The 576716-nt window shown below is 43.5% G+C and overlaps 2 protein-coding genes and 1 long non-coding RNA gene across 3 annotated transcripts; 2 read left to right on the forward strand and 1 right to left on the reverse strand.

Moving 5' to 3' along the window:
- The first annotated feature begins 56041 nt into the window (after nt 1–56041).
- OTOGL (otogelin like) lies at nt 56042–412786 on the forward strand. Its single transcript, XM_073556969.1, has 57 exons — nt 56042–56150; nt 56719–56761; nt 57781–57829; nt 61679–61742; nt 62966–63064; nt 66559–66713; nt 67551–67672; nt 70268–70473; nt 96628–96755; nt 103684–103790; nt 104204–104310; nt 107606–107731; nt 108944–109052; nt 109665–109711; nt 115276–115421; nt 126515–126638; nt 139446–139623; nt 143966–144090; nt 147435–147644; nt 149678–149843; nt 151339–151413; nt 152565–152617; nt 153818–153980; nt 154065–154172; nt 154721–154859; nt 212403–212537; nt 212634–212780; nt 220725–220844; nt 222739–222855; nt 225759–225915; nt 228035–228061; nt 228944–229111; nt 243324–243602; nt 255064–255181; nt 278521–278600; nt 281828–284013; nt 287127–287304; nt 290596–290738; nt 310295–310318; nt 311234–311326; nt 311937–312126; nt 313432–313646; nt 322599–322740; nt 332449–332634; nt 335537–335749; nt 337048–337149; nt 344278–344385; nt 348563–348664; nt 348742–348846; nt 351344–351384; nt 355556–355619; nt 358303–358481; nt 374713–374817; nt 388490–388609; nt 391890–391935; nt 410106–410185; nt 412007–412786. Exons 1-57 carry the CDS (start codon nt 56042–56044, stop codon nt 412205–412207), a joined length of 9129 nt encoding a protein of 3042 aa, XP_073413070.1. The 3' UTR covers nt 412208–412786.
- Nucleotides 229723–230802, forward strand: LOC141060656 (uncharacterized). Its single transcript, XR_012222742.1, has 3 exons — nt 229723–230316; nt 230393–230476; nt 230605–230802. It is a non-coding gene; the product is annotated as an uncharacterized lncRNA (long non-coding RNA).
- A 62712-nt stretch (nt 412787–475498) lies between the features above and the next one.
- LOC141060657 (uncharacterized) lies at nt 475499–476618 on the reverse strand. Its single transcript, XM_073556970.1, has one exon. The coding sequence runs from the start codon at nt 476529–476531 to the stop codon at nt 475902–475904; it is 630 nt and encodes a 209-aa protein (XP_073413071.1). The 5' UTR covers nt 476532–476618; the 3' UTR covers nt 475499–475901.
- Nucleotides 476619–576716: the final 100098 nt, after the last annotated feature.

Raw genomic sequence — 576716 nt, forward strand, 5'->3', positions numbered from 1 at the left:
ACCAGCTTTTCCAATCTCTGCTCTGAATCCACTCCTGTGTCTCCATTCAATGTCAGCAAGCAGTTAATCCTGAATGCTATCTCTGTGTTTTCAACTCTGCAAGGTTATATCTGGTAACCAGCTTTTCCAATCTCTGCTCTGAATCCACTCCTGTGTCTCCATTCAATGTCAGCAAGCAGTTAATCCTGAATGCTATCTCTGTGTTTTCAACTCTGCAAGCTTATATCTGGTAACCAGCTTTTCCAATCTCTGCTCTGAATCCACTCCTGTGTCTCCATTCAATGTCAGCAAGCAGTTAATCCTGAATGCTATCTCTGTGTTTTCAACTCTGCAAGCTTATATCTGGTATATAGTTTTTTTCAACTTACTCTGCTTGTCCCCTTATGTTGTGAGGTCAAGAAACTTTTCAAAGTGCTTTATGATCCATGTAGTGCTGAACATGTGTTTATTTGACCACAACATTTTATTGGGTCCTGGTGTCTCAATTTAGTGTGATTGATTAACGAGAAGAGAGAGCCAACAAAAAAAAAACAAAAAAAAACTTAGCCTTAACCTCCTATATATTCAGACCTAGCTAGGGGGAGCATTTATGCAGGGGGCATTTATGCACATGTAATCGAAGTACATGTATCAAAGTACTATTGGCAGTTATAACATGGAAGTTAGACAGGGCAGGAGACAGGTAAGACATTTATATACATCTACTCCCTGTACATTTGGAGTACAACAAATATATACCATATGCATTTGTGTAATTTATATCCTGGCCGCTGCATTCACACACATCCACTGCCCTGGCATTAACTCTCTACACTCCATCCATATTGGCCCCTCGCTTCTTTCCTCTCCTATGTATAGCACTCACGCTCTTTTCACATTGTTAAATTGCACAGATCCAGTCAGTCCCACCATTCAACATCAGAGACGCTCTCACAAATCACTTAACCATCTGCTCACTCTTTCTATCCTCCTTCTCCTAGTTGCAGGAGACATTGCTCCCAACCTTGGTCCCCCATGTTATAGAAAGTCAAACCCCCCAACTGCTACACTTAGAAACCCCTCTAATCTGATTAATATTCCCTGCCTGCCATCTGTCTCTCTTAGTTGTGCACTTTGGAATTCTCGCTCAGTGTGTAACAAACTCTCCTTCATCCATGACTTCTTCCTTTCTAATTCTCTTAACCTCCTGGCACTTACTGAAACCTGGATCCAGCAGTCAGACACTACCGCTGCTGCTGCACTTTCATACCCCAAGATCAGACAATAGAGCTGGTGGAGGCGTTGGTCTGCTCCTATCATCAAAATGTACCTTTCAGGTTATCCCTCAAGTACCCTCACTAGTCTTCCCTTCTTTTGAGGTCCATGCCGTCAGACTCTACACCCCCCTCTCCATGCGAGTGGCAGTGGTGTATCGTCCTCCCGGCCTCTCCCATCATTTCCTGGATCATTTTGCCACTTGGCTTCCACATTTTCTCTCCTGTGACATCCCTACCCTCATCATGGGAGATTTCAACATCCCCATTGCTCTTCCCCTCTCACCATCTGCCACTCACCTTTTATCTCTAACCTCCTCATTTGGTCTTTCGCAGCTTACTAATTCTCCAACGCATGAAGACGGAAACTCCCTCGACTTGGTCTTCTCTCGGCTTTGTGCAGTGGATGATTTTGCAAACTCCCCTCTCCCGCTCTCTGACCACAATCTTCTTTCATTCTCTATCAAGAACTGCCAGGCTGCTCAGGTCTCCCCCACTGTCCAGACTTATAGAAACATACAGGCCATTAACACCCAGAAACTTATGAAGAACTTGCAGTCTTCATTGGCCCCTATCTCCTCCCTCTCATGTCCTGATTCTGCATTGAAGCATTACAATGAAACACTTCAAAGTGCCCTGGATGAATTTGCACCCCCTATAAATAGAACACCACAACGCAGACGGCGACAACCCTGGCACACGGTGCAAACACGTTTCCTGCAGCGGTGCTCCAGGTGCGCCGAACGTCTGTGGAGAAAATCCAATCTACACGAAGATTTCATCCATTTTAAGTTTATGCTTAGAACATACAACACTGCCCTTCACCTCTCCAAACAAACCTATTTCAACACCCTCATCTCCTCACTGTCAAATAACCCGAAACGTCTCTTTGACACTTTTCATTCTCTACTCAATCCAAGAGTACAGGCCCCAACCACAGAGCTCAGAGCTGACAATCTGGCCAATTACTTCAAAGAAAAAATTGACCAGATTCGACAGGAAATTATCTCCCAATCACCTCATACCATGCACTGTCCTCCCTCCCCCACTGCATCTAGCTCACTCTCTGATTTTGAACCAGTCACAGAAGAAGAAGTAAGCAGGCTCCTTGCATCTTCTCGCCCAACTACTTGCACCAGTGACCCATTTCCGTCACATCTCCTCCAGTCCCTTTCCCCTGCTGTCACCCCTCACCTAACTAAAATATTTAACCTCTCTCTCTCTTCTGGTATTTTTCCCTCCTCATTTAAGCATGCCATCATACATCCACTACTTAAAAAAACCATCCCTCGACCAAAACTGTGCCGCTAACTATAGACCTGTCTCTAATCTTCCCTTCATCTCTAAACTCCTGGAACGCCTGGTCCACTCCCGTCTTATCCGCTATCTCTCAGAAAACTCTGTTTTCGACCCTCTCCAATCCGGTTTCCGCTCTTTACACTCCACTGAAACTGCCCTCACTAAAGTCTCTAATGATCTACTAACAGCTAAATCAAATGGTCATTACTCCATGCTAATTCTCTTGGATCTCTCTGCAGCATTCGACACTGTGGATCATCAGCTCCTCCTCACTATGCTCCGTTCCATTGGCCTCAAGGACACCGTTCTCTCCTGGTTCTCCTCCTATCTCTCTGACCGCTCCGCCGGTTCCTCCTCCTCTCACCTTCCCCTTACTGTTGGGGTCCCCCAAGGATCGGTTTTAGGGCCCCTCCTCTTCTCCTTGTACACTGCCCCTATTGGTCAAACAATCAGTAGATTTGGGTTCCAGTACCATCTCTATGCTGATGACACCCAATTATACGCTTCTTCTCCTGACATCACACCAGCCTTTCTAGAAAACACCGGCGATTGTCTAAACGCTGTGTCTAATATCATGTCCTCACTATATCTGAAACTGAACCTGTCAAAAACTGAACTCCTGGTGTTTCCTCCCTCTACTAATGTACCTATACCCGACATTGCTATTTCTGTGGGTGGCTCCACTATTACTCCCCAGCAACAGGCCCGCTGTCTTGGGGTCATACTTGATTCCGAGCTTTCCTTTGCCCCCCACATTCGATCACTGGCTCGCTCTTGTCATCTGCATCTCAAAAACATTTCTAGAATTCGACCTTTTCTTACTTTTGACTCTGCAAAAACTCTTACTGTTTCTCTTATTCATTCTCGTCTCGACTATTGTAACTCTCTTCTAATCGGTCTCCCTCTTACCAAACTCTCCCCTCTCCAATCTGTCTTGAATGCTGCAGCCAGGATCATATTCCTCACCAATAGTTACACCGATGCCTCTACCTTGTGCCAGTCATTACACTGGCTACCCATCCACTCCAGAATTCAGTATAAACTTATTACCCTCACCCACAAAGCCCTCAATGGCTCAGCACCACCCTACATCTCCTCCCTTGTTTCAGTATACCACCCTACCCGCGCCCTCCGTTCTGCTGATGACCTGAGGTTAGTATCCTCAATAGTCAGAACCTCCCACTCCCGTCTCCAAGACTTTACACGTGCCGCACCAATTCTTTGGAATGCACTTCCCAGGTCAATACGATTAGTCCCCAATCCCCACAATTTTAAGCGTGCCCTGAAAACACATTTATTCAGACTGGCCTATCGCCTCAACACATTAACCTAATCTATCCCTGTGTGGCACAGCCAAAAGTTTTACCATAACCAGATTTCCCGCATCATGTTCCCACATGCTTTATGCATCCATTAGCCCTCTGCATCTGTACTGTTACACACTTAACATTATGGCTGGTCCATACAATCAGGGCAACTGTTACCACCCACCTTTCGTGTCTACCTCTTTCCTCATAGACTGTAAGCTTGCGAGCAGGGCCCTCATTCCTCTTGGTATTTGTTATAATCTACTGTATGTGATTATTGTTATGCTGTAATGTCTATTGTCTGTACAAATCCCCTCTGAAATGTAAAGTGCTGCGGAATATGTCGGCGCTATAGAAATAAAATTTAGTATTATTATTATTAATCCTTTCTATCTAGACCATACTCAATATTTGGCCTAATGTGGTCCACAGAGCGACTGCCACAGAATTTAATAAACATGGTCCCTTACACGGTTCATTCATTAATGTTATGGAGGAAAGTGCGGTTTAAATATAAGTTGCAATCTAATCCCTCGCTGATTAATATATTTCACAATCCTGTGTTCCAGCCAGGTCTTGAACCGCAACTTTTCACGTGGTGGACTTTAAAGGGGATTCATCTACTCAAACACCTCTGCTCTCCATTTAATGTGTTACTTGATAGACAAGAATTTATTAAAAAATATGCACCCCCCAGTTAGAGACATGATGCGTATAAATCAGATATTTCATTTTGCTAAGCAAATTCTCCCAGGCAGGACCCCTCTCCTGATAACAGGTTTTTAAAATAACTGTCTAAGGCTGGTTTCACACTAGCATTTTATCACATAGCGCATCGTGCGCTATTGGTCACATGCGCAATTGTCACCTATCTTTAAAATGGCGGGCGCAGTGTCTAGTGATTGCACGCGTGCCTCAGCGTTTTCGTGCACTGCGCATTTTCCAGGTGTGCGACCAGACGTGCCGGATGCTACATGTTGCATTTTTTGTTCCGCCCAACATCGTTAAAAAATCGCATGCGCGTGTGCGCACGCAATGTGCAAAAAAATTGCATTAGAGTCTATGGGGTTGCTGATGTGCGGTGTGAAGTGTGCACGTCAGCGCTTTGTGAGCGCGCGCGATTTCAGAGTAAAGAATGTCTAGACACCTGTTTAATCCACCCCCTAAACAAGCAACACTGTTTTGGAGGAGTGTACATAAAACAAGGGGTCTATAGTGCCAGACCACACTCTACAGACAGTCTGCAAGAGATAAGAAGCCCTGCAAGAGAGAATACACCCACCCAGCAAGAGACAAGACTCAAGTTTGGATTAAAGCTTCAGCAGCTAAAATGTGAGTATTATAAAATCTATATCATAGAATCATAGAATCGTAGAGTTGGAAGGGACCTCCTGGGCCATCTGGTCCAACCCCCTGCTCAAAGCAGGATTCGCTAAATCATCCCAGTTAGATGTCTGTCCAGCCTCTGTTTGAAGACTTCCATTGAAGGAGAACTCACCACTTCTCGTGGCAGCCTGTTCCACTCATTGATCACTCTAACTGTCAAAAAGTTTTTTCTAATATCTAATCTGTGTCTCCTCCCATTCAGCTTCATCCCATTGCTTCTAGTCTTTCCTTGTGCAAATGAGAATAAAGTTGATCCTTCTACAATGTGACAGCCCTTTAGATATTTGTAGACAGCTATTAAGTCTCCTCTCAGTCTTCTCTTTTGCAAACTAAACATTCCCAAATCCTGCAACCTTTCCTCATAAGACAGGGTTTGCAGACCGGTCACCATTCTGGTCGCTCTTTTCTGAACTTGCTCCAGTTTGTTGATGCCTTTTTTAAAATGTGGTGCCCAAAATTGGACACAATATTCCAGATGAGGTCTGACCAAAGAGGAGTAGAGGGAAATAATTACTTCACGTGATCTAGACTGTATGCTTCTGTTAATACATCCTAGAATTGCATTTGCCTTTTTTGCTGCTGCATCACACTGTTGACTCATATTCAGTCTGTGATCTATTAGTATACCCAAGTCTTTTTCACATGTGCTGTCACTTAGCCCTATTCCTCCCATTCTATATATGCTTTTTTCATTTTTATTGCCCAGATGTAGTACTTTGCATTTCTCCCTGTTAAAAACCATTCTGTTAGTTGCTGCCCACTTCTCCAGTTTATTTAAATCTTTTTGAATCCTCTCTCTCTCTTCTCTAGTATTAGCTATCCCTCCTAGCTTTGTGTCATCAGCAAATTTAATCAGTTTACCCTCAATTCCTTCATCTAAATCGTTGATAAAGATGTTGAACAATACAGGGCCCAGGACAGAGCCCTGTGGTACCCCACTTGAGACATTCTTCCAACTGGATGTGCAGCCATTTACGACCACTCTTTGGGTCCGATCACTAAGCCAGTTATGAATCCACCTAACAGTTGCCTTGTCCATTCCATACTTAGTCATTTTTTCAATAAGGATTGTATGAGAGACTTTGTCAAATGCTTTGCTGAAGTCAAGATATACTATATCTACAGCATTTCCTTGATCCACCCAATCAGTAATACCATCATAGAAGGAAATTAAATTAGTCTGACATGACTTATTAGTTACAAACCCATGCTGACTCTGTTTAATCACTTCATTCTTATCCAGGTATTGACATACATGTTGTTTAATAATTTGTTCAAAGATCTTTCCTGGTATAGAAGTCAGACTCACCGGCCTATAGTTGCCTGGGTCCACCTTCTTCCCCTTTTTGAAGATAGGAACAACATTTGCTCTTCTCCAGTCTTCTGGCACTTCTCCTGTTCTCCAAGAATTTTCAAAGATTATGGAGAGGGGTTCAAAAATTTCTTCTGCTATCTCCTTCAGTACTCTGGGGTGTAATTCATCTGGACCTGGAGACTTGAATACATTTAGGTTAGCTAAGTGTTTCCTCACTATCTTTCTGTTTATAGATATCCTGGATTCTTCTATTCCCTTAATAGGACAGTGAATAACAGTTGATGTTACATTTCCTTTCTGAGAGAAAACAGATGCAAAATAGGAATTTAAAAGTTCAGCCTTCTCAACATCCTGTCTTACCATTTCATCATTTTCATCCTGTAAAAATCCTGTAGCATCTTTGACTTTTCTTTTACTTTTGACATATCCCCAAAATCCTTTATTATTGCTTTTGACATCTCTTGCAAGCCTCAATTCATTTTCAGCTTTAGATAATCTGATTTGTGCCTTGCAGGTTCTGCAGACAGCATTATATTCTTCTTTAGATATGCCTCCTTCTTTCCATTTTATAAACATTTTTTGCTTCCTTTTTAGCATGTGCTTAAGTTCTGTGTTCATCCATCCTGGTTTCCTTAAATGCTTCCTATTCTTCCCTCTTTTCGGAATTGTTAACAACTGTGCTTTGAGAATTTCATTTTTCAAGATTTCCCATCCTTCCTGGACATTTTTGTCTTTAAGGATATCCAGCCATTGGATCCCTCCAATTCTCTTTCTGAATCCCTTAAAATCTGCCTTTCTGAAATCTAACCTTGACGTCTGAGTCTTCACAGGTCTTCCGCCTCTAGTTATCCAAAATTCTAAAATAGCATGGTCGCTACCTCCTAGGGTCCCAGCCACTTTTACCTCCTCAACCATTTCCTCCCTGTTTATAAGGATTAGATCCAAGGTAGCAGTTCCCCTTGTTTTCTCCTTTACCTTTTGGAAGATAAAGTTGTCAGCAAGAGAGGATAAGAATTTCCTTGACCTGTTAGTTTTGCCTGAGAGAGATTCCCAACAAATGTCTGGATAGTTGAAATCTCCCATGACAACTATGTCATATTTTTTGGAGAACTTGGCCATTTGATGCATAAAGAGTTCATCCATATCTTCAGCTTGCACAGGCGGCCTGTAGTAAATGCCTACAATGGTGTCCTTTCCATTGTTCTGTCCTTGTATTCTTACCCAAACAGTTTCCACAGAACTCCCAGTCTCTGAAGCTTCAATCTCTGTGCAGATATACGCATTTCTAACATACAATGCGACACCCCCTCCTCGTTTATCAAGTCTGTTTCTTGCAAATAAGTTGTATCCTTCTAGTCTTGTATTCCAATCATGTGTATTGTCCCACCAAGTTTCAGTGATTCCAATGACATCATATTTCTTTTCCTGTGTTAGTAGTTCCAATTCTCCTTGTTTGTTGCCCATGCTTTGTGCATTAGTATAGAAACATTTTAGTTTGTGATTGGTTTCTCCTTCTCCAATATTTTTTTTAATTAGATTCTTTCGTCTTTGTTCTTCCTTTCCACTTCTAATAGCAGAGTTCTCAGTAGCATTTGTCAGGTGTATGGCTTTTTCTGGTCTTTTGCTTCCCTTCCCATGTTGTTCTAGTTTAAAGCTCTCCTTACAAGTGTAGCAAGGCGACTTCCAAATACCTGCTTTCCAGTCTTCGTAAGGTGCACCCCATCTCTAGCAAGTAGTCCATCGTATAAGTAGTTCACTCCGTGATCCAGAAATCCAAATCGTTGCTGACGGCACCATCGACGTAGCCAGTTGTTCACCTGCAGAATCTTATTCCACCTCCTTGTTCCATGGCCATCCACTGGGAGGATGGAAGAGAAGACCACCTGCGCTCCCAGTTCTTTCACTTTCTTGCCTAAGTCTTCAAAGTCTCTGCAGATGGTTTCCAGGTCGTTTCTTGCGGTGTCATTTGTCCCCACATGTAGTAGCAGGAATGGGTAGTCATCTGTAGGTCTGAAGAGTCCTGATATCCTGTCAGACACATCTTTAATTTTTGCACCTGGAAGACAGCACATTTCTCTTGAAGTTATATCCGGTCTGCAGATAGCGGCCTCTGTTCCTCTCAACAGGGAATCCCCCATGACCACCACTCTCCGTTTCTTCTTCACAACATTTTTCTTTCTCCATCCAGGAGGACTCTGAAGGCGTACAAGGTTGCTGTTTGTTGGCAAAGTCTTATCCTGATGTATTTCTTCATCATTTTCCTGCGTGAGAGCCTGGTACTGGTTTCTGAGCAGTATGGGTGCTGACTGCCTCCTGATCCTCCTGCTTCTCTGGGTCACATGTATATGTGTGCCTGTCCTTTAAAATCTATTATGTACTAATGTTTTTTTACTCCAGCATGTCTTCTGGATCCGAATATTCGCCATCCCAAGAAGAAGTGGCCCAAGCTGACCGGGAGATGAGGATTTTGCAGACATTGTGCAAGTATAGCTGCCTCTACAAATGGGTAATAATTTGTGTTCTTTTACAGACCTCAGCATCGGAACCGGCAAGGGAGGCGGAACAGCGGGAGCAGCCTAGCCAAGTCACGGCGAGGAGACGCAATGTAAGTATCAAGTCTTTGAAGGTCCCTTTTTTTTACAAAATTTTTTTTTCTATTCCTTTTTCTCTGTCCTGTTTTTCATCTTCTATATCTTTCTTCTTTTCTGTTTCCTTTTTTTTCTATGTGATTCTCATCAATTTCAAAAATTATAATTTTTTTTTTTCTAGGTTCCACAACGGGATGAAGACATCTATCTCGACAACGAGCTCCTGATACGCCTTGTTCAGGAACGTGTCCCATTTTGGGACAGCCGTGACCAGCAGTACAAAGACATTGTGGTGACCCGGCAGCTCTGGAATGAGGTGGCCGCAGCCTTGATGGAGGGCTGGGACAGCACCTCTGCAACTTCAAAAAAGGCGTTTAGTAAGTATTTCCCTGCTGTTTGATGCCGCATTGACTCTTGTTCCTGAGGATACTGTTATGTTTCCTGATAGATATTGTTTCCTGATAGATACTGTTATGTTTCCTGATAGATATATTCTATCAGGGAACATAACAGTCTCCTCAGGAACAACAGTGACTGCATTGTATATTGTAATGCTGTATTGATCATGCTTTAACTCTTGATGCTGTTGATACTGGTGTGTTTCTTGCAAGATATATTCTTGCAGTAAAAACACCAGTGTAATCAGGATCAACAGTGAATGCATTGTGTATTGTAATGCTGTATTGATCATGCTTTCACTCTTGCTGCTGACCTCAGGATCAACAGTGAATGCATTGTGTATTGTAATGCTGTATTGATCATGCTTTCACTCTTGATGCTGTTGATACTGGTGTGTTTCTTGCAAGATATATTCTTGCAGTAAAAACACCAGTGTCATCAGGATCAACAGTGAATGCATTGTGTATTGTAATGCTGTATTGCTCATGCTTTAACTCTTGATGCTGTTGATACTGGTGTGTCTCTTGCAAGATATATTCTTGCAGTAAAAACACCAGTGTCATCAGGATCAACAGTGAATGCATTGTGTATTGTAATGCTGTATTGATCATGCTTTCACTCTTGATGCTGTTGATACTGGTGTGTTTCTTGCAAGATATATTCTTTCAGTAAACACACCAGTGTCATCAGGATCAACAGTGAATGCATTGTGTATTGTAATGCTGTATTGATCATGCTTTAACTCTTGATGCTGTTGATACCGTTGTGTTTCTTGCAAGATATATTCTTGCAGTAAACACACCAGTGTCATCAGGATCAACAGTGAATGCATTGTGTATTGTAAAGCTGTATTGATCATGCTTTCACTCTTGATGCTGTTGATACTGATGTGTTTCTTGCAAGATATATTCTTGCGGTAAAAACACCAGTGTCATCAGGATCAACAGTGAATGCATTGTGTATTGTAATGCTGTATTGATCATGCTTTCACTCTTGGTGCTGTTGATACTGGGGTGTTTCTTGCAAGATATATTCTTGCATTAAACACACCAGTGTCATCAGGATCAACAGTGAATGCATTGTGTATTGTAATGCTGTATTGATCATGCTTTCACTCTTGATACTGGTGTGTTTTTTGCAAGATATATTCTTGCAGTAAACACACCAGTGTCATCAGGATCAACAGTGAATGCATTGTGTATTGTAATGCTGTATTGATCATGCTTTCACTCTTGATGCTGTTCATACTGGTGTGTTTCTTGCAAGATATATTCTTGCATTAAACACACTGGTGTCATCAGGATCAACAGTGAATGCATTGTGTATTGTAAAGCTGTATTGATCATGCTTTCACTCTTGATACTGGTGTGTTTTTTGCAAGATATATTCTTGCAGTAAACACACCAGTGTCATCAGGATCAACAGTGAATGCATTGTGTATTGTAATGCTGTATTGATCATGCTTTCACTCTTGATGCTGTTCATACTGGTGTGTTTCTTGCAAGATATATTCTTGCATTAAACACACTGGTGTCATCAGGATCAACAGTGAATGCATTGTGTATTGTAAAGCTGTATTGATCATGCTTTCACTCTTGATGCTGTTGATACTGATGTGTTTCTTGCAAGATATATTCTTGCGGTAAAAACACCAGTGTCATCAGGATCAACAGTGAATGCATTGTGTATTGTAATGCTGTATTGATCATGCTTTCACTCTTGGTGCTGTTGATACTGGGGTGTTTCTTGCAAGATATATTCTTGCATTAAACACACCAGTGTCATCAGGATCAACAGTGAATGCATTGTGTATTGTAATGCTGTATTGATCATGCTTTCACTCTTGATACTGGTGTGTTTTTTGCAAGATATATTCTTGCAGTAAACACACCAGTGTCATCAGGATCAACAGTGAATACATTGTGTATTGTAATGCTGTATTGATCATGCTTTAACTCTTGATGCTGGTGATACTGGTGTGTTTCTTGCAAGATATATTCTTTCAGTAAACACACCAGTGTCATCAGGATCAACAGTGAATGCATTGTGTATTGTAATGCTGTATTGATCATGCTTTAACTCTTGATGCTGGTGATACTGGTGTGTTTCTTGCAAGATATATTCTTGCAGTAAACACACCAGTGACCTCAGGATCAACAGTGACTGCATTGTGTATTGAATTCTTTTGTGATGCCGCATTGAATGTTTGCCACGTTCACTCAGGTGTGTGAGATGATACAGATGTTGCCATCAGTCATTGTATAACGTTTTTTCTTTGTTTTTTCCACAGTGAACAAAGTCCGCATACGTTGGAGCTCAATGAAAGACCGCTTCAACACTGATGTTCGTGCTGAGGGACAGGTTCGCAGTGGTTCAGCTTCAAGGACCAGAACAAAGTACTGCTATCATCGCGAGTTGGCTTTCCTGAGACCGGTCCTTGTCACTAGAGCGTAAGTATTTTTTTAGTTTTTATTATATATTTTTTTTAATTACCTGTGCTTTTCTATTCCACAGCTGATGCTTCTAGTAAATGCATTATAGTAATGTTTTACTTTTCTTTCCACAGCACCTGGCGCAGCACCCTGCAACCTGTTCCTGGAGCAGTCCTTCATCGATCGACCTCGGACCCGTCCCAGCCATCCGACAGCCAGGAAGCAACTTGCAGGTCAGCAACACGGACAGCTGGTGATTAGGAAGCTGGTCCATCAGGTGTTCCCCTGTCCCAGGTCTCTGCCACTGGTTATGCGGGCACTACCCGCCAGCGAGTTCATGCACTTGAGCGAAGTCTTTCATGCAAGCCTCAAGTCGCTGTCCGACAGAGTGGAAAGCGGTTTTTCACTCATGGAACACAGTTTTACCCACATGGAATACCGCTTCTACTCTGTCGACCAGCGCCTTGACCAGCTTGAGGCCGACCTCAACAGACCAGCGCACCATTTCTTTAGTAAAATTGAACAGGGCATGGTGGAACACCTTAGTCCTGAGCAACAGCTGAATGTGTTACCGGCCTGCAACACTGCTTTCTTACAGGCTATGCAGCAGAATCAGTACTTGCAGCACTCAGTGGTGTCACTCCCACCTGTGCCACCATTGACTCGCTTCACCACAGTACCGACTTCAGCTGCATACCACTGCACGGCCACCTGCATTCCTAGCCAAGCCGCACAACAATACACCACACCAATGCAGAGTGCTGCTGGACACTCCACCCCCGCCACCAGCATGCAAAGCGCTGCTCCTGTCTGGAGCACCACTACCGTCACCGTTCCACCATCTTGGCTCACTGCCACCGCACAACCAGCTTGGGCCACCACCACCTATTCTCCTGGTCAGAGCACCAACACAACATCTCCGTCTAGGAGCACCGCCACCACTCAGCATCAGCATGGGGGCACCGCCACCACTCCTCATCATTCTAGGAGCACCGCCACTACTCCTCATCATAGGAGCACCGACACCACTTCGCCTCATAGGAGCACCACCACCACCACTCCTCATCATCAGAGCACCGCCACCACTTCGCTTCCTAGGAGCACCGCCACCACTCCTCATCATCGGAGTACCGCCACCACTTCACCTCCTAGGAGCACCGCCAGCACTCCTCATTATAGGAACTCCGCCACCACTTCGCCTACTAGGAGCATCGCCACAACTTCTCCTACTAGGAGCACCGCCACCACTTCTCCTCGTAGGAGCACCGCCACCACTTCTCCAACAAGAAGCACCGAGAACACTTCTAGGAGCACCGACACCACCTATTTTCCTTCAAGGAGCACCGCCACCACCGAGCAGCAGAGGGGTGACCCACATTCCCTCTTTTTCTCATCACGGACACGGTCCACCATCTCCAGGCGTTCAAGCAATGTAAGGCGGTCACACGTGGTAGTCGGTCCAGGCAGGTGACTCCTGCCCCAAAGAAGAACAAGAAACAAAAGACTTTGCTTGTCAGTCCCCCCTCTCCTTCTAATGTTTCTCAACCTGCCTCCATATCCATCCCTGAGCACCCTTCCCCCACTACTTTAGTCGCCCCTTCACCTAGAACCCCTTCCTCAACTTCCAGTCATTCCTCGTCTCTCCACACCCCCAAAGTATCCCACTCTTCCCCCAAACGTCATTCAAAATAATTTTTTTTTAAATAAATGTGCTATTCGCCTACACACACTGCGCCGTACACACACTGTGTCGTACACTTAGCATTTTTGCCACCACATAGTTCCATTACTGACACATGTTTCTTGTGTCAGTCTTGGAGATATGTGTAGTCAAAAACACAAATCTATATGACTTGTATTTTCCCCACCAGTCTCTTGAGTCAGTTAATATTACACAGACTGAATAGAGGATGTTGTTGAGTGCAAGGCGTATCTATTGTTGCCTTGCCAGGTATCATAAAAAGTTAATTGACTATGGTGTGTTTTTACCAACATCATTTAACTTTTTGTGATACAAGGCAAAGTGATTCTAGTTATACATCCTCTATTCAGTGTGTGGACATTGGCATGTCGATTGACGATTGGTACCAAAGTTGTGAGACATTATCTAAAGGCAGTTACCAAACTTCACTCGTGGAAACTTCTTTGAAGGTTCTACATAGATCCTACTATGTACCAGAAAGAATTCCTGGTGTTTCGGTTGGGTGTTTTAGGGGATGCGGAGTGTCGGGCGACATGAAAAATATTTGGTGGTCTTGTACAGTGGTCACAGAACTGTGGAGAAAGGTGAAATGTCTGATAGAACAAATGTTTGGTGAACCGATCGATCTAGAGCCCTCTGTTCTTCTATTGGGAACTAGACCCCCGCGGTTCTCAAAAAGCTTTCACAGATTGGTGAACTATTTGTGTATGGCAACAAAGATTCATATTGCGGCAAGATGGAAAACTCCTTCGTTATCGATATACGATTTTACGATTATACGATTCGTATTTAGTAAATGAAATAATTAGTGTTATTATGTTATATGAGCGAATAGAATCAACTAGATCTGATACGTGGGCCTTATTCCTCAAGTTAGTAATCCTTGGATAGGACTGGACCCGAATGCACAATTGGACCTGGCCCTATGACTTTCCCCTTAACTATTCCTGATTCTAAGCTAAAGCCAGACCTGAATATATATAGGACTTTGGGTTTGTAATCACATATTAGAGACAGACACCCTAAACCAGTTAATCATAATGCTATGGTGTATTCTTTTCATTCTTTTTTTGTATGGCTAAATTCCTTGTGTTCTATCCTATCCCTTCCCTTGTCTTGTCTTCCCTTTTGTTTAATTTGTTAAATTGGAAATAGCAATTTATTGTGAAAATAACAATATATGCTCCCTTGCACGGGAGAATGATTCTTGCTTTTGTGTTTTAATGCTGTGTTTCAAAATAAAACTCATTGAAACTAAAAAAAAGTAATCACTTACCTCTCCAGGCAATCCTTCACGGTGTCGTGTTCATCATCTCCTTGTCCGGGCACAGGCTAGATGAAGAAGATGTCATTGCGCCTCTGACCCTGTGGATGCCAGAACAGATCATAATGAGGGCAATCTGGATACGAGCCCTGGATGATAAATCAGATTACTCTTATTATAATCCTTTGCTACATGGGTCCCCATTCAACTCTGGGACCCTGTGAAGCTGAACCGGCTGCAATGGCGTTATTTCCACCACTTCATGTGCCTTTTCCTGCTCTGTATCTGTAATACATGTGTAATGGGTTGAGTAGTGGAACCAATGTGCCGATGCCCAAGGAAGACCTGGATGGTCGTTACTAGGAGTCTCACCCAATCTGACCACGGCTACCCAGCAGCTAACCACACTGAGATCCAAGGAGAGACAAGGGAGGTGGTCCAGGTGCTACTACAGGACTGACCTTAGTACATGGCAGCTGATGCCTAGGAACGTGTAGCTGGGGTGGCCTGAGGGAATGTCCATTAGATGCAGAGTAAGATGACAGGAACAGCAGATGCAGACAGGACCGGCTGCTGTTGAAATGATCACTGGTGGGTGCAGCAGGACAGGCTACACTTGAGATGAGCACTGGCAGGTGCAACTGGACTGGCTGCCGTTGAGATGAATACTGGCAGGTGCAGCGGGTCCGGCTGCCATTGAGATGAGCACTGGCAGGTGCAACTGGACAGGCTGCTGTAGAGATGAGCACTGGCGGGTGTAGCAGGACCGGCTGCCATCGAGATGAGCTCTGGCAGGTGCAACAGAACTGGCTGTCGTTGAAGTGAGCAATGGCAGGTGCAACAGGACTGGCTGCCGTTGAGGTGAGCACTGGCAACTGCAACAGGACCAGCTGCAGTTGAGGTGAGCACTGTCAGGTGCAGCAGGCTGAGATACAAGTACTGGGACATGAAAACTCACAAGAGTGTTAGGAAAAAAACTCACAACATTGCACAGGCACCTCCATGTTGGAGGAGGTGCTTTAAATAGTAAGTGTCTTCCAGTCATTGGCTGGGGACACTTTAGAGGAAAGTGTACGGCCCCTTTAAGAAAGAGAAAGTGTGTGCACACGCACCCTAAGCACAGTGCCTGGGGACCTGTGTGTGGTGCACGCACCCTGGGCACCAGCAGACCTGGAAGGAGCAGGACGGGACTGTGGTGGTGAGTATGCTGGTGTCTCTGCAGTAAGAGAGCTACTGCAAGCAGAGACACGGGCACTACAACATGCATTGTTTATTCTTTTACCTTTGCTATTTTTATTGTACAGTTATAAACCTGTTCTATGTGTACCAAGGCGAACACTGACAGCTTGAGGCCCTTGTGCAAGAAATGTTTCTGGGTCACCCTCCTATTACGGTGATAAACCTACATACAGTATATATACATGCACATCCATATTAGCAAAGCCAGGCAGGACTGGGTTAAATCCTAGCATTGCAGGTCGCATAACTGTATATATACTGTATTTTGCAGACTATGAGATGCACCGTACCATAAAGCATACCCCACATTTTGCTCAAATGGGGGTCCATCTTATAGTCCAAATTTAAGTTACCAGGGGGGGGGGGCGGTGGAGTGGAGTCACAGGAGACAGGGCAAGGTTGCTGCTGTGGAAAGTCGTCGGCGGCAGGAGTGTGGCTATGCTGCGAACCCTGGTCTGGGAGGAGGGGGTATCCCAGCAGTGCAAGGATTTGGGCCCTGAGCTTCAGGAAAATGTCAGTGGTGAGGCAGGAGCGGAGTTTCCACTCTGTACATTGATTTCCCAGCGGTGGGCTTTAGGAAAATGACCGCGGTGGCGCACGCAAAGATTTAGATCTCGACTTGTCATTGCATCTTATAGTCTAAAAAATACTGTATATCTATACGTTATTCCAGTGTCTGCATGGATTTCCACCGGGTTCTCTGATTTCTTCCCACATTCCAAAGACATACTGATAGGGAATTTAGATTGTGAGCCTCAATGGGGACAGTGATGATAATATCTGCAGGGTACGTACCCACGGCCAGTAAACACTGAGGGTTGGACGCTCCGTACATCTGTAAAGAGAAGGACCGGTCTGTGGGTGCCTGTGCAGAGCCGGCTCTGGAACTGTTGAAGCTGCCTTCTGTTAGGGCTGGCGGAACGCACCAAATTATAAAGTAGTAGTAGGTGCGTTCGCAGACCGAGGTCCACCGTGCAGAGGTGGTACACTGCTGCTAGACAATGGTGGAAGAATAGAGCGGTGTGTAAACAGCCACACGTGGGTTACGTCACCCAGTGTGAGCAGGAGCGGACTCTGTTAATTCACAGAGCCGCACAACCACTGAACGTGGATGCCGGAGCCTGTTAAGCTCACAGAGCCCGGCCAAAGAGCGCACAGCAAACTGCCACAGAACTCTACCCCAAGGACACGGGGTTAGAGTCCCTCTAGGCCCACTGAGCGCGCATTGTCGCTACCATGAACGCCGCTATAGACGCTGGCTATGGAGTGTGGAGCACTTGCACTGAGGCGTGCCAAGTCACTGATGAGACTAAAGACTGACTCAAACTCTGGCCTACCTACGCCTAAGCCTGGGCGCTAGCAGGCTAGGCTGCACAAAACATGCCAAGGGTAGGGGTTTTATAATGAGTCAGTCACCAGAGAAATTCATACGTGCATACATCACTCACTCCATATAGTCTGAAAATACAGTCTATCATAGCGCATGGCCGAGCGGCCATGCAAACCTTTTATAGCCGCGAGCGTCCGGGACCTTCCTGGCTTCTCGGATGGGCCAATCCGAACAGGAGCAGGACCTGAGCACGTGACCTTCGATCTCCAATGGGAGATCACTCCACAGGCATGCTCAGTGGCCTGACATGGGGACTTAGTCCCTGGAGAATCTCGCTGCTGAGCAGCATGTACTGCCATAGCTGTACCAGAGGTGGCAGCAGCAAGCAAACCCACGGAGCTGGTCTGGGCAGACAGCCGGGACTAACGAGTTTGCTGAGCATCCTCCTCTGCGGCCGGAGAGGAATGGGAGACCGCTGGAAGCAAGGCTCGGGATTCCCGCTGTGCAGAGACAGGAACCCGACGCCTAACACCTTCCCCGATGCCAGGGGCAAGAGATGAGGAGCTGGGTCAACTTAATGATCCGGGGAGGCAGGGTTACATAAAAACAAAAAAGCGCGAGTAGCAGCAGGCAGTTTGGCGCCAACACGTAGCAGCGAGCAGTAAGGTGAGCAGCGTGTTCCATCCCTCGAGTATCGGTGCCATGACAGGCTGCATTGGTTGGGCCTTGCCATCTGCCGAAGGACTGCTGCGCTGAGATGTGCTGTGCGCTCAGTGACTGCCGGAGATAGAGGTGCTGTGCGCTCCATGACTGAGTACTGTGCACGTGCAGAGGAGGGAAAGCCTTCGTTCCCGTTGGACCCCAAAGGTGCTCCGGCCGCACGTGTTTATGGACTAGTGGCTCAGTGGAAGGTACCGAAGACAGACAGCTGCCGCCAGAAGATGAACCACCGTGTAAAGGACCCCATCTGAGGATATCGCTCCACAAACTCTGCCGGAGCTATAACCCCTGCGAGATCATCTCCTACAGAGAATCATACAGGATACGATAAGTTCTTTCTCTGGACTACCCCTTGTTTTACAGTTATTATTCCTACCATTCACCCTTTAGCCATTTACTTCCCTGTGAGGAGTGAAAACCCTGTGATATTAAATTGTTACCTTTTGTTAGCCCTTGCTCTGCCTCCTGCCTGTCACTGCAACCCGCAACCTGCTTACACTTGGCATAGTTGGCAGGATGCAGGCCACAAGCACAGAGGTGGCAGACCAAGCGGCCATGGGTGACACAATCAACCCCCCTGGATGAAGCTGTGGCGAAACGCGCGTCGGGGATAACACCATACAAGGTTGTATGTTTCCTCTATGTATTTTGCACTCCCATGCATCTTGCTTACCAGTATGGGGATTATAGGGTGACTGTTTTTAAGGTACTGTCACACTTAGCGATGTATCAGCGATCCCGACCAGCGATATGACCCGGTCAGGATCGCTGGTACATCGCTAAGTGGTCGCTAGTGAGCTGCCACACAGGCAGATCTCACCAGCGACATCGCTGGGGACGGGGGTCGCTACTTACCTGTCACACGAGGCGATCCTGCGTCCTCCCGCCCGGCTCCACGCTCGTCGCTCGTTTCTCCACAGGAAGCGCCGCAGGAAGCTGACGACGAGAAACAGTCCTGGACGTTCTCGCGTGATCAGCGATAACCAGCGGAGGAGCGGGTCGTAGGTAAGTATCAGACACAGCGATATTGCTAGCAATATCGCTATAACGTCACAAGTTATAGCGATATTGCTAGCGATATCGCTTAGTGTGACAGTACCTTTACAACATGCCCAACCTCTTATTTGTGGGCAGTCATTGTTTATGCTAGTCAGATTGAGATACCTTATTGATCACTATTGTTTGTAATTGCCGCTTTCTACATCTGGGAACGCCTGTGTGATTGATGCTCACATGAATTTGCACATTATGCACCATGCCAACTTTGTGGCCTAACTGTTTCCAACCAGCATATAGTAGATGTTAAAATAGCTATACTGTATATGGTCTGGGCAATGACGTCATTTCTTCGGACAGTCACATATTGAGTGCTATGCACACTGTACATATTATTATCATTACTTTTATCATGAGTATTGTACATTAAGGACACATTATGTACCCTGCAGGGAATGCTGATTGAGCAGTTACTATTTAGACATTTGTATTTCTGTTCTCCCTGCTGTGTACATTTTTCCATATAGGATACATAGTTGCATATTTCCTTGTTTCGGTGTATGGATTGGCATCTCCTTTTAATATACATTTTATTGGTTGTACACTATTGGTTTAATAAAGTTGTAATTTTATGGCTGAACTTCTTTGTCTAGTTTGATGTATTTGAGTTGGAAGTGCCATCATTTAGTAGGCCTTCTTTTGGGATATATTACACTTGGCATAGTTGGCAGGATGCAGTCCACAAGCACAGAGGTGGCAGACCAAGCGGCCATGGGTGTCCCAAGGGCCAGCTTACCGCTGGGGACCATGCTCAGCAATCTCCCAAAGTTTACAGGGAGCAATTCACTGTTCTGGAACTGGTCAGAGTGGGTTAACAGCATACTAAGGATGCACCCCATGACCCATGTTATGCAGGCGGAGATTGCTGTGATGGCCCTAGACTGGGAAGCCAGATGTTCTGTTATGTTCTGGCCCCCACATGAGCAGGATACGTTCACCAAAGTGTTACAGATCTTGGAAGAGATGCACAGGGACCCTACGGATATCAGTGGATTGCGAATGCGCTTGTTTAGCTGCGTCCAAAGGGAGGGGGAGTCTGTAATTCAATGTATGAATGTGCTGCAAGAGATCTACGCTGCGATCGCTAAGTGTAATGATGTAGGTGTAGGGTCCCCTGATGTAATTTTGAGAGACCAAGTAGTGGCAGGCCTAAGGGATGCGCTACTTAAACAGGCCCTGCGGGAGCGCTTGCAAGTTAATCCACGTATGTCTTTTCTAGAAACTGGGCGGAAAGCGAGTGCGCGCGAGCAAGAGCGGAGGATGGCAGCCTTGGCAGGGAAGGTTTGGAGCTTGGAGGTACCCATTCTGCCCACAGCTGAACCTGGCTGGGTTGAAGAAATTCGCAAAGAAATCCAGGACATGTGAGAAGAATGTGCCGGCTTCAGAAGAAAACCCCTGGAGGTGCCGAACGCTTCCGGAGGCAGAACTAACCCCAAGCCCGGTCTGGAAAGGGGACAATCTCGAGCAGAGAGACCTCCGATTTGTTTTACCTGCAGGGACAGTGGACATTATGCCCGAGGATGTGCAAAACGAGGTAGGCTACTGAGCGTTCGGCACTTAAATTAGTGGGCTCCGTGGCTGCGAGACGCTACCCGGAGCCTGAGCAGCCAAGAAAGAGAGACGGAAGTCCTGCAAGTTTAGTTTCCCTGTGCCCCCTCGTATGGGCTGAAATAGATGGCTGGGCCCTCCGTTATCTAGTTGATGCTGGTTCTCAAGTGACCCCCATTTCAGAAACTTATTTCAGATGTCACTTTTCTGGGGTGATGGGGCCTGAATGGGGCCCAGTGATCAAGTGACAGCAGCCAACCTATTACCCATCCCGGTCACAGGGGTGGTCTGGAAGCAAATTACAGTGTGAGTCAAAGATTTGGGCCAAAAATGAGTAGTGTTGCTGGCTGGAGACACTGGCAATGGCCCCACAGTGACGTTAGGGATGAATATGCTGAAGGAACTCGGGACCAGCCACCAGACGCTTTTCTTAACCGATGGAGCCCTCACACTCTCCAAGGGAAGGTGTTCCAACAACTGATATGGGTAGCCCTGGCTCAAGAAACGTCGAGAGAAGGAAAAGTTCTGGGGAAGGTGATCGTTCCGGCTGCTGCCAAACTTGTTTTACTGCCTGGCCAGACTGTGCTCACGCTGCCCGTGCGAGCTTGTACACCCCTCGAAAGAGCAGAGGTTCAGATAGAGCCAGCCCTAATGGACCAACTGCCTTCAGGGCTTTTCATCACGGCTACGTTAGCCACTGTCCATGACGGCAACATAGTGGTGCAGTGTGTCAACCTAGGGGAAGACGATCTCACGCTCTCGCCCAAGAGTCAAGTAGCACAAACACTGGGTATGCAAGTGGAACTGATGCCATCAGAGGCCATGTGGTTAGTGGTGAAACAAGGAGACCCCTGGACTGTAGCCATTATCACGCCCTCAGAGTCTTCGGCCAGCACTATGAGAGAAAGATGCCAGATCCTGGAGCAGATGCAGGCTGAACTGACAGGACTTTGGTCACAACAGATGCAACAGATAGAAGCTATGCTGGGGAATTATCAGAATGTCTTTGCTCGCCACGTTGATGATTTTGGGTGCACAAGATTCCCACAGGAAATGCCGCATCAATTCGAGAGCGCCATTGTCAGATCCCGCCACAAATGTACCAGGAAGTAAAAGAAATGTTGGCACACATGCTGCAGAGTGGGGTCATACGAGAGAGCCAGAGCCCGTGGGCAGCCCCTATCGTTCTGGTTCAGAAAAAAGATGTAACCTTGTGCTTTTGTGTTGACTACCGGCGATTAAATGCCTGCACAGTCCGGGACTCTTACCTTCTACTGAGAATTGGGGAGTCAATGCCCTTGGAAAAGCTAAGTACTTCTCGTCATTAGATCTGGCCAGTGGACACTGGCAAGTGCCCATGGCTGAACAAGACTGTGAAGTACAGTATTCAGATGTACGGGACATCTTGTTCTCTGGGATCCATTTTTGTGCTTGCGACGCCATTTTGCTGTTTACAAGTTAAATTTTGTAACTTAACTAGATGAAAGTTCACGGCTGTTATAAAACCAGACTGTTCCAGCTTGTACAAGATATGAGATATGAGATGAGACCCTAAAAGAATGTGCTATTGTTCTATATTCTACATCACGCAGCTAGGGACATATTCTGATTTTCTTGCAATACTATTGGCTTAAATGTATTACGATTCTATTGGTAGCTGTATACTTTGCATAATTAAGCAGAATGCTATGTAATGTGAGATTCAATAAAGGGGCTCAGTGATCTGCCTCGATCCTCCCGTACAGAGACCCCCGTCTCCATGTGGTCATTCCCAGTTGCTAGCAACGCCCTGTAAATTAATTTGGAAATCACTGGCTCAACCGTGAAGGGTTAATTTAGCCCTAACTCAACAGTCTTGGCGCCCAGCGTGCGGCCCCCGAACAGGGACGCCTCTGCCCCCGGAGGACAACAAGACAAAGGACCCTCGGAGCGGACACAGGTGCTGGAAAATTGGGACTGATCATCCCCCACGACAACCACGGTAAGTTGGCAGTTATACTGTTCAGACTGACCGTTGGTGTGGTTTTCCTGTGCTTGTTGCTGCAAAGAGGATCTGAGGTTTGTCCCCTGGTGGGGTGATTCATGGGTGGAATCATATAGAGGTGCAGTCCCGTTGGGGGCCCAGTGCTCGAACCATACCTCATAAGGGATGGACACCCCGGATTGACCAGTGATTGTGACTCTCTTTATAGTCAAAATATCCTGAATTCCTGATCATTGTTAGTAATCAGGCGTGGACATTGATCGAAGATGAGTAGGATACGTAACTCAGGTATATATAGATATATATATATAACCAGAGGTGTCCGGAGGGATAGTCTGAGACGCCCTCCTCCTTTCACTGAGTACTGCGAATTTTGGGCAATCCCAGAGGGGGATTATTGACCTGGTGGAACAAACTGAGACGGCCGCTCCAGTATTGTACACAACTAAAGGATATTTAGCTCTAAATGAGAGAATCCGTGGAAGGAAAAGAAGAATTTTGTGGCTTGGCACATGAATTGTGTGACGAAGGTGTTAGGAAGAACAGAGGAAGTGAATTTTGATTGTTTCTGTTACTGCTATGTTGAAGAAGGAAAAATTGTCTATTATTATGGCAAGGACGGGATGTATTGTGGTTCAAGCAAGTGACTGTGGTGTGAGGAAGTGATTAAAAGAAGGAACTGAGATTAATGACACTAATGTGTTAGGCAGACGAATAGTTAAAAGTGATGATTTGAAAGAAGAGGTCTCCCTGCTAGATGACAATAGTACAAGAAGACCGAGAGTCGCAGCCCCCACCTTTTCTTTGTTAAACGCTCACGGTATCTATTATCAGCCACCGCTGCCAGCCTCAATCCCCGCTAAAAAAAAAAAAAAAAGTTTTCAGAAGAATTTAACCCGTCTGTTCAGCGTACAGGAAAAAAAAAAAAAGCAAGCTAGCAGCCAGCAGCTGCTCCAGCCCCCACCATTGTGGCCAGCGAGGCTGCGAGTTCACAGTCCCTTATCAGTATCAGTGTGCCCTTCAGCCCACACAGCAACCTCTGGCCCCCCCTCAGATTTCAGCTACTGGGAACCCTGCTCCTCAGCCCCTCCCTGCTAATGCTGGTGCTGTGCCAGACTCGAACACTTTCAGAGATTGTCATTCCCCTGCTATTTTAATCGGAGTAGATGGCAGACCCAATTAATATACTTTTATAAACCCTATTTCTGTGGGACCTTTTCCCAAGGTTACTGTTCAGTTCGTAATCTCTCCCATGTGTCCAGTAAATTTACTAGGGGCAGATTTCTTATCACAGTTCCGCTCCGGAATACAATTCCAAGATGATGGTCAGATGGTTCTTACATTATATAATCCCTATGTAGATGAAGACAGTGAGGAAATCTGTATTTTGCATGCCCTTCCTACAGTTATGATGGCCCTGATAGGCTCAGATCCACCCCCAATATTGCCAGAGGATCAATGACTCACCCCATACCTCTCAGAGATACCATCTAAACTCTGGTCAAAAGGGCCAAATGATATGGGGAGAATGCCTGTAGAACCAGTAAAAGTGTTTCTCAAACCTGGTGCCTAGTCCTCATACTCTTTTGTCCTAAATACCCCAGGATGCTGCTTGGTTTACAGTTATTGATCTTACCAATGCCTTCTTTAGCATTCCGTTACACCCAGACTGCCAGTTTCTATTTGCATTCACTTATCAGGGACGACAGTTAACATGGACGGTTATGTCACAAGGGGCCCAAAACAGTCCCAACCAGTTTGCAAAAAAATATGAGCAAGTGTCTTTAGCCATTTCTGCCATTGTTAGCCTTCTTAAGTATCTGGCAGCACTGAACTGTCGGGTTTCGGCCTCGAGACTTCAGTTCTGCCTTGGTCAAGTGATATTCTTGGGTCACTGTCTCCTTCAGGGTGTTAGACACCTCGCAGAAGAAAGAAAAATAGCTGTCAGCTCCCTTCCTTTCCCAAAAGATGAAACTGAACTCCAGCGTTTTCTTGGACTATGTACCTACTGTCGTCAGTGGATACCGGATACATCCCGCATAATGCAACCTCTTTACAACGCCTTGAAAGACGACATAATGAACTATAAGGAAAGATGGCAGTGATGAGGATTACCTCCAACATGATTGTTCCCAACTTCTGACTGAAGAAACAGCTACTCCACCAAATGTCAGTGAGAATTCACTCCCAAATCCTGATCTGGTGTTATACACGGATGGTTCAAGATATGCTGATGAGTTTGGTAGATTCCACACCGGATACGCTGTTACCACAGAGGACACCGTAGTGCATGCAGCTGCGCTCCCGCCATCACAGTCAGCACAAGAAGCAGAACTCCAGGCTCTGTCTACTGCATGTACTTTGGCCAAGAACAGACGGGCTAGTATATACACGGACTCACGGTATGCATATGGTATTGCTCACGATTTTGGGGCTCTATGGGCCAATCGAGGGTTTATTACTACTGACGGAACCCCAGTGAAAAATGCTGAAGCTGTTAAAACCCTCATGGACTCGATCAAATTACCTACTCAGGTGGCTATTATCAAAGTTAAGGCGCACAGTCCTAGGAACAGTCCACAGACTGTTGGCAACGCATTTGCGGATATGCAAGCAAAAGCCGCAGCTTTTACCAGTTGAACCAACCATGCCAACTATGGTGACCACACGCTCTCAGCGTAAACAGTTACAAGAAGCATTGACCCTACAAGAACCTGATGATCTACAACAGACTGAAGTTTTCTGTCAGACCCCACGAGACCGCTTAATGACGATGCAGAGAATGTCTCCAAAGGAAGAGGTGAAGCAATGGAAGACTGATGGGGCACAAATGGATAATGGTCTCTGGAAAAAGGACCAACTTGTGTGTCTCCCTAAGCGGATGTACCCTGCTATTGCCATATGGGCACATGGGCCTACATATAGAGGAAAGGATCAGGCCCTCGCACTGGTGCAAAAATTCTACTGGGCTCCAGTCAACTTCAACGTGTGCCCCCGAAGCATCTTGCTAAGCCCGACTATCCTTTCCAAAGGTTCCAGGTGGACCAACCATATCACGTTGCCTAAGTCTGGAAGGTATGAATACTGTTTGGTTGTTGTTGACATGTTCTCCAGTTGGCCGGAAGCATTCCCTGTTACCAACACGACTGCAAAAACTACAGCGAAGAAACTGGTGATGGAAGTTATATGCAGATATGGGGTTCCAGAAGTTGTTGAAAGTGATCAAGGTCCGGCCATTTCTTCTCATGTGTACCAAGAAGTTTTGACAATGCTTGGATCCACTGTAGCCCTCCATACTCCGTACCACCCACAATCCAGTGGGGAAGTTGAGAGGCTGAACGGCACAGAGGGGACAATTGACCAAAATGATGCAGGAGACTACAGCTCCATGGCCAGAGCTCCTACCCATTGTACTATACCATATCCGTACTAACCCTATTACAAAATATGGCCTGTCCACATATGAGATATTGTTTGGTACTAGGCCCCCAGTTGCAAATTTCCAGCCTCAGCAGTTATCAGAAGAAACTGACCGTGCTGTTCACTGTGTTATTCAGCTTAGTAAAAATCTTACTAACACCCGTATTCTAGTTTCCTTTTCTTTTTCAGATTCAGCAGAAACCGACAGCTGTCATAACCTGAAGCCTGGTGATTTGGTAGTCGTGAAGAGGCATGTCAGGAAGCACGGACTAGAACCCTTGTATGACGGTCCCTATCAAGTCCTCCTCATCACCCCTACATCAGTGAAGCTAGAAGGAAGACCGACTTGGATTCACGCATCGCATTGCAAGCTGGTTAAATGAGCCAATAGCAAATAAGGGGGCATAATGTTTTGGTCTTTCGCATTTTCCATATTACCATTGGTAACCGCATGGGACAGCCTAAATTCCCCAACGTCCTTGAATAATAAGTTTATACAACATCATGAAAAATTGCTGAGAGATTTGTTGGACAATTCCCAGTCTCTGGCAGACTGTTGGATCTGCACGTATTCACCAGTGTCAGCCACAAGCATCCCCTTTTTGGCTATCCCTGTTCCACCCGAGGAGTTATTTGCTTGGACTGACTGTTCTGACACACTCGCTAATAATGCCACAGATAATGCTAAGTTATGGAATTTAACTGTTGGTATACCTATTGTGGGATGGGTACCCCTGGTGGCAAGGTAACCTTTCAGGAAGTAATACACAACTTCAATATTTGGCCTACAAAGGAGGGGCTTGGGTCCCTAAGAATAAGACTAGTCTAACCAATCTGGGGCAAGTTCCAACGTATGGTTTACGAGTCAGTTTCAATGTAGCTTCACACTCTACTGACGCCTTCAAACCAATGTTGCTGGAAAGGTGGTTACATAACACGTCATGGGAATTTTCTAATTTGTTTCCCCAGGGTTCTAACGAAACCTGTGCCAGTATTCCTGGCAATATATCTTGTAATGAGTCCTCTGAATATGTGCCAGGAACCCCCACTTGTGGAAATCCCGATGTAGGTGATTGTAGTCCTTTAGGGCAATCTCCAGCTTGGTGTATGCTTCAGAATGCATCTGCATTCATAGACTTAGTTCATAGATTGGTACTGCAACATTCAGCCCTATGGGATTTACCTGATGACATATTCTGGGTATGTGGAGACAATACTTGTAAATGGTTGCCAGTAGGGGTAAGAGGTACTTGTACTCTGGGTCGCTTGACCCCGGCCACCTTTGTTATTCCGAACAAACAGTTGGATACACAGGCTATACCCAAACATACATTATACAAAAGAGCTGTGGACAATTCACCCCGCCCTTCAGGGAGACCACATATAGTGCAGATGAGTGTGGCCAATAAAATTGTCAGTTCTATTTTCATTTACCCAATGATTACACAAATGTGGGATAAATTGGTTAGGGCCACAGACTATCTAGATGATCAAATTTGGGATATATTGGATATACTTAACACTACTGTTGCTGTCCAAAATCAACTTATTATAGTTACTAATCAACATACTATAGTGCTGGACTACTTAACAGCAGCACAAGGTGGTATGTGTCAGGTCATTGGACCCGCTTGCTGTCATTATATAGATCCTAACAGTACTATGAAGTTAAAGTTAGAAGATATTCAAAGACTCAGAGATCAATACAATAAAGACAACGATCGTACTAAGGACAGTTGGTGGTCAGACACCTTCTCCTTTCTCAATCCAGCCAATTGGTTTAAGGGAATTGGGGGCTGGATAGCTGGGATCTTACAGAGCTTGTTACACATTGCTGCCTGTATCCTTGTTGTATATGTGATACTAAAACTTGTTCTTTGGTGTATTTCTGTATGTATTAGGAAAGTCTGCACAAAGAAAGCTAATGATGATACCAAAGGTGTCGTTGCCCCTGCTCTTTTCTGCACCGATCTTAAAAGGCTACTTGATGAAGATGTTGAAGCCAAGCACATGGCTACCTACAAAAGATCTCCACCACCGTCACCAAAAATTGTTATTCGTGAACTGCAGTATACAGGGGGGACGGGTGCGCCGCGACAGCCATGACTGGTAACACGGCATCAGTCATGTAAAGACCAGTACCCCTCAAGCTGTTAGCTTGTGATAGCACCTCTGATGCTGCATATGTGTTATCAAAATTTATCAAGGGGGGAATTGTGAAGTACAGTATTCAGATGTACGGGACATCTTGTTCTCCGGGATCCATTTTTGTGCTTGCGACGCCATTTTGCTGTTTACAAGTTAAATTTTGTAACTTAACTAGATGAAAGTTCATGGCTGTTATGAAACCAGACTGTTCCAGCTTGTACAAGATATGAGATATGAGATGAGACCCTAAAAGAATGTGCTATTGTTCTATATTCTACGTCACGCAGCTAGGGACATATTCTGATTTTCTTGCAATACTATTGGCTTAAATGTATTACGATTCTATTGGTAGCTGTATACTTTGCATAATTAAGCAGAATGCTATGTAATGTGAGATTCAATAAAGGGGCTCAGTGATCTGCCTTGATCCTCCCGTACAGAGACCCCTGTCTCCGTGTGGTCATTCCCAGTTGCTAGCAACGCCCTGTAAATTAATTTGGAAATCACTGGCTCAACCGTGAAGGGTTAATTTAGCCCTACCTCAACAAGACTACTATCTACGGTTTGTGAAGGACTTCACTCGTATTGCTAATCCACTGCTAGAGTTATTGAAAGGGGTGCCGTCTGGTGTGAAGAATCGGACATCCAATGGGGAGATAGCCAGGAAGAAGCCTTTCGAGCCCTGAAGATGGCCCTGATTGAAGCACCCATACTGGCCTATGCAGACGAATCTCAACCTTTCATCCTTCACACCGATGGAAGTCTCCAGGGATTGGGGCTGTACTGTCACAGATACAGGATGGAAAAGAACGAGTGATTGCTTACGCAAGACAATCCCTCCATGACTCGGAACAAAACCCAGACAACTATAGTTCTTTCAAATTGGAGCTACTGGCACTAGTGTGGGCAATGACCGAGAAGTTTGCCAAATACCTGTCGGAATCCGAAGTCTTGGTGCGCACCGACAACAATCCCCTTGCCCACCTAGAAAATGCAAAACTGGGTGCCCTGGAACAAAGATGGGTGGCCCCTATGGCAAAATATTGATACAATATCGCATACAGGAAAGGAGCTGAGAATACACATGCCGACGCCCTGTCCAGAATGACCCACGAGTGCCCTGGTTGTGACCGAGATAAAGAGTTGGAGGCAGAAGAGATCCCTGGGTTCTGGAACCTTGCCAGAACATTGGCGACGACACTGGAACAGAACGGAGAGGCGTCGAGGAAGCATCTGTTGGGACGGTTTTGAGATGACTGGGTGCGGCTTCAGCAAGAAGACAGAGAACTCGCTCAGTTGAGACAATGGGTGGCCCTATAACAACTCCCTAGCCAGAGCGAGCGGGCCACCCTGTCCCCTGGAATGCTGTAGATTCTCCGACAATGTAAGAGGTTTCAACTGGAAGACGGATTGTTGTATAGGAAGGTGCAGTTGGTACGGGAAGTGATACTCCCCAAAAAAGTGATCTGTGAGTGGCCACGGATGTTCATGAAAGAGGGGCTCACTTTGGTCCAGAGAAGACGTTCCAGTGGTTGCAGAAGCTGGTCTATCATCCCAGACTGAAGACTGCAGTGGAAGAGGCATGTCAAAGATGCCGAAGCTGTGAACTGGCTAAATCCCCTGAACAGAAAGCCCCTACACAGACCATTGTGGCCTCCGCTCCCCTGGAATTCATAATGATCGACTACTTGACCGTGGGTCCCGCTCATCTCGGATATGAACATTGTCTCGTGATGTCCGATCATTTCACTAAGTTTGCTGTAGTGACTCTGATGCGGGATCAGACTGCTGAGTCAGCTGCACAGGCCATCTGTCGAGATTTCATCTGGGTGTATGGATGCCCGAAAAGAATACATTCTGACCAAGGTGCTTGCTTTCATTTTGAGTGATGAAGGAGCTCCACCATCTGTATCGGATTGAAAAGTCCAGAACGACACCTTACCACCCGCAAGGAAATGGGGCCTGTGAACGTTTCAACCAGACACTGATTCATATGTTAAGAACGTTGGAGGAAGACAGGAAAGTCTGCTGGCCCAAGCGTGTAGCTGAGCTGGTCTGGGTACACAACAACCGAGTGCACAGTACAACTGGATATATGACTTCACCCTGCTGTTTGGTCGAAAGGGACGAGAGATTACAGAGCTGGAGTTGGACCCAGAGGAGGACTACCCACTGATGGGGGTGCCTACCTGGGTCCGTAAACATAGTCATCGCTTACAGACCTTACGTCGACTGGTACAGATCAAGTTTCGGGAACTTGAACACCATGAGATGACTCCGCTGTGAGGGACAGCTCTCAGGGTTGGAGACCGAGCATTGGTTCGAGACAAGCGACCTCGAGGCAAGTTGGAGCATCAATGGGAACAAACCCTGTATCAGGTGAAACGCTGGATTGGAGCAAATGATCTTTTCTATGAAGACCAGCCTGAGGGGGAAGAAGGAGCCCTTACCCGAGTAGTCCACCGATGCATGTTACATCCTTGCCTCTCACGAGATCCCGAAAGAGAATAAAGAGCGCCAAGTGTTCCCGAAGTGTCCACTCAGTGACCTTTGATTGTGATGAAGAAGAAGAACCAGCCTCACACTTTGATCCGGAAGGCCAGCTCCCCACTGGCCCAGGGGAATTGCGAAAACCTGAAACTCCTGAGATGGCTGCTCCATTGAACCCGTACGCGTCCCCTTACACAATTGCCCAACCTGACTCAACTACCCAATCTGACGTATGCCAAAATGAATGAACAACAGCTTGAATACCCCCTAATCGTTATGAGCAAGATCTATTTATTTGCCAGCGAATCGTCCAAGAGATGGAGGAGTGTCAGCGTCTACTGCATGAACTCTCGCTTGTGGAATGGTGAGCTAAAGGAGAGGAGGAGTCTAAGGAGAAGGACCTAAAGCCTGGCTTGGAACTGTTGAGGCTGCCTCCTTTGTTGCCAATGGGGAAGAAATGAAGAGCTGGACCAACCTTATGACCCGGGGAGGCGGGGTTACATAAAAAGAAAAGTGCAGGCAGTTTGGCACCAACCCATAGCAGCAAGCAGTCAGGTGAGCAGCACGCACTGTCCCCGAGTACTGGCGCCACGACAGGCCGCATTGGTTGGGCCCCGCTGTCTGCAGAGGGACCACTACGCTGAGAGACGCCGTGCGTTTAGTGACTGCCGGAGATAGAGGTGCTGTGCTTTCCGTGACTGTGAGTACTGTGCATGTACAGAGGAGGGAAAACAGAGTACCAGACGGACTCCTGCGGCCTTCCCTGCCACTTGCTTCACAACCGTTCCCGTTGGACTCCAAAAGTGCTGTGGCCCTGTTTGCTCCAGCTGCACATGTTTAAGGACTCTGGGCTCAGCAGAAGGCACCGGAGACTGACCGCTGCCGCCAGAAGACGGACCACTGTGTACAGGACCCCATCTGAGGACATTGCCCCAAGGACTCCGCTGGAGCTATAACCCCTCTGGGATCATCTCCTATAGAGAATCATACAGGACACGATAAGTTCTTTCTTTGGCTACCCCTTGTTTTACAGTTATTATTCCTACCATTCACCCTTTAACCATTTAGCACCCTGTGAGGGGTGAAAATCCTGTGCTATTAAATTACCTTTTTTTAACTCTTACTCTGCCTCCTGCCTGTCACTGCATCCCGCAACCTACTTACACATCTGCAACGTCCAACCTGCAGCGTCCAGATGTTACAGCATAGTGGATGGGATTTCAAGAAATCCCATGCCCAGTATGAGTTCAGAGATGCCCGCGGATCACCTGCGGAGAAGAACATGTGGCATGTCTTTTCAGAGCCCAGCATGTCTATTTATCTTGTGGAGGTCCGAGTCTCCGCAAGATAAATCTCACCCGTACAATGTATTGGATGCGGTAATTCTGCACGGTTCTATGAACACATGTGAAATCACCTGTGTTCAAAAAACGGCAGCACTTTGGACACAGCGGACATGTGCTGTGTCCAAAGTGCTGCCAATTACTGACCGTCTGCACCCGGCCAGAAGCACTGAGTAAAATAAATAAATAATTTAAATAAATGTATATACATACTGTTCAAATTTACACTCCTCAACATTGAAATTGCAACACCAAGAAGGAATAGTCGTGTAAATCACAGGATCAATATAAATGTTAGTGATGAAGTAAGAACAGTCAAATCATCACAATTCGGTTTCGAGTAAAGAGAGCTTCACTCACTCACCTTTGCATTCTATTAGTAAGGTTATCAATGGTTGTCTCAGGATTGTTCTGCCACACTTAATGAACTTGGGCATGCAAATCATCAAGATCTTTGCAGTTGCCAACCAATAATGTCCCAGGTGTGCATGATTGGAGACCCTGCAGGCTATAAGAATACATTTTATCAAGGAGACTGCTTAAATTAACACAAGCAACATGCGGCCTAGCATTGTGTTGAAAACCAGCTCCTAGGACATTTTTGAGAAATGGTCGTGCCAATGGTTATATGACCTAATCAATGTAATGCTGAAATGTTAGTGTACCTATAATGAAGACTAGTGTATATTTTTCCAACTCGCACAATAATCCCGTAAGTAGTGTGATGTTCCTTCATGAAGTCTACGTCAAACCATGTAAGTGCAGGTATCTCATACTCATAATCAATGCTGAATAAATCAAGATGTTTCTTCAATATTTTTGGCCTTTGCATATTACAATATTCTATCGATCCTGTGATTTCCTCAATTCCATGACTTTTCCTTCCTGGTGTTGCAATTTCAATGTTGAGGAGTGTATACATGTGCAATATGTACCAGGGGCGGACACTGACAGCTTGGGGCCCCTGTGCAAGAAATGTGTCTGGGCCACTCTCCTTCTATGATAGCAAAGATTATATATATATATATATATATATATATATATTAGCTATGAAACCGATCTACGCGCCCGGGTGGCGAGCATTTTTATTGGTATATGGTCTCCCATCCTGGTATGTGCTGCCCCCCTCCTATCCTGGTATGCATGGTACCCCTCATCCCCCAATGCTGGTATGCATGCTACCCCTCACCCCCCAATCCTGGTATGCATGCTACCCCTCACCCCCCAATCCTGGTATGAATGGTCCTCTCACCCCCCCAAACCTGGTTTGCATGGTCCCCTCACCCCCCCATCCTGGTATGCATGGTCCTCTCACCCACATTCCTGGTATGTATAGTCCACTCACCCCCCATTTTTTTTAGTATGCATGGTCCTCTCATCCCCCAATCCTGGTATGCATGGTCCCCTCGCCCCCTGATCCTGGTATGCATGCTACCCCTCACCCCTCAATCCTGGTATGCATGCTACCCCTCACCCCCCAATCCTGGTATGAATGGTCCTCTCACCCCCCAATCCTGGTTTGCATGGTCCCCTCACCCCCCATCCTGGTATGCATGGTCCTTTCACCCCCCCATCCTGGTATGCATGGTCCTCTCACCCCCCCTATCCTGGTATGCATGGTCCTCTCACCTCCCTATCCTGGTATGTATGGTCCTCTCATCCCCCAATCCTGGTATGCATGGTCCCCTCACCCCCCAATCCTGGTATGTATGGTCCTCTCATCCCCCCTATCCAAGTATGCATGGTCCTCTCACCTCCCTATCCTGGTATGCATGGTCCCCTCACCCCCCTTTCCTGGTATGCGTGGTCCCCTCAGCCCCCTATCCTGGTATGCATGGTCCCCTCACCCCCCTATCCTGGTATGCCTGGTCCCCTCACCCCCCTTATCCTGATATGTATGGTCCCCCTCACCCCTATTAAACTACACACCTACAAAAAAATAATAAAACATTTATACTCACCCTTCTTTCCTGTGTTCCAGTGCTGTCACGTTCTGCTGGAGACCGGGGGAGGAGTCTGGTGCCGGAGTACGCGCGTGCCCATTGCGCTGTCCGGTGCCATATTGCTGAAGACACACTGCAAATGTGTCTTCAGTAAAATGGTGCCGGATCGTGCTATGTGCATGCGCGATTCCGGCCGCACTCCTGCCCCGGTCTACGGCCGAAGAGAAGCACCGTGGCAACGCTCCTCCCGGTCATGTAAGTATGTAAGTATGGTGCCGGAGATAGCGGTATGCAGTGTGTACGCGTCCCGCCATTTCCAGCGCCATACACTCTCCTCACCGCTGAATGCCTCATTCGGTCTGGAGCCAGACTGTTGCAGGTGCGTCGCGCTTGCACAGTCTATTAAGGCTTCGGACAGAGTGACACTTAGCCCGTTATATTATATATACACAGTATATATATTATGTATATTGCCATCCCTTATTATACAGTGCCCTCTCTTGTTATGTACAGCACCGTCCCTTACATATTGGATTATATAGAGCCCTGTTTATAATTACATACCATCATGTCTTGTTAGCTGTATAATGCAATGATTGCTGATGGAGCATGGGAAAGCTTCTTTTCTAATGGAGGAGTTGATGGACTGGTAGTATGGTCCTCCATCAGCAGTCATTTTATATCTAACAAGAGAGGAGACTATCTAATAAAAGAGGGCACTGTGAATAACAAAAATAACAAGAATACACTATGTAAGAGACAGCCCTGTACATAACAGCCGAGGAAGCTATATAATAAGGGACGGCATCATAAAAAGTGACTACACTATATACTGAGGGATGGTGCTATACCTAGTAAGCGAGTACACTATATACTAAGGGACTGTGTTAGACATAATAAGCAATAATATCTTTCTCCACCTCACCCTGTTCCTAAATCCATTATAAATCCCCCTTCCTCCCATCCCAATCCCCCACACCCCTCATTGTCCTCCTCCCCTCATCCCATTATTGTCCCCCCTCAACCCCAATCATTGCTCCCTCACCACCCCATCATTGCCCATTCCACCAACTCCATCATTTCCTCCTTCCCCACCACCTCCATCATTGTCCTTTCAACTGCCACCATCATTGCTTTCTCCCTCACCATCCCCATCATTGCCATTGCCCTCTCTGTCACCCCCATCATTGCCTTCCCCCCTATTACTTCCCTCTCCTCCACCTACACACACAGCACCATTCATCTCTTTGCACGCTCCCCTGCAGCAACACACACACACATATATATATATATATTACACACAAACACAGCACCTCTCACCTCTCCGCACCTCTCCGCACGCTCTCCTGCAGCATCATCGTCAGTTTCCTGTCTCTGGCATAGTGGTCGTGGCGCTGAATGATGATGTCATCCAGCTGCGCTGCTGACTGTGTGAGAGACAAGAAGCGCGGCAGGGAGCAGGACGGATCGCTGCAGCTCTCCTTTGCTGCCATTTTCTCTTGCAGGCAGCGGAGCTGCAGGGATCGCTCCCTGCCCATGAGGGCAATCTGGCCAGGGGCCCCCTGGAGCCTCGGGGCCAGATAAACAGGCCAGATTGCCCTCATTATTAGCCACCCTGCAGGGACCCCCCGAAGCCTCTGGGCCCTGGTGCAGCTGCACTGGCTGCACATGCGGTATGTCCGCCCCTGACATGTACAATAGAACTCTACGTGTAGTGTGCTGCTCTTCATCTGTACCAGGACTACCTGCTTGTTTAGGTGTAAGGTGGTGGCGTCTGTCTTTTATTGTCATTTTTGTACACTATGAGGCCCATAGTGTACAAAAATAACAAAGAAAGACAGATGCCACCACCTTACACCTAAACTATAGTCTGTGACTATCACAAGGTAAAAAGGAAAAGTGACCTAAAACACAAATGATGAACCAGGCCGGTTCATCATTTGTGTTTTAGGTCACTTTTCCTTTTTACTTTGTGATAGTCATTGACATTTATGAAGCTAAAAGTACATCCTTTTTCTGTCTTTAACCATTTTTGTGCCTTTTTGAGCAAAAATATGCAAATTGTCTCTTTAGAGAGGAAGAGGACTAGAACTCTAGTGCCACCTATTGGAAGTAGCAATCCTAAAAGTCAATGTCGACCCTTTAACGAGCCTTGTTATATGACTTAGGATAAAAGCCAGTAGAGAGAGCACGGCACTCGGGAATAGCTTGGTTATCGGTGCTCAAGTCGGGTGTCCAACCCATCAAATCAAAATGACAAAAATCTTGGCACTCAATGTGTGAAATATTCAGATACTTTTTATTTCGTGCATCCAGACAGAAAGGGGTAAACGTTTTCGGTCCACTATAGGACCTTCCTCAGAACAATCTTGTTTACTGAAATATACATACAAAAGGAGAACAAAAACAAAATGCATCATCACAGAAATACATACTAACAAAAGACATGACAAAATATATGTTCCAACTTCGTCAAACTTCCAAGGAGAAAGAAACGGCTAGTGGAGGTACTATCCAAGGGTGCTTTACTGAGTCAGGCGATGGTAACTCCAAAAGTGCTGTGCTGGTTGTTAAGGAAGAGGGAGCCAATAAGTGAGTATGGTTAAGCATAGAGGACTACACAGACCGAATATTGATGGTAATATAGTGCGACCTTGTGTTTCAAAGGATACAGGTATAGCGGTATATCATACATGTGCATTCTAGTGCTTCCAAGAAGGCTAGGAATATAATTCAAATCAATACCTGAAACAGATAAATCCTTTAAATGCTAGCCAAAGAGGACAAAGTAGAGAGTCTGAAAGCAAAATGGAGGCTCTAAGTGAAAATGCAAAATGCAAAAGACGTGACACAATGTATATGGCAGTAATATCGCAGCATAGTACCAAATAAGTGTGGTCATACAATGGGAGAATAACTAAGATGGGATACCTGGATAACCTGTGAATGTGTTAAGAAGCTGGCGTCTGGGAAGCATATATGGACAGAACCGTCCAAATTTAGAGCAGGCAGCTGTGAAAATAGATGGCCAATAAAGAAGTGACTTACTGGTAGGCGGCAGGAAATGAGTTGAGGGGAAATAAATCTACCTGTGCACCGTATGGCTTCAGAGAAGAGACCTCCAGTGTCACTGGTATAGGGAGTGGAGACAGCGCTGATAGCAGTGGGTATATAACCTCTGGATTATACATAACAAAATAGTCCAAAACTAATAGCCACCTCAATTCAGAATATTATATCTCAATTTCTGCCACAAATTTGTGCAGACATAACAAAGGCAAATAGGCAAAAAATAGATTAATCAATAAAACCAATCATTTATTAATACATTTCATAAAATTCTTTTTTACAAGGAAATTTCTAAAAAAAGGGAGTACAAATGTAATGATAGATGCTCACAGAATTAAGCTTTATGCAACATAATCACAGAATGTTTTTTTCCTTTTCTTTTTTAAATTTTTTTTACATACAAATTATCTCCAAATAGTGTTTATTTCTTAAGCATAAATTCATAAGCTATATTTATATAAACTTCTGTCTAAATATTTTTAGGGAAAAGCCCAATAGTTCTAAAAGCAGAAGAAACACATCTTTGATTAAATAGTGTGAAATACACACTGCTGAAGGTAAATAACAATTGGGTTTAAAGGGGGTTTTACACTAAGCGATATCGCTAGCAATATCGCTAAAACGTCACTGGTTTTGTGACGTTATAGCGATATTGCTAGCGATATCGCTATGTGTGATACTTACCAGCGACCGGCTCCCCCGCTGTCCATCGCTGATCGCGCGAGAATGTCCGGCTCCATTTCTCGTCGGGCGCTTCCTGCTGAGACTTCCTGCTGTGACGATGAGCGACGCGTGGAGGCGGGCGGGAGGACGCCAGGATCGCTGTGTGTGAATGGTAAGTATCGTGCGCTGCGTCGCTGCTGCATCGCTGTGAGATCTTTCTGTATGAAAGCTCACTAGCGATCATTTAGCGATACACCAGCGATCCTGGCCGGGTCGGATCGCTGGTGCATCGCTAAATGTAAAAGGGCCTTAACTCCCTATACTCTGTGTATACCATGATAATCAAAGACAAGGCTAACTAATCCTTAATGGAGTAATCACAGTGCATAAATGCTCAGATAGTAGCGACTTTTGTTCTCAATGTTTCTCTGATTAATTACAAATACTAATAAACAAAAATGCATAAGCTTACTTGATTGTGTAAATATGTATCTAATTGTTGTAACAAAGGAACAACCTAACTGTGTGTGCGGCAAAAATTTTTTTTTCTCCTTAATGTGAATATATCCAATGCCTAGTGCAGAGAACTACAGGTTAATCATGTGTCCTGCTTAATATGCCAGCTATACTGATTCAATTTGAAATAAGCTATTCCTGCATGATGTAACAATGCAATCCTGTTTGCAATTATACAACAACTTACATGTATAAAACTTCTGCGGCTCTCTCATACACGTGTCTGGTTACCCCGACAGCGCCGTTTCGCCATACTGGCTTCCTCAATAGGGGGCGTATACGCGAAACGGCGTTGTCGGGGTAACCAGACACGTGTATGAGAGAGCCGCAGAAGTTTTATACATGTAAGTTGTTGTATAATTGCAAACAGGATTGCATTGTTACATCATGCAGGAATAGCTTATTTCAAATTGAATCAGTATAGCTGGCATATTAAGCAGGACACATGATTAACCTGTAGTTCTCTGCACTAGGCATTGGATATATTCACATTAAGGAGAAAAAAATTTTTTTGCCGCACACACAGTTAGGTTGTTCCTTTGTTACAACAATTAGATACATATTTACACAATCAAGTAAGCTTATGCATTTTTGTTTATTAGTATTTGTAATTAATCAGAGAAACATTGAGAACAAAAGTCGCTACTATCTGAGCATTTATGCACTGTGATTACTCCATTAAGGATTAGTTAGCCTTGTCTTTGATTATCATGGTATACACAGAGTATAGGGAGTTAAGGCCCTTTTACATTTAGCGATGCACCAGCGATCCGACCCGGCCAGGATCGCTGGTGTATCGCTAAATGATCGCTAGTGAGCTTTCATACAGAAAGATCTCACAGCGATGCAGCAGCGACGCAGCGCACGATACCATTCACACACAGCGATCCTGCGTCCTCCCGCCCGCGTCCACGCGTCGCTCATCGTCACAGCAGGAAGTCTCAGCAGGAAGCGCCCGACGAGAAATGGAGCCGGACATTCTCGCGCGATCAGCGATGGACAGCGGGGGAGCCGGTCGTTGGTAAGTATCACACATAGCGATATCGCTAGCAATATCGCTATAACGTCACAAAACCAGTGACGTTTTAGCGATATTGCTAGCGATATCGCTTAGTGTAAAACCCCCTTTAAACCCAATTGTTATTTACCTTCAGCAGTGTGTATTTCACACTATTTAATCAAAGATGTGTTTCTTCTGCTTTTAGAACTATTGGGCTTTTCCCTAAAAATATTTAGACAGAAGTTTATATAAATATAGCTTATGAATTTATGCTTAAGAAATAAACACTATTTGGAGATAATTTGTATGTAAAAAAAATTTAAAAAAGAAAAGGAAAAAAACATTCTGTGATTATGTTGCATAAAGCTTAATTCTGTGAGCATCTATCATTACATTTGTACTCCCTTTTTTTAGAAACTTCCTGGTAAAAAAGAATTTTATGAAATTTATTAATAAATGATTGGTTTTATTGATTCATCTATTTTTTGCCTATTTGCCTTTGTTATGTCTGCACAAATTTGTGGCAGAAATTGAGATATAATATAACCTCTGGAGTAGTATAGCGCTGAAGAAAAAAAAAAATGCTCCTCTTTAAGTCTCCTCATCTCGACATACTTAGCATGTCATTCTCCGCAAGGAGAAATGATACTTCTTGGATATTGGTCAGACGCGTCTCTCACAGGCAAGCCAGATCTCACACTTTGCACTGATGAGAGGCAGTACTCCAAAACACAGTGTCTGCAAATTGAGATTCTGGCTTGGCTTTTATCCTAAGTCATATAGCAAGGCTCGCTAAAGGGTCGACATTGACTTTTAGGATTGCTACTTCCAATCGGTGGCACTAGAGTTTTAGTCCTCTTCCTCTCTGAAGAGAATTTGCATAATTAGCATATTTCCCAGAGGAGCATTGCGGTTTTAAGTCTCCTCATCTCGACATGCTTAGCATGTCATTCTCCACAAGGAGAAATGATACTATTTGAGCAAAAAGTCACACATTTTCCAAATGTCAAAAAATTACTCAAAATTTGTTGGCATGCATAAAGTCACTCCAGGGAGGGGACTGGCTTATGTTTGAGACAAATTTTGTAACTTTTTTGAAAAGTTGCAAATGATGAATGAGACAAAAACATCTGAAAACCCTAAACCATTCCCACAGTGGCAAACAAAAAGAAAAAACAGGCCAACACATACAAAACGGACTTCAACAAGTCTCAACTGGAAAGATGTATTCGGTAAAAAGGTGTAAAGCAAAAAAAACTCGACATAAAACAGGTGCAAATGCAATAATAAACTTTGCTCTATATGTTCCCCATTAGGATGTGCTCCACTATTGCCAATGCCATCCAGTGCACGTCTTGCCGCATGTATGAAATCCTTGAACAGCCGGTCGAGGGTGCATACTGCTGTGCAAGATGTGAGCACGTTGTGCATTTGGAAGCCCAGATACTGGATCTAAATGTGCAGCTGGCAACACTGAGATCCATAGACAATATGGAACGGAGTCTTCTGCTCACTGAGCAGACGCTCAATGGGATAGATGAGGGGGGGGATGCTAGGTTGGAGCTGCAGGACAATGAAGCAGCTAGCTGGGTGACAGTTAGAAGGCGGGGTAGAGGGAAGAGCACCAGGGAGGCTAGTCCTGATCTGGCACACCCCAATAAGTTTGCTAAGTTGGCAGATGAGGGGAGTGTTAGTGCAGGAGTAGCACTGCTGCAGCAAGGCATGTCCTCTGAAAGCCGGAGGAGTGTCTGCTCCAGTAAGGGGGGAAATAGGAGAGCAGGGCAGGTCCGACAGGTTCTGGTAGTGGGAGACTCAATTATTAGGGGTACAGATAGGGCAATCTCACAAAGACAGGGATCGACGAACGGTGTGTTGCCTGCCTGGCGCTCGAGTCCGACACATCGCTGATCGGGTTGACAGATTACTGGGAGGGGCTGGTGAGGATCCAGCGGTCATGGTGCACATTGGCACAAATGACAAAGTTAGAGGTAGGTGGAAGGTTCTTAACCCCTTCACGACCTTTGACGCCACGTAGGCGTCATGAAAAGTCGTGACAACACGACCCATGACGCCTATGTGGCGTCATGAATTGATTGCCCCCCTGCGGGTCGGGTGACCGGGGTCACTGAAAGGTCACCCGACCCGCACACAAAGGACCCATCAGAGTTAACACCTGGGGGCGTGGATTAGCCCCCACGTGCCTACGATCGCTCTGATTGGCTGTTAAAAGTGAAACTGCCAATCAGAGCGATTGTAATATTTCACCAATGAAAATTGGTGAAATATTACAATCCAGCCATGGCCGATGCTGAAATAGCATCGGACATGGCTGGAGACCGAGACCCGACCCCCCACACACCGACTGATGGCACCGATCGGCTGCCGCCACCGTCTGACGGCACCGATCGGCAGCCGCCGTCATAATCTACCCCCCCGCCTTCCGATCATCCCCTCTCACCCTCCGATCACTCCCTCTCACCCTCCTTTGGGCCTCCGACCTCCCGCTATCCGTCCCGGTGTCCCGCCGTCCCGCCGTCCAGCGTCATGGGCGCCGCCATCTTGGAAGATGGCGGGCGCATGCGCAGTGCGCCGAATCGAATCTGCAACGCTGCAGATTCATTCATTTATTTTGATCACTATGATAAACTTTCATAGTGATCAAAATAAAAAAAAAGTAAATCACCGCCCCCCTTATCACCCCCATAGGTAGGGACAAATAATAAAATAAAATGAAATATATTTTTTTATTTTTCCATTAGGGCTAGGGTTAGGGCTAGGGTTAGGGCTAGGGCTAGGGTTAGGGCTAGGGCTAGGGTTACGGCTAGCATTAGGGTTAGGGTTAGGGCTAGGGCTAGGGTTAGGGTTAGAGCTAGGGTTGGAATTAAGGTTAGGGTTGGACTAAGGGTTAGGGTTGGACTTAGGGTTAGGGTTGGACTTAGGGTTAGGGTTGGAATTAGGGTTAGGGTTGGAATTAGGGTTAGGGTTGGAATTAGGGATGGGATTAGGGTTAGGGTTGGGTTGGGGTAGGGATTACGGTTAGGCTTGTGGTTAGGGTTAGAGTTGGGATTTCGTTAGGGGTGTGTTGGGATTAGGGTTGTGGTTAGGGTTATGATTAGGGTTGGGAATAGGGTTAGGGGTGTGTTAGGGTTGGAGATAGAATTGAGGGGTTTCCACTGTTTAGGCACATCATGGGGTCTCCAAACGCGACATGGAGCCACCATTTATTCCAGCCAATTTTGCATTCAAAAAGTCAAACGGTGCTCCCTCCATTTCGAGCCCCGACGTGTGCCCAAACAGTGGTGAACCCCCACTTATGGGGTATCAGCGTACTCAGGAAAAATTGCACAACAACTTTGGGGGTCAAATTTCTTTTGTTACCCTTGGGAAAATAAACAATGGGGGCTAAAATAATTATTTTTGTGGAAAAAAAATGATTTTTTATTTTCACGGTTCTGCGTTATAAACTTCTGTGAAGCACTTGGGGGTTCAAAGTGCACACCTCACATCTAGATAAGTTCCTTAGGGGGTCTAGTTTCCAAAATGGGGTCACTTGTGGTGGGTTTCCACTGTTTAGGTACATCAGGGCTCTGCAAACGTAACATGATGCCCACAGACCATTCCATCAAGTTGGCATTTCAAAATGTCACTACTTCCATTCCGAGCCCCAACGTGTCCCCGAACAGTGGTTCCCCCCACATATGGGGTACCAGCATACTCAGGACAAACTGGACAACAACTTTTGGGGTCCAATTTATCCTGTTACCCTTGTGAAAATAAAAAATAGTGGACTAAAAATCATTTTTTGAGGAAAAATTTTTTTTTTAATTTTCACGGCTCTGCGTTATAAACTTCTGTGAAGCACTTGGGGGTTCAAAGTGCACACCTCACATCTAGATAAGTTCCTTGGGTGATCTAGTTTCCAAAATGGGGTCACTTGTGGGGGGTTTCCACTGTTTAGGTACATCAGGGGCTCTGCAAACGTAACATGATGCCCACAGACCATTCCATCAAGTCGGCATTTCAAAATGTCACTACTTCCATTCCGAGCCAAAAAGTGTCCCCGAACAGTGGTCCCCCCCAACTTATGGGGTACTAGCGTACTCAGGACAAGCTGGACAACAACTTTTGGGGTTCAATTTATCCTGTTACCCTTGTGAAAATAAAAAATAGCAGGCTAAAAAAATATTTTTTGAGGCAAAAATTTTTTTTTATTTTCACGGCTCTGCGTTATAAACTTCTGTGAAGCACCTGGGGGTTCAAAGTGCTCACTATGCATCTAAATAAGTTCCTTAGGGGGTCTAGTTTCCAAAATGGGGTCATTTGTGGGGGAGCTCCAAAGTTTACGCACACAGGGGCTCTGCAAACACGACATGGTGTCCGCTAACGATTGGAGCTAATTTTCCATTCAAAACGTCAAATGACGCTCCTTCCCTTCTGAGCCATGCCGTGCACTCAAACAGTGGTTCCCCCCCACATATGGGGTACCAGCATACTCAGGACAAACTGGACAACAACTTTTGGGGTCGAATTTATCCTGTTACCCTTGGGAAAATAAAAAATAGCGGGTTAAAAAATCATTTTTGAGGGAAAAAATATTTTTTTATTTTCATGGCTCTGCGTTTATAAACTTCTGTGAAGCACTTGGGGGTTCAGAGTGCTCACTACACATCTAGATAAGCTCCTTGGGGGTTCTAGCTTCCAAAATGGGGTCACTTGTGGGGGTTTCTACTGTTTAGGCACACAGGGGCTCTGCAAACGCAACATGATGCCCACAGAACATTCCATCAAAGTCTGCATTCCAAAATGGCTCTCCTTCCCTTCTGAGCTCTCCCGTGCTCCCAAACAGTGGTTCCCCCCCACATATGGGGTATCGGTGTACTCAGGACAAATTGCACAACAACTTTTGTGGTTCAATTTCTCCTGTTAGCCTTGTGAAAATAAAAAATAGCGGGCTAAAAAATCATTTTTGAGCAAATGATTTTTTATTTTGACTGCTCTTCTGTGAAGCACTTGGGGGTTCAAAGTGCTCACCACACATCTAGATAAGTTCCTTCGGGGGTCTAGTTTCCAAAATGGGGTCACTTGTGGGGGAGCTCCAATGTTTAGGCACACAGGGGCTCGCCAAATGCGACATGGTGTCTGCTAACGATTGGAGCTAATTTTCCAATCAAAAAGTCAAATGGCGCTCCTTCCCTTCCGGGCCCTGCCGTGCGCCCAAACAGTGGTTTATGACCACATATGAGATATCGATGTACTCAGGAGAAATTGCCCAACAAATTTTAGGATCCATTTTATCCTGTTGCCCATGTGAAAATGAAAAAACTGAGGCTAAATAAAATTTTTGTGAAAAAAAAGTACTTTTTTTTTTTACGGATCAATTTGTGAAGCACCTGGGGGTTCAAAGTGCTCACTATGCATCTAGATAAGTTCCTTGTAGGGTCTAGTTTCCAAAATGGAGTCACTTGTGGGGGAGCTCCAATGTTTAGGCGCACAGTGGCTCTCCAAACGCGACATGGCAACCGCTAATTATTCAAGCATATTTTCCATTCAAAAAGTCAAATGGCGCTCCTTGCCTTCTGAGCCCTGCCGTGCGCCCAAACAGTGGTTTATGACCACATATGAGGTATCGGTGTACTCAGGAGAAATTGCCCAACAAATACTAGGATACATTTTATCCTGTTACCCATGTGAAAATGAAAAAACTGATGCTAAAAGAAAATTTTGGTTGGAAAAATTAAAATGTCCATTTTTTCATTCCATGTTGCTTTAGCTCCTGTGAAGCACCTGAAAGGTTAATAATCTTCTGGAATGTAGTTTTGAGTAGCTTGAGGGGTGCAGTTTTTAGAATGGTGTCACTTTTGGGTATTTTCTGCCATGTAGACCCATCACAGTGACTTCAAATGTGAGATGGTCCCTAAAAAAATGGTTTTGTAAATTTCGTTGTAAAAATGAGAAATCGCTGGTCAACTTTTAACCCTTATAACTTCCTAACGAAAAAAAATGTTGTTTCCAAAACTGTGCTAATGTAAAGTAGACATGTGGGAAATGTTATTTATTAACTATTTTGTGTCACATAACTCTCTGGTTTAACAGAATAAAAATTCAAAATTTGAAAATTGCAAAATTTTCGCCAAATTTCCATTTTTTTCACAAATAAACGCAAAAATTATCGACCTAAATTTACCACTAACATGAAGCCTAATATGTCACGAAAAAACAATTTCGGAATCGCTAGGATGCGTTGAAGCGTTCCTGAGTTATTACCTCATAAAGGGACATTGGTCAGAATTGCAAAAAATGGCCAGGTCATTAAGGTCAAAATAGGCTGGGTTATGAAAGGGTTAAAGATGATTTCAGGGAATTAGGCTGTAAGCTTAAAGCAAGGACCTCCAAGGTGGTATTTTCGGAAATACTTCCTGTACCACGTGCCACGCCAGAGAGGCAACGGGAGTTTAGGGAGGTTAATAAGTTGCTCAGAAATTGGTGTAGGAAGGAGGGGGTTGGGTTCCTGCAGAACTGGGCCGACTTCTCAGTTGGCTACAGGTTCTACGCTAGGGACGGGCTGCACCTCAATGGGGAGGGTGCAGCTGTGCTGGGGGAGAAAATGGCTAGAAAGTTGGAGGAGTGTTTAAACTAGGGACGGGAGGGAGGGTATTCCTTTTATAGGAGGGGAAGACAGTGCAGATAGAGACCTGGGCACACAATGACATTGGGGGTGGGTGTGGCATGGGGGGTGGGGTTAGAACAGTTAATAATTTAAGAAAGAATAGAGGTACAGAGAGATACATAAAGTGCATGTATACTAATGCCAGAAGCCTCACCAACAAAATGGAGGAATTGGAGTTAATGTTGTTGGAACATAATTATGACATGGTGGGGATATCTGAGACATGGCTGGATGAGAGCCACGACTGGGCGGTTAATTTACAGGGCTATAGTCTGTTCAGAAATGACCAAACAAATAAGCGAGGGGGAGGTGTGTGTTTATATGTAAAATCATCCTTAAAACCCATCCTGCGTGATAATATATATGAATCTAATGAAAATGTAGAGTCCCTGTGGGTAGAGATAAGGGGAGGGGGGAAAAATAATAAATTACTGATAGGGGTTTGTTATAAGTCTCCAAAAATAATGGACGCAACAGAGAATATCCTCATAAAGCAAATAGATGAAGCTGCGACTCAAGCAGAAGTCATTATTATGGGGGACTTCAACTACCCTGAAATACATTGGGGAACCGAAACCTGCAGTTCCAGCAAAGGTAATGGGTTTCTGACAACGATGAGAGACAATTACCTTTCACAACTGGTTCAGGACCCAACAAGAGGGGGGGCACTGCTAGACCTAATATTAACCAACAGGCCAGACCGCATATCAAATGTAAGGGTTGAGGGTCACTTGGGTAATAGTGATCACAAATTAATAAGTTTTCATGTATCCTTTAATAAGATGTGTAGTAGAGGGGTTACAAGGACACTAAACTTCAGGAAGGCAAATTTCCAACGGATGAGAGATGATCTTGGTGCAATTAACTGGGACGATATCCTGAGACATAAAAATACACAAAGAAAATGGGAGACGTTTATTAGCATCCTGAATAGGACCTGTGCACAATATATACCATATGGGAATAAACATGCTAGAAATAGGAGGAAACCACTATGGCTAAATAGAGCTGTAAGGGGTGCAATAAGAGATAAAAATAAAGCATTTAAAGAATTAAAGCAAGTAGGTAGTGATGAGGCATTAACTAAATACAGAAGATTAAATAAATTCTGTAAAAAGCAAATCAAGACAGCAAAGATTGAGACAGAGAGACTCATTGCCAGAGAAAGTAAAAATAATCCCAAAATATTCTTTAACTACATAAATAATAAGAAACTAAAAAATGATAGTGTTGGCCCCCTTAAAAATAGTCTGGGCGAAATGGTGGATGAGGATGAGGAAAAAGCCAATATGCTAAATGACTTTTTTTCATCAGTATTTACACAAGAAAATCCCATGACGGATAACATGATCAGGGATAAAAATTCTCCGTTAAATGTCACCTGCTTAACCCAGCAGGAAGTACGGTGGTGTCTAAAAATCACTAAAATTGACAAATCCCCGGGCCCGGATGGAATATAACCCCGAGTACTGCAGGAATTAAGCACAGTCATAGATAGACCATTATTTTTAATCTTTAAAGATTCCATAATAACAGGGTCTGTACCACAGGACTGGCGTATAGCAAATGTGGTGCCAATATTCAAAAAGGGGACAAAAACTGAACTTGGAAATTATAGGCCAGTAAGTTTAACCTCAACTGTGGGTAAAATCCTGGAGGGTTTTCTAAGAGATACTATACTGGAGTATCTGGAGAAGAATAACCTTATGACCCAATATCAACATGGGTTTACAAGGGAACATTCCTGTCAGACTAATCTGATAAGCTTTTATGAAGGTAAGTTCCGGACTGGACCAAGGGAATGCAGTGGACGTGGTGTACATGGACTTTTCAAAAGCTTTTGATACGGTGCCACACAAAAGGTTGATACATAAAATGAGAACAATGGGGATAGGGGAAAATATGTGTAGGTGGGTTAAGAGCTGGCTCAGGGATAGGAAACAAAGGGTGGTTATTAATGGAGCACACTCAGACTGGGTCACAGTTAGCAGTGGGGTACCACAGGGGTCAGTTTGGGGCCCGCTTCTTCTTAACATATTTATTAATGTCCTTGTAGGGGGCATAGAGAGTAGAATTTCAATATTTGCAGATGACACTAAACTCTGCAGAGTAATCAATACAGAGGAGGACAATTTTATATTACAGGTGGATTTATGTAAACTAGAAGCTTGGGCTGATAAATGGCAAATGAGCTTTAATGGGGATAAATGTAAGGTTATGCACTTGGGTAGAACGAACAAGATGTATAATCATGTGCTTAATTGTAAAACACTGGGCAAAACAGTCACTGAAAAAGACCTGGGTGTATGGGTGACAAACTCACATTTAGTGGCCAGTGTCAGGCAGCTGCTGCAAAGGCAAATAAAATAATGGGATGCATTAAAAGAGGCATAGATGCTCATGAGGAGAACATAATTTTACCTCTATATAAGTCACTAGTGCGACCACACTTAGAATACTGTGTACAGTTCTGGTCTCCGGTGTATAAGAAAGACAAAGCTGAACTGGAGCCGGTGCAGAGAAGAGCGACCAAGGTTATTAGGGAACTAGGGGGTCTGCAATACTAAGACAGGTTATTACACTTGGGGTTATTTAGTTTGGAGAATCGAAGGCTTAGGGGTGATCTTATTACAATGTATAAATATATGCAGGGACAATACCAAGACCTTTCTAATGATCTTTTTACTCTTAGACCTGTGACTGGGACAAGGGGGCATCCTCTACGTCTGGAGGAAAGAAGGTTTAAGCATACTCACAGATGCGGATTCTTTACTGTAAGAGCAGTGAGACTATGGAACTCTGCCATATGATGTTGTAATGAGTGATTCCCTAATAAAATTTAAGAAGGGACTGGATGCCTTTCTTGAAAAGTATAATATTGCAGGGTATATACACTAGTTTCCTTAATATTGCGTTGATCCAGGGAGCTAGTCTGATTGCCGTATGTGGAGTCGGGAAGGAATTTTTTTCCCCAAGTGAAGCTTACTGTTTGCCACATGGGTTTTTTTTGCCTTCCTCTGGATCAACATGTTAGGGCAAGTTAGGATAGGATATGGGTTGAACTAGATGCACTTAAAGTCTCCCTTCAACCTTAATAACTATGTTACTATGTTACTATGTTACTATATTGGACCAAGGAGAAATTCATGTCCAAAAAAGAGATTTTTCTTTTTCCAGAAGTTTTTCTTTTTTTAATACAAAGAAGAACTATACTTAAAATTATTTTTTTATTTTTGAAGGAAGCTTTTTCTGTAATGACCTCACATTACATTTTTTTAAGATGCAATAGTTGTCTTGTAATAAAATAATTGATATTTAAAAAACTTGAATAAGCACTGTCCAAGGGGGAGCTGTCTGAGAACTACTGTAGCTTGTAAGTCTGTAGGACCATGAATTCTTAGAGTTTACTTTGTTATTGTAAACAAGTGAAGAAGGGGAAAAGGAGAATCAGCTCACCATTGATGCAGCCACAATCCCGCGGAGAAGCGGGAGAAAAAGCTTGGGAACCGGCTGACGCAAACGAAGAGGAAAAATCCAGCGTGCAAGCAGGTAAATAAAATAAAAACCAGGGGAAGAGTCTTGAGGAGATCATTTGCATATTCCCAGTGCCTTCTGGGATAAGTGAAGAGTCTCCGCGAGCTCAACGATCACTGGGTTTTGGCCGTTGCAGCTGAAAAGAGGAAATCGGAAAACCAGGGGAAGAGTCTTGAGGAGATCATTTGCATATTCCCAGTGCCTTCTGGGATAAGTGAAGAGTCTCCGCGAGCTCAACGATCACTGGGTTTTGGCCGTTGCAGCTGAAAAGAGGCAATCGGAAAACCAGGGGAAGAGTCTTGAGGAGATCATTTGCATATTCCCAGTGCCTTCTGGGATAAGTGAAGAGTCTCCGCGAGCTCAACGATCACTGGGTTTTGGCCGTTGCAGCTGAAAAGAGGAAATCGGAAAACCAGGGGAAGAGTCTTGAGGAGATCATTTGCATATTCCCAGTGCCTTCTGGGATAAGTGAAGAGTCTCCGCGAGCTCAACGATCACTGGGTTTTGGCCGTTGCAGCTGAAAAGAGGAAATCGGAAAACCAGGGGAAGAGTCTTGAGGAGATCATTTGCATATTCCCAGTGCCTTCTGGGATAAGTGAAGAGTCTCCGCGAGCTCAACGATCACTGGGTTTTGGCCGTTGCAGCTGAAAAGAGGAAATCGGAAAAACTTGGGCTCATCTTTCATCGTTTTTAAGAAATCTCAAGATGGAAGAGGCCAGGAGCCATTTGGTGAGCTGCATTTCTTGCTACATGTTCACAGACTTACCAGTGGAAAAGCCAAACTTCACATGCCACAAATGCAAGCTTGTGTCCCTGTTGGAGGAAAAGTTGCAAAATCTCGAAGAGAGGTTAGCTACGTTGAAGATCATTAAGGAAGGTGAAGAGTTCTTGGACAGAGCAGAATTATCTCTTCATGTTACAGAAAGAGAAGAAATTCGAAGTGCACCTGAAGAAACAGAGGATTGGAGACATGTGACCCAGAGAAGCAGGAGGATCAGGAGGCATTCAGCACCCATACTGCTCAGAAACCAGTACCAGGCTCTCACGCAGGAAAACGATGAAGAAATACATCAGGATAAGACTTTGCCAACAAGCAGCAACCTTGTACGCCTTCAGAGTCCTCCTGGATGGAGAAAGAAAAATGTTGTGAAGAAGAAACGGAGAGTGGTGGTCATGGGGGATTCCCTGTTGAGAGGAACAGAGGCCGCTATCTGCAGACCGGATATAACTTCAAGAGAAATGTGTTGTCTTCCAGGTGCAAAAATTAAAGATGTGTCTGACAGGATATCAGGACTCTTCAGACCTACAGATGACTACCCATTCCTGCTACTACATGTGGGGACAAATGACACTGCAAGAAACGACCTGGAAACCATCTGCAGAGACTTTGAAGACTTAGGCAAGAAAGTGAAAGAACTGGGAGCGCAGGTGGTCTTCTCTTCCATCCTCCCAGTGGATGGCCATGGAACAAGGAGGTGGAATAAGATTCTGCAGGTGAACAACTGGCTACGTCGATGGTGCCGTCAGCAACGATTTGGATTTCTGGATCACGGAGTGAACTACTTATACGATGGACTACTTGCTAGAGATGGGGTGCACCTTACGAAGACTGGAAAGCAGGTATTTGGAAGTCGCCTTGCTACACTTGTAAGGAGAGCTTTAAACTAGAACAACATGGGAAGGGAAGCAAAAGACCAGAAAAAGCCATACACCTGACAAATGCTATTGAGAACTCTGCTATTAGAAGTGGAAAGGAAGAACAAAGACGAAAGAATCTAATTAATAAAAATATTGGAGAAAGAGAAACCAATCACAAACTAAAATGTTTCTATACTAATGCACAAAGCATGGGCAACAAACAAGGAGAATTGGAACTACTAACACAGGAAAAGAAATATGATGTCATTGGAATCACTGAAACTTGGTGGGACAATACACATGATTGGAATACAAGACTAGAAGGATACAACTTATTTGCAAGAAACAGACTTGATAAACGAGGAGGGGGTGTCGCATTGTATGTTAGAAACGCGTATATCTGCACAGAGATTGAAGCTTCAGAGACTGTGAGTTCTGTGGAAACTGTTTGGGTAAGAATACAAGGACAGAACAATGGAAAGGACACCATTGTAGGCATTTACTACAGGCCGCCTGTGCAAGCTGAAGCTATGGATGAACTCTTTATGCATCAAATGGCCAAGTTCTCCAAAAAATATGACATAGTTGTCATGGGAGATTTCAACTATCCAGACATTTGTTGGGAATCTCTCTCAGGCAAAACTAACAGGTCAAGGAAATTCTTATCCTCTCTTGCTGACAACTTTATCTTCCAAAAGGTAAGGGAGAAAACAAGGGGAACTGCTACCTTGGATCTAATCCTTATAAACAGGGAGGAAATAGTTGAGGAGGTAAAAGTGGCTGGGACCCTAGGAGGTAGCGACCATGCTATTTTAGAATTTTGGATAACTAGAGGCGGAAGACCTGTGAAGACTCAGACGTCAAGGTTAGATTTCAGAAAGGCAGATTTTAAGGGATTCAGAAAGAGAATTGGAGGGATCCAATGGCTGGATATCCTTAAAGACAAAAATGTCCAGGAAGGATGGGAAATCTTGAAAAATGAAATTCTCAAAGCACAGTTGTTAACAATTCCGAAAAGAGGGAAGAATAGGAAGCAGTTAAGGAAACCAGGATGGATGAACACAGAACTTAAGCACATGCTAAAAAGGAAGAAAAAAATGTTTATAAAATGGAAAGAGGGAGGCATATCTAAAGAAGAATATAATGCTGTCTGCAGAACCTGCAGGGCACAAATCAGATTAGCTAAAGCTGAAAATGAATTGAGGCTTGCAAGAGATGTCAAAAGCAATAATAAAGGATTTTGGGGATATGTCAAAAGTAAAAGAAAAGTCAAAGATGCTATAAGATTTTTACAGGATGAAAATGATGAAATGGTAAGACAGGATGTTGAGAAGGCTGAACTTTTAAATTCCTATTTTGCATCTGTTTTCTCTCAGAAAGGAAATGTAACATCAACTGTTATTCACTGTCCTATTAAGGGAATAGAAGAATCCAGGATATCTATAAACAGAAAGATAGTGAGGAAACACTTAGCTAGCCTAAATGAATTCAAGTCTCCAGGTCCAGATGAATTACACCCCAGAGTACTGAAGGAGATAGCAGAAGAAATTTTTGAACCCCTCTCTATAATCTTTGAAAATTCTTGGAGAACAGGAGAAGTGCCAGAAGACTGGAGAAGAGCAAATGTTGTTCCTATCTTCAAAAAGGGGAAGAAGGTGGACCCAGGTAACTATAGGCCGGTGAGTCTGACTTCTATACCAGGAAAGATCTTTGAACAAATTATTAAACAACATGTATGTCAATACCTGGATAAGAATGAAGTGATTAAACAGAGTCAGCATGGGTTTGTAACTAATAAGTCATGTCAGACTAACTTAATTTCCTTCTATGACGGTATCACTGATTGGGTGGATCAAGGAAATGCTGTAGATATAGTATATCTTGACTTCAGCAAAGCATTTGACAAAGTCTCTCATACAATCCTTATTGAAAAAATGACTAAGTATGGAATGGACAAGGCAACTGTTAGGTGGATTCATAACTGGCTTAGTGATCGGACCCAAAGAGTGGTCGTAAATGGCTGCACATCCAGTTGGAAGAATGTCTCAAGTGGGGTACCACAGGGCTCTGTCCTGGGCCCTGTATTGTTCAACATCTTTATCAACGATTTAGATGAAGGAATTGAGGGTAAACTGATTAAATTTGCTGATGACACAAAGCTAGGAGGGAAAGCTAATACTAGAGAAGAGAGAGAGAGGATTCAAAAAGATTTAAATAAACTGGAGAAGTGGGCAGCAACTAACAGAATGGTTTTTAACAGGGAGAAATGCAAAGTACTACATCTGGGCAATAAAAATGGAAAAAGCATATATAGTATGGGAGGAATAGGGCTAAGTGACAGCACATGTGAAAAAGACTTGGGTATACTAATAGATCACAGACTGAATATGAGTCAACAGTGTGATGCAGCAGCAAAAAAGGCAAATGCAATTCTAGGATGTATTAACAGAAGCATACAGTCTAGATCACGTGAAGTCATTATTTCCCTCTACTCCTCTTTGGTCAGACCTCATCTGGAATATTGTGTCCAGTTTTGGGCACCACATTTTAAAAAAGACATCAACAAACTGGAGCAAGTTCAGAAAAGAGCGACCAGAATGGTGACCGGTCTGCAAACCCTGTCTTATGAGGAAAGGTTGCAGGATTTGGGAATGTTTAGTTTGCAAAAGAGAAGACTGAGAGGAGACTTAATAGCTGTCTACAAATATCTAAAGGGCTGTCACATTGTAGAAGGATCAACTTTATTCTCATTTGCACAAGGAAAGACTAGAAGCAATGGGATGAAACTGAATGGGAGGAGACACAGATTAGATATTAGAAAAAACTTTTTGACAGTTAGAGTGATCAATGAGTGGAACAGGCTGCCACGAGAAGTGGTGAGTTCTCCTTCAATGGAAGTCTTCAAACAGAGGCTGGACAGACATCTGACTGGGATGATTTAGCGAATCCTGCTTTGAGCAGGGGGTTGGACCAGATGGCCCAGGAGGTCCCTTCCAACTCTACGATTCTATGATTCTATGATTCTATGATTCTATGATTCTAAAATGTCCAATTTTATTAAAGAAATCAATCACATCCATAAAAACATGGTAAGCTACAATCATGTTAAGTGTGGTTCTAGTCACAGTGGATGCAACCAACACGTTTCAGCTCGGAAGAGCCTTATTCACGTTGTTTAGACCTGACAACCATGAATAAGGCTCATCGGAGCTGAAACGCGTCTGTTGTATCCATATTTTTATGGATGTGATTTATTTCTTTAATAAAATTGGACATTTTATTTAACGTACCTGCTGTGAGGTAGCGCTGTTATTCGGGTAGGGGATACTCGCTCAGCAGCCACAAAATCAGATCCGGCACAGATTTTCCATAAAGCAAGCATAGTCCATGCGGTTTATTCAACATCATAAACCCACAGCAGCAACAAAACTTCATATAAACAGCAGAGCGTCCATGACAGAGTTTCACTCTGTAAACCCTGTGTTCACACAGGTTGTACAATGTCCAGCATACAGGCTCTCTTAGCCTCACTTATCTCACCACGTCCGGGTTTCCTCATGGCTGCTTCATCTTACTGCAGACGTTCATTCCCTCCCCTGGGAACTCTCAGACACCTGCAGCCATTCACCACAGCCACTTCACAGGCTGTTAGCCAGGAAGCTCCATCTCAGCGGGACCTTCCACACTTCACCAATCAGGTCCCAGCATTCACCTCCTGTGACCTACCCTGGCCACATTATATGGTTCATAGCCACGCCCACCAGGTCACATGACTCTGACCTCATCACAGGTCCTTCAAGCATTTACACACTCTTTCCAACAGTGCTTTAAACACACCCCCTGGGTGGGTTTGTAGGTAACCAGGCCCACCCATCTCTCTAGTTACCTGGAGACTTCTCCCTTACACATTGAAACAACACCTCAGCAATATCATTGCTGAACAACACATAAGTCTCCATCCCAAAGCCACCCACTTTGGGATACATAACGGCCATTCCGTATTCTGCCATTCATCCTTTCTCCTGGGACATCCACACAGCACCCCCTAGCGGACTCAATGGTTAAAACGCCACACTGCTTACACACTGGATTTTTCCTCTTCGTTTACTTTGTTATTGGAATACTCAGGTTTGTAAAGTAAAACAATCCCAATAATTGAAGATGACCTAACATAGTGTTTCTTATAATAAAAGTCAGACTTAAAATTCGAACTTGTTGCCATATTTGGGGCATAATAACATTTTAATTTGGCCAATGCAAGTTAATATAGATAGTATGTTTATCAATGTATTTAATGGCTAGGTTGATGGATAGGGTAGAGAGCATACAAAGTGTACATAAAATTTATGAATAATTTTTTAACATACAAGAATTGATTGAATTAATATTTAGAATGGGATTTGTACCACTCATTGCAAACAAAGAGTTAACAAGAGATAGAGAAAAAAAAAAATGCAGAGCCATGTTAATATGACACCTTATCTTGTGTCATCGTCCACAATAGTTATAAAAGGATAATTCCACCTTTCGGAGATGACAACGTGCCAGTCTGCGTGAGCATGTGCAACTGATACAGACAAGGCTTTATCATGCATCACTAATGAGGAAATCTCAGCCAAGGACGTTGCTAGCGATTTTTCTAAAGCCCCCAGAGCAACTGAAGATTAGACAGCTATGTTTCTACTCGCAGCCTTGAAATGGTAATAACCTGCATCCAATGAACAATCCAAAAAGCCTCCAAAGAAACTTACTTCTAAGATGCCATAATAGTAAAGGTCAGTTATTTGGATGCAGTTCTGGATACAAAGTTACACTGAGATGAACATTGTGAGAAATCTCCAATTGATGAAACCTGGGAACACTTTCTTCTTGTATGCACTCCTTTTCTCCATTCTAGGTAAGTCCTTGCTTTGACGACATGTCTTCACTTTCTGATTACTGTTAAATGGGTTTCATGGTTCTGCCACAAAATGACAGTATAGGAACTGTAATCCCGCCATGGATGTTCATCCTTCTGCACATCACTTTATTACAAAAATGTTTGTGGATTCAATTTATTTATCAATATACCATTCAAGTAGAATTGTATCTCTCCCCTCTGTAGCAGTCTGTGATTGTTAGTTTGTTCACTGACCTTTAAATTTGTATTTTGTATGTAACCAATTCTCATGTACAGCACCACGGAATCAATGGTGCTATATAAATAATATAATAATAATATATGATAGCCATATTGTTAGAGCTCATATCATGTAGCCATAGCTCAAGTGTACCTTTTTATGTGTTGTCCGACCTCTAAATGTACATCTATCAGTGAAAGTATTGTCATAGTATTTATTCTCATATAATATATATATTTTTAAATAAGATATAGAACTAAAATAAATGAAATGTAAATGACAGAAATTATATAACTGATTTCTATCGGTTTAGATAAAAATCAACTTTTTTGTTTCACTTTATAGGGTTTCTCTACTCGTCTTCTGGTCTAACACAGCGAATATCCAAGTGAGTTGAAATCTATATTTCGGTAGCAAGATAGAATGTTTTGCCACGTTATTATATTCCTAACATACCAAAAATAATAAAAAGCGCAAAAAGCCAGCTTACGGTAGATGAATAATGTCCACGTACTGACTAGTCATAAGCAATGGTAGAAGATTGGGAAAAGTGTTCCAGCTTCTGGGTTAAAAATGACATATTTATGAATTCCTTAAAATGACCATTTCAAGAAAGTAAATGCAGAGAGGGGGACAGAAAGCAAAAGGCGACGCGTTTTGAACTCAGATCGGCGTTCTTTATCAAAATCCGATACATTGCTACTGGTAGTTTATAATGAACCCACTCATTAGAAACATCTATCTAGAAAAATATATTATTTAATATAGTGAATGAATGAAAGAATAATAAACATAAATGCTGTCAGGGGGGAAACCTTATGTGCCTTAATTAAAGGAGTATTCTGGACAGAAGGATTTATCATCTGGTGTTGATTAATATTCAGATATAAAACATCTGCCTTAATAAAAATTGACACTGTACCTTTATGATCACTAATGCCATATTTGCATTTAATCATTTTAAAATGTTTTGCCTGTGCAATGGATGCAAAGATGGTGATATATGATAATACAGAAAAAAGATCAGAGGCGTTAAGGTGATATGTAGGGATGCAGATAATTGATATGTGCCAAGTGATGAGATTTTTATTGAAAAAAAATATATCTTGCACATTATGGTAAAAAAAAAAATCTACTTTAAAATAGAGAGTAACTCAGTATAAATTAAAAAATGCAGGGACTTTCCAAAGGCAAGCAGTTCATTTTCAGGCACACAGATCTTTAAAGCTCTCGTCAATTGTGTAAGATGAGCTCTTGCACATACAAGTTACCTTTTAAATGTTAACCCAAGAAAGGCCTCTTTGATAGGTGATGGAAATCAGAAAAAAAATCCTTTCCCCTAGGAATAGCTTATTCAGGTTGCTCCTGGACCTTTGCAAATACAAGATACTTTTTGTTTTCTTCCAGAAACGGGTTTAATGCAATTCGCCAGAAAAGAGATCTCTTAACAGCAGAGGTAGGTTATACCTTCGAGAGAAAAACTTGCCTCTGAAATGAGTCTTCCACTGACAATGGAGCCTTTGTCATGAGAGAAAATGGTAAAAGCGCGGGTAGGATTAATCCCCCTTGTGATACCTACTTTCCTGTGATTCTGTAGCTTTCACTGTCTCACTTATCAGGCTTGCCTGAACTCATCTCATTCTCACACAGGCTCTGCCTCATCAGATAAAGAGATATTCCTATTTGCTTGGCAATAAACATTCCACATCTTTGAAAGATCCAATGTTTCCGTAAAATGCGAATTCCAGACGACATCATCCATTGACTGTTTAATATTTCATGTTTCTGTCTATGGCTCATTTTGGATGAGGAGTTAATATGGCAGCCAGAATTTTCATATAAATGATATGCAACTGTGGGGAATATGGAATTCCACCAGCTTCCGGGGTTGTTTTTGGACCTCTTCTTCTTATAGCACGAAGGAAAAATATTTTTCAATTTACAAAGTGCAAATCACTTACATTAGATTTATTCTTAAAGGCTGTGTTCCCTCTAACTTCCAAGAGATGCTTTCTCAATTCTGTCTCTATTCACCAAAAATGAGAATGGATGACAGCACAAGAAAGAAGGGAAACTTTCCAAAAGTTTTCCTTAGGGAATGTTTGCTTTAATCCGTGAACTGGGATCCATTTCTCTTTTTTGCGGATAGGGAGGATGGATCTCCTGCACTGAGTCTAGGATCAATGTCAATCTTTTAGCACTTGTTAATTAATGTACCGTAAGTAATGAAACCAAAAACTCTAATATTTAGATTCTTCTGATATTTTATAATTAAGTATGAGGTCCTTTTCAAGTTGACCATAAATGCACCTGTGTTACGATAGTCCCTTAGGGTGTTTTCTCACACATCAATGGTGTGCCGCCCTTCTTTTAATGAGTTTCCCTTGTAAGAAACTCTTAGTTAAAAGAATTCCGTGTTGTGCATTTTTTAGAATCAATAATATCCTGCTCATTCATTAGAAAAACCTGTTGGATACTGAATAAAAATATAGATTTTTGACAAATTATTGACACTCCATTTAATGGTGACTCTGTAAAACTTGCATGGCTTTTTTCATAAAAAAACCAACGTCCATGGGAGTTGCCATTTGATTCTACAAGTTGCCAATTTGTTTTGATTGTAGTGAGAAAGATTCATTCATTAATTCTTCTGATCAGATTGAATACATGGATGAGAGCTAATACTTATCACAGGAGAATACATGATTTCTACAAGAATCGTGATGAGAATATGCCACCACCGCTTCGCTTGTTTCATAGTTGGATGTTCATACGATTAAATCACCTCTTCTTTCCTGACAGATTTTAAGGATGACTAACAGTTATTTTGCAATAATTATCAGATACCTTGGTGTATGATTTAGACTGTGGAAATAGTTGTACTCTGCTAAGATGGAAGGTGCTATCCTCTTACATGCTGCCCTTTCCTCATCCTGTAAAGATATGCGGAGCTAGTAGAGATGGTTCACTGCTCGAGACCCTTCTAATATGTAAAGCTGAGATCCATGTCAGCGCTTCGGAGAATTCAATGATATCAGCATGCCCATTAATCTCCTATTTCAGTTAGCTCCATGCAATACTATGAATAAAGAAAATAGCATTCACTCAGTTCACATTCATGAATCTTCCTGTAATAAAAAAACTGCCCATTACATGGCATGAAATAATGTCCTGTGTTCATCTTAAGCTTAAAGAGGACATTCACCAAATTTTTCATGTTGAACTGGACACACGATGTAATGTGGCTGCAAACAGGAATAAAATGTTTTTATGTTTGTTTAACCACTTAACGACCGCCGATACACATTAAAAGGGTGGCCGTTAAGGGGCCTTATAACCTCATTGCCTTTTTAAAATGGTGACAGGGAATAAGAGTATAGATCCCCCCAGCGTTGGAAATTCTCTGGAGTTTCAGCTACCTGGGATAGCTTAGACTCTGGAGATCAGGATTGCGGTTCATGTGATTGAGAAGGTGGGCCTCTGGTTGTACTTCTTCCTCTGGCTCAGTACCTCCAGCAGTGCGATAAGTCGCAGCCTGTCGCTCAGGTCCGCCTGCAGGTTGGCGATGCGTTTAAGGTGCTCGTTACACCAGCAAGTCAACGTGTTCTGCTGGATCTTCTTCCATGGCTCGTCCTCCGCCAGATCCTACTCTGTGGCCGGCATCTCTGCTGGGTCCGCCACGGGTGCTGCACCAGCTGCTGCAGCCACGGCTCTGCTCTGGAGCTAATATCTCGGCGATGGAGAAGTGAAATTTAAAAAACAAACAAAAAGCAAACAAACAATTTTTTTATTCCACTCTGCAGCCTCTATGGCATTGTGTGTTTAGTACACAATGAAGAATTTGGTGAAAGGTCCTCTTTAAGGATATGACAAGGAACATAATCTTTTTAAAATGCTTCCTTGTCAAAATTATAGGTAGTCAAATAGTCAGGGATCAACTCTCAGATGTTCTGCTAAGTGGGCATGCACCCTCGGCACTGTCAGTGGGTGTCAGGAAACCACTTTGTGTTGGCCAACATACAGGGTTAGAGCAGTAAATGGAACCTTTTCACTCCGTCACTGTAGTAAGACTAGATGTGGAGAACACTGTTTTTAGTGAGGTGTTTAACTAAGGACGGTTCACATTAGCGTTTCAGTCCGCATCCTGCGTACCTATCTTTAACATTGTGTACGCAGGGACATGCGCTGTATGCGGATGCGTCCACATGCATTGCTTTGAAGTGCCCTCCGAACGCAACATTTTTTTGTGTTCGGCAGACACGTCAAAATGACGCACGCGGAAGCATCCGCATACAACGCATGTCCCTGCGTACACAATGTTAAAGATAGGTTCGCAAGACGCATGCGGAAGTAGGCAGAGCTTAAGGAAAGACGTACGCAGCATCACGCTGCGGACTGAAACGCTAATGTGAACCTAGCCATAGAGAGTGTTTAAAGAGTTAAACTGGGGCTCGCTCTTGATATTCGTGCACTCGACCATGCCATTTTTATGTTCATCCATGGCTGACACAGTATGTTACAAGACAACTCCAGTCAACACAATGTTTTAGCTACTTTGACACTTCCTTGAAGGCATCTGTAAACTTTCTTGAATGCATCCTTACAAAGCAGGATTAAATTTCCAGAAGAGAACTATGAAGTTTTAGTTTGCATATTTTTTATTAGAAACTTTTGGCCATTTTTCACTGGTTGGTACTTCACAACCTCAGATGCTACAAAAAGTGGCTTCTATACCATGAAAGGCTGGTTACCCTTAATTAGGTGTATTTGAACACAAATAATGAATTAAATACATAAAAAAATAATAGAAAAAGAATATGTAATCAGTCTGTCGCCTTCTCCTGTGGTCTGTAATTAAAGGGCTTGTCTGGGCATGTAGTGTTGAATAAATTCTCAATATCAGATTGGTGAGGGTCTGATACCCGGCATCCCCACTAATCAGATGTTATTAATCGGTTGGTGATTGATTGGTGGAGGTGTCGGACTCCCACTGATCTGATGCTGATGACCTATCCGAAAGATACAGCGTCAATATTATATGCCTAGATAGCCCATTTAAAGCAAAGTGGGAAAATGTAGAGGGCTTGTTGGTGTGGATAAAGCCAGCTTTCTGACTTCACATGTCTCTAGGTTTTATCAAAGCTGCAGCAAGCAGACCATTTAGAGGAAACAGCACTAGAATCATGGTATCTGCCCCTGCATTATGTTGCATCAAAAACCTGGTGACAGATTTCCTTTTATTTTGTATGACATTTTACAACCAAAAATAACTTGAGTGATTTTTGTAATCATATTTCAATCATAGGATAATGGCAATCCATTCTCTGGAGCACATAGACTCCTTACTGAATCACACATTCCAAAGGCAGGTAAGACATCGTACAGGTTTTATTGAATTTATTATATTTTACCTTTTATGTAAATGCCTGTTAAGAGAAAAAGGCACTTTAAACAGGGATGCCCATAATATATCCCCATCAACGGTTTAACTAGTCAATTCTATAAGTCCCCATTATGTAGATTCCAGAACCAGAAGAAAGGGACTATGTACTGTTACTGGCATTTCACTGAAAGTAAAGGACCGTTTGGAAGGAGAACACTGGCAGCTACTCTCAGGAAAACTAGCACAATGAGCAGCAGATTCTCTAATATGTTCTCCTCCTAAACCTGCTTTTCAGCTGTACATCTAGACGAAAAAGACATGGAGGTTCATGTGCAGTCAAGGTAGCACTAGGGTTTATGCACAGCACAACATACAGTAGAATGTGAATCCCTTTTAAAAAAAACATAGACTATATAGCCATAGGTATTGGGCCAAGATTTTTTTTATTCCATCCCATGGCCACAGTTGTATAATACGAAGCCGATAGACAGGCAGTCTGCTTTACTATCATTGGTGAAAGAATGGCTCATTCTTCACTGAATTCAAGCATGGTCACGCCACCATTGTAACAAGTCAATTCATGACATTTTCTGCCTCTTAAATATTCCACAATCTACTGTAAGTGGTATTATTGAAAGTTGGAAAAGTCTATGAATCAGAGGATGTTAGCCAGAAAGAGGGGACCACGTGCGATTACAGGGTGGGGTTCCTGAGGTTCATAGGGGAAAAAGACTCTAAAGAGTAGCAGAATCTTTTTGGGACTTTACACTATTTTTGGACAATTTTAACCTTTAAACTTTGTAGTAACAGTCTGGGGAAGGCCTTTTTTAGTACCATCATGACTGTGCATCAGTGCGCAGAGCCAGGTCCGCAAAGGCATGGTTTAGGGTGAGATTGATGTGGAACAACATAACTGGTCCCACAGAGTCCTGACTTCAACACCATTGAACACTTTTATGATGAACTAGAATGGAAATTGTGAACCTGGCCTTCCTGTCTAGCATCATTTTATGACCTCCCAAATACTCTTTTGGATAAATGAGCCAAAAAATCCTTTAACATCCTTGTTAAAGAACACAAACTTTTAGTTCTTAGGTTCACTAAAGGATTTCTGTTTCAGTCTATATGATTAACAAATCGTCAGTGAACAGACTTCATGCAAATGTTAAATTTCTGAAAAAGTAATTTAGGAATTTTTACCGTTTCTAGATTCTTGCCCACAAGGTTGTCTTAATGGAGCACTTTGTACAGAAGCTGGTTCATGTGATTGTGAGACCTTTCAGGCACAAGGAAAGAGATGCCAATATGGTAAAGTAGTTATGTCCACTGGAATATTGGGCTGATTGTTGGGCATGCTGGGTTGGTGTGAGTCAGTAGATTACTGTTTTTATGTCGGCCTGATTTTGCAGCACGTACATTCCTAGATTGGCAACAGGCCAAATGAAAATCCTATATTCTTATCATTATTGGGTTAGTATATGCAGTCAAACGGTGACCATCAATAGTAGCAAGTGGTCTATGTCATGATTTGGCTCAAGATAGTAAGTGTGACTAAAATAAGGGGATGAGCGAGAAGATAAAAGGTCCAAACCTTCTCTATAGTAAAAGGCCTAAAAGTATTGCTAGTGGGTTGGCTTAGAAGTAAAACGTTACTCCTAGGTGCTTTTTTAGTACTAGGAAATTATCCTAAAAGTGGTTCAAAAGAATTAAGCATATATTGTAGCATGTGTGACATAGGTGACATGACTCTTTTTTTCGATCGAGTGCTGTCCATGCAAAAGCGGATAGCACACGGACAGCAGTATGACCAAACTCAATATTTCACTGATGAAATCTGCATGTGAAAAAGATGTCTACATGCACTAGTTTCTTCTACATGTTGGCTCAGACTTGCCCATTCAAGTCTATGGGTGTGCAGAAAAAAATGACTCCCATACGGAACAACCATATAGCGTCTGAGTTTTACGGATACATTGCAATTCTTTTACATGGGAAACGGTAAATGGTCTTGTAAAGTATTCATAAGTGCTCCTATAAAAAAAGCGGGTTGCATACTGTCCGGATGACAAGTGACAATACAATTGCTGCAGTTTTCTGAATGAAACTCTGACAATTTTTTACACACCCGACTTAATAACAAAGAATAATTCAGGAGCACCGAAACAAACCTAGCTTAATGTGAATTACGTGTCTTAGGCTAGTTTCACACTAGCGTATGGCCGAGCTGCAGAGGGATGCGGGCTTCCTCCGTGAAGCTCCACCCATGGACGCACCTCCTCCGGTCAGCTCCGCCTACGTCGGCATGCGGCCTGCATACCCTATCTTTAATAAAAAGAGAAGAGCCAGCACTGCCAGTGGTCAGAACGCATAACATGAGGTGCATATGCACATATCTTACTGCATTCAAAATGAGACATTTAGCAAAATATTGATCAATATATTGAGCCACCCCGCCACGCCAAGGCAATCTCATATGGAGGGTCCTACTCTACATTTTTATTTATTCACTGTGCCATTGCGGCCTCCTAAATGTTTTAAAAGCAAGACCATATCAAATGCAATCCATACCTGAAGCATATCTGCATCACTCCCATGCAGCCAGATGGAGCAGGTGCAGATGAAGGCCAACCAGGTCTGAACACAGACATTTCAGGTTTGACCTCCACACACTGCCTGACCAGCAAACACAGATGAAGGGCAATGCAGGCTCAGACATGGATGCAAAAATAAATAAAGCCTGGGGCAGGGCGGGACTGCCGTGAGTGTGCACAGCAGCCTAGATCAATCACAATAAACACAGAAAAGATGGCGAACATGACCCAGCGTGCACGGCAACAGTGGTGGTCAGCCACAAAACCAATTTGCAATAAAAAGAGAAGAGCCAGCACTGCCAGTGGTCAGAACGCATAACATGAGGTGCATATGCACATATCTTACTGCATTCAAAATGAGACATTTAGCAAAATATTGATCAATATATTGAGCCACCTCGCCACGCCAAGGCAATCTCATATGGGGGGTCCTACTCTACATTTTTATTTATTCACTGTGCCATTGCGGCCTCCTAAATGTTTTAAAAGCAAGACCATATCAAATGCAATCCATACCTGAAGCATATCTGCATCACTCCCGTGCAGCCAGATGGAGCAGGTGCAGATGAAGGCCAACCAGGTCTGAACACAGACATTTCAGGTTTGACCTCCACACACTGCCTGACCAGCAAACACAGATGAAGGGCAATGCAGGCTCAGACATGGATGCAAAAATAAATAAAGCCTGGGGCAGGGCGGGGCTGCCGTGAGTGTGCACAGCAGCCTAGATCAATCACAATAAACACAGAAAAGATGGCGAACATGACCCAGCGTGCACGGCAACAGTGGTGGTCAGCCACAAAACCAATTTGCAATAAAAAGAGAAGAGCCAGCACTGCCAGTGGTCAGAACGCATAACATGAGGTGCATATGCACATATCTTACTGCATTCAAAATGAGACATTTAGCAAAATATTGATCAATATATTGAGCCACCCCACCATGCCAAGGCAATCTCATATGGGGGGTCCTACTCTACATTTTTATTTATTCACTTTGCCATTGCGGCCTCCTAAATGTTTTAAAAGCAAGACCATATCAAATGCAATCCATACCTGAAGCATATCTGCATCACTCCCGTGCAGCCAGATGGAGCAGGTGCAGATGAAGGCCAACCAGGTCTGAACACAGACATTTCAGGTTTGACCTCCACACACTGCCTGACCAGCAAACACAGATGAAGGGCAATGCAGGCTCAGACATGGATGCAAAAATAAATAAAGCCTGGGGCAGGGCGGGGCTGCCGTGAGTGTGCACAGCAGCCTAGATCAATCACAATAAACACAGAAAAGATGGCGAACATGACCCAGCATGCACGGCAACAGTGGTGGTCAGCCACAAAACCAATTTGCAATAAAAAGAGAAGAGCCAGCACTGCCAGTGGTCAGAACGCATAACATGAGGTGCATATGCACATATCTTACTGCATTCAAAATGAGACATTTAGCAAAATATTGATCAATATATTGAGCCACCCCGCCACGCCAAGGCAATCTCATATGGGGGGTCCTACTCTACATTTTTATTTATTCACTGTGCCATTGCGGCCTCCTAAATGTTTTAAAAGCAAGACCATATCAAATGCAATCCATACCTGAAGCATATCTGCATCACTCCCGTGCAGCCATGAATAATTCTCTAAGGCTAGTTTCACACTAGCGTATGGCTGAGCTGCGGAGGGATGCGGGCTTCCTCAGTGAAGCTCCGCCCATGGCCGCACCTCCTCCGGTCAGCTCCGCCTACGTCAGCATGCGGTCTGCGTACCCTATCTTTAACATTAGGTATGCAGGCCATGCCGATGTATGCGGATGCCTCCGCATGCGTTGTTTTGATGGTGTGGCGACCGCACGAAAATGCAGCTCGTTGTGTTCAACGCAGTTTGCACCATCAAAACGACGCAAGCAGAGGCATCCGCATACATCGGCATGGCCTGCATACCTAATGTTAAAGATAGGGTACGCAGACCACATGCTGACGTAGGCGGAGCTGACCGGAGGAGGTGCGGCCATGAGGTGCGGCCATGAGGTGCGGCCACTGAGGAAGCCCGCATCCCTCCGCAGCTCAGCCATACGCTAGTGTGAAACTAGCCTTAGAGAATTATTCTTTGTTTTTCAGAAGTCGGTTGAGTTTTTCATACAAATGTCATAGAAATGTTTAATAGATTTTATGCAGATGTACAATATACAAGTGTCTATTATACTGTCTTTTCAGTGCCAAATACTGGGAAAGAGAGAGATGCCATCTGCAGAAGCTGGGGTCAATACAACTTTGAAACATTTGATGGCATCTACTTTTACTTCCCGGGAAACTGTTCATACATATTTGCCAGAGATTGCAGCAACCCAGTGCCTCTGTATACTATATGGGTAAGTATACCTGACTACTAATTTACGGTATATATAAAGACTGTGCCTGCAGAAAAACCCATGTCTCATTGTATCAGAGGATAGACCGCCTTGTCCTTGTATCAACATAATTACTTTTCCCGACACTTGTCCTATTTGTATACGCCGCAGGGTTAATTATCATTTATAATTAATGTAATTATGTATTAATACAAGTGTCACATGAGTGCTGGGATGCAGCACATTGTATCCACCGGTCAAATCTAGGATATGTCTATCCTTTGTGTTGGTCAATGTCAATATGATTAGAATTCATTTTATTTTTGTTTATTGGCCTAAACAACTGATTTTTACAAATATAAATTTGATCTATAATAATTATTTTTAATGATATTTGAGTATTTCTATAGCACCAACATATTCCGCATCACTTTACATTACAGAGGGGACTGACACACAAGTCAACAGCTACCAAAAGGAGTGAGGGCCCTGCTCGCTGCTTACAGGGTTATCCAGTTGTAACTTACTTAAGTCTTCTACTATTTCTTTTGGCCATCACTGATTATTTGCTGAGATTGTAGAACTTAATAATCTTTGGGACGGTAAAAAGGCCAAGAATTCCGGGAATGCCATCCTCCTTTGTTGGAAAACTAAAAAAGGAATAATAAAGACTTGAACTGATGTGTGTATACAGCTGAGGAACCAATACGAACTCATTAGCAGCCTTTCAGATGAACTATAAAATTATAGTTAGAAGCAGAACAATCTATATTATGGCCATGTATTCATGTGTGTGTGCAGGTAATGCATAAAAATTAGATTAACTGAAAATGTTGTTTTCTTATGCTTTATTGTTAGGTCCACAACAGTCCCAAGTGTGAGGGGTCTGTGTATACTTGTCCACGTTCCATCAGTATGTTTTTCTCAAGCCAAGAGGAGATCACTGTTTCTGGTTATGAAGTGAGGAAAGGCGGTATCAGGTAATGCAATGGAACTCTCCTCATTCATTCTCATTCAGCCAAAAAAAATATAGAAATGGCGACCAGTAAAAGTCTGTCCATCCCAAATGATAGAATCAGATTGGTTCATTTGCTAAATTTACAGCATTTATGATTGCCATGATTAATGATTTGAGAAAAAGATATATTTCTCTCCATTCATAAAACAGTTGTCAGCTTACAGAATAATCTTCAAATTTGCTTCAATAGAGTGCAAGCTCTATGTGTGTATGACTGCTACGGGTTATAGAAGTGTAAAAGGGAGTTAAAGGGAATCTGGCTCCAGGCTTTTGCTACCCCATCTGAGAGCAGCATAATTTAGGGACAACGACTCTAATTCCAGAAATGTGTCATTTAATGGTCTGCTTGCTGTGGTTTTGATAAAATCCCTGTTTTCTCTGTTGCCGATCTACCAGTACTTTGAATGCTGAGCTCTGTATAACCCCTCCCACACCACTGATTGGCAGCTTTCCGTATATGTACAGTATACTCAGAAAGCTGCCAGTCATTGATGGAGGGCGGAGTTTTGCAGAGCTCATGAACAAGCTTGACTTGCAGCAGGTTTACTGTGATGATAAACTCCTGCTGATAAAACAGTGATTTTATGCAAACTACACTAAGCAGCACAGCACGTGATACGTCACTGGAATCTGCTACTACATCATGCTGTTCTCAAATTAGGTGGCAAAAATCTGTTGACACATTGCTTTTAAATCTTACCCACTTCCGTTTGGGTGTTTGACTGTAATTTTTATTCCTTGTGTGTGTCTTTGTGTAAGTTTTCCACAGTCTCTTGTCTCTATTGGTCCTTTTCCATATTGTGGCCACCGACTTCTGCACCCTGCAGAGAGAGAAAGCACTATATGGAAAAGATTTACTAAACATGGGCAGTGTCACTGAGTGCCAGGAAACAGAGTTTATATTCTGTCAAGTTTATTACAGCTGTAATATTTTAATTACTTTTCAATTGCAATAATTAAAGAGACAATGTCCCTATTGTAAAGAATTGAAATGAAAGTGTACTTGCCACTGTTTGGCCTGGCGCCACTTTTTTGTAAAGCATCTTGGACACAGTCTGATGCAGAAAAACTAACCCATCCATCTCTTGAAGCAGACCCACTCAGTCACTGAGAGGGAGAGACGCTGCTGCAGCTGCATCCCCCTACTAGCCTCTTTCTCCATGTTTAGCTCTTCGATTTCTAATATTCACTGTTTAATAATAATAGTAATAAAAATAATAATAATAATAATCTACAAGCAGGAAAAGGGGAGCTGTGTTCAAAGGGAAATACAGGAATATGCCTTATGCCCTTGCTAGAGTTTATTACAGTATTCACATGTGCTAATTTAAGCAAAGGGTAAATTAAACTGCTTGATACCCTTTACTAAGGCTCACTATCTACATTTAGCTGGAAAAAGAAATCAGATTAATTTGTCACTAAGTGCACTGCATCCTTTGTCAGCCAAGCCAGCCCTCCTCTTTGGCCTCAGCTCAATGCCAATTCGGCTTGGAACTGAAGACCTGAGTAATCTGAGAGAGGCTGGTCGCTAAAAGACGTGTAGACTAAAGCCCGGTATAAAAGGCTGTAGCTGTTAGGTACTGTATCGTAGCAACCAGTCTAAAGTGCTTCTAAATTAGGAAGGGTTGGCACATGCAAAAGGAAAAATCAAGCTGTTCTTGTCCAAACTCACGTAATTATTGAGATTTCATACAAATCATTTAGGTGGAGAACTCGTCTAACAATGTCTCTAGGTACGAGGATATGAGGCACTCCTATGAGATGAAGGGTCCTCAAGAAGGGTTCCACATTCTATAGATCAAAAATAAAAATATTTGGCAAACCAAAATGAAGAAAATATTTTTCTCATAATTTATCTCAGATTTTATTGTAAGGCAATCCAACAAATAACTTTCTTTTCAGTCTTGGGCTTTCATCAGACTCAGATTTGAGAATATAACAGGAGAAGAAGCCCTATAGAAAGGCGACCTTAGTCACAATGGTTGAGGCGCCAACTGGAACTAAGGTTGCCTTTCTATAGTTCTTCTTCTCCTGTAATCTTCTCTATTGGATTAATGGCGGTTTGTGTATAACAATATCATTAGTCCCACTGAATTTTATTCTCTCTATGTCCCAGGCTAATCCTAATGTTCTTTTTTTACATGTTCATTCATTTGTCAGACTTCTATAAACTATATTCTCATTTATAAATATATGAGTGGTCTACACAAAGGACCAGATAACACTCAATACAGTTGGCGAAAAGGTGATTCTGGCAGGTAATAGGAAAGGGATCTTTACAGTTAGAGCAGTCAGACTGTGGCATGCCCGACCACAAGACGTAGGAATGGCAGACACTATAAAGGGCTGGATGATTTTCTCGCACTAAATGAATATTATCCAGAGTTACCAAGTAGGACTGATAAAAGATATGTAGGGTAAATGATACAAGGGCAGTCATATGAGGCTTTGCACCGCTTTCACAGCTAGGGATGTAACTACAAATAGACTAACAGAAGACTATATGGTAATTCACAGACCTACATTTACCGGTGACCATTATTTACCACCTCTTTAGGTTGCTGCTCCCACAAACAGTAGAAAATGTATTTATTGAGAGACTAGCTGACTACATTTTGGTGAAGACAACCTTTGGTTTTTCCCTTGCCTGGGATGGAGGTTCCGGAATATATATCAAGCTAACAGAAGACCATAAAGGAAAACTCTGTGGCCTATGTGGAAACTTTAATGGCAACTGGTCAGATGATCTAACCATACAGAACAGTAAGTTCCCCAAATGCAATTTTTTTTTCTTCGCCATTTCTCAGTGTGAATAATTGCCGTCACATTGACATTATACTGTATGTGGACTGGTAATATATGTTTCTATGCATTTTTAGTTGGCATTGCATGGTGTGCTCTCGGTACAGAATACGACTGTCATGGAGGCATGTATTGCTTGATAACTGTGTGGGCAGTACATAGCAGTGATAATTGAATGTGGTTGGTATTATACAGGCCAGGCATGGTCATTTTATGTTGGCACTGTATGGCTGTGTTAAGTTTATTTAGTAGAATTATCAGGCATAAGTATAGCTGCATATTAACTTTTTTTTAGCTATTGCTATTTCTAAAACCTTTCAATTTTCTTGTAAAAGCAACTCAACTGTCTACAGATTATGTGCAGTATCACAGCATAGCTCCCTCCATTTCAATTGAACAAAGGTGCAATAGAAGATACATCCAGTGGACAAGTGTGGCACTGTTTTTGTAAAAACACAACCATGTATTTTTTTATGCCAGATCATTACCTTTAGACTTAATTCAGACGTTTGTGTTTAACCCCTTTAAGACCTTGAACATATAGGTACGTCCAAGGTCGCCTCCCCCTTTTTGCTGTGGGCTCTGGCTATGAGCCTACAACTTTTCCAGCACATGTCAGCTGATCAGCTGACATGAGCCGCTAATAGCCAAGGGTGGAATCGTGATCCACCTGCGGTTTTTAACATATTAAATGCTGCTGTCAACCTCTGCGCATCACAAACCCCTCCCATCGGCACCTGTGTCACATGACCACAGGTCGCCGATGGGTTGGCATGACAACCCAGGGTCTGAAGGAGACCTCTGTGGTTGTCAATGCCAAATTGTTATGAGCTCCACCCAGTGGCCGGAAATCACAGCAGAAGAGCATTTCTGCTACACATAGCAGGGCTGAAGCCCTGCTCTGTGTACAGTAGTACAAGTGATCAGAAGATCACAGCTTAAAGTCTCATGGAAACTATTGAAGCAAAAGTAAAACAATAAGTAAAAAATAAAAATACACATATGTGGTATCGCCGCATTCAGAATTGCCCAATATAACAATATATAAAAATAATTAATTTGATTAGAAAACGTCGTAAGGAGAAAAACATCTAAACGTCAAACTTTAGTTTTTTGGTTGCCGCAACATTGCAATAAAATGCAATAGCGGGCGATCAAAATACCAAATTTACGTAAAAATTGTAACAATAAAAACGTCAGTTCAGCACACAAAAAAAGCCCTCACCCAGCCCCAGATCATGAAAAATGGAGACACTGCAGGTTTTGGAAAATGGCGACTTTTTTTTTCTTTTTTACAAAATTTGGATTTTTTTTAACTACTTAAATAAAAAAGAACCTAGACATGTTTGGTGTCTATGAACTCGCAATGACAGGTCAGTTTTAGTATTTAGTGAGCATAGTAAAAAAAAAACAAAAACAAAAAAAAACACAAGCCATCACATGGCTATGTTGACAGAAAAATAAAAAAGTAATGACTCTGGGAAGATAATAATGGGTATGTGTGGAGTCCGTGAAAGAAACGTACTGGAAACGGACGCCCATAATGGACATGTAAATGAGGCCTTAAACATAACATAAAAAATCAAACTATAGTTTGTGTTCAATTTGCCAATCACTATCAGTAATGGAGGCTTGCTTTGACAGCAACAAAATAATAATGTAAACCATCAGCAACTGAGTTAAAAGTATTTTTAGGATACAATGATTTTTACCCATCTATTATTTTGCTTTTATTTGTTTAAATTGTGCATCTTTAAGAACGGCCATGTTCATTGTAAGAGCGTAAATTAGACACTTTATCAAGAATAATGAAATATTCTGCTTCAATTCTGTCTTCAGATACGCATATCAAGTGAGCTGATTCTTGACCTGGTTGTTTAGACATGTTCTATGGCAGCTGGCAGCCAGGTAGATGTCGTAGTGACAGTGCTGGTCACAGTATAAGGCACTGCGATGTTCTCACTTTTTATGTTCTTGCATTGTCTTAGGTCTCATTAATGCCTAGTTTTTGGACGCATGTGTTCTCTCCGTCTTTTTCACAAATAGAACATGTAGCCACTAGAGCTTAAAGTGAGACTGTCAGCAGGATTGTGCTCAGTAACCTATAGACACTATCAGGTCAGCACCGTAAGGGCTCATTTTCACATGCGAGAAACTCGGACGAGTCTCGCACGTCAATACTCAGCACTGCCACCGGCCCTCGGGAGCGGAGCGTTCAGCTGCATGTATTTCTATGCATCTGAACGCTCCAATCCGAGTGCCAGCGACAGTGCTGGGTATTAACGTGCGAGACTCGTCTGAGTTTCTCGCATGTGAAAATGAGTCCTTATACTGATTAAAATGATATCTTGGGTGCTGAAATCCATTGTAGGGATCTGTACTCACGCAGCTGCTCCTGAGGTATGCACAGGAGGCGGTTTTTCATGCACTAGTTTATTTCACTTCATAAACCTCTCTGGGAGGCAAAACAAAACAGACCCTTTTCTGGTATTGCGGGTCCACCCACTCAGGTCATTGCCTTTAGCAACAAGTACTGAAGGTAAACACGAACTGCAGGTAAATAGTCCATATAGTCCTGCGGGTCCAACCACTCAGGTCAGTGTCTTTAACAATACACACTGGAGGTCTCCACACCTCCAGCCACAGACAATGAATGAGAGACTCGGCCTTCATTCTATCTGCCAAACCACGCCCCTAGGGTTGGGATATGTGAGAAGTCATTCTCACCCATCTCTAATGACCGCTCGTAAAACCCGGCCCTTGAATGGCCAAATAACTCTTTTTCAGCACTATAGGTGTTGGAGCATGCTTCCGAGCTCACATCACCGCAGCTAACAGTCACAATGACACATATCTCCCCTCAAGGACTTGTCTGGTGACCCTTTTAGGGTACCGTTACACTTAGCGTTGCACCAGTGATCCCAACAACGATATGGATCGCTGGTGCATCGCTAAGTGGTCGCTAGTGAGCTGCCAAACAGGCAGATCTCACCAGTGACATCGCTGGGGACGGGGGTCGCTACTTACCTGTCACACCAGGCGATCCTGACGTCCTCCTGCCCGCGTCCACGCGTCGCTCGTCGGCACCACAGGAAGCCCCAGCAGGAAGTGACCGACGAGAAACGGCCCAGGACATTCTCGCGCGATCAGCGATGGACAGCGGGGGAGCCGGTCAGAGGTAAGTGTCAGACATAGCGATATCGTTAGCAATATCGCTATAACGTCACAAAACCAGTGACGTTATAGCGATATCGCTATGTGTAACGGGCCCTTTACACAGTCTTGTGGTTGTTGTTTAACCTCTTAAGGGCCAGGGGTATTTCTGTTTTTGAGTCTCCGTTTTTTGCTCTCCTTCCCAGAGTCATCTTTTTTTTATTCTCCCATCAATATGGCCAAGTGAGGGCTTGTTTTTTGTAGGACAAGTTGTACTTTTGAATGACATGATCAGTTTTATCAAATAGTGTACTGGAAGATGGGAACAAATTTCAAAGAGAGGAAACATTTCTAATTTTTTTTCCTTTTACCATGTTCACTAAATGGTAACACTGACCTGCCATTATGATTCTCCAGGTCATTACAAGTTCATAGATAACAAAAATGTTTAGGTTCTTTTTTATTTAAGTGGCGAAAAATTCCAAGGTTTTGTTTAAAAGAAAAAGCGTCATTTTCTCGCAGTGTTTCCATTCTTTAGGATCTGGGGCTGGGTGAGGGCTTATTTTTTTGCGTGCCGAGCTGACAATTTTTATTGACAACATTTGGGTGTAGATACAATGTTTTTATTACCCGTTATTGCATTTTAATGCAATGTTGCGAAAACTAAAAAAGTGATCGGATTAATTATTTTTGCATATTGATAGATCGGGCGATTCTGAACATGGAAATACTAAATATGTGTTTTTTTTTATTTTATTGTTTTATTTTGAATGGGGCGAATTGAGGGTGACGTAAACTTTTATTTTTTACATTTTTTTTATATTTTTAAAAACATTATTTTTTTCCCTTTTTAATTGCTTTAATAGTTGCCATGGCAGACTTGAAGCTGTGACCATAAAATTGCTTGTTCTACACAGAGCAGGGCTGCAGCCCTTCTCTATGTAGCAGAAATGCTCACTTGCCATGAGTGCCGACCGCAGGTTGTCATAACCGGATACAAACCCATTGCATCGGCGACCTGTGGTCATGATGGTGCTGATGTGCTTTGTTGACAATGGCATTTAACCCCTTAGTGACCACCAATACATCTTTTTACAGACCTGCAATATAAGACTTTGGTCACTAAGGGGTTAACATGTTAACAGCCGTAGATGGATTGCGATTCCACTCAGCGTTGTTAGGGCCACATGACAGCTGATCAGATCAGCTATCATGTGCCGAATCCTGCACCGAACTGGGGGAGGCACCCAATGATGGACACTGCACATCATTGGGTGTTAAGGGGTTAATCTTTATTTGCAGTTTTCAGTTAATGAGATTCTAGTGCTTCGGGGTGGGCCTGTGCGGGGGGGTGGTCTTTATGTGGTGCTCTATATGGCTTATGACAAATCACTGATCGCTCACCGACCTGCCCCATATTTTACATACTGCATAGAGTATGGTTTAAAAAAAAAAAGAAAATCACATTCATCAGGCAAACGCTGCCGGCGCCTGCTCTATAGCATGATATGGTGGAAAATATGCCTGTTTTTATTTTATTTAGGGCGGGGTCACATTTGCGAGAAACTCACACGAGTCTCGCGTCTCAATACCCGGCACTGCCGCCAGCACTCGGGACCGGAGTGTGCGGCTGCCTGTATTTCTATGCAGCTAAGCGCGCCGGTGCGAGTGCCGGCGGCTGTGCCGGGTATTGAGACGCCAGACTCGTGTGAGTTCTTCGCAAGTGTGACCCACACCTTAGACATATAGTTTTGTTGGAAAAGAAAGGTTCACTTTAAAGGTATGTGCACATATCGTTTTTTCGTGGGCCGGTTGGCAGCAAGAAAAAAAAAAAACACGAATTAAAAAACAGACAGAAAAAAGACGTCCAATTTTGTTCTTAGATATCTTAACTTATATGTAAGTTATTTAGGAGTGATCACGTGTGGAAGGGGCTTAGGAGCTAGCTCTCTCCACATGCGGCAGATACTGGCTATATTAAATAGCCGTCATCTGTCTCTAATATCCGCGGCCCAAACTTTGCTGTTAACCATTTAAATGCAGCTGTCAATCTCTGACAGTGGAGATTAAATGGAACGCGGGCCAGTGTCCTCATATACAGGCTCCATTGGTGTCCTGTGGCAGAATTATGTGGGCACAAATGAGTCAGTATGACAGCCTGGTCGTGATTAAGGTCCTATTGGCTGTCATCGATGTCCTGCTATGAAACTCAGCTATATGCTGGGCTTCAGAGAAACTGAGATTTTCATATACAGTATATTGCAATACATGATATTGCAGCATATAGTATAAGCGATCTTTTGATCGCAGGTTGAAGTCTCCCAAGGGGACATAAAAATAAAGATCAGATCAAAACATCATATGTACGCTGGATTAGTATCAGTAAAACCATTGGATCATTATTTAAAAAACAAGCCTTTACTCAGCTTAATTGACAGAAAAATAATAATCTTACGAGTCCAAAAATGGTGATACAACAAAATTATAATTTTTTAAATTTCTCACTTTTTTCTTTACTTAAATGAAAAAAAAAAATGACACTAGTTTGGTATCATCGTAATTGTGCTGACTCGAGGGATCACGATTTAGAGTCATTTTTACCACATAATGTACAATGTAAAAAATCTAACCTCAAAAAACATGATAGAATTGTATTGTTTTCTCAATTTCCCGTGCATTGACTGTTAAAACAAATTGTGTCATTCAAAACAAAAACTTGTTTGCTATGTAATATGAGAACACGATGAGGTACGGACTGACACCCTGATTTCAGTGATGTGTCAGTTATAATAATAATAATTTTATTTCTATAGCGCCAACATATTCTGCAGCACTTTACATTTATAGAGGGGACTTGTACAGACAATAGACATTACAGCATACCAATAAACACATAGATCAAAACAGATAACAAGAGTAATGAGGACCCTGCTCACAAGCTTACAATCTATAAGGAAAAAGGGGAGACATATTGTTTGGACCAGCCATAGTGTAAGAATTGGGTGTTCCTGTGATGCTGCATGAGCCGGTTAACAGTCTAAATATGTAACAGTACAGACACAGAGGGCTATTAAATGCATAAAGCATGTGAGAACATGATGCGACGAACCTGGTTATGGTAAAAATTTTGAATGGGCCACACAGGGATAGTTAGGTTAATGCATTGAGGCGATAGGCCAGTCTGAACAAATGCGTTTTTAGGGCACGCTTAACTGTAGGGATTGGCGATTAATCGTATTAACCTGGATAGTACATTCCAAAGAATTGGCACAGCACATGAAAAGTCTTGGAGACAGGAGTGGGAGGTTCTGATTATTGTGGATGTTAACCTCAGGTCATTAGCAGAACGGAGGGCATAGGTAGGGTGGTAGGCTGAGAAGAGGGAGGAGATGTAGAGTGGTGCTGAGCCATGGAGTGCTTTGTGGGTGAGGGTGATAGGTTTGTACTGAATTCTGGAGTGGATGGGTAACCAGTGTAAGGACTGGTACAAGGTAGAGGCATTGGTATAACAATTGGAAGGAACATGATCCTGACTGCAGCATTCCGGACAGAATGGAGAGCGGAGAGTTTGGTAAGAGGGAGACCGATTAGTAGAGAGTTACAATAGTCCAGACGAGAATGAATAAGAGAATCAGTAAGAGTTTTTGCAGAGTCGAAAGTAAGAAAGGGTCGAATTCTAGAAATGCTTTTGAGGTACAGATAACAAGAGCGAGCCAGTGATCGGATATGGGGGGTGAATGAAAGCTCAGAATCAAGTATAACCCCAAGACAGCGGGCCTGTTGCTGGGGAGTAATGGTGGAACCACACACGGAAATGGCAATGTCGGGCAAATGTAGGTTAGTGTAGAGGGAGGAAACACGAGGAGTTCAATTTTTGACAGGTTCATTTTCAGATAGAGGGAGGACATGATGTTAGAGACAGCGGTAAGACAATCACTGGTGTTTTCCAGAAAGGCAGGCGTGATATCACTTATTAGGTTGTGTGCTGTAGTTTCAATACTATTAGTGTTTTATCAGCTGTAGATTATCACTACAGGACAACTGACCTCATGCCTCCTGGTCCAATCACTCCCCAGCACTGATTAGTGGCAATCTAGCTAGCTTTCTGAGCTCTGCTACTTCTACAGCAGAGAAAACTCTGATTGTATCGCAACTACTGTTCCCAGTAAACTAAGTGATATATTGCTGGAATCAGGGTCTCTTTCCCTACATTAGGCTGCTCTCAGATGAGGTAGCAAAAACCTGGTGTCAGATTCCTTTTAATGGGCAGGTAATCTTTAGAATTGCTTTTTTTTCTTTGCACAAGAGACATTTATGTCCCACTGCTGGTAAAAAGGGACAAACTGACCAAAAATGAATGGAAATCAGTAGCACATTAAAATAATCCATTTTCTATCAAAAGCACATAAAAAACAGAAATCTAAATGAGACCTAAGGCAATGATCTCCAGCTTGGGGCTTAGTAGCTATGCTAATCAAAATGGGCCTCGCTAGACCTAGCACAAGAGCTAAAGGTCGGAGGCCAGTGGGGCAAGGATTTCCTAATAAATAATAGGGAATCGGATCTCACTCTCTGGTTAGAAGCTACATTCAGTAGGATTTTGATCCATCTTGTAATCTTGTTCTGCTTTGTTCAGCTCCGATAGTATGCATACTATATTATCTCTCTTCAGCCAGCAGATGTCAGGATCGCTATAGCATGTCACCTAACGTTTCTCTGTAAATCTAGAACTTGGAAAAACTTGCACACTCAAACACTGCTCACCCTTTTATGCTCCTGTTACATACTGTATATGAGTATCAAATATTACACTGGATTGCCTCCGAAGCCCTAAAATCTGCTGTGCACCAGAATGGACGGCTATTATTAAGTAGTGTGGAAATCTGAGGTCTCATTTATTATTGCAACGGATCGGATCGCTGCCAGGGTTGGATTAACCTTTTGGGTGTCAGAATTATTTCTGCAAATCTGAAATGTGTTTATTTCTACAGTGGGGAAAAAAAGTATTTAGTCAGTCAGCAATAGTGCAAGTTCCACCACTTAAAAAGATGAGAAGCGTCTGTAATTTACATCATAGGTAGACCTCAACTATGGGAGACAAACTGAGAAAAAAAAATCCAGAAAATCACATTGTCTGTTTTTTTTTCATTTTATTTGCATATTATGGTGGAAAATAAGTATTTGGTCAGAAACAAGCAATCAAGGTTTCTGGCTCTCACAGACCTGTAACTTCTTCTTTAAGAGTCTCCTCTTTCCTCCACTCATTACCTGTAGTAATGGCACCTGTTTAACCTTGTTATCAGTATAAAAAGACACCTGTGCACACCCTCAAACAGTCTGACTCCAAACTCCACTATGGTGAAGACCAAAGAGCTGTCAAAGGACACCAGAAACAAAATTGTAGCCCTGCACCAGGCTGGGAAGACTGAATCTGCAATAGCCAACCAGCTTGGAGTGAAGAAATCAACTGTGGGAGCAATAATTAGAAAATGGAAGACATACAAGACCACTGATAATCTCCCTCGATCTGGTGCTCCACGCAAAATCCCACCCCGTGGGGTCAGAATGATCACAAGAACGGTGAGCAAAAATCCCAGAACCACGCGGGGGGACCTAGTGAATGAACTGCAGAGAGCTGGGACCAATGTAACAAGGCCTACCATAAGTAACACACTACGCCACCATGGACTCAGATCCTGCAGTGCCAGACGTGTCCCACTGCTTAAGCCTGTACATGTCCGGGCCCGTCTGAAGTTTGCTAGAGAGCATTTGGATGATCCAGAGGAGTTTTGGGAGAATGTCCTATAGTCTGATGAAACCAAACTGGAACTGTTTGGTAGAAACACAACTTGTCGTGTTTGGAGGAAAAAGAATACTGAGTTGCATCCATCAAACACCATACCTACTGTAAAGCATGGTGGTGGAAACATCATGCTTTGGGGCTGTTTCTCTGCAAAGGGGCCAGGACGACTGATCCGGGTACATGAAAGAATGAATGGGGCCATGTATCGTGAGATTTTGAGTGCAAACCTCCTTCCATCAGCAAGGGCATTGAAGATGAAACGTGGCTGGGTCTTTCAACATGACAATGAATCAAAGCACACCGCAAGGGCAACGAAGGAGTGGCTTCATAAGAAGCATTTCAAGGTCCTGGAGTGGCCTAGCCAGTCTCCAGATCTCAACCCTATAGAAAACCTTTGGAGGGAGTTGAAAGTCCGTGTTGCCAAGCGAAAAGCCAAAAACATCACTGCTCTAGAGGAGATCTGCATGGAGGAATGGGCCAACATACCAACAACAGTGTGTGGCAACCTTGTGAAGACTTACAGAAAACGTTTGACCTCTGTCATTGCCAACAAAGGATATATCACAAAGTATTGAGATGAAATTTTGTTTCTGACCAAATACTTATTTTCCACCATAATATGCAAATAAAATGAAAAAAAAACAGACAATGTGATTTTCTGGATTTTTTTTTCTCAGTTTGTCTCCCATAGTTGAGGTCTACCTATGATGTAAATTACAGACGCCTCTCATCTTTTTAAGTGGTGGAACTTGCACTATTGCTGACTGACTAAATACTTTTTTTCCCCACTGTATATCACGCGCATAGATTTCTACCGAGAGGTCAAATTTCCATTAATAGATTACTATGTTGACAAATTGATAACGCCTTGTAAAAGACCGAGTTCCTAAATTTTGGCACTACGAAACTAAAGTTAAACAATTGTTTATCATTCAGTATAAGCCACAGTCATAAAGATGATTTATCCAGTCTAATTCTGAGCTGTGTAGAACATTATAAGGATAGATGCCCCATTTTCTACAGTACCAGTCAGAAGTTTGAACACATCTTTACATGCAATGGTTTTCCTTGTTCTTATTGGAATGTGATTTGGACTGAAGGTAGGTAGACCTCGAAGGAACACATATCCAATCAAGGAGAAAAGAAACATGCGTGAAACAAATCAGAATATGTGTTAAACAGTATCCACCTTTTACTCGGAAGACCACCATACACATCCTCAAGCAGCTTCACCAGGTAGTCACCGAGAATAGCTTTTGAATAGTGATGAAGGAGTTCCTAGAAGTGCTGCTAAACACTTTTTGGCTACTTTGTCTTCTCTCTGGGGTCCAACTTATCTCAATTATAAAGGCCATAGTGGGAACTTATGCAACACAACTCATTCCTCTCCTCCTTGACATAACCCTTGCATAACCGGGGTCTGTGTTTTGGGTCATTATCCTGTTGTAACACAAGTGATGATCTCATGAAGTACAAACCAGAACCAGATGGGATGGCATGTCATTGCACAATGTGGTGATGGTCATGCTGGGTAAGAGTACCTTAAATTTGAAATAAATCTCCATCAGTTTCATCAGTAAAGCACCCCTACACCATTACACCACCCGTTCTATGCTTCATGGCAAGCACCACACATACAGAAACCATCTGCTCACTTTTTCTGCGACTTGCAAAGCCATGGCAGTTGGTACCAAAAATCTCAAATTTTGAATCATCAGACCACAGTACAGCAAGTAAGGACACTAGAGCCCAATGGGATAGGTACTATTGAAAGCTGCCGACAGAAGAACAGGTCCTGTGTGGCAAACCCACACAGAAAGGTGATCAAATACAAACTAGATAATGTTGCACTACACAGCTAGAGGACGGACATTGGGGAAAAAGTCGTGCAATGATAATATATCAATAAGAATTGCATGTATAAAATAATGCTTAGATAATCTTTTAAAAAATCATGGTAATTGAAATTTATACCCAGGTATTTATGATCAATACCTCTCTATAAATAGAAGAAACAACATCACAAATCTAGCATTTGGGCTATAGATCTTACATATAAATAACTCACTATTTTCTTTCTATTAAAAAAGTGTAAGGTTATAATTCTACAAATAGTTACCACCACAGACCTAGCATTCCGACTAACAATCATGCATGTGAAATATAAAAGGAGTAACAAAAAGACCTGCAGTTTCCTGATATAACCTCCTTCGAGTAGTTCATTGGAAGATGGGGGTTATGCTTGTACCTTTTCCTGCTCCTGTGTGTACTAGTGTCCGCTGTAGGGATCGTGTGTCCAGAAGCAATTAGAAATTGCTTGTCACCACAGTACAGATTTACGTGGATCTAATGTCCAGTCCTGATGTTGCATGGCTCAAACAAGTCCCTTCTTGTTTGTTGTCCTCAGTAATGGATTTTTTGCAGCAGTTCTTCCATAAAGGCCTGTTTCTCGCAGTCTTCACCTGAAAATTGATGTTGAGATGCGTTTAATTCTTGATGTCTGTACATCATTTATAAGAATTGTTATTTGAGGTGCTACCAATCTGAGTTTTTTGAGACTGGTAACTATGATGAACTTATCCTCTGCAGCAGAGGTACAGCTTGAAAGTTTGTGAAACCTCTAGAATTTTCCATATTTCTATACAAATTTGACCTAAAACTGCATTAGATTTTAACACAAATTCTTTAAAGTAGATAAAGAAACACAAATAAAAAAATAGTCAAAAATATTAGACTTTGTATTTTTGTAAACTAGAAAAATGGTCTAATATCACATCTGTAAGGGCAATAGCATGTGAACCATTACCCTCAGAACCTAGTGTGATGCTTTTGTGCAGCAATAACTGCCTCTAAATGTTTCCAGTAATTGTTCATCTACTTTGAGGAAATTTAGCCCATTCCTTCCTACAAAACAGCTTCAATTCTGTTATGTTGGTGGGTTTTCTCCTATGAACTGATCGCTTAATTTTCTTATACAACAATTCTCTTGGTCAAGATTTTGACTTAGCCAGTTCAAAACTCTAACATTATTCTTCTTTAAGCTTTCTTTTGCAGAATAACTTGTATGCTTTGGGTTGCTGTCTTGCTGCATGACCTACAGTATGTTCTACTGAGAGTCAGCTCATGAACAAATGTCCTGACATTCTCCTTTATAATTTGCTGGTATAATTCAGAATTCATTGTTCCATCATTGATGCCAAGCCATCCCGGCCCAGATGCAGGAAAATAGTCCCCAGCCATGCCATCACCTTTTTTCACACGAGATATAGGGTTTTTATGCTGTAATGCAGGGTTTTCTTTGTTCACACACAACGCTTCTTTTTCAAACCAAAAAGCTCAATTTTAGTCTCATTCATCGCAAAATATTGTCATCTTTTTGCTTGAGTAGATGATCTTTAGAAAACTACAGATGGCGTTAATATTATTTTCTGAGAACAGTAGCTTTCTCCTTGCAATGGTGCCATTCACACCATTGTTGTTCAGTGTCCTCTTGATTGTTGTTGCATGAACATTAATATTAGCTAATGTGAGAGAGTCCCTTAGTTGCTGAAAGGTTATCTTGGGTACCTCTGTCACTTTGCAAACTATTATTACGTGCATTGCTTTTGGGGTGATATTTGTTAGTGGATCACTGCTGGGGAGAATAATAAAGGTCTTGAATTTCCTTCATTTGTACAAAATCTGTCTGACTGTGGCTAGGTGGATTCCAACCTCTTTAGAGATGATTTTGTAACCCTTTCCAGCCTGATGGTCATTAACAACTCGTCTTCTGAGGTCCTCAAAATTCTCTTTTGTTCATGCCATGACACATTTCCACAGTCATTTGTTGGGAAGATCTGATTTTGATAGATCCCTTTAATTGAATAAAACAAGTAAACCTACCTGGTAATCCTAAATGTTTACATACTTTGACCACTCACAGACATGTGACATTGAGTCATTCAACCCCTTCATGACCAAGCCTATTTTGACCTTAATGACCAGGCCATTTTTTGCAATGCTGGCCAGTGTCCCTTTATGAGGTAATCACTCTGGAATGCTTCAACGCATCCTAGCGATTCTGAGAATGTTTTTTCATGACATATTTGGTTTCATGTTAGTGGTAAATTTAGATCGATAATTTTTGCGTTTATTTGTGAAAAAATCAGAAACTTGGCGAAAATTTTAGAAAATGTTGCAATTTTCAAATTTTGAATTTTATTCTGTTAAACCAAGGAATTATGTGACACAAAATAGTTACTAAATAACATTTCCCACATGTCTACTTTACATCAGCACAATTTTGGAAACAAAATTTCTTTTTATTAGGAAGTTATAAGGGTTAAAAGTTGACCATTGATTTCTCATTTTTACAACAAAATTTACAAAACCATTTTTTTAGGGACCACATCACATTTGAAGTCACTTTGAGGGGTCTATATGGCAGAAAATACCCAAAAGTGACAACATTCTAAAAACTGCACCCCTCAAGCTACTCAAAATACATTCAAGAAGATTATTAACCCTTCAGGTGCTTCACAGGAACTAAAGCAATGTGGAAGGAAAAAATGGACATTTTAATTTTTCCAACAAAAATTTTCTTTCGTCATCATTTTTTTCATTTTCACATGAGCAACAGGTTAAAATGGATCCTAAAATTTGTTGGGCAATTTCTCCTGAGTACACCGATACCTCATATGTGGTCATAAACCACTGTTTGGGTGCATGGCAGGGCTCAGAAGGGAAGGAGCGCCATTTGACTTTTTGAATGGAAAATATGCTGGAATATTTAGCGGTTGCCATGTCGCGTTTGGAGAGTCGCTGTGTGCCTAAACATTGGAGCTCCCCCACAAGTGACCCCATTTTGGAAACCAGACCCCCCAAGGAACTTATCTAGATGTATAGTGATAACTTTGAACCCCCAGGTGCTTCACAAATTGATCCGTAAAAAAAAAAGTACTTTTTTTTCACAAAAACAACAGGATAAAATGGATCGTAATTTTGTGGGGCAATTTCTCCTGAGTATACCAATACCTCATATGTGGTCATAAACCAGTGTTTGGGTGCACGGCAGGGTCTGGACGGGAAGGAGCGCCATTTGACATTTTGAATGGAAAATTAGCTCCAATCGTTGTTGGACACCGTGTCGTGTTTGGAGAGCCCCTGTGTGCCTAAACAGTGAAAACCCCCCACAAGTGACACCACTTTGGAAACTAGACGCCTTAAGGAACTTATCTAGATGTGTAGTGAGCACTTTGAACCTCCAAGTGCTTCACAAAAGTTTATAATGCAGAGCAGTGTTAATAAAACAATCATTTTTTTACTCAAAAATGATTTTTTAGCACGCTATTTTTTATTTTTACATGGCTATCATGAGAAATTGGACCACGATAGTTGTTGTCCAGTTTGTCCTGAGTACGCTGGTACCTCATATGTGGGGAGGAACCACTGTTTGGGTGCACGGCAGGGCTCAGAAGGGAAGGAGCGCCATTTGACTTTTTGAAAGGAAAATTAGCTCCAATCGTTAGCTGACACCATGTCGTGTTTGGAGAGCCCCTGTGTGCCTAAACTTTGGATCTCCCCCACAAGTGACCCCATTTTGGAAAATAGACCCCCTAAGGAACTTAACTAGATGCATAGTGAGCACTGTGAACCCCCCAGGTGCTTCACAGAAGTTTATAAAGCAGAGCCGTGAAAATAAAAATATTTTTTTCCCCAAAAAAAGATTTTTAGCCTGCAATTTTTTTCCATAAGGGTAACGGGATAAATTGGACCCCAAAAGTTGTTGTCAAGTTTTTCCTGAGTATGCTGGTACCCCATATGGGGGGGGGACCACTTTTTGTGCACACGTCGGGGCTTGGAAGGGAAGTAGTGAGGGTTTGAAATGCCGACTTGATGGAATGGTCTGCGGGTGTCATGCTGCCTTTGCAGAGCCCCTGCTGTGACTAAACTGTGGAAACCCCCCACAAATGACCCCATTTTGGAATCTAGACCCCCCAAGGAACTTATCTAGATGTGTGGTGAGCACCTTGAACCCCCAAGAGCTTCACAGAAGTTTATAACTCAGAGCCGTGAAAATAAAAAATATTTTTTTCCTCCAAAAAATGATTTTTAGCCCGCAATTTTTTTCCCATAAGGGTAACAGGATAAATTGGACCCAAAAGTTGTTGTCAAGTTTGTCCTGAGTGCGCTGGTACCCCATATGTGGGGGGGAACCATTGTTTGGGCACACGTCAGGTCTCGGAATGGAAGTAGTGACATTTTGAAATGCAGACTTTGATGGAAAGGTCTGCGGTCGTTGTTACGTTTGCAGAGCCCCTGATGTGCCTAAACAGAAGAAAACCCCCACAAGTGACCCCATTTTGGAAGCTAGACCTTCCAAGGAACTTATCTAGATGTCTGGTGAGCACTTTGAACCCCCAAGTGCTTCACAGAAGTTTATAACGCAGAGACGTGAAAATAAGAAAATCATTTTTTTTACGCAAAAATAATTTTTTAGCCCCCAATTTTTTATTTTCCCAAGGGTAACAGGAGAAATTAGACTCCCAAAGTTGTTGTGCAATTTATCCTGAGTACGCTGATACCCGATATGTTGGGGGAAACCACTGTTTGGGCATACTTCGGGGCTTGGAAGGGAGGGAGCACAATTTGACATTTTGAACGCAAAATTGGCTGGAATCAATGGTGGCACCATGTCGCATTTGGAGACCCCCTGATGTGCCTAAACAGTGGAAACCCCTCAATTCTAACCCCAACACACCCTTAACCACAACCCTAACTCCAACACACCCCTAACCCTAATCCCAACCCTAACTATAACCCTAACCACAAGCCTAACCCTAATCTTAACCCTAATTCCAACCCTAACCCTAATTCTAACCCTAACCCTAATTCCACCCTAACCCTAATTCTAACCCTAACCATAGCCCTAACCCTAGCCCTAATGGAAAAATAAAAATAAAAATATTTTCTTTATTTTATTATATGTGCCTACCTATGGGGGTGATAGAGGGGGGTTTATTTACTTTTATTTCATTTTGATCACTGTGAGAGTTTATCACAGTGATCAAAATGAATGAATCGAATCTGCAGCCGGCAGGTTCGGGCGGGCGCACTGCGCATGCGCCCGCCATTTTCCAAGATGGCGGCGCCCATGATCCGGGACCACAAGACACACCGGGAGAGATAGCAGCACTCGGTAAGCTACTGCAGCATCGGCCATGGCTGGATTGTAACATTTCATCAATTTTCATTGGTGAAATATTACTATCGCTCTGATTAGCTGTTTCACTTTTAACAGCCAATCAGAGCAATCGTAGCCACGTGGGGGCGAAGAAACGCACCCTGTAGTGAAGTACAAAGCCCCCCCTGTACCTGCAGGTCGGGTGACCTTTTAGTGACCCCAGTCACCCGACCCACAGGGGGGCTTTAAACTCTTGACACGGCATATTATGCGTCATTGGTCGGATCGGCACCGACTTTCATGAAACCTACGTTGTGTCACTGGTCAGGAAGGGGTTAAAAATTGACAAAGTCTAATATTTTTGGCTCATTTTTTTATGAAGTTCTTTTTACCTACTTTTGGATCTTGTGTGAAAAAGTGATGCAGTTTTAGGTCAAATGTTTTTAGAAATATGGAAAACTAGATGGTGGCCCGATTCTAACGCATCGGGTATTCTAGAATATGTGTGTAGTTTATTTATGAAGTTTTAATAATATAATGCAATAATGCACCCCCAATCCTGATATGCATGGTCCTCTCACCCCCCAATCCTAATATGCATGGTACCCCTCCCCCCTATTCTGGTATGCATGGTCCCCTCACCCCCCTATCCTGGTATGCATGGTCCCTTCACCCCCCAATCCTGATATGCATGGTCCCCTCACCCCCAATCCTGGTAAGCATGGTCCCCCCACCCTCCAATCCTGGAATGCATGGTCCTCTCACCCTCCAATCCTGGTATGCATGGTCCTCTCACCCCTCTTTCCTGGTAACCATGGACCCCTCACCCCCCTTTCCTGGTATGCATGGTCCCCCTCATCCCCCTTTCCTGGTATGCATGGTCCCATCACCCCCCTTTCCTGGTTTGCATGGTCCCCTCACACCCCAATCCTGATATGCATGGTCCCCTCACCCCCCAATCCTGATATGCATGGTCCCCTCACCCCTCAATCTTGGTAAGCATGGTCCCCTCACCCTCCAATCCTGGAATGCATGGTCCTCTCACCCCCCAATCCTGGTATGCATGGTCCTCTCACTCCCCAATTCTGGTATGCATTGTCCTCTCACCCCCAATCCTCATATGCATGGTACCCCTCACCCCCAATCCTGGTATGCATGTTCCTCTGTTATGATGAGTCACCGAAGGAGGAAAAAACAAAATACCAGCTAAGTCCAGAAAAACCAGAGAGGTTGGCAGCTATAGGATTGCAGACCCCTGAACCTAGCCACAACAACTAGCAGTAGCCGTGGGGGGTTCCTACGGTGCCCTAGACCCCTCGATCACAGCCGGAGAACTATATAGCCTAAAGACAGAAAGGGGAAAAACTAAACTGCCCCAGAGCAGACCCCAAAGCAATAGGCAGCCCCCAACATATAATGACGGTGAAGCATGATGAAAACACTAACACAGATAGAAAGATAGGTTGAGCAAATGATGGGGCCCAAGCTAACTACATAGGACAGGATAGGAAAGCTGCTGTCCGCCATCCGCAAAAACCCTATCAAAATGAGCCAACCGACTGATAGGAAAAACAGGCCCTGAAGTCGCTAGGCTTCAAAAGACTATATCAGCACTTAGGTATATTCTGAAGACAGAGCAAAATATCAACAGATCAGAGACAAAAATGGAATTCAGCTCACCCCCGGCCGGGGATGGCAGAACTCCCAAAAAACAAGGCAAAACAAAACTGAAGAGTACAAAGCAGAGCAGAAAAACTTAGCTTTTAGATGCAGGAATCAGACTGGTCTCCAAGAATCCAGCAGGAAAATCACCAGCCAGGAAGAAGGGCGTCGGCAGCCTTATATCCAGTCCTCAATTCCAGCCACCCAGTCATCATCTAGCTGCCCAGGTGTTTGGTAATCAGTCTCACTACCTTCCTTCACTAGAGGAGGAAGTTCATCAGACCTCAATGGTGAAGGGAAAAATGAACTCACAACAGTACCTCCCCCTTGAGGAGGGGTCACCGAACCCTCATCCATGCCACCAGGGCGATCCAGGTGAGCCCGATGAAAGGCACGCACCAATCTTTCGGCATGAATATCAGAGGCAGAGACCCAGGAATTATCCTCCTGACCATAACCCTTCCACTTAACCAAATACTGGAGTCTCCGTCTAGCCAGACGGGAATCCAGTATCTTCTCTACCTCATATTCCATGTTACCTTCAACCAATATAGGGTCAGGAGGTGCCACCACAGGAACTACTGGTTCAACAAACCTCTTCAACAAGGACTTATGAAACACATTATGAATTTTAAATATGACAGGAAGAGCCAACCGAAAAGAGACCGGATTAATAATCTCCAAAATCTTGTAAGGTCCAATAAATCTAGGCTTAAACTTAGGAGAAGCCACCTTCATAGCGATATTTTTTGATGACAACCAAACCATATCACCCACCTTAAACTGGGGACCAACGGTCCTACGCCGGTTGGAAAACCGCTGGGCCTTTTCCTGGGAGAGAGACAACTTATCCACTACTTGGTCCCAGATCTGGTGCATTCTCTCCACCACAGTGTCAACACCTGGGCACGCAGAAGGCTCCACCTGCCCTGAAGAAAATCGAGGGTGAAAACCAAAGTTACAAAAAAAAGGTGACATCAAAGTGGCAGAACTAGCTCTATTATTTAAAGCAAATTCGGCCAAGGGCAAAAATGAAACCCAATCATCCTGATCGGCAGAAATAAAACATCTCAAATACAACTCCAAAGTCTGGTTTGTTCTCTCCGTCTGCCCATTGGTCTGAGGGTGAAACGCAGAGGAGAAGGACAACTGAATTCCCAGCTTGGAACAGAAAGTCCTCCAAAATCTAGACACAAACTGAACTCCTCTGTCAGATACAATGTTCTCAGGAATCCCGTGCAAGCGAACCACCTGTTGCAAAAACAAGGGCACCAACTCAGAGGAAGATGGCAACTTAGGGAGTGGTACAAGATGGACAATCTTAGAGAATCTATCACAAATCACCCAAATAACAGTCATTCTGAGAGACAGGCATATCAGAGATAAAATCCATTGAAATATGGGTCCATGGCCTCCTGGGCACCGGCAAAGGCATCAACAAGCCACTAGAGCGAGAACAAGGTTTAGACCGGGAGCAAGTCCCACAGGACTGCACAAAATTCCTGACATCACGAGACAAGGCGGGCCACCAAAAAGATCGACTCACCAGATCTCTAGTACCAAAAATACCTGGATGACCAGCCAATGCAGAGCAATGAACTTCAGACATCACTCTCTTCCTCCACTGGTCAGGAACATACAACTTTCCACTGGGACAACGCTCAGGTTTGTCCTCCTGAAACTCTTCCAGAGCACGTCTCAAATCGGGCGAGATGGCAGAAAGAACTACCCCCTCGCCTAAGATGGTAGCAGGCTTAGTCACAACAGGAGAATCAGCAAGGAAACTCCTAGAGAGGGCGTCTGCCTTGACATTCTTAGTGCCCGGAAGAAAAGAGACCACAAAATCAAAACGTGTGAAAAACAAGGCCCACCTAGCCTGTCTAGGATTCAAGCGCTTGGCCGACTCCAGGTAAATCAAATTCTTGTGGTCAGTAAGGACCACGACTTGGTGTTTGGCTCCCTCCAACCAATGTCTCCACTCCTCAAATGCCCATTTCATGGCCAACAGTTCCCGATTCCCCACATCATAGTTACGTTCGGATGGGGAGAACTTTCGGGAAAAGAAAGCACAAGGATTCATTTTAGATGTCACAGGATCTTTTTGGGACAACACCGCTCCTGCCCCAATCTCAGAAGCGTCCACCTCCACCAGAAACGGGAGTGAGACATCAGGTTGCCGCAAAACCGGAGCAGAAGTGAATCTTCGCTTCAGCTCCTGAAAGGAAGAAACATCCTCCGGACACCAATTCAGCACATAAGCACCCTTCCTAGTCAAATCTGTCAATGGCTTGGCAATACCAGAAAAATTAGCTATAAATTTCCGATAAAAATTAGCAAAACCCAAAAACTTCTGGAGGGCCTTCAAAGAAGTGGGCTGAACCCAATCATAAATGGCCTGTACCTTGGCCGGGTCCATTTCAATAGTTGACGGAGACAAAATAAATCCCAAAAATGAAATCCTCTGTACCCCAAAAAGGCATTTCGATCCCTTGACATACAGGGAATTCTCCCTCAAAATCCGGAACACAGTCCGAACATGTTCCACATGAGAGTCCCAATTCTTGGAGAAGATCAAAATATCATCCAGATAGATAATCAAAAATTTATCCACAAAGTCTCGGAATATATCGTTCATGAAGCACTGGAAGACAGAAGGGGCATTAGTGAGCCCAAAAGGCATCACCAGGTACTCAAAATGTAAATCCGGAGTATTAAACGCCGTCTTCCATTCATCCCCATGCTTAATGCGAATAAGATTATACGCCCCCCTGAGGTCAAGCTTGGTAAACCAGCAAGCACCTTTAACTCTGGAGAATAGATCAGAAATCAGGGGTAACGGATACTGATATTTAACAGTAATTTTGTTGAGGGCACGATAGTCAATACAAGGCCTTAATGAACCATCCTTTTTAGCCACGAAAAAAAAAAACAGCACCTAAGGGTGAAGAGGATGGTCTAATATGACCCTTCTCTAATGCCTCCTTAATATAGGATCGCATAGCCTTGTGCTCGGGTACAGATAAATTGAAAAGCCGACCCTTGGGGAATTTACACCCCGGGTTCAGCTCAATAGCACAGTCATAACTCCTACGGTATGAGGAGGCAAAGACGCAGACTCATTCTCACTAAATACATCATAAAAGTCAGCCAAATAGTCAGGAACATCATGTGACTGGGGAGAGGTGGCGAAAACAGGAGCATCACTAAGGGCACACCGACAACCCCAACTCACCACAGACAAAGATTTCCAATCCAGAACTGGATTATGGATTTGCAACCAGGGAAACCCCAGAACAATGGTATCATGCAAATTATGCAACACCAAAAATCTGCAATTTTCTTGATTGTCTGGGGCGACCCGCATTACCACCTGGCTCCAAAACTGAGGTTTATTCTTCGCCAAAGGAGTATCATCAATACCGCTCAAAGGGATAGGCGTCCGCAGAGGTGTCATAGGAAATCCACAACGTTTAGCAAAATCCAAGTCCATCAGGTTCAGAGCTGCTCCTGAATCCACAAAAGCCTTGGCGGAAAATGTGGACAAGGAGCAGATCAGAGTAATTGCCAGAAGAAACTTAGGTTGAACACCACCCACAGAAAACGTGTGTGCACAACGTTTCTCTCGTTTAGGGCAGACAGAAATAATATGCAAGGCATCTCCGCAAAAAAAAACACAGCTTATTACGCTTTCTGAACTCCTGACGTTGCGCCGTAGACAAAACTCTATCACATTGCATAGGTTCAGACATTTGTTCAACAGGTGGTAACATCTCTCGTGTAGTTTTGCGTTCACGTAAACGCCGATCCACCTGAATGGCTAATGACATAGAATCGTCAAGACCAGAGGGAACAGGAAATCCCACCATAGTATCTTTTACAGTTTCTGACAAACCCTTCCGAAAGAGGGCTGCCAAGGCACCATCATTCCAGGTAGTAAGGACCGCCTACTTTCGGAATTTTTGACAGTACAACTCTGCCAAATCCCGACCCTGGCTTAATGCCAACAGGGTCTTTTCAGCCTGATCAATAGCATTAGGTTCATCATACAACAACCCCAAGGCTTGAAAAAATGCGTTCACATTAATCAGAATAGGATCATCAGGTTTCAAAGAAAATGCCCAATCCTGGGAATCGCTGCGCAGCAAAGAGATGACAATTTTTACCTGCTGCGTGGAGTTCCCCGACGAGTTAGGCTTCAAGGCAAAAAATAATTTACAATTATTCTTGAAATTCAAGAATTTAGACCGATCCCCCAAAAATACATCAGGAGAAGGAATCTTTGGTTCAGCAGCATGTGAATGAGCAAGATAGGCAGAAATTCCCCGCACTTCAGCAGTGAGCTGCTCCACACGATCAGACAATTGCTTCATCTCCATTGAGAGAAAAATTCCCCCTACGGCCTCAGAGATAAAGAGGAAAAAATATGCACACAAAAAAAAAAATTCTGACACTTTTTTTTTTACAATTCTCTCCTGCTATTGAGTACCCTAGGATCTGCGGTATGGCTGGTGATTCTGTTATGATGAGTCACCGAAGGAGGAAGAAACAAAATACCAGCTAAGTCCAGAAAAACCAGAGAGGTTGGCAGCTATCGGATTGCAGACCCCTGAACCTATCCACAACAACTAGCAGTAGCCGTGGGGGGTTCCTACGGTGCCCTAGACCCCTCGATCACAGCCGGAGAACTATATAGCCTAAAGACAGAAAGGGGAAAAACTAAACTGCCCCAGAGCAGACCCCAAAGCAATAGGCAGCCCCCAACATATAATGACGGTGAAGCAAGATGAAAACACTAACACAGATAGAAAGATAGGTTGAGCAAATGATGGGGCCCAAGCTGACTACATAGGACAGGATAGGAAAGCTGCTGTCTGCCATCCGCAAAAACCCTATCAAAATGAGCCAACCGACTGATAGGAAAAACAGGCCCTGAAGTCGCTAGGCTTCAAAAGACTATATCAGCACTCAGGTATATTCTGAAGACAGAGCAAAATATCAACAGATCAGAGACAAAAATGGAATTCAGCTCACCCCTGGCCGGGGATGGCAGAACTCCCAAAAAACAAGGCAAAACAAAACTGAAGAGTACAAAGCAGAGCAGAAAAACTTAGCTTTGAGGAATCAGACTGGTCTCCAAGAATCCAGCAGGAAAATCACCAGCCAGGAAGAAGGGCGTCGGCAGCCTTATATCCAGTCCTCAATTCTAGCCACCCAGTCATCATCTAGCTGCCCAGGTGTTTGGTAATCAGTCTCACTACCTTCCTTCACTAGAGGAGGAAGTTCATCAGACCTCAATGGTGAAGGGAAAAATGAACTCACAACATTCCTCCCACCCCCCAATCCTGGTATGCATGGTCCTCTCATCCCGCTTTCCTGGTAAGCATGATCCCCTCACCCCCCCTTTCCTGGTATGCATGGTCACCTCACCCCCCCTTTCTTGGTATGCATGGTCCCCCTCACCCCCCTTTCCTTGTATGCATGGTCCCCTCACCTCCCTTTCCTGGTGTACATGGTCCTCTCCCCCCCAATCCTGGTATTCATGGTCCCGTTACCCCCCTATCCTGGTATGCATGGTCACCCTCACCCCCCTTTCCTGGTATGCATGGTCCTCTCACCCCCAATCCTGGTATGCATGGTCCCGTCACCCCCCTAGCCTGGTATGCATGGTCACCCTCACCCCCCCTTTCCTGGTATGCATGGTCACCTCACCCCCCCTTTCTTGGTATGCATGGTCCCCCTCACCCCCCTTTCCTGGTATGCATGGTCCCCTCACCTCCCTTTCCTGGTGTACATGGTCCTCTCCCCCCCAATCCTGGTATGCATGGTCCCGTCACCCCCCTATCCTGGTATGCATGGTCACCCTCACCCCCCTTTCCTGGTATGCATGGTCCTCTCACCCCCCAATCCTGGTATGCATGGTCCCGTCACCCCCCTATCCTGGTATGCATGGTCACCCTCACCCCCCTTTCCTGGTATGCATGGTCCGCTCACCCCCCAATCCTGGTATGCATGGTCCCCTCATCCCCCATATCCTGATATGCATGGTCACCCTCACCCCCCTTTCCTGATATGGCCCGTGATCTCCTTTCCACGTGCCCGGGCTCGTGCGTGGTCCCAATAATGCTTTGCGCAAAACACCGCTGATGATGTCGCGCTCTCACGAGAGTGACGTCATCTCCGGTCTAAGGCACAAGGCATTACTGGGACCGCGAGGCCGGGCGTGTGGAAAGGAGATCACGGGCCGTCGGAAGGTGAGTATAACATTTTTTTATTTTAATTCTATTTTTTACAGATGCACTGCGCCCGATTGAGCGCTGCGCCCAACTGCGCCTGCCGCTGATTGGTCACAGCCTGGCTGCGACCAATCAGCGGCAGGCGCAGCTTACTGTTACAAACAGCTGCACCTGTCGCTGATTGGTTGTGGCCAATCAGCGCAACGGGATTTCGGTTACAGACAGACAGACACCATAAGACGATTATATATATAGATTCTGAAGGGTTCAAAACTTTCAAGCACCCCTATAATTCTTGCTATTTCCTTTATGGAGTGGTACTAACAATAGTAATCTTAGTGATTAATGATTTTTATGACTGCATTTGAGGATACCATCAAGGTTCTAGCAATTATCCAGACTGACTTTACTTTGATTTCTTAAAGTAATGATGGACTGTCATTTCTCTTTACTTAGTTGAGTGATTTTGCCGTACTCTGGCTTAGATCAGTTGTGGAATAGGGCTCAGCACTGTATGGTACTGTTTAACAACACTGCCTCTGAAAAACATTCCTGATGGTTGCAAACTCCTTCTGAAGGACAATTATTCCACAATTGAGCAAGGCATACCTGTTCTTTGGAAGCCATTCCAAGTGAATTCCTGATGAAGCTGCTTGATAGAATGCCAAGGGGGTGTAAACTTGTAATCAGAGTACAGGAGAGGTACTTTGAGGAATCAAAAGGTTTAACATACAATACATTATATTCTGGTTTGTTTCATACGTGTCTCTTAACTCAGTTTTTTTCCATATGTGTTCCTTTGTGGTTTTCCAGCTTTCAGTTTGAGTCCATAATATCCACATTCCAATAAAAACAAGAAAAAAGATTCCTTGAACAGGAGTGTGCAGACTTTTGTCTGGTACTATAATTTGAACAGAAATGCTTCATAACTAGAGGTTTCTGAACAAATCTGTCACATGTGAATATACCTTAATATTCCAGTTGGCTCACTAAATGGTCATTTGCTATTTATGCAACTGCAGGCTGTCATGATCCAGGTCGGGGTTTGTTCTCTATTATCCTCTCCCCGGTCTGGTCATGCGGGGGATTAACTGCCTTGCTTTGGGACCTGTTTGGCTATTTCAGTCCGCTGCTGTTGGCAGGCAGCGTCAGTTATAGTTCCTGCCCCGGCTTGAGCGGCTGACCAAGTTACACCCTGATTCGCCCTCTGCCCGTTTACTGAGTTCCTGTGTCTACCCTCTCCAGTTACACTACTCGTCTTTTGTCTGCTTCCCGTACCGTTACCCGTTGATATTTGACCTGGCTCGCCCTCTGACCTGTGTTACTAATCTCTGCTCCCAACTGGCTCTGACTTCTCTGGCTTGTATGCGACCACGTGTTTTGCTGTTTCCTCTGGTACTGCGTTCCCTCTCCGTTGCTGACTCGGCTTGTCTGACTGCTCTCCCACCACCTAGCACTCTCCCAGCAGGCATTACACAGGCATGTGTGCTCTCTTTTCCAGTTAAAGGGGTTTCCCACATTAAGTAAAAGAGACCCAAACACTTTTAAATAAGTAATATAATATCAGCCTCACTTGGTCCAGTGCCACCTCTCCACCTTGGCTCTCGTCTCAATGTTTTGGCTGCAGAGGTGACGTCTTGACCCCTGCAGTCAATCACTGAGCGCAGTTGCTCTGCCGATGTAGATGACATGAGCTGGCAAGCTCAGTGTTTGACTGCAGTAGTGATGTGAGCTGTTCATGTGACTCCAGTCCTGCAATCAAAAAACACTGAGACTGGAGCAGCGTCAGAGGGCCAGGCTGGACCCCGGGATAGTGAGTACGCGCCCTATTTATACTTTCATGTTTTTTAAAAGCATTTGATGTCAATTTTACTCAAAGTTCAAAACTGGTTTAAGAAGTTATTTCTAATTTCTTATACTTACTATACGTGAATCCGCTTTGAGACTTTTGATCAGATGAGGTAAATAAAATGGGCTTTTAGAGATGTATTAACGATAAAATTGTTATTCTGAAGATCAAATATTTGGTGCTGATACAAAGTGTTGATGTATGTAATTTATGTACATAATTTATCTAAAACATTTGCATTGCCTATACACAGCAGAAGAAATTACAGAAGACATAGCTTTGTTTGCGAACAGCTGGTATATCCAAATACCAGATGAACCAGTTTGCCTACCCACCGTCTCTGAATACCCAAATCCTTGTTCTCAGGAGTCCGTCCATGAGGTATGTTCATACTGTTACATAATAGATCCATATATTAAAATGATCTTACTAGTGAGCATCCAGTCTGTTCAGCTTCTGTTCTGCTCCCTGTGCTAAAGAAAAGAATGTTGCTCTGATTTGTTGGTGTAGGTGGGTAACATTCAGAATATACCTGACAGATCATTTCTAACCTCGATGTGTTGTAGATTTTTCTGCAGGTTTCACCCTGTACAATGTGAAGGGTGGTATTTGAAAAAAAATTCTGCTACATTTTTAGTACGACAAGAGATTTCCATCCCGGATATACTAATGTCCTATCCCAAATATCAGTTTGGTGGGAGTCTGACACCTGACACTCCACCAATTTGCTGTTTCACTCCAATGGGAGCTGAGCTGCAGTTCCTGGGAATAGCCACTGCACAGTTTCTGGCTCTGTTCCTTGTTTACATTCATGCTGTCGCTGAAAACCGCTGATCGGTGGAGGTGCCAACCTGATATTGATCACCTGGGAGTTTGCATTGTGTGGCTTAAGCCCCCGTTACACACTGCGATATCGCTAGCAATATCGCTGTAAAGTCACCGATTTTGTGACGTTGCAGCGATATTGCTAGCGATATCGCTGCATGTGATACTTACCTCCGACCGGTTCCCCCGCTGGTTATCGCTGATCGCGCGAGAACGTCCTGGACCGTTCCTCGTCGGTCACTTCCTGCGGCGCTTCCTGTGGCGCCGACGAGCGACGAGCGTGGAGCCGGGCGGGAGGACACAGGATCGCCTCGTCTGACAGGTAAGTAGCGATCCCCGTCCCCAGCGATGTCGCTGGTGAGATCTGCCTGTGTGGCAGCTCACTAGCGACCACCTAGCGATGCACCAGCGATCCTGACCGCGTCATATCGCTGGTCGGGATCGCTGGTGCATCGCTAGGTGTAACGGTACCCTTAGAAGTTTGAAACTTAATTTTAAAGTGTACTTCACATTATGCAGAAAAATAAAACAGGATATTACAGGCAATGGTCGGTGATGTCTCCTAGTTTTCCATTTAGGGTATGTTTCCATGGTCAGTAAACGCTGCGGGTTGGATGCTGCGTACAGCCGCAGTGTCCATTCCGCAGTGGCCAGATGTTACAGCGTAGTGGAGGGGATTTCATGAAATCCCATCTTCACTATGCGTGCAGGGACTCTTCTGGCTTCCCAGCGTAACCGGACATGCGGCGCATCTTTCCAGACCGCAGCATGTCTATTTATCTTGCGGAGACGCTCCTTCTCCGTAAGATAAGGTCACCCATACAATGTGATTCCACACGGTTCAATGAACACATGCGGAATCACCGGCGTTCAAAAGCCAGCAGCGCTTTGGACGGAGCGGACATGTGCTGTGTCCAAGGCGCTGCTGGATATTGACCATGGAAACTTACCCTTACAGCACAGGAACCAGTGCTAAGAAATCACATTATATTCTGCAGCACAGGAGAAAAACATCCTGGACACAGCCATTACACAGTACACAGCAGTGGCACATTCATAAGATTATCTCAGCACAGGAACATTTTTTTTTAAACATCCAACCGTGAAACTTATTTTTATTCCAAGATTTATTAATTAAATTGTACTTTCATGGGAAAGTGTAATGTCCACCTTTGAACTGCATATTGCATACTATATACCGATATAAAACTTACCTTGACAGGCACATTAAGCACTGGGAGATGTACATGAGCCGCATTCAGTACCTCCCCTCCCTTGTATTATCGGAATACAACCAAAAGCTTTCCAAAGGAAGGCACATCAATACCATACTGGATATACAGTGGCATGTAAACGTTTGGGCACCCCTGGTCCAAATGACTGTTATTGTGAGCAGTTAAGCAAGTTGAAGATGAAATGATCTCTAAAAGGCCTAAAGTTAAAGATAACACATTTCCTTTGTATTCTAGGCCAAAAACATATATATTGTCAATTTGTACATTTTACAAGTTACAAAAAGGAAAATGGGCCAATGCAAAAGCTTGGGCACCCTGCATGGTTAGTACCTAGTGGTACCCTCTTTTGAAAGTATCACAGCTTGTAAACACTTTTTGTAGCCAGCCAAGAATCTTTCAATTCTTGTTTGATGGATTTTCCTTCATTCTTCCATGGAAAATTCTTCCAGTTCTGTTATTTTCCAAAGTCATCTTGCATGCACTGCTCTTTTGAGATCTAGCCACAGATTTTCAATGATGTTCAGATCAAGAGACTGTGTAAAATCTTCAGCTTGCGCCTATTGAGGTAGTCTATTATGGATTTTGCATTTGTAGAAGCCATCCTTTTTTCAACTTCACCTTTTTTACAGATGGTGTTGTGTTTGCATCAAGAATTTGTTGAAATTTCATTGAATCCATTCTTTCCTTTACCTGTGGAATGTTCCCCATGCCATTTGGCTGTAAGGCCTGTTTCACACTTCCGTTTTTTCAAATCCGTCAAAATCCGTTGGTTTCCGTAAAAAAACGGATCCGCCATTTTTTTGCAGGATCCGTTTTTTTGTCCCATAGACTTCCATTAGTGGTTACCGCGGATCCGTAAAAAAAACGGATCCGGTTTTTTAAAAACGGATCCGTTTGCATCAGTTTCCGTCAAAAAAACGGAAACGGATCCGTTTGGCGGACACAAAAACAGAAGTGTGAAACAGGCCTAACACAACCCCAAAAGCATGATTGATGCACCCCCATGCTTAAAGGGTACCTGTCAGTAGGATTGTGAACAGTAACCTACACACAGTGTCAGGTCGGCACTGTTTTACTGATTAAAATGATACCTTGGTTGATGAAATCCATCTTGTGGTTGTTGATTAATCTTTATTTTATTTTTGCTTAATGATTGGCGAGTGTCACAGTCACGTGTGTGTCTGGACGCAGCGACTACCGCAAGGTGAACCCATGTGACGCACGTGACCCTGGATACATCGCCTCCAGTGGGGCGAATTTAAATAATAAACACGTGCAGCTGGATACACCGCCTCCAACTGGCGAATTTAGACATTACACGTATATACAAGTCTGGAAACCCCGCCTCCAGTAAGGCGAATTTAAACAATAAGGGAAACCTGGGAAACATTAACAATGGTGGGCCCTGCGATAGGGAATAGGGACGTTGAGACCTCCTGAGCTCCCCTGAGCCAGTGTCCCTGCACTCCTAATGTTCCCTATGCCGGCTCCGCATCGGGCGCGCAACAGGAATCTAAAAACCCTAGCTCGCCCTGACGTAAACCCTCACTAGGGAATGGGTCGCTGCGGAAGCTAATCCCACCACTGCACTAAAACACACATGAGGAAAATGACAAAACAGGGAAAACACCACTTAGCTTTGCTCTGTTGCGTACGCTCCTAGCAACAGAGCCCACCACCTGCGTGCATCTTCTCCTCCACCTGGATCCATCACCATAATCGGATCCATCACCATAGTGCAGCCTTGGAGCAGAGTCCACCACCAATTGCAGCAGTCCAGTAACAGAGTCCCAAAGATGAGTTCAGCTCCTGCCCAAAAAGTCAAGCATGCTTGAGTCCAGCTCTCAGCAACCCATTCCTGCTGAGTGCAACTCTCGCCATAGTCGTCACTCCACCAAGCCATGCAAGCACTTCCTGCCAACACCATAAACAGTGACTCCACCACGCCATGCCAGCCCTTCTTGCAGACCACCTAGCTGCCACTCGTCCCCTCTGGCTGGGCTGCGCAGGACTCATGTTCAGCTCCTTCTTTCACCCAGGCTTCCTTGTGAATGACTAACACACAGTATCACCAACAGTGATTGACTCCTCCTGGCTCCCTTTTATAGAGCCTAACACCTGATTTGTAATTGCGTGCACATTAACCCTAAAACTAAGGTGCGATACCACTCTCCACCACCGGGCAATTTAGAATAAAACACCACGTGTAATAATTCTAATGGCCACCGGGGGCAATCACATCACTTTGACACCTAGCCAAAGGAAAAAAAGTTCACTTTGTGCATTTAAACTGTCAGATCCACCTTGGATCATGACAGCGAGATGTTCTTTTCCTGAAATTCTGTGGCCTTTTACGCATACCTGTGATCATTGTGGCCAAAGATTCCTATTTTAACCTCATCGGTCCACAGGGCTTGTTTCCAAAATGCATCAGGCTTATTTAGATGTTCTTTTGCATATTTCTGAATTTTATGGTGAGGACACAGAAGAAGTTTTCTTCTGATGACTCTTGCATGAAAGCAAGGCTAGTTTTAGACAAAGTGGGTCCCTGGACAAAAGTTTAAAGTGGGGCCCCAAATGCTCACATATACTGCACCATCACACAGAAACATTTCTGTTGTATTTACAAGCACTAAGTTTAGGCCGGTAAACGAGAGTGATTGGCAATATTGAAGTCGTTTGACACTTGTACGTGCACACGTTCAGTAATTTGCATCGCTTTGGCCACTGCACATGTCTGCTGCATCTAAAGCGCTGCCAGCTATTGAACATAGGTGAATCCGCATGTGTTCACTGAACCGTGCGGATTCACCGAGTCCAATACGTTGTATGGGTGAAATTTATCTTGCGGAGACTCTGCGGTCTGGAGACACGTGCTGCAGGTACTTCTCCGCAAGTGAGCCACAGGTGTCTGTGCACGCAGAGTGGGCTTGGGATTTCTTGAAATCCTATCCACTTTGTTGTAACATCTGGATGCTGCACAAGTACGCAGCGACCAACCTGCAGCGTTTACTGATCGTGTCCACCTTCCCTTACTCCGGTTGAGGAAGAATGATTGGTGTAGGTAGTCCTTGATACAGTATAATGCAGGTCTCATACAGTACATGTGGTAAAATGCACTTCCTTTGGTCCTTGATAGACCCAGCCCCCCTCAGAGTATAATGCAGCCCCCCCTCAGAGTATATGGCAGCCTACCTCATGGAGCATAATGCAGCCCCTCTCAGAATATAATGCAGCCCCCTCAGAATATAATGCAGCCCCATCAAAGTATAATGCAGTCCTCTCAGAGTATAATGCAGCTCCCTCAGAGTATAATGCAGCCCCCACACACAGTATAATTCAGCCCCCCATAAACAGTATAATGCAGCCCCTCAGAGTATAAAGCAGCCCCATCACATTATAATTCAGCCCCCTCAGAGCATAATGCAGCCCCACACACAGTATAATGCAACCCCACACAGTTTAAAGTCCCCTCACAAACACACACAGCATAGTGCAGCCCCCACACAGACACAGTATAATGCAGACCCTTCAGAGTATAATGCAGTGCCCTCAGAGCATAATGCTGCACCCTCAGAATATAATGCAGCGCCCTCAGAGTATAATGCACCCCCCACAGTATAAATCTGCCCCCCCACAAACACACACAGTATAATGCAGCCCCCACACACACAGTATAATGTAGCACCCTCAGAGTATAATGCAGCCCCCCAGAGTATAATGTAGCCCTATACATAGGATAATGTAGCCCCACACACAGTATTAATCAGCCCCCCACAAACACACACACAGTATAGTGCAGCACCCCCACACACAGTATAATGCAGCCCCCCACGCACAGTCTAATGCAGCCCCCCCACACAGTATAGTGCAGCCCCCACACACAGTATAATGCAGCCCCTCACATACACAGTCTAATGCAGCCCCCAAACAGTATCGTGCAGCAGACACACATACACACACACACACACACTATAATGCATACACACACGCTCACATTATAATGCATACACACACTATAATGCATACAAACACAATACTTACCTCTCCTCCTCGTTCCCCTGCTTCTCTGGCTTCTGCAGAGCATCTCATCAGCTCCACTGCTGGCACACGTTGAGTAAGAGGCAGAGGGGGAGTGATGGGAGAGGGAGCGTTGCATGACGCTCTCGCCTCTGTCACTGCTTTCAACTGTACTGGCATCTACACCCGGCAATGACGGGCTATGCCCGTCACTGGACATTGAGGGGTTAAACACAGCTGGACTCCAATGAAGTATGTGACTTAAATATGAGTGTCTGAGCAAAGGGTCTGAATACTTATGATCATGTGATATTTCTGTTTTTCTTTTTTAATAAATTTGCAAAAATTTCTATATTTCTGGTTTTTAGCAGTCGAGATGAGGTGCAGAGTGTACATTAATGAGAAAAAAAATGACCTTTTTTTCATTTACCAATTTACCAAATGGCTGCAATGAAACAAAGAGTGAAAAATGTAAAGGGGTCTGAATGCTTTCCGAACCCACTGTATACCTATATTTTTGGCCTAAAATATAAAGGAAATGTGCCATCTTTAACTTTAGTCCTTTTAGAGATCATTTCATCTTTAACTTGTTTAACTGTTCACAATAAGGCCGGGATCACACTACCGTGTGTGATGCGAGAAACTCGCACGAGTCTCTCTCATCAACACCCGGCACTGCCGTCGGCACTCAGGACCGGAGCTGTGGCTGCATAGAAATACTTGCAGCCGCAGCTCCGATCCTGAGTGCTGGCGGCAGCGCCGGGTGTTGATGTGAGAGACTTGTGTAAATTTCTCGCATCACACACAGTAGTGTGATCCTGGCCTAACAGTAATTTTGACCAGAGGTGCCCAAACTTTTATATGCCACTGTATTTGCGGATTACTGATGGCAAATTCTCTTGCTCTTTTCTGCTTTCTTGTTCCACCGTATTTAGCTACAATCTGTGTTCAGGGAGAACATGAACTTACATCAGCATGACATGACATTCATATAGTACATGTGTATGAATCAGTATTGTACATACAAACAGAACACATAGATTAAGTATTTGCGGCCAAAAAATAGTCAAATAGACTTCACTTGTAATATATGTGGGTAAACTTTACCTTCGAGAGCTGCTGTTTGCGTGATGAATAGATGTGACGGTACCCAGCATTTCCCATAGCATGTCTTAGCACGAGAGGTTTTGCAGTATACAGTATGTTGACCTTGTACCATTTGAAAACAGGCAATGTTTCTCAAGTGTCAGGTGCTGCTGCACTTCCCTTTTCTGAGCTGCCATGAGACTATTGACCCATATTCTTTCATCGCCAGCTGCATGAACGATCTTTGCAAGTAAGTGTTAATGGGGTGAAGGATCAAACAAGTGAAAATGTTTGTCTACTATTACAAATAAGGATTTACTGATTTTCTAGAACAACTCTATAGAGTGTAACTAGTATTTACTTTCGCTCCGTTCACTTGAATGGGAATGAGCTGCAATACAACACACACCTATAGACAATAGTGGTGAAATCCAGGGCAACCCCTATAATATGCTCTCTGGTCCGAGCCTTATACATTATCATGTTTTATTATATTACTAATAAAATTTCTAAATAATTAAAGCTGGGAACCAAATAGAAGAATATCTGTTAATGTAGTTCTCACAGGCCGTACACCTAATGTAAGAAATGCAGAATTCTCAGAAGCATAATGTAGTGGTACCTGGCACATCAGGCATGGTGATCGTTGTTTTGTGTCCTCAGGCAAGACGATGAAGAAACCTACTGTCGCGCTGTAATGGAGTACGCAAGAGCATGCTCCCATTCCGGTTTTCCCATACGAGACTGGCGCGATGACTTTCCTGCATGCAGTAAGTGCTTTATTATGGTGATAGTAAAAACATCTTAACTTTGGTTTCTTTTCTAATGTGTAGGCAAATAATACAGTAGGTAATACTTTAATACAGAATTATTTGTTGGCGATACTGAAAACATTGAGGCGCAGGCAACTGTTTTTGATACACTTTTAAGTGGTTTTCCAGTTCCGAAAGCCCCTGGAACTTTACTCACTCTCCTCTCCAGCACTTAGTCTCCGCCGCTGCTCCAGATAGCTATTATTATGTGCAGTGCTGCTGTCATGTCAACAGCACTGCAGCTAATAACTGAGCGTAACTGCTCTGATTGGTTTGTGCCGTCAATTTAGGCAGAGCTGCTGCGCTCAGTTATTGGCTGCAGTGCTAACAACAATAGCAAAGATTGGGAACAGCAGCAGAGACTGAGCTCAGGACCCCAGGAGACGTGAGTAAAGGTGTTTTTTTGTAAAATAAGCTTTATCCAGGGAAAGGGGTTTCCAAAACGAATGTTTTTTCTTTAACGATTTCAACACACTTTAAAGAATTTTCTGCAAATATATTGATAACCCCTTGTAGATTGTGAGCCCTCGCGAGCAGGGTCCTCTCTCCTCCTGTACCAGTCGTGACTTGTCGTTTTTAAGATTATTGTATTTGTTTTTTATTATGTATACCCCTCCTCACATGGAAAGTGCCATGGAACAAATGGCTTTATAATAATAAATAATAATAATCAAACTTTAGGATGAATGGTGTTGAGCTGCAATATTTAACATGCCTGTTTAAGAAAGGAAGTCACTTGATTTTAGTGATCAACAGAAAAAATCTGCTAATGATTTGTTTAAAAAGTTCCTATCCTTAAAAAATAAAAGGAAAACTTCTGAACATCTATAATACAACAATTGGTCAATTAATACATAAAAATAATGCGGTTACTGAAAGCAACAGAAAATCTTTATTCTCTAATATTAGACATATGGACCCTGAACTTTTAATCCTTAAAGAAACAAGCAGAGTTCATCTACCAGATATTTCAAACCAGACAGTAGACAGTCCAATGCGAGATTTATTTATAAATAGGAAAGAAAACAAAAGAATAATATCCTAATTATACAAAATCTTTTGTGATACGTTGGAAACCCCACAATTCATTAATAAATATGAAATAAAATTAAATATGACCTTTAGTTCAGAGGACATTACAATAATCCTAAAAGGTGTACATTCCATCTCTCCTATAATAAATTATCAAGAACTCAACTACAAAATAATATCTAGGTGGTAGAAAACCCCCGACATCTTCCACAAGATTGGCAAAGCTTACTCGCCAAATTGTTGGAGATGCAACTCAGAACTTGGTACACCCTCCCATATTTGGTACCATCTTACGTTTTTGGGAAAAAAAATCATCTAACATGTAGAAAAAGCTCTCAACTTCTCACTTGTTCTAACCCCCCAGCTAATTTTATATAACCTCCATTCCCAACACCAACCTATTAACACACACTGTATAATATCTCACCTCCTTAATGCAGCTGAGAGCCTTATTGCAAAACAATGGAGAGATCATCCTTAGCAGAATGGATCAATAAGTCAAATACTATACAGTATACTCATTTTAAAAAAAAACAAAAAACTTCTTGACCTATTCCATGCAGGATAAACTCCTTGAACACTGGAACTTTTGGTATGAATATCAAAGTAAAATCATACTACACAAGTTCGGATCTTATCCCAAAACTCATTTACTCCCTGCTCCAAATAAAAAAACAAATACGGTAAATAAATGTTTATACCATTCACAAGCACCTGTTACCAGACTCACCCTCGCAAATGTCAATATCTGCTTTTTCTCATCAGGACTCCCCATAGTCGTAGTAGTAGATATTCTGAAATTAATCAGGATATGATTAGAACTATTTATATGGAAATGAGTGCCTATCTTTAATGAGTCAGAAAATGACAAAGTGCATAGTTTTCTAGAAACATTCTGCATAAAGGACTTGTAGCCCCATCGGACGATGTCTGCACACACACACAACCCCCGGCAGGCCCGCACAGACCCCCGGCAGGCTCATACAGACCCCCGGCAGGCTCATACAGACCCCCGGCAGGCCCGCACAGACCCCCGGCAGCCCCGCACAGACCCCCGGCAGCCCGCACAGACCACCGGCAAGTCCCGCACAGACCCCCGGCAGCCCGCACAGACCCCCAGCAGGCCTGCACAGACCCCCGGCAGCCCGCACAGACCCCCGGCAGGCACGTACAGACCCCCGGCAGGCCCGCACAGACCCCCGGCAGCTCGCACAGACCACCGGCAAGTCCCGCACAGACCCCCGGCAGGCCCGCACAGACCCCCGGCAGGCCCGCACAGACCCCCGGCAGGCACATACAGACCCCCGGCAGGCACGTACAGACCCCCGGCAGGCCCACACAGACCGCGCATCATGATGAACATCATTTCAGCAGCCAATCACAGCCATGCCATTAGTTAACATGGCTAACACAACTGGCTCATGCCATTATGGGAACTTCCGATTCCGGTATTCGATATTGTAAAAATATCGGTACTCGGTATCGGAACTCCGATACCACGAATATCGGCCGATATCCGATATTTGCAGTATCGGCATGCTCAACACTAGTGTTCACACTTATGCAACCACATTATTTCAGTTTAATTATTTTTATCTTGCCCCTCAAAGTGATTTCAGTTTGTTTCTCAATGGATTTGTACAGTTTATCGATGACATTAAAGGTGGAAAGATTTCTGAAATGATTCTTCTGGCATCTTAACAGAGGTGTGTCGAGTTTTCATATCTACAGTATAGACAGATAACATACAGTATATGTCTGGATGATAGCGAACATAATTATCTTACAATTATCTGCATGAAAAAAGCTTAAAAGTCTCGATTGATCTTTTTTTGTCATAATCCTCAGAATGTCATCCTGAAATTTGTGCAACATCCAAAATTTCTCTCTTTGACCTTTTTTCCGACTATTTAGCAAAATATATTGTACATTTCACAAAATCTTGCTATAATTGCTGCAAAAATTTCTAGCGTACATAAAATTATTTCAGGATGTGCTGTAATACTTTTGCAAAAACTTTAGCGACTTTTTGGAAAGTCACAATTGATGAGTCTGCTGAAAAATATCTAGAAATTCAAAATTCCACCCACAATGAGAAACATAAAAATAACAAGCAAAAGAAGCATAAGGTGCAAATGAAAAACACCAAAAATTAGACAATAAAAACGTAAAAAAGCAATAATGAATAGAGTCTAGTTATATGATATTTGTTTTATTTCAGATGAAAAATGTGAAAACAATTTTGTTCACCGAGATTGTATAAGCTGCTGCCCACCAACCTGTACTTATGAAAAAGAATGTCTTGGAAGCAATTTGCACTGCCTGGATGGATGTTACTGCCCAGATGGTAAGAGAGTACAGCATAGTAAATAATACCCATTAATGTCATATACATTTCCAGTCCTGTATCTTACTTACATGAGTGAGAAGCAATGTACTGCCTATAATAATAATAATAATAATAATCTTTATTATCTGCCTATAATTCATTGTGCTGAACATTAATAAATTAGCATTGAGTAGAAACTCCTACCACCTGGGTTTTGTACACTCCTTGGAGCTCTCCTAGTCCCAAATATTCCACTATTAAAGGGGATGTGACAAAACAAGTAACTTTTCATTTTACCTCCTTTTAGAAATCTGTTCTGTTCTCAAGAATAAAGGATTTTTAATGTTATAGTGTAACTAGCTGAAGAGCCCGGCGTTGCCCGGGCATAGTAACTAATTGCCATCCCGCTCCCTCCGCAGCCCCACTCTCCATTCGTGTCCCGTTCTCTCTCTACAGCCCTGCTCTCTCCCTCCACAGCCTTGCTCTCCACGTGCTGTCCCGCTCTATCCCTCCGCAGCCCCGCTCTCCATCCGAGACCCGCTCTCTTCCACGCAGCTCCGCTCTCCATTCGCGTCCCGCACTTTCCTTCTGCAACTCCCCTCTCCACCCGCCAGTGGATGGGGCTATGTGGAGTGGGCATGGCTTTATACATACACACACATACATAAATACACTCAGCTTTATATATATAGATCTTGCTATTTAGAATACCTGCGCCCTGCCACCTTGATTGGCCAGTTACCTAGGTAAAAAGCGTGTACTGCCTGCAGGCTATATTACGACCACTCATATAGTGACAGTCATTTAGTTGTTATTGCTGGTAGCCATGGATACCTAACATACTGCAATGCCCTGCACATGAAGTAAGTGACATAGCGAATCAGAAAGCCTATACTACATTTCTAATTGGAGGTATTTGCTAATATTATTATTATTACACCTACTACATATTGGGATAGGATCTTGGAGATGGGAATACCTCTTTAACCTAAAAGATAAAGAAGGAGTGAACAAATGATTCTGTGAGCACAAGCACTTCTGGTGGATTTGATCAATGTATAGGGCCTTATTAAGACACATTCAAAATTTGCAGGATAATTATATTAGCAGGTCATTTTTACTGTACCATAAATTTTAAAGTACAAGTATTTAGTAAAAATACCATTTTCTAACATACACTTACTTATATGGAGTTTCAAAAGATATTCTTCACTCTTCTTCTTGAACTAGGACTGATCCTGAACAATGGTTCCTGTGTGTCTGTTACCAGCTGTCCTTGCATTTACCATGGAACAGCCTACCCAGTGGGTTCTAAAATTGAACAAGAATGCAGCATGTGGTAATTATTATTACATGCATTGTTTTTTTTTGCCTAAAGAATTTATCGCCAACATGTTTTGTAATGCTCTATACAGACAAATTGTCCCCGATTCATGAAAGCTTTTATACCAAAAACAAGTGGATTCAAAGCTTGGAAATGGTGTTGTGCCAAAATGTAGCTACTTTTGGCATTTCACGACAGTTTCTCTCAGCTACGGCAAAGTGGCTGGAGCTGGGATATGATGGGGGCGCGATAGGACATGACACCACACCTTGTCTAATTTATGACTGGACAGAGTTTTCTCGCGCAATGCCCGGAGGTGCTCGCTGCTCATCAGGCGCTCCAGATCCATGGAGACGCATGCATCTCTTCATTAATCAGAAAGGTGTGACTCCACAATGCCCCTCATCAAGACCGGTGAGAAAATCGCCAGCCTTGATGAATCGAAGCCATATTGTTATCACTTACATCAGTCTCTTTCTTGAAGGGCTTGCAGTCTTATTTTCTTACATACACACAAGGCCCAGTGACATAGAAGATAGTTAATCTGTTAGTATGCTATTAGATAAATTCTGATAACACAACATTGATACTTACATTACTGATTTTGCACGTCTATTTTTCTGTCAGTATTTGCACTGGTGGTGTTTGGAACTGCACAGAACATGAATGTCCAGGTAAGGTTTTAAGATTATGAATTATTCGGATCAACCAAGATCATGTCCCCTAGAACATATATTTCACTTGACACAAACAAAGTATATGGAAGCAATGTGTAGTCACTTCTTTTGTTAGAAAGATGTGCGACTTTTCAAAGAAAGAGCCTTTTCTGATGGACACCCATGACGCACACCAATGGTTGGAACTTTAATAGTGGCAATAGGGAGATTTACCTGTCTTACCGTATGATCTCTCAAGCAAGAGATTCGAGCCAATTATGTAAATAACACTCGGCTCAAACTCTGTCAGAGTTTGATCAAAGTGTCATCTTAGCATGATCCGATTCTCTCGGAGGAGACTTAATATCTTCTTCTTCTCCATTGTCTGTGTCCTCTGTGTGCAGTCCGATGTTCTACACTCACCCATAGACTTGTATGGGAACGCATGATACTATTTGCGGGGCCACTCAGCATGCTGCAATTTTTTTTCTTGCCGAATCGGCATGTGAAAAAAAACTCAGATATGCACAGCCCCATAGTATAACATTGGTCTGAGTGCTATCCGATAAAACATTGTATAGTGTCTGAGTGCTATCCGATAAAACATCGTATAGCACTTGGCCTTGTTATACACTTGTGTGTGAAAGAATTTCCTTTGTTGCCCTCAACACTAAGAACTAAAATTTTATTTGAATATATCTAATTGGTTGCTATGGGCAACAAAGGACAAATAGTTTAATAACTCTCATTCAATATCAGTGAGGAAGCAGGAGCACATAATCTTCCCTTGTTCAATAAGGGGGCCATGAGTGTCAAAAAGGAACAGCAGCTGACATAATCTTCATTTGCTAAAAATGGGGGACATCATCTTGGCTTGATGCAATTATTCTAAATGCAATCTATTGTAATAATATGACAATTATTTTTATATTTGCAGATTTCCCATTGTGTTTTTCCCATCACAACGTGAAAATATGCTAGTTTTAAACTCACTTAATATAATCACTGTTATCATCTCACTGCCGTACTGTTGGCAAAGCAAATTGATGGACTATACATAAAGAAACACTCCTCCTATCAACATTTTATCTGCTTAATATATTGCAGTCATCATGTTATATAGCACTGTGCACTTACAATTGCTCATTTTGCCTTTCTACCCAGATAATTCTTCTCTTTTCCATTAGGTCTATGACATCACGTGATTAAATACTGTCTATGGCAGGGAGGAGGGGCTGAAAAGCTGGGTCAGAAGATGAAGAGGAGAATGATTTCTGTAGGGACAAGTGACTTCCTGTTTCTACATAGAGCAGAGAAAACAGAAGTATTGTCTGGGTAGAAAAGCAAAATGAGCAATTGTATTTGCACAGTGCTATATAATATGATGCCTGCAATGTATTAAGAGGATAGCAACCTTTGACAGGAGTGATTCTTTAACTATCAGCTCATTCAATAAAATATCATAAAATAGAAAGGTTTTACCCCAAAAATGTCAGTTTGGGTTTCATTTACAGTAGGGACAGAGGAACATGCCTATAGACATATAATTTCTCCATTCTGTCCTATATCCAACATGACTTTCTTGAATTGGGGAAGATGTTGTCGTGGGAGTTCAGGACTATGGCCCAATTTCTGCTGTGTCCTCAGTTGAAGTCAGGACAGTCTATGCAAACGGCAATGCCTCCTGCTCTAGGGGCCAGACTGGGACTGAAATTCAGCTTTGGCATTTGAAAGCACAGTGTTGTCCCTGCCTCTTTCCTTATATAGGAGTTTCTATTACTAATATTACCCCTGCCTGAAGGAAATCAAGATTTGCTACGACATCAATATTATCAATAATATTGCTGTATTAGATTTAATAGTAATAATAATAACAACAACAATAATAATACCTCAATAATAATATTGAAACATAACAGACAAATACAACCAGACCATAATCAAACATTACCAGTATATACAGTAGTGCGACCATAATGATCATTTATGAAAATCACTGTATTAAGACTGATATTACCACCATACAGTTATCATATAATAGTGATATCAATGCTCAGCAGATTATGTATGTGTGTACTGTAAATGTACTCACCAATGGGATGTTTGTTAATTGCAGTCACTCATGTTTCCTTTTCCATTTGGCCTAGAATGCCATGAACACTGCTACCATCCATAACACATCCCTGCAATGTGTAACAGAGACATCTTTGGCTTTTCCAGCACCATCATTACATTCCCCCACCTCTACACAAACCATATAACCAGTGTCCTGACAATAAAAATTCCCCTTCTGTCCCCTGGTATAGTAATAGTACCCTCCTTTTTTGCCCTACAAAATAACAGTGTCCCCTCTGTGCCCTTTCACAGTAATAATGTTCCCTCTTTACTTTCTCATAGTAATAATGTTCCTCTGTGCTGCATTAGTATTATACGCCAACCTCTAGAAAAAATTTTCCCTTATGCCTCCTTATAATAATAAATCCACCATGCCTATTAAGGCTGTGTTCACACATAATTATTCCACTCTTGTCCACAAAAAAACAAAGGCACTTCCATATACAATGTACAAAACAATGGGTACAGCAGATGAACTGTCACCAATTAGAAGAGAACCATACAATATTAGCAAAAAATCTGTTTATTTGTTCATTTAAAACTCCATAAAAAACACTACTATTACACATTTCAATAACATACCCCAAGGGGACCATATCCACCGAGACCAAAACCCACAGGGATAAAAAATGAGTATATGCACATATAATCTAATCCATAATCTTCTTCCGGAAGAAGCGAACGGGCGAAACGCACGTCGGGGCGCAGGGGTCCAACACCACAGGCCGTGATCACCTTGTCATTACTGCCCTTGTAAGTATCATTTTGCACTAATTAACTGTATTTTATGCGATTGACCACGCTTGTATCGCATGGACATTTAATATACATGAGAAATGTTAACATGGGAGATTATGTATAATTATAGGGGACACTTATGGTGATGTATTACTTATGCCATGGGCAGAATATAACAAGATACCGTGTGTCTTTCCTAGTTTATGGTTCAGTAATTTCCCTTTGGATTAGATTATATGTGCATATACTCATTTTTTATCCCTGTGGGTTTTGGTCTTGGTGGATATGATCCCCTTGGGGTATGTTATTGAAATGTGTAACAGTAGTGTTTTTTATGGCGTTTTAAATGAACAAATAAACAGATTTTTTGCTAATATTGTATGGTTCTCTTCTAATTGGTGACAGTTCATCTGCTGTACCCATTGTTTTGTGTTCACACGTAGCGTTCTTTTGCGTTTTGGCGGCAATTTTAAACGCACGATTTTGCAGTGAAATGCAAAAAAAAGCATCCCATGCAATCCTATGGCATTCCGCACATGCTGTGCTAATGCTGCAGATTTTTCTGCGGCTGAATTGCATCGCGGAAAAATACGCAGTATGTTCATTCTTTGTGCGGAATCGCGGGAAAATCCGCACACATAGGAATGCATTGTTCCGCTTACTTGCCGCATGTGGCTGTGCCCACCATGCGAAAAGTAAGCAGAACATTTGTCGATGGTACCCACGGTCTGGAGGAGAGGAGACTGTCCTCCATGCTCTAGGTACCATATCCCTGTTAAAAATAGAATTAAAATAAAAAAATCAGCATATTCTCACTTTCCATTGTCCCTCGCAGCGTCAGCAGGCCTCAGCGATGCTCCCGGCAAGTCCCGCTCCCAGCGATGCCTTGCGACAATGACCTTTGATAACGTCGCGGCCTCGCGAGACCGCGACATCATCAAAGTTCATTGTCGCAAGGCATCCCTGGGAACGGGACTTGCCGGGAGCATCGCTGAGGCCTGGGAAGGCTGCGGGGGCCGCCGGAAGGTGAGAATAACACGATTTTTTTTTACTTTTTTTAATTATTTTTAACATTAGATCTTTTTACTACTGATGCTGCATAGGCGGCCTCAATAGTAAAAGGTTGGTCACACTCGTCAAACACTATGCTTGACGAGTGTGACCAACCTGTCAATCAGTTTTCCAAGCGATGCTACAGATCGCTTGGAAAATGCTAGCATTTTGCAAGATAATTACGCTTGCAAATCACTAGTTTTTCAGCGGGAAATAGGCAGGAATTTAAAATGCGGTTTTCTCGCATATTTTCCGCGGAATGGAAATTCCGGAATTCCCGCGGAAATCTCCGGGGGATTTCCACACGTGTGCACATAGCATTACAGTATTAAAGAAACCTATGGAAATAATTTCCCTCATATCTCCTTATAATAAAAATCCCACTGTCCTTCCCTTATTAATAATCCCCCTTGAGCCCTTATAATAATAATGACCTTGTACCTCCTTAAAATAATAATAAACTCCAAATAATGCTCCCACACAGTATGATGACCTCACGAATCCCACACAAAGTATTATGCTCTACAGTACCACACGCAGTAAGGCTAGGTTCACATTGCGTTAGGGGCATCAGTTTAACGGATCCGTTAAACGGATGCACTAACGCTGATGTCATTTTTTTTACATCTTTTGTGCCCTAGAGCTAACGGTATGCGCTAACGCATGGTAGCATTTAGCTACCATGCGTTAGCCATACAGGTCTATTCACAGTGAACGCGTCCGTTTGCTGTGCGCTAGATCCGACGCACCTGAAAACGCTGCAGACCGCGTTCGAGGGTGCGTCATAAAGTAACGCATTATCACTAATGCATGCCGATATCGGCATGCGTTAGGATGCGTTACTATAATTGCGGCCAATGGGTGCGTTAACGCTTCTGTTACATAGCGTTAGTGCCGCTACGTAGCGGATGCGCTCAACGCATGGCCCCTAACGCAATGTGAACCACCCCTAAGAAGGTCACCACAATCCCTGGTACAGTATGAAGACCACCACAGCCCCACAAACAGTATGATGATCATCACAGCCCCCCTTTCAGTATGAAGCCTCACAGCCACCCCACACAGTATGGTGTCCAACAGCTCTCCATATAGTATGCTATCCCCCACAATCGCCATACAGCATGATATCCCCCCACATTCCCTCATGCAGTATGGTGTCACTCTCATCCCTTCATATAGTATGATATCCCTAAAATCTATCAGCCAGACCCAATAATGCTGAAAAAAACCCTAAAAAATGTATAATCTATCTTGTCTCGCAGTAGGCAGTGCAATCTGTGACATCATTGTGAGATCTGCCTCCAGAAGGCATCCTGGAGCAGCTTGCTGATGGGTATGGCTGGGGATGTGGATAAGGGAATGGCCTAAAGTTTTGTCACAATGCATAATCTGTCCCACTTTTTCTTCTTTTAAAGTTGGAAGATATTCTGTAGGCAGCCATAACTAAAAGACTCTTACTCCCTAACATCCCACCCCAGCAGGTCTATTCTCAGGCAAGACAATAAAATGTCATAATAATGATGTGAAGGGATGTACCTGGGAGCTTTTTAATTACAAATCTAGTACTATAGAAAGTAATTGTAGCAAAAAAAAATAAGAGTATCAAAAATCCTTTTTTACCATTTTTAATATGAAACTTATACTTTGAGGACAAAATACTCTCTTTTCTTTTACAGCCGAGTGCTCTGTGGTTGGCGATTCTCATTTCACAACTTTTGATGGTCGTTATTTCACATTTCTGGGCTTGTGTCAGTATATTCTGGTTAAAGGAACTGGAAAAGATAAATTTACTATTACGTTACAGAAATCTTCTTGTGAGCAGGTAAAAGCGTCGTTTCTAAAATTACAAAACTAATTTGCCTGCTGTGTGTAGAATTACGATGCTATTTCTTGTTTTTAGCTGAGCTGCGTTAAAGGGGTTGGCCATTCTAAATCGATAAGTCTTCAGTTACTCTGTGTGATTGCAGACATATGAATCCCCCCAGCATATGCACTGTGCGATGCGAGGATTCTTTGGTTTCTGACCCGGTATGAGTTATATATACTCCTAGCAAGGACCCATCTAGTGGGCACGGCCTCGCTCCATACACTTGTCTTGAGCAAGGCCGCCCCCCCGTCTAGGGATGCGGCCATCCAGTGGGCGGCTTCTGGCTGGGAGTATGTTTTATGCATACATACCCATCTGTCCTGGCTTAGAAACTGGAGAATCCTTGCAGCGTATAGTGTGTGCTGGGGGGTGGGATTCATAAGTATGCAGTCACATAGAGTGATCAATTTAGACCGGACAACCCCTTTAACTGCACTTGAAGTGTCTAAAAAAGGCACAAAAGTCAGAACATTTCCACAGCAAGTCACTTTGACCTTGCTGTGCGTATGTTCATTCTTTTTGGCATTATTTAGTGCTTTTTCATGTGCGTTCTTGGCTAAAGTGGCCTGAAAAAGCCGTTGTGTGCACTCAGAGAAGCTTTGCTAACGTCTAAGACACATTGATTAAATAGTTCTGGCGTGAAAAGATCAAGAGAAAAAATATTCTATTTTCTGGTGCTGCAAATGCCACTTGTCTTTTGTATTATTGCTTTGCCATTCCATGAATATCTTTTGCATGGGTGCTCAAGAATCGGTTTCTATTACAACACAAACAGGTGTCTTAATAGAACACATCAATCTTCTGACTGGCAAGAAGCACTCCAATTTACCACCAAGCAGATGAATGAAGCTTCTCAGTTGACCAGTTGTACTCAAGACACTGTCTGAGTTGAGCATTGATAGAACATACAAATTTTAGGATGTCATCCAACTGAAGAGCTGCACTAAATCCAGCAAATAGTTTTACACAATTGGTCCTTTGTCTAGGACTAGATTACTTTCAAAGTCCTGGAATCTAAGCCCATACAGCAGGTATTTCGCTTTTTAGATCCAAGTGAGGCACTTATAGTGTGTGGATAGATGAACAGTTAAATAGATAGAATGATATTCCACCTAATCTCCCTGAGAATGCCCTTAAGAGAAATAACGTTTCAGGTTGTACGCATTCTTAATTTGGAAGTCAGTAAGAATTACTAATGAATTTGTAAATTATAGCGTAGAATTATCACATCCAAGCTATGCTTACATGGGATGGTAATCACAACGTAACTTAATTTACTGCCATTTATTGATTTTGAAGATGGCCATTTATTCTTAAATCTGATATCGGTGACTTTTGTAAAATGAACATGCATTCGCAGTACCCCCACCAATCAGTGAATGCCTATTGCTATGTTTCCTGGGAGTACACAATATATGAGCCAGAACACGACACTGTGTAGTGGCCATTCTTGGGTACTGCAGGTCAGCTCCTATTGAAGTAAATGGGAACTAAGATGCAATACTCAAGAACAGCCACTACACAGCGTATGGAACAGTGGTGTACTTCCAGTAGCCAGTGACTGATTGATGACAGACCCTCACCCCCAATCTAATATTTATGATTTATCCTAAAATATAATACCTCAGTCACCTTTAATGATTTTTTAGTGGTGTTGATAGAAAGGTGCAAAGTAGAAGTCACAGCCTGGCCCTAGTATCTGGGGGGACTTTTGATTTTCAGGCTCCATATCTCACCATCCACTACTGCTTCAAATGTGTGGAACAGGTTATATTTTATAGTATTTAGGAAGAAAAAGATTTTTCCACCACCAGGAGCAAATCAGTAACAATGCAGTGAGATAACAAGAATCTGCAAGGACACGGTGATCTGCTGTGAAGACACTGAGCTTGAACTGCTGTGAGCTCATCATTAGCATTTTCCCATGGTCCTGAGGTCACCGCAATTCAGCCTGGCTGGGAACGCAGCCTCAGTGGTGTCACTGAGGCTGCACTCCTAGCAACTCATTCACCAGGGGATCTCAGCCTGGACGGTCGAATCTTGGCACTATCCAGGTTGAAAACTAATTCTCCCTCAGACATGGATTACGGCATGGGACAGAACGACAGACAGGTATGGTCTATTGTTTTTTATTTTTTATTTTACTTTATTACAGGAAATAAAGGTCTTCGGTGGAATTTGGTGAGGTTGTAAGTATTTTTTAATTGAGATTATTAAAGAAGTCTGTGTCATTTTTTCAATTAAAGGACTTTTTTCTGGGTGTCTGTGTTTTCTTACAATGTGACTATGGGATTAGTAATGGCGGCGTCCATTGACGCCTCTCCATTACTAACCTCGGGACTTGATGTCACCTCACAGTACAAAGGTGACATCAACTCCCCTAACTATCACCCACTTGCCACTTATACCGCTGTGTAATGACCATCAGATCTTTAGTGAGGTTGTGTCTGTCTAGAGTCTTGATATATTAAGCCCACCTTAATGGTTAATTTTATATTGAAAACACAATATTATTATTATTTATTATTATAGAGCCATTTATTCCATGGCGCTTGACATGTGAGGAGGGGTATACATAATACATACAAGTACAGTAATCATAAACAATACAAGTCACGACTGGTATAGGATGCGAGAGGACCCTGCCCGCCGGGGCTCTCAATCTACAAGGGATGGGTGAGGATACAGTAGGTGAGGGTAGAGCTGGTCGTGCCGCAGTTTGGTGGATCGGTGGTTACTGCAGGTTGTAGGCTTGTCAGAAGAGGTAGGTATTCAAGTTCTTTTTGAAGGTTTCCATGGTAGACGAGAGTCTGATATGTTGTGGTAGAGAGTTCAAGAGAAGGGGGGCTGCGCGGGAGAAGTCTTGTATGCGATTTTGGGAAGAGGAGATAAGAGGGGAGTACAGAAGGAGATCTTGTGAGGATCGGAGGTTTCGTGCAGGTAAGTACCGGGAGACGAGGTCACAGAGGTATGGAGGACTCAGGTTGTGGATGGCTTTGTATGTCATGGTTAGGGTTTTGAACTGAAGTCTTTGGGTAATGGGGAGCCAATGCAGGGATTGACAGAGGGGAGAGGCCGGGGAATAGCGGGGGGGGGGGCAGATTGATTTGTCGGGCAGCAGAGTTTAGAATAGATTGGAGGGGTGCAAGAGTGTTAGAGGGGAGACCACAGAGCAGGAGGTTGCAGTAGTCAAGGCGGGAGATGATGAGGGCATGGACTAGGGTTTTTGCAGATTCTTGGTTGAGGAATGTACGGATCAGTGAAATATTTTTGAGTTGAAGTCGACAGGAAGTTTAAAGGGCTTGGATATGTGGTTTGAAAGAAAGATCAGTGTCAAGGATAACCCCGAGGCAGCGAGCTTGTGGGACTGGAGAGTGTGGGCAGCCGTTTACTTTAATGGATAGGTCCGTTGCGGGGGTCACGTGAGATGGGGGAAAGATGATTAATTCTGTTTTGTCCATATTAAGTTTTAGAAATCTAGCGGAGAAGAAGGATGAAATAGCAGACAGACATTGAGGGATTCTGTTAAGTAGGGAGGTGATATCTGGTCCAGAGATGGAGATCTGTGTGTCATCAGCATAGAGGTGATACTGAAAGCCATGAGATTCTATGAGCTGTCTGAGGCCGAAGGTGTAAATGGACAAGAGCAGGGGCCCTAGGACTGAACCTTGCTGGACTCCGACGGATAGGGGGCGCGGTGAGGAGGTGGTGTGCGAGTGGGAGACGCTGAATGTCCGGTCTGTTAGGTATGACAATACACAATAAGGATGGGCCACTGCTTATGGGCCACTGCTGTGTGCTTGCTTCCTAGGCCAAAATTTGTGAGCCAACCCCTGATAACTAATAATATGCAAAATAGTTGCAAGACAAATGTATGAAGTAGCCAAGTTAATTGTCTGTAAAATGATGGTGGTCTCATGTTCAAAGTAGTATTGAATGGTGAGATATGGATCCCTAAAAGTTCAAAACATTGTTACTCTTTTGCTCGTCATTGTACTTGTACATCCTTCAATGGGTGCTGATGTGCAGAGAAGTCTCAGGAGTAGTGGAGTCCACTCCATACACAGCAGGTGTCAGCTGTGTTAGCAACTCCCTTTAACTTCTTTGCGCCGCAGCCCTTTTTTTTATGTTTTTGCGTTTCTGTTTTTCGCTCCCCTTCTTCCCAGAGCCATAACGAGTTCTACTTTTGAATGACCCCATTGGTTTTACCATATTGTGTACTTGAAAACGGGAAGAAAATTCCAAGTGCGGTGAACTTGCAAAAAAAGCGCAATTCCACACTGTTTTTTAATTTTTTTTATCATGTTCATCAAATGCTAAAACTGACCTGCCATTATGGTTCTCCATATCGTTATGAGTTCGTAGATACCAAACATGTATAGATTGTTTTTTATTTAAATGGTGAAAAAAATCCAAAGTTTGTTGAAAAAAAAAAAATTGCGACATTTTCCGAGACCTGTAGTGTCTCCATTTTTCATGATCTGGAGCTGGGTGAGGTCTTATTTTTTGTCAGAAATTGACAGCGGCATTTAACTGGTTAACAGCTGCAGGTGGATCGCGATTCCACCCACAGCTGTTAGGGACACATGTCAGATGTTCAAAACAGCTGACATGCTGACATGTGCTGGTAAAAATGTGGGCTTAGTGCTGGAGCCCACATTAAAGGGAGGGATACAGCATGCACAGTACATGTACGGTGCATGTCTTTAAGGGATTAACAGTTGCGACTGGAGCTAGCTCCAATCACTGCTGCTTAACCATAAAGATGCAGCTGTCAATCTCTGACATCAGTATTTAAATTTTGTGATCGCCATTCTTTGATATTTTCTTCTATTGCCCCCACACCCTCAAGATGCAATTGTGGGGAGCTTATGGTTTATCATCATCTTTGTAAATGTAACGCTGAAGGGTGAACGTAATGCTGGTGGATGTAGACCCATTGCGTCATGGGCTGAGCTTACCCTCGAGGGGCGGGACTAAGTGACTACCTGGTTTTTGCTAGAGCCTCTGGTGGTGAAGTTAGGCATGGCTGCAGGTAATCACCAGGTACCACTCCAGGGCAGTCCCCGGGACTGCAGAAGCTGATTGGAAGGTCAGAGGCATGAGAACACTATACAGGAGAGCAAAAACAAAAATGTTGCCAGATGGTTCCAGATTGGGGCAAGCAGCAAAGTTTCAGGATATGTAGCTGGTCTTAGGAGCGGAGAGGTCAGACAGGATGGGTAGGCAAACTGGGTCAGTAACGAAAGAAATAGAAACACACATTCACAAAAAGATCACCAGCAGGACAAACAGGTTAGGAATCAACAAGGAGCAAGCAAGGAGTGGTGCGAGGAGCTGCCAGATATAGTCTGCTGAAATAGGATAGACAGGGGAACCTAATTTCTGCAAGACAACAGCAGTGTTAAGTAACTGCAGAGACCAGCCACACCCCCTAAGGCAAACTAGAAACTACCCTAAGATACAGCAGTGCTGCAAGAGGCAAATCTCAGTAAGTGACTTGATTACCATGGAAACAGCAAAATCCCTCACTGTTGCATTGATCCACTCCCGCCTGGACTACTGCAATGCTCTATTAATTGGCCTCCCCGTTACTCGACTTTCCCCTCTCCATTCCATACTTAATGCAGCAGCCAGGGTCATCCATCTAGCTAATCAGAAAGCGGACGCGTCCGCTCTTCACCATTCATTACACTGGCTGCCTATTCATTATAGGATCCAGTTCAAAGCACTTGTTCTCATCCACAAAGCTCTCCACAGTGCGGCACCCCCTTACATATCCTCCTTCATTTCTATTTATCGGTCTAACCGACCGCTGTGCTCTGCAAATGACTTTTGACTAACTTCTGCACTAATCCGCATCTCCCACTCCCGACTCCAAGATTTCTTCGGCGCTGCGCCAATCCTCTGGAATGCTCTACCCCAAGAAATTAGGACTATCCACAATTTTCACAATATTAGGCGCTCCCTCAAAACGCATTTGTTCAGAGCGGCCTATCACGTTCACTAATCAAAGTCATTTTATGTGTAAGTGTGCGTGTGTTGCCCATTCACTATCTCCATCTATCCCTCACTCCCTCAAGATGGCTGGACCATCATTGTAAATACATCATTGTAAATATAAACCTGTACTCTGCATCTCCCCCACCCCATTGTAGATTGTAAGCTCTCACGAGCAGGGTCGTCTTATTTTACTTTAATTATTGTATTGTTAACGTTGTTACTTATGACTTGTCTTTTGGAGCTGTTAAACTGTAAAGCGCTGCGGAATATGTTGGCACTATATAAAGATTATTATTATTATTATTAAGATTATTATTATTACCATGGAAAGTAGGGCGGTGCTGAGGAATCATAGAATCATAGAATCATAGAGTTGGAAGGGACCTCCTGGGCCATCTGGTCCAACCCCCTGCTCAAAGCAGGATTCGCTAAATCATCCCAGTCAGATGTCTGTCCAGCCTATGTTTGAAGACTTCCATTGAAGGAGAACTCACCACTTCACGTGGCAGCCTGTTCCACTCATTGATCACTCTAACTGTCAAAAAGTTTTTTCTAATATCTAATCTGTGTCTCCTCCCTTTCAGTTTCATCCCATTGCTTCTAGTCTTTCCTTGTGCAAATGATACCGGCCTGAGAAGCCATGGTGGACACCAAGATGGAGGTGCAGGATCTACAGGAACGGAGCAAAGCGTCAGGAGCTTCCTGTCGCTTGTTCCAGAGGAGATGAAATCTTCGGACTCAGGGTTTGACACTTACCTGCAGGACGCTCTGGTACAGTACCGAAACTGCTGCCAGCACGCGTCATCTTGGGGATGGCCGGTATCACCACAGCCACTCAGTGCAGGTCACCCAGGACAGGAGGAGATATACAGGTTACTGCCGTGACATTTCTCCCACAAATTCAGCCTGTGACTGAACTTCTTGGAAGAGCATTAATTTCTCTATATAGCGTAAAACTATGGTCCTGCGGTATCTAGTGCAAGTAATCAAATAATTGCAGGTTCAAGTCCATTTTAAAGGGGTTGTGCCACGAACAAAAGTATATTTTAATAAACAGATCTTGGAATAAAAATAAACTCCACAATTAGACAGCAAAATGTTCCTGCCCTGAGATAATCTTATAAAGGTGTCCCTGCTATGTACTTTGTAATGGTTGTTTGTAGAGATGGGCGGACACCTGGATGTTTGGGTTCAGTGGGTTTGGTCAAACAGTTACAAAAAGTTCGAGTTCAGGTACCAGAACACTACCCGGACCCCATTCACTTGAATGGTGAACCTGAACATCCAGTGTTTGCTGCGCTGTCATATGCATGACAGCACGGCACCACCGGTTCTGATTGGCAGTAAAGTCATCACAGCCGATCAGAAAGCCATAGTTCCCATGCTGTCAAAAGATGGCGTGAGCACGCAGCAGTGATTGGAGGTATAAAGTTTACATCCTGTCACTGGTGTCAGCTGATGGGACTACTGCTCCCATCAGCTGATGCATGCTGCTGCTAATAACAGCAAGAGACGGCAGCAGCTGGTGGAAGCATTCATCAGCCGATGCCCACACTGTAAATAAATAATTAACAAAAAAACGGCATGATTTCCCCTGTATTTTTGATAACCAGTCGGGCAAAACTCACAGCTGGGGGCTGCAACCCTCAACTGCCAGCTTCAGCAAGACTGGTTATCAAGAATAAAGGGGTCCCCACTCTGATTTTTTTTTAAATTATTTAAATAAATATTTTTAAAAAAAATTGGCGTGAGGTCTCCCCATTTTTGACAACCAGCCTTGCTAAAGCAGACAGCTGGGGGCTGGTATTCTCAGCCTGGTAAGGGTCCATGGTTATTACCCCCCATCCTAAATATAGCAGCCCACAACAGCCCAGAAAAGGCACCTCTATTAGATGTGCCAATTCTGACACTTTACCTGGATCTTCCCACTTGCCCTGTAGCGATGGCAAGTGGGCTTCTTTTTTGTGAGGTTGATGTCACCTTTGTATAGTCAGGTGACATCAAGCCAATGGATTAGTAATGGAAAGGCATCTATAAGACACCTATTCATTACTTATCCTATATTTGTATTAAAAATAAACACACAGCCAGAATAAAGTCCTTTATTTGAAATAAAATAAAACACACTTTTCCATTTTTAAAAAATAACAAACACAGTTATACTGACCTAACACCCATTCCAATGCAGTCCTCGTCATCTGTAATAAAACAAAAATAAAAACAATAATATCCCTCACTTTTCCGTCATTCTGTCCCATGCCGTAATCCATGTCTCGAGGATACACAGTTTTCAACCTGGGCGGTGCCAAAATGTGACCGTCCAGGCTGAGAACCATTGATGAATGAGCTGTTGCGAGCGTGGCCTCAGTGACTATCAGTGACGTCATCGAGGTCAGTGCAGGTCACTGAGGCTGCATTTCCAGCTGGCAAATGAACTGCAGTAACCTCGGTGAGATCCCCACTAGTACCGTGAGAAAGTCTCAAGATGCAGCGCTGAGCTCATAGAGTTCACCGTCGTTCACTGTGAGAAATTTCTCACAGTGAACTGCAGTGATCTCTGAGCTCAACACCATGAGAATTTAAATAAATAAATAATTTTAAAAAATGACATGGGTTACCCTGTTTTTTTGATAACCAGCCAGGCAAAACTCACAGCTAGGTGCTGCAACCCTCAGCTGTCAGTGTTAGCAAGGCTGGTTATGAAGAATAGAGGAGTCCCCATGCTGTTTTTTAAATTATTTAAATAAATAATTAAAAAAATGACATGGGGTCTCCCCCACTTTTGACAACCAACCAACTAAAGCAGCTAGCTGGGGCTGATATTCTCGGGCTGGTAAGGGGCCATGGATTTTACTCCCCAGCCTAAAAATAGCACCCCACAGCTGGCCAGAAAAGGCGCATTTAGATTAAACACACAAGTATGAAGTCTTTAAATTGAAAGAATGGCACAGACTCCTTTAATGATTATAAATTAAACCATACTCACATCAATGCCCATTCCATTGAATCCCTTGTCTCCTGTAATAAAACAAAAATAGAAAACAACAATATCCTTCACCTGTCCGTCGTTCTGTCCCACACCGTAATCCATGTCCATGTCTGGGTATAAACTGATGAATGAGCTGCTGCGAGCACAGCATCAGTGACCAGGGGTGACATCATCAAGGTTACTACTGGTCACTGAGGTTGCGTTCCCAGCCAGGATGAACTACAGTGACTTCCCTCCAATGAAATCACCACTTGCACAGTGAGAAAAAGTCTCAAGGGCAAGATGAGACTTTTTCTCACTGAGCTAGCAGTGATCTCACCAAACTCACTGCAGTTCATTGGCCCGGGTGGGAACGCAGCCTCAGAGACCGAAGGTAACCTCGATGAAGTCACCTCACCGCTAGTCACTGATGATGCTCTTGCAGCAGTTCATTCTTCCTGAACTGTCACATCTTGGCACCATCCAGGTTGAAAACTGTTTATTCCCCAAACATGGATTACAGCGTGGGACAGAACGATGGACAGGTGAGGGATATGGTTGTTTTTTTAATTTCTGTTTTATTACAGGAGACAAGGGATTTAATGGAATGAGAGTTAGGTGAGTATGTGTTTGTTATTTTTAAATAAAAAAAGGAAAAGTGTGTTTTGTTTTATTTCAAATAAAAGACTTTATTCTGGCTGTGTCTTTATTTATCATACAACTATAGAATTAGTAAAGGATAGGTGTCTTATCGACGTCTCTCCAATACTAATCCGTGCTCTTGATGTCACTGGACAATACAAAGGTGATATCAGCCCCACAAATATGAACCCCACTTGCCACCGCTACAGGGCAAGTGGGAACAGCAAATTTTGCAAGTCACTGTTTTTGAAAAGCAACTGGGATAACTGCATCCTTGAAAGGATTGTTAAGAAAAGGCCATTCAAAAATTAGGGGGAGATTCACAAGGAGTGGACTGCTGCTGGAATCATTGCTTCAAGAGCCACCACACACAGACGTATCCAGGTCATGGGCTAAAAGTTCCGCATTCCTTGTGTCAAGACACTCATGACACTCATGACCAATAGACAACGCCAGAAGCATCTTACCTGGGGCAAGGAGAGAAAGACCTGGACTGTTGCTCAGTGGTCCAAGGTGTTGTTTTCAGATGAAAGTCAATTTTGCATTTCATTTGGAAATCAAGGTTCCAGAGTCTGGTGGAAGAGTGGAGAGGCACACAATCCAAGCTGCTTGAGGTCTAGTGTGAAATTTCCATGATCAGTGATGGTTTGGGGAGCCATGCCATCTGCTGCTGTAGGTCCACTGTGCTTTATCAAGAACAAAGTCAGCCGTCTACCAGGAAATTTTAGAGCACTTCATGCTTCCCTTTGCCAACAAGCTTTTTGAAGATGGAAATTTCAATATCCAGCAGTACTTGGCACCTGTCCACACTGCAAAACATTACCAGTACCTGGTTTAAAAACAACAGTATCACTGTGCTTGATCGGCCAGAATACTTACCTGACCTTAACCCCATACAGAATCTATGGGGTATTATCAAGAGGAAGATGAGAGACACCAGACCCAAAAATGCAGACGAGCTGAAGGCTGCAGGGCTTCCATAACACCTCAGCAGTGCCATAGGCTGATCACCTCCATGCCACACCGCATTGATGCAGTAATTGATGCAAAATGAGCCCCGACCAAGTATTGAGTGCATTTGCTAAACATACATTTCAGTAGGCCAACATTTTGGATTTTAAAATAATTTTACAAGCTGGTGTTATAAAGTATTCTAATTTACTGATATGATGATACTTTACTGTTTTCATTGGTGTAAGCCATAATCATCAACATTAACAGAAATAAACTATTGAAATAGATCACTCTGTTTGTAATGACTCTATATAATATATGAGTTTCACTTTTTGTATTGAAGAACTGAAATAAATTAACTTTTAGATGATATTCTAATTTTGTGAGAAGAACCTGTATATCTACTAGATACCAATGATCAGGTCATTGATGTAGGTATTATAAACTTACTTTGTAACGATTTGCCATTTTCCTTTTTTAGCATTCTGATCATACATGCATCCAAGCAATTACATTTGTGCTGGACGAGGATATTAATAAACAGGTTACTATCTTGAGGAATGGAGATGTTCACTTTGGTCCTAACCAAGGTCTTATGCTGAATGGTAAGCTTTTTATGAAAATACTATATAAATATCACAAGTATAACTACTGTGTAGTCACTCACTATATTTTAAAGGGTATATGAACTTTAGAATGATTTATTTTGAAATCTAACCTCTCTCTGTCAGAAAAATTAAAATCCCCAACCTTGAATATGAGTGAATGAATATTACAGTAGCAGGCAGAGTACCTGCAATAACACTTGGCAGTAGAGGACGCCATTCTACATTGTTAAAGAAAAGCTAACATTAGCAAATTATGTATTACCAGTATTTGTTTTTGTTTGCTCTTTTTCATCTCATAATCTATATTAAAAATAAAAAATAGAAATTCCTGCAATATTCATTCTGGCCACTGGGGCTTTTTTTAGACTAACTTCCAGTTGTTTAAGGAAATAACAAATGTACATAGCCACAATGGACAGGCCCATATTTTTTTATTTAAATATCTAATGAGCTTGCACAGAGATAATTGTGAAGGGAGGAACAGGGTTAGTTGTGACATTGTCCTTTGTGATTGATGGATCCTGAGGTATAGGCTTTGTATAGAGGTGTTGCTTGTCATTATAACCCTTCCTTTGATGATAAGGAGCTTTACAAAAAACTTTTCCTGAAATAACATAAAGGAAAAGTATAATAAAGCCCCAATGATCAGTAAAAAAATTGTAAAATTGCAAGTTTTGTTTTACATTTTAATAAAGATCGTGATATAAAAAAATGAAAAACATTCACAAAGTTTTATTAAAACTACATGTAACACAAAAACCTGATTTAAACTATAGATCATTTTGTAAAGATAGCTTTATTTTAAAAGGGTATAATACATGTAAGAGACTTTGCAGTAGTGACAGATTGAAAGCCATAATAACCTTTCCATTTTCTGAATATGCAAGCTCGCTCCTAATGATAATGGCAAGTTAGGCCCCATTCCAAGTTTTTCATAGGTCCAATGGTTGCTTGTTATGTCTCTGCTTCCAGACATCGCCCTGATTGTATGCCTGGGAATGAGCACTCAGCATAACCGAGACTTTAAGGGGTTTGTCTAATGAAAGCAAATTATCAACCAACTACAAGATAGGTGATAACGTGCCAATAGTTGGTGTCCCAACAATGGCTCTGTTCATGGTCACCTTGAAGCTTTAAAAAGGGGACCCATGAACAGGTTTTGTAATAGCAGCTTCATCTATCAGGTCCCAGGAGTCGGATTTCTGTCGCTGCACAGCGGGAATCCCGAGCCTTACTTCCAGCAGTCTCCCATTCCTCTCCAGCCACAGAGGAGGTTGCTCTGCAAACTAGTTGGTCCAGGAGCTCTGCCCAGACCAGCCCGCGTGGGTTTGCTTGCTGCTGCCACCTCTGGCACAGCTATGGCAATACATGCTGCTCAGCAGCGAGATTCTCCAGGGACTAAGTCCCCATGTCGGGCCACTGAACATGCCGGTGGAGTGATCTCCCATTGGAGATCGAAGGTCACATGCTCAGGTCCTGCTTGTGCTCGGATTGGCCCATCCGAGAAGCCAGGAAGGTCCCGGATGCTCACGGCTATAAAAAGTTTGCATGGCCGCTCGACTGTATTTTCAGACTATGTGGAGTGAGTGATGTATGCACGTATGAATGTCTCTGGTGAATGACTCATTAAGAAACCTCTACCCTTGGTACGCATGTGTTGTGCAGCCTAGCCTGCTAGCGCCCAGGCTTAGGCGTAGGTAGGTCAGAGGTTGAGTCAGACATCAGTCCTCACCAGGGACTTGGCACGCCTCAGTGCACATGCTCCACACCTCATAGCCAGCGTCTATAGTGGCGCTCACGGCATCGACGCCGCGCTCAGTGGGCCTAGAGGGACTCTAACCCCGTGTCCTTGGGGTAGAGTTCTGTGGCCATACACTGTGCCCTCTTTTGGCCGGGCTCTGTGAGCTAAACAGGCTCCGGCATCTACGTTCAGCGGTTGTGTGCGGCTCTGTGCATTACCAGAGTTCGCTCCTATTCACATTGGGTGACGTAACCCACGTGTGATTGTTTTCACACCGCTTAATTTTTCCGCCATTATCTAGCAGCAGTGTACCACCTCTGCACGGTGGACCCTGGGCTGCGAACGCACCTACTACTATTTTATAATTTGGTGCGTTCCACCAGCCCTAACATTATCCTTGTGCCAGGGTCTGGCTAGTAATGGCAGACGAACAGCAACTGCTGCAGTCCATCCGGCAGCTGCAGGGCAGGTTGGTGGCTCTCGAGCGTCCAGCCTCAGCTGCGGATGTTACTGCGGTCGCTGTTCAGGCAGCCACAGAGGCTGTCTCCCGTGTGACCACTGCCATCCCTACCCCGACTTTGTTCCGCCTCCCACTGCCCGAGAAGTTCTTGGGTGATAGTGTCTTGTAGGGGTTCCGTGAGCTAGTGCTCGATACAGCTGGAGCTGCTGGCAGCACGATTCCCCTCCCAAAGTGGGATTTATTATTTCCTTCTTGTCGGGCAGGGCTTTGGAGTGGGCCACACCACTGTGGAAGCGTGGTGATCATGTGGTGCAGAGTGCCTCTTGGTTCTTGGACACTCTGGAACATGTCTTCCTGGGACCGCGAGTCACCCATGACACCGCGCTCCGGCTGCTGGCATTGTCATGGTTCGTCCATGGTCAGCCACTTTGCCATCCAGTTCCGGACGCTGGCCTCAGAGTTAGAGTGGCCAGATAAGGTCCTCATTCCGGCATTCTGGAGAGGTTTGGCTGGCCATGTGAAGGACACTCTGGCCACCAGGGAGATTCCTGCTACACTGGAGAAGCTTATCACCGTCTCCACCCGTATAGAGCTTTGCTTTGCCGAGCGAAGGGTGGAGTGGTTCCAGTGTAGACAGAGCTTTAGGTTGGCACCCAGTTTTGCTAAACCTCTGGAATCTTCCGATCGGGAATCCGAGCGTCAGGGGGCTTACCGCGAGGGATCCAGGCCCCAGCCCGCTTGAGCCCCTGTGATCTGTCATGTTGCCGGCAGTCCGGTCACTTTGCCAACCAGTGCCCACAGCGGCTGGGAAGACGCTCGCCCCTAGTGGCCGTAGGAGGCGGCTCACTAGAATCCGCGGCGTTTTCCTCCAAGTTGTCCTTTAAGGGGACACTTGGGTTTGTTTCTTCCACTCTGGCTGTGGAGGTTTGCATGGATTCCGGAGCGGAGGGCAACTTTATGTCTTCTGCCTTCGCTCAACGGCACGCGATACCACTGCTAATGATGTCCAAGCCAGTCACCATCAGAGTAGTGAATGGCGCGACTCTGCCCTCACAGATTACCCACCAAACCGCTCCACTGTTACTCTCGGTGTCTCCATCTCATCAGGAGATGATATCCCTCCTCGTCATGCCCAAAGGTATCGACCAGGTCCTTCTGGGGGTCCCCTGGTTGCGGTATCACTCTCCCCATATAGAGTGGTCCTCGGGGAGAATTCTTGGTTGGAGTAAAGGCCCCGTCACACATAGCGATCTCGCTAGCAAGATCGCTGCTGAGTCACAAGTTTTGTCACACAACAGCGATCTCACCAGCGAGATCGCTGTGTGTGACAGTGATCAGCGACCGGCCCCCCCGCCGGTATCGCTGATCGCTCTGAGAAACCTCTGGACTTTTATTTGATCGCTGGTCTCCCGCTGGCCAGCACGCATCGCTGCGTGTGACAGGCGGGAGACCAGCGATCTGCTGGTAACTAACGTACACATCGGGTATCCAAGGGACGCCATTAGATACCCAATGTGTACGTTAGTTACCAGCACGCTGATGCAGGGAGCTGGTAACTAATGAACACAGCAACGCCGCGCGCTTGGCGTCGCTGTGCTGATCGCTGGTGAAGCTGTCTGTGTGACAGCTCACCAACGATCACATAGTGACTCACCAGCGATCCTGACACGTTGATATCGTTGTCGGGATCGCTGGTGAGTCGCTATGTGTGACTCCAGCTTAAGTCATGTGAGGGTAGATGTCTGAGGGAATGCGTCCAGGTTGCCTCCATTGAGGTCCCCGCAGATCTTTCCTCACTTCCCAAACACTATCGACAGTATGCGGACGTGTTCTCCAAAAAGGCGGCGGAGACACTTTCACCGCATCGCCCCTATGACTGTCCTATTGCCCCTATGACTGTCCTATTGACCTCTTGCCTGGTGCTGAGCCTCCCCGGGGTCGAGTCTATCCCCTATCTCTCCCGGAGACAGAGGCCATGTCTCAATACATCAGGGAAAATCTGGCAAGAGGATTCATTAGGAAGTCAGTGTCACCAGCGGGGGCGGGATTCTTCTTCGTCCAGAAGAAGAGTGGGGAACTACGTCCTTGCATCGATTACAGGGGTCTTAACGCCATCACCGTTAAAAATAATTATCCTCTACCCCTGATATCGGAGCTGTTTGATAGGCTACGGGGAGTGAGAGTGTTTACCAAACTTGATCTGCGGGGGACTTACAACCTGATTCGCATCCGTGATGGGGACGAATCTAAGACGGCATTTAACACCAGAGACGGGCACTATGAACATCTGGTGGTGCCCTTCGGGCTCTGTAATGCCCCGGCCGTCTTCCAAGACTTTGTGAACGATATCTTCCGGGATATGCTTACCACCTCTGTAGTAGTCTATCTGGATGATATTCTCATCTACTTTCCAGATATTGACTCCCACCGGAGAGATGTTTACCAAGTTTTCGACCTCCTGCAGGCAAACTCCCTCTATGCCAAGTTGGAGAAGTGTGTGTTTGAGCAGGAGTCCTTGCCTTTCTTGGACTATATCATCTCTGCCCAGGGTTTGGGCATGGATCCTACCAAGCTACAGGCGGTGATGTATTGGCAGGAACCCCATTCTCTCAAAGCGGTGCAGCGCTTTATGGGGTTCATAAATTACTATTGTCAATTCATTCCCCACTTCTCAACTTTGGTAGCGCCCTTGGTAGCCCTCACCAAGAAGGGTGCAAACACCAAGTTGTGGTCAGAACCTGTCTCCAAGGCCTTCTCCTCTATTAAATCCCATTTCGCTAGTGCTCCCATTCTACATCGCCCCGATGTGGATAAACCCTTCATTCTGGAGGTGGATGCCTCTTCCGTCGGTGCTGGAGCGGTCCTGTTCCAGAAGGACTCACAAGGTCGGAAGCAACCATGCTTCTTCTTTTCCAAGACCTTCACACCGGCGGAGAGGAATTATTCCATCGGGGACATGGAGTTGCTAGCAATGAAGTTGGCCTTTTCAGAGTGGAGACACCTCCTGAAGGGGGCTCGCCACCCTTTCCAGGTGTTCACCTGCCACAAGAATTTGGTCTATTTACAAACAGCCCAGCGGCTGAATTCTCGCCAGGCCAGATGGTCCTTGTTCTTCTCCCGATTCCACTTCACCCTGCATTTTCTCTCCAGGGAAAAGAATGTCTGGGCCGATGCTCTCTCCGGCTCCGTGGTGTCATCGGAGGAGAAAGAGCCTCGGCTGATAGTCCCATCTGAGAGCCTGTGGACCGTGGCTCCGGTTGCCCTCAAGTCTGTACCTCCAGGCAAGACTTTCATCCCTGCCCATCTGCAACCGGAGGTCCTCTCTTGGGCTCATTCGTCCAGGCTGGGTGGACATTTTGGGACCAAACGGACCTCTGAGCTTCTGGCGAGGACGTACTGGTGGACCGCATATGGCCCGTGATGTCAGGGACTATATACGGGCATGCGTCTCTTGCGCCCAGAATCGGCCATCTCGGCAGCGGCCCGCTGGGTTACTCTATCCTCTGCCGGTTGCTGACAGGCCCTGGGAGATGGTCGGTATGGACTTTGTGGTGGGTTTGCCCAAGTCCAGTGGCAGCACCGTCATTTGGGTGGTCACCGATCATTTCTCCAAGATGGTGCATCTGGTACCACTCTCTCGGCTACTTTCGGCATGGGGCCTGGCAGCGTTGTTTATTAAACATGTTTTCCGCCTGCACGGCATGCCGGATAAGATTGTCAGTGACCGGGGTCCTCAGTTTGCGTCTCGGTTCTGGAGAGAGCTCTGTTCTCTGCTTAGCATAGAGCTAAATCTCTCCTCGGCCTATCATCCCGGTTGGTTGAGAGAGCCAACCAGACCCTGGTAACATATCTGTGACATTTTGTCTAGGCCAGGCAGGATGATTGGGCACCCTTGCTGCCATGGGCGGAGTTCGCCTTGAACAACGCTGTGGCCGACTCCACCGGTCAGACCCCTTTCCTCTTAAATTACGGCCAGCATCCACGCGTCCCCATGCCCATGCCCGTGTCGTCCACCGACTCTAGGGTGGCAGACTGGGTGGTGGAGGCACGTGACATTTGGGATCACGTGCAGGATGCTATCCGGGCCTCCAAGGAGAGAATGAGGTTCTCCGCTGACACTCGCCGGCGCCTGGCTCTGACCTTCGCCCCTGGCAACTTAGTGTGGCTCCCTGCTCAAAACATCAGGCTGTGGGTGGAATCCGCTAAGTTCGCACTGCGCTATATTAGCCCTTTCAAGGTCCTTGAGCAGATCAACCCTGTGGTCTACCGCCTGGCTCTTCCACCACACTTGGCTATCTCGGACACTTTTCATGTGTCTCTCCTTAAGCCGGTGCACATGTCCCGGTTTTCTGAGCCAAATGCTGGGACATCAGACCTGTCGTCAGACGAGTTGAGGTCAATGCCATCGTGGGATGCAAGATGATGCGAGGCAAAAAATTTTACTTGGTGGATTGGAAGGGTCATGGTCCAGAGGCGCGGACCTGGGAGCCGGTGGAAAACATCGACGCTCCTCTTCTCATTGCGGAATTTGAGTGGAGCGAAGCTCGGAGAGGAGGGGGCCCTAGGAGGGGGGGTAATGTTAGGCGTCGGATTTCTGTCGCTGCACAGCGGGAATCCCGAGCCTTACTTCCAGCGGTCTCCCATTCCTCTCTGGCCACAGAGGAGGTTGCTCTGCAAACTGGTCGGTCCAGGCGCTCTGCCCAGACCAGCTCCGTGGGTTTGCTTGCTGCTGCCACCTCTGGCACAGCTATGGCAATACATGCTGCTCAGCAGCGAGATTCTCCAGGGACTAAGTCCTCGTGTCAGGCCACTGAGCATGCCCGTGGAGTGATCTCCCATTGGAGATCGAAGGTCACGTGCACAGGTCCTGCTCGTGTTTGGATTGGCCCATCCGAGAAGCCAGGAAGGTCCCGGACACTCGCGGCTATAAAAGGTTTGCATGGCCGCTCGGCCATGCGCTAGGATAGACTGTATTTACAAACTATGTGGAGTGAGTGATGTATGCACGTATGAATGTCTCTGGTGAATGACTCATTAAGAAACCCCTACCCTTGGTACGCATGTGTTGTGCAGCCTAGCCTGCTAGCGCCCAGGCTTAGGCGTAGGTAGGTCAGAGGTTGAGTCAGGCAACAGTCCTCGCCAGGGACTCGGCACGCCTCAGTGCACGTACTCCACACCTCATAGCCAGCGTCTATAGCGGCGCTCGCGGCAGCAACGCCGCGCTCAGTGGGCCTAGAGGGACTCTAACCCCGTGTCCTTGGGGTAGAGTTCTGTGGCCGTACACTGTGCGCTCTTTTGGTCGGGCCCTGTGAGCTAAACATGCTCCAGCATTTACGTTCAGCGGTTGTGCGGCTCTGTGCATTAACAGAGTTCGCTCCTATTCACATTGGGTGACGTAACCCAAGTGTGACTGTTTTCACACCGCTTAATTCTTCCGCCATTATCTAGCAGCAGTGTACCACCTCTGCACGGTGGACCCTGGGCTGCGAACGCACCTACTACTATTTTATAATTTGGTGCATTCTGCCAGCCCTAACACCAGGAAACCCTGGCCTTCACCCTTTAAACTTTGTACAGAAATATTAACTTTTATACAGGTGCTCTGGGTTGAGTCCACAGTTTAGCTGCTGGCTGGTGGAGTAGGCTGGCAGGATTGGTCAGACAGGAGTTTTTATAAATGAGCAGCTCTGCCCAGGGCGGGCTCACAGCAGGGAATTATGGCTAAATAAGTTAGGAATTAACCCCCAAACACAAACACTACAATTCCCCGAGAATTAAACAGGACTGCCAAATTGTTGTTCTGCACTGCCTATAACAAAGACGCTGCTCACATGGACAACATAAGCAGTTACAGAGGGGGCAGGTACTAACATAGATGACGTTGAGGAGTAAAGAGGCACCAACGTTTTGATCTGCAAATATTGTTATTGATGGCCGTCCATATACCACTTTTTATAGGATAAATCTGGGTGGTGCACAGCTCAAAATATAGCAAAAATTCAAAAACTAGGAATAGAAATGCAGCACTCATGCATATCCATTCAATTAAAAGTTCTTTATTCCACACACATGGACATCATTCTTCTCGGTGAGAAGGTAAAAACAAGGGTTAAAGCAGGAGAGAGGAGAAAAAACGGACTCTTAACCGATGCTTCTACGGGTCCATACAGGACCACATGAATAGTTACCGGGCTGACAGGTACTAACATGGATGTTATAGCTGTACAAATTGGTAGATATTGGGTATATTTTATCAATGTTAGAAAAAACAGTGGCAGGCTGGACGCCCGACAGCTGCACCATTCATTTTCTTTGGGCCTGCCAGAAAAAGCTGAGCACTGTGGTTGGCAACCCCAAAGCGCGCTGCAGATCTATGCTAACGGAAAAATTTGTTTCCCGTTCTGCCAGTCAATGCTAGTCCCAGCAATTGGAATCCCAACGATCAACAAGATATCAATAACATAAATAGGTTATAACTTGTTTTGGCCAGACAACCCCGTTAAGGACAAAATAAAAAAAATTAAGAAAAATAAAGCAAGTTATATTTCAGGTATTGAAATTCAAAATGGAAAGGACATATGCCATCCATGTAAAATAAGGCACATATTTCCAAAAATAGTCTCATGTTTAACGTTATATGTAATGTAACATAAATACAGTAAAACAAATTGAAACATTCAATGTCACACGTGACTTTGCATTTCTGAATGGCTTACCAATATCAGAATGGTATACAGAGATCCAGAAGTTTTTCTAAACATATTTTATTCAAATAAATAATAAACATGTTACTCACTTAGCAATTCATTCTCAGAATCAACACTAAGGGGCACATTGCAACATTGGTATTGTGGCGCTGGTCACTACACACAGATGAGTCATGAGGCTGGGTAGCCAAGAGGTCTGAAGTCAAAATCTGAGAGAGTGCGCCATAGACATAAGGGTGATGTTAGGCGTCATGTTTCTGCATCTGCTCTGCAGGAATCCAGAGCCTCACATTATGCGGTCTCCTGCTGTCTATCTACCGCAGAGGAGATTACTTTGCAGCAGATCGCTCCAGAGACTAAGTCTCTCTGTTCTCCTACTGGGCATGCTCATGAGATGATCTCCCATTGGAGATCGGGAGTCAGGTGCCCAGGTCCTGCTCCAGATCTCATTGGTCCATCTCGGATATCTGGAAGCTTCCGGAAGGTCCCGGCTATAAAAAGCGTGCATGACCATTCGGCCATGCGCTAGTATAGTCTCTAGTTGCTACTGTGTGAATGATGATGGATGTATGAACCAGCGAATGACTCATTAAGATCCCCTCCCTCTGATATTACGAATGTGTACAGGGACTTAGATTAGAGTCAGCGCCAGAGCGTGGCAAGCCTCAAGCCACTACAGCATCATCCACAGTGCTAGTGTCACGTCACCGTCAGACTCGGGGCCTGCTGTTCCGCCCTCAGCCACTAGGAGGCGACGGACTGTCACGCCGCTCTCGGGCTCGGGGCCTGCTGTCCAGGCCTCGGCTACCAGGAGGCGCCGGACTGACATGTCATCGTCGAATTCAGGGCCTGCTGTTCCGCCCTCAGCCACTGTGAGGCACCGTGGCTCGCGCCCGAGTAATGGCGGCAACAGTGAAAGGGCTTCTGCGCAGGCGTCTAGTGGACACAGACTCCGCTCCTCTGTCAGTCATGAAGGGGTTGGTGCATCGTCATCAGGTCTGGTCCTGGGGGCGGTCCTGATGACATCATCAGCCCGGGAGCCTGTGAGGGATGACCTGATCCCTCAAATACCTTTGGACTGGGCTTGCAAGCCGCCGGATATATTCTTGGTTCCCCTGCGTGTTACTGTGTGAATTGCTGTTGACTGACTCTGACTTTTGCCTGGACTTCTGACTCTGCTTCTGCCTAACGATTCTGTACCTCTGCGACTCTCCTGGTTTATGACTCTGACTTTGGCCTGGATTCTGACTCTGCTTCTGCCTAACGATTCTGTACCTCTGCGACTCTCCTGGTTTATGACTCTGACTTCGGCCTGGATTCTGACTCTGCTTCTGCCTAACGATTCTGTACCTCTGCGACTCTCCTGGTTTATGACTCTGGCTTCGGCCTGGAATCTGACTCTGCTACTGTCTACTGTTTTTGTACCGTTGCTGCCTGACTGGTTTAGTCTCGGATATCATTGCCTCTGTGTCCTGTATTGGAACACCTTTCTGGCGACCGTCCTGCTCTGGTCATTGCTCCTATTCAGACAGTGCCTCCTGGGCTCTGCTATAAATCCAGATCCCTGTATAGGGGTAAAGGGTATCAGTGTTTCTCGGGGTGCTGTCTGGCTGCAGTCCAGACCGCAGGCAGACGTCACAGCTAGCATCCGACATTGCGCCTGCTTCCTTGCTTTGTCGACTAGCGGCAGTGTCTTACGCCGCGCTGCAGTTGCAGCCCTTTTTGGCATCCGCAGTAGCGATGCCGCACGCACGGTTGGTCTAGACGGATGCAGCTCCTCTGTCTTGGGTCCTGCTCCTGTGACCAGATACCTTGTGTGCATTTACCTGAGACCTGTGACACTAACAGGTTCAGCCTTTTGTGTTTACCTCTGCTGACATCTCTGTGAGAAAACAGAGATTGCTTAGCGCACTTGGGTGATGTTCAACCCGCGTGCGCATTTCCGCCATATTGCTCATCTGTCACTACTTAGCAGCAGTGTTTACACCTACTGCACGGTGGACCCCGAGTGGCGAACGCACTTTATTATTTATTTTTATTTAGTGCATTCCACCGTTTCTAACAGGTGAGATGAAGACATAGTCAAGAAGCAGTCCACGTTCAATAAGTAGTGGATCACCACAAAAGGGCTAGGCAAACGGATGGTCAATACGAATCCTAGATCGAGCAGCAAAGATCAGTGTACCAGACAAGGAGAACAGAACAAGCACACGCCTCATGACCAAGCAGTCTCATTAATAATCAAACAGATAAAAAGGATCACATAATGTGTCACAAAAGATTACAAGTATATGCATGGTAATAAGGGGCAGTGGATATAATTTAGTCCATGAATATATCTATTGTTCTAACATACAGTGCCCCAGTATCCGTTTCGGATCTTTCAATCCTTCATCACGCCCCCTGATGAAGGATTGAGATCCGAAACGCGCATCGGGGTGGGTGTCTGGTCTGGTCTGTGTCTCTGTATCTTCCGCCACGCCGAGGTAACACATATGTATTGGTATTAACTCTTTGCTGTATTGATATGTAGTGGGGGACTATTATGGTAGTACAATAGATATATTCATGGACTAATTTACGAGTATGTCCACTGCCCCCTATTACCATGCATATACCTGTAATATTTTGTGTTGGTATCAACTCTTTGTTGTACTGACATATACTGGGACACTGCATGTTGGAACAATAGATATATTTATGGACTAATCTATGTCCACTGCCCCTTATTACCATGGGTCTGTTTGATTATTAATGAGGTATATGTAAGATTTGGGTCACTACCTTTTCCAGCACCCCTTGCTTCTTACATCTATGTGAGATGTGGATCTGTTGCACTTCATTGTCCATTATTTTCCCTGTTTCCTTGCAATATTTGTCCATTTAATAAAATACATTTTGTAATTTTATAGTATTTCTTGGTCGTGTTTTGAGGTTTCCTCATGTTTCTTAGCTTGTTTTGCAATTGTCCAATGTGTCATGGTTATCTAATCAGCTGACTTTCTCAGGATGTGGGTTACCCTAGTTTTCACCAATGTGCTGATTTTGCTCATTAGCAGTTTAATTTACACGCCTCATGAGCAAAACTAATTGACAGCAATCAAAGGCTGGTTAAATAGCCAGGTAATTACTCTGGACAATAGGCACATACCGTAGATTAAGCCCTGGCACACCGTGGTCCTGAATGGACAGTTAAATTGTCACTCCAGGCACTGACAGCTCAGCATGTGCCAGCATTCGATTGGACAGCTGAGATGTCCATCACCATACTGACAGCTCGGCACACCACATTCCCAGATTGGATGGCAGAACTGTCATTCACGACATCCCTAAGGCTGGTTTCATACTAGTGTTTTTGAGCGCTGCGCTTCGTGGGCGTCCATGCGCATGCGCCATGTGCCCCTATGTTTAGCATGGGGGCACATGGTCTAGCGTATGCACGCGTTCGTATGCATTTTCGTGCGCATGCGTTTTTTTGTAGTGTGCGTCTAGGCACGCCGGACGCAACCTGCTGCATTTTTGGTCCATCCGACCTGTCTCAAAAAACGCATGCACACGCTTGCGCACGGAATGCGCAAAAAAAATCACATTACAGTCTATGGGAATGCAGGCGTGCGCATGGACATGTGCACGCCTTCGTTTAAAATCGCATGCGTTTTAAGAGTTAACATGGCTAGAAACTGGTTAAAACGCATGCGCCTAAAAAAAGCAAACGCATACAAAACGCATGATGTGTTTTTTGCATGCGATTCTATTGCGCATGAAGTGCAGCACTAAAAAACGCTAGTGTGAAACTAGCCTAAGATAGAATGAATTGTGACAGTTATAATATAACACACAAACATTACCAGCTGGCTAATTTTCACCTATAATCTATTATTGCTCTTTTTCTACAGGTGATATCGAGGTTAGAAATTTGTCCTCGATGTTTGTGCAGCTGAAGACAAAATTTGGAATAAGAATTCAGTTTGCTAAAGGAGGCGACAGACTTTATATTCAAGCCAGTAGTTCCTGGAAGAGGAGGACATTGGGTCTCTGTGGAACATTTAATGGCAACCTAAGAGATGACTTTCTGTAAGACTATCTGACCTTTACTATCATCTTTAATAAATACAATTCAGAAATATATTCAAAAATTGTTCTGAAAAACCCTTAAAAACAACACAACAACCGAGGAACAAAATCCAAACACATAACCCAAAACCAAACAATTGTAATTATAAAACCTATAGAAATATTCTAGAATAAAAGTAGAATATAAAAGTGTTCCATCGAAATACAAAACAGTTGGCCTTATTTATTACCTAAACTGACTGAGGGTATGTGTACAAGTCACCGAGTCACCGAGTTTTCCCAGGTGAAGCATTCTAAGTGAGGTAAATAGAGGTGGCGGTTTCCGTTAAATAAACCCCACAAATTAGACTTACCTCTTTCAAAAAATATAAAGAGCAGCGGAAATTGCCCAAAAGTTGCAAAATGTTGTGCAAATATGGTATTTACAATAATTTGCTACTTTTTTTATACCTCTTTTGTGATAAAAAGATATTATAAGCTCCCCCCGATATGTTTTTCTTTACAAAGCTGCTGTAATGCTATTTAAGGGGTTGTCCAGTCTTCTAATAAAAATCGGCAGTCACTCTATGGAACTGTAGACTTCTGAATCCTAACGGCGTACGCACCACATGCTGTCAGGATTCTTTGCTAATGCTGCCAAGACCTGGCACCTTCACAGCCGCAAGGATTATTTTTCTGTATCCTTACGAGCGCACTGTGTGCTGTCAGGATTCTTGGGTATTTTTGCCAAGACCTGACAGTCACGTGACCACGAATATACCATTTGTACACTTCCGGCCACATTTTGACTAGACGTTCTCAGACTCGCTCAATTCACTTGTATTGGGAGATGCCAAGCATGTCTAATCAGAATGTGGCCAGAAGTGTACAAATGATATACTTGCGATCACGTCACCGCCAGGTCTTGGCAGCAATACCAAAATGGCCGATATCCTCGGCAGTCAAAAGTAAAAAATACATATATAAATGTACATAGAACATACAGAATAAGAAGCAAATGTTAAAGTTGCTTTTTACAAGCACTCTAATTATACCACATTTTAAAATGGGAATAACCCTTTAATAGCATAGGTTAAGAGTGGATTCCATATGCTACGGGTATTTTTACACAGGTCAAATATGACGCAGATTTTCCATAGGGTGCAAAACATTGTCATTGACAAAATCTATACCAAACGGGGTGGATTTTGCAACAGATTTCATACCAGAAATGCTGCAGTTTTTGCTGTATCTGTAAAGGATGAAATCTGAACCATAAATTGACTCTGATAATTTGACATTGTCTCTAAATGTCAAAACAAAAGGACTTCTCAATTTGCAATGTGGATTTTCTTCACAGCGTGTGGACAAGAATTTAGGAGAATACTCTAATAAAAGTTGATTTTCTTTATTCCATGTGGTGGGACAATCCTTTAACATGCAGGGGGAGCGGGGAAGTGAAGGAGGACAACAGCCGTTTTGCACCTATTCCAGCCCTTCTGGACCCGGATAGGTGCAAAAAGGCTGTTGTCCTAGTTCACTTCCCCGTTCTCCCTTCATGTTAAAGGATTGTCCTGCCACATGGAATAAAGGATATTATCCTTTTTTAAGAAGCAGCGGTGAGTGCTGTTTCTTTTTTCAATATTGATCCCACTTGGCCTTCAACGCATTTTCATGCACCACCTAGCTCATCGTTATGTGGTATGCTTCATATTAACCCCTTCACTCCCGGAGCTTTTTTCGATTTTTCGTTTTTCGCTCCCCTTCTTTCCAGAGCCATAACTTTTTTATTTTTCTGTCAATGTTGCCATGTGAGGGCTTATTTTTTGTGGGACGAGTTGTACTTTTAAACGACATCATTGGTTTTACCATGTTGTGTACTCGAAAACGGGAAAAAAATTCCAAGTGCGGTGAAATTGCAAAAAAAAATGCAATCCCACAGTTGTTTTTTGTTTTGCTTTTTTGCTAGGTTCACTAGATGCATTATGATTTTCCAGGTCATTACGAGTTCATAGACACCAAACATGTATAGGTTCTCTTTTATCTAAGTGGCGAAAAAAAAATCCAAAGTTTGCTTAAATTTTTTTAAAAAAATTGCGCAATATTCTGAGACCCGTAGCGTCTCCATTTTTCATGATCTGGGGTCACGTGAGGGCTTATTTTTTGTGTGCCGGGCTGATGTTTTTAATTATTCCACTTTTGTGCAAATACGTTCTTTTGATCGCCCATTATTGCATTTTAATGCAATGTCGCGGCGACCAAGAAAACGCAATTCTGGCGTTTTGAATTTTTTTCTCGCTACGCCATTTAGCGATCGGGTTAATGCTTTTTTTATTGATAGACTGGGCGATTCTGAACGCAGTGATACCTAATATGTGTATGTGGGATTTTTTTTAAATTGTTTTATTTTGATTGGGGCGAAACGGGGGTGATTTGAACTTTTCTTTATTTTTTTTTAAACATTTCTTTTTTACTTTTGGCATGCTTCAATAGCCTCCATAGGAGGCTTGAAGCAGATTGCCCATATGTAGCAGATTTACTGTTGTGCTTTGAGCACCATCCACCGGGTGGCGCTCAAAGACATCTGCCTGGAACTACCATAGAGGTCTCTATGCGACCTGTGGTTGTCCAGGCAATGCGTCGCCGACCCCCGATCATGTGACGGGGGTCGGCGATGAGCTCATTTCTGGCCCGGCGTCCGGAAGTGCTATTTAAATGCCTGCTGTCAGCTTTGACAGCGGGATTTAACTAGTTAATAGGCGCGGGTGGACGGCGATTCTGCTCGCGCCTATTGCGGGCACATCTCAGCTGTTCATAACAGCTGACATGTCGCGGATTTGAGGTGGGCTCACCGCCGAAGCCCACCTCAAAGCAGAGGATCCTTACCGATGACGTACTATTCCGTCATCGGTAAGGAAGGGGTTAAGGACTGATTCAGACTGCAGTCAACAGTTTGGTGCTGTTTTTTCTGTTTTGTTTTGTTTTTTTTCACTTTTTGCTACTCTAAAAGTTGCACTTTGACTTCAGTGATTATGTGACAAGTTCATACCTATTTTTCTAGATGAAAATCCTGGGCAGCTTATACTGGAGAAATAACTGCAGGAAATTTACATTGAATTTTGTTGCAGATAAACTCAAGAAATAAGAGTAGGGCATTTAGAATAGTACATAAGTTCCAATGTGTTGTAATCTATATGACTCTATTGCCTTGAAGGTGTATTTCCATCTTCAGGGTCCTATCCCAATATGTATTAGCTGTAATAATAATAATATTAGCAAATACCTCCAATTAGAAATGTAGTATAGTTTTTCTGATTCGCTAAGTCGCTTTCCTCATGTGCAGGAATTGCAGGACCTTATGGTTACCACCACTAGCAACTATCTAAGGGTATATCCCCACTATCAGTAATCACTGCGGTTGGGCGCTGCATGCATCTGCAGTGTCCATCCCGCAGCGGCCAGATGCTACAGCATAGTGGATGGGATTTCAAGAAAATTCCATGTCCAGTAAGTGTCCAGAGATGCCTGTGGATCACCCGCGGAGACGTACATGCAGCGCATCTTTCCAGACCACAGCATGTCAATTTATCTTGCGGAGACGGGAGTCTCCACAAAATAAATCTCACTCATACAGTATATTGGACATGGTTATTCCACACAATTCAGTGATCACTTGCGCTCAATAACCGGCAGCGCTTTGGACACAGCAGACATGTGCTGCGTCCAAAGTGCTGTCAATTACTGACCGTGTGCACCTGGCCTTACTGTCACTATATAAGTGGTTATAACCATGGATACCTAATGTCCTGCAATGCCTGCACATGAAGAAAGACATAGCGAATCCGAAGACCTATACTACATTTCTAATTGGAGAAAGTGGCTAATATTATTATTACACCAACTACATATTGGGATAGGATCTTATAGATTGGAATACCACTTACCAGTCACTCTATGACTGCAGACGTCTGAATCCCCCACACAATATGTGCTGCAAGAATTTCCTGGTTTCTGAATGGGGAACGGCGGTGATTTATGCAATATGCATACTCCGGGGCAGAAGCCGTCTAGTGGGCGCGGCCTCGCTCCAGTGAGCACGGCTGTCAATATACTTGTATGGAGCAAGGTCATGCCCACTAGACGCCTTCTGCCCCGGAGTATGCATATTGCATAGATCACCGCCGTTCCCAACTCAGAAACCGTCGAAAACTCACAGAGCACAGTACGTGCCTTGGTGGGATTCATAAGTCTGCAGTTACACAGAGCTTTAGACCAGACAACCCCTTTAATATTAGGGACAAGAAATATGCTGCACATCTAAGAGTTTGTAAGTCCATTCTTAACCCCTTATATTTCCTATCAGTTCTCCAGCAGGTATGATTGAAGGGACCCCACAACTTCACGCCAATGCCTGGAAAATATCATCTGCCTGTTTAACTCCAGTAAACCTCCCTGTAATAGATCCCTGTGACACTAATCTTCAGAATGGTGAGCTGATAAGTATAATCCTGAAGCCCTTTTGTGACAAAGGTTATTTGTAGAGATGTATGCAGACAATAGAAGTTTTCCTGGGAATAGAAAAATGTTTTTCAAATAGTAGCAATATGTGAAATCTAAATTTTAAAAATTTATTTTGATTGACATTTCAGCAGCATGTGCCTTCTTATTTTAAAAAAAGTGTCACAATTTTGTCTTTTTTTTATAACCCGTTGACTTGCTGGCATACTATAAATAATAGAAATGCCAGAGTGACGTGAAGTCGAACATAAAAGAAGCATTATTCTATATTCTTAAAGAATCAGAATGGATACGCTTTCTGTTTATGCTAACATCATGTTGGGTAATACAAATGTAAAGTGCACATTATGTATCCCTGACACCTATACATTTCCTTATATCTGAAATAGAAAAAAAAAGTGTACAAAAAACACTTATTTTTTCTAGCATCATTCAGGTATATTAAAACGTAATCAACAATCCTTTCAGTATACACTGACCCACATTGAAATTGCAATACCAAGAAGGAAAAGTCACGGAATTATAAAGGATCCATGCATATGTTAATGACATGTAGATGATAAACATTGAAACAACATTTTCAAAACATTTATTTTATTCACTATCAAGGATGAGCGCCATGCACAGAAATACACACACTTATATGCTTAGGCTGCTATCCTGTGGTTGCTAATAGTTGTCTGAGAAATGTTCTGCCACCCTGAATACACTTGGACACACAAATCATCAAAATCTGCTGCTGGCAGCTCCCTTTGCAATTTCTGAGCAGTGACGTCCCAGAATTGCGGAATGGGTTGACAAGTCTGTAGTTGCTGCAGACCGTGGTAGTAAGTTTAATGTACGAAGGCTTTTTACAGTACTATGATCACCATGGTGCCTGGAATTATAATGTTGAAATGGAGCCTGGTTCACTTTGGAGAAATTTTGACCAAATCAATGTAACACTGAACTGTTATAGTACCTGGAATGAGGACTTGAAGAGTCTGGATACTGTATATTGTGCCACCCAACATCGTAATCTTGGGAGTAGTTTCACTGTTTTGCACTATAGGATCGGAGAAAGAGCGCAATAGGGTCTTATCTGACAAACAGGATGAAAAAGTAATTGAAATTCTACTCACCTGCTGTAGGAGAGGTATAGCGCATGGATTAGATAGTCAGCTGCTGCATGCCCAAAGGTCAAACAAGTGACCGCCGAGACATCTACTTAACTGGAGTTCTGCTTTTGTTATGGATACAATCATAGCCGGAGATTGATCTGGAGACCTTGCTTCAAATGCCATGTAGAGGCTTTCCTGAGGAAAAGTGGAAGTTGTTCCATTACTCATTTTCAATATGAAAATGCCAGACTATCTGTTTATTGTGCTACTGTGAACATGAACAGCCTTTGTAGTCTAAACATGCTACCAGCATCTCGGAGCATGTCTCCTATTGAACTAATCTGTGACAATCGCAAAGGGAGCTGCCAGCAGCAGAACTTGATGATTTGTCTACCCTTACCCAAGTGCATTCAGTGTAGCAGAACAATTCGCAGACAACCATTAATAACCTCATTGTGTAAGTGCATGTATTTCTGCTCAAGGTGCTCATACTTGATACTGAATATATCAAGATGTTTTGAAAAATTGTTTTCCATTTCTCCATCATTTGCATATGATTGACATGTGTATCGATCCTGTGATTTCCATAACTACATGACTATTTCTTCTTGGTACTGAAATTTCAACGAAGAAAGGGCCTGTCACACTAAGCGATATCGCTAGCAATATCGCTATAACGTCACTGGTTTTTGTGACGTTATAGCGATATCGCTATGTCTGATACTTACCTCCGACCGCTCCCCCGCTGGTTATCGCTGATCACGCGAGAACGTCCAGGACCGTTTCTCGTCGTCAGCTTCCTGCTGGGGCTTCCTGCTGTGGAGACGAGCGACACGTGGAGCCGGGCGGGAGGACGTCAGGATCGCCTCGTCTGACAGGTAAGTAGCGACCCCCGACCCCTGCTATGTCACTGATGAGATCTGCCTGTGTGGCAGCTCACTAGCGACCACTTAGCGATGTACCAGCGATCCTGACCGCGTCATATCGCTGGTCGGGATCGCTGGTGCATCGCTAAGTGTGACAGTACCTGAAGAGTGTAATTAAAAAAATAGCTGAATGATGTGTGCTAATTAAATTGTGTCAAAGAACACCAGGTTGATTATAGGCTTAAAGGACAAAAGAGAGCAAGATAAGACAATAATTATTATAATCAAACAATAGGCTTCTTTGTGCTGTGGTATCTGCTCACCTGATAAGATTGTGAGAAAGCACAACTTTTTTAATAGCTTGGAAACAAAAGGTCCAGCTGCTGCTGCTCTGCTCGGTTGGCAGATCCAACGTTGAAATCAGATGGTGTTGAGAGGTGGTTATGCCGCTCTGCTGGCATCTGAATGAATGGGTATAACTACAAAAGGAAATAGAATAAGCATTGTGGTTTAATCTCTACATGACCATCTGGTTCAAAGACGAAAGGAGTCCATTATTAGGTGGTACTTCTGATGAAGTGCAGCATAAATGCCTCTCCACACCATTTAAAAGACACTGTTTTAGTATACATTTGGCTGTTGACGTTTCTGGATACAGCGGAATATACCTTATCATATTCCCCCAATATATATGAAGAGAAAAATTACTGACAGGTTACAATTAGTGATGAGCGAGTATACTCTTTGCTCGGGTGTCCTCCGAGTATTGTGGCGTGCTCGGAGATTTAGTTTTTGTCAACGCAGATGCATGATTTGCTAGACAGCTTGAATACATTGTGGGGATTTCCTAACAAATAGGCATTCCCCATATGTATTCAGGCTGTCTAGCAGCCGCAAATTATGCAGCTGCGTCGACAAAAACTAAATCTCCGAGCACGCCAAAATATTCGGAGGACACCAGATCATGCTTGGGAAAACCTGAGCAACGAGTATACTCGCTCATCATTAGTTACAATGCATCATTTCAGTTTTTTACTTTTTAGAGATAGTGTAGTCTAATGGACAACATCATGTAATATAATGGTCAACAAACTATCCAACATTACATCAGTTTAGTCTTTTTTTTAATTTGAGTTATGGTGATATAAATTTGCACAGAGGCAAACTTAGTATTCTAGAAAATCTGGGAATTTAGTGCCCTGTGGTTTTTCTGCATTTTATAGAATACTCAGGAAGAAAACTACATGCAATTTAAAATTGTTCCCCTATTCTAGTTTTATATGTGTATAAATGTACACTATATTATATATAGACACAATATATACAGTTTTATTTTCCTGTTTTCCAGTCGGATATGCGACCCACTGTGATGTTATCAATCAGGAACTTTTTGCGCCATGTCATGCCTACGTGAGTCCAGGATTGTATTATCAGTTGTGTCGTTTTGATGCATGTAAATGTGGCAGCAATTGTCTGTGCAATGCCTTGGCTCACTATGCCTACATCTGCAACAAGCATGGCGTTTCCATCAACTTCCGATCACAAGTTTCCTTTTGCGGTGAGTAATTAAATAAGTTTATGATATCCTGAATAATTTTGCCCACTAGATTGTCTACAACTTTTTACATATAAAACATGTTGAGTAATATTCATATCTTAAACTTATTTGGGTCCATATTATCCACATTTTCCCTCAAAATACAACTGAGCTTCGAGATGAAAAATGACTGTTATAGCCAATGTTAGCCATTTCATACGATGATCATCTCAAAAACTCAGTGCAACTGATCATTCTCAATTCAACTCGTGTTATTTTTTTCTCACATTTGTATTCTCTTTTTATGTAGTCAAATGAGTAATAATGTGTTCCACTAGTTAACTTTAAATTTCAACCAATAGTATTTCAGCTTAGTATTCCAAAGCAGTAACATGACAGTAACAAGAAGTCTAACAGGCAGATGCCACACTGGTTGACTTTTAGGCCCCCATACACTTTAAACAACTGTCGTCCGAATAATCATTGACAGGTATCTCCCCCGTCACCTCAATAAAAAGGAATGCTCAACATGGCTGGATGCTCTTGAGTTTTCTGTGAGAGAACTGCTGCCAGACCCATGTGGAGCAGCTTATCTCCTAGTAGGACAAATGGATTGCCCATTGAAATTCAACAGGCCGGATCCTGCTCTCTCCTGACATCAACCTTTGTGAGAGAGTCGGAAGGCCATCATACACTTTAGAGTGTCAAATAATCCTTAGATAATATACTGGCATTTAAAAGTTTTGGCACCCCTGTTCAAAATTACTGTTATTGTGAACAATTAAGCAAGTTGAAGTTGAAATAATCTCTAAAAGGCCTAAAGTTAAAGATGACACATTTCCTTTGTATCTTAGGCCAAAACAATTGTCAGCTTTTACATTTTAAAAACTATAAAAAGGAAAATGTGAGAATGCAAAAGTTTCGGCACCCTGCATGGTTAGTACCTAGTAGCACCCCCTTTTGAAAGTATCACAGCTTGTAAACACTTTTTGTAGCCTGACAAGAACCTTTTGATTCTTGTTTGAGGGATTTTCATCCATTCTTCCTTGGAACATTCTTCCAGTTCTGTGAGATTTCTGGGTTGTCTTGCATGCACTGCTACTTTGAGGTCTAGCCACAGATTTTCAATGCTGTACAGATCAGGGGACTGTGAGGGCCATTGTAAAACCTTCAGCTTGCGCCTTTTGATATAGTCTATTGTGGATTTTGATGTGTATTTAGGATCATTACCCATTTGTAGAAGCCATTCTCTTTTCAACCTCAGCTTTTTTACAGATGGTGTTTTGTTTGCACCAAGAATTTGTTGAAATTTCATTGAATACATTCTTCCCTCTACCCATGAAATGTTCCCCATGTCATTGGCTGCAACACAACCACCCCCATGCTTAATGGTTGGTGAGCTGTTATTTTCCTGAATTTTGTGTCCTTGTTCTCCCCACATACCTTTGATCATTGTGGCTAAAGACTTCTATTTTAACCTCATCGGTCTACAGGACTTGTTTCCAAAATGCATAAGGATTTTTTAAATGTTGTTTTGCATACTTCTGAATTTTATGGTGAGGAAGGAGGAGAGGTTTTTTTCTGATGACTCTTGCATGAAGGTGATATTTGTGCAGGTGTCTCTGAATAGTAGAACAATGAACCACAACTCCAGAGTCTGCTAAAGCTTTCTGAAAGTCTTTTGCAGTCAAGCATGGGTTCTGATTTGCCTTTTTCAGCAATCCTACAAGCAGCTCTCACTGTTCATGCTTTACTGTTCCTGTTAACTGCCATTTCTTAATAACATTTTGAACTGAGGAAAGAGAATCAAGCATAACTAGAAACAAGATACTGAGATATATTAACCAATACCAAATCTCTTTACAATGACATAGATAAATGATTTTACCATAATTTTTCTGCTGCCATCCAATTTGTAATGAACTACCAGCCATTCTGAAAAACCTTTTTACATTTACAATCAACTTTCACTCATTTCTTCTTTTCCAAAAGAGACTTAACTATACAAGGGCTAATGTGACAATTTGAATAATGACTCCTTTTCTTTCCTGTAGGAGTAATATGCCGATATGGGATGTTGTACCACCAGTGCTCTTCTTCCTGTGGACGGACTTGCTCTTCTCTTTCGCTTGGAGAAATCTGCACTGATGAATGTATTGAAGGATGTAACTGTCCTGATGGAAAGTACTATGATGAGGCTGTAAACTTTTGTGTTCCAATGTAAGTATTTGATTATGTATCAACTCGAACTGAAAGTCAGTCTTTGGATGGTACATAAGTAGGCAAAGTCTACAGATTAAGGCCTTATGCAAAAAAATTGTACTTTTTCATCTATGTAATGATTTGTTTTTCCTGTATTTGCATTAATTGTGTGGTGTTTCATCCGTTTGTTATCTGTTCTTTTTATAAACGTGTTCACGTGAATGGGCAAGTTCTTTCCATAAAAAGGAACAGAGTAGGACATAAGCAGCATCCATGGTGTAAAGGTGTGTGTGTATTATCAGATACAGTAAAGGGCAGTCCTACTTTTGGGACACTTATATGCCCTGCTGTAATTATGAACGTTCTCTAAAGTGGGATTTTTTGTTATAAATGGGGTTGAGTGGCTGAGATGATTTACCGTACACTATTTGTATTGCTTAGATAATTTAGTATTAGTATCAGTAAATTGTTCTAGATCAATAGTATTTCCTCAGGAATATAGCTATGAAATATAAAAGTAGCTTTCACATCTCGGCCCTGAAGAGTGATGAATGGGGAGGTCTAAATCAACCTTGGTTTCATTAGAACTTTCTTACATAGTAAATGACAGATGGTAGATAGGCTTGGACTGGCCCCTGGATGAACAGATAAATTCACCGGTGGGCTGGACTGGCCCCTGGATGAACAGATAAATTCACCGGTGGGCTGGACTGGCCACTGGATGAACAGATAAATTTACCTGTGGGCCCATGAGCAGTGCTTGGCACAGTACACTTGTTGCATAATATGCATGCAAATGCAGCATTTAATTTATTTAACAAACTATCCATGTGTTATTTATGGAAGGATAGGATGAAATTACATAAAAGAGCAGCTGGAGTCTACATATTATCCACTCTTCAGGTCCAATAATATTTACATGTAGCTGAAGAGTGAGCCCCCTGAAAAATGTTATTGGTAGGTCCTTGGTAACCTTCTCCCGACACTTTTGGGGACCCATTACAGAATCTATATTGGGGCCCAAAAGATAAGTAAATCTTATGTAGTACAGCAAAGGGAAAGCTCTGAAGATGTTCCGATTTCACAAAATAAATGCAATAAAAAAAAGAATTCAATAGAAGCATTTCTTTACTGTAGAGCAGACCATACTTTGAAGCAGAAAGCCTGCAAAAATGACCTCCATAACAACAAAACAGAATTTCACATAGGTTAATCACCGCTGAACACTTATAATAGAACTTTTTTTTGCATTTGTGAATGCAATCATCTCACAATATATACATAAGCAGATTACAACTATCTCGGATGATGCTCTTACACAACTGGATTCTACATGGTCCTTACAGTATGTATGATGGGTTGATTGCACTCACATAAGATTTGTTAAAAGTGTTGAGTGATCTTTACTGTATATGTGATTTGGGGCACAGGAACCTCAAGTTACGCTCGATACGCTTATGCTTAGCTCTTTATTATAATTTATTGTACTCATATACATTTTTTTTCTGCTTAGATCGAGCTGTCGCTGTTATTTTAAGGGCAGAATCTATCATCCAGGGGAAGTGATCTTGAGACAATCTGGCTCTTGGTAAGTTTAATTTTGTACAATTTTGTTGGCAGCAGATTACTCACGATACTCTCCAAGCGTGTGACAACAGAACTTGTTTATTCAGGAACAATCAGGAAAAACTTAATAGATCAGGAATAAATCATTTGTGTGCCTCTATCTGTGCAGCATCTACAGCAGGCTGCTTCTCTCATACACAGACACAGGAAAAACAGGAAATACAGTCACATGCTCTCCCTGTGTGAGCCTCTGGGAGCTGTTTTTTCTTCTAACATTATAAACAGCATACAAATCTAGCAACTAAGCACTCATAGACAGGAATGGAGTTGTTGCACCAAATATATTCCAACAAATTAAATATTACTGAGGAAATGATTTGGGATAGATCTGGTCAATCTGGTCATCTGATGGCTAATGTGATAACCAATAAAATACTTTATTTACCCCAAATGAAGTATTCAGCCAAAAACAAAAAAAATTACTCCACCATGTCAGCCACTAAATTTCTCTCTTCTGTGTCTACTGACAGTCCTAACAGCAGAGACGTGGGGACAGATTACAGCATGTGAGGGAGGGTTTTTGCCTTTCTACAACAGCTCTTCTGTCTGTCAAAATGCATACAGACATAACAGAATATTGGACTTTTAGATCAGGTCAGGCAGGCCATTGCAAAACTGCAGGAGCAATGCATGCTGGAAAGTAAGTCAAAGTAAGTTCCAACATCTATAGTGCTGGTAGAAAGCTAATGAAAAGGAACCGCTGGCTTAAAAAGAAAGAATGTTGAGTTATAGAGTGTGAGAGTTGAGACTGTTCCTAGACTTAGTTGACTGGTATGTGCACCAAATGCAGTTTTAATTTGAGGACAAGAGCTTTTGTTCTGATTGTTGGAAAAAATAAAGATACATTTTAAGACAAAGCTCTTAACAATCACTTTTTTAACTGGATTGTCTCCCAAAATGTGTAGCAAGGTGAGCAGTGCTTGTGCTAATTTGCATGAATGCCTGTGGTCCTGTAATGTTTTATAGGCGTTTCCAGGAGGATTATGGTTGGTGCTTTAACATGTCCTGTAAATTGGGCTCTTGTGAGGTACTGTATGGGGAAACCTTAATCTTTTACGTTTTGCCTGACACTGGGGTATTCCAGAATTAATGATGTTTTTCTTTTATTGCTAGCCAGTGTTTGAATGGAACAGTGAGATGTACTGAAACTTCTACAACCATCACAGGTATGCTTAAATATAAAGAAGAGAGTATGTAATTGGTATTCTATCTTGGTCAATACATTTTTTACATGAAATATATATAACAACAGCAATACAAATAGTAATAAATGTTGCATTTCTACTGCTACGCTAAGTACATTTTATATGCATATAAAGTATTCATACACTTATCAGTTGTATGCTTTCATTGATAATCCAACTATAACACATCTTCCCATGAGCCATGTATTGAGATACATTCTACACTAAATACTTGTAGCCCATATTCACATGTAGCGTAAATGCTGTATTTGTAATGCATTTTCCCATTTATTTAATGCATTTTTGGTGACATTTGAAGCAGTGTTTAAATGTTTTTTGCTTATTCCCTAAAAACACAACTTCATTTTTTTTGTATGCATTTTACATGTATTTATTTTTCAGGCTCCGCATCGTAGCCTATAGAGAAATAACACCAAAAAATACACAGTTCAATAGTGTCTTTAAACACACAGTGTCCTGAAGTTTTAATGAAATCGCATCCACTTTGCTAGGGCAGTTAAACACAGCAGATTTTATAAATAAGAAAAAATTAATTCCATGAAAAAAATGACCATATCTGACAGGAAATTTTCTCCAAACCCCCTAATGTCATGTATTCTCTTCCCTCCTGCACTTCATCTAGCTAACTTTCTGTCTATGAACCAGTCACAATAGAAGTTCCCAGGCTCCTCGCATCTTCTCTCCTTCCTACCTGCATTAGTGACCCTATTCCCTCACATCTCCTTCATTTCCTTTCCCCAGCTGCCACCACTCACCTAACTAAAATATTTAATGTCTCTCTCTTATCTGATATCTTTCCCTCCTCCTTCAAACACGCCAGCATACACCCATTACTTAAAAAACCATCCCTTGAGAACTGCACTACTACTGTAACTACAGACCTGTCCTTAATCTTCCCTTCATCTTTAAACTTCTGGAGCGCTTTACAGTCTGGTTTCCGCTCTACACACTCTGCTGAAAATGCCCTCACCAAATTCTAACAATCTACTAATAGCTAAATCTATGATCACTACTCAATGCTGATTCTCCTGGATCTCTCTGCAGCATTCGACACTATGGATCGCCAGCTATGAGCCCCCTAATATCCAGGGCCCAGTGTGATTGCAACTCCCGCACTTATTATAGTTACACCCCTTTCTATATGATTATTTTATATTGAAGGTCACACATGTCCAGAAGGAAAGATATATTTCGATTGCAGAAACCCTGTGCTGGGCTTACCATCTGCTGGTGTCAGCTGTGAAGTTACATGTGCAAACTTGGCTATGAATTTCACATGTATTCCAACGCCACCATGTACCAGTGGTTGCATTTGTCCGCAAGGGTAAGTAGTACAGCTAATGATAGCTATTAGTAATGTTATTTGTTGTGTATTTATGCTTTTCTATTGTTTTTTCTATTTTGGTAGCATGGCAGAGCATAAAGGTAAATGTTATGTACCAGATAGCTGTCCATGTACATGGAAGGATTGGGAATACTTGTCTGGTGAAGTGGTATCTACTCCATGTTACACATGGTAGGTATAAAATATTGTAACAAAAGCAATCATCTGCACATTATACACTAAGCATTGTTTGCATGGACTATTGTTATAAAAGAGAAGTTATTATAATAAAATGCTACTATAACCCTCCTAAAGTAAGTAGAAAAATGAGAATAAAGTAAGACCTAGACGGAGGATTTTCATCAAGGACTGTATCTTATAGGAAACTAAGAATGAGGTTTTAAAAGACATGGAAACTTTTGGGAACAATTTTTTAATGCATTTATTTTTGACACAAAATCATTTTTGCAATTGAGTTTCATAAAAAATGTTGTAGATCGCCTTGAGAATAGAGTTGCTGTTGCTGGCTGCAGAATGAGTGAACCAAAAATCCATCAGTGAATTCACTCTTACTGACCAGTTTATAACCCTTACCTCACTTCTTCTGAGCCGCTGTCTCCTGATGAGAACTGTTATGGGAGGAGTGCTTGTTTAACAGTAACACCGTTGCAATTAACGCCAGATTAGTAAATGTTGCATTGCATTAATCTGTCTCTTGCTTATTGTCTTGCTCCTGGCAGTGTTTGTAAACGAGGAATCTTTAATTGCACCAGTTACCCCTGCCCCTCCGTGTGTACTGTGTATGGGGATCGACATTATTATACTTTTGATGGTTTGGAATATGATTATGTCAGTGACTGTCAGGCATTCTTAGTAAAGGTAAGACTACTAACTAATAAGTCAATTGTAATTTTCAAGCTGTAATGTGCTGCAGAAAGGGGGAAATCTCCATTGGATATACCGTATATCAAAATCTGCACACATCTTTCACGGCAAAGCTGTCCCTGTTTGTGAACATAGCCTAAGGCTAAAAAATCTCCAATATTTATCCAGACAAATCAGACATTTTCATCCTTATGCCATCCATATGTCCGTCATTTACATTGGTATCGCTTCCGATTTAGAACATCAACATTCCTAAAAAACCGACAAGACTAAACACAGGTTCCTATGTTAGTAACTACAATGTACTTGTAAAATTCAGATGCAATAAGAATGATCCATATGGAATCCGATTTTTTGTTTGCACTCATAGGCTTGAAAATGTGAGACTCATCCGAGATACGGAAGTAACTAGTTCATACTGTGATATATTTTTTCAAGGCTACTCGGCCCATGTGAAAAAACCCAATCTGAAGAGCCCTATTCATTAGCATTGGTTTGTGTGCTGTCCGTGTGCTATCTATTCTTATCACGAACACAAGAACATGTCATATACTTGTCTGATTGAGCCCTAATACTTTTTCCTTTGCCTAAGATACATGAAAGAAGGTGGCTAAAGGGTACCTGTTTTTGCCTAAATTTAGATAATGGCATAGTCTGCTTTGATTAAGGGTTCGGGGTCGGTAGAACCTGTTCTCTTCTGTGAGCTTCTCTCCTTCGGCGTCACTGCCTGATGTTCTCTCCAATGCATTGGATGCGTGTACTTAGGCTGAGAAGTCGTTTGGGGACTTTCCTACTACTGGTGATGGATAGAGGCTCTCTCAGAACAATGGCAAGCCAAATCCAAGGAACTGCCAGCCTATTGTGTATTCTCACCTCAGTGGTATACCACGCAGACGTTACAGAGTAGGGGCAATTGGTTACTGGTATGAGCTTTCCCAAATCAGTTTTCAAACCACTATTACATTACCAATACCACATATAATCTATACATACCATACTATGCAAATGTTTTAGGCAGGTGTGCAAAAATCCCTTAAAGTAAGAATATTTTTTAAAAATAGAAGTGTTAATTGCTTATTTTTTATCAATGAACAAAATAGAAATCTAAAGCAAATCAATATTTGGTGGGACCACGCTAATACTTCAAAGCAGCATCAAAGAATCATTTCTTGTAGGTTCACTTGCACACAGTTTTTGAAGGAACTCATAAGGAACTTGTTCCAAACATCTTGGAGAACTAATCACAGCTCTTCTGTGCATATATTCTAGTGCACAACCTTTTGTCTCATCAGTTCTTAATGGCAGAACACATTTGGAGCTAGGCAGGTGTCTCATTAGGAAGACAATGACCCCAAACACAACCAATGTTACACTATGTAATTATGTAACATTGGTTGTGTTTGAGGTCAATGTCTTGCTGCAGAATAAATTTGTAACCAATGTGACACCATGGTATAAATGACTATCTGCCTGTATTTCTCAGCATTGAGGACACCATTAATATTTGCCAAACTCCCAAGTTGATTTACAGAAATGTAGCCACAAACTTGCAAGGAACCGTTACCTGCAAATAATCAGTCCTTGGACAAACAAACTGCCTTCTTGTAAAGCCACATATTGACTCCTAAATCCAGAGCGCTTGCTGTCATTTTCTGCACCCAAGTTCCTATATTTTCGTGAATAGTTGACTCACCTGGCATTGTTTCCATATAGAAACGTGTGGTTTTTGGATGCCGGATCTCCATGAAGACCACGTCTGGCCAGATTTCTCTGAACAGTAGATGAGTGTACCTGGGCCCTACTTGTTGCTGCCAGTTCTGAGCTGATGGCACTGCTAAAAACCTTCCGATTTCTAAGGGAAGTGAGCATAACGTGTCTTTCACATGCTGTATTAAGTTTTCTTGGCCAACCAGTGCTTCAACAATCCTCAACATTGCTATTTCTTGGTGTCCTCAATGCTGAGAAGTTACAGATATTTATCCTTCATGTAATACTATCAGGTGGGCCTCTGATTGGCTCGAGAATTGATTCTGCTGCAGGATAGTGATTCCAAACATGCAGCCAATGTCATTAAAAACCATCTTCAGAGAAAAGAAGAACGAGGAGTCTTGGAAGTGATGATGAAATGGCCTCCACAGAGCCCTGATCTCAACATCATTGAGTCTGGGCGGGATTACATGAAGAAACAGATGGATTCACACAAGCCTACATCCACACAAGATCAGTGGTTAGTTGTCCAAAATGTTAAGCACAACCATCCAGCTGAATTCCATCAAAAACTGTGTGCAGGTGTACCTAGAAGAATTGATGTTTTTACGCTGTTTTGAAGACAGAGCGGTCACAGCAATTATTGATTTGATTTAGATTTCTCTTTTGTTCATTCACTTGCATTTTGTTAATTGTTAAAATATATATATATATGTCTCAATGACATGTATACAGTATATATGGATATGTATTCTATGTGTCTATATCTATTCTTTCTATTCTTTATTAAATCTGTCAGTGTGATTTTACTGTATCGCGCACTGAATTGCCGACTTTTGTAAAGGACACCGATGCGTATTTCTCGCAAGTCACATGTCTGGTCCGTGTGTAATCTGCATTTTTCTCACCCCCATAGACTTGCATTGGCGTTTTACAGGCGTAATCCGGTGACAATCGCAGCATGCTGCGATTTTCTGAGCCCGAGAAAAAAATCAGCTGATGGGAGCTGCCCCATAGATTAACATTGGGACGCGTGCAATGTGATTTTTATTTGCATAGCACTCGTCCGTATTTCTCGCTAGTGTGACGTCGGCCTTAGGCAACAACTTCTCTCTGCTGTGCCATGGCCTCTTTCCAGCAAGGCCAAGGCATCGCACACTTTCAGACAAGGCCCAGAAAGACTAAAGCACATAATTACTGTGCAAGTCATAAAAGACAGCTAATAGTGCAAATTGTACTAGAATTTTGGCACCTTTAGCTTAATAAATCTCACCATTGTCACACAATTGTGGTATTCACGTAACAATATTTCATCGACATAAGTATATTGTTTTGGTCACACATACCTGGAAATAAGCATAACACAACCTAGGAATAACACACTGCTGACAGTGCACTGGATATTACAGCATAAAAGTCACAAGACTATACCAATCACGGCACATAGCACAGCATAAAAAAGCAATATGATACTCAGGCAACTTCGGTATCTGGGTTGTATTTTCACCTTAAGGCCACATTCACACGTTCAGTATTTGGTCAGTATTTTACATCAGTATTTGTGACCGAAAACCAGGAGTGGATGATAAATACAGAGGTGGTGACGTGTTTCTATTATACAGTTGTGGCCAAAAGTATTGACACCCCAGCAATTTTGTCAGATAATACTCAGTTTCTTCCTGAAAATGATTGCAAACACAAATTCTTTGGTATTATTATCTTCATTTAATTTGTCTTAAATGAAAAAAACACAAAAGAGAATGAAGCAAAAAGCAAAACATTGATCATTTCACACAAAACTCCAAAAATGGGGGATACAAAAGTATTGGCACCCTCAGCCTAATACTTGGTTGCACAACCTTTAGCCAAAATAACTGCGACCAACTGCTTCCGGTAACCATCAATGAGTTTCTTACAATGCTCTGCTGGAATTTTAGACCATTCTTCTTTGGCAAACTGCTCCAGGTCCCTGATATTTGAAGGGTGCCTTCTCCAAACTGCCATTTTTAGATCTCTCCACAAGTGTTCTATGGGATTCAGGTCTGGACTCATTGCTGGCAACCTTAGAAGTCTCCAGTGCTTTCTCTCAAACCATTTTCTAGTGCTTTTTGAAGTGTGTTTTGGGTCATTGTCCTGCTGGAAGACCCATGACCTCTGAGGGAGACCCAGCTTTCTCACACTAGGCCCTACATTATGCTGCAAAATTTGTTGGTAGACTTCAGACTTCATAATGCCATGCACACAGTCAAGCAGTCCAGTGCCAGAGGCAGCAAAGCAACCCCAAAACCCCAAAACATCAGGGAACCACCGCCATGTCAGACTGTAGGGACCGTGTTTTTTTCTTTGAATGCCTCTTTTTTTTCTCCTGTAAACTCTATGTTGATGCCTTTGCCCAAAAAGCTCTACTTTTGTCTCATCTGACCAGAGAACATTCTTCCAAAACATTTTAGGCTTTTTTAGGTAAGATTTGGCAAACTCCAGCCTGGCTTTTTTATGTCTCGGGGTGAGAAGTGGGGTCTTCCTGGGTCTCCTACCATACAGTCCCTTTTCATTCAGACGCCGACGGATAGTACGGGTTGACACTGTTGTACCCTCGGACTGAAGGGCAGCTTGATCTTGTTTGGATGTTAGTCGAGGTTCTTTATCTAACATCCGCACAATCTTGCGTTGAAATCTCTTGTCAATTTTTTATTTCCGTCTACATCTAGGGAGGTTAGCCACAGTGCCATGGGCTTTAAACTTCTTGATGACACTGTGCACGGTAGACACAGGAACATTCAGGTCTTTGGAGATGGACTTGTAGTCTTGAGATTGCTCATGCTTCCTCACAATTTGGTTTCTCAAGTCCTCAGACAGTTCTTTGGTCTTCTTTTTTTTCTCCATGCTCAATGTGGTACACACAAGGACACAGGACAGAGGATGAGTCAACTTTAATCCATGTCAACTGGCTGCAAGTGTGATTTAGCTATTGCCAACACCTGTTAGGTGCCACAGGTAAGTTACAGGTGCTGTTAATTACACAAATTAGAGAAGCATCACATGATTTTTTGAACAGTGCCAATACTTTTGTCCACCCTCTTTTTTACGTTTGGTCTGGAATTATATCCAATTTGGCTTTAGAACAATTCTTTTTGTGTTTTTTCATTTAAGACAAATTAAATGAAGATAATAATACCAAAGAATTTTGTGTTTGCAATAATTTTCAGGAAGAATCTGACAAAATTGCAGGGGTGTCAATACTTTTGGCCACAACTGTACTTTTCCTCTGATTGTTCCACTCCTGGTTTTGGCTTATAAATACGAAGGTAAAATACTGACCAAATACTCAATGTGTGAATGTGGCCTTAAGGTGAAAATACCAGACAGATACCGAAGTTGCTTGAGTATCATATTGCTTTTTTATGCCGTGCTATGTGACGTGATTGGTATAATCTTGTGACTTTCCCACGCTAATCAGTTCATCTCCGGTCAGCCGGGGTGCCTGTGCAGACACGATTTCCTTAATTCTGCAGTGGTTTACAGCGGGGCCGGTAGCATTAGCACCGGTCCCCGTTATAAGCTAGTTAACCCCTTTTGATGGATTGCAGCGGGGGACCTGACTGAACGGCGGAGAAGTATAGATATTGTTGTTTTTTTATTTGATTAATTTTTTACAATAGAGCAAGGGATTCAGTTGGATTAGCAGAATAATAAAGTAGGTCAAAAACTTTGTGTAATTATTTCATTAAAAGAATTTTTAATTAATGTCAGTGTGTATTTTTTAACCCTTTATTACTATAGGATTAATAATGGATAGGTGTCATTTTTGTTTCATTTGTTTTTTTTTCTGTCACGCCCGGAAGGCTGTGTTTTGTTTTCAACTAGTTTATGCTGCACATAATAAATCCACTGGTGCTTTTTCTGAATCTACCTGAAGGCTTCTACCGAGTGTGACAACCCCTCACTATATATATATATAGTGAGGGGTTGTCACACTTGGTAGAAGCCTTCAGGTAGATTCAGAAAAAGCACCATTGGATTTATTATGTATTGTGAGGGGTTGTCACACTCAGTAGAAGCCTTCAGGTAGATTCAGAAAAAGCACCAGTGGATTTATTATGTGCAGCATAAACCAGTTGAAAACAAAACACAGCCTTCCGGGCGTGACAGAAAAAAAACAAACAAAACAAAAATAATAGCATACAGTCCTTCTTGGTGTGGGGTCCTTCTGCACACTGTTAGGGAAAGCCAATCACAGAGCGGGTGATGATGCCAGCAGCAGCTGGCACGGCACTTGTCTGATGGGGTCTTGGAGGTAACGAGGATCCGTCTTCTGGCGAGAGCGGTTGGTCTCCGGTACCTTCCGCTGAGCCCCTAGTCCATATACTGATGTGGCCAGGGGAGTGCGGGCCTCCGCACTATCTGAGCCCAACATGGTCTGGCGGATATACAATGGGGAATCAGAGCGCAGATGGCGGTCCTGCACCCGGTCTCCCTTAGGCGGCACACGCACATTACTCAAAGGCCTGGAGTGTTTGGCACCTTGCTTTGTGGCGACCATTGGGCACACTGCACGTCTCTCCTCACAGTCTTTGCCATCGGCGGAGGCAATGCTCTGGCGCAGGCCTGTGCTGTACGGATGCTCGAGGGCCAGAGCACTCACTGGTCCCTGCTGCGCACTGTCTGTTCCCACCAGGTCTGCCTGTTTCCGCTTGCGCTGAGGTTGTAAACCCTTAACCACACCCCTGCTTCCGCATGCAAGGATTGGTCCGGTCCCTTAAGCTTCCCCCCCGGACAACAGAGGAGACAGCCCCGACAGTTCCGGAACCGGCACAGAACAGGTACCTGCGGCATGGTCCTTCTTCTTACAGTGACATCACTGCAGGTCCTCAAACACCTGCAGGTCCTGCAGGGAAGAACAGTACAGTGAGCAATCTCCCATCTGCACTGTGGGTGCTCACATAAAACCGGCTCATTAAAACTCTGTACACGGCTTCTCAGCACCTAGTGTGCTGGAAGCACAAAAACACTCCGGTTTCATATCACTGATTGCTGCAAGCGCAGTGACACATACCTCCTTTCCCCAATAAAGCCAGGGACACTGTAAAAATATATATTTTTTTCTTACACTCCCCCTCTCCTTCAGCCCGCCATTCCATGGGCAAGAGTTCTAGCAGTAAACTTTGACATTCCCCCATCTCTTGGATGATCCGCTGCCAAATAAATTGGTCTTCTTCGTATCGGTTGGGTGGTATTCCTGCTGTTGTCTGTTTTGTATGGCGTAAATTAGGTTGAGTAGTGGAGACAGGTGGAGTAGTGGAGTCAGGTTGAATAGTGGAGTCAGGTTGAGCAGGCGAGGACGGAGACGCGCACAGGTTTAATGGAGCAGCTAGTTCGGGAGCTTCAAGTCCCTGTTCCTGTTTTGTTTCGATGAGTGGTGGGTCGAAGAATTCTCCCTCATCATAGTCAACAGCTGTGGGGGGAGCATTTCAGGAACATCTGGTGTTCTCTCTGTTTCATTGGGATCTTGTGACAAGCAGGGGCATAGCATGAACTATTTGAGTGGGAGCACCTTGCTCCCCCTCAGGCTGAACCTCATAGACAGGACCTTCCGATCCGATACGGGGTCTTTTCTCACCGACACTCCAACTTGCCTCGAGGATGCTTTTCTCAGACCAACATACGGCCCTCGGCCTTCAGAGCTGTTCCTCACATGAGAGTCACTTTATGATGTTCAAGTTCCCAGAACTTGGTCTGCACAAGCCGATGTAGAGTCTGCAAATGGTGACGATGTTCGTGGACCCAGGTGGACACCCCCGTCCGTGGGTAGTCCTCCTCTGGATCCAATTCCAGCTCCATGATTTCTCGCCCCTTCCGGCCAAACAGTAGGGTGTATTGTGTTTTTCCAGTTGTACTGTGCACTCGATTGTTGTACACCCAGACTAATTCAGCCACAAATTCAGGCCAGCGAACTTTCAGGTCTTTCTCCAGAGTTCTCATCATCTGAATCAGAGTCCGATTGAAGCGCTCGCAGGCCCCATTCCCTTGAGGATTGTAGGGAGTCATCCTGAATGTCTCAATCTGATACAGGTGATGCAGTTCTTCCATAATCAGTCTTTAAAAGCAGGCGCCTTGGTCAGAGTGAATCCTCTTCTGACAACCATACACTCGGATGAAATCCCTGCAAATGGCCTGTGCCTCCAATGGCCTCCAAGACCATCAGGTCTCCACTTCTTTGACTCCGTGTTACTATCCTTAGATTTTTCTGACAATAGTAGTCTATGAAATTTAGATGATATTTGTGCCACCTGAGTGGGGCTGAGTATGAAAGCAGGTTGAGCTGTTGCATGCAGTATCAGTGCTCCCAGCACAGGAGGCATACACCGATCCCTCATCCACCTCGTCTGTGATGTTCAATTGAATTTTGTAAATGTTGTCCCAGTACCTCATGCCTTGCTGATTGTAACATAGTTAGCAAGGCCGAAAAAAGACATTTGTTCATCCAGTTCAGCCTATATTCCTCCAGAATAAATCTCCAGATCTATGTCCTTTAAAAGAACCTAATAACTGTAAGATACAATATTGTTACGCTCCAGGAAGACATCCAGGCCTCTCTTGAACCCCTCGACTGAGTTCGCCATCACCACCTCCTCAGGCAAGGAATTCCAGATTTTCACTGCCCTAACAGTAAAGAATCCTCTTCTATGTTGGTGGAAAAACCTTCTCTCCTCCAGATGCAGAGAATGCCCCTTTGTGACCATCACATTCCTTTGTATAAACAGAACCTCAGAGAGATATTTGTATTGTCCCCTTATATACCGCCACTCAGTCGTCTTTTTTTCTAGACTAAATAATCCTAATTTTTCTAATCTCTCTGGGTATTGCTATTCTCTCTGGGTATTGTAGTTTCCCCATTCCCTTTATTAATTTTGTTGCCCTCATTTGTACACGTACTCGCTCTAGTTCCATTATATCTTCCATGTGCGGTCTAACCAGGGATTTGTACAGAGGCAGTATAATGCTCTCATAATGTGTAGCCTGACGTCTTGCTGCAGTAAAATGCTGCACTTGGTACTGTGGGTGAAATTTGGCCACTTTCCTGGCATGTGCCCCTTATTTGATGTGTTTTGGCAGCATTTGGGGCTGTTGTAAGGTGTTTTGCATGCGTTTGTTTTTGCCTCCCATTGAGCTGAATGGCGTTCTGTTATGTTCGGCGAGTTAATCAGCGAATATTGCTAGTTTAGCAATTGTAATCCGAACTAAACATTGAAATATTCGCTCATCTTTAATTATAACCACCATAAGGCGACGATTTGCCACAGAAAAGGAATCATAAAGGCCTTTTCCTTTCTATGAGGATTGCCATACCAGAGGAGTCTGAGTGATGGTGCATAAGTGCAAAAGGATTGCCACACCAGACACAGCTGGAGACAGATGCCTGTGTGGGAGGGACTGATAACCTACTAAAGAATTAGGCCCCAGGAGTGTGCTAATCGCTCCATGCAAGCTACTGTAGGTATTGCTGTAAAGTGAGGTCAAAATACTGTAAATATGACTAAAGCAAGCAATATGAATGTGTTATGTGCTATATTGGAGGAGGCACAGAGTGTACCAAAGAATTCAGGAGGTGCTGATGAAGAGATTGCCAGCAGTATGTCACAAGTGGCAGCAAATTGCTATATGGCAAAAGTGTACTTCTGAGGAACCAAATTTTTGAAATCTGACCAGTGTCACTTTATGTGGTAATGACTCTGGAACGCTTCAACATATCCCAGTGATTTTGAAATTGTTTTTTCGTGACACATTATACTTTATGACAATCCAAATCCAAAGGAAAAAAGAGGGGGTCTCCAGCACCAAAATTAGTGAAAAAAGATAAAACTCACATTTATTAGGAAGGTTTTAAAATCATATTAATAAGCCACCATGACAGGCAAGGCTACCTTACGCGTTTCAGACAGATATTACATGTCCTTAGTCATAGGTATATCTTATCAAAACTAGGAAGCTTAAATAAATGAATACATGAGGAGACTGCAGAGTGAACACCCAGTTTCAGGTAATAAATTAGCTCCATGATCTGAGGGCACCAATGGGGATAAAGAGGAAGCCCCCCACTTTCTGTTACCTAGCTATATGATGTAGTCACTATTGACAGCAGCATTTAAGGGGTTAAACTGATTTTGATGGTGCAAACACTGACCGTGGCTGATGCAGCAAGTTGTCAGCTATAGTGTACAGCCCACAGCTGCCGGATTGTCACCCTGTATGGGGACGCTATTCTCTTATATCTCAGGTCAGTAAAAAGACGTATTGGCGGTCATTAAGGGGTTAAGTCCTTTCTCCTTACTCTAGTACATTGCCACATGAAAGACTCTGTAGCCCTCAACTTTCTTGCTTCCATGTGAGTGAAGTTGTTGAATTTTGACTTATATTACTATTCTGTTACTGTTGCCATTGTACAGATGTTTAAAGAAACATACCCCCACATAATAATTTATAAAATGGTAACCCCACTTTGCAGTACATAATGTCCTATCAAAAACCGTATTGCAGCATCAGGATCAAATGTCTTGTGCGTTTATTTAACCCAATTTATAGTGATTGCCAGAAAGCCAAATTATCAAGCTTTTACTATGTTTATTTTTAAGTAGAAGACAAATACAATGCTAAGGTTTGCTATGAAGGCAAAGCCACATTTTCCAGTTCAAAATGTTAATGACACCATTTTCAAAAACAAACAATGCACAAAAATGCAAGATTAATCTTGGCTTTTTATTAGTTTGTTTGCCTGCCAACATGCCGCCCTGCTACAAGTAATTGAAATGTCAGAATGTTTCAATCATTGCTGCTTAATAAAAAAATAATGCTCGTATCAAATAGCTCAAACAATGTAATGAAATAATGGAGCTATTTTTCCTGCTGTCTGCAATCAGACTTTCATTTTCTTAAGGTAAAAAGTCATCCATGGAAGTGCAAGTGATTAAAGACAGAAAGAAATAAAGCATTAACAATTCAATAGTGAATTTGCTACTGAAATTGTAACTTGTGATGAGTGAGCAGCGCCTTTCAGAACATTTTCAAATTTAATGATAGACGTTTTATATGTGCTTCCTGAAGACTTAGCTGTATACAGCGTCTGGTAATAGCAGGATTAGTGATAATCCACTAAAAGTGAAAACATGTATTGAATAGAATCTGATATAGTATAGACATTCTTTGTATAAGTAAAAAAGTCTCATGAAAGAGATAGGTTTGCAACCTCTTGTACTGTAGAGAGAGATTTTTAAAGTCCCTAAATAACTGAAATGCTGATTTAATTTTTACTTTATTAAGAATATAATTGTCATTAAGGAGTTAACCTTTCTCAGCTTCAGTCTGGGTTCAGTTTTGCTATTTATCGCCGCTGCTTCCTGCAGGCGATGTCAGTTATAGTTCTGCCTAGGGCTGCTGTAGCTGACTCCGATTGGTCTGATTGGTCCTGCTACGTTTGCTATTTGATCCCGTGTCTCCGTTTTCCCCTATTCCTGTCATGACTCAGTGTTTCCCTTTAGTGGACCCACCATCATCACACTGCATTCATGAGTGATTAATGTTTTCATTCATAAGCACATCAGCCGTTAAGTGCTCTAGTGATAAAGGAGAATTTCCCATGTAAGTCTTTGTCTCTCAGATTGTTTTCTCACTCAGCACTAAAATCTTTGGTTCTTTGGCTTGATTAATAACTCACTATTAGTGATGGGTGAGCACTAAAATGCTCGGGTGCTTGTTGCTCTGGTCGAGCAAATTGGAATGCTCAGGTGCTCGACTCGAGCAATGAGCCCAATGTAAGTCTATTGGAAACCCGAGCATTTTGCCGCGACCCCCCCGGGGGTCTTTTTAGGGCCTGAAAATATCTGAAATCGATGAGAACAGTGCTGAAATGACATAGGAACATCATGGGTATGACCCCTGGATGCATTTCTGATTCCCTGGTCACTGCTGTGAACAATGTTGTCAGAGTCTTACGCCACTTTTCCGTGCACACAATAAAACATACAAAACCGAAACCAAAATTGATTTTCCTGGGAAATATGTTAAGGAACATCCTTTTCAGGGTAATGATTTGTATGTAAGGCCAAATAAATAACCCAAAACAAAAATGTTCCTCTACCACTTGGGCTATGTTCACATGCAGCGTTTTTGATGCGTTTTTCAACTTCAGCATTGCTTTCAACCAAGACAAATGCATTCACTGGAAAATGTCATTTTAACTTTTTGCAACCTTAGCTGGCCATATGGTGTGTGACACATCATCAGCCACATCCTGTTTCAGTTATTAAGGAGGGAATGATAAAGGCGGAGGGCCATCAGGCAGACTTTAATCTTCTTAAAGGGACAGCAGTTTGTCCTCACTTTTCTTAGAGAGCCATCAGCCAGCTATGCTTTGTTGTTCCATTATTAAACAGTGGGTCTCCTATACGGTTATTGCCTATGCATTGAATGCAAGGCCTGCCCCATATTTGGACGCACCCCAATTACCCATTAAACAGACGTCCTGGAGGGCCACATGAAACCAAAGTTCTCATTCTTATTTATTTGGTACTTCGATACTGTTAGCCTATGCATTGAATGCAAAGCCTGCCCCAAAGTTACATTCTCCCCAATAACCCTGTGAACCAACATACTGAATGGCCACATGAAACCAAAGTTGCCATGTTTCTTAATTAGCTACTCCCATAATGTTAGCCTATGCTTTGAATGCAAAGCCTGCCCTGCTCCAAAGTTACACGCACCCCAATAACCCTTTTGTCAGGAACACCGCACTGCTCTTGCTCACTGAGCCAGTGCGTGTGTCCTGAGTACAAAAGATACCTGTGGAGCGGGGCAGCAGCAGTGAAGATGCGTGCTTCAGACTAACAGGACCTGAAGCACGTGACTGCTGGGGGCGTGGCCTAAACTCCACAGAGCTGGGAGCTGAAGGAAAACTCCTAGAAAGGTAACTATGGGACAAGTTACCAAGGGGCATAGGCAGAGACGTAAACCAGATCAAGCCAGGGTCAAAGCATGAGATAACACAACAGAACCAGAGGGTTAGACAGAATAGATAGTCAGGACGAAGCAAGAGATCAGAAAACCAGAACGGGCAATAGACGGTACAATAGGGACAAACTGTAACAGAGTAACAATAGCCAAACCAGGAGGTCAGAACCAGAGAAGACAATAGTGCCAAAACGTGAGACAGAACAGAGTGAGGGGACAGGCCTGATCATACATGGGAAGCAAACAAGCAATGCAGTATACACGCACACCAGGGGGGTCAGACACACAGCCAGAATAACAGTATAGCTGACAGGGAATCCTAGTCTGGAGAGAGTATAAATACCCCTCCCAGATCCAAAGGGAAGCCAGCAAAATTAACCCTGAGGAAACAGGACATTAACCATGTCCTAACCATGACACCTTTGAACCGACGTACTGGATGTCCACATGATACCAAAGTTCCCATTATTCATTTGGTGCTCCCATAATATTTGCCCTTGAAGTGAATGCAAGGCCTGCTCCAAATTTGGACACACCCCAATAACCCTTTGAAGAGACGTCCTGGATGGCCACATGAAACCAAAGTTACCATTATTCATTTGGTACTCCCATAATGTTTGCCCATGAAATGACTTCAAGTGTTGAGGCTCAAGAACCTGCATTGGAGCAATGCAGTGTTGAGGCTGAAGAAACTGCAGTGGAGCATTTCAGTGTTGCGCCTAAAGAACCTGCATTGGAGAATTGCAGTGTTGAGGCTGAAGAACCTGCATTGGTGAATTGCAGTGGTTAGCCTGAAGAATCTGCAGTGGACAATTGCAGTGTTGAGACTGAAGACCCGGCAGTGGAGCATTGTAATGTTGAGCCTGAAGAACCAGCAGTGGAGCATTGTTGTGTTGAGGCTGAAGACCTGGCAGTGGAGCATTGCAGTGATGAGCCTAAAGATCTAGCAGTGGAGAATTGCAGTGTTGAAGCTGACCAAACAACTAAGTTCGCATTATTAGGAAGTGGGTCTCAAATACTGTTTGCCTATGCAGTGAATGCAAGGCCTGCCACAAATTTGGACACACCATAATACCCCTTGGAAGAGACGTGGAGGTGGACCTCCTAAAAATCTGTTCCCCCTCCAAAGGAGTGGGTCTCCTATTCTTGTAATGCCCATACACTGGGGGGTACACATTAACATACTGTGTAAATTTTTTTTTATGGGTATCATAAGCACCCTTTAACACACTAATGTGGCGGTTGCATTACGGACCACGGTCACCATGGTGATCTAGTGGTGGTGGCGGAAGAGACGTGGAGGATGGCCTGCTAAAAATCATTTTCCAATTTAAAGGAGCGGGTCTTCTATGGTTGTAATGCCCATACACTAAGGGTATGTGCACAAGTTGTGGATTTGCCTGTGGAATTTTCTGCGCAGATTCTTCCTCTCTTGGCACAAAACGCAGGTAAAAATCCACCCAGATTTTCATGTGTTTTTTCATGCGGATTTGAATGCGTTTTTGTAAGCTAAATCAGGGGTGGGGAACGTCAGGCCCGTGGTCCTTTTATGGCCCTCGATGACCTTTTATCCGGCCCCTGGGCAGATTCCCAGGGCCCACAGTGCGTGGGCCGACAGCTGTGTTTTGCTGGCCGCCGGCCCATTAATTTCTTCTTGCTTTGTCAGTGCTCACACACAGTATTCACTACTGAGCACTAAGGCGCATGCGATGAAGGATTACGTCCTGACACCATTGTCAGCATCAAGATGTACTTTGTGGGCGGAGTTTAAAATAAATTTGTACAGCCCCCGGAAGGGTGGTATAAATATCCTAATGGCCTTTGGCAGAAAAAAGATTCCCCACCTCTGAGCTAAATAAAGATCTAAAATTTATCAAAAAAAAATTGTGATGTCATTTCTTTGTCCAACCTCTTCTTTTACATACTCCATTGAAGACCATAATATCATCACATACCATGTTCACATATAATGTTTACACACACAAAACAAATATAAGTGAATATCTATAGATAGGCACTCGGGGGGATAAGCGCATGCGATGAAGGATTACGTCCTGACACCATTGCCAGCATCAAGACGTACTTTGTGGGCGGAGTTTAAAATAAATTTGTACAGCCCCCGGAAGGGTGGGATAAATATCCTAATGGCCCTTGGCTGAAAAAAGATTCCACACCCCTGAGCTAAATAAAGATCTAAAATTTATAAAAAAAAAATTGTGATGTCATTTCTTTGTCCAACCTCTTCTTTTACATACTCCATTGAAGACCATAATATCATCACATACCATGTTCACATATAATGTTTACACACACAAAACAAATATAAGTGAATATCTATAGATAGATAGATATATTGATAGATATATCTATAGATAGGCACTCGGACCGGAGCGTTCAGCTGCATAGAAATACATGCAGCCGCACACTTCGGTCCCAGTAGTGAGGTGCGAGACTCATGCGAGTTTCTCGCAAGTGTGAGCCCGGCCTTAAACACAATATCTGTTTAATTTAAAAAAAAATGGAAAAAAAAATGTGAGCTCCCGTGCAATTTTCAAAACCAGAACATGGAAAGCCAGTGACTCTGGGCCGATGTTTATAGCCTGGGAAGGGGGTAATACCCATGGATCTTCCCAGGCTATTAATATCAGCCCGCAGCTGTCTGCATAGCCTTTACTGGCTATTAAAATAGGGGGGACCCAAAAAATGACATGGGGTCCCCCTATAATTAATAGCCAGAAAAGGCTATGCAGCCAGCTGCGGGCTGATGTTAATAGCCTAGGAAGGGACCATGGATATTGCCCCCCCAGCTAAAAACACCAGCTGACAGCCACCCCAGAAATGGCGCATCTGTAAGATGCGCCAATTCCGGCACTTAGCCTCTCTCTTCCCTCTGCCCTCGAGAGGTGGCACTTGGGGTAATAGTTGTGGGGTTGATGTCCCTTTGTATAGTAAGGTGACATCAAGTCCGGCTTAGTAATGGACAGGCATCTGTAAGATACCTATCCATTACTAATCCTATAGTTGTTAAGGGGTTAAATAAAGAAACAGCCAGAAACAAGTATTTTAATAAAATAGAACACTACACAGTTCCCATATTTATTATATGCCTAATTCCTCAAAGCCATCAATCTCCTGCAAAAAAATAAAATAATAAACCAACACAAATACTCCCAGTTCCTATGTAATCCATTTAATAATGAGTGTGCCATGACGATCTCCCATGTAAAGCTGTCACATCAGGAGATGTGACCTCTCTACAGGGCCTCCAGTGACACACTGACAGGAGATAATGACTCCTGCAGTGTTATCACTGAGAATTCACCGGAGTTCATGCTCTCACTTTACGGCACTGCTGTGTGAGAATTTTCCCACACAGCAGTGCCGCAAGTGATAGGATGAACTCCTGTGACCTCTAAGCAGCGGAGTGATACACTTTCCGTCATTGTACTGTATCACCAGAGGCCCCTGGAGAGCGGTCACATCTCCTGATGTGACAGATCTACATGGGAGATTGTCGTGGGACACTCGTTATTAAATGGATTACGTCGGAAAAGGGAGTATACTGTTGGTTTACTTATTTATTTTTTTGCAGGGGATCGATGGGTTTGGGGATTAGCTGTTTGGTGAGTATGTGAATGTTTTTGTTTTTTTTTTACACTTGAACACAGTAGCCGGATGATGGGACTGCTATCTCATCATCAGCTAATGCTGTCCCTGTTCTATGTGACAGCAGACATAGCCGGATGGGATAGTATTCCCATTGGACGATGCCTGCACACAGACACCCGCACACACACAGAGCCGCGCACACACCCGCAGACACCCGGACACACACACAGATCCTCCCAGACCCCCACACACAGACACGCACATATTCACCACACACACATAGTCTCCGCCCACACACGTAGTCTTGCTGCGGATTTGCCTAACTCAGTGGTAGTCAATGGGTGCAGAAATGCTGCAGATCTGCAAAAAGAATTGACTTACTGCCAATCCACGCATATTTTGCCGCAGCATGTGCACACCAAATTCAGGATTCCCATAGATTAACATTACGGATTTTGTGCAATTTTGCGCGTCCAAAACCGCTTCAGATCCGCATCAAAATTCACAGCCTAAGTGTATGGACTGGCAAACATTTCCCCCTGGGGGGATACACATCAACATACTGTGTAAACTTTTTTTTACAGACATCGTAAACACCCTTTAACACAATAACGTGGCTGTTGCATCACGGATCACGGTCACCATATTGATCTAGTGATGGTTTTTGATGAGGATGACGAGAAGGAGGAGGATAACAGCAAGTAGCCAAAATCAGGAAGTATATACCTATGTGTGGGTGTGAAGAGGTGCATGGGAATATCCATCCCAAAAAATGACTCTGGATTTGAGGTGATGTTTCGCTGCTATCATTCGGTGGTGTTGGGAAATCTGCCCCAATCCAGCCCTTGTTCATTTTTATAAGAGTCAGCCTGTCAGCATTTTCAGTTGACAGGCGGAAGCGCTTATCAGTTGTAATTCCACCAGCGGCACTAAAAACACGCTCTGACAAAACGCTAGCGACAGGGCAGGCTAGGACCTCCAAGGCTTAGAGAGCCAGTTCATGCCATGTGTCCAGCTTGGATACCCAATAATTATAAGGCACAGAGGAATCACAAAGGATGTTGGTACAGTCAGCTAGGTACTCCCTCGGCATCTTCCAAAACTTTGCATTCCTTGTGACAGTACCCCACGCCTCAGGGCCAGGGCGATGGGAGAGTCTGACAAAACTCTCCCAGAACATTGCCAGTGTTCCCCTGCCTCTGCTGGATTGGAGATGTGTCTCTCTTGCCTGTACTCCTTGGTTGTCCAATGAATTGTGACCTCTGCCACCAGCGTTTTCAGATGGGAATGTTTTTAATAATTCCACAACAATGGCCTTCTGTTACTGCACCATTTTAGTACACCTGTCTGCCTCTGGAAGAAGAGATTGAAAGTTCTCCTTGTAGCGTGGGTCTGAAAGTGTCACCAACCAGTAATGACTGTCACCCAAAATTTGGAGAATATGAAGGTCACGGGAAAGGCAGCGTAACATAAAGTCAGCCATGCGTGCCAGTCTGCTAACAGGCAAGACTTCCATGTCCTCACCAAGATGACGACTGACCATACTCTCCTCCTCCTCTCTGTCCTCAGGCCATCCACGCTGAACGGACGGTATGACAGTGGTGCTTGTAGTACCGTCTATAGCAAATGAAAGTAGATCCTGTACTTCCTCCTCCGCTTCATCTTCCTCATTGTTAACAATCCACGTTGGGGTGACATGAGGCTAGGCTGTGTGTAATCACCCTGTATGGTTCCTTGATCCATCTCATCGTGCTCCGCCTGCAATGCATCCTCTTTGACTGTGAGCAGAGAGAGTTTCAGAACACAGAGAAGTGAGATGGTAATGCTAATTATGGCGTCATCACCGCTCACCATCTTGGTGGACTTCTCATAGTTTTGGAGGATGGTACATTTGTCTGACATCCATGTTCACTCCTGAGATCTTATGTGTGGAGTCTGAACGAAATACCGAAAATCTTGATGAAGCTGGTAGTCAACAACTGCCCTCTTCTGCTCACAAATCCTTTCCAACATATGCAGTGTAGAGTTCCAACGTGTGGGGGCATCACACGCTTCGGTGAGCCAGAAGCTGCAAACGCTGCTGAAGCATGGCAAGGGCGACAGAAGCTGTATAGTACGCGTGTGAGCTCGCCTCAGAGACACCACCAGGTTCCGGCCATTGTCACACATGAACGTGCCTGACTTTAGGTTTAGAAGTGTCAGCCACAGACCTGCCTGCTCTTTCAGAGCTGTCCACAACTTTTCAGCATTGTGCGGTTTGTCACCTAAGCATATTAGCTTCAGCACAGCCTGTTGCCGCTTGACTGAGGCAGTGCTGTAGTTCTTACAGCTTGTGACTGATGTCATCATTTCGGAGATGGAGGCTGAAGAGGAGGAGGAGGTGCAGGATCTGTAGACTGTGGGGGCAATCCTGATTGACGAAGGACCTCAACGTCGGGAGGACGTATTCCATCCCAAGGTTTGACTGGGTCCTGACTTCCACTATGTTAACCCAGTGTGCCGTCAGCGAGATGTACCATCCCTGCCCACAAGCACTTGTCCATGTTTCCATAGTTAGATGAACTTTCCCAGTAACAGCAGTGTTGAGGGCACGGCTGATGTTGTGGGACACGTGCTTGTGTGATGCGTGGATGGCACACTGAGAGAAATAGTGGGGGCTGGGGACCGAGTACCCTGTGACGGCCGCTTCCATCTCCATGAGCCTAAAAGGCAACATTTCGAGCGCAAACAGATGAGAAATATGTAAATTTAGTAGGGTTGCCTGTGGGGCGTTGGCAGCATATTTCCGCTTGCGTTCCAAGGACTGGAGCATGTTAAACTGAATGCTGCACTGGGACAAGGATGTGGACGTGCTTGATGATAGTGCTAGTTGAGTGTGTGCAACAACAGATGCAAGGTAAGAGGCATCTTCACAGGCACCATGGACAGGGGATTGGCTTCCACAAACAACAGCGGAAGAAGCAGTGGTGTCACCCGCAGACAGTGTTCCTGGACCCTGGGGTTCAGCCCACAAAGTTGGGTGCTTTGCTGCCGTGTGCCTGATCATGCTGGTGGTGGCCAGGCTGGTAGGTTTGCTACCCCTGCTGATGCAGGCATGGCAGGTGGTGCAAATGGCCTGTTTGGGGTTATCAGCAGAGCCTTTAACCCCTTCCTGACATCCGACGTACCATCCCGTCCATGGGACCCTATGCCCATGGACGGGATAGTACGTCTACCGCGATCATCGGCGCCCACGTGGTGAGCGCCGCTGATCGCGGCCGGGTGTCAGCTGATTATCACAGCTGACACCCGGCACAATGTGTCAGGGGCGGTCACGGACCGCCCCCGACACGTTAACCCCTTGCACACCGCGATCAAACATCTCCGTGCTTCCTTGAGCCCCCCACGGCAGCGCAATGTGCAGCGCTGCTGCGGGGGGCTCCTTTCCTGCAGGCCCCCGAATCCAAGATGGCGACGGGGGCCTTCGGGGGCCTGCAGGAAGCTGGCTTCCTCAGTGCCTGCAAAGCGCAGGCATGAGGAAGCCTTCGGCACTGCCTGGGACTATTTAATAAAGTTAAAAAAAAAGAAAAAGAAAGTGTTAAAATAATTACAAAAAAATCGCCAAATAAATTAGAAAAAAAAATAAAAAATATTCCCCCAATAAATCCATTTTTTGGAAATAAAAAAACCCCAAAACAATAAAAGTACACATATTAGGTATCGCCGCGTCCGTAACGACCCGCCCTATAAAACTGTCCCATTAGTTAACACCTTTAGTGAACCCCTTAAAAAATAAAAATATAAATCAAAGCAAAAAATAATGATTTATTATCATACCGCCAAACAAAAAGTGTAATAACGCACGATCAAAAAGACACATATAAATATCCATGGTACCGCTGAAAACGTCATCTTGTCCCGCAAAAAAAGAGCCACCAAACAGCATCATCAGCGAAAAAATAAAAAAGTTATAGCTCGCAAAATAAAGTGATGCAAAAATAATTATTTTTTATATAAAATAGTTTTCATTGCATAAAACCGACAAAACATAAAAAAGACCTAAATGAGGTATCGCTGTAACCGTACTAACCCGAAGAATAAAACCGCTTTATCAATTTTACCGCACGCGGAACGGTGTAAACGCACCCCCCCACAAGAAATTCATGAAACGCTGGTTTTTGTTCATTCTGCGTCCCAAAAATCGGAATAAAAAGCGATCAAAAAATGTCACATGCCCAACAATTGTACCAATAAAAACGTCAACTCATCCCGCAAAAAATAAGACCTCACATGACTCGGTGTGTCAAAATACGGAAAAATTATAGCTCTCAATATGTGGTGATGCAAAAACTATTTTTACAATAAAAAGCGTCTTTTAGCGTGTGACAGCTGCCAAATATAAAAACCGCCATAAATAGTAAATCAAACCCCCCGTTATCACCCCCTTAGTTAGGGAAAAATAATAAAATAAAAAAATGTATTTATTTCCATTTTTCCATTAGGGTTAGGGTTAGGGCTAGGGCTAGGGTTAGGGCTAGGGTTAGGGTTAGGGCTAGAGTTAGGGCTAGAGTTAGGGCTAGGGTTAGGGCTAGGGTTAGGGCTGAGATTAGGGTTAGGGGTGTGTTGGGGTTCGGGTTGGAGTTAGAATTGGGGGTTTCCACTGTTTGGGCACATCAGGGGCTCTCCGAATGCAACATGGCGTCTGATCTCAATTCCAGCCAATTCTGAGTTGAAAAAGTCAAATGGTGCTCCTTCCCTTCCAAGCTCTGCCATGCACCCAAACAGTGTTTTACCCTCACATGTAGGGTATCAGCCTACTCAGGACAAATAGCAAAACAATTTTTGGGGTCCAATTTCTCCTGTTACCCTTAGGAAAATAAAAAATTGGGGGCAAAAATATCATTTTTGTGGAAAAAAATGATTTTTTTTATTTTCACGTCCGAGCGTTATAAACTTCTGTGAAGCACTTGGGGGTTCAAAGTGCTCACCACACATCTAGATAAGTTCCGTGGGGGTCTACTGTCCAAAATGGGGTCACTTGTGGGGAGTTTCAATAGCTTAGGTACATCAGGGGCTCTCCAAACGCACATGACACCCACAGACCATTCCATCAAAGTCTGCATTCCAAAACGTCACTGCTTCCCTTCCGAGCCCCGACGTGTGTCCATACAGTAGTTTTCTCCCACATATGGGGTGTCACCGTACTCAGGACAAATTGGACAACAACTTTTGGGGTCCAATTTCTCCTGTTACCCTTGGGAAAATGAAAAAATTGGGGACTAATTGATCATGACACCCGCAGACCATTCCATCAAAGTCTGCATTCCAAAACGTCACTACTTCCCTTCCGAGCCCTGATGTGTGTCCATACAGTAGTTTTCTCCCACATATGGGGTGTCAGCATACTCAGGACAAATTGGACAACAACTTTTGGGGTTCAATTTCTCCTGGTACCCTTGGGAAAATAAAAAATGGTGACTAAAAGATCATGTTTGTGGAAAAAATACAAATTTTTTATTTTCACGCCCGGGCGTTATAAACTTCTGTGAAGCACTGGGGGGTTCAAAGTGCTCACCACACATCTAGATAAGTTCCTTGGGGGGTCTAGTTTACAAAATGGTGTCATTTGTGGGGGGTTTCCACTGTTTAGGTACATTAGGGGCTCTCCAAAGGCAACATGACACCCGCAGACCATGCCATCAAAGTCTACATTCCAAAACGTCACTACTTCCCTTCCGAGCCCCGACGTGTGCCCATACAGTAGTTTTCTCCCACATATGGGGTATCAGCATACTCAGGACAAATTGGACAACAACTTTTGGGGTCCAATTTCTCCTGGTACCCTTGGGAAAATAAAAAAATGGTGACTAAAAGATCATGTTTGTGGAAAAAATACGAATTTTTTATTTTCACGCCCGGGCGTTATTAACTTCTGTGAAGCACTGGGGGGTTCAAAGTGCTCACCACACATCTAGATAAGTTCCTTGGGGGGTCTAGTTTACAAAATGGTGTCATTTGTGGGGGGTTCCACTGTTTAGGTACATCAGGGGTTTTCCAATCGCGACATGGTGTCCGATCTCAATTCCAGCCAAAAACGTCAAATGGCGCTGCTTCCCTTCCGAGCTCTGCCATGCGCCCAAATAGTGGTTTACCCCCACATGTGGGGTATCAGCGTACTCAGGACAAATTGCACAATAACTTTTAGGGTCCTGTTACCCTTGGAAAAATAAGAATTGAGGGTGAAAAGATAATTTTTGTGGAAAAAATATGATTTTTTAATTGTACGGCTGTATGTTATAAACTTCTGTGAAGTCCTTGGGGGTTCAAAGTTCTCACCACACATCTAGATAAGTTCCTTAGGGGGTCTAGTTTCTAAAATGGTGTCATTTGTGGGGGGTTTCCACTGTTTTGGTACATCAGGGGTTTTCCAATCGCGACATGATGTCCGATCTCAATTCCAGCCAAAAACGTCAAATGGCGCTGCTTCCCTTCCGAGCTCTGCCATGCACCCAAATAGTGGTTTACCCCCACATTTGGGGTATCAGCGTACTCAGGACAAATTGCACAATAACTTTTAGGTCCTGTTACCCTTGGGAAAATAAAAATTGGGGTGAAAAGATCATTTTTGTGGAAAAAATATGATTTTTTAATTGTACCGCTGTACGTTATAAACTTCTGTAAAGCCCTTGTGGGTTCAAAGTTTTCACCACATATCTAGATAAGTTCCTTGGGGGGTCTAGTTTCCAAAATGGGGTCACTTGTAGGGAGTTTCCACTGTTTATGTACATCAGGGACTCTCCAAACGTGACATGGCGTCCAATCTGAATTTCAGCCAATTTTGCATTGAAAAAGTCAAACGGCGCTCCTTCCATTCTGAGCTCTGCCATGCGCTGAAACAGTCGTTCCTCCCCACATATCAGGTATCAGCGTACTCAGGACAAATTGCACAATAACTTTTGCAGTCCAATTTCTCCTGTTACCCTTGGTAAAATAATAAAAATTGAACCTGAATTATTTTTTTTATGAAAAAAAGTTAGATGTTCATTTTTTTTAAATATTCAAAAAAATTCCTGTGATGCACCTAAAGGGTTAATAAACTTCTTGAATGTGGTTTTGAGCACCTTAAGGGGTGCAGTTTTTAGAATGGTGTCACTTTTGGGTATTTTCTATCATATAGACCCCTCAAAGTGGCTTCAAATGTGATGTGGTCCTAAAAATAAAATGGTGTTGTAAAAATGAGAAATCGCCGGTCAACTTTTAACCCTTATAACTTCCTAACAAAAAAAATTTTGGTTCCAAAATTGTGCTGATGTAAAGTAAACATGTGGGAAATGTTAGTTATCAAGTTTTTTGTGTGCCGTATCTCTGTGATTTAAGGGCATAAAAATTCAAAGTTGGAAAATTGCGAAATTTTAAAAATTTTCGCCAAATGTCCGTTTTTCTGACAAATAAACGCAAGTTATTTGAATGAAATTTTACCACTAACATGAAGTACAATATGTCACGAGAAAACAATGTCAGAATCACCGGGATCCATGGAAGCGTTCCAGAGTTATGACCTCATAAAGGTACAGTGGTCAGAATTGTAAAAATTGGCCCGGTCATGAACGTGCAAACCACCCTTGGGGGTGAAGGGGTTAAAAAACAACCAGACTCGGGAAGATCTAACACTTGTACTGGCAATTTCTGTCGTGTTGGTGTTACGGGTAACAGTTGCCCATCTTCTGTCGGCAGCGACCACACTGCTTTGCAAGCACTGTGATGCTCGGGCGAGTACCTAGCATTACCGAGCATGCTCACTCATCACTACTCACTGTCTGTTTGACATAAGGTGCCAGGAAAAGAAATCAAAAAGTGGGATATTCATCAAACTAAAGTGAATGATGCTAGGCAGGAAAACAAGTTGGGCAGCAGAGACTTGTTAGGTGCTCTGTCACACCCAGAGCATTTAAGACCTTGTTTGCATATGAATGAAAACACTAATTTCCAGGGAAAAAAGCAACAGATTAAAAATGTAAAGGTGTCAATGGATTTACAATTCTAAGAACTGCAGGGTAATAATGTAAAGCAGCCAAAAGACACACCTCCTGAGAGTCCTGTGTCATGACCCCTGGTAAAGACCATAAAAACTTGCACCAAATGAAAAGTCCAATATCCCTTGAACTGTAACTAAACAAAAGAAAACAAAACAAACTCAAAACTCAGAGGAACATAGGGGATAAAATAAGAGTAACTGACACAGTGATAGTTTTTCTTTACAGTGAGCCAGACAGGCTATACATGCTGCCCTGTATGATTCCAGTCATGTATGTTTGAATCTGAAAAACTGCCACGTTTCAGAGAAAAGCATACTCTAAAAGCCGCCAAGGAACGTCCAAGGGAGCGGGTGGGGTGCATTAAGTCTAAGCTTATAAATAAAATCTGGCTTAGACATATAGGTCTGATGAACATAGAATGCTGTGAGGGATTGGCCCAATGTTCGCATCTATAGATGGCTCAGGTATAAATCTGGTGGATTAGAGAAACTGTGAAATGATTAAATTATTAACTCTCTACTTTGCAGTAAATAAGAGGATTAAGTATGTAATATAAATATGTCACATCAGGATACAGTCATATGTAAAAGTTTGGGCACCCCTATTAATGTTAACCTTTTTTCTTTATAACAATTTTGGTTTTTGCAACAGCTATTTCAGTTTCATATATCTAATAACTGATGGACTCAGTTATATTTCTGGATTCAAATGAGGTTTATTGTACTAACAGAAAATGTGCAATCTGCATTTAAACAAAATTTGACCGGTGCAAAAGTATGGGCACCCTTATCATTTTCTTGATTTGAACACTCCTAACTACTTTTTACTGACTTCCTGAAGCGCTAAATTGGTTTTGTAACCTCATTGAGCTTTGAACTTCATAGCTAGGTGTATCAAATCATGAGAAAAGGTATTTAAAGTGGCCACTTGCAAGTAGTTCTCCTATTTGATTCTCCTATGAAGAGTGGCATCATGGGCTCCTCAAAACAACTCTCAAATGATCTGAAAACAAAGATTATTCAACATAGCTTTTCAGGGGAAGGATACAAAAAGTTGTCTCAGAGATTTAACCAGTCAGTTTCCACTGTGAGGAACATAGTAAGGAAATGGAAGAACACAGGTACAGTTCTTGTTAAGCCCAGAAGTGGCAGGCCAAGAAAAATATCAGAAAGGCAGAGAAGAAGAATGGTGAGAACAGTCAAGGACAATCCACAGACCACCTCCAAAGACCTGCAGCATCATCTTGCTGCAGATGGTGTCACTGTGCATCGGTCAACAATACAGCGCACTTTGCACAAGGAGAAGCTGTATGGGAGAGTGATGCGAAAGAAGCCGTTTCTGCAAGCACGCCACAAACAGAGTCGCCTGAGGTATGCAAAAGCACATTTGGACAAGCCAGTTACATTTTGGAAGAAGGTCCTGTGAACTGATGAAACAAAGATTGAGTTGTTTGGTCATACAAAAAGGCTTATGCATGCGCTGTATTGTTGACCGATGCACAGTGACACCATCTGCAGCAAGATGATGCTGCAGGTCTTTGGAGGTGGTCTGTGGATTGTCCTTGACTGTTCTCACCATTCTTCTTCTCTGCCTTTCTGATATCTTTCTTGGCCTGCCACTTCTGGGCTTAACAAGAACTGTACCTGTGTTCTTCCATTTCCTTACTATGTTCCTCACAGTGGAAACTGACTGGTTAAATCTCTGAGACAACTTTTTGTATCCTTCCCCTGAAAAGCTATGTTGAATAATCTTTGTTTTCAGATCATTTGAGAGTTGTTTTGAGGAGCCCATGATGCCACTCTTCATAGGAGAATCAAATAGGAGAACTACTTGCAAGTGGCCACTTTAAATACCTTTTCTCATGATTTTATACACCTGGCTATGAAGTTCAAAGCTCAATGAGGTTACAAAACCAATTTAGTGCTTCAGGAAGTCAGTAAAAAGTAGTTAGGAGTGTTCAAATCAAGAAAATGATAGAGGTGCCCATACTTTTGCACCGGTCAAATTTTGTTTAAATGCAGATTGCACATTTTCTGTTAGTACAATAAACCTCATTTGAATCCAGAAATATAACTGAGTCCATCAGTTATTAGATATATGAAACTGAAATAGCTGTTGCAAAAACCAAAATTGTTATAAAGAAAAAAGGTTAACATTAATAGGGGTGCCCAAACTTTTACATATGACTGTAGATGGAAAATAAAGACTAGAGATGGGTGAAAATGAACAGTAAAGTTCAGGGTCCGTACTGAACACCTACTGTTCAGGCACGTGCCCCGAACACTGACTTCACCAGGAAGTCCGTATTACTGTTGTGGTTCAGCCCACTGAACACCAGGTGTTTCTCAAACACTGCCTATGATCAGCGGTAAAATCATTACCGCTGGTCAGAGAGCCGTGGTTCCATGCTGTCAAATGACAGCATGAGCCCACAGCTTATAGACACTTCTCCATTGCTAAGCCATAGGCTTGATGACACTGGACAATGCAGAGATGATATCAAGACTATTTTCAGCTGGAGGCCGGCAGAACTACTTAAAAAAGGATCCAGACTTGCTGGAACGCACAAAGCGTTCCATTTTGACGCATGCTGCCCTGATAGCAGTGGCTTCACGGTAGCACTGCACTTCACTGGAAATATATCCCATGATGAACCCCATTTTGTATGTAGGGACGGAAAACACGTCGGGATGGGGTACTCTGCCCAAAGATAAGTATATTTCTAAGCTATCTCAGATTATGGGTTTGCAGTTTCTGTACCCATTTTTAACTTAATTCTATCATGGATTTGCTGTATAATATCTAGTATCTAGTACATACAGCAGATGACATTAAGAGGCTGATGAGCAGTGACTGGTTTTCTCCACACATACCTGTTGTGAATTCACTTTCTGGCCTACCTCTGGTTACTAGTGAAGGTAGTGGAGCTGGATATATTGACAGAGGGGTCGCGAGTTCTCTTTCTGGGCTCCCTCTGGTGGTTACTGGAGGTAATGCAGCTGATCTAATTAACAGAGGCCTGCCACCTGATAATGAGGAGGATGACTGGAGATCTGGAGTTTCTGACTGGATTTAAGACAGTCGACTCCCTCTATCCCTGCTGGTGATTTTTTTCCTGCCTCCTGAGTTCTTAGTTTCCAGCTCAGTCCCTGCATGCTCAGCTAAGTGTTCTTTTGCTATTGTTCACATTTGATCTGGTTTTGTCTATTTCAGTTTTGTGTGGTCAGCCAGCTCCAGCTGGGGCTGTGCTGAATTTCCATCCTTATGTTACTTCTTGTGCCAGTTTGTTTTTGTCCCTTATTAGATTGGCCTCTTTTTGCTCTGCTTTTAGAATATACCAGAGTGCTGATATAGTGGGTGACGTCTAGTGACTTCAGTATTTTCTATCAGACGTGTTGGGCATTTTTTGCAGGGTTTTTTGCGTGATTGCAGACAGAGTCTTTCCTTTCCTGTCCTGTCTAGTTAGTGTGGGCCCTATCGTTTGCTCAGTCTATTTTTCTACCTGTGTTTGTGTTTTCATCTTGTCTCACCGTCAATATATGTTTGGGGGCTATCTATTCCTTTGGGGTCTGCTCTGGGGCAGTTTAGATTTCCCCTTTCTTGCTTTAGGATTATTTAGCTCTCTGGCTGTGTCGAGGCGTCTAGGATCATCGTAGGTACGCTCCACGGCTACTGCTAGTTGTGTGGATAGGATCAGGGGTCTGCAATCCGCTTAGTTACCAACTTCTCTGGTTTTCTGTGGCTTAGCTTGTTCTTGCTTTCCTCATCGGTGACCCAATCATGACACATACCATTTAGAATTATCACCAAAAAGTTCTATCTTCATCTCATCAGACCAGAGAATCTTATTTCTCATAGTCTGGGAGTCCTTTGTGTGTTTTCTAGCAAACTCTATGCTGGCTTACATAAATCTTACTGAAAAGAGGCTTCCGTCGGGACACTCTACCATAAAGGCCCGACTGCTGGAGGTCTGCAGTGATAGTTGACTTTGTGGAACTTTCTCCCATCTCCCTACTGCATCTGTGGAGCTCATCCACAGTGATCTTGAGGTTCTTCTTTGCTTCTCTCACAAAGGCTCTTCTCCCACAATTGCTCAGTTTGGTTGGACCCCAGGTCTAAGAATGTAACAATTGTGCACACTGGGGCCAGGGTCTATTTTCATGCTGTCTAACTAACTAAATCAATTTAATAACTTAACACCTTAATGACTGTCAATATGTCTTTTTACTGACCTGCATTGTAAGAGAATAGCATCCCCATACAGGTGACAATCCAGCAGCTGTCGGCTGTACACTATAGCTGACAGCTTTGTGCATTAGCCACTATCAGCGTTGGCATCGTCCATATCTGTTTAACCCCTTAGATGCTGCTGACAAAAGTGATTCCATCATATAAATGGTTAGCAGAGTAAGGTGGCTTCCTATTTAACCCCATCGGCACCCAGAGATCATGATTGTGTTGTCCTGATGTTTGCCATCGCAATTCACGGCCAAATAGCTGCCTTAGAGTCTCCCGCTAAAGTGGCCTGTTCAGAAGTTAGCGGCATTTAGGTGGTATAAAAATATAATTTTTCAATTCTGTCATGCCACTTTAAATTAATTCCTAAAATCACCTGAAGGGTTAATAAACTACCTGACAGCAGTTTTCAATAAGTCCAGAGGTGCTTTTTTTAAAATGGTATCACTTTTGGGGGTCTTCCAATATGTAGGGCCCTCAAAGTCACTTTAAATCTGGATAGGTCCCTAAAAACAATTAATTTTGTACATTTCCTTGAAAAAAGGAAAAATTACAGCTGCATTTTTAAACCTCCTAAAATGCAAAGAAAATAAAATAACATTTTACAAATGGTGCTGATTTAAAACAGACATGAGGGAAATGTTATTTATTAATGTTTCTCTGTTGTATGACTCTCTGGATTAGGCCGGGGTCAGAGTTGCGAGAACGTCGGACGAGTCTCGCACGTCACTACCCGACACTGCTGCCGACACTCAGATCGGAGCGTTCAGCTGCATGTATTTCTATGTAGCTGAATGCTCTGATCTGAGTGCCGGCGGCAGTGCAGGTGTTGACGTATGAGACTCGTTCGAGTTTCTCGCAAGTGTGACCCCAGTCTTAAAGGGATAATCATTCAAAGTTTGAAAATTGCACATTTTTTTTACATTTTTGTCAAATTGTTTATATTTTTTTTAGAAAAACACAGAACATATTGACCTAAATTTACCATTATCATAAATTATAATGTGCCACGAAAAAACACTGGGATTTGTTGAAGAATTCCAGAGTTATTACCACAAAAAGTGACACTGGTCAGATTTAAAAATTTTGACCCTGTCATTAAGAAGTTAAGAATACCCATTTAAGCCCATAGGTCTTCATTCCGCAGAATGATATTTGATTAATAGGCAAATAAGTTCCACATCAACATGTAATAATAAATTTTATTTTTATAGCGCCGACATATTCCGCAGCACTTTACATTTCAGAGGGGATTTGTACAGACAATAGACATTACAGCATAACAATAATCACATACAGTAGATTATAACAAATACCAAGAGGAAAGAGGGCCCTGCTCGCAAGCTTACAGTCTATGAGGAAAGAGGTAGACACGAAAGGTGGGTGGTAACAGTTGCCCTGATTGTATGGACCAGCCATAATGTTAAGTGTGTGACAGTACAGACACAGAGGGCTAATGGATGCATAAAGCATGTGGGAACATGATGCGGGAAATCTGGTTATGGTAAAACTTTTGGCTGTGCCACACAGGGATAGATTAGGTTAATGTGTTGAGGCGATAGGCCAGTCTGAATAAATGCGTTTTCAGGACACGCTTAAAATTGTGGGGATTGGGGACTAATCGTATTGACCTGGGAAGTGCATTCCAATGAATTGGCGCGGCACGTGTAAAGTCTTGGAGACGGGAGTGGGAGGTTCTGACTATTGAGGATACTAACCTCAGGTCATCAGCAGAACGGAGGGCGCGGGTAGGGTGGTATACTGAAACAAGGGAGGAGATGTAGGGTGGTGCTGAGCCATGGAGGGCTTTGTGGGTGAGGGTAATAAATTTATACAGAATTCTGGAGTGGATGGGTAGCCAGTGTAATGACTGGCACAAGGTAGAGGCATCGGTGTAACGATTGGTGAGGAATATGATCCAGGCTGCAGCATTCAAGACAGATTGGAGAGGGGAGAGTTTGGTAAGAGGGAGACCGATTAGAAGAGAGTTACAATAGTCGAGACGAGAATGAATAAGAGAAACAGTAAGAGTTTTTGCCGAGTCAAAAGTAAGAAAAGGTCGAATTCTAGAAATGTTTTTGAGGTGCAGATGACAAGAGCGAGCCAGTGATCGAATGTGGGGGGCAAAGGAAAGCTCAGAATCAAGTATGACCCCAAGTCAGCGGGCATGTTGATGGGGAGTAATAGTGGAACCACAGTGGAACATGTCTAATGTGCAGTACTTTTGAGCATCAACATCTACTATATAATTGTCTAATTCTGTCTGTCTGTAACGGAAATCCCGCCTCGCTGATTGGTCGCGGTCGTTAGGCTATATGGGCATGCGCGTACTCCGGTGCCAGTGCCACACTCCTCCCGGCTGCCCCAGCCCCCGGCAGAACGGGACAGCGCTGGACCACAGGAAAGATGGGTGAGTATAAATGTTTTTTTTTTGTGTGTGTGCAGTTTCCTAGGGGTGAGGGGGACCATGCATACCAGGAAAGGGGGGTGACGGGACCATGCATACCAGGAAAGGGGGGTGACGGGACCATGCATACGGGCCACCATAACATATTTCCATGTAATTCCTGCACCTAGTGATTTAATTTAATTCAATGCTATTTTGAGAAAACCTTTGAGAAGTATTTTCTGTTTTAAAGTTCATGAGTAAAGTCAAAAGAAATCCAATCAGCTACAATGGCAATTTGCCTGTAGCTTTCTAAGCTGCTGAGTGTTGTGAAGCTAGTGATGAAAACCAGGCCTGCGTGGGTTTTGTCATATTAAAACTAGACCTATTGTGTGAAAGACAGGTGCTGCAAAACTTGCTTGGGCTTTTGGCCTTTGGGTTCTGACTCTTAAATTAAACAGAGTAACTTACAAAGGCTAATTTGTTCATGTTTCGTGGAGTGTATTTAGCTCTTGATGAAGATTTGTACATACTTTGAACTGAAACTAATTAGTAATTAAGAAACTGATGCTGCTGTGCACTCATGCACACACAAGATTGGAGAAAACTATGAGACTCTTTAAATTTACCAGAGAATAATATTTGAAATAATTGTACAAGTATATAGTCATGGCCGAATGTGTTGGCACCTTTGAATATGTTCTAGAAAATGAAGTATTTCTCTCAGAAAATGATTTCAATTACACGTTTATTTCCTTTGTGTGTATTGGAACAACACAAAAAAAACGGAGAAAGAAAGGCAAATTGGACATAATTTCACACAATGTCCACAAAATGGGCCAGAGAAAATTGTTGGCTCTGTCAATTTAATATTTGGTTGCATGCTATTTGGAATAAATATCTGCAGTAAATCTCTTGCTATAACCATCATCCAGCTTCTTCTTAAACCTCTCAACTAACATTTTGGACCACTCTTCTTTTGAAAACTGCTCCAGGTCTCTCATATTTGAAGGGTGCCTTCTCCCAACAGCAATTTTAAGATCTCTCCACAGGTGTTCAATGGATTTGTTTTCCATCCATTTCTAGGGCTTCTTGAAGTATGTTTGGGGTAATTATCCTGCTGGAAGACCCCATGACCTAGGATACAAACTCAGATTGCTGACATTGGGCCCCAAATCGTTTGGTAATCTTCAGATTTCATGATGTCTTGCACACAGTCAACGCACCCATTGCCAGAGGCAGCAAAACAACTCCAAAGCATGTTTGTTCCTCCACCATATTTGACTCTAGGTACTGTGTTCTTTTCTTTGTAGGCCTCATTTCGGTAAACAGTAGATAATGTGCTTTACCAAAAAGCTCTTGGTCTCATCTGTCCAAAAAACCTCTGTCCAGAAGAATTTTGACTTACTCATGTTCCTTTTTTGAAACTACAGTCTAGCGTTTTTATGTCTCTGTGTCAACAGTTGGGTCCTCCTGGGTCTCCTGCCATAGCATTTTATTTAATTCAATTCAAATGTCGATATTTTGTGCTAACACTGATGCACCCAGAGCCTGCATGACAGCTTGAATTTATTTGGTAGTTGATTGGGGCTGCTTGTTCACCATCCAGAATATCATGTGTTGCATCTTTTCATCAATTTTCCTCAGCCGTCCATGTCCAGGGAGATTAGCTACAGTGCCATGGGTTTTAAATTCTTGATTATGTTGCGTACCATAGCTAAAGGAAGATCTCTGGAGATGGACCTGTAACCTCTAGCTTGTTGATATTGTTCAACAATTCTTGTTCGCCCATCCTCAGACAGTTCTCTTCTTCTCATTCTTTTCTCCATGCTTAGTGTGGCACACACAGGCACACAATGAAAACATTGAGTCAACTTGTCTCATTATTATCTGGTTTCAGGTGTGATATTCATACTGCCCACACCTGTAACTTTTCGCAGGTGAATTTCAATACGCATTACATGCTTGAAACAAAGTTGTTTACCCAAAATTTTGAAAGGGTGACACAACAATTTTGTTCGGCTAATTTTTATTGTTTTGTTTGAAATTGTGTCCAATTTGACTTTTTTTCTTCTGTTTTTTTGTGTTGTTCCAATACACACAAAGGAAGTAAACATGTGTATAACAAAACATGTGTAATTGCAATAATTTTCTGGGAAAAATACTGTACTTTAGTTTCTGGAACAATTTCAAGTTTACCAACACTTTCGGCCATGATTGTATGTATCTTACTGGATATGCTTCTTCTGCAAAATTAGATACCAATTATAACAATCTTAGGTTGTTTTAATAATGATATTGCTAGATAATATTATATAACAGCATTATCAGGCATACAGTCCAATTTTACCGGTTGTTGTCTAAGTGTCTAGGTCTACAGCAAAAAACATTGTCTTTGAATTACATTGATTACATTGCATTAATAAGTGTGTATGCCAGTTGCTTTTCTGGAATAATTCTGAAAAAACAAAAACATACTAAAATAAATGATGCTATTTCCATACTATGCTTGTGCCTGTAAAGGTCTCCTTACATATATGTAAAAGGTTTCCTGCACTCAGGACCAGCAGGATACCACCTAGTACACTATTTACCTATTTACAATTTAGCAACAAGGTACCTTGTAGTTGATATCTTTGTGCCAAGTTTTATAAAATAGAAGAATTGTTCTTTTATCTATTCATGTAATGTGCCAGGATACGGATATCAGTCTCAGCAGGCTTTGGCAGTCACAATTTGGCAGTGAGCAAACACACTAAATCATATATCAATACTACAGAGCTTCCCGCATTAGCGTAGAGTTCTGCTCCACTGAATTGGAAAACATTGTTGATGAGAGCACAAGATAATGCCACAAAACAGCTGTATTACTGTAATATCAAAAGTATATGACAACTTGTTATCGTGCACAGCTGTAATAATTTTCCCAGACAAACATTTAAAATCTGTTCTGGTTTCAGATGGACATAATATCACATGGGTTGTCCACCCATAAATTATTGATGACCTTTTCCTTGGGAAAAGTCCTCAATATTAGAAAGGTGAGGGCAGAGTTAACAGTTCAGCTCAATGAGACAGAAATACCTCTAAGGCGGCCCTCAACCTGAGCAATTCTTGTTTACCTTACCTAACATTAGTGCCATTAAACACCCCAGTGGGCACCTCAGTGGGCTTCTATGAATCTCTAATGAGCAAAAGTCCTACATATGCTGCTAAAATTATGTATAGATACTACATTATGCATAAACTATGGCTCTAGAACCCCAAATGCAGACCTGATGAGCTGCTATAATCACAACCATTAAATTAATATCACCTAAACTAACCTCCGGTGCTGGCGATGCTCTAGCGGTGTTGACATAGGCTATCCCGGGGTTTGCATGGCTTTGTTATGTCATGCAAGCTCTATGGCCAATCAGCGCTGGCTTCACTCTCCTCTACTATGAATGCAATTGACAACCGAAGGAAGTGAGAGCTGCGTCTACTCTCTCACTTCCTCTAGATGTCATGATTTGTCCGAAGGAGGGGAGAATGAAGCCAGAACTAATTGGCCGCAGTGATCACTTGAGATAGCAACAGTGAATGGCACTGGGAGCGTACGTGAGTATAAGTGTTATTATCTTACTGTGGGAAAACATAAGGATTCAGAAGGGGTTGTCCAAGTAGTGGACAGCCCCCTTAAACATATTAATATTAAATAATAATAAATCATGGTACTCACCAAATTGATGACCATGTTGTTCCAAAATAACTCAAAAATAATGTTTTTCAAAGTACCACTAAATCAAGCAAATTCAATATCTTGATGAACTATGTGTTAGGCATCAGGATTCTCCCATGGAGCAGGATAGATTCCAAGCATTGCCTGGTGCTGTGGTCTCCCATTTTGGCCTGGCCGCTGCGAGTGCTGCTCAGCACAGATGTCGGTCCCAGCGTCTTGCTCAGGCTTGTGATATTCATTTGGTTTACTGCTGACTCTCCAACCAAGTCTATGGTAACCAGCGAGATGCAGATGCAGCCTGACGCTTGTGACTCTAAGTCCAGTGTTTACCCGACTGAGCATGTCCGTGATGTGGCGTCTGCTCATTAGTGGTCAGACATTTGCTGCTTTGGTGAGGTGGCAGCTCCGGATTGGTCGGTGAGCGATGTCTCAGTTGACTGGGCGTGAGTGTTTGGGGTGGAGCCTAGCGTCTAAAAAGGCTCCCAGTGACGCACGTGGGTGTGCTAGTATCAGTTTTGTGTGATGAATGGGAGTGGATACTCTACCACTCTGTTGTGCTATACTCTGAGAGTACTTCGTAGGCAGGTAGGGTTAGGACTGAGTAACTCTCCCTTGGCTTTGGGTTCCGTTTCACTTAGCGACGCACCAGCGATCCCAACAACGGTACGACCTGGTAAGGATCGCTGGTGCGTCGCTAAATGGTCTCTAGTAAGCTGCCAAACTGGCAGATCTCTTCAGCAATGCAGCAATGATCCGGTGATCCATATAACGACCTTGGCGGTCGTTGGTACCTTGTCACACAGCAGCTTATCTGATGATTCCCGCCTGCGTCCCTGAGTTCTGCGTCGCCAACGAGGTCGCTTGTCGGGGTCAAACACAGCAATGCTCACTGGCCAGCGGGACACCGACGATGAAAAAATGGCCCAGGACATTCGAGCACGTTCAACGATGTCCAGCAGGGGGGCCGGTCGCCGCTGCGTGTCACATGTATCGGTGACGCTTTAGCAATCTCGCTAGCGATCTCGCTATGTGAGACGGGGGCTTTAGCATCCGTTTCCTTTATGTGTGTGGTTAGCAAAGTTGAGTTACAGAGCAAGTCCAACCCTCAGGCTATACCTCTCTGGGAAAGCGAGATGGTCTTGCACCTAGCGTCACATGAGTTCTGTTTCTTGGCTTAGCATCTGTCTCCTTCTTGTGTGCGGTTATCCCAATTGAGTCACAGAGCAAGTCCAACCCATGTGCTACTTCCCTGTGATGTTTAACAGGGTTTATTGCCTTGCATACTTTTAGCAGTACCACTCTGTGCAGTAACTGAGCTGGGTACTCTGAGTTCTGTTCACACTGTGTGACGTGTAACACAGTGCACTTAAGGTGATCGCTCACTGTTTAGTTCCGCCATTGTACACTAGCAGCAGTTTTACATCTCTGCACGGTGGACCCCGGGTTGCAATTGCACTTTATTATTTATTTTTATTTAGTGCAATCCGCCAACCCTAACAGTATACTAGTGCCAGGATCTGGCTAGTAATGGCAGACAAGCAGCGTCTCCAGCGGTGCCTCCAGCAGCTGGAGGGCAGGTTGTCCACGCTTGAGTGGGTGAATTCACCTGTGGATCTATCCACAGTAGCGGTACAATTAGCCAGCGAGACCGCCATTAGGGTTTATGCTGCGACTCCTGTTCCACCTTTACCACATTTCTCACTACCCTATAAGTTTTCGGGGGATAGCAAGGCTTGCAGGGGATTTGTGAACCAGCGCTCGATTCAGCTGGAGATACTGGCCTCACGTTTCCCATCTGAATGGGCCAAGGTGGGATTTGTAGTGTCTCTGTTGTTGGACAGAAGGTTGGCGTGGGCTATGCCGCTATTGGAGCGTAACGAACAGGTGTCCAGAGTGCCTCTCGCTTTCTGGGCGCCCTGCATTTTCTCACAGAGAGCCTCCATTAGGCGAGACATGAATTGGGTCCCTTGATCGGTAAGCATCTCCCTGGGAAATCCTACCCTTGAAAAGATGGTCACCAGTGCAGAGCTACTGCCTCTGGGTACCGGGTAGCGTAGTCATGGTGAGGATGTATTGCTTTCCAGAGCTGCTGGAGACGGCTAGCGGGCCCACAATGTCCATCGCGATTCTCTGGAAAGGCTCCTCTATCACTGGCAAAGGGATCAGGGGAGCCTTAAGAGCAGGCCCCGCCTTCCCCACTCTTTGACAGAAGGCACAGGAGTGGCAGTTTTGGGTCACTTCTGTCCCCATCTTGGGCCAATAGAAGTGTTGAGACAGTCGTGCCATAGTTTTGCTGATCCCCAAGTGTCGAGCAAGTGGAATCTCATGGGCAATCCGTAACAACTCAGCCCTAAATTGATAGGGGACTACCAGCTGTCTTTCTCTCAACCACTCCTTTTGGGATTCTCCAGGTACCGTCTCCCGGTACAACCTTCCTCGTTCCCAGAACACCCTCTCCTTATCAGTAGCGGAGGTGGGCATCTCGGTGAGGTGTCTCTGTTTCTCCAGGCTCGCATCTGAGTGCAGAGCGGCCTGGAACTCCAGGCTGGAGGCAGCGAGAAGTGACGTCAAGGTCCCTTCCTCACTGGGACCCTCTGGAACCTGCTCTGGGTTCACCTCTGGTTCAGTCTCTCCTGTAGCGGAGGAGGTTCCAGAAGGCAGGGCGCTTCCTGCGTTTCGGACACTCTGACTGCAGCCGGCGCTGCTATGGGCGTTACTTCCCCATCCACCCCCAACATTTCAGGAGCAGTGCTACTTATGGGCCAGGTATCTTCCTCAGTGGTACTGGTCAGTGGCATGGCATCACCTTCCTCACGGCTCCCATGCACCTCCCAATTTCCTGTAGCACCGACGCTTGCCCCTGCTATGGGTCCCTCAGCCATCTCACTCCGCAGAGCGACGGGGCTGAGCAGTCCTGTACCTGTGGGCACATCAACCTTTGCAGAAAAATGGTTATCAGGTTCAGTTGGCACATTTACATCATCATCAGCATCATTCCTAGGGAAAGAATGGGTATTAGTTGCATCATTACTCATCAAAGCATTGGCAGGTAACACATTCAGTTTCCCATCATTATCATCATCAGGGTTAACGTTACCCTTACTATCAGATTGGGGAGGGGTGTCAGGGACATAGTATGCAACCATCCTCCCCAAATCAGTCCCCAATAAAACATCAGTGGGCAGGTTTTCGGACACCCCCACTTCCCTCACCCCGCTCCCAGCACCCCAATCAAGAAAAACCTGGGCCATTGGCAAGGGACAGCGGGTGCCCCCAATCCCTGTGACAGTTAGGGTTTTCCCCTCAATAAACTCTTCAGGGGCCGCCAGTCCAGGATGGATGAGGGTTCGTTCAGCCCCGGTGTCCTTGAGGCCTGTAGCAAGATGGGCCCCCACAGGATGTGCTGCATGTTGTCATCAATCCTCCCAACCACACCACCCACCAAAAGAACAGAGGTGTTGGGTCCGGACACCTTGGCTGGGGGGTTCTTCTGCCTCTCTGGACAGGTGGCAGTGATATGTCCAGTCCGTTTGCAGAGGAAACCCTGGCGAGGGTGTGATGTAGGCCTGGCGTTGGCAAATTGACAAGACCTCCGGGGGGATGGCTGGCAGGGGTGCTGGGGTTGGTTGCAGGCTTACCCCCTCTCCAGCTGGCGGTGACTGGCTTCCGAGTCTCCGGTTGGCCTCATAGTTGTCTGCTATCAGCGCTGCTTTGTCTGCATTCGTTGATTCTCGGTCCAGGATGAACTGTCGGACCTCAGCTGGGCACAGATGTAAGAACTGGTCTTTGATCATGAGGTCTTTCATCAGCTCAAAGGTGTCCACTGACAGTCCGTGGATTCACTGGTCAAAGTGGGTCCTGAGTCCTTGCACCACATCACTATAACTGTTGTGTGGGCCACGTTGGAAGTTCCGGAACTTCTTTCGGTATACCTCAGGGGTCTGCCGGGATTTGGCAATCAGTGTCTGCTTGATGGTGTCATAGTTGTCATCTTCTTCTGGCGGGAGAGAAGCAAACGCCTCCAGAGCTTTGCCTTTTAGCCCTGGGGTCAAGAACCTTGCCCATTGTTCCCTAGGCAGCCGGTACTGTTTGCAGGCTTTCTCCAAGGCCTGCAGAAAAGTGTCCAAGTCCCCATCCTTTTCCATCATGGGAAAATGCTCTAGCCAGGGTTTAGGACTCCGGGCTGTGGAAGGCATAACCCCTTGCTGGAGCAGCTCCAGTTCATGGGTTCTCTGAGCTTGGCGTTCAGCTCTCTCAGGCTGGGCCTCTCGCTCGGCTCTCTGGGACTCCCGCTGCTCTTCTCGAGCTTGCATGATCAGTTGCAGACATCCAACATGGTCTTTGGCAGGGAGTTGTTGTAGGGCCATTTGCAGATAGAGGTCCACGACTTCCTAGCTGTCGGTCAGACCGTCCTGCACCAGCTGGATCTCTGCAGTGGCATCATCGGCACTGGTGCTGCCTTCTGCACCCTGGCTCTCCTCCCATTGCACCAGAGCTGCGACCAATTGGGCTTTGGTCTTGTCGGCGGCATCAATCTGGTTTGCCATGCACAGGGCCCTAAGGGCATCCTTGTTAAGCTGCTTACAATGACATTCTTCCCGCATAGCCATGGTTGCCTAATAAAAGATAGGATAGAAAAACAAAGAGAAGGGAGGGGGTAATTGCAAGTACACACAATTGTCTCAGGACTAATAAACACTGAGTTGCGTTCTCCAAAACTTTTGCTGCAGAGTCCTCGAAAGAACCGTGCAAGTCTTTAGTGAGAGGAATGATTGCTCAAACCAGACCACTAATGCTCTATGAACCCACTGCTCTGCCACCAAATGTCACGGATCGGGGTTTGTATGACCAATGGCCACACATGGCTATCACATGTGCATTAGTTGTCCCACCACTGCCAACAATGTGACGAAAACAGCAAGCTAATCTCAGTATATATAGACAAGGGACTGAAATATAATCATAAACATTTATCCCCTAAAATGATACTTTATTTAGTTAAAAAGACCAAACAATTGGTCATACACCAAAATACCAAAGTGACAAAAAAACAAAAATAACAGTGTCCAAGCAAAAAAAAACCCTTAGGGGAACCACTAGGAATCCCTAGTAGATATCCTGAGCTTTCACCTGCCTGGCCACGGAGGTTGGCACCCTAGGGGGAAACGTTGTGGCGCCCCCCGCTCAACGGTGGCTATCCCTAGGTGCCCTGATGTGCCCTGCAGCCACTGAGGATACCCTCTACCCGATTTTAAAGGGACCCCTAATCCTAGACAGATATGATACTGCTCTAAAGAGGACCCTAGTTCCCTCATAAAGTTAAAATCAAAAGAACACATATAATGTACAAATTGTACCCGATGGCATCATGGGTATATTAAATCCCCTTAAAAAGGCAATATATGATATTTTAGATGTCTTGAGGGATTCACAGATCGTGAAGTAACAGTAAGCTGGCAATGCTATGACCTTATAGTCATCAGATAAACTTTATACAAGCAGCAATTTTAGATATAATGCACTGTTTCCATAATATCAGCACTCCCCTAGTGCTTCAACGGTTATAGTACATGCCTCCAATAATTAGCAATCTATGTCAGCCTTACTCACATCTACAAACACAGCACCGAATAGCAAAAATTGATACTCATCTGTGTTATTCATCTCTGTCACCCGCCATCTATAATGGGTTAATTGCGCCTCAACGCGTTTCGCCAGTCATGGCTCATCAGGAGGCTAGATAGTCCGATGCCATGTGTCCAAGATAAGGTGCAATACTATAATGATACCTCCACTGGTTCCCTTTTTAAAACCGCCCCCATCAGCGTGTATATCAACGCCCACCTATGGCGTCCTCCCCACAGTCTATCTGCGCATGTCTGAGCGTCACTATGATATGACCAATCAGGTGCCTGTAAAGTGAGCGTCACGCTGCCCTGATCCATTTAGTCCCCACTTCATGCGCACATCGCACAAGCAGATGCTTCATCACACATGCTCACCTCCTCCCAACCACAAATATCGGGAACTTCCAGGAAGCTCATGTATCGCGTCATCAGATGCTTCATTGCGCAGACTCCGGGAGCTGAGTCCACAACTGCCATATTGGTATTCCCGGACTGCCAGGAGTCAAGCCGATCACCCATTTGGGTCTAACTGCGCATACTCAAGGCCCCATTAGGATTGGCTACCTTTCACCTCCTGTTCTGTATAATCCATATCACCGCTTAAATAAGCAAGCCACATTGGGTTACATTGCGCAATCGCATTCAGCCATCCCGGTTCAGATAATCATATAAAACAGACTGTGGAACATCCTATTATTTCTTAATAAGGACAAAACCGTATTTTATTCTCCTTAATCTCCTATAGCATATTAGGACCCCCCCAAAAAAGAGTAGGTACCCACAACTCCAGATGGCAAACAATAAAGAGAACCTGATATGTGCAATATTCCATATCAATATATGAGAATCCTCAAATGTAGAGGACATCTAAAAACAAAAACCTAGCACGGCCAGTTCACTCAAAGGGTCACACTCCTCAACCCTGGCTTATAAGAAACAGGCAAATGAAACTTGTTCATTCAGCCCCTTTGGCTCGAGGGACTCCATCCTGAATATCCACTCACACTCTCTTCTAAGGATCATTTTATCTATATTTCCCCCTCTCGGATTTAAATTCACAACCTCTATTATGTTGAATGTAATTTGACCAGGGTCACCTTTATGAAAGGACCACATATGTTTCGTGAGTGGGGTCTCCCTTTGGTTTCTGATATCGCCCAAATGTTCCCCCACTCTCCTCCTAAACTCCCTCTTGGTCTTCCCTATGTAGTCTCTAGGGCAGGAGCACGTGGACATGTACACAACCCCTGTGGTTTTACAGTTCGAGAAGTCCCGTTGGAAAAAGGGCTTCCCCGTACTTGAGCTGCAGAAAGATTTACCAGGTTTCATATATTTACAAAATCTGCAGTCTCCACATTTAAAGAAACCACAGGGTTTCCTCTCCAACCATGTGCCACTGACCCCTGGTCTTCTCCTGTATTGGCTGTGTACTAGCATGTCTTTAATAGATTTGCCCTTCCTAAAGGTTATATTAGGGCGTTCACCTAACACATCCTTGAGGTCTTGATCTAATCTGAGAACATCCCAGTGTCTTGATAGGACTTTCCTGATCTCCTGATGTCTATTATCAAATGTCCCAATGATCCTTATTTGATCCGTCGAATCCTACACCATACGTTTTTGAAGCAATTGCTGTCTATTTGCTTTACTCGCAAAATCATACGCGGTGTCGAGGACGTGCCTTGGATATCCCTTCTCCTGGAAGCGGCAGAACATATCCCCGGCTTGTCTCTGAAAAATATAATTCCTGGAACAATTCCTTCTCAACCGCAGGAATTGTCCCTTAGGAATGCCTCGCTTGAGAGGAACCAGATGGTGGCTCTGCCAATGTAGCAGACTGTTCGTACTTGTCGGTTTGCGATATATACTTGTAGAGAACCCTCCCATTCTATCTTTTTTGATCTTAATATCCAGGAATGGTATTTCAGATCTGTGGATCTCAGAGGTAAACCTGAGACCCACATCATTTTGATTAAGTTCTCTTACAAACTTTGCAAATTGGACCTCCAACCCTGTCCATATCACAAGCACATCGTCTATGAATCTGTACCACATAGACACCAGGCTATGCCACCATTTCTCCTCACCCCCAAACACGATAGTCTCCTCCCACCAGTCCAGTAACAGATTTGCATATGACGGGGCACAGGGACACCCCATCGCAGTGCCCCTGAGCTGGTGGTAGAATGTTCCATCGAACGAAAATGCATTATGGGAGAGAGTAAATCGTAAAAGTGATGTCAAGAAGGCATTATGCCCTCTGCATGCCACTCATCTCTGACTCAAAAAATGTTCAACACCCCTGATCCCTGCTTCATGAGGTATGTTGCTGTACAAAGCTTCTATGTGAATAGAAGCTAGCCATACATTCTCCTCAAAATATAGACCCTCCAATTTTAACAAGAGGTCTGATGTATCCCTCAAGTATGAAGGGAGAGATACCACAAAAGGGCGCAGAATCTGATCAATATACAGGCCACAATTTTGTGACAAAGAGTCCACACCTGATGCGATAGGCCTCCCTGGTCCAAGCCTTTATGTATCTTTGGTAATGCATAAAATGTAGCTGTCAGTGGAAATTTGGGGAGGAGAAATTCAAATTCTGTTTTGGAGACCAAGCCATTACCTAATGCCACATCCAGGAGTAATCGGAGCTCCTCCTTGTATATATTTATGGGGTTTCCTGTCAATACCTCATAGGTGGAATCATCCTGTAATATTGCATTACACATAGTACGATACTCAGTATGGTTTAGAATCACCAAATTTCCCCCTTTATCAGAGGGTTTTACCACCAGTTGGTCATTCTTTTTAAGGGCCTCTAGAGCTGACCGCTCACTCACCATCAGATTATCTTCATTTTCCCGCTCTGGTTTTGTCAATTTTTTCAGATCCCTCTCTACAAGTAGGGCAAAAATATAAATATTTCCCATATCTCCTTGAGGTGGCATTTTGTCGCTCTTATTCCTCAAAGAGGTGAAGGGGCCTTTTCCAGCATCAGGGACCCTATCATTTTCCCTTAAGAGACCAACAAGCACTTCATACCCCTCTATATCTTCCTCACTGAGGCCTTGTTGTCGACATGCCTCTCGACTATTGTGTCTAAAAAATTTTCTCCACTTTAGTTTTCTGCAAAAGAGGTTCAGATCTTTCACCCACTCAAAACAATTAAATTTATTGGTTGGCACAAAATTCAACCCTCTCGATAGGACATTCTTTTCATCACTAGTAAGGGTGTGCGAGGATAAGTTCAAAATCTGTCCCTTCAATAGTTGAATCGGGTTCTGAGCTGATAACCCATCCTCGCACCTTGTTCCAAAAAAGAGGAAGAGGAGGAAGAAGAAGCAGAGGGCTAGGTTGACCCAGGTACCATATTGGATGTCAAAAAGGAGGACTGTGTTCTCATGCCTCCCCTGTATGGCCCTCTTCCCCTCTTCCCAGACCTGCTCCTCCCCCCTTGCCATCTTTGTTTGGGTAAGCTTTCCCTATATTGATGACCACCAGCCAGTGATGTCTCTGTCCTTTCTGTATCAGAAGTGTCTATGTCCGAGGAAGAAGCCTCTGATGGTTTCTCTTTTTGATAACTAAAGACCTGATTTTCGCTAAAGTCTTTCAAGTCTCTATGAAATTGGAGCTGTTTCCGCTCTTTCAGCAGTGCCTGATACTTTTCAACCGAGGTTTGCAATAACCCCTCCCTCCTGTTGAAATCGGGATCCCCCTTAAACTTCAGGACTCGTTCAATCAACTTATTCAGATCATTAGTAGATCTCTCGAGTACCTTCTTTTCTTCAGTCAATAAAATCTGCATGAATCTTAGAGATGATTCTATGGACTCCTTGATCCATGCATTCATCAGATCAGGTGAGGCAATCCCGGGGGAGGGATTAATGTTTATCCTCAGACCCCTTGGAATGATTCGACTTTCAAGTAATTCTCTAGGGTTCTTATCTCCCACCAGGATTTCAAAAAATTCTTATACCCCCATACACCTCATTGAACAGATTTTTAAGGGCCAGGGGACCAGAACTATCCTCTGTCGTGCCCCCTATCCTAAATGCCTGATTTGCATCTTCCAACCACAGATCTGAGTTAATTGGGCCCACAAGAAAACCGGCCATACCAGATTCGAATTCAATCTCAGTATATATACACAGGGGTCTGAAATATAATCATAAACATTTATCCCCTAAAATGATACTTTATTTAGTTAAAAAGACCAAACAATTGGTCATACACCAAAATACCAAAGTGACAAAAAACCAAAAATAACAGTGTCCAAGCAAAAAAAAACCCTTAGGGGAACCACTAGGAATCCCTAGTAGATATCCTGATCTTTCACCTGCCTGGCCACAGAGGTTGGCACCCTAGGGGGAAACGTTATGGCACCCCCGCTCAACGGTGGCTATCCCTAGGTGCCCTGATGTGCCCTGCAGTCACTGAGGATACCCTCTACCCGATATTAAAGGGACCCCTAATCCTAGACAGATATGATACTGCTCTAAAGAGGACCCTAGTTCCCTCATAAAGGTAAAATCAAAAGAACACATATAATGTACAAATTGTACTAGATGGCATCATGGGTATATTAAATCCCTTTAAAAAGGCAATATATGATATTTTAGATGTCTTGGGGGATTCACAGATCATGAAGTAACAGTAAGCTGGCAATGCTATGACCTTATAGTCATCAGATAAACTTTATACAAACGGCAATTTTAGATATAATGCACTGTTTCCATAATATCAGCACTCCCCTAGTGCCTCAACGGTTATAGTACATGCCTCCAATAATTAGCAATCTATGCCAGCCTTACTCACATCTACAAACACAGCACCGAATAGCAAAAATTGATACTCATCTGTGTTATTCATCTCTGTCACCCGCCATCTATAATGGGTTAATTGCGCCTCAACGCGTTTCGCCAGTCATGGCTCATCAGGAGGCTAGATAGTCCGATGCCATGTGTCCAAGATAAGGTGCAATACTATAATGATACCTGCACTGGTTCCCTTTTTAAAACCGCCGCCATCAGCGTGTATATCAACGCCCACCTATGGCGTCCTCCCCACAGTCTATCTGTGCATGTCTGAGCATCACTATGATATGACCAATCAGGTGCCTGTAAAGTGAGTGTCACGTTGCCCTGATCCATTTAGTCCCCACTTCATGCACACATCACACAAGCAGATGCTTCATCACGCATGCTCACCTCCTCCCAACCACAAATATCGGGAACTTCCAGGAAGCTCATGTATCGCGTCATCAGATGCTTCATTGCGCTGAGTCCACAACTTCAACTTCCATATTGGTATTCCCGGACTGCCAGGTGTCAAGCCGATCACCCATTTGGGTCTAACTGCGCATATTCGAGGCTCCATTAGGATTGGCTACCTTTCACCTCCTGTTCTGTATAATCCATATCACCGCTTAAATAAGCAAGCCACAAAGGGCTACATTGCGCAATCGCATTCAGCCATCCCGATTCAGATAATCATATAAAACAGACTGTGGAACATCCTATTATTTCTTAATAAGGTCAAAACCGTATTTTATTCTCCTTAATCTCCTATAGCATATTAGGACCCCCCCAAAAAAGAGTAGGTACCCACAACTCCAGACGGCAAACAATAAAGAGAACCTGATATGTACAATATTCCATATCAATATATGGGAATACTCAAATGTAGAGGACATCTAAAAACAAAAACCTAGCACGGCCAGTTCACTCAAAGGGTCACACTCCTCAGCCCTGGCTTATAAGAAACAGGCAAATGAAACTTGTTCATTCAGCCCCTTTGGCTCGAGGGACTCCATCCTGAATATCCACTCACACTCTCTTCTCAGGATCATTTTATCTATATTTTCCCCTCTTGGATTTAAATTCACAACCTCTATTATGTTGAATGTAATTTGACCAGGGTCACCTTTATGAAAAGACCACATATGTTTCGCGAGTGGGGTCTCCCTTTGGTTTCTGATATCGCCCAAATGTTCCCCCACTCTCCTCCTAAACTCCCTCTTGGTCTTCCCTATGTAGTCTCTAGGGCAGGAACCCTAGGGTCTATATTTTGAGGAGAATGTATGGCTAGCTTCTATTGACATAGAAGCTTTGTACAGCAACATACCTCATGAAGTAGGGATCAGGGGTGTCCCTGTGCCCCGTCGTATGCAAATCTGTTCCTGGGCTGGTGGGAGGAGACTATCGTGTTTGGGGGTGAAGAGAAATGGTGGCATAGCCTGGTGTCTATGTGGTACAGATTCATAGATGATGTGCTTGTGATATGGATAGGGTTGGAGGTCCAATTTGCAGAGTTTGTAAGAGAACTTAATCAAAATGATGTGGGTCTCAGGTTTACCTCTGAGATCCACAGATCTGAAATACCGTTCCTGGATATTAAGATCAAAAAAGATAGAATGGGAGGGTTCTCTACAAGTATATATCGCAAACCGACAAGTACGAACAGTCTGCTACATTGGCAGAGCCACCATCTGGTTCCTCTCAAGCGAGGCATTCCTAAGGGACAATTCCTGCGGTTGAGAAGGAATTGTTCCAGGAATTATATTTTTCAGAGACAAGCCGGGGATATGTTCTGCCGCTTCCAGGAGAAGGGATATCCAAGGCACGTCCTCGACACCGCGTATGATTTTGCGAGTAAAGCAAATAGACAGCAATTGCTTCAAAAACGTATGGTGGAGGATTCGACGGATCAAATAAGGATCATTGGGACATTTGATAATAGACATCAGGAGATCAGGAAAGTCCTATCAAGACACTGGGATGTTCTCAGATTAGATCAAGACCTCAAGGATGTGTTAGGTGAACGCCCTAATATAACCTTTAGGAAGGGCAAATCTATAAAAGACATGCTAGTACACAGCCAATACAGGAGAAGACCAGGGGTCAGTGGCACATGGTTGGAGAGGAAACCCTGTGGTTTCTTTAAATGTGGAGACTGCAGATTTTGTAAATATATGAAACCTGGTAAATCTTTCTGCAGCTCAAGTACGGGGAAGCCCTTTTTCCAACGGGACTTCTCGAACTGTAAAACCACAGGGGTTGTGTACATGTCCACGTGCTCCTGCCCTAGAGACTACATAGGGAAGACCAAGAGGGAGTTTAGGAGGAGAGTGGGGGAACATTTGGGCGATATCAGAAACCAAAGGGAGACCCCACTCGCGAAACATATGTGGTCTTTTCATAAAGGTGACCATGGTCAAATTACATTCAACATAATAGAGGTTGTGAATTTAAATCCGAGAGGGGGAAATATAGATAAAATGATCCTTAGAAGAGAGTGTGAGTGGATATTCAGGATGGAGTCCCTCGAGCCAAAGGGGCTGAATGAACAAGTTTCATTTGCCTGTTTCTTATAAGCCAGGGCTGAGGAGTGTGACCCTTTGAGTGAACTGGCCGTGCTAGGTTTTTGTTTTTAGATGTCCTCTACATTTGAGGATTCTCATATATTGATATGGAATATTGTACATATCAGGTTCTCTTTATTGTTTGCCATCTGGAGTTGTGGGTACCTACTGTTTTTTTGGGGGGTCCTAATATGCTATAGGAGATTAAGAAGAGTAAAATACGGTTTTGACCTTATTAAGAAATAATAGGATGTTCCACAGTTTGTTTAATATGATTATCTGAACCGGGATGGCTGAATGCGATTGCGCAATGTAGCCCTTTGTGGCTTGCTTATTTAAGCGGTGATATGGATTATACAGAACAGGAGGTGAAAGGTAGCCAATCCTAATGGGGCCTCGAGTATGCGTAGTTAGACCCAAATGGGTGATCGGCTTGACTCCTGGCAGTCCGGGAATACCAATATGGCAGTTGTGGACTCAGCTCCCGGAGTCTGCGCAATGAAGCATCTGATGACGCGATACATGAGCTTCCCGGAAGTTCCCGATATTTGTGGTTGGGAGGAGGTGAGCACGCGTGATGAAGCATCTGCTTGTGCGATGTGCGCATGAAGTGGGGGCTAAATGGATCAGGGCAACGTGACGCTCACTTTACAGGCGCCTGATTGGTCATATCATAGTGACGCTCAGACATGCGCAGATAGAGTGTGGGGAGGACGTTATAGGTGGGCGTTGATATACACGCTGATGGCGGCGGTTTTAAATTGGGAACCAGTGGAGGTATCATTATAGTATTGCACCTTATCTTGGACACATGGCATCGGACTATCTAGCCTCCTGATGAGCCATGACTGGCGAAACGCATTGAGGCGCAATTAACCCATTATAGATGGCGGGTGACAGAGATGAATAACACAGATGAGCATCAATTTTTGCTATTCGGTGCTGTGTTTGTATATGTGAGTAAGGCTGGCATAGATTGCTATTTATTGGAGGCATGTACTATAACCGTTGAGGCACTAGGGGAGTGCTGATATTATGGAAACAGTGCATTATATCTAAAATTGCCGTTTGTATAAAGTTTATCTGATGACTATAAGGTCATAGCATTGCCAGCTTACTGTTATTTCATGATCTGTGAATCCCCCAAGACATCTAAAATATCATATATTGCCTTTTTAAGGGGATTTAATATACCCATGATGCCATCTGGTACAATTTATACATTATATGTGTTCTTTTGATTTTAACTTTATGAGGGAACTAGCGTCCTCTTTAGAGCAGTATCATATCTGTCTAGGATTAGGGGTCCCTTTAATATCGGGTAGAGGGTATCCTCAGTGGCTGCAGGGCACATCAGGGCACCTAGGGATAGCCACCGTTGAGCGGGGGCGCCACAACGTTTCCCCCTAGGGTGCCAACCTCCGCGGCCAGGCAGGTGAAAGCTCAGGATATCTACTAGGGATTCCTAGTGGTACCCCTAAGGGTTTTTTTTGCATGGACACTGTGTTATTTTTGTTTTTTTGTCACTTTGGTATTTTGGTGTATGACCAATTGTTTGGTCTTTTTAACTAAATAATGTATAATTTTAGGGGATAAATGTTTATGATTACATTTCAGACCATTGTAGGAGGCTATTTTTGCCCATACCTTTCTCTACATGGGTTTTGTATATTGCTAATGTGAACATGTGCTGATCATTGTAGGAGACTATTTTAGCCTATACCTCTCTCTCATTATTTCAGGGGCTTAGACCATGTGGGTTATTTGTATGCTTCATGTGTATTTTTGAAGCAGTGCAATATATGTTCCTAAGGGGGTGATTTAAACCGTTTGCCTCTAATATATTCTTTTTTATTGCATCCGGACAAGACACTTCATAAGTTATATATCTCTATCTGTGGTGACTTATGGTATTAGCGTTAACCCTCTTTTCAGGTAATGAATTTATTGTCCACCTTTACTACACAGAGAGTGTTTTTTACCTTCTGCATGGTTAAATATTTATATTTGAGGGGGTGTATTTTTTCACACTCTGGTATGCTGTTTACATGGACCTAGGGTCATTTTCCCATTGTAGAGTGTTTAGCGGTAGGTGGTATGCTCTATTATGAGCTTTGTGCAATGTGTATATGTGTCATATGTTTGACCATTTTTAATGTTATTAACAACTTTTTGTCTGTTTTTCTGTGTTGAATAAAATTTGAATTGTTTATGCTATCTCCTGCCTAGGGTGATCCCCTGCTTTGTGGCCTATTTTTTTTTTCTTTGTTAATCACTTACTCTGCTATAGGTCAAGGTTGGATCCCCTTAATAGTTCGGTAGTGCCACCGTTTCTTGTTTCTACTTTTAGCAGTACCACTCTATGCAGTAGCCGAGCTGGGTACTCTGAGTTCTGTTCACACTGTGTGACGTTTAACACAGTGTGCTTAAGGTGATCGCTCGCTGTTTAGTTCCGCCATTGTACACCAGCAGCAGTTATACATCTCTGCACGATGGACCCCGGGTTGCGATTGCGCTTTATTATTTACTTTTATTTAGTGCAATCTGCCAACACTAAGGCTATGTGCCCACGTTAGCGCTTTTAAACGCTCAGGAAACTGATCCCCTTCCCAGAAAACGCACGTTTTATTTCCGTGCGTTTCTTGCGCGTTTTTTACACAAAAGATGCGCGTTTTTGATGTGTTTTTTCCGCGCTTTTTCTGGGAACATTGGAAAAGGCTAAAAACGCTCAGCAATGCGGAAATTAATGAGCATGCTGCGTTTTTAGCCGCTAGGCATTTTCTAAGCGTTTAAAAACGCATGCATTAGCACAAAAAGCCAAAAACGCATGCAATTTAATGTGAAACTTCTTTTAAGCGTTTTTGCAGCGTCTGAGCCGGCACAAACGCTGCGGAAACGCTTAAAAAAACGCAACGTGGGCACACAGCCTAACACCATGTACAAGGAAAAGTCATTTTTTACATTATCTTTTTTTTGTCTTTTACTTTAGGAAATCTTTGTCTTTGGAAATTTCAGTGTCCCTCTTGATGCAAAACAATGCCAGACATTCTCAGTCTTTGAATAATTTTTCTCTCTATCTGCTCCTTTTGCCCTTCATAAGCCGTGATATTACTGTGTTGGCCTGACTGATGCAATGTTTAGCTACCAACTTTGCGCTGTTTCTAAATGAGGATTAGACCGCTCATGTTGTTCTATTTTGTTGAAGTTTTTTTCTGAAAATAGAGATGCCGCCTTTCCACAGATCTGTCCAGACTCTAATCATTTCACCTTTCCAAGTATACCAAAAACCCAACAGCAGAAACAATAGAGGTGGCTGGTTGTAGGGGAGTACATTAACCATGGTCGTTCAACTGTGCATGATTTTCCCACTTTGCAACTGTAGGTCTGGAAGGACTGAATCATCATAAAGAAAATTGGCATAGGGGTCATTAAATCCTTTCTGACATTGGACATGTTCTAGAAGAACTCTAAACTCCAATTATATCAGTAGTGAAAGTCTGATTTTGGAAAAGAAGTAGATCAGTGGGGTAAGGCTTTTCAATGCTATTAGGACCCAGGTTTTGGCCAAGGCTGTCAGTGTGGCCTCTCAGGAGAGCATGAGCTTCGGATAGAATCGCTTGTTTCAAATATCTCATTACCACCGCTTTCTTTCTTACTCTCACCTTCTTTTTTTCTAATGTTGAAAGAAAACCAGTAATGTAAGTACATAAAGACATGGGTGTAATGGGTTTGCAACATAGATTAATTTGATGCATGTGGTGAAGAAATTGCTGCCATTTATACATCATTTGAAATTTCCTGCAAATTAGGTTTCTGTGCACATGTGCTGCACTTCTGGCGGAAAGTAGAGGCCTTTCCCAGCCTTTAGCATTTCAACAAAATGGCAGCTGCAGTTCTGGAATATGACGGAACCGGAGGATAATGGCTTCCTGTCGCGTAACATTTGATTCTTTCCAAAGCTTTGACAGCTAATGTATTTCTTTTTTTTTAAACATTTTTTGGGGACTTTCTTGCCTATTTGTAACAAAACCTTTGATGGTTCTGTGATCATATACTGCAATATCTTAGCGATTTCAAGACTGTTAATAATTTTTTTACTTTTCCAGGTTGGTTAAATCTCTTTTTTGGCACATTTTATCTGAGGAAAACAAGCTGCCTAATAATTCTACACACCTTAATATAGGCTGCTGATAGCCTTAGGTCACACACTCCCTCATTACACCTATGCAGTCAAAAAGTATTCAAATTTATACAGCTGTCAAGATGGAAAATGTGTATCAAAATGATAATATGGTCAAAATACTCACTTATCTAATAATTGTGCACAAAGTGTACACAAACCATACTGAAGTATCACATTTCTTCCACTCAGTGTGGGGAGTGACAGCTCAGCTATCCAATCTGGGGCAGGGGCGGGTTGAGCTGTCAGTGATAGTCCAGTCTTCCAATCAGGGCCAGAGCATGCTGGGTTTCCTACAGTTGTCTCCTGTTCTGCGTGATTCCCTAGCTATTTAGCTGGCTGTCATCCTCTGATTACTGCCTGTTGTAGCTTTAGCTCAATGGTGCATGTTTACCTTGTTCTTCAGTGTTCTCACTCTGATCTATTGCTGCCTAACCTTGGACCTTGCCACTGACCACGCATTTTGCCTAGCCCCTTTGTCTTTATCTGCTACCTTCCTGGAATTCTGACCTTACTATGTTTTTGCATTACTCCTTTTATTTATGATGAGCCCCCTTGGTATGTGACCCCGGACCTCTTGACTATTAAGCCTCATGGCATGTTTGTGAGTAGTGACTAGCATCACACCAAGAGTCTCTACATTCTTCTTTACTCATAGTTTATGCTTCACTGTATAGGCAAAACCTAACAATTTCACACATATTGTCCATGAATTCTTATTGATGTATTTATCGTTAGTTAACCATCCATCATCTATTTATACCATGTATTTCAGAAGCAGTTTGACGTTAAGATCGCCACTGAAAATCACTTTTATCATTAGGAAACAGATACTTGAACATTTTCAAAGAGTTTATCTTGGGAAAATCAGAGGCATTTTTAATTAGAACAGGATTGCTGAAATGTAATCCAAGGAAATGCCAAATCCGTTAGATAAACAAGGTCCGCCGAACAAAGAATACAATGGTGAACTTGTCTGATATAATTTTAGCCATTTTTTTCTAAAGAATAAGCACAAAAAATGGTGGACATTTCATGGAGCTGAAAATTAATAGTTCATCATTATAGGCTATAGAATTTCTCCTGATTAGAAATGTCATTGTTTGTTTCTAGTTATTACATATCTACTTGTCATTTTCAGTTCTTTCAAGTTTTTGTTTTTAGCTTTCTTCAGATCTTCATATTTTTGCAAGATAAAGTGAAGGTTTTAGTAGATTAGAATGATGATCTCTAGATTAATATTCAGGTATGAGTTCTGGTGTTAATATGGTTGCATTTTTTGTATTAAATAGGCTTTGGTTCATAATAAAAAAAACAGAATAATTATAACATTTTAAGTAGAAAAAAATTATAAAAGCAGATTGATTAATAAGGTAACCCAGATGAAGCAGTAATTGCAAAACGTGTATGAGTTTAGATTGCCTAATTCCATATTTATCCTTTTTATAATAATGTTTGTTATGACTTGCTGTCTGTTATGTGTCCATTTTATACTGTATTAGGGATACTCGTTTGAGTACTAGCACTGTTATGTGATGTGTACTATACAAGCACCAAGCCATTTATTACAATTTACACTTGTTTACATATAAATTTCCCTGTGCATGTGGCTTATATTCCCTCTTTTTATTTATTATTTTTTAAATTGTTTTGTTGCAACACTTTTTGTGCATTTAATGTATTGTTTATCTAATCTGATTAATAAAATCATGCGTTTATTGCAATAAGTGTTTGTACTTCTCCAAATCTATAATGACACTAATTTTTTGTGTCATTGTTAATCTGTGCTTATAATGACTTATGATATATTGAGATTTTGTCTGATTAGGGTTACAATTTACTAGGGATGTGACTTACTGACCACTGGGTCTAAGGTTGTGTGTTCTTTCCGGATGTTCTCTCTAGATTTGAATATGTAATACTCCAGTCTGTCAGACCGGAGTAGCAGATAGCAGAGCTACGCCGGTCTGTCTGCCCCACTCTGCCTCCACCTCCCGCCCTGCCTGCAGTGCACGCTGGTATCTAGGGTAAACATCGGGTTTCAAAGGGCCCCGCAGCCCTTAGAAACCCGATGTTTACATTGGTAACCAGTGTGCTCGCTGGTCCTGATCGCTGGAGGGGCTCTCTATGTGACAGCTCATCAGCGATCAGCTAGCAATGTCCCAGCGATCCCATCCACGTCGGATCGTTGGTGGGATCGCTGGAACATCGTTAAGTGTAACGGTACCCTATGTCTTTGGGGTGTTAGAGGAAACCCATACAAACAGAGGAAGAAATAAACTCCTTTCATATGTTGTCTTGGGTGAGATTTGAACCCAGACCCCAGTATTGCAAGGCTTCAGTGCTAGTCACTGAGCCACTGTTATTCCCTATATACAGACAAAAACAACATCTGATATTTTATTTAATAAAATGCCTAGTTTATTATTATGCAAAACCTACAAAAGACAAAATGAGAAAAACCCTGCTGTAATTAAATAAGCAAAAAGCAAAAGTGCATTTAAATAATTCAGAGCTCTTAGTAATACTGTATTTGATCAAATATAGCATAAAAAGCCGTCCCACCACTGACAAGGTGACTGTGATCGGGGCGGTCCTACACTATCTAATATTAAAAACCTTATCATGTGTCAAAATTGACATCATTGTGTGAATAAGGGCAAACAAAAGGATCGGGAGCCAACCAGTGGACACCAGTCAGGGAAAGCCTTTAAATACAATTTCCAGCTCAGGAGAGGGAGGCCACACCTCGGCTTGCACAAAATGCAAAAATACAAAGAAAAAAACACAAAAATTGAGCTGGGTTTGAGTTGGTATACATGCAGCATATAAATGCATGTTCACATTGGCCATAAAGCATACAACACATGATAAGGTTTTTAATATTAGACAGTGTAGGACCGCCCCGATCACAGAGTCACCTAGTCGATGGTGGGACGGCTTTTATGCTATATTTGATCAAATACAGTATTACTAAGAACTCTGAATTACTTAAATGCCCTTTTGCGTTTTGCTGATGGGAGGCGACAAGCAAGCAAATGAAGACTGGAGGCTCACTTTTTTTCCAGGCACCGCACGCCCCGGAGCCTGGAAGAACAGATTAGCATAAAGGATTAAAATAGGATTTCTGCAGAACAGGACTGCAGGTATGAGGCATACATGTGTGACTATTTTAAGTATACTAGTTCCTGTATGACCATATTAATAGCTTAGGTACATTTAAGGAGGTGACTGATTTCCTTTAAAGCCTGAAATTTTTTAGCTAGGCTCAACAAAAGATTGACATTTTTACTGGATCCTGGAATTATCTTTTTGCTTTTTGCATCACTTTTTCTCTAAAGAATATACCGTATATACTCGAGTATAAGCCAACCTGAGTATAAGCCGAGGCACCTATTTTTGCCACGGAAAACTGGGTAAACTTATTGACTCGACTATAAGCCGGATATAAATTGTCCCCTCATCCCTGTCCTGGTATGCATGGCTGCCTCATCCCTATCCTGGTATGCATGGCTCCCCCATCGCTGTCCTGGTATGCATTGCTCCCTGGTTCCTGACATTGCATGCATAGCTCCCCTGTCCCTATCATTGTATGCATGGCTCCCTGGTCCTTGTCCTGCTATGCATGGCTCCCCGGTCCTTGTCCTCCTATGCATGGCTCCACCATCCCATCCTGGTATGCATGGCTCCTTATCCCCCATCCTACTCACCCACGTGACGCGCTCATATTCAATACCTTAATGAGCGGGGCCACGTGATTGCACCGGAAGAGCTGCTAGAAGCCGGAATCATGGAGATGCTGTGAAGACACCGGGACTACCGAGACACTGCGAGGGTACGCTGTTGGGTGAGTAGGATGTTTTCTGGAAGCCGGCGGCTGTCAGTGTGTGCTGCTATAAGAGAAATTAATATTCATTTCTCTTTAGCAGCGGGCACAGTTACAGCCGCCGGCTCCTGTCTCCTGTGACCCGCTGCTCCCCCTCCCCTGCCGGCTTTCTGGATAATTGACTCATGTATAAGCCGAGGAGGGCATTTTCAGCACAAAAAAAATGTGCTGAAAAACTCGGCTTAAACACGAGTATATACAGTAGATATTTTTCTATATACTAATCATTCTATTTGGTACAAAAGAAATTGAAAAATAATCATGAACCACAGAAGGAGATGATGAAACTTTTATGTACAAAATTCTATATTTTTCCAGGCCAGTATTGTATTATTTGTATAACAATGTAGTCAAACATGCAGACCAAAATCAAGAGATAATGCAGGAAAAAGAAAATGCAGGTTTTCAGAAATGACAGGTGATTAGAAGGTTAGATTGATAGTATTACTGCCTACTGTTACAAATTCTTTCTTTCCTTGGCGTCAAAGACCTTGCCCTGTCCTGGATTGCCTCATACCTTTCTGACCGCACATTCAGCGTTTCCCATTCCCACACTACCTCCTCATCCCACCCTCTATCTGTTGGAGTCTCCCAAGGCTCTGTCCTGGGGCCCCTACTTTTTTCCATCTATACCCTTGGCCTAGGACAACTCATAAAGTCCCATGGCTTCCAGTACCACCTGTATGCAGACGACACTCAGATCTACCTCACTGGCCCAGATGTCACCTCTCTGCTGTCCAGAATCCCGGAGTGTCTATCAGCCATATCCTCCTTTTTCACCTCTCACTTCCTAAAACTCAATGTAGACAAAACCAAACTCATTATCTTTCCTCCATCTCACGCATCTTCCCTACCTGATCTATCTATTGGTAAACGGCATCACGCTCTCTCCCGCACCTGAAATCTGATGTCTTGCAGTAACTCTCGACTTTGCCCTGTCCTTCAAACCACACGTCCAAACTCTTGCCACCTCCTGTTGCCTCCAACTCAAAAATATTTCCAGAATCCGTCCCTTCCTCAGCCCTCAATCTGCTAAAACTTTTGTACATTCCCCCATTATCTCCCGCCTTGACTACTGCAACACTCTCCTTTGTGGCCTCCCTGCTAACTCTCTTGCACCACTCCAGTCTGTCCTCAACTCTGCTGCCCGTCTAATCCACCTCTCTCCTTGCTACTCCCCTGTCTCTCCCCTCTGCAAATCCCTCCACTGGCTCCCAGATCACCAACGCATCCAGTTCAAACTACTAACACTGACCTACAAAGCCATCCACAACCTATCCCCTCCCTATATCTCTGAACTAATCTCCCAATATCTTTCCTCATGTAATCTTCGATCCTCCCAAGACCTCCTACTCTCCTCCACACTTATTCGTTCCTCACACAACCGCCTCCAAGATTTCTCCCGAATATCCCCTATGCTCTGGAATTCCATGCCTCAACACGTCCGATTATCCACCACCCTCGGATTCTTCAAACGGAACCTGAAAACCCATCTTTTCAGGAAAGCTTACAGCCTGCAATAACCATTCTGCCGCCTCACCACCGCCCGAGCCGCTGCCTCAAAACCACCAGAGCTGCTGCACCCCCGACCTTCTGTCTCTTCCCCACTATCCCATAGAATGTAAGTCCGCAAGGACAGGGTCCTCTACCCTCTGTACCAGTCTGTCATTGTAAATTTGTTTACTGTTAACGATATCTATAACTTTGTATTTAACCCCCTTCTCATGTACAGCACCATGGAATTAATGGCGCTATATAAATAAATAATACTAATAATATTATATAACATTTTTCTTTTTATTACAGAGCACTGACAATTCCAATGTGTCTATCATTACTCAGAATAAAAAATGCTTTGACAATGACATCATTTGCTCTAAAAATCTCATCATTTCTATGAGCGGGAGAGATATTTATTTTTCAGATACAACAGAGAAACAGGTCAGTATGATTTCTTCATGTCTTTCCATGCATTCTTTCCTGATGTGATTACCAGACATCTCACAAATGTTTGTACATTTCATGTTGTTTGTGTAGAAGCAGTTTCGACTACAATATGGCCCTTATAGATATCAACATTGGAAGGCTGGTTTCTATACAGTGGTTCACTTTCCAGAACTTGATATTACTATTCTTTGGGACAAGAAAACAACAATACATGTCAAAGTTGGACCTCGATGGAAAGTAAGTGATAAAAAACAGCATATATTTTCATTTTATTTAGCATGTTTTTTTTAGAATGATATATCTTTAGGTCTTCTACACATGACATTACTATATATTAGCATAAGGAATCCATTTTTTTGCAACCTAACCCTGCCTTATTCTTCTCCACAACTTTGTCGCTGACCTGTCTGGTGTGTTCCTTGGTTTCATGATGTTGTTTGATACCTACAGTTGTAGTTATCCTGATAATAAATTACACACAAGCTAACTCAATTTACTAATTGACTTCTGGAGGCAACTGGTCACTCAGGATTTTATTTTGGCATATCGGATTACAGGGGACTGAATACAAATTCACATCACAATTTTCAGATTTATATTTTTGAAATATGTAGAACACCATGTAGTATTTCCTTTACATTTAATAAATACTTGCTTCTTTGTGTTGTATATCACGTAAAATCCAAATGAAAAACATTTATGTTTGCAGGTGTAACATGAAAAAACGTGGAAAAGTTCACAGGGTAGGAATACTTTTTCAAGACGCTGTGTCTTGATAAATTATGGTATATTGTGTAATACACAATGAACTACTACAGTCATTTGAGGACCATTTAAATTCCTTTTTCTCTTTTACTTGACATTGCATTGCTCATATTTTTATCTAAAAGAAAATTACTTAAATTAAAATTAGTGAATTGGTCTTGGAGTAAATTATTAGAGCAAACTTTAGGTGTCACGGTGGCAAATAACCTAAAGCAAATGCCACGGTTTCATAACTGACTGTGGCCTAGGAATGGTATGAGTGACAGCTCCGCTGCCCTATGGAAATTTGAGTGTGCTGAACTGTTGATTTTGTGAGTGACATTATTTTGATTGATAGCCCTGCTGTTCTATCTGCTGTAACCTGTGGGCATTTCTAGAGGTGCCTTCAATTCTTAATCATTTGCAAGATATTTAGCTGGTTGTTACAAGTCTGTGTCAGTGTCAGCATTAGTAAGGTTGGATAACAAGAATAGAGGGGTCCCCACACTGTTTTTTTAAATTATTTAAATAAAACCCATATGGGGTCCCCCCATTTTGACAACCAGCCTTGCTAAAGCAGACAGCTGGGGACTGGAATTCTCAGGCTGGTAAGGAGCCATTTGTATTGACTTCCTCCTTCCCACTTGCCCTGTAGTGGTGGCAAGTAGGGTTCTTATTTGCATTGTTCAGTGACATCAAGCTCACGGCTTAAGGTCCCGTCACATTTAGCGATGCACCAGAGATCCCGACAACGATACGACCCAGTCAGGATCGCTAAATGGTCGCTAGTGAGCTGCCAAACAGGCAGATCTCACCAGCGACGTAGCAGCGGTCGGCGGTCGTTACTTACCTGTCAGACGCGGCGATGAAGATGTCCTCCGGCCCGCGTCCATGCATCGCTCGTCGGCGCCAGCAGGAAGCTCAGCAGGAAGCGGCCGACAAGAAACGGCCCAGGACATTCTCGCGCGATGAGCGATAGCCAGCGGGGGAGCCAATCGGAGGTAAGTATCACACATTGCGATATCGCTAGCAATATCGCTGCTGCGTCACAAAATCGGTGACGCTTTAGCGATATTGCTAGCGATATCGCTATGTGTGAAGCCCCTTTAGTAATGGAGAGGTGTCTATAAGACACCTCTCCATTGCTAATCCTATAGTTATAACATAAATAAACACACAGCCAGAATAAAGTCCTTTAATTGGAGGAATTACACAGACTCTTTTAATGATTCTAAATGAAAACATACTCATGTCATCACCCATTCCATTGAAGCTATCGTCTCCTCTAATAAAAAAAAAAAAAAATATATATATATATATATATATATATATATATACTAGCTGAAGAGCCCGGCGCTGCCCAGGCATAGTAACTAACTGTGGTTAGTTATAGCAAATTATAATTATCCTCCATCCCATAGTCCCATGCCCATATACCCATCATACATATCCTCCATCCCATAGTCAAGTGCCCATATACCCATCACACATCATCCATCTCATAGTCCCATGCCCATATACCCATCACACATCCTCCATCCCATAGTCCCATGCCCATATACCCATCATACATATCCTCCATCCCATAGTCCCGTGCCCATATACCCATCATACATATCCGCCATTACATAGACCCGTGCCCATATACCCGTCATACATATCCTCCATCCCATAGTCCAGTGCCCATATACCCATCACACATCCTCCATCCCATAGTCAACCATTATGACATAATGAGTGGCGGGGCTTGCAACCTATGATGACATCAGCGTCGCCATGGCAACTATTATGACATCATAATGAGGGGCGGGGCTTGACACACACACACACTTTTCCCCCCTTATGTAGATAGGGGCAAAATTGTTTTGTGAATTGGAAGGCACGGGGTTAAAATTTCACCTCACAACATAGCCTAGGACACTCTCGGGGTCCAGACGTGTGACTGTGCCAAGTTTTGTGGCTGTAGCTGCGACGGTGCGGATGCCAATCCCGGACATACACACACACACATACATACATACATACATACGCACATTTGAGCTTTCTATATTATATATATATATATATATATATATATATATATTATATAAAGCTCAATGTGTGTGCATGTATGTGTGTATGTCCGGGATTGGCATTTGCACCGTCGCAGCTACAGCCACAAAATTTTGCACAGTCACACGTCTGGACCTCGAGAGCGTCACAGGCTATGTTGTAACGTGAAATTTTAACCCCGCGCGTTCCAATTCACCAAACAATTTTGCCTATTATTCTTATGATCTCTATGGTGTTATCATCCTTCTGTAAAGCTGGAAATAACACAATTTATTACCGTGCCAACACAGACCACCCTCTGACACAGACTGCAGGGGGAGCCCAGTATCACAAAGGAGAGGATTAGACACATGGCTCAGCAGTCAGTATCACACAGGATAGGATTAGATACACAGCTCAGCAGTCAGTATCACACAGGATAGGAATAGATACACGGCTCAGCAGTCAGTATCACACAGGATAGGATTAGATACACAGCTCAGCACACAGTATCACACAGAATAGTATTAGGTACACGGCTCAGCAGACAGTATCACACAGAATAGGATTAGATACACGGCTCAGCAGTCAGTATCACACAGGATAGGATTAGATACACGGCTCTGCAGTCAGTATCACATAGGATAGGATTAGATACACGGCTCTACAGTCAGTATCACATAGGATAGGATTAGATACACGACTGAGCAGTCAGTAACACACATGATAGGATTAGGTACACGGCTCAGCAGTCAGAATCACACAGGATAGGGTTAGATACACAGCTCAGCAGACGGTATCACACAGGATAGGAATAGATACACTGCTCAGCAGTGAGTATCACACAGGATAGGATTAGATACACGGCCCAGCAGTCAGTATCACACAGGATAGGATTAGATACACGGCTCAGCAGTCAGTATCACACAGGATAGGATTAGATACATGGCTCAGCAGACAGTATCACACAGAATAGTATTAAATACACGGCTCAGCAGACAGTATCACACAGGATAGAAATAGATACACGGCTCAGCAGACAGTATCACACAGAATAGGATTAGATACACGGCTCAGCAGACAGTATCACACAGCATAGGATTAGATACACGGCTCATTAGTCAGTATCACACAGGATAGGATTAGATACATGGCTGAGCAGTCAGTAACACACATGATAGGATTAGGTACACTGCTCAGCAGTCAGTATCACACAGGATAGTGTTAGATACACGGGTCAGCAGACGGTATCACACAGGATAGGATTAGATACACGGCTGAGCAGTCAGTATCACACACGATAGGATTAACTGCACAGCTCAGCAGTCAGTACCACACAGGATAGGATTAGATACACTGCTCAGCAGTCAGTATCACACAGGATAGGATTAGATACACGGCTGAGCAGTCAGTAACACACAATAGTATTAGATACAAAGCTCAGCAGAAAGTATCACACAGGATATGGTTAGATACACAGATACACATGTTGTTTATTAAAAGGCTCTTGAATGAGTTGAAAAGAAAATACTATCAATACTTGGGTAATCATTTCGTTAATTTGTGTTGCAAATCTGTAGTGTTGAATATATGATGTGAAATGGTTTTATGTGCAATATAATCATTATAATTTGTTATAACTAACCACAGTTGGTTACTATGCCCAGGCAACGCCGGGCTCTTCAGCTAGTATATATATATCTAATATATAAAGCTGAATGTGTGTGTGTGTGTGTGTGTAAGTTTGTATGCATGTGTGTATGTCCGGGATTGGCATCTGCACCCTTGCAGCTACAGCCACAAAATTTTGCACAGTCACACATCTGGACCCCGAGAGCGTCATAGGCTATGTTGTGAGGTGAAATTTTAACCGTTCCATTTCACCTTTTTTCACCATTTCATTTTAAGCGTTCCAATTCACCAAACAATTTTGCCCCTATCTACATAATGGGGAAAAAGTGAAAGGAAAAGTGTTGGAGGCAAATTGACAGCTGCCAGATGTGAACAAGGGGGACTTAAAGAATAAGAGCAATGGCGCCAAACAGTATAAACCATACGGTTGCTAAGGTGGGGCCCTGACATGGGATACTCACCACACACGGGGATATGAACACACACAAAATGTGCCACACACTACCACGTGCTTCAACACAAAAACCACCCTCAGCACACATTTCACCACACATACACCAACCTCGCCACATAAAAGTTGAAACACAAAAGTCGCCACTCAAAACTCGCCACGCTGTCCCAGAGCTGTTTAAAAGATGAAAAATGAGCTGTGATTGGTTGCTATCAGCAACAGTTTTCTTTGTAGACAGTTGTGGTAACTGAGGCCTATTATTCTTATCATTTCTATGGTGTTATCGTCCTTCTGTAAAGCTGGAAATAACACAATTTATTACTGTGCCAACACAGACCATCCTCTGACACAGACTGCAGGGGGAGCCCAGTATCACACAGGATAGGATTAGATACACGGCTCAGCAGTCAGTATCACACAGGATAGGATTAGATACACAGCTCAGCAGTCAGTATCACACAGGAGAGGATTAGACACATGGCTCAGCAGTCAGTCTCACACAGGATAGGATTAGATACACAGCTCAGAAGTCAGTATCACACAGGATAGGATTAGATACACGGCTCAGCAGTCAGTATCACACAGGATAGGAATAGATACACGGCTCAGCAGACAGTATCACACAGAATAGTAATAGACACATGGCTCAGCAGACAGTATCACACAGAATAGGATTAGATACATGGCTCAGCAGTAAGTATCACACAGGATAGGATTAGATACACGGCTGAGCAGTCAGTAACACACATGATAGGATTAGGTACATGGCTCAGCAGTCAGTATCACAGGATAGGGTTAGATACACGGCTCAGCAAACGGTATCACACAGGATAGGGTTAGCTACACTGCTCAGCAGTCAGTATCACACAGGATAGGATTAGATACACGGCTGAGCAGTCAGTGACACACGATAGGATTAGATACACAGCTCAGCAGAAAGTATCACACAGGAGAGGATTAGGTACACAGCTCAGCAGACATTATCACAAAGGATAGGGTTAGATACACAGCTCAGAAACAGGATGTGCCAAAGGAGAGGACATTTTCATTCCAAGTATTCCACTCATTCCATCTGATTTGTTTTTTGATTTTAAACGCCTCCAGTTTCCAGTTCAACTGCTATTTGCAATGTCCATTGACAATGCTCAGGGACAGTCCTTGAAAGTAGTAGGGATCGATTTAAGTAGTAGGGATCGATTTGCAACCTCCATGCTTTTGTCATGGTCAACTTTACGTGATCTGTTCAAGAGTTGGAACTGCCAAAAATCTGTTCATCTTTGCACCAAAAGGAAAAACCAAACATGTTGTTTATCAAAAGGCTCTTGAATGAGTTGAAAATAAAATGCTATCAATACTTGGGTAATCGTTTAGTTAATTTGTGTTGCAAATCTGTAGTGTTGAATATATGATGTGAAATGTTTTTATGTGCAATATAATCATTATAATTTGTTATAACTAACCACAGTAGGTTACTATGCCCAGGCAACACCGGGCTCTTCAGCTAGTGTATATATATATATATATATATATATATATACACACTTGTCTTGTAGTTCTGTCCCACACTCTAATCCATGTCTGGGGATTAATAGTTTTCATCCTGTATAGTGCCAAGATGCGGCTGTCCAGGCTGAGAACTATCAGTGAATTAGCTGCTGCGCGCGCAGCATCAGTGAGCAGCGGTGACATCATTGAGGTTACTGCTGGTCAGTGGGGCTGTGCTCCCAGCCAGGCTGAGCTGCTTAAACCTCGGTGAGATCCCTGCTAGCACAGTGAAAAAAGCCAGCCAGTGACATGACAGTGTGGCAAACTCTGGATGTTTGGGGCCCCCATTCAAGTGAATGGGGTCTGGGTTCAGGTCCACATACTGTTCTGGTACCCGAACCTGATTTTATTTTAAGTGTTCGGCCGGACACCTGAACATCCATGGGTCCACTCATCTCTAGTCAAGAGGTAAAAGGTCAGATACTAGTAGGTCTTGTAGTACAAAGAGGTAAGTCAAAGTTGTGATTAATAAACAGACATGGAGTCAAATGCCAGGAGGGTACATCAAAATCAGGGAGTGCAACAAACTGATAGAAGCCAAGTCTGGGGTCATATACTTGAAGTCAGAGAGCGACAAAAGCAGAAGGGAAAATCCACAAGAATAGTCACAATAAATCCTAGGTCCGCAAACAAGGTAAGAGGAAAGAGACACAGGATTAAGCAAACACACATAACTTAAGAAAAACTACAGTTGACACTGATTATGAACAGCTAGCCAGCCAAATACCTTGCAAATGATTAATAATGGAAGACACCTGAGGAAATGCCCACAGAATAAACCAGATAGAAAAGCAGGGCTGTGAATTGCTGACAGCCTTGCAGCCCCAGGATCAGATTAGATGACTTTGACTGTTAGGGTCCCGTTTCACTTAGCGACGCACCAGCGATCCCAACAACGATACGACCTCGTAAGGATCGCTGGTGTGTCGCTAAATGATCGCTAGTAAGCTGTCAAACAGGCAGATATCTTCAGCAACGCAGCAACGATCAACACAGCGATGCATGCTGGCCAGCTGGACGCCGACGATGAAAAAATGGCCCAGGACATTCCTGCACGATCAGCGATATCCAGCAGGGGGGCCGGTCGCTGCTGCGTGTCACATGGAGCGAGATCACAGGCGAGATCGCTGTTGCGTCTCAAAATCGGCGACACATTAGCGATCTCGCTATGTGAGATGGGGCCTTTACTCACAAAACCAACAGTCCTGTCCACCCCAGATTCCATAGGGTGGCTGAGCTGTCACTCACAGTTAATTATGAAACCGTGGCAGCAAAAATAATAAGTAATAGTTTTTCCTCCTACCATAGACTAATAATTCAGCAAAATTTTAAAGAAGTTGTTTAGTCATATAGGCCTTCAGATTATAAGCAGAATTCTAGGGTAAATTGCTTTAAAAAGATGAAAAATATTGGCACAAATCTGGGTTGTGCAAAAATTTTGTGACTTCTGGCATTTTCATACCAGTTTCTCTTACCTAAATTGGGGGAGAACGGGGGCATGGCAAGGACATGACACCACAAATTCTGGCAAAATTGCTTTTATGAATTGTGGCTATAGTGCATTAGTGTAGCTAAGATAAGAACTATCATCCAGGAGTATAGACCAGAATAGAAGTTTGAGCTCCTCAAAGAGCGTAGCCTTGTCTGAAGACATTATACTTGTCATCATGACAGACGGCATGTTGAAAAGAATGTGGAATTTAAACACAATGTATATTCATGACTTCATTTTATTTGTTGGAATTCAAAGAATTTAACTAAATTTTATATTTTTTAAGGGCAAATTATCAGGTCTTTGTGGAAATTTTGACAAGTTTACATCAAATGATCTAACTACATCAAATAACATGGAAGTTAGAAACGCTCAGGTGTTTGGAGACAGCTGGACAATTGGCCAGGTATGGCAATAGCCATGTTAGGCTAAATTCATGCATTCATCTTTTACGGTTCCAGTTTAGACCTTGATTTCCAGGCCCAGCCACACATCTCCTGTCCTGAACTCAACAAGCTATAGTCTGGAAATTTCAGTTTGTACTTGGTCATCTGAACTCAGCCTTGATATAGCATACAGTAGAGTGGTGTAGTTTAACGCTAAATGTTTTTTGTAACATCCTTTATGCTCCAACATCATGTCTTCTTAAAAATCTCACCATAATTGTGTGTTTTAGCATTCATTAATATACAGTATGTAAACCCCAACCTGATCTCTAGATGATGTCCTGGATATAGTGCAAATAGAAATATATACAATGGTGATATTTCTAAATATCTAGCCTTCATGATCATTGAAACTGGATTTTTCTTTAGATTGTAAGTAGTGATGAGCGAAATAAGGTGTTTTCCAGCATGCTCCTGTGTTCATAAAGTATCTTTGGCGTGCTCGATACTATGTTCGATTCGTCCTGGCTGGTCGACAGCCACAACACATGAAGGGATTGCCTGTTTGTTATATACTCTATTAACTCACTCATCACTAAGTGTAAACTTAAAGTTATATAATCTATCATGTACTAAACCAATATGTAGAAAAGGAAGGAAAAACCTCTAGTCCATTTTTGGCAATAATATAGAACTTAGGCCACTTTCATGTTGGAGTTTTTTATTTAGTATGTTGCATCAATATTTGTGAAGTGAAAAACCATTTGTGGGTTCAGGACATGGAAGACATGCAAATCTTTCTGTGATCCTTTTTTTTCTGTTTATGTGTTATTCCTGGCTTAGGTTACAAATACTGCTGAACACTTTTGATGTAAATGAAAAACCAATCATTAGATTAATGCTGCCCGAACCGGGGAAACACGAATCAGAGCCTGGCAGCATGATTGCCGACAGTTATATTTTACTCTGAAACTCTTTTTCAGGTAACACATGGATTGAGAAGCCTGCTGAGAACTACAGGAGAGACCTGAGTAATCAGATTATATCTAAACCCAACCAGTTTATTAAGAGGTTTACTTATGTATCCAGCCAGCTTTTCAAACTATGGATATTCTGAAACTTGCTAGCAATCATGCAGACAGGATCTCATTTATGCTGCCCTTTGTACTGGCAGCATCATTCTAATGACGGGTTCATTTTTAACACTGCTATTTATGATTGGCCTACTTTCAAAATTATCTGCTTTCATTTTCTAATAGGGTTCTGATGTATGTTGAACTCCACCGCTTGTTTTATTAGTTCAGTTGCCTTTCTACCACTTTTGCAATGTCTAATAGATGCAGGTTCCATCTCTGACACCCTCACCTCTCTGTTGCTGATGTAATGCAGATGCGGTCGGGCGTGACTCCCTCAATTCACTTCTTTGGGAGTTTCAAAATAGCCAAGTACTTTTGCTCTCCATACACACTGCCACGACATGTGTCTCTATTCTCAATATAAGTAAGATGGTCAGAGATAGGAACAGCAGATGTCCGACAATAGGGCTTATCTGTGTTAGCTTAGGTTAATAATAATAATAATTAGAGCCAGTGCAAATCAATTTGCAAGAAGCAGTCCATCTACCACATCAGTGCTGATTGGGAGCTCTAAGAACTGCCTATTTCCTGACTGCAGTTGCAGCTCCAATATTGATAAGCCAGCCTAGCGTGATGTCATACGTATGTCGCAAAGATGTCGCGCCAAGGCCAACTAATCAAATGAAGAGTTGCAGATGTTGTCAGCTAAGATGCAATTCTCAGGGCTCTCATCCACAGGCCAAAGATTACTGGCATGATCTATGAGCCAGGTCATCGGAACTGATTTCCACCAAATCAATCAATGTTTTTATTGCTTAATTAATGTTTTTTTATTTAGTGTAAAAGTTCTAATGAAACAATGCGACCATGTGAAGTTCATCAAAGCAAATTTCCTTATGCAAAAAAAGAGTGCTCCATTCTCTACAGTGATGTATTTGCTCCATGTCGCAACGTGGTGAGTTTTTAGAAATTCACTTTACAGCATTAAGTTGATTTTACCAATTGTACCAAATTCTTTTTGAAGTACTGTTTTAGATGCTGTAACATGTTTATCACAGTTAACAGAATGTATTACACATACACTTTCTCCTTGTCAAACATGCTCTTAATGTTCTTTAGAAAGATTGAGTTATTTCAGAAACATACCTGGTAGCTTGTCAACGCAACATCATCAGCTCCACTCACCTCCCAGTGTGTAATTAAATGCCCCAGAGAAATCTTTTCAGAGGCTCCTTGAGAAGAAGGTTAGAGTGAGAAATAATGTCTGGAACATAAAAGGAGGTACTAGAAAAGAGACTAAATGTGCCCTTCATAGCAAGCAATTAAGGCACAGCAGTTTCTAGAAGAAAAAAAGGAGGCCCAGCCTTCTTTTGCTGCATCAGCTTGTGAACATACAGTTGTGGCCAAAAATATTGACACCCCTGCAATTCTGTCAGATAATACTCAGTTTCTTCCTGAAAATGATTGCAAACACAAATTCTTTGGTATTATTATCTTCATTTAATTTGTCTTAAATGAAAAAACACAAAAGAGAATGAAGCAAAAAGCAAAACATTGATCATTTCACACAAAACTCCAAAAATGGGCCAGACAAAAGAATTGGCACCCTCAGCCTAATACTTGGTTGCACAACCTTTAGCCAAAATAACTGCGACCAACCGCTTCCGGTAACCATCATTGAGTTTCTTACAAAGCTCTGCTGGAATTTTAGACCATTCTTCTTTGGCAAACTGCTCCAGGTCCCTGATATTTGAAGGGTGCCTTCTCAAAACTGCCATTTTTAGATCTCTCCACAGGTGTTCTATGGGATTCAGGTCTGGACTCATTGCTGGCCACCTTAGAAGTCTCCAGTGCTTTCTCTCAAACCATTTTCTAGTGCTTTTTGAAGTGTTTTGGGTCATTGTCCTGCTGGAAGACCCATGACCTCTGAGGGAGACCCAGCTTTCTCACACTGGGGCCTACATTATGCTGCAAAATTTGTTGGTAGTCTAAAGACTTCATAATGCCATGCACACGGTCAAGCAGTCCAGTGCCAGAGGCAGCAAAGCAACCCCAAAACATCAGGGAACCTCCGCCATGTTTGACTGTAGGGACCGTGTTCTTTTCTTTGAATGCCTCTCTATGTTGATGCCTTTGCCCAAAAAGCTCTACTTTTGTCTCATCTGACCAGAGAACATTCTTCCAAAACGTTTTAGGCTTTTTCAGGTAAGTTTTGGCAAACTCCAGCCTGGCTTTTTTATGTCTCAGGGTAAGAAGTGGGGTCTTCCTGGGTCTCCTACCATACAGTCCCTTTTCATTCAGATGCCGACGGATAGTACGGGTTGACACTGTTGTACCCTTGGACTGCAGGGCAGCTTGAACTTGCTTGGATGTTAGTCGAGGTTCTTTATCCAACATCCGCACAATCTTGCGTTGAAATCTCTTGTCAATTTTTCTTTTCCGTCCACATCTAGGGAGGTTAGCCACAGTGCCATGGGCTTTAAACTTCTTGATGACACTGCGCACGGTAGACACAGGAACATCTAGATCTTTGGAGATGGACTTGTAGCCTTGAGATTGCTCATGCTTCCTCACAATTAGGTTTCTCAAGTCCTCAGACAGTTCTTTGGTCTTCTTTCTTTTCTCCATGCTCAATGTGGTACTCACAAGGACACAGGACAGAGGTTGAGTCAACTTTAATCCATGTCAACTGGCTGCAAGTGTGATTTAGTTATTGCCAACACCTGTTAGGTGCCACAGATAAGTTACAGGTGCTGTTAATTACACAAATTAGAGAAGCAATCACATGATTTTTCGAACAGTGCCAATACTTTTGTCCACCCTCTTTTTTATGTTTGGTGTGGAATTATATCCAATTTGGCTTTATGACAATTCTTTTTGTGTTTTTTAATTTAAGACAAATTAAATGAAGATAATATTACCAAAGAATTTGTGTTTGCAATCATTTTCAGGAAGAAACTGAGTAGTATCTGACAGAATTGCAGGGGTGTCAATACTTTTGGCCACAAATGTACTATGGTATTTTATGCAATGTTGCTGCAGAGGAAGGACATTCTCTCTTCACTGTGACATATGCAGCTTCGTACACTGGGTCAATATAGAAGCTGCTGAGCTTAGCGGGAACACAAGTAACTAAAGTAACGTCCTAAGGGCCCCACCACCACCAGCATGCAGATCCTATGCATGGGCCCCAGTGGTTATTGCTAGGGTCTACAAAAATTTCAATCCTTGTCCTCCAAAAAATACAAATATTAATATCAAAGACAATATACCTGTCAAAAATAACATATGCAATAAGTGTGGGATCACTAGGATAGATACAGCACAATGAATACTGCAGAGTGTAAAATTACAGACATCTTAAGCTCATTGCTTTTGCAGAATCCTCTCCACTTCTCTGAAACTTTAAACAAACTCTAAATAGCTGTAACCATTTATTGTACCTACACAGTAGTAGTACCTTCTTTTATGCCCCTCAAAGTATTACTGCTCCAATTATGTACAACGCAGTAATAGTGGCCCCTTTCTGTGACCCTACCTAGTAATGCCCCTCTGTGTCTCAACATAGTAATAATGCCCCCTCTGTGCCTCCACACAGTAATCATGGCTAGTCTTTGCCTTCATATAGGAATAATTAACCCTATTATTTTGATCAGCTATTTTCAAACTTAACAAATCTATGTCAGAAATTGCACCACTGGAAGGAAAACACTACATGGCAATAATTTCATAATTCATTGTTACTAAACCAATGTAGCAGTGACAAATGATATGTAGTTATATATTAGAGGATTGCTGAATTGTCAATTCCTTCGTCTTACACAATTATGATTTAGACTTTCTGTATTTTTTTTAAAGATCGACGTAACATCGTTTGTTAAGAACTGCCATACAGACACATGCAATTGTAACCTCGGTGGAGACTGTGAATGTCTGTGCACCAGTATAGCTGCATATGCTCATAAATGTTGTCAACAAGGCGTGGCTGTCCACTGGAGATCACCAAATATGTGCCGTAAGTAACCAAAAAAGGGCAATACAAAGACAGGTACTAAGAAATCTTGTTGCTGAAAGTACACTTCTTCATTAAATTTACAGAGGATCGTCATTGTGGACTGAGTAATATTCTCCACTCTTTATATATATTGAATGGCATCCATGACTTAATTGTATCTTCCATTTTTAGCGATTTGTTAAGCTGTTTTCAACCAAACATATAGATGTGATCGATTTGTAGGCTGAACCTATAAGGTATTGATGTAACTATATGGGAGCTAAGTATGCAGTTAGAACTAGACCCTGGCGTCACTGCCATAGGAAACCCTGGGCAGGCACCTAGGCTGTCGAAATCTTAAATTATTTCCTAATACTTTTTTAAGTTCATTAACAACAATTTTAATAAAGCAATAACATTTTATTAAACAGAACAAAAATTAAGTTATTTAAATTTCATTATAACCCAGGAAAGGCAATTAACTAACTTTGACCTTAGATGTAAGACTATATTGTCATGATCCAGTCCAGAGTTTGTTTTCTGCTGTCTTCTCTTTGGACTGGTCATGCGGGGGTTAATCCCCTCTGCCTCGTTCTGGATCTGGCTGGGCTCAGTCCTCTGCAGCCTGCGGGCAAGCGTCAGCTATACTGCAAGCTTACAAGCTAGTGCCTCTGACCTGTATTCCTTTAGTGTTCCTTCTGCCCCTGATTACCTGGACTTGTGTATGACTCGGCTGGATCTCTGGACTCTGCTTCTGGTTTTTCTGTTTCTGATACCACGCTTCCCGACTGGCTTTTGACCCTCTGGCTTGTACCCTGACTATGTCTTACGTCTTATGTTTCTGATACTACATTCCCGGTAGTTCCTAACTTCTTGCTCGTCCCTGACTACACACTTGCTGTCTCCCTTGGTACTTCTACTCCTAAAAGTTGCTGACTTCGGCTAGTCTGACCACTTTTTCATTACCTGTGACACCTGTGCTGTTGCTCTGTGTTACTGTGTGTGCAACCACTCTTCCCTCACCAGCACCCCCTGGTGGAGGATGCAGTGTACTGCACCTCAGCAGCACATTACATATATATTGCTTGTCTGTGTTCCAGAAGCTTCTAAATATGAATTTCTCTTATGATCTGGAGTCGGCGAGAACTCACGGCCACTTACCTCTACTCGACTCTCACTCCCCGTTCTCGCCAATCATACAGTTGCCACGCCTGATTGAATACATGCCCCTTCTCTACTACTCGTGAATTGTTGAATATACCCAACAATAGCCAAAATATTATTTCAATACTGCTTGCTGTCATGTTCACAGTGGACTTCCTTTGCTCCATCTGTCCAGCCAGACTAGCATGCTGATTGGAAACTTCTTTCAATAGCAAATCAAAATATTGGCTTTTATTAATTTGGCACTGCTAAGTGCCTTAGTGGTTCTAAGGGCCCTTCAGCCAAGTCAGAATATAGCAGTATTAAATGGCGTCTGATAGCCTAGAAATAGGTTTTGCATTAGGCAATTTGTGTGTGGGTAACAGGTCACATTCACATATTGAGTTCTTTTCTAGATGATGCTAGATGAATAATGTCCATATGCATTACTTTTACTTTACTATATGCCTTTATCTCACATATAGTTAATATATTACATGTAAATCAGAGACCTTAAGAAACAATTGGGCGTTGGGTGTCAATATACAAAAATGATACTTTGATCTTTGGATGGTCACCTGTCACTACAGAAGTTCACTTTACTACTAATTAGCTGGTAATACGTTGTTATATAATTGTTTTAATACCAATTAGCTCCAGGAAGAAAAAAAAGATTGTCTAATGTGATGTTTTTATACAAAGTGGAATCATAAAATGAAGTATATTGTACATTGAATATAAAACGTTTATTGTTATCTCTCGTAATGCCATTATAAGGAAATAATCTACTGTATCTGAGACATAAAATTCAGCCAAAGCCATTGTTACATTATTTGGTGAGTTATAAAGTTCTAAGAAAAATCATAAAAATATTTCTACTAACAAACCCTAATGGAAATGGTTAATAAACGCCAAGAAGATGCTGTGAAAGAAATTCCTTTTTTGTTGTCTATGTGGTTGTTGTATATTACATACATTCCTTTCTTATGTTTTTCAGCATATGATTGTGAATATTATAATCAAGGTAAGCTATTACTTAAATCCAATAAGAATAGATGTTTTTCACATGTTATATTTAGTCTTGCAGCTTGCACATATTCTTTAATCATGATTTCCTTTAAACAGTTATTTCTCCACCCTTCCAAGAAGTGTACAGTTTTAAGTATACAAAACTTTTTAAAGAGAACCTATGAGGTCTCCCATGCCCTCTAACCCTATGTATGACTAATCTCCCTCCCTAATTATCCCTGTATAACATAAGCATTTATAATGTCCCCATTACCTATGCTAATGAGGACTTTGACTAGTCGATGAGGCGTTCGTGTCCCCAGACTAGTCTGCCCTCTTTCCATGTTCTCACACTCCTGTCGGCGTGATAACATAATTTGCAGGAGGCAGCATCATCACTGGCTCATGCAAATCTAGTGCATGCGTGCCGTTCATTTTGGCATTGTCAATGCGTCTTTGAAGCCGGGTGTACTCTTTCTGGCTTCAGAGATGCACAGCACATGACCAGATGCCATCATCTAAACTTTGGGTCATGCACAGTGCATCTCTGAAGATGGGAAGCATACACCTGGCTTCAGAGATGCAGTTATGCTCCCGAAATGAACGGCGCGCATGCACTAGATTTGCATGAGCTGTTGATTATACCGGCTCCTGAAAATTATGTTATCACGCCCACAGGGGCTTGATAACATGGAAAGAGGGCTGACTAGTCTGGAGCAACTAATGTCCCATCGACTAGTTGAAGGCCTCTTTAGAAAAGGAAATGGGGACAATATAAATGCTTTAAAAAGGGTTGAAGGGCATGGGGGACCTGACAGGTTCCCTTCAAGCACACTGTCATAAAGCAGAATGTTTTCCTCTTTTATAGTTTTGTATTCTTTATTTTATTCTCCTACAGGACTAGGTGAAGGTCCCTTTATCCTCTCCAGCTGCGGCAACAGTGAAATTGTATTAGGTGTGAATGTTACCAGCAAATACGTATTCCCATTGCCAAGAATGAGTGCACATAGAAATGTTTTGTTTAACTTCATGATAACACCTGGACTTTTCCGAGATAAAGACCTATGTGAGTACGCCAAATCTAAATATTTAAATAATATTGTCAAAAAAAAATGCAGGCAATTCTGTTAAAAATAAGTTCATTCAACAAATGTGGTGTTAACTGATCACAGGAGCAGTGATTAACACTGCAGCACGTGATTTATTGTAGCGGTTTCATGAATATCTATCAACGTACAGGTATATAAACATGGCTTCAATGGGGAATTATCTAGTATAGAAAATGCATTATATATTGCAGAATGCAGAACACTTTGTTTGGAAACAAACTTATATAAATACCAATGTATCATATATCTTTCACAAACGTGTTCAACTTGAATAAAATTCTTGAAGTTCTTTAAAATAAGTATTCTTCTAATTTAATGGGATGACTAATAAAGACAACCTTGTCCATATATCTGCCTTACCTTGCTCCATCCCTCTATGAGCCAGAGCAAGGAGCTGCTTACTAAGAAAGTCTCCGTATCTGTATTCAATGTATATTCAATTCTGATTCAGAAGAATTACAAGTCAAGTTCAGTTTGTTTCAGGGATCTGGTGATCTGGCAAACTATTGAGATGGGACAAATTTGGGCATGAAAATAGTAACTATTTAATTTTGGTAAGGCTGGTTTCACATTTGCGTTTTTTAGCGCTGGAAAAAAACGCATACGTGCGCATGCGATTTTTCCCCTATATTTAACATGGGTGCGCATACATGCGCGCTTGTAAGCGCATGTATGCGATTTTCATGCGCTGCGTTTTTTTGGGGTGTGCGTTGGTATTTTCCAGACGCTGCATGTTGCATTTTTTGGCCCTGGAAAAAAGCGCATGCGCACGTATGCGCACGTTTTGCGCTAAAAATGGCCATTATAGCCTATGGATGCGCATACGTGCGCACTGGCATGCGCAGGTATGCGATTTTTTAGCGCTGCGTTTTTTGGGTGGTGTCCACTTTTTATCCTAGTTAGAATCTTCTAAAGTCAAAAAAAAAAGTCTATATAAAGGAGGTGCCTGCCAAAACTCTGCCACTACTACACTGAGAGATTGAAGAGCAGACAGTCAACCAAGAACCCATTATATCAGCGAAGAATGTGAGTATATTACATTATATGCCTGTCCTTTTAAATTATGTATGTACTAATGATTTTTATTATTTTTACATGCAGTATGTCTTCAGAATCAGAGTATTCCCCATCGCGGCAGGAATTGGCGCAAGCAGACCGTGAGGTGATTATTTTCGTGCATCTGGTAAGTATATCTGCTGCTTCTCCAAATCTCTTACGTTTTTTTCAACTTTCTTAAGACATCGTCATCATCATCTGCGGACGGCACTAGTGAGGGCGAAGAGCAGGAGCAGCGAAGCCAAGTCCCGGTGGTGATACGGAATGTAAGTATCAAATGATTTGTAATGTTCTTTATTTTTTATCTTCTATTTTTACTCATTTTTTTGTTTCTTTTTTTGTAACTTTTTATTCAATTTAAATTTGATTATTCTAATGAATGTGTTTTGTCTAGGTTCCACAACGGGATGAAGACGTCTACCTGGATAATGAGCAGCTCATCAGCCTGGTCCAGGAGCGTTCGCCGTTGTGGGACAGCCGTGACCGGCTGTACAAGGACAATGTGGTGACCCGGCGGCTATGGAATGAGGTGGCCGCAGCGTTGATGGATGGCTGGGACAGCGCCACAGCATCCTCCAAAAAGGCGTTTAGTGAGTATTTCCCTGCTCTGTATTGTGCCGCAGTGACTGTTGTCCTTGACGGCACTGTTGGGTTTCGTGCTAGGCGTATTCTAGCAGGAAACCCAACAGTGTCATCGGGGTCTACAGTGACTGCTTTGAGTATTGTATTGCTACATTGTGCCGCAGTGACTGTTGTCCTTGACGGCACTGTTGGGTTTCGTGCTAGGCGTATTCTAGCAGGAAACCCAACAGTGTCATCGGTGTCTACAGTGACTGCTTTGAGTATTGTATTGCTACATTGTGCCGCAGTGACTGTTGTCCTTGACGGCACTGTTGGGTTTCGTGCTAGGCGTATTCTAGCAGGAAACCCAACAGTGTCATCGGTGTCTACAGTGACTGCTTTGAGTATTGTATTGCTAGATTGTGCCGCAGTGACTGTTGTCCTTGACGGCACTGTTGGGTTTCGTGCTAGGCGTATTCTAGCAGGAAACCCAACAGTTTCATCGGGGTCTACAGTGACTGCTTTGAGTATTGTATTGCTACATTGTGCCGCAGTGACTGTTGTCCTTGACGGCACTGTTGGGTTTCGTGCTAGGCGTATTCTAGCAGGAAACCCAACAGTGTCATCGGTGTCTACAGTGACTGCTTTGAGTATTGTATTGCTACATTGTGCCGCAGTGACTGTTGTCCTTGACGGCACTGTTGGGTTTCGTGCTTGGCGTATTCTAGCAGGAAACCCAACAGTGTCATCGGGGTCTACAGTGACTGCTTTGAGTATTGTATTGCTACATTGTGCCGCAGTGACTGTTGTCCTTGACGGCACTGTTTTTTTTTATCAACAGTGGACAAAGTCCGAACACGTTGGCGTTCGATCAAGGACCGCTTCAACAGTGATGTTCGTGCTGAAGGCCAGGTTCGCAGTGGATCTGCGTCAAGGACCAGAACCAGATACCGTCACTATCACGCGTTGCAGTTCCTAAGACCGGTCCTTGCCACAAGATCGTAAGTATTATACATTTTGGGTTTTTATTTTTATTAATCTGTGTTTTTCTAATCCACAGCTGATGCTTCTTGTAAAGGCATGGTAGTAATGATTTTCCTTTCTTCCACAGCACCTGGAGCAGCACCCTGCAACCTGGCCCTGGAGCGGTCCTTCCTCGGACGTCCTCTGACCCGTCCCAGCCATCCGACAGCCAGGAAGCACCTTGCAGGTCAGCCACACACACAGCTGGTGACCAGGAAGCTGGGCCATCAGGTGTTCCCCTGTCCCAGGTCTCTGCCACTGGTTATGCGGGCACTACCCGCCAGCGGCAGAGGGCCTTGGACAGGAATGTCTTGCCCGAGTTTATGCATTTGAGCGAGACATTTAATTCCAGCCTCAAGTCACTGTCCGACAGAGTTGAAAGCGGTTTTGCACTAATGGAACGTGGTTTTAACCACTTTGAACACCGCTTCAATTCTGTAGAACAGCGCCTTGACCGTCTGGAGGCCGACCTCAACAGACCAGCACACCATTTTTTTAGTAAGATTGAAAAGGGCATGGCGGAACACCTTAGTCCTGATCAACAGCTGAATGTGCTGCAGGCCTGCAACAATGCTTTCTTGCAGGCTATGCAGCATAATCGGTACGGTCAGCAGTCAGTGGTGTCCTTTCCACCTGTGCCACCATTGACTCGCTTCACCTCACTACCGACTTGTGCTGCATACCACTGCACGGACACCTCTATTCAAAGCCAGGACACCCACCGTTACACCACCACAAGTCTGAGTGCAGCTGGTCACTTCACCGACACCACCATGGCAAGCGCTGCTCCTGTCTGGAGCACCACCGCCAATCCCATGCATGCGTGGAGCTCAGCCACCACTAGGCAAACATGGAACAGCCCTGCCGCTACAACAACATGTAGTAGCCCTGCCACCACCACTCTGCAAACCTGGGCCATCACTGCCGCCACCAGTCCTCCTGCAAGGACGAGCACTGACAACGAAGAGCAGCATCAGCCACCTCAGCAGCAGCAGCCAACTCAGCAGCAGCAGCCACCTCAGCAGCAGCCGCCACCTCAGCAGCAGCAGCCACCTCAGCAGCAGCCGCCACCTCAGCAGCAGCAGCAACCACCTCAGCAGCAGCAGCCACCTCAGCAGCAGCCGCCACCTCAGCAGCAGCCGCCACCTCAGCAGCAGCCGCCACCTCTGCAGCAGCAGCCGCCACCTCAGCAGCAGCAGCCATACCAGCAGACGGGGGACCTACATTCCATATTTGCCCCTACTTCAAGGCGAAATCAATCAAGGCGGGCATTGGGCCAAAGTCGGTCCAGGCACACAAGCCTACGGCGACATGCCATTACAACTAATGTAACTGAACAGATTTCCTCTCCTACAAGTGTTCCAAGTTTAATTCCCTTAACTGGACTACCTTCCCCCACAAGTTTTGTTGCCCCTTCCCCTCAAACACCGTCTTCAACTGCAAGTGTTGCATATTCCCTGCACACCCCCAAATTGAAACCATCTGCCCCCAAACGCCGTAAAAAATAATTTTTATTTTTTTTTTTGTGATAAAAAATAAATTTACATTTGTGGTTCACCATTAATAAGTTTCATTAATGTTGTTTGCGCCGCTCACACACACTGATGGGTAAATACATGTTAAAAACCAACCCAAGGGCTAGTATAGTCATATGTGAAATAACATGGACTAGTATAGTCATTCCAAGGCCTAGTGTAATAACTCTAGTTTTACCAAATAGAATCTGGTTTCATGAAAAACAAACTGTTGAAACTTGTCTAAAAAATAAGTTTCTTTCTAGTTTCACCAGTTTGTTTTTTGTGAAACAAGATGCTAGTTGTTAAAAATCGAGTTATTACAGTAGGCCTTGGTATGACTATACTAGGCCGTGGTATTTCACATATTACTATACTACTAGCCCCAAGGCCTACTATACTCATATTTGAAATACCACGGCCTAGTATAGTCATTCCAAGGCCTAGTGTAATAACTCTAGTTTTACCAAATAGAATCTGGTTTCATGAAAAACAAACTGTTGAAACTTGTCTAAAAAATAAGTTTCTTTCTAGTTTCACCAGTTTGTTTTTTGTGAAACAAGATGCTAGTTGTTAAAAATGCTAGTTGTTAAAAATCGAGTTATTACAGTAGGCCTTGGTATGACTATACTAGGCCGTGGTATTTCACATATTACTATACTACTAGCCCCAAGGCCTACTATACTCATATTTGAAATACCACGGCCTAGTATAGTCATTCCAAGGCCTAGTGTAATAACTCTAGTTTTACCAAATAGAATCTGGTTTCATGAAAAACAAACTGTTGAAACTTGTCTAAAAAATAAGTTTCTTTCTAGTTTCACCAGTTTGTTTTTTGTGAAACAAGATGCTAGTTGTTAAAAATGCTAGTTGTTAAAAATCGAGTTATTACAGTAGGCCTTGGTATGACTATACTAGGCCGTGGTATTTCACATATTGCTATACTACTAGCCCCAAGGCCTAGTATACTCATATTTGAAATACCACGGCCTAGTATAGTCATTCCAAGGCCTAGTGTAATAACTCTAGTTTTACCAAATAGAATAGTTTCACCACTTTGTTTTTTGTGAAACAAGATGCTAGTTGTTAAAAATCGAGTTATTACAGTAGGCCTTGGTATGACTATACTAGGCCGTGGTATTTCACATATTACTATACTACTAGCCCTAAGGCCTACTATACTCATATTTGAAATACCACGGCCTAGTATAGTCATTCCAAGGCCTAGTGTAATAACTTGTAATGGAGCAGATTACATGAGCAGATTACATTCATCCACTCAATGCTGACTTGTATTCCCCATGGACTTTCATTGGGGTTGGGTTTTGAGGGTTGTGTTTTGAGAAAATCACATACTTTGTTTTAAACTAGTTGCACAATTTTCTCTTGAAAAAAAATGGTTTCCTGATTCATGGCCTGCAGCTTTGCTCATTCCAATATATTTCACGCAGACTAGCAATGCTGCATTTTAACTCGTATGTGTATTTACCTGCCCAGGTGTGTGAACATAACAAAATTCAGTTATACATGGGAAGTTTTTTAATTAATTGGAGTTTAAAAAATATAGTGCACTCAGTAATGGTATCAAATAAGGATTTTTATTACCATAAACAACAACATTACACCATTTCATCTTGCCAGTGCACCCGTCCTACATCAGAAATAAAGTAGGCCGCAAATTTGTCCCTCATTTGGCCAACTTCAACGGATGACCTGAGAGTGTGCTGAGTGAATTCAGGCAATGGGTTAGGAGCATCATCGTCCAGTTCAAAGGTCGGGTGCTCTTTAGCCATCACAAAGTTATGTAGAACCACACAGGCCTTCACCACCTCATCGACTGTTTCAAGTTTAAGATTAATGGCCGTGCCCAGAATTCGCCATCTGGAAACAAGAATCCCAAAAGCACACTCGACAGTTCTTCTGGCCCTGGTCAGCCTGTAATTAAAAATTTTTTTGGTGTGGTCCAAGTCCCGGCTGGAGTAGGGTTTCAGTAAGTTTCCGCACATTTGAAAAGCCTCATCGCCAACCATTACAAAGGGCAGTGGCGGAGCTTCGGTGTGAGGAAGAGGCCGTGGCATAGGGAAATTAAATTGGTTGCCATACAACCTCCGGCCCATGTCTGAGTTTTTAAAAGCCTGCGAGTCATTACCACGGCCAAATGCTCCAATGTCCACTGCTACAAACATACATCCGGCATCCGCAATTGCAATGAGTACTATTGAAAAGTACTTTTTGTAATTATAGTACTCAGATCCCGTTCTTTGGGGTTTGATGATCCGTATGTGTTTCCCATCAACAGCTCCCAAACAGTTGGGAAAATTGCATACTGTCCAGAATTTGTCAGCAATTTCCATCCACTTTTCAGCGGTGGGCAGGGGCATAAATTCTGGGCAAAGAACATTCCAGAGAGCCCGGCAGGTGTCAGCAACAATTCCAGACAAGGTAGAGATTCCAATACGGTACTGGAAGTGTAGTGAGGATAGGGTTTCTCCAGTCGCCAGGAATCTGTGAACAGACAAAGAAGTAAAATTAATATTTATGTATATTATTTTTAAAAACTATAAAAAAATTTTTTAGTACATTCACGAAAACTAATTACCCAAGGTTTTGAATACTAAATTTACAAAAAAAAACATCAGACCACACCCCTTTGTTTTTAAAACATACCGTAATGTCACCAGTAGCCGTTCCTCAGGAGGAATCGCACGACGGAGCTGTGTGTCCTGTCTCCGGATGGATTGTTGGACACGAGCAAGCAAATCCATGAAACTTTCGTGGGACATCCGGATATAATCAGTAAATTTCTCCGGGTTTGCACGTAGCTCGCTGTAGAGGGTGTGGTATGCCCCACGGCTCTCCCAGAGTTCAACAATCGGATGTATCCACATACGCCGCCGTCTTCGCTGCCTCTCTCTCTTCCTTTGTTCATGGCAAGCAACTGCATACGCCTGAGCCATCGCGATGTCCAAATCCAAGTTGAAGTGAAAACTCTTCCAGCGCAGATCCATGGTCACGAGAAGAATCAAGCAAATGTGAAGAATACTGTAGACAGGGTCTATATATATTAACATACCACACCCACAATGAAGTCCCATTGGTCTTGTGTGTTGTTGAATGGTTGTTTTTTCTTTTTTGTGGGGTTTTTCCAAAATCTGTAAAAAAACGCAAACGCACAAAAAACGCATACAAACGCGCAAAAACGCTGCGTTTTTTTCCTGCATGCGCATTAAAATGCTGGAAAAAAACGCAGCGTTTGTATGCATTTGTATGCGTTTTTTTAATGCGTTTTTTTGCGGGAAAAACGCGCTGCAAAAAAAAGCAAGTGTGAAACTAGCCTTACACATCATAATCATCTAGATCACTAAGGTTTTATAAACATATAAGACATATCGCCGCTAAAGATGAGAGGATCTTTTGAAATTCGAATTTGCCAAATATTCCCTAAAGATTTCATTTGCGGCAAAAGAAAAAAAAATTGATTACATTTCAATAGTGGGTGGAAATGAGGGCGAATGGGTGGGTCGGGAGGGTAGGAGGAAGCGAGAGAGATTGATAGAGACATTTTGTTTCAATATGATGCGTGTACTCCGCTTACCTGGTGAATCTGGGAATGGAGTCCAACTAGGTAAATACTGCCAGTCCTGCGCCCAACTGTATCTCAGAGGACCTGTGTTGTACTGACCTCACTGCACAAGGTATGAAAATCCAACTTATAGACTGGGATGAGATGTCATAGGTAGTGGGCATTATGGTGAAGCATTCTCGGCTGACATTACCCTATTCTATGGTGCTTCACCCTTGTGCAATATGGTGCCAGAGAACTTTATGTTCAATTTCATGTGGAGATTTGAATTTCAAGAAACTCAACTCAAACTCATTCCTCCGCTCATCTCTACTCACTGTTATACATTGTCAGATTAAACATTTTTGAAGTGTCCTGTCCTCAAAAAATAAGGACTCTTGTTTTCTTTACCTGAGAAAAAGCTCTTAGACAGTTCTTGTACAATTTTCTGTTCGTTGACTGCCTATTCAAACATCTGTCTAACAGCATTTTCTCCAGATGAAAAAAAAGAGAAATCCTGCCTCTATGGGGGCACTTTTGCGGAGCTTATTCTGACAATGTAGAAGAGTGTGGTTTTAATGTTTTCATATTTACTAACTTGGGAAATAATTTTGGATTCTCATTCCTAACCCCCCAACCCCAGCTATCACCATTCTTTTATACGTTTTATTTCCATACATGTAATAAGCGCAATACCCAAGCCCATTATCCCATAAAGGAGCAGGCTACACTCTAAATGCACAAATGTATCACAAAGGTCATGTCACTGTGAGGTGACGAAAAAACCAAGAGTGTCACTCATTTCATAAAATAGAGATTTATTTTATTAAACATTGATAGACATATAAACATAAAAACCGTTGCCTCAAACCAACACATACATATGCAGGAAAAGCAGCTAATAAGGGATACAATTCTAGTTATATAATATATCAAAATTTTGAGTAGGTTACTAGAGTATCCAAAATAATATGCCCGTAAATATGCTTAATATCTTTTGTTACTAACAATGATTTGGCAGAGGACTAGATGGCTATGAAAAAAATTCAATAGAATAATAAATAAACCTAGTGAAAGGCGAATTTAAAGTGTAAGGAGTAACCTGATTCAGGACAGAGAACTATTGATAAAGTGTGGAGTGCAGAGTTACAAATGTATACAAATGTAAATTGGTTACTGCCTTCATTCAGACAGAGTCCTGCAGACAATTCACACAATCAAGATTTGGAAATATCCATCAACTGTGGATCAAATAACATGCAGCCATCGCTGCTACTGCGCCACCATAACCTCTCATGTATATAGAGTATAATCACCTTAAGCATATGAATGAACAAGCGGCCAAATACATATTACCTGAGCTGTGAGCACAATTGAGCTGGACATAAGATAACACGCTGCTTCCCTGCACCCCAACACGCGTTTCGCCCGTGCTTCTTCCTGGGGGTGTGTCTAGTTCTCCCACGTCACCCTTCTTATATTAACAGTGGTCCAATGGAGATGAAAAGGGGGAAGGGCTCTGTTCTTAGTATGTAGGTTCAGATGTCATATCCAATAAAATCATTGGAGAGGAGGTGTTATGTTAATTAAGACCACCCACTTGTGGTCACAATATTTGGAGGGAGTGTTTACCCGACATACTCCCTCCCATCCATCCAATTGTTCTACTGAACTGCTGTTAGCCTCAGGGTACATTGTAACAAACACACAGCACTGACCATCTGACCTGCACAAGGATGAGGAGAGCGCGGACAGCCTCCCCTGCAGGAAAGAGACACGCCGCACTTCTTATGCACCAAATGCCTGAAAGACAGCCAGCCATGCATGTGAAACTAAGCAAGCTGACTTGCTATGCTAAAGGGGCAATTTAGATATTTTAGCCCATATTGATTAGCTAATCTAAGTTATTTACAATATAAGTGTAGTAATCCGACATAACACATATGCATATTTATAATGAAAGTTATATATAGATTTTAACAATACACCTATAGAAAATATATATATATATTCTTTTCAACTAAAGATTCATGACCAACATTACATAAAATCTAAAATCCTTAAAAGGAATACAGTGTCGTAATAATAATAATAATACATTTTATTTCTATAGTGCCGACATATTCTGCAGCACTTTACATTTCAGAGTGTGTCATGTTATATTCATTGACCTAAAGTTACCCTCTATTTCATTTCCTCACTCTAAATATGAATAAAGTGCAAGTGAATTATGCTTATGATTTTATATAGTGACCATTATACTATCATTAACCTGATCAACCAGTACATAGATTTATAATATTAATATATATCACACTACCCTTTAATATTTTAAAGTGCCCAGTGACGTAAAAAAGTGCAAGGAGTGACAATAGGTGTGTGATATTCTTTTGTTAAAAAGATTTTTTTATATATAAAAACCTGTCTATTTATATGCTAGTAGTGCATATTAATGCAAAAGTGAAATAACGCAAACCTATCTTTTTCTCAAAATATGCTGAATTAAAATTTATTAATTATGGTGACAGTGTAAAATAAAACCATATTGACAGTAAGTATAATATCTCTTATGTGACTAAAAGTGAAACCTGATGAAACACCTTTTTTATATTCAGACATTAGGACACATGGATCAAAGGTACTATATATTAGTGCCACCATCAATAGATATATCCATAAAATAATTGACTTCGACCTAAAAACCCTACCCTTTATAATCCCACTCCCATGGATAAAATTCATGAACCCGACGAAATAGAAAATGGAATGGATAGTCTTTTTCTCTTGTGTCTCGACAATACAAACAAATGATGTCACACATAGTTCCCAATTCCGATGAGTTTTATGGTGACTAACTCTAAGTCTTTGTTTTCCATAATTCCTTATACAATTTTTCTTTTATCCATCTCGGGAATTTGGATTAAAAATTCACATCCATTGGAAATGTAAATCGGACTACTGATAATGGGTGATCCATCTAGATGAGACAAATAACAATTACTCAAATGCTAAAAAACATGACATATAACAAACCCAGGTCTCACCGTGATAAAACTAGATAAAATATAAAAGCTAATACCTCAATAAGAAAGAGATGGGAAACTACAGACAATATAAACGACTTACAAAAATGCCCCAAAGCCAAGGTTCTCATTCAGGCCCTGAGGAGTTAGGGTGCCCAGTCTGAAGATCCATCGACTTTCTATCTGAGCCAACTGTTTTCCCAGATCCCCACCCCTCAGTCCTAAAGACACCATGTCTATGCCTTTGATCTGTAAACTGCGAGAATCACAGTTATGACATCTTTTATAGTGTCTTGGAATGGTTTTGAGATTAGCTATGTCCTCCTTAGTTTTAGCCTTTTCTATATCTAGGATGTGTTCTCGAACACGAATCCTCAATTCTCGGGTCGTTAATCCTACATATATTTTCCCACAGGCACAGGTGGCATGATAAATAACTCCTTTAGATGTGCAGGTAATACATTTTCTAATCATATAGGTTCTTGAGCCATCAAAGTTTTTAAAATCTTTTGCTTTTATACAATATGCACATGCCTTACAGCGCCGGCACGGGAAAAAGCCAGGTATCTTGGAGTCCATAGCTGGTTGTTGGCGTTTTGGGTCATAGTGACTGTGCACCAATATATCCCTTAGGTTTCTAGATCTTCTTGCTACAATAGAGGGAGTTGCTGACAGTAAACTCTTGAGCACAGGGTCCGTATGTAATATTGACCAATGTTTGGTTACAATGTTACGGAATTCTTGCCACTTGTTATGATATGTGGTTATGAGATGTACTTGGTCATCTCTGTTAGTTTGCCCTTTTTGTTTATTTTTATGTAAAAGCTCATTTCTCGTTGTGTTCTTGGCCCGATTATATCCCCTATAGATAGTCCTTTTGCCATATCCTCTTTCTTGGAATCTTTCCATTAGATCTTTAAAACAAATCCAAAGTGGAAAAAAGAGCCTGGCTGAATAAACCGCGCTGACCAGAAAAAAAAAGCACCTTCGGCAGTCCATATAATAAAAAACTTCTTTAATAAGCCTACGCGTTTCATGGCAAAACCAGCCACTTCATCAGGGCATAAAAAACAATCACAAATTCAGGATATAAATACAATCACAAACGGTTTTGCTGGAAGTGATGAAATATCCTGAATTTGTGATTGTTTTTTATGCCCTGATGAAGTGGCTGGTTTTGCCATGAAACGCGTAGGCTTATTAAAGAAGTTTTTTATTATATGGACTGCCGAAGGTGCGTTTTTTTCTGGTCAGCGCGGTTTATTCAGCCCGGCTCTTTTTTCCACTTTGGATTTGTTTCATTTACTACCAGCGGGATACCAGCGACGACCGGACCTTTATGAGTGATTCCCAGTTTGTTGTGACTCACACAACTTCAGCAGGTGAGTCTAACTGATTGGGCTTGCTTGCTATTGTGGTTCTTCAAGACAATACACCCTATGTGCGCTTTCCATTTTTGTTTTTTCTAGCATTAGATCTTTAAACTGTCCCTCAAAATCATTTTCTTGGGAGCAGATTCGCTTTACTCTGAGGAACTGGCTAATAGGGATTCCTCTTATTGTTGACTGCAGGTGGGCCGACTGAGCATGCAACACTGAGTTTGCAGCCGTGGCTTTACGGAACACATCAGTAGATATGCTTCCATCAGGCCAGATACCAATCTGCAAGTCCTGGAAATCCACCATGGTGCCATACTTGAAAGAGAGTTTTATATTCAGATTGTTTTGATTCAAATTAGCCATTAATCTTTCTAGATCCTCAATGTTCTCCTCCCATATAAACAGAATATCAATCAATAACAAGCAGTAACCTACTCAAAATTTTGATATATTATATAACTGAGCATGCAAAACTGAGTTTGCAGCCGTGGCTTTACGGAACACATCAGTAGATATGCTTCCATCAGGCCGGATCCCAATCTGCAAGTCCTGGAAATCCACCATGGTGCCATACTTGAAAGAGAGTTTTATATTCAGATTGTTTTGATTCAAATTAGCCATTAATCTTTCTAGATCCTCAATGTTCCCCTCCCATATAAACAGAAAATCAATAACAAGCAGTAACCTACTCAAAATTTTGATATATAACTAGAATTGTATCCCCTATTAGCTGCTTTTCCTGCCTATGTATGTGTTGGTTTGAGGCAACGTTTTTTTATGTTTGTATGTCTATCAATGTTTAATAAAATAAATGTCTATTTTATGAAATGAGTGACACTCTTGGTTTTTGCATCACCTCACAGTGACATGACCTTTGTGATATATTTCCATACATATAGAATGTTGTTAAGTCTTTACTTAAATGTTGTACCTACCAGAAACTAAAGAAATAAAAAAGAAATTCTGGAAAGATAGCCTTTAAAGGGTAATTACTTTTTTTTAGATGTCGTATGTATTTTGGACAGAAAGTTATCAGCTCTTTTTTAGAAAGATTATACTCTTATCATTTTCTAGCATTAAACACCGCAAATTAGTAATGGGTATGTTGTGTTACTAGCGATCTAACAAGAAATACACACAGTGTCAGACTGAAGAACATTGGGCCCACCAGAGAATTTGATTCTGAGGGCCCACCTTTCTCCCCCACTGAAGAGCCCCATAGCAACTGCAAGGTTTGCACTATGAACTCTCCTGAAGGAGAAGCCAGGGCCCACCGGTTCTCTGGTGGGCCAGTCCAACCCTGAACACACATATTTGGATGTAAAGCTTCCGTCACACTCAGCAACCCTACAGCGATCCCAACAACGATACGACCTGGTAGGGATTGTTGCTGTGTCGCTATGTGGTTGCTGGTGAGATGCCAAACAGTCAGATCTTCCCAACGACGCAGCAACGATACGGCGACCCATAGCGACCTTTGTAACGATGTCGACGGTCGTTGGGACCATCACATAGCAGCTACTCTGACAATTCAGACCTCGAATCAATGCATATCGACGCCTATGTGTCTCCCTTCTGAGTCGCTAACGAGGTAGTTGGTAAGGTGTCAAACATACCGATGCATGCTACCCAGCGGGACCTCAATAATCATAAAAATGTCCAGGTCATTCCAACACGACCAGCGATCTCACAGCAGGGGCTTGGTTGCTGCTACCTGTCAAACGTAGTGAGATCGCTGCTGGGGTCGCTATTGTGTCACAAAACTTGTGACTCAGCAGCAATCTCGCTTAGTGTGACAGGGGCTTAAGTTTAGAGGAAGGTTTATTTGCTCCCAATATTAAATATTTTTTTCACAATTTTGAAAGTAGTAGAATTAAAATAACATGATGTTTGAAACTAGGCGAGTTATGGCACATGTGACTTTATTGACAAAAAAGCAATACTATGTAGTATATAGTCTACTAAATCGAACTATTTTTTTCAATTGTAAAACTAAAGAGGATACAAAATAAAATTGTGATTAATTATGCTATTCTTCTCATACAACATAGCGCTATCACTTGTATCTTTGGAGTCAGCGGAACGACCAAATTACTTCCTTTCTGTGCAAGAAAACGACAGTGTACGACTGGAGCAGTGGGAAGCCAGTCCCATGTTTCAGAGAAGAGCTACCTTTTTTCACCACCAGGGTCTTTGGATTCCTGGCTACAGCGCCTTCGAATTACACAGCAAGAAAGGCTTTTTTATTGTTCTAACGGCTACAGAAGTTAAAGTTTCCAAATATGACAATTCTGAGGAATTTAAATTATCCAGTGGTTTCAAGATTGAAGGTAAATTTGTTAAAAATTATGGTAACCTACTGATAAACACAAAAATGTGGTCTTGTTTTTTTAATTATAATGTTTGCATATTATTCTTTGCATGAGGTGTCTGCTTTAGGTTACTATTATATACTCTTCTTTGGGTATATGGATTTGAGAAAAGACATTGCCTCCACTCAGGACCCTTCTTTGTTACCCAAAAGAGAGAAGTACAGCAAGGTTTTGATCTGGAGTCAGTACATTACACAGATGCTTTATAGATGCCAGTGGGGGTTATGCATTATTATTTTTTTCCTGTAATATAACAATTAAGTGCAGGAAGAAGGAATTGTATTATTTGAAACCCCTTGTCTCCATAGCCAGTTTTCCAATTTTAATTTCTTCCTCCCCTTCTTCCAAAAGGACTAGTACACCTGCTGCCATGCAGTCCTCCACATTTATGAACACTATATAACCTGCCCCAACCACTGATTGACAGTTTTCTGCCTATGCACAGTGTACACAGAAAGCTGCCAATCAGTAGTATGGGCGGAGTTATACAGAGCTCAGCATTTAGAGAACTGCTAGATCTGCAGGAGATAAAACAGTGATTGTATCAAAATTGCAGCAAGCAGTCCAGTAAGTGACACATCACTGTAATCGGGATCACTGTCTCTACATCATGCTGCTCTCAGATGGAGTAGCAATAACCTGGTGACAGATTCCCTTTAAAGTGCTGTAGATATATTTCACTATTTAGCACATCCTTTCCTTAATTGTATAGCAAAGGGAAATTAGGTCAAAAGTGTGAACTCAGGTTTTTAAATAAAGGATATATAAATAATATATTGACATACAGGCAATAAGTTATTACATTCATATATTGTAAATATGGGGGTAACTAAATTATCCAGTCATTTTAGGTATGAGCTGCAGAGAGGCCAGGATCTCTCTCTGAGAAGAGTCTGCACAGGCCGTGTGCACCAAACCCCAAGCATCAGTGGTTGCTATGGACAAGAGCTGTTTTGTGTGACCGAGCTGGTGCTAGATCGGCCATGTATGAGTAGCCAGAGTCTGTTCTATTTAGTTAGCACCTGGACTAGGCTATATGCAAATTGCCTCTTCAGAGAGAAAGAGGACTTTTACTCTACAGCACCACCTATTGGTAGTAGCGATCCTACAAGTCACAATCAACCCTTTAACGAGTCTTGTAATATGACTTAGGATAAAAGCCAAATCAGAATCTCAATTTGCAGACACGGTGTTTCAAGCTATTGGCTCTCGTCAGTGCAAAGTATGAGAACTGATTTGGCTAGGTGAGAGGCTCTGGTCTGAGGTCTAAGGGGTAAGGTTTCTCCTTGTGGAGAGTGACATACCAGCTCTGGCTTGTCAAGGTAAGGAGGATTTTTGCCGTGCAATGCTCCTCTGGGAAATTGTATATGCAAATTGCCTCTTCAGAGAGAAAGAGGACTTTTACTCTACAGCGCCACCTATTGGTAGTAGCGATCCTACAAGTCACTAGGCTAGGGATTTATGATTATAAGGGTTTTTTTGGTGCTACTCAACTTGTGAAAAGTAATAAAAACTGAATGCGTTTGGACCAAAACTGAATTTGTCTGTGTAAACCCTACCTTATGCCTAACACCTACCAGAGAGAGTAAACCCTATAATTAATATTCCTCTGTATTCATATAGTTTTCAAAGAACCCATCTATTTCATGGTTTTACAATGTTCAAGGGCTGACCCAAGGATTGATGTACATGTACATAATCTTGCATAAAGTGGTTAAAGAGTACCTATCAGCAGATGTATGTATGTATGCTACTTTTATTTAAAAATGGTGAATAGTAGGCATCTTGAAACTAAGTACTTCCAAAACATGCTTGATAAGAAATGAATAAAACTATTAATGTACAGACATTAAATATTCCAACTCACCAACAGCAGTCGAGCCTGAACTTCAGGGATTGTGGGATCCCAGGATGATTAGGTGTCTCCTACAACCCCAAACAGCAGCAACTAGAGTCTGCAACATTAAAGTTACCGATCAGTAACATTTTTTATTTTCTTAGGCCTGTTTCACACATCAGTTTTTTCTGTCAGTCCAAATCCGCGAAAATTGCGGAAAACGGATCCGCAGGTGGACTGACAGAAAACGTGTGGCAAGGGATCGGCGGATGGACGGAACCGCCACTGGTAAAAATTTAAAGGAACCGCGGCTGGGACAAAAGAAAAAAAAAATACCGGCCATGTAGTGATCTCCGGGAGTGGGCATGTTGAGGTGGCATCGGGATGGCGTGGGCACGGGGTCATGATGCCGGAGCTGTTCATAATTCGCGGGCGGCATCTCGCGGGAGCTGCGATGTCGGCGAGATCTCGCGGGAGCTGCGATGTCGGCGTGATCTCGTGGGAGCTGCGATGTCGGCGAGATCTCGCGGGAGCTGCGATGTCGGTGGGGACGCAGGAGGAGAGAGAGAGATTTTCATCCAGCAGCCAGACAGAATTGGGAGTTAAATATGTTTACAAATACTAAATGCCAGATCCGGGCAGCGAAAAAACGTTGCAGGGTCCGTCCGGACATGTCAGCGGACGCCAAAATCTTGGCGGATCCGCTGACAAATGGATGCAACGGATCACCATCAGTCAAAATCCGCCGATAATGCAAGTCAATGGGGAAAAAAACGGATCCGCCAAGAAAAAATGGCGGATCCGTTTTTTTGGCAACACGGCGGATTTTGACTGATGGTGACAAACGAATGTGTGAAACAGGCCTTAATGTAGTGCCATCATATTCTGCAGCACTTTACAGCCATCATCACTGCCTCCATTGGGGCTCCTAATCTAAATTCCCTATCAGTATGTCTTTGGATTATTTACTAAAAACTATGAGTAGAGTTGAGCGAAACGGGTCCAAAAAATTCAAAAGTCGCCGACTTTTGGCAAAGTCGGGTTTTATGAAACGAAACCCGACCCTAGGATGAGGTCGGCCACGAGGTCGGCGACTTACGCGCCAAAGTCGCGTTTCAAAAGTTTGTTTTGCGCTCTTTTTCAGCCAATCAGGATCCACGGACACTGTGGGCAACGTGATGACATAGGCACGGGTCACAACCATCTTTCAGAAGGGCATGCAAGTGATTGGCTTGCTTTGGTGGGCGTCACAGGGGGTATAAAAGGGCGTGCACGCCGACCGCCATCTTACTTCTGCCGATCTTAGCATAGGGAGAGGTTGCTGCTGATTCTGTAGGGAGAGCGTTAGGCAGGGAAGAAGACAGAAAAACTGCTTCTGCTGCTAGCGATTTGGCCTGCACAACACACCAGTCACTGTGTGTGCAGTGCAAGGGGAGGCTATATAGTGGTGTATCAGTGGTGTTGGTTGTTGGGCTGCCTTCTAAGGCTTCCTGACAGGCTGGCATTGCTGTTTACCCACTGCTCCGCAAACTGCTTTTTTAAAAGCAATCCAATCTCCCTTATCCTCTAGTCACTTTGGTCACAGCTGCGCCATCGAGCCTGTCACATAGCGCTCAGAGATCATTGGGCCTCAAACTGCTTTTTTAAAAGCAAGCCCAATTTTTTTTTTTTGTCCTGCTGAGAAGAAAAAAAAACTGCTTCTGCTGCTGATAGCAATTTGGCCTGCACAACACACCAGTCACTGTGTGTGCAGTGCAAGGGGAGGCTATATTGTGGTGTATCAGTAGTGTTGGTTGTTGGGCTGCCTTTTAAGGCTTCCTGACAGGCTGGCATTGCTGTTTACCTACTGCTCCGCAAACTGCTTTTTTAAAAGCAATCCAATCTCCCTTATCCTCTAGTCACTTTGGTCACAGCTGTGCCATCAAGCCTGTCACATAGCGCTCAGATATTCATTGGGCCTCACACAATCCAAAAGTGTCCAGTGTCCAAAAGTGTGTGCAGAGATTCAAAATCTCCCTTATCCTCTAGTCACTTAGGTCACAGCTGTGCCATCGAGCCTGTCACATAGCGCTCAGATATTCATTGGGCCTCACACAATCCAAAAGTGTCCAGTGTCCAAAAGTGTGTGCAGAGATTCAAAATCTCACTTATCCTCTAGTCACTTAGGTCACAGCTGTGCCATCGAGCCTGTCACATAGCGCTCAGATATCAGTGGGCCTCACACAATCCAAAAGTGTCTAGTGTCCAAAAGTGTGTGCAGAGATTCAAAATCTCACTTATCCTCTAGTCACTTAGGTCACAGCTGTGCCATCGAGCCTGTCACATAGCGCTCAGATATCAGTGGGCCTCACACAATCCAAAAGTGTCCAGTGTCCAAAAGTGTGTGCAGAGATTCAAAATCTCACTTATCCTCTAGTCACTTAGGTCACAGCTGTGCCATCGAGCCTGTCACATAGTGCTCAGATATTCATTGGGCCTCACACAATCCAAAAGTGTCCAGTGTCCAAAAGTGTGTGCAGAGATTCAAAATCTCCCTTATCCTCTAGTCACTTAGGTCACAGCTGTGCCATCGAGCCTGTCACATAGCGCTCAGATATTCATTGGGCCTCACACAATCCAAAAGTGTCCAGTGTCCAAAAGTGTGTGCAGAGATTCAAAATCTCACTTATCCTCTAGTCACTTAGGTCACAGCTGTGCCATCGAGCCTGTCACATAGCGCTCAGATATCAGTGGGCCTCACACAATCCAAAAGTGTCCAGTGTCCAAAAGTGTGTGCAGAGATTCAAAATCTCACTTATCCTCTAGTCACTTAGGTCACAGCTGTGCCATCGAGCCTGTCACATAGCGCTCAGATATCAGTGGGCCTCACACAATCCAAAAGTGTCCAGTGTCCAAAAGTGTGTGCAGAGATTCAAAATCTCACTTATCCTCTAGTCACTTAGGTCACAGCTGTGCCATCGAGCCTGTCACATAGCGCTCAGATATTCATTGGGCCTCACACAATCCAAAAGTGTCCAGTGTCCAAAAGTGTGTGCAGAAATTCAAAATCTCCCCTGTCCTATAGACACCTTGTACCTTGTTTTACATACTATATAGTTTGTTGGATTTTGTCTACATTTCTACCAAAAATGAGGAAGGCTGGTGGAAGAGGCCGTGGAATTGGGCGGGGGTTGGCAGCTGGTAATGATGGTGTTGGTGGTGGATCTGATGGTAGTGGCAAGAGCAAAATAGGACCGAATGCAGGAGGTGTTGAGCCTGCATCATCGTCTGGCTACATAAGGCCTCGAACGCTTAGTTTTCTAGGAGTTGGCAAACCGCTTTTAAAGCCAGAGCATCAGGAAAAAGTTTTGTCTTACATTGCTGACTCAGCCTCCAGCTCTATCGCCTCCTCTTCTTCAGTTGTAAAAAGTAAAAGCACTGAGTCGTCATTGGAGGCTCATGTTCATGAACCACACCTTTCCTTGTGTCCTTCACCCCAACCAAGATTGAAGGATGACGCAGGCCATACTACTGATTACTCCATGGAGCTGTTTTCACATACCATGCCTGGATTATCAAGTGAAATGGTGAATTACCCAGGCCAAGATGAATCTGACATGGAGTGCACTGATGCACAGCCGCTGATGGATGATTCTGCTGGTACATTCACTCAGAGCACTACATTGTCCTCGCAGTGTACAGAGCCAGATTCTGACCCTGATGAGACTCAGGTGCCCCTTCCCGCACACTATACCACCATACACGGTGACACAGAGGAAGGTGCACATGACATAGAAGAGGAGGTGATGGATGACCCAGTTGTTGACCCAGATTGGCATCCATTGGGGGAAGAGGGTGCTGCTTCCAATAGCTCAGATGAGGAGCATCCACAGCAGACATCGACATCGCAACAGCTGTTATCTGGCAGGCCCGGAGCACTCCAAAGACAGGTTCCAAACATCAAAAGAGTTGCTGGACAGCTTGTCCAGAGGGTCAAAAGATCACAGCGTGCTAGGCCGCAAAATGTCTGCCAAAGTAGGAAGAGTGCAGTGTGGCACTTTTTTGAACAAAATCCTCATGATCAGGCCAAGGTTATCTGTAAGAAGTGCGCAAAGACCTTTAGCCGAGGGAAAAATCTGAAAAATTTGAATACCAGTTGCATGCTTAGACATTTAACCAGCATGCACTTGCAAGCGTGGACACAACACCAAACCTCAAGTGCCACATGTGCAACTGATCACAACGAAGGTAGTCAGCAATGCTACATTGTTTCCCCCACTGTAAGCCCACCGGTTAGCACAGCAGCAAATGTTGAGGTGTCGTTGCAAGGCCACAGCAGTCAGGGAATCCCACTGTTATATCAACGAAAGACTGATTCTAGGCCATCAGAAAGAACACCATCTCCATCACCATCATCAACCCTCTCTCAGTCCGCCCTGTCCACCGCTACTTCCACCATATGCAGCTCTCAAGTCCAGCTCACCCTCCCAGACACTATGAGTAGGTCAAGAAAGTACTCAGTCTCTCATCCGCGTACACTGGGTTTGAACGCCCACATTGCCAAACTAATCTCATTTGAGATGATGCCCTTTCGGTTGGTGGAAAGCACAGCTTTCCGCGAACTCATGGGCTATGCAGTACCACGCTATGACCTACCCAGTCGCCACTTCTTCTCTCGCAAAGCCATCCCAGCCCTCCACCATCATGTGAAAGACCGCATTGTCCATGCACTCAAGCAGTCAGTGAGCGGAAAGTTGCACCTTACTACTGATGCATGGTCCAGTCGGCATGGCCAGGGCCGTTACGTGTCCATCACTGCGCACTGGGTTAATGTGGTGGATGCAGGGTCCACAGGGGACAGCGGTGGTGGGACAGTGCTGCCTAGCCCACGGTATAGGAAACAGTTGGCTGTAGGCGTTCCACCCTCCTCCTCCTCCTCCAGAAGCGAAAGCTCGTCCACAGAGCGCAGTCGTACGAGCACTCCATCTGCAGCTGCCCCTGTTGCACACGATGTGTCCCCCTATCGAGCAGCTAGTGGAAAGCGTCAGCAGGCTGTGTTGCAGATGATGTGTTTGGGCGACAGACATACCGCCGAGGTGCTGGCCGAGTACTTGAAGCGACAAACTGAGTCATGGCTGGGCAGTGTACATCTTGAGGCAGGCAAGGTAGTTAGTGATAACGGCCGTAATTTTGTGGCAGCCATAGCCCTTTCAAAACTCAGCCACATACCTTGCTTGGCTCACACCTTGAACCTGGTGGTGCAGTGCTTCCTCAAAAATTATCCGGAGTTAACAGCCCTGCTCCAGAAGGTGCGAAGACTGTGCGCGCACATCCGCCGGTCGCCTGTACACTCCGTTCGTATGCAGAAGCTGCAGCGATTGCTCCACCTTCCCAACCACCGCCTCATTATCGACATTGCAACAAGGTGGAACTCCACCCTGCACATGGTGGAGCGGCTGTGCGAGCAGAGGCAGGCCATAATGCATTTGTGGGAGGATACACGGCCAGGCACTTTGAGAGCAGACATGGAGTTGACAGGTGTGCAGTGGTCGAAGCTGAAAGACCTCTGTAAAGTCCTTCAGTGTTTTGAGGAATGCACACGGCTGGTAAGCGCAGACGACGCCATCCTAAGCATGAGCATCCCACTTATGCGTCTGCTCATGCAAACTTTGACGCACCTTAAGGAGCAGGCGTCTGCAGCCAATGTTGATGAGGAGGAAGAGGAGGAGGGAATCCTTGATGACATTCAGCCATTGTCTGCTCAGGGACCTCTCCTGGACGAGGTGGAGGAAGAAGAGGAGGAGGAGGATGATGATGGGGATGATTACTTAGGGGAGGAGGATGCATCTCGTGGGGCAAGTGAAAATGTTGGTGTGGCAAGGTCTGGTACAGGGTTTGTGCGTGACTGGAGGGATGTGGATTTGCCAGAAAGTGCTCCTCCAACCAGCACTCGCAGTGCATCATTGACACCGGGAACATTGGCCCACATGTCAGATTATGCCTTGCGGATCCTAAAAAGGGACCCCCGCATTGCCAAAATGATGAATGATGACGACTACTGGTTGGCCAGCATCCTGGATCCATGCTATAAAGGCAAATTACAAAACATCATGCCACAGGAGAACCTTGACCTAATATTGGCTAATAAACAAGCAACTCTGGTAAATCGGTTGCTTGAGGCATTCCCCGCACACAGCAGCGGTGATGGTTCTCACACGAGCCGTACGGGCCAGGGGCAGCTTGGCAGAGGTGTTCGTGGTGCACACAGCAGAAGTGGCGTTGGAGACAGGGGTTTCATGACAATGTTGTGGACTGATTTTTCAAATACCGCTCACACAACTGGTAATACTGCATCGATGGAAAGTGACAGGAGACAGCAGTTGTCAACCATGGTTACAAACTACTTTTCCTCCCATATCGATGTTCACCCACACAGGTCATTCCACTTTGACTATTGGGCCGCTAAACTGGACACCTGGCCTGAATTGGCCCAATATGCCTTACAGGAGCTCGCTTGCCCAGCTGCAAGTGTGCTATCGGAAAGAGTCTTCAGTGCAGCTGGATCAATCCTGACAGAAAAAAGGACCCGTCTGTCAACCCAAAATGTAGATGATCTAACCTTCATTAAAATGAACCATGCATGGTTTTCCAAGGATTTTGTCCCACCTTCCCCTGATGACACATAGGGTGACAGAAAAATGGCTTGCTTTGGTCCACCTCTTCCTGGGACTTGACCTATTTCGCCTTTTGCATCAGCTGAATGTCCAACATCAACATATGCCACTTTCTAAAACTCCCTAACTGTGCTGCCTCCCCCCCCATGGCCGGGGTCACCACCTAGCGCACGACACCGTGCGAGTGCCGTTGCCCTGGACAGGTGGGTAGGCCGACTCTTGGGCGCGGGCACTGGCACAGGGTCCCTCATAGTGCAATCAAGTGTCTCTGACGGTGGTGGTGCACACCCGCCGTCAGACACACCGCTGTACTATGAGGGGCCCAGTGCCAGTACCGACGCCCACGAGTGGGCCCCCCTTGCTTGGGCAGGGCCCCAGCATTTGCAATCTTTACCTCTCCCTGCTCCTCCACTGTGTAATCTGGGCCGTCAAATCCATACTGTGCCTGACACCGTCTGAGCCTGCCTCCTGAGACATATATTTTGAATGTGTACGCTATCCATACATGTTATCCGGGGATACGGTACCCTTTCTAACCTTTGTGCAATCACGTGCAATCCATACTGGGCCTAACACAGTCTGAGCCTGCCTCCTGAGACATATATTTTGAATGTGTACGCTATCCATACATGTTATCCGGGGATACGGTACCCTTTCTAACCTTTGTGCAATCACGTGCAATCCATACTGGGCCTAACACCGTCTGAGCCTGCCTCCTGAGACATATATTTTGAATGTGTACGCTATCCATACATGTTATCCGGGGATACGGTACCCTTTCTAACCTTTGTGCAATCACGTGCAATCCATACTGGGCCTAACACCATCTGAGCCTGCCTCCTGAGACATATATTTTGAATGTGTACGCTATCCATACATGTTATCCGGGGATACGGTACCCTTTCTAACCTTTGTGCAATCACGTGTAATCCATACTGGGCGTGAGAACGGCTGGCGAGCTGTTAAGCAAGCTACAGCACCTGTGGTTTGCACACGTAAGTTTTTCATTTTTTCAGGAATGACGGTTAGGCCTAATTCCAGAACTGCAGTTGACCTGCACTTACTGGGAAATCATTGTTTGCGGGTAATAATTGTAATCAGTGATCCCCATCACTAACGTTGTTCAGCGGGTTATCTGCACCTGTAAGCGACAAACGCTGGCCTTTTCAGTGTAGCGCACATGCAGCCACGGACATGTAAGGGCATGACACACCAGTTATTGGCCAATCTCATGTTCCAGAGCCTCACGTGTCCCTCTAGTAAGCCAGACTCGGACCGCGGGGCATGACGGAGTCTCGTTCGTTAACGGAATTAAGCTTGCAATGTGTGCATCTGTTCTGTAGCTGGCATGGTTGAGGTTTCCCAGGTGGAGTCGAATTTAACCATAGGCTCCACTCCTGGTGGTGCCCTTCTGGACATTCCTTTAAGGTTCAGCTTTGCAACCATACTGCCCACGTAAAACAAACAATTTGCCTTCATGAACGCTGTTTGGAGGGTCATGACTCGTGGGAATAACGCCGCCCAATCAGTTAACCTGCTAGAGAGATCCTTCGTTGCTCCCAAGCATGACATCACACTCCCTAGGAGGAAGGTAATGCCACTGTGGCGACCGTACTCCTGGGGGCGACACAAGTGCACTGATGCCCAGCCACTGCTCGATGAATCTGCTGGTACATTGACCCAGACCACTACATTCCCCTCGCACGCTACACGGCCTGAATCTGACCCTGATGAAACTCAGGTTACCCTTCCCATATACAGTTCCATCTTACACGGTGACAAAGAGGAAGCTGCAGATGAAAGTGCAGGTTCGGCCCACCCGCCATCAGACACACCACCGTACTATCAGGGGCCCTGTGCCAGTGCCGTCGCCAACGAGTGGGCCCCCCCTGCTTGCTCAGGATCACAGCACTTGCAAGGTTGAAATACTGTACAGTGAGATGGAAGATGGGGACGACGAGGAGTCCAGACTAGTACAGGGATTCCCTAGCGAGGAGACTTATTTGATTGTTTTCAATGTTGGGACAGCAATTTTTGGGGAGCACGTTACTCTGGAGAATGATAGATGGGGCCCACCATACACTGGAACATTCCAAAGGTGGACATCAGACACTGGAGCAGCATTTACAGGGCCCATTATACACTAGAGCATTAGAAATGGGGCCCATTATGTTTGGAGCATTATTTGGGCCCATAAGACAGTGGAGCTTCATCCATGGGGACCAACATATACTGTAGCATTATGTGGAGCTCATCATATACTGTTTCAAACATTATATGGGACCAATGATTCTGTATGGAGAAATAGATGGGCCTCGTCATGAGATGTAAAAAGTGAAGTATTTTTCATTGTACTATACCGCTATTTCTCTGCCGTATCGGAGCATGATGAGTTTTGGTATGTGTTAAAGGGGCGCTCTTTCGCCCAGGGCACATGTAAACCTGGAGCCAGCCCCCCCCCACAACTTTAGCCAAATAACCCCCATTTTTCAGTGCGTAACTTGTATTATGAAGTTAATTAAGGTTGACAAGCTTAAGTAAGAAGAATTGATGCTTTTGGCATTCAAATGGGCACTGTAGGTGTGTTTCCTGTCCTCCTCTCACTGCCGACTTTTATTCCCCATTGACTTACATTGGGTTTCGTGTTTCTGGACGACCCCGACTTTTCCCTATAATCGGACGATCTTGCTCGACCCGACTTTTGGAAAAGTCGGGTTTCACGAAACGAAACGCGACCCTAAAAAACCAAAAGTCGCTCAACTCTAACTATGAGATCTCATAATTAAATGCATTATTTTTCATTTTGACTCTGGGGAGTTGTAAGAAGGCTCTAAGCATTCTACCATCAGCAAAATTTCTCACACGTTTTCTGCTGAAGGGTTGCGTTCTTAACACCTTAATTTCAGTTTAAAAAAAATCTGTATTTCAGAGATTGCTGCTGCAGTTCCATATAGGAGAATGTGTGAATGGAGATATGAACCATGTGCCAGTCCTTGTGTTAAAACCTGCAGTGACCCTGACGCCACCCTATGTTCTTTCCTTCCACCGTAAGTTAACTTTCATAGTACCCGCTGTAAGAATTACCATTATTGTTAACAATATCAATATAAATTGGCAAGGATGCTGAACATTAACAATATCAATAAATGTTAATATTGACAACACCAATATCAAGTGATATGGAGCAATAATAATATCCCTATGTAGATATAGGTTACGGTTAGCAAACTAAACAAACCAACAAAAGTGTAAAACAGATAAGCAATAACAATTCATAACAGTGTGACAACAAAGAGACATATATTCCTTAAGCTAACGGTCATTTCCTTCATGTCACGGATATCAGAAAGGAACCCTTCATAGACGCATCCTATCTGCAGTCCTTTTCTCTCTGGGATATTCTTTAATGCCTCCTGATTATGCCAATTTGGTGTGGCCCTCTCCTTGAAGTGTCCTTTCCTTGGTATCTTCTAATACCCCCATGGACCCATCACTGAATGCTAACAAACTCCCCTCTTCTCCTCCATGTACTCCTCCTTTTGTCAATCTTTTAGGACTAGCTGTCCACTTCCCCCTCCAACCTTGAGACACTTTATATTTCTTTTTGATCAAATAATTGCTGTGATCTACCTTTTCTTTTTCTACAATATGCTTACAAAGGACCCTAATTCTTCCCAGATAGCATTGTGAGCTACATCCTGATTATTCTTCCTTTGCACCCACAGCCTGGCCAGCTAGTATTACCAACTAATGGTTTTACTATGATAAGAAATTTCCTTTGCTTTCTGGAGCCTTTATAGTTTAATCCCTTACTGCTGAAACCTGTTTTCACCTTCTTGACCAGGCCAAAATTTTCAATTCTGACCAGTGTCACTTTATGTGGTAATAACTCTGGAATGCATATCCCAGTGATTCTGAGATTATTTTTTTTTGTAACATATTGTAATTCATGTTAGTGGTAAATTTAGGTCTCCTGTAATAAACCAAAAATAAGAAAACAACAATATCCCTCACCTGTCAATCATTCTGTCTCACGCCGTAATCGATGTCTGGGGGATAAACAGTTTTCAACCCGGACAGTGCCAAGATGTGTTCAGGCTGAGAAACACCGGTGAATGAGATGCTGCGAGCACAGCATTAGTGCCTAAAGGCGATGCGCTGTGACAAGAGTTCTCGGGCATGCACAGTGCGCGCTGCCCGAGAACCGACATCAGGCTATTGCGCCTGCGTGTTGCGGAAGCCCCAGCCCCGCAGTGTGAATACATCATAACACACTGTGGGGTGGGATCTGGGGCCTCCACAACACGCAGGTGCAATAGTCTGATGTCGGTTCTCAGGCAGTACGCACTGCGCATTCCCGAGAACTCTTGTCACAGAGCAGGCGCCAGCATTCAAAACAGGAGGATAGAGTGACGCACAGGGGCATCATGATGGACGGATGGTGGGCGGCACCGAGACACCTGGAAAGGCATGATGGACGGATGGTAGTCGGCTGACACACCATACCTATGCGACACATTACAGGTATGAGGAGCTAGTTATAAAAGTCTATATTTCAGCATTACTAGGGGTCAGAAAAAGAATAGCCACCTTCACATAATGCAGCCTTAGTGCTGCTGAAGGTGGCTCTTTAACTGAAAAACGCCCTGGGGGGGTGACAGGTTCCCTTTAAATAATTAAAAAATTATAGTGGGAACCCCTCTATTATTGAATACCAGCCTTGTTGAAGCTGACATCTGAGGGTTGCAGCCCCCAGATGTGAGTTTTGCCTGGCTGATTAACAAAAATACAGAGGAACCCATGCTGCTTCTTTGAACAAATTATTTATTTACAATGCAGGCGCCGGCTGATGAATACTCTCATCAGCAACTCCTGCTCTCGCTGTTATTAGCGGCAGCAGGCGTCGGTTGATGGGAGCAGTAGTTCCTTCAGCAGACTCCAGTGACCGGAGGTAACCTTTATACCTCCGATCGCAGCTGTGGGCTCACGCAGTCATTTGACAGCATGGGAACCACTGTCTTACTGGCAGTGATGATTTTATTGCCGATCAGAAGCAGTATTTGCCGTGCTGTCATGCACATGACAGTGTGGCAAACACTGGCTGTTAGGGCCCGCATTCAAGGGTCCGGGTACTATTTTGGTACCCAAACTTTTTGTAACTGATCAGCTGAACGCACCAGACCTGAACATCCAGTAGTCCGCCCATCTCTCAAGGGACCACTTCACATTTTAAGCGACCTTTGGGGGCCTATATGTCAAAAAAAAAATCCCAAACTGACCCTATTTTAATAACTGCACCCTTCAAGGTATGCAAAACTAAATTTACATAGTTTGTTAACCCTTCAGGTGCTTCACTGGAATTAAAGTGGAAACAAATAAAACATTTGTTATTTTCCACAAAAATGTTACTTTAACCAAAAGTGATCCTCATCTTGGAAACTACACCCCTCAAAGAAATCATCTGAGGGTGCAGTGAGCATTTTAAACCCTCATGTGATTCATGGAATTATGTATTATTTGGTTGTGAAAATGAAAAAAATATATTTTTTTTATCAAAAATGTTGCTTTAACCCCAAATTTTTCATTTTCATAATAGTAGCAGGAAAAATTGGACCATTATATTTGTTGTGCAACTTCTTTTAAATAAAGGGATAACCTATATGTAGTCAAAAGCACTGTTTGGGCACATTGCAAAGTTCAAAACGGAAGGAGTGCGTCTTAAAATTGCAGCACTGTTTTGGCTGGAATAGATTGCAAATGACATGTCACATTTGAAGAGCCCCTGACATGGTAAAACATCAGAAACCCCCCACAAGTTAACTAATTTTGGAATCTACACCTCTACAGAAATTCATCTTGGGGTGTAGTGAGCATTTTCAACACTCAGCTGATTCACAGAAGTACATAAATTGTGAAGTAAAAATGAAAAATTACCATTTTTTTCACTAAAATGTTGTATTTTGACCCCAAGTTTCTAATTTTCAAAAGGAGTAATAGGAAAAAATGGACAGTACAATGTGGTTGAAAAATGCTTTTGAGGCACAGTGCAAAGCTCAGAAGGGAAGGAACACCATACTGGAGTTCAGATTTTGCAGGAATGGTTTGGGGTGAAAAAAATGGGCAGCAAGTAATTGGCTGCCCAGTTGTCAGAATTAGGCTGTGTGGCCACGATGCGATTTTTAAGTGTTTTTGCAGCAATTTTCGGCGCGAAAATGATGCGAAAACGTTTAAAAATTGTGTACAGAACACCCCCATGCATTCCTATGGCATTCCGCACATGCTGTGCTAATGCTGCGCTTTTTTCCGCGGCTGAATCGCATCGCGGAAAAAATCGCAGCATGATCATTCTTTTGTGCGGAATCGCAAAGAATTGCCGTGATTCCGCACCCATAGGAATGCATGAGAATCGCTTACTTCCCGCATGTGGCTATGCCCACCATGCGGGAAGTTAAGCGTCTCATGTGCGGTTGGTACCCACGGTGTGGAGGCGAGGAGACTGTCCTCCAGGCCCTGGGTACTATACCCCTGTAAAATTGATAAAAAAATAAAAAAATCGGGGTATATTTACCTTCCGACGTCCCGCGCTGCATTCCCGGGTCACAGCGTTCCCAGTAATGCCTTGCGGCAAGGTCCTGTGATGACGTGGTCTCGCGAGATCGCTATAGTAACGTGAGACCAACGTCATCACAGGTCTCGCAAGGCATCGCTGGGAACGCTGAGGCCCGGGATGGCAGCGGGGGATGTCGGAAGGTAAATATACCCCGATTTTTTAATCATTTTTAACATTCTATCTTTTACTATTGAGGCCGCATAGGCGGCCTCAATAGTAAAAAGCTGCTCACACTTGTCAAACACTATGTTTGACCAACCTGTCAATCACTTTCCAAGCGATGCTTCAAATCGCTTGGAAAGTGCTTGAGAAAATCGCGGCAAAATCGCGGTGAAATCGCGCAGAAAAAACCGCGCAATTTCTGGGAAGGAGTCCGGTTTTCACTGTGCGTTTTAAAACGCTACGTGGGCCCATAGCCTAAATGCAGAAAACCCATGTAATAAAGATGCGGGCAACCCAGGTGCAAAATACTGATGAGACAATCCCTCATAACATACCAAGTCATGAGTTGGGTGATTGCTTAGCAATAGCATTAAAATTGCATACAAAAAAGGCATGAATAGGGAGCTGGTCACCCACAAGTAGTGCAGTGTCTGGCTTACAGACTATTAGTATCACCCATACTATTAAACAATAGTGTGTCACAGAATTTTAAAGAATTGGGCGGTGAAGAAGAAATAAATATACTAAATAAATAAATACTTTTTCACTAAAATTTTGTGTTAGTTCCAAGTTTTAATTTTCAGAGAGGCTAATAGGAAAAAAAAATGGACTGCCCAGTTTGCTATGCAATTTCTACTGAGTGTGACAATACCCTCCAAGTGAATGGGAACTACTTTTGAGGCACAGTGCAAATCTCAGAAGAAAAGCAGCGCCATATTAGAGTGCAGATATTGCTGGAATGGTCTGTGGGAGCCATGTCACATTGGCAGAGCCCCTCAGGTACCAACATAGCAGAAATCCCCCATAAGTGACCCCATTTTACAAACTACACCCCATAAATGAATTTACTGTATCTAGGTGTCTAGTGAACATATTGACACTACAGGTGTTTCACAGAATTTCATACCATTGAACAGTGAACCAAAATAATTACATTACTACCACAAAAATGTTGTTTTAGCCCAAGATTTCACATTTTCACATGGCACCAAAATTTGTTACACAATTTCTGCTGAACGTGGTAATACCCCACAGTACTGTTTGGACACATGGCAGGGCTTGGGAGTTAAGGAGCGCTTTTGACAGATTTTTCAAAAACAGTTTATGGACTCCATATACAGAGCCCCTAAGTGACAGAACAGCAAAATTCAGTCTCAAGTGACCCCATTTTGGATATAATGCCCCTCTAGGAATTTATATATAGGTGTTGAGAGGATTTGGACTCCATTGGTGTTTCTAGAAACAAGCAGCAATTGATGCCGCTGAGCAAAAATTGCAAATTTGCCATTGTAATCCCCAGTACATTGTAGTACCTAACACTTTGTAGTGCCCGTACCTTGTGCTCAGCTTGTGCTACTGGAGGACAAACACCTCGTAAATTAAGTGGGCTTTCCTCGCTACAGTACTGACAAAGATTTGGTTTCTAATAGCAGTTTATGCCTTACTGCAGTCTTTGGGAGGCAAATTAAACAAATCAATATCAGTTCAAGAATATTTTTTTACACAGATCACTGTGCTGTATAAGGCTTTATTACTTGCGTCGGTACGATTACAGTGATACCAGATTTATATCAGTTATTTAGGTTTTACTACTATCACAGACTATGCTTTTTCTTAAAAAACTTTTTTATATAAAAAACACATATGCATGTTTTTCTCAATATCTGACATGAAATCAGAATAAACCTTTCCCATTTTAGGTCAATTAGGATTACCATAATCTAATATATAAAGCTGTGTGTGGGTGTGTGTGTATGTCTGGGATTGGCATCCGCATCGTCGCAACTACAGCCACAAAATTTGGCACAGTTAGACGTCTGGACCCCGAGAGCGTCATAGGCTATGTTGTGAGGTGAAATTTTAACCCCGCGCGTTCCAATTCACCAAACAATTTTGCCCCTATCTACATAATGGGGAAAAAGTGAAAGGAAAAGTGTTGGAGGCAAATTGACAGCTGCCAGATGTGAACAAGAGGCACTGAAAGAATGAGAGCAATGGCGCCAAAGAGTATATACTGTACAGTTGCTAAGGTGGGGCCCTGACATGGGACACTCACCACACACGGGGATATGAACACACACACAAAATGCGCCACACACTACCACGTGCTTCAACACATATACCACCCTCAGCACACATTTCACAACACATACACCAAACTCGCAACATAAAAGTTGAAACACAAAAGTCGCCACTCAAAACTCGCCACGCTGTCCCAGAGCTGTTTAAAAGATGAAAAATGAGCTGTGATTGGTTGTGGTAACTGAGACCTATTATTCTTATCATTTCTATGGTGTTATCGTCCTTCTGTAAAGCTGGAAATAACACAATTTATTATCGTGCCAACACAGACCACCCTCTGACACAGACTGCAGGGGGAGCCCAGTATCACACAGGATAGGATTAGATACACGGCTCAGCAGTCAGTATCACACAGGATAGGATTAGATACACAGCTCAGCAGTCAGTATCACACAGGAGAGGATTAGACACATGGCTCAACAGGCAGTATCACACAGGATAGGATTATATACACAGCTCAGCAGTCAGTATCACACAGGATAGGATTAGATACACAGCTTAGCAGTCAGTATCACACAGGATAGGAATAGATACACGGCTCAGCTGACAGTATCACACAAGATAGGATTAGATACTCAGCTCAGCACACAGTATCACACAGAATAGTATTAGCTACACGGCTCAGCAGACAGTATCACACAGGATAGGATTAGATGCACGGTTTTTATGTGCAATATAATCATTATAATTTGTTATAACTAACCACAGTTGGTTACTATGCCCAGGCAACGCCGGGCTCTTCAGCTAGTTATTAATATTTGCCAAATGCCAGAATAATGAGAGAAAATGTTTTAAGACATTTTATTACTTACTGCAAAGTCAAAAGTTTACATACATTTCATTAGTATTTAGTACCATTGCCTTCAAACTGAATGACTTGGGTCAAACATTTGGGATATCTTTCCACAAGCTTCTTACAATAGTTGGTCAGAATTTGGGCCTATTCCTCCCAGCAAAACTGATGTAACTGATCCAGGTTGGTAGGTCACCTTGCTCGCACCTGCGTTTTCACCTTTACCGATACATTTTCAATAGGATTGAGATCAGGGCTTTGTGATAGCCACTCCAAAACATTGACTTTGCTATCCTTAAGCCACTTTGTTACCATTTTGGCAGTATGCTTTGGGTCATTGTCCATTTGCAAGACCCATTTCAACCAAGCTTTAACTTCCTGGCTGATGTCTTGAGATGTTGCTTCAGTATTGCCACATAATCTTCTTTTATCATGATGCCATCTATTTTGTGAAGTGCATCAGTCCCTCCTACAGCAAAACAATCCCACAACATGATGCTGCCATCCCCGTGTTTCACATTTGGGATGGATTTCTTCGGCTTTCAAGTGTCTCCCTTTTTCCTCCAAACGTAACGATCATCATTATGCCAAAAAAGTTCAATTTTAGTTTCATCAGATCATAGGACATGTCTCCAGAAATTATGGTCTTTGTTCCTGAGTGCATTTACAAACATTAATCTGGCTTTTTTATGTTCATTTTGGAGTAATGGCATCTTCCTGGCAGAGTGGCCTTACAGCCCATGTTGATGCAGTACTCATTTCACTGCGGATATTGACACAATCATACCAGCTTCCGCCATCATCTTCACAACATCTTTTGCTTTGGGTTGATATGCACATATTGGACCAAAGTACATTCATCTCTGGGACACAAAACTCATCTCCTTCCTGAGCGTTATGATGGCTGGACATTCCCATCTTGTTTGTACTTGCGCATAATTGTTTGAACAGATGAATGAGGCACTTTAACCCTTAACGACCGCCAATACGCCTTTTAACAGCGGTAGTTAAGGGTACTTTAACCAGAGTGCTGTGAATTCACGGCGCTGAGGAAAAAGTATATAGCGCCCCCCAGAGTCGGATTTTCTCCGGGGTCTCGGCTGCTGGGAGTAGCTGAGACCCCAGAGAACATGATTCGGGTTGGTTTTTACTGACCCCGGGGTTACGATCGCCATTATTAACTGTATAACGGTGACCGCAAAAAAAATCCGATTTTGCATTTAATTTCTCCTCTGATGTGATCGCACATCAGAGCGGAGAGAAATAGGGTGCCCAAGCCCCCCTTGGTATCTTATGTACCGAATAAGCTGTCCCCCCGGCCCACCCTTCCTCCAGCTGAAAGAAAATGGCAGGCACATGCGCAGTGTGCCCGCCAAGATCTGCCGGCCGGCACCCAGCAACCTATGAGAATTTTCTCATTGGCTGCTGGGTTTTGATTACTGTAAGAGACCCTATCACAGTGATCAAAACCCCCAATATTTGATAAATATGGCAGCACTTGGGCTGTACCTCTCTCTTCTCTCCTTGTAGTTGTTCTGGGAGAGAAGAGAGATAGACTACAGTTGAAGTGCTGCCCTGTCAGAGTTTATAAATCATAATTTCTGTGTCCACAAATTAAAAAAAAAAAATTATTTACTCACCCACGTTCTCCGTAATCCCCGCATCATCATTGTCAGGGTATTATAAAAAATATATATATTTTTTGTTATATATATATTTTTTTTATATTTTTTTTTAATTTCTTTTGTAGTTAGGGTTAGGGTTACACATATTAGGGTTAAGGTTATCATGAAAAAAAAAGATAGATTAGGGTTAGTTTTTTGTTAGGCAGGGAAATAAAAAAAAATGGCCCGCAGAACTTATAGCCTGCTTTGCTCCGGCAGCAAAACAGAATCTGCCTCTGAAGTAGGGCCGTTTTCAGACAGTGATGATGCCTCTTCCTCCACGGGATCCCACAGCCTGATTGTAGTGGAGTTGGTCTTCACTGCTGAAACTTCAGAGGCAGGACCAAGTACCACAGGCCCCCCACCGCTGTGGTATAATGACACCTCATTTTGTCCTCAAATTCCCCATTTTTCTGCAGTCCCTGGAATAAGAGCAGATGTTGCCAATTTTACCCCCATTGATTTTTTCCAAATTTTCATTAGCCCCGAAGTCCTAGAATTAATCATCCACCAAACAAACCTATATGCCTGACAATACATTTCCCAAAAACCCACTGCCTTTCATTCCCGTTCCTGGATCCATACAAATGTCCCCAAAATAAAATAATTTTTAGGCCTTACCTTGAATATGGGTTTAGTTAAAAAAACACACTCCGCTCTTACTGGGCAACAAAAGCTGTCCACAGCACCCCTGTATTTGCAGCCATCATGTCCCAAATCCATTATGAAGCCCTGATGAGATTCTTCCACTTCAATGACAATTCCCAAGCCCCCCGGGAACTGAACCCAACTATGATCGGCTAAATAAAACGAGACCCCTAATTTCCCTCCTACAAAATTCATTTCTAAATTCCTATACCCCAGAGAAAAATGTTGCAGTCGATGGGTCCCTGATGAGCTACAAGGGCCATCTGTCATTCCGCCAATTTATCCTCTCCAAGCGTGCCAAATATGGCATAAAATTATTCAAAATTTGTGAGATCTCATCAGGGTATACTTCTACTGTCCTAATTTATGAAGGTAGGGACCGTCAAATAAATCCCCCAAACTGCCCCCAGACAATTGGCATCCCAGGCAAAATTGTCTGGGAGCTAATGATGCCCTTTCTCCATCAAGGGTACCATGTGTATATGGACAACCATTACACCAGACGTTTGGAAAAGGGGGCATCATTCTCACTGGCAAGTGACCAACTTCTTGCAGTAAATTGAAATGACAGGAAGGACATCTACATGCTGACCACACTGCATGCGGACACCACTGTGACGGTCAGAGAGAGGGGTGCCACCAGGGACAAGGAAAAACCAGTCTGTGTCACAGACTATAATAAATATAAGGGAGGCGTTGACATGTCAGAACAGGTTCTGCAACCATACCTAGTCTATTGGAAGATCCAGGCCTGGTACAAAAAGGTGGCAATCTACCTTATTCAAACTGCCACATACAACAGCTTTGTCCTGTATAAAAAGTCCCAAGGACTGCTTACATTCCTCGAATTTCAGGAAAAAATTGTTGAGGGCCTAATGTTTGAGTCAGTGGCACTGGAGGAAGCCTTCAAGTCTGAGGATTCCCGGAGACTTGCACAGCGCCATTTTCAAAACCCTGACCCTGTCATTCCCACCCAAAGGTATCTTCAAAAAAGATGCCGGTTTTGCAGGAACCACCTACAATAATTAGTTTTTTTATAATTTTTATTTTCTTTTTAGTGGCCCCAGCAGAGTAATTTGGAACAAGTAATAGAGAATAATTTCATTAGTAGATCCCATTTTACCCCATTTCACAATTAATTCCAGGACTTGATAAATTCCATGCCAAACTACTAGTCCAACAAATTCTCATTCACGTACCCACATCTGTACACCCCAGAGTGTGGACCACACAAATGTTCTTGAAAAGTCAGGTCATCTGAAAATTAATTTTGGGACTTGACCAATTACATACCAAACTACTATTCCAACAAATTCTCGCCCACGTACCCACATCTGTACATTCCAGAGTGTGGATCCCACAAATCTTCCTGAAAAGTCAGGTCATTTGAAAATTAATTCTAGGACTTAATTACTCACAAACATTTGTGATCATTTATCTAACTTTGACTGTTTTTATGACTGTCTTGCTACACAAAATTTTGGCTTCCATTTATATTACTTATATTTATGTTGGTGATACGGGCATGATCATTTAATTGGAGGCTTTTTAAAAATGAGGAAATTTCGTATTTATACACTATGGGCTTTACTTTATGGTTCTTGCCGAACCTCTGGTACTAGACAATACTTTCTATACAAAACCTCTTGTTTTGTGCATATAGCGGTTCTGACCTTGGCGGGTGGGAGCTTGCTATGGTGCACAATGTCTATTGGTAGATTCGTCTCTCATATAGAAATTGATGGAGCTAAACGGACATTGTACGACCAGTCTCTGAAAGTGTCTGCCATTCTAGCCCTGCTGGTGTTTTTTCATCTTTGGAACAAACTCAGCTTTGCCACATAGTTGGCTGCATTTTCCTCCACATTTTGCATTTCATTCCAGTACAGTTTATTTTTCCTGCTTCAATGTGCGCAACTGCGGGACAACTTTTTAGTTAGCAAAACAAATAGTTGCAGCCAGCTGCACACAGACTTTATAAGATGCATGCTCCAAGGATCCCAGGGCCCAACAGGATCAGTAACTCACAGGAAATGTAAAATAGGAGCAGCATCCATTCCAGGTGAAGAAAGAACTTTAGCCTTTATTCTGCCATCAATAGATACAACGTTTCAACCATAAAATGGTCTTTGTCAAGTGCTTGACAAAGACCATGTTATGGTCGAAACGTTGTATCTATTGATGGCAGAATAAAGGCTAAAGTTTTTTCTTCACCTGGAATGGATGCTGCTCCTATTTTACATTAACTGTTTAGTTAGCAAGACCAAATTTTATAGTCAGCCAATGTGTTTTTAGGAGCATGCCTCCCTCTGTGAGTAATAATTCCTGAAAGGATTATCTAGTTTGCTCGCTGTCTCTAAAAGCTTTGAATGGGTCCTGGAACTTCAATTTTTACCATAAAGACCAATTGGTGTGCCATCTATTATTAAAGGCAAAGCCGTGTGTCCAGTACTCACATTGGTGCCATATTGGATTTATTTCTGAATACATAAAAACTAGTGCAATAAAATTTGAGGTGTGTTCCTCAGAACGTACAGAAAAGAATCATAAAAGAGACAGTGAAAAAAATGCAATTTGTAAATTTTCAATCTTGTGTTGCATCAACTGCATAAAAAATGGTGGTATCAAACTACTCACTATCTCCCTAGATAAATATATTAGAGGGTACAATTTATAATAAAGACATTTATGGGGGATTTCTGTTGCTCTTGAATCACACAGGCTCTGCAAATATGATAGTCTTTTTCAAATAAAGCCAAATTTATCACATTGTGCCCCTTCCTGTCTGAGCCCTGCCGTTTGTCCAAACAGAACTGTTTGACTACATATGAGATATCACCGTGCTCATAAGAAAGTGGGTACCAAATTGTGTGGTCCACTAATTGGTGTAATCTCTGACAAAAGTGAGAAATTCAGGTCTAAAAAAAGATTTTTGTGAAAAAATGAACTTTTTCAATATGACAACCTAATGTTATCAAATTCGGTGTCGTACCTGTGGGTTCAAATTGCTTAATGTACCCCTGCATAAAATCTTTGAGGGGTGTAGTTTCCAAAATGGGGTCAGTTTCGAGTGGTTTCTGCTGTTTACGCACATCTCCAAACCCGACATGACATCCGCTCTCACAATGTTGAGATTAAAAAGTCAAACTGCATTCCTTCCTTTCCAAGCTCGGCCGTGCACCAAAACAATGGATAACCCCCACATATGGGGTATCAGCAGGCTCGGGACAAACTGCACAACAACTTTTGGGGTCCAATTTCTCTTGCTACCCTTTGGAAAATAAAAAATTGGGGGCAAAAAGATAAGTTTTGTGAAAAAAATATGATTTTTTTACGGCTCTACGTTATAAACTTCTGTGAAGCAATTGGGGGTTCAAAGTGCTCACCACACATCTAAATAAGTTCCTTAGGGGGTCTAGTTACCAATATGGTGTCACTTGTGGAGGGTTTCCACTGTTTAGGCACATCAGGGGCTCTCCAAACGCGACATGGCGTCCGATCTCAATTCCAGCCAATTTTGCGTTGAAAAAGTCAAACGGCACTCCTTCCCTTCCTAGCTCTGCCATGTGCCCAAACAAAGGTTTACCCCACATATGGAGAATCAGCATACTCAGGGCAATTTGAACAACAACTTTTGGGGTCCATTTCCTCTTCCTACCCTTGGGAAAATAAAAAATTGGTTGCGAAAAGATCATTCTTCTGAAAAAAATATGATTTTTTATTTTTACAGCTCTACGTTACAAACTTCTGTGAAGCATTTGGGGGTTTAAAGTGCTCACCATACATTTAGATAATTTCCTTAGGTGGTCTAGTTTACAAAATGGTGTCACTTGTGGGGGGTTTCCACTGTTTAGGCACATCAGGGGCTCTCCAAACGTGACATGATCTCTGATCTCAATTCCAGCCAATTCTCCATTGAAAAAGTCAAACAACACTCTTTCCTTTCCCATGCACCCAAATAGTAGTGATCCCCCACATATGGGGTATTGGCATATTCAGGAGAAATTGCACAACAAATTTTGTGGTTCATTTTCTCTTTTTACACTTCTGAAAAAAAATTGATTCTGAAGTCAAATTTTTGGGAAAAAAAGTTAAATGTTCATTTTTTCCTTTCACATTGCTTCAATTCCTGTGAAGCACATAAAGGATTAATAAACTTCTTGAATGTGGTTTTGATCAGCATGAGGGGTGCAGTTTTTAGAATGGTGTCACTTTTGGATATTTTCAGCCATATAGACCCCTCAAAGTGACTTCAAATGTGAGGTGGTCCCTAAAAAAATGGTTTTGTAAATTTTGTTGTAAAAATGAGAAATCGCTGGTCAACTTTTAACCCTTATAACTTACTAACAAAAAAATTTTGCTTCCAAAATTGTACTGATGTAAAAGTAAACATGTGGTAAATTATATTTATTAACTATTTTGTGTGACATATCTCTGATTTAAGGGGATACAAATTAAAAGTTTGAAAATTGTGAAATTTTCAAAATTTTCACCATATTTCCGTTTTTTTCATAAATAAAAGCAAGCCATATCAAAGAAATTTTACCACTATCATGAAGTAAATATGTCATGAAAAAACAATCTCAGAATCAGCGAGATCCGTTAAAGCATTCCAGAGTTATAACCTCATAAAGTGACAATGATCAGAATTGTAAAAAATGGCCTGGTCATTAAGCTGCTTTATCACTAAGGGGTTAAGGTATCTTGAAGTTGCACCCAAGGATGAGCCAGACTTGTGCAAGTTCACATTTCTCTTCCTGATATCTTGGCTGATTTCTTGAGACTTTCCTATGATTCTACAGAAAGAAGCAGTGTCAATTAGTGTTGAGCGATACCTTCCGACATCGGGAAATATTGGATCGAATTGGATCGGACCGATACCCCAAAAATATCGGATACCGCCGATTCCGATACCGGAAACCAATGCAATTCAATGGGACACAAATATCGGAATGAAAATATACCCTTACTTTCCTTGTAGGTTAATTCTACATGAAGGAAAACAACTAAGAATAATGTAGAATGTATTGGGGGAGGTGGAGGAGACATTAAAGGCATAGAGGTTTAGCCCAATCAAATGGAATAGCAGGAATTAATTATTTTTTTTAAGACGTTCGGAGTTACAAAGATATTGACTATGTTAAGCTTTTTTATATTTTGTCAGATATTGATGCTTCACTACTTCCATGCTCTTCACCTTCTTTTTTACTTCTCCCACACTTTCTCCTTCATCATCCTCTTCAGGGTCATCTTCTTGGCCTTCTTCGGGGTGGTCTTCAGGGTCGTCGTCTCCAGGGTCGTCGTTTTCGGGGTCGTCGTCTTCTTCGGGGTGGTCTTCAGGGTCGTTGTCTTTAGGGTCGTCATCAAGGAGATCCAGAGTGATTACCAAAAACCATTTCAAAAAGCTTGAACTTGGAAATGTAGCAGAAGGTACAAGAAGGCTGAGGAACTGCTGAGAACCAGCTGACGGTACTGGAACCTGGATGGGTAGCCGAAGGTACAAGAGCCAATGGAACTACCGAGGACCAGCTGATGGTACTGGAACCCAGTTCCTAAGCAGGTGGCACCTGTGCCAGAAAGCACTACCAAGGACCAGCAGACGTTGGTGGAACTCGGATACCGAGAAGGAGGCACCTAAGCCAAAGGCTCTGCCTGGAACCAGCTGACGTTACTGGAACCCAGGGGGACATATTCAAGATTGACTTCCAAAGAACCAGCTAATGGTACTGCAACTCAGATAGGCAGCAGAAGGTACTGTACACATGAAAAAAAAAAGTTGCAAGGCCGCGAGCCGGCCGGAGTTAACGAAACCCACAGTCCTACAGGGGGAGCTTGTCCTATTGGCACTATGGAACCAGCCTTCATTGCCAGATCCCCCAGCCCACATAGGAAGCACCTAAACTGCAGGCACCATAGAGTCAGCTAACCCGACCGCAACACGACAGGACAACGTATTGGAGGCAAAGTGACGTTGACACTACCCGGAAACAGCTGGCGTGCTGGAACCAGGCTGGGCAGGAGGGAGTACCCGTGCCAAAGACACTTCTGAGCAGCAAATGGCGGTGTTGGAGCCCAGGGATTACAGTAGAAAAAGAGTGTAGCCAGAGGCCTAATTGGAGCAAGTTTAATATCTGTAGCAGTGTGAATGTGGACAGAGCAGGAGAAATTGCCGGACACACAGCAGGGGATCAGCTGACATTACTGAACCCCAATAACACTGGAGCATGTGTTGACTGTGCAGACGGCACTTATGAGCAGCAACTGGCAGTGTTGGAGCCCAGGGATTACAGTTCAGGTGGTAGAAACATGAACACAACAGGAGACCAGGATATTGTTGCCAACCAATTATTTAATCTGGAAGAGGACTGGCAAATTCCTGCGAGATCCAGGCCTTGTTCTTTTTCAGAAAAGTAAGCCGGTCAACGTTATCGGAGGATAGTCGCATGCGACGGTCTGTTAGTACACCACCTGGGGCACTAAAGACGCGTTCCGATAACACACTAGCAGCAGGGCAAGCCAGCACCTCCAATGCATGCTGGCTAAGCTCTAGCCATGTATCCAGCTTAGAGACCCAAAACTTGAAGGGGGAAGAGCCGTGTGGGAGAACACAGAGGGCAAGACATGTAGTCTGTCACCATCTGACGGAAACGTTGCCTCCTGCTGACTGGAGCCATCTGTGATGGTGTAGACATTTGTGGCAGGGACACAAAACTTTGCCACATTTGGGCCATACTGGTCTTGCCTTGTGCTGAGGCGCTGCTTCTGCTCCCTCTTTGTGCAGAGCTTCCTCCACTGCCTCGACGCACTGAGCTGCTTGGTAAAGCACTAGCAGCACTGCTCTCGGGTGGAATGGAGAACATGATGGAATGCACCAGTGTGTCTTGGTACTCCTGCATTTTACGCTCCCGATTCAACGGTGTTATGAAGCTTTGTAAGTTGTCCCGGTAGCGAGGATCTAGGAGGATGTACACCCAATAATCAGCCGTGTTGAGAATGTGGGCGATGCGGCGGTCGTATCTCTGGCACTGCAGCATGAAATCAATCATCTGCTGAAGACTGCCAACTGGCCAAGAAACGCTGTCCCCTGCTTGAGGCATCACCCCACCCTCACTCTACATACAGACTACTAGAGCATTGTGTACCTCCCTCCTCTGGAGAGATGTCTTCCTCCTCCATTGACTCCTCCTCATCCTCCTCACAAAGTGTCCCCTGCCTAGGCCTTTGTGAGGAACCACGTTGCGCAGACTGTCCAGAAGCAGATGGTATTTGTGACTCTCATCCTCCACCTCTTCCACAACCTTGTCCCCTAGTGCTTGCAGTGTTTTTTCAAGCAGGCAGATAAGGGGGATAGTCATGCTGACTAGTGCATCATCTGCACTCGCCATCCACGTGGAATCATCGAAGGCACGCAAAACGTGGCAGATGTCCTTCATAGAGGCCCACTCAGTGGTGGTGAAGTGTGAACGGCAAGCAGTGCGACTTGTTTGCGCCTGATGCAGCTTGTACTCCATTATTGTTGCCTGCTGCTCACACAACCTCTCCAACATATGTAACGTTGAATTCCACCTGGGGGTCGGTCACATATGATGCGATGTTCCGTAAGGCGGAATCAGCGCTGCAGAGCTGCAATGCGCGATCTTGCCACGCTGGAACGCCGCAAGTGAGCGCACTCTATGCGGACCTTTTGCAGCCGTGCATCAAGATCCGGAAAGTCCCTCAAAAAACTCTGCACGACCAAGTTGAGCACATGTGCCAGACATGGGATGTGAGTTAGGTTGCCTAGGCCCAGAGCTGCCACCAGATTTCGGCCATTGTCACACACTATCATGCCTGGCTGGAGATTCGCTGGCACAAACCACACATCGCTCTCCTGCTTGATGGCGTTCCAGAGCTCCTGCGCTGTGTGGCTTCGATTCCCCAAAGAAATAAATTTCAATACGGCCTGTTGACGCTTGGCCACGGCTGTGCTCATATCGGTCGTAACAGGTAAGCGTTCACAGGTCCATGTGGAGGTAGACTGTGACGGCTCCTGCAGCGCTGATTCAGAGGAACTGGAGTATGAGGAGGAGTCAATGTGTACAGACTGGATTCCTGCAATCCTTTGAGTTGGCAGAACATGTACAGCGCCACTCTCAAGATCTGTACCCGGCTCCACAACATTTACCCAATGGGCAGTGAGGGAAAGATATCATCCCTGTCCATGGTTACTGGTCCACGCATCAGTGGTTAGGTGGACCTTGCTACTGACGGCGTTTAGTAGCGCATGTTTAATTTTTCCCTCCACATGCTTTTGCAGGGCAGGGGCAGCTTGCCTGCTGAAATAAAAGCAGCTGGGCACGTTGTATTGTGGGACTGCCAATGCCATGAAGTTACGGAAGGTGTCAGTCTCCACCAGCCTGAATGAGAGCATTTCAAGGGACAGTAGTTTTGCAATGCCAGCATTCAGAGCCTGTGCTCGGGGGTGGTTTGCCGAGTATGGGCGCCTTTTCTCCCATGCCTGTGCTACCGATGGCTGTAGACTGGCCTGGGAGTGTGAGGATGACAGGGAACGTGGTGCTGTGGGTGGAATGACACTGTGTCTCTGTACAACAGTGCCAGAGGTTCTTCCATGGCGATCCTGTGAGGAAGCCGAACCAGCTGTGTGTGAGCTGGAGGAAGAGGCTACAACACGAGCTGAAGAGGTGGTAGGTGGCGCTGTAGGTTGGCCTAGATCTTCAGTGTGTCTTTGTAACGCCACCACGTGCTTGGTCCGCACATGTTTCCACATATTTGTGGTATTGAGGTTGCTGACACTTTTCCCTCTTTTCACTTTCTGATTACACAGCTTGCATTTGACAAAGCAAATGCATCTGCAACTGTGTCAAAAAAGGACCAGGCACTGCAAGTCTTGGGAGCGCCCGTTTTGGGTTTTGGAAGAGGCATGCTCCTTATGGGTGCCGAAGTGGAGACTACAGGCAACAGAGTCTGCCCCCTCCCTCTCCATCCTTTTTTGGCCGTTCGGGGAATCTCTTCCTCAGAGCTGCTCCCACCATCTTCCTGTACCTCACGCCATGATGCGTCAAGGACCTCATCATCTACACTACCCTCTTCAAACGACTGCTTCTCCTGGGTAGTTTCGACAGCACAGTGTGCACCAGAAAGTGGCACCTGAGTCTCATCATCAGATGCGCACTGAGGTGTGCTGACCATAGGCACTGGCCCACCCGCCTCTTCAGATTCAGAGAGACAAAGCTGTTGTGCATCACTGCATACTACCTCTTCTTCAAATTCTTGAATGCTGCTTGGCTGGCCCCCTCTTTCCAAGTCAACAGATTCAGAGAACAGAAGTAGAGATGTCTCCTGTCCAGGGCTCTCTGACTGCCTGGGCAATTTGGCAGGTGGTGAATAGACAGATGGGTGCTCTTCAGTGCTCTGGACCTGAGAGGATCTGGAACTAATTGAAGTCAATGCATTAGCTGCCATCCATCCAACAACGGCTTCAATTTGTTCGTCCCGCAGCAGTGGGGTACGGCGAGCTCCTACAAAGCTGCGCATAAAGGACTGTTCCCTGGGAAAACGGAGGGATGCTGAGTCACTGGTGCCCGCAGCAGGCACAGAATCCCCACGTCCTCTCCCTGCAGAAACTCCACGCCCACGACCATGTGCCTTGCTCCCTGCCTTCTTCATCTTGGTAGACTGATAAAGATAGGCAGAAAAGTACTAAGGGCTTAGTGTGCTTATTCCTGAACAGCTGCTAACAGGTATAAGAAACACTAATTTTATAAAGTGTGGACTAGACTTTAATATGAGCTAATGTGGCCTACACAACTGTAAAGTGGAGTGTTTGGTGAACTTTATTAACTTTTTTTTTTCACAAAAAGTCCCTGGATGTGCCCAAAGATGTAAAACCGAAAGTATCACAAACTTTTTGTAGCTATTACAATGCAGGAAGGTAACCTACAATGCAATAGATGAGGCTCCAAAAAATAGGCTAATACTAATCTGTCTGGGGCTGCAGGGCACAAGCCAGCAGAAAGACTCCTCTATCTACTTCTATATAGTGTTTGCAAATATTCTAGCTGGATACGGATGGAACCACACTAATAGGAGAAATCTGGAAAAATGAGCAGCACTAATGCAAAAAATGACAATGTATGAGGCAATGACGCACGCTGAGTGGACTACAACCGGAGGTGGCTGTCTGCAGAACACACTACAGCATGAGCTGCACTCACACACAGAGACCTCGCAGACAGCCATGAACAGCACTGCAAGGCAAAGGAAAGCTACAGCGGTTGATAAAGTAGCCTGGGTAAAGCACAATATAGCAAATCGCTAGGTCACACTGTCCCTCAGAACAGCAGCGTCCTATCCCTAACTGAATTCACAGCAAAGTGAACCCAAAATGGCGGCGGCGGCTTTTATAGTGCATCGTGACATAATTTCAGCAGCCAATCACAGCCATGCCAGTAGTTACATGCCTAACATGCTCTAACAGGATGTGCCCACACTTCTTAGGGTCCTCATTGGCTGAATAAAATCAAACTGGCTCATTGCATTATGGGAACTTCCGATTCTGGTATTCGATATACTAAAAGTATCGGAACTCAGTATCGGAATTCCGATACCGCGAATATCGGCCAATACCCGATATTGCAGTATCGGAATGCTCAACACTAGTGTCAATGTATTTCAGGTTTGCATTAAACACATCCACAGGTGTGTCTCTAATTAACTCAGATGTTGCAAAAAAAACAGAAATCAGAAGCTTCCAAACACATGATAGGCAGCCCAGAGTTGTTTAACCCTTTAATATCTATGGACGTGCACAGTCCATCATGGCAGGAGGTAACTTTCAGCACCATGACGGACTCTGCACGTCCTGCCTTTGAACTGTCACTGCGTGTAAGCTCGCAGTTTCAGTTCAGTGCCGACAGCTGTCTGTGACAGCTGAGAGGCACAGGAAGGGGGGCGGGGACCCTTGCACTTGGTCCCTGCACCCACAGCACTGTGATTGGTTGGTCAATCCGACAGACCAAACACAGCATTGATCAGCAGGAGAAGCTGAAATTTGAGCTTCTCCTTGCCTGATCAGTGTAGGAGCCAAGCACTGCAGTGGCTGAGTGTCCTGCACTGACAACTAGGAGCGGAGCCCCCACCGCCCCTGGCTGTTAACCCCCTCACTGCTGCGATCGAACGTGATCGCAGCGTTCAGAGGGGGAGGCAGAGGGTAGGGGGCTCCCTCTGCCTCAGGTCGGCGTCCCTGCGATGTAATCGTGGGGCCCGACCTGTGCCATGATGACCCGGAGGTGTCATGACAACCTCCGGGTCATTTACCTACGGAAAGCTGGTGAGACCATGCTCACAGCATGGCGTCAGCAGCTCTCAGCATTGGTATAATGCATTACAATGCTGGAGCATTGTAATGTATTATACCTAAAGTGAAAGCGAAAGTGAAAGTCCCATAAAGGGACAAGGTAAAAAAAACAAACATTTTTTTAAAAAAATATGTAAAAAAAATTAAAAAATAATATAAAAATTCCCTAAAAAATCCCCTAAAATTACACATTTTTATGTAAAAAAATAAAATAAGCAAAAAAATACACATGTTTGGTATCGCCACGTCCGTAAAAATCCCATCCATAAAAGTGTCACCCTAGTTAACCCGTTCAGTGAATGCCGTAAAAAAAACACAAAAAAGTAGCAAATTATACTTTTTCCAAGCACTATCATCATACCGCTTGGAAAAAGTGCAATAACACGCGATCAAAAAGACAAATATAAATAAACATGGTACTGCTGAAAACGGCATCTTGTCCTGCAAAAAACGAGCTACCATACAGCATCATCAGCAAAAAAATAAAAAAGTTATAGCTCGCAGAATAAAGTGATTCAAAAATATTTTTTCTATAAAAGTTTTTATTGTGTAAAAAACACCAAAACATAAAAAAAGATATAGATGAGGTATCGCTGTGATCGTAGTGACCCGAAGAATAAAGCTGCAAAAACTAATTTTACCACATGCGGAAAGGAGGGGGAAAAAAAAAGCATTCCTAAATTGCTGGTTTTTGTTCAATCAAAAAATGAACAGAAAAATAAGAATAGAAAGCGATCAAAAAACGTTATGTGCCCGAAAATGGTACCAATAAAAACATCAGCTCTTCCCGCAAAAATCAAGCCCACACATGACTCTGTCGGCCAAAATATGGAAAAATTATAGCTCATTGAAGATCATTTTTGTGGAAAAAATATGATTTTTTAATTTTGCGGCTCTATGTTATAACCTTCTGTGAAGCCCTTGGGGGTTCAAAGTGCTCAACACACATTTAGATAAGTTCCTTGGGGGGGTCTAGTTTCCAAAATGGGGTCACTTATTGCCACTGTGTAGGTACAACAGGGGCTCTCCAAACGCGACATGGCGTCCGCTCTCGATTCCAGCCAATTTGACATTCAAAATCTCAAATGATGATGATGCTCCAACCCTTCTGAGCACTGCCGTGCGCCTAAAGATTGGTCTTCCTCCACACATGGGGTATCGGTGTACTCAGGAGAAATTGCACAACAAATATTGTGGTTCATTTTCTCCTGATACCCTTGACAAAAGAAAAAAAATTGTGTCCAAATAAAAATTTTTGGGAAAAAAAGTTAAATGTTAATTTTTTCCTTCCACATTGCTTCAATTCTTTTGAAGTACCTAAACGGTTAATAAACTTATTGAATGTGGTTTTGAACACCTTGAGGGGTGCAGTTTTTAGAATGGTGTCACTTTTGGGTATTTTCTGTTATATTGACCCCCCCAAACTCACTTCAAATGTGGTGTGGTCCCTAAAAAAAAAATGGTTTTGTAAATTTTGTTGGAAAAATGAGAAATCGCTGGTGAACTTCTAACCCTTATAACTTCCTAAGAAAAAAAATGTTGGTTCCAAAATTGTGCTGATGTAAAGTAGACATGTGAAAAATGTTATTTATTAACTATTTTTTGTGACATATCTCTCTCATTTAAGGGCATGAAAATTAAAAGTTTGAAAATTGCAAAATTTAAATTTTTTTTGCCATATTTCCATTTTTTTCATAAATAAACGCAAGTCATATCGAATAAATTTTACCACTAACATGAAGTACAATATATCACGAAAAAGCAGTCTGAGAATAAGCGGGATACGTTGAAGCGTTCCAGAGTTATAACCATATAAAGTGACAGTGGTCCGATTTCAAAATTAAGGCCTGGTCTTTAACCTACAAAATGGCTTGGTGATTAAGGGGTTAAAGGCATAGTAATCTTAGTGTATGTAAACTTTTGACTCTGAGAAAAACATGCATTTGTGTCTTTTTATATAGTGTATGTTAACTTCTAGTTTCAACTTTATACATAGTTACATAGGTTGAAAAAAGACCTATGTCATCAAGCTCAACCTTTCTCTACTAATTATACAGTACATTATTTGTGCGGGCTTGTTTTTGCGGGAGGAGATGAAGTCTTTGTTGGCACATAACGTTTTTTGATCACTTTGTATTCTGATTTTTGAGAGGCAGAATGAGCAAAATACAGCAATTCAGGATTTTTTTTTAATACTGTTCACTGTTTGGTAAACGTGGTCAGGTAGCCTCATTCATGCTTTAGGTCCGTACGATTACAGTGATACCACATTTATGTTCTTTTTGAATGTCTTGCTGCTTTTACATAATAAAAATGGAAATTATTGTTTTTCCATCACCATATTCTGAGAGTTATAGCTTTTTTATTTTTTTGATGATGGACCTGAAAGGGGGCTTGTTGACTTTTTTCGCGTTTTATTACTTGTTTTGAAGAAAAAGCATTTTTTTTGCCACATTTTTTATTTATTTATTTAACCATGCTCACTAAAGAGGTTAACTAGTGTGACTTTTATTAGTCTTATAATGCCTTTTATATCCTGCTCTTCTCATGTTCTGACAGGCCACCATAGCTTGCCAATCATTGTTTGCCCTCATGGTGTCATAGCAACTACCTGACCCCTGTGATTGCGGGAGCCCCCTCCCTCTTCCCTCCTTCTTCTAACATTCTAAATGCTGCAATCTCTATTGATTTGGGCATTTAGAAGGTTTAACAGCCAGTAGCGGACCTGAATACCACTTCTAAGGTCCTTTTAGAAATTGACCAAAGATCTACTAATAAGGGATCTATTAGCTAAAGAATACAAAATAGTTTCTACAAATATTTTGATACTTTATATCTGTATCTTACACAGCTCCCAATTACAAATATTTTGATACTTTATATCTGTATCTTACACAGCTCCCAATTAATCTGTTTTTATAACTGTAAATTCAGTAGAAGTCATTGAATATATACGATAAAAACATTAATAATATATTTTATTTGTTTTAACTTATTGTGAATAGTAAAATTTTTTTTGCTTTTTCATATTTTTCTTTTAACAAGGTTTCCTGTATATGTTATCTTTACAGTGTGGAAGGTTGCATTCCATATTGCCCAAGTCATATGATTCTTGATGAAGTTACCCTTAAATGTGTCTATCCAGAAGACTGTGAGTTTCCTAGCATATTACAGTTTTTGCATTATATACCGTATATACTCGTGCATAAGCTGACTCGAGTATAAGCCGACCCCCCTAATTTTGCCACAAAAAACTAAGAAAACTTATTGACACGCGTATAAGCCTAGGGTGGAAAATGCAGCAGCTACTGGTAAATTTCAAAAATTATAATAGATAACAATAAAAATAAAATTAATTGAGACATCCAGTAGGTTAATTGTTTTTGAATATCCATATTGAATCAGGAGCCCCAGATAATGCTCCATACAGTTCATGATGGCCCCTTAAGATGTTCTATACACCCCATACAATGCTGCACAAAGGTTAATAATGGCCCCATAAGATGCTCCATAGAATAATATGCCCCATATGCTGCTCCATAAAGGTTATGGGCCCATAAGATGTTCCATAGATTAAGCCTCATATGCTGCCCCATATGATGCTCTATAGATTATGCCCCCATATGCTGCTCCATAAAGGTTATGGCCCCATAAGATGCTGCATAGATTATGCCCCCATTTGCTGCCCCATAAAATGCCCCATAGATTATGCCCCATATGCTGCCCCATAAGATGCTCCATAGATTATGCCCCCATAAGATGCTCCATAGATTATTATTATTATTATGCATTTATATAGCGCCATTTATTCCATGGCGCTTTACATGTGAAAAGGGGAAATATAGACAAGTATGGTAAACATGTGTAAGACAAGGGACACACAAGTACATAAGGAGAGGGGACCCTGCCCGCGAGGGCTCACAGTCTACAGAGATGGGTGAGGATACAGTAGGAGAGGGTAGAGCAGGTCATGCTGTGGTTCAGTAGACCGAGGATCATTGCAGGCTGTAGGCTTGTCGGAACAGGTGGGTCTTCAGGTTCTTCTTGAAAGTTTCCTTTGATGGTGAGAGTCTGATGTGTTGCGGCAGGGAGTTCCAGAGTATGGGGGAAGCACGGGAGAAGTCTTGTATGTGGTTGTGGGAAGAAGTGATAAGGGGTAGTAGAGAAGGAGATCTTGAGATGATTGAAGGTTGCATGCGGGTAGGTACCTAGAGACCATGTCACAGATGTATGGAGGAGACAGGTTGTGGATGGCTTTGTATGTCATGGTTAGGGTTTTGAATTGGAGCCTCTGGGCGATAGGAAGCCAGTGAAGGGCCTGGCATAGGGGGGAGGCTGGGGAATAGAAGGGATACAGGTGGATTAGTTGGGCAGCAGAGTGTAGGATGGACTGGAGCAGAGCCAGAGTGCTAGAGGGGAGGCCAGAGAGTAGGAGGTTGCAGTTGTCGAGGCGGGAGATGATAAGAGCATGCACTAGTGTTTTTGTGGTTTCATGGTTGAGGAATGAGCGGATCCAGGAAATATTTTTGAGTTTGAGGCGGCAGGAGGAGGCGAGGGCGGCTTGGATATGTGGTTTGAAAGAGAGCGCAGAGTCAAGGATCACCCCAAGGCACAGAGCATACGTGACTGGGGAAAGAGAGCAGCTGTTGACATTGATGGATAGGTCTGGTGGAGGAGTAGAGTGAGATGGGGGAAAAGATGATGAATTCTGTTTTGTCCATGTTCAGTTTGAGAAAGCGAGCAGAGAAGAAGGCTGAGATAGCAGACAGACATTGTGGGATTTCAGTCAGTAAGGAGGCGAGGTCGGGTCCAGATAGGTAGATCTGCATGTCATCGGCATAGAGGTGATACTGTAAACCGTGGGATTCTATGAGCTGTCCCAAGCCGAAGGTATAGATGGAGAATAGTAGGGGTCCTAGGACAGAGCTTTGGGGAACACCGACAGACAGGGGGCGAGATGAGGAGGTGGTGTGTGAGAGGGAGACACTAAATGTTCGGTCTGTTATGCCCCATATGCTGCTCTTTAGATTATACCCCCATATGCTGCCCCATAAGATGCCCCATAGATTATGCCCCCATAAGATGCCCCATAGATTATGCCCCCATATGCTGCCCCATAAAATGCTCCATAGATTATGCCCCATATGCTGTTCCATAGATTATGCCCCCATATGCTGCCCTATAAGATGCTCCATAGATTATGCCCCCATATGCTGCCCCATAAAATGCTCCATAGATTATGCCCCTATAAGATGCTCCATAGATTATGCCCCCATAAGGTGCTCCATAGATTATGCCCCATATGCTGCCCCATAAGATGCCCCATAGATTATGCCCCCATAAAATGCTCCATAGATTATGCCCCATAGATTATGCCCCCATATGCTGCCGCTGCAAATAAAAAGAAAAATGACATCCTCTCCTCTTGTCCCTGGGGACCAGGTGGGGACACCGGCGTACTATGGGGGCCAGGTGCTGGTGTCTCCGCTGGCTCAGGACCCGGCACCTGAGATATTTACCTGTCCCTGGTCCAACGCTGCTCGCCGCTGTCTGCTGCGTCCTCTGTCAGTGATTGTTCAGGCAGCAGAGGGCGCAGCATGCACTAACCACGTAATCGTGCCCTCTGGTGCCTGAACGTCTCTGACAGAGGACGCAGCAGACAGTGGCAAGCAGTGATGGAACGGGGACAGGTGAATACTGCATATACTTACCCCCTCCTGGTGCGGTCTCTGCAGCTCCGCTTCTCCCATGGTCTCCCTTCCTTCCTTCAGTGGTCACATGGTAACGCTCATTAAAGTCATGAATATGCGCATATTCATGACTTTAATGAGCGGTACCACGTGACTGCTGAAGGAAGGACGGGAGACTGTGGGAGAAGCGGGAGGGACTCCAGAGACCGCGCCAGGGGGGTAAGTATGATCTGACACCCCCGCTCCCCCTCCTCCACTGACCCCCTGGTGTATATGACTCGCGTATAAGCCGAGAGGGGGACTTTCAGCCCCAAAAAATGGGCTGAAAATCTCGGCTTATACGCGAGTATATATGCCAACACAAACTTCTGTAAATTGAAGTTCATGGGCCCCACTGCAAAATTTCCAACAGAGGTGCCACTATCACTAGTCTTTAATAGTATTTTTATTCTAATATGGTCCTAGGTGTCATTTCAGTTCCTCCTAGGCTCAACAGCATGGGTGTTACTGCATCTACTATAGTCATGCTCCTGATGACTTAGATTCAGTAGTGCAATGGTTCCTTTTTTACTCATCTATTTTAACACAACAATAAATAATATTAGATACAGTTCCATCATTGGCCATTGCATTGATACATATATATGTAAACTATAATTTTATTGACATTATGTTTTATTTTTTTAAGGTGTCCCAGCAAAATCAACTGTTTTACCTTTTGTGACAAAGCCAACAAAAACCAGCCAAGCCCCAACAATATTGAGTACTACAGTAGAATCTCCAACAATGACACCTTCAACATCCCTAGATGTTTCTGATATTCCGACACCTTCTACAATACAATCATTAATGGAGAGAAAAACCACCCTCCAAGCACACATAAAATCTTCAATTACGAATACTTCAGACAAGTATGAGTCGCCTTTTAAACTACTTACCAGCGACTTTGACCAAACAACACTAAATACTTATTCTGCTAGCGCTTCGCAGCATACAACAAAAAGAACTAGTGCTGAAATGCGGGAAGGATCTTCAACTACTTCTGAAACATTTACACCTTCATTAAAAGACACCACATCACCTGAAACAGTAACATCTTTGGCATCTCTGCACACAATACCTGCAAGAGAAGCTGTTGACACAACTAAGACACCCACAAGAATGTTAGGTCAGTTTTCACAAGGCTTGTTCCAGCTGACAACAAGGTCTGTTACATTGTTGCCATATTCATCCATGACAGAGAGTACTGTTTCATCAGTAGCCACAGATACCTCAAGATCACCAGCACTACAATATTTATCTTCCCAAATGGAAACAAGCATGCCATCTGTGTCACTTACCTCAAATGTGGTCACTACTCCTTTAAGTACATCAATGAAACAAGTCCCTATCACATCTAGTACAACGACTCCTCAAGAGCTCCAACGTAGCCAGTCACCCCAAACAACTTTTAAAATATCCGATGGGAAGCAATTAACCAGCATGTTGTTTCATACTACTGTATTGAATACAACAGTTTCAGTCTTGCCTACATATACAACTGACATGAGTATATCTGTAAGTCAACCAAGTCTACTGACTTCACCATCATTTCGTCTGTCTTCAGCACTTACTCGAATACTTACAACTTCTATTCCTACATCAACATCTATCGCAGATCGACATCAAACAACAAAATCTGTAATACAAACAAAAATGAAAGAAGAATCTTCAACCCAGTCAACAAGTGTTTTTACATCTGAAAAAGTCCTTGCAACTTCCACCTCTGGAAGTACCTTCAAAGTGTCTACAACTCCATCCATAATAGATGAAACAATGGCACAGGTGTCAAGCACACTTTCAGATCTGCAAAACACCACATTCACGACAGACATGGGTGTTACATTAGAGTCAACTAAGCCAACAATTACACCTAGAACAAAAGACTATACAAAAATGTCCATTAAACACACAACTTTATCTACTACTAATGCAACACTAATTCAGACGCCACCTGTAACTCTCAGCACTAAAAAATTCCCCAAAACTACAGAGCCCCCATTCAAGACTTTATCTACTATTAAAGAACCTTTGGGAACAAGCTTTCCAACACAAGACACTCCAACTAGTAGTTTGGAAACTAGATCAACAAAGCATTCAGTTTTAGTCATACAGTCATTTGGTGAAAGTTCATCTATTAGTCCTTTTTTAAAATCAGATGGAGCTGTTAAAGTAACTACAAGTATTTCTTCCGCTTCATTGCCCAGAGAGAGTATGTTTACAACTTTGTTGCCTTCTAAAATCTTTGACACTTCCTCACATATGTATGGAAAAGTAACAGATTCAACAACTAGCTATTTAGAGCGGTATACAACTGCTGTCTCAAGTACTAAACATTTGGCGACACCAACAGAACTTACGACTAAGACTGCCACTACAGAGTCATCAACCATACTATCTACCATCGGTACCATCAACGGGACAACCTTGAGTGCTACTGCTTTTAATGAAACAACGAAAACAGTTGATGTCACTCACAGTTTGTTGAGCACAATAAAAGAAAAGCCATTAACCCTATCTGTACAAGCTATGAAAGAAAGCACCATAGGCATTACCCAACCAGAATATTCCTCTTTAGCAACTAATAAGACATTGACTTACATGTCTGACATTCCTTCAGTGGAGATTTTGGAGCCCATGTCTAATGTCACAGAACCAGCACAGTTGGGAACCACACAATCAAAACATACGCTATCTGATTCATCTGTTTTGCTCTCTACCACTGAATCCTTGAGCTCAGAAACGGCAACGGAGTTTATGACAAATCTTACAGCATCAGCAGATTACTATTCATTCGGAACCATGGTGCACACTAGCAGTTCCTCAGAATGCATGGTGGGTGATATATACTACTACAAATATGAAAAGTCTGTACATTTATGGCATTTCCTGATGTTTGCTGTAAGCATTTAATTAGGATTGGTTGTTTGTACCCTTAAAACTAAAATTAAATTGGTCTACTTATGCCTGTTTCACACATCAGTTTTTCACAATCAGTCAAGATCCGCCGTTTTGCGAAAAAAACGGATCCGCCAATTTTTCTTGCGGATCCATTTTTTTCCCCATTGACTTTCATTATCGGAGGATTTTGACTGATGACTGTCCGTTGCATCCGTATTTCTGCGGATCCGCCAAAATGTTGGCGTCCGCAGAGATCACCGAAAGGACCATGCAACTTTTTTTGCAGTCCGGATCTGCATTTTTGCCTTTTAACCCTGAATCAAGTGTCTCTGCTGGTTGAAAATTCTCTCTTTCTCTCCTTACCCGCAACCTCCATTCCTCGCGCGCGATCTCCAGCCCCACATCTCTCATCGCGCGATCTCCAGCCCCACATCTCTCATCGCGCGATCTCCAGCCCCACATCTCTCATCGCGCGATCTCCAGCCCCATCCCGCGAGATGACCGGTATTAATTTTTTTTTTTCCTGCCGCGGTTCCTTTAAATTTTTACCATCGGCGGATCCGTACATCCGCCGATCCGCTGTCCCCCGTTTCTGTCAGTCCACCCGCGGATCCGTTTTCTGCTATTTTGGCGGATTTAGACTGACAGAAAAAACTGAAGTGTGAAACAGGCCTTAACCTTTTCTAATGTTGGCACATTTCTTGTTTTTTTTTTATTGCCTCTGTCTATGCCCCATTTCATCAAAGAGTTTATGCCAGAATACTTGTGTAAAAAGCTTTGAAAAGTCGCAAAATTGTTGGAAAATGTGAGGCTGCTCAAATTTTATTTAACTTTCACACCATTTTCAATTAACTCAGGCAAACTGGGTGGAGTTAGAGTAGGACAGGGGTGTGACAGGATGTGGTGACCCTCATTTGTCAAATTCACGACGCGTGGTGGCATACCTTTTGCGACAAATCTTATTCCAGTCATTGCGCCTCTTAATGGATGAGATGTTTCGCACATCACCTCAGCCCCTCATTAAAGATCAATGTGAAAAATACCAGTCTTGATGAATCCGTCTCAAGTTTTCATTTATATTCTTTGACAGTCATAGGAGGGCTTGTTTCTTGCAGGACAAACTGTAGTTTTGAATGCCACCATTCAATTTATCATACAACCTACTGAAAAAAAAACAGAACAAACACTCTTTGTGGGAAATAGTGAAAAATAAAATCCCCAATTCTGCCATAATTGTCCAAGTTTCTTTTTTATGGTGCTTACTTTAGGACAATCCACCTTTATTCTGTGTATTAAAACTACTATGGCAGTGTTATATTAATTTAAAAAATAAATAAATCTCGGTTCAGTTTTTTCTAGGCAAACCTGTAATGGTCATTGATACTATTGGGTACATTGAACATGTTGATTGAGACAAAGTGAAAAACAGTTGTTTTATTTTTTTTAAGGCTTCAATATAAACTTTGACCCACAAGCCACATTTGGCTGCAATAAAATACCAGATGTCTACTAGATCTGGCGAGCCGGTCGACAGGTTGTGCATTGTGATGAGAAAGTATACTCATTGCTCGGGTTTTCCCAAGCATGCTCGAGTGATGTCCGAGTATTTTGGTGTGCTTGGAGATTTAGTTTGTGTCCACGCAGCTGCATGATTTGCGACTGCTAGACAGGCTGAATACATGTGGGGATTCCCTAACAAACAGGCATTCCTCACATGTATTCAGGCTGTCTAGGAGCCGCAAATCATGCAGATGAGATGACGAAAACTAAATCTCCAAGCACGCCAAAATACTTGGAGGACACCCGAGCATGCTTGGGAAAACCCGAGCAATGAGTATACTCGCTCATCACTAGTTGTACACCACTAATACTACAAATCCTTAGTTTCCAATCTGGCTCACTCTATGGTTACTATAAAGCTGTTTACAACACGCTCCATAACGCGCTCCTCAGCAATGACGCATTCACCTGAGCTAGAAGTCCCTCTTCTTCTCCCTACATCAGCGCACGCTCCCTTTGTGTTCTCCCACTCATAGAGATAGCACCTACTGCTCTCTATCTCTTTCACAAGCGGGCTCATACCATGTTTTATTTTATTTGCTCTATTTCCTCATGTGTTCTCCATTTTGCTTTTTTTTTACACTATTATCTTTTCCATATGTATTGAGATCTTTTTTTCACTCGATACCATCTTAACTCTGTGGATATTATTGTTTCAGTTTTGTATATTTACTTCAAGATGTTTTCTACTTCCCCATATTTCCTTCTATTCGCGAGTCACCACACCCTGTGTATTCCCCTTTATACTGCTGTCTGCCAGCCCCACAACCCTTACTTTCTCTGCAGTACTGAGGTTCTCCCTATCCTATGCAGATTCCTCCAACCCATTTTTCCTCCTCCATTCACCTCTTTTTTTTTTGTCAATATCAAGGTTGGCCCGTGACTTTGTCCAAGTTTTAATTTTGTCCCACTATGTAGTTGATGAGTTTGAAATCCTTGTTTTAAGGCATTCAATATGTGAGCTAAAAAATAACTTAATTAGTTTCTACTTTTACAGATGTGGTGTTACTCATTATTTTTAATTAATTTATTTTAATTAAAACTTGTTAAAACGGGGATATTAGCATTTACATATATATACATTTATATTTTGAAATTATTTTAAATATTTTTTTAGTCCTACTTAACGGAATTCTGAAGTTATCAAAAACGCAGTGTAGTCTGTTGGCTTGAATTGCAGCTGCACAGAGAAAATGAAGTTGTGCACTGTATAACGGATCTCTCCGAGTATGCTATGCTCGGTATACTAGGAGTGCGGCTGTAATCACGCCCAGATACTTTGAGTGACAGCTCATTCTACAGACACAATGCAGGCAAGTTGTCAATCAAAGTCAACTACATGGGGTTTTAGTGCTATTTACCTGCAGATTAACTACATTGGGCTTTTAACTGTTTCAGGACATATAGTGAAACTTATAAATAATACATGCAATTTATGAATAATGCAGAATATTACTACATGTTTTATATATATTTTTCTTTCACAGCCAAGGTATATTGAGCCACTGGATCCATGCAGTCAGTATGTTTGTATCAACATGGGATGGATGTTATATAATGTATCAAGTAATTGTCAAAAAAATGTGGAGAAACCCGATTGTGGCTTTCGTGGGATGCCTGTCCAAGTGAACAGTGACAGCTGCTGCCCAGAATGGGAATGTCCTTGTAAGCTCTTTGTTAAATAATTTAGCATTTAGTGGTTTCAAGCATATTACTAACAATTTGTGGTACTTTGGTGTGTGCTACTGAACAGAAAGTTGCTATGACATTATAATGGCCGCTTTTCTCGTGTTGTGTTTAGTGATGAGCGAGTATACTCGTTGCTCGGGTGTCTGAGTATTTTGGTGTACTTGGAGATTTAGTTTTCGTCGTCTCATCTGCATGATTTGCGACTGCTAGACAGCTTGAATATCTGTTTGTTAGGGAATTCCCACATGTATTCAGGCTGTCTACAAGTTGCAAATCATGCAGATAAGACGACGAAAACTAAATCTCCGAGCACGCCAAAATATTCGGAGGTCACCCGAGCATGCTCGGGAAAACCCGAGCAACGAGTATACTCGCTTATCGCTAGTTGTCTTACATATTGGAATAAATAGAAATACAAAGGCCCCAATTAATAAAAGTGTTTACTCTAGAAATCTGGCATAAAAAGAAATCCCAATCTTTTTGCGCAATAGCGACTTTTGGAGTTCACACCATTTTCAGTCAGTTCCTCCAAAATGGGCAAAGCTGGTGTGGGGCGAGCTGAGACATGGCAATGTCTTCTCATATACGGTAATTCATGAAAATTTGTGGCATATCTCACATTGCAAATCTTAATTCAGACAGGAGTAACATTTCTGGTGAAGTGTCTGAATCATTAAGAGGTGTATGTAAGACGCCTCTGACTCCACCATGCTCCCATCACATCTAGCGTGAACAATGCCGGTTTTGATAAATCGGTGCCTAAAGCCCCCTGTCAAACACAGTGATCTCGCTAGCAAGTTTTGTGACGCAACAGCGATCTCACCAGCTAGATCGCTGTGTGTGACACCTATCAGCGACCGGCCCCCTGCCGGGTAACGCTGATCGTTGTGAAAAGCCTTGGACATTTTTTTGATCGTTGGTCTCCCACAGGCCAGCACACATCGCTGCGTGTGGCAGGCGGGAAACTAGCGATCAGCATGCTGGAGCTTGTAACCAAGGTAAACAGCGAGTTTCTAAGCGATGCGTGGCGCTTAGAAACCCTCTGTGTACCTTAGCTACCAGCGCGCTGATGCTGGGAGCTGGTAACCAAGGTAAACAGCGGGTTTCTAAGCGCCGCTTAGAAACCCGCTGTTTAGCTTGGTTGCCAGCTCCCTGCACCAGCGCGCTGGTATCTAAAGTACACAGCGACACGCACGCTCGTCGTCGCTGGTGCTGATAGCTGGTGAAGCTGCCTGTTTGGCAGCTCACCACCGATCATGTAGTGACACACCAGCGATCCTGACAAGTTCATATCGTTGTCAGGATCGCTGGTGAGTCGCTATGTGTGACGGGGCCCTAAGTCTGTGTCTTACAGTCTTTGCATGCACTGCAATGCCTGGAGTGACTGTGGGTGTCTGAGCCCAAACTAACTGCCTCATATTCACAGCTGTTAGTTTGGATTTGAGCCTTGAGGTCTTTATACAGGCCTATGAAGAAGGTTTTGTTTTGCTTTTTTTTTTGTTTTTTTTTTTGTTTGAAGCATGTTTGTATAGGTGAATTAAGCTGCATGATTGGGTAACTGAAAGCCAACACTTTATCATCGACAATGTCATTGAAATTTTCCTTCCTGCCCCTGGTTACAATAAGAAGAGCAGCTTTAAGTGCACCTCTTAGCTCATAACTAAATAGTCACAGTTTTTTAACCAACCACACTTAGATCAATATTGCAAGTGAATATAAGAAACTTTGTAACATATTTTATCGGAGAAATATGCTTCTTTCTCCCCTTCTCTATGAGCTACCTGTTCTTTTCTCCCCACCTAATTAGCTCATCATTCACTCTGAAAAATGGCTAAAATCACTTAAAACTAGATAGAGTGCCAGCTCACTGATGAGTCTGATTACAGATGCCTATTTAAGTCTATAGAAGGGGGAAGACAGGAGACAGAAAGGGAAGCTGCAGCTTTCTAGCAAGTGCTTATGTTAACCCAGAGCTTGATTCATAAATACACTGCTGTTGATTTTGAATATGAATTAATGTCTATTTAGTTCTATAGAGGGAGGGTCAGTAGCAAGGTTGAACAAACAGTAAGGATGGCTGCAGGATTCTAGCAAGTGTTTATCTCATCCCAGAGCAGGAGTCATAGCTACAATGCTCAGTACTGCTGCATAATGTCTTCGATACTGCAGTTGCTTTTGAATATGAACTACATAGATGGGGATGCTTCATGATTCTGGGTATTGTGCATAGGAGACAATATAGCAGCTAATCTCCACCCATTACCAAATTAGAGACAGAGCATGCAAAGAGGAAAACAATTCAAGATACAGGTTATATAATAACTAGAAACAGTGATATTTCTCATGTTCAGACACATGATAGGCTATTCTGAACAATCACCTAAAATTATGGATACACTTTAACATTAATTTTAGTTTGCAAAGTGGAGCCTAAACTATTATCAAATATGTAACACTTGACAGTCTAATAAATATCTTTGCTTCTCTACATTTTTTTTACAAAAGATTTTAAATGCACAGTTTCAACTGAGCATGTGGCAAAATCTCTAAATGTTTTATGACGCTTCTCACTTACGAAATTTGAAAAAGACTAGACGGTGGTGGTTGTCATGTAGTCATATAGTTTATGCTACTTTGTGAAGCAAAGGCTAAAAGATTCAACATATTGGATTAAATTTACTCTTCCATATAGCTGGCATAAATGACTTTATGACAGATTTAAAAATGCCTCAAATTTCTTGAAAGGTGTACAGTTTTTTAAACACAAAGTTGAAAATGCCTTAGGGTGTGCGCACACGCTGCGGATTGTCCTGCGGATTTTTCCGTGCGGATTTGTCAAAAACTGGAGTTTTTCTGCTGTTTACCCTGCGGTTTTCCCCTGCGGTTTGACACCTGTCATGGAGCAGGTGCCAAACCGCAGCGGAATCCGCACAAAGAATTGACATGCTGCGGTTTTGAAACCGCAGCAAATCCGCGCGAAAAAATCTGCACTGTCTGCACTGCGGTTTTCATTTTTCATTGATTTTAATGGACCAAAACCACAGCAGAATCCGCAGCTTGTGCACACACCCTTAGTTTAAGTGTCCCTTTGGGTTCCTGATCACGGTTCAAATGATATATTTTGATTTTGCTCATGTGATGCATCAGATGTTCAAATTACGGAATGTTTCGAAAATACAGTATTAAAATAACTAAATATTCCAAACTATTAATTGTTTTTTTTTTTTAAAAAGGGTTTTCAATAAATGACAAAATATCTTCTTTCAGGCCAGTGTTCTGTGTTATCAGAACTGAGTATCATAACATTTGATGGAAATAATATTGCACTATATAACGCTGCGCCGTATATCTTGGTCAGACTTCCAAAAGAAACTATTGTTGCCCATATAGAAAAATGTCCTCCAAGCTTGGTAAGTTGTACAGTCTATTTACTGCTATTTATATGTATGGAATTGAAAAAAAAAAGTGTAATTAATTTTTATGAATGCACATTGTCCCCAGTATTACAGTAAAAATATCCAGAAGTATAATGTTTAGGTAACGCAAATTTTTCATTGATCAAGATTGGAAAAGATTCAGTGGTTAAAAAACCTTTTAAATATCAGTATATCTAATTTTTCTATTTATTTACACTCACCTATGTAGTGCCATCCATTAATTCCACAGCACTTTACAAACATATACTGTATGTGTGTGTGTATATATATATATATATATATATATATACACTCACTGGCCACTTTATTAGGTACACCATGCTAGTAAGGGGTTGGACCCCCTTTTGCCTTCAGAACTGCCTCAATTCTTCGTGGCAGAGATTCAACAAGGTGCTGGAAGCATTCCTCAGAGATTTTGGACCATATTGACATGATGGCATCACACAGTTGGCGCAGATTTGTCGGCTGCACATCCCTGATGCGAATCTCCCGTTCCACCACATCCCAAAGATGCTCTATTGGATTGAGATCTGGTGACTGAGGAGGCCATTTGAGTACAGTAAACTCATTGTCATGTTCAAGAAACCAATCTGAGATGATTCGAGCTTTATGACATGGCGCATTATCCTGCTGAAAGTAGCCATCAGATGTTGGGTACATTGTGGTCATAAAGGGATGGACATGGTCAGCAACAATACTCAGGTAGGCTGTGGCGTTGCAACGATGCTCAATTGGTACCAAGGGGCCCAAAGAGTGCCCAGAAAAAATTCCCCACACCATGACACCACCACCACCAGCCTGAACCGTTGATACAAGGCAGGATGGATCCATGCTTTCATGTTGTTTACGCCAAATTCTGACCCTACCATCCGAATGTCGCAGCAGAAATCGAGACTCATCAGACCAGGCAACGTTTTTGCAATCTTCTACTGTCCAATTTCGATGAGCTTGTGCAAATTGTAGCCTCAGTTTCCTGTTCTTAGCTGAGAGGAGTGGTACCCAGTGTGGTCTTCTGCTGCTGTAGCCCATCTGCCTCAAAGTTCGCCGCACTGTGCGTTCAGAGATGCTCTTCTGCCTACCTTGGTTGTAACGGGTGGCAATTTGAGTCACTGTTGCCTTTCTATCAGCTCGAACCAGTCTGCCCATTCTCCTCTGACCTCTGGCATCAACATGGCATTTCCGGCCACAGAACTGCCGCTCACTGGATTTTTTTTCTTTTTCGGACCATTCTCTGTAAACCCTAGAGATGGTTGTGCGTGAAAATCCCAGTAGATCAGCAGTTTCTGAAATTCTCAGACCAGCCCTTCTGGCACCAACAATCATGCCACGTTCAAAGGCACTCAAATCACCTTTCTTCCCCATACTGATGCTCGGTTTGAACTGCAGGAGATTGTCTTGACCATATCTACATGCCTAAATGCACTGAGTTGCCGCCATGTGATTGGCTGATTAGAAATTAAGTCTTAACACACAGTTGGACAGGTGTACCTAATAAAGTGGCCAGTGAGTGTATATATAGTGGCATAGTGCTACTCACCTACTCACCTGGCAGCAGATTAACATAGTCAGGCACACATTTTTCTTCCAAAACAGTCCATACGGTTTATGTAAGCATCATAAACCGCACCGTAAGCCTGGCTGCCAATCACCGGCTTACATATAGTCCATTACTTCATCACATGTGGCTTTACGAAGCATTCACTAGACATGCCGGACTCTCTCCAGTCACCAGGTGACCACACAGTTCAGTAACAGACCAATGTCAATGCACAACGTTCTTTCCCCATACCTAGGGTTGCTTCTTAGGAGCTCCTGCTCCACAAGCTGACTCCTCGTCAGTCTGTGGAGCTCATGGTCCACAGGCTGACTTCTTGTCAGTCCAAGGTCCTCAACAGGACAGCGAACACACTCTGTCCATGTGACCTGAACTTGGTCACATTACATGGTTGTAAACACCCTCATGGATGGGCGGTACATGTGTGGTTAGTCAATTCCCGCCCAGCTCTCTCATTAACCCTATAAGCCACCTTTATAAGTAATACACAAATATTTGTGGAACTTTAAGTCCCAGCATAGCCATATAATTTTGGCTTACAGCGCAGAGAACCTCTGCGACACATACTGGCCATTTACAATAATGCCAGTCCCTAATTCACCATCATAACTATACCTCCAGGCACATCCTGAAGTGCATACACAGCGCCCCCTAGCTATAACAGAGGTTACTGCATCACTATATATGTGTGTGTTTGTTGTGAGGCAGTGACTCCTGTTACAGCTAGGGGGCGCTGTATGTTCTCTCCAGAATACACACGGATGCGCATTGAGGCTTTGGGAATATATTGCAGTCACAGGCGTAGCTGGAATTGCAATGGCGAAGCAGTGACCGATGTCACAGGTAGGGGTCGTTGTGTAGTCTCCCCAGGATATGCACGGAGGTGTATGAAGTCCATAGGTGTGCATGGCAGTCATGGGTGTAGCTGTGGCTGCAATGCAAGCTGATAATAAAAGTAAGTGTTAGCCTTGGACATGTTAATGTCCAAGACAGAGATAGGGAAAACCTGCTCTGGATGTTGTGTATGAAACAGATTGCAGTATGATAGTAGTTTGTGCAGTCTGTTCCATTCCGGATCCAGGATTTCCATGTGGCTCAAAGTCACAGGTTTCTGTGATAAAAACCCTGCAGGAAAGGGTTAGTGAGATCTGAGCGTGAGTGAGTGAGTGCTTAGTGAGTCTCAGGTGTGTCAGTGCCAGAGAGAGACCTGGCAACTCACGGTGTACACAGACATTCAAGTCGTCCTCGGTGACTGGTCTCGGATGTGGACAGTTCTGTGCCCGGAGGTGAATAAGAGATTGATGTCCTGTGCCCGCAAGAAGACTTGCTTGTGTAACGATTGCAAAACAGGTGGATATGGTGCCCAGCTGCGATCCGGAGGATATCCTGGACTAGCGTGTGCAGTGCCTGCAACATGTAATGCTGTGTGAACAGAGTCTTGGATACGGTGCATAGACACTCACAGGAACTAGTCAGAGGAAGACTGAGATGTTTAGTGTCTGTAAAATGAAGGATGCCGTATAATATATATTCTGCAAATGGTGAAATGGATGCTAGTTATATGCATTGAAGTTATATGCACTTGTGTGGATTGGACATTTAATGCTGTGAGGAAACACATTAAAGAGACTTTTGTCTTTTGTGTTTGAATTTTTTCGGGTCACTGCCTCTTCACTGCGTACAGTGCTACTGCTGCCTTACAGTGTGTGTATGTGTGTATATATACAGTACAGAGCAAAAGTTTGGACACACCTTCTCATTCAAAGAGTTTTCTTTATTTTCATGACTATGAAAATTGTAGATTCACTCTGAAGGCATCAAAACTATGAATTAACACATGTGGAATTATATAATTAACAAAAAAGTGTGAAACAACTGAAAATATGTCTTATATTCTAGGTTGTTCAAAGTAGCCACCTTTTGTTTTGATTACTGCTTTGCACACTCTTGGCATTCTCTTGATGAGCTTCAAGAGGTAGTCACCGGAAATGGTCTTCCAACAGTCTTGAAGGAGTTCCCAGAGATGCTTTGCACTTGTTGGCCCTTTTGCCTTCACTCTGTGGTCCAACTCACCCCAAACCATCTCGATTGAGTTCAGGTCTGGTGACTGTGGAGGCCAGGTCATCTGGCGTAGCATCCCATCACTCTCCTTCTTGGTCAAATAGCCCTTACACAGCCTGGAGGTGTGTTTGGGGTCATTGTCCTGTTGAAAAATAAATGATGCTCCAACTAAACGCAAACCGGATGGAATAGCATGCTGCTGCAAGATGCTGTAATAGCCATGCTGGTTCAGTATGCTTTCAATTTTGAGTAAATCCCCAAGAGTGTCATCCTGCAAAGCACCATCACTCCTCCTCCATGCTTCACGGTGGGAACCAGGCATGTAGAGTCCATCCGTTCACCTTTTCTGTGTTGCACAAAGACATGGTGGTTGGAACCAAAGATCTCAAATTTGGACTCATCAGACCAAAGCACAGATTTCCACTGGTCTAATGTCCATTCCTTTTGTTCTTTAGCCCAAACAAGTCTCTTCTGCTTGTTGCCTGTCATTAGCAGTGGTTTCCTCGCAGCAATTTTACCATGAAGGCATGCTGCACAAAGTCTCCTCTTAACAGTGGTTGTAGAGATGTGTCTGCTGCTAGAACTCTGTGTGGCATTGACCTGGTCTCTAATCTGAGCTGCTGTTAACCTGCGATTTCTGAGGCTGGTGACTCGGATGAACTTATCCTCATCAGCAGAGGTGACTCTTGGTCTTCCTTTCCTGGGGCGGTCCTCATGTGAGCCAGTTTCTTTGTAGCGCTTGATGGTTTTTGCCACTGCACTTGGGGACACTTTCAAAGTTTTCCCAATTTTTCGGACTGACTGACCTTCATTTCTTAAAGTAATGATGGCCACTAGTTTTTCTTTACTTAGCTGCTTTTTTCTTGCCATAATACAAATTCTAACAGTCTATTCAGTAGGACTATCAGCTGTGTATCCACCAGACTTCTGCACAACACAACTGATGGTCCCAACCCCATTTATAAGGCAAGAAATCCCACTTATTAAACCTGACAGGGCACACCTGTGAAGTGAAAACCATTTCCGGTGACTACCTCTTGAAGCTCATCAACAGAATGCCAAGAGTGTGCAAAGCAGTAATCAAAGCAAAAGGTGGCTACTTTGAAGAACCTAGAATATAAGACATATTTTCAGTTGTTTCACACTTTTTTTTACTAATTATATAATTCCACATGTGTTAAATCATAGTATTGATGCCTTCATAGTGAATCTACAATTTTCATAGTCATGAAAATAAAGAAAACTTTTTGAATGAGGTGTGTCCAAACTTTTGGTCTGTACTGTATATATACAGTGTATATAAATATATATATACAGTTGTGGCCAAAAGTATTGACACCCCTGCAATTCTGTCAGATAATACTCAGTTTCTTCCTGAAAATGATTGCAAACACAAATTCTTTGGTATTATTATCTTCATTTAATTTGTCTTAAATGAAAAAACACGAAAAGAATTGTCCTAAAGCCAAATTGGATATAATTCCACACCAAACCTAAAAAAGAGAGTGGACAAAAGTATAGGCACTGTTCGAAAAATCATGTGATGCTTCTCTAATTTGTGTAATTAACAGCACCAGTAAATTACCTGTGGCACCTAACAGGTGTTGGCAATAGCTAAATCACACTTGCAGCCAGTTGACATGGATTAAAGTTGACTCAACCTCTGTCCTGTGTCCTTGTGTGTACCACATTGAGCATGGAGAAAAGAAAGAAGACCAAAGAACTGTCTGAGGACTTGAGAAACCAAATTGTGAAGAAGCATGAGCAATCTCAAGGCTACAAGTCCATCTCCAAAGACCTGAATGTTCCTGTGTCTACCGTGCGCAGTGTCATCAAGAAGTTTAAAGCCCATTGCACTGTGGCTAACATCCCTAGATGTGGATGGAAAAGAAAAATTGACAAGAGATTTCAATGCAAGATTGTGCGGCTGTTGGATAAAGAACCTCGACTAACATCCAAACAAGTTCAAGGTGCCCTGCAGTCCAAGGGTACAACAGTGTCAACCCGTACTATCCGTCGGCGTCTGAATGAAAAGGGACTGTATGGTAGGAGACCCAGGAAGACCCCACTTCTTACCCCGAGACATAAAAAAGCCAGGCTGGAGTTTGCCAAAACTTACCTGAAAAAGCCTAAAATGTTTTGGAAGAATGTTCTCTGGTCAGATGAGACAAAAGTAGAGCTTTTTGGGCAAAGGCATCAACATAGAGTTTACAGGAGAAAAAAAGAGGCATTCCTTACAGTCAAACATGGCGGAGGTTCCCTGATGTTTTGGGGTTACTTTGCTGCCTCTGACACTGGACTGCTTAACCGTGTGCATAGCATTATGAAGTCTGAAGACTACCAACAAATTTTGCAGCATAATGTAGGGCCCAGTGTGAGAAAGCTGGGTCTCCCTCAGAGGTCATGGGTCTTCCAGCAGGACAATGACCCAAAACACACTTCAAAAAGCACTAGAAAATGGTTTGAGAGAAAGCACTGGAGACTTCTAAGGTGGCCAGCATGGAGTCCAGACCTGAATCCCATAGAACACCTGTGGAAAGATCTAAAAATGGCAGTTTGGAGAAGGCACCCTTCAAATATCAGGGACCTGGAGCAGTTTGCAAAAGAAGAATGGTCTAAAATTCCAGCAGAGCATTGTAAGAACCGGAAGCGGTTGGTCGCAGTTATTTTGGCTAAAGGTTGTGAAACCAAGTATTAGGCTGAGGGTGCCAATACTTTTGTCTGGCCCATTTTTGGAGGTTTGTGTGAAATGATCAATGTGTTGCTTTTTGCTTCATTCTCTTTTGTGTTTTTTCATTTAAGACAAATTAAATGAAGATAATAATACCAAAGAATTTTTGCTTGCAATCATTTTCAGGAAGAAACTGAGTATTATCTGACAGAATTGCAGGGGTGTCAATACTTTTGGCCACAACTGTATATATATATATATATATATATATATATATATATATATATATATACATACAGTTGTGGCCAACAAAAGTATACAGTATATAATGCATGTTTTTTCAGGACAACATAAAAACCCGTGAAGAAAATATTCGGAAAGCTAATTTGATTGGACATAGCTAAAACTTAAAACTAAAACTTAAATAGAGAAAATGACCTACACAGAAAAAACATAAAAAATATACACTGTATTTTGTGGATTATTAGACGCACCGGATTATAAGATGCACCCCAAATTTTGAGGAGAAAAATAGGAAAAAAACTTTTTTTTAATAAAATGCTGGGGCCTCTTATCAGGCATGCGTCTTTTTGTTTACTGGGGGGTGGTGTCAGCAGTGAAGCGGGGTCCCAGGGACGCTGCTGGAGGAGGCAAGAGTGGCGCGTTGCTGCAGGCCGCAGGCTGGGATGAGGGGGTGTTCTGATGTGCGCTGCTGCAGGTGAAAACGGCTGCGGTGCTCTGTGGTGCGGTGGGCTCTGACGGCATTTTGTGAAAGCCCGGAAAGTAGTCAAGCACAGGTTTTTTCACACAAATCAGTCCATAGGGTTTATTTAAACATAATAAACCGCACTGTAAGCAAGGTTGCCCATCACCGGCTTACACATAGTCCATTACTTCATCACGTGTGGCTTTACAAAGCATTCACTAGACACGCCGGACTCTCTCCAGCCACCGAGTGACTGCACAGTTCAGTAACAGACCATTGTCAGTGCACATAGGTCTGTCCCCATACCAGGTGTTACCTCTCAGGAGCTCCTGCTCCTCAGGCTGACGCCTTGTCAGTCCAAAGTCCTCAACAGGACAGCGTCTTTCTCCATGTGGGACCTTCCCAGGCTCTGCACACACATGTGGCCTGTCCGGGTGCTATTCAGGACACTTGTCCAACACCCAGGTCACCAGGTACAAGGTCTCACCATGTGGTTCGGGAATCCGATCCTATTCCCAGGATTTTCTAACACAGACCTTCCAGGACCTTGCATCCTGAGCCATTCAGGTACACACACTCTGTTCATGTGACCAGACCTCAGTCACATTATATGGTTGTAACCATCCCCATGGATGGGCGGTACATGTGTGGTTAGTCAATTCCTGCCCAGCTCTCTGACTAACCCTATAAGCCACCCTTATAAATAATACACAACAAATACTTGTGGAACTATAATCCCAGCATAGCCATATCATTTTGGGCTTACAGCGCAGAGAACCTCTGCGACACTTACCGGTCATTTACAATAATGCCAGTCCCTAAATTACCATCATAATTATGCCTCCAAGCGCATCCTGAAGCACATACACAGCGCCCCCTAGCTGTAACAGAGGTTACTGCATAACATACCCTCCCCCCTGTTCAAACTTGTGGGGTTGAACATTTGTCACACACTTTGTGCCTCAACACCGCGTACCAATTGTCACCTTGCCCTACAAGTCGAAAGGACTGTCTCAGTCTATTTTGGGCGACATTCAGCATCATATCTTTGTTAGGTCTCCCCCAGCGGTCAGTATATCGGCCTGGGGCTTTGGCCCTCAAGTCACAGTCCATCTGTGTCACCAGACCCTTTTTAGTCTCCACACTTTGCCAGTACGCCCATCACCCGACTTTTCTCTCCATGACCGGCTTCCCCGGTTGGTGTGGTCATTCGTCCCACTTACATTCGAGTCCACTGTCTGGTCTGAGTCTGACCCATCTAGTACATCACAGGAGCTACTGTCCAAGTCTCTCAGTCTCATACTGAGAGTAGAACTGCCACTTGCAGATTCTCGACGTTCTTGTCTTGCTGAAAGTCTTTGGCTACCTGCCATTTCATTATTTGGAGGGTATCTTCTGGTCCTTATACCTTGGGTTGCAGGCGGCTACCACCTCATGTTCTGCATCTGTTTATAAGTCTGCAGTCGGTCCAGTTTTAACTGCTCTATCTCCCTCAAGTACGTTACCTGCTATTCCAGGAGCATTCGGATGTTCCTAAGGCTTTCCACAGAGCCAACAACAAGGATTATAACCATGCCATCTTCACCAGCTACCTGGACTTCACCATCAGGTGGTATCCTCACTCTCGCCACATCGGATCTATTCACAAGCTCTTGCATCACTTTTCCAAGCCTTTCAATGAATTTCCCTACCAGATGTCTAGGTACCAGAATTACGTCTCCCACTAGCCGATTTTGAGCTTCACTCGCAATCTTCAGACGTTGAGCGGCTTTCATATTACTCAACATGATCATTTGTTTTGTGTAGAGACATTGTAGATGCATATCCTTCTGAACAGCCACCCACTTCACTGTGTCTTCCCTGATCAACAGTACGACCAACTGCTGAGTCTCAGGTGCCCAGTGCACCCTACACGCTTCGACCCCCTTTTTAAAAGCCTCATGCGCAGCCTCACTAGTACAGACTTCTTGCATGTCTTTGGGTACCTCTATCACGCACTTGAAGATCGAGGGCTCACTCTCTTCATGGACGGAAGGCTCTCGCTTTGCCATGGACTTTTCCATCAAGACCTCTACTACGACTGGGTGATTATCCTGTTCTGTTCTCAGCGCACACTCCTCCTTAGTTTTACACTCTTCAGGCCCCCTCGCTAAGATGGACATTTGTAGCTCCTCCTTGTTATCCCTAGGAAACGGCCACTATAATTCTTCGACCATCAACCTCTCTTCCTGCAGAAGACCTCTTACGGCTTCCCTGAGCACTTCCACATCTCCCCTTAAGGCCTCATTTACACTTTGCCACATTGACAGGTGACCTTTGAACTTAGATACTTCCTTTTCCAGCTCATCCACTTGGTGCTCAGCAGCTTGTCTCAAGGCCTTTTCTTGTTCGATATGCTCTTTTATGGTCTTTAATTCAGCCTGTAAACCTGCTACCTTTTGCTTCTCATGAGACCACTCTTTAACAAGGTCCTGTAACCTGTAGACAATATTTCTAATGGAGTCGGACCCCACTCCTGGAGTTTCCCCATTTTCAACAGTCGCACCTTTGGTCACCTCTGCCAAGTCCCATAGTTGGTCAGACCCATACTCCCGTCCGGTCATACGTTCTGGTATGGCTACCACCGTCATCCTGACTTCACCTTGTGGAGCACTGTCATTCCACTGTGTCCGAGCTTCTGTCTGCATAACATTGTACTCAGCCCTAGTAGTTGCTACTTGCAATAACATGTCATGGTCACCCCCGGAGTCTGTGTCACATCCCACAGTATGGTGAACCCTCAAGTTGCTCTCTATCTGGGTGTCAGTTCCGCTCTTTTTATCTACCACATCATTATCAGTCATACTGTGGTAGCCTTCACATGACGACAGGTCAGTAAATTGGGAGACGCACCCTTTCCTCCGGTCATCCCAGAGTCTGACCCGTCAATTTCAGGGGTCGCAGTCTCCCCATTTTTACCACCTATACATATTACCTCTACAGACACTTTACCAGTTTTCCACCAGTCCCACAGGGCTTCCATGTCCCAACCTATCACCATAACATACTGTAAGTCTGGGACCACCCCCACTTCATGATATGTGGACTCCTTAGCTGCGTTAATGTAGAGGTAGGCTGTCAAAGGTCCTTTAACGACCCACCCGGAGCCATTCACTCTCAGCCCCGTCCCTGGTGACACATAATGTTCAGGACGGGTCCTCAGCACAGACACTCCACTCCCCGGGTTTACCAGCCCCAACACCTATTCTCCATTCAACCAGAGGGAGCACTGTAGAGTCAGTTCCCTGACCGGGCCACCCACAGCACAGCATGGATCTGCATGGCAGGAACTTCGACAAACCAATGGCGCATTTGCCGCCACCTTTTTTCTTTTCATCACCCCAATTTGGGTTACTGCTCCCTTTTGGGACTCCACCCTTTTTGGGCAAATACTAACTTTTGGGATACCGCACCCTTTTAGGACTCAATCCCTTTTTTGGCATCCATCGCTGTTTGGGTTACCGCCCCCTTTTTGGGACACCACCCCCTCCCTGGAGTACAACCCGTGAACTCTGCATGGTACTCTCAGGTCCAGGTCATATAGAACTCTCGGGTCTTGTACCGGCCCTTTAAGAGGTTGTCCGCACTGGACCTCTGATGTCCTTTTACGACACCCCACCAGCTCCTGCTGGCTCTGCCACAGCTCCTGCTGTAGCCACAAACCCGCTGACACCTCCGGCTGCCGATCACAAGCGGCTGCTGGTGTCACTGCAGCGCCTGCTGCTGCAGAACCTCTTCTTGCAACAGTAACTGCAGCTCCTGCTACCACAAGGCCCTGCGCGCTTCCGCTGCGCCGTCTTCGTGGACCCGCCGATCCACAGCAACCTTCGTAACCCCACCGAGTTACAGCCAGATGCTTGTCACCTTCGTGACCCCGTTGAGCCACAGCAAACTGACTTGAGAAAGAAAACTTCATGACTCCGCCGAGCCACAGCAAACACCCCCACATGTGCTTTCTGAACCGTTGCTCGCAGTCTCGCATCAAATGTGGCGTAGCACCTACTATGTGTGTTGGAGAACACTCGCTTGGCAGCAGATTAACATAGTCAGGCACAGGTTTTTTCACACAAATCAGTCCATAGGATTTATTTAAACATCGTAAACCGCACCGTAAGCCAGGTTGCACATTACCGGCTTACACATAGTCCATTACTTCATCACATGTGGCTTTACAAAACATTCACTAGACACGCCGGACTCTCTCCAGCCACCGGGTGACCGCACAGTTCAGTAACAGACCATTATCAGTGTACATAGTTCTTTCCCCATACCTGGGGTTACCTCTCAAGAGCTCCTGCTCCGCAGGCTGACTCCTCATCAGTCCAAGGTCCTCAACAGGACAGCATCTTTCTCCATATGGGGCTGTCCCAGGCTCTGCACACAAATGTGGCCTGTCCGGGTGCTATTCAGAACACTTGTCCAACACCCAGGCCACCAGGTCCAAGGTCTCACCACATGCTCCAGGAATCCGATCCTACTCCCAGGATCTTACAACACAGACCTTCCAGGACTTTGTACCCTGAACCATTCAGGTATGCACACTGTTCATGTGAACAGACCTCAGTCACATTATATGGTTGTAACCACTCCCATGGATGGACGGTACATGTGTGGTTAGTCAATTCCTGCCCAGCTCTCTGACTAACCCTATAAGCCATCCTTATAAGTAATACACAACAAATACTTGTGGAACTATAATCCCAGCATAGCCATATTATTTTGGGCTTACAATAACATCAGTCCCTAATTTACCATCATAATTATGCCTCCAAGAGCATCCTGATGCACAGTCTGAATCACAATCTGTCTTGAAAATAAAAATGAGAAATCTTCCAATTTTCAAGCTTTTTAGACTCCAACATACTGTTGTTCCATGAAGGCCACATGTAAGTTGGTGGCAATAGATTCACACCCTATCGTTTGCATTAAAGACATCTAATAAGTGAAAGCAAAAGGTGATTGTACAGGTGAGAGGTGTGACACCACCTGTAGTGAAACCTGTTTTAACAGGTGTGAACAGAGGTGTGAACTGTCAATCTGTCATTTTGATTAAGTCTCTAATAATAAGGAGCCTGCTGAAATTTTTTCCTGAAAGAACAGGAAGCATAAGTCTAAGTGTCTCCAGTGGCCAGTGTGAAAATTGCAAGGTTTATAATTTTGCTTTATAATAGAGATCGTGCTATGAAAAAATTGCCAAAAAAATCATATTACTCAAAAACCAGATTTAAATAATTGGTTATTTTATTATTACTCATTCCCTTTAAAAATACCAAATGGATATGTCAGAGACACCGCACTACACTTGCTCATAGAGCCAGTGCGCGTGTCCTGAATACAGAAGCAGTGCTAAGAGTTACCTGGGGAGCAGGGCAGCAGAGGTGACAAAGCGTGCTACAAGCTAATAGTGTCAGGGTCCAGTCAGCGCTGGAAAGTAAGGAGGCACGGGACCTGCGGACACTGACAATGAACAAGCTTGCACGGGACCTATGGTCATGTGACTGCAAGGGGGCGTGGCTTAGCGTCCTGCTTTCAGATATGACAGTACAACTCAGAGTCAGGCAAAACGGAGGTCACAACAGTACGGGCAAACGGAGTACAGGAGGGACAAACAGATGGGAGGTCAGACAAAGCCAAAGGTCATACACAGGATCACAGTACAGTACCAGGGATGAGACAGAGCGGATAATCAGGGCCAAGCAGAGATCAAAACCAAACAGACATAGGAGGTACCAGGCAGAATCCAAAGCGATATCCAGAGAACAGACCGAGTCATACACAGAGAATCAAGCAACCAGAACACAGCACTAACACACTCAGGGGTCACCACACAATGCCAAGGGCAAGAGCATAACTGACAGGGATGGGAGCGTCCTGAAGCTATAAGAAGCCTCCCCAGAACGAGGGAGAGGCCACAATCATAGCCCCAGGTGTGCAGGTAAGCCTGCATCAGGATCACAACCTTTAACCCCAGAAATGCCAGTCATCAGCACTGGTTCCAAACATTAACCCCACGTGTGCGAGTCAAACCCGCACTGAGATCATGACAGTACCCCCCTCTCAACGGGGGGCCTCTGGACCCCCAGGCTTGCCCGGGTACTTAGCATGGAAAGCCCGTACCAGGCGATCAGCATGCATCAACCGGGCCGGTACCCAGGACCTGTCCTAAGGTCCATACCCCTTCCAATGAACCAGGTACTGTACCGACCGCCGTACCAACCTGGAATCTACGATATGACCAACCTCATACTCCACCTGCCCCTCGACCAAAACAGGAGAAGCAGCAGACTCTGAGTCTCCCCAGACTGCTTCAAAAGGTTTCAGTAGAGATTTGTGGAAGACGTTAGGGATCTTGAAAGAGGGTGGAAGGCACAGCCTATACGCCACTGGATTGATTTTTTCCACAATCTTGTACGGGCCAATGAATTTGGGTCCTAACTTGGCTGACGGAATCTTTAACTTAATGTTTCGCGTGGAGAGCCAAACTTTCTCTCCAACCTGAAACGTGGGACCAGGTGTTCGTTTCCTGTCCGCGAAAAACTTATACCTGCCTTGAGACCTGGATATACGCCGCTGGACTTCTGCCCATGTATCTTTTAACCGCTGAACAGAGTCCTCAGCCCCGGGGCACCCCGAATCCAGACGAGAAAACTCACCAAAATGAGGACTGAACCCATAGTTAATCAAGAAAGGGGACCTACCAGTGGATTGACTCACCCGACTATTGAAGGCAAATTCAGCCAACGGCAGTGCATCGCACCAGTCACTCTGTCTTGCAGAGGTTAGGCACCTGAGGATCTGTTCCAGGGACTGGTTAGTGCGCTCCGTCTGCCCATTGCTCTCAGGATGGTATGCAGACGAAAAGGACAGAGACATACCTAATTTTTTGCAGAAAGCACGCCAAAACTTAGCCACAAACTGCACACCACGATCAGACACCACATTCAGGGGTACCCCATGCAACCGGATCACATGCTGCACAAACAACCTGGACAAAGTCTCAGCTGACGGTAGTGCGGACAGGGGTACGAAATGAGCCTGCTTGGAAAACCTGTCCACCACTACCCATACCACTGTATTACCCTTAGATGGAGGGAGATTCGTAACAAAATCCATGGACAAGTGAGTCCATGGCCTCTCGGGCACTGCCAAGGGTATCAGCTCCCCTGCCGGCCGGCTATGAGAGCTTTTAGAACGAGCGCAGACCCCACAACCAGCAATGAATTTTTTTATGTCCGAACCAAAGGTAGGCCACCAAAAGATCCTAGCCACCGCCAGACGTGTGGCTGAAATACCAGGGTGAGCACTCAGCTTGGATTCATGGAACTCCTGCAAGAGTTTCAGGCGAAGTTGCTCTGGGACAAACAACTTCCCCTCTGGCTTGGCCGCCGAGGCCTGCGACTGGGCCCCCTGAATCTCCCGTTCCAATTCAGATGAGACCTCTGCTATCACAACCCCAGGGTGAAGAATGGAGGACGGTGGCTCAGGGGGCGACACCGGCTGAAAACTGCGTGATAAGGCGTCAGCCTTGACATTCTTAGACCCTGGACGAAATGTAATCGTAAACTGAAAACGGGAAAAAAAAAGTGACCAACGGGCTTGTCTGGGCGTTAGTCTTTTAGCAGATTCAATGTACGACAAATTTTTGTGATCCGTGATCACCGTAACCGGGTGACTGGCCCCCTCCAAAAAGTGCCTCCATTCTTCAAACGCCAATTTGACCGCAAGAAGCTCTCTATTGCCTACGTCGTAATTTCTTTCCGCAGCAGAGAACTTCTTGGAAAAGAAAGCACATGGCCTGAGGTTGGTTAGAGTGGCAGGCCCTTGGGACAACACCGCCCCCACCCCCACCTCAGAGGCGTCCACTTCCACGACGAATGGTTTGGACGGATCTGGCTGCACTAACACAGGAGCAGACATAAAACATTTTTTCAGCGTCGCAAAGGCCTCTTTTGCGAGCGAGGACCAATTTCTCACACCCGCACCTTTGCATGTTAGATCCGTGAGAGGTTTGACCACTTGCGAAAACCCCCGGATAAATTTGCGGTAATAATTGGCGAACCCCAAGAAGCGCTGAAGACCCTTAAGATCTCGGGGTTGCACCCAATCCGCAATGGCCTGCACCTTCTTGGGGTCCATGCGAAAACCCTCACCGGATACAATTAACCCCAAAAAGGACAATTCTTGTACACAGAATACACATTTTTCCAATTTGGCATACAAATGATTTTCTCTCAGCCTTTGGAGCACCGTTCGTACATGTTCCAAATGAGAATACTTGTCGGGGGAATATATCAAAATATCATCTAAGTAGATAACGACAAAACGACCAATGAGATCCGAGAATACCACGTTGATGAAATTCTGAAATATAGCAGGGGCGTTGGTAAGACCAAACGGCATGACTAAATTTTCAAATAGTCCCTCGGTCGTGAGGAACGCGGTTTTCCATTCATCCCCCTCATGGACCCTTATCAAATTATATGCCCCCCGAAGGTCCAGTTTAGAAAACCACTTTGCCCCTGATAGTTGGTTACATAAATCGGGAATCAACGGAAGGGGGTACGTATTCCGTACAGTAATTTGATTAAGCTCCCGGAAGTAGAGACAGGGACGTAACCCGCCATCTTTTTTCTTTACAAAAAAGAAACCTGATGCCACAGGTGAGACTGAAGGACGTATGTGTCCTTTGCGCAGACTTTCAGTAATGTACTCCTTCATAGCCAAGCGCTCAGGACCGGACAAATTAAACAGACGGGCTTTGGGTAATTTAGCCCCCGGGACCAGCTCAATAGCGCAGTCAAAGGGTCTATGTGGCGGTAACGTCTCGGCCTCGCTTTCGGAGAATACATCTTCGAAGTCCTTCAGGCATTCCGGAATACCTTCCAGCTCAACAGATGATACAGACACAGATTTAACAGGTTCAACCAGCAGTGCGGATTTATCATACAACTCAAAATCATTAAACCCCCATTGTACAATCTCCCCCGTTTTCCAGTTAATAACTGGGTTATGGTGTTGTAACCAGGGCATGCCCAACACCAACCCTGCAGGTAGATTGTCCAGCACAAAACAACTTATGTTTTCCACATGAGTAGCGCCCACTCTGAGCGAAAACACATCAGACATAAAGCGAATTCCCTCCTTAGTGAGGGGAGATGAGTCAATGGCCATCACCTTGATCGGAACCTTGAGCCTAACTGTCCCTATCTTGCAGTGTGTGACCAATTGGGAGTCAATAAGATTAATAGATGATCCGCAGTCCACGAAGGCTGTAGAGGAAAAAGAACTACCATCCACAAACAGTTCCACAGGCAGTACTACTTTAGAAAATGAGGAAAATGGTACCTGAGGGTCTGAGCAGCCTCCCCGTTGACTACCCAGACCTAGTCGTTTCCCGCCGACCGGGGTTGAAGACGGGCAATTCGGGCACTCCCTTTTCCAATGTCCCGTTTTACCGCAGTAAAAGCATAACTGCATGTCCTTCCGGCGTTTCCTCTCCGTATCCTTCAGGGAGAGGGCGCCTACATCCATGGGCTCAGGGGCAGTCTCTTTTCCACTGGGGAATAATGGAGTATCCACCTGCATCACCCCTCTGGCCCGCAGCCTGTGGTCCATCCGGACGGCCTGGGTCATGGCGTCCTCGAGAGAGTTAGGTGGGGGATGTAACGCCAAGGCATCCTGCAGCCGCTCGGACAAGCCTCTGCGAAAGGGTCCTCGGAGTGCGGCATCGCTCCAAGAGACCTCTGCCGCCCAGCAGCGGAACTCAGAACAAAACCACTCATCTGAGTGTTTCCCCTGACAGACACTCATCAACATGTCCTCTGCCAATCGCACTCGGCCAGGTTCATCATAAATGTGCCCGAGGGCCTCAAAGAATGCGTTCCGAACATACGTTCAGGAGCAGAGGAAGACAGAGAGAAAGCCCATGCTTGCGGAGCCCCCCGAAATAGGGAAATAATGACCCCCACCCTTTGGAACTCATCCCCGGAGGAGCGGAGCCTTAGAGAAAAAAAAAGCTTGCATCCTTCTCTGAAAGACCTGAACTCCTTTTTATCCCCTGAGAAAAGGTCTGGTAATTTGACCGGAGATTCGGGGGACGCTAATGACACATCCCTACCCCCAGAACCAGAAGCCCCTGCATCGACAGCCCCCTGCACAGTAACCACCAACTGTTGCTGGGTCTGGGCCATCGTGCGTTGTTCCACATTGAGCTTATGGAACATTTGGGTCAGGTGCTTGACCGGATCAGACAAGGCTCGTATGGGATCCATGAGGATAACACACTTTTTTTTTTTTCTTCAGAAAAAAAAACAAAATTGAAACGGTCAGTTATAATGTCAGAGACACCGCACTACACTTGCTCATAGAGCCAGTGCGCGTGTCCTGAGTACAGAAGCAGTGCTAAGAGTTACCTGGGAGCAGGGCAGCAGAGGTGACAATGCGTGCTACAAGCTAATAGTGTCAGGGTCCAGTCAGCGCTGGAAAGTAAGGAGGCACGGGACCTGCGGACACTGACAATGAACAAGCTTGCACGGGACCTATGGTCATGTGACTGCAAGGGGGCGTGGCTTAGCGTCCTGCTTTCAGATATGACAGTACAACTCAGAGTCAGGCAAAACGGAGGTCACAACAGTACGGGCAAACGGAGTACAGGAGGGACAAACAGACGGGAGGTCAGACAAAGCCAAAGGTCATACACCGGATCACAGTACAGTACCAGGGATGAGACAGAGCGGATAATCAGGGCCAAGCAGAGATCAAAACCAAACAGACATAGGAGGTACCAGGCAGAATCCAAAGCGATATCCAGAGAACAGACCGAGTCATACACAGAGAATCAAGTAACCAGAACACAGCACAAACACACTCAGGGGTTACCACACAATGCCAAGGGCAAGAGTATAACTGATAGGGATGGGAGCGTCCTGAAGCTATAAGAAGCCTCCCCAGAACCAGGGAGAGGCCACAATCATAGCCCCAGGTGTGCAGGTAAGCCTGCATCAGGATCACAACCTTTATCCCCAGAAATGCCAGTCATCAGCACTGGTTCCAAACATTAACCCCACGTGTGCGAGTCAAACCCGCACTGAGATCATGACAGGATACATGCATTTAAACAGAATAGATTTAAGATATCAAAATGCATACAGTATCTATATATATATATAAAGCTGAGAGTATGTATGTGTGTCTGTGTATGTATCAAGCCACGCTCACTCCACATAGCCACATTCAATTCACACGCAAATCCCCATCCATATGGCCCACGTTGTTAGCGCACATGACCGGAGACACATTCACCTTGAAAGCCACCCTGCAAAACTCACCGGCTGTGACGTCCCAGCTGCTGGGAGCTACAATCAAAGCCATCACCTTCAGAGTATCAGTGCGCGGCAGGCACAGGCCACATCTACCTCCGTAGTGTCTAGAATGGAGTTGCTTCTGTGAGGCATGATATCAAGGGAAGGGAGGAGCCTCATGGATTACACCGCTATGCTCATAACAGGAAGTTGCTGTGTATGTGTGAGGGAAAAATGAGAGGAGTGAAGGGAAAATGAAAGGAGTGAGGGGAAAATGAGAGGAGTGAGGGGGAAAATGAGAGGCGTGAGGGGAAAATAGTGGAGTGAGGGGAAAATAAAGAGGTGTGAGGTGAAAATGAAGAGGTGTGAGTGGAAAATAGTAGAGTGATGGGAAAATGACAGGTCTGAGGTCAAAATGACAGGTGTCGGGGGAAATGAGAGGAATAAGGGGAAAATGAGAGGTGTGAGGGAGAAAATGAGAGAAGTGAGGGTGAAAATGAGAGATGTGAGGGGGGAATGAGAGGCGTGATGGGAAAATGAGAGAAGTGAGATGTTGCTGCATTATGAAGCTGTGTATAGAGAAGAGTGAGGCGCTGCAGGTGGAGGCTGTGTATAAGGCCACATTCACACATTCAGTATTTGGTCAGTATTTTACCTCTGTATTTATAAGCCAAAGCCACAAGTGGGAGAAAAATACAGAAGTGGTGACGAGTACTGACCCAATAACATGTGAACGAGGTCTAAAGGAGAAAAGTGTGGTGCTGCAGATGAAGTAGGCGATATATACAATACGCTTTATTGAAATTAGTACAATTTCTCTCGGGATCAAGTGTTTCTAATTGTACATAGAAGAGAAGTGTGAGGAGCTGCCAGAGGAGGCGACTATAACGGAGAAAGCTGTGCTGCAGAAAAATGTTGTGGATAAATAAGGAGCATGAGGTGCAAGAGGAGGCTGTGTAAAAAGAAGGAGCATGAGATGCAGAATTAATAAGGTTGTGTTGCAAATCTGTAGTGTTGAATATATGATGTGAAATGCATTATGTGCAATATAATCATTATAATTTGTTATAACTAACCACTGTTGGTTACTATGCCCAGGCAATGCTGGGCTCTTCAGCTAGCATAATATAAATCTACAACAATTATGGCTGGAGGAAAACGGTTCTAACTTGAATATTTGCAATTTTTGTTTTCTAGAGTGTAAATTCTATACGAAAGTTGGTGAGTAATCTTCACTTCAGTAAAAACTATGACTAAATGCTTGAATGAGCATCACTTTTCGCTCTTATTTTGTCTATTTGCCAAAGTTTTGTCAGCTCCTATTTGTACAGATTATCATTACTCACATCAGTTCTTGTTCCAAATGGGGTCACAATCTAATATCCATTTTACACATATACTACGGACAATTTAATACAAGGCCAAGTAGCACCTCGGATATGTTGAGTGTTGTACAAGAATCCAGAAGAAACAAACTCAAAACTTCAGTATTGCAAGATAATATTGCTACTGTCTATTCACATAAGTAGGCTACCAAATTATACAAATTTTTGATAAGCCATACTTTTGATACCACTCCAGTATGGTGACAGAGGGGGTCTTAAGGGAAAGGCCCCCTTTACAACTTTCATAGGTTATAAAAACGTTTCCAGTTGAGGGCCATTTTATAGGTTATAGAACCATTTGTATATATATTTTTTAGATTCTTAATATATTTTTTTAAATACACATTTACAATTAGTTTGCCTTGTAGAGTTTGTCTTCTCCAGATTTTGTATTTTGTCATACACTGAAAGCTGCTCAATTTTGTCCTGTGTGGTTGCTTGATTTCGCCAGACAAACCTGTCACCCCAGCTTTGAGCCCTTCTCTTTCCTCTTCTGATTCCTCATCTAAACTTGGATCCAATGAAATCACCTGCAGCCACTTTTGATTTGAACTTAAAGAAGTATTTTGGAGATGAGATAGAGGGCCTGGAGTTTGAACCAACCAGAATGAATTGAATTAAGTCACATGCTGTGTATTGGAATGCATGCAAGCTCTAAAAGATAAAATGCTAAATGATCAAAGAAAATTGCAAATAGCTATCTGAGTTCATATCATTATCTATATAATAGCTTTTTGTATTGTATTTACAGGTTGCAGCTGGAGGTACTTCAGGATTGTGTTTTAAGAAGTTGAATGTGACAGCAGCAAATTTTCAAGTGCTTATAAATCGTCTGGACAGGAGGGTTAGCATCATTAAAAAAAATAATGATATCTAGGACTTCCTTGAAATGTATAGAAATCTTAAATTGATTGATGAAGCGTTCAAAGACACAAAGACCCGTGCAGTACAGTGCATGGAGGCTGTATGGCTCCTTTCTAGCAGAAATTGCTATCAGAGGCATTCGGAAGTACAGTACAAGGCTTATGGACTTCTTACTTCCTAGGCGCCTATTGTGTCTCCAAGCTTTGTAGACTGTTGGCTAAAGTGGAGGTTAACTATAGCGGTTACATGGGTTGCAGCCACACTGAAGTTTTATTGAGCCTAAAAGGTCTCTTTGACCTGCAAATACAGTTAGAGACCCATAATAGTTGATAGTTGTGGGTCCGGTTGGAAATGTTGAATTGCAGCCAAAAAGGTTAAAGTTACACCACTGGGTTGAAGTCAAATAGAAAACATAAAATCTTATTACTGACAGACATATAAAGGTGGTAAAACCAATATCTACATTATAAGATTTATATGAACTCAGTGCGAATGAGGAAAACAATAGAAAAGAAAAAACACTTCGGGGTACTTGAAATTCACCCTTTTCTTTCAGGATTGATATTTCTATGTTTACACTTCTGTTTCAGGTAGAAGTGAATTCAATACTTCAACCCTTACCTTTTTCAAAGCAAGGTCTATGTATCCAAGACACTGGAGCTATGTATGTAATTAACACACCAGCAGGTATCAGCATTAAATGGACTCACGTCACCGGCATTATAGATATACAGTATGGTCTTCATTCCAACCAGTCCACCAAGACTGAAGGCCTTTGTGGTAAGCACTACTTTGAAGTCATTACTTAAAGACTGCACAAAACTGATAAGCCAACATAAGTAGGAAGCAACAGTACAAGAAATCTATGCAGTATGCAAGAATATTTATGACAGATTCTGTACAATTTTCAGTTACATTTATGCTTGTAGAAAAAGTGATAATAGAAAATAATTAAGTTGCTATTATAAATGTATAATACTATCAAAGTACCATCATAAAGCTTTTACAGGATGTGAAGAAGCTGTATACAGAATGTTTCCTCCTCATTCCTAATTATACAGTTATGATATAGAAAATACGCAATGCAATCTAATATCTGACATGTCACCAGTGTTGGACTGGACTGGTAGGCCCACCAATAACATTGACTCTTGGTGCCCACTGTTCAGCTACATGCAAAAATGACCTGACCTTAGTATGCAAATTTAATTTTGCTTCAATGCAATATTAATTTGACTAGCTTGTTTACTGAATGATTAGATGATACCTTTTTCTAAAAGTAATAAATCAAGTGCAATAGCACCTGTTCATCAGCACTACTTCACAGCGGTCTACCGGAGGATTCTCCTGTTCCCCTGTAGACCAGTCCGAACCTGGACGCTACATTGTACTGTCCTTGATACATTTAGAAATTCATGTCACAGAATTTAGAATTACATTAAAAGCTAAAGATATGATATTTGGATATTAAATTCTGCCCAGACATTTGCCAATTTTGTTTCACAATCTAATTGCACAATAATACCAAATTGTTGCATTACATAGAGCAACAGTAGCTTAGAAATTGGTACCAAGCTAACAAGCCAGAGGTTGTGCATTGTAGCATCAGATCCTGTGCTAACATCTGGGCAACATAGTCAAAAACACGATTTAATCATTGGGGAGCTTTCTCAAGCTAAAGGCGCTAGTGGACAGGTCTGGTCACATGCTCCCCCATTAGCAGTCATTTTGTGGAAAGTAGAACAGCCTCAGCCTGTGAGGAACAAGTGCAGAAGGAGAAACTTTAACTTACGTTTTAGTAAGAGACACAAAATTATGTACCCAAAAAAGCGGTTACATTAATGAAAAAGGAGACAACCCCTTTAATACAGGTACATTCTATGGATGAGAACTTTATTTCAGAAGTGTGATCTGCACAAAGCGTTCTCATTTTTACCATTGTTAGCCTACAATAAATGACAATAATTTTACTTCAGGCATCTCCCTTGATGCTCTGTAACGGTTAAGATGTCTTACACTATACCCAGTGAACAATTTGTGCAGACTAAGAAGTCTTTTCATTGTTATCTCTCATCCCTCTTCTAGGAATATGCAATGGTGATCCCAATGATGATTTAAAGATGCAAAACAGAACAATAATAACAAACAAAGAAGATATAGAAGCATTTATTAAAAGCTGGGAAATAGAGAAATCTATTGATGTTACCACAAGACGTCCAGTAAGAAACTGCACAGAAGATAATTGTACTTACTGCATGGAACTACTCAATAGAAAAGTATTCGCCCCCTGTCATAGGAAGGTATGTGACCTCATTGTTCAGTAACTAGAATGAAAAGCGACGACACATTAATGACCTGATCCCCACCAGTGTGGCCATAGATAACCAGTTCATTGAATAAAATAAAATACATAGGATCTACTCCTATAACATATTAAAGGGGCATCTCTCTCTCTCGCTATATATACACACACTGTATTTAGATCTACATATAGAAAGATAGTCCAGAATCTAGCAATTTGTATGAGTTTAGAAATATTAATATATATAGTTCTCTGTAGTTAGTTTATACTTAATATTAAGGACCATAAATAATGATATTACACCATGGCAACAACAGTCATATAGATAAAGAAGGTGTAAAGTAACCACGCACAATAAAAAGATTCCTTTAAAATGAATAACTTCATTTAAGTATGTTTTAAAAATAAGTATACAGTGGAGAAAAAAAGTATTTAGTCAACTACCAATTGTGTAAGTTCTCCCTCTTAAAAAGATGATAGAGGACTGTAATTGACATCATAGGTAGATCACAACTATGAGAGTCAAAATGAGAAAACAAATCCAGAAAATTACCTTGTCTGATTTGGCAAGATTTATTTTGCAAATTATGGTGGAAAAAAAGGATTTGGTTACTAACAAAAGCTCAACTCAATATTTTCTTATATATCCTTTGTTGGCAATGACAGAGGTCAAACATTTTCTGTAAAGCCCCCATTACACATAGCAATATCGCTAGCAATATCGCTGTAACATCACCGATTTTGTGACGTAGCAGCGATATTGCTAGCGATATCGCTATGTCTGATACTTATCTCCGACCCGCTCCCCCGCTGCTCATCGCTGATCGCGCGAGAATGTCCTGGACCATTTCTCGTCGGGCGCTTCCTGCTGGGCTTCCTGTGGCACCGACGAGCGACGCGTGGACGCGGGCGGGAGGACGTCTGGATCGCTGCGTCTGACAGGTAAGTAGCGACCCCCGACCCCTGCTATGTTGCTGGTGAGATCTGCCTGTGTGGCAGCTCACTAGCGACCACTTAGCGATGCACCAGCGATCCATATCGTTGTCGGGATCGCTGGTGCATCGCTAAGTGTAACGGTACCCTAAGTTTTCACAAGGTTGGCACACACTGTTGGTGGTATTGGTGGTATGTTGGCCCATTCCTCCATGCAGATCTCCTCTAGAGCAGGGATGTTTTGGGTCTGTCATTGAGCAATATGAAGCCACTCCTTCATTACCCTAGCGGTGTGCTTGGAATCATTATCAAGCTGAAAGACCCATGCACGTTTCATCTTCAATGCCCTTGCTGATGGAAGGAGGTTTGCACTCAAAATCTCATGATACATTGCCCCATTCATTCTTTCATGTACACGAATCAGTTGTCCTGGTTCCTTTGCAGAGAAACAGGCCCAAAGCATGATGTTGCCACCCCCTTGCTTCACAGTAGGTATGGTGTTCTTTGGATGCAACTCTGCATTCTGTCTCCTCAAAAAGCAACGAGTTTTGTTTCTACCAAACAGTTCTACTTTGGTTTCATCAGACCATATGACATTCTCCCAATACTCTTCTGGATAATCCAAATGCACTCTAGCAAACTTCAGATGGGCCCGTACATGTACTGGCTTAAGCAGGGGGACACATCTGGCACTGCAGGATCTGAGTCCCTGGCGGCGTAGTATGTTACTGATGGTATCCTTTGTTACGGTGGTCCCAGCTCTATGCAGGTCATTCACTAGGTCCCCCCATGTGGTTCTGGGATTTTTACTCACTGTTCTTGTGTGACATCGGCGGCTATGCCCGCCGATGTCCCTCCAGCAGCAGCGCACGCCGCAGCGTCCCCTTACCTGCGCGCCCCCGTCCAGGCGCGCGCCCGTCCTGCGTTCCCCTTCACAGCGGCTCCTGGCACCCGCTCCCTGTCATGCGCACGCCCCCTCCCACTCTCTCCCTCCAGTGGTGGGCGGCGCTGAGGGGCAGGACAGGGGGACGCACTTCCGGGTGTTAGGATACTTCAGGCGTCCTCGCTGTGAGGAGGACGCCTGATGATCGTGTAGTCTCCTGCACCCTCTGGCCGCTACAGTCCTCTGTAGTTCCTATTGTCCACGCCCTGTCTCACTGCCTCCCTGCCGTGCCCTGCGTTACAGTCCTTGCAGTTCCTATTGTCCATGCCCTGCCTCCCTGCCGCGCCTGTGTTACATGCCCCTGTAGTTCCTCTTGTCCATGCTCTCTCCCTGCCGTGCCCTGTGTTACATGCCTCTGTAGTTCCTCCTGTCCATGCTCTGCCTCCCTGCCGTGCCCTGTGTCTCGTTCCTCTGTCCGTCAGTCCTGGGTCGGTATCTAAGCCATCCTTCTCCCTAGTCCTTATTTGTCCGTGGAGCCGTCCCTCTTGGTTCCGGCTGTTGCGCTTCCGTCCCTTCTGGTCCTGCCCAAACGATCCCTGTATAGGGGTCGGTCTTCACCTGGAGTGCTCGGCCCAGGGGCTCCGGATCCGCGATCCAGAGGGTCCACTCTCCGACGTAGCTTTTATCTAAATCGTCACAGTATCATCAGGCCATGGACCGCTGGTGCCGCGGCTGCCACTCAAAAGGAACTGCTGTTCTTAAGGGAAAATCAGACCCGGATTATGTCCTTCATGAAATCCATGGACACCCGGCTTTCCGCCCTGCAAACCGCTGACCCTGGGCACGCCCCCCTCTTAGCCAGTCTCCAGCAGGAGCTCGCGCAGCAGCGCGACGCTCAATCTCACATTCTGGGGTACATGGCGTCTGTGGATGATCGACTGCTTGCTCTACAGTCCTCTGTGGCCGTCTCTACCCAACCGCGGGACACTGTCCCAGCTCCTCCTCCCCGCCTTGGAAAACCACCCAGGTATAGTGGGGACCCGAAGTTGTGTAGGGGATTTTTAAACCAGTGCAGACTGCACTTTGAGCTCCTGCCCCAACAATATCCCACGGACCGCGCTAAGGTGGCCTTTATAGTGTCCCATCTTGAGGGAGAGGCGCTGGCTTGGGTGAATCCCTTATGGGAGAGGGATGACCCGGTGGTCACCAGTATCCAGAGTTTTTTGGAAACATTTTGCAAGGTATTTGATGAACCCGGGCGCCTTGCTTCCACTACGGAGGCCCTCTTTAACCTTCGCCAGGGATCCCTGACGGTAGGGCAATACGCCATCCTTTTCCGGACCCTGTCCTCGTAGCTGGGGTGGAATAATGAAGCCTTTGTAGGTGCCTTTTGGAGAGGTCTTTCTAGTAAAATCAAGGATGAGCTGGCCGGGCGTGACTCCCCAACCACCCTGGAAGATCTCATCTCTCTAGCTACTCGTATTGGTCTGCGTTTTCAGGAACGCGCTAGAGAGTCAGCCAGGGAGAGGAGGCCCTTTAGGTTATACCAAGCCCCCATTCCGCGCGCTGTTGCTCCCTCTAGTAACTCTGCTCCTGAGCCTATGCAGGTGGATCGCGTCAAGCTGGACGAACAACGGCGCAAGGAGAGGATGACTAATGGACTCTGTTTATATTGTGGAGGGGCCAATCACTTCGTATGCACTTGTCCTGAGAGACCGGGAAACGCATCCACCTAGGCCAGGTAGGAGAGGGCCCCCTAGGTGATCAGACCCCCTCTCTTCCACTTACTATTTCAGCTCTGCTTATTACAGGTCGGGGCGTGGCTCCGTGGAGGCGTATGTGGACTCGGGCGCAGCAGGCAACTTCATCCGCCAGGAAGAGGTGGACAAACTCCAGATTCCCGTGGTCGTCTTAAGAAATCCGCGAGCAATCACCTCCGTCGATGGCAAACCTCTGCCTGGACTCATCACCACGGTTACCACCGAAGTTGAGCTACAAATTGGTGCACTTCACTCCGAGAAGATTGCCTTTTATGTCCTGTCTCAACTATCCCACGCCATTCTCTTAGGGTTACCTTGGCTCAGGCGGCATGAGCCAGTTGTCGACTGGCGCTCCGGGGAGATCTTGCGCTGGGGGCACGCCTGCCATGCACGCTGTTTGCGGACCCTTGTTCGTCCCCATTCTCTGCCTAGGCCAACCGATCTCCCGGGCCTTCCTGTTCCATACCACGCCTACGCTGATGTTTTCTCCAAGAAGGAAGCGGATTCCCTGCCTCCACATCGGTCCTATGACTGCTCTATCGACCTGATTCCCGGAGCTGTCCCTCCCAGAGGAAGAACGTACCCTCTTTCTCCAGCCGAGACCTCTGCCATGACGGAATACATTCAGGAAAACCTGACCAAGGGGTTTATCCTGAAGCCCTCTTCTCCTGCGGGCGCGGGTTTTTTCTTCGTCCGGAAGAAGGACGGATCACTGCGGCCTTGTATAGATTACCGGGGCCTAAACAATATCACCGTTAAAAACCGATATCCCCTTCCGTTGATTCCTGAGCTCTTTGACCGGCTGAGAGGAGCTTGGATCTTCACGAAGTTAGATCTGCAGGGAGCTTACAATTTGATCCGGATCCGCGCAGGGGACGAGTGGAAAACGGCCTTCAATACCCGTGACGGGCATTATGAATACTTAGTCATGCCATTCGGTCTTTGCAATGCACCAGCTGTGTTTCAAAACTTTATCAACGAGGTGTTGCGGGATCTGCTCTATTCCTGTGTGGTGGTGTATTTAGACGACATTCTCGTTTTCTCGCCCGATCTGTCCTCCCATCGCAAGAGCGTACGCTTGGTCTTGCATCGCCTTCGAGAGAATCGACTCTACGCCAAGATTGAGAAATGCCTTTTTGAGTAGACGTCATTGCCCTTCTTGGGATATATCATCACCGATTCCGGTCTGAAGATGGATCCCGAAAAACTCAGTGCGGTACTCAAGTGGCCCCGTCCAGTGGGGATAAAGGCCATCCAGCGGTTCCTTGGGTTCGCAAACTATTACCGTCAATTCGTGCCTCATTTTTCTACGGTTACTAAACCCATCACGGCCTTGACCCGTAAGGGAACGAAACCCAACAGCTGGTCCCCCGAAGCTGAGAACGCCTTCCTGGCTCTGAAACGTTCTTTTGCATCGGCACCCATCTTGCATCGGCCAGTGACCAGCAGGCCCTTCGTCCTAGAGGTGGACACCTCCTCCACTGGAGCGGGGGCGGTCCTGTCCCAGCAGGCTTCATCCGGGCGCCTGGTCCCTTGCGGCTTCTTTTCTAAAACCTTTTCGCCTGCGGAGTACAACTACTCCATTGGAGACCGGGAATTACTTGCCATTAAGATGGCCTTTGCTGAATGGCGATATTTACTCGAGGGGGCTGTACATCCCTTCACCATCCTTACGGACCACAAGAATCTGGCTTACCTGCAGTCTGCCCAAAGACTCAATGCCCGGCAAGCCAGGTGGGCCCTGTATTTCTCCCGCTTTGACTTTCAACTTCACTTTCGACCTGGTAATAGGAACATCAAGGCCGATGCCCTTTCCAGGTCATTACAGTCACCGGAGAGGGATGAAGACCCATCCTATATTATCGAGCCTACTAAGATGATCACCGTGGCTCCTGTGAATTTTTCCACTCCTCCGCCTGGTAAAACTTTCGTCCCTCAAGGCAGACGTTCAGAGGTGCTGCGCTGGGGGCATTCCTCCAAAGTTGCTGGACACGTTGGGACTAAGAAGACTCTCTTGCTGCTTTCCCGGTATTACTGGTGGCCCACGCTTCGCCAGGATGTGATGGACTATGTAGCCTCGTGCACAACCTGTGCCCAGAACAAGGTGGCTAGGGCTTTGCCCTCCGGTCTTCTTCACCCATTACCAGTTCCAGAGGCTCCCTGGCAGCAAATCGCTATGGATTTTGTGACTGATTTACCCCGCTCAGCTGGATGTACCACCATCTTAGTCGTAGCAGATCGTTTTTCCAAGATGGCCCACTTTGTTCCCTTACCGGGACTGCCGTCCGCCCCAAAGTTGGCCGAGATCTTCATCCACCAGATCTTCAGGCTACATGGTCTTCCTCAGCGGATTGTGTCGGATCGGGGGGTCCAGTTCACCTCTCGCTTCTGGAAGGCTCTCTGCCGGCTTATGGGTACATCTCTCGACTTCTCCTCTGCATACCATCCTCAGACCAACGGGCAAGTGGAGCGAATTAATCAGGTGTTAACTACCTTCTTACGTCACTTCTCCAACGCCCATCAGGACAATTGGGTCGCGCTCCTACCTTGGGCTGAATTCTCGCACAATAACCATCCCAGCGAATCTACCGCCAAGTCACCATTCTTTGTGGTAACCGGTCAAAATCCAGGTATTCCGCTACCCTTTTCCACGTCTACGGGAGTGCCCGCAGCAGATTCACTCGCAATGGAATTCTCGCAGATTTGGAGGGAGACCAGGGAAGCGCTCAAGTGTGCCAATAACCGAATCAAGAAACATGCGGACAAAAGACGAAAGGACGTGCCTCCGTACCATCCAGGTGACAAAGTCTGGCTTTCAACTCGACATATCCGTCTGAGAGTTCCCTCTTACAATTTGAGCCCTCGGTACATTGGGCCGTTTGAAGTGATCGGTCGCATTAATGAAGTGGCTTATAAGCTGAGGTTGCCTGCTTCGCTCCGGGTTCCCAACGCTTTCCATGTCTCGCTCTTGAAACCCGTAGTCCTGAATCGGTTCCAACCAGTTTCCATCGCCCCTCCTTCACCTTCCTTGAGGTCAAAGACATCTTGGCTATGAAAAGAGTCAAGGGAAAGACCCTTTTTCTTATCGATTGGAGGGGTTTTGGCCCCGAGGAAAGGTCCTGGGAGCCTCGAGAGAATATCAATGCTCCCCGGATTCTGAAAAAGTTTTTGGCCAATCTCAGTAGGGGAGGACGTAAGGAGGGGGGTACTGTGACATTGGCGGCTATGCCCGCCGATGTCCCTCCAGCAGCAGCGCAGGCCACAGCGTCCCCTTACCTGCGCGCCCCCGTCCAGGCGTGCGCCCGTCCTGCATTCCCCCTCACAGCGGCTCCTGGCACCCGCTCCCTGTCGCGCGCACGCCCCCTCCCGCTCTCTCTCTCCAGTGGTGGGCGGCGCTGAGGGGCAGGACAGGGGGACGCACTTCCGGGTGTTAGGATACTTCAGGCGTCCTCGCTGTGAGGAGGACGCCTGATGATCGTGTAGTCTCCTGCACCCTCTGGCCGCTACAGTTCTCTGTAGTTCCTATTGTCCACGCCCTGTCTCACTGCCTCCCTGCCGTGCCCTGTGTTACAGTCCTTGCAGTTCCTATTGTCCATGCCCTGCCTCCCTGCCGCGCCTGTGTTACATGCCCCTGTAGTTCCTCTTGTCCATGCTCTCTCCCTGCCGTGCCCTGTGTTACATGCCTCTGTAGTTCCTCCTGTCCATGCTCTGCCTCCCTGCCGTGCCCTGTGTCTCATTCCTCTGTCCGTCAGTCCTGGGTCGGTATCTAAGCCATCCTTCTCCCTAGTCCTTATTTGTCCGTGGAGCCATCCCTCTTGGTTCCGGCTGTTGCGCTTCCGTCCCCTGTGGTCCTGCCCAAACGATCCCTGTATAGGGGTCGGTCTTCACCTGGAGTGCTCGGCCCAGGGGCTCCGGATCCGCGATCCAGAGGGTCCACTCTCCGACGTAGCTTTTATCTAAATCATCACATCTTGTGATCATTTTGACCCAACGGGGTGAGATCTTGCGGGGAGCCCCAGATCGAGGAGATTATCAGTGGCCTTGTATGTCTTCCATGTTCATATTATTGCTCCCACAATTGATTTCATCACACCAAGCTGCTTGCCTATTGCAGATTCAGTCTTCCTAGCCTGGTGCAGGGCTACAATTTTATTTCTGATGTCCTTCAACAGCTCTTTGGTCTTCACCATAGTGGAGTTTGGAGTGTGACTATTTAAGGTTGTGGACAGGTGTCATTTATACTGATAACTAGTTCAAACAGATGCCATTACTACAGGTAAAGAGTGGAGGACAGAGGAGCCTCTTGAAAAAGAAGTTATAGGTCAGTGAGAGCCAGAAATCCTTCCTGTTTTTAGGTGAACAAAAATACTTATTTTTCACCATAATTTGCAAAATAAATCTTGCCAAATCAGACAAGGTGAGTTTCTGGATTTGTTTCCTCATTTTGACTCTCATAGATGTGGTCTACCTATGATGTCAATTACAGGCCTCGCTCATCTTTATAAGTGGGATAGCTTGCACAATTGGTGGCTGACTAAATACTTTTTTCCCCCACTGTACATACATCAAGTTATCCAAGCATTGGCACCACATACCAATGAGGAAGCATGAAAAACACTATATACAATATATAGGGTATAGATTATCCTACAAAAATCTGCAAGAGAGTAATTGCATAGTATATAGAACTATATTTATATAAATCAAATATTAATATAGTATACAGTCCATTATAAAGTCAGTGTAGCAACATAGTAATCTCCCTATCCAAGCCTAACCTCAAGGATGATGAACCAAACATGCTTGATAATACATCATAGTAGGTAATGTCACTGAAACTGCAGTGTGGTCTGCAGTATGTCCAATTTCCCTTTTTACCCTCTTTTTTGTTGTTCCAATACTCACAAAGGAAATAAACATGTGTATAACAAAACATGTATAATTGCAGTAATTTTCTTGGAGAATTATTTCATTTTCTGGAGCAATTTCAATGGCGTAACATTTTCAGCCATGACTGTATATAGGTGGATGGATGAATAGATAGTCCGGAAATGACCAAAATGAACCAAGTCACCACTTCCATAAAAACCATGGCTCATTATCATGTAATAGGAGTAGATTGTTCATTTTACTACTGTAGAATTTTTTTTCCATATACATAAATGTTATCACTATAATACTATAAGTATGGTTGGGGGTATCCCAACAACATTGTATATATTTCTAACATAAGCAACAGGACAATTCATCAATGCAGCATGTGACATGCTTTTTTTGTAGAAATGTGGAAATTGCTTGTTTTTACAAGGCTGTTTGTTTTGCCAATAGTCATTGAATGCTTTACAGTTGAGTTTACGCATGATCTAATTTCTAGGTTTCCCCACAAGACTTCTGTGAGAAGATGTGGATCAACAGTACACACTTTTTAAACTATGAATGTGACGCTCTTTCTGCGTATGTAGCCCTCTGCAGTAAACATAATATATGCATTAAATGGAGGACTCAAGATTACTGTTGTAAGTTCTACAGATTCATTCTTTATTTAGCTGTCTATTCACTTTCTGACAAATGGTTACTTCCATTTATTATAGAATGAGAGGAAAAGTGGTAGTAGTGAACTTCAGTGTTTGGCAGTTTTTGATTGGCGGTCTGTAGTCTCTGAAGTCAGACTAATTAGGTTGTGTGAACAGACACAATGGCTCATTTTTTTTAACTTAGGGCCCCGTCACACATAGCGACTCACCAGCGATCCCGACAATGATATCAACTTGTCAGGATGGCTGGCGAGTCGCTACATGATCGCTGGTGAGCTGTCAAACAGACAGCTTCACCAGCGATCAGCACCAGCGACGCCGAGCGCGCGGCGTCATTGTGTACTTTAGTTACCAGCGCGCTGATGCAGGGAGCTGGTAACTAAGGTACACATCGAGTTACTAAGGGGCGTGCATCACTTAGAAATCCGATGTGTACCTTGGTTACCAGCTCCCTGCATCAGTGCGCTGGTAACTAAGGTACACAGAGGATTTCTAAGCACAGTGCGCTGCTTAGAAACCCTGTGTTTACCTTAGTTACCAGCTGTTCGCTGGTCTCCCACCTGTCACACACAGCGATGCGTGCTGGCCAGCGGGAGACCAGCGATCAAAAAAATGTCCAGGGCTTTCCAACAACGATCAGCGATACCGGCAGGGGGGCCGGTCGCTGATAGGTGTCATACATAGCGATCTCGCTGCTGAGATCGCTGTTGCGTCACAAAAATTGTGACTCAGCAGCGATCTCGCTAGCGAGATCACTATGTGTGACGGGGGCTTAAATGTAACAGTTTTGACTATTTAAATCCTACCTGAAATGTAAAAGAAATGCCAGAAAGCAGTGATGATAAGGAAAGTCAGCTTCAGACCTAAGCTTAGTTTCACCCTTGATAAAGATTCAGTTTGCTGCCTTATCCCTATCCCTAAATATCTTGACTATGACCAAGTGGCTTGTTGTTGTTCTCCATATAACACTTTGGATTGGCGCCTCAACTGGCAAGTGTCACACTGTAATGCTGAGGGTTACTGCAGAGTAACACCAACTCCACTAGATGACAGCAGAGTGAGGAGTGAGCTGAATATCCTGCTATGAAGCATCTCAACAGCAATACAGCGAAGCAACCACTAGGTGGCAAAGGATAAGTCAGAGAGCTGAATAGATCCCAGGCAATAATGTTATACAAAGAGGAAAAGCCAAAACTCAGACTCAGAAGGGAGCAAAAGGTCAGTACCGGTCAGCAGCAGAACTATCTGAAGGAAGTGACAGAAACAGGTCAAGGACGAGCCAAAGTCAAATACCGGGTAATCCAAACACATGAGGAAATAAGGAACAGGGATGGAACTAAGGGAGGTCAGCAGACACGGGTTAAGTCAGGTGGACACAGCAGAACAGACCATGAACTCACCAGAGCCAGCTACAAACGCTGAAGGCAAGCAATATAACTGGCACTGCACACAGGTTGCAGCACAGAGATATAGCAGACTGGATACAGGAATGAGGCAGGGAAAGTTAACCCCTGACACAACCAGATCAGGAAAGAAGAGACAAGACAAAACCTGGCCTGGATCGTGACAGGAAGGATGTTAGTTTACCACTAAAGGGAACCTGTCAGAAAATCTCTGGGAAGCAAGCACTGTCCATGAGAAGCATGGAAGGCCCCCAGTATTGAAATGAGGGGTGTAATGGTGCAGGAAACTCTTGGCCACATGAGCAGAGCTCCAAAACCCCCTCATTTGCATACTAATTAAGGCTAAGTTCACATTAGTGTCTCTGTGCACAGCGTATCATCTGCATGCGCAATTGCATGCCAAAACACATTCAAACGCATGGTTGCGCTGCGTTTTTTTATCCACATCAGCTTATGCATGACACCAAAAAAACGCTGAGTGTGCATGCGTTTGTATGTGTTTTTGCATGCGTTTGTTTTTTCAGCGCATGCGTTCGAATTTTCAAAGAATTTTGTAATCAGGAAAATGCTGTATCAGGAGAATTTCCTTGACAAAAGCCACACCCAATGGGCTTGTTTCATGGGGAATCTGTATATATAGACCCTACACAAATGAAATCCTCATCGTTTGCTGCTGTATCCAGCTGCAAGATGGATTTCAGCATGGAGAGCTTCTATCGTAATCTGGATTTGGAATTGAAATTGGCTTTTGCCTTTGCTGTGGCTTGTGAAGAAGAAAGAAGAAGAGCAAGACGGAGAAGACGTTGTCGTCGATACTGGCAACACCCCATCATTGAAGTCCGAGAGAGCCATGGAGCCTACCACTCATTGTACACCGAGCTGCGTGAAAACCCGGAGAAGTTTTTCGATGTTGGAACAGAGCTTCGATGAGTTGCCGCAACGTCTCCGAGGATCCATCACCAGGCAGGACACACAACTACGTCGAGAAATTCCTGCTGAGAAACATCTGTTGGTGACCCTGAGGTAGGTAATTTTGTAAAATAAACACATGTTGTTTGTATTATTGTTATAACAGCGATTTACTGATTTTTTTTTTCCATTTTCTTTTCAGCAGATTCCTGGCTCCCGGAGAGACCTTAAGATCTCTACATTTTCAATTCTGGATTGAAGTGTCCACTCTTTCTGGGATTGTTGGAGACACCTGCCGTGTTTTATGTGACGTTCTGTGTGCAGAATTCCTCCCCCAATCCACAGCAGAACTCTGGCTGGAAAATGCTGCAAAATTCCAAAATTGTATCCTAAGTCATACTACAAGACTCGCTAAAGGGTTGATTGTGACTTGTAGGATCGCTACTACCAATAGGTGGCGCTGTAGAGTAAAAGTCCTCTTTCTTTCTGAAGAGGCAATTTGCAAAATTCCAGGAAATTTGTAATTTTCCAAACTGTGTGGGGGCAGTGGATTGCAAACACATTCGGATTCTGAAATCTGCTGGAAGTGGATCCAAGTATTTCAATTACAAAAAAAGTTTTGATTGTTGTCATGGCGATTGCAGAAGCGGAGTGTCCATTTGTCACCGTTGCTGTTGGCTCATTTGGATGAGGAAATGACTCAGACTTTCAAAAACTCTGACATGGGCCAACGTTTGTATGGTAATAACTTTAATTTTCCACTGCCACAACCTCTTCGAAACACTGAAGGACCTCCAATGCTGTTTGTTGTGGTTGGGGATGAGGCGTTTCAAATGTGTGCCAACCTCATAAAACCGTACTCAAGTCAAGAATTGAATCGCACCAAAAGGATTTACAACTACCGACTGACAAGGGCACGAAGAACTGTGGAGTGTGTGCCTTTGGTTTGCTGGCATCTAAATGGCGCATTTTGGGAACACCAACCAATCTAAATACTGAGACAATTGATGATGTGGTCAAAGCGTGTGTTGTTATACACAATTACATCCTTGCAAAAGAGCGACAACAATTAGAACTTGACGAACCGGTTGCTAGCACTTTGCAGGATTACCGTGATAAGTTTGCTGCTTACTTTGCCTTGGATATTGGACATCTTGCATGGCAAGACGATATGGTTTAATACACTTTAAATAAATGTTATATGTTTGCTGACTTTACTACTAATAAAACACCTTGAGATAAACACCCGTTACAACTTGACTCAGCAATACAATACCCAAGTGTGTGTTTTCACATAAAGAGACAAAGAAAACACAGGGATTTTGCAAACAAAATAAAATTTTTATTTAGCAACAACCATACCCATCTGATTATTTGCATTAAACAACAATTAGTTTTATGCTCGGGGGCAGTATTTCCTGGACATGATTAGTGTGAAGAACGCATGCATATCATATGCATGCGTACGTATGTCCTTGTGTACCAATACACTCCCATAAACAGTAATGCGTTGTTTTGACGCACTCATCAACATGCGTGTGTCTGTGCTAAATTGAAGCTTCAAAAAATGCAACATTGTTATGAATGGGTCACTGAGGAGGAAAAAACCTAAACAAGCTAAGCTCAGAAAAACCAGAGAGGTTGGTAACTATGCAAACAAAAAGACCAAGTGGAGTAACCATGAACCACAAAAAAGAATAAGATAGATTGTATACAAAACACATCTTTAGTAAAGTAAAAAATATCAAACACTTATAATATAAGAGGTATCTAGAAGGTGCAATCCAGAAAAACAATCAGCAGTGAGGAGCTAACATGGTATAAATAATCCACAGCGGCAGAGAAATATTACAGGCGTGAGTCCCAATATGTAAGATACAGGGTATAAAAATAAGCCTAGATGGCAGTGCAGCAATATCAGTTCCAATTATAGACGTAAGCAATCATTAGCAGCCTATTACCACGTGCACCCCATGCAGGTCAGATCAAGGTAAGTTAACAGAAATATATCTCCATATCTCCACATCAAGTGCTTAATCACTCACCCATATTGCCAAGGTACCCAGGTCAGCGCCTCACCGCTACCCCCGACGCGCGTTTCGCCACTTCTTTTTCAAGGGGAGATGTCTGCCCATATTGCAAATCCACCTTATATGCCTGAAATCCCAGATGCCGTTAATTAACGCAGCGCATGCCCAGTGAGACCGGGCGGCGATGACACCATGAACCGCCGCCATCACAAGAGTCGCGCGCATGCGTGGTACAACAGCCACCCGTGTGACATCATTATAATGCGCGCGACTCATAATAGATGGCCGGAACATGTAGCGCAGATACCGGTCGCACTGCGCATGCGCTCAAAGTCGCGGCCATTTTCGTGTGGATCAAGTGCCAGTCGCCATAATAGGAGAGTCTCATTTTGCACAACGCAATTACTGTGTCTATAATATATCCTAATTGCAGTAAAAATGCACAGATATCGAAAACCACCTTCACCAACCTATTAGTCTGTTGTGATTAGGCACAAAAAACAAAGTGTTTAGGTACAATCACAATGTTATCTGAACCCCAGGTACATAATATATGAACACATAGAATGTTAATACAGAAGAGAAAAGAGACATATCCCATATATTAATAAACATCACTCCAACTGGTTCCATTAAGTCTCTTAATTTGATTATCCATCCGAAGATCAATTATTGAAGTGTAGATGGGTTAAAACCATTGGAGAAGGATGTGCACGGCAGACCGACATGATTGATCCTATAGAATGTACTCAAATTTCCGGGAGCAGGCATAGGTACATCAATACGAAATTGAATTATATTTGCATGATAACTAAAAAGCAAACACACAAAAATAAAATGAAAACAAAAAATATTAAAATACAAGAACCAAGGAAATACAAAAAAAGAGGTTTTTCATATTTCTCAATAGGCCACACCACGACATTCCCGCCCTTGTCTGCAGCTTTTATTACCACATCATCTAAGCATTTTAAACTTTTTCATGATGCTAATCCTAAGGGCTTGTTGGTCCGTGGTATTGATAAAATTGAGTGTGGGGTCCGGGGTGGCAATGTTAAGAAGATCCTTGCACAGCATGAGTGCAGATGGATCGTTACATTAGATACATTGGCAGTTTTGGCACCAAAAGGATTAAATGAAACTAACAGTTTTGGGTCTTTTCTCTAACTATTTCCCCTCCCTTCTTTATCCATCTCGATCTCGTTGCTCCAGATCCATTTCTTTTCCTCTTTTTGCCTTTATTTGGTCCTTTGTCCCTCACTTTTTATATTTGTTTCAAACCTCTTTTTTTGTATTTCCTTGGTTCTTGTATTTTAATATTTTTTGTTTTAATTTTATTTTTGTGTGTTTGCTTTTTAGTTATCATGCAATTATAATTCAATTTCGTATTGATGTACCTATGCCTGCTCCCGGAAATTTGAGTACATTCTATAGGATCAATCATGTCGGTCTGCCGTGGACATCCTTCTCCAATGGTTTTAACCCATCTACACTTCAATAATTGATCTTCGGATGGATAATCAAATTAAGAGACTTAATGGAACCAGTTGGAGTGATGTTTATTAATATATGGGATATGTCTCTTTTCTCTTCTGTATTAACATTCTATGTGTTCATATATTATGTACCTGGGGTTCAGATAACATTGTGATTGTATCTAAACACTTTGTTTTTTGTGCCTAATCACAACAGACTAATAGGTTGGTGAAGGTGGTTTTCGATATCTGTGCATTTTTACTGCAATTAGGATATATTATAGACACAGTAATTGCATTGTGCAAAATGAGACTCTCCTATTATGGCGACTGGCACTTGATCCACATGAAAATGGCCGCGACTTTGAGCGCATGCACAGTGCGACCGGTATCGGCGCTACATGTTCCGGCCATCTATTATGAGTCGCGCGCATTATAATGACGTCATACGGGTGGTTGTTGTACCACGCATGCGCGCGACTCTTGTGATGGCGGCGGTTCATGGTGTCATCGCCGCCCGGTCTCACTGGGCATGCGCTGTGTTAATTAACGGCATCTGGGATTTCAGGCATATAAGGTGGATTTGCAATATGGGCAGACATCTCCCCTTGAAAAAGTGGCGAAACGCGCGTCGGGGGTAGCGGTGAGGCGCTGACCTGGGTACCTCGACAATATGGGTGAGTGATTAAGCACTTGATGTGGAGATATGGAGATATATTTCTGTTAACTTACCTTGATCTGACCTGCATGGGGTGCACGTGGTAATAGGCTGCTAATGATTGCTTACGTCTATAATTGGAACTGATATTGCTGCACTGCCATCTAGGCTTATTTTTATACCCTGTATCTTACATATTGGGACTCACGCCTGTAATATTTCTCTGCCGCTGTGGATTATTTATACCATGTTAGCTCCTCACTGCTGATTGTTTTTCTGGATTGCACCTTCTAGATACCTCTTATATTATAAGTGTTTGATATTTTTTACTTTAATAAAGATGTGTTTTGTATACAATCTATCTTATTCTTTTTTGTGGTTCATGGTTACTCCACTTGGTCTTTTTGTTTGCATGCTATTGGGAGTACTCCACATTTATTCTTATGTCCATATATCAAGGGGGAGTTAGAGTGGGTTTTCACAATCTCCTGGCCTATTAATAGAATTATGTATGTTTTGATACTTTGGTTGATATAGGTTGGTAACTATGCAGATTGCAGATCCCTGATCCTAACCACACAACTAGCAGCAGCCGTGGAGCGTACCTGCGATGAACCTAGACGCCTCGTCACGGCTGGAGGACTAAATAAGCCTATAGCAAGAAAAGGGGAAAACTAACTGCCCTAGAGCAGACCCCAAAGGAATAGACAGCCCCCACACATGTATTGACGGTGAAACAAGATGAAAACACAAACACAGGCAGGAAAATAGGCTGAGCAAACGTTGGGGCCCAAACTAACTAGAAAGGAGAGGAAAGGAAAGACACTGTCTGCAATCTACCCAAAACCCTACAAAATAATGTCCAACACTTCTGATAACAAAATTAACCCTGAAGTCACTAGACTTCTCCACTATATCAGCACTCTGAAATATTCTGAGACAGAGCAAAAAGAGGCCAATCTAATAAGGGACAAAAAGCAAATTGGCAAATACAGATAAATAAGAGTGGAAATTCAGCACAGCTGGGGCTGGCTGACCACACAAAAAACTGAATAGAACAACAAAATCAAGTGTGAACATTAGCAGAAAAACTTAGCTTGAGCTGACTGGAACAGAGCTGAGAACCAAGACCTGACAAGCAGAAGGAATCACCAGCACCAGAGTAGGGCGTCGGCTGTCTTAAATCCAATCTGAGATTCCTGAGGTTCAATCGTCATCCTCATTATCAGGTGGCAGATCGCTACTGATTAAATCAGCCTCACTACCTCCTGTTACCACCAGAGGAAGCCTGGAAGGAGAACTCACAACTGGTAGACCAGAAAATGAACTGACAACACAACATGTTGCGTTCGCTGCACACAGCGAAACGACGCATGCGTACGCATCCGCATGTGAATGCATGTGAATGCATGCAAACGCATGTCCCTATGTACACAATGTTAAATATAAGTACACAAGACGCATGCGGATCGGTAAGCAAGTATACGCTGCGCACACATACGCTAACGTGAACCCGGCCTAAGTGATTCTCTCAGGCACTGTCCCAGTAACAGGTATATTGCTATTATGGTTGAATTCTCCTACAACATTGTGTAGCCCATTTAAAATGCATTTTTGCGGTAACCGACTCCCTTTTAGAGATGAGTAAGTTGATCTCCTTATGACCTCAAAGAGATGTTTCAGCAGCCTGAAAAATCATGTTTTGAAGTCCTGTATATTTGTGTCTAGAAGTGCATCGGGCCTTCAGGATGTACTTACAGCTCCTCAGCCTCATCCTGTATTCCCTGCCTATTACCACTCTCCTCTGGGTGACAGTTCATTGGCCTCGAAATAGGCAGGGAATACAGCTTGAGGCTGAGGAGCTGTAAGTGCATTGTCATGCCCCAATGTTTTTTCAGACACCTACATACAAAGCAAAACATGAATTTTTTTGCTACTAGATCAACAATATGGGGACATAAATGGATCATCTTATTTTTATAATGCTACACAGTCATATTATTGGTTTGGGGGCGTAGAAGTTTCTAGCAGGTTCCCTTTGAGTGAGGCAGTTCTATACAGAAGCCATGTTACATAAATAAGTCACTCCAAGGAGATCAATGTCTATGTCCATCTCTTTATGTAACTACAACATCTATACAGCACAATTACTGGCCATAAAGGGAATCTATCACATGAAACCCACAGTGTGATCTACAAAATAAACGTTTTCAGCAGGATTTTATGAGTAGACTGACATACAGTTTTGTAGGTAAATATTTAGTACATTGTTTAATGTATCTCTTTAATAAAAGCTTAGCAGTCCAGTGGGCAGTTTTACCTACTGCTTGACTGCTTTCTTTGTGACCTGTAGAAAGGGCTAGGACCACCCCCTGGACTCCTAAACCCAGAATGACAGGCATTTGAATAAATATAATAACTATATTGAATCCTTTTCCAAATAACTAAATATTCTTTTGCTCAGCTTTTCATGCTTTATTACATGCTATATGTAGCTTAGACAGAATATTCAACTTGACAGATTCTTTTTAATGTTACCTTTTGGGACTTATATTTTGCATGATATAGACGTGGTGGAACATTTCCAATAAGTTTACATCTGTATTGAAAGCTAACATCTTTTCCTACATACTGCTTCACAATCCAATTAATTAGGGTCTATATGGTTCACTCCCTTTAACAATGAGCACTGTTGCTTAAAGGGAACCTGTCAGTATGAAAGTGCAGTCCGATCTGTAGGCACCATGTTACGGATAAGGGGAAGATTAGCAGACTGGTATATAGTCTGAGAAAAGATTTGGTATTACCTTTATTTTATTCATGTAATCTTCTGCAATTTCTGAGATTTTGGGTCCAGTGCGCAGTATTTGTATGAGTGCACATGTATCAATAGCTGTCAGTCACTGATAGGACCGCCCACTGGACCCAAAATCCCAAATAGAGCAGTAGTTTGCTGGAATAAAATACAGGTAATACCAAATCTTTTCTCAGATTATATATCAATCTGCTCATCTCCCCTTACTCTATAGCATGCTGCCTCCAATTTGGGCTGCACTTTCATAGTGACAGGTTCCCTTTAAGTCTAAAAAACAAAAAAATGTTATTAAGATTATATGAATATCACGAGAATGGTTACATTATATACATGATTTCATAGTAGACTATGTTTTGTAGTGTTAACAACAATTTACTAACTTTTAAAATATGTGTGCTAGCTTTACCATGTCCAGAGGATAAGGAATATCAGCCCTGTGTCCAACCATGCGCCGCTAAGACCTGCTTAAACAAATGGTATTATGAAGAGTCCCCCTGTTCCTACCTAAGAGAAGATTGTGTGTGCAAGAAAGGGACCATTCTTCACAGGACAGATTCTGAGCTCTGCATTCCTGATGACAAATGTGGTATGTAGTTTTGCTATGAGTCAGTTTAAAAAATGAAATTATTATTACATTTTAACTTGTAAAAAGTATTACGTTTCTATTTCTATGCCATAAAATGTTTTGTTAGACAAAAAAACGAACCAAAAAAACAAACAAACAAAAAAGTGGTTGGAAGACATTGCTGACATTGTATCACAGGTATTGGCTCATAAGTCAGGTCCATTTAGGTATAATAGAGTAAGCTAAATTCTGAAAAAGTGGACTGGATCGATATTTCACACCGAGGATAAATTCTGCTTAGTCCCACTTTTAATTTAGTATCTGACCTACAAAGTGGCTTTCCATTGGCTGATGTGCCTCTGTAAATGACAGATGATTAGCGATATAGAGGCTGGTACGATCACAAATAGGTAATCTATGTGCACAGAACGATCATTGTTCTCTGCCGCACATGTCCTGTTTACGCTAGATGATGTGCTGGGAGAAAAATGATTTTAAAGCACTGCCTGATTACAGGGAAAAGAGATTTCCTAGGAATGTTTGTTTCCCGATAATCAGATAGTATAAATGCACTCATATTTGTGTTGTTAAATTTATGCTTATGTGCTGCTAAAAATTTTGTGAAAAGTTACATTAAAAGAGTGGGCATTATGAAATATTAAGATGCCAATGTACTGATGCCATGTCTTTACATTTGTACACTGTACACATTTCATGACATAACAAACTAGATGAAAATGTAACATCTAATATATAAAGCTCAATGTGGGTGTGTATGTATGTACGTATGTATGTATGTATGTATGTATGTCCGGGATTGGCATCCGCACCGTCGCAGCTACAGCCACAAAATTTGGCACAGTCACACGTCTGGACCCCGAGAGCATCATAGGCTATGTTGTGAGGCGAAATTTTTAACCCCAGGCGTTCCAATTCACCAAACAATTCTGCCCCTATCTACATAATGGGGAAAAAGTGTGTGTGTATCAAGCCCCGCCCCTCATTATGATGTCATAATGGTTGCCATGGCGATGCTAATGTCATAATAGGTTGCAATGGCGAAGATGCTGTCACAATGGTTGCCATGGTGACGATGATATCTTAATAGGTTGCAATGGTGACGGTTATGTCATAACGGTTGCCATGGTGATGATGATGTCATAATGGGTATATGGGCATGGGACTATGGGATGGAGGATGTGGGCTGGGTATATGGGCACTGGACTATGGGATGGAGGATATGTATGACGGGTATATGGGTACGGGACTATGGGATGGCGGATATGTATGATGGGTATATGGGCACGGGACTATGGGATGGAGGATATGTTTGATGGGTAAATGGGCATAGGACTATGAGATGAAGGATGTGTGATAGGTATATGGGCACAGGACTATGGGATGGAGGATATGTATGATGGGTATATGGGCACGGGGACTATGGGATGAAGGATGTGTGATGGGTATATGGGCACTCGACTATGGGATGGAGGATATGTATGATGGGTATATGGGCATGGGACTATGCGATGGAGAATATGTATGATGGGTATATGGGCATGGGACTTTGGGATGGAGGATATGTGATGGGCATATGGGCACTCGACTATGGGATGGAGGATATATATGATGGGTATATGGGCACGGGCCTATGGGATGGTGGATATGTATGATGAGTATATGGGCAGGGGACTATGGGATGGAGGATAATTATAATTTGTTATAACTAACCACAGTTAGTTGCTATGCCCGGGCAGCGTCGGGCTCTTCAGCTAGTAAAGCATAAATATGTAAAGGCACCCATATTCAGAAGGATGTCTTTATTTAAGCTATGTTTGTTTTTTAGGCACTTGCCTTCATTAAAGGGCAGCTGTCAGTAGGACCAACCCTTCTAAACCGTCTCTAGTTCATAGGAAGCTGAATAAAAGTATACATTGACATCTGCAATCCGATGTCTTATTCCAGAGAAATCCACTTTTTTCTTATATGTAAATGAGCTGCTAAGATCTTTGGGCCGGACACAGATCTCCCTGAGAATCTGCATCCAGAGCTTACTTTAAATAAAGGAGGGTATTACCAGTGTGAAACATGTAATGACTGACAATCTGCTCTCCTGATCTTGTAGGCAGATTCGCAGGGAAGATCTATGCGCCACCCGTAGATCTTAACAGCTCAATTACATATTAAGAAAATATGAATTTCTCTGGAATAAGACATCAGATTGCCGCTGTCAAAGTATAATTTTATTCAAATTCCTATGGCTACTTTCACACTTGCGTTTTTTTGCGCTGCGTGCTCAGTGCAAATGTGCATAAAAACGCATCAAGCGTTTTTAATGCGTTTTCTTGCTTTTTTGCACATGGTTTTTGCAATAAAAACACATGCTTTTTCTTTGCGCTGACGTGCGCATGACCATGCGCATGTCAGTGCTCCCATAGACTTTAATGGGTTTTGGGTGAATTTCGTGCGCATGCGTTTTTTTGAGACAGGTCGGACGCACAAAAATGCAGCAGGATGCATTTTGTGCACCTGGGCGCACACTACAAAAAAACGCATATGCATACAAATGCGTACAAACGCGTAGAAACGCATGACTATGCGCACCCATGTTAAGTATAGGGAAAAAAACGCATGCGCATGTGTGTGCAAAAACTCAGCGCAAAAAAACGCAAGTGTGAAACCAGCCTATGACCTGTATTCCCATATAGTCGACTTACGAGGGTTGATCCTACATACAGATTCCCTTTAATCATTTATTCTAGTATACAGGTGAAATAGGGTCCCAACTATAAGTCATGAACTCAAACAAGATTATTGAGGGTATTAGTGAGTTTTCCGACTTTCAACCAATATTTGTTTCTTTCTAAATAATAAAAATAATATTTCTACTATAAAACTATATATATCTTTATTTGCCCTTTAGCCTGTACTGATAATGAAGGACATCCTCACTCACCTGGAGAGATCTGGCATTCATCAGCTAATAAATGCTGCCTGTCAAAATGTCTGGACAATGGAACTGTTGCATCCATAGAGCCTGACTGCAGTGACCAACCTGACCCAATTTGTAGTCGGGAGGGTGAGGTGCTTATCCGAGTCATTGAAGACGGGGCTTGCTGTCCAAAAAAAGTGTGTGGTATGTAAGTCCACTAAACTAGCATTTTATTGTGTTTCATATTCTAAAATTTCTAATTTCCTAAATTCCCTTTTACTGTACATTTTCTATATTGGAATAAAAATTAATTTAGATAGTATTCTTAAAATGTTATACAGCGCTCTATTTTTTATCCTTAACAATCATGTTTAAATTAGAGAGAATCACATTTTGAAGAATGGGAGAAGGAGACAATTTTGAGAATGTGCCCATCTCTGCCTAAAATATCCACAGTGAATCCAGTAAAGAGAAATTATCCTGTATCTTTCTTGTTTTCCTAATGTCATTAAAAGGGTGGTCTAGCACCTAAAATCTATTTTCTAAATATCTATCCTTACACCCTAATCACTTTTGTAATTATCTTTATTACCCTACACTTTTCCCTATCTAACTAATCCCTAAATGTGTTTTTTTTTGTATTTGCTGTGACATTTTGTTTGAGTGGTGTCTCAAATGGGATGTCACAGGAGGCTGGTGCTGCACTCGCTCCCCATAGGATTAGCTAGATAGGGAAAAGTCTAGGTTATTGTGTAATAAAGAAAATTAAAATAGTGGATATGGTGTAAATATAGATAGTTAGAAAATATATTTTAGGTGCTGGACCATCCATTTAATTTACCTTATGTCATTTGATAGAGATAAGTGGATCTTTTGAAATATACTGTAGTACATCACAGATCAATCTATTCATAGTCATACTGAGTGACTATACAGGTACAGCGCTTCCCTACACATCACTTGAATATTTGGTTGATTATTCACTGACTGAGATTACCACTTCCATTTTCAATGTGGTTCAGCACTGCAGTAGTGCACCATAATCAGATTAGGCCTTTTTCCATCCCTAGATGCAATCAACTATGATTCTGAACCTCCTATCCGTGCAATGTACAAACATAAAATGGTGCTCCTTGGCTGACTCCTATCTTTTCTACAGGCTGTGATTGCCCACTTGATTGTCTTTGTTATAACAATGTAATTCTATAGCTGCAGGATATTAAGGAGTAGCCTATACTGTCACGCCAAGCGTAAACAGCCCACTCACTGATGCTTCAGCAATGTGAAATGGCACTAGCCTTTCTTTTTTTTGCAATCCCATTGAATTCATCAGGACCTACGATTTTCATGAAATTCTACTCAAAGTTTATCCTTTGCGGATTTATTCGCCCATCTCTACTCAAAGGGCATAATTTAGTAATGCGCCTATGGAATTACCATTAGACGTATTACATGCTAATATTTTTATGTTTTAGTTGCTAAATTATTTTATATATTCACAGAATGTAATGCATCGTCATGTGAAGAAGCTGTACCATGTAAAAGTGGAGAGCGTTTGCTTGCTGAATACAGTCCAGTGACATGCTGCCCTCAGCTACACTGTGGTGAGTATATCATTTAGATCGAGAAAATGTGAGAAAACACTAACACTACACATAACAATTGTTGGTATAAGTTATGTTTTCTCTTATATATATTTGTTCTGGAAGCTCTACATGTAATTTCCTATTAATGCTATGTACTGCATGTTGTGGAGACACAGGGGAACAGCGGGCGCACCGGTCGGTCCCCTAGTCGCAACCGCATGGACGAGGGATCGTCCCACCGAATGCCCGCTCTCCTTTTACCATGGGCATAACATTACCCAGTCAACACACGGTGAGGTTAAACAGGTGTGGTAATACTTTATTGGACCACAAACAAGCAGATAACACATAGAACAGTCCCAGAAAAATACCACTAGATGGTGCACATTTCAGAGTTTCATCCTTCCGCTGACTCGCCGCGATAATAGCAGCTGTTACTTCAGATTTTCCAGGTCCAATTACCTCACCTGTGGCACATACACACACACAGAGGAGGTAATGACAACTGTAGGAAGATGACAATCCATTCAGGTACAAGGCTAGTTGACCGGAGGGTCAGAACTTGGCTTCAGTTTCCAAGGATGACTACCCCACCTGTTGCACGCACAGAGAGAAGGTAATGACAAGCTTAGGAAGATGACAGTCCATTCAGGTACAAGGCCGGTTGACAACCTGGCTTCTTCGAACATCTCCATGGAACCAGGCGACCGGTGGGTCCCAATCCTGGCTTTCTCCAAAGGTCCCCAATGCACGTTTTGCTTCTTCGTCAGGAGGCCTCCTGACAAAGAAGTGAAACGTGCGATGGGGCGATGGGGACTTCACACTGACTGTTGACCTGCAATAAGAAAGGTAACAATATATCCCATTGAAAGAGCAAAGGATAGTAGGTGTTATGTTTATTTAAACCATGTGAACTGGTGTCACTCTGTATTATGTGTTTTGCAGTCCCTGCTTATGGATAGCAGTTGCCTTCTTAATTCTGGTTATATGATTAGCTCTTTCTCCTTCGCCTCATTGGGGGTCACAGGACTGTGCGTGTATGCTACTGCTGCCAGGCTGACGCTAAGTGAATGAAAAAAAGGTTAGCTCCTTCTCCGCAGTATACACCCTCGCCTCAATTGCAGGCAAAACCAGTTCTTGCTTAGTGTCCTAGGAGGCACACACGTCTGGTCTTTTTCCAGACTCTCTCTTTTTTTTTTTCCCATGAAGATGAGACAGGGGCGACGGACCCTATTGAAAGGGTCCGATCTCCCCAAACCAACAACGGGCAAGCATGTGCGAGTGTCACCTCCACTTATCCTCTCTCGCGACGTGGGACATGATGCCGGACTCGCCCTGACCACCCTAAGATAGTAAAACCCTAGGCTGTACAGAGGCACAGGTAGTCTGTGCGGCCTCCCACTGCACCACCAATGCAAGGACTGCGGTAGTGGAAGGAGGCGGACAGTCCCTCTCCTCGTCCCTTGGATGGAGGATGGACCTGCACCGTCCTTCATTTTTGATGCAGCCCCCCTTCCCCCCAACCTGAGAATCATCTGGAACTCCAGGGGTGAGGCGTGGAAAGAGGGGGGCTGGGAGGTCTCCTGAGACCCCCAGGGTCGGCACATTCTGGATCCCTGGGCTGCATCAGGAGTTCAGGCGCCAGCATGCACCCGCACAGCTGTAGCGCTCGGCAGCGCATTTCCTGCCCAGGCCTCTGTTTCTGGCGGTCCCACCCATGTGTCCGGGTGGGCGCCGTAAATTTAGTCCATGGCTTCTGCCATTACTAGGCCATGGGCGGAAGTCCCACCTCTGTGATGCGTGTACTTCTGGCGGACCCGCCCCCGGAGCCTCGGGCAGACACCAAAAATGTAGTCCCCTGCTTCAGACGGCGTTAGGCCGCGGGCAGAAGCTCCTCCCATATGACATCACCGGTGGCGCCTCTTCTTCCAGCAGGACAGCCAACACGCCGAGGCGCACTTTTTGAAAAAGGGTGCAGCTGTTCAGCAGGCTGGACACCTAAGGGGATCCAGGACTGGGGACACAGGACTGGGGTAAGTGCTACCCCCGAAGGAGGAAGGCCACCCTCTGTGTTTTGCCAGAGGCTAAGCAGTAGCCCCCCCTGCAGGCATATCACCTAAGCAGGGCCACCATGTCCAGAAAGGCTAAGACGCACACGTTTCTGTATACTGCGTGCACCTCCTGTTGGTCCGCCTTCCCACATGCTTAAAGTAGGCAAATCTGTGAGGCCAGTGAGTCCGAACGTGCCAGGAGCCCTCCCCTGCGACCGAGCCCAGTGTTCCTAGCCCCCCAGAATGGGCTCTGTCTCTGTCGTAGTCCATGGCATCACTTACGAGAGCAATTGAGTCCCTTCGAGCCCCAGATAGGGGCAGGGATAGCGGCTCGCCTGTCTTAGAGGGGTCCTCCACCTCACAGGAACCTCTGGCCTGCAGGGGCCACTCTCTCACTAAGCAGATGCTGGGGGAAACTAACCCACACAGCGTCTCCCAGTCCATCCGGTGCCTCGGCATTTGTGAGCTCTGCCTCTCACTCGCCCTCGCCAGTAGTCGATAATGAGCAGAGCTCAGATTACAACTCGGACAAGCCCCTTGACTTAGTTACTCTGGGTTACCAAGAAACAGTGGACAGCCTTATCGAGGCAGTCAACCAGACCCTAGGGGTCGACAATGAATCCACCCTGGCCTCAGGGCACAAGGTGTCATTTAAGCGGGTCAAGTGGCCTCATAGAGTATTTGCTGCTCACCCAGAGTTTGACGACATAGTACAACGACACAGGGAACGGCCGGACAGGTGTTTCTCAGGCCAGAAAGCGCTCGAGGCAAGATACCCGTTTGCCTTTGATCTCCGTAAAAGATGGGTGGAATCCCCGGCGGTAGATCCACCCATGACGCGTTGGCCTCTAAAACCCTGTTGTCCATACCTAATGGTTCCTCTATCAAGGATCCCACCGACTGTCTCATAGAGAGCCTGGCTCGCTCAGTATTTCAGGTGTCGGGTTCAGCACTCTCTCCCTCGTTCGCTGCAACTTGGGTAGCCTAGGCCATGGGTTCTTTTTCTGAATCATTAAACAGAGCCTTGCAGGGTATGGACCTGCCTGCGGAGGTAGCGGATATTGCTAATCAGATTGCGTTGGCCGCAGACTATTTGATTAATGCATCTTTGGATGAGGTTGCTGCGCAGCACTCGCTGCCGCAAATGCAATTTCTATTAGAAGGGCTCTATGGTTGAGGACTTGGCTTAAAGATTCAACCTCCAACTTCTTTACCTTATCAAAGCGGCTGCCTATTCGGTGAGAAGTTGGACCAGCTTATCTCTGACTCCACAGCAGGCAGGAGCAGTTTTCTCCCTCAACAAAGGGTTAAGCAGCCTTTTCGTTACCAGCTTCAGACACGGTTTCGGTCCTTTCGCAACCCTGAGTGGGCTTCAGCAACCAACTCCACTGTTGCAGGTCGCCCCAACCAGGACAGGGATTGTCAAGTCTCATATAGAGCCAACCCATTGGGGAGAATGCGATCCCAATAGCCCAGATCAAGGGGATCTAGGTCCCAAAGGTCTTCAGCCAAATGACTCGAGGCAAGTTCCAGGCGACACCAGCAGAGTAGGCGGTCGCCTACTCTGGTTTCGCTATGTATGGCTCTCCGTCATGCACGACACATGGGTAAGGGAGCTGGTATCCTCGGGGTGCAAGTTAGACTTTGTCAAACAGCCCCCAAGACAATTTTTCTCTCTCGCCTCCCAAAATGGAATCCCGGGCACAGAGCTTGTTCAAGGCGATCGAGTTACTCCGGCAAAACGGTGTTGCCATTCCAGTACCGGAAAACGAAACATGTCAGGGTTTCTATTCCAACCTGTTCACAGTCCCCAAAAAGGACGGGACTGTCAGGCCCATTCTGGACCTAAAGCTTCTGAACAGATTTGTCAAGGTCAGACATTTCCGGATGGAGTCTCTCCGCTTGGTCATAGCTGCCATAGGACAGGGAGAATATTTGGCCTCTATCGACATCCAAGACGCGTACCTGCGCATCCCCTTTTTCCCTCCACATCAGAAATGTCTTCACTTCGCTATCAACAGCCTACACTTTCAGTTCACATCTCTCTCCTTTGGTCTAGCTTCCACCCCCAGAGTGTTCACAAGGGTCATGGTGGTCGTCATGGCCATCCTGCACTCCCGTGGCATAGTCGTCTTGCCTTATTTAGACGACCTCTTGATCAAGGGCCCTTCATATCGAGCATGCGAGTAGAGCGTCAACATCACGCTAGATACTCTTGCCCACTTAGGGTGGTTGGTCAACCTGAAGAAATCATCCCCGGTTCCAGCTCAGAGGATTTCCTTTTTAGGGATGATCCTCGACACCTCCCGAGGGTTGGTAATTCTCCCTCAGGACAAGGCCCTAGCTCTTCGGCAGGGAGTCCAGGTACTTCGCCAGCTAGTCCCTCATACCATTTGTTTTTGCATGAGGGTCTTAGGGAAGATGGTGGCAGCAATGGAAGCAGTTCCATTTGCCTAACTCCATCTTCGACCCCTGCAGCATGCCCTCTTGGCATCATGGGACAAGAACCCATTTACACTCGACCACCGGTGCCGGTTGTCCATGCAGGTCAGACAGGCACTCAGGTGGTGAACAGTCAGTTCCTCCCTTCTTCAGGGAAAACCCTTTCCCCCGGATCATTGGTTGGTGGTCACAACCGACGCCAGTTTCCTCGGCTGGGGAGTGGTTCTTTGCCATCATGCGACCCAGGGACGGTGGTCTCCGCAGGAGGCACGCCTCCCGATCAACTTGCTAGAGATACGTGCGATCCGGCTGGCTCTGCATGTTTTCATCATCTTCTAGCAGGCCGCCACATCCGGATTCAATCGGACAACGCCACGGCCATGGCTTACATAAATCACCAGGGGGGCACTAGCAGCAGGGCAGCCATGCACGAGGTGAGGCACATTCCTCACTGGGCCGAGAGGAACCACTCGGTGATCTCGGCAGTCCACATTCCGAACGTAGAGAACTGGGCGGCAGATTTCCTCAGCTGGCAGGGCCTTGCATCCGGGGAATGGTCACTACACCCCATGGTCTTCCGGCAAATTTGCCGACGTTGGGGAATTCCGGACGTGGACCTGATGGCCTCCAGGGTAAATGCCAAGGTGGCCGCATTTGTCGCTCTTTCTCGGGACCCGCAGGCAATCGCCGTGGATGCGTTGGTTCTGCCATGGAACCAGTTTCACCTCCCATGCCTATTTCCCCCACTGTCGCTACTCCCAAAGGTCATTAAGAATATCAAGGCAGAAGGGGTTCCAGTGATTCTGCTGGCCCCAGATTGGCCTCGTCAAGCGTGGTATGCAGACCTGGTGCAGCTACTCGCCGACGTTCCCTGGCGACTGCCAGAGCACCCAGACCCACTTTCCCAGGGCCTGATCTACCACCCGAACTCAGGGGCCCTGTGTTTGACAGCTTGTCCGTTGAATCTTGGATTCTGACCCAGGCTGGGTTTGGACGCAGTGTGGTTGCTACAATGGTTAGCGCCACCTCAGCACGCATTTACCACCACACCTGGAATGCTTTTTTCACATGGTGTCGGGACCACGATTGTTCTCCGCTGAGATTCTCTATTCCCAACATCTTGGCGTTTCTCCAGTCTGACTTAGACTCGGGTTTAGCTCCAAGTTCCCTCAGGAGACAGATATCAGCCTTATCCATCCTGTTCCAGTGCAGAATTGCTACCAATCTGCAGGTAAAGACCTTCATCCAGGGGGTCTCACACTTGGTACCCCCTATAGGACCCCTCTGGACGCCTGGGAACTTAACCTGGTCCTAAGCGTTCTGCTGGAAGCTCCATTTGAACCACTACAAGAGGTCTCTTTGACATACCTTTCCTGGAAGGTGGTCTTCCTCATGGCGATAACATCAATCAGGCGGTCTTGGAGCTGACAGCTCTATCTTGCTGAGCTCTGTTCCTCATATTTCACAAGGATAAGGTGGTTCTCAGGCCAGCTCCCCCGTTTCTGTGGAAGGTCGTTTCCTCATTTCACATTAATGAGGACATTGTCTTGCCCTACTTTTGCCCGGCACCGGTACACCATGTGGAAAAGGCTCTTCATACGTTGGACCTGGTGAGAGTTCTTAGGAGGTATGTGTCAAGGACGGCATCCTTTCATCAGACAGACATGCTGTTCATGCTCCCCGAGGGTTGCAGGAAGGGACTTGCTGCCTGAAGAGCAACCATAGACAGGTGGATTCGGCTTATGATTCAGGAATACCTACCGCATCAGAGGCGCAGCTGTTCCAGCAGGGATCAGAGCGCACTCAACTCGAGCAGTGGGCGCCTCTTGGGCTCTTCGGCACCAGGCATCGGCAGAGCAGGTATGCAAGGCATCAACCTGGGCCAGCCTGCACACATTTTCCAAACATTACAATGTCCATACTCAGGCTTCAGCAGATGCAAGCCTGGGTAGAAGGATTCTCCAAGCAGCGGTGGCGCAACTTTAGACAGGAGGTGTGTGTAGCTTGGACCGGTGAGTCGATTTCCCACCCATGGACTGCTTTAGGACGTCCCACAGTCATGTGTCCCCCAATGAGGCAAAGGAGAAGCATGGTTTTTTGTGATAACTCACCGTAAAATCCTTTTCTCCGAGACACTCATTGGGGGACACAGCACCCACCCTCTAGCCAATTGGCTCCTTTTTGTTTACTAATATGTATTTATGATACCAGGTAGGTTTTCTAGACATGTTGTTACCTGCATTGAGGTTGATTTTGTCTTGTTGTGATCTCCTACTGCTTTTGCACTGAACAGGTTTCGCCTGCAATCGAGGCGAGGATGTACACTGCGGAGGAGGAGCTAACCTTTTTTTCATTCACTTAGTGTCAGCCTCCTGGCGGCAGTAGCATACACCCACAGTCCTGTGTCCCCCCAATGAGTGTCTCGGAGAAAAGGATTTTATGGTGAGTCATCACAAAAATCCATGTTTTACTCTGATTAAATAAAATTGTTTTCATATTGGCAATTTATACTTTTTTTCTGCTCTTTGTTGTTTATTCCCCCCATTGTATATATGAATACATGTATACATGATATATACAGATTTTTTTTTACCAGAATAAATGAGTCTACCAAAATGTATAACTCTAACAAAATGAAAACCTCCATTTGCAGTCTGTGACCCATCTGCATGTCCAGCAGTGACCCATCCAGAATGCAAACAAGATCAGATTTCAGTTCAGGTTAGACAAGAAAAAACTTGCTGTTTCTCCTACATTTGTGGTAAGTTGATGGCACAACACAATTGTAAGTTATTATCAGAGATGATTGAATTGTCTTGAGTCGAATTTCATGAAATTCGTAGGCCCTTGCAAATTTAAACAATTTGTGATTCGATTCATATGGATTTTAAAAAAAAAAAATGCTCAGCACCATTCACACATTGAGAAATACAGCATCAGAAGGCTCACATGATGTCAGACATTTCAAAGTGGCATTCCCCATAAGGCCTTACAGTTATTGCATCAGATGGTATAGCGCAGTCAATTAGGGAAGCTATCACAGCCACTAGAAAAGATGAGACAGGGAAAGCAGTAGCCATTTTAGGATTTATGTGATAAGAGGTCAGAGCATGCAGCTCATCGGTACAGAAAGGTATTGAAAGGCCTAAATCAGACTTTAATGTATTAGTTCAGTGCTGAAGAATTTAAAAAATAAGACTGGTCTGTGAATAATAATACACATATTTAACAGGGAGAAATGCAAGATTCTACAAAACAAAAATTACATTTACACAATGGGAGGAATAGAACTAAACAACAGCACATGTGAAAAAGACTTGGGTATACAAACTGCACAGACTGCATATGAGCCAACAGTGTGATGTAGCAGCAAAAAAGGCAAACACAGTACTATGATGTATTAAGAGAGGCATAGAGTCTAAATTACCTCCTTGGTCAGGCCTCATCTGCAATAGTGTGTCCAGTTCTGGGTTCCACATTTTTAAAAAGACATTGTACAACAGGAGCAAGTTCACAGAAGAGCTACCAGGATGGTGAGCGGACTGCAAAGTATGTGCTATGAGCAACGGTTAAAGGATCTTGGAATGTTTAGCTTGCCAGAAAGAAAGCTAAGAGGAGACTTAATAGCTGTCTACAAATATATGAAGGGATGTCACAGTGTAGAGGGATCATCATTATTCTCATTTGCACATGGAAAAATGAGAAACAATGGAATGAAACTGAAAGGGAGAAGATACAGATTAGATATTAGAAAAAACCTTTTTGACAGTGAGGGGTATCAATGAGTGGAACAGGCTGTCACAATAGATGCCTATTTCTTTTTCAATTAAAGTCTTCAAACAAAGGCTGGACAGACATCTGTCTGAGATAGTTTAGTAAATCCTGCATTCCTGCATTGAGCAGGGGGATGGACATGATGACCCTATTCACGATTCAAGCAATATAAGGAGGTACAGGAGCAGCAAAATCCTTGTGACTGTGAAAACATAATCAGTGACATATAGTTGTGCTCAAAAGTTTAAATACCCTGGCAGAATTTTTGGTTTCTTGGCCTTTTTTCGGAGAATATGAATGATAATACCAAAACTTTTTCTCCACTCATGGTTAGTGGTTGGGTGAACCATTTATTGTCAAACTACTGTGCCTTCTTTTTTAAATCATAATGACAACCCAAAACATCCAAATGACCCTGATCGAAAGTTTACATACCCCATTTATTAATACCGTGTATTGACCCCTTTAACATCAATGACAGCTTGAAGTCTTTTGTGGTAGTTGTGGATGAGGTTCTTTATTTTCTCAGATGGTAAAGCTGCCCACTTTTCTTGGCAAAAAGCCTCCTCTTCCTGTAAATTCCTGGGCTGTCTAGCATGACCTGCCTGCTTGAGATCTCCCCAGAGTGCCTCAATAATATTGAGGTCAGGAGACTGAGATGGCCACTCCAGAAGCTTCACTTTGTTTTGCTGCAGCCAATGACTGGTCGACTTGGCCTTGTGTTTTGGATCATTGTCATGTTGGAACGTCCAAGTATATCCCATGCGCAGCTTCCGGTCTGATGATTGCAAATTTGCCTCCAGTATTTGCTGATAACATGCTGCATTCATCTTTCCTTCAACTTTGACCGTTTCCTGTGCCTTTATAGCTCACACATCCCCAAAACATCAGTGATCCACCTCCATGCTTTACAGTAGGAATGGTGTTCCTTTCATAATAGGCCTTGTTGACCTCTCTCCAAATGTAATGTTGATGGTTGTGGCCAAAAAGTTCAATTTTGGTCTCATCACTCCAAATTACCTTGTTCCAGAAGTTTTGAGGCTTGTCTCTGTGCTGTTTTGTGCATTGTAGGCGAGATATTTTGTAGCATTTGTGCAGTAATGGCTTTTTTTGGCGACTCGATCATGCACCCAATTTTTCTTCAAGTGCCTCCTTATTGTGCATTTTGAAACAACCACACGGCTAGTTTTCAGAGAGTCCAGTATTTCAGCTGATATTATTTGTGGGTTTTACTTTGCACCCGGAAAACAATTTTCCTGGTAGTTGTGGACGAAATTTTTGTTGGTCTACTTGACCGTGGTTTTGTGTTTACAGAGCCCCTGATTTTTGATTTGTTAATCACAAATTGAACGATGCTGACAGGAATTATCAATTCCTTGGATACCTTTTTGCATCCCTTTCCTGTTTTATACAGTTCAACTACCTTTTCCCATAGATCCGTTCTTTTGCTTTCCACATAACTCACAATTCAGAAACGTTAGTGACTGGATGAAAGATGCATCAGTCTGTCTGGATCCCAGAAACTCACTCAGCTTTTATATGCACACACTCATTACAAGCAAACAGGTCACAGGTGAGGATGTTACCGTTAGTAGCCATTCAAACCCATTTGTGTCAACTTCTGTGCATGTTATCAGGCCAAAATCAAAGGATATGTAAACTTTTGATCGGGGTCATTTAGATGTTTTGGGTTGTCATTATGATTTAAAAACCGAAAACACTGTAGTTTGACAATAAATGGCTTCACCCAACCACTAACCATGAGTGGAGAAAAAGTTTTGGTGTTATCATTCAAATTCTCTGAAAAAAAGCCAAGAAAGCAAAAATTCTGCAGGGGTATGTAAACATTTGAGCACAACTGTACTAAGGGACAGCACCTTAATAACACTTTTTTTTTCTAATTCTTGATGTACTAAAAATAAAAAGGCAGTTAATTACTCTCATTTCTAATTTTTGGTCTGAAGAAAAATATTGAAGAACTTTGCATTTCTGAGAGAGTGATCTCTGACTTGTGAGATGGCTAAACCATAAGTAACATAAATTTACATTGATTTTGCTCCTCTTTTTACAAAGGTTTTTTTAAATAAAGAAAGGAAAATATAATTTCCAACATTTTCAGAAATTTAAATATAACTGTATACCTCACAAAATGTGCGTGCTTACATTTTCTTTGCTCACTTGTCCAATATTACACATTGATTCCCTGCAAATTTTTGGGAAAAATTAATTAAACCTATCAAATTTGTATTTCAATTGATTAAATTATTTGTAGTTATTATTTACCACTGAGAATAGAAATCTTCAATTAACAGCGCCGCTATGAATGTCTGCTAGATGTGGCAGTCTGGCAGAGCAACTTTAAAATTGGTTAATATGTTTCCCCTAAGCTTAGTATCAAAGGATTTAATTTACTGTACCTTTTTAGTTAAATATGCAATAGTGTAGAGTTAAAAGCACATACACACCCCATTGCTGTATGTACTACATGTAGTACCAACTCAATGAAGAAAATGTAGATTCCAGAACTACTTACTGCAAACATCATAATAGGTAAACACATGTGATCTTAGTCACTGTGGCTGCAATATACTTGTTCGTGGAAATAGGGGAGTGAGGGTGATGATTTAAAGGGGTTCTCACAGAAAGTGATAAACCTGGCACCTGTGTCATAATTCAAAGTGCAGCTACCCTAGTCATGTGTTAGAATGGTTGCACACTGAAGAAACAAAGTTCTAGACATATCTCAACTGTCAGAGGAGCTGCTGTCGTAAACACACATACCTCTCTCAGCTGTGGGACAGCGCTGACATGAGACGGAATAAATCTTTTCACAAAAAGATTTATGTAAAGATTGATTTTCCCCTATACTATGTATTTTTTACTCTTTATACTCAGGGATTTGCAGAGAAGTTTGCATGGATTATGTACTCTACTGTGTTTATATGAGCTGTTATGTACAGGCGGACTCAGACTTTAACTAATGATCTTCTGTGCAATAAATGTGCTCTGTGCGCCTTAATAAGTATTAATGATGTCTGCGGATTGGACAGTGTAAAATGTTTTAGCATAATAGCAAGAAACATTGCACTTCTGACTTATTGTTTGATAAAATACTGTTGTAGCAATGTTTGAAAGTGTAATAATAATTTATTTTACACATGTAGTCTGTGAATCCTGTACAGAACCCGTTCCCGTTTGCAGAGATGGAGAAATACTCACTGTTGATTTGAATACCACTGAGCAGTGCTGTCCCCGTTACATTTGTGGTAAGACTTGGAGAGTTTTTATTCTCTAACGGTACCAATAATAGTATTTTTAACCATTTACCTGCTCTTCTATTTAGTATGTGATGAGAAACTTTGCAATACACCACCACTGACCTGTTCTCCTGAATCCCAATTGGTCAAAAAGACATCAGATGGAAATTGCTGTCCAGACTGGTTCTGTGGTTAGTATGGATATGTGTATTTTGTTATTTATGTAGAGTTATTACATAAACGGCTTTGTTGACATGGCTTTCATTGTTAGTTGATCCATAATTAATACTAAGGATCCTAACTCTGATGGATTTATTGTTGCTTAACCCCTTAAGGACCCCATTTTTTTTCAGTTTTGCGTTTTTGTTTTTCGCTCCCCTTCTTCCCAGAGCCAAAACTTTTTTATTTTTTCGTCAATAAGGCCATGTCAGGGCTTATTTTTTGCGGGATGAGTTGTACTTTTGATTGCCATCATTGGTTTTAGCATATCATGTACTTGAAAATGGGAAAAAAATTCCAAGTGAGGTGAAATCGCAAAAAAAATGCAATCCTACACTTGTTTTTTGTTTGGCTTTTTTGCTAGGTTCATTAAATGCTAAAACTGACCTGCCATTATGATTCTCCAGGTCATTGCGAGTTCATAGACACCAAACATGTCTAGGATCTTTTTTATCTAAGTGGTGAAAAAAAATTCAAAAATTTGCTAAAAAAAAGAAAAAATTGCGCCATTTTCCGATACCCGTAGCGTCTCCATTTTTGTGATCTAGGGTTGGGTGAGGGCTTATATTTTGCGCGCCGACCTGACGTTTTTAAGGATACTATTTATGTGATCACCCATTATTGCATTTTAATGCAATGTTGCAGCGACCAAAAAAGCGTAATTCTGGCGTTTCGATTTTTTTCCCGCTACGCCATTTAGCGATCGGGTTAATCCTTTTTTTATTGATAGATAATGCGATTCTGAAAGCGGTGATACCTAATATGTGTATGTATGATTTTTTTATTGTTTTATTTTGAATGGGGCAAAAGGGGGGATTTAAACTTTTATATTTTTTATTTTTTTCATATTTTTTAAAACATTTTTTTAATTTTAGCATACTTCAGTAGCCTCCATGGGAGGCTAGAAGGATCCACAACTCGATCGGCTCTGCTACATATAGGTGATGAGCAGATCACCTATATGTAGCAGAATTACAGCATTGCTATGAGCGCCGGCCACCGGGTGGCACTCATAGCAATGCCTCATCAGCAACCATAGAGGTCTTGAGGAGACCTCTAGTTGTTATGGCAATGCATCGCTTACCCCGGATCACGTGACGGGGCACGGCGATGCGCGTATTTCCGGCTCCGCGGCCGGAAGGGCTTGTTAAATCCCGCTGTCAGTGTTTGACAGCAGGATTTAACTAGTTAATAGGCACGGGTGGATAGTGATTCCACCTGCATCTATTACAGGCACATGTCAGCTGTTGAAAACAGCTGACATATCCCGGCTTTGATGCGGGATCACCGCCGGAGCCCTTATCAAAGCGGGGGATCTGACCTTGGATGTACTATTTCGTCCAAGGTCAGAAAGGGGTTAAAGGGAGTCTGTCAGTAGGATCAACCCTCCTAAGGGTCCCGTTATATTTAGCGATGCACCAGCGATCCCAACAACGATACGACCTGGTCAGGATCGCTGGTGCATCGCTAAATGGTCGCTAGTGAGCTGCCAAACAGGCAGATCTCAGCAGCGACGCAGCAGCGATAAGCGATCAGTCGGCGGTTGCTCTTACCTGTCACACCGCAGTGATGATGACGACTTCCGCCTGCGTCCATGCATCGCTAGTTGGCGCCACCAGGACACCAACGATGAAAAATGGCCCAGACTGTTCCAGCGCGATCAGCGATATCCAGGGGGCCGGTCGCAGATACGTGTCACACAAAGTAAGATCGCTAGCGATGTCGCTGTTGTGTCACAAAATCAGTGACGCTTTAGCTATATCGCTAGCAATGTCGCTATGTGTAAAAGGCCCTTAAGTCGTCTATAAAGGCACGCTGGTCATAAGAAGCTGGACAAAATGACACCTTGATATCTGTGATCCAATGTCTTATTCCATTATTCCAGTGAAAGCCATGTTTTTTTAATATGCAAATGAGCTGTTAAGATCTATTGGTTGGACATAGATCTCCTTGAGAATCTTTCTCCAGCGCTTATTTTAAATGAAAGGTGGCGTTACCAGTGTGAGACATGTATACAGACTGCCAGGAATGTTGAACACTGTTAATGTCCCCTTTCATTTAAAATAAGATTTGGAGGTAGATTCTCGGAGAGATTTGTGTCTGGCCCATAGCTCATTAACGTATTAAGACAAATGTGGATTACTGTGGAATAAGATATCGCAGATATCAATTACATTTTATTGCGCTTCCTTTGACCTACGTAACATATAGACTGCTAGGGTTAATACTACTGACAGATTCCTTTTAAATGTTCATGCTGCCCTCATTTGCATCCATGTCATTTTTTCTCTCAAACGTCCTGACATTTGAGAAAAAAAATCATAGTTTGAAAAGCCGGCAAGGGTCTACAGGTCAGAGGAGAAATATGTTCCACTCCTGATTTTACCTTATAAATACTGATGTAAAATACTGACCAAATACGGAATGTGTGAACATGGCCATTGCTGAAAGTGTTCCTTTTTGTTGCAGAATGTAGCTGTGGAAATGTCACCTCTCCAGAATGTGCGCTGGTAGGCATAAATTCATAACTGAAATGTTATTGGAAAGACTATGATGTGATACCAGCTTTGTGCTATACCATAAACTAGCTGAAATAACAGCTATTAATAAGACCTCATTTAAACATTCATTTTTCATTCACACATTCTTCTGTAGTTTTCACAAATAGAACACATACACAATTTACCCTATAGAGCAATTCCCGTGTTTGATTTTTTTTGTTGTTGGCCAATTATCCACATAATGGAGATATGTCCATTTCTGATCAATTTGTAAATCAAGTTCGACCATTCAAGTGGGTTTGTGAAGAAAAAAAAGCACTCAGAAGCAGTGTGGCTTCAGTGCTATTCTTTTTTTTTTTTACTATTTAATGGGTAGGTAACACTTTTTTAGCACATACAAGAAAAATGAATGCCATACTGGTGGTGAAATAGGCATACAGACCAAAAATGGCTGAAAATTGGATCCAGTACACTGATGAGAAATGGTCTGTTTTTTAATTTCTTAGTGCAAAAAAAATATTTACCAGAATAATGCAATGAATACAATATTTTTGAACATGTTAGGCTAGCTTCAGACTAGCGTTTTGACCCACAGCGCATGGCCGCCGCTAAGCTCTTCCCCCTGCCGCGCCCCCTCTGGTCATCTCCTCCTAGTGTCGCACATCGCTGCATGCGATCTGCACACTCTATCTTTAACATAGGGTGCGCAGACCGTGCGCTGGCCGTGCGCTAGTAGGATTTTGAGTGCGCTGCGCCCTTTTGACGGTGCTCCGAGCGCACCAAAATGCAACAAAGTGCATTCGGCGCACCGTCAAAAGGGCGCAGCACACGCAAAATCCTGCTAGCACACGGCCAGCGCCCGGTCTGCGCACCCTATGCTAAAGATAGGGCATGCAGATCGCATGCAGCGATGTGCGACACTAGGAGGAGGGGGGCCGGCAGGGGGCGGGGCTTAGCGGCAGCCTTGCTCTGCGGGCCAAAACGCTAGTCTGAAGCTAGCCTTACACATACATATACATTATTGGGCAAAAGATTTAGGCAGGTGTGGAAGAAATACTGCAAATTCAGATTGCTTTAATAAATGGAAATATTAATGGTTTATTTTTTATGAACTAATAAAACACAAAGTAATTGAAAAAAAAGAGAGCTCTAAATCAAATCACAAGCCTCAATTCTTCTGGGTACAACTGCACATAGTTTTTGAAGGAATTCAGCAAGGAGGTTGTTCCAAACATCTCTGAACTAACCCCAGATCTTCTGTGAATGTAGTCGATGATGTTGATATCTGGGCTTTATAGTAGCTGTACCATCACTTCCCCAACTTCTTATTCTTTTATATGGTGAAGGTGTGGTGAATATGGCTTGCCAAGACATTGGCTTTATGTTTGGGGCTGTTGTCCTGCTGCAGATTAAATTTGAAGCCAATCATATGTCCAACAGATGGTATTGCATGATATATAAGTATCTAGCTGTTTTTCTCAGCATTCAGTACACCAAAAAATGGACAACTTTGAAGATCGTGGACACTGTGGTTTGCCAAGGAAACTTAATGCAGCACATAAAAGATACATCATCTTACTTCCCTTCGAAATCAAGAGACATCCAGCAGTGCCATCAGCTCGGAATAGGCAGCAATCAGTGGGACTAGCTACACCCATATACTGTTCGGGGAAGTCTGGGCAGAAGTAGATTTCAGGGAAGAATTGTGGCCAAAAAAACATATCTTCAGCAGGTACTCTGGACTGATGAGTCAAAATGTTAAATATTTGGCTGCAATCCATGGCAGTTTCTTTGACGAAGAACTGGAGTACAGTACAATAATAAGTGTCAATAGAGAAGCATGGTGGAGGTTCCTTCCAAGTTTGGGTCTGCTGAGAAATACAGACGCCAAACTTCCAGCCAATGTCATTAAGAACTATCTTCATCGCAAGGAAGAACAAGGAGACCTGAAATTGATGAAATGGCCCCCACAGAGCCCTGATATCAACATCATTGAGTCTGTCTGGGATTACATGAAGAGACAGAAGATTTGTGCAAGCCTAAAATGTCCTATGTGGTCAGTTCATCAAGATGTTTGGAACAACCTCCTTTCTGAGTTCCTTCAAATACTGTGTACAAGTGTACCTATAAGAATTGAAGTTGTTTTTATGGCAAAAGGAGTTCACACCAATTGTTGATTAGATCTAGATTTCACTTTTGCTCATTCACTTTGCCTTTTGTTTGATTAAAAAAAAAACTTAAACTGATTTTGAAAGCATTCTTACGAGTATTTTGCAGCATTTTTTCCACACCTGCCAAAAACATTTGCATAATACTGCATATATATATATTTATATGATAAGATAAGATATACGTATGTACATATACAGATGTACATAAAGTATATATTTATAGTACATAAAATATGAAAAAGGCAAAAAGCAGCAGGGTCTTCAAAAAAATAAAAAGTAAGAGAAATAGTAAACAATAATCTCCTGCCACAATTTTTTCCACAAGAAAATCAGAAATATTAGCAATAGAATGTGGTTTAAAACTTAACTTTTACTCATTAGCTTTTTAAAAAAAATGTCAATGACCTCAATAAAAACATGTGAACGATTCACCATCACACAAAATACAACAACAAAATATAAATCGTCTCTCTGAGCTCCCTTTTCTGGAAGAATAGCCAGCAGTTCAGCTCCCTGTTTGAGAAGAGGAGCCAGTTTTAGACATTTGTCACACTATATGAGATAATTGTGTGAATCAACAAGAGGCTCAAATCACCATTATTCAAAGTTCGGAAAAATGAGCTAATTTTTCACAGATAGGCAAGAAAGCAAAAAATCAGTGTCTGCCACACATATACTTGTTGCAATATATAAAAGGAACAGACTCATCAATTGTTGGTTTTTCTTTTTCTTTCCTTTGGCTGCTTGGGAGACATGCAGGGTCAGTCCATGCCTGGCTAGCAGTCAGGGTAGCTGTGGACTGCCCTTGTAAGGGCGGGAGCTTGCGGTACCAGAGTCAGTCAGAAATAGGGACTGACAGGGATTATACTGGGACCTCCACTCCTTGAAATTGTAGCCACGCATGCATGATAGCATGTCAAGCACTGCATATAAGATGCCTATCTCTTACTAATATTATAGTTGTATTGTAAATAAACACACAGCCAGAATAAAGTATTTCATTTGAAATAAAAAAAAACACACTTTTACTCTTTTTATTTAAAAATAACAGTTATGCACACCTAATGTCCATTCCACTGAAGCCTTGGTCTCCTGTAAAAAACAAAACTAAAAAACGAACATATCCCTCACTTGTTCATCATTCTGTCTCACGCCGTAATCCATGTCCGGGAGATAAACAGTTTTCAACCTGGACGGTGCCAAGATGCGACTTGTTAACCAATGAGGAATGAGCTGCTACGAGCGCAGCCCTCAGTGACTAGCGGTGATGTCATCGAGGTTACCGCAGGTCACTGAGGCTGTGTTCCCAGTTGTGCACCTGAACTGTGGTGACCTTGATGAGATCACCGCTATCACAGTGAGAAAAAGTCTCACCGTGCAGCAGTGAGTTCACCGCAGTTCACCTGGAGAAATGAGAAATTTCTCCCAGTGAACTGTGGTGAACTCATCGCTGCACCCCAAGACTTTTTATCTCTGGTCACAGCTGCGGGCTCATGCTGTCATGCATTCTGACCAGTGGTATTAACCTTACGGCTGATCAGAGCCGACGGTGTTTCTCTCGCTGTCATGTAGATGACAGCGGGAGAAGCAGCTAATGTTCAGGGTGCCGAACCCAAACAGTAACATGGACTTCCTGGTGAAGTCCGCGTTTGGTGTTCGAGCCCGAACACTAGGTGTTCGTTATGGACCTTGAACTTTACTGTTCGAGTTCACCCATCTCTAGTAGTGATAAATCCACACTTTTTCAAACTTTTTGAAGACTCTGCAGCTGTTGTCTTTTGTCTTATTCATATTTTTTGGATTGATTTCAAGTTGTTCCACCCTTATGGCAGTGTGCATATGGCTTTTTTGTTGATAACAGATGAAGGGGAGTGTGGTCTCCATTAAATGACTGCATTGTATATGTAAATATATGCTGTAAGTATTTATAATATATATGTGCATAATATATATATATATATATATATATATATTCATATAATGATTAATAATGTTTCCACTTAATACAGGGAGAGCTTCAAAGGATTGATACCGATCGTTACAGCCCATGTGGATGCATTCTTTACATTTGTGGTAATTAATTTTAATTTCTTTTCATTAGTTATATTATTTGTACCATCTAACATGTTTGTGTTGAATGGTAATATACTACAAGTCAAGGATTTCATTTCTTTATTGTAATGTAAGTCTGACATAGCACTTAATTTTTTGATTTACAATAGTAATTGCATATATGGAATTTTGAGCGTAAGTTAAAGTACAAATCTTTTGTGCTTAAAAATCCTCTACTGAAGATGTCAAAGTACATTAAAAACATAAAAATAGAGGAATCAAAGCGATTACATGTGTGGTGTAATGACCACTGTGTCCGCTAGGGGGTGCTGTGTGGAGGTCCCAAGAGAGAGGATGAGTGGCAGAATCCTGAAGAATGGTTATGTATCTCAAGGTGGGTGGCCTTGAGATGGAGACTTATGTATGTGTGTGGATCAGCAATGACATTGCTGAGGTGTTGCTTCAATGTGTCAGGGAGAAGTCTCCAGGTAACTAGAGAGATGGGCGGACCTGGTTACCTACAAACCCACCCAGGGAGTGTGTTTAAAGAACACTGTTGTAAAGAGTGTGAGTGGTTGAAGGACCTGTGATGAGGTCATAGTCATGTGACCCGGTGGGCGTGGCTATGGACCATATAATGTGGCCAGGGTATGTCACATGGGGTGAATGCAGGGACCTGGTTGGTCCAGTGTGGAAGGTCCCGTCTGAGTGAGATGGGGCTGCCTTCTGACAGCAAGTGAACGCTGTGTTAATGGCTGCACGTGCCTGGTAACTCCCTGGAGGGAATGGACGTCTGCCACATGATGGTGAAGGAACCATGAGCGACCCTGACGTGGGTGAGATAACACTGAGGCTGATGAGCCTGTGTAATGGACATTTGCTTGACCTGTGTGATATAAGGATAACCAGAGTGAAGCTATAATGGACGCTATGCTGTATATGAACTTTGTGTTGCTTCTGTGGGTTTATTCTGCTAAATAAACCGCATGGACTGTTATGAGTTTATGGAAAATCTGTGCCGGATCTGATTTTGTGGCTGCTGAGCGAGTATCCCCTACTTAGATGACAGCGCTACCTCACACATGATAATCATACAGTATAACACACATGCATTATTTATAACATGACTATCATGGAGTTTCTATCTAGAGTCTAGAAAAGCTGGTTTGTGAAGGGAACCCACCTGCATGCTGTATTCAATGGCAGCATGAACTACAGAATGGCTCTCTATGTTTTACAGCATTTCAGAGGAAAACATAACTTAAAGAATGAGGTTCGAGCAGCATGCAAGGCTGACAACTTCCCTTTACTTTTGTCACTGTCATTGTAAATGTGCAGTATACAATGGCATAAGTAAAGTCCTATGGTCTCACTATTACTTCTAAATAATCGTTATTCAGTAGCCAAATATCACCAATGTGTTACAGAAAAAGTGAGCAATACCAAAACTAATACAGCAATAAATAGGATAAATACCACCACACAATGAGCATATATTATCACCAAAATCCACTATACCAGTATGTCAATATACACATATCACATATAGGAGACAAATAATACCGCCACATCATGACTTGACCACATATTACTATCACATAATATAAGATTCTCCATAGTGAGGAGAAGAACCAAGTAATAAATTGAACACAGGGCCTCATTAACTTACAAACCAGATGAAAAATAGACCCCTAAAAATAACTTTTAATAATGGATTTAAAAGCACAAAAAACTCTCAAATAAAGACACAATCTAAAAAGAAATTATAGGGGTGTTGTTAATGAACAGCATCCAGAGTTTACTGGGTAGTCGTATATAAAGATTTAGGTAAGGTATATGGAAGGCTATCATTTCCCTAGTACTCCCTACCAGTCGCACTACAAGAATGAGGTTCGATCAGCATGAAAGGGCTGACGGGGTTGGGCGAATGGTAGTGCGTTCTAGGGAATTGATAGCCTTCCATATACCCTAGATAAATCTTTATATACGACTACTTGGTTAACCCTGGATCCTGTACATTAACCCCTATAATTCCATTTTAGATTGTGTCTTTGCTTGAGAGTTTTTTGTGCTTTTAAATCTATTAATAAAAGTTATTTTGCAGGTGGATTGTAAATACCACCATAGTGGTTATTATCCAAAACCAAAGTACTAAAGCTAATTTTATCACCTCTAACATTATACACAGGAGCTCTGTAGATCGTATATAGTTTAGGTGAATCCAGTTACTTACTAGTAACTCAGTCAAAATAAGTAATTCATTTTTTCCCTATTATTCTTCATCTGGCACAGACTGCTATGACGTCTTCCAGCAAAGTCTCTGCAGAAAGTAATAAGGCACGCCGTGTCAGCTGCTTGCCTCTGTCCGGCAGTATATACAGTATATGTCCGGCAGTGTATATATTAATTGAGGTTCAGGGAGACAGCAGTCATTACTGATTCCAACTTTAAAAGGTGTTGGCTTTAGACAAATTCTGTTAATATGCCCTAATAGGGAATATGGATATCATAGGAGTAAAAAGGATCCCTTTATTAGCCAAGGCTTGGTTGGACTAAATGGAAGTCATGAACACAAGACCCACTTTATACTGATTTTTGCTCAATAAACATCAACGCTATCCTCTCTAGTTTCTTGTTTTTTTTTCTTGCCAGATGGGTTTTCAGTATTTTATTTGCTGGCTGTGATTATTTTTTTATTTTCTAGAAAAGGAAGATGTGTGTGTATATCAGGGAATTACTGTGCTGCACCCTGGTCAGTCTCTAATTGAGTATTCCAATGGGGAGACGTGCAACGCTGTAAAATGCTTACATGAAAAAGATACTGGAACCGGATTTAATGCCATGGAAATATTGACCATTAACTGTTCTAAGAACTGTGCTCCTGTAAGTATTCACAAGATGATTTGCAGCCTGAAACATTTATGACTTATTAACTGCATGATAAATGCTAGATCAGGTTGGGGGTCCAAAGATCATAAGAATGGTGGCTTTTGCTAGTCTGATCTAGGAGGAATTTGAATGGAACAGTAGTTAAGCATGCGCCATGTCACTTAATTCAAAGTCTATTTTACTGATAGGAACAGCTGAGAACATTACTATAAATCTAGTGGAAGGGCGCTGGCTCAACTGCAACTGAGGCATTGGGTGACAAAACTGAGTAATTACAATATATAGTGTGTGTATGTATATATATATATATATATATACAGTTGTGGCCAAAAGTATTGACACCCCTGCAAAACTAAATCTCCGAGCACGCCAAAATATTCGGAGGACACCAGATCATGCTTGGGAAAACCTGAGCAATGAGTATACTCGCTCATCACTAGTTACAGTGCATCATTTCAGTTTTTTACTTTTTAGAGATAGTGTATTGTAATGGACAACATCATGTAATACAGTTGTGGCCAAAAGTATTGACACCCCTGCAATTCTGTCAGATAATACTCAGTTTCTTCCTGAAAATGATTGCAAACACAAATTCTTTGTTATTATCTTCATTTAATTTGTCTTAAATGAAAAAACACAAAAAGAATTGTCCTAAAGCCAAATTGGATATAATTCCACACCAAACATAAAAAAGAGGGTGGACAAAAGTATTGGCACTGTTCGAAAAATCATGTGATGCTTCTCTAATTTGTGTAATTAACAGCACCAGTAAATTACCTGTGGCACCTAACAGGTGTTGGCAATAACTAAATCACACTTGCAGCCAGTTGACATGGATTAAAGTTGACTCAACCTCTGTCCTGAGTCCTTGTGTGTACCACATTGAGCATGGAGAAAAGAAAGAAGACCAAAGAACTGTCTGAGGACTTGAGAAGCCAAATTGTGAGGAAGCATGAGCAATCTCAAGGCTACAAGTCCATCTCCAAAGACCTAGATGTTCCTGTGTCTACCGTGCGCAGTGTCATCAAGAAGTTTAAATCCCATGACACTGTGGCTAACCTCCCTAGATGTGGATGTAAAAGAAAAATTGACAAGAGATTTCAACGCAAGATTGTGCGGATGTTGGATAAAGAACCTCGATTAACATCCAAACAAGTTCAAGCTGCCCTGCAGTCCGAGGGTACAACAGTGTCAACCTGTACTATCCGTCGGCGTCTGAATGAAAAGGGACTGTATGGTAGGAGACCCAGGAAGACCCCACTTCTTACCCCGAGACATAAAAAAGCCAGGCTGGAGTTTGCCAAAACTTACCTGAAAAAGCCTAAAACGTTTTGGAAGAATGTTCTCTGGTCAGATGAGACAAAATTAGAGCTTTTTGGGCAAAGACATCAACATAGAGTTACAGGAGAAAAAAAGAGGCATTCAAAGAAATGAACACGGTCCTTACAGTCAAACATGGCGGAGGTTCCCTGATGTTTTGGGGTTGCTTTGCTGCCTCTGGCACTGGACTGCTTGACCGTGTGCATGGCATTATGAAGTATGAAGACTACCAACAAATTTTGCAGCATAATGTAGGGCCCAGTGTGAGAAAGCTGGGTCTCCCTCAGAGGTCATGGGTCTTCCAGCAGGACAATGACCCAAAACACACTTCAAAAAGCACGAGAAAATGGTTTGAGAGAAAGCAATGGAGACTTCTAAGGTGGCCAGCAATGAGTCCAGACCTGAATCCCATAGAACATCTGTGGAGAGATCTAAAAATGGCAGTTTGGAGAAGGCACCCTTCAATTATCAGGGACCTGGAGCAGTTTGCCAAAGAAGAATGGTCTAAAATTCCAGCATAGCAGTGTAAGAAACTCATTGATGGTTACCGGAAGCGGTTGGTTGCAGTTATTTTGGCTAAAGGTTGTGCAACCAAGTATTAGGCTGAGCGTGTCTGGCCCATTTTTGGAGTTTTGTGTGAAATGATCAGTGTTTTGCTTTTTACTTCATTCTCTTTTGTGTTTTTTCATTTAAGGCAAATTAAATGAAGATAATAATATCAAAGAATTTGTGTTTGCAATCATTTTCAGGAAGAAACTGAGTATTATCTGACAGAATTACAGGGGTGTCAATACTTTTGGCCACAACTGTATATATATATAGCAGTATATATAGTATACTGCTTTCTACAATGCCACTCTCACATCAGCTATTGATGCAGTCGCCCCTCTCGTTCATGGCAGAGTGCGACATATCAATAGACAACCCTGGCACAATAACACCTTTAAAAAGCTCCAGCCAGTGTCCAGGGTTGCAGAGCGGCTTTGGAAGAAAACAAATTCGCAAGACGACTTCACTGCATTCAAACAGGCAACACTCGCTTTCAAATTTGCCCTCACCTCTGCTAAACAGGCCTACTTCACAACCCTCGTATCTTCCCTATCCTACTACCTCAATCAGTTAAGGTACTGTTGCATTTAGTGATGCATCAGCGATTCCGACAACGATACAACCCGGTCAGGATCGCTGGTGCACCGCTAAATGGTCGCTAGTGAGCTGCCAAACAGGCAGAGCTCACAAGCGACGTAGCAGTGGTCGGCGGTCGCTCTTACCTGTTAGACGGCAGCTCTGATGATGACTTCCTCCCGCATTCATGAGTCGCTTGTCGGCGCCAGCAGGAAGCCGACGATGAGAAATGGACCAGGAGGATCTCGCGCGATCAGCGATATCCAGCGGGGGAGCCAGTAGGAGGTAAGTGTCAAATGTAGCGATATCGCCAGCAATATCGCTATTGCGTCACAAAATCGGTGACGTTTTAGTGATATCGCTAGCGATATCGCTATGTGTAAAAGGCCCTTTATTCAAAACTTTTAACTCCCTCCTCCGCCCACCACTGCCCCCTCCAACCTCCCTAATCCCTGATGAGGACTTTGCCACACACTTCAAAAATAAGATCGACCAAACAAGGCAAGTCTTTATTGTTCAACCACCACAACCCCTTTGTATACCAGACCAATGCCCAAACCCCATAACCTCACTCTCTAACATCACTGAAGGGGAGCTTAATGGTCTCCTCTCCAAATCGCACCTCGCCACCTGTGCACTCGACTACTGCAACATCCTTTTCTGTGGCCTCCCTGCTAACATCCTCTCATCTCTCCAGTCCATCCTTAACTCTGCTGCCCAACTAATTCATCACTCTCCTCGCTACTCCTCTGCTTCTCCCCTCTGCAAATCTCTTCACTGGCTTCCATTCTCTCATCGTATCCAGTTCAAATTACTAATACTGACCTAGAAGGCCATCTATAACCTGTCTCCTCCATATATCTCTGAACTAATCTCCTGATATTTTCCTTCACATAATCTCCAGTCCTCCCAAGACCTCCTTCTCTCCTCCACACTTATTCGCTCCTCACCCAACTGCCTCCAAGACTTCTCCCGAATATCCCCCATCCTCTGAAACTCTTTGCCCCAACACATCCGACTATCAACCACATTCCGATCCTTCAGGCGGAACCTGAAAACCCACCTCTTCAGGAAAGCTTACAGCCTGCAATGACCCCGCTGCCTCCTCACCACTACCGGAGCTACCGCCACACCAACACCAGAGCTGCTGCAACCCCACACCCTACTGTCTTCTTCCCCACCATCCTGTAGAATGTAAGCCACAAGGGCAGGGTCATCTCCCCTCTGTATCAGTCTGTGATTGTAAGTTTGGTTACTGTAAGTGATATCTGTAATTTGTATGTAACCCCTTCTTATATGCAGCACCGTGGAATCAATGGTGCTATATAAATAATAATAATAATAATATATTGCATTTTTTTAAATAAAAGGGAACCTGATGGCTGATTAACTACTGGCATTATGAATAATAGATCAGCTCCATTACTGCAGCCGTGTTTGTTTTTCTTCAAAATTCTGCAAAAGCAGGACTTGTGGTCATGGCAGTTTTCTTCATCTATGCAAATCATTATTAAAATGATCCTTATTAAAAATATTTATTTGCATGCATCCTTACAATTTCTAATTTACATTTAATGTGTGGTATAAAAAATGAGGAGGAAATTGCAAAAATAGATTACCGTATTTTTTGGGACTATAAGACGCACCAGACCAAAAGACGCACCTAGGTTTTAGAGGAGGAAAATAGAAAAAAATTGAAGCAAAAAATGTGGTCAATTCTGTACTTAATATCCCCTATCCTGGTATATATGGTCCCCTCATCCCCATCGTGGTATACATGGCACCTTCACCCCTTTCCTGGTGTGCATGCACCCCCCATTCTAGTATGCATGGCCCCATCATCCCTATCTTGATGTGCATGGGCCTCCTTATCCTTATCCTGGTATGCATGGCCCCTCATCCCCATCCTAGTGTGCATAGGCCCCCTCATCCTTATCCTGGTATGCATAGCCCCTTTCATCCCCATCCTGGTTTGCATGGCCCCCTCATCCCCATCCTGCTATGCATGGCCTTTTCATTCCCATCCTGGAATGCATGGCGCCCCTTGTTAGGGCTGGTGGAACGAACCAAACAATAAAATAGTAAGGTGCGTTCGCAGCCTGGGGTCCACCGTGCAGAGGTGGTAAACTGCTGCTTAGCAACGGCGGATATATATAGCGGTATACAATAGGTCACACGCAGGATAAAGTCACCCGGTGTGAACAGGAGCGGACTCTGCCACGTCACAGAGCCGCAGTACTGCGGAACATAAATGCCAGAGCCTGTTAAAACACACAGCACTCGGCAAGAGAGCGCTCAGTAAATGGTTACAGTGCCCCAAGAACACGAGGTCTGAGTCCATCTAGACCTACTGAACGTGCAGCGCCGCACCTGCGGACGCCTCTAATGAATGCTGACCACCGAGGAGTGCCCACTATGTGCACCGTGGCGTACAGACAAAGCCACCGGTGAATGCTGATGGCAGTCTCTGACTCGGCCTCTACCTGGACCTCAGCCTGGGCGCTATCAGGCTAGGCTACACAACACATGCGTACCAAGGGTAGGGGTTTCATAATGAGTCATTCACCAGAGACATTCATACATGCATACAACACTCACTCCACATCGTCAAATCTTTTTCTATATTAGCGCACGGCCGTGCGATCCTTTTATAGACGCAGCCTTCCGGGACCCTCCTGATGGCCCAATCCGAGCTGCAATAGGACCTGAGCATGTGACCTCCGACCTCCAATGAGAGGTCGTCCCACGGGCATGATCAGTAGGAGAAAAGCAGGACTTAGTCCCAGGAGCCTCTGCTCGCCTCTGACTCATGCATGGTACAATAGCTGAGCCTGGAGTATCAACCAGACGCCTAACATTAGCCTGGGCATTACGCGGGGACCAACGTCTTTGCTGATCAGGAACCTCTGTGGCTGTACTATTCCTCTACATGGCTACCATGGAACAATGCCGTAGCCGATTCCACTGGACAAACTCCATTTCTCCTTAACTATGGCCAGCATCCACGGGTTCCTGTGCCCATGCCCATGCCTAACAACAAGCAAAAAGGCAGCAACACTTACCTGCCCAGGTCTAGAACAAATGCACTGCAGGGTGCAGCCAGCCCATATAGCAAGATGTCAGCAACACAGGTGCAAAATACCAGATTAACAGCCACTCTCCACATACCCATTCCTGGAGGGGGTGACTGCCCAGTATACAATTGCACAATGAGGGTCCGCATAGGGTACCGTTCACACAAAGGGAATGCATGGTGTCTGGTTCACAGCCTATTAGTAACGCCCCTACTATTCGATTAGGCGGGCTGGCCAGCACCCTCTCATTGCATCCCAGTGTGAACACCCCTCATACGAGACCAAACGTGTCTGGGCTCGGCTGCACCCCGATTCATGTAGTGCAAAAAATTTTTTATACCAATTAGTGAGGTATTAGCTGATATTTTGGCCAAAATACTTGAGCCCGTAAACTGCGCCAAAGTTCCTCACGCTTACGGGTCCCTACACTAAACTAAATAGCAAAGCCATTGAAGAAGAAGACTCAGGTCTTCAAAAAATTCATATATAACAACAAGCAAAAAGGCAGCAACACTTACCTGCCCAGGTCTAGAACAAATGCACTGCAGGGTGCAGCCAGCCCATATAGCAAGATGTCAGCAACACAGGTGCAAAATACCAGATTAACAGCCACTCTCCACATACCCATTCCTGGAGGGGGTGACTGCCCAGTATACAATTGCACAATGAGGGTCCGCATAGGGTACCGTTCACACAAAGGGAATGCATGGTGTCTGGTTCACAGCCTATTAGTAACGCCCCTACTATTCGATTAGGCGGGCTGGCCAGCACCCTCTCATTGCATCCCAGTGTGAACACCCCTCATACGAGACCAAACGTGTCTGGGCTCGGCTGCACCCCGATTCATGTAGTGCAAAAAATTTTTTATACCAATTAGTGAGGTATTAGCTGATATTTTGGCCAAAATACTTGAGCCCGTAAACTGCGCCAAAGTTCCTCACGCTTACGGGTCCCTACACTAAACTAAATAGCAAAGCCATTGAAGAAGAAGACTCAGGTCTTCAAAAAATTCATATATAACAACAAGCAAAAAGGCAGCAACACTTACCTGCCCAGGTCTAGAACAAATGCACTGCAGGGTGCAGCCAGCCCATATAGCAAGATGTCAGCAACACAGGTGCAAAATACCAGATTAACAGCCACTCTCCACATACCCATTCCTGGAGGGGGTGACTGCCCAGTATACAATTGCACAATGAGGGTCCGCATAGGGTACCGTTCACACAAAGGGAATGCATGGTGTCTGGTTCACAGCCTATTAGTAACGCCCCTACTATTCGATTAGGCGGGCTGGCCAGCACCCTCTCATTGCATCCCAGTGTGAACACCCCTCATACGAGACCAAACGTGTCTGGGCTCGGCTGCACCCCGATTCATGTAGTGCAAAAAATTTTTTATACCAATTAGTGAGGTATTAGCTGATATTTTGGCCAAAATACTTGAGCCCGTAAACTGCGCCAAAGTTCCTCACGCTTACGGGTCCCTACACTAAACTAAATAGCAAAGCCATTGAAGAAGAAGACTCAGGTCTTCAAAAAATTCATATATAACAACAAGCCCATGCCCATGGGAGACCGTAAAGGACATGGCTCGAGACTCCCCCTGTGCAGTGGTAGAAACTCGACGCCTAACATTACCCCCCCTCCTAGGGCCCCCCTCTCCTTGAGGCTCACTTTGTTCAAAAGCTGCAATGAGCTGAGGAGCACGAATGTGCTCCACAGGTTCCCAGGTCCTGTTCTCTGGATCATGACCCTTCCAGTCCACTAGATAATATTTTTTGCCCTGTACCACCTTACACCCCATGATGGCATTCACCTCATACTCGTCCGAGGACAAGCTTGATGTCCCGTAGAAGACTCCGAAAACCGGGACATGTGAACGGGCTTTAGGAGGGACACGTGGAAGGTATTAGTGATACCCAGGTGTGGAGGAAGGGCCAGAAGGTAGACCACAGGGTTAACCTGCTCAAGGACCTTGAAGGGACCAATAAAGCGAGGCGCAAGCTTAGAGGACTCGACCCGCAGCCTGATATTACAGGTGGAGAGCCACACTAGGTCGCCAGGAGCAAAGGTCGGAGCGGGGCGTCAGTAATTATCGGCAGAAACCCTTATTCTCTCCTTGGTGGCCTGGATGGCATCCTGTGTGCGGTCCCAAATGTCACATGCCTCCACTGCTAGACTGCCACCCTAGAGTTGGAGGAAGACACGGGCATGGGCACAGGAACCCGCGGATGCTGGCCGTAGTTAAGGAGAAATGGAATTTGTCCGGTGGAATCGGCTACGGCGTTGTTCAGCGCAAACTCTGCCCATGGTAGCAAGGACGCCCAGTCATCCTGCCTGGCCGAAACAAAATGCCGCAGGTACAAGACCATAGTCTGGTTGGCCCTCTCTACCAACCCATTCGTCTCTGGATGGTAAGCTGAAGAGACATTCAGCTCAATGCTGAGTAGCCAACAAAGCTCTCTCCAGAACCGAGACGCAAACTGCTGACAATTTTGTCTGACATACCATGTTAGCGGAAGACATGTTTTATAAACAACGCCGCCAAGGCCCGTGCAGACGGTACCTGACGGAGAGGTACTAGGTGCACCATTTTGGAGAAATGGTCGTTGACTACCCAGATGACTGTGCAGCCACGAGACTTGGGTAAGCCCACCACGAATTCCATTCAGACCATTTCCCAGGGCCTGTCTGCCACCAGCAGAGGGTAAAGTAACCCAGCACGCCATTGCCAAGGAGACCGGTTCCTGGCACAGGAGACACACGCCCGAATATAGTCGTCGACATCACGGGCCATATGCGGCCACCAGTACGTCCTCGCCAGGAGCTCAGATGTCCTCTTGGTCCCAAAATGTCCACCCACCTTGGAAGAATGAGCCCAAGAGAGAACCTCCGGTCGCAAATTAGATGGAACAAAAGTCTTGCCCAGGGGCACAGACTCAAGCAAAACCAAGGCCACAGTCCTCAGGCTCTGGATGGACAATTAACCGAGGCTCCTCCTCCTCTGATGACACTACAGAGCGGGAGAGAGCGTCGGCCCGAATGTTCTTCTCCCCAGAGAGAAAATGGAGGGTGAAATGGAACCGGGAGAAGAAGAGGGACCATCTAGCCTGGCGAGAATTTAGCAAGGATGCTTCCGACCTTGAGCATCCTTTTGGAACAGGACTGCTCCAGCACCGACGGACGAGGCATCCACCTCTAAAATAAATGGCTTATCCACATTGGGGCGATGTAAAATGGGAACGCTAGCGAAGTGAGACTTGAAGGAGAGGAAGGCTTTGGAGACCTCCTCTGACCACAATTTAGGATTCGCTCCCTTCTTGGTGAGGGCAACCAAGGGAGCTAGCAAAGTCGAGAAGTGCGGAATGAATTGGTGGTAGTAGTTAATAAAACCCATAAAGCGCTGCACCACTTTGAGGGAGTGAGGCTCCTGCCAATCCATCACCACCTGTAGTTTGGCAGGATCCATGGCCAACCCCTGGGCTAAGATGATATAGCCCAGAAAAGGCAAGGACTCCTGTTCAAACACACACTTCTCCAACTTAGCATAGAGGGAGTTTGCCCGTAGGAGATCGAAGACTTTGCAAACATCCTTCCGGTGGGAGTCTATATCTGGAGAGTAGATGAGGATATCATCCAGATAGACTACAACTGAGGTGGTGAGCATATATATAAATAATCTTTATTTTTTTTTTTATATAGCACTAACATATTCCGCAGCACTTTACAGTTTGCGCACATTATCATCACTGGCCCCGATGGGGCTCACAATCTAAATTCCCTATCAGTATGTTTTTGGAATGTGGGAGGAAACCAGAGTACCCAGAGGAAACCCACGCAAACACAGGGAGAACATACAAACTCCTTGCTGATGTTGTCCTTGGTGGGATTCGAACCAAGGACTCCAGCGCTGCAAGGCTGCAGTGCTAACCACTGAGCCACCGTGCTGCCCTTATATCCCGGAAGATGTTATTCACAAAGTCTTGGAAGACAGCAGGAGCATTACAGAGCCCGAAGGGCATCACCAGGTATTCATAATGCCCGTCCCTGGTGTTAAAGGCTGTCTTCCATTTGTCTCCCTCACGGATGTGAATCAGGTTGTAAGCATCCTGCAGATCCAGCTTAGTGAAGACCCTCGCTCCCCGCAACCTATCAAAAAGCTCAGATATCAGGGGCAGAGGGTACTTGTTCTCCGTTTTTTTTCTGCACGAAGAAAAACCTCACCCCTGCAGGTGACACTGACTTCCTAATAAATCCCTTGCCAGATTCTGTATTATGTATTATCATATTATGTACTGAGACATAGTCTCCGTCTCCAGGAGAGAGAGGATAAACTCGACCCCGGGGAGGCTCAGCACCAGGCAAGAGGTCAATAGGGCAGTCATAGGGGCGATGAGGTGGAAGGGTCTCCACCACCCTCTTGGAGAACACGTTCGCATAGGACCAATAGTGCTTGGGAAGAGAGTAAAGATCTACGGGCACCTCAGTAGCAGCAACCTGAATGCACTCCCTCTGACATCTACCAACACAGGACTTACTCCATCCCAGAATTCTCCCTGAGGACCACTCTATATGAGGGGAGTGATGCCATAGCCACGGCATCCCTAAGAGGACCTCATCAATTCCCTCGGGAATGACAAGCAGGGAGATGATCTCCTGATGGGAAGGAGACATGGATAATGTAAAAGGGATGGTCTGATGGGTTATCTGCGATGGTAGTGTTGACCCATTTATCACCACGAATGGTCACTGGCTTGGCGAGCAAATCTAGTGGAATTGCATGCCGTCGGGCGAAGGTAGAAGACATGAAGTTGCCCTCCACCCCGGAATCCACGCAAAGCTCTACCATATGGGTGGATGGGCCAATGTTAATTGTCCCCTTAAATGTCAGTTTAGAAGAAGGCGCCGCTGCGTCTAATGAACCAGCTCCTAAGGACACTAAACGAAGACGTTCTTCCAAACGCCGAGAACATCTGGAGGCGAGATGTCCTGACTGCCGGCAGATGTAACAAACCATGCGTGCACGAGCGGACCGGGACTTAGAACCCGCTTGCGACACCTCCATGACCTCATGTGATTCGGACGCCTGGCCACGAGATTCCAGAGGTTCGGCGAAGGTGCGAGCCAGCCGAAACCTCCGCTTACACTGGGCTTGCTCCAACCCCCGCTCGTTAAAACGAAGGTCGATACGAGTGGAGACTGCTATAAGCTCCTCCAGTGTGGCGGGAATCTCCCTGATCAGCCAGTCCCCTCCAAAACACCAGAATGAGGACTTTATCCAGCCACTCCAACTCCAGATGCCAGAGTCCAGAAATGGACGGCAAAATGGCTGACCATGGACGAACCCTTTGTCGATGCCAGCAGTTGGAGCGCTGTATCGTGGGTGACTCTAGGTCCCAAAAAGACCTGTTTCAGAGTGCTCAGAAATTGCAGAGCACCCTGCAACACATGATCGTCGCACTCCCACAACGGCGTGGCCCACTCCAACGCCCTGTCCGACAAGAGGGATATTATGAATCCCACCTTGGCCCGCTCTGAGGGAAAACGTGCTGCCAGGAGCTCAAAGTGTATTGCACACTGGCTCACAAATCCCCTACAAGACTGGCTATCACCAGAAAACTTATCTGGCAGCGGGAGGCGGGATAATGCCAGAACAGGGATGGCAGTGGACAAAGTAGCTGCAGCCACTCTAGCAGCCTGAGCATCAACTGCGGTAACATCCACGGCTGTGGTTCTGCGCTCAAAAGCCGCCAACCTACCCTCCAGCTGCTGAATGTATCGCTGTAGTCACTGTTCGTCCGCCATTACTAGCCAGACCCTGGCGCTAATATGTTAGGGCTGGCGGAATGCACCAAATAATAAAATAATAGTAAGGTGCGTTTGCAGCCCGGGGTCCACCGTGCAGAGGTGGTAAAGTGCTGCTTAGCAATGGTGGATGTATATAGCAGTATACAATAGGTCACACGCGAGTTAACGTCACCCGGTGTGAACAGGAGCGGACTCTGTTACGTCACAGAGCCGCAGTACCGCGGAACATAAATGCCGGAGCCTGTTAAAACACACAGCACTCGGCAAGAGAGCGCTCAGTAAATGGTCACAGAACTCCGCCCCAAGGACCGAGGTCTGAGTCCCTCTAGACCTACTGAGCGCACGGCGTCGCACCTGCGGACGCCTCTAATGAACGCTGACCACCGAGGAGTGCCGACTATGTGCACCGTGGCATACAGACAAAGTCACCGGTGAATGCTGATGGCAGTCTCTGACTCGGCCTCTACCTGGACCTCAGCCTGGGCGCTAGCAGGCTAGGCTACACAACACATGCGTAAAAAGGGTAGGGGTTTCATAATGAGTCATTCACCAGACACATTCATACATGCATACAACACACTCCACATCGTCTAATCTTTTTCTATAGTAGCGCAAGGCCGTGCGGTCGTGCGATCCTTATATAGACACAGCCTTCCGGGACCTTCCTGATGGCCCACTCCGAGCTGCAATAGGACCCGAGCATGTGACCTCCGACCTCCAAAGAGAGGTCATCCCACGGGCATGCTCAGTAGGAGAAAAGCAGGACTTAGGAGCGTCTGCTCGCCGCTGACTCATGCATGGTACAATAGCTGAGCCTGGAGTAGCAACCAGACGCCTAACATTAGCCTGGGCAATATGCTGGGACCGACGTCTCTGCTGAGCAGGAACCTCTGCGGCTGTAGAGAAATGGGAGACTGCAAAGGACATGGCTCGAGACTCCCCCTGTGCAGTGGGAGAAACTCGATGCCTAACACCCCTCATCCCTAGCATGGTAGGCATTGTCCCCTCAACCTTATCCTGGTAGGCATGTTCCCCTCATCCCTATCCTGGTAGGCATGTGCCCCTTATCCCTAGCCTGGTAGGCATGGCCTTCTCATCCCTAACATGGAAGGAATGGTCCCCCTCATCCTTATCTTGGTATGCAGGGCCCCCATCTCAGTCCTGGTATGCATGCCCCCATCCTTATCCTGGTATGATTAGCCACATCCAATCATGGTATGCATGGCCTCATCCTTATCCTGGTACGATTGGCCCCATCCCCGTCCTGGTAAGCAGGGACCCATCCTTATCCTGGTATGCATGGCCACATCAGAAAAACATTAAGAAAAAACATTACAATTACCTTTCTGCACTTCCTTGCTGTGTCTTGTTCCGGTGCCAGCAGCTGCTTTATGCTTGTAAGCAGCACATGGCAGGGACGTCATGTGCTACTTACAAGCTGAAGGACAGCAGCCATAATACTCACTGCTCTGCACACTGGGATTATATGTGTGGAGGGCAGTGAGTATTCATTGCTCTTTAGTAGCACGTAAAGTGTCAGCCGCTGGCTTCCTGCAGGTGCCGGCGGTCACATGTGCCCGCTACTTGGGGGAATGAATATTCACTGCTTTCCACTTCCATAGGCGTGGAATGCGGTGAATATTAATTTCTCTTAAAACAGGCACATGTGACCGTCGGCAGCTGCAGAAAGACGGCAGCTGACACTTCGCGCTCTAATAAAGAGCAATGAATACTCACTGCCCTCCATACACATATTCTCGGCATACAGAGCAGTGAGTATTTTGACAGCTGTCCTTTGGCTTGTGAGCAGTGCATGACGTCCCTGCCATGTGCTGCTTACAAGCATAAAGCAGCTGCTGGCACCAGAACAAGACACAGCAAGGGAGTGCAGAAAGGTAATTGTAATTTTTTTTAATGTTTTTCTGATGGGGCCATGCATACCAGAATGGGGATGGAGGTCAATCATACCAGGATAAAGATGGGGCCATGCATACCAGGACGGGAATGGGGGGACAATCATACCAGGATATGATATGCTAATAAAGAGAAATGAATATTCATTGCCCTCCACACCATGGGAGTGGAATGCAGTGAATATTCATGTCTCTTTAATGGCGGCCACAGGCTTTAGCCTCAGCAGCCATCTCCTGCCTCCGATGACCCGCTCTGCCACTGCTGGTCTCCACCTCCCCACCACAGTCAGAGCAGGTACATATGGACTATAAGATGCACCCTCCATTTTCCTCCACATTCTTGGAGGAAAAAAGTGTGTCTTATATAGTCGGAAAAATATGGTAGTTATTTTTTTTTTAAATTTTACAGTTCTTCAAAGTTTGCTTGCAATCTTTTTGAAAAAACAACGGTGACACTTGGCGCTGCTATTTCTGTATACAAATCATGGGTGGGTATCTAGACATATAATACATGTCCAAAAAAGTAATATTTTAAACACTCTCATACTGGAATTAAACTTATAGTTTCAATTGACCTTATCACTGCCCCCCCACTGACTTATTACAGGGGCTCACCTCTGAAGAATACAAGGATTAGAAATCTTACATTTCAACACACCTGATATTTTGGCTGGTTTTCAACGCCATCTATTGATATAAAATTTTTCATCCAAAATAAAATTAGATTAGAGAACCCAGAACAGAGAGTCTATATACTGTATCTATATACAGTGGGGCAAAAAAGTATTTAGTCAGTCAGCAATAGTGCAAGTTCCACCACTTAAAAAGATGAGAGGCGTCTGTAATTTACATCATAGGTAAACCTCAACTATGGGAGACAAACTGAGAAAAAAAAATCCAGAAAATCACATTGTCTGTTTTTTTTTCATTTTATTTGCATATTATGGTGGAAAATAAGTATTTGGTCAGAAACAAAATTTCATCTCAATACTTTGTGATATATCCTTTGTTGGCAATGACAGAGGTCAAACGTTTTCTGTAAGTCTTCACAAGGTTGCCACACACTGTTGTTGGTATGTTGGCCCATTCCTCCATGCAGATCTCCTCTAGAGCAGTGATGTTTTTGGCTTTTCGCTTGGCAACACGGACTTTCAACTCCCTCCAAAGGTTTTCTATAGGGTTGAGATCTGGAGACTGGCTAGGCCACTCCAGGACCTTGAAATGCTTCTTACGAAGCCACTCCTTCGTTGCCCTGGCGGTGTGCTTTGGATCATTGTCATGTTGAAAGACCCAGCCACGTTTCATATTCAATGCCCTTGCTGATGGAAGGAGGTTTGCACTCAAAATCTCACGATACATGGCCCCATTCATTCTTTCATGTACCCGGATCAGTCGTCCTGGCCCCTTTGCAGAGAAACAGCCCCAAAGCATGATGTTTCCACCACCATGCTTTACAGTAGGTATGGTGTTTGATGGATGCAACTCAGTATTCTTTTTCCTCCAAACACGACAAGTTGTGTTTCTACCAAACAGTTCCAGTTTGGTTTCATCAGACCATAGGACATTCTCCCAAAACTCCTCTGGATCATCCAAATGCTCTCTAGCAAACTTCAGACGGGCCCGGACATGTACATACTTAAGCAGTGGGACACGTCTGGCACTGCAGGATCTGAGTCCATGGTGGCGTAGTGTGTTACTTATGGTAGGCCTTGTTACATTGGTCCCAGCTCTCTGCAGTTCATTCACTAGGTCCCCCCGTGTGGTTCTGGGATTTTTGCTCACCGTTCTTGTGATCATTTTGACCCCACGGGGTGGGATTTTGCGTGGAGCACCAGATCGAGGGAGATTATCAGTGGTCTTGTATGTCTTCCATTTTCTAATTATTGCTCCCACAGTTGATTTCTTCACTCCAAGATGGTTGGCTATTGCAGATTCAGTCTTCCCAGCCTGGTGCAGGGCTACAATTTTGTTTCTGGTGTCCTTTGACAGCTCTTTGGTCTTCACCATAGTGGAGTTTGGAGTTAGACTGTTTGAGGGTGTGCACAGGTGTCTTTTTATACTGATAACAAGTTTAAACAGGTGCCATTACTACAGGTAATGAGTGGAGGAAAGAGGAGACTCTTAAAGAAGAAGTTACAGGTCTGTGAGAGCCAGAAATCTTGATTGCTTGTTTCTGACCAAATACTTATTTTCCACCATAATATGCAAATAAAATGAAAAAAAAACAGACAATGTGATTTTCTGGATTATTTTTTCTCAGTTTGTCTCCCATAGTTGAGGTCTACCTATGATGTAAATTACAGACGCCTCTCATCTTTTTAAGTGGTGGAACTTGCACTATTGCTGACTGACTAAATACTTTTTTGCCCCACTGTATACAAAGCCTTCAAAGATCCATCATTCAAAAAAAAGCTTTTTGGCTGTGGATCCATTTAAGGTGAGTGCACATAATGTCTTTTTTTCAGGCCAATTTTTCAGGCCACCTGGAACCCACCTGAAAAACCCACCAGTCTTTCATTACCTATTTTAACTGTTTCAGACATCGGGAACAATGAAGCTGTAAAAAGAAGTTATCTGTTTATTTTTTAAGCTGCCCAGCAGTTCTAGTTTGATTTCTGGAAAAACAACACAAAAATGACAGCAAAAACTTCACTTCAAAAACTACGCCAAAACTGCCAGTGAAACCACTTTTGGTGGAATAATGGCATTGTGTGCATAAACCCTTAGTTTGTCATGGGAGTCGCTTTTCATTTTGGTAGGAAGGGAGAATCCATTAACTTTAGGACGCTACTATCCTGTAAGTATGGTAATCTGACAGTATGACAAGGAGGAATCATTGTATACAGGATGAGTGCGAAAAACTGGTAACAAGAAATGGTGCAAGAAACTAGGAGAATAATTTCTGTTTGACACTAAAGATAGTTACAGTACAGCATACATGTATCATTTTTATGCTTGTGACATTTTTCATGCTCTGATTCTGTAGAATCAAGTTTATGTCCCATCATCAGATCATCAAATGTGCTGTGGAACCTGCAAAAATGTATCATGCACTTTCTACAGTGATAATGGAACGCTCACTACATATGAGGTAAGCCAACATCTCAAATGAATGGAAAACTTATAGATCTCCTTCATGCTGTATTTGACCTTGAACTCAATAAAAATGCATTCACATCAACGAAGAACATCTTTGACACAAAATATAGTATACTGTATCACATTGTTGTACAATAAATGACATTATAATATACTAATAGTCAGGCTCTGACTGGCCCATAGGGTAACAGGGGATCCCCCGGTGGGCCCCTGTGCAGATCTGGGCCCCCACCCCCTGTATGGGCAGTACTTGGCATTATTCAGTTGATTCTCTCTGTACAAAAAAAGTAGCATCTCATCATTCATTTACCAAACTGCCCAGTTTATTATTATATAGAGATATAGGTAAATTTGCAAATGGGGTTAGTGTACTGTTTGTATGCAGGTGAAAAGTGGGCCCCCCAGTCAATGTTACCGGTGGGCCCTTGGCACCCCAGTCTGACACTGCTAATAGTCATTATGCTGCATGTACTATATTTTTCTGTTATTAACCAATATATATTTAGGAAAATAAAGGGAATCAGTCCTTCTACTTTTGGATTATTCGGTCGTTTTGTTTATTTCCATGTAGATTAGCAGTGCATGTAAAAATGCTACTGTACGTAGACAACTCTCTACTTGGAAATGGTGATGTGAGAAATCAGATTCTCAAGGCTGATGGAGGTCCAACAGTCTCATTTTATTGCACGTTTGATTTGCAGGCCTTAAAAATTATTCATGTTCTTGAAGGACAAAAGACATTTTTTGCATTGATTTCTACAGTCATGGCCAAAAGTTTTGAGAATGACACAAATATTATATTTTCACATGATCTGCTGGCCTCTGGTTTTTATGTGTGTTTGTCAGATGTTTTTATCACATACAGAAATATAATTGCAATCATATTATGAGTAGCAAAAGGTTATATTGACAGTTAGAATGAGTTAATGCAGCAAGTCAATATTTGCAGTGTTGACCCTTCTTCTTCAGGACCTCAGCAATTCTCCCTGGCATGCTCTCAATAAACTTCTGGATCAAATCCTGACTGATAGCAGTCCATTCTTGCAAAATCAATGCTTTTATTTTGTCTGAATTTGAAGGTTTTTGTTTGTCCACCCGTCTCTTGATGATTGACCACAAGTTCTCAATGGGATTAAGATCTGGGGAGTTTCCAAGTCATGGTCCCAAAATCTCTATGTTTTGTTCCCTGAGCCATTTAGTTATCACCTTTGCTTTATGGCAAGGTGCTCCATCATGTTGAAAAAGGCATTGTTGATCGCCAAACTGCTCTTGGACGGTTGGGAGAAGTTGCTCTTAAAAGACATTCTGGTACCATTCTTTATTCATGGCTGTGTTTTTAGGCAAGACTGAGAGAGAGCCCATTCCCTTGGCTGAGAAGCAACCCCACACATGAAAGGTTTCAGGATGCTTGACAGTTGGCATGAGACAAGACTGTTGGTAGCGCTCACCTGGTCTTCTCCGAATAAGCCGTTTTCCAGATGTCCCAAACAATCGAAAAGGGGATTCATCAGAGAAAATGACTTTACCCCAGTCCTCAGCAGTCCGCTCCCTGTACCTCTTGCAGAATATCAGTCTGTCCATGATGTTTTTCCTGGAGAGAAGTGGCTTCTTTGCTGCCCTCCTTGAGACCAGGCCTTGCTCCAAGAGTCTCCGCCTCACAGTGCGTGCAGATGCACTCACACCTGCCTGCTGCCATTCCTGAGCAAGCTCTGCACTGCTGGTAGCCCGATCCCGCAGCTAAAACACTTTTAAGAGACGGTCCTGGTGCTTGCTGGTCTTTCTTGGGCACCCTGGAGCCTTTTTGGCAACAAGGGAACCTCTCTCCTTGAAGTTCTTGATGATGCGATAGATTGTTGACTGAGGTGCAATCTTTCTAGCTGCGATACTCTTCCCTGTTAGGCCATTTTTGTGCAGTGCAATGATGACTGCACGTGTTTCTTTAGAGATAACCATGGTTAACAGAAGAGAAACAATGATGCCAAGCACCAGCCTCCTTTTAAAGTGTCCAGTGGTGTCATTCTTACTTAATAATGACAGATTGATCTCCAGCCCTGTCCCCATCAACACCCACACCTGTGTTAATGGAGCAATCACTGAAACGATGTTAGCTGGTCCTTTTAAGGCAGGGCTGCAATGATGTTGAAATGTGTTTTGGGGGATAAAGTTCATTTTCTAGGCAAATATTGAGTTTGCAAGTAATTGCTGTTAAGCTGATCACTCTTTATAACATTCTGGAATATATGCAAATTGCCATTAGAAAAAATGAAGCAGTAGACTTTGTAAAAATTAATATTTGTGTCATTCTCAAAACTTTTGGCCATGACTGTATATGTACAAAGTGTACTTTTTTATTCAACAATGTTTTTCTATGTAGTAACGTCTACATTTTTAACTTTGTAAAAAGTGTTCTAGAATTAATTTCATAAGAAGCCAATGGATCAATGAATATAATGTTGTATTGTGTCCTGGTATCTCTGTAATTGCACCGACCCGAAGAATAAAGTCGCCTAATCACTTATACCGAACTAGGAACAGCGTAAAAAATAAAACCAATTCTTCACCTTTTGTGGATTTGTTCATTCTACCTCCCAAAGATCGCAGTAAGGCGATCACAGTGGTTTACTATGGCGCTCCTTCCCTTCCAAGCTCTGCCATGCGAACAAACAATGGTTTACCCCCTGTTCTGCCTTCTTCCACGTATGACGCTGTGTGGATTCCAGCATACAGCTTAACCTTTCATCCACTCCCAGAAACAAGACTGTATGGGTGCTTAGGTCTATTATTTATTGGGATGGTATGGACAACGATGGGAGATGATAACAGATGGATAATTCAGCAGATTGTTGTACAAAATGTGGATGATTCAGGTAAAAACTACAAAAGACAGATAATACAGCATGTCAGTAATAGTAGGCAGCATACAATACACAAATACTGGCAGGTAACAGCAACGCAGGGTATTATCACAACAGTAGCAATGATACAGGATGCTGCTATCATGCATTATATAAGAGCTGAGCAATACTGTATAACACACACAGCAGCAAAGGAGAAAGAAATATCTAACACAACTAGTGGCTGCCAGCTTTACACTCACTGAACAGAGGATGCATAACTAGAGAATGCTTATTACAAACATGCATTGAAATATAATCACAGGAGCTGAGCATACATTGCAAACATCATGGGGGGCTGCATTATGGCTTCTAACACAGATGCATAACTCATAATTGCATTATCCTTACCGGAATCCGCTTGTTATAGCAATGGTTTTGCAAAAAGCTGAGCTAGAGGCTGGAGAATGGTTACATGTTGTTGACCAAGGCTAGAAGAAGGGGCGGTTCTGAACAATTAACCATTCGGGGAACAGAAAATTCCAAACAGGAATAAAAGGAGAAGGGCAACTTATGACACCTACTGGCGATAGCTTGAACAGCACATAAAAATATCTAGCTGCACAAAATGAGCAGAACACCCCCACATCTGGGGTATCAGTGTACTCAGTACAAATTGCACAATAACTTTTGGGATCCAATTTCTCTTGTTACCCTTGGGAAAATAAAAAATTGGGGGCAAGAAGATCATTTTTGTGGAAAAAATATGATTTTTTTTTCACGGCTCTGTTATTAACTTCTGTAAAGCACTTGGGGGTTCAAAGTGCTCACCACACATCAAGATAAGTTCCTCGGGGGTCTAGTTTTCAAAATTCTGTCACTTGTGGGGGGTTTCCACTGTTGAAGCACATCAGGGTCTCTCCAAACATGACATGGCGTCCGATCTCAATTCCAGCCAATTTTGCGTTGAAAAAGTAAAACGGTGCTCCTTCCCTTCCGAGCTCTGCTATGCGCCCAAACAGTGGTTTTCCCCCACATATGGGGTATCAGCATACTCAGGACAAATTACTTAACAACATTTGGGGTCCAATTTTTCCTGTTACCCTTGGGAAAATAAAAAAATTGGGGGCAAAAAGATCATTTTTGTGGAAAAAATATGATTTTTTATTTTCACGGCTCTACGTAATTACATTCTGTGAAGCGCTTGTGGGTTCAAAGTGCTCACCACACATCTAGATAAGTTCCTTGGGGGTCTAGTTTCCAAAATGGTGTCACCTTTGGGGGAATTTCCAGTTTAGTATATGGCGTCCCATCTCAATTCCAGCCAATTTTGCGTTGAAAATGTAAAACAGCACTCCTTCCCTTCCAAGCTCTGCCATGGCCCAAACAGTGGTCTTCCTCCATACGTGGGTTATCTGTGTACTCAGGAGAAATTGCACAACAAATATTGTGTTTCATTTTCTCCTGATACCCTTGGCAAAATAAAAAAAATTGTGTCCGAAGTAAAATTTTTGTGAAAAAAAGTAAAATATTAATTTTTTCCTTACACATTGCTTCAATTCTTTTTTTAATGCAGCTTTGAGCACCTTGAGGGGTGCAGTTTTTAGAATGTTGTCACTTTTGGGTATTTTCTGTCATATTGACTCCTCAAAGTGACTTCAAATGTGAGGTGGTCCCTTAAAAAAATAGTTTAAAAAAATAGTTTTGTAAATTTTTTTGAAAAAATGAGAAATCGCTGGTCAAATTTTAACCCTTATAACTTCCTAACAAAAGAATATTATGTTTCAAAAATTGTGCTGATGTAAAGTAGACATGAGGGAAATGTTATACATTAACTATTTTATGTGACATAGTGCTCTGATTTAGGGTCATAAAAATTAAAAGTTTGGAATTTGTAAAATTTTCAAAATTTTTGCCAAATTTACATTTTTTTTTTACAAGTAAACACTAGAAATGTTGAAGAAATTTTACTACTACCATAAAGTACAATATGTCACCAAAAAAGCAATCTCAGAATCAGTGGGATACAGTGAAGCGTTCCAGAGTTATAACCACATAAATTGACAGTGGTCAGATTTCAAAATTAAGGCCTGGTCATTAACCTACAAAGTGGATTGGTCCTTAAGGGGTTAAATAATGAAATATGCAATTTATCATGTATTTTTCATCTGAGATTTATTTTAACAAATTTTAAAAGGACCACATTTTTTTCCTACATCCTGCTAAGTAAAAATATACAATCCAAAAATTTAAAGAGCATGTACTTAGTGTTTCTCATAACTTACAGTGGGCATAAAAAATCTACACACCCCTGTTAAAACACCAAGATTTTGTCATGTAAAAAATCATTCCAAGAAGAAAAATTTCAGAACTTTTTACACCTTTAATGTCACCTATAATTTGTACAATTCAATTAAAAAAAGCTAAAATCTTTTCCATTGGAAAACGAAAAATAAAGAACTAAAATAAGTGGTTGCATAAATATGCTTACCCTAAAGCAAATACTTTGTTGAAATACCCCTTGAATTTATGACAGCATTTATTTTTTTGCGTAGGAGTCTATCAGCATAGCACATCTTGTGCTCCAAATCTGTTAAATTCCGTGGCATCTCCTGTGTATAGCCCTCTTCAGCTCAACCCACTGATTTTCAACTGCATTCTGGCTTGGGCTCTGGTTAGGCCATTCCATAACTTTGATCTTCATATGGTGAAGTCATTTTTTTGTTGATTTGGAGGTATGTTTAAGGCTATTATCGTGCTGAAAGCTGAAATTCCTCTCAATCTTCATCTTTATAACAGAGGCCTGATGATTTCAAGTTTAAATTCACTGATATTTGCAACTGTTCATAATTCCTCCAACTTGACTAAAGCCTCAGCTCCAACCACCTTGACTAAAGTTCCATCTGCTAAAAAACATCCTTGAAGCATAATGTTGCCTCCACCATGCTACACTTTAGGTATGGTGTTGTTTTTGTGATGTACAATGTTGATTTTGCCCCAAACATACCTTTTGGAATTATGCCAGATAGTTCAACCTCAGCTTCATCAGACCATAACACATTTTGCCACATTCTTTTGGCAGTTTTAATGTAGTTTTTGACAAAAAATAGCCAGGCTTAGATGTTTTTCTTAGTAAGAAAATACTTCTGTCTTGCCGCCCTACCCCACAGGCCAAATATATGAAGAGTATGAGTGATTATTGTTGCATGCAGTACACAATCTGTAGTTGCCAGAATATCCTCCTGCAGATCCTTTAATGTTGTTGCAGGTCTCTTGGCAGTCTGCCAGATCAACTTTCTTCTTGTCTATTCATCGTTTTTGAGGGACGTCTAGTTCTAGATATTGTCACTGCTTTGCCAAATTTAAGCCACTTTTTGATAAGCCTCTTCAATGTTCCATGATATAGTTGAGGCTTTGGAAAACTTTTTTTACCTTTCTCCTGACTGATAATTTTCAACAATGAGATCCGATTGCTGTGTTGTAAGGTATTAACCCCTTCACGACCCAGTCTATTTTGACCTTAATGGCCTGGCCATTTTTGGCATTTCTGATCAGTGTCCCTTTATGAGGTAATGACTCAGGAACACTTCAACGCATCCTAGCAATTCTGAGACTGTTTTTTTGTGACATATTGGGCTTCATGTTAGTGGTAAATTTAGGTAAAAATTTTTTGCGTTTATTTGTGAAAAAAATGGAAATTTGGCGAAAATTTTGAAAATTTCGCAATTTTCAAATTTTGAATTTTTATTCTGTTAAACCAGAGAGATATGTGACACAAACTAGTTAATAAATAACATTTCCCACATGTGTACTTTACATCAGCACAATTTTGGAAACAAAATTTTTTTTTGTTAGGAAGTTATAAGGGTTAAAAGTTGACCAGTGATTTCTAATTTTTACAACAAAATTTACAAAACCATTTTTTTTAGGGACCATCTCACATTTGAAGTCACTTTGAGGGGTCTATATGGCAGAAAATATCCAAAAGTGACACTATTCTAAAAACTGCACCCCTCAAGCTACTCAAAACTACATTCAAGAAGATTATTAACCCTTCAGGTGCTTCACAGGAACTAAAGCAACGTGGAAGGAAAAAATGGACATTTTAATTTTTCCAACAAAATTTTTTTTTTTAGCATCAATTTTTTCATTTTCACCTGGGCAACAGGATAAAATGGATAATAAAGTTTGTTGGGCAATTTCTCCTGAGTACACCGATACCTCATATGTGGCCATAAACCACTGCTTGGGCGCACGACAGGGTCCAGAAGGGAAGGAGCGCCATTTGACTTTTGAATAGAAAATTATATCCAATTATTAGTGGACACCATGTCGTGTTTGGAGAGCCCCTGTGTGCCTAAATATTGGAGTATCCCCACAAATGACCCCATTTTGGAAACTAGACACCCCAAGGAACTTATCTAGATGCATAGTGAGCACTTTGAACCCCCAGGTACTTCACAAATTGAACTGTAAAAATGAAAAAGTACTTTTTTTTCACAAATAATTTCTTTTTGCCTTAATTTTTTCATTTTCACATGGGCAACAGGATAAAATGGATCCTAAAATTTGCTGGGCAATTGCTCCTGAGGACACCGATATCTCACATGTGGCCATAAACCACTGTTTGGGCACACGGCAGGGCCCTGAAGGGAAGGAGCGCCATTTGACTTTTGGAATGGAAAATTAGCTCCAAAAGTTAGCAGACACCATGTCGTGTTTGGAGAGCCCCTGGGTGCCTAAACATTGAAGTACCCCCACAAGTGACCCCATTTTGAAAACTAGACGCCCCAAGGAACTTATCTAGATGCACAGTGAGCACTTTGAACCCCCAGGTACTTCACAAATTGAACTGTAAAAATGAAAAAGTACTTTTTTTCACAAAAATTTTCTTTTCGCCTAAATTTTTTCATTTTCACATGGGCAACAGGATAAAATGGATCCTAAAATTTGTTGGGCAATTTCTCCTGAGTACACTGATACCTCATATGTGGTCATAAACCACTGTTTGGGCGCACAGCAGGGCCCTGAAGGGAAGAAGCGCCGTTTGACTTTTTGAATGGAAAGTTAGCGCCAATCATTAGCGGACACCAGGTCGCTTATGGAAAGTATGTAGTGTACGTCAGGTTGGTTTATGTGGTATAGTATGCACCACACACCCAGACACACACCAACCTGACGTGCACTACGCCACAAACACACCAACCTGCCACACTACATTAGGTTGGTGTGTGTGGTGTAGTGTATGTCAGGTTGGTGTGTGGTATAGTGTACTGTACGTCAGGTTGGTGTGTGTGGTATAGTATACACCACACACACACCAACCTGGCGTACACTACGCCACACACACCAACCTGACGTACACTACGCCACACCAACCTGACACTACATCAGGTTGGTGTGTGTGGTGTAGTGTACGTCAGGGTGGTGTGTGTGGTGTAGTATACACCACACACACACCAACCTGATGTACACTACACCACACACACACCAACCTGACGTACACTACGCCACACATACCAACCTGACACTACATCAGGTTGGTGTGTGTGGCGTAGTGTACGTCAGGTTGGTGTGTGGTGTAGTGTACGTCAGGCTGGTGTGTGTGGTGTAGTATACACCACACACACACACACCAACCTGACGTACACTACGCCACACACACACACACCAACCTGACGTACACTACGCCACAAATACCAACCTGATACTACATCTGGTTGGTGTGTGTGGCGTAGTGTACGTCAGGTTGGTGTGTGGTGTAGTGTCGTCAGGTTGGTGTGTGTGGTGTTGTGTATGTCAGGCTGGTGTGGGTAAGTTCTGTAGTGGAGTGTCAGGATGTGTTTAGTCCATAGACGTGTGATGAATTCTGAAGCATTCATTCAAACACAGTACAGGTTTGTCAGGACACGTTTCACATTGGAAACGAGTTTCCCTTCTTGTCCCCCTTTTATAGCATACCCGGCACGTTTTTTTTTCTCTCCTCTCGGGGAAAATGTTGCCCTGGTACCATACGGGAAACTTGAGTTCCAGGGGTGCTGGGGCGCACTCTGTCCTCCTCTCCAAAAATCATGGCCTTTATCACCGCCTCCTAGAATTCAAGGAAGGAGTGGTTCTGGCCTGCACATCGTGATAGCATGCATGCGTTATACAGTGCCATTTGTATGAGGTGCACAGCCAGTTTTTTGTACCACACCTTCGCCTTCCGCATCGCACTATAGGGCTGGAGGACTTGATCAGAAAGATCAACTTCCCCCATGTGATGGTTGTACGCCAGGACACAGTCCGGTTTGTGGACCGGTGCTGGGGTACCTTGAACGGTGGTGGCCGTGGTGCCGGGACCATGGATTGTGGTCAAGACAAAGATGTCTCTTTTGTCTTTGAACTTGACCACAAGCATGTTGCCGCTACATCGGGCTCGGTTCTCACCCTTTCGGAGAGGCTGCTCAATTAGCGGCAAAGGGAGACCCCTCTGGTTTCTGCGCACTTTACCGCAAGCGATGGTAGCTCTGGCAGAGAGGGAAATAGTGTGATGCTTGTATAAAAGTTATCAACGTACAGATGATAACCTTTATCAAGCAGAAGGTGGACCAAATCCCACACTATTTTCCCACTCACCCCCAGAGCAGGTGGACATTCTGGGGGCTGGATCCTACTGTCCTTTCATTGGTAAACTCTAAAGCTGAGAGTGTACCCTGAGGTACTCTCACACAGCTTGTAGAGTTTCATCCCGTACCTTACCCTTTTGCTGGGCAGGTACTGACGGAACTGAAGCCTCCCTTTGAAGTGGATGAGGGATTCATCCACACAAATTTCCCTTTCGGGAATGTACACTTCAGCAAACTTGTTGCTGAAGTGTTCGACGACTGGCCGAATTTTGAACAGTCTATCAAAATTCGGGTCATCGTGGGGAAGGCTTTCAGTGTTGTCCCTGAAATGAAGAAATTTATGAATAGCCTCAAAACATTTCGAGTCATAACCATGCCATATACTGGAGTTTGATATAAAATATCAGTACTCCAGTATTGACGAATTTCTGGTTTCTTCACAATCCCCATGTGAAGGACCAGTTCCCAATATTTAATCATTTCTACAGAGTTAATGGGACTCCAAGTAGAGAATGAAGAAATTGGGTGTTCAGCCAAAAATTGCTGGGCGTACAAGTTAGTTTGCTCCACCATGAGACTGACGATTGACTCCGAGAAAAAGACTTTGAAAAAGTCTATTTCCCTGAAGTTGGCAGTCTCAAACTGGATTCCTGATTGGGGAACGAAATCAGGAATCCGTGGAGCAAAATTTTCAGGGAAGGGGGTCCAGGAGGGAGACCTAGTGCTAGGTTGGGCGTGACTAGCACTAGGTTGGGGGAAACTCAAACTTGGCTGTGAGACTTCCTCCAAAGTCTCCAACTCTTCCTCTAAGGCCTCCGACTCTTCCTCCCTGGGCTCCAGACGATTTCTCGTCCTGCAACATCTTGGTGGTGGCAAGTCTGTGTTGCTGGAAGAGGAAGAGTGGGAGGAATAGAGAAAGGTGGGGTCCTCTCTCTCACTTTAAGTATCAGAGGCTATAATTTCATATGCCTCCTCAACTGAGTAGACCCTTTGGGACTGGGATGACTGGGATGAGTGGGACATTGTGCGTGTGTAAAAAACCTTTATTATAGTGTGCGTGTGTATGTGCGAGTGTTTGGTGAAACTTTTTACTGGAGGAATGGGCTGTCAGGAGGGGACTGTCAGGCGTGCGGGGGGCAGGAGGGGACTGTCAGGTGCGCGGGGGGCAGGAGGGGACTGTCAAGCGCGCGGGGGGCAGGAGGGGACTTTCAGGTGTGTGGGGGGCAGGAGGGGACTCTCAGGCACGTGGGGGGCAGGAGGGGACTGTCAGGCGTGCGGGGGCAGGAGGGGACTGTCAGGCGCGCGGGGGGCAGGAGGGGACTGTCAGGCGTGCGGGGGCAGGAGGGGACTGTCAGGCATGCGGGGGGCAGGAGGGGACTGTCAGGCATGCGGGGGGCAGGAGGGGACTGTCAGGCATGCGGGTGGCAGGAGGGGACTATCAGGTGCGCGGGGGGCAGGAGGGGACTGAGGAGTTGGAAGTGGAGATGGAACCAGCAGCAGTAGCAGGGGGGGTGATCAGGGGGTGATCAGGGGGGCAGCGGGTGATCAGGGGTGATCACTGGGGCTGGGGGATGGTCACCGGGGGCAGAAAGGGGCTGTCAGGCGCAGGAGGGCGCTGAGGACAATTAGGTGGAGATGGAACCAGCGGCGGCAGCAACAGTGGGGGTGATCAGGGGTGCAGGGGGATAATCAGGGGTGCAGGGGGATAATCAGGGGTGCAGGGGGATGATCAGAGGTGCAAGGGGATGATCTGGGGTGCAGGGGGATGATCAGGGGTGCAGGGGGATGATCACCAGGGGCAGAAGGAGGCTGTCAGGCGCGGGGCAGGCAGGAGGTGGCTGAGGAAATGGAGGTGGATATAAAAAACAGCAGCAGGGGTTAATAAGGGGGGCAGGGGTTGGTAGGGGGGCAGGGGTTGATGGGGGTGATCACTAGGGCTGAGGGGTGATCACGGGGGAGCTGTTAGGCACAGGAGGCGGCTGAGGAGCCTGCAGCAGCAGGGGGAATGATCAGCGGTGCTGGGGGATGATCAGGGGTGCTGGGTGATCACCAGGGGCAGAGGGGGGCTGTCAGGCATGGGGGGGCAGGAGGTGGCTGAGGAGATAAGGAAATAAAAACCTGCAGCAGCAGGGGTTAATCAGGGGGGCAGGGGTTAATCAGGGGGCATTGGTTAATGAGGTTGTCACTGGGGCTGAGTGGTGATCACGGGGCACAGGAAGGGGCTCTCAGGCACAGGAGGCAGTAGGCAGCTGAGGAGCTGTCAGAGCTGGAAACAGCAGGTGGATGATCGGGGGTGCTGGGGGAGATCGGGGGTGATGGGGGAGGATCAGGGGAGCAGGAGATGATCAGGGGGCAGGGGAGAGTGAGCAGAGGTGGGAGGGGCTGGAATTAGGCGGCGGGGCAGAGAAATATACTACCGGAGGGCAGTGGTGGCAGCATCGGCAGCGTCGATGACAACGGCGGCAATGAAAGCGGCAGCAGCGGCGGTGATCGCAGGTCAGGGCGGCAGTCAGGCACCTCGTTCCTCAGCTTCCACGGATGAGATGAAGTTGAGGAACGAGGCAGCCATGATTTTACTTCGCCCCTCCACATCTGATTGGAGGGCTAGCATCACATGGACGCTAGCTCCAATCAGATGCGAGGGGGTTGACAAAAAGGTCACTGGGAGTGATCGTATCCCCGGGGGGCGAAGCCATCCCCCTGGGGTCAAGTCTAGGTCCCCCTGTTACTGCGGGTCAGGTGAACTATCATTGAACCCACTCACCCAACCCGCAGGAGGGAGGTCTTTTCATGACGCAGCATAGGCGTCATGGGTCGTTTTGGCACGACTTTTCATGACGCCTATGTGGCGTCAAAGGTCATGAAGGGGTTAAGAACCATGACTTTTGTTGTTAAATGCAGCTAAGGCCTCTTTCACACTTCCGTTTTTGACCATCAGTCAAAATCTGCCAGTTTTTGAAAAAAACGGATCCGCCATTTTTTTGGCGGATCCGTTTTTTTCCCCATTGAGTTGCATTACCGGCGGATCTTGACTGATGGCCATCTGTTGGATCCGTTTTTTTGCGGATCCGCCAAAATGTTTGCGTCCGCCAGTATGCGTGGATGGACCCTGCAACTTTTTTTGGCTGTATGATCCGCATTTTACAGTGTGCATGCCCGGAGAAAGGAAGTCAGCCGGGGATTTAACCCTGAAATCCTTTCTGGCAGTGGAAAAAAAAATTCTCTCTCTCTCCCTCTCTCTATCTCTCTCTCCCTCTCCCTCTCTCTCTCTCCCCTTCCCGGACTGCGGTTCCTTTAAAATTCTGAATTCAACGGATCCGTCAAAAAAACGGTCCAGTGGCATCCGTTTGCATCAGTTACAAACGGATCCACTTTCCGCCATTTTTGCGGATTTTAACTGACAAGAAAAAACGGAAGTGTGAAAGAGGCCTAAGAAAATGCCAGGAAAAAACAACTAGAACAGCTAGACTTTATATGGAGTTAATCAGAATCATGAGATAATCATATCACAGATTCAGAGACGATGGAGAACTTAATTTCTCCATGTTCTCCATTGTCTCTGTGCGAGTACACAGACTTGTATGGGTGCACGTGATCCAATCATTGGAAGTACTTGTAGTTTTTTTTTTTCCATTAGCTTATATGTTAGAAACATCTCCCAACATATCCTGTGCCATCCATAATCCATAAACTGTTATTTTAATATACTAAAGTTATACATTTTTTAATATTATTATTTTTTAAACTCTAGTGTGTTATGATGGATATTTACTTTAGAACGGCTATATAACATTATACAAGTTTTATTTTTTTTACATGCAGTGTACAGTATACATCACTTACCTATATAGTATGAAAAGACTGAAGGCAGCACTCCTTTTCAATGAGAAAAAAATGTGTTTTTTATTTCAGCCCCACATGGTTGGTGACGTTTCAGCTCATGCATGAGCCGAAACGTCGCCAACCATGTGGGTCTGAAATAAAACCACATTTTTTCTCTTTGAAAAGGAGTGCTGCCTTCAGTCTTTTCATACTATATAGGTAAGTGATGTATGCAGTTTTTGCATATGTGAATTTTGGTTCTTGGGATAATTGCTTGGGAGGCTTGTGCACCTGAAGATTTTGGATTGTGCTGTTCCATTTTCTCTTGTTACCTATATAGTAGATATAATAACAATCCTTGTTAAAAAAGTTCATTTTCTTATTTTGATTTGTCTTATAGGTGGACGATTCATGGATTTCTAACTGCACCAAGTATGAGTGCGCAAAGACCGCTGTAGGTGCCATGATTCTGGGTTCTAGTGTTGTCTGCCCTCCTTTTAATAGCAGTGAATGTCTAAAGGTTTGTGTTGTCAGTATTAAAGACAATCATGGTTTAATCCACTATACTAGTAATATGTGCTGTGGACTTCCAAAATTTAATTTGTTCTTTATTTTGTTTTGGTAAAGTACTGATGTTTACAGCTAATTGTTAGCATCCAATAAGAAGTGTCCAACAGGTGGGTCCACTGTATGTCCAGATTGTTTTTCTTCCTTTTTTATAAAAAATAATCATCATACAAATGGCAGTGTTAGTAAATTCCAGTCGTTAAGCACCACCAATAAGTCATATCTAGATTTCACACATTATTTATACCCTGATGCTAATTAAATCAAATATACAAGCCTGACAATGCTCCTGAACTTATTTTCGTGTTGTCGGTTGCTGGAAGTGAGGTACAATAACAATTATAGGCAGCTATAAAGCTACACATTGTTTTCACAGTGTCACAATATATAAACTTTTCCTCCCTTTCTATTTTCTCCATGGCTTTCCTTTTATATTAATTGCAGTGCATGCATGATCTATAGCCCTCTGGGGCTGTAAGAATACTTAAAGATGTGGTCCGAAACTAACATTTCTTTTAATCCTAAATGTCTGTCTCTTTAATGGAATAATCTAATCTCTTTTATAATATACTTTAATGACATCACTTGCAGGGGCGGTCTCTTCTTGCTGGATTTTCTCCTTTTAAAGCGCACTGACAGTGTCAGCTCGTCACTTATCATCAGAGCCAATGAGAGAGCGCACTGTCACTAACCATTATAAATAATATTGCACATGACAAGATCCTAATGAGCATATGTCAGAATTGACAACTGACACATTCTCAGTTTAGCAGGGACTAAACAAGCCCCCAAAATGGATGTCAGTTATGACTAGAGTTGAGCGAATTTGTTCGAATACGGTTCTGAATATGATAAGCAGTAAATATTGCTTTTGCAATATTCGTCAAACACAGCCGACCATCGTTAGAGTCAATGGGAGTGGACAACACCGAATATGTTCAGAACGGAACATCAAACATACATTCGGCACGAATAGGGAACCAATATGGAATAAATATGGAAAATTCCAATTCGGCGACCAAATCCGAACAAATTTTCTCAACTCTATTTATGACGCTTTATTTTAGGGTGAAGCAGAGGCTGCAGCAGTTACCATAGTCTCTGCCCCCTGATGTCTCTTTTGAGTATCACAGCATGCACTGGGGGCTATCAGACAAGGCATCACCAAGCAGGAATAAGATAATAAAAAAAAAATAAAGCCGATTGATATAGTAGTGAGAAAACAATAGGGAATTTTTAAGCAAAGTATATTATAAAAGAGATTAGATTATTACATAATATAGACAGACATTTAGTATTAAACTCAATTTTAGTTTTGTACCACAATTTAAAAATATCTTTTTTATTAGATATAATATTCTACAAACTGTCAATAATGCAAGATTGGACCACAATTTTCTAAATGCTGTCCAATTTTCTGTACCCGTTACTACAAAACCCCTGTTGGCTCTCCTGACAAGTCTATTCTTGCAAATACTGTACTTGTGTTCTCTACAATGATGTTGAAACACTTTTTAGGTACTTATTCCTGGAAATATATGAAAAAAATAATTAAACTTAACTGAGTATTATAGGTTTTGGTATTACTCATCTTGACAGATATTAGAAATAGCACTGGACTTATTGATTCAATTTTATCATTTCAATAGATGCATTTTAACCATTTTTATTGTGTGGTAGTAATATCTAAAAGTGAGTATTTTGTTATGGCTTAATTGGAAATCATAAGTGCAGATTCTCACCCCGTAAAAAAACATGTACTAAACTTAACACTGCAATAAATTATTAAGAATCCTTGTAATTGAGACAGATTAAGGTAGGTGCTATACCATGCACATAAAGTTTAAGAAGCCCAGTTCAATATGTGGTGCTCAGTATCCATATGTGATAAATAGACCAGGATTATATACAAAATACCGTAGGTAGCATAAAGTCTGAGAATAGGCACAGCACTCACTAATAATCTCTTGAAGCTTGTATTCCATCAAAAATGCAAGAGTTCCCTGTCTATTGGGACTAAGGCTGGGGTCACACTGCGTTATGGAAGTCCATTTAACAGACTGCGTTACACAGCGGCATAACGCGGTGTAACGCAGTCCGTTAACGCTGCCATTGACCCTAATTATGTGGCGCATCGTGACGCATGCTGTAAAGCGGCGCGAGTTCGCGATGTGCCGTCGTTCACTGACGGAGCCTCGGACGGGGGCTTCAGTGTCTGAGGCTCCATCACTGCTAGCGCTGATGAATCATCAGCGCTAGCGGTATAGCAGAACGCAACCCGTCAATGCTATGCGTTGAACGGGCTGTGTTGACGCTATGTGAACCTAGCCTAACAGGCTTGGAAAGGCTTTTGACTACAGAAACCTCCATTATGGCTATTTCTCGTCTCTTGTGATGCTTCTACAAGTGCTGTATTCTGCATGGAGGAAGCCTTGTAAGCCATTCTTCCCAAAGGTCATGGAATTTATGTTTTCTTAATATGGAAATTGTCTCTTCAGAGAGGACCAGGGCTAGAACTCTAGTTCCACCTACCGGAGGTAGCACTCCTAAAAGTCAATATCGACCCTGTAACAAGCATTGTCATATGACTTAGGATAAAAGCCAAAACCCAAATCTAGACACTGTGTTCCAGGGTATTGCCCCTCGTTAGTACAAAGTATGAGATCTGATTTGGCTGGGTGAGAGGCTAAGGCCGGGATCACACATGCGAGGAATACGGCCGAGTCTCGCATGTTAATACCCGGCACTGCCGCCGGCACTCAGGAGCGGATCGTTCAGCTGCATAGCAATACATGGAGCCACACGCTCTGCTTCCAAGTGCTGTCGGCAGTGCCGGGTATTAAGATGCGAGACTCGGCCATATTCCTCGCATGTGTGATCCTGGCCTAAGATTAGAATCGGTAATGACTTGTAGGATTTCTACTTCCAATAGGTGACACTAAAGTTCAAGTGAAGTCATCTACCTCTCTGAAGAGACAATTTGTATATTTAAGTTCGCAGAGGAGCATGCAAGGTGTTTAAGTCTCCTTATACTGGCATGTCACTCTCCACAAGGAGAAACCTTACCCCTTAGATGCCTGTTTTCTTGATGGAATAAACACTTAAAAGATAATTAGCCAGTGCCTTGCCTATTCTTGAACTTTGCAATAAATTAATAAATCTACTTTAAAATTAAAAAGATCAAAAATGTTGAGCACATTATTTTTTGATTTGTCATTTTCATTTACTTTTAGAATGGAGGCGGTATACAGACGTATAATGATGGCTGCTGCAAGATATGTAAGTGCACAAAGCTGCATTGTATGCTAGTCTATGCTTTATATTGGAGAGCTGTGGTTTATTTAACTCACTTGCTGGGACATAAGAAAGGGAAGAAGCATGCAGTGGCCACCCTAATCAAGTTTTATTTCTTTAACCACTAGCACTCACAGGCCTTGCTTTTTCATGGCTTACTACCTGGTGAATGATTTAACCTCACTGTTCTGGAGTATAACTTTTTCCCTGAAAAAAACAAAGAGGAGCGGCAATAGCACATATCTGAGTCACATTAATTTAGTGTGAAACAAAAAGCTATAACTATTACAAGCCAATATACATTATAGACTTGGAACTCCAAAATATTCAGCCAATGAATCTAAACCAATAGCTAGAGAGGTATAAATATTGAGGCTACATTTAGTACAGTTGACCACATGGCGAAACTTATCTTATTGTTACTCTATAATAATAATCATTCCACAAATGAAAAAAACCATCACTGTCTTAGTATATATATTAGATAGAAATTCTATATTAAAGTTTACACACACCTGTTAAAATGCTGGGTTTTTGTCATATAAAAAGAGTCATGCCCAAAAAGACAAAAAAGAATCATTTCAGAGTTTTTCCACCTTGAGAAATAAACTGAAATAATTTTAAGTGGGGAAAAAGAAGTAACAAAATTAAAATAATAAATGTGAGCACTCTCTTATAATTGGGGATGTGGTTGTGTTCAGAATTAGCCGATAACATTTAAGGGCCCGTTACACACAGCAATCTCGCTGGCGAGATCGCTGATTTTGTGACACATCAGCGATCTCTCCAGCGAGATCGCTGTGTGTGACATCCAGCAGCATTCAACCCCCCCTGCCGGGTATCGCTGATCGTGCTGGATCATCCTGGGCCATTTTTTCATCGCTGGCCTCCCGCTGGTCAGCGCGCATCGCTGCGTGTGGCAGCGGGAGCCAGCGATGAGCGACGCTGTACGCTGGTTACCAATGTAAACATCAGGTTTCTAAGGGCTGTGGGGCCCTTAGAAACCCGATGTTTACCCTAGATACCAGCGTGCACTGCAGGAAGGGCGGGAGGTGGAGGCAGAGCGGCGCACAGACCGGAGTAGCTCTGCTATCTGCTACTCCGGTCCGTCAGACCAGAGTAGCAGATGGCAGAACTACGCCGGTTTGTCTGTGTGCCACCCTGCCTCCACCTTCCACCCTGCCTGCAGTGCACGCTGGTATCTAGGGTAAACATTGGGTCTCTAAGGGCCCCACAGCCCTTAGAAACCCGATGTTTACGTTGGTAACCAGCGTGCTAGCTGGTCCTGATCGCTGGAGGGGCTGTCTATGTGACAGCTCACCAGCGATCAGTTAACAATGTCCCAGCGATCCCATCCACGTCGGATCGTGGGTGGGATCGCTGGGACATCGCTATGTGTAACGGTACCCTTACTGTTAAATAGTAATTATTACACAACTGCCATCATTTAAAGTGATTCTGATTAGCCCCATATAAGGTTTAGCTGTTCAAGTAGGATTTCAGTTGCATTTTTTCAGCCACCGTCTGTAAACAGCTTACAACACAATAAAGGGATCTCATTTTTGAAAGTTATCCATCAGTAGAAGGGTATAATATTTTTTCAAAATTATATATCTCACGAACACTATGAAGCTGGTCATCAAGAAATGGCTTAAATTTGGCACAACAGTGACATTACCTAGTCCTTCAAAAATTGATGTAAAGACAAAAAGAAAATTAGTCTTGGAGCCTACCAGGAGACCTAGAGCAACATTAAAAGAACTGCAGGAATTTCTGGCAAGTAATAATTGTATACTGCATATGACAATAATCTCCCAGGATGGTAAGATGGAAGCCTTTTCTTACAAAGAAAAACTTCTGTGTTTTGCTAAAACTTACATCGAATCTGCCAAAAGCAAATGTTTTATGGTCTGATGAGACCAAGGTGAAACTGTTTGGTCATAATTCCAAGATATGTTTGGCCAATGCTGCGCATCACTAAATGAACACCATGCCCTCATTGAGGCGTGGTGGAGGCAGCATTATATTTAGGGACTGTTTTTGAGCATCTTGTACTGGGGCTTTAGTCAAGTGGATTGCATTCTAAACAGTTCCCAGTATTAGAAAATTTTGTATCAGGCCTCTGCTAAAAAGCAGAAGATGAATTTCACCTTTCAGCAGGCCATGACCCTATGCATTCCACCAAATCAACAAAAGAATGGCTTCTCCAGAAGAAGTTTAAGTTTTGAGATGGCCCAGCCAGAGCCAAGATCTGAATTGAAAATCTGTGGGTTGTCCTAAGAAGGGCTATACATAGGATATGCTCTCACAATCTCACAGAGTTGTAGCACTGCTGCAAGACAGTGTGGCCAAAGACTGTCAATTCTAGATATGCCATGCTGATACTGGAAAAGACTAAATGCTGTCTTAAACTCAAAAGATACTTCAACAAAGCATTAATGTAAGAGTGTGCATATTTATGCAGCCACAAATATTTACCATAGTTCTTCATTCCTTTTCCCACCCAAAAAGATTCCAGATTGTGAATTGTACAGATTATAGGTCACATTAGGAGTGGCAAAAGTTCTGAAATGATTGTTCTTGGTATAATTTTTTTGTACTTTGAAAAAACCTGGCACTTGAACAAGGGCTTGTAAAATTTTCATAGCCACAGTGTATATAAAATACAATTGGAGCAAAACGAAATTTTATCAGGTAAAGTGAAGCAAAATCATGTTCACATTAGCATTTCTTAGATGTATCAGCTGAGCTCACATCTAATATTTGCAGTGAAAAAAAATCTGCATTTATGGTTTATTATCTTGAAATGAACATTTATCACCTACAGTATCTCCTGTATTAAAGCCTGGGGTCTCAGCTCTGTAACTTTCACAAATCAATGGAACAAGAGTCTGAAGACCCCTGTTCTTCATTGCTGCATGAACGCAGTGAAAAAGAGTTGGCCGTAAAGTATGTGCTGCTCAATTCAAAGTTTATAAGACAGCTGAGTACAGTACTAAGTTTTCCTTAAAATCTTTATCAAAATGTTTCTACCATTTAGTTGCTTCAGAGTTTTTGCCAGTCCCTTTTCTAGCTTAGTTATCTCCAAAAATATTACTGTTCTGAAGCTTCTGTCTGCTTCCCTCTTCCTTTTTTATTGTTAAATGGAATCTGTCACCTCATTTTTGCACCGCCATCAGGGGCTTTTCTACAGCATTCTGTAATGCTGTAGATAAGCCCCCGGTGTAACCTGAAAGATAAGAAAGACGCGTTAGATTATACTCACCCGGGGGTCCGGTCCGATGGGTGTCGCGGTCCAGTCCAGCGCCTCCCATCTTCTAGCGATGACGTCCTCCTCCTTACTTCTGCTGCAGCTCCTATGCAGGCGTACTAAATCTGCCCTATTGAGGGCAGAGTAAATTACTGCAGTACGCAGGTGCCGGGAAAAGTCAGAGAGGTCTGGCGCCTGCGCACTGCAGTACTTTACTCTGCCCTCAACAGGGCAGATGCCTGCGCAGAAACCGCAACAGAAGTAAGGAGGAGGACGTTATCTCCAGAAGATGGGAGGCGCCGGCCTGTCCGTGACACCCATCAGACCGGACCATGCCCCCCGGTGAGTATAATCTAACTCGTTTTTCTTATCTTTCAGGTTATATCGGGGGGCTTATCTACAGCATTACAGAATACTGTAGATAAGCCCCTGATGGCGGTGCCGGCAGCTGATAGGGCAAAAAATAGGTGACAGATTTCCTTTAAGAGATAGCAGTAGGAATGGATTGTACACAGATCTGCACAATGTGGATAGGGAAAAAACTGAGTACAGTCTCAAGGAAGGCAGAAAAAACAGACTATAGATAAAGAGGAAAGCAATAAAGAGGAAAAATAAGTGCAAGATAAAAGCTGTGTTATTACATCAGCTAATATAGACAGCAATACTTTCAATACAGACAAACATAACATCCAGCCTTTATTACTGTGCAAGTCACAATATGACTACTAGGAGAGAAACATTCTAAACTTGGATTTGGCTGCAAACTGCATATCAGGGGGTCAGGGTATGAATAAAGGAATGAAGACTGCATCTTAGTCCAATTCTATTACATTAATGTAGCCACTATTATATTTAGAAATATTTTTTCAATGTCAAATGTGTCCATAGCCTTTAAAACTACATCAAAATCACTTGTCATCAAAACTATCAAAACCTTGACACAAAGTGAAAAATGCACTAAAAAGAGCTTAAGGACAAATTATTATTTTTGGAAAACAAATACAAATAATCACTTAATTTAATGGATCTGTATAAAATAATACTAGTGTGAACCAAACTAAATAAATTGTCAAATTCTACAATCAGAAATTAGATAGTTAAAACTCTTTAAGCATATCTTACATACAGTTTAGAATGATAAGTTTTGTATTATAGGCAATATTTAAACAGTCAATAAACGTATTTTATTTTTATATGCTTTTGCGACAAGACCAATTTCACATTTTTATTTTATTCTGCTCCTCCATTGCACAATAATTTGGTTATAACTTTGTAACAAGTAGTTCTTATGTTTGAAGACCTTACTTGAGTTGCCCAGGATTAGAAAAAAAACAAACACTGCTCTCATGTCTTAGGGTCCTTTTTCACTTAGCGATGCACCAGCGATCCCGACAACGACCTGGTAAGGATCGCTGGTGCGTCGCTAAATGGTCGCTAGTAAGCTGCCAAACAGGCAGATCTCTTCAGCGACGCAGCAACATCCAGCAATCCTCGACGGTCATTGGTACTTTGTCACACAGCAGATTTTCTGAATGATTTCAGCCTGCGTCCCTGAGTTCTGCGTCGCCAATGAGGTCGCTCGTCGGGTCAAACACAGCGATGCACGTTGGCCAGCGGGACGCCGACGATGAAAAAATGGCCCAGGACATTCGAGCACGATCAGCGCTATCCAGCAGGGGGGCCGGTTGCCGCTGCATGTCCCATGTAGTGAGATCACTGGCGAGGTCGCTGTTGCGTCACAAAATCGGTGACGCTTCAGCGATCCCGCTATGTGAGACGGGGGCTTTAGTATTTGGCACCTAATGATCTAACCTTAGTTAAATCTTAGTGGGTGTTTTCACTAGGGGGGTGTTTACTTCTTCACCCTGGATAAAGTTGCTATCTGATAACACTCACTGGGACTTCACAAAGATTAAAAGTTAACTCATTAGGTGCCAAATACTTTGATTGCTAATATCTCCGCAACAGAGAGACGAAATAAAAAAAACAACAACAAAGAAAAACATTTTATTCCATTCTGCAGGCACTATTATAGTGTGTCCAGCTCAACATGTCAAATTTGGTGAAAAGTCCTCTTGAGTTAAGCAAATATGTTTGGAATCGGTGGCCGAATCTGAACTTGCCATATTCGGGCCATTTTGGTACCCTATTCGTGTCGAATTTATGTTTGATGATCGATTCCGAACATATTTGTTCATTTCTACTCCCATTGACTCCAATGACGTTCGGTTGTGTTCGGCGAATATTGAAAAAACAATATTCGGCGCCAATCATAATCGGAACCGAATTTTGAAAAATTTGCTCAACTCTACTCTTGAACTGACATATCAGGCATAGCCTATGACGAGCATGGCGATGTTTCTGGAAACTAATAAATACTTTTTCTAATCCTGTACAACCACATTAGTCTTCCTGCTCATTAAGGCTTGGGCTACACAACGACTTGTGTCATGCAGCAGCATTTCTCTGAAAAGTCTATTTTAGACTTGTAGAGTAAAATAAGCACTCAAGTTGCAGAGAAGTATTTGCATGCCACAACGTGACACCACAGGAAATCATTCCATCCAATGTTGCAATGTATGGCTGTGATTTCAGTGTGGCATGACACACGTCGCCACGTAGACCTAGCCTGAGAGTTATAGTGCAAACTGTTCCGACACTCATCCCCATGTGAAAAAAAAAATTAAAAAATAACAAATTGCACCCAAACTGAAAAATATTTTCAATATTGTTCTGAAAATGCAAACACATTGACCGTTATTAATATAATTTGCTAATCTAACTTATAAATATTAAAATAAAGATTATTTGAAACTGGTTACACAAAAAAATCCAGCAGAAAGCCAATGTTATACTTCAGAAAAATAATCTACTTTAAACTAAACCAGTAACATGCTATACTTTATCTGCTAATAAAACAATAACCAAAAGCATGTGCTCTGTGGGTAGGACAATACACTTAAAGACATGGCTTGCAAATGTAAGGGTTGTAATGGGCAAGACTAAATAAAGCTTGATTAAATGCATGCAGAGTGAGTCCATGTATTTAATTCTTACCTTGCCATAACCTCTTTGCAATTTAAAGATGTAAATCCTTCCATGCCTGCGGATGTAAGTCAGGAACTTCTGGTGTGATATTTTAGAATACATTGCAAGTTGAAAATGGATTAAATTTAATTTTCTCAATTGTAGACACGAGATATCGCTTGGCAGTGTAAGAATTAATGAACATGTTATTTGTGTAAAAAAAAAATGTTTAATTTTACAAAAATCTTATATTCCTAACAATTCTGCCAGGTTCTGGAATGGGTGTATTACCCTTTACCATTACCCCCGTAGTTCCTACTGCTAAAATAAATTGTGAACCAGGTACTATTATTATTTCATGAATTTCACTGTACTTTTCTTACTGTAATGGCTGACTGATGGCAATTTATGAAATGAGCTTTGTGGGGCTAATGAACAGCTGTAGTAATTAAGCATATTATACCAATCTTGCACTGCATAGAAATCATCATAACTCTTGCAAAGGGTAGTAGAAATCCGCATGCAGTTAACAACAATAAAACTCTGCATGTATTTGTTTTTCTATGTATTGATGCATGTTCTTTCTACAATGTCTTCATTAAACACAGTTTTTGAAATTCTTGTCATACACAAAATGATCAATATATTGGCTGTAAACGTGCCATGAGCTAGAAAGTTCTTATTCCCATATGGCAATGTAGATGTTACAATGTGGTTAAAAGTTTAATATCCAATTTTTGCTAACTAGGTTGATTTGTCTGAAATGTTGTTACTTCTGACCTGTTTTTTACTTTAGCCAGGTCTTCTAGTTTAAACAACTTTCCCCACCAAAGGCATTAACATGTCTACAGGATATTCAAAGTGTCTAATTAGTGGGGTCACTCACTAATCAGATGAATAGTTGCTACCATATCCAGGTAGACATTAAATGAAGAGGTGGTCGATTAGATCTCTCTATAATAGTATTAAAGGTCCATGACTGTTTCTATAAAGCCGATTGCAAAAGAGTGTGACTCAGACATGTGTGGCCACCTCTCATTTTAATCTCTGTCTGGATTCACCACCTCCTTGATTTATAAATTGGTGGTCAGGAGATGCCTATAATTCTAGAGGTAGGGACCAGAGGTGGGTTTTCCAACAAATAGTGCACAATATTAATTCCCAAAAAGCTGTAATACTATGTAAAATGTAAAGAAACCAAAAATACAATGATTTGGAAATCTCTGATAGCCATATTTCTTCATTACAGAATATAGAACGCAAATAAGAAGGTGAAAGTCAAATATTTTTGCATTTCCTTTGACAAAAATTAACTCATATACAAATTATTCATGTTTATTTCCTTTTTACAACAGCTTGTATACATCTGAGAAGTGAGGAGACCAATTGATGGAATATTGAGAGAGTCCCATTATTGTCTGATGTTCAACAGCTCTTGGTCTTCTTTTCATTTCATATCGCACCAAATGTTTTTTATTGGTGAAAGGTTTGGCCTGCAGGAGGCCAGTTCATCAACCAAACTCTGTTTCTGTGAAGCCATGCTGTTGTGATGGATGTAGTACATGGTTTAGCATTGTCTTGCTGAAATACCAAGGCCTTCACAGAAATTGATGTCTGGACAACTTGAGTGCAATAGTGTTTATCCACATAACAGTGTAAAGAAGAAAGCGGTAGTTGTGTGAGACACAACACTAGTAAAGTTTTGAATAAGAGGTTTTCCATCTGCTGCAGCTCCACAGGTTGGCAGACCCAATGTGGTAATTAGGCAATCAGAGATGTGGGTCATGTGATTTGCACAACTGAAACATACTTGGTTTTAATTCAGTGTCACCTGTAACATAGTTTGAAGACTTCTATTGAATTAGAACTCACCACCTCTCGTGGTAGCCTGTTCCACTCATTGGTCACTCTGTCAAAGTTGGGAGAGACAGGGTTAAATCCCAGCTCTGCAGTGTTTGACTAGAAGCACTTGTATTGTTTCTGTAAGAAGCAGGAGGTAGATTCATTGTGTGGCAGTCTCATGAGGGAGTGTCCGTCTGCAGGATAGAGCATAGGTGAATGTGTTAGCTGGTGAAAGTACAGGCCATGTGCACCAGACTGGATGTGTCTTGGAATTGAAGAGAGAGGCAAGCTAGAATCTCTCTCTGAGAAAATACAGCACAGGCCATGTTCAGAGACCTGCAAGTATCAGTAGTTGCTATGGACAATAGCTGTTTTGTTTGCCCGAGCTGGGGCTAGCTCAGCCCTGTATGAGTAGCCAGGGTCCATTCTGTTTTATTAGTGGCTGGACTAGGCTAGGGATTTATGTTTATGAGTTTGGTGCTGTGCTTCCTGTGAAAAGCCCGTGTTTGGACAAAAACTGCATTGCCTGTGTGAATGCTACCTAATGACTAATACCAACTAGAAAGAGTGAATCCCTACACGCCTGACCAACCTGTATACCACAAGCACTCAGTACTGACCATTTGCCTTATCCATTGTGCAGATGGAGCTCTGAATATTTTGATGATATTACAGTATGTACTGTGGATATTGCGATATTAATTCTTTTTTAGCTATTATGTTGAAAAACATTTTTCTGCAATTGTTCCACAATGTTTAGATGCAATTGTTGAAGCTTTGACCATCTTTGCTTCTCAGAGACTCTGCATCTCTAACTCACTTTAGTTGAAAACTTACCCTTCAGCTGTTTTTCATTAATATCACTTACTTTTCCAGCTTTTTGTTAACCCTGTCCCGACTTTTTGAGATGGTTTACTGCCATCATTTTCTAAATGAACTACTTTTTTTTTCAAATAAAGTGAAAAAATGTTTAAACTTCACCTTCCGATCTGAGTTCTATGCTCTGTTGTGAATAAAATTTGGCTATACTGTAAGAGATTTCCAAATCATTGCCTTCTTGTTTTCTTTACATTGACATAGTTTTTCAACTTTTTTTGAGAATGTATATCTGTGGAATGTGCCATAATTGTTTTTGGCTTTGGTGCAAAAACTTAGCAATATATTGACTGATAAACAATGAATTATTATAATCTTCATGATATAGTATGCCAAGACTGTTATTTGATGATTTTAGTATATTTCTGTCACAACTTCCTCAATAAGTGGAAGGTTTTGAAAATTCAGCTTCGACAAAGTGAGATCATAAATTTATTTTCCTTGAACAGTTATTTTATAGCTTTGAGCTACACAGAATTTTGATTTTATAATATTCTCAGTACCTTAGAGCGCGCTTACTTTACCATTTCTACTCAGCTTGGTCTGAAAATGATATCACATGTAACTTCTTTTTAGATTTTCATAAGAATACAATTTGTTTTACATTCTTCTGCTGATACCTGATTTACATAATACATTTTTGTAAGTGTAATCCTTGATTATTTCTTCTTTATATCTTGTTTCTGTTGATTTCGGTTGAAATTTGCAAATTGGCAGCTGACATGAATATTTTCCTCTTCCCCAAATTAGCATGCTGATGGAATAAATTACTGTCAGTCTAAAATAATTGTTTTTATTAGGACAGACATAAAAATGTTAACATTTCTTGCTTATAGTTGCATTGGTAACTCTTAACACTTGTGTCTATGGCAGTTTTGGGGTTAGGATTTTTAGATTTTTTTGTTTGTAATATTTGCTAATGTCTAGGTTTGATTTATGGCTTTAGATAAGACACAGCTTTTGCTCCTGTCCAGTTTTTAGCCTAATTAGCTGTTGTATCTAGACTGCATTTCAATAGTTTACATTAGGAGGTCTATTTGTCTACAGTATGGTTTCATTAGTAATGCTTTTCTGAACGTCTGTCATTAAAAAGTAATAAAGCAACTGCGTGCTTCATTGAGCTAGGTATTTAGCACTGAGCAAAAAATCTGACCTGTAAATGACATTGGAGGACATGAAGTGTCTAACCCACACTAATAAGGGAGGACTTGATGGCAGAAACTACTGACTTGGTGTTTGGAATTCATAGGGAGGTGTTTATTCAGTTAATGGCACATCATTTTCTATAATAATGCTTTGTTGGCAACTTCAAAGAAAGTCTATTAAACTCAATAATTACTTTCTGAAAGGTTGGAAATTGGCTCTTTTGTATGAAAGTGCCCACTGACATCACATTGTTGGCAGTGAAGAATGAAAATAGGGTATCTGTCAACAGCAGGGTGACATCTATAGAGGAATTTGGCGGAAGACAAGAATTCATTATATAAGGATGAGAGCTAAGTTCATGTGATATATTTTCATCACAATGGCTAATGCACAGCTGTATTATTTGAGGCTGCGGCCCTAGGTACTGGGAAAAATACACCAGGAAACCTATGCATTAGTGTTGTTTTCCCTTACTATGCTCTGGATCTGTCTGTAAATATGATTCATCATGACTAAAGTTGGTTATACACATTAAATCAAAGAGTCAGCTGAACCTATCAGTGGCATGATTAGGAAACAATCTCATGTAATTGGGGCAGCATAAAAGTCCATAAAATAGGAATTAAGCAAGATGGATTTGAATAATCCGATAAGCCTAAAAGACAAACAGCGGCAAGACGTTTTTGACAGTCACTTATTGCAATCTCTGTAGAAAGTTTGTATGTTTATGGGTGTTTGGGAAATACAGGATTAAACCAAATATAGTTAACGTACATTGCAACTGTTCTTGAGTAGGGATGAATAGACCCTTGGAAATTCGGATTCTGGTACACAACTTGACCTTTATTCTAAAGTTCGGTTTGGGTACCAGAACTTGAACTAGAACCATAACCTCATTGAAAACCATGGTGACCAAAACTTTTGAGCTGAAAAATTCTCTTTCTCTCTGCAACGGATTTCCCCTGGAACTCCAAACTTTGAAATGGATTTCTGGAAGAAGGCCGTGTTCTGCGTTTAGCAATGGACATTAACTGTCCGGTTCGAAGCCTGAACTTTTACGTTTGGGATCGCTCATCTGTATTCTTGAGATGTCCAACCAAAATGGCAGTGATAAAAGAAAGGAATTAAAATGAGCTAGCCCTATGCATGTGACGCAATGGAATTAAAAATCTCTCTAAAAAAAACTTGCTCCTGTTGACTGGTAAATTAGTTGACACTCTCCTCATATTTGGTTTGCATTTGCAATTGGGAAAAGTAGAACAATTATTTTACACCAATCCTTCCCTGTAGTGAAACTGCACCACCATTTCAGACTTTTTTTCAGAAAACCCAACAGCAATCAATCCACAGCCACACTAAAAATGCTTTATAAATTTAGTAGACTAAAAATGTGTCAGAAACAAGCTCAATTAAAAAAAATAAATAAATAATGGCCAGCTACATTTATAAATTCCATTCGTAGACTTTTGGAGACATTTAACTCTGTCCTCATATCTGGGCGACCCACAACCTGTTCCTTGTTTATCAATACAAATAAAGGGTTAGTCATCTTACAAAGTGATGGCACACCGTTAAATTATGTTCTCTCTGTATGATCGGGGTGGGTGCCTACAACTGTTACCCACAACATACCTGAGAATAAATCGGTTACAGAGCGGCTTTCCTACTAAACACCCTCCTAAGTTTTCACCTGCTGAGTAGCACAGAGAACTTCAGCCTACTTTTTTAACTTAAAAAAATTATTTATGGGAAATGGTACCCTTTTCTTGTCACATTCAGTGGTGGTTTAAGACTAATGATAAAATGATGCAGTATCCTCCTTATATCATCAATGGGATTCTGGTGTCTTGAGCCACTCATAATATGCCTTCTTTTTCAGGATGGGAATACCCTTTTAACTAGATCCCTGGTAATATATAGTAAAAGTTGCATTTAGTTTTTCTTTTCAAACAAATCTGAAACGTATGCAGATTATATGAATACTGTAGCTTATAAGGCATTGATGCTATTTCTTTTCCTTGGGTTATTACAAATCTTAATTTGATAGTCATAAAATGAGGAGTTTGCTTAAAGGAAACCTGTCACCATGAAAATGCAGTCCAATCTGTGGGCATAATGTCACAGAGCAAGATTGATATATAGTTTTGTGAGAAAGGATTCAGTAGAACCTGTATCACCTAAATCTCTGCTCTTTCTGGTATTGGGTCCAGTGAGAGGTCCTATCGGTAACTGACAGCTCTCTCTGTATGCAGACTTAAACAAATAAAGCTGTAAGTCACTGATAGGACCGCCCTCTGGACCCAAAATTCCAGGAGAAGAGGTGTAAATGATGAAAACACAAATTGTACTTACTCTTTTCTTACAAAACTGTATATCAATCTGTAACGCTAGCACGTAGCCAAGGGTCCCCCCCTCCACGACCAATTTCTGCATAGGAAAAGAACTGGACCTGATTCAGTTTTGAATGTGCTCCTTTAGTCATCCACAGTGTTATGTAACTGCAATTTACCTCTATAGAAATGTGTCACCTCAGTTGTTACGTCCCAAAGTACCTACTACACCATCTACCCTGGTATTATGCCCATATTCCTGTAAACATTGTTGGGTCTTTATCCACCATAGAATAAGGCTATTAAATCTAAGATCTAGCATAAAAAAATCACTTTGCTTGATAATTTCCTATCATAATAAAAGGTTGATTAAGATGAAAAGTGATTTACTTAAAAAAAAACGCACACACATACAGTGTATATATATATATATATATATATATATATATATATATATATATTGCTCAAAAAAATAAAGGGAACACACTTAAACAACAGAATGTAACTCCAAGTAAATCAAACTTCTGTGAAATCAAACTGTCCACTTAGGAAGCAACTCTCATTGACAATCAATTTCACAAGCTGTTGTGCAAATGGAATAGACAATAGATGGAAATTATTGGCAATTATCAAGACACACTCAATAAAGGAGTGGTTATGCAGGTGGGGACCACAGACCACATCTCAGTACCATTGCTTTCTGGCTGATGTTTTGGTCACTTTTGAATGTTGGTTGTGCTTTCACACTCGTGGTAGCATGAGACAGACTCTACAACCCACACAAGTGACTCAGGTAGTGCAGCTCATCCAGGATGGCACATCAATGCGAGCTGTGGCAAGAAGGTTTGCTGTGTCTGTCAGCGTAGTGTCCAGAGGCTGGAGGCGCTACCAGGAGACAGGCCAGTACACCAGGATATGTGGAGGGGGCCGTAGAAGGGCAACAACCCAGCAGCAGGACCGCTACCTCTGCCTTTTTGCAAGGAGGAACAGGAGGAGCACTGCCAGAGCTCTGCAAATGTGCCAGCAGCCCACAAATGTGCCTGTGTCTGCACAAATGGTTAGAAACCGACTCCATGAGGGTAGTCTGAGTTCCCGACATCCACAGATGGGGGTTGTGCTCACAGCCCAACACCATGCAGGACGCTTGGCATTTGCCACAGAACACCAGGATTGGCAAATTCGCCACTGGCGCCCTGTGCTCTTCACAAATGAAAGTAGGTTCACACTGAGCACATGTGACAGATTTGACAGAGTCTGGAAATGCCGTGGAGAGCGATCTACTGCCTGCAACATCCTTCAGCATGACCAGTTTGGCAGTGGGTCAGTAATGGTGTGAGATGGCATTTCTTTGGAGGGCCGCACGGTGTATATATATATATATCAGTTTTGACACCTCTGGTAAAAATTCTTGCTATTGTTGACAGTTAAACAAGTTGAAAATGACATGATTTCTAAAAAGCCTAAAGTTAAAGATGACAAGTTTGCTTTGTTTTTTACGCAAAAAAAAATTGTCATTTTTTTACATTACCCCAATTATTATGTGATCAGGAATATGTTTGGAATACATCCCCATATAGGGTCCCTAATGTCAAAAGTGCAAGTGCATGATAATAGGGGTTTAAATTTCTCCACAGATACAAGTCATGCGGCCACCGTTATGTTAATGGAAAGACCGATATACTAGTCTATAATGGATGTTTTCCAAACAGTACGTTACCTATTGATGACAAAATCTATGGAAATCCTGTGAACTGCAGCAGGGTCTGTTCGTACTTCCCACTGCCCAAATGGTCATTTTTAAACATTTCCTCAGGGGGCGCTACACTTTTGGACACTTTTTTTTATTTTATATTTATAAAAACCCAACCTCCTGTAACCTTGTGCCAAAAAACAGCAGCCATAGGTTCTTCTAAGCAGCTGCCTAGCACTCTGAAAATGAAAATGGTGGAGGCCCACAAAGAAAGAGAAGGCTATAAGAAGATAGCAAAGCATTTTCACGTTGCCCTTTCCTCAGTTCGAAATGTAATTGAAAAATGGCAGTTAACAGGAACAGTGGGGGGTCAAGATAAGGTCTGGAAGAGGCAAATCAGAACCCTGGCTTGACTGCAAGAGATCTTCAGAAAGATTTAGCAGACTCTGGAGTTGAGGTACCATATATACTTGAATATAAGCCGAGATTTTCAGCCCATTTTTTGGGGGCTAAAAGTCCCCTCTTGGCGTATAATCGAGTCATATACACCAGGGGGTCAGAGGGGGGAGAGGTGTTAGGTCACACCTACCCATCCTGGTGCTGTCTCTTCAGCCCCCTGCTTCTCTGCGATCTCCCTTCCTGTATTCAGCGGTCACGTGGTACCGCTCATTAAACTCATGAGCGGTACCACGTGACCGCTGAAGGCAGGAAGGAAGATTGCGGAGAAGCTGGGGGCTGAAGAGACAGCGCCAGGATGGGTAAGTATAGTGATACCTGCCCTGCATCCATGGCTGCTTGCTGCTGTCTGGCACATCATCTCTCAGTGATGTTCAGACAGCAGAGGGCGCAGTGATGTGGTTAGTGCACACTGCGCCCCCTGCAGTCTGAATGTCACTGACAGATGACATGCCAGACAGCAGCAAGCAGCCATGGATGCAGGACAGGTGAGTATCTCAGGTGCCAGCAGTGACACTGGCACCTGGCTCCCAGCAATGGAGAGGTGAGTATGTCATTTTTTTTATTTTTAAATGCAGCAGCAGCACACGGGGCATAATCTATGGCGCATCTTATGGGGGCAGCATATATAGGGGCATAATCTATGGAGCATCTTATGGGGGCAGCATATGGGGGAATAATCTATGGAGCATCTTATGGGGCAGCATATGGGGGAATAATCTATGGAGCATCTTATGGGGGCAGCAGATGGGGGCATAATCTATGGAGCATTTTATGGGGGCAGCATATGGGGGCATAATCTATGGCGCATCTTATGGGGGCAGCATATGGGGGAATAATCTATGGTGCATCTTATGAGGGCAGCATATGGGGCATAATCTATGGAGCATCTTATGGGGCAGCATATGGGGCATAATATATGGAGCATCTTATGGGGCAGCATATGGGGGAATAATCTATGGAGCATCTTTATGGGGGCAGCATATGGGAGCATAATCTATGGAGCATCTTATGGGGGAATAATCTATGGAGCATCTTATGGGGGCATAATCTATGGAACATCTTATGGGGCCATAACCTTTATGGAGCAGCATATGGGGCATATTATTCTATGAAGCATCTTATGGGGCCATTATTAACCTTTGTGCAGCATTATATGGGGTGTATTTTGCATGGAGCATCTTATGGGGCTATCATGAACTGTATGGAACATTATGTGGGGCTCCTGATTCAATATGGATATTCAAAAACATTTAACCTACTGATGTCTCAATTAATTTTACTTTTATTGGTATCTATTTTTTAAATTCACCAGTAGCTGCTGCATTTTCTACCCTAGGCTTATACTCGAGTCAATACGTTTTCCCAGTTTTTTTTTTGGTAAAATTGGGGGGGTCGGCTTACACTTGGGTCGGCTTATACTCGAGTATATATGGTACATTGTTCTACTCTTCAGAGACACCTGCAAAAATATGACCTTCATGGAAAAGTTATCTGAAGAAACCCTCTCCTGCATCCTCGGCATAAAATTCAGCATCAGAAGTATGCAAAAGAACTCTTTAGCCACAATGATCAACGCTATGTGTGGAGAAAAAAGGGCACAGAATTTCAGGAAAAAAATCATCTCACCAACCATTAAGTATGGGGGTGGATCAATGATGCTTTGGGGTTGTGTTGCAGCCAATGGCACAGGAAACATTTCCTGGAAAGAGGGAAGAATGGATTAAATTAAATTTCAACAAATTCTTGATGGAAACATAACACCATTTGTAAAAAAACTGAAGTTGAAAAGAGAATGGCTTCTAAAAAAGGGTAATGATCCTAAACACTCATCAAAGTCCACAATAGACTACCTGGAAATGCTCATGCGGAAGGTTTTACAATGACCCTCACAGTCCCCTGATCTGAACATCATTAAAAATCTGTGACTAGACTTCAAAATAGCAGTACATGTAAGATGACCCTGGAATTTCAAAGAATTGGAAGAATTTTCCAAGGAAGAATGGATGAAAATCTGTCAGACAAGAATTGAAACACGCTTTTCTGGCTAATCATGCAGGGTGACCAAACTTTTGTATCTGCCAATTTTTGTTTTTGTAATTTTTAACAAGAAAAAAAAAACAATATATACCGTATTTTGCGGATTATAGGACGCACCGGATAATAATCCATGCATCGTATAGCTTACCGGGGGTGGTGACTGCGGTAAAGCGGGGTCTCAGGGTCTCTGCTGGAAGAGGAGTGGCACTTTGCTGCTGGCCACAGGCTGGGATGAGTGGGTGTTCGACTGCGGGTGAAAATGGCTGCGGTGCTCTGTGGTGTGGGGGAGTCCACCGGCATTTTGTGAAAGCCCGGAGTCCCCCCACACATCCATTACTGTGGTCTTGTCTCCCGAGAGATCTCAATCTGAGCATGTGCCGCCCCCCGGCGACCATATTCCCGGAGGCTACTGCATCGCAGTGATGGATGTGTGGGCGGCTTTGGGAAAATGGCCACCGGGGGTGGTGCATGCTGAGATTGAGATCTCAGCAACGAGATCTTGGGTGCTGAGATCTCGTCTCCCGAGATCTCAATCTGAGCATGAACCGCCCCCGGTGGCCATTTTCCCGGAGGCCACCACATCGCAGTAATGGATATGCGGGGGGCTCCGGGCTTTCACAAAATGCCTTTGGAGCTCCCCCACACCACAGAGCACTGCAGCCATTTTCACCCACATCGGAGCACATTGGAACACCCCCTCATCCCAGCCTGCGGCCTGCAGCAACGCGCCACTCTTGCCTCCTCCAGCAACGACCCTGGGACCCAGCTCCACCACGGCTAAGGTATATCCGCACTATAAGACGCACCCCCCCATTTTCCCCCCAAAATTGGGGGGAGGGGAAATTGCGTCTAATAATCCAAAAAATAAGGTATATTTTGCCCTATAATACGAAGGAAGAGTTCACAATAACAGATATTTTGACCAAGAGTGCCCAGACTTTTACATGCCGCTGATTATATATATACTGTGTATATATATATATATACAGTATATATATATACTATATATATATATATATATATATATATATATATATTATACATTCATATCCTGAAAAGGTTTTATTTATGTAGAAAATAGAAATGCAAGATGTAATTATGGAAATAGCTGTCCAAATGATGGCAAACAGATAATGTCTTTAATGATTACATGTTTTAATGGGTATATTTACCATTAAGATTTATCTCATAAATTGTTAAAAAATATTAAACATGAGAACATTGTGCATTATGCTGCATGCTAGATGAATGCATCCTTGTATACACATATAATAATGTTAAAGTTGAAATGCTCACTATTGCATGAGTACTGAATTCTATCTACAGAGTTTTGTGTTTTTCATGATTTGCTGAATAAATGCATATCTTTATTTCTCTGCTACGTGGATTTAAAGTTACTATGCTGAAATGAATAAAATTTATGAAAATTCATTTTATAAATACTTTAGGTATAAAAAGTTCAAAAAAGTTCATGTTTAGTTTTTTCATTGTTTTGTAGGCTCCAAGGAAGAAAAGATCTGTCAGAAAGTGTCAGTCAGAACCACTATACGAAAAAGTGACTGTTTTAGTCAATACCCTGTAAGTAGAACATTATCTTGCAGCATTTTTCAATTAGAATAAAACAAATATCGTTATAATACATATATCTTGTGTCTGCTGTAAAGAGATAGTAGGAAAAACTAACTTCCCAGGGTGTGGTGCAACATGTGAGGGTCTTCAATAAAACAAAATGGTTCAAGGAAAATGCACTGACAGCCTATCATTTAGGATAGATCATAAATGTTTGATTTTTGAGGGTCGCCACATACATATAAGAACTTCTGTGCTTAGGTAAACATTGAAGAGGCACTTTGCCTTCGTTGCTAAACCTTAGCATAGGCTATCAGCATGTGATTGCTAGAACGTCCACAGATTGGTGATGACATTTCCTGAGGATTAGCCATCAATCTGCCAGATCCTTTTAAGACATCCATGCTCATTAGACTAGTGTCGACCGAGCCCACTGATATCAATGGGTTTGGCCAACAGTCGAATGTGTATGGTGCCACCAACTTTACTCCTACAGATGGTATTGTGAAATATAAGGATCTGGAGTGTCTGATTTCTGATTGCTTATTGTTTTTTTTATCTATCAACCACAACCATAGAGGTCTGTTAGTGTCTGTCTCATAGAGAACATAGGATTGCTTGACAAAGCAAGCACTCATGTAAATGGGAGAGTTGGGTGAGATAGCTGCTGGACGAAAAATTAGGCCTATTATCGTTTGGTGATTGCTAAATAAGATGTATGGGGGCTTTAGGGTTATAAATTTGGTGATCACTGTAGACAATCATTGGACTAAGTAGTCTTTCTTTGTCTATATCAGCATCAGTCTTGAATCCAAATCCAGGGATTGGTTGCAGCAGTCATCTGAAGTCGACATCACTGCTGCAGGCATATGAGCAAAGAGGTTTTTTAGTAGCAGAGAAAAGGGCTGAAGTGGTATTGGATAAGAACAGATGCATTTGGGATTTATATGTACAAGAGTCCAATGGAATAAAAAGAAAATTTTACCAAATGACCCGTATAATACAGCTATTCTTACATTCACCAACCATATCCGGTCAAAATCATCTACAGTATCTAATACACCTCTCCAGCGTTTTTTTAAATTTTATTGCAAGTAAGTTCCCTGCTCCTAGTTTTATACTTATCTGCTCCTGTCTTCTGTTATTGGCACCGCTCCGGTTGGTCTCCAGCAGGTTGTGACCTTCCAGATGGCTCCAGAGTTTTCTGGGTGATCTGGAAGTCACAACTCAATGTCAATCTATGAGAGACAGAATGAGACCAGAACAACACCCTCATAGACTTGCATTGATAACTTGTCACTGTTAGCTCTGATTTCTGGTCAGTCCGAAATTGGGGTTACAAGATGATGGATCGGGACCTGAGGAAAGCCAGGAAGAGCTGAAGACAGCGGCTGGTAAGTATAAGACTAGGGCCAGGGAACTTAGATTAGTAGCACCACTCCAGAGCTGAAATAAAACAAATGTTGGAGTGGCGCTTTATTAGTGTATGCAGTTTGTATTGGGAAATCCAGTGACAGATGTGCTTTAAATATGTGCAGAACATAATTTGATTAAACTTGCTCCATGATTATGTACTTATTAGCAGGGGACACGTCACAGGATGTCCACAGGCAGAGGAGTTATCCTGTTGATATTCTCCTGACAAGACAATAGCCAAGCAGTAATGTAAAAGTAAAAAGGCAATGTTAGTAAAAAGGCAGCTAGAAGTGTATTACAATAATCTATTGAACTGCTTTTATAATGCTTCACTACCTTTTATAAATCTAGCACATTTATTTATTTTTTTCATATACTAATACAGAACTTTAACAATTTATACATTTTCAACAGATCACTGTGGCTTCCTGTGATGGAAAATGCCCGTCAGCAACAATCTTTAATGTAAACATTGATAGCCATATCAGATTCTGTAAATGTTGCCGCGAGAATGGAGTACAGAATCTGACTGTGCCACTCTACTGCTCAGGAAACGGGACTGAAGTGATGTATGTCATTCAAGAACCGCTGGACTGTTCATGCCAGTGGAATTAAACAGACTGTGCATACAGCACCATGAATTCCTTCCGACAACGATCCTGTCCTATGCACTGAACGCACGCGCTGTGCCTATTCCGTGTCACTGATCTCCCCATCAGCTGTGCCAAGCAATTCTCTACACTATATGCATTTTGTCTATTTCCATTTATATCACACAGTGTATACTGATTTATATCTTCACTCTAAATAATTTCCAAATGCTAAAAAAAGTTTGATAAAAATTCATATTTTCCCAAGTCAAACTTTTTAACATGCAAAGATGGATCAGTATATTAAATCTTTGCATGTGTGACATAATCCAAATGTATACTTGACTTATGGTGCATAATGCCGACTTGTACAATATATCTTTTTATTAATGATCCAAAATGTGCCATGATTTTTGTATCCAAATAATTCTTAACATTTTGTTTAGAGATCACAATATATTGTTATCTGTAAGCCCAAAGGTATGTTTATGACTAATGACATGCAATACCCATAAGAACATAAAAGATAATACATGTACCATTGCAATCTTTTTGTTTGTATATACTCGAAGGGCAATGTATTATAATAAATGTAAAATCAGAATTATGTATTGGGATTTTATGTAATAGAATTAATAATTCATATTATGTATTATTTATTTCTGTTGCTTATGTTAATGTCAACACATTCCTCCATGCACTGTTGACGGTGTCGTTACTTAGTGTCTCCAGTGGGGCTCACAATCTAGATTGAAATCTGGAAGGAAACCTACATAGATAAGGGGAGCCTTTAACTTAGGGCTCGCTCAAAACCTGTGTATTGTGAGCATAATGTGTTATTCAGTAAGGCAGTCTTCATCTGCAAGTTTTTTCTCAGCCTGAATCGGGCAGAGGAAAAAAGAATCGCAGTATGGCTCCATGTATCGGACGACACTCGCCAATGCAAGTCAATGGGTGCGAGAAAAAAAAAAACGGATGGCACACTGACCATGTGTATGCCGTCTGATTTTTTTACTCACACATCTCAAAGGAACCAAGAAATTTTATCAGCCAAGCACAGGAAGTTCACAGCCAGAACCCTGAGACTAGATAGAATAGAAAGATATGCTGCAGATATATAATTTTGAAAGCCCCCTACATATAATAAATTGGCATCCTTTAGGGTGCTTAGTCTGGTTTAACGTTACAAATAATACAAAAAATGATGTTGGGTCCCCCCTATTTTTTATAACTAGCAAAGGAACAGCAGACAGCTGAGGGATGATATCAGGGCTGCCACTAGGAATTTCGGGGCCCCATACTGGCAAAATTTTAGAGCCCCCTTGAAACTCCACCCAGGCTCCATCCCAGTTCAGCCTCCACCCTTCGAACCTTCCACAGTCCCACCGCCCACTCTTGGAAAAACTCAACTTCTCCACCATGTCCTTATCAATCAGATATTAGCAGTTCCCATCAAACACCAGATCACATACATAGCCAGCAACTTTTGCTCTGGCCAGAAGAATTTTTAAGGCGCAACATGGTAGACTCCTTTGGCCGGACCCTACTCCTCTATAACCTATTAAATTTAAATATATTTTTAAATATTTTTCTTTAAGGTAATAAGTCACATACATTGTTTTTTAAATGACCATCAATACAACATTCAAGGGACAAATACCATCACACCATGACCAGACCATATATTACCACCACATAGTGACTGAATACTATAATACTGATCATTAATAAAAAGCAAATAAACACAATACTAAGTGACAATATATACAGGAACTCTGTATTTACTGTCGGTGCACAGGTAATACAGCGATCACCAGTGACATTATACACAGAAGCTCTGTACATAGTATACAGAGTCAGTGTACAGGTAATACAGTAATCACCGGTGACATTATACACAGGAGCTCTGTATATAGTGTCAGTGTACGGGTAATACAGTGATGACTGGCAACATTATACACAGGAGCTCTGTATATAGTGCAGAGGTAATACAGTGATCACTGGTGACATTATACACAGGAGCTCTGTATATAGTGTACAGGTGATGTTTGTCCTTCGTAGTCGAAGATGACCATGGTTTCAGAGTTAGAATAGAATAATAATAATAATCTTTATTTTTATATAGCGCTAACATGTTCTGCAGCGCTTTACAGTTTCCACACATTATCATCGCTGCCCCCAATGGGGCTCGCAATCTAACTTCCCTATCAGTATGTCTTTGGAATGTGGGAGGAAACCGGAGAACCCGGAGTAAACCCACGCAAACAGGGGGAGAACACACAAACTCCTTGCAGATGTTGTCCTTGGTGGGATTTGAAACCAGGACTCCAGCGCTGCAAGGCTGCAGTGCTAACCACTGAGCCACCATGCTGCCCAAGATAATTAATAGTTATGGGTCCAGAGGTGGCTGATGAGGCCAATCCGGGCCCTGAAGGTTCACCCACATACTTGACATAAGGAAGTAGATGTGGTCAGTACACCAGATTCTGCTTGTGCCTTGTGAACAGCATGCTTTCTTTTTGCATCCAAGATTTTCCTATCTTCAGCTGCATGTGCTCCTGAGCTGATCCTGCCCCGCCAACCTGGATGATCCAGGGGAAGCTCTTCCCATTCATTGATGTTGACTTACCGGTTTTTGAGAGATGCTTTAAGGTGGTCTTTATAGCGCTTCTTCTGCCCCCCAACCGCTCACTTTCCTTGGCACAGTTCTCCGTACAGCAGTTGTTTTGGTAGTCGGCTGTCAGGCATTCTGACCACATGTCCAGCCAACCTGGCTTGGACTTTCAGCAGGAGGTGTAAATGCTGCAGAGCCCAATTTGCTCCAGAATTGCCGTGTTCGGGACATTGTCTTGCCACCTAATGTGGAGGAGTCTGCGGCGGCAACTCATGTGAAAATTATTAATCTGTTTAGCAGGCATTTTGGGTTGAATAGCTTGTCATCAGTCCTGTACTTAACCTGGATTCCATCTTCACAGTTGTTAAAGGCATCACTTAACATTGCAGAGAATAGCGTACTGAACGTACTGAGCATGCACACAGCCTTGTTTTACGCTGTTTGTTACTGGGAAAGCCTCAGATTCGTCTCCATCGTTCAGAGCCTTCACCATCATGCCATCATGGAACTGCTGGACGATTGAGATGAACTTGCTCGGGCAGCCGACTTTTGACATGATCTTCCACAGGCCGTCTCTACTGACTGTGTCGAAAGCTTTGGTCTAATCAACAAAAGTCACATAAAGGTCACTGTATTGCTCCTGGCACTTTTCCTGGAGTTGACGTGCTGCAAAGACCATATCTACTGTTCCACGTTTAGCACGGAAACCACACTGGCTTTTGGGTAGTAAGCCTTGCTCAAGGTGATGTAGAAAGCGGTTGAGCAAGAGACGAGCCAATATCTTTCCTGCAGTGGACAGAAGGGAGATGCCTCGATGGTTTTCACAAGATTGGTGATTACCTTTCCTCTTGCATATGTGAATTATCCTGGCATCTTTCAGCTGTTGCAGAACCTATTCCTTTTTCCACACATACTGGAATAGTTTGGTCACCGTTTGCATCAGAGTAGGGCCGCCAGCTTTATATACCTCAGCAGGTATAGCATTATTACCCGGTGCGTTTCCACAAGAAAGTTGTTTTACTGCTTTCCTGACTTAATCTCCACTTGGAAGAACATCAAGGTCCTTGTGTCAGAAACACTGCACTAACCTTGCTCACTGAGCCAGTGCGCGTGTCCTGAGTAAAGCGAAACAGTGCTCAAAGATACCTGTGGAGCGGGCAGCAACTGAGTAGATGCGTACTTCAGAGCCGCAGGACCTGAAGCACGTGACTGCTGGGGGCGTGGCCTAAACTCCACAGAGCTAGGAGCTGCAAGAGAATTCCTAGCAGAGTAACTGCGAGACAAAGTTACAAAGGGGCATAGACAGGGAGAATAGTCAGGACGTAGCCAATGAGTCACACACAGAGATAGCTGCAAGGTACCAAAGGGGCGAGCACAGATTAGTCAGGTCACAGGCAATGAGTCGTACACAGATATAGCTACAAGGTACCAAAGGGGCGAGCAGAGAGTAGTCAGGTCACAGGCAATGAATCATACACAGATAATAATGCAGTACAAAATCAACAGGCAAACTCACAACGGGAAACAGGGCCGGGTCAGAACCATATAAACAAGCTATAGCAACACACAGGTACACGAGGGTCAGCACACTAGGCCAAAGGCAAAAGTATAACTGGCAGGGATTGAAGCTTCCCAGGGGTTTAAGAAGATCTCCCAGAACCAGAAATAGGCCACAATCATTAACCCCAAGTGTGCAGGTAAAAACCTGCACAGAGCTCCAGACATTAACCCCCGGTGTGCTGCTCAAAAACCTGCACTGGGATCATGACACCTTGTTTATTTTTTCCTGGGGAAGGCGAGCAATAGCCTCATCATTAATATTGGCAGGGCGATTGAGAATATTATTAAAGTGCTCAGCCCACCATTCCAGAATTTGTTTCTTTTCTGTCAGAAGCTTAGTTCCGTCTGCATTAAGCAGAGATGAAGAGCTTGATGACTTGGGTCCATATACAGCTTTGAGCACATCGTAGAAGCGTTTCTGGTCATGGGTATATGCATAGCTCTGAATTTCATCAGCCTTCTTGCTAAACCAGTTATCCTGCATCTCGCATAGCTTGATTTGTACATTTTTTTTTATGTTGATAAAGGGCATCTTTCTTAGCTAGCGATGTGGGTTCATTTTGATACACCTTGTACCGATGATGTTTCTCTTATAGGAGTGTCTTTATTTCCTCGTCATTTTCATTGAACCAATCTTGATTATTTCTGTCTACTGATCTGAGATGCTCCAGTGCAGTATTGTAAATAGCATCTCTCAGAATCGTCCACTGTTTCTTATCGCCGGTTTTCTCTGCCTACAGTATATATACAAAACACAAGCCACGGAGACACCATCACATGTTTCTCAATGCAAGCAATGACTAGCCAAGTCTTTTCCCTCATCAGTGTGGAGTAGGAAACTGGCCAGTAGGAGCAATGCCTAGTAGAAGACTGTGAAAAATGAGGATGAATGAACTCATGGAGATCAACATCCAACACTGCGGAGACACCATCACATGTTTCTCCTACTCCACACTGATAAGGGGCAATACCCCGAAACAACTGTCTGTGGATGGATACCATGTTTTGGCATAGGTGGTTTCCTTCATTGGAGACTGCCCTTCCCGTGGTTGTTCCTTCCCGGGGAAAGACCTGGCTAGTCATTGCTTGCGTTGAGAAACATGTGATGGTGTCTCCGCAGCTTGTGTTTTGCATATTTTACATATTTCCCATAAGGGATGGGGGCCTTGCTCTAGAATCACTGCGTTGAGAAACATGTGATGGTGTCTCCACAGTATTGGATGTTGATCTCCATGAGTTCATTCATACTCATTTTTTGCAGTATATATACAGTCTGCCATCAAGGTCATTGGCAAATTCCTCTGCAGCAACCAGCACAGCACTTTTGGAGTTACCATCGCCTGACTCAGTAAAGCACCCTTGGATAGTACCTCCACTAGCCATCTCTTTCTCCTTAGAAGTTTGTTGACGAAGTTGGAACATATATTTTGTCATGTCTTTTGTTAGTATGTATTTCTGTGATGATGCAGACAGCAATTAACATTTTGTCTTTGTTTTCCTTTTGTATGTATATTTCAGTAAACAAGATTGTTCTGATGAAGGTCCTATAGTGGACCGAAAACGTTTAACCCTTTCTATCCAGATGCACGAAATAAAAAGTATCTGAATATTTCACACATTGAGTGCCAAGATTTTTGTCATTTTCATAAGCAAGCATGTCATACGCATGACATACGGATGCTAGACGAGAAAAAAACTCACATTCGCATGACATACGGAATGACATATGCATGACACTTGTCTGGCACTCGCAATTTTCTGACTGAGAATGTGAGCGATTTTATATATGCAGATGTGAGCGAATCCTTAAAGTTATAGTAATAGCATTTAAAATGTGGTAAAAAGCACAAGATACAACATTTTGCTTTGAAGTTTAATTTTCTTACTGTATCAAAAATGTTACCAAAGCTTTTTGGGTTTTAAAGCTGTTAATATAATTAACGACCAATTACAGAGTAGCTCCCCTTCACCATTTATCTGATATATCATCTTTGCTTTTCTACAGTTTTCCCTGATTGCTTATACTATTGCTAGCTAGAAACTGTTAACATGCTTCTACTCATTGATCCATGGGAGAACCGCTCCACAGGGGCCCAACAGGGACCCATATCTATCTCCAAAGAAGAAGGAATTGTGCATTATAATAATAAATCATTATTTTATCATGATTAATATTAACTATTGGACTGAAAGGGGCCCATATATTGTTGTTGCACAGGGGCCTTCTTCTGTCTGTGTCCCCTGCACATTAATCTAATATTTTGGACTGATAAATCAATAAATTCTGTACCTTCATAATTGAATTCCCACAATTAGGTTTTCTTGAGTTTTTGGTGTTGGGTTTTTTACGCTGTTGAAAAAATGGAGCGTCTTACAGTTCCAGATAAGTGGCTGGGATTCATTGAAATCTCATGTCCATTTTCCTTTTTTTTACACAGCGTAAATTGACCTGCGGCATGTGTTTGAAATCAGCAGCATGTCAGTTTATCTTGCTGGTACGCTGAGTTTTATGAGCAGATGTTACAAAATGGATTGCATTAAAGTCAGAAAATCTGCATGTAAAAAACCTATGTGTGTTTTTAGTCAATTTCCACTGTGGAAAGCCATGTAATCTGCACATGACTGTGTTAATAACGTTTTTGTCAAAGCCAAATACGAAGAAGTATCAAAAACAAAGTAGATTTAAATCAAACATGACATACCAAAAAGAGACAAAAAAAATGCAGGGTCTAAAATGCTATAAACATGCACACAAAAAATGAACTCAACCTTTTTAACATAATTTACATAATAGCTGCAAAAATGCTGCAGAAAATCTGCAATAAAAACAGTCTCCAAATATTCATTCAGGTTAGATAGCCTAAACAAAGCAGATTATTACTGGATTCCTGACTAATGAACCTTGTTTATCACCACTCAAGTGAAAATTAATTTTAAAGGTGTTTTGCAGTCATTAGAAAATCAGAATATTTAGTTAATAGGGTTATACAGAATAGATAGATGTTGGTGGGTGAAAAATGTGAAAAATTGTTATATGAATTTAATTTCATGTTGCCAGTCAAGTGTCAAGTGTTACCTTCAGGCCGGGGTCACAGGAGCGTAGATTCTCTCATGCGAGAGAAGCGGGCCAATTATGTAAATGACACTCGGCTCAAACTCTGATCAAAGATCAGAATGTCACCATAGTGTGATCCAATTCTCTAGGATGAGATAATCGGAGCACACTCTAAGGAGAAGATGGAGAGCAAAATTTCTCCATCTCCAATTTGTGAGACCACAGTAATTGGGCTGTGGAAGTCAATCGAGTGCAGTCCGATATTTTCCATGCACCCATAGCCGTGAATGGGTGAGTCAGATCCGATTTGCAAAGCCATTCGCAGCATGTTCCTATTTTTCTCTCATGCCGAATCGGTATGAGGAAAAAATGCTTATCAGTACTGCCCCATAGAATAACATTGGTCCATCTGGTAGCACTCGTCCGATGTATGTGCTCATGTGAGCGAGCCCTTTTTCTGTGTATCTTTACAACTACAATGATACCAAATTTATATCATTTTACTATTTTGTACTGTACAAAGGCCACCTATAAGCCCTCACCTTAGGCAGGATCTAATAAGCATTGATTTGGATCAGGATCTGTTGTTTTTTTACAGCGTTGCCGGTATGACGTTGAAATGCTTAGTGTTTAAATAAAGTGCCTTCAAGGAATATCGCAGCAAGAGACTTCTTTCCAGCAGCCAATTTTAAACGCCATTTTTATCCTAGACTGTAAAGCTTTGATTTACAGCAGAACCAAACTCCATGGTTAGGCCTCCAATTGCCATAGTTACCCATCAATTCACAAGATTCATCTGTAGGAGAGGAAGTGATTGAGTTGACAGAGGGAGTGTTCACCTTCTCTGGAGCTTCTCCAATGCTGTGGTCACTATTATATCAGTCTCTTGCTACAAATGGCACCCCACCTTGTCCTGATGCAGGGGCATACTTCCCATCAAGACTTATCATTAAATAGCAAAATGAGTTATAACTCCACCTTCTGTTATCCCCACATATCCAGTGCAGACCACACCATTAGTCCAGCACTTGCTTCGGTAACAATTACTGCACCATTCAGATGTTGCAGGATCACTGAAGCCTATGATTGGCTGCAGTGGTCAGGGGACAGGAGCAGCACATCATCAGTGAAACATTTGATATGCTGTTGCAGTCATCTGATAGCTGTAGCCAATTACAGGCTGCAGTAGACAATGAAGTCATCGCTTATGGAGATGGCACCAACCACTATAAACGTCTGCTCTGGATTCATGGGGGGTGACAGTAACTGAGTAAGCATCTGTTTGTTATTTTATAAACATTCCCTTTAAGATCCAAATCAATCTTTCCAGATGATTTTAGAATGTCATTAGTTGGCTAATCATGCTGTTCATTTTTTAAATTTTATCCAATGAATGTTCATTATAGTTGAAATTGTCCATTTAAACAACTTTAGACTAATGTGCTTTAGGGTTCGTTCACATCTGCGTATAAAATTGGCAAGTGCAATGTGAGAAAAAAATGCATTGCACTCGCAACAATGTTATTCAGTAGAGCAGTGTTCATCTGCTAGTTTTTACTCACCTGGAATTAAGGTGAGGAAAAATCGCTGCTGCGTATGGCCGTGTAAAATAGCCGAGACTCACCAATGAAAATCAATGGGTGCGAGAGAAAAATCACATGGCACGCTCACTATTTTTAATAGCCAGTAAAGGCTAAGCAGACAGCTGCGAGCTGATATTAATAGCTGATATTAATAGCATGTGAAAGGCAATGGATTTTTGCCCCCTCCCAGACTAATAACATTAGCCCTTGGCTGCCACAGAAATGGTGTGCCAATTCTGGCACTTAGGCTGGGGTCACACTGGCGATTAAAACGGACGAATGCAATGCGATAAAAAATCGCATTGCATTCGTCCCAATGTTATTCTATGGGGCAGCTCCCATCATGCGATTTTTGATCGGATCCGATCCTCGGACCGAGACAATCGCAGCATGCTGCGATTGTCACCGATTTTTGGATCGGATTCGACAATGCAAGTCTATGGGGGCGTGAAAAAATTGGATTGCAAACGGACCCGATGTGTGAGTTGCGATAAAATCGCACCAAAAGCCGGCATTTTTTCTTCCAAAATACAGTAACATCACAGTGTCCGGTTAAATAAAGAAACAAATTAATAGATCTAGACACATTAAATAAATATATATATATATATATATATATATTTTATACACGTCATAGAGACACATTTATATATATATTTCTAATTCATACAGTTCTTAATTGCAGAATAGCCGCTGAACCATTTGCCGGCTTTTGTATAACATTCTCCTGCCTGACATGAAATGACACATGGTTTACATATAGTTAACCATTTCATTTCATGTTTTTTTTTTATGTCTATCACTATTAATTATATGAGGGATTGTGGGTAAAATTTTGGAGTTGTAGGGGTTCATTTAAGGGGTTAATTCGTTGTATTAAATTGCGGGGACTCCCGCTGACGTCACTGAGGCTGCAGGCTTCCAGTATCTGTTGTTTCCGATGCTGCACATTTCATATCTTCACAGCATAGACAATTGCCTTCAGATGACCCCCTTAAATAAAAGTCTAAGGGGGTCAGATCAGGAGACTTTGGTGGCCATTCAACTGGCCCACGATGACCAATCCACTTTCCAGGAAACTGTTCATGTAGGAATGCTAAGACCTGACACCTATAATTGATGGTATAGTGTGGTATATGGGGTACAAAGAAAGTGGGGCAATTCTTCATCAATGGAAACCTTAATGCCACTGGATATCTGAAATTGGTACATGATGATGTGTTGCCCTCTTTATGCACTGAAGACGGCACGTTCCCTAAGTATTTCCACCAATATGGTGCACCACCACATTATGGGTGTCTTGTCCGAGCATTCCTACAAGGAATCTGACCCCCTTAAACTAGCATTTCTTCTGCGGTGTTGCTATCAGTGTGTCAAGAGGGGGAGAAGAGGGTTGCATTAACAATCCAACACAATGGGCAGCACTTTAAACACATTTTATAAGTGGTCATAAACTTGTAAATAACTCATGAAAGAATAAAGTTACATTAAAACCAAGCACACCATTGTTTTTCTTGTGAAATTCTCAATAAGTTTGATGTATCACATGACCCTCTTCCCATTGGAAAAAATAAAGTTGAATCCAAAATGGCCAACTTCAAAATGGCCACCATGGTCACCACCCATCTTGAAAAGTTTTCCCCTCCCATATACTAATGTGCCACTAACAGGAAGTTGATATCACCAACCATTCCCATTTTATGTAGGTGTATCCATATAAATGACCCACCCTGTATTTATCTATTTCTATATATAAGATTGTTTTATTAGTTAGAAAACCACCTTGAAAAGACATAGAAAATTACTGCATGTCAAAACTGATGTAAAAAATGCATTGCTTATTGATTACGTATGCATGTCATGTGGATGCTATGTGAGGAAAAAACGCGCACTCGCATAGGACTCTCCATCTTTTCTGGCTGAGAATCTCAGCTACTTTATATATGCAAATGTGAGCAGACCATTATGCTGTATTATGGATTTAAAATATGTGTGATCTCTAGTGAATAAGTAAATAATTTACCTTGACCCTTGCAAAGGTTTTCATTACAAAGCAGTGACCATCACTGTTGTTTTTGTTGAGGTGATGAACATATCCTGACAACATTCAGCATGTTTATGGGTAGGTTAGGGGAAAGAGCTAGATATTTGAACCCTGATGATAGAATATCTTGTCCTGTTTGATGGCAGCTTGCCCTCCACTCCCCATAAAATAAACATGCATGCTCAGCTGAGATCAGAGTACATGCTATAAATCTCATTTTTTGTAGATTACATTAATTTTAACTGAATCAGAAGAGAATGTTGTGGGGAATTTGCAGGCTTGGCTGAAAACTGTCCAAAAAGATTAATAAAACTTATAATAGAAAAAAAAGAAAACAAATCTTGGATTGTGAGAGGATACTGACCCATTTGCTTGAATGGGTGAGTTTATTGCACAAATCAGACTAAAGTAATGTGCTCAAGTGAGGTAGTTGTGGGCGAGCTTCTGCTTCTGCACGCCCTATACACTACAGACAGAGCCTGTACCACACCCAGTGTGCTGCTGTGTGTGGGGTGCATCACACTTTTACTTGTGGCCCATAAGCCTCCACTGGCTCCATTCTTTCATATTCCAGAACCTTCGCAGTAAACAATCCACGGGACACTGAATTTGTTAGAATAGTCAAACTTTTACTTGGCAGCTTTTGGTCATTGCAATCAGTCATATAGGATAAGGCCCAGCATGAAACAATCTTTCCCACAGATACCGGACTTAACTTCAGCCCTGGTTTTCGATATGGGTAGAGCATCCCTTTTGCTAACTCTTCTAGCACTAGGAATTCTTCTCCACCACTAGCAGAACACCTGGATTCCATCACCTCCCACCTGTGAGGGTTTGAGTCCATCTTTACCTGCAGCTCCGCAGCCTTAGTGCGCCCAAGTGCCCTGATGTCCATATCGAGGTTCAAAGGCCGACAGACAGACTCATATGGAAAGGTTCTGTGGCAATCCACTGTCCCGAGTAACCGGATCACGGTGTTCCTAGCAGCCTATTTCCTGTAAGAGATGCTGTCTCTTCATCACCCTTTCTCTAACTCCACTTGACACTTCCTGAACTTGGCACTAACTTTCAGCTCCCCCTCCATAATCCAGGCCGGCTGTTATGGTTAAGACTTTCTAGGCTAGACTGCAGCCTTCTAGGGTTTTACTGTCGAATAGCATACATCAACATAAAATACATTTAAGATAAAGAAAAAGGTCAGCTCACCCCTCAATCCTCCAGGAGCCTGAGCACGGAAGATCTGTAGTGCAGCAGGGAGTTCAATTAAAAGAGGAAAAAAATCCAGCTCTTGGGTCCTTGGAAATTCATCATTTATTAGAAAAACTTTTAAAACTCCAACTTCATAACACAGGCATAATCCCATGAATCCCCAGGGAATATAAGCAGATGCGTTTTGAGCTCATAAGCTCTTTTTCAATGAAGTCTATTGAAGTCTATACTGCGCATGCGCCAAGAATATTCAATCGCGCATGCACAATGACACTGAAAAGCTAAAAGCTATTAAAGCATATGTGGCACCTCTGAGGGTACAGTTGCCACAGAGGTACTGCACCCAGTGGCGTAGCAACTGTTTGTGGCGCCCGGGCGGTCGAAAAATTTGCCGCCCCTTTGGTCGTTGATAATTCGGAAGCATCCGAAGAGCCCACACTACATTCAAAGATCTAATTTTTAGTCTGCTACTAACTCTGCTATTATTTCTAAATTTCTAGACTTTCATCTTCTTGAAGTTCTCTATATATATGTATGTATTAGCTTGATGATGCTGGATGAAGACCTAATGGCTTTTTTAATAATCATTTTTAATAATGTGACAGAAAAAAAACAGAAAGTACAAATTATTTTGGTGGACAGGGGGCGGACACTGACAGCTTGGGGCCCCTGTGCAAGAAATGTGTCCGGGCCCCCCTCCTTTTATGGTGTCAAAGCTACGTGTGTGTGTGTATGTTTATATACATATATATATAGATAGATAGATATTGATATTATATAGCCACACACACACACATACAGGTATATATATTACATAGTCTCCTTTATTATGTATATTGCTGTCCCTTACACAGTGCCCTCTCTTGTTATGTACAGTACCGTCCCTTACATATTGGATTATATAGAGCCCTGTTATTTATTACATACCGTCCTGTCTTGTTGGCTGTATAATGCAATGATGGCTGATGGAGCATGGGAAAGCTTCCTTTCTAATGGTGGAGCTGATGGACTGGTAGTTTGGTCAGCGGTTCCTCGATCAGCAGTCATTTTATATCTAAAAAGAGAAGGGACTATGTAATAAAAGAGGGCACTGTAAATAACAAAATTAACAAGAACACACTACGTAAGAGACAGCACTATACATAACAGCAGAGGAAGCTATATAATAAGGGACGGCATCATATATAACTAGAGAGGATGATACGTAATAAGGGATGGTGTTATACATAATAAAAGAGGAAACTATGTAACAAAGGATGGTGTTATACAGAATTAGTGAGTACACTATATACTAAGGGACTGTGTTAGACATAGTGAGTACACTATATACTAAGGGACTGTGTTAGACATAATAAGCGATAATGTCTTCCTCCACCTCCCCCTGTTCCTAAGGCCATTATAAGTCCCCCTCCCTCCCATCCCAATCCCCCACACCCCTCATTGTCCTCCTCCCCTCGCATCCCATTATTGTCCTCTCCCCCACCTCATCATTGCCCTCTTCACCACCTCCATCATTTTCTTCTCCTCCTCCACTATCTTTGCTTTCTCCCCCACCACTCCCATCATTGCCCATTCCACCACCTCCATCATTTCCTCCTCCTCCACCACCCCCATTTATTGCCCTTTCCACCACCACCATCATTGCATTCTCCCCCACCACCCCATCATTGCCCTCTCCATCACCCCCATCATTGCCTTCTCCTTCACCCCATCACTGCCTTCTAGACCATCACTCCCATCATTGCCTGCTCCATCACCCCATCATTGTCTTCTCCCCATCACTCCCATCATTGCCTTCTCCATCACCCCATCACTGCCTTCTCCCCATCACTCCCATCATTGCCTGCTCCATCACCCCATCACTCCCATCATTGTCTGCTCCATCACCCCCATCATTGCCTGCTCCATCACCCCATCACTCCCATCATTGCCTTCTCTGCATCACCCCCATCATAGCCTTCTCCCATTACCCCCTGTGATAAAACACTCCAGGATCGCCTTTGCTGGGGTCAAAGGTCACGTGCGTTCAGCATGAAACTCAGGCGCAGAGCTGGGATTCGGGTATAACTGACACTGGGTCAGGTTTATTAACGGTGAAAGCAATGCATAAAGGAAATAAAACATAAAACAAATCCTTGCCTGTCCGGCACTAACTAAACAAGGTACAACCTAACTACGAACTGGCGAGCTTCTCCCGTCCAGCCAAACCACAGTTGCAGTGGGCACTGCTTTCACTCACGTGTGTCTCTCACACAGACAGGCTCTCTGTATTCCCAGGCTGAGACACTCACACAACCACCTGGCATCCTTTTATATCCGCCTCCCATTATTCATTAGTCACCAGGTGAGATACTGACCAGACTAGGCCACATAGGAAAGGTATCTGGGTGAGATATACCTGCCCTCATCCACTATTCCCATATGATTCTCACATATCCCCCCCTCTGCTCAGACCACTCCGGTCAAGCAATGACACCCGCCAAACAGTGCACTCGGGACAGGGCATCTGCATTCCCCATCTGTACCCCTGGGCGGTGCTCCACCGTAAAAGTGTAGGCCTGCAGGGCAAGGAACCACCGTGTCACCCGGCTATTCCATTCCTTGTTCAAGTGCATCCACTTGAGAGGGGCATGGTCCGTGATCAGCCTGAACTTTCGGCCCACCAGGTAATATTTGAGGGCCTCTAGAGCCCACTTAATGGCTAGGCACTCTTTTTCCACTACCGCATACTTTTGCTCATGTTTATTCAGCTTCCTGCTGAGATAGAGGACTGGGTGTTCCACTCCGTACCTCGCTTGTGACAGTACGGCCCCGATTCCGGTATCAGAGGCATCAGTTTGTACCACAAACTCACTGCGGAAGTCCGGAGTCACCAGTACGGGTTGAGAGCAAAGTGCCCGTTTTAGGCTATGGAAGGCTTCTTCAGCCGCTAAATTCCATTTAATCATGACGGAGTCTTTCCCTTTGGTAAGATCCGTCAGGGGGGTAGAGATGGCTGCAAAATTGGGTATGAACCAGCGATAATAGCCGGCGATCCCCAGGAAGGCTTGCACCTGCTTCTTGTTGACAGGTTGCGGCCAGTCCTGAACCACCTGAATCTTATCGAGCTGGGGTTTAACAATACCCCTCCCAATTACATACCCCAAATACCGGGCTTCTTCTAGCCCGATATGACATTTCTTGGGGTTCGCGGTTAGACCTGCCTCCCACAGGTCGTCAATCACAGCTTGTACTTTCTGGAGATGAGTCTCCCAGTCCAAGCTGTAAATGACAATGTCATCCAAACAGGCCAAAGCGTACTGCCTATGTGGCCTCAGGACTCGATCCATCAGTCTCTGGAAGGTCGCCGGTGCCCCGTGCAGTCCAAACGGCATATACACATACTGGAATAAACCTTCCGGCGTAGCAAATGCCGTCTTTTCTCTGGCAGCCTCCGCCAGAGGGATCTGCCAATACCCCTTTGTTAGATCTAGGGTCGTAATATACCGGGCTTTTCCTAACCGATCTATTAACTCGTCGACCCGGGGCATAGGGTAGGCATCAAATTTTGAGACCGCATTCAGTTTCCTGAAGTCATTGCAGAACCAGATGGTGCCGTCCGGTTTAGGAATTAACACAATCGGGCTGGACCAAGCACTGTGCGATTCCTCAATGACTCCTAACTCTAACATTGCCTTCACTTCTTGGGAAACGGCTTTACGGCGCGCTTCCGGAATTCTGTAGGGTTTCACGTGAACTGTGACACCAGGTTCCGTTATGATGCCATGTTTCATTAGCGTAGTCTGCCCGGGTTTTTCTGAGAAAAACTTTTGGTTGTGAAGTAGAAACTGCCTGACCTCAGTCTTTTGCCGCTCCGAAAGAGTCTCTGCAACCCGCACCTCCGGTACGGTATGCGAGCAGACGGGACGGGCCAGCTCCGCTGACAAGGCAGACCGATCTTTCAAGGGTTTTATCAGATTTACATGATAAATCTGTTCAGGTTTCCGTTTACCTGCCTGGTATACTTTGTAGTTTACTTCACCAACTCTTTCCTTAATCTCAAAGGGGCCCTGCCACTTTGCCAGGAACTTACTGTCCACCGCGGGGACCAGGATCAACACCCTATCTCCGGGTGCAAACGTACGGATCTTGGCGCCCCTATCATAGATTCTTTTTTGGGCTCCTTGAGCCTGCATCATGTGTTCTTTGACAATAGGCATAACAGCCGCAATACGGCCCTGCATCTGTGTGACGTGATCTATCACCATTTTAAACGGAGTGACCTGACCCTCCCAGGTTTCTTTTGCAATGTCTAACAGTCTGCGAAGACGTCGGGCGTACAATAACTCGAAAGGCGAGAATCCCGTGGAAGACTGGGGTACTTCCCTGATGGCAAAAAGCAAATACGGAAATAAGTAGTCCCAGTTCTTCCCATCCTTGTCTATCACCTTTCTCAGCATCTGCTTCAGAGTTTTATTGAACCGTTCGACCAACCCGTCTGTTTGAGGGTGATACACGGATGTGTATAACGGTTCGATTTGTAACAATCGGAAGAGCTCCTTCATTACCCTGGACATAAAGGGGGTCCCCTGGTCGGTGAGTATCTGTTTTGGTATACCGACCTGACTAAGCACATGCACCAGTTCCTTGGCAATCGTCTTGGTGACCGTGTTACGCAAAGGGATGGCCTCCGGGTAACGAGTGGCATAATCCAAGATGACCAGGATATGTTGGTGTCCACATGCAGACCGTGGAAGGGGCCCAACTAAATCCATCCCAATCCGCTCAAACGGGACTTCAGTAATAGGTAGGGGTACCAAAGGGCTACAGAACCGGGGCATAGGTGCAGTGGCTTGGCAGTCAGGACAAGACTCACAATATACACGAATATCATGATGCATGCCTGGCCAAACAAAACAGTGTAATATCCTTTCGGTGGTTTTCTGGACTCCCAGGTGACCTCCCATCACATGTCCGTGGGCCAGGTCCAGCACCTGCCGCCGGTAGGGTTTTGGCACGACTAATAGTTGCACCGTGTCTTCCCTCTTTTTCTCTATCTGATAGAGTAAATCATTCTCCAGAACCATGTAAGGATATGCCAGCCTAGAGCCAGGTTCTACGGGTACCCCATTTATCACTTTTACATTTGTCCTAGCCTGAGAAAGGGTAGGATCCTTTATTTGCTCGCTTTGGAAGTCATCTTTCTGAACTTCTAAATCCGGCAAACGGGGAGGAGGACGGCTGTTGGCCTCCTCCTCTTCCCTGGTCTCCTCCGTATCACCCGCCATGACTGAAAACGGGAACTGCAGGTCATTTCCAGCAGACTCTTCCCCCCCGAGTCTTCCAGGGAGACCTCTTCCAGGGGTTTGGGACCCACACGCGCCCTGGGAGAAGAATCATGTACACTGTTACCCTGGGGTATCAACTGATTCTCCCACAATTGCCAGAAGTGGGGAAAATCCCGGCCCAGGATAACATCATGCAATAACGCCGGGACAAGTCCCACTTTATGTTGCACAGACCCATAGGAAGTAGTAATGCATATGACCGTGGTGAGGTACGAACAGGTGTCTCCATGCACACACGTTACAGAAAATTTGTCTGATGGTCCAGTCGGGGCTGACACCAGACTGGCCTTCACCAGAGTCACCACACTTCCCGAGTCTAACAGTGCCACCACATTTTTTCCATCAACAGTTAAATCACACAAGTGTTTTTCCATATCCTTTTGACCAGCATTCACACTCACTACCCGTGCAACCATAGACATGCGGTTTTTAGAGTCTGTGATGTCGCACTGCATGGGTTCAGTAGTGAGTGGACAGTTCGCAACGGAGTAACGTTCAACCAGATCCACCAGTTGATCTGCCATCGTAGGATTTCCATGGCTTACCCACTTCCTCAGGGCTGGCGGTAGAGCTCTCAGGTACTTGTCCATGACGACTCTCTGGATTATCTCTGGCGCTGTGAACACCTCGGGTTGTAGCCACTTCTTCGTCACGTGGATCAGGTCGAACATCTGTGACCGCGGTGGTTTATCCGGCTGACAAGTCCATTGATGCACTCTCTGTGCACGGACAGCGGTCGTCACTCCCAGCCGGGCCAAGATCTCGGCTTTCAGTTTGTCAAAGTCCTGCACAGCTTCAGGCTCTAAGTCATAATAAGCCATTTGGGCCTCACCGGAAAGAAACGGGGCAATCAGGCCAACCCATCGTGCCTTCGGCCATTTTTCTCGCACCGCCGTCCGTTCAAACGAAAAACGTCATCTTCGGTCGTCATCTTCTGCCAGTACCGACTCACGTGAATCACTCTCGACTCTGCTTTCAGGTTAACCTCAGGTAAGCTTGCCAGGCGCTGCGCCACCTGCTGGAGAAGCGAACGATCGGTAGCTGTCATGTCCACCAACTCCTTCAGCTGGGCCATCATCACCCGATTAGCTTCTTGCTGGACGGCGGTGGACTGTACCAGTGCTTTCACCACGTAGTCCAGGCTCATGCTTCCAACGTGATGCCCGCGTTCTCCACCACAATGTGATAAAACACTCCGGGATCGCCTTTGCTGGGGTCAAAGGTCACGTGCGTTCAGCATGAAACTCAGGCGCAGAGCTGGGATTCGGGTATAACTGACACTGGGTCAGGTTTATTAACGGTGAAAGCAATGCATAAAGGAAATAAAACATAAAACAAATCCTTGCCTGTCCGGCACTAACTAAACAAGGTACAACCTAACTACGAACTGGCGGGCTTCTCTCGTCCAGCCAAACCACAGTTGCAGTGGGCACTGCTTTCAAAGCTCCCTACAGAAAGAAGGGTCTTCTGGGACGCAGCTGGAGCATACTCCCTGTGGGTCCCTTATCCACGCTGACTACAGGTCAGGTGGAGGGAGAAACTGGTCACAAAGGGAATGGCCCCTAGCCTAGTTAGCATTCCTCAGGGTACTACTAGCAAGCCGATAGCTTTGGTTACTTTATGGACCATCGCCCCTACCATGTTTAGTCTGACTGGAAAGGTGGCTATATAGAATCACAGAAACGGCGAGGCGTTGTCTGAACAGGATTCACAGCTGTTGGCCCAGAACGATAACTGTGAAGTGCTGGAGTGGAAGGAAGGAGTTAAAGCAGCATATTGTTTGGATACGGCCAGGAAAGGTACACACTGACAGGGAAAGCTGGAAAGGTGCATTTCATCTTATCTGGAAGTTGGCTGGACCCTCACCTGGAGGACGCAGCACCAAAGCAGGCACCTGTACTGCAGACAGACTGTGAGTAAAGCCTTTGGAACTACATGTGAATGTGTCCTCTGCATTATTCCCGCATCTTCAACTCAGCTCTGCTACATCCTCTTCTCCACACCAACTCCCCATCTATAACCTCATCTCAATTGCCCTGGGACTACAGCTCTACCTGTGGAGGGCTTCTACATCTCTGCTGCACCACAACATCTGTCCCAGAGAAGCAACACCACAGCGCTGGTCATTCTAACCAGAAACCAAAGGTGGCGTCACGAATCACTACATAAACTTTATCCCCATTCAATTCTACCCCTTTTACATGACCGCCTGATGCCACGGACCGGGTCACTGCCACTGTGACATTTCCCATTGAAGTTAACCAGCCCGGTACCGAGTATCCCACGGCCTCTGGGGCGTGTCACATATGTATAAGAAAGGATTTATATAGTAGACTAGAATCCAAACTGCGCATGTGCAATAACGTTACAGAGCTGAAGACATTTGAAAGTTCATATCAAAAAAAGGTTCATATTGAAAATGCTCAAATGTGCAAGCAAGCTGCACAATGCATATGCAAACCACGACTAGCAAAGCGCACAATGATGACCAATACATATATAAAGTATCAAAAGCCTGGCAATCAACAAAAGGGTGTGTGTGTGGCATCATGCACACTATAATGTACCATTTAGCTCATTAGATATACACTTGGCTTTTTTCCAGTGCCATGGCCGTGCACGCACAGTGGAGTTGGAGCATGCACGGGGAAATGCTGGCCATACACACACACTTTTTTTTAGCTTTTCAGTCTCATTGCACATGCACGATTGAATATTCTTGGCCCATGCGCAGTATAGACTTCAATAGACTTCATTCACGGTGACTATGTATGGATATAGATAAGGTAGCCGTGATTAATGCTATTGCGCATGCGCAACTGGACACCCATGGTGGATATGGACTCAAATTGACTGTACAAACCCCTTTTTGGACATGCGCTTTGAAAGCTTTTAGCTTTATAGTGTCATTGCGCAAGCACGATTGAATACTCCCGGCGCATGCGCAGTATGGCCTTCAATTGACTTTATTAACAATGATTGTGTATAGACATGGACAAGATGGCCGCGACCACGTTTTCTTTTCTGTCTCAAGCCAACCTGTTCGCTTCCAGGTAATTACTTAATTAATTCAATGATTTCGTATACCGTATATATATCTCACAATTGTGAGACACAGCATGCTACTTTCCCTGCGGAAGCCACAGTTTTTGTGGCGATATGCATGGGTGCTTATCCCACATTTTCTTCCCTCTCAGCTTCCATGGCTCTATCTAGGAGTCTGGGATTCCCACATCTTTTGGTCTGAGTGATAGGCTTCCTTTCCTATCGGATTCCAGGAATGGACTTGGTAACTTTTTACCTGTTTCATACATTGTGCTGACTATGTCACTTTGAGCAAAATTTGGTGCTCCATTGTTGTGTTCTGCAAGTGGTCTAGTTTATCTATGTACAGTACCACTGTTAACACATATCTGTGATCGCTTTTGTAATTGTGGGGTTCGTTTACTGCCCATATGGTACTGTGAATAACTCTAAGCTTTTATATTACTTTTTCTGTTATGCTGGATTAATGGTTTTGAGTCATACTGTGTTTGCTTTATGCTTTGAGGGAACTTTTTGAGGGTTGTCATTGCCTCTATATTAAGGCATGACTAGCATAGGTTTTTCTATCTGTTTTTAAGTGTTCTTTACTCGTGTTTTTGATATTTGACAAATAACGCACATATCTTTTATGCAATTTAGGTGTTCCCATACATGTGAGCATGGTCTTTTTTCTTCTTTGTTTTATCAGAAAAATACACTGACACTGACAGCGCACGTATGACAAACAGTGACGCAGGAGTGGACTTAACTTTATTGCAACCTGGGCAGCTGCACTGGGGCCCAAGAGGTAAGGGGGCCTACTTCTACCACCAAAGTAAGTGGAATTGTGTAGAATGATGAGCTATTGGACTATAAAAAGCCCATAAATTGTCCATGTACAGGGGTCCTCTTCTATCTATGTCTGCTCCTGCAGTGATTATTATTATTAATTATTTATATAGCGCCATTAATTCCATGGTGTTATACATGAGAAGGGGGTTACATACAAAGTTATAGATTTCGTAACAGTAAACAAATTTACAATGACAGACTGGTACAGAGGGGAGAGGACCCTGTCCTTGCGGAGTTACATTCTATGGGATAGTGGGGGAGAGACAGAAGGTCAGGGGTGCAGCAGCTCTGGTGGTGATGAGGCGGCAGCTCAGGCGGTGGTGAGGCGGCAGAATGGTTATTGCAGGCTGTAAGCTTTCCTGAAAAGATGAGTTTTTAGGTTCCGTTTGAAGGATCCGAGGATGGTGGATAATCGGACGTGTTGAGGCATGGAATTCCAGAGGATAGGGGATATTCGGGAGAAATCTTGGAGGCGGTTGTGTGAGGAACGAATAAGTGTGGAGTAGAGTAGGAGGTCTTGGGAGGATCATAGATTACGTGAGGGAAGATATTGGGAGATTACTTCACAGATATAGGGAGGGGACAGGTTGTGGATGGCTTTGTAGGTCAGTGTTAGTAGTTTGAACTGGATTCGTTGGTGAATTGGGAGCCAGTGATGTGTGAATGAGGGATTATTTAGAATCTGATTTCTTTTACTAGAACAAGAAAGTATTCACATGATTAAACAAAAGAAAATGAAAAAATCAGTGAGGAAAGGAGTTTTTCTATGATTCCTGTATGACTACGGAAATCTCCACTAAGATAGAATTATTTCCTGTGTGCACACTTAAAGGGAACCTGTCACCTCGTTTTGCCGCTATAAGATGCGGCCACTACCTACCGAACCTGAAAGAGAAGAAAAACAAGTTTTATTATACTCACCTGGGGGGCGGTCCTGTCTGATAGGTGTCGCAGGTCCCGGGTTCGCCGTCTCCCATCTTTATGCGATGTCGTCATCCTGCTTGTTTCGTGCCGTGCTCCTATGCAGGCGTACTAATCTGTTCTGTTGAGGGCAGAATAAGGTACTGCAGTGCGCAGGCGCTGGGCCTCTCTGACCTTTCCCGGCACCTGCGCACTGCAGTACTTTGCTCTGCCCTCAACAGGGCAGATCAGTACGCCCGCGCAGGAGCATGGCACGAAGCAAGGAAGATGACGACTTTACATGAAGATGGGAGACGCCGGACGCGGGACCTGCGACACCCATCAGACCGGACTGCCCCCCCTCGGTGAGTATAATATCACTTGTTTTTCTTCTCTTTCAGGTCAGACCTGTGGCTTTTCTACAGCATTACAGAATGCTGTAGATAAGCCCCGAAAGGCAGAGGCCGCGTCTTATAGCGGCAAAACGAGGTGACAGGTTCGCTTTAAATTAGAAAAGTGCCCCAATGACGTACCATAAAAGTCATTTTGTACAAAACAAATAAATTCTCAAGACCCCAAAAGATATAGGGTAGAAAAAGACTCCCAATAAATCATTTGAAAGCAGGAGGAGAAGATTAGTCAAATCTACTAAAATGTAATGCTCTTTATTTAATATTGGACACAAAATATAAATAGACAAATATAAAATAGTAATATCAAGTGATTATTTGATGTGGGAAAAAGCAACAACAACTGCCTAGAGAAAAAAACTGGATGGTGTAAGGTAATCAGAACACTCACACGTCAGAAATTAGGACTAAGTCCAAGTAGTACAACAAAGACGCCTGAGGCATTTTAATCTTGGCCAAAAGGAGAGGGGACCGAGCTGGGGCAGAAAAAATATATAGAACAAGCACATAGTTGCTTGCGACAGCAATGACCCTCATTCACAAGAATCCCGTCAAAAATGCCATAACTGAGACTTAAAACGGGAATTCTCTAATAATGATCCATAAATAAATATATGTATGGATGCATGCTCGTCCATACCATAAAGTCAAATGCCGTCATGCAAACCCCAAAGTGCATAAACTGGATCAAAATATAAGTAAAAGGGGACCCCTGAAGAAGCAAGTTCGCTTGTGAAGCGTGCGTTGGGGACAGCTGGCTGGTGTAATTTTGACCCCACATCTATCACCATGGGTAATTATTTAGATCTGTATGCAATTTGTGCAAGTGTTACAGTTTGGTTCTTGGACAGTACGGGCTCTTTTAGTTATATTTTGATCCAGTTTATGCACTTTGGGGTTTGCATGACGGCATTTGACTTTATGGTATGGACGAGCATGCATCCATTCATATATTTATTTAGTGATCATTATTAGAGAATTCCCGTTTTATGTCTCAGTTATGGCATTTTTGACTGGATTCTTGTGAATGAGGGTCATTATTGTGTGAGCAACTATGTGCTTGTTCTATATATTTTTTCTGCCCCAGCTCGGTCCCCTCTCCTTTTGTCCAAGATTAAAATGCCTCAGGCGTCTTTGTTTTACTACTTGGACTTAGTCCTAATTTCTGACATGTGAGTGTTCTGATTACCTTACACCATCCAGTTTTTTTCTTTGGGCAGTTGTCGTTGCTTTTTCCCACATCAAATAATCACTTGATATTACTATTTTATGTTTGTCTGTTTCTATTTTGTGTCCCATATTAAATAAAGAGCATTACATTTTAGTAGATTTTACTTATCTTCTCCTCCTGCTTTCAAAGGTTCGCTTTCTGCACCATTTGGGTGTGTGCACACGCTGCGGATTCTGCTACGGTTCCACAGCGGATTTGGCCGCTGCGGATCCGCAGCAGTTTTTACTGTGGTGTACAGTACCATAATATCCTATGGATATTAAAAACCGCGGTGCAGATTTTTCCGCGCGGATTATCTGCGGTTTCTAATCCGCAGAAAGAATTGACATGTCAATTCTTTCTGCGGATTCCGCTGCGGTTTGCCATCTCCTCCATTGTGGAGATGAAAAACCGCAGGGCAGAACCGCAGAGCAATCCGCAGGTCTTTTGACCTGCAGCTTTACCTGCGGATTTTACAAAATCCGTGAGGCCAAATCCGCACCCCAATTCGCAGCGTGTGCACGTACCCTTTCTGCATCTCTTGGCAGGAGAAACTGAGCGTATAATAATTAAAAATATGAATTTTCACATGACATTTTGTTTTAGATTGTTCCCCATTCATTAGTATGGGTGAAATCTGCAGGAAAAACACTGAAAGAATTGAAATGCTTCAGATTTCAATCTGTAGCTAATCTGCAACTCACAAATAAGCAACATGTGCATGAGACTACAGGATTCTCATTCACTTTGCTGGCATCAGGAAACCTTTCAAGTTTTTTGACAAAACTGTGCAGAAAAAATGCTATAAACATGACATGTGCACACAGCAATATAGTGCCTACATGTTCCACACAATGCGGGCTGATTGTTAGCACATCAGTCCCTATCCCCATTGGGAAATATCAATTCTCACATACAATGGGAAATATCAGCTCTCACTGCTGAACGATGGTTCAGTCAATCATTTGGCTGATAGCCATCTTGGCCGACTCTCCCACACGCAAGAGCGTTTGTTTAGCATAGTGCTCCTGTGTTCTCTATGAAATGTACGAGTTTTTAGTGCGTTTACACAGCAGAATTGCATAAAAATGCATGTGATCCGCACCTAAGTACTGTATATCAATAAAGTTTTGTCACAGCCAAACACAAGGAAATATAAAAAACAAAGCAGCTTTATTTAAAGCATGACATACCAACAAGAGACAACAAAAGCAGCATCAAAAACTAAATTAAAACATATGTTCAACACCACACACAAGGACGCAATGAAAAACCGCAAGTAACCTAATTTAAATATAAGGTGCAGAAATTATAGTGTCAAAAACTCACCAAAAGCTCATTGCGGGAACGTCGCCTTATAGAGTCAATTTGTATTATAAAACCTGTAACAGTAAAAAGCTGGTCTTGTTGCCTTTAACAACCAATCACAGCCCGGCGTTCATTTCATAAACTCTTCTCCAAAAATGAATGCTGCTTTGTGATTGGTTGTTATTGGCTTGTATGCAAATTGATAGTCTATGGAAATATAACTCTTATGAAGCCTTTTGACTGTAATCTCTAATGTGAAAATAATACAGCATTACTTTATCATCCCAGACTACGTAACAAATTCCAAAATGTTCATTTTGCTACATTACAAAGTTCATTCTAAAAGCCGGTGACAGCTAATGTTATTAAAATGAGCTTCTGCAGATGTAATTGCTTTGTAGTTTGTTTTTGGAAGTAATTGTCCGCCTCTCAGGCGAAGTCTCAAGGACTCCCACTCCCAGCCTCATTGTTGCCATAGAGAGCTCCCTTGTCTTTCACAAAAGCAAAAGGAAAGAATGGGCAGCACAAATTGGGGTATATAAGACTGTGGGCGTGAAATTATAATACATAAGTGAAGAGGAAAAACAACATTTATTTAGGGGGAGTAGCCCAGGAAAATCTTTGTCTAATTAAATGCAAGTAGTGAGGCGGAACTGCCGGCCACATTTGTGGAGTAGAAGTCACGTCGTACCAGGATGAGTTCTGAACTTCCTCTGCTGGAGCACGGAGATCACTTGTGATACTGGACGCCCAGGACTGGATGGTGCGGAGGTGAGTTCCTCTCTCTCTTTATCACTTTATATGACCTGGGTCATATCTGACAGAAGTACATTCAACTAGTTTAAAGGTCCAGAATATAACAGAATTATAGCATCAGATTCAAGACTGTGACATCTGTGCTGTCAACTCAAAAATAGGAGAGAAAAATTCTATTTACACATGTTGCTTTAACATTTTTGGAATTGTTAGGGTGTGTGCACACGTTGCGGATTCTGCTGCGGATTTGGTCCTGCGGATCTGCAGCAGTTTCTGCTGCGGTGTACAGTACCATTAGACCCTATGTAAATCAAAAACCACAGTGCACATATATCCGCAGCATGTCACTTCTTTGTGCGGATTCCGCAGCGGTTTGGCACCTGCTCCATGACAGGTGTCAAACCGCAGGGGAAAACCCCAGTCAAATCCACAGATAAACCTGCGGATTTACCTGCAGATTTAGACAAATCCGTGCGGAAAATTCTGCAGCAGAATCCGCAACGTGTGCACACACCCTTAGACATTCACACTAACATAATGGCTAACATTTATAATAATGAAGCCATATATTTTATAACAAACTAGTTAGACCCTAAAAACAATTAACCCCATGAGAACTGAGCCACTTGGTATGTTCATGAGCCTCATTTTCCAAATCTGACCATTTAAAAGGTAGTAACTCTGGAAGGCTTTAACATATCCTAGTGTTTCCAAGAAAGTTTTTTCATGACATGCTGTACTTCATGTTAGTGGCAAATATTGGTCAATATGATTTGTGTTTGTTTATGAAAATATACTGCTCAAAAATAAAGGGAACACATCTTAGTGCATTGTGTTAAGCGTTCCCTTTTTTTTAGCAGTATATATAACAAAAAAATTAGATTATTTTGCAATTTTCAAACTTTAAAAGTTTATGCCTATAAACCAGAAAGCTATACCACACCAAATAGTTAACAAATAACAATTCCCACATGTCTACTTTGCATCAGCATCATTTTTGAAACATCATTTTTTTTTGTTAGGAAATTAGAAGGGTTAAAAGTTGATCAACAATTTCTTATTTTTCCAACAAATTTAACAAAACCATTTTTAGTGACCACAACACATTTGAAATGACTTTAAGGGGCCTATGTGACAGAAAATACTCAAAAGGATCACCATTTTAAAAACTACTCCCCTGAAGATGCTAAAAAGAACATTCATAAAGTTTATTAACCCTATAAGGGCTTCATAGAAATTATAGAAATTAAAGCAATGTGGAAAGAAAAATAGAACATTTTACTTTTTCCCACAAAAAATTTAGCTTTAGCTCCAAATTTTGCATTTTCAGAAGCGTAACAGGAGAAAATGGAACATACAATTTGTTGTTCAGTTTCCCCTGAGTATAACAACACTCTATATGTGGTGGAAAAATATTGTTTGGGCTCATACAGGTCCCAGAAGGAAAGAAACAACATTCAACTTTCGGAGTGCAAAATTTGCTGGAATAGAGAGTGGACATCATGTCACACTTGCAGAGCCCTTGATGTGTCTAAACGGTGGAATCTCTCACACAAGTGACCAGATTTTGGAAATTACTCCCCTCAAGGAATTTATCTAGATGTGTGGTGAACACCTTGAACCCACAAGTACTTCACAGAATATTATAATGAGCCGTGAAAATAAAAAATCACATTCTCCCACAAAAATATTATTTTAGCCACATATTTTACATTTTCATAATGGTAACAAGAGAAAATGAACCATACAAATTGTTGTGCAATTTTTTCTGAGTAGACCAATACCCCATAGGTGGTAAAAAACTACTATTCGGGTGCACGACAGGGTTTGGAACGATGAGAGCACCGAGCACAAAATTGTCTGGAATCAATAGGGGATGCCATGTTGCATTTGCAGAGCCCCTGATGTGCTTAAACAATGGGAATCCCCAATAAGTGACCCCATTTTAGAAACAAGACCCCTCAAGTAACTTTTCTAGAGATGTTTTGAGCACCTTGAACCCACATATGCTTCACAAAATTTTGAGCTTTGAAAATGAAAAAATAAATTTTTCATACAAAAATCTTATTTTAGCCCCAAATTGTTCCTTTTTACAATGGTAACATGAGAAAATGGACCCCAAAATTAGTTGAGCAATTTTTTCTGAGTGTGCTGATATCTCACATGTGATGGAAAACTACTGTTTGGGCACATATCAGGACACGGAAGGGAAGGAGCACCAATTGAATTATGGAGTGCAATTTTGATTGGAATAGATTGTGGATGCCATGTCCTATTTGAAAAGCCCCTGACATGCCAAAACAGCAGCAACCCTCACAAGGGTGTAAATGTTCATTTTCAACCCTCAGTTGATATACAGAATTGTATAAAATTGGAAATGATCATTTTTTTCCACTAGAATGTTGCTGTGTCCCCAAATTTTTAATTTTTATAAGTGCTAATAGGAAAAAAATGGACCTCACAGTTTATTGTGCAATTTCCTACATATAGCCAGGAACTACTTTTTAGGCCCAGAGGAAAGCTCAGAAGGGAAGGAGTGCCATATTGTAGTACAGATTTTGCTGTTATGGTTTGCTGGTGCCATGACGCACTGGAAAAGCCCCTGAGCAGACCCCCCCGTCAAAAGTGACACCTTTTTACAAACTACAAATGTCAATTAATTCATATAAGGATGCAATAATCATATTGACACTACTCTGTCAAAGAATTTTATTCTATTGGTCAGTAAAGAAATAATTACATTTTTACCACAAAAATGTAGTTTTAGCCAGATTTTACATTTTCATTTTCACATGTGAAAATGGGTTAAAATGGCACTAAAATTTGTCACACAATTTTTGATGCACATGGCAAAACCCCATATGTGTTTGTACAGTACTGATTAGCCACACGGCAAGACTTGGGAAGGAAGGAGCTCTGTTTGACTCTTGGAGAACTAGTTATCGTAGAATAGTTTGCAGACTCAAAATACAGAGCCCATAAGTGCCAGAACAGCAGAATCCCCCTCAATTGATTGCATTTTGGAAATTACACTCCTCTAGGAATTTATCTACAGATGTAGTTACGATTTTGACTACATGAGTGTTTTCCATAAACAAGCAGCAGTGGATCTTGTTGAATGTAAATTGCAAATCTGCCATTGTAGTGCCCATACATTGTAGTGCCTATATGTTGCACCAAGCTGGTGCTTCTGGAGACATGGACCCCGTAAATTAAGCGGGCTCTCAATGCTACAAAAATGTCAAACATAGAATCATAGAATGGTAGAGTTGGAAGGGACCTCCTGGGTCATCTGGTCAAACCCCCTGCTCAAAGCAGGATTCACTAAATCATCCCAGACAGATGTCTGTCCAGCCTCTGTTTGAAGACTTCCATGGAAGGAGAACTCACCACCTCATGTGGTAAGCCTGTTCCACTCATTGATCACCCTAACTGTCAAAAAGTTTTTTTTTCTAATATCTAACCTGTGTCTTCTCCCATTCAGTTTCATCCCATTGCTTCTAGTCTTTCCTTGTGCAAATGAGAAAAAAGATGATCTTTCTACAATGTGACAGCCCTTGAGATATTTGTAGACAGCTATTAAGTCTCCTCTCAGTCTTCTTTTTTGCAAGCTAAACATTCCCAAATCCTGTAACCGTTCCTCATAAGACAGGGTTTGCAGACTGGTCACCATTCTGGTCACTCTTCTCTGAACTTGCTCTAGTTTGTTGATGTCTTTTTTAAAATGCGGTGCCCAAAACTGGATACAGTATTCCAGATGAGGTCTTACCAAAGAGGAGTAGAAAGCGATAATGACTTCATGTGATCTAGACTGTAGGCTTCTGTTAATACATCCCAGAATTGCATTTGCCTTTTTTGCTGCTGCATCACACAGTTGACTCATGTTCAGTTTATCGAGTAGTATATCCAAGTCTTTTTCACATGTGCTGTTGCTTAGCCCTATTCCTCCCATTCTGGTTATGCTTTTTTTCATTTTTATTGCCCAGATGTAGTACTTTGCATTTTTCCTTGTTAAAAACCATTCTGTTAGTTGCGTCCCACTGCTCCAGTTTATTTATATCTTTTGAATCCTCTCTCTCTCTCCTCTAGTATTAGCTATCCCACCTAGCTTTGTGTCAACGGCAAATTTAATCAGTGTACCCTCAATTCCTTCATCTAAATCATTGATAAAGATGTTGAACAATACAGGGCCCAGGACAGAACCCTGTGGTACCCCACTTGAGACATTCTTCCAACTGGATGTGCAGCCATTTACGACCACTCTTTGGGCCCAATCACTAAGCCAGTTATGAATCCACCTAACAGTTGCCTTGTCCGTTCCATACTTAGTAATTTTTTCAATAAGGATGATGAGAGATACTTTGTCAAATGCTTTGCTGAAGTCAAGACATACTATATCTACAGCATTTCCCTGATCCACCCAGTCAGTGATTCTGTCATAGAAGGAAATTAAGTTAGTCTGACATGACTTATTAGTTACAAATCCATGCTGACTCTGGTTAATCACTTCATTCTTATCCAGGTACTTACATACATATTGCTTAATAATTTATTCAAAGATCTTTCCTGCTATAGAAGTCAGACTCACCGGCCTATATTTCCCTGGATCCACCATCTTCCTCTTTTTGAAGATAGGAACAACGTTTGCTCTTCTCCAGTCTTCTGAGACTTCTCCTGTTCTCCAAGAATTTTCAAAGATTATGGAGAGTGGTTCAAAAATTTCTTCTGCTATCTCCTTCAGTACTCTGGGGTGTAATTCACCTGGACCTGGAGACTTGAATGCATTTATGTTAGCTAAGGGTTTCCTCACTATCTTTCTGTTTATAGATATCCTGGATTCTTCTATTCATTTAATAGGAAAGTGAGGATCAGTTGATGTTACATTTCCTTTTTGTGACAAAACAGATGCAAAATAGGAATTTAAAAGTTCGGCCTTCTCAACATCCTTTCTTCCCATTTCATCATTTTCATCCTGTAAAAATCCTATAGCATCTTTGACTTTTCTTTTACTTTTGACATATCCCCAAAATCCTTTTTTATTGCTTTTGATGTCTCTTTCAAGCCTTAATTAATTGTCATCTTTAGTTAATCTGATTCACACCCTGCAGGTTCTGCAGACAGCATTATATATTTATTTGGATATGCCTCCCTCTTTCCATTTGATAAACATTTCTTTCTTCCTTTTTAGCATGTGTTTAAGTTTTGTGATCATCCATCCTGGTTTCCTTAAATGCTTTGTATGCTTCCCTCTTATTGGAATTGTTAACGTCTGTGCTTTGAGAATCTCATTTTTCAAGATTTCTCATCCTTCCTGGACATTTTTGTCCTTAAGGATATCCAGCCATTGGATCCTCCGATTTTCTTTCTGAGTCCCTTAAAATCTGCCTTTCTGAAATCTAACCTTGAAGTCAGAGTCTTCACAGGTCTTCCTCCTCTAGTTATCCATAATTCTAAAATAGCATAGTCCCTACCTCCTAGGGTCCCATGCACTCTTACTTCCTCAACTATTTCCTCCCTTTTCATAAGGATTATATGCAAGGTAGCAGATCCCATTGTTTTCTCCCCTACCTTTTGGAAGATAAAGTTGTCAGCAAGAGAGGATAAGAATTTGCTTGACCTGTTAGTTTTGCCTGAGAGAGATCCCAACAAATGTCTTGATAGTTGAAATCTCCCATGAACACTATGTCATATTTTTGGAGAATTTGGCCATTTGATGCATAAAGAGTTCATCCATATCTTCAGCTTGCACAGGTGGCCTGTAGTAAATGCCTACAATGGTGTCATTTTTGTCATTTTCGTTGTTCTCTCCTTGTATTCTTACCAAAACAGTTTCCACAGAACACCCAGTCTCTGAAGCTTCAATCTCTGTGCAGATATATGCTTTTCTAACATATAATGCAACACCTCCTCCTCGTTTATCAAGTCTGTTTCTTGCAAATAAGTTGTATCCTTCTATCCTTATATTCCAATCATGTGTATTGTCCCACCAAGCTTCAGTCATTCCAATGACATCATATTTCTTCTCCTGTGTTAGTAGTTCCAATTCTCCTTGTTTGTTGCCATGCTTTGTGCATTTGTATAGAAACATTTTAGTTTGTGATTGGTTTCTCTTTCTCCAATATTTTTATTATTTATTTTTTTTGTCTTTGTTCTTTCTTTCCACTTCTAATAGCAGAGTTCTCAATAGTATTTGTCAGGTGTATGTTTTTTTCTGGCCTTTTGCTTCCCTTCCCACATTGTTCTAGTTTAAAGTTCTCCTTATGAGTGTAGCAAGGCGACTTCCAAATATATGTTTTCCAGTCTTTGTTAGGTGCACCCCATCTCTAGCAAGTAGTCCATCATATAGGTAATTCACTCCGTGACCCAGAAATCCAAATCCTTGCTGACGACACCATCGACATAGCCATTTGTTCACCTGCAGAATTTTATTCCACCTCCTTGTTCCATGGCCATCCACTGGGAGGATGGATGAGAAGACCACCTGCGCTCCCAGTTCCTTCACTTTCTTACCTAAGTTATCAAAGTCGCTGCAGATTTTTTCCAGATCCTTTCTTGTGGTGTCATTTGTCCCCACATGTATTAGCAGGAATGGGTGGTCATCTGTAGGTCTGAAGAGTCCTGATATCCTGTCAGACATATCTTTAATTTTTGCACCTGGAAGACAGCACATTTCTCTTGAGGTTTTATCTGGTCTGAAGATAGCGGCCTCTGTTCCTCTCAACAGGGAATCACCCAGGACCACAACTCTCCGTTTCTTCTTCACAACATTTTTCTTTCTCCATCCAGGAGGACTCTGAGGGCGTACAAGGTAGTTTTTGTGGGTGAAGTCTTATCTTGATGTATTTTTTCATCACTCTCCTGCATGAGAGCCTGGTACTGGTTCCTGAGCAGTATGGGTGTTGACTGCCTCCCAATCCTCCTGCTTCTCTGTGTCACATGTGCAAGCTAACAGTGGTTTAGGCACACTGTGGTACTCAGAAAAGGAAAAGAGCATTTAGATTTTTGAATGCAGAATTCATTAGACCTCTTTTGGGTTGTGAGCAGCCATGGCGCTTTTCCAGAGTCTTTGTGCTAACAGTATCGGGGAAGCCATTTATATTTTTATTGACAGATGATGGACCCGAGTAGGGGCTTGCTTTTTTGTGGTTTATGTTGAAACATTAGGAATATTTTACATAACATTTTGGATCACATTTGTCCTGTGCACTACCCTGAGCACTTACATTGGGGTTTTCATTTAAATCTCCAAATTACCTGATTCAGATGAAACCCCGGAGGGATCCATTCACTATAATGCGTTAGCAAAGATACTTTCAACTGTGTCGGGCCTCTGATCAGTGGTAGCCTTCTTTTCATAGGTACAAAAAACTGTGGCTAACCACGCTTTAAAAGCTGGACACCACTGGCTCATAGGCCAGACGGCATCCACAGTGTCTCTATCTGTTTCATTATAGGGAATCTTCCGTCGAGTGTTCCATTTGAATCATGTATTTCAGACTTTTAAACGGAAACCTCGATATAAGCTCTCATCTTAGAGTGCAGGATTAATGTGAGCCGAACCTTACTGCGATCTTTGGGAGGTAGAATGAACAAATCAAGAGCAGATCAAGAGTTTGTTCTATTTATATTTTATGCAGTTATTCATGCGGTAGAAGTGATAAAATTACTTTATTCTTATGGTCAGTGCCATTACAGCGATACCAGATTTATATAGGTTTTTTATATTTTGCTGCTATCACACAATAAAAACACTTTTTTTGCTAATTTTTCTGTATTTCTGCTGACAGAGTCATGTGGGGGGGCCTGATTTCTATGGGACCAGTTGATGATTTTATTAGTAACATTTTCAAGCACATAACATTTGGGAGGGATAATGAAAAATAACCAGCAATTCAGGGATTGTTTTCTGGCTTTTTTTTTGCTGTTTACTGTGTAGTAAAATAGATAAGACAGCTTATTTCTTCAGATCAGTACGATTACAGCAATGTCACATTTACAGTCATGGCTGAGAGTGTTAGAAACCCTTGAAATTATTATAGAAAATCAAGTATTTATCCCAGAAAATTATTGTAATTACACATTTATTTAATTTGTGTGTATTGGAACAACACAAAAAACAGAAAAAAAGCCAAATTAGGCATAATTTCACACAAAACCCTCAAAATGGGCTGTACAAAATTGTTGGCATCCTCAAATTCATATTTGGTTCCACACCCTTTGGAATAAATAACTGAAATCAATCAATTTCTACAACCATCAACAAGTTTCTTACACCTCTCATCTGAAATTTTGGACCACTCTTCTTTTGCAAACTGCTCCAGGTCTCTCATATTTGAAGGGTGCCTTCTCCCAACAGCAATTTGTAAGATCTCTCCACAAATGTTCAATGATATCTAGATCTGCATTCATTGCTGGCCAATTCAGAACTCTCCAGCACATGGTTTTTATCTATTTCTGGATGCTTCTTGAAGTATGTTTGGGGACATTGCCCAGCTGGAAGACCCATGACCTAGCACACAAACTAGGATTCTGACACTAGGCATTACATACTTTAGCAATCTTCAGATTTCATGATACCTTGCACACTGCCAAGGTACCCAGTGCCAGAGGCAGCAAAACAACCCCAAAATATCTTTGAACCTTCACCATATTTGACTGTAGGTACTGTGTTTTATTATTTTTTTAGACTTTATTCCATTTTTGTTAAACACCAGAATGTTGTGTTTTACCAAAAGTTCTATCTTGGCCTCATCTTTCCACAAGACTGAAGGATTTTGGTATGTTGTCTCTGTGTAAGTAGTGGAGTCCTCCTGGGTCTCCTGCCACAGCGCTTCATTTCATTCAAATGTTGATGGATATTTAGTGTTGACAGTGATGCCCCCTGAGTCTGCAGGAAAACGTGAATTTCTTGGAACTTGATTGAGTCTGCTTACCTATCCTGCGTTTCAACCTTTCATCAATTTTTCTCTGCCAGCCATATTAGCAACAGTGCTATGGATTGTAAACTTCTTAATTATATTGCGCACTGTGGACAAAGGAATATTAAGATCTCTGAAGATGGACTTGTAACCTTGAGATTGTTGATATTTTTCAACAATTTAGGCTCTCAAGTCCTCAGACAGTTCTCTTCTCTTTCTGTTCTTCATGCTTAGGCCGGCGTCACACTACCGTAGAATACGGCCAAGTGCTATGTGAGAAAACATCACATAACACTCGGCCCAGTGTTAATTTATGGGGCAGCTCACATCAGCATTTATTTTCTCTGGCATATTCAGCGTGCGTGTAAAATTGCGATTGTCACTGAGACTCGCCAATGCAAGCCTATAGGTGCAAGAAAAAAAAAATCGCACAGCACTTGGACCATGCGAGTGCTGTCCGATTTTTCACAACAGTGTCCTTTGAAAAGCATTTCATGTGCCGCATACAGTAAAATCACACTGACAGGTTAGAATAGAATAGATAGAATATATGCTGAATATATACACTGCTCAAAAAAATAAAGAAATAAAGAGAAGACTAAAATACCACATCCTAGATCTCTCTGAATGAATTATTCAATTTGCAAATTTTTATTCATTGCATAGTGGAATGTGTTCAGACAATAAAACATAACAATTATCAATGTAAATCAAAATGAATATCCCATGGAGGTCTGGATTTGGAATGATACTCAAAACCAACGTGGAAAATCAAATTACAGGCTGATCCAAGTTCAGTGAAATGCCTCATGACAAGGAAAAGATGCTCAGTATTGTGTGTGGCCTCCATGTGCCTGTATGATCTCCCTACTGTACAACACCTGGGCATGCTACTGATGAGGCGGCAGATGGTCTCCTGAGGAATCTCCTCTCAGACCTGGACTAAAGCATCCACCAACTCCTGGATAGTCTGTGGTGCAACATGACATTGGTGGATGGAGCGAGACATGATGTCCCTGATGTGCTCAATCGGATTCAGGTCTGGGGGACGAGCGGGCCAGTCCATAGCTTCAATGTCTTCATCTTGCAGTAACTGCCTACACACTCCAGCCACATGAAGTCTGGCATTGTCCTGCATTAGGAGGAACCCAGGGCCAACCGCACCAGCATATGGTCTCATAAGGGGTCTGAGGATCTCATCTCGGTACCTAATGGCAGTCAGGCTATCTCTGGCGAGCACATGGAGGGCTGTGCGGTCCTCCAAAGAAATGCCACCCCATACCATTACTGACCCACTGCCAAACCAGTCATGCTGAAGGATGTTGCAGGCAGCAGATCGCTCTCCACGGCATCTCCAGACTCTGTCATGTCTGCCACATGTGCTCAGTGTGAACCTGCTTTCATCTGTGAAGAGCACAGGGCGCCAGTGGTGAATTTGCCAATCCTGGTGTTCTGTGGCAAATGCCAAGCATCCTGCACAGTGTTGGGTTGTGAGCACAACCCCCATCTGTGGACATCGGGCCCTCAGACCATCCTCATGGAGTCGGTTTCTAACCATTTGTGCAGACACATGCACATTTGTGGTCTGCTGGAGGTCATTTTGCAGAGCTCTGGCAGTGCTCCTCCTGTTCCTCCTTGCACCAAGGCGGAGGTAGGGGTCCTGCTGCTGAGTTGCTACCCTTCTATGGCCCCCTCCATGTCTCCTGGTGTACTGGTCTGCCTCCTGGTAGCACCTCCAGCCTCTGGACACTACGCTGACAGACACAGCAAACCTTGTTGCCACAGCTCGCATTTATGTGCCATCCTGGATGAGCTGCACTACCTGAGCCACTTGTGTGGGTTGTAGAGTCCGTCTCATGCACCCACGAGTGTGAAAGCACAACCAACATTTAAAAGTGACCAAAACATCAGCCAGAAAGCATTGGTACTGAGATGTGGTCTGTGGTCCCCACCTGCAGAACCACTCCTTTATTGAGGGTGTCTTGATAATTGCCAATAATTTCCATCTGTTGTCTATTCCATTTGCATAACAGCATGTGAAATTGCTTGTCAATCAGTGTTGCTTCCTAAGTGGACAGTTTGATTTCACAGAAGTTTGATTTACTTGGAGTTATATTCTGTTGTTTAAGTGTTCTCTATTTTTTTGAGCAGTGTACATATATATATATGTGTGTGCATATACTCTCTCTCTCTATATATATATACATATGTCCGTGTCACACACATATATGTTAGGCATCAAGTTTCCCCCACTGCACAGGGAGAATCTCAAGCCATGTCCTCTGCAGCTGCAGAGATTCCTGCTCAGCAGAGATGTCGGTCCCAGCGTCTTGCCCAGGATAATGCTAGGCGTCTGGTTGCTGTTTCAGGCTCTGCTATAACACGATGCTTGAGTCAGCAGCAAGCAATGCTCCTGGGACTAAGTCCTGTCATTTTCCTACTGAGCATGCCCGTGGGGCAACCTCTCATTGGAGGTCGGAGGTCACATGCACAGGTCCCGTTCCTGCTCCGATTGGTCCACTGGGAAGGTCCTGGAAAGGCGCCACTATAAAAAAGTCGCATGGCCGCTCGGCCATGCGCTAGTATAGACTCTTATGGGACTGGTGACTGACTCATTATGATCCCCTCTCCTTGTTTCTGCATGGTATAGGGGTTACGGAGTCAGAGTCCGCGTCAGTAGTGGCTTAGTCTATGGGCCACAGAGCATCCCACTCTACACATGAGCGTTAGCGTCATATAGTGCCATCCAGCACAAGGCACCTCTGCACCGCACAAGCAGCAGCGTTCCTTACAGCAGCGCTGTGCGCTATTTAAGCGCTTTCCTCCCTGCTCTGGGTGGTTAGTGGCTTCCGCCGGAGCAGTGCAGTGCGCACTCGGTGCAATTAATATTAGTCTGTTCTCTTGCTGACACCGCAGCAGCGGCGCTGAGCGCTAGTGGTCTAGAGGGACTCTAGTCCTGTGTCTCTGGTGCAGAGTTCTGTGACTGTTAGCTAGTGCTCACCCTGCCGAGCTCTGTGAGTATTAACAGACTCCAGCATTTGTTTCAGTGGCTCTGTGAGGTAACAGAGTTCACTGCTGTGCACACCAGGTCAGCGAATATCCCGCCAGTGTTCACTTAGTTCTCTGCCATTACCGAGCAGCAGTTTACCATCTCTGCACGGTGGACCCCGGGCTGCGAACGCACCTTATACCATCTTTAATATTCGTTGCGTTCCACAAGCCTAACACATATACAGTATATACACTCACTGGCCACTTTATTAGGTACACCATGCTAGTAAGGGGTTGGACCCCCTTTTGCCTTCAGAACTGCCTCAATTCTTCGTGGCAGAGATTCAACAAGGTGCTGGAAGCATTCCTCAGAGATTTTGGACCATATTGACATGATGGCATCACACAGTTGGCGCAGATTTGTCGGCTGCACATCCCTGATGCGAATCTCCCGTTCCACCACATCCCAAAGATGCTCTATTGGATTGAGATCTGGTGACTGAGGAGGCCATTTGAGTACAGTAAACTCATTGTCATGTTCAAGAAACCAATCTGAGATGATTCGAGCTTTATGACATGGCGCATTATCCTGCTGAAAGTAGCCATCAGATGTTGGGTACATTGTGGTCATAAAGGGATGGACATGGTCAGCAACAATACTCAGGTAGGCTGTGGCGTTGCAACGATGCTCAATTGGTACCAAGGGGCCCAAAGAGTGCCCAGAAAAAATTCCCCACACCATGACACCACCACCACCAGCCTGAACCGTTGATACAAGGCAGGATGGATCCATGCTTTCATGTTGTTTACGCCAAATTCTGACCCTACCATCCGAATGTCGCAGCAGAAATCGAGACTCATCAGACCAGGCAACGTTTTTCCAATCTTCTACTGTCCAATTTCGATGAGCTTGTGCAAATTGTAGCCTCAGTTTCCTGTTCTTAGCTGAGAGGAGTGGTACCCAGTGTGGTCTTCTGCTGCTGTAGCCCATCTGCCTCAAAGTTCGACGCACTGTGCATTCAGAGATGCTCTTCTGCCTACCTTGGTTGTAACGGGTGGCAATTTGAGTCACTGTTGCCTTTCTATCAGCTCGAACCAGTCTGCCCATTCTCCTCTGACCTCTGGCATCAACATGGCATTTCCGGCCACAGAACTGCCGCTCACTGGATTTTTTTTCTTTTTCGGACCATTCTCTGTAAACCCTAGAGATGGTTGTGCGTGAAAATCCCAGTAGATCAGCAGTTTCTGAAATTCTCAGACCAGCCCTTCTGGCACCAACAATCATGCCACGTTCAAAGGCACTCAAATCACCTTTCTTCCCCATACTGATGCTCGGTTTGAACTGCAGGAGATTGTCTTGACCATGTCTACATGCCTAAATGCACTGAGTTGCCGCCATGTGATTGGCTGATTAGAAATTAAGTCTTAACACACAGTTGGACAGGTGTACTTAATAAAGTGGCCAGTGAGTGTATATATATGTCTTTATATTGCATAGCTAGATAGATACAAAAAACAACAGCAATTCATGTGCCGTTTACTGCAAAATCACTGCAGGAGCCGACAGGATAGGAGAGATGGATTATATACAGTAAATACAAATGGAATGGGTAGATATATAGATGTTTGTGACAAATACAATTAGTACAGAGTGTGTGCAGCTTAATGTTCATGTATTTATTTAATAAAAGATTGTTTTTCGCAAAAAAATGAAGTAAGCTCCAGCGCAATTTTCATAACCAAGAGAGGGAAAGCCGACGGAATGGGGCTGATGTTTATAACCTGGGAAAAGGGGGGTAATACCCATGTACATAGCTTCACAGACTAATTGTTAGGGCTGGTGGAAAGCACCAAATTATAAAATAATAGTAGGTGTGTTCGCAGCCCGGGGTCCACCGTGCAGAGGTGGTACACTGCTGCTAGGTAATGGCGGGAGTATAAAGCGGTGTGGAAAGGTCACACGTGGGTTAACATCACCCCGTGTGAGCAGAAGCGAACTCTGTTAACTCACAGAGCCGCACTACCGCTGAACATAAATGCCGGAGCCTGTTTAGCTCACAGAGCCCAGCCAAGAAACGCACAGAAAGCAGTCACAGAACTCTGCCCCAAGGACACGGGGTCAGAGTCACTCTAGACCTTCTGAGCTCGCGGCGTCGCAACTGTGGACGACGCTATAGACACTGACTACAGAGTGTAGAGCACTGAGGCATGCCGAGCCACTGGTGAAGACTGATGCCTGTCTCTGACTTTGTCCTACCTACACCTAAGCCTTGACGCTTAACAGGCTAGGCTGCCCAACACATGCGTACCAAGGGTAGGGGTTTCTTAATTCACCAGAGACATTCAAACATGCATACAACACTCACTCCTCATAGTTTGATAATGCAGTCTATACAAGCGTATGGCTGAGCGGCCATGCAAACCTTTTATAGCAGCGTGCTTCCGGGACCTTCCTGGCCTTTCGGAAGGACCAATCCGAGCTGGAGAAGGACCTGAACACGTGACCTTCAGTCTCCAATGGGAGATCACTTCACGGGCATGCTCAGTGGACCGAAAGGAGGACTTAGCCCCTGGAGAGACTCGCTGCTGGCCAGCCTGCGCTGCTATATGTGGACCAGAGGTGGCAGCAGCCAGCAAGCCCACAGTGCTGGTCTGAGCAGAGCGCTGGGAACGACGAGTCTGCTGAGCAGGCTCCTCTGCGGCCGATGGAGAATGGGAGACCGCCGAGTGCAAGGCTCTGTATTCCTGCTGTGCAGTGGCAGGAACCCGACGCCTAACATTGGTCCCCTCCACTCTAAGCCTCGCTACGCTCAAATGCCATGATAAGGAGTGGAGCGTGGATGTTCTCCACTGGTTCCCAGGTCCGAGCCTCTGGACCATGACCCTTCCAGTCCACCAAATAAAACTTTTTACCATGCACCACCCTGCGTCCCACAATGGCATTGACCTCAAACTCGTCCAAGACAGGTCTGATGTCCCGGCAGATGACTCGGAGAACTGGGACATGTGAACAGGTTTAAGGAGGGACACGTGGAAGGCGTCAGAGATAGCCAAGTGTGGTGGAAGAGCCAGGCGATAGACCACAGAGCTGATCCGCTCGAGGACTTTGAAGGGACCAATGTAGCGAGGAGCAAACTTAGTGGACTCGACTCGCAGCCTGATGTTATGGGCGGAGAGCCACACTAAGTCGCCAGGGGAGAAGGTTGGAGCAGGATGCCGATGTGCGTCCGCAGAGGACCTCATTCTCTCCTTAGAGGCCCAAATGGCATCCTGGGTGCGATCCCAAATATTACGTGCCTCCACCGCCCAGTCTGCCACCCTAGAGTCTGTGGATGACACGGGCATGGGCACAGGGACACGAGGCTGTTGGCCGTAGTTAAGGAGGAATGGCATCTGGCCGGTGGAATCGGCCACCGTGTTGTTCAAGGCAAACTCAGCCCACGGCAACAAAGATGCCCAGTCATCCTGCCTGGCCGAGATGAAATGTCGGAGATATGTTACCAGGGTCTGGTTGGCCCTCTATACCAACCTGTTCGTCTTGGGATGATAGGCCGAGAAGAGATTCAGTTCAATACTGAGCAAGCGACAGAGCTCTCTCCAGAAGCGAGACGCAAACTGGGGACCCCGGTCACTGACAATCTTGTCAGGCATGCCGTGTAAGCGGAAAACATGTTTGATGAACAGCACTGCTAAACCCCGTGCGGAACGTAGCCGAGAGAGAGGCACCAAGTGCACCATTTTAGAAAAATGGTCGGTGACGACCCAAATAACGGTGCTGCCACTGGACTTGGGTAGACCCACCACAAAATCCATGCCAACCATGTTCCAGGGCCTGTCCGCCACTGGTAAGGGGTAAAGTAACCCAGCAGATCATTGCCGAGAAGGCTTATTCTTGGTGCAGGAGACGCACGCCTGAATGGAGTCTTTGACGTCACGAGCCATATGCGGCAACCAGTACGTCCTTGCCAGAAGCTTAACTGTCTGCTTATTACCAAAGTGTCCACCCACCCTGGATGCGTGAGCCCAGGAGAGGACCTCTGGATGCAAATGGGCAGGGACAAAAGTCTTGCCCGGGGGTACAGACTCGAGGGCGACCGGAGCCAATGTCCTCAGTCTCTCAGATGGTGCGATTAACTGAGGCTCCTCCTCCTCCGCTGATACCACAGAGTGAGAGAGCGCATCGGCTCGGACATTCTTCTGAACGGAAAGGAAATGTAGGGTGAAGTGGAACTGGGAGAAGAAGAGAAACCATCGGGCTTGGCGAGAATTTAACCGCTGGGCGGTTTGGAGACTGACCAAATTTTTGTGGTCAGTGTAAACTTGGAAGGGATAGCGAGCCCCCTCCAGAAGGTGTCTGCATTCAGAAAAGGCCAACTTCATGGCTAGCAACTCCCTGTCCCCAATGGAATAGTTCCTCTCCACCGGCGAGAAGGTCTTGGAAAAGAAGAAGCAAGGATGCTTCCGACCTTGGGCATCCTTTTGGAACAGGATTGCTCCAGCACCGACGGACGAGGGATCCACCTCTAAAATAAATGGCTTATCCACATTGGGGCGATGTAAAATGGAAGCACTAGCAAAGTGAGACTTGATGGAGAGGAAGGCTGTCACGACTGCGGCCACAGACGCGGACCAGCAGGCGCCTCCACGCCGGCGGCGAGGGGGCGGGCGTCCCCCGGGGATGCAATATGGACCCTCCATACCACAGAGGGGTACCCGGGCCTACCCGAACTAGGGAAGGGCAGCGACCGGGATACTGTGGCAGCTGAGCATGTGGACAAGGACACGTAGGACTTGATGACACCGCACAACTTCAGGTATAAATAAAGTAAAGTCATAGTAAAGTAAAGTCATAGTACATAGACAAAACCAGGACACACGAGGTCATCAGGATACACGAGATCATCAAGACATCAGGATACATGAGGTCATCAGGACATCAGGACACATGAGGTCATCAGGACATCAGGACACACAAGGTCATCAGGATACACAAGGTTATCCAGACGCAGGCAGGACATCAGGGTCACCCACAGGACATCAGAGTCACCGGCAGACATCAGACGGGAGTCATTTGGTTCCGGACATCCAACACGACCTACAGGCACCATTGCAGTCATCCAGCTCCAGGCAGCGGTCATCAGGTTCCAGACTGCGGTCGTCAGGCTCCAGGCATCGGACCTAGGAAGGAACTCAAGCGTGATGGTGCTAACACCGCAGGATTGCTGGGCCTGCATGGAGCTAGCACCGCATGGTAGTGAGAGCACAGCATAACAGATGCTCAGCAGGAACACCGGTTACAAGAGTCTCAGAGTCACTGGGTGCAGGGCTCCAAATACAGAGGGATTACAGGAACACAACATAGCAGACAGTTCAGAGATGGTCAGGTACGGGATAGGTACAGGATCGAGGATTCAAGCCTGGATACACCGCCTCTAGGCCAGGGCGAATTTAGATGGGGTCAGGTACAGGATCAGGGATTCAGGCCCGGATATACCGCCTCCGGGCAGGGCGAGGGAACAGGACAAAGCAGGAATCAAGGCAGGGAATTTGGTACCATAACCGAGACAGACGAGGTCCACAGACACGAGACAAACATGGCAAAGTCCAAGAGCTTTGTGAGTTGTGAGTAGCTCTGGCCCCGCCCATAGGGTGGGTCAGTTTGTAAAGGAGCTGCCCCTCAGCAATTGGCTGGGGACAGCATTTCAATTACACACACTAACCCTGATAAAAGCAGGGGAGGTGTGGCTGCGCACGCCCTAAGCACACACAGAAACCATTGCAGCACAATCAGTGCAGGAACTGCAGCTTAGAGAACCTGGCCATGGCTGCCAGCCAAGACACACGTGGAAAGTCATGCACCAGCTGCAAATGACCTCACAACCCGCGGACAGCTTCCACATCGGCGACCAGGAACCGCACATGTGAATGGTCAAGCAGCAGAGCAAAGACCTAACACCACATGTGCAGCTACTCAGCAGAGCAAGGAACTGAGAAGGCTCCATACAGGTAAAAGCCAGCAGTATCCCAGCTCAATTAGGGGGAAAGGAGTAAGGGGTTAAAGCAAAAAGCATGCATTGTCAAGCCGACAACCAAATACAAACAGAACGGCGTGACAAAGGACGTAGATACCTCCTCTGACCACAATTTAGGATTCGCTCCCTTCTTGGTGAGGGCAACCAAGGGAGCTACCAAAGTCGAGAAGTGTGGGATAAATTGGCGGTAATAGTTAATAAATCCCATAAAGCGCTGCACCACTTTGAGGGAGTGAGGCTCCTGCCAATCCATTACTGCCTGCAGTTTGGCAGGATCCATGGCCAACCCCTGGGCCGAGATGATATAGCCCAGGAAAGGCAAGGACTCCTGCTCAAACACGCACTTCTCCAACTTGGCATATAGGGCGTTTGCCCGTAGGAGATCGAAGACTTTGCAAACCTCTTTATGGTGGGACTCCAAATCTGGAGAGAAGATGAGAATATCATCCAGATAGACCACCACCGAAGAGGAAAGCATATCTCGGAAGATGTCGTTTACGAAGTCTTGAAAGATGGCCGGGGCTTTACAGAGGCCAAAGGGCATGACCAGATAGTCATAATGGCCATCCCTGATATTAAAAGCCGTCTTCCAATCGTCTCACTCACGTATGCGTATCAGGTTGTAAGCTCCCCACAACCTATCAAACAGCTCTGATATCAGGGACAGAGGGTACTTATTCTTAACGGTGATGGCGTTAAGACCCCTGTAACCGATGCAAGGCCGCAATTCACCGCTCTTCTTCTGAACAAAGAAGAATCCCACCCCTGCTGATGACACCGACTTCGTAATAAATCCCCTGGCCAGATTCTCCTTGATGTACTGTGACATGGCCTCCATCTCCGGGAGAGACAGGGGATACACACGACCCAGGGGAGGCTCTGCACCAGTCAAGAGATCAATAGGACAGTCGTAGGGATGGTGCGGCTGGAGAGTCTCTGCCGCTCTCTTGGAGAACACATCTGCGTACTGCTGATAGTGTTTAGGGAGCGAAGAGAGATCTGCGGGAGCCGCAGTAGAGGCCACCTGAACGCACTCGCTCAGACAACTACCCTGACAGGACTTACTCCAACTAAGAATTCTCCCCGAGGACCACTCAATATGGGGAGAGTGGCAACGCAACCAGGGAACTCCCAAGAGAACCTGGTCGATACCCTCGGGCATTATAATGAGGGACACCGTCTCGTGATGAGACGGAGACAGTGAGAGTCTTAGTGGAGCAGTCTGATGAGTAATCTGCGAGGGTAATATCGAGCCGTTCACCACTCTGATGATGACTGGCTGAGGTAGCCTAACCAAGGGGATCGCATGCTGAAAAGCGAAGGCTGAGGACATAAAATTACCCTCCGCTCCAGAATCTACGCAAACCTCCACCGCCAGAGTGGAGGAGCCGAACTCTAGCACCCCCTTGAAGGTTAACGTGGAGGAAAATGGTGTGGTGTCTCGTAACCCTCCTGCTATTGCCACTAGACGCGGGCATTTCGCCAGGCATTGTGGACACCTATTGGCAATGTGACCAGACTGTCGGCAGTGAGTGTGAGCTATGGGGGCTCGAGCAGGGAGGGACTTAGAGCCCGTGTCAGGTACCTCCATAACCACCGACTACTCAGACGCTCGATCGGGTGGCTCCAGAGGTTGAGAGAAAGTTGGAGCCAACTTAGACCTCTGTCTGGACTGGGAGCGCTCCAACCCTTGCTCTAAAAAGCCGAGATTAATATGGGTGGAGATGGTAATAAGTTCCTCCAGAGTGCCGGGAACCTCCCGAGTGGCCAGAGCGTCCTTAACGTGGTCAGCCAAACCCCTCCAAAAGATTGGTATTAGGGTCTTATCTGACTCGGAAGCCAGTGTCCGAAAACGAATGGCATACTGGTTGACCGGAGATGAACCCTGTGTCAAAGCCAACAGCTGGAGTGCGGTATCGTGTGTGACCCGTGGTCCCAGAAAGACCTGTTTCAGAGAGCCTAGGAATTGAGAGGCTCCCTGAACCGCGGGGTCACCACGCTCCCACAGTGGGGTGGCCCAATCCAGAGCCCTGCCAGCCAGAAGGGAAATGATGAATACGACCTTAGCCTGCTCAGAGGAGAATCGCGCGCCAGCAGCTCTAACTGAATAGCACACTGGCTCATGAATCCCCTACAGGAGGCACTATCACCCGAGAACTTCTCGGGCAGCGGGAGGTGGGATAACATCGGTGCAGGGATGGAAATGGGAACATGGGAGACAGCCTCCGCGGCTGACTGAGCAGCGGCCGCAGTAACATTCGCAGCTGAGGTTGAACGCTCAAGAGCCGCCAACCTGCCCCCAGCTGCCGAGTGTGCTGCAGTAGTTGCTGTTTATCCGCCATTACTAGCCAGACCCTGGCGCTAGTATGATGTTAGGGCTGGCGGAACGCACCAAATTATAAAATAATAGTAGGTGCATTCGCAGCCCGGGGTCCACCGTGCAGAGGTATAAAACGGTGTGGAAAGGTCACACGTGGGTTAACATCACCCCGTGTGAATAGAAGTGAACTCTGTTAACTCACAGAGCCGTACTACCGCTGAACGTAAATGCCGGAGCCTGTTTAGCTCACAGAGCCTGGCCAAGGAGCGCACAAAAAGCAGTCACAGAACTCTGCCCCAAGGACACGGGGTCAGAGTGCCTCTAGACCTTCTGAACACGCGGTGTCGCAACTGCGGACGACGCTATAGACGCTGACTACAGAGTGTAGAGCACGTGCACTGAGGCATGCCAAGTCACTGGTGGAGACTTGGCATGCCCCAGCCTGGGTGCTTAACAGGTTAGGCTGCACAACACATGCATACCAAGGATAGGGGTTTCTTAATGAGTCATTCACCAGAGACATTCATACATGCATACAACACTCACTCCTCATAGTCTGATAATGCGGCCATGCAAACCTTTTATAGCCGCGTGCTTCCGGGACCTTCCTGGCCTTTCGGAAGGACCAATCCGAGCTGGAGAAGGACCTGAGCACGTGACCTTCGGTCTCCAATGGGAGATTACTCCATGGGCATGCTCAGTGGACCGAAAAGAGGACTTAGCCCCTGGAGAGACTCGCTGCTGGCCAGCCTGCGTTGCTATATGTGGACCAGAGGTGGCAGCAGCCCGCAAGCCCACATTGCTGGTCTGAGCAGAGCGCTGGGATTGATGAGTCTGCTGAGCAGGATCCTCTGCGGCCGAAGGAGAATGGGAGACCGCCGAGTGCAAGGCTCTGTATTCCTGCAGTGCAGTGGCGGGAACCTGATGCCTAACACTAATAAGATCAGCTCACAGCTGTATAAATAGCTTTTGCTGTTTACTAAAATGGGAGACCCCCCCAAAAATGGCATGGGGTCTTCCTATAATTAATAACAAGCAAAGGCTATGTAGGCAGCTGCGGACTGATATTAATAGCCTAGGAAGGGGCCATGGATACTGGCCCCCCTATGCTGAAAACATCAGCTCTCAGCTGCCCCAGAAAAGGCGCGAGTGTCATGGGACAGTTTTCCACAGCTCTCATGCTGACATCGTAAAGATGAAGTGAATTCATTGGCCGTGAACTCGCAGGACCTGTCAGATGGCAGCACGAGCGGGAGAAATTTCTCATGCTCTTGATGTCCTCAGACAGGGAATAGCAGTTCACAGGCAGACACTGAGCACACGGCACTCAGTGTCTCTGCTGGATGACAGGCTGTATGGACACATAATGCATTCATGCAGCCTGCCATCTAGATGTAGCAGAGCTGGACCCGTCGTGGGACAAATAGATTAAAAGCATCTCTGCGGACAGGTGAGGAATACAGTTGTTTGTTTTTTTACCTACTTTTCAGGTGATGAGGGCATCGAGGGAATAGGCGAGGTCGTAAGTATGGTTTAATTAAGAATGTTAAAGGAGTCTGCATCTTTCTTTCAAATAAAGCACTTTTTTCTGGGTGTCTGTGATTTCTTACAATGTTACTATGGGGTTAGTAATGGGGGCGTCTTATTGATGCCTCTCCATTACTAACCTCGGGGCTTGATGTCACCTGACAATACAAAGGTGACATCAACCCCCCAACTATCACCCCACATGCCACCGCTCCAGGGCAAGCGAGAAGAGCAAGGCTAAATGCCAGAATTGGTGCCTTTTCTGGGGTGGCTGAGAGCTGATGCTTTTAGCCTGGGTGGCCAGTATCCATAAACCCCTAGGCTATTAATATCAGCCTGCAGCTGTCTGCATAGCCTTTGCTGGTTATTAGTTATAGGGGGAACCTATTTTTTGGGAGTCATCCATTTCACTAGCCAGTAAAGGCTAATTATACAGCTGTGAGCTGATATTAATAGCCTGGGAAACTCCTTGGGTATTACCCCCTTCCCAGGCCCCTTCCCAGGCTATAAACATCGGTTCTCAGCCATCGGCTTTCCCTCTGCTGGTTACAAAAATTGCACGGGAGCCCACGTCATTTTTTTAAAATAATCTTTTATTAATTAAATATATGTACAGTAAGCTGCACACACTGTACAAGCTGTATTTATCTTTATCTATCTATCTATCTATCAATGCAATATAAAAATAATAATCTTTATTTTTATATAGTGCTAACATATTCCACAGTGCTTTACAGTTTGCACACATTATCATTACAAATACATATAAATGTGTGTGTCACTGATATACAGTGTGGTACAGTAAAGGGTTTTTTTACTGGATGGGAGATACATTTCTCCCAGCAGGTTAATGTTTGGCCGGGTTTTTACCTAAAGACAGGACCTGCGATGATGTCATGGTCACGTGATCAGCCCATGTGGCTGTTTTTCTTATTTTTGATTTGTACCCCAGCCTATGTCCTGGGTGAAACGAGTGGCACACACCCAGGCTGGGAGCTTTCCAGAAATGGAGGCCACGGTAAAAACGCTCATAGAGGCCATGCGACAGCAGCAGCAGGCTATGCAGCAGCAGCAGGAGGCCATGCGGCAGCAGCAGCAGGAGGCCATGCTACAGCAGGATATGCAGCAGCAGGCTATGCAGCAGCAGCAGGAAACCAATCAGCTATTGATACAGCATATCACGACAGCGCAGACAAAAGGAACTAACTGGGGAATCCATGATGTCTGGAAAGCGGTTCGTACAGCGGTTCCCAAAATGGAGAAGTCGGACAATGTGGAGGCGTACCTGGAGATGTTCGAAGGAGTTGCTGAGAGAGCGAAGCTACCCCGGGACCAGTGGGCAGAAATCATCGCTCCGTTTCTGGCCCCAGGACCATTGAAAGCGTATCAGGACCTACCCACGGAGCAAAGGGCGGACTACACGGTCGTCAAGGGTGAGATACTGGCATGTCTTGGGGTAAATGTGTTAGTTCGGGCCCAGTGGTTACACCAGTGGGACCTTACCCCCTCCAAGCCGGCTTGGTCCCAGTATTATGACCTGATGCACCTGTTATGAAAGTGATTGCAGCCTGAGGTGTTGTCCCCCACGGCCATGCTGGACTGCATAGTGACTGATAAGTTTTGGAGGGCTTTGCCCCCCTTCCTCCAGACATGGGTCGGACAGGCATCCCCTGCTAATGCCATGCAGATGATATACCTGATAGAAAGGTATGGGGCTACCAAAGAGCTATAGGGAGGGACTACCCGGAAGGTAATAGGAAGGCTCCCTAAGTCTCCACCCCTGGTTCGGCGAGCGGAATCCAGGAAGGCCGCTCAGGATTTATCTGGGGAAGTTACGACCCCCATAATCTGCTGGCGGTGCCAGGAACCAGGTCATATGAGAGCTGATTGCCCCCACCTGGCTGAGCCCATGGATACAAACGTTGGGTACTGCCAGTCTCACTATGCCAAACCGATGTGTGCAATGGGCACCTCGAAAGGTCCCAATATGGAACATTTGTGTTGGGTTGAAGTGGAAGGCATCCCAGCTCTGGCCCTATTGGACTCGTGGAGTCTTGTAACCCTGGTACTAGCCAGCTGGATACAAACCAGCGAGTATACGGGTCAGAAAATAGGGGTGTTGTGTATACATGGGGACTTAAAAGACTATCCCACCGCACTAGTGGTGATAAACACGCCAGCAGGAAGGAAGTGCCACGAGGTGGGGGTTGTGACTAATGTGCATTATGAAGTGATAATTGGAAGAGACTTTCCTTTATTTTCTGTGCTGTGGCCATCTGTTGTCCCACCCACGGAGCAATTGCCGTCACCAGAGGCAACCAGATTACATTCTCCAGAAGTAGGGCATGAACCTGGTGGCCCGGAGGAAGTAGTGCTGGCGGTAGGGGTAACCTTCCCTTCGGGGGAGGAGGGGAAGAATTCTCCCATAGAAGTATTGGCTGGAGAGGTGGAAGACTTGCCGCCGGGACCCAAGTTGTCAGACTTGAATGTAGCAGGTGATAATTTTGGTATGGCGCAACTCCAAGACCCTACTTTGGCCCAAGCCAGAGAAAATGTACTGTTTGTTAATGGGGAACCCCAACAACCTGGGGCAGCTAAAGTGTTGCCACACTTTGAGCTGAACCAAGATTTGTTGTACCGAGTGGAGAAAATACATGGGGAAATGGTAGAACAGTTACTGGTACCTCAGGCCTATCGTAGACTGGTAATGGACTTAGCGCATGCACATGTACTTGGGGGGCATTTGGGCCAAAAAAAACCCTAGACCGAATTCTGCAGCGGTTCTACTGGCTAGGGATCCATGAAGAAGTTAAACGGTACTGTAATTCCTGTTCAGTGTGCCACGTAACCAGTCCCCAGCCTCACTTTCGGAGTCCCTTGGTGCCTTTACCAATCATTGAGGTACCCTTCAAGAGAGTGGCAATGGATCTGGTCGAACCTCTCAATAAGTCGGCAAGGGGACACCAACACATCTGGGTAGTTCTAGATTATGCTACCTGATTTACTGAGGCCATTCCTCTGCACCACACATCAGCTAAGCTTATAGCAAAGGAACTCATGGGTATGTTTTCATGGGTGGGAATTCTTCAAGAAATTTTAACAGACCAGGGAACCCCCTTTATGTCAAAAATTATGAAGGAACTCTGCAGTTTGCTAAATGTTAAACAGTTGCGCACATTGGTCTATCATCCCCAAACAGATGGTCTGGTAGAAAGATTCAATAAGACGCTGAAGAACATGTTAAAAAAGGCAGTTTCCAAAGATGAGAAGGACTGGGATCTCTTATGTTCATATTTGTTGTTTGCAGTGCGGGAGGTGCCTCAGGCATCTACGGGGTTCTTGCCCTTTGAACTATTGTACGGCAGACATCCACAGGGCTTACTCAATATAGCCAAAGAGGCCTGGGAGAACCAACCTACCCTCACAAAAGTGTGATAGAACATGTTGCAAAAATGCAAGGAAGAATGGAGACAGTCCTACCCTTATTCCGGGAACATATGGAGACAACACAACAGTCACAGAGTCGGGTCTATAACCGGGGGGGGGGGCTCAAGTAAGAACCTTTAGCCGTGGAGATCGGGTGTTGGTACTTGTGCCTACCGTAGATAGCAAATTTCTTGCAAGGTGGCAGGGACCCTACGAGATCATGGAAAAGGTGGGGCCAGTAGACTACAAGGTACACGAGCCAGGACGGAGAAAGCCAGAACAGGCTTACCACATTAATTTGCTTAAACCATGGAAAGATAGAGAAAACCTTGGTGGGGATAGTCCGCTGCCTGCGTTTCAGATGGAGAAGGCTCCATCACCTCGGGGCGAGGCAGGAGAAGCCCAACCCGCAGTCAAAATTGCAGACACTTTACTCCTAGACAGGTTCAGGAGGTCCGGGAGTTCATTAGCCGAAATACAGATGTTTTTTCGGAGCACCCCGGACGCACCTCCCTAATACAACATGACATTGTCACGGAGCCACAGGCCTAAGTCCGACTAAAGCCATATCGGGTGCCTGAGGCCCGGCGACAAGCCATCTCGGAAGAGGTAAAAACTATCATAGGGGTCATAGAAGAGTCCCAAAGTGAGTGGGCCAGCCCAATAGTCCTAATACCCAAGCCTGATGGGTCTCTAAGATTGTGTAATAATTTTAGAAAACTTAATGACATTTCAAAGTTTGACGCCTACCCTATGCCTCGGGTTGACGCGTTGATAGAGCGATTTGGGCAGGTACAGTATTTTACAACTCTGGACCTCACAAAAGGTTATTGGCAGGTACCCCTAACAGAGGCGGCGAGGGATAAAACGGCTTTTGCAACCCTTTAGGTTGCATGGCGCACCAGCAACGTTCCAGCTATTAATGGATATTGTTCTCCGTCCCCATCGCCGCTATGCCTCAGCCTATCTAGGCGATATTATTGTGTACAGCACCGACTGGGAAAGTCACTTAGCAAAAGTACAGGCAGTGATAGACTCTCTGTGATAAACAGGGCTAACTGCCAACCCAAAAAAGTGTTCCATAGGGTTGGAGGAAGCTCGGTACTTGGGTTACGTCATTGGGAGAGGAGTTCTCAAGCCTCAAGTAAACAAAGTGGAGGCAATTCAGAACTGGCCCCGTCCCCTCATAACAAAACAGGTAAAAGCCTTTTTTAGGTTTGGTGGGATATTACAGGCGGTTCATTCCCAACTTTGCAATCCTGTCCGTGCCTTTAATAGACTGCTTAAAAGGGAGGAAATCGGTGATGGTGCACTGGAATGATCAGTTAGAGGAGGCCTTTACAAAGTTAAAAGGGGTACTGTGTGGTACACCAGTCCTGATCACTCCAAATTTAAAAAAGAGTTCGTTGTGCAGACGGATGCCTCTGAGATAGGGCTTGGGGCCGTGCTGTCTCAGGAGGTTAACGGGGAAGAGCATCCCGTTAGTTTCCTAAGCCGGAAGCTTACCCCAGCTGAAACCTGGTACAGTATTGTGGCGAGAGAGTGCCTGGCCATCGAGTGGGCACTGGAGTCATTGTGCTACTATTTGCTGGGGAGAACATTTCGGCTGGTGACAGATCATTCCCCTCTTACGTGGATGAGTCAAGCTAAGGAGAGGAATGCCCGAGTCACCAGGTGGTTCCTGTCCCTGCAAAATTTTATATTTAAGTAGAACATCGGGCAGGCAGACTACAAGGGAATGCAGATGCCCTGTCCAGAGTTTACTGTATGTCATGTGTACACTCCCCTTAGGGTTGAACATAGGAGGGAGGTATGTGGTACAGTAAAGCGTGTTTTACTGGATGGGAGATACATTTCTCCCAGAAGGTTAATGTTTGGCAAGGTTTTTCCCTAAAGACAGGACCTGCGATGATGTCATGGTCACATGATCAGCCCATGTGATGTTTACCTCACTTGTAGGAGGGGTTATGGGCTATGTAATGGAGGTTGGTGTTTGGCACATGGTGAGTGTGTCTGGAAGTTACAGGAACTTGGCTGGACTTAGCCTGAACTTGTATACAGGGTCCCTGTGCTGCAGGACTATAGCAGCAAGACTCTCAACAACCCTGGGAATGGCACCTGGCGGATGCCGCGGACCTGGCAGCTGTTTAGTTAAGCCCGTCCTGTGCAAGGGGTGAGTCTGGGACCAGTGGTTCTCCAAGCTGGAGTATATTTATGTTTTTCCTTACTTTCTATTAATCTGCTGTTTGCAACGTGACATTAACCCACTGAAATTGGACTTTAAGCCTGTGTGTTGCCTCGTTACTGCAGCCCTGCTGTTACCTACCAGAGCGAATCCCTACAACATATATATATATATATATATACACACTGCACAAAAAAGTAAAGGGAACACTTAAACAACAATCAATTTCACATGCTGTTGTGCAAATGAAATAGACAACAGATGGAAATTATTGACAATTATCAAGACACCCTCAATAAAGGAGTTGTTCTGCAGGTGGGAACCACAGACCACATCTCAGTACCAATGCTTTCTGGCTGATGTTTTGGTTACTTTTAAATGTTGGTTGTGCTTTCACACTCGTGGCAGCATGAGATGGACTCTACAACTCACACAAGTGGCTCAGGTAGTGCAGCTCATCCAGGATGGCACATCAATGCGAGTTGTGGCACGAAGGTTTGCTGTGTCTGTCAGCGTAGAGTCCAGAGGCTGGAGGCGCTACCAGGAGACAGGCCAGTACACCAGGAGATGTGGAGGGGACCGTAGGAGGGCAACAACCCAGCAGCAGGACCGCTACCTCCGCCTTGGTGCAATGAGGAACAGGAAGAGCACTGCCAGAGCCCTGCAAAATGACCCTCAGCAGGCCACAAATGTGCATGTGTCTGCACAAACGGTTAGAAGCCGACTCCATGAGGATGGTCTGAGGGCCTGACATCCACAGAAATCTAACCTGTCAGTGTGATTTTACTGTATGCGGCAGATAAATTGCCGTCTTTTATTCAATCTGTAATAGCGATAATTTTATTTTATTTCTATAGCTCCAACGTATTCCGCAGCACTTTACATTTTAGAGGGGACTTGTACAGACAAAAGACATTACAGTATAACAATAATCACATAAATCAACAGATATCAAGAGAAGTGAGAGCCCTTCTCGCAAGCTTACAATCTATGAGGAAATATGAGAGGCATAAAAGGTGGATGGTAATAATTGCTTTCATTGTTCTGACCAGCCATAATGTAAGAAATCGGGTGTTCATGTTAAGCTGCATGAACTGGTTATCAGCCAGAATATGTAAAAGTACAGACACAAAGGGCTATTAAATGCATAAAGCATGTGAGCACATGATACGAGGAACCTGGCTATGGTAAAAATTTTGAATGGGCAACACAGGCATAATTAGATTAATGCGCTGAGGCAGTAGACCAGTCTGAAGAAATGTGTTTTTAGGGCACGCTTAAAACTGTGGGTATTGGGGATTAAATTAATTATCCAAAAAATTGCCACAGCACATGAAAAGTCTTGGAGACGGGAGTGGGAGGTTCTGATTATTGAGGATGTTATCCTCAGGTCATTAGCAGAACGGAGGGCACGGGTAGGGTGGTAGACTGAAACGAGGGAGGAGATGTAGGGTGGTGCTGAACCGTGGAATGCTTTGTGGGTGAGAGTAATAAGTTTATATTGAATTCTGGAGTGGATGGGTAACCAGTGCAATGACAGGCACAAGGTAGAGGCATCGGTGTAACGGTTGTTGAGGAATATGATCCTGGCTGTAGCATTCAAGAACGATTGGAGAGGGGAGGGTTTGGTAAGAGGGAGGCTGATTAGTAGAGTTACAATAGTCCAGACGAGAATGAGTAAGAGCAACAGTAAGAGTTTTTCAGAGTCAAAAGTAAGAAAAGGTTGAATTCTAGAAATGTTTTTGAGGTGCAGATAACAAGAGCGAACCAGTGATTGCATGTGGGTGGTGAATGAAAGCTATGAATCAAGTATAACCCCAAGACAGCGGGCAAGTTGCTGGGGAGTAATGGTAGGACCACTGACGGAAATGGCAATGTCGGGCATAGGTAGGTTAGTAGAGGGAGGAAACACAAGAAGTTCAGTTTTAGACAGGTTCAATTTCAGATGGAGGACATGATGTTGGAGACAGTGGTAAGATAATCATTGGTGTTTTATAATAATGCAGGCGTGATGTCAGGAGTAGAGGTGTATAATTGGGTGTCATCAGCATAGAGATGGTACTGGAAATCAAATCTACTGATTATCTAATAGGGGCAGTATACAAGGAGAAGAGGAGGGGACCTAGGACCGATCTTTGAGGAACTTCAACAGTAAAGGAAAGATGAGAGGAGGAGTAGCCAGTAAAAGATACAGTGAGACCGATGGAGAGGAGCAAAGTGAGGAGGAGCTGATGATCCACTGTGTCAAATGCTGCAGAGAGATCCAGGAGAATTAGCATGGAGTAGTGATTTAGCTGTTAGTAGATCATTAGAGACTTTAGTGAGGGCAGTTTCAGAAGAGTGTAAAGAGCAGAAACCAGATAGGAGAGGGTTGAAAAGAGAGTTATCTGAGAGATAGCGGATGAGATGGGAGTGAACCACGCATTCCAGGAGTTTAGAGATGAAGGGAAGATTTGACACAGGTCTATAGTTTGCAGCACAGTTTTGGTCGAGGGATGTTTTTTTAAAGTAATGGATGTATGCTGGAATGTTTAAATGAGGAGGGAAAGATACCAGAAGAGAGAGAGAGGTTGAATATTTTTGCTACGAGAGTGGTGACAGCTGGGGAAGTGGACTGGTGGAGATATGACGAAATAGGGTCACTGGTGCAAGTGGTAGGACGAGAAGATGCAAGGAGCCTGACTACTTCTTCTGTGACTGGTTCAATGTCAGAGAGTGAGGTAGATCAGTGCATGGTATGAGAGGATTGGAAGGAAATTTCCTATCGGATATCTATGAAGCAAGTAACACGTGTGGGCAGTATGAAAATAACACTTGAAACCAGATAAAAAGGGGAAAAGTTGACTCAATCTTTGCATTGTTTGTCTGTGTTTCCCATACTAAGGCCAGCATCACACTAAACGTATGAAAAATTGGACTGAGTCTCCCTGTCGAGAGTCTCAGGAGTGTAATGTGAGTGTCATGCAAGTGTCATACGAGTACACCCGATTGGATGGACTTCTGTGGTCATTTTGAGAGTCTTACTTATAACCTTCTTTGCTGACTAAAACTGAACTCTTTTTGCACTTTATATTATGGCTATAGTATTGGTTAATATACTCATTTTTAGAAAAAACATCACTTGACCATTGTTTGTACCTACAGTGGGTACGGAAAATATTCAGACCCATTTAAATTTTTCACTCTTTGTTTCATTGCAACCATTTGGTAAATTCAAAAAAGTTCATTTTTTCTCATTAATGTACACTCTGCACCCCATCTTGACTGAAAAAAAACAGAAATGTAGAATTTTTTTTCAAATTTATTAAAAAATAAAAACTGAAATATCACATGATCTTATTCAGACCCTTTGCTCAGTATTGAGTGGGAGAACCCTTTTGAGCTAGTAGGCCATGAGTCTTCTTGGGATTGATGCAGCAAATTTTTACATCTAGAATTGGAGATCCTGTGTCATTATTCCTTGCAGATCCCCTCCAGTTCCGTCAGGTTGGATGGTGACTTTGATGAATGTTCTCCCATCTCGCTACTGCATCTGTGGAGTTCAGCCACAGTGATCTTGAGGTTCTTCTTTACCTCTCTCACCAAGGTTCTTATCCCACGATTGCTTAGTTTGGCTGGATGGCCAGGTCTAGGAAGACTTCTGGTGGCCGCATACTTCTACCATTTAAGGATTATGGAGGCCACTGTGCTCTCAGGAACCTTAAGTACTGCAGAAATTCTTTTGTAACCTTGGCCAGATGTGTGTCTTGCCACAATTCTGTCTCAGAGTTCCTTGACCAGTTTCTTTGACCTCATGATTCTCATTTGGTCTGACATGCAAATGTGAGCTGTGAGGTCTTATATTGTGCCTTTACAAATCAAGTCCTATCATTTGAATTAAACACAGCTGGACTCCAATGAAGGAGTAGAATCATCTCAAGGAGGATTACAAGGAAATGGACAGCATGTGACTTAAATATGAGTGTTTGAGCAAAGGGTCTGACTACTTATGACCATGTGATATTTCAGTTTTTCTTTTTTAATAAATTTTCAAAAATGTCTACATTTCTGGTTTTTTTTTCAGTCAAGATGGGGTGCAGAGTGTACATTAATGAGAAAAAAAAGAAATTTTTTGAATTTACCAAGTGGCTGCAATGTAACAAAGAGTGAAAAAATTAAAGACGTCTGAATACTTTCCGTACCCACTGTATGCATATATTTTTACTTATGTTGACCGTTTGTCATTCTTCTTTGTTGTTTTTGTGGCGCCCCTGAGGCTTCAGTCGCCACAGAGGTACTGCACCTTCTCCTAAGGTGTAGTGCCCCACCATCCAGGTAAGGTGGGAACTCCTGACCACGCTCCACACCTGCATTCCACACACAGGATAGTTCAGTGGGGCCACCTAACAGCTTCAGGCTGGGGGTTAGCAGAGCACCCCTCGTGGAACCCTGCTTCGTAACACGAGATGTGCTGGGAGGCGGGTGGAGTGAGATGATATAAAAGAGTGGGAAGAGTGAGAGTTAGGGAGGAGTAGAGTAGATGGTTGGTTAGTTGGAGAGAGAAGAGAGAAGATGGGTGTCTGAAGGACGTGCTGCAACAGGTCCCAGTGATCTGGGCTGCTGGCATGAGAAAGACCAGAGAAAGAGACTGATAAGATTGATAACCTAACATTCCATAAGAGAGATAGAACAGATCAGAACGAATGAGAATAGAAGGACGGTGGGAAGCTGGTTGAAGAAAGATAGAGAACCCTTCCAGTCCAGAGAGGGCAAAGGCCGGGGCCCAGTCCCCGAGGTTGATTGGATCTTTATGTCCAGCAACAGACACCGGAGGCGTAGTGAGCCGCTAACGCCTTGCTCCCATCATAGACTTGGGACACAACAGCAACTGAATAGAGAGCCGGGACGCAGTGAGGAGTCCCCGAATCAGGCTACAGCTGTCTGTCATACAAGTAAAGACTAGGAACACCTAGAGAGAGGCATTCCAGGCTAACTAAGTACTGGAGTGCTTCGCACCTAAAGGTGCATTGGAGGAGTCGTTCAGTAAGGTACATGTTGGTGGAGTGTGGAAGGGAGAATCCTATCCTGCCTGGAGGTTGGCTGGAGCCCTGACCTGGAGAACACAGTACGGAGGCAGGCAGTTGAGTGAACTGCAAACAGTGAGTAAAGCCTTGGAACCGCATACTCGGGTGTCCTCCAGTTATTCCCGCACCACTACACCTGGGTACCAGCATCTATACCATTCTGCGCCTCTCCTCATCCAATGCACCTACACTGCCTGGGACTACAGCTCCACCTGTGGGGAGCTACACCATCTTTGCTGCACCACACCATCAGTCCCAGCGGATCTGCATGCAGCATTGGCTCGACTGTTATGAATGAGTCACCGTAGGAGGCAAAAACAGAAATGCTAGCTAAGTCCAGAAAACCAGAGAAGTTGGCAGCTATCGGATTGCAGACCGCTGAACCTATCAACAACAACTAGCAGTAGCCGTAGGGGGTTCCTACGATGCCCTAGACCCCTCGATCACAGCCGGAGAACTGCCTAGCCTAAAGACAGAAAGGGAAATCTAAACTGCCCCAGAGCAGACCCCAAAGCAATAGGCAGCCCCCAACATATAATGACGGTGAAGCAAGAAGAAAAAACACTAACACAGATAGAAAGATAGACTGAGCAAATGATGGGGCCCAAGCTAACTAGACAGGACAGGATAGGAAAGCTGCTGTCTGCAATCTGCGAAAAACCCTATGAAAATAAGAGCCAACAGACTGACAGAGAAAAAGGCCCTGAAGACGCTAGGCTTCAAAAAGACTATGTCAGTACTCAGGTATTTTCTGAAGACAGAGCAACCGGCAAAAAAGGAATTCAGCTCACCCCAGCAGGGAATGGCAGAATCCAGAAAAGCAAGGCAAACTAAAACCAAAACACAAATGCAAAAAGGCAAAGCAGAAAACTTAGCTTTTGAGGAGCAGGAATCAGACTGGTCTCCTAGAATTCCACAGAGAAATCACCAGCGAGGAGGAAGGGCGTCGGCTGCCTTATATCCAGTCAGAGATCCCCGTCGCCCAGTCATCCTCTCCCAGCTCAGGTGCTTGGTAATCAGCCTCACTACCTTCCTTCACCAGAAGAGGGAGTTCATCAGACCTCAATGGTGAAGGGGAAAATGAACTCATAACACTCGACATCTTACTTGCCGGGCACCACGGGTGGCGTCACAAGCTATTCTAATAAACTTTAACACCATTAACATCACCGCCATTGATATTGGGTGCCCAGGGCCACGGACCGGGTCACCGCTGCTGTGACACATTCCCACCTTGACACCGGCCCGGTACCAAGTACCCCGCTGCCCTGGGTGTGCGAGGGTGACCCATTTTTATATAGTGGATGTTGAAAAAGGTCTGACTGACTGAAACGTTACATTTATATACACAGCACTAGATTGTCTGTACACAATAAAATTCAAGATTTTCGTTGATTTTGGAGTGCTAGATTCTTCTCTTTATATGCAATGACAGAGTGGCCAACCATACGGTCCAGTAATTTAATGGGGTCTGAGTTTCGTAGTTGTCTTACATAGATAAAAAAAAATGAATATATTTCTGCCACAGCATTATCATCAAATGTTTTTTCATTTTTCTGATCCATAGGTATACAAAGACATCTGGCAAATGATGCATCATTCATAATTGCTTTCAAAATGGACACCATGATTCTATGTCTGCTTCTATTTAAAAATCTTTTCCAGGTATGATTAGACTTGCACATTTTGAAAACGTTTTGTTGGTCTACTCTTTCTGTAACTTTAATGCCACCTTGATTTTGTTATGGTTTAGAAAGTGACCACTTTAAAATGACTAATAAGGGTCAGAGAACACGGTTTTCCTCATATTTAATGCCCCAAAACCTGAGATCAGTATTGACCTACAAGGATTTTATAGCATACACAGCAGGGGCATTGCTATAGTCCTAAATGATAAGGGGCACATCCGCAAAGTACATGTTTCCCCATGTGATCCCCCTCCTACTATGTAAAAGATGGTCTATAAATAATTATTGCATACCCCTGCTAAAACACACTATACACAGATCAATATTACCAAAATTACTACCATACATGACCAAGATAAAACCACTATACAATGTCTACTACCATTCCTACTACATAACAATCCTCTTCAGGTGTCTGCTTCGGCTTCTCCTTCCTCGGGAGACTGGGGGGACTGCCTCCACCTACTTACTGGAGCCTGATTCCCAGGTGTCTGGACTGTAAGTAACCTGGCTTTGGGTAGTGTCAGAGTCCTCCACATATAGAAATAGGCAATAGCCCCCTATGTCACCTACACTGTAGGTTGCTCCCGCATAGAAGGTGAGGAACCCTCAAAACAGTGCTCTTTCTCGGGTGTGGTTGTAGCCCTGTCTCGAGCCACCTCAAGGAGCACCTCCCAGGCACGTTCATTCCTCAAGAAGGGTTCATCCTGCTCCCTTCCTTCTGGGATCACACCCACTGCATACACTGCAATGTTGCCCCTCCATTTTGTGGAACGTAACCCTGGTTCCAGCCATCAGCTCTTGCAGCCTTTGAGGCATGTGTTCCGTCTCTACTGCCCAATGGTTAAACGAGATGTGATGACAGGTCCAAAACTCTTCAATGGACCCCCTTCTCCGCTGACGGTCATATGTAATGATCAACCCCATGGATGCCAACTCTCAGTACCATGCGGCTAGCGGGCCCGATAACATTTCTCCAGACCTGGTCCTGGCTCGCCACCTTGTCTCTTCTTACCAGCCTAGGCCTGCAGTTGGCTCACCAGTTCCTGGCTCTCCTTTCCGCAGTCCGCAAGAACCCCAGCGATAAAGTAAGCGGCCTGGGTTTGGGCCTTGGTGGTTTCAAGAAATCAGCCAGATCCAGACCACAGGCTCATGCCACCTCTGCAATTGCACCAGCTTCCTCTGGCTTCAATAGTCCTCTGGTAACTCCTGAGGAAGTCTCACGTGGTTCTACCATCATTGTCGCCAAGTAAGCATGTTACACTGTATGGATGACAAAAATGTTAACACTTTTTAGGAGTGTCATATACCCTAGAAATGTACCCCAGACCATGGAATAGTGTATGGATGTGAAATTTAACCCAGCAAAAAATATATTTTTTTGAAGTGATAGATATAACAGTAATGTACCCTAGGAGTACTGTATGGATGAGTAATTTAACCAAGAAAAAAATGTAAACGCTTGTTGGATGTATTAGATATCACAGACATGTTCCCCACAACCATAGTGTGTGGGTGAGTAATTGAGCCCAGAAAAAATGTAAATGCTTTTTCATAGTGTTAAGTAGCACATAAATGTACCCCACACCATGGAATATTGTATAAATGAGAAATTTAACCCAACAAAATTTTTTAAACACTTTTTTTGGAGTGCTAAATATTACAAAAATGTACCCCAGACCACAGAATTAACTTTAACCCAGCAAAATTTTTGAATGCTTTTTTTTGGATTGCCACAATGGGGAAAAAAAGTATTTAGTCAGCCACCAATTGTGCAAGTTCTCCCACTTAAAAAGATGAGAAAGGCCTGTAATTGACATCATAGGTAGACCACAACTATGAGAGTCAAAATGAGAAAACAAATCCAGAAAATCACCTTGTCTGATTTTGTAAGATTTATTTTTCAAATTATGGTGGAAAATAAGTATTTGGTCACCTAAAAACATGCAAGATTTCTGGCTCTCACAAACCTGTAACTTCTTTTTTAAGAGGCTAAGCTGTCCTCCACTCATTACTTGTAGTAATGGCACATGTTTGAACTTGTTAACAGTATAAAAGACACCTGTCCACAACCTCACAAACAGTCACACTCCAAACTCCACTATGGAGAAGACCAAAGAGCTGTCAAAGGACACCAGAAACAAAATTGTAGCCCTGCACCAGGCTGGGAACACTAAATCTGCAATAGGCAAGCAACTTGTTGTGATAAAATCAACTGTGGGAGCAATAATAAGAAAATGGAAGACATACGATACCACTGATAATCTTCCTCAATGTGGGGCTCCACGCAAGATGTCACCCCGTAGGGTCAAAATAATCACAAGAACGGTGAGCAAAAATCCCAGAACCACACAAAGGTGTCACGATGACCCGTCCTGTGTGATGCGACCCGCAGGCCGGTAACTAAAACAACAAGACGCAGCACGTGATACTGTCCTGTGTGACACGGCCCACAGGCCGGTAACTAAAACAATAAGACACGGGGAAAGGGGAAACAGTTACAACGGTGGGCCCTGCGATAGGGAAAGGGGACGTGGAGACCTCCTGCACTCCCCTGAGTCAGTGTCCCTAACGCTGCTAACGTTCCCTATGCCGGTTCCGCACAGGGCGACGATCAGGAACCTGTCGCCCTAGCACACCCTACACCTATCCCTTGCTAGGGAGCTGGGTGGCGCAGGCACTGGCCCCACTGCTGCACTAATACACACTAAGGAAAAACACAAACAGGGAAACATCACTTAGCTTTACTCTGTTGCACCACCAGAATGCAGCTCTCCTCCTGAATCGCTGCCACCAAGCTCTGTCAGAGCTACAAGGAAATCCCCTATGACTCCTTCCACACCAGGGCTAAGACAGTGCTGCAAGGAATGCTCTCCAGCTCCTTCCTCCACCAAGGATGGTTGAAATGAACACTATCACCAACACTGATTGCAACACCTGTGACTATTTTATAGGTAAGAGCCAGCAATCACACCTGCATTATAATCATGTGCACTTAACTAAAGAAACAAGAGTGCAATGATGCTCACCACCACCGGGGGCAAACTTAGAACAAAAGACACCACAGTGCAATAATCCTAATGGCCACTGAGGGCAAAAACCAAACTTAAGCACAGCTTAAGAAAAAAAAAGGTTATCTGTGCTTTTTATCAGTCCTGATCCAGCATGGATCATGACAAAAGGGACCTAGTGAATGACCTGCTTAGAGCTGGCCCCACCATAACACAGGCTACCATCAGTAACACACTACGCCACCAGGGACTCAGATCCTGCAGTGCCAAATGTGTCCCCCTGCTTAAGCCAGTACATAGATCCATCTTTTCCAACAGGAAGGCGGATGTCTTTGGCATTCTCAAAGATCTTTAGCAACTCTTCAGCACCTATGCTATATGGCAAATTCTTCACAAACAGAGTTCTTGAATCTCTTTCTTTCCGATTTTCAACACTGCTGGTCTTTTCCTCAGGGTTATTTGGCAGCTGTATTTTAATTTCAAAACCAAGAACAGTCTCTCCAGATAGTGTAAGTGCCTTTTGAACTTCTTCTGCAGAAGAGAAATCCACATAGGCAAATCTCCTCTTACCACCAACACGGACATCCTGCACATTTAAATCATTCTCTGTGAAAAAGTCTTTAAGAGCAGCCTTTAGTTCATTGAAGTCCTTAGATGCATTCAGGTTCCCAACAAAGACTGAGAATCCTTCAGATGCTTCAGTCTTTTAGATCTTTTTCTTTTCTGGAGCACCTTTTTTTGGCATTTCTATTTTGCGCTTTCCAGATTCCTTTACAGGTACTTCCTCCTCATCGCTGTCATCATCATCGTCATCTTCAGATTCTTCCTTTTTAGATGCAACAGGAGGGGATGTTGCCATTGCCGCATCCTCATCATCCTCGTCTTCATCCTCCTCATCATCAACTTCTTCTTCTTCATCCTCATCATCATCCTCCTCCTCCTCAGATTCTTGCTTTTTAGCTACATGTTTTTTGGCAGATGGCTTCTTGGCAACTGTTTTTTCTTCCTCAGACTCTTCTTCCTCCTCATCGTCGTCGTCATCCTCCTCCTCCTCACTTTCTTCATTTCTTGCTTTTTTTGCCTTCTTACCATTCTTGGCTGCAGCAGGAATGGCGTGCTTTTTACTAGGCGTGGCTGCAGCTTTAGCTGGAGTAGCAGTTTTTTTCCCTGGTGTTGCCTTGGCAGGAGTAGTAGCTTTCTTAGAGGGAGTCTTCACAGGAACCAGCCCTTCTTCGCTCTCCTCCATCTCTTCATCCTCACTGGAGTCCTCCTGCTTGGGGGGAGGGGCCTTCTTAGGTTTGCCTAGTGCTTTTGCTCCCTTAGCTAATTTCACCATGTTGGCGGTGGCTGTGTGGTTCCCGTGGATGTATGGATCACGTGCCTGAGCTGTTCAAAAGGACACGAACTGCCTGTGACAAGAAACCGAGTAGGTTAAGCCAGTACATGTCCAGGCCCATCTGAAGTTTGCTAGAGAGCATCTGGATTATCTAGAAGAGTATTGGGAGAATGCCATATGGTCTGATGAAGCCAAAGTTGAATTATTTGGCAGAAAAAAAACTTGTCGTGTTTGAAGGAGAAAGAATGCTGAGTTGCGTCCAAAGAACACCATACCTACTATGAAGCATGGAGGTGGCAATATCATGATTTGGGGCTGTTTCTCTGCAAAGGGACCAGGACGTCTGATCCGTGTACATGAAAGAATGAATGGGGCTATGTATCATGAGATTTTGCGTGCAAACCTCCTTCCATCAGCAAGGGCATTGAAGATGAAACATGGATTGGTCTTTCAGCATGAAAATGATCCCAAGCACACTGACAGGGCAACAAAGGAGTGGCTTCATAAGAAGCATATGAAGGTCCTGGAGTGGCCTAGCCAGCCTCCAGATCTCAACCTCATTGAAAACCTTTGGAGGGATTAGAATGTCCGTGTTGCCCAGCAACAGTCCCAAAACATCACTGCTCTAGAGGAAATCTGCATGGAGGAATGGGCCAACATACCATCAATACTGTGCACCAACCTTGTGAAGACTTACAGAAAACATTTGACCTCTGTCATTGCCAACAAATCATATATAACAAAATATTGAGATAAACTTTTGTTAATGACCAAATACTTGTTTTCCACCATAATTTGCAAAATAAATCTTGCCAAATCTTTTCTGGATTTGTTTTCTCATTTTGACTCTTATAGTTGTAGTCTACGTATGATACCTTTTGATCACTGTGGCAAAAGAGTTCTATTTTAACCTCATCAGTCCACAGGGCTTGTTTCCAAAATGCATCGGGCTTGTTTAGATGTTCTTTTGCATACTTCCTATGCTGAATTTTAAGATGAGGACACAGGAGAGGTTTTCTTCTTTGAAGGCCATATTTGTGCTGGTGTCTCTGAACAAAAGAAAACAATGTACCACAACTCAAGAGTCTGCTAAATCTTTCAGAAGGTCTTTTGCAGTCAAGCGGGGTTCTGATTTCCCTCTTTAGCAATCCTACAAGCAACTGTTACTGAAATTTTGAAGACCCTATGTTGGCCTCTACTGTTCCAATTAACTGTCATTTCTCAATTCAGTTTTGAAATGAGGAAAGGACAACTTGACAGCGCTTTTGCTGTCTTGTTATAACCTTCTCCTGCTTTGTGGGCCTCCACCATTTTCATTTTCAGAGTGCTAGGCAGCTGTTTAGAAGAACTCATGGCTGCAGTTTTTTGGCACAAGGTTATAGGAGGCTGGATTTTTATAAATCTGGAAAAGTGGCATCACCTGGCCTGTCCTAGTGATGAAAGTGAACAAGCCATAACCCTAACACGCTAATTAAGGTCTGAAATCTTGGTCAAAGTTATATGAGCACACAAATCTCCAAGGGTGCCCAAACTTTTGCATAGGCATATTTTCCTTTTTGCAATCTTTAAAAATTAAAAATTATATATTTTTTGGCTTAAATACAAAGGAAATGTGTAATCTTTCACTCAGGTCTAGGGATGGGCGAGTAGCATCATTGCTCGGGCTATGTGGCCCTCTAATTTAACAATGCTCCCCTATGTGGCCCCATAAATTAATAAAGCCCCTTTTGTGGACCTCATACATAAATAATGTCATAATAATGGCACAAATATTGCCATATATAGTGTCAATAATTTTTATGTAAAAAATATATAGCATAAGTTTATGCGATTGTTTTATAAATGTTCTTAACACCATATTTTTCAGATGGTACAGAATGTGCAGTGTGGAGAAAAGGGCACAGAAAATGTTGCACTTAAAATTGAGTGGAATAGGTTTCCAGAAAATAAGAATCCGGATAGTTATCTTGTGTATTACCAAACCTTGAATAATACAGACCATCAGGTAAAAGCTTGTACTTGTGTGTTAATGTCAGCATTTGAAAAAAATTTATTCTGCTCATCTATTTCCATTAAGATTAATAGACAGAAAGCACATGTGGAGCCAAGAGCAACCTCATGGCATACCATGGAAACATTTTGAGAGCTAGCAATGCAAATGTTTTGGAGTTTCAGTAATTTCAACAGAGGTAATAATCTGAGAAAAAGTAACACTTGTGAACAGTAGAAAAAAGGTAGTCACTGATGTAGTTGACACAAAATGTTTATTAGATACTGTATGGTGCCAAAACTGTAGAGGTGAAAATAGCTTCCTTGGAAAAAAGAATAAGATTTTGAGTATCATTCATTGGAATCATAAAAGTCAATATCAACCCTTTAAATAACTTTGCAACATGATTTAGGATTAGAGATGATCGAATCTCTTGAAATTTGAATTTGCCAGCTTCGACATAATTTAAATTGAAAATGTGATTAACAGATACCCCAATTTCCTAAAAAGCCACGAATTACACTCTGAGGTCTCCTAGGACAGTATCTAACCCCTTTCAAGCTTTTAAATGTAAACATAGCCATAGTAATGTGAAAAAGTGACCTCCACATATATGGCCATGGGTAAATGAATGGTAACTTTTTCACTGCTGTTTTCTCACACAATATCTGTACAGTATATTAATACAGTTTTTTTGGCTTTTCTATTGTTACATATTCTTACTAAACAGATTTATCACAAAATCGTTGCTGAGCTGCACTCCCTGCCTCGGCTTTTGTATAGACTACGTTAGGCCTGTACTCAGCGTCGGACTGGAACACCTTGGGCCCACCAGAGAAAATCATTCTTGGGGCCCACTATGTAGCTGCATAGAGTTAAATACCAGACCACCAATTATGCGGTAAAACACGCTAATATCTGGGTATAATATAAGGTTGTACACGTCTTAATTATGTAGCAGGAGTTGGGGTAGCCCCCTCATAGTATAATGCAGCCATCTCATAGAATATAATGCAGCCATCTCATAGAATATAATACTGCCCCCCTCATAGGGTATAATACTGCCCCCCTCATAGGGAATAATGCACCCCCTCATAGGGTATAATGCACCCCCTCATAGGGTATAATGCACCCCCTCATAGGGTATAATACTGCCCCCCTCATAGGGTATAATACTGCCCCCCTCATAGGGAATAATGCACCCCCTCATAGGGTATAATGCTGCCCCCTCATAGGGTATAATACTGCCCCCCTTCATAGGGTATAATACTGCCCCCCTCATAGGGAATAATGCACCCCCTCATAGGGTATAATGCTGCCTCCTCATAGGGTATAATACTGCCCCCCTCATAGGGAATAATGCATCCCCTCATAGGGAATAATGCTGCCCCCTCATAGGGTATAATGCTGCCCCCCTCATAGGGTATAATACTGCCCCCCCTCATAGGGTATAATACTGCCCCCCCTCATAGGGAATAATGCATCCCCTCATAGGGAATAATGCTGCCCTCCTCATAGGGTATAATGCTGCCTCCTCATAGGGTATAATGCTGCCTCCTCATAGGGTATAATGCTGCCCCCTCATAGGGAATAATGCACCCCCTCATAGGGTATAATGTTATATAGATATATAGATATAGAGTTAGATAGAAATAGATAGAAAGATAGATGTAGAAATAGATAGATATAGAGATAGATAGTAGATAATGGATAGAAAGTAGATAATGGATAGATACAGATAGAAAGATTCATAGAGATAGATATAAAGATAGATATAGAAAGAAATATAGATAGATCGATAGGTAGATAGATATAGAGATAGATAGAAAATAGATAATGGATAGATAGATAGATAGATATAGAGATAGATAGCTATAGATAGAAAGATATAGAGATAGATAGATATATAGATAGAGAAAGATAATAGATAGAGATAGATAATAGATATAGATATACAGATATAATAATAATAATAATAATAATAATAATATAGACATATAGATAGATATAGAGATAAATATATATAGATAGATGGCTATAAATAAAAATAGATATAGAGATATATAGAGATAGATAGATATAGAGATAATAGATATAGAGATAGATAGATATAGAGACAGATAGATATAGAAAGATAGATATAGAGATAATAGCTAGATATAGAGATATGTATAGAGATAGATAGATATAGAGTTAGAAAGATAGATATAGAGAGATATAGAGATAGATAGAGATAGCTAGATAGATGGATAGATAGATATAGATAATAGAGATAATAGATAGATATAGAGATAGATATAGAGATAGATGGATAGATCAATAGCTAGATAAAGAGAGAGAGATAGAGATTGATAGATAATGAGATATAGAGATAGATATAGAGATATAGTGTTAGATAGAAAGATAGATATAGAGATAGATATGGATATAGAGATAACAGATAGAGATAGATAGATAGATATAGAGATAGATAGATAGATATAGAGATAATATATAGATAGATAGATATAGAGATAATATATAGATGGCTATAGAGAGAGAGATATAGAGATAGATATAGAGAGAAACAGATATATATAGAGATAGATATAGAGATAGAGAGATATAGAGATAATAGATATAGAGATAGATAGATATAGATATAAAGATAGATAGAGATAGAGAGAGCGGTAGATAGAGAGAGATATAGATACAGAGATCGATAAATAGAGAGATAGATATAGATAGAGATAGATAGATAATAAATATAGAGATAACAGATAGATATAGAGATAGAGTAAGATAGAAAGATATAGAGATAGGTAGATATAGATAATAGAGATAGCTAGATAGACATAATAGATAGATATAGATAGATATAGATAGAAAGATAGATATAGAAAGATAGATATAGAGATAGAGCGATAGATAGAGATAGATATAGATAATAGATAGAGATAAATAGATAGATAGATATAGAGATAGAAAGATAGATAGATATACAGAGAGATCGATATAGAGATAGAGATAAATAGATAGATAGATATAGAGAGAGATATAGAGAGAAATAGATATAGATATAGAGATAATAGATATATATAGAGATAGATAGATATAGAGAGATAGATACAGAGAAAAGATATAGAGATAAATAGATAAAGATAGATAGATATAGAGATAGAGAGATAGATATAGAGATAGATAGAGATATATAGATAGATAGCTATAGAGATATAGAGATAGATATAGAGAGAAATAGAGATAGATATAGAGATAGATAGAGATAGATATATAGATATAAAGATAGATATAGAGATAGAGCGATAGATAGCGAGAGATATAGATATAGAGATAGATAGATACAGAGAAAAGATATAGAGATAGATTACGGATAGATAAATAGATAGGTATAGAGATAGATAGATAGATATAGATATTAGATAGAGATATATAGATAAAGATAGATAGATAGATATAGATGGTAGCTAGATAGATAATAAATATAGAGATAATAGATATAGAGATAGATAGATAGACATAATAGATAGATATAGAGATATATATAGAAAGATATAGAGATAGATAGATATAGAGATAGATGTAGAGATAGAAAGATAGATATAAAGATAGAGCGATAGAGATAGATATAGATAATAGATAGAGATAGATATAGAGATAGATAGATATAGATAATAGATAGAGATAGAAAGATAGATATGAGAGATAGAGAGAGAGATATATAGAGATATATTGAGAAATAGAGATAGAGAGAGAGAGCGAGAGAGATATAAAAAAAAAAAACAAAACAATACTCACCTCTCCTCCTCGCTCCCACGCTGATCCCGGCTTCAGTGTCAGGAGCTGCCCCCTCTGCCAGACACACAGCGGGTGCGCGATGTAGTGACGTCATCACGCACTGGCTGTGAGTCAGGAGCAGAGGGGCCTGAGGGCGGCGCCGGCCCTGATGCAGAGCGGCTTACTGGGCTGGGGGAGGGGCCTCTGGGGGTGGAGACCTGAAATGATATTCACTGCTTCGCAGTGAATATTCATTTCTCTTTAGCAGCGGGGACAGGGGCTCCTGCCTCCTGACACCCGCTGCTGGTCCGCTGGCAGGGGCCCCCATAGCAGCTGCATGGTGTGCGACACACCACTGGCTGGGGGCCCCTGGAGCAGCGGGGGCCCTAGGCAACTGCTGGCCCTGTATGCCTGCAGGTGCCAGGGCCCACCAGATGCCAGGGCCCACCGGAGAATCCTCCGGTTCCCCGGTGGGCCAGTCCGACGCTGCCTGTACTATAATGTGCGATAGCTGTTCTATACCTTGTGATGTGATAGTTGCAGGCAGGGCATTATTGGAATGCCCCTTGGTCTCACCCGAGGTCAAGTGAGCTGTCTTTGGCTGATACAATCTTCAGCATTATTTAAAATAGTGGAAGTTATTTTTTATGACATGTATAAATCAAAAAATTTTTGAATTGCCAGGTCAAAGAAATTTTCTAAAATCCTGAATAAATTCGATTCACATTGAATTGATTTACTCATCTCTAGTGAGGATATACAGTTGTGTGAAAAAAGTGTTTTCTACCTTCATGATTTCCTATTCGTTTCCTGTTTATCACACTTAAATGTTTCAGATCACCAAATAAATTTAAATATTAGACAAAGATAACACAATTTACCACAAAATGCAGTTTTTAAATCAAGGTCTTTATTATTAAGTTAAAAAGAAGCTGGTTGGGCCACCCTTAACAGCAACACTGCAATGAAGCGTTTGCGATAACTGGCAATGAGTCTTTTACAACGATCTGAAGAAATTTTAGCCCACCCATCTTTGGAGAATTGTTCTAATTCAGCCACATTGGAGGGTTTCCAAGCATGAGCCTCCTTTTTAAGGTCATGCCATAGCATCTCAATCTGATTGGAGTGGCCTAGTCAATGTCCTGACATTAAAGTCTTAATTTTATTTTTCTTAAGCCATTCAGAGGTGGACTTGCTGGTGTGTTTTAGATCATTGTCCTGCTGCTTAAACAGATTGCGCTTCAGCTGCAGGTCAGGAAGAGATGGCCAGACATTCTCTTTCAGGATTTTTTGGTAAAGAGCAAAATTCATGGTTCCTTTTACCACAGCAAGTCTTCCAGGTCCTGAAGCAGCAAAATGGCCCCAGACCATCACACTACCATCACCATATTTTATTGTTGGTAAGATGTTCCTTTTCTGAAATGCTTTGTCACTTCTACGCCAGATGTGATGGGACTTCCTCCTTCCAAAAAGTTTAACTTTTTTTGTCTCGTCAGTCCACAGAGTTTTCTCCCAAAAGTCGTGGGGATCATGAAGATGTTTTCTGGCAAAACTGAGACAAGCCTTTATGTTCTTATTGCTCAGTAGTGGTTTTCATCTTGGAATTCTTTCATGCAGTCCATTTTTGCCCAGTCTCTTTCTTATGGTGGATTCATGAACACTGACCATAACTGAGACAAGTGAGGTCTGAAGCTCTTTGAATGTTGTTGTGGCATCTTTTGTGACCTCCTTGATGAGTAAATGATGAGCTCTTGGGGTCATTTTGGTCGGCCGGTCACTCCAGGGATGGTTCATCACCGTTCCATGTTTTATCCATTTTTGGAAAGTGGCTCTCACTGTGGCTTGCTGGAGTCCCAAAGCTTGAGAAATGGCTTTCTAGTCTTTAAAGCCTTTAATAAACTAATAGATCTCAATTACTTTGCTTCTCATTTGTTCCCGAATTTATTTGGATCTCAGCATGATGTCTGGTTTTTGAGGACCTTTTGGTCTACTTCACTTTGTCAGGCAGGTCCAATTTAAGTGATTTCTTAATTGAGAACAGGTGTGGCAGTAATCAGGCCAGCGTGTGGCTAGGGAATTTTAACTCAGCTTCCCAAAACTGTGATAAACCACAGTTAATTTATGTTTTAGGTGGAGGGGGGCCACTGTTTCACACAGGGCATTGTAGGTTTGGATTTTTTTCTTTTAATGATAAAGACATTCATTTAAAAACTGCATTTTGTGTTTACTTGTGTTATCTTTGTCTAATATTTACATTTGTTTGGTGTTCTGAAACATTTAGGCTGTGTGCCCACGTAGCGATTTTTAAGCGTTTTTGCTGCGATTTTTGGCACGAAAACGCAGCGAAAACGTTTAAAAATCGTGTACAGAATGCCCCCCATGCATTCCTATGGCATTCCGCACATGCTGTGCTAATGCTGCGCTTTTTTCCGCGGCGGAATCGCATCGCGGAAAAAATCGCAGCATGCTCATTCTTTTGTGCGGAATCGCAAAGAATTGCCGCGATTCCGCACCCATAGGAATGCATGAGAATCGCTTACTTCCCGCATGTGGCTATGCCCACCATGCGGGAAGTTAAGCGTCTCATGTGCGGTTGGTACCCACGGTGTGGAGGAGAGGAGACTGTCCTCCAGGCCCTGGGTACCATACCCCTGTAAAAAAAAAAGAATAAAAAATAAAAAATCGGGGTATATTTACCTTTCGGCGTCCCGCGCTGCATTCCCGGCCTAGCGTTCCCAGTAATGCCTTGCGGCAAGGCCCTGTGATGACATAGTCTCGCGTGACTAGCGATCTCGCGAGATCGCTATAGCAACGCGAGACTACGTCATCACAGGTCTCGCAAGGCATTACTGGGAACGCTAGGCCGGGAATGCAGCACGAGACACCGGAAGGTAAATATACCCCGATTTTTTTTTTTCAGCATTTTAACATTCTATCTTTTACTATTGAGGCCGCATAGGCGGCCTCAATAGTAAAAGCCTGGTCACACTTGTCAAACGCTATGTTTGACGAGTGTGACCAACCTGTCAATTACTTTCCAAGCGATGCTTCAAATCACTTGGAAAGTGCTTGAATATCGCACACGAAAAACGCGGCAAAATCGAGATCATAATCGCGGTAAAATCGCGGTGAAATCGCGCGGAAAAAACTGCGCGATTTATGGGAAGGAGTCCGGTTTTTGGTGTGCGTTTTAACACGCAATGTGGGCACATAGCCTTAAGTGTGACCAACATGCATAAGAATAGGAAATCAGGAAGGGGCAAACACTTTCTAATAGAAATGTATAACCAAACTAGAATCACCATTTTCAGACACGTGTTTCAAGGTCTTCGCCCCTCATCAGTGCAAAGCGAGAGGACTGGTTGACTTGGTAAGAGAGCTTTCAGATAAAGCTACTCATTGTGGAGAGCACTAAGCTGGCATAGAAAGTCTTATAAGTCATGTAGAGGGGAATCGTAAAATACTGGAACCACTAGCATTGCTAGGATTTGTACAGTTGTGGCCAAAAGTATTGACACCCCTGCAATTCTGTCAGATAATACTCAGTTTCTTCCTGAAAATGATTGCAAACACAAATTCTTTGGTATTATTATCTTCATTTAATTTGTCTTAAATGAAAAAAACAGAAAAGAGAATGAAGCAAAAAGCAAAACATTGATCATTTCACACAACACTCCAAAAATGGGCCAGACAAAAGTATTGGCACCCTCAGCCTAATACTTGGTTGCACAACCTTTAGCCAAAATAACTGCCACCAACCGCTTCCGGTAACCATCAATGAGTTTCTTACAATGCTCTGCTGGAATTTTAGACCATTCTTCTTTGGCAAACTGCTCCAGGTCCCTGATATTTGAAGGGTGCCTTCTCCAAACTGCCATTTTTAGATCTCTCCACAGGTGTTCTATGGGATTCAGGTCTGGACTCATTGCTGGCCACCTTAGAAGTCTCCAGTGCTTTCTCTCAAACCATTTTCTAGTGCTTTTTGAAGTGTGTTTTGGGTCATTGTCCTGCTGGAAGACCCATGACCTCTGAGGGAGACCCAGCTTTCTCACACTGGGCCCTACATTATGCTGCAAAATTTGTTGGTAGTCTTCTGAATTCATAATGCCATGCACATGGTCAAGCAGTCCAGTGCCAGAGGCAGCAAAGCAACCCCAAAGCATCAGGGAACCTCCACCATGTTTGACTGTAGGGACCATGTTTTTTTCTTTGAATGCCTCGTTTGTCTCCTGTAAAGTCTATGTTGATGCCTTTGCCCAAAAAGCTCTACTTTTGTCTCATCTGACCAGAGAACATTCTACCAAAACGTTTTAGGCTTTTTCAGGTAAGTTTTGGCAAACTCCAGCCTGGCTTTTTTTTATGTCTCAGGGTAAGAAGTGGGGTCTTCCTGGGTCTGCTACCATACAGTCCCTTTTCATTCAATCGCCGACGGATAGTACGGGTTGACACTGTTGTACCCTCGGACTGCAGGGCAGCTTGAACTTGTTTGGATGTTAGTCGAGGTTCTTTATCCAACATCTGCACAATCTTGCGTTGAAATCTCTTGTCAATTTTTCTTTTCCGTCCACATCTAGGGAGGTTAGCCACAGTACCATGCGTTTTAAACTTCTTGATGACACTGCGCACGGTAGACACAGGAACATTCAGGTCTTTGGAGATGGACTTGTAGCTTGAGATTGCTCATGCTTCCTCACAATTTGGTTTCTCAAGTCCTCAGACAGTTCTTTGGTCTTTTCTCCATGCTCAATGTGGTACACACAAGGACACAGGACAGAGGTTGAGTCAACTTTAATCCATGTCAACTGGCTGCAAGTGTGATTTAGTTATTGCCAACACCTGTTAGGTGCCACAGGTAAGTTACAGGTGCTGTTAATTACACAAATTAGAGAAGCATCACATGATTTTTCGAACAGTGCCAATACTTTTGTCCACCCTCTTTTTTATGTTTGGTGTGGAATTATATCCAATTTGGCTTTAGGACAATTCTTTTTGTGTTTTTTCATTTAAGACAAATTAAATGAAGATAATGATACCAAAGAATTTGTGTTTGCAATCATTTTCAGGAAGAAACTGAGTATTATCTGACAGAATTGCAGGGGTGTCAATACTTTTGGCCACAACTGTACATACTTATGCTTCCCATTCCTATTGAATATCTTCTGGTTTTGGCTCAAAACGTCTATGTTTTCCCTAAAATTGCTCTGTAGAAAATCTCCCTTAAAATTTTGTAAGTTAACTAAATATCCTCTCAATGGCAAGCATGTCAATGTTACTTGTTTATTTTTTAATGCTATTTTAAAATTTTATTTCTTATTTTATGTTTTATTAGACATTTTTTAATTTGTAGGATTTGCTTGAATATAAAGTAGTCTATTAAAATAGTTCCATTGTTGAGCTGTCAGTAACAGAAGTTTGGACACAAAGGTGTCTATTGCACATACAACATGGAGGTGTGATTTCATGTTAAGTTTACAAAATGTAATTATACTGAATGTTTAAATATAATTTTACTTTTCATTTTCAATGTCTTTCTCTGTTGCAAAGATATGTAAAATTACATAATGTTCAAAGCTACAATGAACATCTTATATCTCCATAGAATGCGTTGAATTCATTGGCTTTCCATCAAGTTTACAGACCATTCATATCATTAAATAACCTAAAGGAAGAGGATGCTTATAATGTCACCATAAAATCTATGAAAGATGGTAATATGCTAAGTGTTAGATCATTTTTAACACGTAGGTATACAAATATGGAGTAAGTTGTTTCCTTTTTCAGAGGATTTTTAAAAATGTCGAAAACAGTTGAAAAGACAAAATGCAACCATTTCTTTTTGATTAGATGCAATTTAGGCCTCGTTCAGAATTGTGCTTTTTTTCCATATGGCAAAAATGGACCGTTTTAACCATTAGTATACTGTCCATTTTTCTCATACACAAAAAAATAAATACATATTTCAAGCTTTTCCTATTAAACAGTAAAAATATCGACAAAAAAATGGATGGCACATAAAAGTCATCCAAGTGATAGCGTACCCATTTACTTAAGGGGGAGAAATTGCTCTGCAAATCAGATAAAAGATGGACACATCTAATTTTTTATTTGTGGACGGTTGGTTTGCAAAAAAGTACAGACATGTGATCATACAGCACGAACACATACAGGAAACATGGACATCTGAATGAGGCTTTATAGTGATAATGTATCGTTGGACTCTAAAAATCTGCGTCAAAATCTGCACTCTGCACCTACCTACTTGTACTTTTACTTTAATTGTGTTTTTCTATTTTTTGAAAGATGAAGTTCTAGTACATTTTTTAATTGAATTGTTTCTATGTAAAATAACATTGCAGAAAAAGTACAACAAACTTCCAAAAAGATGTAGCAAGTAGTGATGAGCGAGTATACTCGTTACTCGAGATTTCCCGAGCATGCTCGGGTGATCTCCGAGTATTTTGGCATGTCACGGTAGCTGCATGATTTGCGGCTGCTGGACAGGCTGAATACATGTGGGGGTTGCCGTTTTGTTAGGGAATCCCCACATGTATTCAGGCTGTCTAACAGCCTCAAATTATGCAGCTACGGCGACAGAAACTAAATCTCCGAGCATGCCAAAATTCTCGGACATCATCTGAGCATGCTCGGGAAATCTCGAGTAATGAGTATACTCGCTCATCACTAGTAGCATGTGTGAAGAAAGCTGGTGGGTATGTTTATACAGAGTTTGTATATGCTCTGAAATCTGGGGGCAGAATGCAATGGTCTGTACAAATCAGTACAGGTTTTCGATCAACTACTGCATTGGGGAAACAGTTTCAGAATTAATTTTTTTTCTGGCCATGTTTCATTTTTGTAAAAAAGATTATAACAAAACATGAGATCCAGATAGAACCCAATAGATTATGAGCAGAATCTGCACCATATTGTATGACAATAAAAGTGAGAAATTACTTTGGCGCTGAACCCCCCCAAATAAATTGCTACTAAGGTCTCATTCATACGACCGAATTTTTGGTCCATGTGCTACCCATTAAAAAGGGGTCACATTCGGACCAATATTATTCAATGGAGCAGTGCAGATGAAGATTTTTTCCCTGACCAAATCTGTGTGTGTAAAAAAATTTGCAGCATGCACAAATTTTGCTCTGGAAATTAGATTAGACACACCAATTCAAGTTGATGGGTGTGAGGAAAAAATCGGATGCCACAATATAGCGTCCGATTTTTACAGATACATTGCAATTCTGTAGCATAGAAAACTGTAAATGGTCTTGTAAAGGATTAACCCCTTCATGACATGTGCTGTACAATCTCTGACAGCGGCATTTAATGTGATCACCCTGGAAGCGCATCACTAATCCTGCTCATCACATGATCTCGGGTCACCGATGGGTTGGGATGACAACCAGAGGTCTCCAGCAGACCTCTATGGTTGTCATTGCCGAATTGCTATGAGCGCCGCCCAGTGGTCGGCGCTCATAGCAAGTGAGCATTTCTGCTACATAAAGATGATCTGATCATCGCCTGTATGTAGTAGAGGCGATCAGGATATTGCAGCGTCTAGTCTCCCAAGGAGACTATTGAAGCATGCAAAAAAAGTTTTAAAAATATTAAAAAATATAAAAAAATAAAAAAAAATATAAAAAATCAAATCACCTCCATTCGCCCCATTCAAAATAAAACAATTAAAAAAAATACACATATTTGGTATTGCCACGTTCAGAATAGCCAGATCTATCAAGCTATAAAAAGAATTAATCCGGTCGGTAAACAGCGTAGCAAAAAAAAGTCAAAACGCCAGAATTGCGTTTTTTGGCCCCCGCAACATTGCTTTAAAATGCAATCACGGGTGATCAAAAGATTGTATCTACACCAGCATGGTATAGTTAAAAACAGCAGCTCGTCACACTAAAAAATAAGCCCTCACCCTGCCTCCTATCACAAAAAATGTGTCAGGAACACCGCACTGAACTTGCTCACTGAGCCAGTGCGTGTGTCCTGAGTAAAGCGAACTGTGCTCAAAGATACCTGTGGAGAGGGCAGCAGCTGAGTAGATGCGTACTTCAGAGCAGCAGGACCAGAAGCACGTGACTGCTAGGGGAGTGGCCTAAACTCCAGAGAGCTAGGAGCTGCAAGAGAACTCCTAGCAGGGTAACTGCGAGACAAAGTTACCAAGGGGCATAGACAGGGAGGATAGTCAGGACGTAGCCAATGAGTCATACACAGAGATAGCTGCAAGGTACAAGAGGGGTGAGCAGAGAGTAGTCAGATCACAGGCAATGAGTTATACACAGATAGGGAAGCGCAGTACAGAATCAACAGGCAAACTCACAACGGGGAACAGAACCGGGTCAGAACCATATAAACAAGCTATAACAACGAACAGGCACAGGCACACAGAGGTCACCACACTCGGCCAATGGCAAAAGTATAACTGACAGGGATTGGAGCTTCCCAGGGGTTTAAGAAGCTCTCCCAGAACCAAAAAGAGGCCAGGTGTACAGGTCAAAACCTGCACTGAGCTTCAGACATTAACCCCTGACGTGCAGCTCAAAACCCTGCACTGGGATCATGACAAAATGGAGACACTACGGGTCTCGGAAAATGGCACAATTGGCACAATTTTTTTTTAAATAAAAAAGAACCTACACATGTTTGGTATCTAAAAAATCGTAAAGACCTGGAGAATCATAATCGCAGGTCAGTTTTAGCATTTGGTGAACATGGTAAAAAAATATCCAAAAAACAGTTGTGGAATTGCACTTTTTTTGCAATTTCACCGTCCTTGGAATTTTTGTTCCATTTTCAAATACACGACATGGTAAAACCAATGGTGCCGTTCAAAAGTACAACTCGTCCCACAAAAAACAAGCCCTAACATGGCCATATTGACGGAAATATAAAAAAGTTATTATGAATTATTTGTTTTCTGTGTTCAAGTATGATACTTAGTTTTTAATGTTTTTTAAATTACACCTTTTCCTTGATAACTTTTTATTTATTTGTGGTACTATTAATATAGCACTTTATTGCCCACCACTGATCTTTACCCCCTTTTTTGATATGAATACATTTTTTTAGTCCTTATGTTATTTATACATTTTTAAATTGATAAAGATGACGTGATTAGAGATTATTTTGCACTTTTATTTAGGGTTTATTTAAGGTTTATTTGTAGATGATGCATTGTGCTGCTTTTCTCCTGTGCTATGGCTATCCAGCACTGTTGCACTGTGCTTCGCTGCTTCAATAGCTAGTGACTATGACACAAGAACACACTGAGTTGAGCCAGGCTGCAGTTGTGACCTTCTCTTTTGGTGTTTGCTTTTTCACCTCTATGACGCAGTAGTGTTTCACTGGCAAGCATCATAGAGGGGAAAAAGAAAATGCCCAAAGAGAAGTTCTGTGGTTTACATCCATTTGAAACATTAGCATATTGGGTTGCTCTTTATTACCAGAGAACATAACTTTACAATGGAGGGACACAGAAAAACAAACAAAGAAAAACTGTTCCAGAATCAGTTGAATAGCAACAATTGGAGGCAATAGAGGACATACTCAGTTTAAATTTAAACATCCATTGAGGTCCTGTTTAAAGGATTAAGGGGTTAAACCAAGCTGACAACAACATGTATAGATGAATACAAATGCTTGAAAGAAAAAACTGACGGCACATCTAGAACTAGTCTGAATAGGTGCATACCAAAACACAGCTTACATATCTAAATAAGGAAATGGTTGCACTCAATTGCATTAAGGCATATCAAATATGAAATGTATGAAGTACGAATAGCATAATGGCTTTTGTAATCGTCAAGGTGATCTCATTGAACGGGTCCCTATTCATCAAGCTGTGATTTTAATTACATCCAATCACATTTTGGTTCCTATCTTCCTATAAATACAGGCTTTACCATGCTATTAGCCAGAGGTTAGGTCACACTAGGCAGTTAGAATAGGGACCCGTTCAATGAGATCACCTTGATGTTGGTGAATGGGCTCACATCTTTTGGCCAAATTTTGTGCTAAGTATCTCATATGTTTTTTCTAAATTACAAAAGCCATTATGTTATTCGCACTTCATATATTTCATATGTGATATGCCTTAATGCAATTGAGTGCAACCATTTCCTTTTTTGATATGAATACAAATGCTGTTATATAAGTTCTTGAACTACTGAACTACTTGTTTAGTATGGATGCTCAAACCAACTCTTCTTTTTTTTTCTACAAAGACCCAATCCAGTTACAAGATATAGGCGTTGCTGTGACTACTACTTCAGCATCATTCAACTGGAGCAAGTTTAGTGGAGATGTTTTTATTTCCAATGCCCACAACTTTGGTAACATTTTGCTTCTAGAAGATAAGTTTTATGAAGTGAACCATCTGCTCTCAGGATCTCTGTATAATTTTGAATTTGTTGTGAAACAACATTATTCCGGATCCATAAATGTGACTCAGAAAATGTATATCCCAGTTGAAACAGGTATGTGCATTTAATATGTATTGTCATAACATTAGATTATTTTATTTTAACATTTGCAAGAAAAGGATTAAATCCGTTTCCCCTTATTTACCATAATAGCTCAGTTTCACACATATGACATTAGCAATCTGTGTGCGGACCGTGAAACTGAGACTCGCAATCAGTCCCCAAACTGCTTCATAGTATAGTTAGAGCAAATCAATTCCTAGGACAAGGTCTTTCAGCCATGTCAATAATCTTTAGCCTCTGGCTGGGAACACTGGGGACAGCCTCTTACCTGACAACATCATTGGCTCATCTTTTGATTAGCCTGCCTGGCGTGATGTAATTGTCGGTCGGCTTATCAAAAGAAGAGCCATGTGTGCCATCAGGAAAGAGGAAATTCTCATGGCTCCTATCTAGGGAAACTAGATTATTGACGTGACAGATGGACCAGGTCATGAAAATCAATTTGTATCAAATCTACTTCATAGACATAAAAGAGGCTGTTGAGTTTGGGGCAGGACACCATTGGCCAATCCGATATCGAGATAGGCATACGAATTTCCGATTTGTAAAACCAGATTCAGTTTCTTTATCAGCTATAACAGAAGGAAAACTACAGCAGATGCACGTAATTACATGAGCTAATCTAAGAGTTCTTCTGTTTACTCCCAAACAACTAACTTGCCTTTTAGAAGACTGTAAGCCAACTTATAACTGTAAGGCCGGGGTCACACTTGTGAGAAAGTTGCACGAGTCTCGCGTCTCAATACCGGCACTGTCGCCGGCACTCGGGACTCGGGTGTGCGGCTGCATGTATTTCTATGCAGCTGAGCGCTCTGGTCCGAGTGCAGGTGGCAGTGCTGGGGATTGAGACTCGAGACTTTTGCAAGTTTTACTGCGGCCTAAGATTCACTCTCTGCAGAGAAAAGCTTACCAACTATGATGTCTTGTCGAGTCATAGTAATGGCAGATAGTATTATACTGATCAGTCTCAATGAGAGTCACTATAGCATGTCTCAGGCACCAGCCATAGCTGTGGCTGCAGATTGTAGTTTATGCAGCAGCATGCATGTCACAGGCAGCATGCTTACTCCAGTCCACAGCAGGAAAAGGTAAATGTCTATATATTTATGGGAATTTATTACAGTCTGTAGAGAATACAGAATAGAGGAAATTCACTGACTACAGAAAACAGTGGAATAACTTACAATTTCAGTTGCCATCCATGTAAAGTGGAAGAATGCAAATGTGAAACTGTGGTCTTTCAGTTTGCAAATTATTTTATAATGTGTTGCCTTTTTGATACACTGCTGCAGGTCTATCAAAAATATCCCTTAAAAAAAGCAGAAAAAAAACTCTTACTTTTAAATTGAGAGTTATCTACGTGTTATTCATAGCAACGATGTCATAATATCATAATGTTCAAAACGTTAATTGCTACAGCCTTCGTTCTCAACCTGTAATAAATGGACCCACATATGACAAGTCTCTAGGGGGCATGCAGGCTGTCCATTGCACAGAGGAAGCACAGTTCATGATCAGAGCCTTGGAGAGTACTTTGGTATCATTTATTTGATTAGTGTGGGCTGGCGGGTTTGAGTACTTGGTGTCTAACCATTATATATATATATATAGAGCTGACAGATTGAGAGATACCGCCATATAAAAAAGTTATCAGTCATTGAGATTACTAAGCAGAAACTTTGCCGACTGTAGTGTAAGGGGGTGAGATTTGATGTCTTTCTTGCTCCCCTTCCCTCTGATTGTCTCCTGGTTGTTAATGTTTACAAATGTGTCTATGATAAATGCCTGCGGTACTGTTACATATAAATTATGTATTATCACTCATCTTTAATGGTATTGCCACATGTATGTGTTACCATTTTGTACCATTTTGTAGAAAGCTGTAATATAATGTCTTGTATTATATTATTTCATAATATAATGTGTCTGTTGTGCATGTACTGTTATGAAAAATTAACGTCCTTAATTAATTGTCCTTTTGGGGACATTAGAGGAGGGAACTTTTAGTATATAGTTCCTATAGACTCGGGTAAGAGTAGTTCTGTTGAGGGTCACTAGATGGAGGCATACTAGTGGGCCTGATAGGTGTAGCTGATAGGAGGGTTAATTGTAGGAGGGGATGCCAGGTAGTAAGCGGATAGTTGATTAGGAAGTTAAGTCAGACGGGGCCAGAGTGCCCTAGTGTCCATATGGGCTATAGGCCTGGACAGCTTGGCAGCCACGCAACGTTCAAGCTTTGCAGCCCATATTACCCATGGCCACTGTGTGTCATAGCAGTGGGCCAGTACAGAAATGGAAAGATGTGGCGACTTGTCACCTGGGCCGATGCTTTTAGGGCAGGAGTCGGCTGGACAGCTGAAGTGAAGGGAGCTGGAGCTTCGACGAGTTCGGTACAGACGGGCTGGATGCTTTACCAGAGGCAACCAAACCTGGTGGCTGATGATTTCGAGTCTGGGGTGAGACAGGCAGAAGGAATTTTCATCATGGCGAGGTTAGGCCAGGAAGGAACTGGGGAGCAATCTAGGATGGTCCAGTCTGGGCGTGTACTGCACAGAAGTGACAGCCAGAAAGGGAAGGATGAGGAAACAAGCAAATGTCACCATGTACCAACTGTGGAGGTAACGTGTGAAGTACTCAGTAAATAAAGTGTTAAAGTTAATCTGCACTGTGTCTCCATTGATGGGGGTCGGCTGAGAGAGGGACCGGTATTGCCTGGGAAGTGCCCAGAGGAAGTTGATTCTGGAGATGCACGTATGCAGAAGAGGAGATTACATTTTCCTGTAGGGGAAGGACTGGACATGGATATGGTAATTGTTCAGGTCATGACTACATTCCTGTCCCTCCCTTACAGTAACAGCCTAGAACATTGAAGCTACAAATACTTTTCGAGATTGAGATTCTGCAAATGACTTGTGTGACTGATACAGATCTTGCATAGATGGCAATGATAAAAGGTGTGCAGAAAATTATTATATTTTCTGTACTTTGCAGATAGACAGTCTTGTGTAATACAACTTTTTAGGAGAAAAAGAAGTTTGTCAAAGTCACATTTCCTGTAAGAACACGGGGAATTTTTTAATGAATATAGTGATTGATTTTGACTATTTTTCATTTTTATGTCACAGTCATTTATTGCAGCATTGACAAAATAATGTGTTTTTGAAATCTTAACATTTTCAAATGGCCGCTAAGCCAACTATTAGGGCAAATCACACTGCCATAATTCTTGTGCGAGTTGCATCGTAAAACTTGCCCTGGCCGGTACCTCTCCTGACCTGAGCTTGACAGCTTCATAGTAATCCATCATGCTGTCATGCTCAGGTCAGGATAGGTGCCGGCCAGTCCGTGAAGTGCGATGCGATTATCGCACGAGAAATATGGCAGTGAGACTCCAGCCTTAGGCTGAGTTCACACGTGGCGTTTTTTTCGCGTTTCCGCTGTGGTTTTAACCGCGCGATTTTGCCGCGAAAACGCGAAAAATAAGCATCCCATGCATTCCTATGGGATTCCGCAATGCTGTACTAATGCTGCGGTTTTTACCGCGGCGGAATCGCTTTGCGGTAAAAACCGCAGCATGCTCATTAATTTGCGGAATCGCGGCGATCCCGCACCCATAGGAATGCATTGTTCCGCTTACCTCCCGCATGTGGCTGTGCACACCATGCGGAAAGTAAGCAGAACATTTGCGGATGGTACCCACGGTCCGGAGGAGAGGAGACTGTCCTCTGGGCTTTGGGTACCATATCCCTGTAAAAAATAGAATTTAAAATAAAAAATATTGTTATTCTCACCCTCCGACGTCCCGCGCAGCCTTCCCGCTTCTCTTCCCGCTCTCGTTCCCAGTAGTCCTTTGCGAAAATGCCCGCGATGGCGTCCGTTCTCGCGGGATCGCGAAGTCTCGCGGTCATTCGCGCGACGTCATCGCGAATTACCGCGAGACGTCGCGATCCCGCGAGAACTGACGTCATCGCGGGTATTTTCGCAAAGGATTACTGGGAACGGATGCGCGGGACGTCGGAGGGTAAGAATAACACCATTTTTTATTTTTTTTTTTTACTATTGATGCCGCATAGGCAGCCTCAGTAGTAAAAAGTTGGTCACACTCGTCAAACACTATGTTTGACGAGTGTGACCAACCTGTCAATCAGTTCTCCAAGCGATGCTACAGATCGCTTGGAGAACGATAGCATTCTGCAAGCTAAATACGCTTGCAAAATGCTAGTTTTTACGCGGGAAAGTCGCGGGAATTTAAAATGCGATTTTCCCGCGGACTGGAATTCCGGAATTCTCGCGGTAATTTCCGCGAGAGTTCCGGTACGTGTGCACTTAGCCTTAGACTCATATTTCCTGTTCTTTACAGCTCATTTTTCAGAAGTCACACGGACATAGACAGCAATAGACTAGATCTGACTCAATGATTTCTGCCGGAGAGCTTTCTAAGCACGCACTGAACTAGTCAAAGGTCATTGTCAAGGGAGGCACAGCAAGTGAGCGGTGACATTACCTGTTATGAATGGTGGATCCTGTTTTATTTACTGTATATAATGATGGTACCAGAGCTTGTAATTATGTACCGTATATAAAATTCATGGGCCCCATAACAAATGTTTAAAATGGGCCCATCCCACCCTTAATGAAAAATTTTCAGCTGAGTAGGCAGGGTCATATCTTCCAACTTTTATAAACAGGCAGAGAGACATGTATTGCAGCACATACACAGTAATTGTGCCCTTGTTGAGCCCCCTTAATGTTCTCCCTAATGAAACCCCTTTCATGGACATTATAGAGTTTCATGATTTCATGATCTAAACGAATGACCCCCCCCCACACACACAGTGTAATACCCCCATACTTGTCAGTATGATGGCCCCCACAGCCATCACTCAGTATGATATCCCCACACAATACAATTGTACCCACAACTCCCCACACAATATAATTGCCCTTTAGTATGATGGTTCCACATATATATACAGCTCTGGCAAAAAATAAGAGACCACTTCCAGATGTTCAGTTTGTCTGATTTTTCTCTTTATAGGTATATTTTTGAGTAAAATGTAAATTATTCTTTTAGTCTACAAATTTCTGACAACATGTCTCCGAATTTCCAAGCAATACATTTTGTTTTTTTTCTGAAAAGGAGAAATGGTCAAAATTTAAAAAAACCCAGTGCTTTCAGACCTGCAAATAATGCAAAGAGAAAAACTTTATAATAATTTAGAAATAACAATACTAATGTTTTAACTCAGGAAGAGTTCAGAAATCAATATTTTGTGGAATAACCATGATTTTTAATCACAGCTTTCATTCGTCTTGGCAGGCTTTCCACTAGTCTTTCACACTGCTTCTGGTGCAGAAATTTAAGCAGTTCTTTGTTTGATGGCTTGTGACTCTCCATCATCCTCTTCATTACATTCCAGAGGTTTTCAATGGGGTTCAGGTCTGGAGAATGGGCTGCCCATGACAGGGTTTTGATGTGGTGGTCTCTTAATTTGGCTAGAGTTGTATATATATATATATATATATATATATATGTTTATATATATATATATACTGTATATATATATGTATGTGTATCACCAACCAATCACGAAGCATCTTTCATTTCACCAGAGCTGTTTAAAAGAAGCTGAGCTGTGATTGGTTGCTATGAGCATCAGTTTTCCTTGCAACCAATCACTGAGCATCTTTCATTTCACCAGAGCTGTTTAAAAGAAGCTGAGCTGTGATAGGTTGCTATGAGCAACAGTTTTCCCACTAGACAACAACTTAGCAGACACTGACATGGTGGGAGAAATCTAGCACTGAGAAAAAAACTTTGTCCAGCTCCACGATGTAGTGAAAAATATTCTTTATTCACTCAATAGAAATGAGGTTTAAAAGCCAGCATGAGTTACAAGGCATGCGATCGATCTACGCGTTTCGAGTGGCTAAGCACTCTTAATCATGATCATGAATATTATTCACTACATCGTGGTGCTGGACAAAGTTTTTTTCTCATTGCCTTGGATTGTGCGCTTTGACACAGCGGTCTCGTGCTCCGATGTTGGAATGCTATGTCTGGTGAGCTGGATCTGTATCCAGAAATCTAGCATCCTTGGAAACATAAGCTCACAGCCATTGTCTGCCCCCAGAAAGGAGCAGAGAGCACATGACAGAAATGAATCCCCCTCCTGTGCCCATATACCCATCACACATCCTTTATCCCATATGCACATCTTCCCTCTTAAAGGGATTTCTGGTATGGAAGTTAGGGCAAATCCATCCAGCGCTTTGGTTTTGACCCCAGGGTCTCTTAAAGGGATCATTGGTATTGAAGTTAGGGCAATTCCACTAAGTGCTCTGATTCTGACCCCAGGCCTCTCTTAAAGGGATACCCGGTATGGAAGTTAGGACCGTTCCACTCAGCTCTGTCTCTGTGGTTCTGACCACAGGGTCTCTTAAAGGGATCATTGGTATAGAAGTTAGGTCAATTTCACTAAGCGCTCTGGTTCTGACCCCAGGCCTCTCTTAAAGGGATATCCGGTATGGAAGTTAGGGTAAATCCCTCAGCGCTCTGATTCTGACCCCAGGCTTCTATTAAAGGGATCATTGGTATGGAAGTCAGGGCAAATCCATCTAGCGCTTTGGTTCTGACCCCAGGCCTCTCTTAAAGGGATTCCCAGTATGGAAGTTAGGGCAATTCCACTCAGCATTCTGGTTCTGAACCCAGGCCTCTCTTAAAGGAATCCCCGGTATGGAAGTGAGCGCAAATCCACTCAGCGTTCTGGTACTGACCCCAGGCCTCTCTTAAAGGGATCTCCTGTATTGAAGTTAGGGCAAATCCCTCAGCACTCTGATTCTGACCCCAGGCTTGTATTAAAGGGATCATTGGTATGGAAGTCAGGGCAAATCCATCCAGCGCTTTGGTTCTGGCCCCAGACCTCTCTTAAAGGGATCTCCTGTATGGAAGCTAGGGCAAATCCCTCAGTGCTCTGAATCTGACCCCAGGATTCTATTAAAAGGATCATTGGTATGCAAATCAGGGCAAATCCACTCAGCGCTCTGGTTCTGACCCCTGTCTCTTTTAAGTGGATCATTGGTATGGAAGTTAGGGCCATTCCACTCAGCGCTCTGGTTCTGACCCCAGGCTGACGGGATGATGTGGGATATTAGGGGGAGTAGTCCGGTGGCTCTGGCTGATGGGATAATGTGGGAAATTATGGGTAGTAGTCCGGCAGCTGTGACAGGATGATGTGAGATATTAGTGGTAGTTGTCCGGTGGCTATGACTGATGGGATGATGTGGGATATTAGGGGTAGTAGCCCGGCGGCTGTGACGGGATGATGTTGGATATTAGGGGTAGTAGTCCAGTGGCTTTGATGGGATGATGTGGGATATTAGTAGTCCGGTGGCTCTGGCTGACGGGATGATGTGGGATATTATAGTGAATGTGGCTATGTGGAGTGGGCGGGGCTCTACACTCAGCTTTATATAGATATAATCATTATAATTTGTTATAACTAACCATAGTTAGTTACTATGCCCTGGCAGCGCCGGGCTCTTCAGCTAGTATATATATATATATATATATATATATATATAGTGAGGTAGCGCTGTTATTCAGTTAGGGGATTCTCGCTTAGCCGCCACAAAACCAGATCCAGCACGGGTTTTCATAAAGCAGTATAGTCCATGAGGTTTATTCATCATCATAATCCAAAGCAATATGCAACAGCATATAAACAGCAGAGCGTCCATTATAGCTTCACTCTGTAAACCCTGTGTTCACACAGGTTGTACAATGTCCAATACACAGGCTTTTCAGCCTCACAGTTATATCTCGCCCCGTCAGGGCTCTCTCATGGCTGCTTCTCCATACTGCAGACATTCATTCCCTCCAGGGAACTCTCAGGCACTTGCAGCCATTACTCACAGATTCCACACGTGCTGTCAGGCAGGAAGCCCCATCTCAGCGGGACCTTCCACACTGGACCAACCGGGTCCAAGCATTCACCTCATGTGACCTACCCTGGCCACCTTATATGGTCCGTAGCCACGCCCACCAGGTCACATGGCTATGACTTCATCACAGGTCCTTCACACACACATATACACTTTACAATAGCGTTAATAAACACACCCCCTGGGTGGGTTTGGAGGTAACTAGTTCCTGACACATTGAACCAGCACCTCAGCAGTATCACTGCTGATTAACACACACATAAATCTCCATCTCAAGGCCATCCACCCTGAGATACATAACGGTCATTCCGTATTTCGCCATTCATCCACTCTCCTGGGACATCCATACAGCGCCCCCTTGCCGACACAGTGGTCACTACACCACTATATATATATATATATATATATATATATATATATATACTGTATATGTATATATACTGTATATACACATAATGTAATATAATAAATATGATAATATATGCATAATACATGCACACACAAGGGGTGTCCAAGTTTGGGATGAAAGTCTGCAATCACTCTATATGACTGCAGCCATCTGAATACTCACATAATACCCTGTCAGGATTCTCCTATGCTGGTGGCAAGAGCAGCCAGTCACATGACTGCAAGTAAGTGATTTTCATACATGTGGTCACATACCAATTAGATGTACGCTGACCTCTAGTCGGAATGTGGCTGGAAGCATCCAAATCGCATACTTGCAGTAACATGACTGCCCGCTGTTGCTCTTGGCACTGCAGAAACCTGCCAGACTGTGCTGTGAGGCTTCAGAAGTCTGCAGTCAAATAAGAGTGATTGCAGACTTTCATCCCAAACCTGGACAACCCTTTTACGCTAGCTGCAGCAAGTATACTAATGGTTAGTGATGGCCTGGGGTGAGATTTACTCTTTCTGAGAGCCTTGTCTTTTGCTCTGCTGTGCACTTTTTAGCCTGTTCATTCCTCCCTTCAGTTAGTTCTCAACTAGGAGTGCATGACCTGCAGTGCAGATAAATATGTGTAAATCAGATATTTATGCAACTTCCAAATGAGCGTCTACTGTGACAGGTGTCCTAATGATCACCTATAATCTCCTGTTGTCCTCTCCTCTGGTATACAAGTATATGTGTACAGTTGTGGCCAGAAGTATTGACACCCCTGCAATTCTGTCAGATAATACTCAGTTTCTTCCTGAATATGATTGCAAACACAAATTCTTTGGTATTATTATCTTCATTTAATTTGTCTTAAATGAAAAAACACAAAAGAGAATGAAGCAAAATATTGATCATTTCACACAAAACTCCAAAAATGGGCCAGACAAAAGTATTGGCACCCTCAGCCTAATACTTGGTTGCACAACCTTTAACCAAAATAACTGCCACCAACCGCTTCCGGTAACCATCAATGAGTTTCTTACAATGCTCTGCTGGAATTTTAGACCATTCTTCTTTGGCAAACTGCTCCAGGTCCCTGATATTTGAAGGGTGCCTTCTCCAAACTGCCATTTTTAGATTTCTCCACAGGTGTTCTATGGGATTCAGGTCTGGACTCATTGCTGGCCACCTTAGAAGTCTCCAGTGCTTTCTCTCAAACCATTTTCTAGTGCTTTTTGAAGTGTGTTTTGGGTCATTGTCCTGCTGGAAGACCCATGACCTCTGAGGGAGACCCAGCTTTCTCACACTGGGCCCTACATTATGCTGCAAAATTTGTTGGTAGTCTTCAGACTTCATAATGCCATGCACACGGTCAAGCAGTCCAGTGCCAGAGGCAGCAAAGCAACCCCAAAACATCAGGGAACCTCCGCCATATTTGACTGTAGGGACCGTATTCTTTTCTTTGAATGCCTCTTTTTTTCTCCTGTAAACTCTATGTTGATGCCTGTGCCCAAAAAGCTCTACTTTTGTCTCATCTGACCAGAGAACATTCTTCCAAAATGTTTTAGGCTTTTTCAGGTAAGTTTTGGCAAACTCCAGCCTGGCTTTTTTATGTCTCGGGGTAAGAAGTGGGGTCTTCCTGGGTCTCCTACCATACAGTCCCTTTTCATTCAGACGCTGACGGATAGTACGGGTTGACACTGTTGTACCCTCGGACTGCAGGGCAGCTTGAACTTGTTTGGATGTTAGTCGAGGTTCTTTATCCAACATCCGCACAATCTTGCGTTGAAATCTCTTGTCAATTTTTCTTTTCCGTCCACATCTAGGGAGGTTAGCCACAGTGTCATGGACTTTAAACTTCTTGATGACACTGCGCACGGTAGACACAGGAACATTCAGGTCTTTGGAGATGGACTTGTAGCCTTGAGATTGCTCATGCTTCCTCACAATTTGGTTTCTCAAGTCCTCAGACAGTTCTTTGGTCTTCTTTCTTTTCTCCATGCTCAATGTGGTACACACAAGGACATAGGACAGAGGTTGAGTCAACTTTAATCCATGTCAAGTGGCTGCAAGTGTGATTTAGTTATTGCCAACACCTGTTAGGTGCCACAGGTAAGTTACAGGTGCTGTTAATTACACAAATTAGAGAAGCATCACATGATTTTTCGAACAGTGCCAATACTTTTGTCCACCCTCTTTTTTATGTTTGGTGTGGAATTATATCCAATTTGGCTTTAGGACAATTCTTTTTGTGTTTTTTCATTTAAGACAAATTAAATGAAGATAATAATACCAAAGAATTTGTGTTTGCAATCATTTTCAGGAAGAAACTGAGTATTATCTGACAGAATTGCAGGGGTGTCAATACTTTTGGCCACAACTGTATATATTGTGGTGGATTGGCTCATTCGGCTGCGTGCGGAGGTAGACACGGGTACACTGCAGCTTTAAGAACTTCATTTGGTTTATTGTAGGCTGCATAGAAGCCAAGCCAAAGAAAATACAGCCCTCTGGGCAAAACAGAAAAACAAAAAAAATAGTGGCAGAACAAACACAGTCCTTCTGTGAGCGTGTTCCTCCTGGTCACGGCTGGCAGAATACACGCTATTCAGGTTTACCAGTCCAAGCAACACTTTCCTGGAGTGTTCTCTCTCCAGGCACACACTGAACACTGCAAGCTAGGGCTCTCAGGCCTTCAACAATTTAAGCCCAGACCTTGTAACTCCTCCATCATGTGACTGATCATTGTCACGGTCCTGTTAGGGTCGGCGTGCAGTCACCGCTGAGCAAGGACTCACCCACACTGCAGAGGGGCCCGGTGTCAGACACGACCGGATAGTTCAGGCAAACAGGACCTGGAGAAGCTGAAGTCAGTGAGCAGTGAGGGACCTATGGACATGTGACTGCAAGGGGGCGGGGCTTAGCGTCCTGCTGCCAGAGATAGGCAAAATACTATACAGGAATACTCAAAGTCAGACAAACCGGGTCACACACAAAGATAACAGTAAAGTACCAGGGATGAGACAGAACGGATAGTCGGGGACAGGCAGTGTTCAAAGCCAAACAGACATAGAACGTACCAAGCAGAATCCAACAAGCAGTATCCAGAGAACAGGCCGAGTCATACACCAAGTTATCAGGCAAACAAGAACACAGCACAAACACACTCAGGGGGCAACACACTCTGCCAAGGGCGAAAGTATAACTGACGGGGATAGGAGCTTCCCGAGGCCATAAGAAGCCTTCCCAGAACCAGGGAGAGGCCACAATAATGAGCCCCAGGTGTGCAAGTAAGTCTGCACTGGGATCATAACCTTTAACCTCAGAAGTGCCAGTCATCAGCACTGGTTCCAGACATTAACCCCACATGTGCGAGTCAAGCCCGCACTGAGATCATGACAATCATATGATCCTGACATCACACAGGTCCTGTCAGGACTCTGCAGAAGGAGAAACGGTGGACCCCCTCTCACCCGCTCTATGGAGGTCCACTAAAACCACCCCATAAGATAACTCTCATTTAATCCTCTCAACACGAAGTGTGCTGAAGGAAACTACTCTGGTTTTACATCACTGCCCTCAATCACTTCACCAGTGACTCTGTCACATATTCACCCCCTCTGCCCAAAGCCGAAGGTTTTGGCACCTTCATTGGCAAAACAGAAGATCAGTCAAGGGGTGGCTATCATGGTGAAATTTGGGATAAATCGTAAATAATGTCCCACAATTCCCAGAAACGCTTGAACCTGCTTCATCGGTGAATGGCTGCAGCCATTTTTGGATTACCTCCACTTTGTCTACTTGTGATTTTATCTCGCCCCTTCCGACAATGTAGCACAAGTATTTTGCCTCTTCTTTTTTGAGAGCTCACTTCTTTGGGTTTAGTAAACCCTGCCTTCCTCAGTGCATCAGTACCACCTGGACCTTCTGCAGGTGCCTTCCCCACTCCGGACTGAAGATCACGATGTCATCCAAAAAAGCGGCGGCGTACTTCTTGTGAGGGACTAGGATCCGGACCATAGCCCTCTGGAAGGTAGCTGGGGCTCCTTGTAGACCGAATGGCATTTTGGTATACTGGAAGCATCCATCAGTTATAGAGAAGGCCATTTTCTTCTTGGCACTTGAAGACAGGAAAATCTGCCAGTACCTGGCAGTTGATCTCAACTCGGGGCATTGGACATGCGTCAAACTTAGACATCTCATTTAGCTTTCTGTAATCTTTACAGAAGTGCAACTCTCCATTGGCTTTGGCACAAGGACAATAGTGCTGGACCAACCACTCTTTGACTTCTTGATGACGCCCAGGCTTAACATTCTCCTCACTTCCTTGGCGATCACCTCGCTGTGGGCTTTGGGAATCCGATACGGCCTCTGATTCACCCTCACATGTGGTTCAGTCAGGATCTCGTGCTTCACAACTTGCGTACAACCTGGTAGCTCTGTAATCAGGTCCCGATTGCATTGAAGCAGTTCACGGCACTGTTGTTTCTGGGCCAGTGACAGTGTCTCTGCCACTGTAACATCCTTGACCCTGGCTTCAGAACTGGCTCCAAGGCATGCAGCTTCCCCCTGTTCCCAGTCTTGCCACATTGTGAGTCCACGGGGGTGTCATCCCTTCAACAGCTTAAATGGTGAGAATCCCATAGAGGACTGAGGAACCTCCCTGATAGAGAACAATAGGTACGGCAGTAGGCAATTTCAGTCTCGGCCATCCCTCTACACAACTTTCTTAAGCATGAACTTCAACGTCTTGTTGAATCCACCAGGCCATACGTCTGCAGATGGTACACCGACGTGCTGAGTTGTGTAACCTGAACAGCCTTACACAACTCTCTCATCACTTTGGACATAAATGGGGTGCCTTGGTCTGTCAGGATCACTTTCGGCAGACCAGTCCGAGAAAAATTATGGACTATCTCTCTGGCTATGCTCTTGGAGGAGGAGTTTCTAAGGGGTACCGCCTTCAGGTACCGTGCTGCATAGTCCATCTCCACTCGAATGTATTGGTGCCCTCTGGCAGACTTAACCAGGGGCCCCACAAGGTCCTTGGCAATCCTGTCAAATGGGATTTCTATAATGGACAATGGCATTAGGGGACTTCGGAAATGGGACACAGGAGCTGTGAGTGGATAAGTTGGGCAGGACCAGCAGTAGTTAACAATCCCAGTAACACCCAGGCCAGTAGAACCTCATAAGGATGCACTCTTGCATTTTGCCTACTCCCAGATGTCCACCCAAGATATGGGAATGGGCTAGGTCTAATACCCTACGCCTATAGGGATCTGGTACTAACAACTGCTCTACCACTTCCTCTCTTAGCTTAGTGACCCAATACAGCAGCTCTCCATTTAATGCAAAATGTAGAAACCTGGTGTAAGCCCCCAGCTCTTGGGCAACCCCGTTTAATATGGTCACATTTTCCAATGCCCCTTTTAGGGTAAGATCCCGGATTTGAGCAGTCCCAAAATTTCCACCAGAAACCCCCAGTTCAGGAATCTCACTGGTCACCGTCTCGTTCTCGTCACCAGCCATGTTACCACCACTGGCCCCTCTCCCCCTGCGGCTGGTCGCGCCACTGATACCTCTGTGCCCGCTGCTGCCTACTCCCCCGTTCCTGTCCTTCGGTCCAGCCGTGCTCCCCGCATTGCTGGAGGCTCCAGGACTCAGCACATGCGCTCTGGCACTCTTGGAGGGCAGTCACGCCTCCTCCAAGGTCCTGTAGCTTCTCGGATGTCCTGACTCGGGTGGCCACGCCCCCTCCCAGGTCCTTTATAGACTTGGATATTCTGATTCGGAAATCCCAGCAGCCAATCTGGGTAAGTTGGGGATTATTTGAACCTGCTTCCTCTTTCCTGTGGTGCCTGGATACTGTTTAAGCTCCTGCTTCTGTGACCCAGTCCCATGTCTGTATTCTGTGTGCGCTATCCTGCACGTCCGTGTCCTTGTACTCTGCCTGTTACTCTGTTGTGCCTCCTGGCACAAGCTCAGACCCTGTACTCTGCCTTGTACTCTGTCATGCCTCCTGGCACAAGCTCAGTCCCTGTACTCTGCCTTGTACTCTGTCGTGCCACCTGGCACAAGCTCTGTCCCTGTACTCTGTCTGGTGCTCTGTTGTGCCTCCTGGCACATGCTCTGCTATACTCCTGTGCTCTGTTCCATATGTAAGTTCCTAGTGCCCCGGTGTTTGTCAGTCTCCTAAGTTACCCTTCTATTCCATGTCTCTCCCACTATCTGAGCCGTCCCTCTTGGTACCGGCTACCATGGTATTAGAGATCCCTAGGCCTGTCCCTGACGATCACTGTATAGGGGTCGGTCTTCACTAGGTCAGCTCGCCCTGGGCATTCTGTTCCACGGTCCAGAGGGTCCACTCTTGTAACTCGCCTTACTGAGGCGTTACAAGCCAGGACACGTGTATAAAAGGATCTCATCCACCTCCAACTGCAATGGGGTTTTCTCAGGGTTGAGCTGGCTTCTGTCTGAGACACTTGTTATCACCAACTTCCCCCACAAGTCCCAGAACGGGCTAAAGCCCTGCCCTATTATCACTTGGTGTAGCAAGTCCTTAACACCTGACCTCATGTGACTCAACCCCACAGTACGTTTTTATAGTCACTCTGGCAATGGGATAGTCCTTGGCATCCTTGGATACAGCGGACACCCATGTTTTTTCCTGGGACCAACTGGTGGGGGAGTGTGTCCCTTATCAGGGTCACCAAGCTCCCTGAGTCTTACAGTCCTGACCCCAGCACTCTAATTATGGTCACAGGACATGACTGAAGCCACACTGCAGGTGGGATATCAATAGTAGGAGCAGCACCTCCCTAGGCTGCAGTCCATCTCTTCGGGTGACAAAGGACAATGGGCAGCTATATGTCCTGGACCGTGACATCTCCAGCAAAGCAAGTCTCTCCCCGTGGCCTTTGACAACCCCTCAGTGACCCCTTGGGATCTAGGACTCCTGGAAGTGGTGGCTCTACTACCCCTCTTTTGGTACTCAGGTTCCCACTGTGTACCCCAGGATGGGGATGTACCACCCCCTGGTTTCCTTAGGGACCTCTCGACCACCTGGAATGATTTTACTAGGCCCAACAGTTCATCTGCATTTCGGGGATCTCCCTGGGCAACCCAGGTCTGCACTGGCCTAGGAAGGGAGTGCACGAATCTGTCCATGACAATCAGCTCGACCATCTGGGTTGCAGTGGAGGATTCTGGCTGCAGCCATTTTTCCACCAGATGCAGTGGGTCAAACATTTTGGACTGAGGTGGTTTATCCCCATAATATGCTCAGTGGTGAACCCTTTGTGCTCTTACTGACATAGTCACTCCCGCGCGTGACAAAATTTAAATTTTTAACTTGCCATACTCTTTCGCATCCTGTAATGGCAGATCACCAGTCAAATAGGGTGGCAGCACCTATGTCCACTGCTCTGGTCGTAGCTTCTTACGCTTCACCAACTGCTCGAATACAGTCAAAAATGTCTCCACATCATCACCCAGGGTCGTTTTTTGCACCTTCCTTACCACCTTCCGGACGTACATGTCATCACCTGGACTTGGGGGAGGGGATGCTTGCCTTCCACGAACAGCCTCTGTAAACAAGTCAATCAACTTCTGGTGTTGCTGCTGCATCTGCTTCATAAGTAGCTTATTTGTCTCTTATCGCACCATCTTTTGCTGCTGTAATTGCTGCTTGTGCTGTAGTTGATGTTACTGCTGTGCTTGTAGCAGATATTTCAACAGGTCCTCAATCTTGCCTGATGTCGTACGCTTGCTTGTGGCAGTTCCACGTGTTCAATGGAAACGATTCCCGCATTCTCCACCACCTGTGGTAGATCGGCTCACTTGGCTTCACACGGAGGTGGACATGGGCACACTGCAGCTTTAAGAACTTCCTTTGGTTTATTGTAGACAGCATAAACTAAGATGTAGTAAAGAAAATACAGCCTTCTGGGCTAAACTGGAAAGTGAAACAAAATGGTGGCAGAACAAATACAGTCCTGAGAGCGGGGTTCCTCCTGCACATGGCTGGCAAAACACACACCGTTCAGGTTTACCAGTCCAAGCAACACTTTCTTGGAGTGTTCTCTCTCCAGTCACATACTGAACACTGCAAGCTAGGGCCTTCGGGCCTTCAACCATGTAAGCCCATACCTTGTATCTCCTCCATCATGTGACTGATCACATGACCCTGACATCACACAGGTCCTGTCCGGACTCTGCAGGTGGAGATACAGGGGACCCCCTCCCACCCGCTCTATTGAGGTCCTCTAAAATCAGCCCATAACATAAATCTCATTTCATCCTCTCAACATGTAGTGTGCCGGAGGAAAATGCTCTGGTTTTATATCACTGACAACATCATGTGCAGTGACACATATCCCCCTCTATCACTTCACCAGTGACCCTGTCACAATATATATATAGAATAAATAAAGTGTGAAAAGGTGGAAGCTTCTGTGACTGTATAAATATACAAATAAAAGAATACAGCAGAACTCTGTTAAGCGTTAAGATGTATGAGAACATTCAGTATATGAAATGTGACCTGCATTACTACTATATGGAGTATACTTATAAAATGAAGATTCTTGGTGCATAAATTGGCCAATTTATGAGAGCCTGCCAGACATGACAAGATGTTCCTTTCTTTCGTGTAATCTAACCAATTATGGGCAGCACAGTGGTTCAGTGGTTAGCACTGGAGTCCTGGGTTCAAATCCCACCAAAGACAACATCTGCAAGGAGTTTGTATGTTTGCGCTAGTGATAGCGAATTTAGATTGTGAGCCCCATTGGGGACAGTGATGATAGTGTGTGCTAACTGTAAAGCACTGTGGAATATGTTAGCGCTATATAAAATAAAGATTATTATTATTATTATTAACCAAATGTGAATGGCAGGTAGGATCCACCACTAATTAAAAATAGTCTTATGCCTCATTTACACATCCGATTTTACCACGTGAGAAAACCAGACAGATTATTCTGATCATACTTTGATCAGAGTGTGGTCTGTCATCAGTTTTTCTTATACATGGAGAAATTTAAAAAAAATATGTCTTCTCCATTCTGACAGTCCATGAAAATCGGACCTCACTGAGATTCCATCCGAGTGCGGTTCAATTTTATTCATGGACACATTGACTTGCCTGGCCTACTGCAATACCTCAATTTTATAAGTCCAGTTGTGCTCAAAAGTTTACATACCCCAGCAGAATTTTTGCTTTCTTGGCCTTTCTTAAGAGAATATGAAAGATAATGCCAAAACATTTTCTCCACTCATGGTTAGTGGTTGGGTGAAGCCATTTATTATCAAATTACTGTGTTTTCTCTTTTTAAATCATAATGACAACCCAAAACATCCAAATGACATGATCAAAAGTTCACATACCCTGGTGATTTTGGCTTGATAACATGCACAGAAGTTGACACAAATAGGATTTGAATGGCTACTAAAAGTAACATCCTCACCTGTGACCTATTTGCTTGTAATCATTGCGTGTGTATAAAAGCTGAGTGAGTTTCTGGGATCCAGACAGACTCTTGCATCTTTCTTCCAGCAACTGACATTTCTGGATTTTCAGTCCCAGGGAAAGCAAAAGAATTGTCAACGGATCTACGGGAAAAGGTAGTTGAACTGTATAAAACAGGAAAGGGATACAAAAGATATCCAAGGAATTGATAATGCCAGTTAGCAGCATTAAAACTGTGATTAACAAATGAAAAATTAGGGGCTCTGTGAAAACGAAACCACGGTTTGGTAGACCAACAAAAATTTTGTCCACAACTGCTAGGAAAATTGTTCGGGATGCAAAGGAAAACCCACAAATAACATCAGCTGTAATACTGGACTCTCTGAAAACTAGTGGTGTGGCTGTTTCAAGATACACAAAAAGGAGGCACTTGAAGAAAAATGGGTTGCCTGGTTGAGTCGCCAGAAGAAAGCCATTACTGCGCAAATGCCACAATGTATCTCACCTACAATATGCAAAACAGGACAGAGTCAAGCCTCAAAACTTCTGGAACAAAGTAATTTGGAATGATGAGGCACAAAATTTATCATTTTGTGGCTACAACCATAAACGTTACATTTGAAGAGAAGTCAACAAGGCCTATGATGAAAGGAACATGATTCTTACTGTAAAGCATCGAGGAGGATCGCTGATGTTTTGGGGATGTGTGAGCTACAAAGGCACAGGAAACTTGGTCAAAGTTGAAGGAAAGATAAATGCAGTACGTTATCAGCAAATACTAGAGGCAAATTTGCAATCATCAGCCCAGAAGCTGCACATGGGACGTACTTGGACATTCCAACATGACAACGAACCAACGAACCAAAACACAAGGCCAAATCGACCTGTCATTGGCTACAGCAAAACAAAGTGAAGGTTCTGGAGTGGCCATCTCAGTCTCCTGAACTCAATATCATTGAGCCACTCTGGGGAGAGCTCAAACATTCAGTTCCTGCTAGACAGCCCAGGAATTTACAGGAACTGGAGGCTTTTTGCCAAGAAGAGTGGGCAGCTTTACCATCTGAGAAAATAAAGAACCTCATGCACAACTACCACAAAAGATTTCAAGCTGTCATTGATATTAGAGGGGATATTAAGAAATGGGGTATTTGAACTTTTAATCATTGTCATTTGGATGTTTTGGGTTGTCATTATGATTTAAAAAGAGAAAACACAGTAGTTTGACCAAAAATGGCTTCACCCAACCACTAACCATGAGTGGAGAAAAAGTTTTGGTGTTAACATTCATATTCTCTGAAAAAAGACCAAGACAGCAAAAATTCTGCCACGATATGTAAACTTTTGAGCACAACTGTATATTCTATATAGCAGTAGTGAAGTTGAAATGTCATGTATTCAATGCTTGCACATCTCAGAGTTTTTGCAGAGGCTGCTGTATTTTTATATATAAACCATAAATTCTTGGCAGGCCAGTCTGTTCTTCACAGCCAGCTAATGTGCTGAGTGATAACACAGTGGAGTGGGAGAGAGATGCACTTTGCACAATCTTCACAGTTTACAAACCCATAAAGTAGCCTAGTTTCTGATCAGGGGATTCCGTTCACGATTTTCATAACGATTTTCATATTTGGCCATATAGACAAAGGACGTTTTTACGTTTTTATGAGTGAAACTCTATACTTTCATCCATTTATTGATTGTAGTAATATGGACTTCATTATATATATACTAGCTGTAGAGCCCGGCGCTGCCTGGGCATAGTAACTAACTACGGTTAGTTATAACAAATTATAATGATTAGTACATCTATATATATATATATATATATATATATATATATATAAAGCTGAGTGTATAGCCCCGCCCACTCCGCATAGCCACATTCACTATAATATCCCACATCATCCCTCTCAGCCAGAGCTACCGCACTACCAGGGCCGCAGCTATAATGAGGCAAGTTGAGCCAGATGCTGAAGCGGCAGGCAGCAGGGGGTGGCATTATGTGCTCCTCTACCTGCAGTACCTACAATTTAGCCTCTGCACACTGGTGCTGCGGTTGTGCAAGAGGCTGTAATTGATGAGATCACAGAAGGGAAGGAGAAGGAGTCAGGGCCCCCTGATCATGTGATCTCTGACTCCTCCCCTCCTGTGACCTCATCACAGGTCCTGTAGTTGCTCCTCTCCTCATCTGTAGCGTCTTCACTCCGGATATCATGTGACCCCTGACTCCTCCCCTTCTATGACCTCATCACATGCGCATCAGCCCTTGTTTTATGCAGGACTCTGCTGTCTGTCATCATCCTGGATGAGGGAAGTTTATTTGTGGGGTCAGGGGGGTTTACAGGGTGGATGTAGCAGAGCCGCGAGTGTGTATGGTGTACGGAGCAGAGCTGCACGTGTACGAGGTGTATGGAGCAGAGATGTGTATGGAGTGGAGCTGTGTGTGTGTACGAGGTGTACGGAGCAGAGATGTGTACAGAGTGGAGCCATGTGTGTGTACGAGGTGTACGGAGCAGAGCCGCGAGTGTGTGAGGTGTACAGAGCGGAGCTGTGTGTGTGTGAGGTGTACGGAGCGGAGCCGTGTGTGTACGAGGTGTAAGGAGCAGAGCCGTGTGTGTACGAGGTATAAGGAGCAGAGTCATGTGTGTACGAGGTGTAAGGAGCAGAGCCGTGTGTGCACGAGGTGTAAGGAGCAGAGCCGCGTGTGTACGAGGTTTAAGGAGCAGAGCCGCGTGTGTACGAGGTATAAGGAGCAGAGCCGCGTGTGTACGAGGTGTACGGAGCAGAGATCTGTACGGAGAAGAGCCGTGTGTGTGTACGGAGCGGAGCCGTGTGTGTACACGGAGCAGAGCCATGTGTACAGAGCGGAACAGCGCGTGTGCGAGGTGTACGGAGCAGAGCAGCGCGTGTGCAATGTGTACAGAGCAGAGCAGCACATGTGCAAGGTGTATGGAGCAGAGCCGCACTTGTACAAGGTGTATGGAGCAGAGTCGCACGTGTGTGTATGGAGCGGAGCCGCATGTGTGTGAGGTGTATGGAGTGGAACCGCGTGTGTACGAGGTGTATGGAGCAAAGTCGGATGTGTACAAGGTTTACGGAGTGGAGCCATTTGTGTACAAGGTTTACAGAGCGTGGCCACATGTGTGCAAGGTGTACGGAGCAGAGCCGCATGTGGATGAGGTTTACGGAGTGGAGCCATGTGTGTACTGAGTGGAGCCGTGTGTGTGCGAGGTGTACAGAATGGAGCTGTGTGTGTACGAGGCATAAAAAGCGGAACCGTGTGTGTATGATGTATGCGGAGCCATACGTGTACAAGGTGTATGGTGGGGAGCATTCATACCTCCCAGCGGGACAGTCCCGATTTTGAGAGAGATTCTGCCCCACTGCCCCGGCTGGAAGTTTACTTTTCCCGCAGACACAGGCGTACACGGCGGAGCCCCGAGGAGCACTTTAAAATTCGCATGTGACATTCCACCGGAAGTGACGTGCTAGAAGCTGACTGGAAATGAGGTAATTTCGGGAGGAAATTGTGACGGAACCATGGAGGCACTTAAGGGAATGCTTCAGATCCATCACCGTGTCCTCCCCCAACAGCACGGACAGCAGGATTGCCTTGGACTCGGGGATGCCGGCCATGTGAGCGGATCATGATATGTCCTGCATCGGGAGGCTCAGGTTGGCACTACAGAGGGAGCCGGACTGCTATAGTATCTTTATAGAATGTTTCTTTCTCTCTCTGTTTCTTTCCTTCTTCTTTCTTTCTTTCTTTCTTTCTCTGTTATTTCTATCTTTCCCCTCATTCTTTCTCTCTCTGTTGTTTATTTCTTTCTTTCTTTCTCTCTCTGTTTTCTTTTTCTCTCTGTTCTTTCTTTCTTTTCCTCAGTACCAGTCAGTGTGCCCCCAGTACCAGTCGAATAAGAGGGTAGGAAACTAGGTGGCACTGGTCACATTGAGCCTCCCATACTTTTTACTGGTGTATAATCATATGCCCTGAGCACCCCCATAAAGTGGGACAGCGCCAGACAACAGGGTACAAACAAATCACTATTACTATCAGTCCAAGTGGACAATTATATAGGTAAAGTTAATTATGTCCCTTTGCCAAGCACTGCGGAGGATCAGAATACACTGAGGAGACGAGAACAGCGGGGTTTGGGTAGAAGAATTATATGGGGCCCATTACACTGTATGAAGTAATATATGGTGCCCATTATGCTGTATAAAGTAACATATGGTGCCCATTATACTGTATGAAGTAATATATGGTGCCCATTGTACTGTATGCAGTAATATATGGTGCCCATTATGCTGTACGAAGTAATATATGGTGCCCATTATACTGTATGAAGTAATATATAGGGCCCATTATGCTGTATGAAATAATATTTGTGACCCATTATACTGTATGAAGTAATATATGGTGCCCATTGTACGGTATGCAGTAATATATGGTGCTCATAATACTGTATGAAGTAGCATATGGGGCCCATTATACTGTATGAAGGAGCATATGGGGCCGATTATACTGTATGAAGTAATATATGGGGCCCATTATACTGTAAGAAGTAATATATGGGGCCCATTATGCTGCATGAAATAATATTTAGGGCCCATTATACTGTATACAGTAATGTATGGGGCTCATTATACTGTATGAAGTAATATATGGTGCCCATTATGCTGTATGAAGTAATATATGGTGCCCATTACACTGTATGCAGTAATATATGGTGCCCATTATGCTGTACAAAGTAATATATGATGCCCATTATGCTGCATGAAGTAATATATGGGCCCATTATACTGTATGAAGTAATATATGGGGCCCATTATACTGTATGAAGAAATATATGGTGCCCATTATACTGTATTAAGTAATATATGGGGCCCATTATACTGTGTGAAGTAATATATGGAGCCCATTATATTTTATGAAGTAATATATGTGGCCCATTATATTGTATGAAGTAATATATGGGGCCCATTATGATGTATGAAGTAATATATGGTGCCTATTATTCTGTATGAAGTAATATATGGGGCCCATTATGCTGTATGAAGTAATATATGGTGCCCATTACACTGTATGCAGTAATATATGGTGCCCATTATGCTGTACAAAGTAATATATGGTGCCCATTATACTGTATGAAGTAATATATGGGGCCCATTATACTGTGTGAAGAAATATATGGTGCCCATTATACTGTATGAAGTAATATATGAGGCCCATTATACTGTGTGAAGTAATATATGGAGCCCATTATACTTTATGAAGTAATATATGTGGCCCATTATACTGTATGAAGTAATATATGGGGCCCATTATGCTGTATGAAGTCATATATGGGGCCCATTATGCTGTATGAAGTCATATATGGGGCCCATTATACCGTATGAAGTAATATATGGTGCCTATTATTCTGTATGAAGTAATATATGGGGCCAATTATACTTTATGAACGCATATATGGGGCCCATTATACTGTATGAAATAATATATGGGGCCCATTATGCTGTATGAAGTAATATATGGTGCCCATTATGCTGTATGCAGTCATATATGGGGCCCATTATACTGTATGAAGCAATATATGGTGTCTATTATGCTGTATGAAGTAATATATGAGGCCCATTATACTGTATGAAGTAATATATGGGGCCCATTATACTGTAAGAAGTAATATTTGGGGCCCCTTATGCTGTATGAAATAATATTTGGGGCCCATTATGCTGTATGAAATAATATTTGGGGCCCATTATACTATATACAGTAATGTATGGGGCTCATTATACTGTATGAAGTAATATATGGTGCCCATTATGCTGTATGAAGTAATATATGGTGCCCAATACACTGTATGCAGTAATATATGGTGCCCATTATGCTGCATGAAGTAATATATGGGGCCCATTATACTGTATGAAGTAATATATGGGGCCCATTATACTGTATGAAGAAATATATGGTGCCCATTATACTGTATGAAGTAATATATGGGGCCCATTATACTGTGTGAAGTAATATATGGAGCCCATTATACTTTATGAAGTAATATATGTGGCCCATTATACTGTATCAAGTCATATATGGGGCCCATTATGCTGTATGAAGTCATATATGGGGCCCATTATGCTGTATGAAGTAATATATGGTGCCTATTATTCTGTAAGAAGTAATATATGGGGCCCATTATGCTGTATGAAATAATATTTGGGGCCCATTATACTGTATACAGTAATATATGGGGCTCATTATACTGTATGAAGTAATATATGGTGCCCATTATGCTGTATGAAGTAATATATGGTGCCCATTACACTGTATGCAGTAATATATGGTGCCCATTATGCTGTACAAAGTAATATATGGTGTCATTATGCTGCATGAAGTAATATATGGGGCCCATTATACTGTATGAAGTAATATATGGGGCCCATTATACTGTATGAAGAAATATATGGTGCCCATTATACTGTATGAAGTAATATATGGGGCCCATTATACTGTGTGAAGTAATATATGGAGCCCATTATACTTTATGAAGTAATATATGTGGCCCATTATACTTTATGAAGTCATATATGGGGCCCATTATGCTGTTTGCAGTAATATATGGGGCCCATTATACTGTATGAAGTAATATATGGTGCCTAATATTCTGTATGAAGTAATATATTGGGCCCATTATACTGTATGAAGTCATATATGGGGCTCATTATACTGTATTAAGTAATATACACTCACTGGCCACTTTATTAGGTACACCATGCTAGTAAGGGGTTGGACCCCCTTTTGCCTTCAGAACTGCCTCAATTCTTCGTGGCAGAGATTCAACAAGGTGCTGGAAGCATTCCTCAGAGATTTTGGACCATATTGACATGATGGCATCACACAGTTGGCGCAGATTTGTCGGCTGCACATCCCTGATGCGAATCTCCCGTTCCACCACATCCCAAAGATGCTCTATTGGATTGAGATCTGGTGACTGAGGAGGCCATTTGAGTACAGTGAACTCATTGTCATGTTCAAGAAACCAATCTGAGATGATTCGAGCTTTATGACATGGCACATTATCCTGCTGAAATTAGCCATCAGATGTTGGGTACATTGTGGTCATAAAGGGATGGACATGGTCAGCAACAATACTCAGGTAGGCTGTGGCGTTGCAACGATGCTCAATTGGTACCAAGGGGCCCAAAGAGTGCCCAGAAAAAATTCCCCACACCATGACACCACCACCACCAGCCTGAACCGTTGATACAAGGCAGGATGGATCCATGCTTTCATGTTGTTTACGCCAAATTCTGACCCTACCATCCGAATGTCGCAGCAGAAATCGAGACTCATCAGACCAGGCAACGTTTTTCCAATCTTCTACTGTCCAATTTCGATGAGCTTGTGCAAATTGTAGCCTCAGTTTCCTGTTCTTAGCTGAGAGGAGTGGTACCCAGTGTGGTCTTCTGCTGCTGTAGCCCATCTGCCTCAAAGTTCGACGCACTGTGCGTTCAGAGATGCTCTTCTGCCTACCTTGGTTGTAACGGGTGGCAATTTGAGTCACTGTTGCCTTTCTATCAGCTCGAACCAGTCTGCCCATTCTCCTCTGACCTCTGGCATCAACATGGCATTTCCGGCCACAGAACTGCCCCTCACTGGATTTTTTTTCTTTTTCGGACCATTCTCTGTAAACCCTAGAGATGGTTGTGCGTGAAAATCCCAGTAGATCAGCAGTTTCTGAAATTCTCAGACCAGCCCTTCTGGCACCAACAATCATGCCACGTTCAAAGGCACTCAAATCACCTTTCTTCCCCATACTGATGCTTGGTTTGAACTGCAGGAGATTGTCTTGACCATGTCTACATGCCTAAATGCACTGAGTTGCCGCCATGTGATTGGCTGATTAGAAATTAAGTCTTAACACACAGTTGGACAGGTGTACCTAATAAAGTGGCCAGTGAGTGTATGGTGCCTATTATGCTGTATGAAGTAATATATGGGGCCCATTATACTGTATGAAGTAATATATGGGGCCCATTATACTGTATGAAGTAATATATGGGGCCCATTATACTGTATGAAATAATATTTGGGGCCCAATATACTGTATGCAGTAATATATGAGGCCCATAATACTGTATGGAGCATTATATGGGGCCCATAATACTGTATGGACATTATGTGGAGATAGGGGATGACTTTCTGTTTGTTGTGGATCTGACCGCTGGGACCTCCATGATCCTAGGAAACGTAGCTTTGAAGAGAACCATGTAAATGGAGCTGTGGTCGATCATACGCACTGTGGTGCCATTCACATGTGGCTGTTCAAATAACTCCTTAAAGAGAGTGATGAGGGGACGACAAAGTATAGCAAAAATTCACTGATCGTGGTGAGGAGTGCTATAGTTTGTGGGCTTGTGTGGCAGGGCTGCACTTTTGTCCCAGTCCAGCCCTGTGCCAGGCCTACCATTGCCACTAATGACCCTTGTTCTGGATACTTCTGTGTTGTTCTTGTACGTGCGTGTGATGGCGCTGACATCCTTGTGTTTGGACACCTTTTTTTTCTATTTATCTAAATCAAAATGTCCACTATTGTACTCAGTTTTACAGGATAGATATGAAAATTGACTTTGTGTGCGGGGGGGGGTGCGTCATTTTGCTGTTCGCCTCAGGCAGCAGATAGGCTAGGTTCTCCCCTGCGCACTACTACCCCTAATATCCCACATCATCCCGTCAAAGCCAGTAAAAGAAGAATAGTGAAATTGCACAGAAACATGGTTCACTAAGATCCCAGGTTTTCTACTGATCAGGCTGATATTCTCACTTATCTGCCACCATAAATATCACAGTCATGCTTTTCACCAATGGACAGGCACGAACCTTATACATTAGCACAGTAGAGAAACCTTCACACACATTTTCATGTACCGTCAACTTGTAATTTGTCCGGCTGAGTTGCTCATGGATGTACAGCATCTGTATGCAGTATAGTATCATATTTAATGGGTTGTTATGGGAAAAGTGTTACGCGTTATATGGGTATATTCAGGTGAATTATGGGGAAAGTAGCACTTTAAAAAAGCTCACAGCATCAGAGCACAGTAACACATCAATAATGCATAAAAGTGTCTGTGAGAAAATATTAAATCAACATGACATTGAATATGTGCACTTTCCTACATTCATGTGTGTCACTTAATGATACCACACGGGGGGGGGATTCATTTCTGTCATGTGCTCTGTGCTCCTTTCTGGGGGGCAGACAATGGCTGGGAGCTTATGTTCCTGGGGATGCTAGATTTCTCCCACCATGTCAGTGTCTGCTAAGGTGTTGTCTCTTGCACGGTACCACCAGTTTAACACCATTGCACCGCACACACACACACACACACACACACACACACACACACACACACATACACTGTATGCGCCATACGCACCACACACATACACACTGTATATGACGTACGCACCACACACACACACTGTATACGCCGTACGCAGCCTCTTGCGCAGTACCACCAGCGGAACACCGTCGCGAACACGCCACCACCGGGATCAGCTGAATGATTCACTGACGGCTGCCATCTTTGTACAGAAGGAGCGCAGGCACATTGAATCATTTGGCTGATCCCGATGGTAGATGCACGATGTATCTACAGGCAGAGGAAGACCGTCACATTAAAGAGGGTTTCCCACGAATGAAAGTTTGTTTTAAAAATTATCTGTGTCTTACCGTGTATGGAGCATACCACATCTCCTGGGCAGGTGAGGAAGCAAAAGACAATACTGACATTACAGCGGGGGATCACAGAGGATTAATTTTGTGAGGGAAATTACTTCACTGACTGTTTTTAAACAGTATTTTACCAAAATGTATCCTCTGCAATCTCCTGCTGTAATGTCAGTATTGCGTAAACCCTGTGCTAAAAGACTACCTGCTGTACCATTCAGCTGAGTCTATATCTCAGCGCAGGAGGCATGATGGCGTCACTATATCGCGTCTATTATGCGTAGCATCATTTCACACTCTGCATAGAGAAGAGCAGCTCAATGGGGGAACAGGGTTAGGTGAGTAGTTTTCATCTTTTTTTAATCAGTAGAACTTGTAGGGGCTGTGGGACCTTATACTATGATAATGACTGCTGTGGGCATCTTTATACTGTGGTATGGACTACTGTGGGGGCTCAACATTACTCATACTGTGGGGACCTTCATCAAATTGTGTGTGGGTCCTGTGGGAACTGTCATACAGTGGAGGGCCTGTTGGGCCATCATACTGTGTGGAGGGTTGTGAGGGCCATCATACTATGTGGATCTGGGGTGCCTTCATACTTTGTGGGGCCATCATGCCATGTGGGGGGCTGTGAGGTCCATCATACAGTGTGTTTCTGTGAGGACCATCATACTTTCTTGGGACCATCATACTGTGTGGGGATGCTGTGGGAGGCATCATAATATGTGCATGGCTGTGGGGGTATCATAATTTGCTGGTGATACTATGGGGTCATCATACTGTGCATGTGGGGGTTACTGTAGGGGAATTTACTTTAGGGGGTTATCATACAGTGTATTGGATGCATTTTTTTGGGAATCTTAATCTATAGGGGCTATCATAATGGGTGAGAACCACTAAAGGGCTTCAGCATGGGCACATTTACTATGTACGTGCCACAATACATGTCCATTTTCCTGTTTTCAAAAGTTGAGAGGTGTGCCCTTTTGTGACTGTGTCTATATGCTGTGATTCCTCTTACTCCGCATATTTTTTTTTTCGTATGGGGGGGCGAAATTTGGATTTTTGCAATGGAGCCCCATGATTTCTATGTATGCCTTCTCCATACAGTATAATGGGCCCTGCATTGCCTTCTATACAGTATAATGGACCTCACATAGTCCTCTATTCAGAAAAATAGGCCCCACATAGTCCTTCATACATTAGTAATGGGCCCCGCATAGTCCTCCATACAGTATAATGGGTTCCACATCACCTTCCATACAGTATAAAGGGCCACACATAAAAAAATAAATACTCACCTCTCCCTATTCCCCACTGCTTTAGTCTCAGCAGCGAGTGCTCTGAAGCTCATCACTGCTTGCCACATTGGGTACGAAATAGTGAAGTGATCGAGCCCGCTGCACTAAGACATGAGACATAGATGGAGAATGATCACTGCTTTAAACTGTATCGGCATCTAGGATGCCAATACAGCTAAACAAGTGATGCGGGGTGGGTGGGTCTGGCTGGTGCTGGTGTCACCGGCCAAATATAATTGCCCTATGGCCAGAGTTTGACATATGTGCACAAGAGCTATAGTATGTGCTCACAGATTTCTAGATTTGCCATCTTGGTTAGCACTTTTGCCTTGCAGCGCTGGTGTCCTGGGTTCAAATCCCACCAAGGATAACATCTGCAAGGCGTTTGTAAGTTCTCTCCGTCTTTGTGTAGGGGGTGGCAGGTCCTCTCAGTTGCGCCCTCCTCTCTTTTCGTGTGATCCACTGTGCACCTTATATAAACAAGTTCTTATTGTATGTGCTGTATCTGTTATGCAGTGTTTAATATCATGTGCTTTATGATGTGATGTGTTTGCAATATGTGTTCCACCATATGTTACACCTGTTTACTATGTATTGTGATGTTCCCTTTTAATGCCTGTACATAGTTAGGGACAGAATTAGTTAATTAAGGGTGCTGAATTTGCAGCCTTGAGGGAGAGGAAGCTGCTGCTTCCCGGGCAGAAAGCCTGGGTATGTTGGCCAAGGCAGATGTGTGTTACGGAAGGGCATTGCCCGACTCCCGGATGGGAGAGATCTGCTGCCCCGGACCAAGTATTTATACGGACTGAAGGGTTATAACACAGGCCCCCATGACTTGGGAAGGGCCTTCGCTGAAGGGGTCTTAGGCGCCCAGATGCCAGCGATTGGACTACTGCGAATCTCGGCCCTGTGGATGTTGTGGGTATGGCCGCAGCAAGAGTCAAGGAGAAAGCAGGAAGCCAATGTTGAAATTATCTTTTTGTCCATCCTTCATCGTTATTCAATAAAAGTTACTTTTCCCTGTTGGAATACGGCTGCATTTGGGACCCTTAATTGCTTGTACTGCTGTGACCAGAGGAAGAGAAGGTAGACTATGGGGAAAAAGCTGTGTTGGTCCCGTCTATTTATGTACAAGGGACCGGGGGGTGCTCAATGACCATTTGCTCAGCGTACTCTGTCTATGTACTATGCCTTTAAATAACTCGCCACTACTACCCCCGGTCACCTTTGTTACATTTGCGTGGGTTTCCATTGGGTACTCCAGGTTCCTCCTACACTCCAATGACATACTGATAGGGAGCTTAGATTGTGAGCCTCAACGGGGACAGTGATAATGTCTGTATAGCGCTGTGGAATTAATGGTGCTATTTAAGCAACTAAAAAAATAAATATCAAGGATCCGTACCAGAAAGATGTGTAATATGATAAATGTTACATGACCAGGGCCGGACTGGCCATCTGGCAATTCTGGCAAATGCCAGATGGGCCTGTCTGCTTGTGGGCTGCCTTGTCTGCTATGTTGTTAGCCGAATCAGAATTCTCAACACCCATACTGTTAAGAATTGTGACGGAGCACAAAGTCATAGACTCCGTCACTTACTCCAGCAGGCCACGGGTATCATTAGAAATATTGATATTGTAGCAAATCTTCCTTTCCTCCATTCAGGGTAATATTAGTAATATATCCCATCTGGTGCTTGGGGATGGGGACAGCATGGGCCTGTGTGATTTCAAATGCCAGGGCTGAATTTCAGCCCCAGTCCGTACCTGTACATGACCTTTATGTGTCACTGTAATTCTTTTCATATTCAATCAGAAACTTTGAATATAAATATATTTTTATCTTATTTCTATTTTTATATCTTTCAGGAGTCTGTTCTAAGGGCTGGGTACCATTTAAAAACAGCTGCTATAAGCTGATATTGGATAATAAGCCTTGGGCAATTGCTGAACAGAGCTGTGAATCACTTCACATCGGAGCACATCTTGTAAATGTTCAAACAATCGATGAACATTTGTTTTTATCCTCTGTCCTGCATATGAAGAATGAATTAATCTTGCTCTGGAGCGGTCTCTCTGATCTAAAGGTTTGCATAGATTTATTTTCATGCTTGTCTACTTTACTTTCTATTATTTAATAGTCTGCTTTATAATACATAAAAATGATCTGTAAAAGCTACAGAACACTGGAAATTATTCACATACTTCATAAATGTAAAGTTTTGGAATTGGTATATAAATATAAATACAAATAATAATAATATTAATAATAATAATCATCACAGTAATTTAAAATTACAATTTGACCAAATGTCATATATGTATGGGATGAGGAGTAAGTGAAGTAGGCAACCACTAATGGTGCTATTGGGACAAAAAGGGGTTACAATGCTTGAATTTCAGCACAATTTGCCAAGTTCACAAAATGCATATATGATGCAGATTTTCCATACAAAGTTTTCATATGCATTATACAGTAGATGAGTTTTAACTTAAAGCACCACTCCAGCATGTTTTTTTTTAATTGCAGTGCTGGAGTGGTGCTGCTAACCTAGGTTCCCTCCATTTAAACTAATACTTACTAGCTGCTGTCTTCTGTCAGTCTCCAGCAGTTTGTGATCACTCCAATGTCTATGAGAGCCAAAATGAGGCCAGAAATAGGCTCTCTTAGACTTACATTGAGAGTGTGTGAGTGTTACCTCTGACTTCTGGTCAGTCTGAAGTTGTGGTCACAAGATGGTAGCGTAAGACTGTATCAGTGCTAGGCTCATGGAACTGAAATTATTAACATCACTCCAGCACTTAAATTAGAAAAAAAACAAATGCTGGCGTGGTGCTTTAAGCCCTTCACCCCCGAGCCTGTTTTCACCTTCATGATTGGACAAAATTTTACAATTCTGACCACTGTCATTTTATGTGGCAATAACTCTGGAATGCTTCAACGTATACCAGTAATTCTGAGATTTTTTTTATCATAATGGTAAAATTTCTTCAATATGACTTGCGTTTATTTTTTTAAAAAAACCCTGAAATTTAACAAACATTTTGAAAATTTTGAAATTTTCAAAATTTCAATTTTTATGCCCTTAAATCAGAGAGATATATCACACGAAATTGTTAATAAGTAACATTTTCCACATAACAATTTTTGAAACATATTTTTTGATAAGGGTTCAAAGTTTACCAGCGATTTCTTATTTTTCCAGTAAAATTTATAAAACCATATTTTTAGGAACCACATTACACATTTGAAGTGCCTTTGAGGGGCCTATATGATAGAAAATACTTAAAAGTGTCCCAATTCTAAAAAACTGGACCCCTCAAGGTGCTCAAAATTACATTCAGGAAGTTTATTAACCCTTCAGGTGCTTCACAGGAATTTTTGGAATGTGGAATGAAAAAATGAACATTTAACTTTTTGTCACAAAAGTTTGCTTTAGACTCAAACTTTTTTTTTATTTTAGCAAGAGTAAGAGGAAAAATTGACCCCCAAAATTTGTTGTACAATTTCTCATGAGCATGCCGATACTCCATATGTGGGGGAAAACTGTTTTGAGCATTTGACTTTTTAAATGTAAAATTTGCTGGATTAGCGGACACCATGTTGCCTTTTGAGTGCCCCTGTTGTGCCTAAACAGTGGAAACCCCCCACAAGTGACTCTATTTTGAAAACTAGATCCCTCAGGGAACTTATCTAGAAGTGTTGTGAGCACCTTGAATCCCTAGGTGCTTCACATAAGTTTATAACATTGAAAATAACATTTTCCCCACAAAAATGTTTTTCAGCCCCAAATTTTGCATTTCCACAAAAGTAACAGAAGAAGTTGCAACATACAATTTGTTGTGCAACTTCTCCTGAGTAGGCAGATATCCCAAATATTGGGGTTAACTACTGTTTAGGCTCACAGCAGTGCTCAGAAAAGAAGGAGTGACGTTTTGGAATGCAGACTTTGATGAAATGGTCTGCCGGTGTCATTTCTCATTTTGAGATCCCTTGATGTGTCTAAACAGTGGAATACCCCCACATGTACCCCCATTTTGGTAGCTTGACCCCTCAAGGAATGTATCTAGATGTGTGGTGAGCACCTTGAACCTCCAAGTGTCTCACAGAAGTTTGTAATGTAGAGCAGTAAAAAAAAAATCACATTTTTCCCATAAAAATGTCATTTTAGCCCCATTTTTTTATTTTCACAAAGATAGCAGGAGAAGATGGTCTCAAAATTCGTTGTGCAATTTCTCTTGCATATGCCCATATGTGGTCAAAAACTACTTTTGAGGCACAGGGCAAAGCTCGAAAAGAAAGGAGCGCCATTTTGGAGTTCACATTTTGCTGGACTGGTTTGAGGGTGTCATGTCACACTGGCAGAACTGCTGAGGTAGCAGAACCCCCCATAAGAGACCCCATTTTACCAACTACATCTCTCAATGAAGTCATCTAGGGGTGCAATGACCATATTGACACCACAGGTGGGGCACAGAATTTTATACCATTGGGCAATGAAGAAAAAAATAATTATATCTTTGCCACCAAGCCCAAGATTTTATATTTTCACAAGGGGAAATGGGTAAAAATGGCACTAAAATGTGTCAAACATTTTCTGCTGAATGTAGAAATACCTCATGTATGGCTGTATAGTACTGCTTAGCCATACAATGAGACTCGGGAGGGACGGAGCGCCATTGGCAAATAGCGCTCTGTCCTTCCTGAGTCTTGCCGTATGAATAAGCAGTACCGTTAAACAGGAGGCTTCCTGGAGTGCAGAATTTCCTAGAATAGTTTGCGGACTCCATATACAGAGCTCTTATGTGTTACAAGAGCAGACTACCCCCTGAAGTGACCGCATTTTGAAATTATACCCCTCTGGGAATTTATCTACATGTGTCGTGACGATTTTGACTCCATGTGTGTTTTCCAGAAACAAGCAGCGGTGAATGTTGCTGAGTATAAATTGCAAACTGCAATTGTAGTGACCAGTACATTAATCCCAGCTCATGTACCAGTGATTTTTTTTTTTTTTTGGGGGGGGGGGGTGAGAGCCATTTCGATTTTCCAGAGCCTTTGTGCTACCAGTAACGTGGAAGCTCCCTGTATTTGTATTTCCATTAACAGATGAAAGATCTGAGTGGGGTCTTGCTTTTTTGTGGATTGAGTTGAAGCTTTTATTGGAAACATTTTTACATGACGTTTAGTATCACATTTATCAGATGCTCTACGCTGAGCACTTACATCAAGGTTTTATATTTTCGAGTGACGTGATTCAGATGAAACCCCCGAGGGATCCATTCACTATAATGAGGCAGCAGAGATAGTCTGGACTCCATCTGGCCTCTGTTCAGCGGTGTCGTATTTAAAAGAGATGCAGAAAACTGTGGCCGATGGCAGTTTTATGCATTCCCAAAAAGATGGACACCGCCGGATCACAAGTCAGACGGCATCCACAGGGTCACCATGGCAACGATCGGGACCCCGCGATGATGTCGCAGGGTCTCCGCTCCAAGGGCAGAGGGGCTTTTTTCCCTCTGCCTGCTCTCTAAATGCTGCGATTGCACCTATCGATTGCTATGGGTTCAAATCAGCAGCATGTCAATTCTTTTTGCGGATCCGCAACGTTTTTACACCTGCTCCACTATAGGAAAACACAGGTGTAAAAACGCAGGGGAAATCCGCACTAAATCTGCACTAAATCCGCAGGTAAAACGCAGGTCATTTGACCTGCGGATTTAGCCAAATCTGCGTGGAAACATCCACAGAGTAATACGCAACGTGTGCACATACCCTTAGGAGACTAAAATGCCGGGAGCGATGCAGGCACCACTCCAGGCACTGAGAGCTGAGTGTGAGATGTCAGAATCGCCATGACGTATATATACTGCAAATGCATCTAATTGCTGTGGTTTCTTTCTTTTTGTGCATAGTCAGTTAGGAATTTGTATTTTGTTTTTTTTGTTTGTTGTTTTTTTAAATCCGCAGCATATTAATTTCAGTTATGGAAAAGAAGAGTTCACCTATTCATTTCAATGAAAGCCCTAATACGGCAGGTTAAACTGTGTTGACAAATCAAACCAGACATGTCACTCAAAGCAAGGATCACCAAGCTACGACTTGCCTACTTTGGGTTCATTATAAGAGAGCAGTCACTGGAGAAGGACATAATTATCGGAAGAATAGAAGGAGCAAGGCGAAGAGGAAGACTAGCAACTCGATGGCTTCATACAATCAAGATAACGGTGGAGAAGACCCTGGTGGACCTATCTAGGCTTTCACAAGTTCAATCTTCCTACAGAACGTTCATCCATCAAGTCACCATGGCTCGAGATTGAGCTGAAGGCCGTTAATAATAATCAACATCATAAACTATTGTCCTTGCATTATTTTGTTGCAATTTTTGGTGCGTTTCTGCATTACAAAAGTGCACATGCAAACACGTATTGAAAATATGTGTATATTTTAGATGCAAAAATGTGCAATTTAGAAATCTTAACCAAATATGCAACGTATAGACTTAGCCTTGGCTTTGAATGTTGTGTTTGAACTGCTAATGCAGTAGGAGGCATTATGTATATAGCATAATGGTGAGCAACAAACTTCTGCCATATTAGGTATACTGTACATTTTAACTGTGTGACAAGCACTAATATTGACATTTCCACAGAAGGTGAAAGCATTTTGAACCCCCTGACCTGAGCACCAGGCAAGGCTTTCTGGCACCTGTATGTGCTTATAGCACAATGCTCCAGAGAGTTTCCTCTCCATTTGGGTAACACATTTTGTAATACTAGAACAATTGTGCCCTCCACACTCAACAGAACATATTAGATGAATACCTTGCAAAACTTGACTCAATTAGTTTTTGTTGTGAATATACTTCTAAACAACATTTATAATAATCTTTTTGTTAGGTTGAAGAAGAACTTTTGTGGACAGATGGATCTGCTTTTACGTTAGATACGTCTGAAGTGACATTGTTGTCCCACTTGCCTAAAAATGACACCGACTGTTATGCCCTACAGCAAAATGCTACAGGTCCAAATTACTTTTATACAGCATTTTTTTGCCACATGGCTCTTCCTTACCTTTGTGAATATGAATGTGAGTATCTATGTTACTGGATCGTTCTTTAATTGAAGAAAAATAATGTTGCTGTAATTGATCTTAGTTTTCTTTATTTGGGAATCCTAAAGAATTCGATGTCTTATCAAAATGTGGAAGATTTGACAAGATAAGGAGGCTAAAGGGCCTGTCACACTAAGTGATATCGCTAGCAATATCGCTATAAGGTCACTGGTTTTTGTGACGTTATCGTGATATCGCGAGCGATATGTGTGATACTTACCTCCGACTGCTCCCCCGCTGGTTATCGCTGATCGCGCGAGAACGTCCTGGACTGTTTCTCGTCGTCAGCTTCCTGCTGGGGCTTCCTGCTGTGGAGACGAGCGACACGTGAACGCAGGCGGGAGGACGTCAGGATCGCCTTGTCTGACAGGTAAGTAGCGACCCCTGCGATGTCGCTGGTGAGATCTGCCTGTGTGGCGACTACTTAGTGGTGTACCAGCGATCCTGACCGCGTCATATCACTGGTCGGGATCGCTGGTACATCGCTAAGTGTGACAGTACCTTTATTCACCATGCAATGCCCCTCTAGGAAATTTATTATGCAAATTGCCTCTTCAGAGAGTAGGAGGACTTGAATTCTATAGCGCCACCTGCTGGAAGCAGCAATCCTGCTATCACTATCGACCCTAAGTTTTGCTTTTATCCTAAGTCATATTGCAAGACTCGTTGAAAGATCGATAGTGACTTGCAAGATTGCTGCTTCCAATAGGTGGCGCTATAGAGTTCAAGTCCTGTTCTTCTCTGAAGAGGCAATTTGCAAACTATATTTATAATTACACCATTATTTGGAGTATAAATATTGGTATAAAATTAGCAACCAATAGCTGGCATAAGGAAGAGAAAACGTGTCTAGAAAGGTGCTCTCCATTCATATTTGTTTGGGCACTATGATAAATTCGACACAGTTTCTACCTGTCTCTAGTATTATGCTGTCTAAGCCCTCATTCACACATCAGTATTCCTGCATCAGTATTCATCAGTATTTGTATGTCAAAACCAGGAATGTCTCCAAAATACAGAACAGGGGTCAGTCTTTCAATTATAGTTTTTATCTGTAAGTTTCACTCCCGGCTTTGGCTTACAAACACTGACAGAAAAATGCTGACCAATTACTGACGTGTGAATGAGTCCTCAATTTGGGTCAGTGTAATATGTAACGCCACTCCAAAAGACCACCTTAGTGAGAACATAACTCCTGAACTATACTGGCCATTTTTTTGAGAAGACAATCACAAAGAGACAGGAAAGCATTATTCATTACATTGATCGTTTTCTTTTGCAGTCCCAGATTTTTCAGAAAAATTCACGTTTTCGGTGGAAGATATTTCAGAAAATGGAGCACTGTTCAGATGGAGTCACTTTCCTTTTTCATCTGAAAGAGCATATAAACTTTATTTTAAATATTTCACCAACAGTTCAAATGAGTGGTTTGAAAATATAAGACACAATTCTACATCTGCGTCCATTCAGAAGCTAAACCCCGGACTCAATTACAGTTTTATTTTGTGTGTGAAGGATGACAAAGGGTCACAATATAATTTAAGTCCAATTATTTCAATACAAACAAGTAAGTTAAAATATACTTTATATAATGTGTGAGTACATCTTTCTGCTCTGTGTGCTATGAAGTAGCTTCAGGTCCTGGGTTCAAATCCCACCAAGCACAATATCTGCAAGGAGTTTGTATGTTCTCCTGTGCTTGCGTGGGTTTCCTCCAGGTTCTCCAAAGACATACTAATAAGGAGTCGAGATTGTGAGCCACGATAGGGACAAGGATGATGATGATGCCTGGAAAGTGCTATGAATTTAGTTAGCACTATATAATATATAATATATAAATGTTGAGTAGGATCTTGTGAAGAAGACTAAGAAAATTAGGATTTTAAGTAAAATGCAATTTAAAACTTATTGTTATGCGAGGCTTAGGTCGAAGGAGGCTGACAAAACCCAGGCCCCTGCGGAGTCCCTCAAACTAGGGAAAACCCTGTCTGACCCTCAACTCAGGGTTTTTGCTAAAGGTGCAAATGCCTGAGCCTCCAGCCTCTCCTTATCTCCTGCTCAGCCCTAAGCTGAACCCTCCACCCAGTGAGTTGTCAAACCACCAAAACCCACACAGTAATGACAGACAGGGAGAACTTAAACCGCACCGCGCCGCATACACACAGGACAATACTATAATGTGAACAGGGCAAAACAAAGCACAAATATAGGAAGGCGAAAAGGTAACAACGGATCATACGACACCAGATATGAATTTCTCTCTCCAACACCTCCACTCCAGACCGGAACCACTTGGCACAAAACACAAGCTATAATCGGCGACGCCCACAGGCCAGCACGACTATTTAAAGACCGTGGGCGTGACCAAACATCCCACCTGATTTCCAGCTAGATTAACCCCAGATAACCTGAGTAAAATCAAACCGGCGCCACTGAGGCTATAGTGGACGGAGATGGAACTACCGCTGCCTGCCGGACGCTGTGGTGTGAACAGCGTCCGACATGACGGTACCCCGTCTTCTACGAGGGACCCCAGGGCCCTCAAGACTCATCGGACCCGGCTTGTCCGGATGACGGCGGTGAAAGGAACTGACCAGCCGATTTGCATGTATGTCCGAGGCTGGTACCCAAGACCTCTCCTCCGGACCATACCCCCGCCAGTGCACCAAATACTGAAGAGTACGGTGCAGTACTCGAGAGTCCACCACCTTGGAGACTTCAAACTCTAAATCGCCATCCACCATGACTGGAGGTGGCATCGGCGTCGTGTCCACAGAGCCTACCACCTTTTTCAATAAAGACCTGTGAAACACGTTGTGTATCTTGTATACCGCAGGAAGCTCTAACCGATAAGCAACCGGGTTTATGATGGCAGCAATCTTAAAAGGGCCAATAAACCTTGGACCCAATTTCAATGATGGAATTTTGAGTTTTATGTTTTTAGTAGCTAACCACACCCAATCACCCACACACAGGTCCGGACCTGGCACGCGTCTAGAGTCAGCCACATGTTTGTATCTTGCACTCATGCTCAGCAATCGCTGTTTCACACTCCTCCAGACCGATGATAGTTGAACTCCTAACCGGTCCTCCTCTGAGACGCCCCCAGAGCCCCCCTGACGCAAGGTACAAAATTGAGGATGGTGCCCATAAACACAAAAGAACGGAGACTCTCCCAATGATTCTTGGCGGTGATTATTTAATGCGAACTCGGCCAAGGGAAGGAACGTCGACCACGCCTCTTGGTTGTCAGACACAAAACATCGCAAATACTGCTCCAGATTTTGGTTCATGCGCTCAGTTTGACCATTTGACTGCGGATGAAACGCCGACGAATGAGACAACTTGATCCCCAATCGTGAGCAAAAAGCTTTCCAAAACTTCGCCACAAACTGGGTACCCCTATCAGACACTATGTCCGATGGAACTCCGTGCAGTCTGACCACTTCCTGCACAAAGACCTGAGCCAACGTCTTCGCGTTGGGCAAGGACGGCAACGACACAAAGTGCGCCATCTTCGAAAATCGATCAACCACCACCAGGATGACCGTGTTCCCCGCCGAGGCAGGCAAGTCTGTGATAAAGTCCATGGAGATTTCTGTCCATGGCCTACTAGGTATCCCCAGAGACTGTAGAGTGCCAGCAGGACGGGTTCTGGGCGACTTGGCCCTGGCGCACGTGATGCAAGCTGTCACGTAGGAAACCACATCCTGCCGGATTTTTGGCCACCAGAAGCGGCGCGATACCAGTTCCAAGGTGCCCCTAACCCCTGGATGACCGGCCAGGACCGAGTCGTGGTGTTCCCCCAACACTTTAAGACGAAGATGAAGGGGTACGAACGACTTATTAGCAGGAAGTCCTGGTGGTACCTCCTCCTGGGCCTCGGCAATCTCCGCCTCTACCTCAGTCGTGAGAGCCGAAACCACTACACCTTCCTGGAGGATGGGTGCCGGCTCTTCCCGAGGTTCTTCCCCCGGAAAACACCTGGACAAGGCATCCGCCTTGGTGTTTTTCGCCCCAGGACGGTAAGTCACCAGAAAGTTAAAACGTGTAAAAAACAATGCCCAGCGAGCCTGCCTGGGAGACAGACGCTTGGCCGACTCCAGATAGAGCAGGTTTTTATGGTCGGTGATGACTGTGACCTGGTGGGCCGTCCCCTCCAAGAAGTGTCGCCATTCCTCAAAAGCCAATTTGATGGCCAACAACTCCCTGTTGCCGATGTCGTAATTCCGTTCGGCCGGCGACAGCTTCTTGGAGAAGTAGGCGCATGGACGCAAATTGCTCAAGGACGAGCCCTGTGACAGTACTGCCCCCACTCCCACCTCAGACGCATCGACCTCCACCGTAAAAGGTTTAGATACGTCCGGTTGCACCAGAATGGGGGCTGAAGCAAAACGGTTCTTCAGAAGCTCAAATGCACGCACCGCATCCTCAGACCAGATAGCGAGATTGGTACCTTTTTTCGTCATGTCCGTGAGCGGTTTGGCTATAGTAGAGAAATTCTTAATAAACTTCCTATAATAGTTGGCAAACCCAAGGAACCGCTGGAGCGCTTTTAGATTACCAGGCCGTTCCCATCGCAGCACCGCTTGCACCTTCGCGGCATCCATGTTAAACCCTGCGGCGGACACAATATATCCCAAAAAAGGCAACTCTTGAACAAAAAACACGCATTTTTCAAGCTTAGCATAGAGCTTATTCTCACGGAGCAGCTGTAACACCTGCCTGACATGCTCTAAATGAGTGTCCTGGTTGCTCGAATAAATAAGGATATCATCCAGGTACACAATCACAAATTTCCCCAGCACATGAGCAAATACATCATTTATGAAATGTTGGAACACAGCAGGCGCGGTTGTCAATCCAAATGGCATAACTAGGCTTTCAAAATGACCCTCAGGGGTATTAAATGCCGTCTTCCACTCATCCCCCTGACGGACCCTTATGAGGTTATATGCCCCCCTGAGGTCAAGTTTGGAAAACCACTTCGCACCAGCCACCTGGTTGAACAAATCAGGGATCAGAGGCATCGGGTAGGGATCACGGACCGTAATCTGGTTTAACTTCCGGAAATCCAGACACGGGCGTAACCCCCCATCTTTTTTCTTAATGAAGAAAAACCCCACTGCTACAGGTGAGGATGAAGGCCGGATGTGCCCTTTACTTAAACTCTCCGCAATGTAGTCCTTAAGAGCTTGTCTCTCCGGACCAGAAATACTAAACATCCTCGCCTTTGGCAATTTGGCCCCGGGTTTTAACCTAATTTGACAGTCATAGGCTCGATGTGGAGGTAGTTCTGAGCAACCCCTCTCAGAGAATACGTCCGCAAAATCCAGCAATGCCTCCGGAAGGCTGGGCTTCATGGCGGACACACATGTGGCCAAGCAATTCTCCTGGCAGAAACTGCTCCACTGGACTATGTCCTGGGTTCTCCAGTCAATCACCGGGTTGTGCTTAGACAACCATGAGAAACCCAGGACTATTTGTGCTGGGAGATTATTGAGTACCTTACATGTAACCCACACAGAATGTAGGACCCCAATGTGGAGTTTAACCTCAGCTACAAACTCAGTAATCTCCCCCTGTGGGAGGGGAGCGGCATTAATGGTAACCACGCGAATAGGATGAGGGAGTTTTTCGATCTTGAAACCTGCCATGCCTGCAAACTCCTCATCCATGAGATTGGTGGCTGAACCGCTATCCACAAAAACTGATATTGGTAGCTCTCTGCCCACAATAATAACCCTGGCAGGGAGCATACATTGAGATACCATCATGGAGGATATGCATACGCTCAGTTGGGCTTCCTCCATACCCTCTGAGCTTACCAGTTTTCCGCCGGTGCGACTTTCTTTGGTAGCACAGAACAAGCATTTACATAATGATCTCTTTTACCACAGTAAAAACATGCTCCATGCTTCCTGAACCCAGGAACACGACGCTGCACATGTGATACCCCAGCGATTTGCATAGGTTCCGTGGGCTCATCTGCAGCAACCACACTGGCACCCCTGCTTTCCCCCAGAGGCAGCGTCTCCTGCGCCCCTTGACGCAAACGGCGATCAATACGAATTACCAAACTCATGGCAGATTCTAACGATGCAGGAGTCTCATACATCAGGAGGGCCTGTTTAACTCTTTCTAAGGCTAGTTTCACACTTGCTTTTTTTTGCAGCGCGTTTTTCCCGCAAAAAAACGCATTGAAAAAACGCATACATAAGCATACAACTGCTGCGTTTTTTTCAAGCATTTTTATGAGCATGCATGAAAAAAACGCAGCGTTTTTATGCGTTTGTATGCGTTTTTAGCGCGTTTTTACCGCGTTTGCGTTTTTTTCCAACATTTTAAGGTGGCCCCTACACTACCCAAACCATGACTTTACTAACCCTAACCCTGACCCTAACCCTAACCCTAACCCTGACCCTAACCCTAACCCTAACCCTGACCCTAACCCTTAACCAAATCATACTTAACCCTAACCCAAACCCTAAACCCTAACTAACCCTAACCCTAACCCTAACCCTGACCCTAACCCTAACCCTGACCCTAACCCAGACACTAACCCTAACCATAACCCTGACCCTAACCCTTAACAAAACCATACTTAACCCTAACCCTGACCCTGACCCTAACCCTAACCCTAACCCTAACCCTAACCCTAACCCTGACCCTAACCCTAACCCTAACCCTAACCCTAACCCTAACCCTGACCCTAACCCTTAACAAAACCATACTTAACCCTAATCCTGACCCTAACCCTGACCCTAATCCTTAACAAAACCATACTTAACCCTAACCCTGACCCTAACCCTAACCCTGACCCTAACCCTAACCCTAACCCTGACCCTAACCCTAACCCTAACCCTAACCCTGACCCTAAACCTTAACAAAACCATACTTAACCCTAATCCTGACCCTAACCCTGACCCTAATCCTTAACAAAACCATACTTAACCCTAACCCTGACCCTAACCCTAACCCTGACCCTAACCCTAACCCTAACCCTGACCCTAACCCTAACCCTAACCCTAACCCTGACCCTAACCCTTAACAAAACCATACTTAACCCTAATCCTGACCCTAACCCTGACCCTAACCCTTAACCAAACCATACTAAACCCTAACCCTGACCCAAAACCCAACCCTAACCCTGACCCTGACCCTAACCCTAACCCTAAACCCCCTTAACTAACCCTAACTCTAACTCAAACCCCTAAATTCCATGGTTAAAAAAAAAAACGCATATGCAAAAAAACGCTTACATGAGCATGCCAGTGCGCACATATGCGCATCCATAGGCTATAATGGCCCTTTTTAGCGCAAAACGTGCGCATATGTGCGCATGCGCTTTTTTTCAGGGCCAAAAAATGCAACATGATGCGTCTGGAAAATCCAATCGCACACCCCAAAAAAACGCAGCGCATGAAAATCGCATACATGCGCTTACAAGCGCGCAAGTATGCGCACCCATGTTAAAGATAGGGGAAAAAACGCATGCGCAGGTTAGCGTTTTTTTCCAGCGCTAAAAAACGCAAATGTGAAACCAGCCTAAGACCCCATGAATAAACTGACTCCGCAGCGCTGGGTCGTTCCACTGTGTGTCTACTGCCCAACGGCGAAATTCTGAACAATAGTCTTCCGCCATACGTTCCCCCTGACGGAGGGCGCGGATTTTAGATTCTGCTAAAGCCAATCTGTCGGGGTCATCATAAATGAGCCCGAGTGCTGAAAAAACATTCTCAACCGAATGAAACGTAGCAGAGTCGGCTGGTAAGGAAAACGCCCATGCTTGGGGGTCCCCACTCAGTAATGATAACACCAGACCCACCCGCTGAGCCTCATTACCTGAGGAGACCGGGCGCATGCGAAAGTATAACTTGCAGGCCTCCCGAAAGATGACAAATTTGCTGCGTTCCCCAGAAAATCGTTCAGGCAGCGGAATCTTAGGCTCTGCACCTGCACCAGCAGAAGCCGCTTGTACATTAGCTACAACCAGGCCCTGCTGCTGAACTGCCCCCTTCAACTCGGTGACCTGTACGGACAGCGCCGCCAACTGGCGGTTTATGGAAGTCATGGAATCCATGGAAAAATGTTGGGCCGATTATAATGTTATGCGAGGCTTAGGTCGAAGGAGGCTGACAAAACCCAGGCCCCTGCGGAGTCCCTCAAACTAGGGAAAACCCTGTCTGACCCTCAACTCAGGGTTTTTGCTAAAGGTGCAAATGCCTGAGCCTCCAGCCTCTCCTTATCTCCTGCTCAGCCCTAAGCTGAACCCTCCACCCTCCACCCAGTGAGTTGTCAAACCACCAAAACCCACACAGTAATGACAGACAGGGAGAACTTAAACCGCACCGCGCCGCATACACACAGGACAATACTATAATGTGAACAGGGCAAAACAAAGCACAACTATAGGAAGGCGAAAAGGTAACAACGGATCATACGACACCAGATATGAATTTCTCTCTCCAACACCTCCACTCCAGACCGGAACCACTTGGCACAAAACACAAGCTATAATCGGCGACGCCCACAGGCCAGCACGACTATTTAAAGACCGTGGGCGTGACCAAACATCCCACCTGATTTCCAGCTAGATTAACCCCAGATAACCTGAGTAAAATCAAACCGGCGCCACTGAGGCTATAGTGGACGGAGATGGAACTACCGCTGCCTGCCGGACGCTGTGGTGTGAACAGCGTCCGACATGACACTTATTTTACATATAATCAGATGTAATTAAAATTATTCAACCCCAGTTGAAAACTAGGTGTCATGACACAGCTGTCAGGTGACCCGGGACCAGGGGCTCTTTCCCTGTCCCTAACACTAGGGGGCGCCCTAGCTCGCCCTGGTCCCCGGGATTCTTCAGATGGTGAAGATACTGGGGCCGCCGCCCTTACCTTATCTCCTGAGTTAGTCCTCCGTCTGTTCTCTTCCCCCCACTCAGGCAAGAGGGGGCCGTACATTGCACCATAGTACACCAGCCCAACAAACAAGGAAACACAAACAAATGTTAACAGAAAACTCCAGGCTTACAAAATATTCACTCACAATTAACTGAGGAATGCATCGGGGCATGAAGGTAGGGGAATGAACCAAAATAGAGAAGGATAAGGAATTACCACACATGCAAACCAAGCAACAGTCACTAATAACTCCTTCAACTCTCCTCATATGTCTTCCTTTCCCATTGTTAGCCATGCAGCAAATGCTTGCTCTGACAAGGATTTATTACAGAGCCCAGATTAAAAAGGGGAAGGGAGTGGCTAACCGAGCTCAGCTGTGAACACAAGGATTCCCAACATGGCCGATTAACCCCTGTTCTGCCAGAAGAAATGAACACATTTAAAATGAAGGAGAAGTGCTTCTTCTCAGCACTGGAGTAGGCTCAATCAGACGCTGCAGTCTTCTGGCTTCACGCTATCGCTGTAACCTCGTGACACTAGGTTTATTAGCAAAACTCACAAACTTTCTGCTGTTTGCCATAAATCAATGAAACAAGTATAATTGAAATGGTTCAGGACAACTTATACAACATATGTGATGTGTATGTCAGGCAATCCTCGCATATTTTGTGGCTGTCTAACAGCAACGAAAAATACAGGTGCCTGAACTCGACTATGTCACTTGTGCACCCTACGAAAACTCGGGTAATGAGCACTTGTGCTCATCATTAATAATCAGACACCAACTTAAGATTTTATATGATGTTCAACTCAAGATTACGTAGATAGAAGAATAAAGAAACTATTGCTTTTGGAAGTAGGGGATGAAAAAAATAAAGCAAAAAAATGAAAAATTACACTTACAGGGTTAAACTGCTAAACCTAATTTTGAAAGTATTCCCTTCTTCAGATTTTATGAGTTTAGTTAAACTGTGTGGAAAGTGTCAGCAGCAATTGCTGCTCTGAAAGTATAACTCAAACTGTCACTTAGGACATTTGCAAAAAAAAACTAAGGGCTAAAGTGTTTAATGAAGCCTAATGTTCAGTACAGTATTGTTACACTTGTGTCAGATGGATTTAAAATGAAGCTGTCCGCTACTCACACATGTTGTTTCCTTTCCCCTATTAGTCCACTTTAAAATGTATAAATAAATTGACAACTGCTAACACTGTTAGTGGTGACAAGCTTCAATAACAATGAGAATGGTATTCCTTAAAGGGGTTGTTTCAAGTTCAGAAATGAGTACAATTACTAAGTGACTGTACGAACAAGCAACTTTGTAATTTACCCCTTATTAAAAAAAATCCTCTCCATTCTCAAGAACAAAGTTATGTTTAATTTTATAGTGCATAGGTCATTGCATTCAATACTGACCACAGTACAGTCCCAGCCTAGCCAGTTACCTAAGTAAGGAGCCCTACGGCAAGAGCAGAGTCTATGATTTAAAACCTGATCACGCTGCTCTGAAGAAGGCCGGTTCACTGGATCCAACAAACCTCAGTCCTCCTTCTGTTTGGGAGAATTCTGTTTGGACCAGCAACGCGACCATACTGCTGGTCTGGACTGTCAGTCTCAAGGAATGCATCACCCCTGGCAAAGCAGGAAACCGGGGGACGAAAAGCAGTGTACAGTATGTACAGTACTAGGCAAATGTTTTGGGCATGTGTGAAAAATGCTGCAAAGTAAAAAATGCTCTCTAAAAAAGCGTATAGTGAATTGACAGCCGATAAATCAAAATCAAAGTAATATTTGGTGTCACCACCCAGTACCTTCAAAACAGCATCAAAGTATCAATTCTTCTGGGTACACTTGTACACAGACTTTGAAAAAAACTCTTCAGGGAGGTTGTTCCAAACATCTTGGAGATCTAACCAAGGATTTCATGAGGATGTATGCTTGCTCAAATCCTTCTGTCTCTGTTAGGTTCCTGCCACTGCACAGCAGGAATCCAGAGCCTTGCACTCGGTGGTCCCCCTTTCTCCTTCAGCCGCAGTGGAGCCTGCTCAGCAGACTTGTTGGTCCCGGCGCTCTGCCCAGACCAGCAGTGTGGGATCGGTTGCTGCTGCTATCTCTGGTTCAGGTATGACAATGCAGCCTGACCCGCAGCAAAAGACTCCAGAATCTAAGTCCTTCCGTCGCTCCACTGAGCATGCTCATGGGACGATTCCCCATTGGGGATTGGGAGTCACATGCTCAGGTCCTTCTCCAGTTCTGATTGGTCCATCAGGGGGATATGGAAGGTTCCGGAAGGTCTTGGCTATTAAAGACTTGCATGGCCGCTCGGCCATACGCTAGTGTATACTCTAGTTGCTATATGTGTGGATGATGACGGATGCATGTACCTGGTGAATGACTTATTAAGATTCCCCTCCCTTGGATATTACGCATATGGTTAGGGCAATAGTATGAGAGTCAGTGCCAGTCAGTGGCTAAGTTATAGGCCACAATGCACATCAGTCCACAGCACTAGCGTCCAATGGTGTTGCCTACTATAGGGCACTATCGTACCACGGCAGTCACTGTCGCTCCGTTGCAGTCAGCCTCAGGTAGCGGTGTACGCAGTTGCGACGCCGCATGCCCAGTAGGTCTAGAGGGATGCTGGCCCTTTTTCCTTGGGCCTGAGTCCTGTGACCATATACTGAGCATTTATCTCCTCGAGCTCTGTGAGCTTTAACAGGCTTGGTATTTGTGTTTAGCGGTAGTGCGGCTCTGTGGAGCAACAGTGTTCGCCCTGTGCACACTGGGTGACGTTTAACCCGCATGTGTTCCGCCATTGTACCGCCATATAGAGCGTCCGCCAATACCTAGCAGCAGTGTACCAACTTCTGCATGGTGGACCCCGGGCTGCGAACGCACCTACTATTATTTTATAATTTGGTGCGTTCCGCCAGCCCTAACATTATACTAGCGCCAGGGTCTGGCTAGTAATGGCAGATAAACAGCCACTACTGCAGCACATTCGGCAGCTGGGGGGCAGGTTGGCGGCTCTCGAGAGTTCAACCTCAGCTGCGAATGTTACTGCGGCCGCTGCTCAGGCAGCCACAGAGGCTGTTTCCCGTGTTTCCACTTTCATCCCTGCACCGATGTTATCCCACCTCCCGCTGCCCGAGAAGTTCTCAGGCGAGAATGCCTCCTGTAGGGGGTTTGTGAGCCAGTGTGCTATTCAGTTAGAGCTGCTGGCGCGCGATTCTCCTCTGAGCAGGCTAAGGTCGGATTCATCGTTTCCCTTCTGGCTGGCAAGACTCTGGAGTGGGCCACCCCACTGTGGGAGCGTGGTGACCCAGCGGTTCAGAGGGCCTCTCAGTTCCTAAGCTCTCTGAAGCAGGTCTTTCTGGGACCACAGGTCACACACAATACCGCGCTCCAGCTGTTGGCCCTGACACAGGGTTCGTCCCCGGTCATCCAGTATGCCATTCGTTTTCGGACACTAAGGCCCTAATACCAATCTTTTGAAGGGGCTTGGCTGACTACGTTAAGAATGCTCTGGCCACTAGGGAGTTTCCCGGTACTCTGGAGGCGCTTATTACCATCTCCACCCGCATTAATCTCCGCTTCTTAGAGCGAGGGTTGGAGCGCTCCCAGTCCAGACAGAGGTTTAGGTTGGCTCCAACTTTCTCTAAACCTCTGGAGCCACCTGATCGAGCGTCCGAGTTGTCGGTGGTTATGGAGGTGCCTCGCACGGGCTCTAAGTTCCGTCCTGCTCTAACTCCCATGCCTCATTCCCACTGCTGACAGTCTGGTCACTTTGCCAATAGGTGCCCACAGCACTCGGAGAAACACCCGCATCTAGTGGCAACAGCAGGAGGGTTACGAGACACCACACCATTTTCCTTCAAGCTAACTTTCAAGGGGGTGCTGGAGTTCAGTTCCTCCACTCTGGCGGTGGAGGTTTGCGTAGATTCTGGAACAGAGGGTAATTTTATGTCCTCAGCCTTCGCTCTCCAGCATGCAATCCCCTTGGTTAGGCTACCTCAGCCGGTCACCATCAGAGTGGTGAATGGCTCGACATTACCCTTGCAGATTACCCATCAGACTGCTCCATTAAGACTCTCTCTGTCTCCGTCCCATCATGTGACCGTGTCCCTCTTTATTATGCGCGAGGGTATTGATCAGGTTCTCCTGGCAGTTCCCTGGTTGCGTTGCCTCTCTCCCCATATTGAGTGGTCCTCGGGGAAAATTCTTAGTTGGAGTAAGTCCCGTGAGGGTACATGCCTGAGCAAGTGCGTTCAGGTTGCCGCCACTGTGGCTCCCGCAGATCTCTCTTCGCTCCCTAAACACTATCAGCAGTAGGCAGATGTGTTCTCCAAGAGAGTGGCAGAGACAATCCCGCCGCACCGCCCCTACGACTGTCCTATAGACCTCTTGCCTGGTGCAGAGCCTCCCCGGGGTCGTGTGTATGCCCTGTCCCTCCCGGAGATGGAGGCCATATCACAGTACATCAAGGAGAATCTGGCCAGGGGATTTATTAGGAAGTCGGTGTCACCAGCAGGGGCGGGATTCTTCTTTGTGCAGAAGAAGAGCGGTGAATTGCGGCCTTACATCGGTTACAGGGGTCTTAACGCCATCACCGTTAAGAATAAGTACCCTCTGCCCCTGATATTGGAGCTGTTCGATAGGTTGCGGGGAGCAAGAGTATTTACCAAACTCGATCTGTGGGGAGCATGCAACCTGATACGCATACGTGAGGGAGACGAGTGGAAGACGGCTTTTAATATCAGGGATTGCCATTTTGAGTATCTGGTCATGCCCTTTGACCTATGTAATGCCCCGACCGTCTTTCAAGACTTTGTAAATGATATCTTTCGAGATATGCTTTCCTCTTTGGTGGTGGTCTATCTGGATGAAATTCTCATCTCTCCTGATTTGGAGTCCCACCGGAAAGAGGTTTGCAAAGTCTTCGATCTCCTACGGGCAAGCGCCCTAAATGCCAAGTTGGAGAAGTGTGTGTTTGAGCAGGAGTCGTTGCCTTTCCTGGGCTATATCATCTCGGCCCAAGGGTTGGCCATGGATCCTGCCAAACTGCAGGCGGTAATGGATTGGCAGGAGCCTCACTCCCTTAAAGCGGTGCAGCGCTTTATGGGATTTATTAACTATTACTGCCAATTTATCCCGCACTTCTCGACTTTGGTAGCTCCCTTGGTTGCCCTCACCAAGAAGGGAGCGAATCCTAAATTGTGGTCTGAGAAGGTATCTAACGCTTTCCTCTCCATCAAGTCTCACTTCGCTAGTGCTCCCATTTTACATCACCTCGATGTGGATAAGCCATTTATTTTAGAGGTGGATGCCTCGTCCGTCAGTGCTGGAGCAGTCCTGTTCCAAAAGGATGCTCAAGGTTGGAAGCATCCTTGCTTCTTCTTTTCCAAGACCTTCTCACCGGCAGAGAGGAACTATTCCATTGGAGACAGGGAGTTGCTAGCCATGAAATTGGCCTTCTCTGAATGGAGACACCTCCTGGAGGGGGCTCGCTATCCCTTCCAAGTTTACACTGACCACAAAAATTTGGTTTATCTCCATACCGCCCAGCGGTTAAATTCTCGCCAAGCTCGATGGTCTCTCTTCTTCTCCCGATTCCACTTCACCCTACATTTCCTTTCTGGTGAGAAGAATGTCCGAGCCGATGCGCTCTCTCGCTCCGTGGTATCAGCGGTGGAGGAGGAGCCTCGGTTAATCGTACCATCGGAGAGTCTGAGGACAGTGGCTCTGGTCGCCCTTGAGTCTGTACCCCCGGGCAAGACATTTGTTCCTGCCCGTATGTGTCCTGAAGTCCTCTCTTGGGCTCACGCGTCCAGGGTGGGTGGACACTTTGGTACTAAGCGGACAGTTGAGCTTCTGGCAAGGACGTACTAGTGGCCGCATATGGCTCGTAACGTCAAAGACTACACACAGGCGTGCATCTCCTGCGCCAAGAATAAGCCTTCTTGGCAAGACCTGCTGGGTTACTCTACCCCTTACCGGTGGCGGACAGGCCCTGGGAGATGGTTGGCATGGACTTTGTGGTGGGTCTACCCAAGTCCAGTGGCAGCACAGTTATTTGGGTCGTCACCGACCATTTTTATAAAATGGTGCACTTGGTGCCTCTCTCTCAGCTACCTTCCGCACGGGGTTTAGCAGTGCTGTTCATCAAACATGTTATCCGCTTACACGGCATGCCTGATAAAATTGTCAGTGACTGGGGCCCCCAGTTTGCATCTCGCTTCTGGAGAGAGCTGAACAGGTTGGTAGAGAGGGCCAACCAGACCCTGGTCACATATCTCTGACATTTTGTTTCGGCCAGGCAGGATGACTGGGCATCTTTGTTGCCGTGGGCAGAGTTCACCTTTTACAACACTGTGGCCGATTCCACCGGCCAAACGCCATTCCTCCTTAACTACGGCCAGCATCCTCATGTCCCTGTGCCCATGCCTGTGTCATCCACCGACTCTAGGGTGGAAGACTGGGCGGTGGAGGCACGTGATATTTGGGACCACACCCAGGATGCCATTCAGGCCTCTAAGGAGAGAATGAGTTTCTCCGTGGATGCACATCGGCATCCTGCTCCAACCTTCTCCCTTGGTGACTTAGTGTGGCTCTCCGCCCGTAACATCATGCTGCGAGTCGAGTCCACTAAGTTTGCTCCTCGCTACATTGGCCCCTTTAAAGTCCTTGAGCAGATCAGCTCTGTGGTCTATCGTCTGGCTCTTCCACCACACTGGGCTATCTCGGACGCCTTCCACGTGTCCCTCCTTAAACCTGTTCACATGTCCCGATTCTCCGAGTCATCTGCCGGGACATCGGACCTGTCTTCGAACGAGTTTGAGGTCAATGCCATTGTGGGACGCAGGATGGCGCGTGGTAAAAAGTTTTATTTGGTGGACTGGAAGGGTCATGGTCCAGATGCTCGGATGTGGGAGCCAGTGGAGAACATCCACGCTCCGCTCCTTATCGCGGCATTTGAGCGTAGTGAGGCTCAGAGGGGAGGGGGCGTAACGTTAGGCATCGGGCTCCTGCCACTGCACAGCAGGAATTCAGAGCCCTGAAGTCGGCGGTCCCCTATTCTCCTTCGGCCGCAGCAAAGCCTGCTCAGCAGACTCATCGGTCCCGATGCTCTGCCCAGATCAGCAGAGTGGGATCGGTTGCTTCTGCCACCTTTGGTTCAGGTATGACAATGCAGTCTGGCCAGCAGCAAAAGACTCCAGAATCTAAGTCCTTCCGTCGCTCCACTGAGCATGCTCATGGGATGATCCCCCGTTGGAGATCAGGAGTCACATGCTCAGGTCCTTCTCCAGTTCTGATTGGTCCATCAGGGGGATCTGGAAGGTTCTGGAAGGTCTTGGCTATAAAAGACTTGCATGGCTGCTCGGCCATGTGCTAGTATAGACACTAGTTGCTATATGTATGGATGATGACGGATGCATGTACCTGGTGAATGACTTATTAAGATTCTCCTCCCTTGGATATTACGCATGTGGTTAGGGCAATAGTATGAGAGTCAGCGCCAGTCAGTGGCTAAGCTATAGGCCACAATGCACATCAGTCCACAGCACTAGTGTCTGATGGTGTCGCCTACTATAGGGCAATCCCTGTCGTTCTACTGCAGTCAGCCTCAGTTAGCGGCGTTCGCGGTTGTGATGCCGCATGCTCAGTAGATCTAGAGGGATGCTGGCCCTGTGTCCTTGGGCCTGTCCTGAGATCTTATACTGAGGGTTTATCTCCTCGAGCTCTGTGAGCTTTAACAGGCTCGGTATTTGTGTTTAGCGGTAGTGCGGCTCTGTGGAGCAACAGAGTTCGCCCTGTACACACCGGGTGATGTTTAACACGCTTGTGTTCCGCCATTGTACCGCCATATAGAGTGTCCGCCATTACCTAGCAGCAGTGTAACACCTTCTGCACGGTGGACCCCAGGCTGCAAACGCACCTACTATTATTTTATAATTTGGTGCGTTCCGCCAGCCCTAACAGTCTCTTCATATTATTCCAGAAAGACTCAATACTGTTGAGATCAGGACTCTGTGGGTGCCATAGCATTACTTTCATAATTCATTGTTCTTCTTTATGTTGAAGATAGTTTTTAAAACCTTTGCTAGATTTTTGGGTCCATTGTCCTGCTGCAGAAGAAATTTGGAGGCAATCAGATACCTCCTTAATGGTATTGTATCTGTCTGTGTTTTTCAGTATCGAGGACACCATTAAGCCTATCCAAATCCCCAACTCCATTTGCTCAAATGCACCTGCAAACTTGCAAGGAACTGTCATGTTTCACTGTTTCCTCAAAACTCTTATTATAGTACTACTCTCTTGTCCTTCAGCAACCAAATTACCATCTGTTACAGACAAATATTTCACATTTTGACTCATCAGTCCAGAGCACCTGCTGCCATTTTCTGGACTCCGTCTCCTCTGTTTTCATGAATAGTTGAGTCACTTGGCTTTGTTTGCTTTTCAAAACTTCTCTGAACAGTAGACGTTTGTTGTTGGGTCCCACTGGTTGCTGCCAGTATTGAGCTGATGGTACTGTTGAACATCTTCTGATTTTGAAGGGAAGCATGATCTTTCATCTCTCCTTGTTTGGCCACTGCTCCCATGAAAAATCATCATTGCCCATTTCTTGGAGTCCTCAAAGGTGAGAAATGCAGGCAGATACTTATCCATCATGCAATACTATCTAGAAGGCATGTGATTGACTTCATACTTATTCTACATCAGGATCTCAAACGTATGTACAAACAAAATCATATTGAACTATACTCTTCAGTATAAAGAGAACAATGAATCTTGTGTGTGTGGGATTACATGAAGAGACAGAAGAATTTCAACATGTTTTCATCCATAGAAGATCTGTGGTCAGTTCTTCAAGATGTTTGGGACAACCTCTCTGCCTTGTGCATGTGTAGCTAGAAGAATTGTTACTTTGATGCTGCTTTGACGTCAAAGGGTGTCTAACACCAAATATTGATTTGATTTAGATTTTTCTTTTGTTCATTCACTTTTCAATTTGCTGATTGATAACATTAAACTATTAACACGTCTCTTTTGGAAAGGATTCTTTGTAGCAATTTTTCCACGCTTGCCTGAAACTTTTGCACAGTACTGTATGCATACTCCAAAAATAATAACAGAGAAAAGTAACAACTCAGGGACTTAGAGTTCTATAAAATGATTGTTAAATATTTTTGGTTTATAATGAGCAGTATAAGTAATAATAAAATTAAACATATAGAAGCCGATTCATTAAGACTGGCATAGCGCTATGCCAGCCTTGCTGTAGTAGAAGGCACCATGGTCATTAAGAGGAGCATGAATTTGGCTCTCTTCTGGGTTCCATGTGCCTCTATGCGCTGCACCAGAGATGCTACCCTGTAAAATGATTGCACATTTGATGATTTTGACATGTAGCATGGTCACACCTTGTCCTTCACTGACTCATCCCCTGCTCCTCCCATTTAAGTGTAGCTGATTCAAACTAATGTTCAAATGTTAAAAGTTGCAAATATTTTGTGCTACTCCCTGTTGCGCAAAAATTTAGCAACTTTTCAATGCATTTACTCCAATTTTTTCTCATAAAACCTTTGATGAATCGGTGCCATAATTCCTAGAAACATGGAATTCCAGGAACAGCACCCTTTATGCCCACAGGTCGTATCTAGTTTTGGAGCACAATTGAAGTGAATTAAATATGGCTGAGCTGTAAGATCACTAACATCATGTAAACAGGCATTATGCAGTTTGTTAGGGAAAAAAAAGCAGCCATCTTTTTTAATCTTGGAAAATCCCTTTAAATTTGTGAATTAGGAACACTGCAAGGAGAATTGTATTACAATTGCATTTTATTTCAATTGTTTGATTTGTTTTGTTTTTTTGTGCTTCTTTTTAAATCTTTAATAGGACCCTTAAATCCCAAGAATTTAAAGATAGTAAACATATCATCAACTAATGTATCTTTGAAATGGAATTCACCAACTGATCCATTTGGAGAATTTTTCTGTGGTTACCATATTACAGTATGGGACATAGAAGAAAACTCATTTTTAACCTTCAAGGAGGAAAAGAACCAAACTTTTATTACCATTCAAAATCTGAAACCTTATCATGAGTACAAGATATTTCTACAAACTATAGCAGAAAGTGGGAAATTAAGCTTTTTGGGAACGAGCTTGTCTATAATAACAGGTATAGTATACTATATATTGGTTGTATACAAGTATGTCACTGTCAGACTTTTTGTTAGCCCTTTCTTTCTTGATCCCTGAGGCTTTCGGAGTTGCAGGAAAGGAATATTGGAGTCACACTTGAATATTTAGGTTTTAAATTATATATTAATTTTTATGCTATTTAGACATTTTCTAAACTTTATACACTATAAATAATATAACATTACAGTCACCGTACACTCGTATATAATGATGTCACTGGATAAGAATTACACGTACAATGATGATACAGTGAAGGGATACTATACAATTAAGAGGGACTAATTGCAAACATGAATGAATGCACTAAGTGAGGTCACAAAATAGGAGGAAGGAACAGTGATGTCACTCTATAGAGGTAATAGACATGTGATGTAATAGTAAAATGTTTAGGGGGTACAAAATACAAAATTTCTCCCAGAGTAACCTCTGATGAAGTGTGGCAGTGTTTCTGGAAGAAATCAGCTATGTTTTTCTAAGTTTGTACACGGCCTTATCATTTTTCTATTACAGTACATCATGTGTGTATTACCTCTACAGAGTGACATCACTGATCCTTCCTCCTGTTTTGTGACCTCACTTTGTACAATGACTTCCTCTTAGTTGTTTAGTATCCCTTCGTCGTGATATGTACAGTATAATTCGTACACAGTGGAACAGTGTTAATTCTTACAGGAATCCTAACCTCAGTGATGTGTGGATGATGTCCTCAAGACCTTCTGAGTTACTGCTCATGGTAGGAGGGGAGAGTAAGTGATCAATCAATGGTTAATAGCTCTTCATGTCTCTTCTCTAAAATGATGGAAAATGCAAGGCATGTTGGCACATGAATAACTTATCATCATCATCAGCTCGAAGGTACTAGGAATTTGTTAGCCTCAGGGGTTATCTATTAGCTTTTCTGCAGATTTACAGCTGAGTGGAGCCCATACAGTTTTCTTTACATAGCAACTAAACATTAAGACAAAATACTTTTACTGATTTTTCTTTCAGAGGGCATCAGAACTAATAATTTATTCTTTTTTTTTTTGATAATTCTCGTATCCATATAAAGGAATCTCGACTCACCAGATTGTACAACACAAACTACTTACATTTTTAGATAGATCTCATTGACCTCATGGGTATGGTGTACTTAGTTTGAAAATCTATGTAATGCATATTTTTTTTAAAGGGGTTGTCCACTACTTTTTTAAAGAAAAGCTATCGTTTTCTTTTTACCTAGAGGTTAGTCCATTGGAACGAGTCAGCATTGAACTAAATTCTGTACATGAAGATAATTTATTCCTCTGCTGGGATTCTCCAGCACAAACTCATCTAATCTACATTCAAGTTAAATCTCTTGCGGACAATTCAGAATCCTTTTATATTGTCTCCGACACTGATAATTTCCGCATCGGAGCTTTAATACCTGGAATGACTTATGAAATTGGACTTTCAATAGAGATGAATGGTAATAGAAGTGAAATGAAAATCCTACAACAAACGCTAAGTAAGCACTTTTTCTTTTTTAATCAATTTTTATACAGGAAAGATGTATATCTTTGTACCATGTTAGCCAGTAGATAGAAAAATATAAATATATATAAAAATATTTTTCTAATCAATTTTTGGAATTCTGTAAACCGGAAACGCAGTTTAGGTAATAAAAAATCATTAAGAGATAAATCAGAAATATATTGCATATACTACACTGTGGCAAGAATCTTGTGTAGTAATCACAGTTTATCACTGACCGGGTACATGCATGCTCTGCTTTATCATATTTGTTTTATTTGGGTTTCCATTACATTTGATATAAACTGATGACAAATTTAGGCTTCATTCACATCTGCAGTGAAGGCTCCATCAGAAGCATTAATAGCTGATTTATAGCAGAAAAAAAGAATTGCTAGCACAGGTGTGAACATAGCCTCACATCAGGTTTCAGAACTTTCTGTTCTAGGAACAGTGGAATGCAATGCTTTTGGAAGATGGATCACAACGAAACTGTGGTATACCAGGCACTTCTATTTCAAAGGAAAATCATGACATGGTGCCAGTAGTTTTGTCAGCAAGAGCAGCAGTGCATGCTTGTCAATGTGACTGAACTGCCAAGGAAATCCCAGAACAGAGTCTCTAACAGCCTTGGTAATATGATGGAATTATGCTTCAAATGTAGGACTTTTGCACCAATTCAGTTAAAAGGGGTTGTTTGGTCTAAAGCTACAAGTCTGAAGCAACTCCGTGTAACTGCGGACTTGTGAATCCTCACATTGCGTGCACTGCCCAGTGTGAAGATTCTCCGATGCCGGAAGCTGCGGTCATGTGACCGCAAGTATGCTATGTGCATACTCTCTGCCACATTCTGACTAGACTGTTTCTTCCAGCCTCGTTCAAAACACTTGCGTTGAGCGGTGCCACCCCATCAAGTCGGATTGCGGCTGGGAGTAATCATATCATATGCTTGCGGTCACATGACCACTGCTTACGGCCCCTGTACCGGAGAATTCTCACAGAGCACAGCAGATGCAATGTTGGTATTCAAACATCTGGAGTCAAATAGAATGACTGCCCCTATAGATGGACAACCCCTTTAGCAACTTTGTCAAGGACTCATATATTTAGTACAAAGCAGATTGGACTGGATTGAAATTAAACCCTGACACTTGAAAGCACACAAGTCTATTTCCCCCAACCCCACACACACGTTTCACACAAAGGGGTCATTTTTATATATGAAACTGCCTGACATTGGAGGAAATGTAATTCCAAAATGCATAGAAGGTCTTTTCTTTTTCAATCATTAGGCCTTACCAGGATGCCCTCTTTAAAAGACATGTGATGCATGGCATTTCACTACGTGGATGAAGGATCAGGGCTAAGCTTTGTGAGTCTAGAAGCTGCACAGCTTAGATGGAACATAAGGAGAGTAATCATAGTCGTAGGGAACCCATAGCAGCATTTGGGCCTTGACCATACCACCAATACCACCAGCATGTTGTTCAGATACGTGGACACATGTATATAAGAGTGCTTAGGGTCCACATTCCTTAAAGTGCAAAACTCATTCAAACTGTGGTCTATTTTTGTGGGAGCAAAATAGTCTATAGTACTGTATGTAAATATGGAGTGCAATAATTAAAAGGAGTTTGTCAGCGTAAAAGACTGTTCAAACCAAGCACATAAAGTCAATGCCTGGAAAATCATTGACTTGCATAAATCTCAATCTTCTATTCCTTGATTGATAGTTCTGGCTTTACAGGAATCAGAGGTATGTGGAGACTAATGGAAAATATATAGGTGGGAAGGTGCACTGATCTGCTCAGGCACAGTCATCTTGTGCTGACAGAATAATTTTAAAGAAGCAAAGTGATATTCTGGTTCTTTTCTCTATCTTGCACCTCCATTTTAGATTTGAAGAATCGTACATTGTCTGCTTTCTATGGACCACAAGCTAATTTCTCAATTTAATTCTTTGCGATCCACATAGAGAATCTCATAGGGGTATGCTGAGAAAGAAACTTCCAGTCCACACAAAAGACGCTGTGTGAGACAATTAGTCTGAATTATGGTGACTGGTGAAGAATCGGAACGTCACTTACATCACTAGAAGAAAATGTTAGAAAAAAATTACTTTGTCACTAGAAGCCCTATGGTTATAACTTCATACCTACCATTCTGTCCCATTATTCAGAATATACATTTCCTTTTCCAGCTCCTTCAACTTACAGTCCCATGTAAATACCATCACTTCTCTCTTTTTAGTCCTTTCCACACACATTCTCATTTGCAAAACATCACTAGAGTTGTTGTGAATTGATTTGCACAATCATATTCCTTTGGCAACAACAGTGGTCTGTGGTCACTGGATGGGAGAGAAAGTAGTGTCTCTTACTTTGCAGTGTCCAGGTATGGAACTGGCGCCTCCTCTATCTTCATAGATCACCATCCTTCTTCAGTGTTTTGTGTAGATGACACGTTCTACATCATCCACATAGTGTCCTCCATTTTGCTCCTGTGCAGGCATACTTCTCTTTGGCCTGTCAAGGGCAGAGCAAAGGATTATACTACTGCGCATGCGCGGCTTTACCCATGGGTCATCGGCGTTCTTGGGCTTTTCCCCACGCATGCGCTTTACAGTAGTTTGTTTTGCCCTCAGCAAGGCAGATAGAAGTATGCCTGCTTATGAGTGTGATGGAAGACACTGTGTGGATGACATGGGACAAGTCATCCACACAAAACAGGGGAGGACGGAGATTGTAAGAAGAGAGAGGAAGTGACAGATCAAGACCAGAGATGCACATCTCTCTGCACTACATCATATATAAGTAAAATAAAAGTTATATTTTGTGCATTTACAGGGTGGATTGGGACATATATAAAGCATATTTGAATTCTGTATATGACAGGTTCCCTTTAAATAATGCATTAAAATTTACAATAATGTACAGTAATTATATTTTCTCATTGTAGTTGACATTTAGCAATAGCAATCAATAGCTATAATGATCTATATTTGTGTTGTTTTTTTCATTATGTCATAGATAAAACTAGACTCCATAATTGCCTAATACTTAGCATAATGATGAAAGATCACCTTCTCACCATTTTTTTTAACTGCAGGACCTAAACCAGTTACTCTTGTGGTCCCGATGGAGGAGAATGCACACAATGTTAAGCTCTTTGTCCAAATGCCCAATGTGGGAATATTTGATGGTATTGTGATAACAAGTGCAAATTATGAAAACAGAACTATTTCTTTTCCTCTTAAGACACATGGCAAATATGTAATTGATCGGCTTCTGCCAGGAACCGAGTATGATTTTATAGTTCAGACCACAAGTAAGGACATGCTAAGTACTCAATATAAGTTGTCATCAGTCAAGACATGTAAGTATGTTTTTGTGATTATTGCAATAAAGCAAGAAATATTGGATCGTCCGCTAGGGCCGTGGGGTACTCGGTACCGGGCCAGTTCTTAAAGGGATGTGTCACAGTGCCAGTGACCCGGTCTATGACCCTGGGCGTCCAATTAAAGGGGATATTTACAAGAGATAAAGTTTATGAAGTTTATAATAAAGTGTTTCTTGACGCCACCTGTGGTTTCTGGTCAGAGGTGACCAGTGCTGCAAAGCAGATCCTCTGGGAATGATGGTGGTGCAGCAGAGTTGGAATAGCTCCCCACAGGTGGAGCTGAGTCCCTGGGCAGAGGTAATGTGTTGAATATGGTAGTGATGTAGCAGTTGGCAAGGGATGTACCAGTGCTGAGTGAGTGTTGCAGGAAGAATTCAGAGGACACAGTGGGGTGTAGTTTCCAAAGCTTTACTCACAGTGCACACAGATGCCCACTTGGTGCCGTGTCCTCCAGGTGAGGGGTCCAGTAAACTCCCAGGCAGATCAGTATTCACCTTTCCAGGACTCCTTTCAGTACTTGCCTTTCCTGGATGTCTCACTGTGTCGGCTAACCGCCTCTCCTGCCCAACACCTCACAGTCAGTGTCCTAAGCCAGCAGCTGCGGACCTTGTCGGGTAATGTCCTCTCTGCATTCCTTTGCTCCTCTATGGCTGCCTTTTCAGCAAAGATAACTGTGGCTTGTGGCGAGACACCTCCAGGTGCCCCTGCTCCCGGCTTGCTAGTTGAGTCTGATGATTTCTCGACTAGGCTAGGGGGCCGGTACCCCACTCCAACCTGGTCCCTCCACCCAATGCTATTTGGTGTGGAATGAACCCCACGGCCAGTATGGTCACTGTGCCATGCCTCTAGGACCCCTTCTGTCCTCCCGGGAGCTTCCTTCTCCCTCTTCACTTCTCTAACTTTCCTGTCAGCACTCTAACTGACCAGTCCTGTCTGCTCCTTCCTACAGCTTTCCCTCCTGCTGACTGACTACTTCAGCTACTTCTCCGTTAGCCTAACCTCCTAAACTCCTCCCCTACTTTTACTCTCTCCACCCACCTCCCAACCCCTTTCCTACCCAGCAGGAAGAGATGGAAGAAACTGCTACTGTGGTGTGTGTGGGATTCAGGTGTTAGAGTTCTGGGTGGTGCTCCCTCCTTACATGAGAGTGGAGTACCACACCTCTGGGTGAGGTGCAGTAACTATGTTGTGACTGAACCCTCAGGGGCGCCACAATATAAAATTAAGGTACAGTCATGTTACAGTAGTTTACTGTTTTCTACATATCAAAATCTAAACAATAAAAAAATGAACATATTTAGCATTGCCATGTACATAATGGTCCAAACTAGGCTCTGAAATATGGCAACACATATCAAACTTTATTTATTTGTAAAGTAGATATGAAAAACTTCATAAATTTGTTATTGCCATAATTTCACAAGGTTGATGCAACTGAATGATCAGACCTGTTTATTAGTGTTCTGTAATTGAAGAACACCTCTCATGGTAAAGCTGTTTTTCCTTAGGAGGATGTCTTTGAAAAGTAAGATCTTAATCAATATCTCTCTGATTATGAGAATAATTTCCAAAATATTGCCAAGACTAAGTAAGATTCATAAAACATTTTTTTAATCCAGAACATAAAAGTAAGGCTAATAATATAACTTTGTTTACAAATCTTCAGTTTCACTCAAATTAGTTGATCCAAAAATGAATACACCCTACATCAAAAACTACTACATCTAGTATTTTGCAAGACCTTTACGCTTTTTAAGGACAGTGCTAAGTGTTCTGGACATGGAATGAATAAGTTGGTGACATATTGCAACATCTATCTTAATCCATTCTACAAGAACGACCTCTTTTAGACCTGCATGCTGGATGGAGAGTGATACTCAACTTGTCTCCTCAGAATTCCCTATAGGTGTTTGATTAGATTAAGATTATGAGACATGCATTACTTTTTTTATTATTATTATTTATTTATACAGCAGCATTAATTCCATGGTGCTGTACATGAGAAGGGGGGTTACATGCAAAGTTATAGATATCATTAACAGTAAACAAATTTACAATGACAGACTGGTGCAGAGGAGAGAGGACCCTGTCCTTGCGGACTTACAGTCTACATTACCACTTAATCACCATAACTCCAATTTTTCTTCAGCCTAAGGCTGGTTTCACATTTGCGTATCTGTGCACAGCGTTTGATCCGCATATATCCGTATGCATCTTGCGTACATATCTTTAACATGGTGTATGCAGCAACATGCATTTGCACGCGTTCGCTTGCGGATGTGTACGCATGCGTCGTTTCACGGTGTGCGGTGAACGCAACATGTTGCATTTTTTAGGTGTCAAATATGCGCAGCCATACGCATGTGGATAATTGCGGATGAAGTGCTTCTAAACAATGCATTACTGTCTATGGGAACGCATTGGTACACAAGGACATGCGTGTGCATGCATTCGATACACATGCGTTCTTCAGAATGAGCAGGTCCAAGAAGTGTTAAATTAAACATTGTTTTTATTTTTGTTAATAAAAATTCTTTTTTTCACAATCGCTGTCTCCCTGTGCTTTCTTTATCTCTTTATTTAAACATGGGGGTATTGTTGAGAGAAGTATTAGCGGGTGTTACAGTCAAGGGGTTTGGTGTTAAAGTTACAGTGAAGGTGTTAGTAATAAAGTCAGCAAACATTACAGGTACATTTTACTTATTAGCAGCTTAAACCATTTCGTCTTGCCATGCCACACGCCCAATATCAGAAACAAATCAGGCAGTAAATTTATCCCTCATTTGGGCAACTTCAACTGTTGTCCTCAGTGGGTGATCTTGGTAATCTTGCAATGTGGTAGCAACAGGTTCATCAAGTTCTAAAAGTTGGGTCGCTCTTTTGCCAGGATGTACTGTAATTGTGCAGAACAACACACACTTTCACAACCTCATCAATTGTCTCAGTTTTTAGATTGATGGGTGTTCCCAAAATGTGCCATTTAGATGCCAGCAAACCAAAGGCACACTCCACAGTTCTTCGTTCCCCTGCCAGTCGGTAAATCCGTTTGGTGTGATTCAAGTACCGACTTGAGTACGGTTTTATGAGGTTGGCACACATTTGAAACGCCTCATCCCCAACCACAACAAACAGCATTGGCAATCCTTCAGTGTTCGGAAGAGGTCATGGCTGTGGAAAATTTAAATTATTCCCATACAAATGTTGGCCCATGTCAGAGTTTTTGAAAGTCTGTGAGTCATTTCCTCGTCCAACTGAGCCAATGTCCACAGCGACAAATCGACAGTCAGCATCTGCAATCGCCATGAAAACAATAGAAAAATATTTTTTGCAATTGAAATACTTGGATCCACTTCTAGCAGGTTTCCTAATTCGAATGTGTTTGCTTTCTACAGCCCCCAAACAGGAAAATTACAAATGCCCTGGAATTTTGCAGCATTTTCCAGCCTGAGTCCAGTTGTGGGTTGGGGGAGGAATTCCTCATGCAGAACATCACATAAAGCATGGCAGGTGTCTCCAGCAATCCCAGAAAGGGTGGACACTCCAATGCGGAATTGAAAATGTAGAGATGATAAGGTCTCTCCAGTAGCCAGGAATCTGCGGAACAGAAAATGGGAAAAAAAAAAATCAGTACATGGCTTTTTATAACAATAATATTAATGACAGTTGTTTCTTTTTCAAAATTACATACCTTAGGGTCACCAACAGACGTTCCTCAGCAGGAATTACTCGACGTAGCTATGTGTCCTGCCTGGTGATGGATCCTCGGACACGTTGCAGCAAGTCATCGAAGCTCTGTTCCGACATCCTCATGTAGTCGAAAAACTTCTGAGGGTTTTCACGCAGCTCAGTGTACAACGAGTGGTAGGCTTCACGGCTCTCGGACTTCAACGATGGGGTGTTGCCAGTAGTGACGACAACGTCTTTTCCAGCTTTCTCTTCGTCTTTCTTGTTCACAAGCCACAGCAAAGGCAACAGCTAATTTTATGTCCAAATCCAGATTATGATAGAAGCACTCCATGCCAAGATCCACCTTGCAGCTGGATACAGCAACAAAAGTTGAGGATTTCATCTGTACAAGGGTCTATATACAGATTTTCCATGAAACACTTCCATTGGAAGTGACTTGTGTCAAGGAAATTCTCCTGGAAAAGCATCGTCCTATCGAATGCATGCGCATAAATAACGCAAACGCATACAAAAACGCATGCAAGCGCAGCTGGTTTTTTTGTGCCATTCCTAAGCTGATGCGGATAAAAAGCGCTGTGTTAGCATGCGTTTTGGCATGCATTTGCACTTGCAGATGATACGCTGCGCATATATATCCAAATTTGAACTTAGTCTTAGATTTGCGCTTTGGTTTAGTATCATGTTGGAACAATGCACATCTGTGGAGGACACAACACAGGACCCGTTCCTCCCACGTCACCAATGTGACGTAACTATACAGGCACAGCTCTCCGGCGCCCTCTTGGTCTCTCAGGTCCGTAAGGGAACTGCACCTAGAGCAAATGGCCGCCGGGGAGGATGTCCTGTTACCCGCTGGGTATTCTAAGATTCGTGATCAGAGTAAAAGCATCAGCCTAAGATTAATTTTATAGTTTAATTGCCTTAAGGGCGCACAAGATAATTACAGAAATATACAGAAAGCTATACAATGGAATTACAGTGGATTTGCAGTCAGAGTAAAATATAACAATAAGGGACAAGACTTAGAGATATTAGGCTGGAGGTCAATTTACCAGATTGTAGGGTGCATGTGGGTGCCGGGAGCTCTGCAGTCCACAGGTGCAAGAATCTTAGTTGCCGGACAGACCCCCAAAGCACGGGCCGCTGCTCCCCTTGGCAGGTCTGTCCCCAGTTCCTTCTTAGATCACCATCATCTGGTTCTTCTGTGTGAGTGTCTGTCTCTGCCATGGGCTGCTAGTTCTTAAACACGCTAGGTTCCTCCCCCTGTGTCAGAGGGTGGGCTAATAATCTCCACCCTTTAGCTCTCTGCAGAACTTATTCCCAATATCTAAGAAAGAGGGTAACTTTCAACAGCATGATCGGATCAGGACATGAGAGGTACCAGTGAATGCGATTTGTTTTGCCTGTCGTGTGGAGAGCAAACATGGCCCTATTGGGTCGCTGTGGAGGGCCAATCTATGTATCTCAGTTCCCAGAACCCTCACCGGTTCAGGAGTCACACTGCCAGATGCGCGATTTCCTCAGGGTCATATTTTTCATGAGTCCATAACTCGAAAGATGTGCTCATAATCTATGATCCTAGGATGGAGCCGGAGAGGCTGGGAGAGACAATGGATGTGTATTTCTGTGTCTAGCTGGCAGGTACCTTCTAATTGAAGCCCTCAGGCATTTTCCTGCCCCATGCTGGCGTGGCTCCTTACCTAAGCTTTGAAGTTCTGTTTTGGGCCTTATCTCATTATCATACTAAAAGGCCTTGCTATTCAGCATTGGAGCACTAAATCCTGCTTTCTTTAGTATGCTTACAGGCCCTGGGGGGGTAGGAGCAGTTAACTCCTTCATCACAACATTTATCAAGGGCAAGGAGTATTGGTAACATCTTCTCTTTCAATATAAAGCAGTACATCTATGAATTCATCTACTATCTATGGTATCATCAGTTAAATGTAGCTCCCTGACACTAAAGCACTCAAGCAACCCCACATACACTGGTATGTAAAAGTTTGGGCACCCTGGTCAAAATTCCTGTTGTTGTGAACAGTTAAGGAAGACAAAAATAAAATGATCTCTAAAAGGCTTAAAGTTAAAGATGACACATTTCGTTTGCATTTTAGGCAAAATATATATATTATATTTTTTCACTTTGAAAACTACAAAAGGGAAAATGGGCTAATGCAAAATTTGGGCACCCTTACAGATTTGTGTGCTCAGAAAACTTTTTTCAAGGTTTCAGGCCTTAATTAGCCTGTTAGGTTTATGGCTTACTCACTATCATCATTAGGAAAGGCCAGGTGAGGGAAATTTTCAAGTGTTATAAAAAAAAACAGCCTTCTCTAACATTGTGCCAAAAGACAACTTCCATGAGTTCTTCTAAGCAACTGTCTAGCACTCTAAAAAATGAAAATGATGAAGGCCTACTCACCATAGCTCCACCACAAGGGTGTGGCTGGGATGTTAAATGTCCAGCCAATATTTTTTTTCTGTCTGCTGGGTGTAGGAAGGAAGCCTCCAGACTGAAACTCCTGTGAGAGCTGCCGTATGTGTTGTACCAGAAGTTCTGAGCAGGACTTTACGAAGTATATTAACTTTTTACTTTCATTTGAGCGATAAAGACTGTTTTCTGTTACCAGTTTGGGTTTTGGTTTATGATGCAATAAACCACCCAGAGACTTTAACCAAATATGTTCCTGTGTCTACCTAAAGGAGCAGCTAAGTGAACAGACCTTCCACAAGATATATATATACAGTATATATATATTTTGCTGAAAATATAAAGGAAATGTGTGAGATTACTTAATGCTCAACTTGCTTAATTGTTCACAATAACAGTAATTTTGACCAGGGGTGTAAAAACTTTTACATACCACTGTAAAGACTCTGGCACCACCATGTTTCATTGTAGGCACCAAGCTTTTTATTTTATGCTTCTCACCTTTTCAGCACCATACAGTCTTGTAGCCATCAGTTCCAAAGCCTTCCTTTGTCCATAACACTCACGCATTCCATTCCTCTGAAGTGTCATGGGAAATATTCACCCCGATTTGGCTTTCTACTTCTTTAGCTAACTTCAGTGAATTTGCATGTCAAGCTTCTTCAACCTCTTTCATCAGAAGACACCCTTGTTTGGGTGTTAAAGGGGTATTCTCATCTCCAAGATCCTATCCCAATATATAGTAGGCATAATAAAAATATTAGCAAATACCTCAAATTACAAATGTAAAATAGTTCAACTGATTTGTTATGCTGCTTACCCCATTTGCAGGACAAGCAAATTTTGTAGTCTAAACTTTAGACTGTATATATAGTGTGTGTGTATATATATATATATGTATATATATATATATATATATATATATATATAATGTTGGCTCCTCAATGCTGAAATTGTAATATCAGTTAGAAAAAGTCATGGAATTATGGAAATCATGACATGTTAATGATATGCAAATGACAAAAGAATATATATTAAATTTTCAAAACATCTCAACTTACTCAGTATTGAGTATGAGCTTCAGGCACAGAAATAAATGTATGTACATGCTCTGGCTGCTACCAATGAGATTATTAATGGTTATCTAAGGAATTTTGTCACACGGTGAACGCAAATGATCAAGATCCGGTGATGGCCGTTCCTTTGCAATTGCCGACCAATGATGTATCAGATGTACTAGATAGGAAATATGTCTGGAGGTGCTGCATACCACATTAGCATGTATGTTTAGACCACTCAGGATGCTTACAATAGCACAATCAAAATGCAGCCTAGCTTTGTTGTGTTGAAAAACAACTCAAAGGACACTAAAGGAAGAAATGGCCTTACCACTGGTTCCACAATTCATCCATTCTGAACAAAAACTTAAAGTGGATGTCACAAAGCAAGCCTAAGATGTCAAACAGTATCCACATAAAGCATCCAATTGTGTTTGCATGGCATTGACCATAATAATAATAATAATAATAAGCCAGACGTTCAGCTACGTTTTCCATTGACCTTATGCAAGAGCAAAAGCATGGTGCAGAGCAAGATGGCAATGTAGCCTGAAATGAAAGTCTACCCTCTTCAGATTTGAGTCCACAAAGTAACATCACATTGGTCTTACTCTTGAGCTTATGGTGTGGGGTAGCATAGCCTATGGTAGCCATTTGCACTAGGAGAGTATTTGTTTACATGATCTTCCAATACTGTATACTTATGTAATTTGTGGAACTGCCTATTACCCCTAACGCCTCATTCCCAGGGCTTCTCTTGTGGATCCTAACTTTTCCTTCCTCAATAATTTTTGTGTATAAGATTATGTATGTTACTTATCATTGTATCAATAAAATCATGCTTTATTTTTTAGTCAGCACTCAAATTAACTTTATTTGTATCTTTTAGGAGTTTCTTCAATAATTTTTATCCTCATTTTTTGACTGCACTATTGATTATGTTCATTATATCAATCACGACTTCTCTTATAATCAATTAACCAGTGAGTTATTTAATATCACCAACGTAATGTGTTGGACTTAAAGGGAACCTGTCATCAGGTCAAAGCTGGGCAGTTTTTGCTCTTATTTTATTCCTGCTGCTCCCCTGAATATTCTGTTTGTTTTTTTGTAAATCTGCCATTTGGTGTCAGAGATATGTAGTTTTATTTAGTGTTAATATTTATAGTCTTAACCAATGGGGGTGTAGCCCATAGGATTCTCTTGGGCTTGACTTACATAGAACATACAAATTTGCCCTAAATAAAAAGGTCCATATCTCTGAGAACATATGGTGGATTTCAAAAACACAAAAAAGAATGCCCAGGGAAGTAGTCTAAATAAAATAAGACTAAAACTGTTCACTTTTTACCAGATGACAGATCCTCTTTATCCCCACTGATATAAACTGTATATTGTCTTTAGCTAACTGCAGTTGCATAATACACTAAATAATCTAAAGTTACATTGTCCTCTGGATGTTAAAAATGTAAAACTAATACTTTTGCCACTAATACTCAAAAACAAGATTGTGTTTCCTCTTTATGCTTCTTGGGCAATGGCAGTATTTAGGTTTTTTGCATTGACTTCATATAAATACAGTTACTAGCATTTACTATATTGTAACTGCCATTAGTGTACACTACTAAGATATATGACTAATTTTTTCTTTATTATTAGGTTTGGCAAGTCCAGATAATGTACGTGAAGGAACGGTAACCGAGCATTCTGTACAAGTCATTTGGGATAAAGTTGAAGGAAATTTTCAGCAGTATGAAATTAGTTGCCTAAATTGCTCCAACTCTATTACAGTAAGTGAATATACGTCTTTACACACTTACAGGACATCTTGTCTTGATTATGAAGAGGAGAACACAAAGCATCTGTTAATCTCCCTTACCTATTACATTTATTGGCTCTGTGAAAAACTTATGCTTCTATTGCAAAGTACAATATCCATAAATGTACTATGATTTACCTTTTGGGTTCTATGGATCATGAGTGCCATCAGAGTGTTGTAAACTAACAGGCAGGGCCTGGACAGAAATGATGGTACCCTTAAAAGGAATCTGTCACCCCATTTTCAGCCTATAAGATGCTGCCACGCCATCAGGGGCTTATCTACAGCATTCTGTAATGCTGTAGATAAGCCCCTGAAGTAACCTGAAAGATAGGAAAACCAAGTTAGATTATACTCACCGGGGGGCGGTTGCGGTGGGTGTCACGGTCCGGTCTGGCACCTCCCATCTTCTAGCAATGACGTCCCCCTTCTTACTTCTGCCACGGTTCTGGCGCTGGCAGAGCAGAGTACTGCAGTGCGCAGGCGCCGGGAAAGGTCTGAGAGGTCAGGCGTCTGCGCACTGCAGTACTTTACTCTGCCCTCAACAAGGCAGATAAAGTACGCCTGTGCAGAAGTAAGAAGGAGGACGTCATCGCTAGAAGGTGGGAGGCGCTGGACCGGATCACAACACCCATCAGACCGGACTGGATCCCCGGGTGAGTATAATCTAACTAATTTTTCTTATCTTTCAGGTTACATCGGGGACTTATCTACACCATTACAGAATGCTGTAGATAAGCCCCTGATGGTGGTGGCCGCATCTTATAGGCCGAAAATGAGGTGACAGATCCCCTTTAACCCCTTCACCCCCAAGGGTGGTTTGCACGTTCATGACCGGGCCAATTTTTACAATTCTGACCACTGTACCTTTATGAGGTTATAACTCTGGAACGCTTCCATGGATCCCGGTGATTCTGACATTGTTTTCTCGTGACATATTGTACTTCATGTTAGTGGTAAAATTTCATTCAAATAACTTGCGTTTATTTGTGAGAAAAACGGAAATTTGGCGAAAATTTTGAAAATTTCGCAATTTTCCAACTTTGAATTTTTATGCCCTTAAATCACAGAGATACGGCACACAAAAAACTTGATAACTAACATTTCCCACATGTTTACTTTACATCAGCACAATTTTGGAACCAAAATTTTTTTTTGTTAGGAAGTTATAAGGGTTAAAAGTTGACCAGCGATTTCTCATTTTTACAACACCATTTTATTTTTACGGACCACATCACATTTGAAGCCACTTTGAGGGGTCTATATGATAGAAAATACCCAAAAGTGACACCATTCTAAAAACTGCACCCCTTAAGGTGCTCAAAACCACATTCAAAAAGTTTATTAACCCTTTATGTGCGTCACAGGAATTTTTTTGAATATTTAAAAAAAAATGAACATCTAACTTTTTTTCATAAAAAAAATACTTCAGGTTCAATTTTTTTTATTTTACCAAGGGTAACAGGAGAAATTGAACTGCAAAAGTTATTGTGCAATTTGTCCTGAGTACGCAGATACCTGATATGTGGGGGGGAATGACTGTTTCGGCGCATGGCAGAGCTCAGAATGGAAGGAGCGCCGTTTGACTTTTTCAATGCAAAATTGACTGGAATTCAGATTGGACGCCATGTCACGTTTGGAGAGTCCCTGATGTACCTAAACAGTGGAAACCCCCTACAAGTGACCCCATTTTGGAAACTAGACCCCCCAAGGAACTTATCTAGATATGTGGTGAGAACTTTGAACCCACAAGGGCTTTACAGAAGTTTATAACGTACAGCGGTACAATTAAAAAATCATATTTTTTCCACAAAAATGATCTTTTCACCCCAATTTTTATTTTCCCAAGGGTAACAGGACCCTAAAAGTTATTGTGCAATTTGTCCTGAGTACGCTGATACCCCACATGTGGGGGTAAACCACTATTTGGGCGCATGGCAGAGCTCGGAAGGGAAGCAGCGCCATTTGACGTTTTTGGCTGGAATTGAGATCGGACACGATGTCGCGTTTGGAAAACCCCTGATGTACCAAAACAGTGGAAACCCCCCACAAATGACACCATTTTGGAAACTAGACCCCCTAAGGAACTTATCTAGATGTGTGGTGAGCACTTTGACCCCCCCAGTGCTTCACAGAAGTTTACAACGCCCGGGCGTGAAAATAAAAAATTCGCATTTTTTCCACAAACATGATCTTTTAGTCGCCATTTTTTTATTTGCCCAAGGGTACCAGGAGAAATTGGACCCCAAAAGTTGTTGTCCAATTTGTCCTGAGTATGCTGATACCCCATATGTGGGAGAAAACTACTGTATGGGCACACGTCGGGGCTCGGAAGGGAAGTAGTGACGTTTTGGAATGCAGACTTTGATGGAATGGTCGGCGGGTGTCATGTTGCCTTTGGAGAGCCCCTAATGTACCTAAACAGTGGAAACCCCCCACAAATGACCCCATTTTGAAAACTAGACCCACTAAGGAACGTATCTAGATGTGTGGTGAGCGCTTTGAACCCCCAAGGGCTTCACAGAAGTTTATAATGCCCGGGCATGAAAATAAAAAAATCGTATTTTTTCCAGAAACATGATCAATTAGTCCCCAATTTTTTCATTTTCCCAAGGGTAACAGGAGAAATTGGACCCCAAAAGTTGTTGTCCAATTTGTCCTGAGTACGCTGACACCCCATATGTGGGAGAAAACTACTGTATGGACACACATCGGGGCTCGGAAGGGAAGCAGTGACGTTTTGGAATGCAGACTTTGATGGAATGGTCTGCGGGTGTCATGTGCGTTTGGAGAGCCCCTGATGTACCTAAACTATTGAAACTCCCCACAAGTGACCCCATTTTGGACACTAGACCCCCCACGGAACTTATCTAGATGTGTGGTGAGCACTTTGAACCCCCAAGTGCTTCACAGAAGTTTATAACACTCGGACGTGAAAATAAAAAAATCATTTTTTTCCACAAAAATGATATTTTTGCCCCAATTTTTTATTTTCCTAAGGGTAACAGGAGAAATTGGACCCCAAAAATTGTTTTACAATTTGTCCTGAGTAGGCTGATACCCTACATGTGGGGGTAAAACACTGTTTGGGCGCATAGCAGAGCTTGGAAGGGAAGGAGCACCATTTGACTTTTTCAACTCAGAATTGGCTGGAATTGAGATCAGACGCCATGTTGCATTCGGAGAGCCCCTGATGTGCCCAAACAGTGGAAACCCCCAATTCTAACTCCAACCCGAACCCCAACACGCCCCTAACCCTAGCCCTAACCCTAGCCCTAACCCTAACCCTAGCCCTAACCCTAACCCTAGCCCTAGCCCTAGCCCTAGCCCTAACCCTAACCCTACCCTAACCCTAGCCCTAACCCTACCCCAACACACCCCTAGCCCTAACCCTAGCCCTAACCCTAATGGAAAAATGGAAATAAATACTTTTTTTTATTTTATTATTTTTCCCTAACTAAGGGGGTGATAACGGGGGGGGTTTGATTTACTATTTATGGCGGTTTTTATGTTTGGCGGCTGTCGCACGCTAAAAGACGCTTTTTATTGTAAAAATAGTTTTTGCATCACCACATATTGAGAGCTATAATTTTTCCGTATTTTGACCCACCGAGTCATGTGAGGTCTTATTTTTTGCGGGACGAGTTGACGTTTTTATTGGTACCATTTTCGGGCACGTGAAATTTTTTGATCGCTTTTTATTCCGATTTTTGGGATGCAGAATGAACAAAAACCAGCGTTTCATGAATTTCTTTTGGGGGGGTGCGTTTACACCGTTCCCCGTGCGGTAAAATTGATAAAGCAGTTTTATTCTTCGGGTCAGTACGGTTACAGCGATACCTCATTTAGGTCGTTTTTTTATGTTTTGTCGGTTTTATGCAATGAAAACTATTTTATATAAAAAATAATTATTTTTGCATCGCTTTATTCAGCGAGCTATAACTTTTTTATTTTTTCGCTGATGATGCTGTGTGGTGGCTCGTTTTTTGCGGGACAAGATGACGTTTTCAGCGGTACCATGGATATTTATATGCGTCTTTTTGATCGCGCGTTATTACACTTTTTGTTTGGCGGTATGATAATAAATCATTATTTTTTGCTTCGTTTTTTATTTTTATTTTTTAAGGGGTTCGCTAAAGGGGTTAACTAATGGGACAGTTTTATAGGGCGGGTCGTTACGGACGTGGCGATACCTAATATGTGTACTTTTATTGTTTTTTTTTTTTTATTATTTCCAAAAAATGGATTTATTGGGGGAATATTTTTTTTTTTTTTCTAATTTATTTGGCGATTTTTTTTTAATTATTTTTACACTTTTTTTTTTTTTTTTTACTTTATTAAATAGTCCCAGGTGGGACATCACTGTCCTGTGACAGATCGCTGATCTGTCACATCACAGATCACTGTGACAGATCAGCGATCTGACACAGGCACTGCTTCAGACTTCCTCATGCCTGCGCTTTGCAGGCACTGAGGAAGCCACCTTCCGCAGGCCCCCGTCGCCATCTTGGATTCGGGGGCCTGGAGGAAGGGAGTCCCCCGCAGCAGCGCTGCACATTGCGCTGCCGTGGGGGGCTCAGGGAAGCACGGAGGGAGCCCCCTCCCTGCCGATGCTTCCCTTTAACCCCCGGTACACCGCGATCGTGTTTGATCGCGGTGTGCAAGGGGTTAACGTGTCGGGGGCGGTCCGTGACCGCCCCTGACACATTGTGCCGGGTGTCAGCTATGATAATTAGCTGACACTCGGCCGCGATCAGCGGCGCTCACCACGTGGGCGCCGCTGATCGCGCCGACGTACTATCCCGTCCCCGGTCATACGGGCCCGGGTACCGTGGACGGGATAGTACGTCGGATGGCAGAAAGGGGTTAAGGGTACCATCATTTCTGTCCAGGCCTGTTTCATGGGTTATATTTTTTTTTTAATTCTGTGGAAGCATTGTTGAAAAGCAATGTCTGACTTTCATTTGTTCATTTTCATAGATTTTTGATTTATTATTACTTTTGTCAGATTCAAGTTATTTCTGTCTCCAATGTCGGATTTTCTGTCATTAAACCAAGGGTACCAACAATTTTGACCACGTGTGTATTGAACTGATACGGACAATCAACCCCTTTATCATGGACAGAAAGGGGAGAAAAAGCTGTCTAAATGTATTGGAACAAATGTAGAAGTTGGACTGCTAGAATTGGAAGAAAGGGTCTGAAATAAGAAATAGAGGGCAGATTTTATTAATAAAGTTTATTAGGTTTCTTCCATCTGACAACCTCAATTCAAGACCATGAAAATCCTAAATCCACGCTGCATCCTTTTGCAGATTTTTACAGCATTTTTTTCATTGTTGTTATTTTTACAAATAATAGAAAAAACGTACATAATTCTAAGTAACTTTATTGCTATCTAATTTCAGGTTCAAAAAGTGACCCAAGAGACAGCAGTGTTTGTGCAGTTATCACCTGGTACATTCTATACATTCTCCGTTTGCACAGAGAAGCTGTTCTTCAGAGACAGTGCGCCCGTTGTAATCCATATTCAAACTGGTAAGTGTTTAAGAAGACAACGTGTCACCTAGATTCACATTCTCACTATTCAAGCTTTATCCTGCAGATTGTCCATTAATGGGTAACTTACCGTACATGAAAAACATAACTCAATTAGTAGGCTACCTTTACCTATGATGGGGTATGGGAATACTATGGAGCCAAGGGTTAGGGAACTGGGCCCATGCTGAATTTCTTCCTTTTCTTGCTTTGATACTGGTGCCTGCAGCAGCCATGAGACAGAGATTACAGCATGCAAATCTACAGTATATAGTTTCCAGAAAATTCAGTAGTAGCAGTAAAAATCTATATAAGCAGTTATAATCCCTAGTGTTGGCTGAATACAGTCAGTTAAATATAATGTTTTATGTCAGAAAAGCAGATATCCAAAGAGATTTGTGATAAAATTAGACATTTGGACCTGAAAAAATATACGTAGGGTTCATGCTTTCTAGCCTCTGTGAGCACCATAAGTTATACTCATTACTAGTGATGAGCGAATACATTCGGCACTATTCGTTACTTGCACAAATAGTACAATATTCAGGCTACAGGCTATTCGTTACTTGGCGAGTATTTAGGTATTTGCCTCGATTGGTGGCAGGCAAAGACCAAAATTCAAATGGGCATGTTTGAAATGCCATTGTAAAGTGCTGGGGAATATGCATTCCACTATCTGGCTTAACAATTTTGAATGAAGGGAGACCTCCTAAATGTAGGAGTGAGCCCTCACAACGGTTAAAGGAAAAACTAAAGTCAAAATGCTCCGTGTGTACATATGCTAAAGGGGAGATACAATTTTTTTTATTTTTATTTAGCGTGATATACATGTAATTTCTCATATTAATAAATATAATACAAACATTTAGTAAATTCTTATCATCCTGCTAAGTTTCTATAGATCTAAGTTACAATTTATGATCATACTAGTTTTGTATATAATCATATTCCTTGTCAATATAGAAGTTAATGCTAATTATTATTTTCTATTTTGTATTTATTACAAGTTCCTAATTCTGTAACCTACGTAAAGCACAAAACCGACACAGCATCAATAAGTATCTACTGGGAACTGGCGTCTGGTCAGTCTGATGGATATATCATCTACATAAAAGCTAAAAACACCATGAAAACTGAAATAGTCCAACCAAATGAAAGGTATTTTTTTCATATCTTTATACATACACAGTGTAGTGTGGCTAATGGTCTTATAGTCGATGGGAGGTATGTGTTGCAGAGATGGCTTGTCTCTGTGATGTAACCCAGAGTATTTTCTCTAGTGCATGAAAGCACTAAGAGGTTCATTTGTTGCACCGTTGATTGGGTTATGGGTAGCTGTGAGAGATGGGCAGGTCTGGCTACCCACATACCTCACAACTGGATGTGGTTAACAGCCTATGTAATGGAGGCTGTTTGGCACATGGTATGCATGTTGGGAGGGAGAAGGCCTCCAGTGTGTGTTTGGCTCCAGACCAAGCCTGAATACTGGATGCTACCCCAGCCTATGTGCCACATATGGCTGGCGGAGCACAGACCTGCTATGGACATTTGTATTTTGTTTGCCTGATCTGAAGGCTGTTTAGTATTCTGTTTGGCTTCTGGGTTTATGAAGCAATAAATCCACATGAACTTTTAATGGAACAAGCCTACTATCTTCCTCCTGACGCACCCAAATGAGTTCAACCCCTATAATTGGTGTTAGACATGTGAGGTGGCCAGGGTGGTATTCATGATGAGGGGCTGCTGTTGCAGCACACCCTTGCACCCCGCAACGAAGTTTCAAAGTCCCAACTGCTGTGTGATATGTGTGCATGTCACTCACTTTTAGGTTAGAATATTCATCAGGTTGCAGGGTTCCGGTTTCAGATATCATCACACACTGATTGACAGAGTCTAAGTTCATTTTTAACAAAACAACTTTATTCAGCACGTCCAGTTCAGTCATAGGCATTTCACAGTAATCCTCATTGATCATAGATCCTTTCCTCTGTTCTGTCCCTTACTGTCCTGAAATTCTTTGTTCTGGTACCGTACCCTCTGGTACCACAGCTTCCCGACTAGCCAGACTAGTTTGTGCACCTGTCTATATAAGACCTCACATACCTGTCTATATAAGACCTCACAGCTCACAGTGCATGTCAGACCAAATGAGGATCATGAGGTCAAAGCAACTGGCCAAGGAGCTCAGAGACAGAATTGTGGCAAGGCACAGATCTGGCCAAGGATATAAAAGAATTTCTGCAGTACTAAAGGTTCCTAAGTGCACAGTGGCCTTCATAATCCTTAAATGGAAGATGTTTGGGACCACCAGGAGTCTTCTTAAACTTGGCCATCTAGCCAAACTAAGCATTCGTGGGAGAAGAGCCTTGGTGAAAGAGGTAAAGAAGAACCCCAAGATCACTGTTGCTGAGCTCCACAGATGCAGTAGGGAGATGGGAGAAAGTTCTACAAAGTCACCTATCACTGCATCCCTCCAACAGTTGGGTCTTTATGGCAGAGTGGCCTGATAGAAGCCTCTCCTCTGTGCAAGACATTTCAAAGCCCGCATACAGTTTGCTAAAAACACATGAAGGTCTCCCAGACTATGAGAAATAAGATTCTCTGGTCTGATGAGATGAAGATGGAACTTTTTGGTGATAATTCTAAGCAGTATGTGTAGAGAAAACCAGGCACTGCTCATCACCTGCCAGATACAATCCCAACAGTGAAACATGGTGGTGGGCAGCATCATGCTATGGGGGATGTTTTTCAGCTGCAGGGACAGGACGACTGATTGCAATTGAAGGAAACATGAATGCAGCCAAGTACAGAGAAATCCTGGATAAAACCTCTTCCAGAGTGCTCTGGACCTCAGACTTGGCCGAAGGTTCACCTTCCAACAAGATAATGACCCTACGCACACAGCTAAAATAACAAAGGAGTGGCTTCAGAACAACTCTGTGACCATTCTTGACTGGCCCAGCCAGAACGCTGACCTAAACCCAATTGAGCATCTCTGGAGAGACCTGAAAATAGCTGTTCACCAACGCTGACCATCCAACCTGACGGAACTGGAGAGGATCTGCAAGGAAGAATGGCAGAAGACCCTAAATCTAGCTGTTAAAAACTTATTGGATCTTTCCCAAGAAGACTAATGGCTATACTAGCTCAAAAGGGTGCTTTTACACAATATTGAGCAAAGGGTCTGAATACTTATGACCATGTGATATTTCAGTTTTTCTTTTTTTAATAAATTTGCAAACATTTCTACATTTCTTTTTTTTTCAGTCAAGATGGGGTGCAGAGTATACAATAGGCTAGTTTCAGACTAGTCCCACCCCTGGGCGCGCCCCTTCCTGTCATCTCCTCCGATCGCATGACTGTGCATGCGATCAGCATACCCTATACAACACAGCACGTTTTTGTGCACTGGGTGCAGCGCCAAAAGGGCGCAGCCCCAGCAAAATCAGACCAGCGCACGATCAGCACACCCAACGCTAATTATAGGGTACGCTGATCGCATGCACAGTCATGCGATCGGAGGAGGAGATGACAGGAGGGGGCGTGGCCGGGGGCAGGGTTTAGCGGTGGCCCTGCGCCACGCCCAGAAATGCTAGTGTGAAACTAGCCTGAATGAGAAAAAAATAGCTTTTTTGAATTTACCAAATGGCTGCAATGAAACAAAGAGTGAAAAATTTAAAGGGGTCTGAATACTTTCCGTACCCACTTTATATCTCCCTATCTCTATCCCTAGTCCATAAAAATACATAACGTATACAGACATAACATTATAAAGCATCCTACTACACAGTAAAGAATTGTCACATAGTACACCATTTTACCAGTAAAACTTACCCACTTTATCAGAAAGGAATGCGAAGGGATGCACGGCATGACTTAACCCCCAACACACCCCTTACAAACGTGCGTTCCCAGAAGAGACATGTGACTGCTACAGGGAGGACTACATGTTCTGGGTTAAGTCTGTCACAAGCCCGCAAGCATTGCCAGAAAAAATGGAGGCCCCTGATGAAATACCTGGTCCAGTCACAGCAGCACCAGCAAGATACCAACAGGCTGTTACAGCAGATCCAGTAGAGCCAGCAGAAACAAGGGCAGCAGATGCAGCTTCTGGTAACTGTCATCCAGGGCAGGACGATCACCCTAACCTTAAGTCCGGCTGATGACGCCCATGTCTGGAAGGCAGTAAGACAGGCTTTACAGAAAATAAGCCCCTGGGATAATGTTGAGGCCTTCCTGATGGTGACTGAAAGGGTCGCCGAGAGGGAGAAGCTCCCACCTGAGCAATGGGCAGAGGTACTGGTGTGGCACCCCCAGGAGTCCGGTTGCCACAGTGACATTGCCTCCCTCCCAGGGTAGGTGATGACATGCCTGGAAGCAGAGAGGAGTTCCCTGGTCAGGTAATCACCACACACAACACTTTTCCTACTCCAGACAAGAAGGGGGAGCTCTGAACCCTGTTTTAGGGGAGCTTCCAGCATGTTATTTGAGTCTTGGATGGGGAAGCAGAAAGAAGCATGGAAGACCTGCTCCCCAGACTAACGTATAAGGAGGAAAGGAGAGAGAGCTGAGAGAAGCCTGCGGGGAAGTGGAGCTGTAAGTAAGCTCACCCCAGGTCGGTGCACTGGAAACTGGACACCGGAGTCTATGGCTGTCTGGGAACGACAGTCTCAGTAGCCAAATCCAGAGAGTAGGAGACTGCAAGCCTTCTGGCCTCACAAATCCCCTGAGACACAGCAGCATACGAGAACCTGGAGCTGCCACAGAGGATGAGGCTCGAGCTGCCTGCCATAAGGGCAAGTACTAAAGACTGTAGAGAACAGAGGACCAAGCATAGCTTCAAGCAGCAGGGACCTCAGACACTAGTGCAGAAAGGAAGCCTCTAACACTTGATTCAAGGGACTCTGATCTGCTTTCAGGCTGCTGGATCTCCAATTCCATCTGTACTGCGGACCAAACTGTGAGTAAAGCTTTGGAAACTGCATCTATCTGTGTTTTCTGCCTCCTTCCTGTTTCACCAACTCAGCACTGCTACAACCTTTACCTCACACTACATCATCTTCCTTAATATCTACTGCAACTGCCCTGGGACGACAGCTCTGCCTGTGGAGAGCTATTCCAACTTTGCTGCATCCTACCATCCGTCCCAGAGGATCTGCACTGCAGCGGTGGTCCCTATTTGATCAGACACCACAGATGGCGTCACAAATTTATCAACACATAAACTTTATTCCTCACTTTCATGGACGCTCAGGGCCACGGACCAGGTCACTGCTGCCGTGACACATCCCTTTAAGACACCGGCCAGTACCGAGTAACCCATGGCCCTGGGGACGCTCCACTGGCGCCATACTTGACGGGAGAACCCCAGAAGGCGTACTATAATTTAGCTTTACAGGATGCCAAAGAGTATGACAAGCTAAAAACTGAGATTCTCGCATGCTTGTGGGTGATAATGACTATCAAGGCACAGCAGGTTCAGCGTTGGGCGTATCACTGGACAACCCATCTCACTCCCAAATGTTTTACCTGTTGCACCTTGTCTAGAAGTTGCTACAGCCAGAGTCCTCTACCTGTACATATGGTTGAATGGGTGGTGATGGACCAGTTTGTACACTCCCTGCTGAGGTCCATAGAAACTACTTGGGTTGCCCAGGACAATCCCCGGAATGCCGATGAACTCGTCGAACTGGTGGAGAGATGCCAGGGTGTTGAAAGTTCCTTGGGAAGGCAGCCCATTCTATATTGGGGGTCCTAACAGGGGGCGGAGGCTTAAGGTCCCTATGGGTGATGTCATTTGCTGGAGGTGTCACGGCCCAGGCCTTATAGCCACCCGCTGTTCCCTGAACCCTGAGCAGATAGACTTCAGCATTAGGCGCCGTTATTCATATTATCCGCTTAATCCAGAATACCCACTGAAACCCTGAACCCTCATGCATTCCTCACCCTCTGTTTTTTAATTGGTACGTCTGCTGAACCCGCTTAATCCAGAATACCCACTGAACCCTCACGCATTCCTCACCCTCTGTTTTTTAATTGCTACGTCTGCTGAATCCGCTTAATCCAGAATACCCACTGAACCCCTGAACCCTGACGCATTCCTCACCCTCTGTTTTTTAATTGGTACGTCTGCTGAACCCGCTTAATCCAGAATACCCACTGAACCCCTGAACCCTCATGCATTCCTCACACTCTGGTTTTTTTCATTGGTACGTCTACTGAACCACTGAACCCTCATGCATTCCTCACCCTCTGTTTTTTAATTGGTGCGTCTGCTGAACCCACTTAATCCAGAATACCCACTGAACCCCTGAACCATCATGCATTCCTCACCCTCTGTTTTTTAATTGGTATGTCGGTACTCTGTTTTTTCCCCTGACTTTAATTCCGTGTATCATACTTCAAACTTAAGGGCCTGTCACACTAAGCGATATTGCTAGCAATATCGCTATAACTAGTGACATTATAGCGATATCGCTAGCGATATCGCTGTGTGTGATACTTACCTACAACCCGCTCCCCCGCTGGTTATCGCTGATCGCGCGAGAACGTCCAGGACTGTTTCTCGTCGTCAGCTTCCTGCGGCGCTTCCTGTAGAGAGACGAGCGACGAGCGTAGAGCCGGGCGGGAGGACGCAGGATCGCCTAGTGTGACAGGTAAGTAGCGACCCCCGTCCCCAGCGATGTCGCTGGTGAGATCTGCCTGTGTGGCAGCTCACTAGCGACCACTTAGCGATGCACCAGCGATCCTGACCACGTCATATCGCTGGTCGGGATCGCTGGTACATCGCTAAGTATGACAGTACCTTTACTATATGCATATTGATATGCCCATGCTCCTCACACCTAGTCTTATCCTTCCATCTTATCCTGCCTCTTTCTTCAGCTTTGATGCTAGTCAAATGTCCTATTAACTGCAATCTGTTAATTGCTCCCTGCTGTGAACCATCCTCCAGCCCCCTCCTCCTCCTCCCTCTCTCACTCACCTGGCTTCATTTCATGGACATTTGAATAGTATAAGTTGAACAGAGCAGGTCAGATATGACCTTGGTCAGATTTGACATCATTTGAAGTGTGACATTTTTAAAGTGTTACATCAGAAATATACCAGAAATAGTTCAGAAGTCGGTCAGAAGGTAAGAATAACCACTACTTTCTAATTTTAATTGCCTTTCTTTTCTTACCCTGCTCTTTAATCATGCTTACATTTGCCCTCACTATTTTTGCTCCACTAATCTTCCCTCTCCTTCGCCATCCTCAAACCCCTGCACCCTCGAACCAAATAACTATCTCCCCCTCTCTCTTCCCCCTAACCTCGCTTCATCGGCAGACCTGCTCCTTAACCTCAGACCTCTCCTACTAAATGTCACGTGTACTGTCCTGTGTGACACAACCTGCAGGCCGGTAATTGAAACAAGACAAAGGGGAAGCGGAAACAATTTCAACGGTGGGCCCTGCAATAGGGAATGGGGACGTGGAGACCTCCTGCACTCCCCTGAGGCAGTGTCCCTAAGCACTCCTAACGTTCCCTATACAGGCTCTTCACCTGTCGCCGAGCAGGATACCTGAATCCCTCACTATCCCTGCACCTATCCCTTGCCAGGGAACTGGAGAGTGCGGACACTGGTCCCACCGCTGCACTAATACAGACGAAGAAAAAAGGGGAAAACACCAAAACACTTATCTTTCTCTGCTGCAGTCACCAGGCAGCAGAGTTCATCACCGGATTAACTTTCAGCAGTGGCTCGACACCTCAGAGCCAGCTGCCACCTTCACCTCTTTCTCTGCTGCAAACACCGGGCAGGCAGAGTTCAGCACAAGTTTCAGCAGTGGCTCGACACCTCAGAGCCCGCTGCTAACTTCACCAGGTTTCAGCAGTGGCTCAACACCTCAGAGCCAGCTGCTCACTTCACCGTGGTTGGAATCCACAAAGGAAATGCTATCACCAACAACAGAGGCGTCCCCCTGTGTCGTAACACTCACACCCCCACAAGACTCAGAGGTAACCACTCCTCTCTGCCCCCTCCTCCTATGAGGACTCCGACTCTGAGGGGCAGCTTGTGGTGAGGGTTGCGACTTGCCCCTACTCCCTGGCAACACCCCTGCTGCCACTACTGGAGGAGAGGCGGACGGGGATAGGGAGGAAATACACACTCCCTGGTCATCTTCCTCCACATGACCAAGAGGGGCGGCTTCTAAGATGGTATAGAAGTTTCGGCGTGAGCCCCGTGGACTAAATCATCAGTCTGCTCACTACAGGGATGTGCCCCCTCACCTCGGGGAACATCAGGCAGCAGCATGGGGACACCAACTCTTCCCACCTGCCTGGGTGCATTCTCGTGTATAAGCAAGTTCCGCTCCCCAGCAGGGACTCCAGGGGGCATATTTGCCAGAGCCGCAATTGGGAAGGGAAGGAAGAAGGAAATATACTCTCCCTGGTCGTCTTCCTCCACACGACCAGGAGGGGGCGGCTTCTTCGATAGTGTAACTGTTTCCCTGGTGTCCCCCTTTTGTCTTGTTGTTTTAGCTACCGACCTGCGGGTCGTGTCACACAGGACAGGTACACATGACATTTGTCTTTTTGTATCAGTTACCGACCTGCGGGCCGTGTCACACAGGACAGGTACACGTGACAGTAAAATACAATACAAGTCGGTCACTCTCTTTCACCTGCCTGCTTTCCCTTTCTCTGCTTCTTCTCAATGCTGCCCCCGCCTCATACATCCCACTAATCCTCACCCCTATCTTTCTCACACTAAGAGAAACTACCACAATCCCTCACACTTAAAACCTGTGCCACTGACCCCCACCCTTCTGCACCCTCTCTCTGAAGCACTTTGGAATGCCCGCTCCTTCTGCAACCAGCTCCACATGATCCACAACCTCTTTACCTCCTGCAACGTTTCCTTCCTGGCCCTCACTGAGACCTGGCTGACACCCCCTGACACGGCCTCCCCGGCCGCATTGAGTTAAGGCGGCCTCCACTTTACCCATACTCCTCACCCTGGCAGCAAACATGGTGGAGGAGTGGGTTTCCTCCTTTCTAAAAACTGCTCCTTCAACCCTATCCAACCCCCACCTTCCCTTATCCTCTCTTCTTTCGAGGTTTGCTCTGTCCGTATCTACTCTCCCTCTAATCTCCAAATGGCCGTCATATACCGACCACCGGGCTCAGTCACTGCCTTCATTGACCAATTCTCCACCTGGCTCCTCCACTTTCTCTCTGCTGACATCCCCACTATAATCATGAGGGACTTCATCATCCCCATTGACACCCACCAGCCAGCAGCCTCCAAACTCCTGTCACTTACCTCATCCTTTGGACTTACTCAGTGGTCCTCCACAGCTTCCAACACAGATGGACATAAATTAGACATCATCTTCACCTGCCTCTGTTCCCTACCCAATCTCACAACCTGTCCCTTCCCCCTATCTGAC

The sequence above is a fragment of the Dendrobates tinctorius genome, unplaced genomic scaffold (assembly GCF_039654945.1).
Source record: "Dendrobates tinctorius isolate UK_male_01 unplaced genomic scaffold, ASM3965494v1 ptg000241l, whole genome shotgun sequence".
Lineage (NCBI taxonomy): Eukaryota > Metazoa > Chordata > Amphibia > Anura > Dendrobatidae > Dendrobates > Dendrobates tinctorius.

Bases quoted from the DNA above. Each gene is read 5' to 3' on its own strand.
- OTOGL (XM_073556969.1), top strand. From the start codon at position 56,042: ATGCAGTTCTGGATACAAAGTTACACTGAGATGAACATTGTGAGAAAT. The intron at 220,845-222,738 runs GTATGGCAATAG...TTTTTTATTTAG, and splicing joins ACAGCTGGACAATTGGCCAG to TGTAAAAGTTCTAATGAAAC. The intron at 310,319-311,233 runs GTGAGTAATCTT...TTGTATTTACAG, and splicing joins TAAATTCTATACGAAAGTTG to GTTGCAGCTGGAGGTACTTC.
- LOC141060657 (XM_073556970.1), bottom strand. From the start codon at position 476,531: ATGGTGAAATTAGCTAAGGGAGCAAAAGCACTAGGCAAACCTAAGAAG.